The 569,557-nt window shown below is 36.9% G+C and overlaps 2 protein-coding genes across 5 annotated transcripts; one reads left to right on the top strand and one right to left on the bottom strand.

Annotated features, from left to right (window-relative positions):
• The first annotated feature begins 79,181 nt into the window (after positions 1-79,181).
• Positions 79,182-81,134, top strand: KLHL34 (kelch like family member 34). Its single transcript, XM_047845023.1, has one exon. The coding sequence runs from the start codon at positions 79,182-79,184 to the stop codon at positions 81,132-81,134; it is 1,953 nt and encodes a 650-aa protein (XP_047700979.1).
• A 1,145-nt stretch (positions 81,135-82,279) lies between these two features.
• Positions 82,280-375,889, bottom strand: CNKSR2 (connector enhancer of kinase suppressor of Ras 2). 4 transcript variants are annotated; one of them, XM_047845020.1, is made up of 22 exons: positions 375,560-375,889; positions 310,328-310,491; positions 291,699-291,901; positions 277,109-277,196; positions 250,132-250,173; positions 232,470-232,589; positions 223,982-224,041; positions 221,149-221,217; positions 206,297-206,443; positions 196,015-196,148; positions 191,153-191,364; positions 173,791-173,880; positions 172,046-172,260; positions 148,307-148,355; positions 147,713-147,885; positions 144,646-144,719; positions 144,038-144,109; positions 136,898-136,965; positions 129,879-129,979; positions 126,984-127,536; positions 87,739-87,935; positions 82,280-84,684 (listed from the first exon to the last, which is right to left on the bottom strand). In XM_047845020.1, the coding sequence occupies exons 1-22, from the start codon at positions 375,621-375,623 to the stop codon at positions 84,469-84,471; spliced, it is 3,111 nt and encodes a 1,036-aa protein (XP_047700976.1). In that variant the 5' UTR covers positions 375,624-375,889; the 3' UTR covers positions 82,280-84,468. The 4 variants fall into 4 exon arrangements, with proteins under 4 accessions (XP_047700976.1, XP_047700974.1, XP_047700977.1 ...); XM_047845018.1 differs by lacking the exon at positions 173,791-173,880; XM_047845021.1 differs by lacking the exon at positions 206,297-206,443.
• Between the last annotated feature and the right edge of the window lie 193,668 nt (positions 375,890-569,557).

Below are 569,557 nucleotides of genomic sequence, written 5' to 3'. Positions count from 1 at the left end.
ATTCAATAAATTAAGCCATGGGATTGGAGAGACTGTCCATTTCTGCTCTATTTAAGTTCAGATTCTTCCTTGCCCACAAAATACTGCGAACCGACAGGTGAGAGCTCAGTATGAGTTCCCACTGCCCGCCCAGCAGTCTGTGGTCACTTGCTATTTGTTTCCTATTTAGTTCTCTAAGAAATGCTTGTGTGGCCCATGGGAATTTTCCTAAGCCCTTGATGGAAGTCTGATATCTGGAGCTGAAGTGCTTTACTGAGGAGCTCTTGGGCATTTGTGCATACTGAAGGACCTCCTTTCTCAATCCTCAGGCGAGAGCCCTTGGACAATTGGTAGGAGGTTCTGATATATTTGATCCCTCTCTTCACCTTGAAAGAAGGTATGCAAACGCCATTCATCCACCATTCTTGTTGCTGTCACACAGGTGACCTCACTGAACAATTGGAGCATTAATGGCCCACAGCTGTCAAAGTGACCTGTGCACTTCCCTTCTCAAAGCCTTTTCTCACTTGTTTGTAGTTGCCAGAGCCCTGCAGTCAAGACCTTTCAAAAACAAAAGTGATAATGTCACTGCCCTGCTGAACATCCTTCAGTGGCTCCCCATTACCCCAAGAGCCTGCATTAACTGGCTCACACTCACCAATTTTTCCCCATCTTGCATTTCTGCCCCTTCAGGGCATTCCTTCTCTAACCCTAGTGAACTTCTCCCAGTCCATGGAGGTGCCACGCTGACACGAGGTCTTTACACATGCTGAGAATTTTCTTTGCAAGTCTTTCTCTCCTCCCCTACCCATTAGCTGGTTCACTCCCACCCCTCATGCAGTCTCAGTTTAAATACACTTTCTGGAAAGCCCATGGCCTTTTAACGGGATAGCACCGACAACAGCACCCACAGCAGCTGTCATTTATTTTATTGTCTTACTTTCGTTCTAGATGTTCAATTCCTTGAAGGGGGTAACTTGTCACTTGTCCCCTAGTGTGCCCACAGTGCCTAATACATTTTCTGACATATGATGTAACCAAATTTAAGCCAGGCATTTAAGACCATTTAACCACCAAGCCACATCCAAAAGAAACCTAAATTGATTTCCAAAAACGGCCTCAAAAATGAATGCAAATCTTCATCTAAGAAAGATTTACATTGTAAAACACATAGTAACACTACCCCAAAAGTCTCTTGATTCATTATCAGCCCACGATTCCTTCACCCTGGAGACTTCTTACCCCAAATATCTCATTATTTACCTAAAACCCAGCTATCCACTGGTTGCCCCAGCCCTTCTTTTTTTCGTATAATTTTGAGTCAGTTTACTCCTTTCAATTCTACACTCCAGCCCTTTAGACCTCCACCAGCTGTCAACACCACAAACAGCTTCAAGCCAAGATGACAACGACTGAATCTTGCTTGGAAGGCAGAGGTGGAGGAAGGGATGTGTTGACTTATAAGCTTTTTGTGGGACTTGTTTTTTGTTTTTTTTGTTTTTGCTATATGGGAGGCACTCTGCTAAATGCTTTATTAAGTAATGCACCCAACAACCCTACAAGCTTCATACTATTAGTTTCCTGTACTTCAAAAGAACACTTGCCCAAGGTAGCACAGCTGGGAAGCAGGAGAGCCGGGATCTGAAGGCAGAGTCTGCGTTAAAATGTTTCCACACTAGGCGTTCAGTAAACATTAGTTGAACATATAGACAAGGGTCCCACCTGGGAACCAGTTTGGAGGCTGGCAAGGCAAAGGCTTTTAAAGCATTTTCTCTGGTGAATTGATTGCAAGTATACGTGAACGCTTTATTTCAAAGTTGCTTTTAAAAAGGGGGAATGAGAGATACAGGCTTCCAATTATGGAATGTATAAGTCATGGAGATGAAAGGTGCAGCACAAGGGAACACATTCAATGGTACTGTAATAGTAATACGTGGTGAAAGACAGTAGCTATACTTGTGAGCACAGCATATCATACAGACTTGCTGAATCACTATGTTGAACACCTGAAACTAATGTAACGCTGGTGTCAACTATGATTCAATAAAACAAACAAAAAGTTGCTAAAAGAGGCTTCAAAAAGTGAGTTCAAAAACTTGGAATAGGAAAAAAATGTGGTTAGGTAACATTGTTAGACAAGGTAGATGTTGTCATTAAACTCTGCTACAAGGCTAATTTAGTGAGGCAGGTAAATCTAATTTCCAAGAAGGGGCCATTAATCAAAGTTGATCAGAAAATCATTCATATGTTTTATCACAAATGCCCCAGAAGGGACTGTTCATCACACTAGAGCACACAGCTGTCCCAGCTCAGGTTTGGGATCATTTTCTTTCACAGAAGCATTTCTCAACCTCAGCAATATTCACATTTGGGCTGGATAATTCTTTGGGGGTGTGGGCTGTCCCAGGCCCTATAGGATGCTTACAGCATCCCTGGCCTCTACCCACCAGATACGAGTGGCATCCCCTCCTCCTGGTTGTAATAACCAAAATGTCTCTAAATATTGCCAAATGTCCATGGTGGGGAGGAGCAAAATACCACCCCACACACTGCGAATGACTCCTCTAGGCCCTTGATTCTTAAAGTGTGGTCCACGGACCAAATGCAATAGCATCTCTTGGAAGGTTGCTAGAAATGCACAACCTAGGCTCTACCCCAGAGCTCCTGAGTCAGAATCTGCAGTTTAACAAGATCCCTAGGTGCTTCCTATGGGCATTAAAGTCTGAGAAGCCCTTCTAGACCAGTGGTTGTCAACCCTACCTGCACATAAGAGGCCTTGGGGAGCTTTAAAAAATACTGATCTCACCCCCAGAGACTCTGAAGTCATTGGTCTGGGGCAGCCTGGGCCTTGGGATTTTTTAAAACTCTCCAGGTGATTGTAATGTGCAGCCAAGTTTATGTTTCTTGTTGTGGATAGTTTAAGAACAACCTGTCCTACAACTTTGGGAGTAATTTCCAAAAGCCTGTAAGCAAGACCTCACATCTCCAGAGTGATGCTTCTTTCCTTTCCATGAACATCCTTCTTTTTTGACTTATTATCACTTTTCAGATGATAAAATGAAGGTCCTTTGATGATAGCTTTGAAAGGTAAATTTGCAGCATCTGGGTGGCTCTGTCGGTTAAGCGTCCAACTTCAGCTCAGGTCATGATCTCGTGGTTCGTGGATTCGAGCCCCATATTGGGCTCTGTGCTGACAGCTCAGAGCCTGGAGTCTGCTTCCGATTCTGTGTCTCCCTCTCTTTATGCCCCTGACCTGCTCATGCTTTGTCTGTCTGTCTGTCTCTCTCTCTCAAAAATAAACATTAAAAATGTAGGATTTGGCCATAACTAACTTGAAATCATGGTTGGAAAGATTTGGAAGAAAAATGAAGTCATTGGCTTAAGTTTCCCCAGATAGCTTTTTAAAGACGTAAAAGCCATATAGTCAGTGATATTGTAATGGTGTTGTATGGTGACAGATGGCAGGTACACTTGCGGTGAGCACAGCATAATGTGTAAACTTATCAAATCACATGTTGTACACCTGAGGCTACTGTAACATTGCATGTCAAGTATACTAAAAAAATTTTTTAAACCCCTTTAATTAAAAAAAGAAGAGCCATCAGAATCATATCTCAAACTCTTGCTAATTTAAAAAAATGTCTGTACTTGAAAAAATTCCAAACATTAAACATCAAACTCTATCAGGAAAATTGTTTTGCATGAAATGTGCAATAATATAAAGAGCCCGTGAAAATTGGGAAGCAAAACACTAACACCTTAATAGATAAATAAAGGAAATGAACTCACAATTCACAAAAGTAGATGTATAATTAGAGAAGCATGAGAAAATGTGCAGCCTGACTAGTAATCAAAGGGATGCTCAATGGAAAGAGTTACCAATTTTCTTTTTACAATATTCACAAAGATGAATGGGAAAATGATCATGGAACAGGCCCTTGCTCATTCCCTCAATAGATAGTGAGTGTCTTCTGTAGAGTAGGCACTCCGCTAGCCTATACAGGGTGTGGGGCTTACTAAATGGAAAAGTTCCAGCCACTGAATTTCTATCTCCCCCAACCCAGTTGGGCCTTGATGGAAGGCATCCTAAAGAAGATGTTCATGTGGGAAAAGTTTTATTCATTTACAATAGCAAAATTGATTAAAAACACAAATGCCCATTAACAGGATTATGATTAAGTAAACTTTGGTGAATCCACCTGATGAAATACTACAGACACTATTTGTTATATAATGAATAATTAATGAAAAAAGAATACAAATAGTAGAAAACTGGAAAAATGGTTCAGTAATAAGGTAAATTTTGAAAATGCTACATGGTGTCATCCCCACAATCCAAAACACACAATATGCATCTGTATATTTAGAGCTCTGAGGAGCCCTAGGGGTGCCTGGGTGGCTCAGGTGATTAAGCCTTTGATTTTGGCTCAGGTCATAATCTCATTGTTTGTGGGTTCAAGCTCCATGTCGGGCTCTGTGCTGACAGCTCAGAGCCTGGAGCCTGCTTCTGATTCTGTGTATCCCTCTCTCTATGCCCCTCCCCCGTTCGTGCTCTGTCTCTCTCTGTCTCAGCGATAAACAAACATTAAAAAAATAAAGCTCCAAGGAGCCCTAAAACTTAGAAAATGGTTTATCTTTGTTTAACCCAGTATTTCTCCATTTATCTGACCATGGAAAGTTTCTTTTTTTTTTCCCTCCCCTCCTTTTCTTTCAAAAGTGAAACTTTATTGTCTCTTGGAGCTACTATTTCTCAAACCCACCAACCAACCAACCAACCAACCAACCAACCCTTGAGGATATGCTAGCATATACAGTAGTATTTAAAAGCTATATATACTATATATTATTAACTTAAATTTAAATTAAAAAAATAAAATCTATGTAAAAATAAAAGCCATACATGCTATGTACATAAATTAAAAAATTCATCAAGTTGTTCACTTAAGATTTGTGTGTTTACTCTACAAAAAATATTAGAAAGAAATCCTGCTAAATTCTGAGAAGGCAAGAAATATTTTTAAGTTAAATTTTGGTGTACATTAGAACAAGTACAAGAATGTTTAAGTCAAATTATTGATACACCACAGACAGGCAAGGTGACTCTGATACTGTCAATATGTACAGATTACTTGTGCCCATTTTATATAGGTTTTGAAAAAGGGGTTAGCATAGGGGAAAGAGCTCCAGAAAGGTTTTAAATCATGGACTGGCCATTAACTAGTTGTGTGACCTTAGACAAGCAAGGCAATGTATCTGGATTTTAACTTCCTAATTTCTAAAATGAGAAGCAATACTAAAATTCTAGTTCTGTTAATCTTCAAAAATAGTTTTAAAGCTTTGTAGTTCTATCTTTGCCTGATGGTACATCAAAAGCCATATTTTTATTTGAATACTGAATATTTGGACCTCTTGGTACCATCATTGTTACTGTAAAAACAAACAAAGTCAGTCAGCTCTAAGGTGATCTCAATGGCAATGTGTTTTCCAGGATGCCTTATGGGTGAGAGACAGAGAGGCCTATATTTATTTTACAGATTCTGTTAACTTTATGTCAAGAAATTGGTTTACCATTTGGATGTTCCAGAACCTGTGACTGCTACAGACAGTTGCCAGATACTTCTAAGAGGATGCTGGATATTTCTGATGTAAGCACCATTGTCTATAGGCCTTGAATGCTTAGGCCTGAACAACACAGAAGGGTTTTGCCATCTTTGGAAACTTGGAGAATCTCTTGGATGAGACAGTAGTCTACTCCATTTTGTTTTATCACTTTATCTACCTTTGATGTTTGCGAGTTCTGTTTTGTGTGGGAAGTCTTGGGTCAGCTTTCTCCAGTGAAGTCACTGGCTCCTTTTGAAATAGGGAGGTCTGTGCTCTGGTAGATGGAGAGAAATTGACCACAAAACCAGGAGCTGTCAGTGGTGACTAGTCTTGGATGATGCCCTTTTCTCCACTAAGATCTCTCCAAATTCATTGTTGTCTCAGCTGCTGTCCCAGGCCCTTGACTCTGGCTTGATTACCTAATACAACAAATTCGCAGTACAATAGGATTAAAATAAAACCTTCTGAGCTTGTTTTAATGAGATTTGACCTGGACATGCAATTTGCCTTTTCCTTACTCAAACTTTCCACGTCAAGCACAGAACACTATTTGAATCTGGATTTTAGGTGCAGAATTTTTAAAAAATGTCCTACTCTTTGTGCTTTTTCTCATATTCCCTGCTTCTAATAGCTATTGGTAGAAAGATTTAAATTTTCACTTTATCCACCAAAAGCTTCATGATGCACAAAAGCCAATTTGGGTGGATGTTTCATGGTTTAAGAAAAAGAGTTTAAAGTTTTTATTTAGAGTTTTGTTTCTTTTAATGAGAACTGTGGGTTTGGAGTTCACCTGAGTGCAATTCCAGGCTGTGCACTTCCTCTTGTTTCCCTGACCCTGGTGTGGGAGGTTCTGTAGGAGCCATGATTATAGCTTGCACTGCCTCCTCTCCGTGCTGTCATTTACACAATACAGTGTGTGTGAATGTGCTTCATTAACTCTGGAGGGCCCTGCCAATGCCCTCTGACCAATTCCAAAGCTTCAGCTAGTTTTCTCTGGGTGCATGGCTACCCCCTGCACATGGAACCAGACAGAATGTGAGATTCACCTTTCTCTTGACTACTTTTGAGTGTCACTGTGTTTATGGCTCTATGATTTAGCACCACGCAGGAGGAAGTAATCATTGCACAGTCCCTGAGTGTCTGGTTAAAGGACTAAATGCAGACAAGTGTTGAGTGGACTCCGTTTCATAAATGATGTATGAGGGGCCACAGCCACTATGACTAACAGAGCTATAAATGGATCATGGCAATGTGTAAACATCACATGCTCCTCAGCCCAGACTTAAGGTGACACAAGGGAGGTATTTGGTGTAGCACCCCTGTACCAGCCAAGGTGTGTCTTTCCCAAATATAAACTAGAAGTGGTGACTCTGTGTCTTTTTGATTTAAGTACAAAAGGAGTGTGGGATACCTGGCGAGTGACTGTTCAGCAGAATGCCTCATGTTCCCCATCATTCTCACAAGTGTCCCCTATAGGAGAACAGGACACAGGAGAATAGCTGACAGCTGTTGTCTAGGCAGCAAAGCAGTGTGGCCCGGGATACCGCCCAACACACTTGCATTCCAACAACTCGACAAACAAGTGTGCTTTGCGGCATGGGCAATTTTAGCTCTGGATCCTTTCCCATTGTTCCCATTTCTAAAATTGAGCCCTGACCCCAGGTCTCTGAATTCCTGCATTCTTGTATTCTGGTAACCTACAGGTACCCCAAGAACACACTGAGGCCCAGAAGGCTAAGGATGGAGACTCTGGTCCTTTGGAGGCTTTGCAGTGCTGGCAGAACCATATGTGACCTCAGCTATCAGCAGTGTCCTGTGTCCAGGATTGCTGGGTTCTCTTGGATTCCACTGGGACCTGGGAGGGAGAGGGAAAGCTGGGGGGTGGGAGAGGACAGGGTGGTGTGCAGAAGGACAGCTGCCATAACTCCTCTCTGCTCTATCTGCTGCCTCCTGCCTGGCTCCTTCTACAAGGAATAATCAAGTTCACACTGTAGATTAAATGAAGTAATTGTGTAAAGTGGCACATAATAGGAGGTCAAAAAGGACACCACCACCATCAGCTCCTTCTCCATTCCCCTATGAAGCACAGGCCGGTGGTTTGGGCACAGGGGCCCTTCTTTCACCAGGTTCCCCATGCTTCCCATGGCTTGCAGGCACACTAAGTGAAGGGGAAGAGCACAGTTCACCCAGGAATAGTGTTGCATAAAGAACTCCAGACATTTGTTTCTCTATATCATATGGCCATCTTACAGGGCCAAGCGTTATCTAGGAAAGCTGGGTCAACATTTCCCTATGTTTCCAAAACTGTCCCAAAGATAGAGGTCTACCGTCTGAACCCAGTCATGAGGAGTGCCTTAGGGCTTTTAAATACTCACTGAAGGATCATTGCAAATGGATCATCCTATACTGAGAAGTACAGCCATAATTTCAGGCACCTGGGACGTGTATGTGATGGTCAAAGTCCATATTGAGCCTGTTACAGAAATGGTTCCCATTTCTGGGTTGCAGATGGCACTTCACGGTCTGGACACTTCTTGGAGAGAAATCACACCTCATGGAACATGCTTCAGTGACAATTTGCTATGACTCATCACCCCTCCCACGCTGCTCAGAGAAGCTGGAGGAATGTCTCAGCTTCAAGGGCAGATTGTCATGGGCCTCTCACTTAGCCAGAAAGACTGGCCATATGTCACCCAGCACGGTCACCACAGTAATCACATGGCTTGAGTGTACCACATTAGGGCTGAGGGCAGATGTGACAGCACCATGGGGATGTAGCACATCAAATCAACACTTCTGGTTTAGTGTGTCCCCCCTCACTCTTTCCTGCTGCCTCGCACCGAAGAAGGTGGCTTTGGCTGTAACTCCAACTCCAGTTCTCTTCCTGTTCTCACTTCCCCAGTGGTCCCACTGGTCAGTCAGCAGGCCCCTGCTCTGTGTCAGGGGCTGTGATAGGCAGTAGGATGTAAAAATGAATAGGACATGTTCATATGCTCCTAGAGGTCACAGCCTAGTGGCAGGACAGCTATGTGGGAACGACATGAGAGGAGAGAGGGCACATATAACAGATAATTACAGTGCAGCGTGTTAATGCGGAGAGTCACGGGGAGGGACTTTACTCAAAAGTTATAAGCACAGAGGGCGAGGCCTGACAGCTCTTCTCACATTACAGAAGCAGTGAGGGTCCAGCAAACTCAGAGTGTGGGGCGTGTGAGGGAAAGTGGTTAGATACAGACTGGCTGGAAGGCCCAGATGAGGCTGGGAGTTTTGCTGGCCAACAAAATGAATTTCATCCAGAACTCCTGGGCTGGGAAGGGGTTGGTATCTTGCTTCCTCTTGGTGACTGGCTTGGACAGAAAACAGGAGTTTCTTAAAAAAAATGCTAAAGAAATATGAAAGCCTATGCCAACTGCTATTGATAATGTTTTCTGTTTTATAATTATTCATCTTTTCCCATCTTTCCCTCTGGTTTGAGAATTATCCAAACCTTCCCTGTTAGTGGAGTGGAAAAAGCTCTGGAGTCAAAACACCTGAGTTCAAATCCCAGATTTTCTATTCACCAACTATGAGACTTTGAGCTATTTTTGACTTCTGACCTCTCTGTATTTCATCTGGACAACGAGTATAGGCATACCTTGGAGACACTGTGGCTTTGGTTCCAGACCACTGCAATAAAGCAACTGAAATGAATTTTTTGGTTTCCCAGTGCTTATAAAAGTCATGTTTACACTATTCTGTAGTCTATTAAGTGAGGAATGTTTATATATATATATATATATATATATATATATATATATATATATATAATGACATACCTGCCTTAAATAAAAGACATTATTACTAAAAAACTGCTAACCATCATCTGAGCTTTCAGCGTCACCATCTTTTTGCTGGTCTTGCCTCCATGTTGAGGGCTGCTGACAGATCAGGGCAGGGCTACCGAAGGTTGGGGTGGCTGTGGCAATTTCTTAAAGTAAGACAACAGTGAAGCCTGCTGCATCACATGACTCTTCCCTTCCCTTTAACAGTTAGAGGCCACTGTAGGGTTATTAACTGGCCTAATTTCAATATTGCCATGTCTCAGGGAATAGGGAGGCCTGAGGAGAGAGATGGGGGAACAACCAGTCAGTGCAGCAATCAGAACACACCCAACATTAAGTTTGCCATCCTACATGGGAACAGTATGTGGCACCCCAAAGCAATTACAATAGTATCATCAAAGGTGATTGGTCACAGATCACCGTAACAAATATAATAATGAAAAAGCCTGAAGTATTGTGAGAATTACCAGTGAGACAGAGACACGAAGTGAGCAAACACTGTTGGAAAAATGGTGCCGATAGACCTGCTCAGCGTAGGGTTGCCACAAACCTTCAATTTGTAAACAATGTAGTATCAGAAAAGTGCAATAAAGTGAAGCACAATAGAACAAGGGGTGCCCATGTAAACAGAGAGTGCATCATGGCGATGCTATAAGCGTTAAATGACATGACAGGCTCTAAGAAAAAAACACCAGAAAGCAAAGCTTTCTAAAAGGCCTCTGCTACAGGAGAGATACCCTCTTGCACTGCTGGTGGGAATGCAAACTGGTACAGCCACTCTGGAGAACAGTATGGAGGGTCCTCAAAAAGTTAAAGTAGATCTACCCTACAATCCAGCAATTGCACTACTAGATATTTATCCAAAGGATACAAAACTACAGATTCGAAGGGGTACATGAACCCTGATGTTTATAGCAGCATTTTCAACAATAGCCGAACTGTGCAGAAAGCCCAAATGTCCACTGACGATGAATGGATAAAGAAGATGTGTGGGGTGTGTGTGTACATGCGTGTATATATATATGTGTGTATATATATATGTATATGTATACATATATACATATATATATATCTATCTATCTATCTATCTCATGGAATATTACTCAGCCATTAAAAACAATGAAATCTTGCCATTTGCAACGACATGGAGCTAGAGAATATTATGCTAAGCAAAATAAGTCAGCCAGAGAAAGACAAATACATATTATTTCACTCATATGTGGAATTTAAGAAACAAAACAGATGAATGTATGGGTGGGGGGGGAAAGATGGAGGGAAACAAACCCTAAGAGTCTCTTAATGATAGAGAACAAATTGAGGGTTGATGGAGAGAGGTTGGGGCGGGGAGATGGGTTATATGGGTGATGCATACTAAGGAGGGCACTTGTGATGAGCACTGGGTATTGTATGTAAGTGATGAATCATTGAATTCATCATTGAATCCATTCCACTGTATGTTAGCTAACTAGAATTTAAATAAAAATTTGAAAAGAATAAAAAGACCTCTGCTATAGAATTCTCCTCAGGGCTCACTGGCCATGACTGGATCCCACAGCTGCCTCTAGTTTTAAGAGACACTGGGAGGTAGAGTATTTGCCTATCAGCCTTTGTAGTAGAGAAAAAACAAGGGTGAAGGTAGTTGAGAATGGATACAGAGAGAGACAAGCCGGTGGGTGACTGGGTGGCTCAGTTGGTTGAGCTTTTGACTTTGACTCAGGTCATGATCTCATAGTTTGTGAGTCTGAGCCCAGTATCGGGTTCTCTGCTGTCAGCACAGGGCCTCCTTCAGATCCTCGGTCCCCACCTCTTTCTTTCCCTCCCCTGCTCAAACACACTCTCTCAAAGATAAATAAAACATTTTTAAAAATTAAAAAAAAGAGAAAGAGAAAGAGAGAGAGAGAGAGAGCACCAAGCCATAGTGTCTGTCACAGCAGTGGCAGAGCTTTGTTTGTGGAGTTTTCTTTCTCCAGCCATTGACAATTAAAAAAAAAATGTAGCATTTTATTTGTTAAAAAAGATGCAACCTATTCACATAAAATCACAAGGTATGACACCCAGGAATAATGAAAAACAAATGTGTAAATAATGTCCAAAGATCTCTACATACAAGAGATTTTAAAATAAATGGCACCACATCCATGATCTATTGCTGCACCCACCAAAATCCAATGGGTTAGAACAAAATCATTCATTATACTGGCTCATATGTTTGTGGCTCATTTAGGTTGGGATCACTTATGCACCTCTATTAGCTGGGGCTCTGTGCTAGATGGGGCTTTGTTGGGGCATGTTAGCTGGGGTGGCTCAACTGCACATGTTTCTTATCCTTTTCCTGGGATAAGTAGGCAGGCCAATGGCAGACATACAAGAGAGTTAACAAAAAACATGTGATACCTCTTGAGGCCCAGGGTCATAACTGGCAGATCATTCTGCCTCATTCTGTTGGCTGAAGCAAGTCTCACAGCCAAACTCAGACATGAGGAATTATACCCCACCCACAATAGTAGGAAACAAAAAAGTTACATGGCAATGGAAATAGGCAGGGGTGTAAAATTGGATCCATGATTGCAAATTTACCACAGAGACCAAAGGTCTTCAAGTCATAAATGTAAGGTTAGCCTTATATTCTAATCATTTCAGAGGTAAGCCATCCTAATTTAGTTTGGAATTACTTAAATCACTAGAGCTGAAGTTGATGGTCACAGCTTCTACTCATAGTTCATTTTACATTCATGGAATCAAGAAATGAAGTTTCCAAGTGAAAATAAGGTCTTCAATCTTGACTTGTACCTAACATATTGATTTTCAAGTTATCCCTAAATAAAACCATGAAAACAAAACTAACTCTTCCTTTGGTTTTTATTTTGCAGGTTTGATGTGAAGAATTGAAGAGAAAGAGAATGGATTCAAATGAAAATAGCTCATGAAAAGATTTTATATATTTGTATGAAGATTATGAACCTCCTGAATGCCTGAGACTCTAGCAGAAACGTCTTCTTTGTACATTTATATCTCTTCCTTCTAGTTGGCTGCACTTCTTACTTTATCTTCATGTTTGGCACCTTGCAGAACAAATCAGCTCAAGAATTCACAACTGGATGGTGTGGTTTTGAGGAAGAGCAGGATTTACTGAGAGGGATAGGGCAATACGAATAACAATGATTTCCACTGGAAGTTCTCTAAACTACTTCACACACTATTTTGGTCAGTTTGGGGAATGTATTTTAGTTCTTCACGTCCTCAATTATATCAATAAACTTTTTATGAGTTCAAATACTTGAGTAAATGTAAAATGTGAATCTAGACTAAATTAATTTTCATACTTTCAGATAGCTACATATTCTGCCACATGGAGAGAAATGAGATATAAGAACCAACCAAATCCCACATTGCTTAAGTGGGGGTTTCTTCTTTTGAGTAACCAGCTACCATGGGTAAAATTATGGCTGACTGATCACTGCAAATGAAGTTAAATATTGCCCTAAGAACTGGGCATTGTTGATATTCCTCCTCCAAGGATGACCTTTATGTTGAATGCATTTTACTTCCATAGAGGCTCAGAAATTCCCTTTGTTCAGGAGGGAAAGAGTTCATTAAAAGGCACAACAAAATAAAGCAGAAGGATCAGAACAAAAGAGAGGGGCAGGTCATATCTTAGTTGTCCAAAGAAAGACGAAACCTATCTCCGGCTGCTAAGATAGAGAGTCCCTATGAAACTTAATCAGTGGTCAACACCATCATAAACCAAAGAGTTACTCATGTCCCTCCAGAGCCTTCTGATCTTCACAGATACCGGGGCAACATCACAGTGTAAAGGTTTGAGGAAACAGGTTCTGGAAACCACAATGTTTTAAAGGCAAGTGTGTCACCTACCAGGTATACAGAGACCCCAGCATCATGAAATTTTCCTTGCTTCAGTGCCTCCCATTAAAAAAAAAAATCAGACGTTCTTCTAAACATCCAGAGCAAAAATTAGTCTTTAGCTTTCCTGTTTCTTAGAGATCAGTTTCTAAAAGCAGGATAATTGTACACAAACACGTGACTGGCTATAGATTCAGGAGGGCCTGATGAGTTTAGGTTTTCCTGAAAGGGCACCCGTCTCTGGGCTGTGGTTTAGCCTGGTGATCTAAGTCTAATATAGATGCATGGGAGGAGACTATCAGTCAGAACAAAACCTGCCAGCTTAATCCTGTTAGCAGAACAGGTCCTAAATAATGTGGCATTGTGTTGCCTTGGGCAATTCCACTCCTTCCTAATTAGGGTAGTTGGGAAGGTTTTTTGTTTTTTGTTTTTTTTTAACCTCAGTATTCCCTTTGTTTATATATAAATGATCCATGTTCGTTTCAAAATTACATTCTGGTTGTATGTTATAAAAATTGTCTTCATACTTTCCTGCAGTCTCCCAAGTCAAATGTGTACCATAATACAGACCAGAGTCATCAAATTCAATGGATTCGTTGACAGCTTTTAATTTACTATGTGTTTTATTTTGTTAAGGCTCAAATTCACTGTATTTGGGATCTAGCAAGTTCCACATTCTATCATTCATTGGACAGCACATATAAGAAAAGACAGCATTTACTTTCAATGAAGGTATTTAAAAATATTCACAAGCCTCATGCTAAATGGCTCTTTAACAATTAATATTTGGAAGAGCCTTATTTATCTTACTTGTTTGTAAACAACCAATTATTATGCAACTTTTCCATGCGGAAGAAACAAGATACAAGTAGTTGAAGGTTCATTAGGAGAGAGAACAAAACCAGACATGACATCAGTTTGAGCAATTAAAGTAAAGCATAAGGTAGAATAGCATTTTCAGTGCCAGCACTCTACATGGTACAAATGTTAGGTGTTCTGCTAATAGGTGGGGATGCCCCATTGTGATCTCAGTAGCCCTGCCCACACTGCCTGGCTGCCTACTCTTGGTGGCAGGCTCTAAGCTAAGTGCTGGGAGGAGTGCACATTCTCCCAGAATATCACCTTGCTAGAAACCCTCTCTCACATCCCTTCTCCCCGCTCCATCCCCATATGGGATTTTCTGATACTTCAATACTGCGTTTGAGTGATGAAAGAGAATACCCCACGGGGTTCAGGGCTGTGTGAGCCACCTGAAAAGCATCTCCTTTGGAGCAGAAGCCATCTGGGACACGCAAGGCTCTCCAAAATCCTCTCAACCAATCATTTTTTAGGATCTTTATATTTTAAGAGCACAGATTGGAAGGTAATTAGCTTTGCTTCCAAGGTTACTTCCTGAGTAGATGAATGACAGTAGAATTTTAAAAGTTAGGCCCAGGGTATGGGGGATGATAATGACTCAAATGAATCCCTTATTTCTAACTAGAACAGAGGATTTACAAAAAGCCTCTCATTTTTGATAAGGAACAGTACTAATCTGCATGTACCATCCCATGAAGCTACCACACTTACATTCTTGGGCTGACCTAGAATCAGGGCTCCCCGCTCTGAGATAAGACATGGGAAGGTTCATGAGGAATGAGAAGAGGGCTCATCTGGATTCAAGGACCACAGGTTGATCAATTACAACTGGTTCCCCTGGAGGGTGTGTGGCATTATCCTAGGGCTTTGTAATCAACTTGAGATAGAAACTGCATTTAACCTGGTAATTGATGTTCCTTTGGGATTTTAACCTCTCTCTGAACGTAGGCCTCGATGTGGTCCACAGCTAGTTCCTTGCCTCATATACCATTAATGAAATTTCTCTAAAGGAGAGGATATATTATCATCCCATTCAGACACAACTGTGTATTCAGTCAACAAGCCCCACACAGAACAACCACTTGGGGAGAACATGACCTACCAGCATGTTGCTAGGTGAACAAAACCCTTCAAGTTTATGCACTGAGTTTATTTTCTTCTCAAAGCAAATGACCAAATCTGCTTAGATTCTGCACTGAAGGCAAATCACACTGTCAAAAAATATATATACACTGATTATAAAAGAGGGAATTCAGCTGTAAAATAAGATTACAGTGGTAACAACACAATCACCTAAAGGTGTTCTTCAGAGAAAGAAAAACAACCTCAATTAAGTAATCATTTTCAGATTCTGGGACACACTTGGCCTCATATCCCTCAACCCCATACTTGTTTATTAAAGGAGAAAAATCACTCTCATAACATTTGACTTCTGTGCAAAATAATTCAGTTCCACCCTTGACTAGGAGAGACTGCACCATCAGATAGCAAGGCTCTTTTTTATGACCAGCTCTTTCCCTGGTTCGGTGAGGATACATTCAAGACATGGATTCCACAGGGTAAGGGGCTTTCCTCTTGGGCTTCAGATGCCTGCAGATGAGCTGCAAAGCAAAAGAAGGTCTGCACTCTAAAATCTAATTTTCATATGTGATCTTGAGTTGGGTGGAACAATGATACCTGGGGTGAAGGGGGATATGCAGGCAGGAATTTATCCCAGTATGGGTTGCTTACAGTCTCTAGACATACAAAATGAGAATTCTAGGCTTCTCCAGAAACTATTCCTCCTTTTAAATATTGCTCATGCATCTATGGTGCACTAGACAAAACAGGGTCCTGGAGGAATTTGTTCAGAAACATTCTGAAACACACAGTTCAATCCATGCACTCACACAAGCCACGCTGCCTTACAGGTCATGGAAGGCTTTAGTCAAGTGGAAAAAAAGGGGTGCCTGCGTGGCTCAGTCAGTTAAGCATCCAACTTTGGCTCAGGTCATGATCACTCTGCTTATGGGTTCGAACCCCATGTCAGACTCTGCACTGACAGCTCAGAGCCTGGAGCCTGCTTTGGATTCTGTGTCTCTCTCTGCCTCTCTCCCACTTGTGCTATGTCTCTGTCTCTCATAAATAAACATTAAAACATTTTTAAAAAGGCAGGGGAGGTTTTGTACTTACAGGGGTTTAAATTTTTTTTTTAATCTTTTTATTTATTTTTGAGAGAGAGAGAGAGAGCATGAGTCAGGGAGGGGCAGAGAGAGGGGGAGACACAGAATCCGAAGCAGGCTCCTGGGTCTGAGCCCTCAGCACAGAGCTGGACACGGGGCTCAAACCTACCATGAGATCATGTCCTGAGCCCAAGTCAGACGCTTAACCAACTGAGCCACCCAGGTGCCCCATTTTTTCCTTTTTTTGTTTTTTGTTTTATTTTATACTGTGCCTTCTGGCTCTGACCACACAGAGAAAGATTCCTGGGTTCAGGCAATCCTCACCCTCCTCACCCAGCCTGAGATGAGCTTTCCTGAATTAAATGGGAGGTGATAAACATTTGAAAAAACTAAAGAAAATATCTCAACTCCTAGGGGCCTCAACACCCATGAGGGCATGGATATTTCTGCTCAGTATTGGCAATTAGGCGTTTGGTTGGCATTCTAAAATCTGAGTGAATCCAACTTTATTATTATCTCTTTAATATGGCATGCTGCATTTACTTACATTTGCAGGCAAGGAAACGGGCCTAGTGATTACATAATTGTGCACAGACCAAGACTCCTTAAATTGCAAACAAACAAAAAACACCAAAAACCCCCCACCCCAAATTTATTTTTTTCCAAATCTTTAAGTCATTGCCAGGCATTGTGGTTATGATAATGATGGCCAAGGAGGGGGAGGGGGGCGCCATTTGTAATCTAGGTAAACCCTACACACATGGAGTGGGAAATCTAGAAGGAGGAAAAAGCCAGGAGGGATGTCCCTTAGTGAGACCCACTGGTCTCCAAGCTCTGCAGTTAGATCCTGGTCAAGTGCTGGAACACCAAACCACAGAGTAAACATTTTGGCCCTACTTTGCTTATTGCTTATTTCCCTAGACTTTTCCCAATGTATTTTCTTTACCAGCTGGGAAAGGAACTCTCTCCTCTCTGTGCTCTGGAACCTTCCCATCTGGATAAGTGGACTCTGCCTGCAGATATACTGAAATGACTGTGGCATTAATTTCCTTGGAGAGTGTGCTTCCACCAGAGGCTTTACCAATATCTGCCACCCCGGAGTCATTCCTTCCATTTGGCCCTGGGTATAAACAATAATGCCTATTGCTGGCTTGGAAAATAAACTGTGGGAACTGGCATGCTTTTCAATGAGAGGTCATCGAGAACAGTGCTGGCAATGACCCATTGTATCCCCCAGACCTTTTGTTTAGAGGCTGAGCAAAGGCAATGATCTCTAACAGATGCACCATTAGGCAAGACCTACATCTGAAAGCTTAGTTGATTCAGACACTCAGTAATTAAGTTGTGGGCCAGCGAGCACATTATCTGCAATCAAACATGTCCCTGATCAGTGATTAGACGGGCAAACATGTGACCTCATTGTCTCTGCCAAAGGATGATTATGTAACAGTCTCTTGTCCTCAGATATCATGGTTATTTGCCAACTTTTCATCCCAGTAAATAAGCTGAAATCACTTGCTATGGTTCTGGGAATCAGATTTTTAGGACAACTGATTCTTCCTCAGGAGACTTGACCCATTCAACCTGATAACTGATGTACTAAGAGACCCAGATGCAAGGAGGGTGGGTGAGAGAGCTGGGAGCTGCAAAGAATGTCTGAGGGGCAGCCTGGAGTCACATGACTTTACCCAAAGACATGTCCAAAGGATGTGCTTTTAAACCTCAGAGCTTTCTTGCTGCTTAAGAAGTAGTAAAGAGAAAGGTGTGTAGGAGGGAAGGAGGGAGAGACAGAGAATGAGAAAAAGGACATGAGAGACCAAGAGAGAGAGCATTTGCTTCTAGAGCCTGGTAGTCAGGTCACTGAAGAAGATTCTGTGGCTTCCCAGGGGTCTGGCTGAGCTGGGGAAGCCTATCTGTTTTGTGCACAATCGAACACTCATCATCTATTTTTTTTTTCTGAAGGGCAAGGAGGATGCATGAGAGCTTCCAAGTGCGTGTGGGAAGCCAAGCAAGGACTAAAAGATAATCTGGCTTGAGGTGACCCGAGACATCTAAATGTCACATAGTCTTGTACATGTGACCTGGAACTGCCCTAGGGTGACTCAGGCACTGGCCCTTTCTTAATCCCTTATTTGCTCTCCTTCCTCCAGTGAGATTAACACAGCCACAGCCCACAGAGCAGCTCTGAGCAGCACTCCTGCTTTCCGGGACCAGCTCCACAGTTCTGCACACAGGAGCGTGGTCTCTGAACTCGTATCGATTTGCACTGAAATCCTGGCTGCTCTATTAGGGTAACGGTCACTTACAATGCTGCATGTGTTTTCAAAACTAAAACTATGGCCAAATCAATAGGCAATGTGTCTTTATCCAGCACAGAGCCAGGCGCTACTGGAGGAAAGAACGCTGTATTGTGGAGTCCCTCACCCAGACACTTACAAAGAAGAGTTGCAAAGACTCTGAGGGTGCCAGTGAGGGCCGTATCTGATGAGCATATGGAGAGCTAAATTACAGGGAGAAATTACCAACAATGATTTAAGATGAATCTATATAACTAGTGATTTAAGTCATGATCCAAACATTTGGATTTAATTTAAACCCCCCATAATCCAGACTCCTTTACCTAAATCAGAAGTTATGATTTAGGCAAATGTTCAGGGTAGTAAGCACATAAATAAGCATTTTTTTTTTTTGGTTTGCTCTTTGTTTCTTTCCTTAGTAGCAGACTCTGAGACAAGGATTCAAGTGAAGGTAACTTGTTTCGATAGGGAAGGGGATGCCAATAGCGCTCTGGTGAGGTGAGATAAGGCCGGGAAGGCAGCTCAAGAGGGAGGCTGGGAAGGCAGTTATAACTATGGGTAACTGAAGCCTAATTCTACAGGGGAAGCTCTGGAAGTCTGAAGAGAATATTCGCTCCAGTTCAAATGAGGGAGCTGGGGTATTTATGCACCAACCCCCATCCATTGTTAATTGAGGGCTGCCTGCCGCACCAGCAGGCAAAGCGCATGCTGCAGGTCAAGGAAAGCCCCAGACAAAGGAATGCAGTGATTGGCAGGTTGGAAGCTGAGTCATGTGTGCTAAAATGTACAAGCCAAGAGGTGAGTGAGGCACAGGGCCAGTTACAACTTCTATGTACAAACGGAAAAAATTTTTAAAAATATTATTGAAGATCACAGACACATTTTCTACTGAAGATGTGACTGGCTAAAATATACAACATTACTTTAATTCAGAAAGTGAATCATTCCTGCTATTTTCCCACTACAGATGAGTGAAGGGTCAAACACATGCATAGGGATCCTTTTCTCTTTTTTTTTTTCCTACAAGGGTAACCATTTTGAAACAGTATTGATGATGCAAATAATTTTAAAAATAGAAATTCTATAGGACATCTTATCTCAATTTCACAACTATCCCCCTCCCCCCTCCTGCATATTTGTCAAACTACATTTTCATCATAAGGATCTAGAGATAAAGCCAGGAAGGCATATATCTATATAAATACATATGTAAGTAAGTATATCTATATAAATATAGATAATTACTACATAATTAATCTTATTTGCTCTCCATATACAATTAACATACAAAATTACTATAACTGTGAAGGCATGTTTTTTAAAATAGATAGATGTGTCCCTAGAAAAATAGTTAATCAGACCCAGATTTCTCTTTTCTGTAAAAACAGTTTCATCTCCTAGAATTTTTTGAAAGCTGCAAAAAAATATCCTCATGGTTAAACCCCATGGCCCCAAAGCACCCTTGACTTTTCATCATTCTTGTTTATGTGTCATTGCAAAACTGTACACGACTTGGGGCTTAAGTGTCAGTTCAATAAGAAAGCACCCTTGAATAAAGTAATAAAAAGAGCTAGAGAGAGAAAGATGACTTGAACATAATGTGTAATCGGTATTGATGATCTAGTGGGCTGCTAGGCTTTGCAGTGAAAATGGCAAATGAGATAACAGCATCCAGGAGGAATAGTAAGTGAAAGCACTGGTGGTGGAAATGTGGCTGAGCAGATCAGACGAGGTTCTGAAAAGCCTTGAGGTTGAAGGGTGGCAAGCAAGTCCTTTCCACCCAGTGGCTTCCATGCCATGGTGAGTCAGGGTGATGGGAGTCCAGAAGAGCAAGAGGGCAGTTTCCCAGCTGCCTAATGTAAAAATGCCTTGAGTGGCTGAGAGCGGTAGGTGTCCCTCAAGATTCATTCTTCCCTGTCTTCCTCAGCAATAAAACCTCTGAACTTCACCTGCACAGCCACCCCTTTTGCAGCTCACAGGAGCCCCGAGGTGAAATTCTGGCTAAGGGTCATTAAGCAAAAGCAGTGTTTATAATTCCTGGTAAGTATCCCTGAACGGAGAGGTCAGCTACTTCTTTCTTCCCTTAAGTATCCCTGAAGGGAGAGGTCAGCTACTTCTTTCTTCCCTGCTCCTCCTTCCTTGTAGCTGAGATGCATATGTAATGGTGGGAGTGGAAGCAGCTCTCCCGGGCTAGGTGCTGGAAGCTGTGTGGGCATGGGCCCATAGAACCACCACACTCCTCTTGGACTGCCTCCGTTTCTGAGGGAAAGAAACAGAACCACTTACTTGTACTTTGAGCTTTTTGTTACTCACGTTGAACCTTATTTTGACAAGCATAATGATGATTCTTCCATGGAGATGAATATGGGAACCTGTGAGTTATTTGCTGGAGTAGATTTCCTGTTTGACCAGCCAATGTGCTCACTTCTTAACATTCAGAGGTTCTGTCATTCTGTATCTTACCCTACCTGCCTGTACAGAAAGGACAGATACTTGTCTCCATGGAGAGCCAGAGCTTGGGCACATGCATTAAGGTAAGCAGGCCATTTGAGAATGGCAAAAGGAACAGTGGACAGTTCAGAATTTATTTAGATTTCATTCCAGATTGATGGAAGTGGCCTCCCTAGTCTGATGGCAGCAGTGCCTGAGGCATGGCTCAGTAAGGTACACTGGTGTCCTAACCAAACTTTTCTGTGGCATAATTTGGTGACACACTCACTCCTTTCTCTCCTATTCTCCTTCCAATAAAGTTTCTCCAGCACTCCCACTGAATATGTGAATTATCCGATATGCTGCCAGTGATGGGTCAGCATCTACTATGTGCAGTCATAAACCTTGACTCATACAGAAATTTCTATCTGGGCATGAGATGTGACAAATAGCCTTAGAGAAACAGAAGCTATTGGGAATGAGTTATTTGTCCTAGTTGGCTCTAAAGACAGTGTTAAGGGGTAGGCATGTGGCAGCCACTGGAAAACCAGCAAATTACACATGTATGGTCACTTGGAATAATGTCTTCATTGAAGACTCATTCCCCCTTGAACAGCCACATCACCACTGGCAGCATCACAAGTGAAGCCCTCGCCCAAGAGGTGGGATCGTTTTCCTCCTGGCAGGAGAGAAGAGGCAAGCAGCTGTAGGTTCTCATCTCTCCCACCTTCCCCTAATACTCACCCCTTCACCATCAGCCTCCTTAAGACCACCAGGACTAGTCTCATTGTGTCCTAAATTCCCTTCCTTCATTACAAGAAACCCAGACTAACATGTCACCCTCCTATTCTCTGTTAGAGTCCCACAGGGCTCTGTATATCCCCATTCAGTTTCCACCTCCCAGCCCTCCCTACCTCCTTTAAAGTGCTCTCTGCAACCCCTAGCTGGTAATCATCAAAAGCCACTCTGTCTTCAATCTCTTCTCTGAACAAACCCAGAGCACTGGGCATGTTGTAAGGAAAACCTGCCTTTCTTCAGAGGACATTACTTCCTGTTCATCCCTCACAAATGGTGGCTGTTTTTATTTTTACTTCCATCTTTCATAGAGTTGGGTTTAACCAGGGCAGGGAAATGAAATGGTTGACCAAAGAAATAAAGCTAAAAAAGGGGGGGTGCAATGAGGATCAGAAGGGAAAATATGAAAATATGAAAGATGGCAGGATCATTGGCTGTAGGTCCAGTGAACATCAAGGGATTGTTGAGGGCAGTCCTTTGTTTGGTGAGGTCATTCCTATGCCAGCTATCCATTTATCCACTCATTGCCTACCAGAGCCAGACCTGGGAGACATTTCTCCTTTGCCCTCTTGCATGATGTTAAGTGTTGGCAGTAGACACGACCTACAAGGGTACAGCAGAAGGAAGGGGCCTCTCCTGATGCTGGTGTGCTTTCCCTTGCATCTTCAGCATGTGGCAACCAGGGAGGTGCAAGATGCACAGGGGGACTTGCCATCCAGTAAGCGTCTGTGCACCCCCACTGGCGGTTTCCCCGGCAAGTGCTACCAGCATCTCAACAGGGAGCTTCCTGATGAGTTTCACTGATGCTCCAGGAGTTGGTTTCCAGCTTGCCATAGCTATTCTGTGGCGCCACAGCAAACTCATCTGCATTCCAGGACTACTGCCTTACTCTCTCTACCAAGGTCTGAATCTCAGCCTTGGTTGATAAGGCTTCTTTCATATTTGTTCCTTCCTTAGGTGTTCTGCCTTAGCCTAGACGTAGTGGCTGCTCCCTATATCAACTATTCCTGTATTCTTTACAGTTGTCCAAAGTATTTAGTACCTAATCTCCTGTTACTAGTTAGTAATCCTTTAAACTTTCCCCCAAATTACTATGTGGTATCTGTCTCCTAACTTCCTAAAGGAAGCAATTCAATAGAAAGCCAATTCTTACTCTCTACGCTCCCCACCACTAGAGTCAGACCAGCATGTTCTGGTAGCCAATCGTCAAGTCACTCCAGAATAAGAAGGCTTACACACCAAAATAATTGCAGGATGTTCACTTATAATCAGCAAAAATCTGGGGAAAATGTAGAAATGAGGGTATTAGACCAAAAATGGAAAAGCACAACTTTATACTGGGCTGAATTAATCAACATGGGTCCACTTCCCAGAGATTTTGGATCTAGTAGGCTAGCTTGAGAGGCTGAAAATATTTCTAAGAGTTGACTTGGCTGCTTCACTGAAACCTGTAGTCAGTTGTGGCTTACCTTAAATGATACAGATCCAAGAAATTCATTTGCAAGGATTCTAAAGACTTACAGACATAGTAATGTTTACATTGATTCATTTATGTGCTTCCACTAATGATGTCACTTGAGAACCCCCAGAAGATGCCCCCCCCATGGCTTTAAGAAATAAATTTGTGATGGTAGAGCTTCTTCTCTATAGGCCAGAATTATTGACAGGATATGATAATGTAGAAATGGGCTTCCTGATATCAATGTGTTAGAAATACATCAGAGTAACAAAGGCCAGGGGACACTTCTTCACCACCAGAATCAAGATGATCATGGCTACCAGGGTGGGAAGCAGAAGATTCTGAGCCACAAGGATCTTTGGCAGTAAAGGACTGATCATGGGATTTCCAGATATGAAGATCCTGGGTAGTCTACTAAAGCCCTATTTAACTTTTAAAACAACAACAAAACCAGATAAGGAGTTAAGCATGTGCCAAAAACTAAAAAATATCTGGTTGAGGCCTCTCATCCAATTCTTTTTTTAAATGCTTATTTATTTATTTTGAGAGAGAGTGAGAGAGAGAGCAGGGGAGGGGCAGAGAGAGAGGAGAGAGAATCCCAAGCAGGTTCCACACTGTCAGCACAGAGCCTGACATGGGGCTCGAATTCAGGAACCCTGAGATCATGACCTGAACCAATATCAAGAGGTGGACACCTACCTGACTGAGCCACCCAGGTGCTCCCTCTCATCTAATTCTAAAACTTGAGCCACTCAACTCCCAGAATAGAGCTCCTTGAATGAAGCAAGGAACCTGCAGAGACCTCCCCAGAACCTCTTGGGTCTTTCTTCTGGCCCTCATCAGAGAAACTGTATTGTTTACCATAGTAAATGTGCACTGGAAAAAGGGAAACACATATGTCTAATGGATTATTGGACATTGGCTCTAAGACAGCCCTAATTCCTGAGGACCCTGGAAGTTACTGTGGCCCATTAGTCAGAATAGTCAGAAAATAAATGGATGTTGGACAGGAGTCCACCTCATGGTAATGCTTACAGGAATCCATCCCCAGGTTGTTTCCTCAGTTCCTAAGTATGGATGAAATACATTCTCAGAAACAGGCTGTGGCAGACTGTTTTTTCCAAGGATGGATACAGAATCTCCCATCCAACAGTCTTCTGAAATGTGGCCTTGATACTTCCCCAATGAGAGGTAGAGTCTATTTCTCTACCCTCTTGAATCTGGGTGGGGTCTGAGGCTGTTATGATCAATAGAACAGGGCAGAAGTGATGCCATACCAGTCTTATGTGTAACCCTTAACTGGCTGCGCACTTCCTGCTTCCCACTTCTTGGAAGACAGCCTCCCTGGAAGAAGACCAACTACCTTGAGACCACCACACTGTGAGAAGCCAAAGTCAGTGTGAGATGTCACATGGAAAAAGAGGCAAATATGACTTGATGAACTGATCTGACAATGAAAATGGGCTTTCCCATACAGATGAAATGGAAGACATTTTCCAAACCTTGAATGATTCAATCTAAAGCTGTGGTTCCAAGCTTTGGATGAAAATATGATTTTTTAAAAAAATTTAATGTTTATATATTTTTGAGAGAGAGAGAGAGAGAGAGAGAGAGAGAGAGAGAGAGAGACCAAGACAGAGCATGAGCAGGGGAGGGGTAGAGGGGGAGACACAGATCTGAAGCAGGTTCCAGGCTCTGAGATGTCAGTACAGAGCCCTATGTGGGACTTGAACTCACAAACCGTGAGCTCATGACCTGAGCCGAAGTCGGACACTTAACCGGCTGAGCCACCCAGGCGTCCCTGAATGAAAATATAATTAAAGCACGTGGCAATATACATCACAATTTTGGACTTCAAGCTGTATTCAAAGTTGTAATGATTAAGACAGTATGGTACTGGCACAAAAACAGACAAATAGATCAATGGAACAGAATAGAGAATCTAGAAACGGACCCACAAATGTATGGCCAACTAATCTTTGACAAAGCAGGAAGGAATATCCAATGGAAAAAAGACAGTCTCTTCAACAAATGGTGTTGGGAAAACTGGACAGTGACATGCAGAAAAATGAACCTGTACCACTTTCTTACACCATACACAAAAATAAGCTCAAAATGGATGAAAGACCTAAATATAAGACAGGGAGCCATTAAAATACTAGAGGAGAAAGCAGGCAAAAATATTTTTGACCTTGGCCACAGCAACTTCTTACTTGATATGTCTCTGGAGAGGAAAGGAAATAAAAGCATAAATGAACTACTGGGACCTCATCAAAATAAAAAGCTTTTGCACAGCAAAGAAAACAATCAGCAAAACTAAAAGGCAACCAATGGAGTGGGAGAAGACATTTGCAAATGACATATCAGATAAAGAGTTAGTACCCAAAATCTATAAAGAACTTACCAAACTCAACACCCAAAAACCAAATAATCCAGTGAAGAAATGGGCAAAAGACATGAATAGACAATTATCCAAAGAAAACTTCCAGATGCTAACAGAGACATGAAAAAATGCTCAACATCACTCATCATCAGGGAAATAGAAATCAAAACCACAATGAGATACCACCTCACACCTGTTAGAATGGCTAAAACAGACAACTCAGGCAACAACAGATGTTGGCGAGGATGCAGCAAAAGAGGAAGCCTTCTGCACTGCCGGTGGGAATGCAAACTGGTACAGCCACTCTGGAAAACAGTATGGTAGTTCCTCAAAAAATTAAAAAAAGAACTACCCTGTGATGCAACAATTGCACTAGTAGGTATTTATCCAAAGGATACAAGAGTGCTGTTTTGAAGGGGCACGTGCACCCCAATGTTTATAGCAGTGTTATTGACAATAGCTAAAGTATGGAAAGAGTCCAAATGTCCATCTACTGATGAATGGAAAAAGAAGATGTGATATATTTATACAATGGAATATTACTTGGGAATCAAAAAGAACAAAGTCTTGCCATTTCCAACAATGTGGCTCAAACCAGAGTATATTATGCTAGGCAAAATCAGAGAAAGAGAAATATCATATGACTTCACTCATATGTGGAATTTAAGATACAAAACAGATGAACATAAGGGAGGGGAAGCAAAACTAATACAAAAACAGGGAGGGGGACAAACATAAGAGACTCTTAAATACAGAAAACAGGGTTGCTGGAGGGGTTGTGGGTGGGAGGATGGGCTAATTGGACAACAGGCATTAAGGAGGATACTTGTTGGGATGAGCACTGGGGGTTATACATAGGTGATGAATCACTGGAATCTACTCCTGAAATCATTATTGCACTGTATGCTAACTAACTTGGATGTAAATATTTAAAAAATTAATTAAGAAAATGAAAAAAAATATATTAAAAAATAAAATAAGGCACGTGGCAATATAAAAATACTTTATAAATAACATTGTAACAACAAATAGCTAAAAGGATTTGCTAAGCTTTTCTGAGTATAAAGGCTAAACAAGATGACTGTTGGAGAAAGGGCAACAAGTAATGTTAAGAGTTGTGTTGTAAGTCACAGTAATGTCTTTTTAGTATACTCTCTGAAATGGAGAATGTAAATGATGCAAAGAGTAGATGACAATTTATTTCCTAAATCATACAGTTCTAATTCTTTGCTTTCAACAAAACTGAAAAACCTACGAGCTAGGAGCTGATACCTCACTGAAAATAACATTTGTTGTAAGATTACTATGTCACTTTAGCACATACTTGGAAAGAGTTCAACAAATTGAGGGGCAAAACTATTCCATTCCTGTATACTTATTTATATGAGCAAGACTTCTCAGGACTTACATCTCTAACAATGAAAAAACAGAAATAAACTGTTTAATTGCTGCCGAGCCCTGCCTCATTCATATTTATCCACAGATACATGAACTAGTTTCTAAAAATCATCCCCTTCCATATTACTGAGAAATGCAATTTCCATTAAAATTTGCTTTTTTGTGTTTTATGATTATCAATATTTATATTTATGTCATTTTGATCAATTGTGTACAAATAACTAATGATAACTTAATCTAAAAAACATTAAAAAATTTTTTTATGTTTATTTATTTTTGAGAGAGAGCAGAATGTGAGCAGGAGAGGAGCAGAGAGGGGGGAGAGACAGAATCAAAGCAGACTCCAGACTCTGACAGCACAGAGCCAGATGCGGGGCTCGAACCCATGAACCGTGAGATCATGAGCTGAGCTGAAGTCAGATGCTTAACCGATTGAGCCACCCAGGTGCCCCAATCTAAAAATTAGTTTTTAACTCTTAGAAACAGAATTTAAAATCCCTGATGACTGATATATATCATATCACAAAAATCTGAGGAAACAGTCATCTAATATTTCAAAAGTTACTTGATTCAGTAAAGCAGTTGCTCACGTCACTGATGAACAAATACAATTCTGTCATATATCTTTATTTTTTCCCTGCCATCTTCCTTGTTAATGCAAACAGAATTATCAACCAATATCCATGTTAGAAATACACTTATTAATGACTTGAGCAACTTCTTGGCCGAGTTGGAGTAGTCATCATGCCTTTATTTGTAGTCTAGTTTTGTCTAATCATGGTTGAACTACAACCACAGGTTGGCAAAAGAACCCCAATGAGACATTCCAAAAACAATCAACTGCCAATATGGAATTTTCAATAAAGATCATTGTGTATTTTATTATTATTTTATTTATTATTGTGCTAAACATCCTTTGTGTCAGTACAATTTATAATGGAGAGCTGATTGTTAAACGCTTACCAGCATACTGCTGCAGTCAGCTGTAGTGGGGTTGAGGGTTATGGGAATATGAGGGAGTAATGGAGGAGGGAAGTCCTAAATACCTAAATACCTCAGGATCAGAAACAAGGACAAGAGCCTCTTCCAGATTCTTTTCATCACTGCGCCAAGTATATATTTACACATTTTAAGTGACTGCACTTTCTTTCCTCTTCCTTTGCTCTGCTACTGCACATAGAGTGGGCTGGTGGCTGACAAGGGATTATATCAGAAATAGATATCCCTTGGATGCTATGGGCAGGGGTACAGAAGAAGTAACTGAGGAAATACTGGGAAATTCTTTGGGAATAGAGTAGCTTGCATTATTTGAAGGGGGAGTGTGTGTGTGTGTGTGTGTGTGTGTATTTTTTAGACAAATGTGTAGATGAGTCTCCACTTTGCTCCTTTTTTATGGGTGAGGAATGGCACACAGTCTAAATTTTAGAGGGAAGAACAGTCCTGCCTCCTACTAAGGAAACTAAAATATGTGCTTGTACTGACCTTTGGTAGCTGGAAAGTTTTATTTTTGCCTATTATCTAAGCTGAGAAAAATTAAATACTTCCACTTGGGATTTCAGATATGGAAGCAGAAACAGGGAACAGTTTAGAATTCTTAGCAGCTACAGTCACAGTCGTCAGTATCCAGAGGTGACAGAGTCAGGGGTAACAGCATTGGTGGCTCAGAGGTGGTTTTGTTAATCCACTCTTGCCATGATATAATTTTAGCAGTGGATCCAACTGCCTGGCTTCCTTTGTTTCCGGCCCATTTTCAGAGCCAATTCTCCAACCTTCCTGTTAATTCTGTGAGCTATTCAATAAATTACTGCAATAAATTAATTTTCTGCTTAAGGTAAGTAGAGTTGGTTTTTGTTGTTGGAGTTAATAAAATATGCCCAGAAGGAAGCCTTTTAAAGGATCATGCTATGATCCTAAAATGCAGGCATTTCCTAATGACACCCTTGGCTAGGTGCTAGAAATCTGTTGCTGGGAAATTGAGAAAAACATAAAGGCTGCAGGTGCATTTGGCTGCTTAACATAACATCCATGGGAAATGACCAAGATAGATTGCTCAGAAGTCCCTACCGTTCTCCTAGGTCTATTACAGAGGAAAATTGTCTTGACGATAGTCAAACCTCTTTTCCAAATCATGCATTTTGAACATTTTTTTTTTTTGCAATCTTCACACCTCTGCATCTTATTTTCACAAGAGGCCTGGCTGGGCATAATGAGTTCCAACACCTATCAGAATTTCCCTTTACTATGTTCCGAGGACTTTGTAGAGAGGAACCTCATCCAAGTTGTCATCATCACAACTCATGTTTGGCCAGTCAACAGTCAGGCTAAATGTTCAAGGGGTAAATTGACCACCAAAGCTTGCCCAGTTTTGCATCTGTCAGCGTGCAGTTTGTGCTGCACAGTCACTTAGGTTGTTTATTGGCAGGGCAATAGTTCAAAATGTGTCTTGCAGTTACATTAGGTTTCTGTTGTTGCTTTTTAAAGAATCACTTCAAATTAGTAGTTTGAAACCATATGAATTTATCACCTCATAATTCTGTAGGTCAGAAATCTGGGTGGGCTCCCCTGCTTCCCCTGTTCTAGGTGTCAAGGCTGAGGTCAAAGGGTCAGGTAGCCTGAGCTCTTTTTTGGAAGTTCTGGAGAAGAATATGCTGTTGGCAGAATTCAGTTCCTTGTAGTTAGAGTATTGAGGTCTCCATGCCCTTGCTGGCTGTCACCTGAGAACCTCTCTTAGCTCCTGTAGGCCATCATATCCTTATCATGTTGCCTCTTCCATTTTCATTGTGTTGATGGGGCACAGAGTCTTTCTCCTGCTTCAGGTCTTTCCTACTTCCCCTCTTGCAGTGTCTTTTCTGCCACCAGCCAGAGAAGGTTCTCTGCTTTTAAGGATTTATGTGATGAGATTGGAACTGCCTCAGTAACCCAGGATAATCTATTTTAAGGCCTGTAGCCTCAACTACACTTGTAAAGCCCCTTTTGCCAGGTAAGGTGATGGTAGTCATGGCTTCCAGAGATGAGGGCATGGACATCTTTGGGAGGGGTGAGTCATTCTGCCTACCACAGCAATCCTCTGTCAGTCTTAGCCAAAGATTCTAAAGATACAGCTTCCTACCACTTTTATTAAGCTCTGGCTACTTGGATTGCTAGAAATATCTACAGGACACTGATCATTTTAATTTATAGACTGTCAAGAAATTGTATGGAAATATGGTGCTATGGACTGAATGTGTTCCCTCAGAGTTAATGTGTTCAAGCCCTTAAGGCCCACTGTAACAGTATTAGGAAGGGAGGCTTTTGGGAGGTAAATAGGTTGAGATGAGGTCATGAGGGTGGAGCCCCCATGATGGGATTAGTGCTCACAGATGGAGAGGAGGCCCCAGAGCTTACTCTCTTGGTCATATGAGGACACAGCAAAAACACAGCCATCTGTAAGCTTTGAAGAGAGTTCTCACCAGGGACTAAATTGGCTGGCACCTCGATCTTGGGCTCCCCAACCTCCAGAACTATGAGAAATAAATGTCTGTTGTTTAAGCCGTCCAGTCTGTGGTGTTTTGTTACAGCAGCCCAAGCTGACTAAGACCTATGGAGATCATTTTGTCTGCCACACTGTGAAATTAGAACTGATGGAAATTTTATGGCTTAGCCAAAAAAAAAAAAAAAAAAAAATGAGCATCCTGAATAAAGCTTATGAAAAAGAATGAAATATCTTTGTCTCTCAAGCCTTAGCCCCTTCCAATCTCCCAGATGAGCCAGAGCACAGTATCACCAGTCAAGGTAGCTGTAGCTGAGTTCTCCACTCTGACTTGGAGACGTCTGTCTTTGAATGTCTCTTCCTGGCTTCTGTGGAAGATCTCTGCAATGTGGGTACTCTGTCCATTAGCTCTGCGGACCTCAGACTTTAACAGATGCCAAAGGGAAATGCTATATGGCAGTGCTTCTCCAACAGCACTTGGCTTTGGAATCACCCAGAGAGCTTTCAAAAAGTACCTATGCCCAGGCACCACACCCAAAGATCCTGGTTCACTTGATTTAGAGTGGGGCCCAACACCTGGCTCAGTCGGTTGAACATCCAACTTCAGCTCAGGTCATGATCTTGCAGTTTGTGAGTTGGAGCCCCCCATCAGGCTCATTGCTATCAGCACAGAGCCCACTTCTGGTCCTCTGTCCTCCTCTCTCTGCACCTACCCTGCTTAGGTATACAATGTCTCTCTTTCTCAAAACAAACAAACAAAAAAAAAACATTAAAAAAAAAAGGAACAGGGCCCAAAAATTAGTATTTTCAAAAAACTTCCTAGCTGCTTTTAATGTGCAGCCAACGTTGAGAAACACTGCTCTAAGACAGCGGGCTGCAGGTTGTCCCTGGGTGGCTGTAACAGATGAGCAGATTCCAGTTGTCAGGAAATAGGACATTACCCACATTGGGAGAATAGGGAAGGCACAGTTCTCAAAGCCTGACATTTAGGCAGGGAGCACAAAGTGTCTTGACACTTGTGTTACTTTGTATGCAAGTCATCTCTGCTTCTCTGAGGAGGCAGCATTAGTGGGGGCACAGGGTAGGGACTCTGATGGCAAACTACAGATGGCCTGAATAGAACTGAGGGAGTGAGACACCATCATACCTTGTACAGTGTGCACGTGGGATCCCTGTGCCATTGGCTGGGAACTGAGAGACCAATTAAGACAGGCTGACCTAATGGGAGACTCACCAGCCACTGCCTCTGATGCCCTCTGGTATGGATACTTTGGTGAACTTTCTAAGGGCTCCCCCAGGCCACAGATGAGAGAAGCAATTCTCACCTTACCCACTCCTACTGAAATAGAATCACTACTTTCATGAGTTAAAAAGACATTCTCAAAGAGTATAATAATAATAGCTAATACTGTTTGAGCACGAAGTGCTGTAACAATTTACCACAAACTTAGAGGCTTAAAACAACACAATGTATTATCTTACAGTTTTGGAGGTCAGGAGTCTGGCACAGGTTCCTTCAGGCTAAAACTGAGGTGTTGGCTTGGTTCCTTTCCAGAAGCTCTGGGGAAGAATCTGAAGAATTCAGTTCCGGTGGCTATAGGACCAAGGGTGCCACATCCTCATGGGCTGTCAGCTGAGAGCAGCTGCCAGCTTCTAGAGGCTGCCCAAGTACCTTGGCTCATGGCCCCTTCCTCCATCTTCCAAGCCAGCAATGGTGGATCAAGTCTCTCTACACTTTGACTGTCTCTAGCCTCTTCCTCCACCATCATCTCCCTCTTCCACTTCAAGGACCTGTGTGATGACACTGGGAATCCAGGATGTGCTCCCATCTAAGGTCCAGAACCTTAATTCCATCTTCAAAGTCCCTTTGGCGATTTGAGGTAAAGCTTCACAGGCTGCAGGGGTTAGGACATGGATGTTTTGTGGCCACTGTTCTACCTACCATAGAACTCATCAGGTTTTCCTCCTACCCTCGTGGTTAGTCATTTTCATTCTTTTAGCCCAGTTGCTATTCCTTGCTTCCATTTTCATGTTGGTTTTTCTTGAGGTTCAGTCCTGACCCTGTTTCTTTTCTCTCTAAACTTTCTTCCCAGGTGATCTCTTCCATCCCCACTGCTTTAAATAGCATCTGTATACAACATCTCTAATAAATATCTTCTCTCTTCTGTGCCCCAGAATCTTTTCTCCAGTGGCCTACTTGACAGCTCCATTTAGGTGTTTCATGTGAAACTTCAAAATTACTGCATTTTTGGTCTCCTTTACCCATCTCCAGCCTATTTCACACACCCTATTCCTGGCTCCTTCATGACGTCATTATCGCCCATTTGACTACACCAAACACGTGAGGTCCATCCTATTTGCTTTCATCCTCCTCAGCCACTTACTCATTCATCCCCAAGCCCCCTTTCTCCTTAGCCACAGTCAGGAGCTCAAGCCAGGCCACCCCGAGTTCTCCACTGAATCCCCTGCTCTCCCCCCAGCAGCAAAGGAGATCTTTCACAAGCTTTAATTGCAAGTAACAATGCTGAAGTTCTACGAGGTTATTTCTGGATGGTGGAAATGTGGGTGGCTGTTATTTTCTTCTTGGTACTTTTTTGCACTTTAAACATTTCCATAGAAAACTCAAAACAAAATGTTCCATAAAAACAAAACAAAAAATAAAATATTACCTTCTCAGAAGGGCTCCCCACCCCTTCCCCATCCCTACATTATTATCTCTAATAGCATCCTGTTATTTTCCTCTCGGTCTTTATCACGCTTTGCAGGGGTATACATTTTATTCCTTTGCTGCTTTATTGTCTCGCTCTCTCACTAGCTATAAGGCCATGAGGGCAGTACCATATTTATTGTGTTGATTACTATATACCCAGCACCCAGGCCTATGCCTGCCATATGTAAAGGTTTGATTCACCCAGGTATCCCTCATTATCTGAACTCTCACTATCCAACTACTCACTAAAATGACTTACAAAAATGTTTATTCCAGATTTATTGTCTGAATCAAAAACTTGCTATTGCAAATCAGTAAGCAAGTTCCAGAAAGCCTGTTTACATTGCAAGTGAGTCCAGGTAAGAGGCTGCAGAATGTGTTGCAGTCCTATCTCGGCCACTGCCTGATAGATGTTGTTTAAATGTGTACCATCAACATCCAGAGGGTCAGTGTTCCCAATCATTAAATGAAAAATGTTTTCTCACAAAGTAGTATTCATTCAGCTTCATGTTCATCAGCAATCAGAGGAAAGGGAAAAAGAGCATCCAAATGCTGAATCTTCAAAAGAAATTGTAGCTCACATCCACAAAACCAATGCTGCAGTGAGTGTGTGCATGATACCAAAGTAAGCACCGTGCTCCAAAAATGCGATGAGAGGCCCGTCTCATGTTGTCTAGAGCTACATAACCTTAAGCAAAGAGAATATGAACAGATGGCCACTTGGAGAACTTTTGTTCCCTTCACGTTGTTACATCTACAGCTTCAGACTATGGCTCAAAGTCACACCCACTTCAGGAGTCTCACATGCCAGAGAAAGCTAACCCTGAGTTCCTTGTATTTGGACTTCTAAGATGTGAGGCCTCTACAGCTCCACTGACTCTTTTACTAACCCCCAAATGCCAACCTGACTGAAGCGTCCATCTCCTTCCTCTGGCCACCAGACTCTGCTGAGGCAACTCTTCCATTGGCCAATAACCATCATTAGAAAATTGCCCTTTTATTTCATTTTACTAAGTGTAATTTTCATTCGTTATTTACAGCATCTTAAAGATATTATTTCCACCCTGGTTATCTATATTTCAGCAATGTTCACTGAATGTGGAAGAAGGATGAAATTCATATATACTCTACATGCAGGCTGCAACAGTATCACCAGAAATCTTGTTACAAGTGATAATTCTTGGGTCCCAACTCAGTCTCCTGAATCTGAAATTCTGGGTCACACGATTGTGTGCTTCAGCAAACTCCCCAGATGATTCTGACATACACCAAAAGTTGAAAAAATGTGAGCCTGTTTCTGTCCTTCTGTTCATTTGTTTTGTTTGAAAATCAAATGAAAAATGCATTTTTTCCTCTACCTTACTTTGTTGTTAGAATACAGGATATAATATATATGACATGCAAAATATGTGATAAACTATTTATGTGATTGGTAAGGGTTCCAGTCAATAGGAGGCTATCAGTAAGGTTTTTGGGGAGCCAAACGCTATATGAGGATTTTTGTGCAAGGGGTCAGCGCCTGTAATCCCCATGTTGTTCAACAGTAATACTGTATGTCAATTATGAGAAAATGTAAAAAAAAAAAAAAAAACAACCAGAAAGCATAACAGAGAAAATAAAAAATGTCCACATTTACGCATCCAGAATATACTGCTAATATCTTGGCATGTTTGCTCTCAGAATTTCCTCCCCTCTCTCTTCTCTCTCTGCCTCTTCCTTCCTACCCTCTTTCTGTCCTTAGTTTTTCTGTAAATTTTTTTTAACATTTATTCACCTTTGAGAGACAGACGGAGCACAAGTGGGGGAGGGGTAGAGAGAGAGAGGGAGACACACAATCCAAAGCAAGCTCTAGACTCCAAGCTGTCAGCACAGAGCCCGGCATTGGGCTCAAACCCACGAACTGTGAGATCATGACCTGAGTCGAAGTGGGATGCTTAACCAACTGAAATACCCAGGCACCCCTATTTTTTCTTTTTTCAAAAGAAAAACTAGCCTTCTTTTGTCAACACAATATGTGCTTATTTATTTGTCATTTATTATTTTTTAATGTTTATTTATTTTTGAGAGAGAGAGAGAGAGAGAGAGAGAGAGAGAGAGAGAGAACAAGTGGAGGAGGGTCAGAGAGAGAAGGAAACACAGAATACCAAGCAGGTCCCATGCTCTGAACTGTCAGCACAGAGCCCGATGTGAGGCCCAAACTTACGGACCATGAAATCATGACCTGAGCTAAAGTTGGATGCTTAACCAACTGAGCTACCCAGGTGCCCCAATACATGCTTAGAGAATTCAAAAAGTTTAGAAAAGCACAAAGTTAGGGAAGTTGAGAGTTCCCACAAAACACAATCCAAAACCAATTATCACTGATATTAGGAAGATTCCAGATAAGTGCTTAGTCTCATGCAAAAAGATACAGAAGTATATAGATAGACACAGACACGGAGGCTTTAAAGAGGATGCTATTTCTTAATTAAAATAAGAATTAAATCGTATTTTAATTAAAATGTTACTTTTAATTTTACTTGAATATCACAGAAAAAAAGCAACTGAAGCGAAACTAAAGAATTCCTAATCAATATCTCTTCCCCACCAGATATTATTTCCTAACAGACTCCTGAGTTTAAGAAAGAAGATTCTAAAATATTAAGTGGTTGAACCTGGAATTTTTTTAAGGTTTATTTATTTTTGAGAGACACAGTGTGAGTGGGGGAGGGGCAGAGAGAGGAGACACAATTCAAAGCAGGCTCTGGGCTCTGAGCTGTCAGCACAGAGCCTGATGAGGGGCTCGAACTCATGAATCACGAGATCATGACTTGAGCTGAAGTCAGATGCTTAACCGACTGAGCCACCCAGGTGCCCCTGAAGTTGTAAATTTTTAACTACCTGTTCCAATTTTAGACTTCCTGCTATGAACAATGAGGATGCTCATGTTTTCACACCACCTCACACCTCTCTCCCCCCACTGTCCAGTGTTTGGACATTGTATTCTTTTTAAAAAACATTTATTTTATTTTGTTTTAAGTAGTCTTCATGCCCAGCATAGAGCCCAATGTGGGGCTTGAACTCATGACTCTGAGATCAAGACCTAAGCTGAGATCAAGAGTCAGATGCTTAACTGACTGAGCCACCCAGGTGTCCCTTAAAAACATTTTTAAACTGAATTATAATTGACATACAATATATAGTTGATCCTTGAACAATGCAAGGGTGCTGACCCTTGTGCAGTTGAAAATCTTCATATAACTTTTCACTCCCCAAAACCTAACTACCAATAGCCTACAACTGACTGGAAGTCTTAGTGAAAAGACTAACAGTTGATTAATGCATATTTTTATGTTATATGCATTATACACTGTATTTTTATGACAAAGTAAGAGACAATACATTTACAGTACTACCCTTTATCAAAAAAATCTGTATATAAGTGGACCCATGCAGTTCATACCCACGTTGTTCAAGGGCCAAGCATATATTAGTTTCAGGTATACAATATATTGATTAAAAATTTTTATACATCACAAAATGATCACATCAATAGTTACTAGTTACTATTACCAAAGTTATTCCAATACTTTGGAATACAGTATTGAGTATATTACCTATGCTGTACACTACATCCCCTTGACTTATTCTGTAACTGGAAGTTTGTACCTTTTAATTCCCTTCACCTATTTCATCAGTCCTGCCACCACCTTCCCCTCTAGCAACTGCCAGTTTGTTCTCTGTATCTGAGTCTGGATCTGTTTTGTTTGTTCATTTGTTTTGTTTTTTTAGGTTCTACATGTAAGTGAAATCATATGGTATCTGTCTTTCTCTGACTTATTTCACTCAGCTGTATCCTCTAGCTACAGATACTCAACTGTATCCTCTAGGTCCATCCATGTTGTCACCAATGGCAAGATCTTATTCTTTTTTTATGGCTAATATTCCATTGAATATATGTATCACAACTTCTGTATCCATTCATTTTTGATTGATGCTTAGGTTGCTTCCATGTCTTAGCTATTGTGAATAATGCTGCAATAAACATAGGGGTGCATATATCTCTCCAGAATGGTGTTTTCATTTCCTTTAGATACATACCAAGTAGTGGTATTACTGGATTGTATGGAGGTTCTATTTTTAATTTTTTGAGAAACTTCCATACTGTTTTCCATGGTGGTTACACCAATTTACGTTCCTACCAACAGTGCACAAGGATACCCTTTTGCCTACATCCTCACCAACACTTATTTCTTTTCATTTTGATAAAAGCCATTTGATGGGTGTGAGGTGGTATCTCACTGTGGTTTTGATTTGCATTTCCCTGGTGATTAGTGATGTTGAGCATCTTTTTCATTTGTCTGTTGGCCATCTCTATGACTTCTTTGGAAAAATATCTGTTCAGGTCCTTTGCCCATTTTTATTTATTTTTTTAAATTTTTTTTTAACGTTTATTTATTTTTGAGACAGAGAGAGACAGAGCATGAACGCGGGAGGGTCAGAGAGAGGGAGACACAGAATCCGAAACAGGCTCCAGGCTCTGAGCTGTCAGCACAGAGCCCGACACGGGGCTCGAACTCATGGACCGCGAGATCATGACCTGAGCCGAAGTCGGCCACCCAACCGATTGAGCCACCCAGGCGCCCCTCTTTGCCCATTTTTAAAAAAGGCTGTTTAGGGTTTTTTTAATTGAGTTGTATGAATTCTTTATATATTTTGGATATCAATCCCTTATTGGACATACTGTTTGCAAGCATCTTCTCCCATTCAGCAGGTTGCCTTTTCATTTTGCTGATGGCTTCATTCGTGGTACAAAAGCAGGTATAGTATTCTTTTCTCATTGGCAGTTTAGAGCCTTCACATCCTACCCTGTCATGGCTGAATAGTTGGGAAGTCCTGCACCTGACCCTTCCCAAACTCCTCCTTTGAGGGTTTTCGATGTTCCTGGTGCTCCTGCACCAAGTCCTGTGCTTCCTACATCTTCAATGTGTCACTAAAGCCACCAGTATCAGCCACCTCAGCACCACTACCACTAGCCCCTCATAAGCTGGTGGTCGAGTGGGGACAATTTCCTTAGGATGAAGGGAAACTTATTCCCCTTCCAATTCTCTCCTGTATCTTATGTTTCTCAACCAACCAGATAAAGCATCCTTCCAGATTTTGGAGGTCCCAGCGTCCTTTTCTTCTGGCACCTTCCATTACTCACAGCTGTGGGGCTTATCTTTTTAAGGAAAAATAGGATCATAAGAAGAAAAATACAGCTTAGGAAAAGTGTGTGGAATATTTCAAAGGGTAAAAGCAAGCAATTTGCTTAACAAAGGAGATTCCTGACGAGTGAGGTACAAAGCCCTTCATCAGAGGAAATTATAGGCAAGTGCTAGGTAACAGGAAAATATGTAAGTAGAAAGCACAGCAGGGGTGGTGGGATAGTGGGAAGGAATCCAAGGAGGATGAGTAACAATATTTTTACACTGATGAGTATTTTATATTTACATGCAGCAAAAATACAGGGCATCCCTCTATCCTTCCCCTGCCTCCCTGCACATATGGTCTTGGGTTGAATAAAATTTAGTCCCTAAAGTCTTTGTTAAATGATGATTAACTTGTTAAAATGTATGTTTTAAGAACTATCTATGCTCAAAAATAAACAAGAATGTTTAGCAATCACAGTTTCCCCAAAGTGCTTATGTTTTAGAAAGTCAGGAAAGAATGGTTCAGGGATACCATGGATCATAGTAAGCCCAAGATTTGTTTTCCATCTCACTGGGAATGGCCATTTTTGAAGGGCTGCCCCAATACTACATTCAGAACAGTGTCCCTGGTGTGGGAGTCTGCCTTCTACGATGGCCCCCAATGATCCCCGCCCTCCTTTGTGCAATTCTCTCTCCATGAGTGAGGATGGGACCTGTTACCTGCTTTTACCAAAAAAATATGGCAAAGGTGATAGGATGTCTCTTCCATGATTAGGTTACAAATGATTGTGCAACAGACTCTGTCTACTGACTTCTCAGTTTATATGTTTTGATGAAGTAAGTGGTCATGTGGGAGAAGCTGAGAGAAGCCTCATCCAATAGCCAGCAGATAACAGAATATTGCTAACAGAATGTATCACTGACTGTTGGACACCACATGAAGAGCTTGTAAAGAGGGTGAAAATTCGGATGAGACTGAGGACCCTTGGCCAACACCTTGATCAAAGCCTCATCACAGACCATGAAGCAAAGGACCCAACTAAACCATGCTTAGATTCCTGATTTACAGAAACTGAGACTTTATAAACATGTATTGTTTTTAAGACACCAAGACATGGGGTAATTTGCTACACAGCAAGCAATAACCAATACACCTGGAATAGTATATACTACTACATGCTTCCTCCAGTCAGTTCACCCTCATGGAGAATCACTGAGTCAAGAAAAAGCATATGAGGATGTCAAGAGTAGTTATGGGGGATTTACAAAGAGAGAGTGAAGTTAATGTAGATAAGATTTTTAATTCAATTGGCTGTGAAAAACAACCACCATTTAAAATTCATGTTCTATCTCAGTAATTTACATCCCATTTCTTTTTATTCCAGGGTCTTACTGTATTCTCAGTATAGTCCCTTTTAATGATTACTGGTATATCTTCATGAATTTAATATAAAATTCTTTGCAGATAAATGGCCCCTCAGGGACAATTAAGAGATCCTAGCTTTAGATAGTAGCATTTGTATGCTTTTGTTGATTTGGCTTCTTGAAGTGACTACCAAAAAAACCCCCATATTTGGGTATATTTTTCTATTTTTTTTTTGCTTGAGTTTTCAGCACACCTTTTATCTTCAAACAGTTCAGTTTTAATACATGTTCTTACAACATTTACTTCAAATTCCCATCTTTCAAATGAGGAAAATAATACAGCTCTCAAACATGTCAAGGGTATTAAAGATGATGCTTAAAGTGCTATGGAACTGAAAAGTGCTATTAAATTCATTTTCATCCAATCTACTCTTATGAGCCCTTACAACATCACACTTTTTCACAGGCTCCGGATTATCTACTGCCACCCAGAGAACAGGGAATTCAGTCTTATTATGTGAATCATTTGGTGCTTGTATCAATCAAGGTTCTTGGCTATAAGCAACAGACACTCTGGCTCATTTAAATGAACAAGGAATGATAAAATGGTATCAAGTGGCTCATAACATCCTCAGTAGGGCCAGAAAATAAGGCTTAGGAGGCTATGCAGCCAAGAAAGATGCACAAATCACACCCCAGTACTGAAACCACATAAACATCATTAGAACTGCCACTGCATTTGGACATCCTATGTATCACTGACTGTTGGACACCACATGAAGACCACTACCCTCCTTGGAGAAATGGCTGATTCCAGGCATGGGGCAGGGAAGGTACAATGTGAGCCTGGAGCATCCTGTGGTGCAGAAAGCAAGGAAGTGCTCAAGGAACAGTGGGGATGCATCAAAGGGGCACAGGCATTGGCTGGAAAGCCAAATTTGGGATAATTTAAGGACCACAAAGACTAATGATAGTAATGGATTATAACAAGGAAATCAATGATTCTGCAGTAATACTATATATAAAAGGTGGGAGGAGGAATAGCTCTTCAAGAGAATGTCAGCTTAGACATGTAGAAGAAATGATAGAATTCAAAAATCTCAATTTCACAATCAACAATGTAGTTATTGATTTATGCAAATCATCAGTGGATACTAAAACCAATGAGTGAAATGCTGTTGGATAACAAGATATTCATATAATCTCAAAATGTCACCTTACAGATTACTGATTAATTTCAAAGGTACAAAAGATATCTTTACAGTTGAGAGATCTGGTAGACCCCACCTTAAACAAATGATCAAATCTAGCACCTCCAGTAATGGGACAAACTGATACCATGTTCCTCCTGATATGATGCAGTGGGAAGGACACAGTATCACTTACATAGTATTCTGACCAAAAACATGATCTATACCTAAGAGTGAGAAAATAATTAGACAAATCCAGAATGTCAGTAGTCATGAAAGATAAATAAACATGGAGAGACTGTTCTGGATTAAAGGAGACTAAAAAAATCCACAACAGCCACATGCATAACAGCCATATACAATTTTTTTATTAAAAAAATACAAATGGAGCACCTGGGTGGCTTAGTTGGTTAAGTGTCTGACTCTTGATTTCAGTTCACGTCATGATCTCATGGTTGTGAGACTGAGCTCCGCATTGGGCTCCTCACTGGGTATGGTGCCTGCTTAAGATTCTCTCTCTCCCCCTCTCTTTCTGCCCCTCCCCTGCTTGTGCATGCACCCACACACACAGTCTGAAAAAAAAAGTACAAATAATATTTTGGAGACAATTGGAGAAGTTATGAAATGTATACTAGATAACATTATAGTAGCAACATTACATTTCTTCGATGTGACAATTGTGTTGTCAGTATGCAGGAGAATGTATTTAGTAGATGAATGCTGAAGCATTTAGAGGTAACATACTATGATATCTTCAATTACTTGAGTGTTCTGGAAAAAGATTAAGCAAATGTGGCAAGATTTTAAACAATTTGTGACTATAGATATATGGAATTTTGGACTACTTTACAGGGCCTCACATTTCACTTATTCTCTGTTCCTTTTGTTTTTTCATTAAATAAATTTCCAAAGAGGGAAGAACCATTCCTAAGTAAGCAGAGAAATGCAACTGCCATCCCCTCCAGAGCCATTTACCAAATGTGGGCAAGTACTGAGGAACAAGCTTACCATATGCAGAGAGACATCATAGGGGTAAAAAGAAACCAGGGACATTTCTAACAGTTGTGTGGGCTGGCACAACTGACTGAAATCAAGAGAAGCCCCAAACATCTAGATAGTTTTCTCCAATAGGCCTTTTGCCAAGATCTGGGGCAATGAGAGAGGTTGGGAATAGAGGCAACTTGGTAGACTTAAACCGAACTATATCATAATTATATTAAATGTAAATGGAATAAACATTTTAATGACAAGACAAAGACAAACAAAATATCAGGGAACAGAAAAAATAAAAATAAAATATGGGAAAGATATACTGAAAAGAAAACTCTGTAACTATATTAATGCTGAAGTAGACTTTAGGGAAAGAAGTATTACTAGATAAAGAGGATGACCATAATGAAAAAGAGTCAGCTCAACAGGAAGGCACAGTGATCCTAAATGTGAATGTACTTCTAATAACATAGTTCCAAAATATAAAATGAAAAACTTCACAGAACTAAAAGTACACCCAGATCAACAATATTATTTGTATGAACTTAAACTTTCTCATTAATTGCTAGAACAAGTAGGAAAGAAAAATCAGTAGAGACATAAAAAATTTAAACATACTATCAACCCCCATGATCTAATTGACATTTGTAGCATGCCTGCAGAAATCTCATGAAACATTAACCAAAACAGACCAACGTTCTGGAGCATAAATGAGTCTCAATTAAGTCAAAGACTGAAATTGTATAAAGTAAGCTCTCAAACCAAAGTGGATTAAACCAGAAATCAATAAAAGAAATATACTTAGGGAAAGAAATAAGCAAAAACTTCCAGTTTATGAAAAGCATTTGGGTCCCTGATGATTCTGCCACGGACCCAAAAAGAGCTGTGGCTGGCTGAATGATGCATGTGGGCTATCATTTTCCTGCCTGCCAGTAAGAGGAGAGTTCCTGAGATGGGATACATGGGCAGTATGACAAGATATATGCCTCGGGGCAGCAAGAAAAGAGTGGACTCTAGGTAGCCCCATTGGGTAACTTTCTGTTGTGACCATCTGAGAGAACTGGGAGGAAGAGTAGTGATTTCTTATCCAAAGATAAGATCTTACCTTTCTGAAATACTTACAAAGTGGAAGTTCAAAATTTTATGGGAAAGAAGATCTGAATGGGTATACAGATGAGACAAGATCAGCCATGATTTGGTAATGAGTGAAGCTAAGGTGGTTGGGTACATGGGTGTTTATTACTTTATTCTCTCTGGTACATAGTTTAAATTCTTCTATAATAATTTTTTAAAAAGCACAACAAATTGGTATGGATAACTAACTGGTTTGAACCATGGAGATAATGTCTCTTCAAATCTGTCCTGGGCAGGAGGCAAATGAGAAGGAACAATTCCCTTCTTCCCTTTTCCACACCCAGATAAGAAACCTATGGGAGGATGACTGTACAACAATGGAAAAGTCCCAGCTGGCTCTGAATGAGAATATATGGGTTGCATTCAGGATAAACTTGGTTTCCAACTGATTTACAAATTGATTCCAGGGTCAGGAGTTTTAGAAAAAACACCATAAATAACTTGCATAGTATAACTTTGCATAATAATCACTCTTTTGACATTTTATCCTTTCCAGTTTTTAGTTTTAAATGTATACAAAATTTCTCCGCCATGGGCCTAATGTTTTTCCCCCTGCATCTGGTGCTTGTGGTACTTAAAAGGCCAGTTCTCTACTTTTAACTTTTGTGGGTTTGAGCAGTACTTCCAAGGTCAAGGGATAAAGATTGCTCATTGATATCTGTTTAGAAGATGAGGCAATTTCACAAACCAAGCTATGAAGACCAACAGTGTATAGAATTTGATGAAACTATGAATATCAACTCTTGTGAGAAGCATGACTCAACAGAATTATGCAAAATTATGGGTACATTGATATGATAGACTTTATTAATCTTTTATAAACTGCATGAATTATTGGAGCATGTATATAGCATGTGGGCCATGTTTTAATAAGCACACTGTTGGAGGCATTAATCAATATCAAAATAATGGAGATTTCTCTACTTATATTTGTGAAACCAAGAGATGCATTGAATTTAGTGGCTGTATCAAAACAGCCTTCTATTTATTCGTGCTTTCATTCATTTGATAAATGTTCATAAAGTCTCTAAGTAGGCCTGGGGCACCTGGGTGGCTCAGTCATTTAAACATCTGACTCTTGATTTGGACTCAGGTCATGACCTGCACTGCTGACAATATGAAGCCTGCTTGGGATTTTCTCTCTCTTCCTCTCTCTATGCCCCTCCCCTGCTTGCACTCTCTCTCTCTCAAAATAAATAATAAACTAAAAAAAAGTTCCTGTGTAGGCCAACCACTTTATTTTTCAAATTAATGTCCAGTTTGCAAATATCTGATACCCTTCCTGAACCCTAAAGAAAATTTTACTTCTAAGGGGAGTAAAATTTCATCTAGGAAAGAACTGAAAGTTGGGATTCAATTTGGAAGCAAAGCCTTCTATAGCATTTGCTGCCTGCTATCCCACACTTAACTCCACAGTGGGTTCTTTGGAGAAGATAGATTATAGCCTGGTCCTTACAGAAATCATGATCTTAAAATTGCACAAACTCTTACATATGCCTGACAAGGTCCTTCACAATCTGGTTCCTGGCACCTCATCTCTCCAAACTACTCATCCCACCATCCGTTACCTTTCTGTACTTCCTTCAGGTCACAAAATACACCATTGTTTCTCTCCCTTCCTAGACTTAACACATACTATTCTCACTGCTGGCAACATTTTGCCCACGTCCTCCTTCCAATGGCTGACTACTTTTTGTCTGTTAGGTCTCAGTTACCTTGTGTATTGGCCAGGATAGGCTATCTTGTGCCACAGTGAGAAACACTCAATCTCAGTTGCTTAAGATAAAAAGTGTTTGTTTTTCTCTCACACAAGGTCCTTTGCAGGCCTAGCCCCCTCTCCAGGACAGCTTTCCTCCTCAGGCTGGCTGAGGACTGTACCCTCATATCAGCATAGGTTTCCACACTCACCATAACAGGGAGAAAGAAGAGCTGGTCTCACACCAACCAAGGGTTTCTCTGGCCTAGAAGTGACACATGTCACTTGCATTAACAACCCACTGGCAGAACAGTCACAAAGCCAAGGCCCTGCCTAACATTAAGGGGACAGATATGTAAAATCTTTCCAGGTGCCAAGAATGATGAAAAGCGTCATTATCCATAAGCAGCACTAACATTTATCACAAGGTACCACTTCCACTGATAAGCCTTCCCTTGCCCTGTAAACAGATGCAACTGGTTTGTTGAGGACTCTCAGTGTGTGTGCTTGGTTTTTGTCCAATTACTACCTCCCCCTTCTCCACCAGGTAGCAGGTCCTTGAAAACATCTTGACCAGTCACTTTTGCTTATTGGAACAATTCCCATTCAGCTCAAATATTCAGTCCTCTTCACTCTGAAATTTCAATCTCAAGGTCAAATGAACATTCATCTGATTCTTCTACCCTTAGGTCAGGGTTGAAGTGGGGGGTGATGCATGGTCTGTTTACGTACATTCCTTTCCTCCCTGTTACAAAGACTAACTTCTGCATGCGTTAGGGCAGAGGAAAGGCAAAAGAAAAGAGCTAATGTCCCTTTCTGTACTGATTAAGTTGACACTACTCTTCTTTGTTTTTCTCCCCTCCTCTGACCAACACTAACACACAACAATAGACACCTGTTTCAGCAGGCTCCTTGCTACCTGAGTCTCATGGAGCACATACATGGCTCCTTCACAACACCTGGGTAAGTCTTCCCCACTGCATTCTTTCCTGTCCTGGGAGACCAGCCTTCACCAGGACCACTTTGATTCCCACCCTTTACCACAACAAAGACAGTCTACCCTTTGACCTCTTTCTGCAGCATACCCCTTTGGTGGAAGAGACCAGCAACACTGCTCAAGCCCAGATACCTTGCAAGGTGTCCACTAAATCCATAGGAAGCTCCCAAATCCTCCCCTTCTGAAATGGTGGGCAGGCAAGCAAGTATGTTGCCAGCTCCTTTCTTAGCCCTGTCACCTTTTGCCTGTTCTCTTTGCCATTGTTCAAGGAAGCCAGGGACTAAATGACAAGTCCAATGGCTAAGCCAGTATCCAATTGGAGATGAAATGTCAGTTGACCTTTCCTGCCAACACTTGTGTACTAGTGATTCTTTTTGCTTCAACAGATTCAGAGAAGAGAAAATAGCCTCTTTTATGGAATGCTGCACTAACCCAAAGGCCTTCAACATGTTCCACTCTTGGTAGAATTATGCAGACTTGGGGGATAGGATGGGTCTGAACTAATTCCCCATTGGCAAGCCCTAAGATGGCTTTCCCTAACCTGTGAAAATTCCTTGACCTCAGAACGTTGGGTATTCAATGTCTTGTCTTTAGAATGGATACTAGTGGGGTTCCTGGGTAGCCCAGTCAGTTTAGCATCTGAGTCTTGATTTTGGCTCAGGTCACAATCCCAGGGTTGTGGGATCAAGCTCTGCGTGAGACTCAGTGCTGAGTGTGGAGACTGCTTAAGATTTTCACTTCTCTCTCTCTTCCTTTGCCCCCTCTCCCCTGCTTGTGCTCACTTGTGTGTTCTCTATCAAAAAAAAAAAAAAAAAGGATACTAGTAACACTCTGGGACATCAGAAAAAAATCCTGGACTTTACAGAGATAAGTGCCTTTTGCAAGGGCTTGCAGAGACCCTATGCTGCTTAGATCTGGGGACCATTACATTCTGTGGCTCTTGCTTGCTAAACTATCTCTCTCCCTCTGATCTAGCCAATCTTGGGATTTTCTGGCCCATCCGGGAGAACAACTCAGTGTCTACCACATGGTGAGAGCTCAGTAAGTATTTGTCAACAAACCAGGAGAGCTAACTTTAGTGTGGGAAGGTTTTAAGATATAAAACTTAAAAGGACTTGAAAGAGATATACCTGTTTTCAAAAGAAAAAAAATAGAACATATTCTTTTCTTAAAATGTTTTATTTATTTTTCTGGAGAGAGATAGAGCACTTGTGTGAGTGGGGGAGGGGAAGAGAAAGAGGGGGGACAGAGGATCTGAAGCAGCTCTGTGTTGACAGCAAAGAGCCCAATGCGGGGTTTGAACTCACAAACTGTGGTATCATGACCTGAGCCAAAGTTGGACGCTTAACCTGAGCTACCCAGGTGCCCCCAAAATAGAAGATATTCTACATAAAGTAAATAATTGGAGGGATAAGTCTGCAGACAGAAAAATTCTGTGCCTATGAATAGAGTTAGGTTTATTTAAATAGAACAAATGGTGATTGCATACTGTATCAAGAAATGAGAAGTTGCTTTATAGAATATATACTTTCACATGTTAATTTTACAGAATCAAGTGCTTTCATTGTAGATATCTAGTGAAAATATAGCAATCTGTCAATATGAAAACATATGGCCTCAATTGTTACAACAGGACTAATCTTGGCCCACTTCCAGAATTCCTAGAACAGACAAACTTTTCAAGCAGAGATAAAACAAGTATTGCATCATATTACCTCATTCCTTATAGCTATCGATGCAATCAAGGTTTGCTGAACAGTATAATTTCCACTTTAAAGTTACCACTGATTCCCTCTAGTAACTCAATACATGCTGAGTGAATTCTGAAATCATTTAGGCTTACAAATGTGGTCACGGAATAAATGCCCTGACCATGGTATATAAATGCCTAATCAAAAGCATTATTCTTGCTGAAATTCTTTGTTTGATTCTGTTTGGTGTTACATGCCTGGGGTCCTTTTGTGAGTATTTCAAGCCAGATGTAATTTACCTGTACTGGATAGGCATTTGTAAGTTATTCTTACAGAGATTTTCTCAGAGTTAAGGAAAATGTGTGTGTTTTGACCTATGTTTATATTTGAAGCAGAAGGGTAAAGCTGATTTTCTGGATCACCTATCTCCACAAGAAATTTTCTCTTGGATCACTCTACGCTGTTTGACTCCTTTTGAACTTTACATAATCAGTGGAATTCTTCATGACTGTTGTGAGAAATGTCAAGGCTTGAGTACAGACTTGGTTAATGGAGTCTTCACTTGAACGAAGCCAAGTGGTGCTCCACTAGGACAGGAGTTTTCTTTAGACCTGTCCTTAACTGGCTGTGGCTGATGGTAACCTGCAAAAATAGGTTATTTGAAGAATCTGGTTCACATCAGTTCTGGTTGCAGACTGTCATTCTCTCTGCATTGTTATTTTTTAGAGTGAGAATCTGAGCTGCTATTCCATACAGCCTTGAGTTTTCCCTTGGGGTTTCCTTGAACTGTTTTTTTCTTATAATCCTAAAAAATCTTCACGTATTTCCCAAAGTATTTCGTACCACCACCCCACGATTTTCCCCCTTTGGCTCATGTACATGTTCTGTCATGAGGCAGTTACAAATGAGGCAAGAAAGGGGCAGTTTTTCAACCAGACAGGCTCTTTAATGCTGTGAAGGAATTCTTGGTGGATGCCTCTCAGTCTCTCTACATTAATTTTGTGAATGCAGACCTCCCTTGCTATCTGCATCTAATCCATTCCTGAAAACACGTGGGATAGCAAATGTTCAGATAAAGGAAGCTTATACTCTATTATTTTAAATGGCAAGAACAATGTATTCACAGCCCATCCAGAAGCTGCAACCAATTTTCTCAAATATCACCGGAACACTCTTAAAGCTCTCTGGAACCATGGACCAACGATGTAAATGTTAGAACCTTTAAACATTTAAAACATTGACTACCTAATGTTTTGTGTGCATATGCCATTATATGATGGAATGTGTTTTCCTAAACTGTTTGGATTCTTCAAGCTAAGTATGTATTGTGTTCACAAAAGAAAGCTAGTTTTTCTTTAACAAAAAGAAAAAAAATAAGAAATTAAAATAGCATTTAACTATTTTATTCTTATTTTAAATAAAAGCATTCTCTTAAAAAGCCTCTGTGTCGGAAACAATGGCTCTGAATGACACACTGGACCAGATGGACTTAACAGATATGTTCAGAACATTTTATCCTAAAGCAGCAGAATATACATTCTTCTCCAGTGCACATGGAAAGTTCTCTAGAATAGACCATATACTGGGACACAATTCAACCCTAAGTACAAAAAGATCGAGATCATACCGTGCATATTTTCAGACCACAATGCTATGAAACTCGAAATCAACCACAAGAAAAAATTTGGAAAGGTAACAAATACTTGGAGACTGAAGAACATCCTACTAAGGAATGAATGGGCTAACCAAGCAGTTAAAGAGGAAATTAAAAAGTATATGGAAGTCAATGAACATGAAAGCACCACAACCCAAAACCTCTGGGACGCAGCAAAGGTGGTCAAAAGAGGAAAGTATATAGCAATCCAGGCCTTCCTGAAGAAGGAAGAAAGATCTCAGATACACAACCTAACCTTAAACCTTAAGGAGCTGGAAAAAGAACAGCAAATAAAACCCCAAACCAGCAGAAGACAGGAAATAATAAAGATTAGAGCAGAAATTAATGCTGTCGAAACCAAAAAAAAAAAAAAAAAAAAAAAAAACAGAACAGATCAATGAAACCAGAAGCTGGTTCTTTGAAAGAATTAATAAAATTGATAAACCACCAGCCAGTTTGATCAAGAAGAAAAAGAAAAGGACCCAAATAAATAAAATCAAGAATGAAAGAGGAGAGATCACAACCAACACTGCAGAAATACAAACAATAATAAGAGAATATTATGAGCAATTATATACCAATAAAATGGGTAATCTGGAAGAAATGGACAAATTCCTAGAAACATATACACTACCAAAACTGAAACAGGAAGAAATGGAAAATTTGAACAGACCCATAACCAGTAAGGAAATCGAATTTGTAATAAAAAATATGCCAAAAAACAAGAGTCCAGGGCCAGATAGCTTTCCAGGGGAATTCTACCAAACATTTAAGGAAGAGTTAACACCTGTTCTCTTGAAACTGTTCCAAAAAATAGAAATGGAAGGAAAACTTCTAAACTCTTTCTATGAAGCCAGCATTACCTTGATTCCAAAACCAGACAGAGACCCCACTAAAAAGTAGAACTATAGACCAATTTCCCTGATGAACATAGATGCAAAAATCCTCAACAAGATATTAGCCAACCGGATCCAACAACACATTAAAAAAAATATTCACCACGACCAAGTGGGATTTATACCTGGGATGCAGGGCTGGTTCAATATCCGCAAAACAATTAACGTGATTCATCACATCAGTAAAAGAAAGGACAAGAACCACATGATCCTCTCAATAGATGCAGAGAAAGCATTTGACAAAATAACAGCATCCTTTCTTGATATAAACCCTCAGGAAAGTAGGGATAGAAGGATCATACCTTGAGATAATAAAAGCCATATATGAATGACCCAATGCTAATATCATCCTCAATGGGGAAAAACTGAGAGGTTTCCCCCTAAGGTCAGGAACAAGACAGGGATGTCCACTCTCGCCACTGTTATTCAACACAGTATTGGAAGTCTTAGCCTCTGCAATCAGACAACACAAAGAAATAAAAGGTATCCAAATCGGCCAGGAGGAGGTCAAACTTTCACTCTTCACAGATGACATGATACTCTATATGGAAAACCCAAAAGAGTCCACCAAAAAACTGCTAGAACTGATTCATGAATTCAGCAAAGTTGCAGGATATAAAAATCAATGCACAGAAATCAGTTGCATTCCTATACACCAACAATGAAGCAACAGAAAGAGAAATCAAGGAATCGATCCCATTTACAGTTGCACCAAAACCCATAAAATACCTAGGAATAGGCTAAAGGGCAAGATGGCGGCTTAGGAGGACGCTGGGCTCACCGCACGTCCTGCTGATCACTTAGATTCCATCTACATCTGCCTAAACAACCCAGAAAACCGCCAGAGGATTAGCAGAACGGAGTCGCTGGAGCCAAACGCAGACGAGAGGCCCACGGAAGAGGGTAGGAAGGGCGGCGAGGCGGTGCGCGCTCCACGGACTGGCGGGAGGGAGCCGGGGCGGAGGGGCGGCTCGCCGGCCAAGCACAGCCACCGAATCTGGCTTGCAAAAGCGGAGGGGCCTGACGGACTGTGTTCCCACAACAAGCGCGACTTAGCGTCTGGGAGGTCATAAGTTAACAGCTCTGCTCGGAAAGCGGGAAGGCTGGAGGACAAAGGGAGGGAGAGCTGCTGAGCCCCCTGACAACAGAGCTCAGTTTGGTGGGGAACAAAGGCGCTCGCCAGCGCCATCTCCCCCGCCCATCCCCCAGCCGAAATCCCAAAGGGAACCGGTTCCTGCCAGGGAACTTGCTCGCTCCGCGCAAACACCCAACTCTGCGCTTCTGCGGAGCCAAACCTCCGGCAGCGGATCTGACTCCCTCCCGCTGCCACAGGGCCCCTCCTGAAGTGGATCACCTAAGGAGAAGCGATCTAAGCCTGCCCCTCCTGCCCCCAAGCACCTTGCCTACCCACCCCAGCTAATACGCCAGATCCCCAGCATCACAAGCCTGGCAGGGTGCAAGTAGCCCAGACGAGCCACACCACCCCACAGTGAATCCCGCCCCTAGGAGAGGGGAAGAGAAGGCACACACCAGTCTGACTGTGGCCCCAGCGGTGGGCTGGGGGCAGACATCAGGTCTGACTGCGGCCACGCCCACCAACTCCAGGTATACACCACAGCACAGGGGAAGTGCCCTGCAGGTCCTCACCACGCCAGGGACTATCCAAAATGACCAAGCGGAAGAATTCCCCTCAGAAGAATCTCCAGGAAATAACAACAGCTAATGAGCTGATCAAAAAGGACTTAAATAACATAACAGAAAGTGAATTTAGAATAATAGTCATAAAATTAATCGCTGGGCTTGAAAACAGTATACAGGACAGCAGAGAATCTCTTGCTACAGAGATCAAGGGACTAAGGAACAGTCACGAGGAGCTGAAAAACGCTTTAAACGAAATGCATAACAAAATGGAAACCACCACAGCTCGGCTTGAAGAGGCAGAGGAGAGAATAGGTGAACTAGAAGATAAAGTTATGGAAAAAGAGGAAGCTGAGAAAAAGAGAGATAAAAAAATCCAGGAGTATGAGGGGAAAATTAGAGAACTAAGTGATACACTAAAAAGAAATAATATACGCATAATTGGTATCCCAGAGGAGGAAGAGAGAGGGAAAGGTGCTGAAGGGGTACTTGAAGAAATAATAGCTGAGAACTTCCCTGAACTGGGGAAGGAAAAAGGCATTGAAATCCAAGAGGCACAGAGAACTCCCTTCAGACGTAACTTGAATCGATCTTCTGCACGACACATCATAGTGAAACTGGCAAAATACAAGGATAAAGAGAAAATTCTGAAAGCAGCAAGGGGTAAACGTGCCCTCACATATAAAGGGAGACCTATAAGACTCGTGACTGATCTCTCTTTTGAAACTTGGCAGGCCAGAAAGAATTGGCACGAGATTTTCAGGGTGCTAGACAGAAAAAATATGCAGCCGAGAATCCTTTATCCAGCAAGTCTGTCATTTAGAATAGAAGGAGAGATAAAGGTCTTCCCAAACAAACAAAAACTGAAGGAATTTGTCACCACTAAACCAGCCCTACAAGAGATCCTAAGGGGGACCCTGTGAGACAAAGTCCCAGAGACATCACTATAAGCATAAAACATACAGACATCACAATGACTCTAAACCCGTATCTTTCTATAATAACACTGAATGTAAATGGATTAAATGCGCCAACCAAAAGACATAGGGTATCAGAATGGATAAAAAAACAAGACCCATCTATTTGCTGTCTACAAGAGACTCATTTTAGACCTGAGGACACCTTTAGATTGAGAGTGAGGGGATGGAGAACTATTTATCATGCGACTGGAAGCCAAAAGAAAGCTGGAGTAGCCATACTTATATCAGACAAACTAGACTTTAAATTAAAGGCTGTAACAAGAGATGAAGAAGGACATTATATAATAGTTACAGGGTCTATCCATCAGGAAGAGCTAACAATTATAAATGTCTATGCACCGAATACCGGAGCCCCCAAATATATAAAACAATTACTCATAAACATAAGCAACCTTATTGATAAGAATGTGGTAATTGCAGGGGACTTTAATACACCACTTACAGAAATGGATAGATCATCTAGACACACGGTCAATAAAGAAACAAGGGCCCTGAATGAGACATTGGATCAGATGGACTTGACAGATATATTTAGAACTCTGCATCCCAAAGCAACAGAATATACTTTCTTCTCGAGTGCACATGGAACATTCTCCAAGATAGATCATATACTGGGTCACAAAACAGCCCTTCATAAGTTTACAAGAATTGAAATTATACCATGCTTACTTTCAGACCACAATGCTATGAAGCTTGAAATCAACCACAGAAAAAAGTCTGGAAAACCTCCAAAAGCATGGAGGTTAAAGAACACCCTACTAACGAATGAGTGGGTCAACCAGGCAATTAGAGAAGAAATTAAAAAATATATGGAAACAAACGAAAATGAAAATACAACAATCCAAACGCTTTGGGACGCAGCAAAGGCAGTCCTGAGAGGAAAATACATTGCAATCCAGGCCTATCTCAAGAAACAAGAAAAATCCCAAATACAAAATCTAACAGCACACCTAAAGGAACTAGAAGCAGAACAGCAAAGGCAGCCTAAGCCCAGCAGAAGAAGAGAAATAATAAAGATCAGGGCAGAAATAAACAATATAGAAACTAAAAAAACTGTAGAGCAGATCAACGAAACCAAGAGTTGGTTTTTTGAAAAAATAAACAAAATTGACAAACCTCTAGCCAGGCTTCTCAAAAAGAAAAGGGAGATGACCCAAATAGATAAAATCATGAATGAAAATGGAATTATTACAACCAATCCCTCAGAGATACAAACAATTATCAGGGAATACTATGAAAACTTATATGCCAACCAACTGGACAACCTGGAAGAAATGGACAAATTCCTGAACAACCACACTCTTCCAAAACTCAATCAGGAGGAAATAGAAAGCTTGAACAGACCCATAACCAGCGAAGAAATTGAATCGGTTATCAAAAATCTCCCAACAAATAAGAGTCCAGGACCAGATGGCTTCCCAGGGGAGTTCTACCAGACGTTTAAAGCAGAGATAATACCTATCCTTCTCAAGCTATTCCAAGAAATAGAAAGGGAAGGAAAACTTCCAGACTCATTCTATGAAGCCAGTATTACTTTGATTCCTAAACCAGACAGAGACCCAGTAAAAAAAGAGAACTACAGGCCAATATCCCTGATGAATATGGATGCAAAAATTCTCAATAAGGTACTAGCAAATCGAATTCAACGGCATATAAAAAGAATTATTCACCATGATCAAGTGGGATTCATTCCTGGGATGCAGGGCTGGTTCAACATTCGCAAATCAATCAACGTGATACATCACATTAACAAAAAAAAAGAGAAGAACCATATGATCCTGTCAATCGATGCAGAAAAGGCCTTCGACAAAATCCAGCACCCTTTCTTAATAAAAACCCTTGAGAAAGTCGGGATAGAAGGAACATACTTAAAGATCATAAAAGCCATTTATGAAAAGCCCACAGCTAACATCATCCTCAACGGGGAAAAACTGAGAGCTTTTTCCCTGAGATCAGGAACACGACAAGGATGCCCACTCTCACCGCTGCTGTTTAACATAGTGCTGGAAGTTCTAGCATCAGCAATCAGACAACAAAAGGAAATCAAAGGCATCAACATTGGCAAAGATGAAGTCAAGCTTTCGCTTTTTGCAGATGACATGATATTATACATGGAAAATCCGATAGACTCCACCAAAAGTCTGCTAGAACTGATACAGGAATTCAGCAAAGTTGCAGGATACAAAATCAATGTACAGAAATCAGTTGCATTCTTATACACTAACAATGAAGCAACAGAAAGACAAATAAAGAAACTGATCCCATTCACAATTGCACCAAGAAGCATAAAATACCTAGGAATAAATCTAACCAAAGATGTAAAGGATCTGTATGCTGAAAATTATAGAAAGCTTATGAAGGAAATTGAAGAAGATTTAAAGAAATGGAAAGACATTCCCTGCTCATGGATTGGAAAAATAAATATTGTCAAAATGTCAATACTACCCAAAGCTATCTACACATTCAATGCAATCCCAATCAAAATTGCACCAGCATTCTTCTCGAAACTAGAACAAGCAATCCTAAAATTCATATGGAACCACAAAAGGCCCCGAATAGCCAAAGGAATTTTGAAGAAGAAGACCAAAGCAGGAGGCATCACAATCCCAGACTTTAGCCTCTACTACAAAGCTGTCATCATCAAGACAGCATGGTATTGGCACCAAAACAGACACATAGACCAATGGAATAGAATAGAAACCCCAGAACTAGACCCACAAACGTATGGCCAACTCATCTTTGACAAAGCAGGAAAGAACATCCAATGGAAAAAAGACAGCCTCTTTAACAAATGGTGCTGGGAGAACTGGACAGCAACATGCAGAAGGTTGAAACTAGACCACTTTCTCACACCATTCACAAAAATAAACTCAAAATGGATAAAGGACCTAAATGTGAGACAGGAAACCATCAAAACCTTAGAGGAGAAAGCAGGAAAAGACCTCTCTGACCTCAGCCGTAGCAATCTCTTACTCGACACATCCCCAAAGGCAAGGGAATTAAAAGCAAAAGTGAATTACTGGGACCTTATGAAGATAAAAAGCTTCTGCACAGCCAAGGAAACAACCAACAAAACTAAAAGGCAACCAACGGAATGGGAAAAGATATTCGCAAATGACATATCGGACAAAGGGCTAGTATCCAAAATCTATCAAGAGCTCACCAAACTCCACACCCGAAAAACAAATAACCCAGTGAAGAAATGGGCAGAAAACATGAATAGACACTTCTCTAAAGAAGACATCCGGATGGCCAACAGGCACATGAAAAGATGTTCAGCGTCGCTCCTTATCAGGGAAATACAAATCAAAACCACACTCAGGTATCACCTCACGCCAGTCAGAGTGGCCAAAATGAGCAAATCAGGAGACTATAGATGCTGGAGAGGATGTGGAGAAACGGGAACCCTCTTGCACTGTTGGTGGGAATGCAAATTGGTGCAGCCTCTCTGGAAAGCAGTGTGGAGGTTCCTCAGAAAATTAAAAATAGACCTACCCTATGACCCAGCAATAGCACTGCTAGGAATTTATCCAAGGGATACAGGAGCACTGATGCATAGGGGCACTTGTACCCCAATGTTCATAGCAGCACTCTCAACAATAGCCAAAGTATGGAAAGAGCCTAAATGTCCATCAACTGATGAATGGATAAAGAAATTGTGGTTTATATACACAATGGAATATTACGTGGCAATGAGAAAAAATGAAATATGGCCTTTCGTAGCAACGTGGATGGAACTGGAGAGTGTGATGCTAAGTGAAATAAGCCATACAGAGAAAGACAGATACCATATGGTTTCACTCTTATGTGGATCCTGAGAAACTTCACAGGAACCCATGGGGGAGGGGAAGGAAAAAAAAAAAAAAAAGAGGTTAGAATGGGAGAGAGCCAAAGCATAAGAGACTTAAAAACTGAGAACAATATGAGGGTTGATGGGGGGTGGGAGGGAGGAGAGGGTGGGTGATGGGTAGTGAGGAGGGCACCTTTTGGGATGAGCACTGGGTGTTGTATGGAAACCAATTTGTCAATAAATTTCATAAAAAAAAAAAAAAAAAAAAAAAAAAAAATAAAATGGGTAAATTTAAAAAAAAAAAAAAAAAAAAAAAATACCTAGGAATAAATCTAACCAAAGAGGTGAAAAATCTATACACTGAAAACTACAGAAAGATTATGAAAGAAATTGAAGAAGACACAAAAAAATGGAAAAAGATTCCATGCTCCTAGATAGGAAGAACAAATGTTAAAATGTCGATACCACCCAAAGCAATCTACATATTCAATGTAATCCCTATCAAAGTAACACCAGCATTCTTCACAGAGCTAGAACAAATAATCCTAAAATTTGTATGGAACCAGAAAAGATCCCGAATAGCCAAAGCAATCTTGAGAAAGAAAACCAAAGCAGGAGGCATCACAATCCCAGACTTCAAGCTATACTACAAAGCTGTAATCATCAAGACAGTATGGTGCTGGCACAAGAACAGACACTCAGATCAATGGAACAGAATAGAGAACCCAGAAATGGACCCACAAATGTATGGGCAACTAATCTTTGACAAAGCAGGAAAGAATATCCAATGGAATAAAGACAGCCTTTTCAGCAAGTGTTGCTGGGAAAACTGGACAGCGACATGCAGAAGAATGAACCTGGACCACTTTCTTACACCATACACAAAAATAAACTCGAAATGGATGAAAGACCTCAATGTAAGACAGAAAGCCATCAACATCCTCGAGGAGAAATCAGGAAAAAACCTCTTTGATCTTGCCTGCAGCAACTTCTTACTCAACACGTCTCCAGAGGCAAGGGAAACAAAAGCAAAAATGAACTACTGGGACCTCATCAAAATCAAAATCTTCTGCACAGGAACGAAACAATCAGCAAAAAGGCAACTGACAGAATGGGAGGAGATATCTGCAAATGACATATCAGATAAAGGGTTAGTATCCAAAATTTATAAAGAACTTATCAAACTCAACACCCAAAAAACAAATAATCCAGTGAAGAAATGGGTGAAAGACATGAATAGACACTTCTCCAAGGAAGACATCCAGATGGCCAACCGACACATGAAAAAATGCTCAACATCACTCATCATCAGGGAAATAGAAATCAAAACCACAATGAGATACCACCTTACACCTGTCAGAATGGTTAACATTAACAACTCAGGCAAAAACAGATGTTGGCAAGGATGCAGAGAAAGAGGATCTCTTTTGCATTGTTGGTGGCAGTGCAAGCTGGTGCAATCACTCTGGAAAACAGTATGGGAGGTTCCTCAAAAAACTAAAAATAGAACTACCCTACAACCCAGCAATTGCACTACTAGGCATTTATCCACGGGATACAGGTGTGCTGTTTACAAGGGATACATGCACCCCCATGTTTATTTTTTTTTTTTAATTTTTTTTTCCAACGTTTATTTATTTTTGGGACAGAGAGAGACAGAGCATGAACGGGGGAGGGGCAGAGAGAGAGGGAGACACAGAATCGGAAACAGGCTCCAGGCTCTGAGCCATCAGCCCAGAGTCCAACGCGGGGCTTGAACTCACGGACCGCGAGATCGTGACCTGGCTGAAGTTGGACGCTTAACCGACTGCGCCACCCAGGCACCCCCATGCACCCCCATGTTTATAGCAGCACTATACACAATAGCCCAAGTATGGAAAGAGCCCAAATGTCCACTGATGGATGACTGGATAACAAAGATGTGGTATACCTATACTATGGAGTATTACTCAGCAATCAAAAAGAATGAAATCTTGCCATTTGCAACTATGTGGATGGAACTGGAGGGTATTATGCTAAGTGAAATTAGTCAGAGAAAGACAAAAATCATATGAGGACTTTAAGAGACAAAACAGATGAAAATAAGGGAAGGGAAACAAAAATAATATAAAAATAGGGAGGGGACAAAACAGAAGAGACCCATAAATATGGAGAACAAACTGAGGGTTGCTGGAGGGGTTGTGGGAGGGGGGATAGGCTAAATGGGTAAGGGGCATTAAGTAATCTACTCCTGAAATCATTGTTTCACTATATGCTAATTTGGATGCAAATTTTAAAAAATAAAAAGTAAAAAAAAGTAAAATAAAAAAAAGGCTCTCTGTGTCTGTCTATCTACTTATCCATCTTTTTGCATGAGGCTAGGTAGTCACCTGGAACCTTCTTAGTATCAGTGATAACTACTTTTGGATGGTGTTTTGTGGGGGACTGTCAACCTCAAAATAAGTATGTTTCGTGTTGACAAAAGAAGGCTAGTTTTTTGGGGCACCTGGGTGGCTCAGTTGGTTAAACATCTGACTTCGGCTCAGGTCATGATCTCACGGTTCATGTGTTTGAGCCCCACGTCAGGCTCTGTGCTGACAGCTCGGAGCCTGCTTCGGATTCTGTGCCTCCCTCTCTCTCTGCCCCTCTCCCGCTCATACTCTGTGTGTGTGTGTCTCTCTCTCAAAAAAATTAAGAAATGTTAAAAAAATATTTTAATTAAAAAAAGGCTGGTTTTTCTTTAAAAAAGAGAAAATAAGACAGAAGGAAGGTTATGGCGGGAGGTAAGAGAGGAGGAAACTCTGGAAGCCAAACATGCCACGATATTAACATTTTATTGTGGATGTGTAAATGTGAACAATTTTCTCCTTTATACTTTCTCATTCTGTTTTTAGATTTTCAAAAACAGTTGTTTTTGGCTGAGAACAGGGGAGCTTTTGGTCTCTTTTTCTCCCAAAGGACACTGTGAAGAGCTGGGCCACTATTAACTGAGGGGTTGTAAAATGTTGTTACTTTGCAAAATGATCCTCATAATGAAAGGCTGGGAAGGGATCCATAGTTCAGCCTCCTTTAAAGTATTCATGCGAAATTCCAGAGGGAGTCTATGGGTATGTTTTATGGCATGGGGATATAAATAATTAACTGCTCATACGTGTTGCTTCTCATCGGTGAATCTGAGTACATAGCTCACTCTATAGGCTTCCCCTAGCAAGCAGGTGGCTACCTGGGGTCATAATCCAGCAAAGTTCCAAGGATTTAAGCATAATGATGTAGAAACAGTCATGTGGATACGTTTCTGTTTACCTGTGCAAATGCAGTGGCCTTAAGTTTTGTTTTAGAGTTACCCTTTGAGATTTATACCTACAAAACTTGAAGATGTTCAGATGTAAGCCTTGTGTAAATTTTAAATATTCCTCTTGTAAAAACTAAGTAAATGTCAACTTACAAATTTCTGGTATTGTAACATTTTCTTTGCAGAAATGTTAAGCTTATCATAAAAGGAAATTTGTGAGAAGAAAAAACCCAACTCTGCAGTATTTTTGGAAGGTCACTAAGAGCTGAGGGAGGGCTTTTGTCTTCAATAGCTTTTAGGGCATAACAATGTTGAGAGAGAGAGCCCCTTTTGCATACTTCCAGTTTAACATGTTGCTGCACTATGGAAGAAATTCCTAAGACTCAAATAAAAGAAACAGTAGATTCATAACAGACCAAGGACTGACTAAATGACTAAAACTGTTCTGAAATTTAAAATATCACCAGGAGAGGCCACCAAGGAGCTGTAACGAGTCTCAGAAGTCATCACTGGTGTCATCCAACCAGTATGTTGGGACAAAAAAATCATTTCCAGCTGTGAATAGAAGGGTGGACTTTGGACAGGCTGTCATTTGGGCAAGGCCTTGTCGGAAATATTGGGTTTCCACGTGATGGATGACGAGTGTCCAAATAGAGGAATAGCTCTTATTTCCTATTTGGTGGAGGAAATTTGTTGTGGCAATCCAGGTATCTAGCAGTTTTGAGGAACTTGGTCTTAACTCTAAATGCATCAAACAGCAGTGATGTAAGACTCATCTGGGTGGCTCTGGGGCCTAATTTCCTCCCTACTAATGGGAGTTGAGGGACAATCTGGCTCAGCAGGTCTAGTGAGCTCAAGGAAAGGACAGGCTGCTACCAGCTACTGGGTCTGGAGGCTTCCTTTTTCTACCAAGGCCACAGGAAATGTTCACGATGTTACACAGTTCCTGACCCTGGAACTACAGTATGTAGAGCATCACAGGGAGAGGAGGGCCCTCTCTATTGGAACGTTGGCCATGGTAGCAGTGGGATAATGCCACTTTGGGAGGACTGCACATGCTTTCTACTCTTTTATACATTGTCCCTCAATAAATGCTTTTTTTTTTATGCACACCATGTGTCACCATTGATGTGTGTTCTGACAACAGTCAGATACTAGATTTTTTTCAGAGGCCCATTTTACAGATACATTTATTCATACCATGAAGCAAATGGTGCCTATCCAAGTATACAGAGATGCTCTATGTTCCCATCTAATGTAGCCTGCTTAAATTTATAGCCCGACTGACATTTCATCTGATTTGTAATCCAAGTAAAGATGGTTAATGGTGATCATGAGCAGGTTTAGGAGTTGAAGTGTTCAAAACTTTATTTCTTTTATGAACACATCCCCAGGCTAATTGCTCACGAATAGGATTGGCTGAGTTTTCCAAAAGTCTAGTCAGAGAAACTGACCCCAAATCTTATAACTCTATACTACATTATAAATCTTGCTGATTTGTTACCAGTAACATCTTTTGTATAATTGATTAAATAAAATTTATCATTTTCTCCCCAATATAAAAGCAATACTTGTCACTGTTGGGAACTTCGTAAATATAGAAAAGGACAAAGAGAAAAAATATCCCTGTAATACTCTGCTAGATATAACTGCTCTTCTCGTTTTCATGTACATCCTTCCAGCCTTTTTTTTTTCCCTCCACATGTGCACAGATTTAGTTAGAGTACTACTGTGATTACTTTTTTGTAACATGATTCTTTCACTTGACAATCATATTACGGGCATTTCCCCATGTCATTAAGTAGTCTTTAAAGGTTGCCTAGTATTCTAGCATTTAAATCTTTCTTGAATTTCGTATATTTGAAAAAAACGTTTATAAATAATGTATTAAATATCCTTTTATGTAGATCTTGAATTTCTTTTAAATGTTTATTTTTGAGAGAAAGAGAGACAGAGTGCGAGTGGGGAGGGGCAGAGAGAGAGGGAGACACAGAATCCAAAGCAGGCCTCAGGCTCTGAGCTGTCAGCACAGAGCCCAACACGGGGCTCCAACTCATGAACCGTGAGATCATCACCTGAGCCAAAGTCAGATGCTTAACTGACTGAGCCACCCAGGCACCCCATAGATCTTGAAACTCATCTAATTACTTCATTAGAGTAAGTTCCTAGATATAGAATTATTGAGTAGTGGGTATGAGTAAGTCTGAGGCAGCCTGATTATTATTTAACCCTTGTAGCTATTTTCATTTTCTTCCTGGACACTTGAATTTTTTTTAATTTCAAAGTTCAAAAGCTTAAAAAGGAAATGTCTTATTGTTGAATGTTCTGCAACACATTTCGCTGGAATGAAATGTTACCTTTCAATCAGCAAGTTCATTTATTTCTTTATTTTATGGAGATTTTCTTGTATAATACTGATGAGCATACCTTCTTTCATTAGCAGTCTTCTCTATTTCTAGAACATCAATTATTCTTATGTTGGCTCATCATTACCTGTCTTCCACATCTATCTATCTATTTATCCATCCATCCATCCATCCATCCATCCATCCATCCATCCATATGTCATCCATATTCCTGTGATCTATCTATCCATCTATCCATATATCATCTATATTCCTGTGATTATCCCAAGTACTTCTCTATAGCCTTACCTAGGTTTTAGCTGACAGCTCTATGAATATTAAAAACAGGAGAAAAAATATCTATAGCCCTATAAAATTAAATATATAGATGAGAACAAAATTACCTAGTTCACTCAGTTATGATTACTGATCGTATTCTGGCTCATACCCTCCCAGACTTATATTTGCATATGCAAGTACTTATATACATGCCTCCCTTTAAAAAATGCATTCTTTTGAAATCCTGCCATTTGCAGCAACGTGGATAGAACTGGAGGGTATTATGCTAAGTGAAATAAGTCAGTCAGAGAAAGACAGATATCATATATGTTCACTCATATGTGGAACTCGAGAAACTTAACAGAAGACCATGGGGGAAGGGAAGGGGAAAAATAGTTATAAATAGAGAGGGAGGGAAGCAAACCATAAGAGAATCTTAAATATAGAGAACAAACTGAAGGTTGATTGGCGGGGGGGGCGGGAGAGAAGGCAAAATGGGTGATGGGCACTGAGTAGGGCACTTTCTGGGATGAGCACTGGGTGTTGTATGTAAGCGATGAATCATTGGAATCTACCCCCCAAACCAAGAAGATCACACTGTATAGACTGTATTTTAGTGAACTTGATAATAAATTGTATTTAAAAAAATGCATTCTTTCTAATCTAGGAATTACATTTGTGGACTTTATCCCAAGGAACTAATCACACAGCAATTCAAAGAGTTTTGTATAAGGACGTTCCTTACAGCTTAGTTTATAAGAATGAAAACAAGGAAGTAACGTAAATATCTATTAGAAGAGAATTTGTTAAACTGCTACATTCATATAAACAATACTACACAAATATTAGAAAGTGTATGTAGACCCATATACATTTGCTTGAGAATATCCCCACAACGTACAATTAAGTGAAAAAGCTGGCCTCAAAATAGCACATGGTGTGATCTCACTCGTGCAGAATTATTTATCCTAAGTCTACATGAATATGAATATGTTCCATTCAGTAATAACCCCCAATGACAGCAGTGGTTGTTACTGAATGGAAGGACTTGAGGTACTTTTGCTTCCTTCGTTTTGGCAAAAAATTTGAAATTTCTATATCTTTGAACAGAGATGGGGAAAATTAACAACATAGTTTATTTAAGGGGAAAATGTGTGTAAGTTAGAAAAATGCTAACAGTATTTATATTATTATGCAATGGGTCAATTTTAAGACACGTGGTTCCATAACCTTAAGCATAGGAAGATGGCTGATATGCACAACCCTTAATCTGAACACTGACTCAGAGTGTCGTTACCAGGCCACCATGGCTTGGGGTGCACCCTCCAATTAACAGTCACAGGCTTATATGATGTACTCTGTTTACAATGTCAATTTGTGAAACTATTCAATATTTATTTACTATTAAACATCTATGTCACACAAGCTCATTCCTTTGAGGTTTGCAGCTGAAAGAAATATTTTGTGAAATCCCTTCATGCTGTTTAGTTTGATCTGAGAACATGACTACAAGGAAGACCTCACATGCTGCTGTTTTTGTGTTGCAGCACTTCCCATCACATTGCAGAATCTTATTCTAGGGGGCTCTGGAAACCTGGGTTCCAGGTCTGACTCTGTGCCTATGTAAGCTTGAGTGCCTTGGAGTGTTATGGAGGGATCCTGGGCAAAATCTCATTACAGGACATGAACTTACTGATCCCTCCCATTTAGTGAATTTTCCTTCCTACAGAAGCATATATTACTAATGAATGGTTGCTTAGTAAGTTAATATATTGTACCATCAATCCTGGCTATTAAATACCTTAGTTCAAGAGTCACTCTATGCTTTTCGGTAAGATGTTTGTATATTTACACCGAGGTTGCATGAACAATATATATGAAAACTCCTGAGTGAAAGTCATTTTTCTAGAGCTATGTGTATTTCCGTAATGTATTTAGGGAGAGTATCTATGTTTATTATTTATAATGTACCAAGTGCTGCTATGAATTAACACACTCCTTATCCCTGTTCTGTGTACTTCCACACTTCCAGAATGAGAAAGCTGAAACTGGGAAGCCTCATAAATTGTCTCATACTAAATGACTTGAGAATGGTAGAGCCACGATTTGAACCTGGGCACAATGGCTCCAGAGCACCCTTTTAACACTACATTAAACGTCTCTATTTGTAGGTAAAAAAGCACAGAGAGGTGAGTTGCCTATGGAGTCACAACTGGTTGCCAGACTCAGAGGAATAAGAAATACCAATGAGGGAAATAGGGACAGATGGGGGTGAGACAAAAGGAGAAGGGCAGATTTACGCAGTCACCCTCAGAAATCTTATTTGGAGAGGAGTGTGCCAAGAGTTTGCCATCATCCTTCAGTAACATTGCTCTATAATGTCCTCCTGAAGAGTAGGGGATGGGGGATGCTGGCTGACCACTGCACTAGTAGGTGGACAGAGAGGGAGCAAAAGTGAGTGTGTTCCAACCTCCCTCACAACACCTGTCAATTTGGGCCTGTGATGTGTCGCTTTACTGATCTTTGGGCATCAAGCAGTGTCTTTGGGTCACCAGTGCTTAGCCATGCAGCCCCTGAGGACAAATCTGTTCATTGCTTAATGGGCAACCAGTCTTCCCAGTATTTGACATTAAGCATTATCTGGGTAAGGTGTGTCTGATCCTCACAATGTCATCAATAGCTGGTATTGCTGGGACCATGGATACACCACCCATCCAGTGTTCTCCTGGGGTGGGAATGCTGAGTTCTCAGAGCCTCCCTATATATTAGTAGATGTTGCTGACCTGTTAGTTTAACATGGGCATAGTAGATGCAGTCAGTGCTCCATGCATATCACTTGCCTTCCTTCACCATTTTTGTGTTTCATTCCCAACAGTAGCAACTGTATCTCCTTGCTGGAGGACTGTCTTTGGCTGCTGGCCCTTGCTTTGCCTGTGTAAAGAGAGAGCTGGAAGTGTCCCCAGGAGCACTTGGTCCTTGACCAATGACTGATATCCAGAAGTATCAACACTCCAGTCCCTGTGCTCCCAATGGGGACAATTCTGAGGTATGACCTCTATTGTCCCAGGGATTCCTCAGGACCAAACCCAAGTTATCCTTTGAGGGATTTGATGGCTGATGCATCCTTGTTTGGCGTCCTTCCATTCCCAGGCCCTCTTCACCTCTACTTTAGTAATTTTTTCTGGGCACACTTCCTACAAAATCACTTCTAAGCACAGGAGTGTATTCAAAATTTAGACCATTTCCAAAATTTCCCTGGTGTTTACTTTCTGCCAGACTGTCACATCTCCTCTGCACAGTGCAGGTTCTGTCAGTCAGGGACATGTGTATAAAAATGCCTTAAAGGTTTCTCTGCATATGAAAGGGAAGCCTGAAGACATAGTCATGGAACAAAACAGGGACTCCTGAATTCACTATTCAACATGAAATTGGAAGTTCTAGTCAGAGAAATTAGGCAAGAAAAAGAAAATGAAGCAAAATTGTCTCTGTTCAAAGATGACATGATCTTATGCGTGAAAAGTCCAAAGATTACACACACACGCACACACACACACACACACACACACACAGAACCAATAAATGCATACAGCAAAGTTTTAGAATACAAAATTAACAGGCCAAAATCAGTTGCTTTTCTATACACTAACAACAAACAGTCCAAAAAAAGGGAGTTAAAAAAGCATTTTCATTTACAATAGCCTCACATATAATAAAATACTTAGGAACTAACTTAACCAAGACGGAGAAAGACATGTACACTGAAAAAACTAGAAAACAGTGCCAAAGGAATTTAAAGAAGACACAAGTATATGGAAAGACATACCGTGTTCATGGATTAGAAGACTTAATGTTGTTAAAATGGCTATACTACCCAAAGCCATCTACAGATTCAGTGCAATCCCTACCAAAATCCCAATGATGTTTCTTGTAGACACAGAAAACTTCATCCTATTATTCACATAAAATTTCAAGGGACCCCAAGTAGCTGAAATAATCTTGAAAAAGAACAAAGTTGGGACAACTTGCAATTCTTGACTCTAAAACGTACTGGTAATAAAAACATAAAACAGTCATATAGACAATCAGAATAGAATAGAGAGCCCAGAAATACACCCTTGCATGTATATATGGTCAAATGATTTTTGACAAGGGTGCCAAAACCATCCAATGGAGAATACAGTATTTCCAACACATGGTTCTGGGAAAGCTGGATGTGCACATGCAAAAGAATGAAGTTGGACTCTTACCTTATATATAAAAATTAACTCAAAATAGATCAAAGACCTAAAGGTAAGAGCTAAAACTATAAAACTCTTAGAATAAAACATAGGGGAAAGTCTTAATGAATTTAGATTTGGCAGTGATTTCTTGGATATGACACCAAAAGCACAAGCAACAGAAGAAAAAATAAACTGGACTTCATCAAAATTGAAAACTTGTATGCATCAAAGGACACTGTTAACAGAGTGAAAAAGCAACCCACAGAATGGAAGGGAATATTTGCTAATAATTTATCTGAAGAGGGATTAATATCTAGAAAATATAAATAGCTCCTACAATTTAACAACAAAAGCCCAAATAAACCAATTCAAAAATAGGCAAAGGACTTGAAAAGACATCTCTCCAAAGAAGATATGCAGAGGCCCAATAAGCATGTGAAAAGATGCTCAACAACACTAATCATTAGAAAAATGCAAATCAAAACTACAATGAGATACTGCCTCACACCCATTAGGATGGTGGCTAGAAAAACAAAAACAAAAACAAAAACAAAAAACAAAAAAACAAGTGTTGGCAAGCATGTGGAGAAACTCATGCACTGCTGGTGGAAACTCATGCACTGCTAGTTGCTAGTTGCTGTGGAAAACAGTATGGCAGTTCCTTAAAAAATTAAACAGAATAACCATATGATCCAGCAATCCCTCTTCTGGATATATACACAAAAGAATTAAAAGCAGAGACTGCGAGAGATATTTGTACACCTGTGTTTACAGCAGCATATTCACAAAAGCCAAAAGGGGGAAACAACCCAAATGTCCATTGACAGATGAACGGACAAACAAAATGTGCTCTATACCTACAGTAGAAAACTACTCATCCATACAAAAGAAAGGAATTCTGACACACTCTACACAATTGATGAACCTTGATGACATTATCCTAAGTCAGACATAAAAGTCCAAATATTTTATGACTCTGCTTATATGAGGTACCTGGAATAGTCACACTTGTAGAGATAGAAGGTAGAATAGTGGTTGGAAGGGGTATGGGGAAAGGCAATTGGGGAGTCAGTGTTTAATGTATACAGAGTTTGTGTGACATGATGAAAAAGTTCTGGAGATGGACAGTGGTGATAATTGCACAACAATGTGAATGTACTTAATGCCACTGAACTGTATATTTAAAAATGGCTAAAATGGTAAATTTTGCATTATGTATACTTTAATAAACACACACACACACACACACACACACACACACACACACACACACAGACACACACACACCATAATCAGGTCTGGCCAGGACAAAGTGCCTAGAGAAAACAGAAATCTGAAGTGTCCTCAACAATGAAATGACACGCATTTTGGATTTCTAAAACAAGTCTGGGAGACAGGGGTGTGGTGGGGGCAGGGAAGAAGAGGAGAAGGGAAGGAGACCCGGCCCTACACAGCGTAATGGCCCCTGGAGAGAATGAACTGACAGGTGGGAAATTTTAAAAACTGGACTAGGTATGGATTTTATCTGCTACTCTATGCTTTGCTGTTTCTCTGTGCCTATCATACTCAAGTCTTCAGTAAAAGTTTTAGACTCTCACAGGTTGTATGAGAAGTAAAGGGGGAGAATAAAGGCTTAGTGACTGTGTTCCATTGGTGGCTGAGCACAGAGTAGAGAACAGGGAACAACCCCAAGAGGCAAAACATGAATGATATGAAGGCATCAGCAGAAGCAGGAATTGGAGCAAAGAGTTACTAGGAGAGATGTAAGTCCTTTGAGTTTCTTCAGAATTACTGGGGGCAATACTGGGTTTTCTGCCATTTGCAGGGAGAGGGCTGGTGCCATTTTTACTGAACTCCTGAAGGAGGCTGAGGCCAGGGTTACATTAGTTGCATATGGTGGTGCATGGACCTCCTACAGTGGGCAGGTTCTGGAAACACTGCTCTTACCCTGTGCCCTCATAATTCTGATGGTAATATGCCCTTTCTAGGGTGAGAGGGCAGGGCATATCTGATTGCTCTAGTGGGAAATGTCTCCTGCTTGGAATTCAAACTGAAACTTCGTGAGTGAAAGAATTGAACATTGCTCAGAGAACAGTCACTTGTTTAGTTACTGTTTAATGCCCATGATTGTATAGGTAAATCTTAGTAGATACTTTTGCAGAATTTTTCTTTTTTCAAAAATTTAAAAAGTGTTTTTATTTATTTTTGAGAGAGAGAGAGAGAGAGAGAGAGAGAGAGAGAGAGAGAATGAATGAGAATGAGTAGGGGAGGGGCAGAGAGAGAAGGAGGCACAGAATCTGAAGCAGGCTCCAGGCTCTGAGCTGTCAACACAGAGCCCTACAGGGGGCTCAAACCCACGAATTGCAAGATCATGACCGGAGCTGAAGTCGGCCGCTTAACCAACCGAGCCACCCAGGCGCCCCCTAAATTTTCCTTAACAAATGGACAAATGCCACAAGATTTTGAGGCTGTTAAGATTATGAATACCTTTAAGAAGTTTATAAGCACTTGAGAGCAAACTATCTGGTAAGCTCCCTCCTGTTGGCGAGATATTGTGCAGAATTTTTCTATATTAGTCACTGACCAGCATCATTAGAAAAAGGTTCTGAAAATAGCAGAAGTAATTGGTGCAGCTGACATGTTGGCCATGTGTCAGATACAGGAAAAGTTCAGGAAAGAGTACAATACCTCTATAGAGGAGTGTTAGTTAACAAAAAAGCATCTGATGTTCCAAGCTTTGCAACTCCTTTAACAGGCATGGGTGATTGGAGAAACTTACTAACACCCCAAAGGTATTCCATGATTTTATTTCTGGTTATGCTCAAATGACATATCTGAGCCACTTTCCATTATATGACTTGGTTTGTACTCTGCAGCCATTTAAAAATTTTTGTTAATGTTTATTTATTGTTGAGAGACAGAGAGAGACAGAGCATGAATGGGAGAGGGGCAGAGAGAGAGCAAGACAGAATCTGAAGCAGGCTCCAGGCTCTGAGCTGTCAACACAGAGACTGATGCAGGGCTTGAACTCACGAGCTGTGGGATCAAGACCTGAACAGAAGTTGGACGCTTAACCAACTGGGCCACCTAGGCGCCTTGAACCATGCAGCCATTTTGAAAAATGCATAAGAGACCCTGATGTTAATGTCAAAATGTGGTTTAGGGGTACCTGGGTGGCTCAGTCGGTTGAGCTCAGGTCACGATTTCTCGGTTTGTGGGCTCAGGTCACGATTTCTCGGTTTGTGAGTTCAAGCCCCATGTCAGGCTCGCTACTGTCAGTGCAGAACCTGCTTCAAATCCTCTGTCCCCTTTTCTCCATCCCTACCCCACTTGTGCTCTCTCAAAAATATTAAAAAACAAACAAACAAAAAAAGAATGTTGTTTCATCTTTCTGAAGAAGGTCCAACCATCAAAAGTCATGGGCTTGGGTATCTGTACACAGCTATAAGTGGTTGACAGCTGGCTCTCTGGGATCAGATGCTAAAAGCCAACCCACTTCATTGTGGGCCGATTGCAGACCTGGTGCAGGGTGTGATCAGCTGACACAGGATGTTCCATCTTCTTCTGGGAAACCCCTCAGCCAGCCCAAGTCTGCACCTCAGCAACAGTCATTTGAGAGCTGGCACTAGATTCTCCTACTTAGATGGCTTATTGCCAAATGAAGTAGGACAGGCAAAGACCTAGTGAAAGGGACAAAGAAGGCTGAATTTTCTTGGCAATCTAGAAGACATACTGAAGCACCAACATGACATGGAATCCATTAAGGCTTAAGTTTTTCTAGGGCAGGACTTATGACTCATTCTCTCATCATTGTGCCATCAGTGCCTAACATATCTGGAACATAATAGATATTTTTTAAATGTTTTCTTTTTTTTGAATTTATTTTTATTTTTTGAGAGAGAGAAAGAGAGCACAAGCAAGGGAGGAGTAAAGGGAAAGGGAAGAAGGGAATCTTTTTTTAAATAATTTTTTTAATGTTTATCTTTGAGAGACAGAGAGAGAGCACGAGCAGGGGAGGAAGAGAGAGAGAGAGAGAGAGAGAGAGAGAGAGAGAGAGAGAGAGAGAACCTGAAGCAGACTCCAAGCTCTGAGCTGTCAGCACACAGCCGGATGTGGGGTTCGAACTCGTGAACTGGGAGATCATGACCTGAGCTGAAGTCAGATGCTTAACTGACTGAGCCACCCAGGTGCCCCACAGTGGGAAGGAGAGAATCTTAAGCAGGATCCCTCTCAGTGTGGAGCCCATCGTGGGGCTTGATCTCATGACCATGAGATCATGACCTGAGCCTAAATCAAGAGTCAGACGCTTACCCCACTGAGCCACTCAGGTGCCCCGACATCTTTGAATGAATGAATTGAAAATTCTACATGGTTCTTGAACTTGAGAGCAATGTTTCTCAAGTCTTAGTGTACACTGGAATGTCCTGGAGGTCTTGATAAAACACAGATGGCTGGACTCCACCTCCCAAGTTTCTGATTCTGGGGGTCTGGGACAAGGCCTGAGAATATGCATCTTTGACAGGTTTCCAGGTGAGGCTGTGCTGCGGGTTGGCTGACCACACTGTGAGTAGTGCTGCCTCAGAGTGTGTGAGAAACACCCAGGAAGCTTATTACAAGGCTGACACCCTTGCTCTGTGCCTGGGGATTATGATCCAGTTGGTCTGGCATGTAGTCCAGAAGCCTGCATTTTAACAAGCTCTGAGGTTCTGATGGTCTGCAACCACATGGTCAGAACCGCGGATGGTTTGTATCTCTCTTACTGAGAAAGTTACCAGAGTCATCAACTGCCCCTTTGGAAACCAAGTCGGTTGCAAAGCTCAGTGGCAGCCAAGTGTGGCAAGCCACATGCACGAACATGGATGAAAGTGGGACCTCAGGTGTGAGCTGTTGTAGAGTGAAAGAATAGACATGAGGCCATCCCATGTAGGAAGGAGAGAGAGAAGTATTAGAAGGAAAAAGCTGGGCATAGTTCTAAGGTACATGCGATGCAGATGGAAGCTGGAGGTGGTGAGGCTCATAGGCAGCAGCTGGCCTGAGGAGGGGGGGCATGATACGGAAGAACCGAATCAATCCTACAGAATAAAGATGTCAGGTAAAGCTCACATTTAAATGGCACCTGCAGATGAGACTTCAGGGCCCAGGGATTCCTAAGTGTGGTGTGCTGGCTTTGAAAGGACCCTGGAGTTCACTCAGTTCCCCACAAGATCCCTGAAAGCCCACCTGGGTAGAGGTGGAGGTGCTCAGCCCCAGCATCAGGCTGTCCTGACTCCCAGGCCTTCTGTGCCACCGGACACACATCTATTCACACAGCACATCTGTCGTGCTCCGTACATGGCTGCAAGCGGATGACAGATGGCTCTTTGTGGATATAATATGTGCCACCACCTTCTGAGAAATTTCCCACTTATATATCTTGCATTGGGTTTCCCAGAGGCAGGGGTTCGTTCTGAGATGAGGACTCCTGTGAAAGTCATTTATTAGGAGGTATTCCTGGAAAAAATAGGTAGGCAGGCGAGACTGGGAAGAGAAGGAAGTCACCACACAGGATCTGACAGAAGGTGGCTTTGGCTCAATCCCATGCGGGATCTCTAGAAACTGTGGGTCACACCTGGAAAGGGAGCTGTCAAGGGTGGCCCTCAGGAGGTGTAAATTTTCCGGTACTTTTTCTTTTGTTCAGGTGCAGTGGCAAGGTGGGCTCCAGCAGCCTGGGGTGGGGGGTGCTGTCCACCAAGGGACCCAGGTGCTGGTTGCTGGGTAGTAAAAGTGACTGGGATAGATGTGCATGGGTGGGGCTCTGACAAGGTCTGCTGTGTCACTTTGGACGAGTTCCCTATCTTCTCCAAGGCTCAGGTAACTCTTCTAATGGCCTGGTATGTTCTACTTCTACTTCTACATTTTCTTTCAAAGTTCTAAATTGCTAGAAGGTTCCCATTTATGCTGTGGCCAAATATCTCTTTGTAACTTCTACTTACTGGTCCTAGGTCTGTAGCCACAAGACCACCACCTATGTCCCTCCTGCCTTTGAGAAAGTTGACAACAAAGATCATTTAACCTCTAAAAGATTCTTTTGTTTTAGCCTAAAATCTTCACCTCCTTTACCTGATCCCTGTTTGAGAGAAAGAATGTTTCCAGACCCTCCCCTCCTTCTAGCTGGCCTCTTTGGACATTACCTGATTCATCTGAGGCATCTTAAAATGTGGCTCCAGATGGGAACTCAGGGCTTCTCATTTGAGTATTCAGTCAAGAGTTTGAGAAACTGGATTGCTTACCAAGTCATCATCTCATGCTTCAGTGATCTGCTGTTAATGTTATCATCATGTAAAGTATGAAAGGCAAATAAGTCCACAATCTATTTTTGTTAATATGACCAGTCATATGACACGGGGCCACTAATTTTTCCCATCTGGGTCTCTGACCTCTGACCTTTGGGAGCTAGTGCCTCCTCTCTTCTTTGGAAAACGCTGACATCATACCCAGAACAAGTTGTTACGGAGTATGGTGAATTCAGGATGTAGCAGAACAATGCTCGATTCCAGTGCTTCTCACACTTTTTGAAGAAGGGTTTGGAGAAGCATATTACTGGGCTCCCCACTAGTGGAGCTTCTGATGCAGTAGGTTTGGGGCGGTGGTGAAAATTTACACTTCTTAATAGGTTTCTAGGTGATACTGCAGGAAGATCACTGAGAACCACTACTCAGTTACACTTCCAGTGTGCTTAGACTCTGGTATTAGGAGTTTTCAGAAAGCTTTAGTCAAGGAAGAAAAAAGAAGGAAAAAAGCACATTTATTGTGTGTACTTACATCATGAGCAGTCATAATCTAATTTTAACAGATCTGTGAGTGTACAGTTATAATCCTCTTTCTAAAAACAATAAAACAACACTCATAGAATTTAAGTCACTTGCTGAAAGTCACATGGGGCAGATCTGGAAATGAAGCCCAGGTCTGTCTGACCCCAAAGCCCAGTCCTTCCCCATTGCCAGGCTGCTTCTTAAACTGTCAGCTGGGCCAGAATGCCAAAATCACATGTGATTAACACACACACCCCGTCCCTTGAAATTCTTTTGCTTGAACTGCATGTCACAAAGATAAAATACATTTCCTGTGCACAAAAAGTGGTCTTGGAACAGGGGGAAGATGACACGGGAGTGTTTTTCTACTGTATGTCTTTATTGTTTGTGATCATGTTTTCACAGATAGCTAACTTAAATGTGCCTATTTCTAGTAACAGGCTCTCTATGGAGGCTGCCAGAAGCCCTACGTAAGAAGGAAGTATATTGGGACTTAAAGGAGAACTGAAGATAGATGATAAAGAGTTAACCTGCCAAAAACAGTATCCTAAATACCAAACGAGCACAGTTTAGAGTTTTGTGGTTTTGAGAAAAGGTTCCCAATGTTATTACTATACATAATCGTTTTCTTCCTCAAAAGTGCACTACAACGGATGAAGCTTGAAAACATGGTAAGTCACAGAAGTGGGTCACAAAAGATCAGGTGTTGTATGACTGCATTTATATGAAATATCCAGAGATAGAAAGTAGATAAGTGGTTCCCTCGGGCTGAGGCCAGGGCTGCTTGGTGGCATAGAGAAGTGATAGTTTAAAGGGCACAGGGGTTGGTCCCTCCTTCCTTCCTTCCTTCCTTCCTTCCTTCCTTCCTTCCTTCCTTCTTCCCTCCTTTAATTTTTTTAAAAATTTACATCCAAGTTCGTTAGCATATAGTGCAATAATGATTTCAGGAGTAGAATCCAGTGCTTCATCCCCTATGTATGACACCTAGTGCTCATCCCAACAAGTGTCCTCCTTAATGCCCCTTGCCCATTTAGCCCATTCCCCCACCTATAACCCCTCTAGCAACTCTCAGTTTGTTCTCTGTATTTAAGAGTCTCTGAGGCACCTGGGTGGCTCAGTCGGTTAAGCAATATGACTTGGACTCAGGTCATGATGTCATCGTTTGTGTTGAGCTCTATGCTGGCACCTCAGAGCCTGGAGCCTGCTTCCCATTCTGTGTTTCCCTCTCTCTGCCCCTCCCCTGCTGGCACTCTGTTTCTCTCTCAAAAATAAATAAAAACATTAAAAAAATAAAAAAAGAGTCTCTTCTGTTTTGTCCCCCTCCTTGTTTTCATATTATTTTTGCTTCCCTTCCCTTATGTACATCTGTTTTGTATCTTAAACTCCACATATGAGTGAAGTCATATATTTGTCCTTCTCTGACTAATTTCACTTAGCATAATACACCCTAGTTCCATCCACATTGTTGCAAATGGCAAGATTTCATTCTTTCTGATTGCCAAGCAATACTCTATTATATATAAATACCACATATTCTTTATCCATTCATCTGTCGATGGACATTTGGGCTCTTTCCATACTTAGGCCACTGTCGATAAGAGCTGCTATAAACATTGGGGTGCATGTGCCCCTTTCAAACAGGACTCCTGTATCCTTTGGACAAATACCTAGTAGTGCAATTGCTGGGCTGTAGAGTAGCTCTAGTTTTGATTTTTGAGGAACCTACATACTGTTTTCCAGAGTGGCTGCACCAGTTTGCATTCCTACCAGCAGAAAGGGTACAGGGTTTCTGTATGAGGGGATGAAAATGCCCCCAAATTAGACTCCAGTGTTGTTGCCTAACTGTAAATATGCTAAGAACCACCTAACTGTACACTTTAAATTAGTGAGTTATATGGTATGTGGATCATATCTCAATAAAGCTGTTACCAAAGAAAGCACATTACATTTGCAAAGAAATGCTGTGTCTGTTATACGTGGATATTTGCAATTTTTGATGTTTTTTAAAACATACACAATTCTTTTAGAAACGAGGACTATGAAATGTAGGTTGAGCTAGACAAGACTGATTCAGGCCAAGTGGGGCTCCAAGGCTGACAGCAGTGCCACCCTGACGTGGCAAGTAAGGTGTATGCATGGAGGACTGCGGTTCTAGGTTCTCTCACAGGAGGTTCAGGTGTATGGAAGGGAATGCTGACAGGAGGTCACAGTTCTGACAAGGGGTGAAGGGTTCAGAGAAAATTGCAGGATCTCACCAGGCATGCTGGAGTGCATATCTGGGCCTTCAGTAGAAGCCCAGCCAGGTGAACTGGGACCCAGAGGAGCTACTGGGGCACTTGGGGCCCCTCCTCCAGGGAGGAGTAGCAGCAGCATGTCTGACTAGATGCCAAGAGTCATGTGGGACTGATCTAGGTAAAGGAGTCAGGCTGCAGGGCAGTGCTGGCTTGCAGTGGGGGCTGGATGAGGTGGTCTGGCCTTTTCTGAAGAGTCGGGTCTAGTCAGGGGCCACCCATGGTTACCCATTTGATTCTTAGTGTTGTTAGCTCACAGCCTGACCAGGATGTGTCTTCAACCCTAGCTGTGTGAATGCAAGAAAGAGAGCCAGAGAGAAGGAACTAATTGTTCTTGTCAAGTTCCTCTTAATAACCTGTTGCTCCTCCCACTGATGGTACCACCAGGTACCTAGATCTGTTCAACCCAACATTAATTATGCCAAAGACTGTGACAGAGGCTAGAAATAAAAAGACCAAGAAACGGTCCTTGCCCCCAAGGAGCTTATAGTCTAAATGGGGAAGGCCACTCATAGCAGATCATTTTTAACATGATGATAATATCCTATCACATGTGCTCATCACCAAGCATTCAGGTTGGGTTGCAGAGCCTGCTTCTAGGGGACCCAACTTAAGACACACATCTTAAAAAAAGCACACTGAAATGTTTTTTAGTATACTTAATATTGCACAAAAATTAAAATTTTGACCCTTTCTGCAAACGTTACTCAAAGGACAAAAATGTTCTTGGATGGACTGATAGTTATATTTTCTAGAGAAAACCTAGGAAACACACCCAATATGAAAATTTCCTCAATTAACACAATTCATTTATATCCCCAATGTCAAAACACATTAAGTTGGCATATTGGGCCGGCAATGAACACAAGCTTATCGTGCACAATTGACTTTTTGATGTCAAGATGTAGAGTCTTCCACAGCATCTCTATTTTCAAATAAGTGTGACATTTTGGATTCAATCTAAATCCATGATGATGGATAGATCTGACAAGATGTGATTGATTCTGGGGTAAAAAAAAACATGTTTAAAAATTGTATTTAAACTTTACTATTCTGAAATTTGGTTTCAGTAATCTTTGTGTTGCACTATTTTATTTTTATCATACAGAGGTCACATAATATAGTGGGGAGAGAGCCCTGGATTCTCGTCCAGACTCCGTAACTCAATATCCTAGTCACCCAGACAAACTGTACTCTCTCTGGGGCTCATTTGCTACATTTGTTTGAAAAGAAAAACAAGAAGTTGCAGAGGAAAAGGAGAGTTTGGTTAAATGATCTATAATATCCCTTCTACCAAATTTCTATTAAGTCCATTTAATTTCACCATTCAGATTTGTGCACACTGAACCAAACTGGTATCTTATTTTTGAACTAAGAAATTTTAGTACTTAAAAAAAAACCCCCAAACACCCAGCACCCCGCCTGAATCCATCTGTAGTTTTAACATTAGGAATTCAAATTGGAGTATTTTTAGCCTCTGGAGTTTAAGTAAGCCCTTAACTTGAGCCTCTGCCTGCATTTTATAATTTGGCTAATTTAAGTCATAATGCAGTTCCATCTCTGACAAAGAAAGCAGGATCATTTTACTAATATTTTTTTGCACTTCAAGAATTCTAATTGGAAACGTTGTAAGTACAATGGCATAAGAGGAAGAAAATGATTCATTTTAATCCTTCATTCGACATTTTTTCTTCTTTTTTATAAAACACAATCCCAACTGTCAGAAATGCAAGTTATTTCAGATGCTCTCAAAAGGTTCACTTAGAACAGATTGCCAGAGGGGTTGCATTAGAAAACAGAAAAATCAATTCTAGATGAAAGCAAAACACAGAAGCTCCAAATTGGCAAGAAAGAATAGTTATATTAATCATTTAGTTATTTAAGAGGAGGATGGAGGAGATGGAGAAATGCTTCCTAATGTTTCAAGATTGGGTGGTTTTAGTCACCATTTCTGTGCTGGGTGCATCTTATAAATAACTTCATGAAATGGGGCCCTATGAAACTCTAGCCTCTACGGAACTTTGTGACCTTCCTTACTGCCCATTATCTCGTCACAGCGTTGAAGATGTAGCAGGCAGTAATCAGATCAGAGTCTGGAAAGTCAGGGAGAGAAACTGGAATGAATTACTTTCTTAAAGGAAGTGGTCATTCAAAGGCAGAAAATCCAAGTCACCTGCAATCTTCTTGTCCACTTTGCCAAGGGATGGGTTGGGTTGGGTCCAAGAACAGGAAGGGAGAACTCAGCTGGAGTCAGGGAGCGGGGGTAGGAGCAAATTCCGCAACGCAGAATGTGAGACGAGCCAGCCCGGGAGACGCGGGCCGCCTCGGGAAGGGCGCAGAGTAGGCCCAGCATCTCGAAAGGGTGAGTCCAGGTGAGGGGCGTGTAACGAAGCGCCCCTGGCAGGGAGCCCCAGATTCCCCCGGGCGTGGTTCCCGCTAGTAGCTCTCAACTCAGCGGCCTCCTGGGTGTCAGCGCGCAAAATCGCCGCTTAATCCCCGCCCCCGCCAGATTAATTAGGGCCTTCCCAAAGCAGAAAGTTTCGAGCCAGGGGGCTTCTTTCCCAGGCGCAAGGGCACCAGGGGGTCGACATTCCTCTGACCCAGCCAGCCGCCTCTCCCCCAGACACCACCAGGTACAGCGTCCCGGGAGACTGGCGCACCTCCAGTGAACGCTTCCCACAGCCCTAGCCGAGTTCCCGAGACCCCCTGGTGACCGGCGGCTGGTCGGGTCACCGGAGTCAAGTCCCAGGCCCGGGGCGCTTCCTCCAGCGCCCCGGCCCTGGGTTCGCCGCCAGCAGCCCGGGGCGCGGGGCGGGGCACGCCGGGGAGGCCGAGGCCGCGCGCTATTCCTGTCGCTGTGAGCTACCGGCATGTTATGTACGGCGCCCAATCATGCCTCCGACGCGCCGCGCTGACCTGCGCCCCCCCTTCTTAATCCCCCAGGCTTTGATTTGATCCTCCGCGCGGAACAAGTTCACCCCCCTCTCCGCCCCGTACCCAGTTGTCCCCGGCCCTCGCGGGTGCCCGCAGAATCCGTCCTCCTCGTCCACCCCCGGGAGGCCAGAGCCCTCCTTCCGCACTCCCGGGACGCCCGAGGTGGGCCACATCCTTGCATCTGCGCCGTCGGAGATCCAGCAACCTCCACCCCGAGTCAGTCCACCCTCAGCTCGGCCCTTCCAGGTGATGGTGTGTGGCCACTGCGGCCCCTGGCGCGCAGGTGTGGGCTTCCCAAACTGGGCCGGGGAGGGGGCTTTGGGCAACGTGCTGGCAGCCTCGGCAGACGCCAGAACCAAATCCTGCACCCTCCGGAAGAATCCAAACTCCGTGCCCTTTGCTACTAGGAGCTTATGGAAACCGTTCCCCGACCGGGTTTGCTCTGAGAGGGATACGGGGCTATCTGCAGGCCTGGATGAAGGAGCCCTGGGCTTTAAGCTGAGCAGGCAAAAATGGGCCCCTGCTAGGGGCTCTGCGGCTCGCGTGGGGGACCCAGGGGCGCGGTGCCCCGAGATGACTCTGGCCGTGCCCGGCGGCCCCCAGCCCCGGCCAGGCCGCTTTCCACCCTGGACATCATGAGTTACTTTCTATCTTACTGTAAAGCTCATGGCGGTGCACTGCTCACCGGCTACCAGGCCCTGCGCGCGGAGGGCTTCCTGTGCGATGTGACGCTGGAGGCCGAGGGCAGCGAGTTCCCGGCCCATAGGTCGCTCCTCGCGTGTTCCAGCGACTACTTCAGGGCCCTGTTCAAGAGCCACACCCGGGAATCCAGGGCGCGCGTGATCCACCTGCACGTGCCGTCGGCGGCCGGCCTGCAGCGCCTGCTGGACTTCATCTACACCGCCTGGCTGCCGCTCTCCATGGACACGGTGGAGGACACGCTCGAGGCCGCCAGCTATCTGCAAGTCACCGAAGCACTGGGGCTGTGCGGTCGCTACCTGGAACGCCAGCTGGCTCCAGAGAACTCTTGCTTCGCCGCCAACGTGGCGGCGCGCTTCGGCCTGGCGCACACGTTAGGCGAGGCCGAGCGCTGCATCGTGCGCCACCTGCGGGAGCTGCTGGTGCGGGGCGCGGGACCCGCGGGGCTGCTGGAGCTGAACCCCACGTCGCTGAAGGCTGTGTTGGGTGCCCCCGACGTGGCGCGGGTGCCTGAGACCTGGCTGCTGGGTCTGGCGTTGGCCTGGCTGCGGCAGGAGCCTGAGGCCGAACGCCTGGCCCACTGCACCTCGCTGCTTGAGCGCGTTCGCTTCGGCCTAGTACCTGCAGACGTGCTGCGGCGCGTGTACTCGGGCTCTGGCCTCGTGCTGCCCGCCCGGGTTAAGGGCCTCATTATCCAGGCCCTCAACTACCACACTGCGCCCTCCCGCCAGCCTCTCGTGCAGGGCGAGCAGACCAGCGTCCGGAGCCCCCAAACTCGCATCTTGTTGGTCGGAGGGCGCAGGGCGCGGGAGGCGGTGACCGAGGAGGTCGCGGCCCCACCGCCAGTAGCCAGGGGCAGGGGCGCCATGGCGGAGCCCGAGGAGGAGGAGGGGGAGGAGGAGGAAGGTGAGTTGGAAGAGGAGGAGGAGGATTGGGAGCTCACCCAAGACGTGGTGGCTTTCGACGTGTACAACCACCGCTGGCGCAGTCTCACGCGGCTGCCTGCACCGCTACTGGGGCACAGCGTGTGCACCGCAGGCAATTTCCTGTTCGTCCTGGGCGGGGAGAGCTCTTCGGACCGCGCTTCTTCACCCCTGGCAGGCGGACAGCGGGCCGTCACGGCCCAAGTGCACCGTTATGACCCGCGCTTCCACGCTTGGACGGCGGTGCCCGCTATGCGAGAAGCGCGGGCCCACTTCTGGTGCGGCGCGGTGGGCGAGGCGCTCCTGGCCGTCGGGGGTCTGGGCGCCGACGGCGAGGCGCTGGCGTCGGTAGAGATGTACGACCTGCGCCGGGACCGCTGGACGGCTGCCGGGGCGCTGCCGCGGGCGTTGTATGGCCACGCGGGGGCCATCGGGGACCGCGGCATCGTGTACATCTCTGGGGGTAAGGCGGGGAGAGGCGAGGGCAGCTCGAGCAGCCTCCGGGACATGTACACCTTGGGCCCTGGGGAGCGAGCGTGGAGCAAGAGGGCGCCCATGAGCACTGCCCGCTTCGGGCACCACATGGCTGTGCTGCGAGGCGCGGTGTTCGCCTTTCTGGGGCGCTATGAGCCCTTCTCTGAGATCGAACGCTACGAGCCCGGCACGGACCAGTGGACTCGACTGCGGCCGCTACCTTATGATCGCTTCTGCTATGGGCTGGCCGTTGTGGAGGAGACGGCTCTGCTGCTGGGCGGCCTCAAGTGGCGGGATTCGCGGCAGGTGTCTACCCGCAACGTGGTGGGCTACGACCTCGACCTGGACCGCTGGGAGGACATTGGCTGCGCGCTACCCTGGGCCTGGAACGGCCTCCAGTGTGCAGTGCTGCAACTGGCTGAGGGTGGGGATGAGGAGAGGGAGGGAGGGTTCGGAGAAACGCTAGATTTAATGCTGGGCTTAATGGGTTAGTGCAGTCTCCGGGCGACGGGGGAGAAAAAGTCGCGCTTGAGCAGGTTTACAGAGTAATACGTGGGCTTTTCCTAAGAATGGGACTCTGGGAGCAGGGCGGCTTCTGAAGTTTAAATATGCAAACAAGGGCTTGGCCCAACAGGAACATTTCCCCTTAAGCTGAGAATGGGAGACAGGATGAGTCAAAACAGAAGGATATATGTATCTGCTTCAGTGAGCTGGAAGTCTAGGAAGACTCACGCTGGACTAGAGATGGACTTTTGCAAAGAAGATATGACACTGTTTTCCCTCTTAAAGTGTTTCCTTAGGTGCTAGACTGGTTACTTGTGCCAAACAAGGCCAAAAATGTACAAGAAATTATATACAAAACCCAGAAAATTGTTAGCTATAAAAGCTGTAATAAATAGTCCGAAAATATGGCATTATCTGAATAAATAGTGAAGGGAAAGTGCCTTCATTAAATAGCATGAAATCACTGTAAGGAGAGCTATGATTTTATGATCCAGAACCATGTTTATAGTTCTGTTCTGTTGGTTTAATATAAATGTAGAACTGAGAAAGAAAAAAAAAATCTCTAGGAAAGCACTTGTTTTTGGAAAAAGTATACTAGGTTAAGTTTTTGTGTCCCTCATCCTTAATCCCTAGCCTGCTTTTGCCTTGGCTTTAGGCCATTCATTGGTTTTATTTCAGCAGTCCTTAGCCATAATAATCAGGCTTTTTTGGTTAAGCAGCACATCTAGCAAAACCCAAACCTGTTTCTTTCATCTTTAAATATTCATTCTGCAGACATGCCATAGGTTATATTTGTAAAAAAAAACCAACAACTCCCAAAAACAATAACTTATTTTTGGTGGTGCACCCCCCCCCCCCCAACTTCCCAAGAATCAACAGAGGAAGGAAAGAGGAGTATGTGAAATTTTCAAGTTTGTGGCAGTTAAGTGGGAAACCAGCTTGATTTTGCAGGGTCTCAGAAAACATACTTGCATACACTGAACAGCTGCTGCTTCTGGCTTATACCACCAGTGGAATGGCAAAGTTAGAACTGGTAACTAGGGAAGGGGGTAGGGGGAAGATGGCTCTGTGATTAGGTCTCAAAGAAATGTGGTGAGGAACTCTGCATGAATAAAGTAGGTGCTTTGTAAGGATTCATTAAGAGCTAAATTTATTTCACTTCAGTTTACAGTGCTGCCTCTCTCCTAGATTTGAAACTAATGCAATAAAATGTACAGATAAATATAGTGTTAAAAGGTCTCTTTCATGCTAAGCTAGTCACGAGTCTTTTAAAATTCATTAGTTTAATTTTTACCATTTAAAACAACAGAGCTGACTTTACAAAGGTAAAAGCTGCTTAGTAGCAACACAACTAGTCTTTCCATCAACTGCTCGTTGTTTACAGGGTACAACCTTGCTGCTGTATCCATGACACATCCATCAGGTACAGATATTTTTAAGTGAATGTACACATTTGGTCTAGTAAACATCAACAAGTCTAAACACCTGTAACAAGCACACTTCATTTTAGGACAAGAGGTTTTTGTTTTTTTACATATACAAAATTCCACAAATTTAATGTACGTCAATATCCATGCAGTAAATAAATGTTTTTACAAATAGTTTTTTTAAATGATAAAAATATTACACTAGACCCCAAATTCCATACAAACATTAATACATGATTTCTCATCCATTTTGACTAAATATAGGATTACTGAAAATGTGCTGTAGAAAGGCCACTCTCCTGTACAGTGTGCAAAGTCTGCAAAACGATAGTGATTCAATGTTGATTTCAAAAGCAAAGAAAATGATCCCTGCTGTGGAGTTTTTACTTCCTCCCCTACAGCAAAAAATATTCACTGGCATATATCTGAACTCTTAGAGATGAAAGTACATTCACTGAGCTGTACAGGCAACAGTATAAAGCTGATTAGAAGTAGATTTAGGATATAGAATAGTAAAGGAGGGCCCCTTCCTCCTCCTAAAAAAACAGCAAATTGTGACTTGTACGTTATGCAGCCAGACACTAAAAAGCAGCACAGTCATTATCATGCTGTGATCACTTTCAAAAATGAGATACTTATAAATGGAAATATGTGAAGAGTACTTTTTCGTAGACTTCATCCACTCTACAGAACAATTCATGAAGCTAGGAAGAACCTCTATAAATTCTTTCTCTCATGTAGTTCATTGTAATATATCTCTGAATGACCATCATCCTCTTGCTCCTCAGGAGAGAGGCACATTTTTATTTTTCAACATTGTTTTCATATTAGAACACACACCAGCCTGTAACTAAACATATTTTACTCCCCTGCTTGAAGTATAATTATGTAAGCTTAATTAATGGACTAGGGGGAAAATTGGAAAAATAACTGGAAAGTTGAGTCATTTCAGTTTATACCTTGTTTTTTAGGAGCTGGAGTTTAAAAACATGAGTTTGGGCTAAAATTATATATATATATATATATATATATATATATATATATATATATATATATATATCTTAGCTGCCTTTCTGGGTGAATTAGCTGTGTTTTAAAAAAATCCACTCTCAAATTCCTCTGTACACAATCAGCATTTCATCACTACAAAAATAAAGGAAGATTTAAACCAAGAAAATAAAGCAGCTCTATCTTCAATTTTGGTCTTAGTTACAAAAACATCTTACAAAGCTTTGCCCTGATACACCATTAAGTGTCCCCATAGATTTGGAATAATACTTCCATTAACCAGCTTTCACAAGTTAATAGACTATTAAGACGAATATTAGATACCTGAACTTTTCTTATGTTGATGCTCTTCTATTTTGCTTAACTCTTGTATGCACATCTACATTTCACAAAAATAAAACTACAGCATTAAACTTTGTGCAATGTTTAAGAAAATTCTTAGAACATTTTAATAAATATAAAAAAGGTTTAAATTCTTTCCCACCCACAAGGATGTCTGCACCTGAAAAAGTGTGATTTACTTTTGAAGTCTTGTTTATATAAAATTAACTTAAAGGGAGAAAAGATGACCTTATATAGAAAACTGCCTTTTTGTGGTTTTACTACTTGAAGACCACCTGTCTTCAGAGTTATTTGCAAAAGTTAATTTTAAGTCATTGAAGACAGTTGATTTTGCACATGGTAAACATAAGCTGAGCACTAATTGCATATAAAATATACAAATGCTCATTAAAGACAGTGGTATAATGACCATATATGGTTTGTTTCATGTAGTTTGGTAACATTAAAGTATAGCTTGTCAAGTGTCCCACACACTGATATAAAACTACCTCATATACTTATTCAAAGTACCAAAAGGTACCAGATGGCCAGAGGGCAGAATACACTTACACATGAGTTTCAATGTATGAGTGAGTGTGTGCAAGAGAGGAAGTGATTACATCTACTTCAGAAGAAATACTTAATGGGTCATTTGAGGTGGTGTTTTGACAGATATCCAAGAAAAGATCGAGGTACATCTGCTTCCATTGTTGGAATTCTTTAGATGTCAAGTCTGGATTGTCTAGGACTTTATCAATAATGGCTACTTCCCCTTCTCTGGCCTGAAAAGCAAAAGGATTCAACAGTTAAGTTGGGTACAGACTTTTGTTCAAGTTTAAAATAAAAAGTTAATATGTAAATATTAAGAAGCCCATATGACACAGTTATGGTTTGCTCAAACCCAGCTATTTATAATCAAGTCCTAGTGTACTTTTTTCTACACCCAAGGTATGCCTGTATTGCCCACTGTGTGTGGTTAAATTTTTAATCTTGGCCAGTCTTGTTTCCTGTCTCTGCCTATGGAAACCTTCCTCATTCTTTGAGAGCCGGTTCAAATGCCTCTCATTTCTTAAAGCTTTCCTTCAACAATGGGAAAAAAAGGTTTTCTCCCTCATTTATGTCCTCCTGACACTTTATCAGTGCCACTGAGTGGACTTCTCTCACATTCTGTCTTGAGTTAGTCTTGCACTGTTCTGTCTCTCCTGCCAGATGGTTAGCTCCTCATCCTTGTATGAGAGAAGGCATGGCCCTTCTGTCACTACAAATACATAATTCTTGTTGTATGAACATCATGACTGCTTTCCTGTAGCAATGGGGGTCTGCGATGCAAAGTAGCCCTCCCTTCTCAGCTGGGGCCGGTTCTCAGCTGAAGAATGAGCTCCATTATGAGAGAACTCAGTACAGCACAGCTATCACCTGTGGGAGAAGTGAGTCTTCCGGGTGGGAAGGGGGATGGAAGATGAGGGAGTGAGACAGTCTGAGAAGCTGAGGCTTGTCTTTAAAAAAATTTTTTTTCAAGCATTTATTGGAACACCTGGGTGGCTCAGTTGGTTAAAGCGTTGGACTTCAGCTCAGGTCATGATCTTGAGGTTAGTGAGTTCGAGCCCCGGGTTGGACTCTGTACTGACAGCTCAGAGCCTGGAGGCTGCTTCAGATTCTGTGTCTCTCTCTCTCTCTGCTCCCCCCAACTCTCTTTCTCAAAAATAAACATTAAAAAATTTAAAATAAAATGTTTATTTTTATTTATATTTTTCTAATTTGTTTTAAATTTTATTTATTTTTAAAATTTATATTCTAGTTTGACATATAGTGGAAAATGTTTATTTTAGAGAGGGAGAGAGCACAAGCAGGGTAGGGACAGAGAGAGAGGGGGACAGAGAATCTGAAGCAGGCTCCACGCTGTCAGCACAAAGCGGGACCGGGGGCTCTATCCCACAAACCATGAGATCATGATTTGAGCCGAAGTCAGAAGCTCAACCGACTGAGTCCCCCAGGCACCCCGTAAGGCCTGTCTTTTAAGGGCTCAAGGAAGAGATAGGGAAGTCTAGGGAATGTTCTTCAGGAGGTGGGTAGGGAGAGCTGGGAAGGAAAGATAGCAAGGTGCCTAAGCAGTTGTTCCAGTTCCAGGTGGGGACAATGGGGCTGCAGCCAAGGATGTTGGGAGTCGTCCTGTGCTTGGGGAGGCAGGTCTGTTACAATTCCAGGGACTACACAATCTATGGCCATACCACCCTGAACGCGCCCGATCTCGTCTGATCTCGGAAGCTAAGCAGGGTCGGGCCTGGTTAGTAGCTGGATGGGAGACAATTCTAGGGACTACACACATCCAAGGTTGCTTGGGCAGTTATCCTTCCCTAATGGGAGATTTGCATTCTCTGTTAATTTCCCACACTGAAAAGTATAGGGCTTCTTAGTTTGGTTTTATCAATGAGGGGCATTTTTTTACACCGACTTTTCATCATCTTTACCCCAGAGAGTGGAGCACAGCGTCACATACCTAGTGATGCACCAATACTCAATGAACTGAACACTGGCAGGAGCTCAAACTCTTTGCTACTGGAAGTAAACATTTTTAGGGAATCCAGAGCGTAAAAGACAGGGGTGAGGTGCTTAGAAAGAAAGACAGAAGCAGGTCTTTAAAATATGTAAGCCCGAACTGCTTCAAAATGCCTGTCTGCTTTCGCAACTAGACAGTTTGGATCTGAATGGGGTGGGGTGCTCTATAAGGTGGGAGGGTGGGGTTATCTTTGGAGTAGGGCTGGTTAGCAGAATTATTCTTATGAATATTATAGCTCTTTTTAAAATTCTGCTCTTAGTTACCAAAAGGCTATTAAGTTGTCCCACGGATTTCCAGTAGTGTTTGCATGAATACCAACTGAAAGCTAATTTACTCTGAAAACTTGGCTGCTTGCTTCTGGAAACTTTTTCAAATCATGCATTTTCTATTTTGTTTCTCTCTTTCGTACTCATCTATGCTTTAAAATCACAAAACCTCAGCAGTATACTATGGATCTGAAATATTTCCCAAAGGAGCCCTCTGACCTTTTGTTTCCTGAGATTACTGTACTACATACTCTGTATGGTAGTTCTTTTCTGTTTTTGATTTTTCAAGGGCGCAAGGCCTGCTTATGGAGAGTTTTTGTACAGCAGGCCCTGTCCCCTCATATACACTCACAGTGAGGGGGCTCTGTTTTCTGCCTCCTTCAATTTCCTGCCTCTCTGCTCCTCTCTCTCCACTACCTCCTCCCCACTATGGGGGTGGGATAATAAAGAGACTGGAGATAATGTAAGCACTTACGGAAATGCAGAATAAGAAAGTAACATGTGAGCTGGGAACTGATAGCGTAAACAGAACAATTATAAAATTTCTATATGGAACATGAATCACTGTGGCTTCACTCCAAATGTGCTGCAGGAGATAGGCACCAAATATCTCAAAGCCTTTTAGTGCCCACTATTGCATTCTGCATGCATGCTGTGTTCTTTTAATAACTATATTAATAACTACATGGCAAATTTATCTTAGGAAAATGAAAGACCGAGGAATAACACCAGCCTCACATTTTTGAAAAAAATTTAATTACATCCTGTTTTCTCTGAGAATTAAGTCAAATAACATTTAGCCAATGCTTTGATATGATAATGAAAAGTTAAGGTTACTTCCTCTTTATGCACTTACTACCCTATAGGAACAGCTCAGTTTCAGGTTCTTCCTGTTTACTTGCTGTCCACTCCACCTCCCCATTTAGTATTTCTTCATTTAGAGTATCTGGTAATCCACTCACTTCAAGAATGAATATCTTGAAAGGAATTTCTCTTTCCATTTCATATCTTACCTTTAAAGTGCTTTTGAGAATTCTCAGCCTGTGTAGTTTTTCATTCATCACAGGGTCATTACATCTCTTTATAAATGATAGCTTGTATTCCATCTTGGTTGAAATGCGATGTTCTCCCAGTGGTGACAGACTGGCTTGCTCCAATGCCCTGTATAAATCTTGCAATGAATCTCCTAACTTTTCTTCCCTACTTTCACCTGCAATGTGCGAAAAAAGAGAGAAATGAATCTGGTGTAATGAACACTTATCGGATACTCCAAAAATCTACTAAAAAAAAAATCCAAACCATTTGAGAAACAGAATAATGAATGATTGGGAAAACACTCTATTACATTAAAAAAAAAACCCACAGCTGCTAGTTATAGTGGGTAAAATTTTTAAAATGGTCAAATAATAAGATGTTTGATTAACAAAATATCTCTTAATAGCAAATCACCATACATATCTTGAGTCCATTAAGTTCAAAGATAGAGTACAAAAGGTACACAACACAGAAACAATCCTGCACATAATTTAATATTTTGACACATTAGTGAATATCCCTTATCATTATACTGAGAAGCACAGAAGTGCTGATTAATAGAGCTCTCCTGGTTTAGCAATACTGAATGAGCTGGTTTTTACATTTTTCCAGACTGCATAAGATGGAATGGCATTCACTGGAGTATATTTGATTATAAAAATCTTCCAATAGTGTACCATAGAAGATCATTAGGTTTCATGTGACTGCCATAGTAATGCCTGCCGCATTGTAAATACAGTAAATTATCATATATTACCATTAAAAATATTGCTTTAATTAAAATGAAATATGAGAATATGTTTATGTGCAAATGTAAGGAAAAATCTGGCACATACTAAGAGAAGCTACGTAGCATTTGTAATATCTGGGAGGAAAATACTGCAATTAAATATTTTTGAGAAAATAAATTAGAGACTGGTTCAGGAAAGGAACTAGATCTATCTGAATAAATCAAACTCCCATCTTCTTCTTTAATTGCCTGAATATTGATGTCATATCTTTCTCAACAATGATAAAGATAAACTTGGATTTTGCTTTGAGTGGTAGACAGGATTAGGGCTATATCACATATCCTTTAATAGAGAGCCAAAGAATCCTATTTGAGGAATACTAATTATATTGGCTCAAGGAGTAAATATGGAATGTTGTTCATTCTACCATGGTCCATATGAATATTTTAGGTTTGCTGACCTAGTTAAAAAAAAATGGACTCTCTAATTGCTAATTGATAACAATACTAGTTAACACTTGTATGTGCTGGAAAGAAGGGTAAATGATTAACATTCATGATCTCTTTTAATTTTCACAATACTGAGAGTAGATGTATTTGGTTTTCATTTTACAGCAGGGAAGCACCTTGCTCAAGGACATACTTAGGAAGTGTAAATGGTGGAGCCAGAATTGCAACTGGGTAGTCTGGCTCCAGAATCCATGATTTTAACAAGAATTCTACACTGCCAATTTTGCCAGTGTTCATTTCAACTGTGTATTTAACAGTAGGTGTTGATGAATTTGTGAGGATTCCTTAAAAAGGAGCATTCTAAAAAAATGTTTGAGAGTGTACCTAAAGTGCCCCCAAAGTCCATAAACACAGTACCTTAACTTGAAAGGATCACCTTTAGGGTTAAAAAATAGCTTCATTTCAGTTTCATACTCAAATTTTGGCGCTACTGCTGAGGTTAGCAACTAATGGTAGGTATGGTTATTGAGTCTTTCCATTAGAAAGTTCCTTGTTATCATCAGCACATGCTATCATTAATTCCTCTATAACGAATTTTTAACTTCCTAATCATGTACCTAAATTAAAACTATGAAAATACAAAAGCCCCTTTAAACAACAGCTTTTTAATTCTCTGTTGGCTCATCCTTGAATGTCTGCAACACCTAGAGGATTTCGAGGGATGGGTGAGTGGAGGACTGCGAAAAGGAGGGAATTGCTTTGTGGGTTAAGAACAAGATGAAAGTAATATGGGGAATTATGACTGAGAATGGTTTGGAGCCAGGAAGGCACAAAATCATAAGGTCATTCAGAGTAACTAAATGGGAGTTGTAAAAACAAGGATATATTTGAACAGCATAATTCCATTTCATAAAATCACAGGCCAGGAAAGGACCCCAAGGAATTAGTTAGTAGTCCTCATTCTTTTTGCCTCAGGGCAAGACTGCATCTAAAGCCAGATGTAATTTCGTACAGCTGGGGTGAGGGGGGGATGGAAGGCCTGACTTATGTGAATTACAGTAGTCAATGTATCAGGTGGCCTACTGTAGTATTAGTTTTTCAGTTTTTGAAAGAATATGAAGAAAAAAAGGGATTCAGATGAGAGTTTCAGGATTTAAGGGAGGAATAAGTATTTTTACATTTTATAGAGTAAATTTTTATTATACAATAACCTTCCATAGTAGCTAATACTATAGCACATATATATTTTCTTTAACAACATTCTTACCCAGTATTCTTTCTCCCCAGTTCTTAAAGTTTGTGGAATACTGGGCTAGGGAACTGATTTTTTTTGGTAAAATTTCAATGTGGTTTTACTTTAAGAAGGGTAAATAAAGATTTCATATTAAAAAGTGACAAACACAGCTATTAAATAAATAAAAATGGAAAGTTTTTTTCCCCCTTCTTGCTGTTAAGGGGGAAAAAGCATTTAAGCAAAGGACAACATAATTTTGCGAAGAATCTGGTTTGACAGCTGTTAAGAAGAATTGAATATAGATTTATCTTTGGGCAGCACATTTGAACAAGGAATCACAATGAGACGGAACACAGAAACATTTCCAAGTATATTAAGGGAATAGTGCGGCTCCTATTAGAGATAAGTAAGGCTCCCCTCCCCCCAGTCCATACACGTCATACACATATGCAACACCACAAGACAGAGCAGTGGGATGAGAAAGGATGAGGGATTGAGATGCCAGGCTACCACAAATGCCACCAATTACTTAACATTTTAAGACCAGACAAAGAGTCCTTTTATTGTTAAAGGACGGGGGTGAGGAGCAAAGTCACATTATAAATCTGATTCACTGTGCTCAACAGTCAAAACAACACAGAACTCAACATTCAAGACAAAAACAGACCTTTATTTTCTTTTATAATTTTCAATTGGTTTCCTTGATTTTTTTTTCTCAGATGAATAGCAATTAAGTCAATTGGAGCTACTGTTGCAGCTGAAAATATGAAAGCACCTTTATTTTCTTCTCGTTTTGCCCTCTTCATCTCCTCACTTCTCTTCTGGTTTCTCTTTTTTCAACTTTGGCTTTTCTTATTCTAGAAGAGGCTTGCTTTTGAAGATGAGGCAAGAAGTTGTTGACTTCGGCTTCCCAATGGACTTGCCTTCAGTGTATCAGTTCAGCCATTTGGAGCACTGGCGGAAAACCAGCTCTTTTGCAATTTGACAGAATGTTTTCTGAAAGTTGGCAGAGTGCAGAAGACCTCATGCAAACCACAGGATGCGCATAGGAACCTTCTGCAATTCCTAATGAGGAAGTGTATCAGCTGCTACAATGGAATTTTAATTTGTATCCAATTTACTCAGGAATTCTGGGTCTACGGCAGGAATAAATTCCCTCCCAAATTTTATTTGTGGTTATTTTACAATATGCAAATTGATCCTGTGTCAGATGACATACTCTTCCACTTTTATTAAAAGCAAAGTGAACATATAAATTTCCTCTTTCCGATATAAAATTTCATTGATAGATTTGAGGATCACAATAAAGTCACTGATGGATTAAACTTGTATTCTGTGTTTGGGGGGGTCATTTCTGGCTGTGTCCTACTTGGTAGGGTTGAAAGAAGACCCCCTATTGTCTCATTTATACTCTAACTACACTATGAAATATGGTGACTCTAGGAATGTGGTATCACAACAGCTCACTGTCCGGCGGTCTCAGGTGGCATGTGACTTCCAGGTGGTGATAAAGAAAAGTTCAAGGAAAAATATTAGCTAACGCAAAATAATACGTTGTTGGAACTTTCTTGCGAGTGGCTTATTAGCAGATGATAATGCATTTCTCATACACTGAAAGGTCTTTGGGTCGACGTATTTCCCTACATTCATGCTCAGTGGTTTCCAAACTTTTTTCATTGTGCATCTTTACCAGTTAAAACACTTCTATTGTTGATAACCTACATATATGTATTACTGTATATTAATAGATATGCATGTTATAAAAAAGACACAGAAAATAAATTCGAAAGGACGAATTATAAAACCTGGGGAGAAATTCCAATGTTTTTTCTTCCTGAACCTTAATGGGACTGCATGTACTCTCCTTCAGAGACAGACTGTGACTTTCCCGGAGCAGAATACACCTCCCTCTCATTTGCATTCCCCATTCTTCTACCTGGCACAGTGCCTTTTGCACCCAACGTTTAAAGTGAAGTACTCCAAAGAGGGCTCCCTATCAGGTGACTGTGTAATTTTTCTGACAGTCTATTGTATAATTTCCTTCATGTTTCTTTGGTGAACGTTAAGGAGAGCATAATATAGACTTGGAGACCTAAAATTTCATGCTGGTGTCCTTACCGTTTCCCTGACCGTGCAATGGCAATGTTGTAAGAGAGTAAAAAATAAAAATAAAACAAAATGAAATGCATATACTAACTGGGCTCTTGAAGAACCAAGCCAACAACAGATAATCAGTTCTGGTACATGTTTTGGAAGGGAACCGTGCTCTTTTAAAATTGGACAATGATGTTCTCGTGGAAACAGTTGTTCCTTCCGCAACACAGCGGGGTAATGCAGAAAGCTGGGAAAAGCTAAGTCACAAGTGAGAGAGCAGGCTGGACATAGCAGCATTAGTCACCAGTCAGATGTGAGAGGCATTCGTTCTTGTACAGCCGCAGAGTGCTCTGAGGCTTCCAGGCTGAGGGCGTCACGTATGTGGAGTACTATTCTTGTCATGAAGGGCAATTAACATTTGCATTGAGACTCGGGAGTATTTTCTGTGAATACTAATTTACTACCACGCCATAATAAACAACTTCTTTATATGTAGGTGACAATTAAACGTTTAATGGGTTCAATGTAGACAGGTTTAATGCTTCTAGGTTTTATGCTAAAGATGATTATGTATTCAGGAGTTTGCACTGTAATTTGAATTGTCTTATAATTAAATATTAGATCTCTTAATTCATGTTTTTATATAAGTCCACTAGTTATGTCTAGCATTGTAAAACTGGAGGGAGGGCAGTTTGTTATATCAGAAAAAAAAAGGCAGAAGATATTAAAAGCTGGCTTTTACTTGTTGCTCTGTACCCCACCATCCTTTTCATAATTAGAAGTAATTTATATTCTTTTAGGCACAATAATAATGATGAAAAAAATGATTTCAAGTGAGAAAAACTTTCTTTTAAAAGAACAGCTCGAGTGAATCCTCTTTTTAAAGAACATGTGAAGCCTATTCCTGCAAGAATGACCTTGTGCTTCATCAGAATTAAGTATAGCCCATATTAGTGTCAGTCAATCCCTTCTGCACAACATGAAAGCTTACTTCCTAAAAGATGTGACAAAAGAGACAGAACTGAAGTTTATTCTACACTTCATTCTCTAAGCATGTAATTTCTGCCAAATTGTGTGGTTTACTGCCACAAATATGACAGTGGTCAAATTTTCAGGGCACTACAGTAGTTTTTATGACGAATAGTACAGATGGCAAAATCTTGGTGTCCTTGGCATTGATATATTGATCCAAAAGGAAGGTTCTTTGAAGGACAATCACAAACATAAATGACAGATTATAGATTTGCCCATAGGATATAGAAAATTTAACTAGTAGAGACATGTAGGTCAAAGTACCTTACTCTCAGATGGGAATTCATAAAGGGGACAGTTTAAAACCAAAGCTAAGAGATGATTATATTAAAAAATCAATGTGGAGTCACCATATTCCTTAACGAGAAAAAACTAAAATTTTTCTTATCATAACAATTTACCATGACTTAAACAGAGAGAATGACCCAAGAAAATCCCACTAATATTAGATGCCAACAAAAAGCTTTTCAATGGATTTCTTCATACCACAACCATCATTTTTACATATACTTAAAAAACACATTAAAATGGTTAGAGCACAGAGGCAAGTGTAAGGCAGATCAATGTGATTTTATTCACAACACAAATTCCATTTGTGGGAAAGAAGCATAGATTTCTCCTCTTTGGAAAGATATTTACTATCAAGCATACTTAGCAAATTATTTAGCTATCTAAAAAGATTTGATACCAATTGGTCATATTTTTATTTTTAAGTAATTTATATGTTTACAGGTATTCACATTATGCAATACCACACACTGCGGTGACAGGAAGGAAAAAAAAACATTTCCAAATACAATGTTAAATTATTTGTTCATTGCACAGTATGAAATATCCATTAATTAGCATTGAAATTATTACAGAGTGTCTTAATCCAACTAAATTAAGGAAATTTCACATCCACTACAGAAGAAAAATAAGCATTATTGAGCCATAGGGACCCAGTTACATAGTATTAAATAATATCTGCAGCTAATTCGAAAGACATCCAGACAAAATACTTTTTCAAAAGTGAGAACCACAGCCTATAGATTTGGAAAATTTTACAGAAAAAGAATAGCTCATGCCTGTCCTATGAGGCAACACCATTTGTATACAAGTGCCAAGAAATAAGGAGAAAGTTAGGATTTTAGCTGAGGAATCTAATAAAGCCTGGCATGAGGAATTTTCTTCATTAGTGTCACCGAAAGCAGTCTCTGTGTTGCACCTGAATACACTTTATAATAGAATAAACATAGTAAATTTCAGAGCAGGTTGTGTATACCTTGCCTTAATAGATTACACTTAATTTAGTACAATACAGCACGTCAAGTTTTAAAAATGCAAAATACACTTAATACACAGAATTTGCTTCCTCGCTTTGTCTTAAAGAGGCCACCAAAGAGTCCGTTAAATAGCCAGGGTTGTCTAGTTATCGGAGCTGATCCCTCTCCTTTCCTGGTGTCAGGAGAACACAACTGAGGTGTCACGACACACAGCCCTTCCCCGGTCAGTACCCTTCCCCTTCTGTTCTCCCATAGAAACGGCAGTTTTCTGTCACTGTGCTCCATCTTGATAGGCTTTGATCTTACGCTAGTCCCAGTGTAGGAAGCTTGCATTCTTCTTAAGAGTGGCCTGCCCCTCTTAATATCCCTTTAGGGAGGCCCCCAATCCAAAACACTTGATGATCTAACCTTTTTTAAAAGTCATTTTTCTGTTATAAACAGCAAGGACGAGGCCATTTTAGTTGCTTGCAAGAGGTTGATGTTGAGTCTGCGCCGTGCCGACTCTCTCCGATCTAAATTCTCTAAACATTAGCTTATCAATCTGTGAGTCCAATGGGTTGAGTGCCAACAGAAGTGGATCCGATTTGGCATGGAGAGGTTCTACCAACTCTCGCAGTGTATTAGCCTAATATGATAAAGCAGTGATACAATATGATGAAAGACCTGCGAGTGCCATTATTATTTCCAAAGCACATTAGTATTTGTATTAGAAATACCATCATGCAATACCCATGAAGAGAAAAGAGAAAAAAATGGCTAGAATTGCATATGGTTTTAATACTATCATGTCTTTCTGTTGGCATGCAAGTCTACTTGGCCATAAATGGGACAATTTTTGTTTTTACGCTTGGTTATTTGGAAATGCCAATCTTATGTATACAAAATAATACACAGCGCAGATACATCTTTTCCCACTTCTATACTTGTATATGCACATATATAATTGTAATCAGAAAAGTTTAGGGTAAAAGTATGCTCCATACACATTTAAAATGATCAGTCTTTCAAGAAAATTCAACTGTATTTCTATATGAGATCTTTCCTCGAATTCATCCAATCAAGAAGCATGAGGAAAAATTTTCTGGTCTGCCTTCTACCTAACTGCCCTAATATATATGCTACATGTGTTCATCAGTATGGCTCCAATGAGGAGGCTGCATGCTGACCAATACAAAGTGGAGAGAAATGAAAAGCTCTAACAGGGTAAACACGATGAAATGGTGACTTTACACCTGAGCATTAGCCACATGCCAAGGAATTAAGAAACAACAAAAGACCAAAATTTCTGAGTGACCTGGGAAACTAAGAACAATAAGGATAACATAAACTGTAGTCTTTTTTAGTTCATTTTATTTTGGGTTTTGGGGAATCCAAATATTATCATCAGGCACAAATCAGCCATATTTTTTCTTTCTAGCCTGAGGCAGATTTTTATCTCCAGAATCCTATAGCATCCTTTTTTGAGTTATATTAAGAAGAAGGAACAAAGTGGGAGAGGGAACAGATAAAGCATGTTGCTCATTATTACCTCCCTTAGAATGGGAAGGGCACATGTTGCCCATATCACAGTATCTAGATAACAGAATACAGCTATTTTTTTTAAGTAGGCTTCACACCCAGCATGAGCCTGAACTCGTGACTCTGAGGTCAAGACGTGAGCTGAGATCAAGAGTCAGATGCTTAACTGACTGAGCCACCCAGGCGCCCCAGAAGAACTAATTTTTATTTTATCATATCATACCCTTCTTTTGCAGAAAAGGGCCTTGGAAGTAAGTAATCATGTAGATCAAATGAAAGAAAAGACAATACTACAATTTGTAGAAATTATAGTACTGGAACACTAACTTTGGCTTGTTTCACTTTATTATGTTAGGTCATGGAATTGCAAACAGCAAAATCAGAGGCAATCTAACCTTGAGCACAAGGTCATTTCCAAATTTAAACTGTTCTTAATTTGTCTATGCAATTCAAACAGTTTCCAAGTTGTTGTTTTGAACACATCCTTCTTTCCCCCTCAGAAACAGTGTTACATGACAGGTTCAATTTCCTTGTGCACCTAACTAATAGTTAAATTTAGTTCACACTAAACCTGAACCAGAGTCCTGGTAATTAAGTCACATTTGGTTACATTTGTGACATTGTTTCTATAGGATTGCTGAAATCTACTCCCAGATACTGGAAACACCTCATGGGAGCACCTTGCCACAGTGCAGGATGGTGGGGGAAGAAGGATGGCTACTTCAAATGGTTATAGGACCACCTGGCTGACTCGGTTGATTTTGGCTCAAGTCATGATCCCACGGTCGGGATCAAGCCCCCATGTTGGGCTTGGCTTGGGATTCTTTCTCTCTTTCTTTCCTTCTGCCCTCCCCTCTCTAAAACAAAACAAAACAAAACAAAACAAAACAAAACAAAACAAAACAAAACAAAAAACAAAACAAAAACAAATGGCTACAGCTAGTTCCCAGTCAGTATACATTAGCATAAAAGATAACTCCTTAGGGCAAGATGTTTATTCAACTAGCCGTGGTCAGGACCATTGGCTACCAAATCTTAGGGGTGGAGATTTGCTTATTAAACACAGATTTCTGGGCCCTACACCTAATCTACTGTATCAGAATTTCTGGGTATGCAACTATGGAACTCAAGAACCTGTGTTTTAAGGAAGCAACCCTGGTGATTCTTGTACCCAGTGTAGTTTGTGACCTCCTGCTTCAGGACAGGCAGAGGGATGGGCTATACTGTTGGTAGGGCTGTTTGAGTAATGGCAATTTTGTACTGCATATACAAGTAGTCTGTAAGTCATAAGTTCTACAACTATAACACTGTGTATCAAAGCTCAAACAACTTTAAGGTTTTTGCTGAGGAACTGGATGCAAATGTCTTGGTCTACAGAGAACACAGGAAGATTTGGAAAACGGCTTGAATAAATTCTTTAAAACTTAAATTTTATGTAGTGTCAAATAGCTTATTTTAATTTTTGAGGCAAACAGAACAACTATAAAGATACTTCCAGATTCCAGCCCACTGAATGAACTGTACATCTGTGCATTCTGAATCTCCAGTATAAGAAGCAACGGCAGGCAGATCAGTTATGATGGACTAGTACATGGTTAATCTACATGAAATCTCTAAAATACAAAATGAACCCACTTCATAAATGATACTGCTCCACATAGGCCTATCTTGGACTTCTGTAAATCTCATACTTTAACTTTTTCAAGTCCTTTTCTGATTCTCAACAGTATTTCCTTTTCTTTCCCTTTGTACTTTTGTGGGGCTTTCTCTCTCTCCCTATTTCTACTCTTCTTTGCAGCTGACAACTTCATTTATCCCCAAATAGTCAAAATATTCAAACCAGTTAAAACTAATTTACTATAATGAGACTATTTTTATTCTTGTTTTTTAAAGAGTAGGTGGAAATTACATGTTCTTGTAAAAAAAAAAAAAACCTTAAATTACATGGTTCTTGATTGGTGTTTGTTTGTTTGTTTGTTTGTTTGTTTGTTTGTTTTTGGCCAGTACCCTAACTATAAAAATATCCCCAGGGCTCTTGGGAGGGCTCAGCCAGTTAAGTGTCTAACTTCGGCTCAGGTCATGCTCTCGCGGTCTATGGGTTTGAGCCCCGGGTAAGGCTCTGTGCTGATAGCTCTGAGCCTGCAGCCTGCTTCAGATTCTGTGTCTCCCTCTCTCTCTGCCCCTCTCCTGCTCGCACTCTCTCTCTCTCTCTGTCACACACAAAAAATGAATAAACATTAGACAAATTTAAAAAATATTCCCTACTTCCTGCTCTTAAAATAAACTTCACTATTTAGCAAGTTTTTAAACAATTATACTTTGAAACAACAGCAACACACCTGCATCTATGCTGCTTCAAGCACATCAGTAATATTTCTTTTTGATATATTACTTAACAAATATTTATTGAACTTCCACTCATCACTGAAACCTTCAATTGTGAGGCCACCAGCCTAGCTGTATAAAAAGAAACAGATTCTGTTTTACTGTTACTAAACCCCTTGAGAGATCAGAAAGGTGAACCCAGATGCGATACCATGTTGAGTCATGTATAAAATGACTTATTCCAGTCTGGATCCACCTCCTATGCAAAGCTCTTCACAGATTGTATTTATGTAGCAATTACTGAGGAGGATATTTCCTTTCCTTTTTGTTTCATAAATTTAAAAATCTCCTAAGGATTATCCAGATAATTAGCAGAAATAGAGATTCTAGAAACATAAGTTTCAGAAATGTAATCAGGCTTCTAATAGTGTACCTGCTAGGAATAGCTGATGATCCTTGAATCAAATGCCTGAGAGTTAGATTATATGGTAAGGACATAGGCACAAACATTTGCGAGAGAATGATTAAGTTTGAATTCAAAATAGGTGACAAAAATCTTTTCCTTAATGAATGAAAGAGAAGAAAATATGTGAAAATGGAAATAAGAAGTGCTTAAGCTTCCCAGCTTCCCAGTACTTTTCTACTTCTGGGTTCTACGGGAAAATTTGGTTCTATCTATTCCATTATCATTGAGATTGAGGGGAAATTTAAGGGCAAAGCTACTGACTACTGGTCTTAAACTGCTAGCAGATAACAAAGGTCACCAAGTGCAGACATCCAAACAACACTGTAGAGTTCTCAGGAGAGTAGAACCGGTTTGTGTGCTTTAAAAAAATTTGTTTAACATTATTATCTGGAGGCTCACCTTTTAAATGTGTGTTCAGATTTAGGTTTTTCTTTTTGAAAAACAGGAATATCTAACACCATGAATTGATAATCAGTGATACTTTTCTCAGTGTCAGTATTGGAAAGAATGGGCTGACACCTTGGTTCAGAATGTTCGAACCAAGAGACTTGTTCATTGTGGCTTGAGTAAGTAGTATCTGTCCAAATTTTGAGAGCCTATTTTCTTGTAAAGGTTTAAGTTCAAAAAGACAGGATATCAGATTTTTAAAAAAATTTCTTTGCTTATTTTTTATTTAATACCATAGGGGAAAGGAACTGGAAAGTCTTTATTTTTATTTTATGATTGAGAAGTAAAATTTTCACAACAAAGTATTCTTTTTTTAAAAAATAAAGTGATAAGTAGTAAAATGTAATACAGTTTGTTTTTATACTTAAAGCACTTATGGAGATCTTTAAATAGCAATTCCAGGTAAAATAAAATACTTGATAAACCTAGCCACAGGCAAAACAGATAAGGAAATACTGTTTCCATATAATTAGAATGTTCCTCTAAATTGCCAAATCACAGTTCTCTCTGTGTATAATTCATCGGAGACAGTATTTCCTTATGAAAGTAGTATTTCATTGTAATGTACCTATTGCTATACTATGACATTAGAGTGCACTTAGGCTTAATTAGTTATTATGAGTATACCACTTATTTTGGCTTTTTCTACCTGCATTAAAAACCACTATCTGAAATAGAGGCACATCTAAACTACCCTTTAAATGTAACATATATTAGCAATCACTGAAAGGTCTTTTATATTTAATAGTCACAAAAGTACCTAATATGTTAATTTAGTTTGCCACCAGTTTATTTTCAATGAAGTGTCCATAGATAGTTCAGAAGAATGTACTCTGGAATTTTACCACATTATATTGTTGTCCTAAATATCACCAATCAGACTTTAAAATAGAAAATGGGAGGAATTCATTTTTATAGATATGGATTATTTAATGAGGATTTAATGGATGCCTATGGGTATGTATACTCTATCAAATGTATGGGTATGTATACTATATCAAATGTTAGGGATAAATAAACAAACATGAGAGTCTGATTTCAAAAAGTTCATGGTGTAGTTGTATGACCTTTATCCATTTGTCTTAAAATTTTATAGTTAAGAATTATCAATAAAATAAAGTTCTACTTTATTATATATATATATATACACATATATGTTATATATATATATATATATATACACACACATACATGTATACAGACTCAATTATATGACTATAATTATACAATTGTCCTAATAATGTATATTATATGTAATCATAATATATATAATTACATTAATAACATTGTATGGATATATTAATTTTAATTGATACATACAATTGGAATACATAGAAAGTAAAAATACTCAAAATTTAGGGAACATTTAAAGAAGACAAATAAAACATAACTGTATATATGTATGTGCTGAGTTCTGATGCTTACAATAGACTTCAAAACTGAAGGGGATCATAAAATGCCAACCCAAAATATGCCACTTTGGCATAAGGATTATTTTGAGCTGAAGGTAATTAAGAAGGAGTAAACATAGAAAGACCTTTGGCTGTTCCCTGATCTGCCTAAAAGCAGGACATAAACTTCCCTTTGTAAAGGTGTTCTTCATCTCCTCTTCCATACCAGGAGAAGAACACCCTTATCATTGGAGAAAAAAGAAAACTGACATTAAGATGGTTTGCACAAACACACCTTACTAAAATAACCTTTATCTTCCATTATTTTCCCCCATATGTTTACTTTTCCACAATTCACAGCCTAGAAGCCCCAACCCCTTTCCTTTATCTTGTCACTTCTCTACAATTTACTGTCCTTTGTTAAAATGGTATATAAGCTTCCACGTCTAACTACCTCTTTGGGTCTTGTCTTCACTTCTTTTCTTTGAAGGCCTCTGTGCAGATAAAAATTAAAATGCTAACATAGAATAAAATGTATATTTTCTTCTGTTAATCTGTCATTAGTTTAAATTTTTTTTTTCAACGTTTATTTATTTTTGGGACAGAGAGAGACAGAGCATGAACGGGGGAGGGGCAGAGAGAGAGGGAGACACAGAATCGGAAACAGGCTCCAGGCTCTGAGCCATCAGCCCAGAGCCCGACGCGGGGCTGGAACTCACGGACCGCGAGATCGTGACCTGGCTGAAGTCGGACGCTTAACCGACTGCGCCACCCAGGCGCCCCTGTCATTAGTCAGTTTAATTTGCAGGTCCCAGGCAAAAAAATCTAACAGGACAGAGGAGGAAAAGTTTTTTTCCTACTCTATAAAATATTGAGGTCATTCTTTAACCATTCTATACTAATTCACCCATATTTTAAAATATTTCATAGATAAAATTATTTTGAGATTATTTAAAAATCATGTTGAACTCCAATGAGATAACCTTAATAAAAAGACACCCATTCCTAGCAAATTTTTCTTTACAGCAACGTGGGTGGACAGCAGCTTATTGGCAGAATGGGTTGCTATTGCAACCTATTTTATGATTAATAATTATTTATTTTTGGGACTCATGGGTGGCTCAGTCGGTTAAGAGTCCAACTTCGGCTCAGGTCACGATCTCACGGTCCGTGAGTTTGAGCCCCGCGTCGGGCTCTGTGCTGACAGCTCAGAGCCTGGAGCCCGGATTCTGTGTCTCCCTCTCTCTCTGACCTTCCCCCAATTCATGCTCTGTCTCAAAAATAAATAAACATCAAAAAAAATAAACAAATAATTATTTATTTTAGAATAATCTCTAAAATTCTCATTTCCAGATGTAATAGCTACAGAGGTAACATAGTTGAAATCTGAGACATGAACCCACTATAGGAAATAGACTTTTTTATACTAAATATTTTTAATTTGAGAATTTTTTTAATGGTTTATTTATTTCAGTAAGCTCTACATCCAATGTGGGGACTGAACTCAACGACCCAGAGATCAAGAGTCGTATGCTCTTCTGACTGAGCCAGGCAGGTGCCCCAATTTATGAGAATTTTCAACCTCTACTACCACCTTACATGATTATAGTAAAAGGATATAATTAAATAGGTCATATTCACTCCGGATGATAACTGGTATGAAATAGCTCAGTGGTAAGAACTGCCAATGGGGTGAACAGGTAAATGATACTGACAACACTTCATCTGTTACTATATCTGGTCTGCCAAAATGAAAAGGCAAACTGGGGCCAACTATATCTCAATTGGTTTCTTGTCTATTTCTTTCAGTGGGTTTTCTGTAGTACTTATAACCCTTTTAGGAAATTCTCTTTGCTACCTGATAAACACTCTAAAAAGCAGTTCCAATCTTATCTAAACCTGAACCACTTATGTGACTGGATAGTAAAAAATGTCTTCAGAACACTGGTTATACTTCTGTGACCCAACCTATTTGATTTGCCCATCACATTTGACTTGAATGTTCCAAATTGGACATTTTGGAATAAAAGGTAAGGGTATTAAGGGTATCTGTACCTGGGGAGTGGGGGTTATAAAGATACATTTAGCATGTTCACTCCATCAGAATCTAATCAAAGTAAACAAAGGACTTTGCTCTATGGCTTCTGCCAAGTTTCTGATCAGCAAACATGATTGTGATAGATAAATTTTGATGCTATGCAAATTGTACTATTGCCTAAGCTTCTTTAGTAAGTAGGCAATCAATGGCAGAACTTTATTCTTAAAGATTTGATCCAAAATAAATGAAGACATAAATATTTTTAAATTAGTAGTAACAAAGATCTTTGTGAAGTTTTGCTTTATGGAGTCTGCCCTATTCTTTTTTTTTTAAAATTTTTTTTTTCAACGTTTATTTATTTTTTGGGACAGAGAGAGACAGAGCATGAACGGGCGAGGGGCAGAGAGAGAGGGAGACACAGAATCGGAAACAGGCTCCAGGCTCTGAGCCATCAGCCCAGAGCCTGACGCGGGGCTGGAACTCCCGGACCGCGAGATCGTGACCTGGCTGAAGTCGGACGCCTAACCGACTGCGCCACCCAGGCGCCCCGAGTCTGCCCTATTCTTATTCTAATACTAAACTAATTTACTATCCTCAAAGTGATGCCATGTTTTAAAAAATATTTCATTTTATCTTATCTTACTTTGTTTTATTTTAGAGAGACAGAACGTGAGCAGGGGAGAGGGGTAGAAGGAGAAAGAGAGAGAATCCCAAGCATGCTCCTTGCTCAGTGCAGAGTTCAACGTGGGGCTCCATCCCACCACTTTGGGATCATGACCTGAGCCGAAATCAAGAGTGGGACACTCAAGTGACTGAGCCACTCAGGTGCCCCAAAGTACTGCCATCTTGATATTGGTGGGATTACTTCTATTAAAAAAATATCATTATCAGTTCCAGTATCATGACATCCCTTGAGACTAAGTGAGGGGAAAAAGAGGTATTGATCTTCCAAGGTGAGTAAAATATTAATTTGGGGGGGGGGTAACCTGGGTGGCTTATTCGGTTAAGCTTCCAACTTTGGCTCAGGTCGTGATCTCACGGTTCATGTGTTTGACCCACGCACCAGGTTCTCTGTCCACCGCCACCCCCCCCACCACCGCCCCCTCCAGCTTGTGTGCTCACAGTCTCTCTCTCTCTCCCTCAATTATAAATAATCATTAAAAAAATAAATTCTTTTCAACCAGAGTACATCAAAGCATGTGTAGAGCTGTGGGGGCGCCTGTGTGCACGTTTTGGAGTAGAGGAAGAAAAAGAGTAATTCTTATGTTAAAAATTTAAAGACCTGGGGCGCCTGGGTGGCTCAGTCAGTTAAGCGTCCTACTTCAGCTCAGGTCATGATCTCACAGTCCGTGAGTTCAAGCCCCGCGTGGGGCTCTGTGCTGACAGCTCAGAGCCTGGAGCCTGCTTCCGATTCTGTGACTCCTGGATTCTAGGGAGGAAGATGGCGGTGTAGGAGGACGCTGGGCTCACCGCCACCTGTGGAACACTTAGATTCCACCCACACCTGCCTAAATAACCCGGATTCTGTGACTCCTTCTCTCTCTGCCCTTCCGCCTCTCATGCTCTGTCTCTCTCTCTCTCTCTCTCTCTCTCTCTCTCAAAAATAAATAAACATTAAAAAACATTTAAAAATATTTAAAGACCTTATCTCCTTTCATGCTATAACATTGGTTATGATTGTAGAAGCTTGAAATAGACTTCTACTTACTTTTTCTGGGTGAGCTTACAATATTACAAGATTTACAATATTCACTTTCCCTCTTTAATAACTTCAGAATGGCTTGTTACTGACCTCCTTGGCATACCAACCTGATACTTGGGATTATTTCCTCATTAACAACACTGGCAAGAAGAAACTGCTCTAGGGGCCTTGCCAACTAAATTTTGTAGCAATAACGATAACCAAAAATACCTTTCCCACAAAAACAAGTGACAAAAAAGGTCAAAGAGAAAATTCAAGGGACGTAGATAAGAACCGAAAATTGTATCTTGGGGTGCCTGGGTGGCTCAGTCGGTTAAGTGTCTGACTTCAGCTCACGTCATGATCTCACAGCTTGTGGGTTTGAGCCCCGCATTGGGCTCTGTGCTGAAAGCTCAGAGCCTGGAGCCTGCTTCGGATTCTGTGTCTCCCTCTCTCTCTGCCCCTACCACCCCCCTCTCAAAAATAAACATTAAAAAACATTAAAAAAATTGTATCTTAACAGTTACTTATCATAATTCCTATTTTTCTTTACCTCAAATCTATCACAAATCTAATTTCCCACCTTAATCAATAATAGTTTCATATTCTCTCTTATTTTTCATTCCATAGTTATTACACCATAAACTATTATCATAAATCCCCATTGTTAAAGTCTTCTGCATATTATGATATTGAAATTATGACATTTAAGTACTCAAAATGTACTGCATAAATGGTAAGAAGAAACATTATTTTGGTAAAAATCACTATCAAATCATGTTTCTTAGAAATATAGCATGGATAGGGGCGTGGGGGTGACTCCTGGTTAAGCGTCCGACTTTGGCTCAGGTCATGATCTCACGGTTTGTGGGTTCGAGCCCCACATCGGGCTCTGTGCTGATAGCTCAGAGCCTGGAGCCTGCTTCGGATTCTGTGTCTCCTTCTTTCTCTGCCCCTTCCCCACTCATGCTCTTTTCCTGTCTCTCAAAAAAAGTGTTAAAAAAACTAAAAAAAAAAAAGAAATATAGCATGGATGTAAATAAATAAGCACAAACATCCATCTTAGCAAAAAAATCAGAAGTTAGAATGAGTATTCAAACTCAACCTTAGTTGTCTTGAAATTATTTTGCATCAGCAAACTCATCGTGCATTTGGGATGGAAAACTATAGAATCTAAGAACATATGAAGAATACTTTTCAAAAATGTCCTATTATGTTCTCTCTCTCTCTCTCTCTCAAAAAACAAAACAAAACAAAACAAAACAAAACAAAACAAAACAAAACTTAAAGAAGCAAACACCTGGGTGGCTCAGTAGGTTAAGCATCCGACTTTGGCTCAGGTCATGATTTTACAACCATGAGTTTGAGCCCCACATCAGGCTCTCTGCTGTTAGCACAGAGCCTGCTTCGGATTCTCTGTCCCCCTCTCTTTGTGCCCCTCCCCTGTTCATTCTCTCCCTCTTTCTCTCTCTCTCTCTCTCTCTCTTTCAAAAAAAAAATGAAAATTCCCTATTATATAGGAATTTCATTTTTTTCCCTCCTGAAAAAATTGTATAGCACTTTACTTTTAAAGAAAGTAAGTTTTACTAAAGAGTTAGAGGTATGCTGACTCTCAGCGTTCTTATGGACAAATACAAATGACTTTATAGTTACTGCAAAAGGTTTCCAGCTATATCTGTGTTTAACATTTAGCATCTCATGTTGAATTCCACACTCATCAGTGTAATTACAGAAAACTAGAATCATACAGGGACTTCATTAGGATGATAGTTCATTTTGCAAGATACAAATGTTTGAAATGTCAGAAGGTTCTCTGTATCATACAACTTAATTTGTATTCAAATACAGGAATAAATTGCTAACTTCCTGCTAGTGAACAAAACAAAAAATCTAATTATACTAATACATTTGTTTTCCATTTATAAATTAATGAATTCATAGCAACTTTGTGATGTTAGCTTATTTATAATATCCTTAAAAAATTAAGGACAATTCCATATTTCACTGAAGCCAGGCTTTAAAAAAATTCCTATTTAGTATATTTACATGAAAACAAGGACCATGCTACCTTCTCTAGGGTAAAAAAAAAATCAAACAAAGGATAAGAATTTGTAAGGATGTGCAAGTCAAGGGGTGAATTTGGGATTCTCAAGTTCCACTTAAGATTCCCTTACCATCTCTTTTGACTGGTGCCACTGGGTGGAGGGCATGGAGCAGCTATGGTGTAATTAGTATCTCCTTAACAAATATGATTATCAAAAAACTCTGTAGAACTTTGGCCCTTTTCGTGATACTGGTGTGTATAACACACACACACACACACACACACACACACACACACACACAGGACCACATTACTACCACAATAAGACAAAATTGAAAAATTGAAAAAAAGGATACATTACAATACAGTTGTACTGGTGTATATGATCTGCCAGAAATAATTCACCAGCTCTATCTGGATGTGTTATACCGGATTTATAGTGATAAATGACACCAATCCTTTCTTGTTAAATCCATGTATAGTTATGATCAAATTTCTAGAATGACTTCTCACACATATTTTATTGTGAGCAAGTGAAAAACTAATTTAAAAGACACCAACACTGGATTTAGAAACAAATTTGCACAATCCCACACTCAAATTAAAAGCAGCATTTTAAGACGACCATAAAAGTATACATTAAGTGTGTCTACTATTAGGTAAAACTGTCACATAATTTGAAATGAAACATTACTCTCTAGTAATTGACTATGCAGAATATACACCATAAATAAACACAAAACCAGAACTTGACCAAGGAAAGTGTCATGATGACATTTTCTTTCTCTTTATTGTAAATCTTCAGCACAGGACTAGAAGGCCTGTTTTCTCTTTGTGGAAAATCAATATACTTCAAAGGCAGAAGCAGGAACTCTTCTTCAACAAAACAATGCACTTTAATTGTAGAAGGCCTTGGTTTCCAAGGCCTTAGTTTTAGCCATACTAGGAATGGTTTCAGATCTTAGTTGTGTGGGCAGATCTGGTCTCCATGGTAATGAAAAAGTAAACCTGGGAAGTGTAAAGAACTGTGGTACATTGCTCCCCATAGAAACAGACAAGCTGAAATCAAATGCAGCTTCTGTATTTAGCACTGACAAAGCTTGAAGCTTCAGTGTACTGGTACTGTACCTCAGGAGTTGCCATGGCAATCTTCTAAGGAAGGTGGGTTACAGATACCCACATCAGTTACTACTGAAATGTCAAATCAAAAGCCAGTTCTCAAGTAGTAATTTATTCATTAGTTTCTGAATTTGGTTTTCTTAAATAGCATCTAGGAGTTTGATAGAGACCTTGTTGTTTTTAAAAAAGTCATATAATCTAATTAGAACTCCTTTTTAAAAAATTCTAAGAAATATCCCTGAACAACTTTTACTCTTCTTCAGTTTAGTGTAAACATTCTGAAGGCAAATCAATTTAGCTTGTTAGCTTAGTAATAACAAGGATTGTGATACTAACACATTTCTGGTTTGCTTTTCACTTCGTAAAGTGCTTCTACATACAATATTGTAAAAGAAAATGCAGAAACTGTGAGATTTTCACTAGAGTTCACTTTGGTAATTTCCAAATTTGGTAATTTGGTAATTTGATACTACTTACTGTATAGGAAAAGTGAGAAATTAGAAGTTGGAAACACACGTTAAGTGTGAATATTGCATGTGTTAATAGTTCCTTGACTGACTTTCTGGATTCGTAAGCGAATAGGAAGTAATGTTTTATCACGAGAGAAGACCAAGTAACCCACAAATCCTCAGACTTGGCATCTGTGAAGAGGAACTAGGAAAATCAGTGGCATCTCCTGACTGTACCCCCGAATCTGTGGCTTTCCTTCCACTCCCTACTTCCACCAAAAGATTCAAAAATAAATAAAAAGATCCATGAGCTGATTTAAAAAAAGGCAGAAATATTTGGATTGTTTCAAGGAAGATGGATAAAGAGGAACCTGGAAGGAAAAACTGCAATAAAAACTTTGGCTACCACGTGAAATACTTTTCAAATTGGTCTCAAGACTTAATTCTTCACAAGTAGCAATTTTTTTCTAATATCCCAATATTAACTTGGCACAAATTAGCTGTAAAAGGAATCCTGTCAAACTTGAATATATGAAAAAAGAGTTTTGACTCAAGTGGTGGACTCAAGTTGTTTCACTGATTACATATGTCATGGTACATGATTTTGGGATACTCATAAGTTAAAAATAGAAAGTACACTAATTACAATTTTTAGTAATAAAAGCTAAAGTGGTACACAGGTTTTGCCTTACTTGATAGAGCATATTAATAATGATTTTGACCTGCTGTAATAAAATGTAAAAATTTTAGTTTCTTTTATATAGATCAAACACACATTTTGCTAAGTTTTAACCTGAATTAAAGTGATAAATCTGAGGAGGCAATAAGTGGTTGAGAGCATTCACTCTGCTGTCAGGATGTCTTAGTCGAATCTCAGATCTGCTATTAACTAGCTGGGAGTCCTGGATCATGTTCTTTAAACTGTTTCCTCATCTAGAAGATGAGGACAGTGACAATATTTACTTCTTAGGGTTGTTGTGAGGATTAAACGAGCTATATTATATAAGGACATCAGCTACTAGTTAGCTCTCATTTAAATCAGCTATTATTTGGATAGATTACTGTTCACTAAACATAGGAGATTTAAACAAAATGCACCACACTATAGATGTATTGGCTTTACCTCAGGGAAGGCAATTGTATTTTAGTGTTTCTTCCATGTGGAGAGATATCTTCTCTCTCTACATGGGAAAATGATGAAATATTCAGATTTATGAGCAAGCCTAGCTTTGCAGATTGCATTTCAAGTCCAGACTATGTAGCATACCTTTATAGAAAAGATAAATCCCTAAAATGTCTTTCATTCAACAGACAAGTATAGTTCACACGAAGGAAAAAAGAGTTTTCCTGAGACACCATTGAAAGTAGAGGGCAAATACATGTAATCAGTCATTCCATTCAGAATGCCCCTGATATCATCTTTAAAATTATTTTCTTCAAAGACTGATCGGTTAATGATGCTGTAAACCTGAATGAAGCAGGTTAATTCAAGACTTACTTTAGAGCTGAGGTAGCAAGTTAAAACATCTTCAATTTTCACTTCCTTATAATAGAAGTTATGTTCATCGAATATATTTCACTTAACAACTGAAATACATAATGAATCATAATAATATAAATGGGATTTATTTCCTATATCAACGGGTATTTTCCTCTTGCAATTAGATAGCTTACTTTAGATACTAATGTGGCAAAGTATTCTAAGTATTTTTTTTCTTCAAGATGCAAACATAAAAGTGAGATATTGAAGACTGTTTTGAAATAAGTGCCCTCTTTGTTGGTTCTTGCTGTAAAATCCTAAAACACTACACATTTCAACTTGTCATCATGGTGAATCACGTCACCTCTGAAGTATTACAGTTTTTCTTGATTCCAGTTTCCTCTCCTTCTATCTTTTCTATTATGTCTAATCTGTGATCTCAAGAACACAGCCCTCTCCTGAATTCACTTCCTTATCCAATCTGGACCGCTCTGACTAGACCCTTCAATTTCCTCATCCTCTTGAAAATGTACTATACATACACTTTCCAGAAATCAACCATCTTCTTTCTTATTCCTGCCTGGCCACTAAACAATGCTAGAGAAAACAGTATATCCAAGCTGACTGGCACCATTCTAAATTTGATTTCTGACTTTTGGTCATTCAGGACTACTTGGCAGACCAGTTGTTAGTGGTTGGTTAGCTCAATTTCCAATTCCCCATTGGGGGTGCTCCAAACTCCCATTAGACTCTTCAAACCTTACTGTCTATCTGTTGATCTTCCAGTAGCAGATACCTTTTTGCCTCCACATTTGTCTCTCTCATCTGAACTGATGAAATAATTTTCTAACTGGTCTCCCTATCACTTGCATTCTCTCACATCAATACATCTTCCACACTGCCATCAGAGTGACCTTGCTGAAACTGGTATCTGATTTTGTCATCTTCCTAAGGAGATCTCCACAGGCTCTCCATCATGTTTTTTTGAGAAACATATTCTCTAAATTACTTTTTCCCCCTCTCCCTCTCTGTCTGCCTTCCCCCGCTTATGCTCTCTATCTCTCTCAAAATAAATGAATTCAAAAAAATAAATTATTCTTTTTTTCCATTTCTGCCCTTGATTTTTTGTTTTGTTTTGTTTTGTTTTGTTTTTTTACCACATAGAATGCACCCCTCCCTTTTTTCCCCTCTTGGTTAAATTTTACTGATCCAGCTCAGATGTTATATCCTCCTTGAAGCTTTGTCTGATTTCACAAGATAGAAATAATCAAGACTTCTTAAGGGCTTTTGTGGAACTTAACATGTTTATCTTTGAAAACACTTAATATGCTATACTGTTACATCTAGATGTTTTTCTCTCCCATTAGATGACAAACATTGTTTATGTGATTTCAAAAAAATCTTTGTTTTTCCAGCACTTAGCAGAGTGGGTACTCAAAACATTGTGGCTGCTCCATATATATCACTTGAATTGAATTAAATAATTAAAATACATTTTAATTTAGTGTCTAAGAATATGAAATGTAAGCTGAACACTAAATAAAGAGCTGTATTGAACAACTTGGTAAGAAGCTTTACCTCACTAGATTTTCAATTCTAGTAAGAAGATCTACATCAAGTCTTTGATGTGAACTATGTGGCAGAGGAGAGAACCTTAGGAAGATAGGTCACTGAGGTTAAAGACTGCTATTTATGGCACTGTTATGTCAAGAAAGAATGATCTAGACCTTATATGAAGTGATAGTCTAACCACTGCCAAAGGGTGTTTTCTTTGAATGACCTAGATTGTCAAGTTATTCACATGTCATTCATACTAGAAGTAGATGAGGTGAGTCAGAATCTCACTGAGGATGAATTTTTAATTATAAATATAGCTACCACTACACTCTCTAAAGGTCCTCTGTTGACAGAGGCTGATTAGAAGGAACTACTGCCAAAAAAAGTCTTATCACTTTGCTACACTAAAGAGATATTACAAGGGCTTGCAGCCAAACTGCCTGATAAGGGTTTATTGCCATGTCTAAAATTTACTCTTTAAGAAGATTTTTTGAATGACTAGGTTTCGGTACCACATGGATCAGGTACAATAGATACAATTATGACATAACCATTAGTTACTATTTTAAAATGCCATATTATACATCTATTCATCTCAGTATTTCCATAAAATATTGAGAATTTAACAGAAAAAGAGTAGCCAAAATTTACCCAAAGATTTGAGTGATTTACCCATTTGTTCATTCCTTTTTAACTTTTAGAATATAACGTACTTTTATTTTAATAATCTTTGAAAGCTGGATTGAGATCATCTTAATTCTAAATAAGCATTCTCCAATCACTAAAAATATCTGATTTCTTATATCACTGGATCACTCAAGAGGCTTTTCTAAAGATTCAGTCACTTATTAGAGATAATTATAACATAGTTTCACAAACCTAATGGCTTATATCATTCACACTTTCATTTAATTGGGCAATAACTACCTGAATTATGAGCTATTGGGGGTAATATCCAAGCATGTCAGATACAAACAACCTCTGACTTTAGAAATTGAGCAATGGATAGAATAAAAGCTTGGTTAGGCAAATAAATTAATACATCATAATTGTACTTAAGTTGGAAACCAATGGAACAAGTCACGATTGCAAACTCAAGGGCAACCTATTCCTTTTCTGATATGAATCCTTTTCCAGATTGCTCCCATTCTTTATCCTTAAGAATTATAACTTTATAGGCACAATACTCATCATTTTAACTCTGTGAAAGTCAACTGCAAATATAATAAAGTGTTCTTGAGTTTTTACTCATTGGCCAGATATATGATGTGTTAAAAACATCTGGTTTATGACTGCTTTTATGATTCACCTTTGGGATATTAACCAAGCCCTCTTTATTAGGCTTTTGATGACTGACTGTAAAACAAACTGCATTGTCTTTTTTCCTTCTTTTTTTTTCTTTTTCTTTTTTAAACTTAAGACAGAGTAAAATAGAAGAGCTTTGCATTTTGTAAAAATAGTGTAACTGGCTTAAAGCTCCTGGTTTGGTGTTAATCATCTCAGTATACTAAAAAGATATTTCTGAATATCAGTAATGCGTAGAACTTCCTCACACATTTCACAAGTTGAAGACTGTGATATGATGTCACCAGCGGAAATATTACTGATGTTTAAATAGTGCGTCACTCATGTTATTTGCCTGTCTCATTATCACTGCTGGAGTGTATTTATTAAACTCTAAAAACCTGGGGTGCCGGGTGGCTCAGTTGGTTAAGCGACAGACTTCAGTTCAGGTCATGATCTAATGGCTCCTGAGTTCAAGCCCTGCATCGGGCTCTCTGCTGTCTGCACAAAGCCTGCTTTGGATCCTCTGTCTCCTTGTCTCTCTGCCCCTCCCCTGCTTGCATTCACTTTCTCTCTCTCTCTCAAAATAATTAAACCTTTGAAAAATAAAACTTTCTTTAAAAAAACTCTAAAAACCTGAAAGTGATTTATAAACTCACAGCTCAAATGAATAGGTGGAATTACTAAATTTTGGCTGGAATTATAGAAGAATAGTTATTCCATTCTCTTTTTCATTCTCCTCATTGTAGTTGATCAGAAATCAATTTTTGGACACCCATGTCTTTCTTCCTCCAACAGTATACAGTATTTTGTAAGCCATAAATCTCCCAAATAGTTTTAATCAGCATTTGTTTAGTCTTGGTTCCATGACAATGAGGTACAGGCTATAAACCTTGTTTAATACATGCATGCTCAATGAACTATAGGCATGCAGTTTTTGAAGGGCCAAATCTAGTTTGTTTGCTTATTTTTATTTTTATCATGAGCTATATTAATTCTTCATTTGGGAGAGGTATATCACTGGCTTTTGTGAAAAGCTCAAGGAACATGGACAGTGGAACTCAACATTACTTTTCATTAAATCATATGTTATAAAATCTTACCATGTATTCCCTAAAAACTGTAATAAAAGAGATCACCTTCAAGAAATAGCCTTATCCTTTATATATAGGCAGCAAATATCTAGCACTGGATACATTATAGCAAGTAACCTAATAAACAAAAATATTCAAATTTTACCCCATAGGCTTTTTAGAGCAGAAACTGATAGTATAGATTTTTACCACCATTATTATTTTATAAAAAGGGCTTAAGATGAAGAGGTGTGAATGCAACTTGTTTCTTTAATTTGAGGCTATAACTCATAATGGATGTGAGTTGGGTTATGTATAGAAATGGTAATTCTTAGGAAACAGTGAATGCAATTGACCAAGAACTATGGCTCACCAGGGACAGGACACTGATCTAAAATAATAAGTTAGTAGAAATCTCCATTCTTCTTTCCTTATTCCTACTGACTTTTGTAGACAGCCAGGGTCTGTATGATTTTAACACTCTATCTTGACACATTCTGGTACTGATTGAGGGATGTAAGAAAAAAGGATTAAAAATCTTGCAAAATGTCATAATTAAGTCATCTGATTTTTATATCCACTTTCCCCTTTATTTGCAGAATAAAAACTGGTGGATCAGTATCTATGAAACCTTCCAAAGATGACAAAATAAAAAATGATATAATTTAAGCTCTAATATTTTTTTGCTTGTCACCAATATACTAAGTACAAGAGTACTGTATTAAAAATGAGATTAATAAATGTAAGTAATTGCTGCATGCATTAAAATTCTGATAATTTCATGAATCAAAAATATAAAGACACTAGTAAAATCTATTTGGGATCTAACACTGAACCACAGGGAAGAAGTAAGCATCACTCTAGATGTGAAGGGGACTAGAAAAAGCCCTATCAGTTTGGGTTTTCTTTTTGTTTTTCTAGTGGTGAAGAGAGAAAACACACATTCAAATATGAATCCTAGATGATAAGAAATACTATTTTAAAACTTCAGACAAATACTAGTTTTTGATGGTCAGTAGTTTAAAAAAATTAAATTCCAGTACTACAAATGTAAATTGTCCCTATAAGACAGGGAAAGGAGATGCAGCTGAAGTCAAGATAGTTACAAGGAGATTTTTCTAAGCTTTAGTTGAAGGAGGATTTCTATAAAAGATGGAAGAAGAGGCTACTAGAAATGAACAAACAGAAAATAATCTAATTCCTTATAAAAAGAGTGTCAGGAAGGCAAATGTTCCGTTAAGGCTTATGAAAAACCTGAAGACAGAGCTTCTTTAAAAAAAATAACATAAGAAAGTAGAAGCATACAGCTTCAAAAATATTTTAGGTTTTTCCTGTATGGAGTAAGTCTTCAAACTGGGAAATTTAAAAAGAAGTGTTTCTTGACATAAGGGATGACTAAGACCCACCTTGTGGTCTCTTTGAATGAGCAGAATGATTTTAGGAACTGAACAAACTTTCTGGAAATTATCTTAGGGTCACTGTCAGAATCCCTCAAGACTTATGGCTTGAAGAGAGGTCTCTTATCCAAACAAACAATACTCCACATGGGTTCTAAGAGAACAAAATGATAAATCTGTTATAGACACATAGAAAAGTTCTAGAATAGAGTATTATTGGGAGGAGTTTCATTTTTTAATTTCAACAGAAGGACCAACATGGATTCAATAAAAATGAAGCATTTTAAGCTGGCCTTTTCTTTCTGGACGGTATCTCTAGTTTGGGAGATAAGAGGAAAGCCAAGAGCAGCATGTCTTGCATATGATGAAATTTTGTATGATATCTTTTTGAATAAAGTACTGTACTAGTTCCCATACACTTGGCAAGGGGACACTAAAAGGAAACAAGGTATACAGATGAAGGTAACCAGAATAGTGAGTTATCTAGAACTCGTGTCAGAAAGTTAAGGTGATTATGTGCATTCAGTTCAGAGATGAGACACACAAACTATGCTAGATAACAAAATTCCACTGTATAGTTTTGGACATGTACAATGTACACAGCACTAGAGTGAGAGTAAAAGCAAGGCCAGTATGTTGAAGAGAACCATAAAACTTTAGAGATGGAAGAAGCCATCAGGTTCAAGTGTCCAACTAGCTTGGGAAGCCCTGACTGGTAGCTGGTTACTCAGCCTCCTCTTAAGCAATGAGTAATGGGGAACCCACTAAACTGACTAGAAGAGATATTCCATTCATGGGCAAATGCAACCATTGGAAAATTTCCACCTCATATCAATCAAAAAGCCCCCCCCCCCCCGCCCGTAGCTTCCACCTATTATGTCCTCTGAAACTTCAAAGACTATCTTAGCCCTCTTCCACATATCAGCCATTCAAATACTTGTGTAGTTTTCTAAATTGCAATGTCAAGGTCCAAGAGTGGAAAACTTACAGGAAGTCAGCTTTTGTGTCAGTACAAGGGAGAATTTTTAACTAGAACTGTTCAACATGAATTGCCCTGCCTGGGGGCAGTAGGCTCTGAGTGCCTAAAATATGCAAGCAGAGTCTCAATAATAATTTTTCAAGTGTATAAAGAGTATTTCTCTATTGGGTGGGAAAATGAATATTTAAAACTCTAAGTTCTAGGGTGAGATGGCTAATTATTATGCATATTTACATACAGCATGGCACATATTATATGCCTATGCCAGTAAAAAAAAAACTCCATTAAATGAATTATTTACCTTAATATAAAGCATTTAAAATGGGTTCTACAGTATTAACCAGAGAGATACTGTTCGCTGTAGTATATACCAAAAATAAAAAAAAGAAAACAACAACCACCCAGAAAAGGTGTTACACATTTAAAGAAGCATTCAAAGTAAAGCCTAACTTTTCACTTAATTATTCAGCAAATATATTTAGTATTTGTATAGAATTATTTTTGGAATGGTAAACATCTTTCCTACCTCCAGTGCTAGGGCAAAAATCCTTCTAATTAGGTCAATAAAAGAGTCTTAGAACCCAGGATGCTAAATCAAGAGATGGCTCCCAGCAACTCCATGTGGTGTAAGAAGACAATAGAGTACAAAGTGAGGGGTGGGACTTACTGTCAGAGTTGGCAGAGGGTTGTATTAAAGCCCCACTGATTCCAAGTTGCTCTCCTCCCTGTTCTTTTTAGAAAAGGCATGAAAAAACCCCTGTGTGTTGGCATTGTTAAAAAACAAGGAAAAAACAGCAGAGATGCTCAAGGAAAAAGATATGAAGTTTAAGTTCAGGGATAGCAAGTTGTGGGCTATTTTCTGTCACTGAGAATCCTGAAATGAATGACTGCTTTAAAATACCCATTTTATAATGTTAGAATAGACTCTAAATTAGGCCAAGAACAACCACAACAATAATTTAAGGAAAAAAATATAGCTAAAGAAGCCATTAAACTCATGGGTGAGAAAGTTTGGAGGTCATTGAATAGATCTTAGGCATTAAGTCAATATATTCTATGAATGATTTACCAAACAAGAAAACAGCACAATAAAAATATCAGATTCAACATCACGGAAGATTAGGGATTATAAATGTGGAATTAAGTGAAAAACTGTTTAAAAAGCTAAGGTTGATATTTCCCTAAAACAGACAATAGAAGTACAACATAATTTTCTGTATTAGGCACTCTGCTAATATTAGATTTTTCCGAAAATTAAACTCCATGTTAGTTTGCTGTAAAATTAGGAAGGATCTTATCAATTATCAAATACATATTAATATATGGTCAGTATAATACTATGCCAGTATAGTATTAGGGCCAGTATAGTATAATACTGACCATAGATTAATATTGCTTTGATGATAGTACAAATTGATTATTAGTAGCTGAGTAACCAGAATACATTTTCCCCCAACCGTAATGTTCAAGGAATGAGCCAAAGCAGAAATAGCTCTAAAAGTGATCTGTTTTATCTATTCTAACCAGTTTTATCACTTTTGCATAAGTGATAAGTACCTTAAAATGAACACAGAATATGATGTGCCATCTCTCAAAGAATCATTTTTATAATATTATTAATTGGTTACTTGGGAAAATTACTGGTACAAGATAACAATGATGCTGCATACTTTAAATTCTTTGTTCTATTCCATGTTATCAGAAAGGAATATCTTTCTTATTTCTTTAAGAGAATTTATAAATTTTTGTTGTAAGTAGACTTATGGAAGAGCTATAGAAGAAAGACTCTTAACATAGTACCTGGTATATAGTAAATAAACAATAAAAAATGTCTGTCAAATATATGAATATGAATAAATGAATACATGCTGAGAACTAATTAGACTATACATTGATACAGCAAACCAAAAGTACAGTATAAAGGTTTAGTTTACATTTTAGTAAGCTACATATAGATATTGAAATGTTAGAGAATCCATGACTAAGAAAGTTAAAGGATTTGTAGCTCTGAACTTAATCCACGAGTTTAATAACTGTCATCCTTACTTTCAAGTATTCTGCAATTTCTCAGAAATTCTGTGAAATAACTCAGAAGGTTCATTTTATTGGCATACTTTGTGCTTGTAATAGAAACACATGCATATAAAATTGTCATATTACATTCCTGAGGTAAGAACCTTTTAGGAGTCCACAAGTATGAGTTTTAAATATTAAAATACTTTTTTATGACAAGGTGTCACTTTTGCACTTAAAATACATAGTAATAAGCACTGTTTTCTTATGAATGACACAATAAGAGTATTCTTCCATTAAAGGAAAAGTTTTAGAATAAACTAGTTAGGTAGGCAAGGAGCTTCTGATCAGTGAGTGTGCGGGTGTGTATAAGAGGGTGTAATTGTGCATGAACAGGCACTATCATTTCTTGCTTCTCACACTTCTCCTATTGTTTTTGAAAAGGTCAACAGGTAATTGCTGAATTTTCTAGGGTGATATATGCTGGGGTTGGGGCTGGGTTCTCAGGTGGTAAGTTATCTCACAAGACTGTTGCTTATATTATAAACTATGATCATATCAAAAAAAATTCTGAGGAAAAACTGAAAACCAACTAAACCATACCTTACCTCCCTACTCACACTGAGTGACAGGAAAAAGATACATGAAGAAAACAAAGTCATATGAGAATTAATTTTTAAAACCTTAACTTTGAACAGAAATTCTGTAGAATAAGGAGAGAGGGTAGCTTTTTGCTTTCACCATTGTTTTATTTATTTAGCAATAAGAAAGTTATTAGTTTTCAATTAAAACAATAAAAAAAAACATGGGGAAATTTAAAAACTTCCAAGCTATGTTTTATGGAACAATCCTGTTATGTATTAATCTACCATCTTCTAGTAGTTGGTGACCATATGAGGTAGATTTCATATGTAGAGAGGAAAAAGGGGAAGCATTGATGATCTTCAGCTTTCTCTGGCAAGGTAAAAGGAGACTGAACTTAGGACAGGTTCTCATGAAATAAAACAGAAAATTATTCCACTGAGAAACTGACAATATGCTAATAATGACCTGAAGAAACGTGGTTTGCTTTTCTGATATGTGAAAATATTAGCAAGTAAAACAGTGGCTGAACCTAATCAAGTTTCTTGGTAAAACAAAGTGTACATCATAACTTGTCCTAACTATACTGGTGAGGGCTCGTCATCCTTTTATGTGAACTTCAACTCTTATCTGGCCACATCTTCTACTGGTGTGACTCTGTAGTATCTAGAATTCATTCTTTTGCCATTTAAATCTGGCTTCATTGCTTATTAACATTCCTGAGTTTATTTTCCTGGCCAATGCAGGGCTATTGGTTATTCATTCAAGTACAAGTTGCAATTTCAACACATTTTACAAATGAATCAGGATGAAGCTAGGCGGCTTCATCTACCAAGGGGGCCAGCCTTCTTTCCACAGACAGCAGATTTTGGTAGGAAAAACAATTGCTTACGGGTGCTGGAAGATCTGGTTTCCAAGAATGAACTGGTTATCTCTCATGTCATTTTCTCATGGCTTTCGTCTTTGAAATGCAACTAAATCAGGAAGAGTATGGTTTCAGTAGGAGAGAAGGTGACTATAAATGAGCCATACTAAAAAGAGCAGTAATTACAGTTATTTGCATCCCAGCTTTGTGATGTCCAGCATGAAGACAGTATTCTGAACATGCAGTCTTGTCCTTCTCTATAAAATACCCAAATGAATTTTATAATGGTTTTATTCATGTCTTAAGTCACATGATGGATAGAACATTAACTTTAGCTTTAACCGTTATATACTAAAATGGAAAGGCATTGGTGACAAAAGGGGTTAGCTATTATTTATTCATTCACTTACTCATTCACTCATCCAATATTGTCTAGCCTACCATGGCCATATATCATTTTAGGCACTGGGTGTACAAAACAGGAATAAAATCCCTGCTCTTCACAAACTTATATTCTGCTAGGCAGAGATGGAAAATAAATCAGTGAACAATATTTGGTATTGTACTCATAGTGATAAAGCTGTGAAGAATATAAAATGGGGTAACATAGCAGAGAAAGAATGGTGGTGGCTATGGTAGTGAAGCGGCATCTGGGTCAGACTGGGTTGTCAGGGGAGGACTCTGAGGGGAAAATATTTGAAATGAGACCTTATTGGCAAGGTGTATAAATACATATTTCAGTAAACATATAGAAGGCTGTTGCTATATGGAATTCTCAAATGTCCAAAGTCAAAAATGAAAGGAGTAGTGAGTGAGTGATAAGAATGTAAAGTGAGGGACATTTCTATTTTAGCTCCTAGGATACAGTTAATATATTATGTTGAAATGTACAAAATTGCTGCTATTTCATCATTTTGACCTATAAAAACAGCAATTCATATGATTCAACTCAATAGCTAGAACTGAACAAAGTTAGGGCATGTAGTCAGGTAAATGTTATTTATTGAGGTTTGCCAGGATTAATTCACTGCCCAAATCCAAATATGCATAAAACCTACATAAATTATATAGTTATAAAAAATTTATTGGAAGACCTACAGTGTGTCAGATATGGAAACTAAGTGCTTTCTGGTATTACCTCATTTGACTCTTACCTAACTTCAAGTACTGCTATCACCTGATGTAACAATGAAGACATTGAGGACCAGAGGTGTTAAATAGCTTCATCAATCATACCGCTTGCCAATGGAATACTACTTGGCAATGAGAAACAATGAAATCTGGCCATTTGTAGCAACATGGATGGAACTGGAGAGTGTTATGCTAAGTGAAATAAGTCAGGCAGAGAAAGACAGATACCATATGTTTTCACTCATATGTGGATCCTGAGAAACTCAACAGAAGACAGATACCATATGTTTTCACTCATATGTGGATCCTGAGAAACTCAACAGAAGACCAGGGGGGAGGGGAAGGGGAAAAAAAGTTACAGAGAGGGAAGGAGGCAAACCATAAGGGACTCTTAAATAGTGAGTACAAACTGAGGGTTGATGGGGGTTGGGAGGGAGGGGAAAGTGGGTGATGGGCATTGAGGAGGGCACCTGTTGGGATGAGCACTGGGTGTTGTATGGAAACCAATTTGACAAAAAATTTCATATTAAAAAAAAAAAGAAAAAAAAAAGAAAAGAAGCAAAAAAAAATCATGTCACTTGCAAGTGGTAGAGTCACAAAGCAAGGATTTAAACTGAGGAGGAATATCTCCAGAGAATATATTCTAAGTTCCGATCACTTAGTGTTTAGAGGAAAATATGCTTATTCATTTCAAATGACAATAATTATTATATCTAACTTGCTATATTTTCAGGGCTACATAATATTTATTTTATTATTTTTTTAATGTTTATTTATTTTGAGAGAGAGAGAGAGAGAGCAAGCGAGCATGAGAGAGTGAACATGAGTGGAAGAGGGGCAGAGAGAGAGGAAGAGAAGAATCCCAGGGAGGTTCTTCACTGTCAGCACAGAGCCCGATGCAGGGGCTTGATCTCATGAACTGAGAGATCATGACCTGAGCTGAAATCAGGAGTCAGACACTTACAGGGCACCTGGGTGGTTCAGTCAGTTAAGCGTGTGACTTCGGTTTGGGTCATGATCTCACAGTTTGTGAGTTTGAGCCCAGCGTCGGGCTCTGTGCTGACAGCTCAGAGCCTGGAGCCTGTTTCGGATTCTGTGTTTCCCTCTCTCTCTGCCTCTCACCTGCTCATGCTCTCTTTCTCTCAAAAATAAATAAACATTAAAAAATTAAAAAAAAAGAGATGCTTAACCTACTGAGTCACCCAGGCACCGCAAGGGTTACATAGTATTTATCCCCTTTTATAGATCTAACATTTTGTTAGTGCCAAGACTTAAATGATGTGATGTGATATGGGGTATATGTTTGCATATATATATATATATTAAAAGAGTGCCACACTGCTTGAACAAATATATTTGAGGATATAACATACATAATAGTGGACAGGCTCATGTGGATAGTAACGATAAGCAGTTTGGTACAGTTTTTTCTTTATGATCTTAAATCAAGGTTAGTCTCAACTATTCATAATCATTTCACTTGCTACTTGGGCATATGATGAAACCTTGGACAATGAAATATGGAGCTAAGTCTGCTGGAAGGATCTAGGAAAGGCTTTCCTTGTTCTTACAGAAAAAGGACTACAGGTAGGGTTCTTTAGATATTGGTCTTTGGCTCTCTGGATGCTGTCTTATAAGAAGAGATGCTTAGAGCTATTGGCATTACAGAAAAGTTAAGTGACAGTCTTACACTGCAGAGCCACAAAATTCACTCTGGAACAACCCCACCTCTGAACATCCTGTAAGTTAAGGTAATAATTTTTCCTCATCATCTAAGCCAAAACTGAGGGAGGTATGATTACAAATCCAACCTATAATCAGTATCAGCATTATAGCTAGACCCTACTTTCTATCTAGTCTTTGGGGTTTTATGTCTCTGTAATAGTATTTCTTCAAAATCAGAAAATATGGTATTAAGAGAACATTTGTTTACTACTTTCTAGATTTTTTTTGTGTTCTCTATATATACTTGTTACATAACCAGCCAAGAATAATGCCCTTAAACTTCACAAAAGTGACAAAGTTAAGGTTCTCTGCTATTTTTTCTGACTTTAATGCATATTTTTTATTCACATTGCTTATATATCTTTTACATCTGTTCTTTTAGGCCTGAACTATAATTTAGGATAATATTGATGATTATGCCCTTCTAAATTCTTTGTGCATAATTTATCTTGACAATCAATAAAATAGTAAAAAGTGCTGTAACACTTTTCTTTATTTTCAACTTGTTCCTTTTTATCCTTTAACACAACTTCATATTCTAGGAATATTTTCGCCTTGCCCACATACTTTGTACCTGAATGTTCTTAAAAAAATAAAAGTCATAGCTTTTAGAAACTCTTCAGGAAATTACTCTAGGACCCTTAAAATGATTGAAGAGGATTAATCTATATTCTTCTACACTATATTGGCAGTCATTATCTATCCTCTCTGCCTAGATAATTTAAGATATTAGGCCACTGAGCTGCATACTTTGCACAACTCTTAACTTACCAATGCTATGCAAAGGAGGTTAGATTAAAAAAAATAACTTTAAAAACCATTTCTCAGCAAATCTCATTTTGAGAGCATCAGTAAGTATCTTGGCCAGATAACCTGATGGGCAATGTAGCTACAAGGTTTTATCCACCCTCCACCTCCACCCCCACAAACCCCATCCCCCACAGCTGTAGGTTTTGCTATACATTCCTAAGACCAAGCTAATACATGTGTAAATTAAGGGAGAATACTGGTAAGTTATCTCTAAGACAACGAAAAAGAGCACATTATAACTTCATTGAGTACATGGAGGCACCAAGAATGTATAGCTAGTAAAGAGTATTCTTACAACTGCCAAGAGGGAAATCAGCAGGATTAAAGGATAAAGCTTTTGAAAACCTCATCTAAACTGCCTAGTATGGCAAAGAAAAGAGATCTATCCCAAGTAGACTTCAAGCTGTATTAACCAAAACAGTATTTTAGTGTTACAGCAGTTGATTTCAGAATGAAGTATATCTTTATATTTTGTCCCACACTTTAATGATTTATACTCCTTGGAAGTTGCACAGGCTGACATAATTTATAATTTAATATAACTGAGGTATTATAAGGCCCACATCTCAGTAAGCTTCGAAACTGCTAATTGGGATAATAGGAAATTACTTGTCTTCTCCCAAATGCCAGTGAAGTAGGTCAGGATAATTAATATGTAAGCTGGCTTTTAAGTCAAAGGAAAACAAGACAGGTCTCATGTGTGTACTTTTAATACCATCCATTTTACACCAAAATGAGTTCTGCCTATTAAAAATCATAGTATGATTCAGTTAAATACATGAATTTCAAAATAAGAGAAAAAGTAGTCCAACCATGAGAAGACACAGATTGAAGACTGCTCTAAAGAAGGCTACATTTATACCTCATAAGCAGGGAAATTGAAAAAAAAACACATCTAGATCACCGATTTAGGTACATTTTGTTTTTTAGATTGCTTTGTAAACTTGTAAGCACTGTATAATATAGATCACATTATATAAAGTTAAGGTAAACATAAATGATAAGACAGGGGTTTGGGTGATGACATAATTCTTCATCCTTAAAGCAGAAGATAGGCTATATTTTCACATTTTCTTCCATTACTCCTTCTGCCCACTTGCCTGATACTTTCTAGCTTTAATTTCTTGGTAAGCTGAGAAAAAACGTGTGTAGCTAGAGACACAAAACTTATGTCCTCTGCAGGTCTGTGCTGGATAAGTGCAAATTCACTATAGTAGGTCAAAGCAAACGCTGGCCTCGAGCATGACAGTTAGTAATACATCCCTGCTTGACTCTAACAAGCACAGGTGCCTGCCAACCTGTGGGCAGCATAGTGAATGCTCTGCGCTGGAAGGCATGTCCTAAGCCTGAGACTGGTGGGATGGCCACAGCTTCTTTTGTGTATATAATTTTTGCTCTGTTGACATAATACCCAGCAGCTTGATTTGAATAATAAGCCTGGAATACTAGGTCCTAATGGCCAACCCAGGGCAGCCATGAACACGACACCCCTTAACTAGACCTTAAAGATTCTTTTGAAAACATGGATTTTAAAGCTGGTGTTTCTCAAGTGAAGTGTTTATCAAATCGTACACTCCTAAATATTAAAAACAGTAATGCAGAAAAACCATCATTAGGAAGGCAGACAGACATTCTATTAAATACAAAGCATCTTCTAGTAGACAACCATGAAACACATGTTCTGCTGAGAATGGTTTGATGAACATTGACACATCAAGCAAAAGATCTGGGGAAAAATGCCCAGAAAGAAATGGGGCCCTGAATTATAGTGCATGGCCACATTTAGTGAAGCAGATCTGACTGAAATAGCATGAAATGCCCCAAAATATTGAACTGTGAAGACAAAATGTGCAATATTAGATTTATAGACACACTTGCTAAGACTGTTCTGCCTTATCACAGTTATTCCACAAAAAAAGAGACACTGAAAGAGATGGAAAGTACCGAAAAATTGCCCACTTGACTCATTTGGGAACCTGAAGGAAAACCTCACCAATTTAGTAGTGCATGTACAAGGTAAAAATAAATTCAATCAAGAAAACAGCAAAGAGACACTAGAAGAACAAACTCGAAAGCCATCTAACTATAGATGCTCTGTGGGCCCGGGTTTTCCTTTCAGGCCCTAGGATGCACCTTCTCCTTTCCAGGACTCCCTCCTGCGATGGCCAGAGGGAACTGGGAAGTAACTGGCTTAAGCGAAAAAGATATCATCGATGACTTCTACCTGTGGCCATGATGATATGTTTTCTGAACAGAATTCTCTATTTCAGAGGGCTGTGCAAATTTCAACACAATTTATCTTAAAATGGCAGAGTTAAAGTATTTTCCCCAATATGTTTGTAGAATACTGAACAAACTTCACATACTTAGTTACAGCAGTTGTGCAGCACATAGATGACAGTCAAAATGAAGTTTCTAACTCATCTTTAGTTAAATTTTAGAAAACAGTATCCTGATTTTGGTAATCATCATAACACTAAAAAATGTATTATCATGCTTGCCAGAAGTCCTACAGAGACCTCACATGGCTCCTAGATATTTCTTCACCAGTCTCTTCCATAATCTCTGATAAATGTGAATGTTGGGAGGGCTTGGCAGGTAGTAGATGGTAATTACCTTTTCCTGCACCAACAGTATACCTTTTGTAATGCTCCTTATGGAGATTATGGCCAACATACACTTCACATGGAAACTGCTTTAACATATGATTTTTATTACCAACAACTCATATTTTCATGGTATAAGATAGAATTCTCCTTAAATAAGGCAATGAAGACCATAAAAGAAATTCTACTGTATTTTCTTGCTAATAATCTCCAAAGTGACTCTCATTTTAAATGAGCCAAGTTTAACATGGGCATGAGGATACTGACCTGCTGGCCCTCTGTGAGCTTTGAACTGTTTTTCCAATTGTGAAGAAGAACTTACAGTAATATATCCCATAATCAAAGTCTCGTATACTTACAAAATGGGTGGATGGCTATAGTCTGCTTATATCCTTTAAAAAGGGAAGTCTAATGCCCTGGTGGGAACAAATCAGAAACTGTGGTTTCATCAACACTAGCTTGGGTCAGCTGCACTAACTGGCCCAAACTTCATTTTGAATAAAGACATGCAAACAGTTTTATACTACTTCTTTAATACTGTACTTTTTTATTGGGGGGGGGGAGGGAATTTTTACATTTAGGACTTACAGCCAAACCTAGATTTTCTTTCTAAGTAAGGTAACTGAGTTCTAGCCTTTCCCTTAAACTAGCCTGGGTTTCTGGACTGGTGTATCACATTAATTATAAACAGATGCTTGGTAAGGCATGTTGGATAAAGAACTTGAGAATTAGTAAACATATTCTTAATGCCAAAAAGTCAGAGGATTATTTAATTGACTTTGTCTCTCTTCAAAGTTGATTCACATAAATTGAGTTTTGTAATTAACATATATACCAAGAAAATAAATAAATGCTTTTGGAAAACTGGTTTCTAGAAACAATTTTGGCCATTTGGAGTTGACAGAAATGCTATTTGAAATTTCTTCTTGGAAAACTCCTTTGAATTTTTCCTTTAAATCTTTTAATAGTGAAAAGGGAAGTTGTATATGTATGTGTGCGTATGTATGTGTTTCTGTGTTCACTTACGTATTCAACCAAGGTTCTGCTAACACTGTGCTTGAAGCATTTAGTTTCTTAACCCAAACTCAGGGGGCAATGACTGTGGACCAAAGGGATGATATATACAGGGGAGAAGAAAGTGGATAAGAGGTAGGAGAAAAAGAAATGACTATCATTAACCTTACAAGGAAAATGGGTAACTGGGGAAAAGCATTTGCTCTAGCTTTGGGTGTCCTGGGATATAGGCTTCATTATCCACCTTTCTCCCCGCCATGTTACTCAATTTCTGAAAGTAAAACAGCAAAGGATACCTAACGTCCTGTGCAGCAAGACTATTATTTTAAGAAAAAAGGGAAACAAAATTCTATTTTCTTAAAATAAGAAGTTTGAAAAGGTTAGGACTCTGTGTACACAGGCTAAGGATCTCCAACATACTTACTTTTGTCTCCTATGTTTTCCCCTGCTGCCTCCCCTTCCTCCTCCTCCTCCTCCTCCTCCTCCTCTTCCTCCACCTCTGTGGGCTGCACGTCATCCTGCGGGTCACAGGCACTAACGGGTGCGTTCAGACAGCAGTGGTTGAACCCGCTATCTCGAGGCAGAGTAAAACTTCGAGGTTTGCCCCCATTTCCATTTAACACTTGCATCCTCTCACTCTCAGCCAAGGGGTACGGCCCATAGTGATCCTGTAGGTGGCACTTCTGAGTTGGAAGGGTGGACTGCCGCCTGTGCTCTGGGGAGATGGCCGCGGAGTCAGAGAAGACAGAATCCTCCAGGGGCAGAGTCTGAAGATAGTGTAATCCTGAGCTTGTCAGGGGCGTCTCGATTAAATCCTGCCAGGAGCGGCGCTGACTGGCTGTCTTGCGAATGGGGGACACAGCACTGCTCCCAGTCACTTCCTGGCGAAACTCTTCATGGGAGGACTGTGACTGAGAGGTCTCTGTGGAAGAGAGCCGGCTGTGTTTTGCTTCCACGTAAGGACTGGCACAACTCATCTGTGGAAAGGAGCCTCTGATCAGTCTCTACAGAAAATAACAGACTACTTCTGTTACCAAGGAACACATTAGATTTCTAACAGTTAACATTTACCAGTCAAGTTAATGACTAGTCAAGTTTACAGACATCTCAAAGTTAGGCTCAGCTGATATTTTAAGAGACTGAGATGTGGAGTGTTGAAATTCTCCTATACCAGACTCTCATAAAAAGTCTGACATATTAACATGCAAAGTTGCACAACAGTGAAGCATAAGAAAATTTGAGTGCTTATGTAAGAAATATTCAGCAACTAAGAAAAATCTGAAGTTTAAAAAATCTCTAGGAATTTAAAACCCTGAATAATTGCTGCCAAATTCATATTTCTGGATTTTGTGGAGTTTGGGGGTGAGAGCAAGGAGAGAGGCTTTTGGATGTGAAAAGAAGGTGCCTATAATCGGACAGAACCCCTCCTCTTCTTCATAGGTGAATGAATCCTCCTATGGGCCCCAATGAAAGGTGTTCTTGTGGTCCTTTCAATTTGTGGCACTTTGTAGAGTTAAACATACAGGCAAGGTGAGATACTCTGATGGGGATGAGCATCTGCCTTGGGCATGGGCACCTCAGGGTACATAAACACAAAAGAAAAATGGAATATTTCTATTCTTGGAATTTAAAGTTTGGGAGTATATATTACAGTACAAAGTACAACCAAGAAAATGGACTGGCATCAAGTGAATGCTGTAAAAGACTCGCAGGTGCTCCTACTGGGGACAAGGCTTACTCTAGCTCTCGGGGCTAACAGATCAGTTCTGGCTCCTTTCTGGCAGGAGGAGTTGAATTTGTCAAATGTGATCAAGGCAAATGGGGCTCAGGTGGTGGCCAGGACAAGCCTGGCTGAGGCAAAAGCACACGCTGCCCCTCTGGGTAAAGGAGAAGTTAAATGGCATCTTCTGGGGGCAGTTTATCTTCCCACATGTTAATAACAATGTAAATAGCTTCCTTCTTGAAATTCACAAGTTGCTATGATTAAAGAGCTGTTCCCTGAAGCTGCAGTTTCCCTTTCTTCCTCTTTTATAAATATTTAAAAGGAATTATTCAGGCCCTAATGTTTTAGGCAAAGAGGGAAAATATGATATAAACTGTATCTTGTCACTGACTTCATGATTTCATTTCTATAGCTCATCCTTGCATTCTGTTACACTCAGCATTTATTAAAGAAATGTGCATACATATTAGGAACAATTCTTAGCTAAGAGACATTGACATCAAACACTGTTATTAAAAATGTGGCTTCCCTTTTAGTTATTAGTCAAAAGGACCCATTCATTTATTTCAGAAATATTTATTTATTCATTTCAGAAATATTTATTAAGCACTTAATAAATAAGTGCCAGTGCTGTGCTAAGCCATGGGGATGTGTAGATGAATACAGCAGGCCCACAGTCTAATCTAGTGAGCTGTTTGTAGTCTCAGATATTCTGATTTAATGCCTGGATAGGGTCTGAACATCTGCATTTCTAAAATGTTACAGAAGTGATTCTTATGCACAGCCAAGGTTGAGAAATGGCCTAGAATTTTATCAACATCTTGTGTAGCGTCTTATTTAAAATCCTCTAGAGTAATATGGAGGTGTAATTAGGTTGAGTGCTGTTGTCACCTAAATTCAGCTTCCATTTCCTATGTGGAAGACTCAGCCCCAAGATAGCCAGAATTAACTCTTATGACGCTGTAACCATGCAATGTATTGTCAAAACTGGGAGACTACTGAGATGCTCTTAGTAGTTCTGATGGGCCACGGGCATAAAGTGGGATAGTCTCAAGCAAACTAGGGCAGTTGTTTACCCCATTAAAAGATTATAAACTACAGGCTATACACAGAATCATTTACACAGGTTTAAGAAGTCTGGAGCACCATATAAACACATACATTAAACCAGACCCCATGACTATCTGAAGAGCTATCTGTCAAAATATGTTTAATATAGATATAATATTAATTTTTATGAGTCATTTCTGAAGGATATAGGAATGAACTTTATTAGTGTGGGATACATAAAGCCCATTTATATATCTTTTTCTAAGAAAACTTATTTTTGTTGCTGATATTTCCAGGAAGGCTACTCTGACACAAACAGGATTTTTTAAAATAAAACTGGGCAGATATTATGCCTGGAATCTGTGGTGACTGTTTCTCCTGATTAAATAGTCTTTGCATACTAAATTTTTTCCCCTTATTGTTTTTAGACTCCTTATGTTCTTTCCTCTTAGGGAACCTGAGGTCTGACGTGCAATTCACTACATGGGGATATTTTGGGTCAAAGAATCTGATGCTAAATAATGTCCATTCCTGTTGGCAACTTACAGAGGGAGGTCGTGGGTATGTGTCGTAAGGGGGCGGAGGGCTGTCCTGTTTGGGTGTTGATGGAGTATCTGCTTCTTCCTTGTCACTCTCACTCCAGTAATCTGTAAATTCACACACACAGATACAACATTCTATTAAATATTTCTAGCCATATTTTCATTCTATTAAATATTTCTAGCCATATTTTCTTTTTTTTTTAAATTTTTTTTTCAACGTTTATTTATTTTTGGGACAGAGAGAGACAGAGCATGAACGGGGGGGGGGCAGAGGCAGAGGGAGACACAGAATCGGAAACAGGCTCCAGGCTCCGAGCCATCAGCCCAGAGCCTGACGCGGGGCTCGAACTCACAGACCGCGAGATCGTGACCTGGCTGAAGTCGGACGCTTAACCGACTGCGCCACCCAGGTGCCCCTCTAGCCATATTTTCAAGAACACACACTACCAGCTAACACAAAGACATTTAAATTCCACTCCTATACCCTGCTCCACAGCACCCACTACTCCAGGCCCACAAACTTTTATTTTCAGCTGGGTGTTCAAGAAGAAGGAAGAGTGCAATCACTTAATTCCAATAAAGCATGCAATTATACATAGCTATAATTTTAAGGAGTTAAGAAAAAGACACTGCAGAAGTCAAATCAGGTTTAGGGTGCTTTAGATTCCAGGCCAAGTTATTCTGATGCTTGAATTAGTGAATAATAACACATGACGCCTCTTAAAGGTGTATCATTTTACCCTAAAGATGAACACTCAAAGAAAAGCAATATATATACAACTGTAGATCTCTACAGATATAAACAGCTCCAAAAATAATGTTCTCAATTCTCTTTTCTGGCTCCAATTCACTGGTTATCTAACAATCACTGTTTCCAGAGTCATGCTGACATGACTCTCTATAACACGATACTCCCACCTCTACTTGGAAACACATGGCAAACCTTGATTCTTGCCAAATGCAAAAGGGCAAATTTGCTGATGTGGGCTGCAAGTTCCAAACTTCTAGAACTACTTAAAAGGGTAGAAAATGTAAGCCGCTAGACTTGGCAGAGCTCAGGCAAGAGGGAAAGGAAAAAATTTTGAGACATAAATTAGTTGAGTAAGTAAAATACAGCACAAAGACCAATAATCAGAACCCGTTCCACTAATAACGCAACCACTCTTAGGTTAATTCCTTATAAGATTTACGAGGAAAAACCTGTAAGTATTACCCATTTTTATTCTTAAAAAATCTAAATCAAAAGAACCATCATTAGGCTTAACTGATAATCAGATTTAGGTGAAAAAACTATGGCACATACTTTTACAGGAACCTCTTTCCACCCAGGAATCTTTTACTGTAATATTTATATATATTTTCCTTGTGGTGTTTATGAATAAGTATAGTTAATATTTATTGAGTACTTACTATATGCTGCACATACTTTTATAGGAACCTCTCTCCACCCAGGAATTATATATATTCTTATATATAAAAATTATATAATATTTATATATATTTTCCTTGTGGTGTTTATGAATAAGTATAGCTAATATTTATTGAGTACTTACTATATGCTGAATAGAAAGTAGAAGAGCTGGGATTTGAGCTAAGAAATAGCCTTGCCCTAAACCTTGGAGGGCTATCACTGGGACTCTTGAATCACACACTGGGAGAGTTTAATTTGACATATATTCATGATGCTTTGAGCCCTCCTCCTCCTGCTGTTCTGTAACCCTGGCTATCATGAAAAGAAATTCTTTAGCAGTGGAGATTATTACATTCAGGCCTCAAAATACAAAAACTTTGAAAATGCTATTCCTATTTTAATTATTCCCTTTGACTAAAACGTAAGCAGAAACTACTTAATCTAAATTTGTGTCTGGTATTTATAATGGATCATGCTGGTGACAGCTAGTATACTAAGCTTCCTCTCAAATATGAATTGATATAGTTGCCCAGCGATGTACACAACAAACAATGGTGGGAAAAGCATGAACTATATACCTGGGCAGATGGAGGTTCAATTCTTGGTTGTACCACTTACCATCTCTGTGCTCTTGTGATGGTTACTAAACCAGAGTCTGTTTTGTCATCTGTAAAAGGGGGCTAATAATAACTGACTTTCAGAGTCGTGTATATGTGTGTGTGGGGGTGGGTACTAAATAAGGTAATACATATTCAAGTGCTTTGCACCTTGAAAGCACTCGATATTAGGACCCCTGATTTTATTTGGTGGATTTATAGGTAGCATTCTAGGACAGTCTGACCCAGATCACAGAGGAGGTAAATGCCTTGTGTTTATCTTCTTGGACATCAGTTTTTTTTTTTTTTCTCGTAGCAAGTTCCAGCAATGAAAAGTGAATTCTGTAGCTCTGGGATCTGGGTTAGGCAGTTTTGTGGGAGTTTGAAATACTATAAGGAAGTCATTGCTGGAGGTGAATGGAATAAGCACCACCCCATCCCAACCCTAAGCAGTGGTTTGCCAATATCACTTTGCTCTTACCTTTCTCACTATTTCCTGTGTTGAATTTCTCCTTGACCTCTGTACTGATACCTTGGGGGTCTCAAGGAATTAGAACCTCAAGGGGCCCTGAACAGCATGCTGAGAAGGAGATGGTCACCATTTTATCAAGATCTCTATAGCTATCACTACAAGTGACAGATGTGGGCGATTCTCTCTGCTTTCCCACCTCAGCTAAATTAGGGAGAATTCTAGTCCACTACTTAATGTAATTTTTGGTTTACTAAAAAGCACCATCAATCTATAGCTTATTTGGGTTGCCGAATAAAAGACTGAAATTCCCCTTTGTAAATTAACTTCATTTCTCACAGTAAGTTGTAGGTCTTTGAGAGAGCAGTGACAGAGAAGAACCTACATAGAAAACTCAGTCAGTCTTCTTTTGGGGTTGTGTGGAAAATTACAAGCACATTGTTTGCTCAAGAGGCTGAAATGAGTTTGATTTTCATTCTATGAGCAAATTAATTTCTTTTTCTTAGCTTTCCATTTAGCAAAAATAAATGGATACTTTTAATGTCTTGCAGTGATATTCAATATTATATGTAACTAATCATGAATAAATAGTGCCATCAGTAGAACAGGAAGATTTCCACTTTATTCTCAGGTTGATACAAAAGGATAATTTGAGAAACTTAACAGAAGACCATGCGGGAGGGGAAGAAAAAAAGAGGTTAGAGAGGGAGGGAGCCAAAACATAAGAGACTCTTAAAAACTGAGAACAAACGAGGGTTGATGGGGGGTGAGAGGGAGGGGAGGGTGGGTGATGGGTATTGAGCAGGGCACCTCTTGGGATGAGCAGTGGGTGTTGTATGGAAACCAATTTGACAATAAACTTCATACTAAAAACAAAAGGATAATTTGAGAAAAATGACTTTTTCATCTAGAACTACCAAAAAATACAATATATTTCATTCATTTTTATGTGATTAAAGCTTTAGGAAGACATTGTGTGACTGAAAATAATGTGTCATGAATGTCTGACTTGCACGTGGAAAAATATAGAAAAATTATTAATAGGCAATTAGCCAAATTTTGATCTTCATGTAATTTAGTGTAACCCTGTTTTCTCTAAGTACAACAACAAATAATGAAAGAGAAGCCCACATCCTTTACACTTCTGGAGCTAAAGATACTAATTCATTAAACTTTTATTTAAATCAATGAAAGAGTCACTTTGAAGCTGCAATGGATATTTAAATAAAAACAGTGTTTTGGAGTTACTCCTTTGCGTGTTTGTGAAATATTCCCAACCCTCAACCACCTATATTTTGTATGAAGCTTAACTTCAGTACTGAGAACAGTACTCGGAAGATGTCAAATAATTCTACAGAAGTGTGGAGTAGACACATGCATACAGTTGTTTTCTATATAGAATACCATGAGACGTAATGCAGAAGGTAGGAAGTCTATTACATTTCTGACCTATGTTAGAGTGCCTGAGAAATATACACTCTACGTGGAAAACCAAATTATTTCAGATATTCTGGTTGCATTGTGCTAGCAAGGGAGACGTGACTTGTTAACTATTATAAGCTTCTGCCAGTGATGGTCTACTACTGCAGAAGGTACTAAAATATGCACTCACATGCCAGACCAGCGCATCATGAATCCATGCACTGAATACTTATTGGAACCTGTATGTACGGTATAACTTACCAGTTCCTTAATCCATAATTATATATGGCTATATAATACCACGTACAAAGAAAATTAACTAAAATAAAGACCATGCTAAACTTCAAAATAAGAAAGTTAAGCTTGAGAATTCAAGATTCCTTCTTTATGCAAACCGAGTTTTTCAAAGATTCATTTCCTATCAGTATACTGTCTATACTTTTAATTTTTGCATCTTAAAAAAATCAGAAACAAACCTATATGCACCTATAAAATACAGTTTTTTTATGCCTTTAAAAAATGTGAGAAGGAAGGCTAACAGATTTTTTAGTAGTCTTAACACAATTTTAGGCCTATAAATTAAGTTGAAGTATGAAAAGTTTAAATAAACTTAAGTAAACTTTTAACAATGAACAAATGTGGCTTAATAACTGGCCTGACACCCCATAGTCCTGGCTGGGATTCACCTGTGCACCCTGATTTGATGGAGATTGTTTCCTCATTATTTGTGGAAGTATCCATGCTGCTTCCACTCCCAGGAATGTTTTGTCACTTTCTATTTTTTAGACATTTATTATTATTTTTGAAACACAGAAAGAGAGTACGAGCAGGGGAGGGGCAGAGAGAGGACACGCAGAATCCAAAGCAGGCTCCAGGCTCTGTTGACAGCAGAGTTCATGGTTTGATGCAGAGCTTGAACCATGAATTGCGAGATCATGACCTGAGACGAAGTCAGATGCTTAACCAACTGAGCCACCCAGGCGCCCCTTTTTGTTACTTCCTATCTACTTCATTCTCATCCTGTGAGAATAGGTTCAAATAATGGAGTCAACATAAAGCCTTTCCCACTCCCTTCCTGGAAGCAATCTCTCCAGCTTAATTTCCACAGAACTTGATTTGTACTTTCTTACATTTCATTTTCTGTATTATATTAAGAGGATCTTTTCTACTAGAATTCAGTGTAATTTCAGGCAGGATGGGCGCCTATTTCACCTTAAGTCAATCAGCGTGCTAGTTGAAGGCCTTACACAGAAACACTTCATACTGAATAAAATATCTTCTCTTTCTCTCTACTGCTGACTTTACATCAGCCTCACTGATCAACTTCTCTAGCAAGTTATTTCCTCATTAATTCTGCCTCTTTCCCAGTTTTTTAAAAAAATTTTGCATCCACTTAGCAAATTTTAAAAAAATCAGTTTCACATTGTGCAACCATTAGTACTGATTGACTTTATGTTGTTCTTTAATTTTTTTTCTGCTGCTCTTCAATTTTTCTTAAGCAATTTCAAGTGTGTATCTTTTTTTAAATGTTTACCCATTTATTTTCAGAGAGCATGTGTGCACAAGAGCGCTTGAATGGGGAGAAGCAGAGAGGGAGAGGGACAATCCCAAGCAGGCTCTGAACTGTCAGCGCAGAGCCGGATGCCAGGTGAGAACCCACGAACACGAGAACATGACTTAAGCCAAAATCAAGAGTTGGAGGCTCAACCGACTGAGGCACCCAGGTGCCCCTCAAGTGTGTATCTTTGATATCCTCAACAAGATGATATATTCCTATTGGCAGGAACCATGTTTTGCTATTTCTTTGAAATCTTCCTGCCCTAAGTCCTCACCCTTCACTGGCTTACTCATCCCCATTCCCTCACCCATGGCTCTAAACGAGGGGTTGGTAAACTGTGGCCTGCAGGCCAAATGAGGCTCTCTGCCTATTTTTATATGGTCTGTAGATCAAGAACAGTTTTTACATTTTTAAATGGTAAAAAAATCAAAGGAAGAATAATTTTTTGAAATGTAAAAAATGATATGAAATTTCATTTCACTGTCCATAAGTAAAGCTTTATTACAGCCCAGTCAGAATCCTCATGTGTGTACAGCTGCTTTCATACTATAACAGCAGAGTTGAGTAGTTTAGACAGAAATCTTATGGGCCTGCAAAGCCTAAAATATTAACTATTTGGCTTTTCACAGAAAGTTTCCCAACCCCTGCCCTAAACATTTGCTGACAGATTGGTTTTGGGATCTGGATATCTACTTTAGATATCTCTAACCTTCAGCTTTTACATGTTTAGAAAAGTTTTGGCTGAGGTTTTACTTTGAGAGGGAACACAAGGTTTTTAGAATTTCCACATAAACAAATAGTCTATGCCCACTGGAGACACAACTAGAAATAAGTTTGTATATATATATATATATATATATATATATATATATATATATATATATATCAATCTGTAGAATTCTTTTAGCTTTAGGAAGCCTCAAAAGATTTCCAAAAACTGTTGATGCTTCCAAGGGATATACAATAAACACTTTTTGGAAATGTAAAGCAACTTCAGAATGGTGACCACAGCTTTCATTAAAATTTAAATCTGTATAATGACATTGTGTTTTGTATATCTGAGGTCAATACTGAGGCAAGATCCATAAGATCACAGAATTACAGAGTAACAGAACTGAAGAACATAACCAATTGAGATAATTTATGGAAGGAGGAATCATCCATCTGAGCTCTTTGCATAAAAGTCCACTTAAATGTCTATGACACCACTAAACAGAAAAAAAAAAAACCTCACCAACAAGGACCTGGACTCTAGTCGATATTTAGGACCAATTACAGATTTTTAAATTTGTAAGATTTTTGTCCTCCATTGGAAACAGACTGAGAGAGACAGCAACAAACTCCACATCAGCTGCTCCAAAAATTTTAGAATTTATTCCCCCTCTGTTTAATTTACTAAACCTCACCTTTAAGATGGTATGGTTTGGATTCAAAGTGCAAAAAAGAAAAATAACTACAGCCTGATATATGCATTTTCACTTAACTGATAGTAGTGAATCACTGTATAGGATAACAGCAGAACAAAACAAAACAAAAACCCCAGAACTGTAAAAAAAAATTCCTTTACCTTGTTCTTGCTTAATCCTCTCTCTTTCTGCATATCCTGCAGTCAGCATGTTGATTCTGTTAAGCCACCTGAAAAAAACAACTATTAAAATCAGTAACACTGCAATTGAATTTCGTATATTTTACTTTTAAAAAATATTTATTTTAAGGATAAAGAAGATGTGGTATATATACAATGGAATATTATTTGGCCATAAAAAAGAATGAAATCTTGCTATGTGCAACGGCATGGATGGAACTAAAGTATATTATGCTAAATGAAGTAAGTTAGTCAGAGAAAGGGAAATACCATATAATTTCACTCCTATGTGGAATTGAAGAAACAAAAGGAATGAAGTGGGTAAAAAGAGAGACAAACCAAGGAACAGACTCTTAACTGTAGAGAACAAACTGATAGTTACCAAAGGGGAGGTGAGTGGGAGGATGGGTAAAATAGGTAATAGGGATTAAGGAGGGCACTTGTTGTGACGATTCCTGAGTAATGTGCCGAATTGTTGAATGACTATACTGTATGCCTGAAAGTAACACTGTATGCTAACTATCCTAGAATTAAAATTTAAAACTTAATAAAAATGTTTATTTTAAAATGTTTAAGAATATATAAGATAATTCTACATAAAAGATGTGTTCTTTGCTATTCTTGACACATCGAGCTTTCAATGAGCTGTATAATTTGCTGTGGTATAAATTGCTGCCACACTACAGATGGTATTTCAATAGAAAAGTCTTAAGCAAACCTGTAAATATATGTAATATAGAGGGTTTTAAGATGATCGGAGCCCTATCAATTCTGTTGCTCCAAATTTAGAAGCGGTCCAAATATTTCTGCTGTTTGTTTCTTCAGAACAAATGCTCTTTTAATATAATATATACTGATGAGAAAAAAAGTTATGGACCTCGCCGGTCAAAATAAATTTCACTATGAAGTATTAGTTTTGATGAAAGTTATTTAAGTTTAATGTTCCAGGGGGAAACACATCTTGGGAGTACTTTGGAAATTTGTCTCTAAATACAATTTGTTTTCTAAAGACCAAATGAGCAAATACAATTTTAACCTCTATTTAGATCTTAAAAACTTATTTCCATGAACAATAGTAACTTAAAAATAAATCTTAGTTCTTTCCTCTCTCAGTAGTGATGCTATTTCCAGTGTTTTAATCTCTATCTTTTGTTCCACCAGGTCTCTCCCTGTGTTAGTTATTCCAGCTCTTTATACTGTACCAGATGATCAAATCACAAAATCTTTAAATTAACCTGACAATTTCCCATTAGCCTATTCTGAGGTATGATCCATATATAATTTCCTAAATCAGAAATTGAGGAAAAACCCCTCTTCCAAACTACCTCAAGTTTGGAATCAATACTATAGTTAACATCATTAAACTGTGGAATAATCTGATCAAGATGTATTTTTAAGAAAAAAATTGTTTGAGAACTTTTTCTCCCAAGAGCTTATCTACTGTGTCAAATGAAAGATGATGCTTTTTTCAGTGACTCATATATTTCATCATTTATGCCCAGTAGTATTAACTGTGCAACAGATAGTTAGAATATCTTGGAAAAAAAGGGAGGAAAGTTGTGTCTCTAATTGACAAAATCACATCCATGGAAATTTAAACTTCAATGTTAAGAGTAAGTCACCTAAAACCCAACTTTATTTTGAGAAAGCCTACAATGTAATTATCACCTCAAGTATTTTGGGGAAGTGAAGAAGGGAGTGGAACATAAAGGAAATAAAATAAAGATTGAACAAATAAATTCAGTAGCATAGTATACAGCCACTCCAAAAAATTACAAATTATAAGTTAATAAGTCAACTTCATGATTAGTAACCTTTAAAAAATGACTCTATTCTTAGTAAAAAGGTCAAAATTGAAATTTAGTCTATAGGTCATTTGTAGTGAGAATGGGGTTGAATTTGTACTACAAGACAAATCTTAGCACTCTTAGGAAAGATGTGCCTGGCGCTTTTGGGGTGAAAATGATGATAACAGTACTACAGGAACATATATTAATGAATTTTAATGAAGTACCTCAAATTGACTATTATTTTTTAATATAGATAAACCTAGACATTGTTTTATTTATTTTTTATTATAATTTATTGTCAAATTGGCTTACATACAACACCCAGTGCTTCTTTTTTTTAATGTTGATTCATTTATTTTGAAAGAGAAAGAAAGCGTGAGCAGGGGAGAAGGGCAGAAAGAGAGGGAGAGAATTCCAAGCAGGCTCTGCACTGTCAGCACAAAGCAGGATGTGGGCCTCAATCCCAGTAACTGTGAGATCATGACCTGAGCTGAGATCAAGAGTCTGATGCTTAACTGACTGAGCCACTCAGGTGCCCCCCCCTCCTTTTTTCTGAGAGAGAGAGAAATAGAGAGAGAGAGAGAGAGAGAGAGAGCGCAACTGTGCAAGGGGCAGAGAGAGAGAGAGAGAGACAGAGAGACAGAGAAGTGGGACTCACTTGGGGCTTGTGTTTTTTTGTTTTTTGTCTTTTTTTTTTTTTTTTTTTTTTTTTTTTTTTTTTTTACCCTAAGCGGGACTGGAGCTCATCTGAAACGGGGCATGAGCTCACATGAAGCGGGGATCATGCTCACCTGAAGTGGGGCTTGTGTTCACCTGAAGCGGGGATCATGCTCACCTGAAGCGGAGCTCAAGCTCACCCAATGTGGGACTTGAACTCACCAACTGTGAGCCAAAGGCAAATGCTTAACGATGAGAACCCCTCATATTGACTATTATAAAAAATATCACTGAAATTTCATTTTGTCAGAAGTTTAAAGAACAATGAGGTCTTTATGAGATGAATTAGGAAACTAAGAAAAAGGCTTCTTTGATTTTTCAGTTCAACAAATTTACTAAGTGCCTGCTATATGCTGAACAATGAGCCATGTTTTGGGGGCACAAAAATGAATAAGACATAATTCCTGCCTTCAATGAGTTCCAGAATTGCTAAATGTCATAAAACAATTGAAAAATTAGCCTACTTTTAGGAAGAAAAATTCTGTTCATGATAAAAACTCTGCAGAAAGTATGTGGATAAACTCAGGTCAGTGTGCATAGGCACAAAAGGCTGAACACTACACAGTCGTTGGTGCTGTCTTCGGTAAACTTGTCCTCAAGGCCTCAACTAGAAGAGGCTTACCTATATACTTGCTGCAGTATAATTTGGTATTTATAGGCCATTATAAACAGCAGATACATATGCATTAACTGAGTCAGGTAATATTTATTGAGAACCTATGACTACAAGGTACTGTTATTCTAAGCTCCAAGGATAGAGAGAAACCAAACAAAGTGCCTGCCTTCTCAGGAGACTACATCTTAGTGAGGGCAACAGATAATAAACAGGGATACAAATAAACATATGTCAAGTAGTGTCAAGTGCCATTTACAAAAATAGCAACGTAAAAAATTAGAAAGTCAAAGGTGCTAAGGATGGGGGGGCGGTTAATTTAAGAAAAGGTGGTTAGGGATACAAGCACTGAATTCAGTGATGGGGAAGGGCTTTGATATGAGGTCCACATTCAGCACCTTATCCTGTCACTGATGCTTTAAAACAAGACAATATAGGTAAGGGGATATTGAGCCTTTCCATGAAGCTATCAATAACTAACAAAGAATAATGTATTGAGAGGAAAAAAATGAGTACAAACTATGGGAAAAATGTCCAAAGAGTAATTACCAAATAGAAATGAGTGAATCCTCACAATTATAAAGACCTAAGTGCTGACATAATAAGGAATATATAGGCCAAATGAATTCAGTAAATAAGTCTCAGAATACTTGAGAAACATGATATTTTGTTTTCTTCCCACAGATTTCACAAAGACTGGCAAAAATTTTTTTTTCATGTTTTAATGCTCATTTCTGAGGAGGAAACAGATGGATGGTGGGGGGAGCCTCCAAAGTATTTTTGCAAATTACCTCACAATCAAACTTACAGTTGGTCAAAAAATAGAAGGTGAGATTTAAATATTTCACGCTTGTGTATATGTATACATATATATGTATATATATATGCATATATCTGGGTATATGTATATACATACATATATTTGGGTATATACAGGTACATGTAATTAAATTTACTTTATATCTCTTGTCAAAACTTGCACTATATTTTTAAAATGTATATGATAGTTTTTTGGAAATTAAGAAATAACCAGATAAAGCTTATAGCTATGATTAGCATAATTATAATATCATAAATATAAAATCTCTGAAGACTTAGGTACATTCCTTTAAAAGATTATATATAGCATGAACCAACACCCAGATTATCTTGCTGTTAAGTAACAATCAGGTTCCTGAACAAAATCTTTGGAGGGGATCTCTCCCAACCTCTAATCCTCTATTTATTTACAGCACTGAGTCCCTCCCGTCTATTAACAAGTAATTTTTAAGAACTTGCCTATTGAAAGTAGACATTGGGAATATGATTATAAAAAAAAAAGAAAAAGAAAAATATAAAAGTCCATTATACTTAAAGTTTTAAAAAAATTCAGTATTTCAGGACAATTTAATTCTGAAGTTTCTAGTGCAACATAGCAAGGCTTACATAAAACAGCACTTTTAAATGTATGATGTGGAGATGACATATTTGATCAGTTTCACATTTTCACTTTGACTCATTGCTTAGAAAAAACAACAAAAACAACAAAAACAACAAAATGGGTTTGCTTTAGCTTCTATGATATCCTGAATCAGATACATCTATAGGATTATTAGGGAAGAGCAGTGACATGACACACTTTTTTTTTTTTAATTTTTTTTCAACGTTTATTTATTTTTGGGACAGAGAGACAGAGCATGAACGGGGGAGGGGCAGAGAGAGAGGGAGACACAGAATCTGAAACAGGCTCCAGGCTCTGAGCCATCAGCCCAGAGCCTGACGCGGGGCTCGAACTCACGGACCGCAAGATCATGACCTGGCTGAAGTCGGACGCTTAACCGACTGCGCCACCCAGGCGCCCCCATGACACACTTTTGAAGTTATTGCTAACACAGGGCAGGTAGAGACCAGGCATGGTTTCGTACTTCATAAAAAGACCATGATTAGCATGTTTCATGAATAATTAAATCATGTTAATTCTTAGAGATGGTTGTATTCTAGTGTATCCATCTTGTAAAATAGGATAATGCTCATTTTTACCACTTATTTTCTGTTTGGTCATGATGTAAACCCCTCATATTCATCCCAAAGGCACTGTGCTCAACATGTGATAAAATAAATAGTGAATAACTAGAACAGTAGAATTATAAAATTATTAAAACAAAAAATAGAGTATCACAACTTCTCCTTACCCCATGAACATGTGAATAAACATTTTCATTTTGAGAACAAATTAAGGAGAAAAAGCTCTTCAAATTCCAATTGCCTAGTGTGAAATGTCAAGAATGGTAATGTACATCAAAAAAAGATTTTGGGAAGTACAAGAAAGACTCAGTTCCCTTATTAATAATAAAACATTTTATCAAGTGTTCTCAACACTTTTGTTTGCCATTTCCTTGTATTCATATCCTTGCTTTAGGACAAACCATGCCTGTATTCCCAAGTGTCAAAACACCAAGATCATTTATAAAAGCATATTAAGTGTTCATTTAGTGTGCTCAAATACATTTATAAAGTTGCTCAATTTTGTGCTTAAAAATATCTGGATACTAATTTTTTTGAGACACATAAAGAAAGGTAAATGGGGGCAAAAGCCCAAAATATATGAAAGGGATATACATTGCTACCAAACATTTACATAGCACTTATAATTGAGCAGGGACTGTTGTAAGCCCTTTATGTGTGCTCATTTGCTCCCGACAAAAGTCGTTTGGGTAGAGATTATTATTATGTCCATTTTTCAAGGGGTCAATACCTGGCATAAAGAGGTCCAGTTCTATATCCAGGATCACACAGCTAGTAAGTGTGAGATCTGGGATTTGGACAGTCTGGTTCCAAAGTCTATTCTCTAAATCACTATGCTGTGCTGCCTCTCCCTAACTGTTGGCAAGTTATGTATGTAATATGTACTGCCTGCTAAAGACCTGTAAAAAGGAAACATCTGAATCTTAAACCTAATTTCTATAAATCTAGAAAAGAGAGAGGGGAAAGGAAGGAAAATGAAGAATCAAATTCATAAATGCTAAAGTGGGAAATCTGAAGCAGAATGTTGTAGATGATGGAAATTTATATATACACATACATATATTTTTCCCCCCACAGGTCCGAATGACCATGTAGCCAACCATCTAAAGTTTATTCATTCATTTTGAAAGAGAGAGAATCCCAAGTAGGCTCTGTGCTGCTGGTGCGGAGCCTGACACAGGGCATGAACCTACAAACCATGAGATCATGCATCACCTGAGCTGAAATCAAGAGTTCGACACTTAACCGACTGAGACACTCAGGCGCCCCAACCATGCAGCCATCTAATCACTTGGCTGTATAACCTTGTTCAGTGATAGAAGAAAGGTTACAGAAAGAAATATTAACTTCGTTTAGGACTAAATAATTGAGATGGATGTTATGTCATGAATACCCAGCACTTGGAAGAGTCAGGTTTTTTGGTGAGTATCTTTTTTTTCCCTCCACCTGGGAACACATTTTAAGACATATCTTTAAAAAATTTTTTTTAATGTTTTTATTTAATTTTGAAGGAGAGAGAGAGACAGAGCATGAGCGGGAGAGGAGCAGAGAGAGAGGGAGACACAGAATTTGAAGCAAGCTCCAGGCTCTAAGCTGTCAGCACAGAGCCCAACATGGGGCTGGAACTCAAAAACTGTGAGATCATGACCTGAGCTGAAGCCGGATGCTCAACTGACTGAGCCACCCAGGCGCCCCTGAAGACATATCTTGAAATGGACTTCTAAAAAAATCTTTTATTTTTTACAGTGGATTTTTTTGGTCTATATATGGATTCAGGCATATTTTTGGTAAACCTGGTAAACAGTCAACAAGTTTATTTTGACTTTTAAAATGCTGTTCTCTGAAGTTAGGTATGGCTACATGCAGCAATGCCTGAGTCCATTTTATTTTAAACTGATGTACCACAGTGACATTATTCTCTAAGCATTAATATGGAAAACTTAGAATTCTAAGCCTAACTGACTTTATAAGTACTTTGAAATTTTAGTAACACTTTACCTGTTCATATCATCAAGATGTTCAGCAGCAAAATAAAAGCTTTTGATTTTAGGATGACAGGCTTTGAATGCACTGCAAAAGGAAACAAAGTATATTTATTTTATTTCAAATTGGAAAATAAGTTAGAACCAAATAATTTTTTTTTTTAAATTTTTTTTAACATTTATTTATTTTTGAGACAGAGAGAGACAGAGCATGAATGGGGGAGGGTCAGAGAGAGGGAGACACAGAATCCGAAACAGGCTCCAGGCTCTGAGCTGTCAGCACAGAGCCCGACGCGGGGCTCGAACTCACGGACCGCGAGATCATGACCTGAGCCGAAGTCGGCCACTTAACCGACTGAGCCACCCAGGCGCCCCAGAACCAAATAATTTTTATAGATAAAATTACCTCAACATCTAACCTGAATTCACATATATAATGCTTATGCCATGATGACAGAAATCAGTAAAAAATTCAATTTTCTGCTCATAAAACTGCTTTGTTTTTACCTCAGTTTGAAAGCATTAGAGAAGTGACCTATGATTTAAAAGCTAGAAATAAAAAAAAAAAACAAAAAAAAACAAACACCCTTCCTTCTCTCCCTCTCCCCAAATAAATCAACTTACTATTTCTTGCGGCATTCACTGGCTCTGTCAATTTTAAATTCGGGCAGACTGATGAATCCTTCTGCTTTTTCATCCTAAAGAGGCAACAATCTTGTTCAGGGTGTTATACACATAGGTTTGAAGCTGATAATACTATAGACCTATACCTTAAAAATATAAACTAATAAATTTTTTTACTTAATGTCTTAAATTTGACATTTTAGAGATTAGAGTTCCACTCTTACTTGTTATATTCCATTAAACTGAAGATATATTTTGAACATTTAGAATAGTACAAATTAAGATACACACAGAAATTCTGAAAAATCCTTTTTATATTAGAATGAAGATAGAAAACTATTTAAATTCTCAAAATGAAACATGATTTATGAGTAATTTTCTCACCAGAATGTATATATACTTTTATAACGTATAAAAATAACTTCAGTCCACATTCACCATTCACAATTTTCTGTCACTTTTAATGTTCATATGTAAAATATATGGATGTTTACTAATTCAATTCCTTTTCTGTCTCCAAAAAAATCTTTTATCAAACCTGAATTAAATATGTTGTATAGTCCAGATTTTATAAATGAAATAAGCTGATTTTATCTTCAAATATCTAGCTTGGTATACATGCTATTATATAAAGATCATTTTCCACTTGGAAAATTGAATGAAATCCTTAAAATCTTCCTCTCTCTAACGTGGGATGGAAAAACAAGATAGGAGAATTATCCAAAATCTTATGTTAGATACAAATTATTCCAAGTAGGCTAAGACTACCCTTGGCTAAATCCTTTCATTGTTGTCCTTTTCATGCTCATGACCAAACTCCTCAGACTTTTATTCTCCAAAACTTTTTGATCTGTGCTGTATCAGTTAATGGCTCCTTATATAACAAGTTCAAGTGAGGTTACACCCCCATCTGCTAACCTTAAAGAAAAAAAAAATACAGATTCTCATTCTTTTAGTGTGCGTGTATGCATAAATGTAAAACTTAATAAAAATATGATATTACTGATAGTGACTGAAATGTGTCATAAAAAAGAGAGTATTATAACTGTTTCAATATTTTTTTAGTATTTGAGTATTTTTTTCTTCCAATCTTGGTAAATAAACACAATAGTCTCAAATCTCTTTCAACTTTGATTTCTGTTATGTCAACCTTGATGTCTTTTAACTTAAAAATTCTATATTTCAAACAATTTAAAATATTTCAGGGGATAGATACAATCTTCCCATAATGATGTGATGAGAGATTTCTCCTAAAAAATCACACTAACTTATTCTTACAGTGTATACTAGGGAATTATTCACTCACTTCTCACAAGGCGAACACAGTAATACCTCTGATCGAAACTTAGCAACTGTTCAATAAAAAAGGGCCTCAGTTTTTAATCACTTGAACTTTGAAAGAATATGATATAGCATACAGCAGAGAAATCTATAAGTGACCTTAAAATAAAGGGAAACAGGCTACATTTGGATAATACTTGATTGGCATATAAAAAGTATTTGATATATGTTAAATGAAAATGTTGGTAAAATTGTTTTCTATATCTAAAATAAGATAGACTTAGTGAAATAGAAGATTTTTTAGGTAATTATGTGATTGGCACAAATAATATCAAAAGTGCAGAAAATAACCAAATCCTTTTATATAATATAGGCATTTGTATTAAACAGCGGAAGATTAATTTGAGATTTTACAAATGAAATTAGAGGTCAGTTTGAAAAGTATTACTAATAGCATATGTTTAGTGAGTATTGAATGTATGCCAAGGATTGTTCTAAGTGGGCTTTACATGAATTGATTCTTTTCATCCATATGATAGCCCAGTGAGCTCGGCTCCATTATTACTCTCCCTCTTTGCAAATGAGGAAATTGATGCATAGTAATTCAGGTGGGTTAATTCTATTCTCTAAACCATAACAAACATAACTCCTCTACATATTTTATGTTATAATCGTAAGCATAATTATATTGTTAAATTATATTTCAAAAATTAATATTCAAATGCAAACTGATGAATACCTTAACATAATAGTATTTCTGTAAGACTAGTCAGCACACTATATTAAACTATGTACATTTTTAAAAAAAAATTTTTTTTTTTCAACGTTTATTTATTTTTGGGACAGAGAGAGACAGAGCATGAACGGGGGAGGGGCAGAGAGAGAGGGAGACACAGAATCTGAAACAGGCTCCAGGCTCTGAGCCATCAGCCCAGAGCCCGACGCGGGGCTCGAACTCGCGGACCGCGAGATCGTGACCTGGCTGAAGTCGGACGCTTAACCGACTGCGCCACCCAGGCGCCCCAAACTATGTACATTTTTTGAGAAAACAAGTTAACAATAGAAATTATTGTTAAAAAAACCTTAATAAGGTGAACTGACAGATGGCTATGGCAAAAGAGTGAAAATGAATGCGGAGTCAAAGAAAATATCAAGGAATAAGGTATACTCTTGTGCCCCTGTTGTGATAGGTGGTAGGTTATAATATAACTACTCTGAATAAAGATTTGTTTACTACAAATGAAACGGGAATTCATAAGAACAATTTAAATATATTATATATACTCCCCATCCCCATCCCTCAATTGGGTCAAATGAATACTTGCAGATTTTCAAAACTAGTCTTCTAGTTCACATATTCTTTAAGAAAAACAAATAAGTTCATGCAATATTAATTTACTTAAATTATTAGAGGACATCTTCCAAAAACAAACAGAAAAAAAATAGAAAACTTTGAACAAAAGTGAGACATTTAAAAATCTATTTCAAATTTCCATGTATAATCCTTTTAGTTAAGCTATTGCTGGAATTAGTTTGATATTTCTAATTAGATACACAGAATTTTGTCTGTTTCATATAGGCTGCCACATTAGAATAATTGAGACAACTATCTTTCCAGAACTCCCAAAATGCAATCATTTTAAGAAGCCAGATTAAAAAATAACTAGTGGCACTCTCCTGGATTAGCATTAAGGTGGTTATATGATTTGAAAATCTAAGTCTCAAAATGGTGATTCTTTGGGTTAAAGATAGAAAGTGGATCAGAGAAAAATATGTTTTATCTTACCTCCTCATTAATATACCAATATAGAGATGCATCTTTAAGGACAAACCAATATTTCTTCCATTTCTGTGAAAAATAACTCTTTGCATCTTTCTTTTTCCAAAGCCAACCTTCACAGTCACCTCGTCCAAGATCTTTGCAAGAAATTCGTCTTTTGCTCTTGCCAGCTATAGGACCTAAAAATAATAGTAGGTAAAAGTGCTCTTTTAATTTTATACAAGTGTGAAGGTAGAAGATTAATCTATAGCTCATTAAAATAAGTCTGGGTATTTAACAACCTTAAAAATTCTTATTTTTACATTATATCAGAAGAGAAAACTATGGAAATCTTTAATACCTTCCTCCCCCCAGATAAGTGACATGCAATGTAATCAGAATTGTGTAATTCCAGTGTCAAACCCTGTTGAGACCATTTATTGTAAAAGGTACCCCTAGCATCACAATTGAAGGAGGAGCTGGTCTTGGCAGCTCTTAATAGGGAGCTGTGCTCTTGCAAACCACAATGGGCTCAGGCAAGAGAGGATGGGCAAAGTATGCTGGTGACTATCACGGTGCAAAATAAGCAGCTATATATTTCATTTCACTTCCTTTCCTTACCTTTGTTTTTCTTCTTTGATTTGTGCTGCAGAGAGGACTGCTGAAATGTCTGAAATCCAAGATATGGAAGAATGTTATTTGATACTCAGGATGCCATCCACAGTGCTAACATGCTGCTAAGAACTCTCAAGAGTTGAACGATGACTCTGAACCCAGGTCAGAGAAAGCATTTTCTGTTTCCAAAGACTCAAAACAAATTCATATATATCATGGCAATTAACTTTCTAATCTCACATGAAGCAGGACAGGTTATTATCATTGTCTTTCTTTTGTAGGTAGACAAATCAGGGCATAAAGCAGTGGTGAAACTCAGGGCTCTTATATAAACACAGTACTACTTTTTACCCCTTTTTAAGGGATTTATTGTGCTTTCTCAGGCAACATCTCAATTGATTCTCAGAAAGTCTTATGAAATAGTCAGGCAAATATGACTACCACTTGTTATTTTGAAGTTCATTCTCTTCCATAAGCCACCAGCACCTACTGATCCTCCTAGGCACTCCCCCTCAGTTGCTAAATACTGCAGCACTTGAATCAATATTTTCTTCTCACACCTACTTCTGTCGCTATTACTGGTAACTAATCTTCATGTAAGTGATGTCAGTACCCTGGCTCCTCAGTCCCTCATCTCCAATGATCTTTACTTCTCTCCTCAGCTACCCATCCTTCTGACAATGTTTGTTATCTTAAGCAGACTCCAACCACTGCTTCTATTACCTACATTTTATGTAGCCCAATAGTTCCAACCCAGTAATTTTTAGCAAATTTTCATTGAGGCATCCATTTCATTAACCTTGCCACCCTTTTGTGACTTTATTATTTCTTTTTTCTCAGTTATCATGAGATACCATTATAATCATTCCCTTGAGCCATGCTCTCTCCATCATACTCGCCTAGCTAAATAGGCAGTTTAGCTGCCTGTTAAATCAGTTAAACCTGCCTGTCTACTCCATGCTAACTACAATAAAAGCTTAATGTCTTAATAGAAAAACCCACAGCTGTATTGGCTGGTCTAGCTTTCAATGACTATAAATCACTGGTTCCAGTCAGATACTAAGTCAGATGCTAAGCTACATTGTTGTTCACTGGTATAATAAGGTTAATTGTGTTCATATGATTAGCTAGCTAACAGAGTATAGAGATAACATGTGTAATTTCAATTCATAGATACTCCTTTGAAATGAATTTTAGGTACCTAGAATCTTCTTTTCTTTACAAAGGTATGCCTGTAAGGGGTAATTGGATTTTGCTTACATAAAATTCACTTGTCTTGGTTTTATACAACACATTTGTATTCTGTGACATACTTTCTTGTTTGGTATCTTTGTCCATAAGATAACATTCTACTTACAATAGCAATTTTCTTATTTTGCATATGGTTTACTTAATTCTCATGAATATGGTATTATGGGTGGATACCAGTCCTAAAGGTAAGTAGCATATAATTTGCTGATGTACAGCATAACCCTGAAATAATCACCCAAGTGTCAAAGCAATAGAAACATGTATGCATGTGGTATGTGTGTGCGTGTGTTTACAAAACTTTGCAGGATACATGGCTATGGAAATTCATAATCAATTTTTCAGAGAAAACATAAAAGATAAAACTCATTATGCTGTGTTGATTTTCCTGAGTGCACTTTGCTCCAAAATAATAACTCAGGGTAGTGTGCTTAAGTAAAGGTAACTTACATATCGTGATTTCCCCTAAATTGTTAAGCTGTAAAATTACTGATTGGTTATTTTCTTTTTGTGTTTCCACAAGTAGTCATTATAATCTTATGGCTGATAATTTTTAAAAATGACAAAGATGGGGTGGTTTGTTTTTAGGAAGCTACATGGGCAAAAGACAGCTTGAAAGAACTGAATTATAGAAGGTACCTCCTATGCCTTTTGTATGCTATTCCTTAGATCCTGGAGGTCTATTTTATTTTATTATTAGTTTTTTAATGTTTGTTTATTTTTGAGAGAAGGACAGAACATGAGTGGCGGAGGAGCAGAGAGAGAGGGAGACACAGAATCGGAAGCAGGCTCCAGGCTCTGAGCTGTCAGCACAATGCCCGACACGTGGCTTGAACCCTTGAGCCCTGAGATCATGACCTGAGCCGAAGTTGGATGCTCAACCCACTGAGTCACCCAGGCGCCCCATAGAGGTCTATTTTAAAATCTATACAAAAACGTATTTTATGCTTTCTAGGATTTTTTTTAATAATATTATCTTTTCTTTTCCCATAAATATATATCCATACTGATTGTGATTACAGTGTACATATTGTTGAAACCCAAGAACTCATATGTACACAATATAGATTTATGCAACATTCAAATAAACAAAGCCATAGATGTCTTTTGTATATACTATATATATATAACAATGAAATTATCTTAAGAGAGATTTTATTATTTGTCCAAGTGATTAGACATTTTCTAAAGTAAAAAAATTAACTGAAGTACAGTAGACCCTTAAACAATGTGGGGTTAGGGGCACTATAACTATGGGCTCCCCCCAAACTTAACTAATAGCCTACTCTTGACAAGAAGTCTCATCAATAATGTGAATAGACAAATAACACATAGTTTGTATGTTATATGTATTATATATTGCATTCTTACAATAATACCTTTTTCTTATTTTTTTCCAGTATTTCTCAGCAATGTGGTTTGCCTGTGAGTTTTTTCAAATTGTCACAAATCTCTAAATTTTTTTCCTATTTATTGAAAAAAAATCTACATATAAGTGGACCCACGCAGCTCACATATAAGTGAACACGTGTTGTTCATGGGTCAACTGTATATGCTCTTGGAAGTCATAAGAAAAACAATGAAAACTACAGCTAAGGAAATAGGTCTCTGCAGAAAAGAGTTAACACAGCAGGTTTGAGGCTGCTATCTTAGAAGAGCCTGCTTGCAAGGCTGACCCTCAGGTGCCATCTGGGAACTTGGCTGGTAAACAGTTCCCTAAAATGACATGAGATTCACTAAGCAACAAGACGGTTTTGCCCACCCATGGACTAAGCACCTGTTTTCCTTTCAGGAATCTATAGTTTTGTAGTTGCTAGACAGAGGATGTGTACGTGACCAACCCAATACAATCCCTCAGTGCTGAGTCTTTAATGTGCTTCCCTCGCAGAGACACTATACACGTGACCGCATTTTTGCTGCCTGGGTGAGAATGCCCTCTGCATGATCTGTCACAAGGAGAGAGCATAGGAAGCCTGCACATAGATTTCTCCAGATTTCATAGGTGTCTTTTTTCTTTGCTGCTCTGACTATACATCTTTACTGTGTCACTGCTGTAAATCTTCGCTGTGAGCAGAACTACATGCTGACTCTCATGAGTCTTTCTAGTGAATGTGTGTGATCTTGGGGACCCCTGAAACAGCCTCATAATCAAAAGAGTCTTTACAAACTTATATTAAAAACTGTTCATTGTTCATATGCATAAATAAGTTCCTGACAGTGAAGGTTTTATCATATCATCAGCAAGTGTGATTAAGCACTCCTGAGGTGCAAATTTATAATCTTGTGTAGTCTTTTCTAGTAAAACTGATGGAAATATTCATTCTGAGTGACAAATATTTCACTGGTATCACTTTTTTTGTTTCTAATGACATCATGAAAAATTTAAAATAAGCATGACATTAAGAACAGACACATAACTATAATGCCTAATACAGCAGATCATATAAGATGCTATAACTAAAAAAAGAGAGGGAGAGTGAGAGAGGCCTGGAATCTTTGCTTTCATGATGATGAATGCTTTTCTCCTGACAGTGAAAATTTATAATATGTTTTATTTTTGTATTTTTCTTATTAGCTTCAGATCATCCTTCTTCCAGGTTCATGCTTAAGTATATCCTTTAGAAGTTCTTTCATAACAGACTGTGAGTATGAAACTCTTTGAGATTTTTATGTCTGAAAATATAAAAATCCTTCCCTCTTGAATAATACCTTAGCTGGGCATAGAATACTGGGTTGAAATTAATTTTCCATCAGCACTTTGAATATATTTGATTTATTTTAGCATTTATTGCTACTCTTAAGACAACTGTAGCTACTCTCTCATTTGTTACAATTTGTCTTTAGTCTCTCTGTAGCTTTTAAAATATTTTTCTCTTTATCCCTGATAATCTGCAATTGTACTATGAAGTGTATATGTTATAATTTCTTTTAATTAATCCTATTTCACATTCATTGTATTGTACTTGAAGATATTATTTCTTTAATTCTCAAAATTCTCATGTCTTAGGTCTTCAAATGGTCTTTTTTACCAGTCTTTTTTTCCCCTGAAGACATATATTGCCACCTCTCAATTATCATCCTTGTATCTTTCATATTTTTTATCCTTTTATATTTATGCAGTGCTTTTTAGGTAAATTCATTCTGATGTCTTCTAACTTCCTAATTCTCTCACTGTATCCAATTCAAAGTTTATTCCACTTATAGAGTGTTTATTTTACGGACTATATTTTATACATCCAGGATGTCTAGTTGGTACTGGCTCTCTAAAAAAATTTTTTTAACATTTTTTTCATTTTTGAGAGACAGAGTGTGAGAGGGGGAGGAGCAGAGAGAGAGAGGGAGACATGGAATCTGAAGCAGGTTCCAGGCTGTCAGCACAGAGCCCGACGTGGAGCTTGAACTCATGGACTGTGAGATCATGACTTGAGCTAAGTCGGATGCTTAATAGACTGAGCCACCAAGACGCCCCAGTTTGGCTCTTTTGAATATCCACTGTTTTTTTTTTAAGTTTCTTTATTTATTTTGAGAGGGAGAGAACAAGCAGAGGAGGGGCAGAGAGAGAGGGGGACAGAGGATCTGAAACAGGCTCCATGCCAACAGTAGAGAGCCTGATGTGGGGCTCGAATTCATGAACCACAAGATCATGACCTGAGCTGAAGTCAGATGGTTAACTCACTGAGTCACCCAGGTCCCCCGAATATCCACTGTTCTTAATCATCCTGTTATTATTTCAAAATTTATTTTAAGGGCTTTTGTGGATTTTCCATAATTTGTATACAATTAGGAAAGTATCACCCATGTACATGTCATAGCTCTGGTCAGTGGCTGTTTTTTTATTCAACCTCCTTACTCATGGGTGAGGAAGCTCTGCTTGCTTTTCCAGTTGGTTTCACTTAGTGAGTCAATTCCATTTCCTGAAATAGTTGTAGTTCATTTGTTCTCTGTTACCCATTATGGTAGACTCACAGCCATCTCTACCTCTTTCAGGATGCAGAGGCTATTAAGTATGTGCCTTAGTTCCCATTTATCACTGAACAATTTTGTTCTTTTTTCTGGTCCTTGGAGACTAGCTCTTGTTTTTGACCATGATCATATCCTTTTATGCTTGGAGTAGGGTGAGTGTGTGACAGTGTGTGTGTGTGTGTGTATTTTAAGCATAAACTCATTAATGCTTATTGACCACCAAAAATAGATTCCTTCTGTAAGCATATGTGAAGATTATTTGCCTTAAAAATGTATTTTTATCTTATTTCCTAAATTATCATTCAGTCTTTTTAATGCCCTTGCTAATACTTTCTGTTTATTGTAGTGAGCATCTGGGTGAAAGTTCTTTGAACTTTCTCCCTAAGAATGTCTACAAACTCTGATCTTTAGTAATTTATGACTTCATATCATTAGCTGGGACTTCTTGGCTGAGCTGCAGGTGTCCTAACTCAATAGATTTGATGTATACAAAATGGAGTTTATGATATCCACTATTTGTCAACCAATCTGCTTCTCTCTCAGTCTTCTATACCTTAGTAAACAGCAATTCCATACCCCCTACCCTCATGGTGGCTGACATCCAGAATCTTGAAGTCACCTTAACTCTTACATCCCATGGCCAATCCACCAGCAAGCTATATCAACTCTGTCTTAAATGTGTTTACAATATGACTTCTTCTTACTACTTCTACTAGTAGCATCTGGTCTAAGCCACCATCATCCCTTACCTGGATTATTGAAATATCTCCTTACTGCTCTCCCTCTATTTTTAACAAAAGAGCCAGAGTGATTCTGTTAAAATATGATTTGAGTCATGTCATTCCTCTACACAAAACTCAAATGGCTTCTCATCCGATTCTGAACAAATGCCAAAATCCTTGCAAAGAACTTGAAGACCCTGTATGGCCTGGCCCCTTTGCCTCCTACCCCTACTCTTGCTAACTTTGCTCTAGCCACACTTGCCATACCTAGAGCATGCCAAGTAAAATCCCATCTCAGGGCCTTAACTCTTGTTGCCTTTGTCTGAGATGTTCTTTGCCCAGATGTTGTTGTGGCTTATTCTCTTAACTTCTTCAAATCATTACTCAAAAGCTTCCTTTTTAGTAAATTCTTCCTATGCTTCCCTATCTAAAATTGTTATTCTCATTGCCCTCAATACTTCCTGTTTTCCATCCTTGCTTTATTTTTCTCCTTAGCACTCAGCATTATTAAAGTACTTAGGGGCACCTGGGTGGCTTAACCGACTGACTCCTGATTTCGGCTCAGGTCATGATCCTGCACTGCTTCAGAAGTTTGGGCCCAGCCCTGCATCAGGGTCTTTGCTGACAGCTTGGAGCTTGCTTGGGATTCTTCCTCTCCCTCTCTCTCTGCTCCTCCCGTGCTAATGTTCTCTCTCTCTCTCTCAAAATAAATGAATAAACTTAAAAAAATAAAGTATACTTATATTTCTTGTTTATTACTCAGCCTTCCCTCCAAATGTAAATGGCATGAAAGAGGAATTCTATTTTATGCACTGTTTATCTTTTGGCTAGGACAGGGCCTAGTACAGAGAAAGTGCTCAATAAATACTGGTTGAGTGCAAACCATCAGTAAAGAGCAAGGATGTAGTATTTATTTTAAAGTTTATTTATTTTGAGAGAGAGAGAGAGAGAGAGAGAGAGAGACCACAAACAGGGGAATGAAAGAGAGAATCCCAAGCAGGCTCTGTGCTGCCAGTGCAAAGCCCAATGCGGGACTTGAATTCATGAACCCATGAGTCATGACCTGGGTGGAAATCCAGAGTCCGATGCTTAACCAACTGAGCCACCTAAGTGCCCTGGATGTAGTCTTTTTTTTTTAAGCCTTATTTATTTTTGAGAGAGCGTGAGCAGGGGAGGGACAGAGAGAGAGAGGGACAGAGAATCTGAAGCAGGCCCATGTGGGGCTCGAACTCATGTACCACGAGATCATGACATGAGCTGAAGTCAGACGCTCGACTGAGCCAGTCAGTTGCCCCCTCTGCCCCCATGTAGTCTTAATTAAAGTCTTAAAGTGATTGTTTTAACCTGAAGAAGTCCTTCAGCAGGGGATATAAACAAGCTAAGTATCCTTTCTCCAGTAATCCATGTATAGGTCTATTCTTTACTAGGCTTTCTTTTGGTAGGTAAGAAGTATTCCTTTTTATCCACTCTCCTTTAGCATTACTTGCACCGAGACAGTCTTAGTGCACTTAACAGTTTAAATTTGAATTCAAGATGTGGCTGGCAAAAAGACATTAAATCTGTGTCAAAAGATATATATGCGAATAATTATATGATGAATTATGAATGGACATGTTGAAATCATAATTCTACCCATAAAAATAGAATGTGCTAAAATAAAAGGCCATTATGAAAGTATTGTTGATCCTCTACTTAACCATGGCGATGCATGCAATAGTATTCTGTTTGGCTATAAAAGATCCCTTTTTCAGACATTTGCCTGAAAAGACCATTTATCTTTCATTTTGTCCACAGATGTTCTGTTCAAACTCCATTCCCCCCTCTTTTGGATGAGGAAATGTGGGGGAGGGTAATTTGGGTCATTCTTATCCTGAAACTTTCAGAAGCACTTATTTTAATTGTGGAAGAAAATGACAGTTTCTGTGTTACATTTTGAAAGCTCAGCTACTATTAAATTCTTCTCAAGTTGCAAATTGCCACACTTATGGAAAAATTTGCAATCAAAATACTCTCTTGTTGCAATATAGCAACTTCCTCTTACTGTAATTTTCTGCAAAGTTCCAACATTTCTGCAGTGACTAGTCAAACCAATAGCTTATTTTCTTATACATAAGAAAAGAAGGTGCTTAGCAATTTGAAACACTTGGGATAAATGATAGCTACTTTCACCTATTTAATTTTTAAATAACAAAGCCTTTGAGAATTAAATATTTCACAAAGAAAAGTATTTTGCCTTACTTTCTCATTAGTGTCCGTTGGCAGAAAAAAGACCTAAATATAAGGAAGTGGGGTGAGATTTTAATCGGACTGAATATTAAATCAAGAAATCTTCCACTTACAAGAAATAACAGCATAGAATTGAACATGTTTCCTGTTGGTGGTAGCCTCACATTCTGGTGCTTGAGAGGGAAACTGTGAAGTGAGCAGAAAGGGTAAGAGACACTGCTCACACACGAGGTCTCTGAGTACAGTGGGGTGAGGTTGCTCTCGGTTCCGTCAATAAAGCCAACCCGACTTATGTTGACTCAAAATGATTCCACATGCACTCAAAAAAATAAGAGTGTTTTTAAGAACATTAAGCATGCTAATAAATTATCAGTCAAGTAACAATAAAAAGGCAGTAATTGGCAAGGGGAATCTAGAGGTCAAACTCATTAGGTTGGGCAGAATCTATGTTTCATCAAAAGAATACACTATACATCAGCCTGTGAAGGGAGTCTTATACAGGATCTTATACAGGATCCCATAAGGTGATTCCACTTTTCCTATGGGGTGGTAAGGTGGGAAGAAGAGTGATTAATGGTGAGGAGCTAAGAAGGGTAACAAGAATCACCGCCCTTGGGAAACAGGAACTGTCATTCTTGGATCACAATAATTATCATTTACTGAAGGCTTCTATGTCAGGCATAGTATTAGGGACTCTACATCAGTTATTGATCTTAATCCTTACAATAAATCTTTACAGTTGTTATCATTAACCCCATTTTAAAGGAGAGAAAATTGAGACACAGATTGTGTAAACAACTAGTTCAGGACCATAGAGATAGTGCAGTTAAAATTCAAACCCAGGTCTGTCTATCCCCAAACCTATTCTCCTAAGCACTCTGTGCAATACTGCCTCCCAAGTAAGTATTCTGTAGTCATAGTAACAATGTGAGAGTAAAGAAAAACTGATTCTGACACGATGACTTTCACTTAAGAAAACCTCTCGTGACATGTGATATAAATACACTGCTATGTGAACGAAAGGATTCTACATAACAGAAAGATATTAAGGGTAACACCTTTAAATTAATGGAGATAATTCAAACTGGAAACATTTTATCAATTTCTAATTTTCATGCTTTTGTCAATTTTAATTAGCAAGTTAGATTGCTCTGTGGATTAAAATAAAGATTTGCAGGGTTTTTCTTTTTTTTCTGGCGACCATTAATCAAAATATTTTCATGAGAGGAAGGCTCATGTTAACATTTTAATTTTGCAAACGAGATAGAAACTAAGGTACAGAAAGGTAATAAGGCTCAGCCAAGTTAGACAAGGATGGGACTGCAATAACATTTTATTCAAATCTATTAACAGTGTTAATTGAGCTCAGTGCAATTAAAAAACCCTATGTCAATACTGATGAGGAAATCAGTGATCCAAATAAGGCAAGCCTGCCTCTCCACTAATTCTTTACCCAGGAGAAATCTCTTGCAGCTGATTCATTGTGTTATGCAATTTTTCACCTGATACACTGCTGATTATTATGCAATGCCTAAAAATTACTTGGTTTACTTTCTCAAGATGTGGTTTTTTAACTACTGCATTAGTTTCTATGAAGGCAGAAACCATCTGCTTTAGCTCACCATGCTATACTCAGCTCCTAGCACAGGACGTGACATAAAATTATCTGTTGAAAGCATGAAATCAAACAGTTACTAGTCACCTATGCGTGCAGGACACTGAGGCTATGCATTATGGCATTTCATATGTAATCTGACAGCACATTCTGTCCACTCTCCCTTCAAAACATATCCAGAGTGCAACCTCTTCTCAGCACTTCGACTTCAGAGCCCAGGGGTAAGCCACTGTCATCTCTCACTGGAATCAACCAAATCACATCTTCACTCTCTGTGCCCACACTTGCCTCAGCCCCTTCAGTTTATTCTCAACACACCAGCTGGAGTGACACACTTGGAAAATTTATATTTCACCAAGAATGGAATGCTTTGTACCACTGGAGCAACAATGTGGTAGGAATCAGGAGACCTGACTTCTAGTTCTTCATATTCTAGCCCATATTCCAGCTCTATGATTGCAGTCAAGTCACTGAACTATTCTTGACCTCTATTTCTTCATCTGCAGTGTTGGGGATTTGGACCAAATGCTCTTAGAATATCTCTTAGATCATTAACTGTACATGATTCTGACTTTAAAATGAAGGGAAAAATAGCCATTTTTCCTTAGTCACTAATGTATATCCAATAACTGATGTTTCAGGAATCATGTATACCCATAATCAGTGTCATTCTTAATACTTAATGCTAGATTATTCATTGAAAGGCGCTTAAGTTTACGCTAAAGCTCCACTATGTATGGAAATAACTTCTTGCCAGCCATATTACATACAGCTATTTTGGGGTGCTTGATTAATGTGTATAATGAACACAGATTTTGCACAAGATGGAGGCAGATAGTCTAAACAGGTGAAAAGCAGAGCTAGGGCAGTTCTTGCTCCTGACACTTCCATTTAACAAACTGTCAACATCTAGGTGTCAAAGAAATCAGGGTAGGCTCACCCATCTTTTGTGACAAAGAAACCTTTATGATCAGAAAAAACTGAGAGAACCAGATTTTCCTTCTGAAGACTACTTAGTGACAAGGAAATAAATTATATGTAAAAGAAAAGAGAAATAAATAATATAAAAATAGTCACCTCTATGAAGATGCACAAAGCCTAACAATCCCAAATGAAGACACTGTATATGGCATGATAATGATGTCAGCAATGATACTACTGAATCATAATTATTGAAAAATTTTCCTGGCTACTGACTTACTGGCTTAGAAGAATATGAAACTAACCAGCTTTTTCTGGATACTTTTATTTTTAGGTTTGTTGCTCTGATATATTGTAAGATTTTTCCAACATGAAATTTTTGCCATGTCAGTGTAATGGATTCCAAGAATGCTAGCTTTTATCTAAATACCTTTATGGCTAAGAGTATGTTTTTATTGAGCTCTTATTCTGAGATTGTTGCTTTTATAGACTAGACAAACTCTCCAAGACAACCACTTCAAATGTTTCTACATCTGCTACTTTTGCTGCAGTTTCCTTGATCTGGAGATTTTTTTTTTGTATCAGAAAATCTTTCAAAGAGAATACTGGGTAAAAATAAAAATTAAATTTAGAAAGTTTTATAAGTCATTCTATATGATAATAAAATAGTTGAAAAGGTAAATCATACTGATCCTTCTCTTCCATACTGAACCATCTAGTAGGCCATCTAGTAGCACACAATTTTGAGACTAAGAAAGCAAAACTGTTTTTATCTAACAGAAGGGAAAGAAGAACTTGATGGGAATTTTTTTTAATTCTGTGTTTGCAGCAGGAATCAAATCATCATTATGGTATCAATTTAGATGGCATTTTCCAGAGTCCTCTCTGCAGTGTTACACTCATCTTGTAAATGAGAAGACTGAGTAAGAGAAAGAAAGCAATTTATGCAAGCTCAGATATGAAAAACTAGATTTCTACAGGGCCTGATGTTTGCTGCCACTTCTCTAGACTGGTTGCCTTAAATGTACCTAGACTAGGTTTGGCTTGTTCTCATCCCACTGGTGAGGACATTTTGGGAGTATGGTTGAAGGAAAGATACTAAGAATATTTGTGTACTATTGCAGTGCCAGATACTGTATCAGATATTTTCCATACATTGTTATCACAGGGAGCCAATGCTTTTAGCCAATTATAAAAACATATATGGGGGAGGACACAAAGGAGTTGAAAACACAGTATCCTTAAAAATATTTTCATAGTAAACAAAGAATTGGATTTCATATGGTTGTTTCTTAGGGTAGTCATCTGATTACAAAATGAGGACAGGATGCAATGCAACTATGTGAAGGAGATTCACTAAGTGGCTAAGGTAACGTGGTCCAGGTATCAGCCTTGTGGTACTCCTCCTCAGAGTATGCAAAGAGATTCTTTAAGGAACTGTTAGACATATTGTATTAAGTACAAACCCCTTCAGGTAGATTAGACATGTTATCCTAATTATTACTTCTATTAGTCAATTTCTTGATTAAAGATAGATAAATGACAATTTGAAGTTGGATTTTCCAGTATATGCTTTGGAAGATTAAGTCAGTGGGCTATAGGGATGATACCTTCAGAGAGGTGGACTGTCCCCTGAGTTCATTCCAGATTTATGATAATTTAGAATTTTTCACTTTACCACTGATGTTCATACGGGCTGTCCTTAGACAATTTTCAAAGAAGATTTAACCTGGTAGGCACCTACAGTGGCCACAGAAAAGGAAACCTCAGTGTGCTGGCTTCCTCCTGTGCCACTTTAGCAAAGCTGGAAGTATGTGTTTCAGAATTCCCTTCTCTATATGGTTCTAGTTTGGGTTGGCCACAAATAAATTTGTGTGAACTTTGGAGAACACAAGTGAGGCAGCAGCCCTTATGCTCTGAAGGTTGGTGTAGGATGTCAGTCACTGCTGTGGCTCACATACATTGTCACTGTTCAGCTGCTTGTTCATATGCATGAGTCAGCAGCTGAACCCACAACTTCAGCTCCTTGAAGTGCTGGACTGGGAGCCTGTGAATCTCCATGGTGGAAGGCATCAGCTTTGTTGTTGAAGTTGGAGGCAAGGCTCAAGTTTGTGCTCATGGGTTCTAGTTTATCTTGCTCTCCCTGGCTTCACATCCAGATTTTCTTCATGATCACTGGCTGTGCTGAGGCATCTTAACCAGCTCCTCAAATGAGTAAGATCTAGTCCTTTATTCCATGTCACTTAGTGCTTCTTCCCTGATTTAACCCTAACTGCTACACTCATTAATGTCCAAAGAAAACACACGTTTTAGTCCTAAAAAGCTTTCTGATTTGCTCGACAGGAAGTTAATTCCCTTCCAACGTATACAGATTAATTTCTGTTCCATATGGCATTAAAGTAGTTACTATGTACCCAGTGCAGTGAAAAAAACTTTATACACAACATATGATTTAATTGTGAAATAGTCATGTTAGGTAAGTATTATCCTCTTTTTACTGAGAAACTGAGGTTCAGAAATGTGTCTAGGTTCATACAGCTGACTTTAAGCTCATGTTCTATATGTACAGCATTATTCTTGGCCATCTGAATCTCAGAAAAAACAATTCTCTTCTTTTATCCAGAGGAGGTTAAATACTAGAACCACTCTCTCTTGAGGCCACTCCAAATTTATAATAAAAGGAAATATGAGAAGATAACTTAATCTACTCTTTCTTATAGGAGGAAAGTTTGTATCTAGTTAATTTAAAATTATTTTCACATTAAGAAAAGGAACTGAAACACTGATATATTTCTCAACATGGTTTTGGGTTCAAGCCTATTAGGATCCTGTTCTTGGCTTAGCCTGATATTTGCAGAGATGGTAAAAAACAGATTTAGCAATATAGTTTACAACTGAGATTCTAGGTTCAGTCAGTGACCTTTGGCCCACTGCCAGTTGCTGCCTGAGCCAAAAGCCAATGAAGAGTCCATGAAGGCTGCAAACAATTTAACACTGTTTTTCAAAAAGTTACCTTCAAGAAACTAGAACGGAACAGTAGTCAACAACTGTGCCTTAAACTTCATTGCCATACCAGGTATGGGCCAAGAGATGCAGACATGTAGTCTGGGATATCGGACAAAGGGCTAGTATCCAAAATGTATAAAGAGCTCACCAAATGCCACACCCGAAAAACAAATAATCCAGTGAAGAAATGGGCAGAAGCCATGAATAGACACTTCACTAAAGAAGACATCCAGATGGCCAACAGGCACATGAAAAGATGCTCAATGTCACTCCTCATCAGGGAAATACAAATCAAAACCACACTCAGATTCCACCTCATGCCAATCAGAGTGGCTAAAAGGAACAAATCAGGAGACTATAGATGCTGGCGAGGATGTGGAGAAATGGGAACCCTCTTGCACTGTTGGTGGGAATGCAAACTGGTGCAGCCGCTCTGGAAAACAGTATGGAGGTTCCTCAAAAAATTAAAAATAGATCTACCTTATGACCCAGCAATAGCACTGCTAGGAACTGACCCAAGGGATACAGGAGTGCTGATGCATAGGGGCACTTGTACCCCAATGTTTATAGCAGCACTCTCAACAATAGCCAAATTATGGAAAGAGCCTAAATGTCCATCAATTGATGGATCAATAAAGAAGATGTGGTTTATATATACAATGGAGTACTACGTGGCAATGAGAAAGAATGAAATATGGCCTTTTGTAGCAACATGGATGGAACTGGAGAGTGTCATGCTAAGTGAAATAACTCATACAGAGAAAGACAGATACCATATGTTTTCACTCTTATGTGGATCCTGAGAAACTTACCAGAAGACCATGGGGGAGGGGAAGAAAAAAAAAAAAAAAGAAAGGTTTGAGAGGGAGGGAGCCAAAACATAAGAGACTCTTAAAAACTGAGAACAAACTTGAGGGTTGATGGGGGTGGGATGGAGGGGAGGGTGGGTGATGGGTATTGAGGAGGGTACCTGTTGGGATGAGCACTGGGTATTGTATGGAAACCAATTTGACAATAAATTTCATATTTAAAAACAAAACAGGAATCTTTGGATGAGATTTGTGTATACATGACGAATCACTAGGCCTATATATAGTTTTGTGGAATTGGAGGATGCTAAAACCATCAAGGGGGTAATAGATTTTAGGAGTAGAGTGAAGAAAATAATTTGATATAGATTATGGTCCTTCAACCAGGAGAGGCTTTAAAGAGTTCTAGGGGTAAAATAATTTTACCTGGCATTTTATTAGACTTGACATGTTTGATTAAAGGAGTTATGGTGGTGAAGTAATGTGGGTGAGATGATTATCAGAGTGAAAAAGGCCTACTGCCAACAAAATTTGAGGAAATTTTTCTGTGGCTAGAAAGCTGGACGACATAGGTCTACAACATGAGAGAATGGGGCTTCTTTAACCTCTCTGATCAAGGCAGGTATATCTCCAAATATTGACCTTAACAACAAGTCAGAGACCTCGCCTCAGAATTTAGGTTTTATTTTTCCAAAGGCAACAAGGAACTTGTAATAAGATTCAAATTTAATAAATTTCAACTCAGTAATTCCTAATTCATTTGTTTTGTGTCCTGTTTTGCATGATGCCTCACTAATTAAGCCAGATTTGGTGTTGTGCTTCCTGACAGCCATTATCTAACCAGGAACTAGCAGAAGGAAACCTACATTTGTTCAAACATGAAACCGAAAAGACTGGCTTCCATCTAAAGTAGTGGGTCTTAACAGTTTTTGACTGTGGCCCCCTAAGACAGACCAACAGACTCGATGGTCCATTTGTCCCCACTTTATGACTGTATAAGTACCATGTGGTCTGGATGATTCATAGTATCATTTTTTAGAAAATCGTGTGTAATGTGAATCATATGCTAGAAGGTAAAAGAGCAAGCAACCTAAAACAAACTAAAACCAAAAGTGATGAAATCTAATCATAGTTTATAATGAAAAGGAAACAGCAACCAAAAACTACAGATAACTTAAAACAAATCCTAATGACATTATCAATATAGCATTCCACCTGAAAATGGCAGGAACCTGAACTGTCTACATTTGTTCATGCTTGTATAGTAATAGCTCAATTACACCCTCAGCTGCATGGATACCAGGCTTCTTGGAGAAACAGTGAGTTAGAATATTCGGTAAACTCTATCAATACATTATTTAAGATTATTTAATTTGTAACTTTTTACAATTATATTGTAGGTTACTAGTAAGCAATATCCAGTCACAAGTGAAAATGAAAGTCTGTGAAATGTGTTATTTGCCCATAAGAATCACTGCATCAAGCATCAGCCAGTAGGAGCCCTTTGCCAAGGATTGCCTGTACTTGAAGAATACTGCTCTGGTAAAATGGCCCAACAGGAAAGGCTTTTCACAGTCCAGGTTGTTCTTGTGCAGGGTTTTGCTAAAACTACTCTTTAAAATCAATTTTTTTTAACGTTTATTCAATTTTGAGAGACAGAGACAGAGCGTGAGTGCAGGAAGGAAAGAGAGAGAGGGAGACACAGCATCCCAAGCAGGCTGCAGGCTCTGAGCTGTCAACACAGAGCCTGATGAGGACCTTGAACCCAGGAGCTGTAAGATCATGACCTGAGCTGAAGTCGGACGCTTAACCGACCAAGCCACCCAGGTGCCCTAAACTACTCTTAATATGACATTAACACTCTATAAATAATCAAGTCATCCATAGGGAATCAAAAAAAACATACAAATGGGAATACAATAATGTTTATAATGTATATCTAACATGTCTGCATGCACCCTGGTGAAGAAAACATCATGTAACACTGTACTATGGCTGCTGTCCAAGTGAGTAAAGTAAAAATGCAGAAAAAGTGGTTGTTATAAACAACTGTTAGGTCAGAGATGGCTTTTAGCCACCAAAATTTATTTGTTTCATTGATCCTGAAACAATGCAGCCAAGTCAGGTAGTGATTAGACAAACTAACCTTTAAGAATACAGATAAATTTCATTATAAATGTTTATATCTTGACAATATAGCATAGTTTGCATCATTGTGATAATACGTCTGTCTTCTCTAATAGATGGTAAGACACTTATGAGTAGAAATGGCGTTATTCACCTAAAAATGTGAAATTTGGAGCCACACTGCTTGAACTCACATCTTAAGTCTGCTACTTTCTAGCTGTGTGACTGTAAGTAAGGTAAACTCTGTGTTTCAGTTCTGCAAAATAGATATAAAAATAGTAGCAACCTCACAAGGTCAATTTGAGGATTCAATGAGATAATGTGTATAATTTCTTAGGATAGGAACTGAGAAAGCAATCAATAAATGTTAGCCCTCATTAATAGCAGCAGTTGCATTATTATTAGTTAATATATATTCTACAGTATTTAGATTGAGCTTTACACATGGTTGATACTACTAGAATTGCTGTAGAGTTTCTGCTAAATTATGTTATTTATTTTTTTGAGGGGCAATATAGAATGGTAAGAGGCACAGTGCTAATGTTCAAATTCCAGCTGTACCACTTGCTATTTATTTAATCCATGTGCCTCAGTTTCCTAATCTGTAAAATGAGAATAACACCAGCACCTTCCTCATAAGGCTGTTATGAAGATTAAATAAGTTAAGATTTATAAACTACTTAGAATAGTGTCTGTTTCATAATGTTAAGTTAAAAAAAGTGTTTTGACCGTTCTCCACCTCCTTCCTCCAGGAGTTCCACCAAAAATACCTTCACAAGTTGAAGAGGATGGATAAAAGTAATTATCAGAAGTAAAACAACAAATGAATGTTTGCTGTTACATCCTAAGACAAACCATATAAATGTTGGAATGTTATGAAAAGATTATCCAGATTTTTGAACACCTACTCTAAATCTATTTTAAATTAATCAGTTTATGAAACTATACCTGCATGTTGTATGGATCCATAATCAAATTTTACTTGTTCTGGCATGTCAGCATGTAGATTTAAAATAAATTATTATTTTGTTTATGGATTTAGTACAGCAGCTTTAATGTGAGAGCAAGTTGTCATATGTATATCATATCAAGGAAAAAAAAGACCTGAATCTAATCATTCTTTATCTAAAGGGTTTTATTTTTATTTTTTTTTCAATATATGAAATTTATTGTCAAATTGGTTTCCATACAACACCCAGTGCTCATCCCAAAAGGTGCCCTCCTCAATACCCATCACCCACCCTCCCCTCCCTCCCATCCCCCATCAACCCTCAGTTTGTTCTCAGTTTTTTTTTTTTTAATGTCTTTATTTATTTTTGGGACAGAGAGAGACAGAGCATGAACGGGGGAGGGGCAGAGAGAGGGAGACACAGAATCGGAAACAGGCTCCAGGCTCCGAGCCATCAGCCCAGAGCCTGACGCGGGGCTCGAACTCACGGACCGCGAGATCGTGACCTGGCTGAAGTCGGACGCTTAACCGACTGCGCCACCCAGGCGCCCCAGTTTGTTCTCAGTTTTTAAGAGTCTCTTATGCTTTGGATCTCTCCCACTCTAACCTCTTTTTTTTTTCCTTCCCCTCCCCCATGGGATTCTGTTAAGTTTCTCAGGATCCACATAAGAGTGAAACCATATGGTATCTGTCTTTGTCTTTATGGCTTATTTCACTTAGCATCACACTCTCCAGTTCCATCCACGTTGCTACAAAAGGCCATATTTCATTCTCTCTCATTGCCACATAGTATTCCATTGTGTATATAAACCACAATTTCTTTATCCATTCATCAGTTGATGGACATTTAGGCTCTTTCCATCATTTGGCTATTGTTGAGAGTGTTGCTATAAACATTGGGGTACAAGTGCCCCTATGCATCAGTACTCCTGTATCCCTTGGGTAAATTCCTAGCAGTGCTATTGCTGGGTCATAGGGTAGGTCTATTTTTAATTTTCTGAGGAACCTCCACACTGCTTTCCAGAGCGGCTGCACCAATTTGCATTCCCAGCTTATCACTACATTTCAATTTCTCTCTCTCCCTCTCTCTCCCTCTCCCACTCCCTCTGTCTCTGTCTCTGTCTCTCTGTCTCTGTCTCTCTCTGTCTCTCTGTCTCTCTGTCTCTCTCTCTCTCTCTCTCTCACACACACACACACACACACACACACACACACACACACTGCTGTCTGGCTTTTCTTCCTTTGCTCTCAAGGTCAGATGAGGGCTTTGGTAGCTAACAACTCCTACATTTTCAGACAGAGAATCAGTGAGTAGGTAAAATAAAATTACAGTCTTTTCAAAAAGTAACATGCTTGGCAGAAAGGTATATTGCGACCTCCATAATGAGATGGTAGTGATGAATAAGAAGCAAGAACCAAAGCAGAATTTAGTAATGTGGACTAGATAAACATGAGAGAGGATATTCAGAGTCCTAGGACTCTCCTCTGGCACATGGGACACTGAGCCTATGGTAATAAGTTCCTGGGAATTCCCATTATGCATACATTCCAAGTGAAGGCCTGTTTGTGCTGAGCAGGGCTGGCCTACGACATGGAGGTAGCTGTTTGCAGGCTGAGGACAACAATGGAGATATCCTGAGACAGGCAATGAAGTTATTGTCACATTTACTCATTCATTCATTTATTCATCACATGCTTACTGAGCATTTATAAGTTACTATACCTATATTAGGTGTTGAAATATAATGCTGAACAAAATGGGAAAGCTATCCTTTTCTGTCATGCATGTGGACATGTCCTCCCTACTATGTACAAGGGAGAAAGACACTTGGCAGACAATCACATAACTAGGCATATACTTACAAATCATAAAAAAAGGTTTTGAAGAAAATATAGAGAGTGCTAAGAGATTGTAATAGAAGAAGCTGATTTAGTTTAGGGTAGTAGTAATCGTGCAAAGCCTCTGTGTAATTTCACATTTAGATAGAAGTCAGCCAGGAGGGGAAAAAGGGGTAAAAACAGTTTCAGTATAGGGCACAGCATGTCAAAAAGTAGATGATCAGGGTGGTTAGAGCATAGTGAGTGATTTCCTTTTAAGTAACTTTAAGAAAAATATATAAACTGGAATAACAAATATATGTAATTAATAAAAATCTGTGTATTTTACAATACCACAGATGTCTCAATCTTCTCTATTATGAAATAAACATTTCTGCTATAATTGCAAAGCGCAATGAGTCAAACAGTAAAACCAAATTGTATTTGCCTTGTTTTGTGTATTTTTATTGAGCTGCCTTCCAAAACAGACCACTGGGGATTATAATCTGGTTCTGCTTAGAGGGAACCCCGTCTTCCCTCTCTGCCACACACACACACACACACACACACACACACACACACACACCATTCTTTTCGTAAATTGTTTAAAGGGTATTTAAAATTGATATAATCCTGCCATTAAATTCAATTAAATTTTCTCTAAATTTGAACCCAGAGCACAGGGAGTTACTATATTACAACAGAGATAGCAGTTATGAAACTCAGTACTCAGGTTTCATAGTCCACTTCCACTTCAGCCCCATTCCATTCAAAATGGCTGTGCTATCCAAATGAATAACTGTAAGAATGAAGATGAGTGGTTCATCATGAAGGTGATGAAATACTGATATTGATCTTCTGTTTTAGGACAATTTAACATAAGGAAAAATACTTTAATTTTTAAATAGGTGTGTATAAACAAAAACAACCAAGTATTCCTGCAAAATATAAAAAGCAATCATTTAAGTGTATGTTGTTTTGTCTCCAAGGTCCAGGCAATATTAATTACAATCTTCCACAGTCTCAGCAATATATCATGCCAAATAACTACTTGTGCTTTATAACAGCAGTGCCTCTGTATGTTTTTTCTGAACTTAATAAAAAATAGGAACACAGAGAAAAAGAGAAATCTGGGTACAAATCAATCCAGGTACTGAAAATGTTATCAAAATCAACATGTGAACACACATGTTTCTTAAACTTTTTGAAAATTCATTCAATTAGTTGTTAAAGCATAAATTCATTTGTGGAAGGAATCCTACCATGCACAGAGAAGCAGGGTAGAGTGTGCAAAGATCACTGGAGTAGGTGATCTGGGTTCCAGTCCTTACGCTCACACTTTTTGCAACACAGTTTTGGGTAAATCATATAATCCTTCTGAGTTTGAGTTTTGTCATTTGCAAATGCGGTTGTTATGAGGTTTGAAAGACAATAAATGTGGAAGCTCCCTTGATAACTGTCCTCAAGGGAACTCAGAGCCTAGTGAAAACCTCACTAATAAATGTTTTCTCCTTTGAATGTTGGTTATAGGCATTTGAACATTGGTTAGGCATACATTTTGGGGCTAGCAATTATTTTAAAACAAGGAATAGAGTTAGAAAGTGTCAATACTTCTACTACGGGATTAGTGGGTCAGTGTTACAATGCAGGACTCCCCTGCTCCCCACCCCCTGACATAATTAAGAATATTCCTTACATGCTGTCCCTCTGTCAAAAGTTAGTTGGGATAAATATCACCTGTCTTGGAAATACCTTCTTACAGACTCAGGACACATTAATAAAAGTAGGAGGCAAAAAGGAGACTGATTTCTTTCTTGGAATAATCTTCTAGAAGTGAAGTTACTAGACCTACCTCTTGATAACATGTAACTAAATAATGCCCTTCAGAAAAGTGGTAACAGTTTATATTCCTCTACAATACTCAATACTCAGGGATATTCCTGATTACCAGTTTGATTCACTTTTTACTATATTCCATAAGGTAAAACCACAATCCACAACATTCATCTATTTTCTTCCCTCACAGTATACTACTGTCCAGATGTGCACAACAGGATGGCACAGGGGGAGTGTTTAAAAGTGCCTTCAATGGCTTACTGCTGCTTTTAGGATAAATCCAACCTCTTCAATAGTTTACATGCTCAGGGTGAAGTGGCCTCTTCTTCCTTTTTGAGTCTCATCTCTCACTACCAACTTCCTTCTTGAATAGATCAGCTGTCTCTCATGTTTAGGATTTTTGACTGGAGCACTAGATTCTAGAGGGAGCCTGGTGTTCAGACAGCATTTCTGACAGTGAGAGCGAAAGTGGTCCCCTTCACGCAGCTAAGATTCAGACTGACTACGAATGTTTGTGGCAAATATAATCATTTGATTTGTCAGTCACTTAGGGGATCAGGTTTTGAGACAGGCATTATTCTCTTAGAGGGGAAGACGCTTGGAGAGGGTACAGAATGAATACCTAGGAGTGCTAACTGCTCTCCTACTTCAACCCAAATAAATGAAGATATTTTTCTACACTCTAGTTTTATGAGAGAGCTATAGAATAAGAAGATGATTTAAAAGATTTGCTGAGAAAAGTAATTCAAGTATAAATGATTAAATCTTACACACTTTATATACCTAGATGGTATACCTTCTACCATGTGACAGATTAAAAATTTTTAATATTCTGATCACCAAGAAGAGTTGTTGAAATTACTTAAAAACTTGTAATCCATGTTTTTTAAGGGCTCCTAGTAAGAAGCTACAGTTACATTGGCACAACAAATTCCCTTTTAATGAAAATGGCATACAATGGGTTGATTTTGTTAACTGAATGTTCTGGCTAACAAGATTCTCAGTCTCCACAGTGCTACTGTCCTACTTTCTCATCATCCACCTAGCCTGGGTATAATGGCTTTGACTTTGGCCTCCTACCTCTTCATTAGTGCTATGCAACAGAGGGATACAACAAGCCACTCTCATCATTTCAGTCCCCAGTTCAAAATTCTTCAATAATTTTTTTTTCACTGCAAGAAAGAGCCTAAGTACTTTATCTTGAAATTCCTGACCTAAGCCCTGCCTACTTCTCTAGGCCCATCTACTGCCCCCTCCTCATGTGCTTTCCCTCTGTTTTTAGTGAACTGGTAATTCTGAGCATCATGAAGTCCCTGGAACATACCATATTCTCACACAAGAGAATGTGGTGCACCTCCATATACTTCTCCCCATACTACTGCTACTTATCTTTCACTCTTCACACAAACACTCCACATTCTAAATCTTTTCTCACTTTCCCAGAAAGCTAAGGCTGCCCCCCTCCCCTAACCCTCCTACACTTCTTGTACCCACCCATTACAACAATCAATTTACATCAGAACTCTTGGTGTTTCTTTCTCTCCATATAATAATGCGCTATCTATGTGTTCTCAGTTTTGCCTTGAGCATCATGCTCCAAGACTAATAGGTAAGAGATGCTCATTTTTATTTTTTTGGTTTTTGAAATTTTTAAATGTTTATTTATTTTTGAGAGAGAGAGACAGAGAGAGAGAGAGAGACAGAGAGAGAGAGAGAGAGACAGAGAGAGAGCATGAGCAGGGGAGGGTCAGAGAGAGAGGGAGACACAGGATCCCAAGCAGGCTCCAGCCTATGTATGAGCTGTCAGCACAGAGCCTGACACGGGGCTCAAACCCACGAACCATGAGATCACAACCTGAGCTGAAGTCGGACTCAACTGACTGAGCCACCCCGGTGCCCCAAGAGATGCTCATTAAAAAAAAAAATTTTTAACATTTATTTATTTTTGAGGGACAGAGAGAGACAGAGCACAAGCAGGGGAGGGGCAGAGAGAGAGAGGGAGACACAGAATCGGAAGCAGGCTCCAGGCTCTGAGCTGTCAGCACAGAGCCTGATGTGGGGCACGAACCCATGAAATGCAAGATCATGACCTGAGCTGAAGTCGATGCTTTAACCGCCTGAGCCACCCAGGCACCCCGTGATGCTCATTTTTAAATGAAATCATGAATATATTAAAAATCTTATCTTTAATTTGAACTTGATAGCCATCCATTTACTATTTATTATTTTAGGTGATTAATCAACTAATTAATTATCATTCTCTGTCACTTTGAGCCTATGATTTCATTAAAAAATTGAACCTGGTACAACATATGAACTCACTGAACAGATGAACTAAAGAACAAATCAAGCCATCAAGGTTTTTTAAAAATTTTCTAAACTTAGGATCTTTTGTGGAAATCTGGCAAAGGGATAAACATACAATATCTGGAATTTACCCCCAAAGAGTCATTTGCCAGGCTCCCAATAAAAGCTGTAGCACAGAGTCTTTGAAATTTTACTTACGTGGTATAGTGTGGTCTCCGGCACAGGCGTGCCCATGATGTCCTGTCTCAGTGCATCCATTTGCAAACTAGGTAGCAGTGAATAGTGAGTTGGGCTATTACTCTTATCACTCTTCTTTTTAGACTTCTTCCCTGTGTCCTTCTTGCTGTTTCTCTGAAACATGTATTCTTCTTGAGCAATTTTTTCATTGCTCATATATCGGAGTAGAGAGTTTTCTATATAAAAACAGATAAATACACCAATATAAATATGCAAATATTCCAAATTTACCATTCTCTCCTAATTGTGCTATTAGATGTCATTTCAGAAATGTAACTGGATTATTTATAAAATACCTATGTAGTGAAAATATAGAGAACCTTATTTGGGATCATAGGGCAATCAGAAATAGCCTATAGATTATTTCTCCAGATTTTATCTCTGGACCAACTACATGAGAATCACTGAAGCTTGAATCAGTAGTTCTGGGTGTGTGGCTCATACAATTTTTAACAAGTTCCCCCAGTGGGATTCTGCTAAAATTGATGACAAACACTGACTTCTAACTGACTAGGTAGCATTTTTGGACAACTTAAGGCCCACATTCTGAATCAGGAAACTCAGTTCATAAAATCTATGCTTACACTGATAGCCAGCACTTAGAACTTCATAAGGCATTTTTCCCCCAAGATAGCACTATCATATGAACTCCCAAAACAGTGACTCAGAAATGGCGTATGATAAGCGTTTCTCTTTTTATTTTTTCTTGATTAATTCTATAAAACAAATGAAGTTAGAAACTAAAGTTTGGAAAATGGAATGAATACATAGATGTAAAGGAATCTGTCAATGTTCCTGTATTCACTAACATTTTCTGAAACGCTCACTCCATAAAACCAGTGTTGAATAGACTAATAAAGCAAATATTCGTGCTTGGTTATCCCTGTATGGCAAATTCTGTACAGTGGCTAGAAATAACAGGCAAATGGGTTCAATATTTATGAAGGAAGCTTAGTGAGCTGAGGTTCTATGAATACTTTTTTGCTTTGTTTTATTTTTTATCTACAACTTTATGGCTCTCTATTTCTGAAAGCAGAAGTAGCCTACCATATCCACAGTTGGTCAAATCCCACTTAGTAGTGAGACTTTCAGCAGCTCTCTTTACGGCTCACCTCAACAGCAGGACAAGTGAACATAAAAACTTACTTTTGGTAGATACTTCAAGTGTAGCCCACCCCCAAGTAAGAAGATAACCCTGAACAGCAAACAGAAGAGAAAAAAAAGCAAAGCATTTTTTTTCCATTTCTATATGGTTTTCATTAGAGTCACTGGCCCAGTTTCCATTAGCTTTACTCATGTATGTCAATGCTCATTTTAAGATTTTACTAATACAAAAGTAATGAGTTTGCATTGCGGACCAATGGGGACTGATTACAATCTCTTCCTATTCACTGAACTTAACTCTTTTATGCAGTTTCACACTTCTGACCTTGTTTTCCAAATAGTAACTTTCAAATAACAATCAGATATTTATTTTTTAACAGTGTTCTTATCTACCCTGAATCCCTTAAGAGACATTCAGAGAAGATATCTATTTAATACCATATCAAGATAGTTAAATGCTGGTCTGAGTTGGTTTGGGTGTATCATAAAGTCAATGACAGAATGAAGTTTTCCACTGAAGCCATAACATCCTATTTAAAGAACATTTAAATTTGCTTTTTGTTCCAACAACCCAGCCTACACTGAAATTCTAGAACACTTACCTCTTCTACTATCTCTCTTCATCTTATTTGGATCTTCATAGTCCCCCACCCAATTATATTCCACTGGCATAGATATAGGTCGTAGCTTGCCTAAACACAGAGAACAAAATTCACATCACATTGTTTTTCTTCCCCATGTCCGCTCAAACTTAACACTGATTTTTAGCTACAGTCTGCAAAACACACTCACCCATATGCAACGTTATGGTTGGCATTTGTGTAGATGAAAAATGTGTGTTTTGAGCCAGAAGGTGAAACTGCCTGTAGTAATTGGCCAGATGATAATGCAATCTTAAGGCATTCTTTTATAAATAATTAAGAATAGCCTAGGTTTACTTTCTTAGGAGCCCTTGACTTTAAGTGTATGGTTCTTTACAAAGAGTACATTATTTTAGGGATTTTACTTCATCTTCTGTCTTGTTCTTCAATGCCCAAGTGCCTACATCTTGATAGCCAATCTCCAAGATACTAGCCCCTTGCGTTTAACCTGCTTGCAAGGACATTAATCCACTGTTTCATGTTGAAACACTACAATGCTAACTTCCCATCTTGTCTGCCCCCCAACTCCTGTCACAATACATTCTGGATATACCACCATGCTTCAGCAATATGGTTAGATTCCCTTTTATGGCCTATAGCTGGCTCTCTCCCCAAGCATCTCTTTTGCTATTGTGAACAAGTCTAGTTTCCAGATCCAAGTAATCACTGCTTTGGTCTATTCTGCTTCCCCTCTAGGTCTATATTCTTACTAAACAGCATTTTACTTTAAGCAAGCAGAACTCATGGCACAGACTTCAAGGATAACTTTTTGGTGAGGCTTCAGTGTATTATTTTTGACCAACTTGAAATTCCTGAAGCACAAAAGGGCCAAAGAAAATCATATACAAAACTTTAAAAAGGATACCGAGCACAATGCCTGGCATAAAATAATTGCTAAATACACTTTAAATGAAAAGCAAAGACACACACAGGACTGGATCATAACAATGATTTTGATGATCATGACAACAGTACTAACTCATATATCAATACTAAGGTGCTTTTATATTAAATTGTTTAATCCTCATACTTATGAGAAATATATTATCCTTACCCTCATTTTACCAGATGAAGAAATTGAGACAAGTTATGTAACTGGTCCAAGGACACACAGTTGGGAAGTATGTACTTCCAGGGTTGAAACTTGTGCCATGATTCTTGGGGACTTCAATATTCACCCTCCAATACTCTGGTCACTGAGTTTCTCGAGGTTCTCTCCTTCTCCCTTACCCGTAGTCATATGCTTAATCCTGTCCTCTCCCAAGGCTGTAATCCCTTCAAGTATCCCACTTTTCACTATCACCTTCTGTATTTCTAGTGCATCCCTACAGCACTCCAAGTCCAAATATCCTCCCCCTTAGTCTACTGATCTTCTCACCTTGTGACACCTCTGGGTCACTGTATATCCTCTTCATTTCCCTCCTTGCCCAGCTAAATTTCATGATCAATTACTATGATCAGTCTATGTATTAAAAAAAATTCCATTAGGAGACTTCTAATTCTGTTCCTACAGAAAATGTAACATTATGGATTTATATTATGTACAATGAATGATAGAGTTTACGTAGTATATTTTGCTAAGCTCCTGGAAAATCTGAAAATGAACTAGATATGATAAAATTATAAATGAGCCAAAAAAATATAGTGTTTATTTAATGGCTTCTTTTCAAAGTATGCAAATGAATTTATAGACAGTCATCTAAGATTACAAAATTCTCATGGAGTAGATCTGTTTACAAAGGGAAAGCTTAGGGAGAGCTGATGCAGGTCGATATATTCTGTCCTTCCAGCGTGGTGTAAAGGTTTTAGGAAAGGTCTCTTTTGTCATGTCTATTCAACTGCTTGGCATATTCAGTTATCCAGATTTTCAATGTTCTGAATTCTGTGTTTTCAAAACTACAACTTATTTCTTCAGAATTTGGTTTTTAAAATAAACTCAATTTCATCATGTGCACTGAAACTGAAGCAATTAACAAGTCTAACACTGTTTCTACATGTCACCAAGAAAATCTTTCAGAATGTGAATAATGCAATAAATAAGCAGTTGTTTTATGTGCTCTATATCTTATTTGAAAGTAGTTTGATGCTTTTCAAAGAATTGATTGGTTGTTTAAAGTCAAATATATATGTACAAAAACAAGAAGAAACATACTTCACACACAGAATATGAAATACATAATTGTATTTGTTGTATTTTGGGTCATCTTTTGAGATTCTCAATAAGCTAAGTCATTGAGGTATGTAATTAAACCTTTGATATGTCTGGTTCTATTATTAACCACAGGAGAAATTTTGCAGAAGATTAAACACTTTTTGGTGATTTTTAAATAGAAGTATACTATATATTGCTAACATAAAATTGAGAAAAAGATATTGAATTAAATAAAAAACACCAAAATCTTAATTAAAATGTACTTTTGTAAGACATCAGGCTTTTGCTTTTATTGATTATAAAGCTATGAATTTAGCAATGCAAGTAAAAATAACCATTTTTAGAAGTATTAGTTAATAATTAAGAAATCATATTCTTATAACTATTGCTCCTTTTATAATTTTTTTTATTGTGCTGCAGTATTGAAACAGACTTAATAAGAGAATGAGGTAACATTCTTACATAAATAGCAGTCCTTGGCAAGTTGAAAAAGAAACAATAGCTTAAATTATTTCTAATTCCAAATACAGAGATCTTTGAGTGCAGCTTAGAAATGTTTGCTACTGCATGTATAGCAGTATTTTAATTTCACAAGACAGCAAAGTTCAAATGGAAAAACAACTTTACGGCTTGTTGCTGTAGTACTACTGGCTAAAAATAAAAGGGTACTATAAACATCATTTTTAGATTTAAATCAAATGTACACTATTATTAATATATGTATTTTAATACATACAAACCTAAAAGTATTTTTAAATAAAATAAAAGTAAAAATACTTGTAGGTTTGTATGGTTTGTAAAGGCTTATTAAACACATTTGACTCATTCTTTATGTAACTGTACATAAATTAATAATATCTCTAAAAATAATCTGAAAATTTTTAAGACATCTCTTTAGGTAATGACACTTACATTTACTAATTAATGATGAAAATTAATAATTATAGCCAAGAACATAGTAAAAAAAAAAGAGCCCATTTAAGAATTTTGCTGACCACTACCTCATAATTGTTTTACTCCTCTAAGCACAAAGCATTTATTAACTGTAGAGTACATTTGATACCCTATCATAAGCCTTGTGATATCTCTGTGCTAGTGTCACACAGTTAAACTACTTTGTTACTTGGCTTTCATATCTATTGCACATCTGGACCTTTTTAACTTGGATTTACAGACAGGTGAGAATTGTGCACTGTGTATCTGTATTCTAATAAATGTAGTAGAGTTGAAAAATCATTATTTTTAGATTTTGTTTGAATTTTATTCTGAAATTAAAGGTAAGCAGTCTTTTTTATTATGAACTATATTTAGCTGTAATTAAACACAAATAGAACACTAAATATAATTTTAAGAACACTGACAAGGATGAAGTACTTTATATTGATCTAAAGTACTTGTTTTAAAATGGAATTGCTATGTTTTAATACTACCGTACAGAATTGCTTGAAAATAAACTAACTTCTTCCTTAGATAATAAAGCATATTTAGTGCAGTTGCAAATGCCACAATGCCCTTTGGCAGAGCTAATTGCCCACTGTCCTGGGCTCCTTCCTAGTGCTTTTGGTATATTTGTATTATTATATATTATTAAACTGTATTATATATATATCTGTCTGTTAGAGGTTTTTCTACTTTTTTTGCAGAAACTAGGTCTTAGGTATCTTTGTTATAAGTGCTCCTGGCAAATACTTTGACCCAGAGCAGGTACTGATTAAAGTTTTTTTTTTTTTTTGAATGCTTGAATGGAAGGATACTAGACATTATGGATATTCCAAATTACTGAGCTGTTCACTGGATCCTAGTCTCTCTTATTTACTCAAAGGTATCTCTTGAACAATGTTCGTTTCTTTCTCCTGCAGCATCAATTTTTCCCTTTCTACCCAATGATTCCAATTAGCAAAGAAACATGCTGTAATTCTCCAATTTTGAAAAAACAAAATGCCACCTCTCTTCACCCACAAACTACCACTCTACCACCTCATTTCTCTGTTCCCCTTTACAGAAAAAACTCCTAAAAGCCTTGTTTATATTTTCAGTCTCTAATTCCTCTCCTTCTTTCTTCTGTAGCTTTATTGAGGTATGATTGACAAATAAAAATGTTACATATTAAGGCCATACATACAAAATGATTTTTAAGGTGTGCAACATGATTATATAATATACATATATGATATGAAATGATGACCAAAATCTAGGTAACACATCCTTCACCTCGCATGGTTACCATTTATATGTGTAGTATATGTGTGGTGAGAACACATGAGGACTACTCTCAAATTTCAACTTTAAAATGGAAAACAGTATTGAGGTTCCTCAAAAAAACACAGAACTATCTTATGATCCAGCAACCCTACCTCTGGGAATATATTCAAGGGAAATGAAATTAGTATCTTGAAGAAATATATCAACTCCCATATTCATTGTAGCATTATTCATAATAGCTAAGATATGGAAACAATCTAAGTGTCCATTAATGGATGAATGGATACAGAAAATGTGGTATATGTATTCAACAGGGTATTATTCAGCCATAAAAAAGATGGAAATCTTCAATCTGTGATAACATGAATGAATCCAAAGGACATTATGCTAAGTGAAATAAGCCAGACACAGAAAGACAAATAGTGTAGGATCTCACTTTTATGTGGAATTTCCTCCTCTCTCTTTCTTGAACCTACTCTGATTAGGCTCTTGCCCCCAAACTATACCAAAACTGCTATTTTGTCAAGGTCACTAGCACCTTCATGTTGCAAAATCCAGTAGACAATTCTTAGGTCCCTTGACTTTTCTGATCTATCTTAGCTTTAACACAGAGGACTACTCCCTTCTTTGTAAAATTATCTTCATATGGCACCCAGGACTCTGTCCTCCTCTGGTGTTCCTTTCCTCTTGCTAAAAATTCACACCCACACCCTTCAGAGCTAAGCAAAAATGTTATTTCTTCAGGGATACTTTCCTTGACTTTACTCTTGGTTGGGTTTCTTTGTATTTGTTCTCATTTTCTGTTGTATTTTTTCTTCATAGCATGCCATTTATAGTCCAATAAGTATTTATTAAATCAGTTGCTTGAATTCTGCCCCTCTTCTAGAATGTAAATTTCACAAGGAAAATTTCTCTGTTGTTTACTGTGGTATCTCCAGCCCATAGCACAGTGCCTTAAACATAGTAACTGTTCAATATTTACTGACTGATAACTTGTTAAAAGGGAAATGGGACATTCCGCACACACTGGACCGAAAAGGGTGGGAGCTATATCATCAATTTTTTATTTTCATAGTTCCCTTCTCCTCCCTCTTTGTCAACTTTCCATTCCCCTCCGTCATTTTTCCTTCCTTTCCCCTTCCTCCCTCCCTTGCTTCCTTCTAACCAGGGATGTCAACCTGACTAACCTCCTTCATTTTTAACATATTAAACCTTAGAGAGATGTTTTGTAATCACGTCAGAACTAGAGAAGTCCTGCCTCTGGATATGTAGAAACATTCCCATTTTAGGCTACCCATGATGTCTGTTGAAATACTATTGAATTGCTGCCTTTTTCAATTGTATTTATCCCCCTATCTTTTAAACTCTCTCTTCAAACATGCTAAAATCATTAAATTTCAGGGTGATAAATAGCACCTTAGAAGCAATCTTCTCTCTAACAGTTACCAAAGAGTTTAAGAAAAGACTAAACAGAAATTTCTCCTTAAGTCTGACAAACCCTTTAACACTCACAAAAAAAGTTTTCTCTAGAGTCTAAGGAGAAAAAATATATATACATACATACACACATAAACACATCTGTTTTGACTATTTTAGCCAATATTTTGATGAGAATGAGAGTAGTAAGGAATGTTAAGCTACAAGCATGCCACATACACACATCAAACTCCCTACATACCAGACAGAAAAATTACTTTCAGATGGTTGACTGCATTTCTATGAAAACATCCCGAGGTAATTTAAGGTAGACAATCACACATTTAAAGAGGAATAAAAGGAATTGAATGGAAAGTCAGTAATTTTTTAAGAATAAAGGCAATATATCTGGATCTAATAAAATAAGTAAAAACAGGCATTTTGATCTTTAGGGCCATATTTTTTAAGTTTCATTTTTGGATAAAAGAGCTTGAGAAAAAGTAGGATTGTAAACATTGCAATGTGATGATTTAAGTATTGGCTGTAAAGCCTTCTAACAATCTAAATCAAATAAAACCCAATTATTATTAACTTCAAGCCTTTTCAGTTTCATTAATGGAGGACAAAAACAATTAAAATCTCATTTCAAAGAATAAGCTACATCTTATTTGTAAATTTTCCTATTGCTTTCTAAAAGTGATCTAGGCTTTAAATGGGGATTAACATAAAAACTATTGAAGGAGAAAATTTTGAAGTGTTTCAAAAATTATATGGAGCTTTTAACACTTGATTCCAAGGCTAATTATATTTTGAACCAAATCACCTTTTGTAAACATTCTACCAAGAAAGCACATGTGGAATACACATTGGAGTTTGGAAAGATAGGTTGTTCCAAGTTGAAATGTTTGCCACTGTGCATAGAATCAATTCTTCTACAGTAGAAGGGTATGTGAAGACTAGGAAGGATTCAGATGGTTTAAATCTAGTTTAAGTGGCAAAAGAATTCTGCATCCTCCTCTGAAGGCTCTGGTGGGTAAAAACAATGAGCTATGCTAAACTCTTCTTGCTCTGTGCTGTGCTCAGAATTAATATAGTAGTGGATAAGAAAGATTACATGAGTATGTAAATATTATTTGGTTTAAAACAATGCATTTTGAAGTTAAACAACTACAAATTAAACACTATTCCATTTATTTTATTTTTGTAGTTTCAAGTTTCTATTTAAATTCCAGTTAGTTAACATACAGTGTAATATTAGTCACTCTACTTAAAAAAATCTTAGTAAAGCAGTATCTTGAAAATCTTTATCAACATACGGAAAAGAGTCAACTTTTTTCATGAAGAGTAAAAAAGACAATGATTAAGACTTGTCACATGAAGACTCTCTTTTGAAATAAACCAGAATGACATCTTGTAATAACTTTATAATTCCTTTCAAATATATTTCTCTTTGGGATTATATTACTCAGTGAAACTAGCAAGAAATGGAAAAATGAAAATCATAAGACACACCGAAGTTAATTTCTCTAGATTTCACTGGTAGTCTGTATTAGAGTCAGCCCATGAATATACTTAAAATTTTTTTGTTTATTATATTTGAGAGAGAGAGAGAGAGAGAGAGAGAGAGAGAGAGAGACCGAGAGTGAGAGAGAGAATCTGAGCAGGGGAGGTGCAGAGAGAGAGGGAGATACAGAATCCAAAGCAGGCTCCAGGCTCTGAGCTGTCAGCGCAGAGAGCCTGATGTGGGGCTCTGAGATCATGACCTGAGCCGAAGTCGGACGCTTAACTGACTGAGTATACTTTTAACTTCCGATCAGTGTTCTCTTCACTACATGAGATTGCCTTGGTGATGAATTCAAGACCATTGCATTACACAAAAATCCGATTCATTTTTCTTCAAAAACAATTTAATGAGATGTATGATTACTGCTTTTGTTTAAGTGTCCTCTCTGCCAGTTTGTAAGTCTTGTAAAAAAATTCTTAAAAGCTATGTGAAGAGCTAATGGAGGATAAGAACATAAACTGTGGATGTAACTTTGTATTTGCTGTCCATTGCCTTAAACAAAGATGGAAAATACGTTGCTGTGAAAAGGTGTGTCAACTTATAAGCTTAGAGACTTATAAAACAATGCTATGTTACCATATGTATACTTATAAGTGGTTGTATATTGTCTTAATTATTTGCTCTAATGTCTCTAGTCATTAAGCTGATAAATGTACAATTTTTAGTTATCTCTTTTTTAAGAAGATTCAATGTAACAGTTGACATTTTCTACCCCCACCCCCCACCCTCGAGGATCTATTTCCTCTATGATTTCTGGTAAATTGTTTTGCAGTGATACCAGTAATTCTACAAGGAGCCTGGAGTATAGAACACCATGCACTGATCTTTTCAGTTAGTATTTATTACTTGAGTTCGGACTTTTTATCAAAAATAAGATTTACTCTAGAAAATGGCTTTTCTGGAAGATAAAAATGAAGATGACATTCAACAATTCGTCTGCTGGGGTAGGCTTCAACTGAAGAATAGAGGCTTTTCCAAATGCTTATCTATTAAGTCAGCTGTTTGGAACTTAAAACACAAAGAGATTTTTATCATTGGTGTATGGGTCTTAAAAATTTTTTTAATGTTTTTCAATGTTTATTTATTTTTGAGAGACAGAGACAGAGCACGAACGGGGGAGGGGGACAGAGAGAGGGAGACACAGAATCGGAAGCAGGCTCCAGGCTCTGAGCTGTCAGCACAGAGCCTGATATGGGACTTGAACTCATGAACTATGAGATCGTGACCTGAGCCGAAGTCAGACGCTTAACCAACTGAGCCACCTATGCGCCCCTTAAAAATTTTTTTTTTAATGTTTATTTTTGAGAGAGAGAAAGAGAGAAAGAGAGACAGAACACAAGTGAGGGAGGAGCAGAGAGAGAGGGAGACACAGAACCTGAAGCAGGCTCCAGGCTCTGAGCTGTCAGCACAGAGCCCGATGCCGGGCTTGAAACCACAAACTGGGAGATCATGACCTGAGCCTAACATAACATGAGACGCCTAACTGCCTGAGCCACCTAGGTTCCCCAGTATATGGGTCTTTAAGAGGAGCTATAAAAGTCTATTTCAGCATTTTCCAAAATATACTCTATCAAACATTAGTTCATTGGGAGGTTAATGAGTATTTTGTGACCCAAACCAAAAAAGATTCAATGTACAAATACATTTGGGAAACAATAAGCTAATCCAAATTCAAGAAGACCTTCAAAGCCTTTAGTATGCTAATGTGGACTTATTAGTTGCCAAGAAAGATATAAAATATTCAGAGTTTCTCAATTATATTTAACCAGATAACCTCTTTCTTTTACAAACATCCTCTTTCAGAACTAGAGATCTAAAGAACATATTTGGGAAAATGATGGATCCTTAAGCCACACTGTGATGTGAAAGCTAATACTAACCACTCTATTTAAATTTTACCTTGCTTCCATTTATTACATTTTTTTTTCCATAGGGGAAAATGCATTCTGATTTCAGCTAGGGACAATAGGACTCCTCCTGCTCCAGGGAATGTCATGATTAGGTTTTCTATGGTACAGCAGGGTAGGTCATCCCAGACACTCACAACATTATACTACTTCTGCCCAGAGAATATGCTAATTGTGAATAAATGTAGGTCTATCTTTCCAGGGCAATAATTTCATTGATTTTTTGAATTAAAAAAAAAAGGCAATTGGCCCTGTGTCATACAAGGGCTCTTTGATTTTCTAGTCTTATATACCTGCTTCTGTATTAAATCTGTCTACAGTTGATTCTTAAATTAGCTAAGGGTTTCTTTTTATTTTATTTTATTTTTTTGCTAAGAGTTTCTTAAGAGCATCACTGTTGACATTGTGGACTGGATCATTCTTTATTGTTGAGAGCTGTCCTGTTCTTTGTAGGATGTGTACTAGCATCCTGGGCCTCTACCCACTAGATGCCAGTAGCATTTCCACACCCAGTTATGACAACTACAAATGACGCCCCCCCCCCCCAAATTACCAAATGTCCCCTGGAGGGCAATACTGATCCAGATGAAAATCACTGAGTTAGATGGTTCCTATTCTTGGCTTCCCATTTTGTCTTTAAGGGATGCACTATTTCACCTTCATATCTTTTTGTCAATTAATTCATTTGAAGAGTTACTTTTTTCCTCTGATAGTTGTTGCATCGGCTTTGTGGACTTGGTTTGTTAATCTTTCCATTTTATCCACATATTGATACTCTGGAACTTGGTTAAGAGCTCCTTTTTCTTAATCTTACTATTTTATCCATTACCTAGTGATTTAATTTGTTCAGGCTATTCTTTTTTTCTTGCCTGGTTTCATTTTTTTTAAGAGTCTCCAACTATTTTATATATTATTTTTGCTCTCCTTTTATCCCCTAGCAATTAATCTTAAATTTTAAAAAAAGGTATGGCATCAGAACTGTTTTCAGAATTCTGATGCTGTAAGGTTATATTCAGGCTCTTCTGCCCAGAGTATGAGCTAGTGGTTTCCATAATGGAACTTAAAAGAAGGCTTGGATCAGGGTAGTTTCTAGTGTTATTACCTATTTGAACACTCTTCCTTCTGCTTTTCAAAACCAAACCAAAAGAAACAGATGAACTCTTTTCATATTTATTTTGAAAAAAATTTTCAAAAGTTTGTTTTATTTATTTTGAGAGAGGTGTGCGGGACAGAGAGAGAGAGAGAGAAAGGGAGAGAGAGAGAGAGAGAGAGAGAGAGAGAGAGAGAGAGAGAGCGCACACAAGCAGGGGAGAGGCAGAGAGAAAAGGAGAAAGAGAATCCCAAGCAGGCTCTATGCTGTCAGTGCAGAGCCTGATGTGGGGCTGGATTCACGAATGGTGAAATCATGACCTGGCTGAAATCAAGAGTCGTATGCTTAACCAAATAAGCCACCCAGGTGCCCCATATTCATATTTCTTTTAATTGCTAGGATTTAAGTGGCTAGTTATTGGGTAGCTAGAGGAACCAAACCAAGGAAATACTTCTAGCCCTGTTGTCCTTTATTAAATCCCTCCACAGGGAGAAGAAGTGCCAATTTGATCCAAAGGCACTTGACAATCTTTGGTATACTTTTATTTATGAGCAGGAGTAATATATTATGGCATTAAATACTATTTCTTGAGCATTTTCCACGTGGCAGGAAGAGTACTAAGTACTAGACATACATTATCTCATTTAATCCTCATAAAAATACCACAGGTAGTGTTGCTATCCCATTTTACAGGTAAAGAAAAAACATAGTGAAGCTAAGAATCAAGTTCAAGGTCAATCAGTTATTAAAAGGCCAATCTGTACCACCAAATTCAGATCTATATGACATCAAAACTCATGCTCTGGTATTTCTATTTGTAAAATTACACAAATTAAAGAAGAGTGCCTTCCCTTGCAGATTACTCTGATTTTTACATTAGGAACAGAAAATTTTCTATTTCTCTCAAAATACTGCTGAACTACTTTTCTATCCATTACATGGTCCTTTATCACCATCAGCTTGATACTGAAAATTATTTTGTGAAACTGATCAATATGCAGTCTTTATGAATTGTATTAAGTCCAAAGGAGTAAGAATTCCTATGAGTAGAGTATACATCTCATATTTCTACATTTTTGATTCACTAATTTCTATTTCTATGGTTAGTTCTGCCTTGGAAGTGGTACATTTTACTTAAACACAAACATTTCCTGTGGTGAGAATCTCAATTTCTTTTCTTTCTAGCATAGCCGATGAATGACAGCTGAACTTTTATCTGATTAGAAAGACAATTTACATTTGAGAATCACAGGAAAAAGCAGTGTATTACATGATCCTTTAAGGAATTTTTTATTTGTTTTATCATTATTATTTTTTAATATTTGTTTATTTTTGAGAGAGAGAGAGAGAGAGAGAGAGAGAGAGAGAGAGAAAGAGAGAGAGAGAGATTGTGTGAGCGTGTGCATGTGAGTGGGGGAAGGGCAGAGACAGCGGGAGAGAGAGAATCCCAAGCAGGCTCCATACTGAGCACAGAGCCTGATGCAGGGCTCGATTTCAGGACTGTGAGATCATGATCTGAGCTGAAATCAAGAGTTAGACACTCAACCGACTGAGCCACCCAGGCACCCAAGAAATGTTTTAAATAGTGCTATTAATTATAATTGAAATGGCCAAAAGTTGGAATGATGTTGTACGACAAAGAGAAAGATGATGTTGAGGTATGATAAAAGACTCTGGGGCCTACAAATAATTTCTTTTCCTCACACTGATAAAATAGTTTATAGTGTTATTGCCCATAGGTCCTTCACAATGCTATTGTAAGTAAGTCATTTCAAGCCATTTGCTATTTATGTGGATAAGAGGGACATGGTAGTTAGTTTTCTCTTGTCCCAACCACTTGAATGGAAAACGTGCAGGTATGTAACAGAAATTAATTTTCCTCAATGCACAATGTGTACAAATAACATTTATGAGGAGCATTTCTAAAATAACAGCTTTGCACTCATTCGTGTGTTTTTTTTAGTGAGGTCCTGGATTCTCAGTAAGTCAGAAAAGGTCTAGATTCCTTCAAGCCAATACTATTATGTGATATTATTGTAAAAAATATGTTTTCCTCCTATTATTATAAAATATGCCACATTTTATATGGCACATATTATAAAATATGCCACATATTATAAAATGTGCCACAGCCACAAAGAGCCTCAGCCAACTGTGACTACCTTTCAGCAGATTTCTATGCATAGGAATGTGGTATGATGGAATAGCAAGGGCAAAGAGTCTTGAAGAGTGAAAGGGAAAGCTGATGGGGATTATTACCATTCTGAAAAGTTGCCAAGCAAATGATCTCACCAAATTTGAACCTTTGCCTTTGAAGCATGAGCAGATGAGACAAAACAGTTAAAGTGATTTAATGCTGTCCTCTTTTCCCTTCTTTTAATTTTCTCATTAAAGTTTCTTTTTAAAATTGAACTGTTTATTCACCCCATCTTATTCTTCAAATAATTTCAAATGTCTGATATTATTATTTACTTGTTGGGATCTTTAAGTTATTTTGTTTTTTTTTCTCCACCTTTATTGAGGTATAATTGACAAATAAAAATAGTATATATTTAAGGTATACAACATGATGATTTGATATACATAGAATTTTGAAATGATTACCATAATCAAGCTATTTTAACACATCTATCACTTCACATAGTTACTCTTTTTTTTTTCGTGTGGGGTGAGAATACTTAACATCTATTCTCTTCACCATATTAAAGCTTCTATGCAACAGTGACAACAATGAAAATAAATACCTAGCACATGCTAGGCACTTTCTAGGCAACTTACAATGCACTGTCATTAAATTCTCACAAAAAGTCTATGAGGCAGGTATTATCATCTTCATTTAACCAAGGAGAAAATTGAGACCAACATCCCCAAGCTCACACTAGAGTAATTAGATAAAAGACAGCATTACCAAGTAGGGCTGATGATACAGCCAAGGCTAGTAACCACTTATCTAGGCTGCTTCCCCTACTGTCTCCATGTTTCCAGAAATTATTCTCATCTATCTTTTTAGCAAAGTAAAACCTATTTTATTTTCCCTGATTTAAAAAGGACATAATACATTGTTACTAATTTTACCCCTCAATTTAGCTACCTTTTCCTAAGGTCTGTCAGGGCCATGTCTTTGTAAAAACATGTTTACTTTAGTGCCACTAAATATTAAACAGCATATACAAGCATAAACAGCACATACAAAATCAGACCTACTTTTGCTTGCCTGAAGTCAAATGCTTGGATTTGGAAGGAATAATACAATTTGTGAAAATTATTTCTCTATAATTTAGCAAATTACTTTCATCACATTTAGTTAGCTAGTATCACTAACAGAGTCCACAAATATCCAAGGGTACATATAACAGGCTCTACCACTTACTAGTTAGGTAAGTTACTTAACCCATCAGTAAAATAAGGATTCTGTTAGCAACTACCTCACTGGGTTATTGTAAGGATTAAATGGGTCAATGCCTTTTAAATGTCTAGAACAGTGCCTGGCATTTATAAATATTATTTACTTATTTCCAGAAGGGCCATCCACTGTCTATCCATATTATACTTGTCTGATAGCTTAGAGCAAATAATTGTTCTTTTTTTAAACTCACTCTTAGCAACAACTAGTAGGTCTACAATATAAAATGAGAACCTTCATTAAAAATGTCTTTTAAAGCCCACAATTAGGATATTTTCAGGCATTTTTCTTTACATCTTTTCTTTGTCACTGTCTAAAAACAGAGTTTCCCTAAATATTTTTTTCTTATGTATCTAACTTTATTACTTATTTTTTAAAGTTTATTTATTTACTTTGTGTGTGAGAGAGAGCAAGCAAGCAAGCAGAGCCCAAGGTGGAGCCCGAATTTCAGAAAATATGAGATCATGACCTGAGTGGAAATCAAGAGTCAGACACTTAACCAACCTGAGCCACCCAGGGGCCCCTTATATATCTAACTTTAAAATATGAATGCACTAAGAGAATATGACAAGTATATACATATTTAACCACAAGCACATAATAATAACTGAATCATGTTTCTTCTTTGCTTCTCAAAATCCTATCTATACTCTCACAACGTTAACTCTAAACCTCCTTGAATAAACAGGTAATCTGGGGAGTTAATAGGAAAGAATGGTGGCTAAGCTCACATACTTCAAGATAAGGGTATTTGCGACTAAGAACTAAGTTGAGCACTGTAAGCCTGAAGGACTTATTCATTACATTTTAAGGTATCATACAAGTGCTAACACGTGAAATTATGGTCATTTCCAGAAAATATAAAATATGAACTTTTTTGTACTCTATGTTTTTTTGCAATGTACTTCAGCAGAATCATGTATTTTTATTATCATTACTTTTTAAATCTAAGGAAATACTGTCACACTCGGGAGTGTATGCAATGGGACCACCTTATAGGTTAAATAAAGAAGTTATTGATAATTGCTTATAAAGTTTTGGAGTAATTTGTACTGGAAACATCAGGGTCTGGGCTGAGAGATTTATATGAACCCTCAGATCTCAGACCTATGTTTGAGAAGCTGCCAGGTATTTGGTGGGGATAACTAACATTTAGAAACCATAGAGGATGACTATTCATCATTTAAAACAGCGTGTCACTTTTCAGCTCCTGGGCTATAGGTATTACTTTGCTCACATTTTCCTACTTTCCTAAAGTGATTCCAACACATCTCTTTATTTGTTTCTTCTCTCTAGGTTATGAATGCCTTCCAGGGAAAATTTATGTTTTATTCACCTTTGAATCCCCAGTGACTGGATGACTTTATGTACACAACAAATATTAGCTGAATGAGTTAAGAAAAAAATTAATCTTTGGAAAAATTAAGGACACAAATTCATGTCTGTGACAGGTAGAATTTATTATTTACAATCTGATTTTAAAAATGTTTTAATACATTAAACCGCTAGTGATCTGGAGCAACCTACAGGCTGTGCTAGAAGATCTTCACTGAAATATATCTGTAAGAATCTCCACTGAAGGTTCAGATTATATTTCATGTTGAAAAGTTAAAAAAAATTCTGGATCAAAAGTAAAAGACTTTTTTTTTTACTTTGTATCAATCTTTTGGGCATATATACATTTCTTTTCTCCTAAGTTGTTTATAAAAATATATCAAATATCTGTAAGATATCTAAATTTTCTAAAATTTAAACAGTATTTTATTTTATTGGGAGAGAGAGGATTTGTGAACATGATGACACTAGGTGGTTTAAACTGTAGCCTGAAGAGACTAACAATTCATATCCATTCAAGTAAGAACCAAGTAACCAATTTTTTATAAAGCTATCAGTAATCAGCTTCATCTGGTGACTATAATTTCCCCTTTAAAATTCTAATCATACTTCAAAATAAGCAGAAAATAGCCAGAGAATTCTAAGACAGAAAAAAAGATTTGATATACATTACTGCTTATCCAATAACAGGCAGTCAATAAGTATTTGTGGAATGAATGAATAAAAATAAAGATCTTATGTTATAAAGCAGGGGTAGGGATAACAAAGATGTCAGGCCTCTACAGTGCTCTCTACTGCAGACGTTTATAGTATAATAGGGGAGGAAAGCAACGGTGCAAATACCTTCAAATTATGACAGTTCAAAATAATTGCCACCAGAGTGGTATAATTGAGGAGCTATGCTAAAAAATATCATTATTTATTATTATGATAAAAAAGCACATGTACAGAGAATAACACAAAGTAAAGTAAGTATGGTTCCTATTTTTTAGGACCATTTTGAGTAAAATTTGTCATATATAATTATTACCAAAGAGCTGTAAGGAAATAAGGCATGTGTAGTAAGGTACATGATGATTAATCATTTGGGACCACAGGAGGGAGGCATATGGCCATGCTGGGCAAGTAAGGAGGGCCAGTGGAAAAAAAAGTTAAAACAACCTTCCTTCTGCTCAGCTCCCATTATTCATCTGTATTAATCATCAAGGATCCTATATTTCCCCTTCTCTATGCTCCTCACTAAAAATGATTAGTTTGAAAACTAGAAAATGAGGAGCACAGAGTTCCAAATAAGTCCATTCTTTCTTGGAATAGGATCATAGCTTTACTATTTTAACTTTAGGCAGCCTTATCTGCAAATCTTTCAGATACAATGTATCAAGTGAAAGCATGTGTGACCAGGTTGCTTTCTTGGTCATGCATGGGAAAACAGAAGTCAAAGGTGAAAAATGCTAGGTATGTTGTAACTGTAAGGCCATCTCTGATTTAAATATGGTGTGTACTTCCTAGTTAGAATCCACTTCATTCAAATTTTCTAACTTCTTAGAAAAAACAAAAATTGAGGTGAGATTTTCCCCAGAATATATATCTAAAGAGTTTTTAATCCCTGAGGAATAAGGAGTTTATTTTATATAAGTCATGTTAAAATTTTTTCCAGGGTTACTTCAATGAACAAGTCAGAGCACACCTCCTGGAAGGTCCCAACCACCACTGCAAGTAGGGAGCTAAAGCAACCAGAGTCACAACAGAGAGTACACAACACATTCCAAAAACACCTCCTGAAGGGCCAGGCCCTGGACAGTGTGTGACCCCTTTTTAATATAGTAGTGGTCACAGGTGCAGAACACATAGCAAGCTATTATATAAGTAATGTTAGTAGGAAGCATTCATCGAAAAAAATTAATCCTTGAATGATTCCAATTTGGCAAAATCTGACATGATAAAAATTACATGTGATTCAAAAGGGTTTCCATAAATCATTAAAGAGCTAAAATGCTACTTATTGCTCTTACCTATCTTTGGAAATTTTAGAATACTGTTTAATGTCATGCTTCGTATTGTTGCATTAGAAGCACATTAGAAGCACATCAATGTAATTCCATTAGAAGCACATGACAGGCACAGATCAATTATAAAGATTCAAAAGCTATCAAGTAAATCAAGTAATTTTCATAACCCAAAAGTCTATGAAAAGAAGTAGAAGTTCTCATATGAGACATATGTTCTTATGTCAGTGTAAGAAAAGAACTCTTACCATAAGTCGGGGTGCTTTCTCGTCTTCCTTGACTACTGGATCTTCCTTTTTCATATTCATAGCAATACAAGACAGTATCTTCCTCAACAATATTAAACCTCTTTCGATATTCCTGATCCAGAAATGAATTTGGTGATTCAGATCCCTTATGCACCGGCTTGCCAACCATATGTCCTCTGAGGTCTTCACAAGGAAGGTTTCCTTTTTCATCCCTAAAAATAGGGAAATGTAAAGGAGAAGAATGTAGGGAAGTGTTAGGGTGGTAAAATGGCAGAGAGGTTCTAAAAGAGTAGTCATATCCTTTCCATACAATGTGTCCTCTAATCTTTTCAAACTTTCTTTGAGGCTTCTAGGGCAGTTTTTAATTATTGCTATATTGCAAGAAAATAAATGCTGAGGGTCAGAGAGGTTAAATGACTTGCCTAAAGGTCACACAGCTAATAAAGGACAATGCTAGACATGGGCCATGGATCTTCTAACTCGTGCTCTCGTCCATTTTCACTGTACTATGTCATATAAAGAAAATCATCTTGGCACATAAATTACTTTTAGGGCTCAAGACAGTAGGTATAAGGTAAACATTGCTAACAACATAGCTTTCTTCTGCCACTGTAACTAATTGATTCATAGTAACATTAGCACTGCTTAAAAACAAAGATGTGTTTAAGAACTACCACCTCTGTAACAATATTTGCAGCCTTAAGAACCAAATTAACATGATATAAACTGATACTGTAAGAATTTCAAACAGCTTGTTATTAATTTAAAATAAACCTTACTGAAAAGAATTACTTAGAGTATTTAAACTCTATGCATCTCATTTAATAGTAAAAATATAAATTCACAGAACTAATTCTAAATGGATAGATCAAAATTTCATTACACATCAGCAACATTTCTTGTGAAAAGAGAGTAGAGAAACCTGATAAAATATGGAATTTAAGATGATGGCAAGGTGATTTTTTTTCTGTAGTATTCTAAAATAGAAAAATACAATAATTTATGGGATCCCTAAAACTGTTACTGACATATAGTATTACACAGTCCAGGCAATTGGGCCCCTTATGAGTGGTATTTTGGTAGAAATACTCCATTAGGATGGGCTAAATTGAACCCTGTTTATTTTATGATGTTTCACTGACTAGCTATGAACTCTTTGTTAGAAAAGCCTGTCTTCTAGAACACAGCTATGAATGTAAATGCAATATTTTCTTCTCTTGAAGGTCATTAATTTTATTTCCTACCACTTCTTAATTGTTTCCAGTTCTACACTGAACAGTGCCATGAATGCTAAAAAAAATTAATTTTATGTTAAGTACCAAGACTTAAATCTTAAATCAATAGAATAAAGTAAATTATAACAAGAAAGATAAAAAGAACAAAATTTTAATTTACACTATGTCTTATAAAATGGTGATGAGCTTATAAATCTAATGTCAATTCAAAAAGATGAGTTATGTTTCAACAAGAACACTATACTTCCATACTTTCATACTATGGTACAGTACACTTCTGTAGGTATATGGGAATGTCTAGATTAGGTCTCTCCAAATGAGAACTACATTCCCAGTATTTGAAATATATCAAAAGTAGAATAATATTATTGTCAAGACTAACTGAATCAGCAAGCTGTCCCATGTATTTAACTCATCTGAAGTTGCGATTGTCATTTACATTGCTAATTCACTCTTCTACTTTTAAAAATAAAAGTATTGCTTATTGCAAAGTTGTAACTGGATAGCTAGGTCTTAGGCAACATGAAGAAAGCATATTAAAAAAATGCAGATAGAATTTTACTGACACTGCAATTAGCTTGAAAATAGCCCTAAGGAACTCGTGGCACTGGATTAAGGTTTTGCCTATCTATAAATGGGCAGACATTTCTATCAGGCCTGTTACGTGAATGTTAATGCAGCTAAGATCAGAAGGTGATTCAGCCCTAGTTAACTCACCATGCTCTATTTATATGGATATTCCTGTGGCAGAAAATTGGAAGGGCTGGTATTATTTACTCTGTAATGATATGAAAGGAGGGACTCATACCAACAAGGAAGATTTATTAAAGCATGTATATATGAAACGAATACAAATAAAGCTGAGTTAAGAAATGTATGCACCAAAAACAATTTTTGCAGTAGAATGAAGTAATACATGCATTGCGTATATAAAGTATGTGCCCATTTGCATGTGTACCTCTGTATGTGTGCTTGTATGTATGTACTTACATCGTGAGTCCCTGAATAACTCAATGTATTAATTCGTTCTGCTGTACAGATTGAAGGAAAACTTTTCTTAATGTTATGTATGTAATAAATCTACACTTTTACTCTGAAAAGGATTTAAGGAAATGGATGAAAAGTCAGAACACTGCTTTAGTGGACTTTCTTTACATTTAATGGCTCAGAGTAAAATTAATGAGAGAAATTAGTGCTTAAACTTCAGAGTTGTGCAAAGACCTACAAATTCTTGATTTTTATCATAGAAAAAGAAATTTGGTTAAGTATGTAATGCAGTATATACTATGAAAATGAAACTGCATATAGTCACAAGACATATAATAAAAAACTGATGAATTTTCACTCACTCTACATACATGAGTGTCTTTCAGAGAAAAAGGTACTTCTTCTGGAATAAATGTGTTTAAAGAATGGTAATTACATGAAAAAAATTCTATGTAACTTGACAGCTAGCCCTGACATTTTTATGTATTTTTTGGTTTTAAGATGAGAAAGCTTTTATTATTTACAATTAAATTAACACTAAAATGCCTATCCTACATAAACAAAATTTTTTACTATATGAAGAAACAAATGTTCAGATGAGTTACATTAGGTGAACCACATTAAACATCAAAATGAGAAAATGGGACAAAAGTTCTGGGGCTGTATCTATGGAAAGAATGACAACTGCAACAGTTTTATGGCCATAACTTCAAGTCAAACCAGAAAATGCAGATAATTTATACAGGCTGGTGTAAAAAGGGACTCTGATGCATGCATTGTTCTGATTGTGCTATATCAAACTATTGTGTAACTCGGATAACTAATAATTTGACTCAAAATATAGTTAGAATATTCCATTAAATTATACACTAGACTAAGAATCAATTAAAGTGAGATAACACCTCTAATTATGAATTTTCCTGAAAAGTATGAAGCAATACTGATAAAACAAATACCACCATGTTGATACTTGAACTTCTTATATTTTTAAGTATTTTTAAATAGCATTTTTAAATAGCATGTTCAAACTTTTCATTGGTCTCAATACATTGCCGTAATCATAAGGCCACCACACTGAGAGGACAGAACCCAACTACTTTATTCTTGTCTTCTGAAGCGTATTTTAAATATTTTACGTCTAGGAAATATTTTCTTTATCATAAGTTCCTCCCTACTCAAAAGAAAAGGAAAAAGCATGAAAAAACTGCAGAGATTTGATAAAAATAATTTTCTGATGTTTATCTGTACATGTAGCCCTTGGAATAAGGTCTCTTAAATAATCATTTGCACTGAAATTAAAAATTTTTCCAATTAAAATGAAAACAAACCAAAAAAGTCACTATTCAAAACACATATTTTTATTGCTCCTCATGCAGGAATATTCAGAAAGTCTGACACCATCTTAATAGAATTAAAATGCAACTTGCGTTTGACTAGGATATCAAATGAATCTGTACATCTGATTATAAATTTAACATAGGACTATAAATTATATACTTGAAAGATTTGTGAAATGACAGCTCAGTAAGTTAAATCTTCTCATAAACCATGTTCCCACAGCTACATTTAATTCTAAAAATTAAAAACTAAAATGTTTATAAAATGGACTACAGTTTTATTACCAGACTATATAGTATTTGCAGACACACCATGTCATGTAGCATTTAAATCATAAAATGTCAGTGCCATCATATCTTAGAGAATGAAACATTAGGTGCCCTAAAGAATGATGAAAATTAACACAAGAGATTTCAGTTCTTTTATATACTGAAGAAATTTAATATTAAGTGTGGCTTGAAAATAAGAGACCTTAATCTACTGTTTTTGAATGAATGCACAACTAATTTAAAAATGGAACCAAATTCTTTGTGATTGGTACTAATTATCCCCATTTAGTGTGGGCCCCTTTCCATAATTTTTGTATTCCATGAGGCTGGGTATCAGAATGCTTTTGGAGAGAATGCATTATGGCACAAAGTTGTATTCTTTCACACCCGCCAGGAATTTCAAATAGAAATCTGGAAATGAAATGGAGATATAGCCTCAAGAAATCTAGAAAACAGACTTTAAAGGCAACTCATTCTCTTGCAAATTGTCTCTACTTCCTGACAGAAACATTAATGAACTGATCAGGTAGAAACTGTAGATACATAAGTATTAGGGGAAACAATATTCTCCCTTCTCATCATCTATCTCCCCCCACCAAAAGTTCCCTCACTGCATACATTTAAGAGGGCATAAAAGTTATCTGTAACTTTCTCTTTTAGAAAAAAAAATGTATGAAATGCTTCAAAGTAACTTGAGATTTCCTGGGGCTTCTTAGCTAAAGACCCTCGCTTATTCCTTCCTTATTAAAATAATCCTAATTGTTATTTAACATTACTTTCCTATTGTTTTCTATCATATGACATGTTTATGAGATATTTAATGCATAGTGTTTAATACAGATTAGTTATTGTTATTATTATTATTAACCAAAACGCATTCTCTACAATGCAACAATTTTCCAGAATGTGTTCAGAATTCCTATCTAAGAAAATATTCAAGGTGTTCCCTGAGAATTTACTTCACAGTTTACATACGGTTAGGTTAGTCTCTGGATAGAAGTTGCTCACAGCAACATGATAGTTGGTACTGTACCTGGGAATATATGGTTCTGCAGGAGGAGGGGGGATGTAGAGATCCTGGAGAGCAGAACTGTCTCTTTTAGTTGGTGTACTGATGGTGCTGGAAGGCGTGGCAACGCTGCTTGTGGGACTTCTAGGTATAAGAGGCTGGTTAAAATGAAAAAGAAAATACATACACACACAAACAACACACAAAACAACAACAACAACAACAACAACGACATATAGTTATCATTTTAAAATTATCTATTTCTGCAAAGTTTCTGAACTTGGCTGAAATCAAGAAGCACGTTATTTAGCACATCGATATTCCTCTTAATGTCCAAAAACAAGTAATTTATTATTTTAGAGGCTTCGCTTAGTTCTCAACTCACCTTATTCTACGGCATAACAACGTAAAAGCTATTTATAAGGTAAAAGCACCATGCAGTGTTTCATAATGGTAAGATTTGTTTTATAGTCAGAAACTTATTTAAATCAAATTTGCTTTGTTGGAATCCCACCTTTGAAAGAAAGATAATAAAGAGGAACTTTCAAAAGAATTAGCTCACTCACATCCTGACTGATATACAAGAAAGATATTTCATTTTTTTCCCAAAAAGATACACCATGCTCTTTAGTTAGCAGAATGTCACACATTCTCAGAAAAGGTTACAAAAATGGAGGATGAAAGGCCAATACAAGAAAATACTTTCTTTTTTTGTATTTTGTTTTTTTAAATATAAACACAATGAACTGTCCTCTCAAGGTCATTTATGGTACATCTTCAGAAGTATGGTGACTAGTGGAACACAATCGTTTCATCCTTCAGAGGTACACACATTTGTCACTGTTTAAATAATGTTTAGATACAGATCTATAGATTCCATTTTCATGCCTGCTTAAGTATTAAATACTTTTAAAAATTAAGATAGCATGTATACTGAATAAAGTGATACATCAGGATGCATTAACTTAAGACCACTCCCAATTCTAAGCTTCACAGCATTTGAAAATGATCTTGTGGATCAAAAAATTATTCTAAAGTGAGACTAAAATTCACAAATTTTCATGTTTATCTTACAGATCTTACTGATTAGCTATGTATACAATAACAATAAAAATAAGAATTTTGGTGCAATTGCAAACACAAACGTAATGATCACAAAATGAACTGTATCTTCACATGACAAGATGTTGCCATTTTAGCCAATATGAAAACACTTTTAGCAAATCTATATAGACCCGCAGTTCTATTACTTTAACATGTATTGCTGGACAAAATGGCATATTACAACTATTTAATATTGTGACAATGCTTTTGTACAGATAAGCAAAATGTTCAAAAAACCAAGCATAAATACAATGTACAATGTAGGCCACTGGGGAAGGCTACACAGTTTATGATTCAGTTCACAGTTTTTGACCTTCCTTATTACACAGCTCACCTTAACAGGTTGAAATCACACATCCTGCCAAAATGGTTAAGTTTTAATCTATGTGAAATAGAAATTAAAGAGAGAGAGAAGGGAAAAAAATTGATAACTTATCTGGGGACTCTACAATATTCTATCTTCTATGATGTAAAAAAAAGTCAGATATTTTACATGTTTAGGAATTTTGAAATATTATGAAAGTATGCAGTAGACTTATGTTTAACTATGCTGATTTTGAAATACTGTCCACTTAAATTATATGTGTCTTTTAGAAACAAAAATCTTGGCAGTGGGAAATTATTAGATTATATAGGCAACCAAGAATCATTTGTATGGATGAACACCATGAAGCCTGAGGAAATGAAGAATTGTATTGTTTCTAGTGATACCTCTACAATAGATCTTTGAATTAATGATAGGTTCTTTAGATAAGTCTTTAGACACACTATATATATAGTCACTGTGATATGACTATAATTGCTTTTCATCAGGACATCTTGGTATTAAATACAGATGACATAAAAAAAGTCTAAGTTTCATTATTATAGAAATATAAAGAAAACCCCATTATTCAGTGCATTACTTTCCAAAACTGTCTAACAGATGTACTGTGAGAGAAAAACGTATATTCAGTATGCTTTTTAAATGCTCTAGTATCTTTTATTTTAAAATATTCTAATACTGCAAGTGAAATTAAAAACAAGTTCTAAAAACACAAACAATTAAAAATAATCTAACAAATTTTTATTCTTTTTCTTTTGTTTTAGGGTCACTATTTCTATTCTGAAGACCTCTCTCTCCTTTTATTTTACCATCAATAGAACTAAAGATAATCTTTCTTGGTTAGTACCTATCTCTGCCTTCCCTAAACAAAGAGGAAGAAAGGAAAAATGGAAGGAACAAAGGAGAAACAATAGTGGTTACAAGTATATTTTAAATAGCCGTGAAGTGTGAGGTAAATATGAACAGAATATTTTATTTTGCCTAGACTACTACTAGGATTCTATCCAAATTATTACCAGGATTATTTAGGGTACTTGTGCCTTTCCCCTTCCAGTAAACTTAAATATTAGCCTTGTCAGCTTCCTTCAAATTGCTATTTTCTCTAGGTTTCTATTTTCAGGAAAGAGTTGCTATTAATATCATCAGTTAGCATGATTAGCTAAATTAGCAAATACACAGAAGAAAGACTCTTAAATAAGTTTAAATGGATAACAGGTTTGATTGTGCCAGCTGGTTCAATAAATTGAATTGGTTAAAAAAACACAACTTATTCTTTCAAAGAAAATGGAAATTAGTTAATCCTATTGTTCAATTCAATTGGCTAGTTATTGTATTAACTGATAAATCATAGAAAACATTTCAAATGGTTTATCATGCAGATATCATCTGGATAATCAGAATGTTTTGTACCAAATGAAACACACAGTAAAGATTAAATATATTTGGCATATTTTTGTCTATTCATTGTGTTACTTCTGTCAAGCTAATCCACACTAAAAAAGTAAACATTGTTTTTGAGAATCTTATTTTAAAAAATACACATTAAGCAGTGAGAAAATAAAGTATGGTAAAATAGAAACTTCATGGGAAAATGGCAATAGCTACTTAACGGAAGAGGACGTCTTTGTGATAATTTAAAATTATAATCTCTTAAAAATTTTTCTACCTTTGAACAAGAACTGAAAGAATACAAAATTAAATGATTAAAAGAATTAAAAAAAGGCATTAAAGAGCATTAGAAAGATAGGCAAAATTTGACTAAATCAAGCGCAGAATAAATGATGCTATTAGCTGAAATCACCAGCAAGAAATTCCTAGTTGTAACAAGTGGCATTAAAATTACAACCACCACCAATAACAATTTAAGTGTGTGGAAATACCCAAAAAGTGACAAATACAGCTTCCCTCAGATCAAAAAAGGACTTCTCTCGGCATCCAATTCAAATTTTAATATACATATTTCTTAGTTTCAGGAAAAATATCCAAATATGTTGGCATGAAAATGCAGAAAGATAGCTTCTCCCATCTTGACAAAATTTCCTTTCAATAATTGTTCATAACATTGTAAAAGAGCAGTTACCACTGCACTAGGAAGAATTTCCAATTTAAGGCAAAAAGTAGAAATAAAGGGTAATATTTTTTATCTTACCATTTTGCTACTTTGCTACTTTGTCTATATTGGCAAAATATGGAAAGAGAATTAAGAATTATCATCATTTAAATACAAGGTTATTTTAAGGCTGCATCTTGTTACTCAAGTAAGCATGAAGCTTCTGTATAACTTGGTCGACTACAGTATGTAATCAAGTATGATATGGATCCATTTTGGATTCTATGCAAACAGGTTTATTTCCTGGAAGAGTCTTGCCAAAATATTTAGTTTTCATATATAAATGGTCCTACTGACCTAAAGCTCTCCTTTCACAGATCCAGTGAGGCTCCATAAGGGAAGAGGCATTTGCATGTATGTCATTACTCTGCTAAAACAGCTCTGATAGATAAGTGGGGGCACAGGCATGCATCTCTTAAAATATCCAGGTTCTAAATAAAATGATCATATACATCTCTTTAAATATACATTGATAAACTTAAGTCAATTACTGATAACTTGCTACATCAACAGGACTACTACTAGAAATCTACTAGGTAAGACATACGTACATTTTTTCATATTGTCAGTTTGAACTACATAAAATACTTTCAAATTGTATCCTACAATATGGTACGGCACAAATCTTCCTCTGAATCATGTGTGATGACTTTAGTAATAATACCCTACTCATCCAGTTTAAAAAGCATATGAAAGATTGTGATTAATGTAAAATAAAGTTTTCAGCCTTTGTAAGGGATCACTGAGATCTCATTTTAAATCCTCTGATGGCTCAGGTCTTTCCCTTGTGTCCCCAATTCTAACACGTGAGCACATCTGGAAGGTATACCTCTGAAACCCCTACGGTCTTAAAGATTATGAGAAAAGAACTTCCATACTTAAACTACATTTTACATTGAGGTTTTACTTGAAACATTTTTCATTTTAACAACTTGTGGCAAGCTTATCTTAATTTACTTGTCCTTCTGTCTGGTAAGTGACCTGGCTTTCATAGAGCTATAGAAAGTCTTGAATGATACCAGTGACATAAAGACAGCCCCAGCATTAAAGATTAAAACAGTGTGTTACACATTATGTGGTTACGTCTAAAATTCACTACTGCAAAGATCACAAAGAGCTTGCTTTGCCTTTCGGGGGGAACAGACCCATTGAAATATGCATGATTACATCAAGTATAAAACCTGGCCATTTATTTTATTCACTCTTGGGAATAAGCACAGACTCAGAGGGATCACAATACCCCATTATTCTAGCACAGAACATTCACACAAGTCCTTACTCAGTTCAAACACATTTTTATTATAATTACCAACATAAGTACCAGAATATTGTTTATGTTAGCAACTCTGTTCTTAATCATCTAAACACTCCAGAGAAAATGTATGCTGGATTTTGGGAGGCAAGACAATGCATACATGTTTCTTGACCATATAAAAAATGCTAGATATAATTTGGAAAATTTGGGGCATACTTTTCCCTGGGAAAATTTTTTTAAGTAGTAACTTATCTGAAGGAAGTCTAAGCAAAGGAAATGCATGTATTTAAATTCTCCTACTCTGTGTTTTCACAGTTTTTTCTAGGATCTAAATTCATAAATACAAAAGATTTGAGTCTTCTTTTATAAACACGTAATCTTTCCTTTCCTATAAGACCACCAAAAAAACAAACATTTTTTCCTGACCATTAATGTGATCAGGAAACCATATCTGTATAGGTTTAAAAATACAAGATATACAAGAAATATAGACCTCACAGTCACACTACAAAATGGCTTTATCCACTGAGTCATCATATTTTGCACATTGTACTGAGACTACTACGACTGTATTTACTCTTGTGCTGTCCAGACTTATTGGCATAGTTAATACTGCAACATTAAAACTGGACTTCCAATTTTTTCAAATTACAGTAAACATAATTTTTAGAATATTAATTAAAGAATAAAAAAGTAAAGAATAAAGAAAATAAAAAATAATTTTTGCATTTTAGGTGATCATTTGTAGTCAGTGTAACACTTGAAAGCATTTGGCTGAAAAACACAAATGCCATTTAGATACTTTAATTAATTTGCTTAAACACTGCTGACCAAAAATTTGATGTGACAATTGCTTGCAGCTATTTACTAATTTGAGCATGTAAAACATATAATTGTTTCTGCCTCTCAGTCAGCACAATTACATTTTCAGTTAAGATTTATTTTTTTCTTTAGTGTCATACCTAATATTGGTTATCTTCCTCTTCAAAAAATGCTTTTAAAACAAAACTCTCAGAAACATAAATTTTGTTAGTAATGGATTTTTCAGTCACCCTGACCCATAACTTTGATATTAAAATAAATTTTATTATTTCTCATGTTTTGGTTTTTACAGAATGAGTTTAACTATTCATATCTGTAGGTATTTGAAATGTAACACAATCAATTAAGTGTTCTTCAGGTGTTACACCAGTTGATAGACAAAATCGACTGTTATGACTATTTGCTTTCCATTTCTTTTTCTGCTCAAAGTTAAATATCCTGTAAAAATGGCATCAAGGTAATGCTAAGCAATAAAATTTTAAACGAAAAGCACAAAACCACACAAGAAAACTACCACATGGATGTATGAGATTTATGGATCAGAATGCAGTTTAGGAACATAATTCTAATGACACAGCTTGATATTATTTCTTATAAAAATGTGTTTAATGAAACCTTTATCAGTATGTTGAATTCCAACACTAATTATAGTGATCATTTGAGATGCATTCCTACCAAAAAAGCTGGGTTCTTTAATGGTTTCAAAAATGCTGATTCTCAGTGATGATTTCAATCAACATTCTTGGTAGTATCCAGTTAATTCTCCCATGCATCTCTTGTAAGAAGAAAATGACACCACCTACACATGCTTGTGACCTATGCACACTAACGTAAAACCACAAACACCAAAAATATACCTTGAGATTTATCCAGAGTTCCCTGGGATTTTTTTTTTCATTAAATTGTTAAGAACTTGACCATAAGCAATCACCAAGCTCACCAAAATGCAGGACATGAGAAGTGCTACTAAGAACATGTTTTTAAAAACAAGTTATTGGAAAGCAGGGAATCCCTCATTTGCTCTCATAGAATAAAAGATTTTATCTCAGGTAAAACATCTCTACTATTTATAAATGGGTGCAGATGACAACAGAATTCAACTCCAGATTAAATCTGTTCACAGTATTTGACTAAGGTATCTTTAAGTCTTTCTTTTTTTAAAAAAAAATTTTTTTTTCAACGTTTTATTTATTTTTGGGAGAGAGAGAGACAGAGCATGAACAGGGGAGGGGCAGAGAGAGAGGGAGACACAGAATCGGAAACAGGCTCTAGGCTCTGAGCCATCAGCCCAGAGCCTGACGCGGGGCTCGAACTCACGGACCGCGAGATCGTGACCTGGCTGAAGTCGGACGCTTAGCCGACTGCGCCACCCAGGCGCCCCTTTAAGTCTTTCAATTCCATTGTAAAATATTTGACAAATCAGGAATTTTAGAAGAGCTGCCAAATTTCATGAAATGTACTCATGAAATTGCTCTGTGAGCATGAAGTTTAGTTGTATGCTTTTGTTTATTTTTATTTGTTTATTTTGCTATTATTTCATAAATAATTTTCAAAAGAAAATCCAAATCTAAATTCATCATTGCAGTTGATTATTAATAGAAGTTACTATCCTTTCAAAATATTTTTTAGGAATAAAACTTCTTTCATTACAATGTGGTATTCCATAACAATCTTCTACCTTAGGGTCGATAAGGTTAAATTTTGTGTAGGTACAAATTATTTCCTTAGTTTAAAAAATAATTATTCCTTACATTAGAATAAAGTTGTTCTTTTTTAAGGTACATGTATTAGTGTCTGTTTCCACACTACATAAGCTTTGCCATATTTTATTTGAAAATGCTAGTAGGTAAGCCTGGTAGAGAAGAAAAAGTTGAAATAGACATATCGAATTAAACAAATTACATAAATTATTTCTTTTTGTAATATCTAAATAATTCTTAGTAGAATGTTAGTATGCCCAATGAAAAAAGAAATAACCTAAGGTCCAATTCTTCAGGTGTGAACACTGAAGATTTATACTTAAGTGAGTTAATGGGGATTTTAGTACCAACGTATTTGTACACATACCAGAAGCAAGAATACAGTAAGACTGGTACTTATGTCTGCATAGAGGGTTATTCCTACATTAAGCATTTTATTTCACCTCAGGTCCTTTCTCAGCCACTAGGAAAAAATATGTGGCCTCAGGCAAAGTCACAAAGGAATCACAAACTGCCTGTAAGACCTTCTTATCTCATGATTTCTTTGACATTTCCTCCTCTGGAGGCAGTCTACTTTTAATCTACAGATTCTGGTACCATCTGGTTTTGTCCATCTTTGGTTAATCTACAGTTTAAAAATTCTGACCAGGTAGGTCCCATTATGCTTCCAGTGTCTTAGTATTTTAGAGTAGGCCAAAGCTGTACGATCAAGAAACAACTCTGTATTGGTACAATTTCAGGTCTTCAAAATTTCAGGGGTATTTGGTGGTGGTGGTGGTGGTATAGTATGTTAGAGGACTTATCCATTGCTCTTTAACACCAAGATGTTGTGTTACCACTACTACGAAGTATTTAAAACTAATACTCTTCCTTTTGCTCTGTAAAAGGTCAACCACTGAAGCAATTTGTAAAGAAACAGAAAATAAATCCCCCACCTTCCCAACAGCATTGTTTATCGTTAAGGAGTTGAGCTTTGACAATACATTTCAGTTGAACTAAGTTCAGCTGAAATAACAAATTTACAAAAATGTTGATACATATAAGCACTTATGGAAATGCTGATTTTCTTTTTTTCTGACTTCAGCAATCTGAAACAGTAAATTTATACTGATAGTAACTGAACAGACAATGAGGAATAAATATAATTAGTGATCTGGTGAGGCATATTTCTTGGCAATTAGGAATGGACCTAGAAACAGTGTGCTAATAACCTATTATAATTATAATTTTAAAATGATGTGGGATAATTTAAAAAATTAAAGTCTTTGTTCTCCAGCACTGAATATACACATCAAATGTGTAGCAAAAAAGAAATGTTGGTCTTTCAATTATTTCAGCATTTTATATAAAAGTGACTAACTGGATACTGTCATTACCTTAATTCTCCAGTTTGTGTTTGTGGAAAAGAATCTAAAAAGGGACCAAATTATCAATTTGTTTCCTAGAGATAGTCCCTCAGTGTCCATGGATCAACAAGAAAACAGTGTCTTTTTTGGTGTTCAAGGTGAAATAGAAGGGATTAGAGAGAAGTTGTTAACTTTACACATATACAGAGAAAAAACCTAATGGCTGAAATTGTGGGACTCTTCTTCAGTGTTCCCACTTCTCAGGATCTTTGAAGAAGACATGTCAATAGGAAAACTACAGGTGGAACAACAAAGCAACTTATAATACAGCAAGAAAATAAAATGATATGATGGTAAAGTCTGTTCTGCTTATCTATGATTTAATGAGTCAAAAAACATTAAACTCTGAACTTTAATGACATTAAAAATATTTGATAATAGACATATACTGCAAGTCAAATATATTTGGACATATTAATACAGTGTACATGTATTTATTTGAAAAATTAAATATTAACATCAACAATTTAAACACCTTAATGTTAGAACATTTTAACATTTAATGTTAATAACATTTTATGTTATTTAAATATAATGCAACACTGAGGCCAATAAGTAGTAAAGTTTTAAACAATAAGAAATCATTATAATCTATAAGGCCATTCATGTGTAATGGAGAATTTAGGATTTTAGGGGAAAAAAATCTAAGAATGGTATAAGGTACTAATACAGGACTTAGAAATAATTTACAAAGCAGTGATAGCAATGGCACTTACATATATTGCTTTTCTTTTTAATCTGAACAATTGGCAATGTTCTAGTTCAACAGGCAATTAAGTTGTTAAAAAATTAGACTTCTAAGAAAGCTAATAGTTTCCTATTTTAAAAATGCATGTTTTGTGAAAGACAATTTCTTTTATGATGTGTTTAAAGATTATATTGACTGAAACAGAAGGAAACGTATTACTTCCTTGTCTTTCATTAATCAGAATCATATTTTTATAACTTCCTAGATACTCTGCTTCTTAATGAATGTCATTTACCAACATTCAGAGTAATATTTTAGAGTGGTTTCATGCTGAAGAAAAATGTAGAAATTCTAAAGCAATAACTTCCCTATTTTGCTACCCTACAGGGTGGAAAAGAAAAAAAAAAAGATCAGTCAGAAGGAATGTAGTAGGTACATTTTAATTACTAAATAAAACTTTCTTTACCTACTGTTTAGAAATAACTATTACTATCTTATGACTTGATTTAAAAGAATTCGACAAACTGTCATCTAGTTTCTTCAAAGTGTACGAGTATAACTTTGAAATAGAAGATTACATCTACAAATGAAACGTCTCTTTTCATCTCTATTCACATTTTGGTTTGAAATAACTTGTGTTCTTTTGTAATTATGCTTTAAATGTTTACAAATTAAGGCAGAGTTCTTTATCATTTGGGTTTTAGTTAGAGTAACTTACAGATTTCATCACATTAAGCCTATTAGGATAAGCTGTGAAGAGATAATTTCACAAACAAATTTTCAAAAGCATACAAGATTAATCCATATGCTGCTGAGATGAGGCACAATAAAGAAGCATTACGGAGATAATCTATGGCTAAAATGATGGTGTATGACTTATGATTAAGCTTCATTACCTGCAGAGCAAGGGGCTTCCATCTCATATTTTTCAGTAAAGCTGGTGCTGAGGTAAGCATGCTCTGAGGTCGCTTTTTCAAAGTTAAGATAACACCACTCGGGTCCTCTCGTAGTGCATTCACCAAATTTTTCAACTGCCACCCCACCTGGTAACCAGCAAAATCATTACAATAAAATTGAGGTACAGTATTCAAAGATTTAATGTTCTCCCCCTTTAATAAGATTAGTAAAAAAAAAAAAAAGAAAATCACATAATTGGTGTACCATCCTAGCAATTTTAAGGAGATATATACTCAAAAGAAATTTTATCTCTGTATTGGTTAACCAACCATGTTATTGCATTAGAGTCCATGTTATTTATTATGAGATAACATAATGGACATTTACCATGTCAAAGGAGAGACTAAAACGGTATTCTACCAATGGAGTAATTTAGAGTTTAAAGAAATTATGTCATTATCAATGCTGTTCAAGGTCTAGATCCAAGCTCTGCTGACAAGTACAATTTAAAAATCCACAAGGACTTGGCAATGTCCTGAGCTTACAACCTATACCACATGCTTTCTCATCACCATCTTTTAGAGATATGTGGTACAAGTGTCTCTAAATTAGAGTGACTTTATACTACCATTAGCTGGTACTGACAAACCAAGGCAACATTCTGATGCATGGAAGACAGCATCAGTAAAATCAATCCTTTCCCATGCTATAAGGATAAAAAAAAAATGACAACGTAACACTACTCCCATGCTGCGGCTATTGGACATGTGTTCCAAACAACCCTATAAACTTAAAATGTGCTGAATTTAATGAAGCCATTCTACTTGAATATCACCTCAAAACATAATGTATAATTAAATTGAAGTATTTGATAAATGTCCTGAAACCTGGCTCAACTGTTATCCATGTTAAATTACTTCACTCGTCATCCCTTTAAGCTTTTAAACATAGAATAATTTTAGTTTGCTTCAAGATGGACTAGTTACGCAGTTATCAGGTAACTGAAATCCTCTAACTATGCTTTAAAGAAACATATTAAAAATAGCTATGATTCCAAGATTAAAAAAAACACACACTTCACACTTAAAAGAGAGAACCTTTTATCCCAACTTTAATGGATTAGAAATTTCCAGGATGTTATATAAATACATTGGATCAAAATTTATCCTGGATTACAAGTGGGATTTAGCAAATCATCTGAACAGTACTGTAGTTTTTCCTAGGCACCCAAGTGTAAGGGAATGGGTGCCTTTGCCTGTTATTCATCATGTTTTTTGCTGGGAAGATAATGATCAAGCTGAAAAGAATAAGTACTTCTACCAAAAGAACCACAGATCCTGAGACTATGATGAAGAGGTACTCTGGATGGCAGCTACTGTAGGATAATGGGTGACTCTGGCTTATCTAATGAGTGGGCATTCATTTAAATTATAACCTCTTTTGCAGCTGAATGGAGTGATGGTGAAGAGAAAAAGGACAGAAAAGAGGTGAGATGTTACAATGCTTAAAAACTCAGGGGTCTCAGATATGAATCAAAGTGATCATTATGATACTTGCCTAACACGAATAAGAGGCTGCCAGTTAAAAAAATCACATTAATGCAGATCACTAAAGTAATGAAACTGGTCAAATATCTCCCATTACATATAAGTGAGGATTATTATGTGCCCAAAGGTATATTACATTGAATCTGATTTCTCTGATAGCCAACTAGTGTCTCTATAAGCCATTTTGATAAGCCAAGAGTCAAAGCAAAGTGAATTCAAATCCAAGTGTTCATTTTGCTTGTCAAAAAATATGTGAACAGATTTTTGAGTTCAAAGTTTGGATGGAGAAAACATACTGTTTATACAAAGAATTTATGAGCAAATTATTAATAATAACCACATTTTATCATTTATTTTTTTCAAAGAATTACTAACTATACTAAAGCATTGAATATGATGGCCATATTTTCCTTTCAGCATATGTATTCTCAACAACAAATTACACATTTCTATCCACCAATTTCTTTCCATTTTATTCTGATATGATCATGGTGACTAGTTGAAAATTTCTAAGGCTAGATGGCATTTTCCTGTATAATATTCACTGTAATTTGATTCATCCTGTTCTTTTAAACTTTCTCTATGCTCTTTTTGAATATGAAATTCTCCAAAATGGAATTGCTTTTTCATGAGAAATTGGAATTGTTTATTGATGAGAAAGTAATAACTTTGTTAGAGTTTAATTTTATAGCTGAATGTTATTTAATGGCAGAAAAGTACATAATTTTAGTATTTTTTCAGTGTTTTTCCAACTTTTTATTTAAATTCCAGTTAGTTAATATACAGAGCAATATTAGTTTCAGGTGTAGAATTCAGTGATTAATCACTTACATACAACACAAATTTTCTATGTTTTAATCAGCCTTCCCATTCTCACTGACATAACATTAGTAGTACTTTAAACGAAAGTAAACAAATATCCATGAAGACTCATTAAAGTATGTATCTCTGGCCTCCCAATTCTACTTCCACTACCACAAGGAAATGATTTGAATAAAAGCAGAGATAAATGTGTAACATGTGTGTCACAGTACTGTTAAAACCAACCAAAATTTGTACATTATGTAAATGTCCATTAGTAAGGGAAATAAAAATTTTTGTGTGGAAAAAAGTTCCAAGATAGCAAATGTAACTCAACTCTATTTTGTAAAAAAATTGTATATAAATGTAGAAAATATAGATATACAACAGCGCTAACAGTGGTTATGCTAAACGGAAGTAAGGACTGAAATATACATTTTCTTCTTTATACTTTTATTTTCTGAACTTTTAGTGATAAACACAAATCATTATAAACAACAAAATCAACAAAATAAATGGGCTTAGCCCATGAATATAATATTCCAGTTATAAAATAATGAATTTTATTAATTACTTAATGAGGACTGTTTGTTATGGAGGGACAATTTCCACAAGAAGTATAGAACTAGAAAGACAACACTATTTAAAAAAATGAAAGGTGGCAATGGGGTAATCATGTCTGCTGTTAATTATCCTTTCAGATGATTAGCAAAAAAGATTATTAGCAGTGCTTACTAAGTCAAGAATTATATTATCTGTTGATTTTTGATTCAATAAATGATTTCAGTAGATAAACTTAAGTGTTAAGTCAGGTTCATACTTTATTTACTGAATGGGAATGAAGCTGGCTAAGTAATTCACAGCCTATGTGTGACATTTTTTTCTATGAACACGGGTAGGCTATAGCTGTATCAGTCCCATCCAGTGCTTGCTAGTTGCAACTATATCTTTCATCTCTCATTCAAATAGTCCTTTTCCTTAGTCCTATCTGGAACTCTCTAATTTGGTTCATTTCTTCATTAGTTTCTATCTTGTCTACTACATACAATTCTTAACAATTGTACCCATTTATTGCATTGTACCATGTTCTATTGAAGGGCAAATATGACATGGTACTACAGTTCTGGGGAAAATGATTCCCATCTTTGGTTCTATGATATCCTAACATATCTTTAGCCATATAATTAAGTGTAGTGATTTCTTGAAATTAACTTATTTCTCTTTAACTGTTATTGAGATACTTATGGTTGACAGATTATAGGCGGTATGATAAAAAGAGGCAAGTATGTGAGTTACAACTTCAAGAAGTTTGGAGCCTCCATGTTGGGATCTAAAGGTAATGGTACACACATGTGAAAATAAGTAAACTATTCATTTTTCAAGATTAGTTTTTCATTTTCTCATTTGTTTCTGGCTATAGTTTTAACATATTGTGTGACAGACCCAAGAAACCATGTAAAGATATAAAAGTAATTTTAAAGAACGATTGTATTCTTTACATTGGCTGCAATGAAAGCCTTTTTGTACCAGGAGATGGAGCTTTGAAAGAAGGAAGAAGGGATCCTAGTGGTGGCTAACACAAGAGACTAATCCACTAATATGGAAAGGAATTAAATAAGGTACAAAATTTTAAGAGATAATGGGTTAAAGATACATATGAAGAAAAACATTCTAATAATTAAAGACATCCAAAACAGAATCAGCTAACTCGTGAAATAGTGAGCTCAACACCACGAGAAATGTTTCAATATTCTTGCAGAGGCTAAATGATTACAACAGATTTCCAAAGCCACGATACATTCCAACTCTAATGCACAGAATGGGTAGGAAAATGGAAATAAATGAAACAACAGATTAGGTACTGGCATATTCTCAGATTGCTCATTCTCCACCTTTTCTTCCTCCTCACAACCAATAAATGTAGGTATTTACCCTAGGCTGTTAAACCCCTAATACTGCATGCTGTCTTCTTACAATGATCTCTTCTCTTCCCAGAGATTCCTTTAACAACTTTGTGTATATGACTCTCAAATCTAATCATCTCTGCTTCCTCGAAGAACTCTAGTGACATACTTTCTTTTTTTAAAAATTTTTTTTTCAACATTTATTTATTTTTGGGATAGAGAGAGACAGAGCATGAACGGGGGAGGGGCAGAGAGAGAGGGAGACACAGAATCGGAAACAGGCTCCAGGCTCCGAGCCATCAGCCCAGAGCCTGACGCGGGGCTCGAACTCACGGACCGCGAGATCGTGACCTGGCTGAAGTCGGACGCTTAACCGACTGCGCCACCCAGGCGCCCCAATGACATACTTTCAAGAGTTCAGTTCATCCATACTAATAGCTACTTACTAACCAAGCAACAATAATTCACTATGCTATATTCTTCATATCTATATTACATTGCTTTTATTTATATTTTAATTCTTAACAGCTCTATGAGGTGAACTATTAAACTTATTTCACATGTGAAAAATCTGAAGCAAAAAGAGATTAAGTTTTGTCAGCTACTATTACAAATATGGTTAAGTGGCAAAGCCCGAATTCATATTCAAGTCAGTTTGATTCGAAAGCACAAAGTATTATGAAAGCAAGCATGCCCCACTCCCTAAATATCCCGCTGGTAGTTCAAGAATGCAACATTTTGAAAATCAAACTCAGTATCTCCCTGCCCTCATTCAACATCAATAACAAGTTCCTCCTCATCCTCTCAAATTTGGAGTATGGCGTTACCTATGACCACTTCCCCCTTTTTTAATCCATGTGTCCTAACGAATAGATCATAGCAACTAATGTCTTTTCTTACTGACTTAGTTCTGGTTTGCTTTGCTTGCTAGACTTAAAATAGGGTCCTAACTGGTCTTTCTGTCTCTATACTTTTGCAGCTCCAAAATACTGCTACAGTGAAAAAGTATTCTTCCCTTCTCTGAAGGCCCAACCAAAGAATCAACTCCTCAAATAGTTCCTTTGTCAATATGGCCATAGTTGTCTATTATTTCCCTTTCATGTGGTTCTCAGACTTCATCATGTGTTAAAATCACCTGGATTCTAAACATTTCTAAATAAAACTAGAGTCTTATTTGTCTGGATATACATGCAATCAATAAGGTGCTTTACAAACGGCAGACACTTAATATATGTTAAAAACTCGACTAGTGACATGATATAGTAACAGGAGAATGTGTTTCAGAGACAATAAGGTGCCTTGAAACGCCAATGGGAGTTTAGTTTTGTGTGTAAAACCAAGATGTATTGAATTTTTCTGTAAATTAATATACTTGATGATACTTAAGTTATAAGAGACTTTCTTTACACCAAATTACCAAATAAACTTTTTTATAAATGAACATTTGAAAAAAAAATAGCATTTGCATCTTGGATACTCCAGACCTAAAGTCATAGTGATGTGATTATGACAAGAAATGTAACAGTGAATAAAGTATGTATTTGTCATAGAAAGACTCTGCTTTATCATACACATTATAGAAACACTTTTAAGAAGGTTTTTTTTTAATCAGTAAAATGTTTATAGTGGTTGTAAGTAGTCCAAGTTTCTCTTTCTCAACATTAGAATATTTCATTCATATTAACTTCATGGTCTGGAATGAATCTTTTAAAAACCACCATATGCATGTTATACAAATTATGTATTATTATAAGTTATAGATAGTATATTTTTCACATGTTGAACTACTAATATTATCTTCCTGACTGTCCAAGGTAGCACAAGCCAGTGTCTCTAATCAATGGCAAGTCCTACCACTTACTAGTTTAGATGTAATCTCCAACTTGCACACTGAAATGTATTTTACATGCAACACAAACAGGATTAAAATTTCCCAAGAGAGTCTTTAAGGTATCCCAAGTGTTAAAAGCCAGAGGTTCTGCTTTCTTGTAGATGGGGCTTGTAATTGCTTTGATCAGGCTTTAGCAGACACCAGGGGTTCCTTGGGTGAAGGGCACCATAAGTGGCAGGTCCTTGGACAATGGGTTGCCCAGATTAGGTGCATAAGAGGTTTTGGGGTTGGTGCTGAAGAGATGAGTGGCTTCCTTTCCTCTTGGTACATAGAGGGAAGAAGTAGTCTCTGATCCCTTTAGTACATGACCTAGCCTATCTGATTCCCAAACACCTGGTGAATTATTTGACCAACACATGAAAATAATCTCTATACCAAGAAGCCAAAGTTAAAATAAGCATAAAGGAATAATTTAGGCCTATCAACCCAGAACTTCTTTACCTTTGTCACAGCTGTATTTGAAGTTACAAGAAAGCATCTCTATACCTAGACAGGGAGATAGGACATTTCTTAAACTATTTTTAAAGTTATTATCCTTCACAAGACAAAGTAATAGATTCATTAACATTTACACATGCTCTTGTGTATACACACACTCTTACTCACAAGTTGTAATGTATAAATTATACCTCTTCACAAGGGATATTTCGAAGAGATTTGAGGTGTGCTTATATGAATGTCTGATGACATCAGCCATGCTATACCCAAATGTCCTGCTCTTTTTAAAAGCACTGAATAGACTTAATTCAATACACAATCCACCATGCTGTGACTGATGACACTCTATTTTTACCAAATCTTTTCTGGCTGAGATATTTATTATAATGTTCTATTTCTTTGCATTACTAAAAGTTACTGAGGTAACTTAAAAAATGTTTTTAATGTTTATTTTTGGGAGAGAGAGAGGGAGAGCATGAGCAGGGGAGGGGCAGAGAGAGAGGGAGACACAAAATCTGAAGCAGGCTCCAGGCTCTGAGCGGTCAGCACAGAGTCCAACGCGGGGCTCGAACTCACAAAGTGCGAGATCATGACCTGAGCCGAAGTCGGATGCTTAACCGACTGAGCCACCTAGACGCCCCATGAAGTAACTTTAAACAAAACCTTAGTATTGTTATTTTTACAAACATAAGTTTAGGAAAGATAATATAGAGAGAAGATAAAGGGAACAAGCATTTGAAAAGAAGGAATATGGGAATTAAAAGTTTGACTTTTATTAGGGGAAAAAATTCCACAATTTTACATCTTTATTCATTGAACCATGATTCATCTCATGTCCTCCTTAACTTTACAGGTCACTTATCCAGTGAAATAAGATGATGTCAAGGCATTTGTTTTTTATGTGGCTTAATTTTAGTGTGAAACTTGGACCATATTGAGTTGCTCACAATTTGATTTACATGTATGTTTTAGTACCTAATATTTTCATGTGAACCTCACAGATAGTCATATACACAATGTGTGTAGTATATTTAAGGAGAAAGCACAGAGAACACAATTTCTCACTGCTACAAAATGAACAAGTAGTCCAAGACACAAAGCCAACTTAAGGACTACAATAAACTAGTAGTTTTACCTACTGCACACCACCTTCCTGGAACCTTTTTCTCCATAACCAACAAGTTCTGAGGGCTACATCAGAATTTCTTGGTTGGCTCATGGGGAAGCTCGTGGGAGGAAGAAAAGTCATTTTTTTCCTGTAAGTTTTACGAATCACCCACATAGTTTTCACCAAGAGTGACTGATTTACATATCCTGTTACTTGCATAATTTCCTGTTTCTATTACATATACTAACTGCAACCTTTCTGTCACTGGTGTCTTTGCTTCTGTGGCAGGCTTATTTAAAAACTGTGGGTACAGTTTAGCATCTTCAGCATAAAGCTCTCTTTCCCCTTTTCCACTTCCATATGGTGTTTGGTAATATTGTGGTTTCTGAAGGCCAAAGGTTTATTTTGGGGGATTAATGGTTTACATTCATATATGCTATAGAAAATTCAACAAAAGCCAATGTTATTTTTATTTCATTCTAACATAAAATTGAGTGAATCTGAAAGCCTCTGCTAGGGAAAGATGGAGGAAGAAGACAAATCACATTCACTTTGGGGGTGAATAATACCACAGAACCTCATTCTCCCCAAAATCAATAACATATTTTAAAAGAACCAGAATAATATAGGTTTTTAACTAAAATTTTAAAAGATATTTACATGAGTTAAATTTTAAACAATTTTGTGTTTACATATTAAGAAATTATTATATCAGCCATTCCTTCTTATATTCCATTTCTGTTCTTATTGTAAAGATGTTGGAAATAGGCATTTTAAAACAAAGAGTCTTAGTCAAGGAAACTAAGGAATGAAACAGAGCATTGTTATCTAAAAATCTACAGCTCCTATTTATAAGAATTTTGAGAAGGGATGAAGAAAACACGTGTATTTATGAAAAATCATGCTTAAATTTCATTTAGGAATCCAAATGGAAAATATAATTAAAAGTAACCAAACCCCTACTATTCAAAAAATAACAGGCTTATAAATGTACAACTTTTGCTATGAATAATGTTTATAATATCATTTACTGTTAGACATTTAACAAAGACACATTTACTTGAAAATATAAGCAAACAGTGCAATAGTTATCTATATGTAGCAAAAAAACCCCAAAGCATGTGTATATATGCAGATATAACTAAATAAACAGCATTTTAAATCTTTATTAATAAAAAATATAGTTTAAAAACTTCCATAATGGCTGTAAATACTTTCACTGCTGTAGTTATCTTTAGAAATAATTTTGTCAGAAACCTAATAACTCAGACAAAAAAGGTAACTCAATGTCAGCTCCAAATGGGGCCAGAGTGAACTCTCTAAGCCATTTGTTCCAATTAAAAAAACTCTTTATTGCCCAGTATTAGGATAGTAAGATGAGTGAAATGTAAAAGTAATCAGTTGTTACATTACCTAAAATTTCAGCCACCAGGCTGACCAGAATATTAATTTAGTGGATGAAGTCTACATTTGAATCCTAAGGCTAAGTAACCTAAAAAAGAATTTAAGATTATTATCATTATCTCTTAAATTCCCTATTTTGTGATACTCTAATGTGTTTCCCTTTCATGCGATAATTTTTTCCTTTATCAGGCACTTAAATGTTATCTACTAATTGCCCACCTCTATTATAGACAGACAGTGAATGAGGCAATTGTGACTGGCTGACTTTTGCCTTTTTGCTAGGGGTAGGAAAAGGGCTGCAGGTATTGATACTAATTTGCAAGTGAGTTGCACACTTAGTAAGCTTAGTAAGTAAGAACATCAGCCAATAGATACATTTGAAACACAAAATAATCACTTATAAGAAAATCTCTTAAAATTGCATGTAAAAATAATGAGATCATGTTAACTGTATGTTGAAACCAAAGATGTATACTACTAATAAAAACAAACTGGAGTAACCATTTTCAAAAGCAATTATGTTTTCCTGGTGAAGCTAAGAAAAAAATGTCAGGATGTAGAAATCTGCAGAAAAAATAAATTGGTTAACAGGAAGTTATCATTACTAAGGCATCATACAAATTATCTCCTTTATATAAAACTTAATATAATAAATTTCACTTGGTAATAGAAAACACATAAAGTATTATGTTGGATAATAAAGTAATGAATTAATTTCTCTAGGCAAAATAAAATACATAGCTTAAATCAATATGTGGAACTTTGAAACCAGTTTCCACACATTCTCATCAAATCTACAATGTTTAATGCCAAAAAGAAGAAAAAATCTATTATAACCTCATAAACTACCTATTATATAAGGTGATCTGAAATTCAATATTACTATGAGTAATTAAAATCCATGATGCACTGGATCCTTTAATTTTTGGTAAATGACTCTTCATGATTTTTTTTTCCCTTAGAAAAGAGAACATTCACGTCCTGTTTTAGAATACCAATTCCTTAAAATCTTAACAGAGTTATTTTATGGTATTATCATAATCATTCATTTAGCAATATGTGAAACACCATGCTAATATATTCAATGTCTGTATTCCAGCAACATCTTGTGTTTACAGGGATAAGACATGAGGTGCACCAGAAATACTACCATTTGAGGTCTCAGTTTTCAATATATTGGGCATAAGGAATTATAAGGTAAATACTTTCTCATCTTAGAAGGAAGAACAGAATAAAATAGGCAAGAATAAAAAAAAATGAACAATGAAGAATGGAGGAGAAACAGTCAAGTGAGAAGTGATGAGGATGGCAAAGGAAAGGAGAAGAAAATGGAATTAGAAAAAAAAACCTTAAAAAATAAAGACAATAATTTGGTAAATTAAAAGAGAGAGAGAGAGACAGAGAGAGAGAGAGAGAAAGAAAGCACATGTGGTGTTAGTCAATACCATGGTATTGATTTCACTGACTAAGCCACTTCTTGTGGAAGTCCAGGGACTGGGTGGTAGGATGAGAGGGAGGAGAAGGGAAAGCTTGGCTTTAATGGGTCACCACATTCTGCATCCGTTCTGAATATGCTGGCTTCCCTTTTAAACAATACTCTCCTGTTGTTATGGGGTTGAAGGAACAAAAGGGTGAGGACAGAGTCAAAAAGGAGAGACTAGAGGTGAGAATAAGATAGAATAAGGGAGACACCTTTGAGAATTATATAAATGAAGTTAGAATGACCTTTCCAGATGATTCAATAGTTCTTTAATATGTTCTCCTTCCCCCAGCCCCCACTGCCACCATCTGCAAATCTTGTTGAGCAATTATTTACCATTTAGGGGGTAACAAAGACCACTAGCTCATAGAATTCATCTTCCATTTCTCACTAATCAGTGTCCAACATCCCAGCTATTTATTAATGTCTATCTTTTTTACTATCCCAACCTAGTTATTTTCCATTCCAGTAGCCTTATAAAGGCCACATATATTATAAAAGCCACATATATTAAACCATTTCTTGCCAGAAGGTACTCAGGTTCCAGAAGACCTTTCAAAATAAGAGTGAATATGTTTGAATATTTACACAAAATGAAAGGAAATTTTCCAAATGTTGGATTCAACCACCACATACCCCACTCCTTTTAACTGATATTTGTAAGAAGAAAATACTTGTTTTTAGTATGGATAGAATCTTTAAAACACTTACACACCAAAAACAGTATTAACATAAAATTTAACAGATTCATTAGGAATATGCCCAAATAGATTTAATAACTATAGTCTCATCAGCTAAAAAAACGTGTTAAAAGTGCATCATGAGGGCAGAGTTGCTGGTTCAAACTATGCCGAGGTATCTCCCAGAGAGAGGGATGTAGTGTGGCAGATGAAGTGGAAAAAATCTTGGGAGATTCCAGCAGCTGTGAGGAGTTGGATCTTCACTGGCGGGCAAGACATGCAATAGGACTCACTCTGCTTTGCTTGGATGTTCATGATTTTTTCTTCTTTCTACCTGGCAGCCACAGTTTCTCAGCCACAGAAGTGTGTTGATTTGAAAAGCTTAAAAGCCATTTATAATAAAGAATATAGCAATATGAAAAAGGACATAAAACTTCCAGTTTCATTGCAAATAAGAAAATATACTTTTTAAAAAAAGAGCAAACTAGAAAACACATACACCTAATTGGACATCTTGAAGATATACCATACTAGCAATTTCAAAAAATAATATTAGAATTCATCTGTGAGTTATTCAACTTTCTCATATCCTTAGGGAAAAATTTCAAATTGCTTTTCTATGGGTTTTAAAAATAAGAAAAGTTGTCCGATTTTATATTGTACATTACTAACTTTAGCAGTAGAAAATTTTAGAATTACAGAAAAATACTAACTGAGGTAATAACATTCAAAATATAAGATTGAACATTACTCTTCATTATTAGGTCTAAATTGGTTTGGAACAATATTGGCAATATCTCACTATACTGGTCAATTAATCACTGGATTAAAAAATAATATTAAATAAGTATTTCCAATGTTTTAGGTCATACCTTAACATAATTATTAAATCATAACCAACCCCGAATATCTCTGTTAATTAATGTAGGGATAGAAGGGGACTTTGTAGACTACAAATAATTTATATCTATTTCAACTAATTTATCTACCTACCAAACCTTTTATAGTAACAAAAACAAGATAACTTCCATTTTATCACCTCTGTATATTATCTAGTAAGAAGTTAAAAGCATTGTATAGACCACAAAGGAGGCAACAGCAAGAGAGGGCAGACTAGGCTGCCTTTAATACAATGCACCATTCTTACATAAATACGCTTCTCATTTGAACGTAAAGAAGAAAATCTGGTAATTGATCACGTTATTAAGGAAGTCTACTTTCAGGGAATTCAATGTATTCTCCTGTCAGGGAATGTCTGTGTTACCCCCCAGAATCAATTTGTAGGCTCTAGTAGCAGTTTGCCAAGAAATATGACTCCAATTGGTCCAATAGCTGTTGTAGGTAAAAGGGAGGAAGGGAGGTCGGAAAGTTAATTTTTATTGAGTTCTTAATGAGTGCCTGGCATTGTGACACGTGTTTACGTATCAATCTGAAAGAAAGGAGTGAGGAAGTAACAATAAAGTTAAATTTCTTACCTTTCACCCCTGCTTAATCTCTCACTGAATCCTGAGTTTTACTTACATGATCCTTAAAATTCTTCCCCTTTGTTTAATACTTTTATAATTTGAGTTTGGGGAGGGAATGTAACAAAATTGAAGGCCCTGGAGTCAGAGAGCTTTGAGTTGCAGGTGAGTCAAACATTCTGAGTCTCAATTTCCACAAATACCTTCTTCATATAATTATTTTAAGTAGTAAGTGACATAAAATACATGAAGTACTTAGCATGATGCTTGGTACTCTGTAAGAACTCAGTAAGTGTTGGCTATGGTTATTATTATTATGAAATGGTAAGGTGATGCTTAACTAGTTAGTATGATTTGCTTAAAGCCATAAGTCAATTTCAGAGCAAAAACTAGAAGCAAGTTTCCCCAACCATCATTCTCTGTCATTTTCAATATTCTAGAATATACCTGTGATGCAAAGATGTATTTATACATTTTCACAGTATTTACATATTGCCAATCCATATAGATTTTATTAGTTCACTTGTAGTCCTTTAAAGGCTTTCATATTCATTTGTAAACATCAGAATCTTTGCTCCACAAAGAGTATCCTTTGAACAATTTTATTTTTCATCAGAGACTAATTTCTACTCTCTTAGGATTGACCAACTTGATATTGGTCCAAGTATTGAAAAGATGTCATGTTTGTTAAGGTCACATTGCAAGAATGGAGGCAGCATGAACATTATAAGAGGAAGAAGTTTCCTGTCTACTGGAGTACCTGCTTTATCCCACTGCCCAAATCCTCAGTCGAGGGGACAAGAAACTTTAGTTAGGACGGCCACTTTGTATAGTTTCTAGTAATGACAACTTTCTCATTATCAAAATTGTTATAGTGTGGAAAGGTTTGCTGATTACCAAAATTCTGCATTAATTAGTATTAACCTTACACCTATACGTTTAATTTTTTAAACTTTTATTAACTTTTATTCACTTAGTGAATTCATTGAAGAAACAGCATAAGTTTGATTATCAGTGTTCAGGAGCCTCTCTACAATATCACAAAGTTCTCAGTTCACTCAAAGCCAAAAATGAAATGGCTTCTGCCTCGACATTAGTATCAATTAGAAAGATTGGAGTTTTTCACGCCAGTCTTCTTATCCCCAAAATATAGCCTTTCTTTTTAAAAGTTTCTTCTATGACTAGAATAGGCAAAAAAATTTGGTTAAAGGGTACAATAAGAAATAATTATTAATTCTAAAGGATTAGTGAGCTATAAGTAAATATTTACCACAAAAAACACATTTTTTTCCAAATGAAGCTTATTGTATTAATAATTATTATTTTAACTTCATTTGTTTTAAACAATACACTTTATTTTGGCAGATATAGAAGAAGTAAGTAAATCAACTGAGACAGAAAACAAACCAAAGTGAAAAATCACGATGTTCATTTTCTAAACCTAACATTAAGAAAAAGGCCCTTGAAAGTCTAACACTTACACAAAAGTGCCGCTGTCAAGATCTTAGCCTAGAAATGGATTCATGAGGTTCACAGAGCAAGAAAATTTTAGGAACTTATTTAGTTAAGTGCAACAGTTTTAAAACAAAAACTGTAGTCTCCTTCTGGGAAATGAAGAGCCAATTTAGCTATTAATGTTAAAATTTAAAAAAAAATTGACATTTAAAATAAACCATTCTACCAGACACTTCAGTGAACAAATCAATGTTAAAGTAGTTGAATGAATGTATGCTGTTACAAAACATACCTACTAGGTAATTCAATAGTTTGTAAAGTAAAACTTAAAAAGTTTTATCAAGAAAAGGTTGAATTTGTATGCATTTACATTAATTTCTATCCCAAAATTATTATCTCAATTCATGGGGTGTATAACGTTATCCCATACCTGCCCATGTAGAAATGCATATGTAACCTCAGTCAACACCAATATTTCCAAGCCTTATATTAAAACCATGTTTTTTAAAAAACTATGCCTTACCTTCTATCAAATATGAATATTTATTCAGCTATCTTAAGAAAGGCTGTTCAGTCATTTTGTACACAACAGGTGTTTTATTTCAATTGCTATTCTTTTAAAGCTTTAGCAAATATTTATATTAGTTCCTCCCATTGACTCATAAGGTAATTATACATACCACAGTCTGATGGTTAACTTGAATCACTTCATCGCCAGCATGGATTTTCTTGCACCGATCTGCAGGTGACTAAATTTAACATAATGGAAATGATAAAAAACACAAATTTTATCAGTCATTTCCTTTCCCTGAAAATACTACAGTAAGTCTACATCTTTAAATTAGATCAAGACTTCAATTATCTTCTTTAAAAAATTAAGCTAATACAAATCACTACAAGTGTTTAATATATTGTTTGTATTCTATAGATAACTAAAATAATTGAAAGTTAAAATTTACTTGAAAAGTGATATCCAGTTTATTTTTTATTCATTTCCAATTTCCAATTATTTCAAAACAAAGAAGTCTTGAAGTAATATTAACCTCAATTCAACAAATTTTGAAATTCGCAAAATAATTATCTGTCATAGGCCAGAATTCAAGGTAAGATGATATCTCAGACAAATCCAGTTACTCAAGTTATAATACAAGTAAACTCTTAAGAGGGTAGTTCATCTAGGATATTAACTCAACCCTAAGAATGGTATTGTAACAAGAAAAAAATGTATTTTTTCATAGCACCTTTAGAAGGTAGGCTTATTACCAAATCAGACAAGTATGATGCAATAATTCTGACAAGTTTGTAAATCATTACTGTAACAGAGTTGTAACTATACTCAGTTCCTGTGCTATCTGATTCATAACTGATCTTTTTAAAGGAGAATATAGAAGAAAAACATCAAGCCAATGGCTCTAGTCATGGTGTAAAAAGAAAATGATAGTTGGCATATAAAATTGAAAGAAACTGAACCAACCTCTTTCACAGATAAGTAAAAAAGGGAATAATATAAATTATAGACTTTCAGTGTTAAATGGGACTCTAGAGATCATTTTGTCCAAGCTTCTCATTTTACCTATGAGAAAATTAAGAAACTAGGGCAGAGCAGAGCAAAGTAACTTAACCACTTTAGTGAGCAGCTCTTTACTAAGACTCAACACAGATCTCCTAATGATAAATGACTAAGGATGCCAAAAAGTATGAAATACTTTCAAGAATAAAGAATTAAGTGATGAGCCATTAATATATGGTTCATATCTGAACTACTCACAAAATCAATCTTTCTGTGATCACTCACCCATTTATCAAATATTACTGAGTAATTAATATGAGCTGTACATAGTGTTTAACTTTTTTACAGACTTCAGACAACAGAGAGATGAATTCCTATCAATTTCTTCAAGATATAGTTCCACATCAACATTTCTGTGATTCCTTCTCTGGTTTTACTTGGCAGCATTTATGATTCTTTCCTTTGTCTGTCTATGCAAATTTCACTACCTGTTTACACACATAAACCCCTAGTTGCATTCTTTAGGAACAGCAAGCTAGTTTAGTTTAAAAATTCAATACTTAGCCCCTTGCTTGGAACACAGCAGACATGAAGCAAAAGTTTGTTATAAGAACAAATGAATAAATGAAGGGTCAGAGGAATGTACAAAAAAATGAGAATGATCAATCAGTGACAGGAGTATAGTTTACAGTATATCACTGCATTTAAATTTTTTAAATGGTTGACAATAAGCATATAACTGATATTTCTGATCCCATATAATTTATACTTAATACCAAATGTGAAACCAGTACAGGAATCCAACTGCAATCTATATAATGTGTTTCACTATTCTCAAGAAACCAAGAGAAGTGAGTAGAAAAAAAAACAATAAATGATTAATAAGTGAATTAGATGAAGAGAATGTTGATTTTTTTAAAAAAAGAAAATGCTGGTAAGATATTGAGATCTATAATAATTAGAGATTTACTCCGCCTCAGTCTTTGAAGGAACACAGCATTAATATGCAGTTAGTGAGAATTTCTAAAAGAAAAACAATTCATAGCTCAGCACCTACTTAAGAGTAAGATGGAAATCTGGGACAAACAAATATGGGAATAATGATTTATTACACTATTCAAATCTATTATACTGATAGTGTTCAGGCTCAACACGATCATTTCACATTTCTGTAGCTCTTTACAGCATAGCCTTACACATTTATTAGCTTATTTGATTTTTGTATCAACTTAGTGAGGTATGTAGTGCAGATAATATTTCCAATTTACAGCTGAAGAAGCTAAAGCAATGATAGGGTAAGTTACTTGCCAAGAATTACACTGCCATTAAGATGTAGAACTAATTGTGGGACTTAGGTCTAGGGACTCTGACCCATGGTTTGCAGAGGTTCTCAAATTTGAGCATGTCTCAGAATCACCTGTTAAAACATACTCTCTTTTAATAAGAAACAGGGTGGTCTGCAGAATTTGTGATTCAGTAGTTCTAGGGTCGGGTGTGAGAATTTGTATCTCTAACAAGTTGCCAAGGGAGAGTGATGCTGCTCATCCAGAGAGGGACCTCACTGTGAAAACTGGTGAGCTATACCATGCTGTCTCTCCAATGAATTAAGCTGAATTATAATGCAGTATTCAGAAAGCCTGAATTATCTGATGCTTCTTTCTTACATAAATTTTTTTAACATAACTAACCTATTTGACAGATGGAAGTGGATTCTTTCAGATGTCAGAATAACTTGTCATAAACCAGGAAATACTTAAAAAGGCAAATATCTGGCTGTAAACAGAAAACATCTGATTTACTCTAAGTAACCAATTATTCTAAACTAAATGAAATGACTGAAATTCTTTCCAAACCAGCACTTACTAACTCAATATGTCTTATTTAGTTTTTTCTCCTAATCTGTTCATGTCCTCAGAAGTCAACCTCAATTATGTGTGGTAAGTAAGTTGTTTAACAATAAAAAGAAATACACACACCAAAATCTGGAATGTTACAATACTTACATTTTCTGTAGTTCCAGTAATTACATGGAGCCCATCATATGTTGATTTAATATACATACCCTAAGAAAAAGACAGCATCATAAAAACAAGTGAAGTGACTAGAATATTGGAATATTCAAGTATATTATAACCTCATTTACACACACAAAAAACTTATTCTATCAAAATGCTACAGGCCCAATGAATCCTTATTCAATAATGATGTCTTTAAACTAGTAAAAAATTCCTAACTGAATGTTCTGGTTTCTAAAGTTTGGCTGAAGAAGCCTGTACTCAACTTAATCAAGTAACTACTTGTTAAGTAAATTGCCTGTAAAATTTATAAAATGTAGCATGGTAATTCAATATCCTGAAGAAAGAACACAGCTCACTCCCCCAACGATTCTTACTATTTGTTCTGTGGCAAAATAAAAGTTATAATGGGAAATTCAAATACTGGTTATTAGTGTATTGTACTTGAAACAAATTACACAATAAAAAATAGGTTTCTACAGAGACACTTCAAGTACAACTAACTAGAGACAGATGAGTAATAGAATACTGTTAATGTAAACTTTTTTCTCCAGCTCTTTTGTGGACCCCTGTATTTCCTGCCTTCATTTTTATTGATGAAATTTTAACAATTATATCCAATCACTTCTATATCAATAATTAAGAGGTAATGTGTGGCACATCCTCCTCCAAATAAAGAGGGTGAGATTACATTTTCCATTAAAATTTTTTTTAATGTTTGTTTATTTTTGAGAGAGAGAGAGAGAGAGAGAGAGAGCGTGAGGTGGGGAGGTACAGAGAGAGAGGGAGACATAGAATCTGAGCTGTCAGCACAGAGCCTGATAGCCCGATGTGAGGCTTGAACTCAGGAACCACGAGATCATGACCTGAACCGAAGTCAGATGCTTAAGGGACTGAGCCACCCAAGCAGCCCTCCATTTTCCATGTAAATAAGTCCATTTTAGGGATATCTGGGTAGCTCAATCAATTAAATGTCAAACTCTTGATTTCGGTTTGGGTCATGGTCTCATGGTTGGTGGGATTGAGCCCTGTGTAGAGCCTGCTTGGAATTCTCTCTCTCCTCTCTCTCGGCCCCTCCCCTCATTTGCACATGCTCTCTCACTCTCTTTGTCTCTCTCAAAAAAAAAAGACATTAAATATGGAAACTCTCTATTACAATTTAAAGTTATCTAGGTATCTTGAAATTGTATAAACTGTAAAAACAAACAAAAACCTTAAATTATGGATAGTGATAGAACTTGAAGGGAAAAAATATCACAAGAAAATATTCACATTATAAATGGGGGCACCTGGGTGGCTCAGTCAGTTAAATGCCCACCTTTTGGTTTTGGCTCGGGTCATGATCTCATGGTTGGTGGGTTTGAGCCCCATGTCCAGCCCCATGCTGATGGTGCAGAGCCTGCTTGGGATTCTCTCCCTCTCTCTCTCTCTGCCCCTCCCCTGCTCTCTCTCTCAAAATAAATAAATAAACTTAAAACAAAATTAAATATTAAAATATTTAATATTTTATGGCCTTTTTTCCTCTCTAATGAAGATTCTGTTACTTTTCTCTTTGGGAAAATAATTACATGAAGTTTTACTAATACAAGTGCTTTGCATTTCAAAATATTGATTTCAAAAATAAAAAAAAATACGAATTTTAATGAACTTGAGGTATAAAATATAATGGACTTAAAAAGAACCAATAGGGGCACCTGGATGGCTCAGTCGGTTGAGTGTCCGACTTCGGCTCAGGTCATGATCTCATGGTTCGTGAATTCGAGCCCTGTGTCGGGCTCTGGGTGGACAGATCAGAACCTGGAGCCTGCTTCGGATTCTGTGTCTCCCTCTCTCTCTCTGCCCCTCCCCAGCTTGCACTCTGTCTCTCCCTCTCTCAAAAATAAATAAACATTAAAAAAAAGAACTAACAATATCTTTTCAGAAAAGCACTTATTCTAGCACTTATGTAGACGGTTACTATATGTTAATTTCTCATACCTTTAGGTTAATTGTGTATTTAGATAACTGAATGTACATGTATTTCCATTGAAAATAAGTAAGAAATAAAAACAAGAAGAAGAAAAGTTCATGGGATAGTACTAGTAAAAACTGGGTAGGTTTGGGGGTGCCTGGGTAGCTCAGTTGGTTAGGCGCCTGACTCTTGATTTAGGCTCAGGTCATGATGTCACAATTTGTGAGATTGAGCCCCATGTCAGGCTCTGCACTGACAGCAGAAGCCTGCTTGGGATTCTCTCTCTCCCTTTCCTCCATGTGCTCTCTCTCTCTCAAAATAAACAAACATTAAAAAAACACTGAGATTTGAATTAAGAAGTCATTTCAGTAATGTCTTCTACCTAAAATGTTGAGGAGCGCCTGGGTGGCTCAGTCAGTTATGTGTCCAACTTCAGTTCAGGTCATGATCTCGCGGTTTGTAAGTTTGAGCCCTGCGTCAGGCTCTGAGCTGTCAGCACAGAGCCTGACGCCTGCTTCAGATTCTGTGTCTCCCTTTCTCTCTGGCCCTCTCCTGCTCACACTCTGTCTTTCTCTGCCTCAAAAATAAATAAACATTGAGCAAATAAAAAAAATAAAATGTTGATATCTGTTCCAAAAATGGCTGAGCCTGGATCACTAATGTGAAACAAAATGAATATAATTTAAAAGGTATGTATTTACCTGTGAACTCTAGTTCCTTAAATGAAAGTTCATTACTTCATCTAAAATAACTAACTAACCTCAACAGAAGTGCAAATAGAAATTAATTAAGAAATTGGCTAGTAGTTGTTGCCTATGACCATATGGTAATATTCAACCTTACACTGGTGGCAAGTGTATACCATACTCACTTTCTAAGTTAATATTCATCTCATTATTTATGGGAAGGTAAATCTAATGGTGTTATTATAGAAGTTAAAAGAGGACAAGATCCTTGCCATCATTTTTCTCTAGGCATTAACAAAATTACATCAGATTAATAAAGGATCTGAAGTATATTTGTAAGAGATAAACACTAAATTTTGTTTTAGGTTTTTTACATAGAAGTATTGTGATAGAATAAAGTGGGAAAAGACAGTGAAAGAAATAATATATATTACTTGGACATACAACAGTCATCACTTATCATTCTCTATCACAATCATCACAAATACCTACTTGTTAGCATGTGCCAGGGACTGTTTTAATTGTTTTCTATTCATTTCACAATAGCCTATGTGGTATAAACTATCATTATTTCTGTTTTAGAGATAAGGAAACTGAGGTACAGAGAAGCTAGGGAGTCTGTCCAAGGTGGTGAAGCCAGGTTTCAAGCCTAGGCAGTCTGACTCCAGACGACATTCTCAACCAGTAGGCTCCTGACTTACCGATTTATTAACAGAAGAGTTGTGCACCTTCACTTTTATTATAACATAATATTTGGCAATTGTAGATATTCAATTCAACCATTGACTGTTTAACACATATTCTGAAGACCTCTTTAGCCCACCTGCACAATGTGCAATGTGGTTATAAAGACTAACGGGCATTTTACAAACTTATTTTATTTATCTTTTCTTCTGAAAATGGTAAGCAGAAGTTGACTATATTTATCTCTACACTTCTTTCAATATTGTTCATTACTGATTACAAATTAAGGTGTCCGACAAGAGCTCTAAATAGTTTCATTAATGGTTAGGGCATAGAGAAAGTCTAATATTCTAAGATAAATGTTTAGAAAAGGCAGTACAGTCATGCAGATAATAAAAATTCATGACATACTCTAGTTGTGCCTCTGGAAACAAAATTTTGAGCAATTATTACACAAACTAGGAACTTCAAGACTGGCAATTATAAGCTAAAGCAGGTATCTGTTATTTATAGGAAGAAAATCTCACCATTAATTATATATAACTGTTACACGATTTATATTAAAGTTAATTTGTTCAGAAGGATAAAAATATATATTTTTCATTTTTAATGATTTTTTCAATGTTTCCTTATTTTTGAGAGAAAGAGAATGCACACAATCAGGGGAAGGGCAGAGAGAGAGGGGGACATAGGATCTGAAGCAGGCTCTGTGTTGACAGCAGAGAGCCAAGTGAGGGGTTTGAACTCATGAACCATGAGATCATGACCTGAGCTGAAGCTGGAAGCTTAACTAACTGAGCCACCCAGGTGCCCCCCAAAATATTTTTAAAATGCTTAAATACAGAAGGATCTAGTTATGTATACAGAGTTTAATTCTAGCAACTTCATGGAAGCAATAGGATACAAATAAAGCACATTTTAAAACTGCCACAAAGAATGAAGATATTGTGTTATGCAATATTTTCATTTCAAACCTAATACGCCATTTGTTGTAATGTCTTTTAATAATAAAAACTGACTTCATTGTTTTTATCCCCCTTTGGTAGTATTAATGAGAAAAATGGCCAAAAAAGTCAGGTGCCCAAAGAAAGTAAAAGAAGCAAGTTGCTTGGATGAGTTTCAAGTTAATCATCTTCCAAATAATGAAGAGTCCACAGAAATACATCTGATCATTTGTTCACCTTTCAGAAAGGGTCAAACAGTAGGAGGACATGTAATTCAAATGGCTCTATTTCTGGAACAGAGACAAATCTGGTCTTCCATTTCATCAAAACCTTCATTCTTCCTTATTCTTTTTTTCTTTTTTTAAAACCAATTAATTAATTCCAGAGCTGACTTGAACAGTTCCCTCTCTCCTGCTTAGCTTGCCAAAGTGACATTTGCTTCACTTGGTCTCCAAATGTCAACCAATGGGAGCCAGAGCAACCTCACAGTCAAGTCAATGGAGTAGGGCATATTTGAGGATAATCCAAGTGTCTAATAGCAAAAGGACATTCTGAGGCCAAGAGGTTTCCCCAAGGATGTCTCCCCCAAGCCCTTTCTTCTCTGTTCAACTCATCTCTTGGTTCTGATCTAGTCTCAATATGTTGCAATAGTTCTCATTTTGCCTCCTTTAATTTTCTGCTAATCATTGTTGTTTAAAAACATTTTAGAAGCTAGTTTCATGTTTTAATCATAACTAAGTATGTTTCCCATCATTCCTTATAATGCTTATGACTCTCAAAACTAAGAAATCCTAGGGGATTTGACTAATCAGGTATAAAGTTGATGAACAATTTATCTAGTTCATCAGTGGAAGAACCAACCAGTTACCCTTTGCCTATGAAAGATGTTGTTTTGAAACTGGCAGAAGACCTTCTGCAGATGTTGTAAGCTAATTAAACTTCTTTAAATCTTGGTATACTCTCACCTCTTTCTATTTCTCTCCTTCAAGTACCATTTAGACATTTCTTATGGCTAAGCACATGCTAAATGTTACCAAAATTCTTAAATCTATTTATTTCAAATGTGACTGACTAAACTTGTTTATGTGGTGAATGATTTTTTTAAAAATTAAAAAAAATATTTTTAATGTTTATTTAGTTTTGAGAGAGAGAGAGAGAGTACGAGCAGGGGAGGGGCAAAGAGAGAGAGGGAGACAGAATCTTTAGCGGGCTGGGCTCTAGGCTCTGAGCTGTCAGCACAGAACCCGACACGTGGCTCAAACCCATGAACCATGAGATCATGACCTGAGCCAAAGTCAGATGCTCAATCTACTGAGCCACCCAGGCGCCCCAGTGAATGATTTTTAAAATGATACCTTGAATGAATCATATAAAATTTATATTTAGGCATCTCTTTAATACGAATCACAAGAAATGGTTTTTACTTAACTTTTTACTAATATTCAACATTTTGGGTTTTTCTTTTCCTCCTTTGGAAGTATTTTCCCAATGAAGTGCTGCCAATTGTCCTTTAATAATGATTTCCCTAGGTGGTTCCAGTTTTAAAATCACCCTCTGAGGGGCACCTGGGTGGCTCAGTTGGTTAAGCGTCTGACTCTGACTCTTGACTCTGGCTCAGGTCATGATCTTAGGGTTTGTGTGTCCCTCTCCCTCTCTCTGTCCCTCCCCTACTGGCGCTCCCCTTGCCCTGCCATCTGGCTTTCAAAATAAATAAATAAACTTAAAAAAATAAAGTCACCCTCCTAATTCTCTCACACTTCCGTTAAGCAATTTCAGCTTTAAATGTGGGATAATGGAACAAGCTTTGCTAACGTGTACTTCATTGAGATTTACCTGGACTTAAACCCTGGCTCTATTACCTATGTGATATAGGGCAAATTGGTGAAGATCTGTGATTCCATTTTCTCATTTGGAAAATAAGAAAGTACCTACTCTACAGAGTTGTGAGAAAATACTTGGCAAATGGTAAACACTCGTCTTTTTTTCTCTTCCAGTCTTTCTCAGACTAACTGAATCTGGTTGTTAGCATTTTAAGTTTATGACTGTTCCAAAGAGCAGACCCATATCTACCTCTTTCAAATTTAAAAAATAAAAGACCTGTCCAGGGCTATACCTTCCATTAAAACAAATCAAGATTTTGGGGCACCTGGGTGGCTCAGTCAGTTAAGCATTTGACTTCAGCTCAGGTCATGATCTCATGGTTAGTGAGTTCGACCTCACATCAGGCTCTGTGTGGATGGCTCAGAGCCTGGAGCCTGCTTCAGATTCTGTGTCTCCTTCTCTCTCTGATCCTCACCTGTTCGCTCACTCACTCCCTCTCTCTCTCGGAAAAAAATAAACATTAAAAAATTTTTTAAAAATCAAGATTTCATAATGTCCATTAATTCGCACTGTGTTGACTCACTTCACAAGGTTACTTTCCCCAATGATTTCAGGGGAAATTGGTGGGGGAAAAAATCAGGCTCTTTTCTCCAAATACTGTCCTTAGAACCACAGGCTCATAGAGTTAGAGGAAGCTTTAAAGATGATCTAGTCCACCCTCCCTTTCTTCCTCCAACATTCTATGCATGAAAATAGCAAGGCCAAGGAGGTTAAATTTACTCCTCCAACTCCTCAAGATCACACTCACGGCTATATTTTATGTAAGTGATTTGTAACTAGGTGTCCTGACTCCTAATCTAAAAGAATATATACTAATTCCTAATCTCCCACTCCACAAATCATGCTGAGAGAGCTTCCTTTCTTTATAACTACTGAAAAACGGGGTGCCTGGGTGGCTCAGTTGGTTTAGCGTCCAACTCTTGGTTTTGGCTCAGGTGGTGATCTCATAGCTTGTGAGTTTGAGCCTTACATCGGGCCCTGTGCTGACAGTGCAGAGCCTGCTTGGAATTCTTTCTTGCTGCCCCTTCCCCTCTCTCTCTCTCTCTTTCAAAATAAATAAACTTAAAGAAATATAACTACTAAAAAGGGAAACATAAAAAGGAAAATCTTCAATACTACAGGTTGAAACATGCTTTAAATGAAACTGGACTGTGTAAAGATAGCCAAAGGGAACAGTAAGAATTTAAAATCATAAGTATTACTTCAAATAAATTTATAAATATTAAAAATAAACTCTTAAAACTAATTAAATTTAGATACTATACTTATAGGCTATGATGATGGTATACTTGCTGGCTTTTTGATATACTGATTTCCATCTTCCTAGGAAAACACTGATAAAAGGTACAAAAGCAGGAGAAACTCTAGTTATCAAAAAGTAATTTGCCAAATATCAGGAGAAAAGTCATTCATAATATAGATGGCTTCACAGTGAAAAATCACTATTATGCATTGGATAAAAGCCACATAAAAAGCTAAACTTGCTTATAGATCTTTAAGAATATATTACTTGAATTATATTATTTCCAAGACTTCTATTTTCTAAATATCAATAATTATATCCTATGAAAATTCATCTGCAAGGAGAAAGGAGAAACACTGGAGCACCAAACTAATAATTTACAATTGTGTAGGGGGTAAGATGTTCTCCAGTCAGTTTCCTGTTTTTTGTCTCTCTCATTAATATTAATTTTATATGTTTTATTTCTAGAGGCCCATTAAAGAAATTTAACCTCTGGGTTAAATTTAGAACCAATATAATTTTTAATCAAGTGAATAAAATATAGAAGATGATTATTATTACATAATAAAAAAATAGATCTCTAGATGCCAGCCTAGTTTTGGCAAAATCCACCTGCTTACTCACTCTTTTAAGAAAGAATGGATGTGAGTTATAAACAATATTGGGTTTGTTTAGCTTATACAACCTAAGAGGAAAGAGTCCTATTAAAACCAGTACAAAACAAAGCAAAACAAACAAAACACCTACTGGCATGGGCAGGTAACAATGTAGTTCTTAGTATAAAACTGTTGAACTTCCTTTAAACCTAAGGAACTTTGGTAGGGGGGGTGAAAGAATGTAATACAAGCTAATTTATCACAGGATAATTTAGAAATCGCCATTTTAAATTCCTTTTCATTTTCACTTATCTTCATAAAACTTCTTTTCACAACAAACTCCCACTACTTTAATTTACCTCTGGAAAAAAAATACCAAAATATTCTAAGTTTGTTAGAATTTATGGATTCCCATATTTGGAGGCTACTTTGCCCACATCATTAGCCATCCAATGATGGATGGTGGCTTTGATAAACATGGTAGCTCTTACCAGCCCTTCACTTGGTTTGATGTTTGCCAGCTGAATCACTTCTAGGTGGGCAGACTGTGAAACCAGAGGATCTGATGACAGGGATATGATGTGGTCACAGACTCCAGAAAGAGTTTTACACTGAAAAAAAAATTAGGATGAACACATGTTGTATGTAACACGTGAATCACTTTTTGTTATAACTTTCTTACAAGAAAAAAATAAAGAAACATAAGCAGTGACTTTTTTTCTATAAAATCTGCATAAAATAGGTATTCAGGTGAAAAAAACATAATACATACACAACACACCTATATTCTAAATTATGGATACAAGAACTAAAGATCAAAATACAAGAAAGTTATGGTTTTGTTTCTCTTGTTTGATTCATCAGACCTAAAATCAAATCATTATTCCTAAATAATCTTAATAACCACACAACTTCTTGATAACAACCTCTGGATGTAACTAAACTCAATAATTTCAAAACCACCAATGATATGATCAGAAAAGTTTAAAAACAATCCAGTAAACGACCAAGAAGATGAATGTTCCAAGTCTGCTCAGTGAACTTCTCCTACTTATTTGTATATACTTTACTGTTCAAGGTTACCTTTCTATAAATTTCCTATGTCCTTCAGGTAAAGTTTGCCACTTCTTCAATACTGGTTTCTCAGCATTCTATGAAGTCTAAAATTGCATAAATTCTAAAATTGCTTCATTCTGAATCCCTTGAGGCAGAAGCCATGTCCTACTCATCTCTGACTTCTCTTCCTCCCCCTTCCCCACACCTCCACACCAGGTAGAGAGATCTTACAACATATAAGGTACTCAGTAAATACGAGCTGAATAAACTGAGGAACAAAGGAGCTTTAGCACTTAGTAGAGTGGCTTGACTGAGGACAGAGAGCTAATACTTTAGGTTAGGATAAATCTATTCATGCTGCTATAGAACAGATATAAATATGTTAGAGTGAGACATGGTAAAATCATGAAGAGTGGAACATAAGTGAATGACGCTTGGAGTATACTTTCCTCAAATATGCTAGCCCTTAGAAACTTCAGACTCTCACTGTGCTTACTGGAACCAGGTGTCCATCATTTGGTTTCTTCTTGTTATTATTATTATTTACCTTTATTGTAGGAAGAGCTATTATTTTTCAGCAGTCAAGGTGTCATTTTCTGTCCATTTCCAACATGTTACATTTGTTCTGTGACCACTACATTACTCAATTGTAAGGGAGACAGTTCTCTCTGTCTGGTCAAGATAATAATGACTCTCTTAGTTGCTACACTCTTTGTACATGGCCCGTGGCCTCTCATTCTGCACTGGGTTCAGCTTCCTCATACCAAAAAACTGCCAAACTAAATTTCCCTTGTAATTTCACTCCTTTTTGCATCTACTTCTCAAGGCTGCACTTTTATTGCAGCTATCAGCCTCCAAAGTGAGACATTAGCTGGTAAGATACCAATAACCATGGAAAGAACATGGGCTTGATATAAAGATAGATGTGGGCGATCACCACAGTGCCAGTTACTTGCTGTGTAACTGTGAGCAAGTTATTTTATATCCTTGAGGCTCAATTTCCTCATGTAGAAAATGGGGTGATAAAAATTGCTCTATATGACAAATCAGGTTAAGGTATAAAGAAAGAGCGTAATATGGCTCCAATCCAAACAAGACACTATATAAATGCTTATTTTCCCCCTGTTGCTTTCTCTACCCTCAGAGGGCTTAATCTTTACTCATGAGATGAATAATCTCATTATTCTTCATTACATGGCCGTGTTGACCATTTTACAATGACCAGTGATCATACTGCATGGCCATAATGGGAGAGTTCACATCTCTTTACTATTTCTGATGTTCAAATCTCAATGCTCAGATACAATGAAGGTATTTACCCCGAAAAGCTGCTAAGCATAGTGCCAAGAGCAATACCACTTCTTAGAAATTGGGAATTCTACAGGGCCTGATGTATTTGACCTGTGCAATTGCATAGGGGGCTGTACCTTAGCATTATGCTCTGCTGTTGAGGTCTTGGAATTCTCCATTGTTCTTGAACAAGGGACTTAACATTTTCATTTTGCACTAGATCTCACATGTTTGTAGCACATCTTGGCACCCTAGTTGTGTGTGTGCATGAGCATTTTAATTCCTCTTGAAAATATTCATCAGCAGCCATGGGGGAAAGGACAGAATGGCAGTACTCAACATACAAAAACTGGCTGCATTTCAAATTGTTGATGTTTACAGGAAAGAAAACACTTTTGGGCAGATTTAAATCTTTTAGCTATTCCTTTCCTCCCATGTATGGCTACATTTTCATTCTTATTTTCTCTTTATCTCAAGAGGGTGATAATATTGTTAATTCTTAAGCATTTCTAAATAGGATACTTGGATTGCATGATAATCTAAAGGAGATATAATCTAAATCAGTACTAAATCAGTATACTAAAAAGAAACCTTTGTCGTTTCTACAAATTGAATTATTTTAAAAGTCCAATGCATAAATAAATAGGAAAGCAATGGACATATTTAAATTGCTCAACATGTGTACATGACAACATTCAGGGCCTCATACGACACACTGGTAATGAGCAATAGCAGCTCTCCAATTCAGGCACTGGAAGCACTTAGAAGTGGGGTAGAAGAAGGAAAGGCAGAAATACTAGACTGTAGACATGTTTACAAAAAAGAAAATACCAATTAAATCCACCGTATTAAGTTGCAAATCATTTTCTCAGATTCCTCTTCTTGAGTAATTTTGTTTGCCAAATACTTGCTATGTGCAAGGTCTGCTGGAATACAAAAGATGAGTAAAACAATGACTTTACCAGAAAAGCCATCAGGATTTAACAGATTAAAGATCTTGAAAAAAATAATAAAAAGACTTAGAAAAGAAACTCCACTAGAACCTTGCTGCCTGTTTTAGAGATAATGTACTAGAACCTTTATATTATAGTATTTGGCACTTGACTTAATAAGCCAATTAGAAGGGGTATAAAGCCTGGTTTTATATGCTAATTCTACACTCATTACTGCATCATACATCAAGCCACTGCAGGAAACCACATTAAAAGTACTAGGCAAAGTTCCAGGGAAGTTATTTGACACATTCTTGTAAAAAGCAAATTTGCTCATTCAGTAAAATCACGAGATATTATGTTGTTAACATTTTAAAACACAGCATTATCTACTGTTACCTAATTTCTAGAAAAAGAAAATTATAAGATAGCAAGAAAAATACATCTTCTATTATTATAAGTGAACATCAATATTACAGAGCACCTATAGCATATCTGGTACAATGCTAAATAGATGACCTTTGAATGACATGGGTTTGAACTGAGTGGGCCCACTTATACACAGAATTTTTATAGTACAGTCCTGTAAATGTATTCTCTCTTCCTTAGGATTTCCTTAATGACATGTTCTTTTCTCTAGCTTAATTTATTATAAGAATATACTATAAATACATAAAACATACAAAGTATGTGTTTATCAACTGTCTTATAGGTAAGGCTTCTGGTCAACAGTAGGCTATTAAGTAGTTAAGGTTTTGTGGAGTCAAAAGTTATACATGGATTTTTTTTAACTGCATAGCAGTTTGGTGCATTGTTCAAGGGTCAATTATACTTCATATTCATTATCTCATTTATCCTTATAACAACTTCCTGAAGTAGATATTATTATAGCCAGCATAGCAGAGGAGAAAGCAAGGCTAAATAAACAGATCAAGGTCCATTGCCTTGGAAGAAAAAGGACTTGAATTCTTCATCGTTATGCTTAACATCTCTCATTTCAATCCCTAAGTTGGAACTTGTTTTGATCAGTTTCTTTTTATATTGCTTAATCCTATGTCTGTATGAAATGGATGTTACATAGTATGTTTAAACTATATACTATAATGAAATACAAGGCAATTCTGCAAACATTCTTGCAATCTAGAATGCCATTTAGATAAGGAATAGTAGATCTGAGAGTGTGAAAGACACAGCTCTCTGGGAAAATGTAAAGCCATATTTGCAGCAGCAGGACAACTCTATCCTAGCTAGAAGATGACTTGGTAACCACCTGTATTAAGGGGATTCTTCTGGTATTTCTGCAATATTCGTACCAAAGAATTTTTAATTCTATTTATCTTTAGTTCTAAAAACAGAAAGAAAATTTGAACCTAAAATTAAACCTAGTAAATAATATGCCTTTAATAAAGTTAAAGGAAAAATTAAGATAGCAATGAATATTATAACTGACCTTGTGGATTCTGTTATGAGCTACCCATGATGGTAACAAAAAATAGTGACTAAATAGCAGGTGACAGGGCTAGCTAGGACTTAAGAACCTTTTAAAACAAAAGAGGGTCATGGGCTAGAAGTAATGGTACTGTGACTTTTTTCTCTCCAACTGTTCATATTAATTTCAACTATGAATTAATAGAGCATGTTCTCAGAGTGAAATGGGAAGTTTTCATATTCCATTCTATATACATCTTATATTTTACATACATTTGCGCACACACACACACACACACACACACACACACACAATCTGGTTCACCCAAATCTAAAAGTTCAAAATGGAAAAAACACCTGAACACAGCAGGTTTAGTATAAAATTAATGGTTTTAAAATAGTTGTAAAAGCAACATTTTAGTCACTGTGGAGATTGAAAAAACAGCACCCTTAAATTAACATATTAACTAATAATAACAGTATTATTTCATTATCACTGAATTTATCAAATAGTTTTTAGATTACTATGTAAAGTTTCAGTGATTATGTTTTACAAAGGGAACACAAAAAGTATTCTAAGTACAAACAATAGTGAAAACCTAAGGGAAAGGAAAGAAGTCTTTCCTATATTAGTTACCATCAGAACATACTCAGACATGATTGAGCTACTTAAAGTATTTTTATTTGTTTTTCTAGATAAGTGAAGTGCTGGAATCAGTTATTCTGAATGTATTGGAGGAAATGAATGGAACTATCTTTAGGTTAAAAAATCAGAAATTCGTTTCAATTAAGAAAGAACTTCAGGCTCATAAGCTGAACAAGAGATTCTACCACCCCCCAAAAAAGATTTTACAAACGGACATTTCTAGAAACTCTTCAGGTATATACATATATACAAGGGACAAGAATATAAAACAAAGATAAAATGAGGAAACAACAAACAGATGCATATACATTTTAAAATAGCAACATTGATGTAAAAGCTACGATTTAAGAATAGCTTAAATGATTCAGGTTTATTATCAATAAAATGGAAAATAGTAGCAAAAGTTTTATTTTTTATGAACTTTTTATTTTATTTATTTTGAGACATAGAGAGACCACGAGCAGGGGAGGAGCAGAGAGAGAGGAAGAGAGAGAATCCCAAGCAGGTTTCACACTGTTAGCACTGAGCCCAGTGAGGGACTCAATTTCAGGAACCATGAGATCATGACCTGAGCTGAAATTAAAAGTCAGATGCTTAACTGACTGAGCCACCCAGGTGCCCCAACAAAAGTTTTATTTTGACAGTGTATACACAGTAAAAGTATTAATATAACTGATATTTCAATTAAAATAGTCTGGAGGACAGAACACGTTTTTACTTTGGTTTGTCTATTAGTATAATTCAGTATTACAAATCATGTAATCCTGTGACAATTTAGGATAACATCTGCATTGTATTTTGTGAATGAGAGGTTTTGTTTTTACAAAATAGTATACATTTATTCTAATATTAATAGTGAGAACTCTAAATGATATAAGCCTCATTCAGAAATATAGTATTCTTAGTATCTTAATACTTCCTATATCTCTGTTGAGCTAACAATTTTGTAGTTCTAATTATCATGGCTCCCTAATAAGATACAAGGAGTAAAGAATCAGAGGTAACTTTGAAAGAGTAAAATCCACAAACAGAATTTAAATTGGTATTCAAAAGCATTATTCTATGTAAATATTCCCCAACCCAGGAAGAATTTCTTGCTCATATGAGTAAACAGAATTGAAGGAGAAACAATCTTTTAACCCTAAAAAACAAATAGAATGAAATTTCAATTTTAACCCAATGTAAAAAATCATATCTATATACGGTGAAGATTAAGAGTTTCAAATAGCTTCAGAATACAACTGTAGGAGCAAATAAATAAAGGTTTTATGAACTTTGTTCCAACAAGGCCTAGAAAGCTCTGCAATTCCTTTAGGTTTCAAATTCTGATGGTGGGGAGAAAAACACAACAAAACAACTAACAGAATGAAAAGAAACCACCACCACTCTTCATACAGCCATTCATTCATTCAACAATCACTGAGTATCTGCTAATGATTCAAATGCCCACTATTACACTCAAGGATTTCACAACCTGGTGTTTCAGGTAATCTATTTGGCTTTGTCCTTAATGTCACTTACATTAAACATGTTGTCCTTGTGTTCCTGATAATGGAAAAGAGGCAATAACACTTTAAAACAACCATCATTCACGAATGATGAGGCTATGAAGGATGAGGTCAGTACCAAACAGTGAGAGAACATCAGTGCCAAATATGTACCTGCTTTGATGAGCAAGAAGTGGACCCATGACACTTCCAAATTATTTCCAACTGCATCTCTGAAGCATCCTGGTCTGAATTAAAGTTGACACAAGACGCTCCACTCTCTGGTTTCTGACAGGAAAACAGTCAGCTGGAAACCAGTATTTAATCTAGGAAAATCTCCATTATATTTGCCTGCTCTCTCAGGGGCGAGAAATAGAGCCAGAGAGGCTTGCAGTGGGTCCCCAGATAGTTGAGAGAACACTCATTAGGGTGAAAATTTTCAGGCTCAAAATTAACAAGGGTCTGGACATGCTAGTGGCTCAACTAAGAAGTGGGTTATTAGGAAGAGGATGCCCTTTTACTTTAGAGTCAAATAGCAAGACTGAAGGAGTTCATTATAATTAAATGAACTGCTGGAAAATCCAGGCACTGTGTGTGTGTGTGTGTATGTGTGTGTGTGTGTGTGTGTGTGTGTGTGTATGTGTGTGTATATATATATATACACACACATACACACACACACATACACATATGGTATAGGTATACATACACACACATATACATACATACAGAGAGAGAGAGAGAGAGAGAGAGAGAGAGAGAGTTAGTTTATGGGCAAATATTGAAAAATAGCAGAGACCTGGAGGGTAATGTCTTCACTTACAGCTGAGAAATTCAAAATTGCCATATGTGGGTTTTTTTGGAGGAAAGAACTAATTGCACTGTGCCAGTTATGACTTTACTGGCTCTCAGTTCCAAATTCGCCCTTCAGTGCTTGCTCTGTGATAATGGCTGGGACTTGTCAAGAATTTCTGCTTTACACCAAGCATTATGTTAAGCTTTTATCAGTAGAGGGCACTAAAGAAATGTGACCAGGGGAACGAGGCTTCTCTTTCAGGTTCCCTTGTGCTGCATTTTTGCTTGGTCTTGTTACTGCTGCATGGTCCATCAGTGATGGATGTGTGTGACAACACCCAGTGGTTCCATGATCATGCAGTCCCTCAGTGAACTCAAAGTCTCAGCCTGGGCTCAGTGACCATCATCCTGGGGCCCTCTCAGCCTCATACCCACAGCAGCACTCTACTCTCTCTATGAGTCTCCTACCAGCAACAGTTGCCTATATCTTAGAAGGCTGTCTCTTGCTTGCCTGGAAACTGTGGACCAGCTCTGGCTTAGGCAACCCTCTGGCTCTAATGAGTTCTGATCCACCTCAGCCTGGTGGGAGGGTGTTTGCCTATCAGCTGTCCTTCATTGTATATACCACCCTCCTTCATTCTAGGGAATGTTTTACAGTGTCTTTACATAGGTACTTTTCTATGATAGCTTAATAATTATTTAGATTAAGCTTCTGTTGTTTAAGTTATAGTTTGATTTCTGCCTCCAGACTGATCCCATTGTCTTGATGAAGAAATCTTGATATTTACAGTGACTGTAACTGTAGTTAAAAAAAATTCATAGTGTCAAAAACATCCATAGTGTCTTCGATCACAAAAAGAATGGTCTCAGATGAAGATAGCCCTTCAATTTATCACTTCATGTGACCATACTGTTTTCTACTGATTTTCTGAATTATCACCAAAGAATTATGGCATTTAGATCTTACTCCTATAACCCAACTTAATGAGAAAGGCGAATTTAGTTTCTTCACAGCTAGTAAGTGCCAGAATGAGGTCAGTCGGGACACCAAATCTCTTTAACTCTCAAATTGATACTCTTTCTACTACATTACTCTTGTTTCACTTGACTCCTCAACAAAAACAAATATTCTCTGAGAACAAGGATTGCACACCCAGTCTGCATAAGCATTTTATAATGTATAATGTGATCAGCAAATGTAATGTTAGCAAGAACAACCATATAAATATACTGATGTACATACTGTCTATGCAGATCATAATAAAACATATTAAAAACAGATTATCTTAATTTGTTATGTATGGCCACATTCCCTTTAGTGTATACACATATTTTCTTTTTGTTTCAGAAAAGACAAAGATTTTTTTTACCTCCATGATATTCTGATTTCTTCTTTCCTCCTTAAAACATTGATTGTGGAAGTTACAGTTAAAATAATTTATAAGGCAATTAACCATCAAAATGTCAAAACCTGAAGATAATCTAATAGAACACTCAAGAAATCAATGCCTATTTCAGTAATAGTGTTAGCATGTATCTTCAGGGTGACCACAAAAATGACAGTGAAGGGGGCCAAGACAGAAGGGTCACATTAACTGTGACAACAAAGAAATATCTTAATTCTTTTCACTATAAAACTGTTAGAATTCATGTTTTAATGAGATGGCTCACAATTTGCATGTCCAAATGCTACCATTATAACCAAAATGTCAACCATGCAACAAAACAAAACAAAACAAAACAAAACAAAACAAAACAAAAACCCCTCCATTTGCAATGGCTCCAAAACAGCTTTAAGAGAAGAGTCTAGCTATAATTGCCAAAGCTGCCTTTTCAAAGCATTAGGGACCTTTTGAAAACCAATGTAAAATTATTTTTATGGTGTCATTTGAGTGCCACTATTTTCAAGAAATCTCTAAATTTAAAATATTAATATCATTTTTATTTTATTATAGGGCATGCTGCTACCTGGTACCTATATCCTCAAGGTTTGACACAATCAGAAGAAAGCTATGCTTACAAAAATGATATGACATAGATAGTGGGGAAAAATCTCAAATGAGCTCTTTATTTTCCCCTCCAAGCTCTTCCCTTGGATCTGTTGCTTCTGTGTAGTTTTAGCCATTTCAAGACTAGATATCAGAGAAGGCATAATACTTTCAGTCCAGATGGAGTTTAGGAGTGAAGAACTCATACATGCAAAGACAGAAAAAAATTACACAGAATGTTTATGAAATAAAACAATTAGTTAACATGCCAAAATCAGCCTAATTCATGATCAAACCTAAATTAGTAAAGAAAAAAAATAGCTTAGAGGGAAAAGAGAAAAGAGAGAAGAGAGCATTTATGAGAATTTCCTTCCTATAAACTGTAAAGTACTGTATAACAAAAAGATAATCTTAACACTAACATAATAAAGTAGGCATTCACTGTGTTTATTCTTCCCATTATTTTTATGGAAGCAATAGGGGATAAAATGCCACTACAAAGCAAGTGCCATACACAAGACCACACAGTTGGTCAATGTAAAAGGTGCATTTGAGCTCAGTATAATCTGATTTAAACAATGTAACTTAATGATCTTGCCTGGTCTGAGATTTCCATGAGTTTATCAAAGCTGGCAAGTGTTCCAGGCTCATCAGCGAGAGCAGCAGGGCTATGACAAGCACAGTTTAAGTCTGCTGAAGCACAGCGTCTAAAATAGCTTCCCAGGAGTGCTCCTCTCTCCACATTCAAAGACTGTTGTGAAAGGTGGGAATGAGGAGAAAGTAGGGTACGGAACTCAAGAGAACTCCAGATTCCTTATAACTGATTTACTGTGTACAAAACAAGCATCTGTGCAGAGCAAAAACAGATGAGATGGGCTGTAACCTATTAGAGAATGTGTAATCAGGGCCAAGGCCTAACTGAGAGGGAAATACCAGATCAACAGATGGGAAATACCTTACTGCTTATCATTAGACAACAATCACGTAGATACATAGTGCACATATGATCTGCATTTCCTTTCTGTCCTTTATGGCTGCACTGTGCCATCAGTTCCAGTATACTTAATGACAAATTAAAGGAAACCCAAGTTGTCATTTCCTTTTGCTCCTTCTCACGTTTCATATTAACAGACATCTCCATATACCACTGCAACCAACCAACCAACCAACTTTTTTCTAACAAGTCTTTTGGTCTTCAGAGTCTACTGCTTTTGAATTTTAAGCATTAAAAAAATCCTATTTCAAAGATAAAAACAGTGAACATCAAGAAATCCAGCAGGTGTATCATAAAATTATCCATTTAAAACTATCAGAATTATGAATATAATAGAATATACACTTGTATAATTTTCCACTATAAAAGCAATGCAAACTAATTGAAGAAAATTGGGAAGATATTTGAAATTAAAAAAAATCAGCTGTTACCTTACCAAGCAAACACAATAAATATTCATATAGAATATTTTTTCAAAGTTTCAACAGTGATGATTTGTTATGTTTATAATATTTTTAATCTGGTTTTTACTTAACATTATTATTTAGAATCTTACTTTTAACTTTGGAACATATTTTATGTATATTTATAAATAACACTTATTCCTAAATTATATAATCAGATACAATTTGAAACAGTAACTATGAATAATAAATATTTCATCCTGTAATTGCACCATAATTTACTGAAGCATCACCCTATTATTTTCTGTTTTTCACTATTATACATAATGCTACTCTAAATACTTTCTGTTGTATTTTATAATTTATTTTAGACCAGATTCCCAAGATACTTTAGAAATATAGACTCTAGAGCCAGACTGCTTGAGTTAAATCCTACCTTAAATCCTTTCCATCTGTGTCACTTTGGGAAAGTCAACTAACCTCTTTATGCTTTAGTTTCCTCATTTGTAAAATGGACATGATGGTATTAATACGTATTTTCCAAGGTTGTTATGAGGACCAAATGATTAGCTTATATTTAGCACTTGAAATAGTACCTACAGCATACTATAAATACTACAAAAATATTAGCATTAATGTTTTTGAGTCTTGAAATTGCCTAAAACTTAAAAAGGTTTAATGAGTGCACATGCTTAGCAGTAACGTACGTCCATTCAATTTCATTAGATTTTTGCCAGCATTTGACTATTTTTAGTCTGTATTTGTGTATGTATGTGTATTTGTGTTTATTAATTGATAGGTTAAAGTTTGAATTTCATTACTGTGTTACAGGGATTCCTTGTTTTCTGAGGGAAACTGCCACTGGAAAGTAATGGTAGTCTTTGTGATTTAATTTAGGGATGCTGAGCTTGTCTCTTTAAGAAATATATAAATGCAATGATATTTGCATTATCTTTCTGATTTTCCAATGATATTTATCTATTTGATTTATTTAACAACCCTCATTTAAAAAACAGCCCTCATATATTTTTTTATTCTTCACTATCTGGACAGATTCAATGTTTGTGCTTCCCCCTAAATTCTTATGTTGAAACCTAACCCCCACTGTGATGGTTTTTTGGAGTGGAGCCTTTTTGAGAAGTGACTAGGTCCATAAGGGCAGAGCCCTCTTAAATTGGATTAATGTCCTTATAAGAGATCCCAGAGGACTCCTTGACCCCTTCCATCAATGTGAAGACCCTCTATAAATCAGGAAACAAGCTCTCACTAGACACCGAATCTGCAGGTGCCCTTATCTTGGACTGCCCAGCCTGCAGAAATGTGAGAAAGGTGTGTTGTTTAAGCCCCCCAGACTAGGGTATTTTTGTTATAGTAGTGTGAACGGACTAAGACACCATAGCATCTGGTTTTGTTCTTCGTCTCCAGCCCTTTGCTACCACAAGTTTCCTATTCTAGAATTTGAAACTTTTGCTTCATTTATTTAGTAAACTTACTCAAATCCATTTTTCAACAAGGTACTTTAGTGACCTTGCTGATCTGGAAGTATCTTTTTGTTGCTCTCACACATGAATGATAATTTAGGTATAAACATTTTGGGGCATTACTTTTCTTATGGATTTTCAATCAGACCACAAAAAGAAAAAAAAAGGAATCCAAATCAGCAAGGAAGAAGTCAAACTTTCACTCTTCAGATGACATGATACTTTATGGGGAAAACCCGAAAGACTTCCCCCCCAAAAATGCTAGAACCGATACATGAATTCAGCAAAGGAGAAGGGTATAAAATCAACATACAGAAACTGGTTACATTTCTATACAACAATAATGAAACAGCAGAAAGAGAGATCAAAGAATTGATCCCATTTACAATAGGACCCCAAACCATAAAATACCTAGGAATAAACATAACCACAGAGGTAAATGATCTGTATGCTGAAAACTATAGCAAGCTTATGAAAGAAATTGAAGAAGACACAAACAAAATGGAAAAAACATTCCATGCACATGGATCGGAAGAACAAATATTGCTAAAATGTAGATACTACACAAAGCAATCTACACATTCAATGCAATGCCTATCAAAATAACACCAGCATTCTTCACAGAGCTAGAACAAACAGTTCTAAAATTTGTATGGAACCAGAAAAGACCCCAAATAGCCAAAGTGATGTTGAAAAAGAAAACTAAAGCTGGAGGCATCACAGTTTGGAACTTCAAGCTGTATTACAAAGCTGTAATCATCAAGACAGCATGGTATTGGCACAAAAACAGATATATAGATCAATGGAACAAAATACAGAACCCAGAAATGGACCCACAAATATATGGCTAACTCATCTTCGACAAAGCAGGAAAGAATATCCAATGGAATAAAGACAGTCTCGGTTGATGGCTCAGAGCCTGGAGCCTGTTTCCGATTCTGTGTCTCCCTCTCTCTCTGCCCCTCCCCCGTTCATGCTCTGTCTCTCTCTGTCCCAAAAATAAATACACGTTGAAAAAAAAAATTTAAAAAAAAAAAAAAAAAAAAAAAAAGACAGTCTCTTCAGCAAACGGTGCTGGAAAAACTGGACAGCGACATGCAGAAAAATGAACCTGGACCACTTTCTTACACCATACACAAAAATAAACTCAAAATGGATGAAAGACCTGAATGTGGGACAGGAAATGATCAAAATCCTAGAGGAGAAAACAGGAAGTAAACTCTTTGACCTAGGTTGCAGCAACTTCTTGATGTGTCTCCAGAGGCAAGGGAAACAAAAGTAAACACAAACCTTTGGGACCTCATCAAGATAAAAAGCTTCTGCACTGCAAAGCAAACAATCAACAAAACTAAAAGGCAACCAACAGAATGGGAGATGATATTTGCAAATGACATATCAGATAAAGGGTTAGTATCCAAAATCTATAAAGAACTTATCAATCTCAGCACCCCAAAACAAAATAATCTAGTGAAGAAATGGGCAAAAGACATAAACAGACACTTCTCCAAAGAAGACATCCAGATGGTTAATGGACACATGAAAAGATGCTCAACATCACTCATCATCAGGGAAATACAATCAAAACCACAAGGAGATACCATCTCAAACCTGTCAGAACGGCTAAAATTAAAAACTCAGGAAACAACAGATGTTGGTGAGGATGCAGGGAAAGGGGAACACTTTTGCACTGCTGGTGGGAATGCAAACTGGCACAGCCACTCTAGAAAACAGTATGGAGTTTCCTCAAAAAATTAAAAATAGAACTACCCTACGACCCAGCAATTGCACTAGTAGGTATTTTCCCAAAGGATACAAAAATGCTGATTTGAAGGGGCACATGCACCCCAGTGTTTACAGCAGCACTATTGACAATAGCCAGATTATGGAAAGAACCCAATGTCTATCCACTGACAAATAGATAAAGAAGATGTGGTATCTCTGTGTGTGTGTATACACACCCAGACACACCCAGACACACACAGACACACACACACACACACACACACACACACACACACACAGTGGAATATTACTTGGTGATGAAAAAGAATGAAATCTTATCATTTGCAGTATCGTGGATGGAACTACAATACATTACACTAAGTGAAATAAGTCAGATAAATATTTATGATTTCACTCATATGTAGAATTTAAGAAACAAAACATATGAACACAGAGGAAGGGAAGGAAAATTAAGATACAAACAGAGATGGAGGCAAACCATAAGAGACTCTTAAATACAGAGAACAAACTAAGGGTTGTTGGAGGAGTGTTGGGTGGGGGGATGGGCTAAATGGGTGACATGCATTAAAGAGGACACTTGTTAGGGTAAGCACCAGGTGTTATATTAAGTGATGAATCACTAAATTCCACTCCTGAAACCATTATTATACTATATGTTAACTACCTTGGATTTAAATAAAAAATAATATAAAGTAAACAGAAAAAAACGATTTGTGGATTTTGTTTCATTGTCTTCTGGAAGTTATGGTTTCAGAGTAGACATTTGAATATAAAATAAGTTTAATTTCTTTGAAGTGAAACTTCTCATGTATCTCTTCTTACTAGTTAAACGTAGTTGCTTCTTGACATAGAAACTGTAATATATTAACACAAAATATCTTGAAATCATGATCTTTCCAATTCACTTTCTTAACTTGTTGAGAAATTCAATTTTCCCAATTTTTATTCCTAAATTATTCTATTATATCCTTAATTATTTCCTATTGTTTTCTTCTTTAGAAACTAATAATTAGTTGAAGGTGGGCTAACCATAATCTATCCTCTATAGCCATTATCTTCTCTCATTTTTTGTCTTTTTATTAATTTACTAATAATCTGAACAATAAAAAAGTTTATTTTGTGTCTTACTGTTTCAATTTTCTGTAATAATTAATATGCTTTTTACTGCTTTCAGCATGGTTTAATTTCTATTTCCATGTTCTCAGTTTTAAAGACTTTTTTAAGTTTACTTTGTGTTCAGTTTATAGTGGCCTTACTTGCTTTATAGTATGGTATTCTATTTTAATGCAAACAGTATTCTTTTGATTCTTACTGAGATCATTAAATAGATGTTCTTAATAAACTTATTTCATGGAAAAAGATTTTCTTCTGACATACGAGGGACAGTTCCCCTTCTCCTTCCCATTCTTTTTCTTCACTCATCCCTAAATAAAGATCTATTTCAGGAAAAGATACACCTCACAACTTTCCTAACTATCTTAGTTTGCGCAGCTGTTGAAGAATACTCTGATACTTGTGTTGCCTATGTAACTCCCAAGATAGAGCAGATTTTCATAAATGATAAGTTATCCTTCCTCTTTATAAATGCCTCCCCTAGCCTCCAGACAAAATACAGATACAGGGAATGGGTCTGGGCTGAGACAGTTGATGTTCTAGTGCCTATCTCAAGTTACTGTAATCTCTACTCATTTGTATGAGCACTCTGACTCAAGTCTCATAGGAACAAGGAGAACATTCAGAGTCAGTAACCATTTGATTCTAAACAAGTTATATCAAAACTCAGGCTTTTTATTTTCTGGTACACATAAAAAAGAAAAAGGGAAAATTAAAAAAACATAAATAAATATTGGAAAGAAGGTAATGAGACTATAAACAATTGTACTTAGAAGAAATTAATATTCTCATTTTACATATTAAGAACAAAGTCACCTACAAATATCTAATCATTATGTTATATACCTGAAACTAATATAATGTTATGTGTAAATCAACAATAAAATTTAAAAAAAAAATTTTTTTTAACGTTTATTTATTTTGGAGACAGAGAGAGACAGAGCATGAACGGGGGAGGGTCAGAGAGAGGGAGACACAGAATCTGAAACAGGCTCCAGGCTCCAAGCTGTCAGCACAGAGCCCGACGCGGGGCTCGAACTCACGGACCGCGAGATCATGACCTGAGCCGAAGTCAGCCGCTTAACCGACTGAGCCACCCAGGCGCCCCAACAATAAAATTTTTTAATGGTTAAAATTTACCTTAAAAATATCAAAGACAAACTACTTGACTAAGGTCACTGAGATACAAACTGTTAGAATTAGGGTGCAGGGATGCCTGGGTGGCTCAGGTCATGATCTCGCAGTTCTTGAGTTCAAGCCCCATGTCCAGCTCTGTGCTGACAGCTCAGAGCCTGGAGCCTGCTTTGGATTCTGTGTGTGTCTCTCTCTCTGCCCTTCCTCCACTTGCACTCTGTTTCTCTCTCTCTCTCAAAAATAAACATTAAAAAATTTTAAAAAAAGAATTAGGGTTCAGACAGTCCTTTAGACTTAACATGATTTTCTCTACATTACAGGAAATCTGGAAAGATACTTTATGAATATTTTGTTTCCAAGAAAGTATTCTAGCATCATATATACCAAGTGGTATAGTATACTATTTTATTATTTTTTAAAAAGAATTCTTATTGTGAGAAAAGTAGCACACAAGAATATAACCTTCTACTAAAGGCTAGCCCATCTTTACATTAAAAGGCTGTGAAGGGAGAAGTGGAAAGAGACAAATACCATGTGATTTCACTCATATGTGGAATTTAAGAAACCAAACAAACAGCAAAGGGGAAAGAAGAGAGAGAGGCAAACCATGAAACAGAGTCTTAACTACACAGAACAAACTGATGGTTACCAGAGGGGAGGGGTGAGGGGGATGGGTGAAATAGGTGATGGGGATTAAGAAATGCACTTGTGATGAGCAGCGGGTGATGTGTGGAAGTGTTGAATCACTATTTTATAATGCCTGAAACTAATCCTACACTGTATGTTAACTACTGGAATTCAAAAAAAACCTTAAAACAATGTTAACAAAAAAAATAAATAAAAGAATAGGAGAACTGTAAAAAAAAAAAAAGAAAGAAAATACAAGTGCTTTCTGAGCTGAACTATTTGGTTAATGCCATCCAGTCTCAATCATCGTCAAACAGGATCTTTAAATTGTCACTAGCTTGAATGCAAAATTGACAAAGTAAATATATAGCATTCATTTCTAAACTTCTTTAATGTTACTTATGTTGTCACTCATTTCTAACAGAGGTGAAGAAGTTATCAGGACAGATGAGCATCAACCAAGATACGGATTTACAAAGAAAAGCAGTAAACTGTTCATTAACAAAAAAGGAGATACTTTTCTATAAAAGTATAGTGTATTCATACTCTGTTTCTAGTAATATCTACAAAATGATTAAGTGATTCAACAAATATTGCCAAATTAAAATTTGGAAGGAGGTTTGGGGAGTACAGAATCTGATCAAAGGCAAATTGATTATTTTATTAATTATTTCACCCAAATGATGATAGGTTGTTTACCCCATTATACAACCAAATACTTTTCTCTGATATCTTTCTCAAATGAATGGTAAAAAATACTGACTTCAAGTTCTCTTTTTTTCTAGATTCTTCATTCCAACCTTTCTACATACTACAATCTAAAAATTTTTATCATATTATATATTTTCCTATTAGGATACAAAAGAATGATTTTAACTAATATAACCTGTTCTTTTATACTTTTTATGTTCTTTTGTAGTTTTCCTATAAAATATACAGGTCTCATTTTTTATAGGCTATAGCTTTTTATTTAATTACTAGTTAAACAAAGAACCATTTTCTAATGAAGATGAAAATAAACCCAAATAAACTTACCACATGAAGAATTTTATTTTCTGTTTCATACACAGTACAATCCTTTAAAAAAAGAAACATATACATTAGTTTTCAAAACAAATCAAGCATTCCTTTTAAAATACTTTCTTAGGAAATGTACAACAATTTGAAAAAATCTTGACAATTCAAGCAAAACCAGCAATAAGAATGTGAATAAAATCTGGAAAGCTATATACCAAAATATTCATAGTGGTTAGCTCTGATGGTCAGTTACACAGATATTCTTATATTTGCTTAACTATATTTTCTACTTTTACACAGAATACAATACAGAATAATATACATCAGAAAAAATATTGTAACCATTTTCTATCTAAACTTTTACATCTGATAAATACATTTCATTGAAATATTTCCAACATTTCAAATACTAATTTATTATAAATTGGAACATTAGGAAAAATACTAATATTTACTTCTATAGTCATATCTTAATCTCAAAAATGCTTTTATATTTTCAATTATTTCCAGCTATTAAATATCCTTAATATTATAAAATTGGTACATATCAAGTTCATAGTTCTTAACATAAATTTGAATCCTTGAAATTGTAAAAAAAATTATTTTAAAAAATCACCATTGTTTTTTTACCTGCAATTGCTAGACTTACAATGAGCAAACATATAGCAAAGTGATCTTTGCTTAGAAACTTCTGTTTCTATGGCTTAGTTTCCTGAAGAAATTCATAAAATGGGCATGACATTAGTAGTAACACAATAAGGGTGTTGTGAGGATTAAGTGAGAAGATGGATGAATGGCTTAGCACAGTATCTGGCATACAGTGATAAATACATTTTAACTATGAATTACTGTTGTTCTGTGTCTTTATTTTTAAAATGTAAACTAATTACCTTTACTTCAAAGTAGAAAGTTAACTAATTATTATTTGGCTATCTAATTTTGAAAAAATATCCATGTTTCACAGTACTGCATATTTTAAGGAATGACAGCCCATTTCATCTCTTTCCCTGAATTTAATTTTAACAAAAATGAATACTGTTGAACATAGTTTTTGATCATGCCATTTCACCACAATACCTTGTCAGAAGTAGTACATATTCTTATCAGGCGTAAAAGTTTTAAGGTTAAATATAGGTCTGATTCATTTCATAGACTAAATGAAATACTTAAGGATTGGGTCTTGCAATTCTGCAGGGCTTCTGTGCCAAAGAAGAAGTCTGTTACAAATATAGCCATATCTATGTCTTTACAAATTAAGTATGAATTATGTGTACAGAGGAAGAAAGGTATAGATAAAGCATTTATGTTGGAAAAGTGCACCGTACTTACATCCGAATTTGGAAGACTGCAATTTTATAGAATTAATTTCAGACACAATTACATTGGTAAGAGATGAGTTGGGAAAAGTTGGAAAGTTGCCCAGTTTCCCCAAACTGCCTCTACAACTTGCTTCAGCTATAATGGATACAAGTTTGATTATTTACCTACCTTCCCAGAAACAGAGAATATGATTAAATGTTCAAACTTCAAAGGAATTTTCCTCAAGGAAAAAAGTAAATATGATCTAAATGTATATCCTGCCAGTGATCACACAGCAATAATCACACAGAGAATAACTATTTCAAGTTCTTTAAAATATAATACTTTACTTGCATATCCCTAGTATGACATAACAAGAGAACTATTAAACAAAATCTTACACTATTGGCAGCAATCATATTGTTGGTTAGTTATTGCTAGTCTGTTATTGTTTTGCTGAAACTACTGCATTACATAGGATAAAGCAAATGAACAATTATGTGATACTACTATCATTCTATCATTTTTGGTGTCCTAAGTAATTTTAGCATGAGACAAAGCAGATACATATATAAGAAGGTCAGTAAAACCTAGAGTCTCTTAATGCATCATGTACACACGTGTGTATGTATTTCTTAGGCCCACTGAAAAGACATAACTGAGTAATAAATAAACTCCTCACAGTTAGTGATTTTCAAATACTATTTCTTGGGGCTTTGGTTAAGGAAAATGGTGGATTCCAGATCTGGGATATGAATGTATAAGATGAGACTGGATTATACTGTGACACACATAGAAAGAAGCTATCAAACTATACAAGGATTGTTTGTGTCAGTAGGACTCAGAAGTCAACATGAAGAGATTTTCACTGGCCAAAGATGGAGCAATTTGGGAATCTAAAAAAATAATAGTTGCAATAGATGGAAACAGTAAACTAAATATTAGTTTTATTTATATGTATTAATACATTTGATACTAAATTAAAAAATCACTTATTAGCTTTACAAAGTCCTTTTTAAATTTTATCTTGAGAGAGAGAGTGTGTGTGTGTGCATAAGTAGGGGAGGGGCAGAGACAGAGGAAGACAGAATCCTAAGCAGGCTCGGTATTGTCAGTGCAGAGCCTGATGCGGGGCTTGATCCCATTAACCATGAAAACATAGTCTGAGCCGAAATCAAGGGTTGGTTAAACATCTGACTTTGGCTCAGGTCATGATCTCACGGTTTGTGGGTTCAAGCCCTGTGTCAGGATCTCTGCTGGCAGCTCAGAGCCTGGAGCCTGCTTCAGATTCTGTATCTTCCTCTCTCTCTGCCCCTCCCCTGCTCACGCTCAGTGTCTCTGTCTCTCTCTCTCTCTCTCTCTCTCTCAAAAATAAACATTAAATATATAAAGTACATCCAAATATATTTACTAATACTTGTGTAATACTGAATATATTAAGCAAATTGGACAATGCATAATAGATGTACTTTTCCTCTTGTTTCGGCAAATATTAATCAACTGTCTTCATGATACAGAGATAAATAAAATATGTCCCCTGACTTAGAAAAGCACAGTTTAAAGAGACAGGCATTCACATAAGTAAGTTAAAATATGTAGAATTCCAAAGTCTTCATGAAGTTTGTTTCAATAACTTTATAAGTATAAATGCGACAAAAATATACAAATCCACATGTGAAAGGTCAATTATTTAAAATTTTAAAATATTGACATATTTCTCATTAAAATGCAAAGTGACCACTGTGTTGTGTTATACATTGCTCAAGTCAAATTTCAAACTTTGTAGAATTTTTCATCAGCTGCTGCTCCTCAGTGACTAAAAGAAATACATCTATAATCCAAGCTTTAAGATTATTCAAAGAATGAAGTACTGATCCATACGTGATAATTCTGACATGACTCCAAAAGACAAAGTCTAAAAGAGATACATCAAGTGACTGAGGTGGCCAAGGTTTTACATCAGTCGAAAAAACTGTCACAACTATTAAAATTAAAAACTATCTGAAATAAACAATACTAAAGGACTATAAAATAAATTGAAATAATTAAATTTGCAAAGGATGTGTGTGTTACATTTATAGCATATTCACACATGTGAACGTATTAAAGCTTAAATCTGTACTAACATATTTGGGACACTCACAATTACTATAATAAAGGCAGGATCATAGGGCTGGGCAAGCAGAGGAGAAAACAACTAGCTCTGCCTTAAAAAGAAATTAATAAAGACAGCTTTAATTGGGTTTTGGAAAAAGTATGTTTTTGGGCAAAGAAAATAAAGGCATTACTGCAAAAGCAATAAAACTGCACTCAAACACTGTTAAACTACTGCAGTAATTTTCAGATTTTACTCTGTATACATGTAACAATCACTTGGAAAGTGGGTTAAAATGCATATTCCCAGGTTCAGCTCCAGATATACAGATAGGGTAGACCTGGAGTGGGGGTCTTAGCATGATTTTGATAAAGATGGTACTGTGAAAAACAATCTATTTTACGGGAAATACTGTGATAGAAGAATGCCAAACCAAAAATGATCAAAAATATAAAATCTGTAAGACAGTAGACTGATTTAAAAATAGTATCTGGTGGCTCATTCCAATTTTCAATTCCTCAGAGCTTTGTGCTTTTGTTACACATTCCCCCAATTTATTGGTTGGTTTCTCTTTTTTCCCTCCTATTAAACTTATTTCTTTCTTTAATCACTTACTACTCTGAATAACTGCTTCTACTTGTTTATATCTCTGCCTTCTTTCAGCCAGACTGGCCTGTTCATTACTGAAAGCCAAAGGCTTTCACAAAGGCTGGACACAGCATAATAAAAACAAAACAGAACAATACAAAAAAAGTATATATTAACCTGCTATTTTATATTAGGGAGAAGAATAGAAACTAAATGACTGTGTTTTATTTAGTTAAGCTATCATGTTAAGGAGTTCATTTTATCATGCTAAGTATTTAAATAGCCCTAGGTACCTTAGGGGATTAATTTTATTAATAAGTTATTTTATTTCCATCCAGATGTGAATTTAAAATATTTGCTTCTCAAGTATGGTTTTATTAACACTTAGGGCCAAATATTTTCCCAAAAGATCATACCCCACGTTTTACAAAGAAAATAGCACTGAATATGGAGAAATACACATTTTTAACAACCTATTCATGCTAAGGAAAGGTACACCTCTGACGTTCTACTTATTTTTAGGTTAGGATTAAATTTAGATTTTCAAACCTGGATTTAGAGCTATGCCAGTATATACTCCCAGGAATTCTCTTCAGAAGCTCATGCTGTCTTTTACTATGCATGCAAAATGACACTTGCAATTTCTTCTTTATCCTTTTATATATAATGCTTCTACAAACCATGTGATGCACATTTAAATGCATCAAATTCCTAACAAGACAATATTCATAAAAATGAGTGTTTATTCAGTTTTCATCATTTTTTCTTTTTGAAAAGTATAAGTGTGCACAGAAACTGTCTCCCACAGATGAGCTATGTGCTCACACAGGATCATAATCAGTTATAGTTTTTGTGAAACAGTGATGCAATTGCCATACTGAGAAAAATACAAAGAAACACTTCTATCCTGTATGTTATCATTGATACTCCATACTTTGTCAACAATTTTAAGCAACCTGGGGTCAAGATGTTCAGTAAAAGTAATATTTCTCATCAACTGTGTATTAGAGTCATAGGAACAGTTCACAGGTTATTAATACTGAATACATAAAGCAAGAGAGTGAAGGGAAATAGTGTATGTCTCAAATGCTGTATATAATTATATTTCACAAAACTTTGGAACTATAAATGCCATAAATTTTCATATGTCTCTTTTTGGTATATTATAGTATACTTGTACAAATAATTTAAGAATATTGTTTTGCTTGCATGTAGTATTTAAATGATTCATCTATGCAAAATTTTAATAATGGTACCGTCATACCAAATACTTCACATATTCTATTGCTAAGCTATCAAAATGTCTTCAATGCTTAAGTAACTAATTCATGAGTTACTGTTACTTTTATTCATTCACTCATTCATTTACTCAAGTCACAATTCCATTCACTAAAAAAGGGTATTTTTTGCACATCTTCTAAATGCAATTCACTATCAGGCACTATTAAGGTGATCAAAGATAAACTTGGTCCTTGGCCATCATCACTTAATTATTTAGTGGAGAAAACATTCAAATAATAATAATATAAGGTACATGACAAATGCTAACAGAAGATCCCATAAAAAAGGAGATAAATTCTAACTTGTTCACTCTGGAATGACCTTCTAGAGGAGATATTTTACTGACTTTAAATAGCTTTTAAATCTGTAAATTTATTAGGGGTTCACAGGGAAAGACCATTTCACTTTGTGCAAACATGATTAACAAGGCATAATCAGAAGTAAGCATGCCAGGCTATAGCATAAGATATGTGGAATGAATGCGACAGGAAAGAAAGCCTAGAAAATAACATGAGGTCATATTGTGGAGAGCTACCAATGCTAACCTGGAGAAATTTTGTTTTGAAGGGAATAAAATTTTTATTATTCTGTAATAATTTATTTTGAAGTCCCATTCCATCAGGATTGCACTTAACTTGATCAACTGATAATTTCTTGTGATTTTATTTTGGGAGGGGCTGAAGTCAGGGTAGCTGACTTCATAGCCATAGTGCCATGGCTGGTGTTAAAGAGCAATGATAAAATGGTGAGTGAGTGTATCAGGGTAGGGGGTGGAGAAGTGAAGTCCAAACTCTCTGGTCTAGCTAACAACTCTAATAGGTATCTCTTCTTATTCATTTTCTAATAGTTCTTTTTCCATTCCCGTGGAGGAAACTTTCACGTCATGTCTCAGATAAGGAATCTCTGCAAAGCTGTGTATCTTCCTAAATATACCAAGTAGACATTTCATCTCTAGGGAAGATGGAGGAGTATGTACTTTACTCTGATACAAGGAAGCGCTCATGCTTCTGAGCATGGGAACTATGTGATCAAATACATGTTTTATGAAAACAATGGGGAAGAAATTGTGGATTTGGAAGGGAAAAAAAACTGAAGGCAGCAAGATCAGTTGGAATGTTCTTTCAATAGAAAATATAATATATAATCAAAGCTTGAACGGAGGTTATGATGGTGGAAGGGGAGATGAGGAGATGGATGTCATACATGTAGCCAGGAATGAGAATTGGGTGACTGATATATTAGACACAGAGAATAATGTGGAGAGGAAAGTTAAACATTACTCCAGGGGTTCAAACCTGAGCAAATGGATGAATGGCCAAGTAGAGATGGTAGAAGAAAATTTAAGGAGAATAAAATAATTATATTTGGGGCATGTGAAATTAGAAGTGGCTGAAAGGTCATTTTATACAAAGTTGTCCAGTAAGCAAGTAAAAAGCTGATTTGGATCTAAAATAGAGTCAGATCTGGGAGTATTTACACTGAAGTGATAGTTAAAGGTACAAGAAAACAACAACAAATCCATTAAAAAAGAAAATGTATAGTGAGAAGATAACTGAAGACTGCTCAGACAATGCTAGTATTTAGGAGCAATAAGGAAGGGTTAGTTGCATAGCCAGGAGTAAATGGAGAAAGTGATGTTACAGAGACATATTTATTAAAACTTACAGTGATAATAGAATTATCCTAATTATGTTCTATGTCTGTGCTGCCTAAAATTTAGTGGTTTCTAGGCACATGCGGCTACTGAGCAATTAAAATGTGCAAAGGAGAAAGTGGATTTGTAATTTTATTTAGTTTTAATTAATTTATATTTCAATTGCCACATGCAGTTAGTGGTCATCATGCTAGTCAGAAGGTCAGGTCTGGAGAAATATACTATGGTCCATCCAACAGTTACAAACTGGGAAGCCATTTAACAAGAATTTCAATCAAATAACAATAAAAGCAATATCTGAAAAGAAAAACATGCAGAAATTTAGTTCCCAGTTATTGACCAGATGATTCGCTTTCTTTTCCCTTTTGCAAGAGCAGATTCCAGTCTATTGTGACATTTACAGTAGCAGCATAGTATCATGAAAGCAATTCTCTTTGTAGGATGATACACAGAATAGAGCTATTGAAAGGAATTCAAAGTAGTCATCACCTAGCTTTGTGGACATAGGGAAGCAGTGCTAGGGATAAAAGATTTGCAATGGATGGAAGATCAAAGTCCAAACTAAATTTGGATTCATCAAAGACCAAAAGCTGACTGGGTGCTCTGAGTGAAAAGAAGAATATCCATAGTGAATAGAGAGTCACTGGTCTTCTTAAATGTGTTTTCAAAATGCTACTGTTTAATTTCAGAGCTATAAATGTCCTTGGCAAACAAGGTAGACAGAAGCATAATCATCCCACAAGTACATCCCTGGCAAACCCTTAAACATTTTACTAGCTTAATGACCACAAACTTGTTGGAACAGTCTTCTTGCTGTTGTTTTGGGAATGTGAAGAGGAGAATTCATGAAGGATGGTATCTATTGAAATTTTAAAATGACCCATTTTGAAAAGAATTGGCTAAGATTTTCATTAGGTCAAATAAGGTATCGAGTTGTAACATAAAAAGAGCAATAAGCGAGGGATGGGAGGAGAATGTGAGTGGGTATGACCTTAGAGGTTGTCTATAGTCTTTCTGTCAGTGAACATAGCCATATTCTTCTGCACCTTGCACCATAGTGCTCTTCAAAATTCTGCTCCAGTTCTGCCCCAAGAGGTTATCTAAAATGAAGCCCCATCTGGCTTTAATTATTCTAGCCTTTCACTTGACAATGAAATACTACTGTCCCAATAGTTGAATGGGTGTAGAAATTAATCTTTTAGCATTCAGGGACTTGGAAATGCAGGCAGAAGGCAGGCTGTTGTTGCAGCATCCAAATGGCTCTTTAACAAATCCAAAAACCACCGAGGCTTGCAAAGATTCAAGTGTCAAAAGGAATAAAAAGTAAAAATGTCAAGTCAAGGTATAAATGACCAGAAAACTCATTAGGGTTAGACCGTGATCCCTGTAACTTTAATCACTTTGTTTTGACAACCTGAAAAGGCAGTGAGCTAATCCCTATCATGAGCTAAGTTTGTTTATTCTGCATGTCTTGAGTCAACCCAAATATTTTTGAAAGGCCTATCTGATAACTACTAACTGTACATTTTTTAATGTTTCCACCAGTTATTTATTTGTTAGTCTCTCCCATTAGACTGTCAGGAAAGGAACTGTCTCCTTAATTTCTGAAGGTGTTCTGTACACTCTATAAAGATTGTCTGAATTTATCAGTTATGAATACTTTATTCCATTGATTATCTATTTTCACATTCCATAATACACATTTCACATTGGCTCTACAGATTAAATACACAAATGAAACATTTAAAGCCATTTTTTCAACGTTTATTTATTTTTGGGACAGAGAGAGACAGAGCATGAACGGGGGAGGGGCAGAGAGAGAGGGAGACACAGAATCCGAAACAGGCTCCAGGCTCTGAGCCATCAGCCCAGAGCCGGACGCGGGGCTCGAACTCACGGACCGCAAGATCGTGACCTGGCTGAAGTCGGACACTTAACCGACTGCGCCACCCAGGCGCCCCTAAAGCCATTTTTTCAAAAACAGAGTTTCTAATTGCCAAACTAGCACAGTACATTTAGTTTCTTTACACTCTCATTTTGTACAAAAATAGACTGAGTTTCAGTTTCAAAATAATTTTAAATATGAGTTTAGTTTTAAACATTAATCTGCATGATCTCAGCAGATATTTTCAACAAAAATAGATTTTCTCTGCATACAGACTCATATTATGTAAAAGATATCAAGAATTTATATTCATACAATAAAGCTAACATTTTGTTGTAATAAAAAGCTAAAATAGGTTCCGGATGTTCAAGTTACTTACTATAATGACCATCTAATATATCACAAGGGAAAGAAAATCTATAGGGTCTAAATGACAAGAGACAATTTTTCCCCCATGACAAATTCAACTAAGGAGTTCAAGCAAAGATAAATACCATGCCACATCATAAATGAAAATATAAATTAAACGTTAATTCATCAGTTCAATATCATCCACTTGGCTGCCAGAAAATAAATGGAAATTATGGTATATTTGAAACAAATTCCAAGTATTAATTTTAAAAGTTCCTTAGCCTACATACTTTTGTCCTTTTTATCTATTTACATTGAATTTACTTTGACAAAATGGAAGCATTTCTTTTCATTATATGCAACATCTGAAAAAATAACATTTGTACTCAGGCACTCAATAAATATTTTTAGATCACTGAGGATAATAAATTATTTAAATCCTAATGAATACTAAATTGCCCAAGCAACAGTACCAGCCCACATCTAGGCTTAGTTTTGCATATACTCAAAAGTCATTATCATAAATAATCAGTATCCATTTAGGGTTTCCTGGTAGTAGCACTGCATGATTTATAAAGAAAATTTTATGCTTTGGAAAACCAAAAGGTCTTCCCCTCCCACCACTATTGCAGTAGAATACAGTTAAATTACTAAGAGACAAACCAATGCATATAAACACACCACTGAGGAGAGAAGAAACTCTTCAAACTCAACCTTTACTAAGATATTTTTTGGGATCTTTAAAAATTTTTTCCACATAATTTAATTTTATTGTGCTTTCCTTATGTTCACATAAAAAAGATTACTCACCTTAAAATTCTAGTATAATGCTATCCTGGAATTCTTTATAGATTCATTACTGTGTCAGATTTGTATTATGATTTCTAAATATACATTCCATTTTTTTTTAAAGAAAAAAATAAACATCCTGGAGCCACCGAAGTCAGCCATGGCTATATGACTTACTTTGTCTAATGAAATGTAAGCAGAAGTGATGTGTCACATTGGCATGCAGAAACATTAAGAACTAGTGCATAGTTCACCATGCTCTCTTTCCTTTCTGCTCTGATGACCAGCAGTGTTCAAGAAGAGGCTACTCTCGGCTTTGAAGTGAAGAGGATGTGGAGTAGAGCTATAGTAACCCAGAATGGACATGGAGCATGAGCACTGGTCATGAATGATACTAAAAGCACAAATATTTCCAGGTTGTTGATTATTGCAGCATAATCTAGCTTAACTTGACTGATACAATCTTCCACTAAATGCAAGGGGCAAAAATAGAACACACATGCAAATGAAGACCTAACCAAAGCAGAATTTAATGCAATAACTATTACATGAAATTTTTTTATGTAAGCTCTACGCTCAACGTTGGGCTTGAACTCATGACCCTGAGATCAAGAGTCTCATGCTCTAGACTGAGTGCTCCTCCCCAAATCCATGAATTTTATATCCTGTACTTCATTTCAGGAAATGTGCTACTTTTCAGAGGTGCTATGTCACTCCTCACACAATATAATTCGCAAGTCAGCCTCAGATAATATTCTGTCACCTTCATGCAAATCTAGTCTTTTACCATCTTGAATTTATATATAATTTTTGCCTCATTTTATAAGTCTTATTCATGCTCACTTATCCTAATTACTTAATTCTGATCAGTTCTTCAATCTGCCACTTCCAGTTATAATTTCAATCCATTATTTCATTTGTGTTAAGGCCTAATTTCATCTGAATTACCTATCTGATGTTGCTGGTCATGCTGACCCAATCCAAGGGGCCTGGGTTATTAAAAACTACTTTGAAAAAAAAAGAACTATTTTGTCAGCAGAGACAAATGCCTTAAAAAATCACTGTCGACAACTAGTAGCTATATTTTTTTTTGGTATGCTTTAACCTTTTATAAGTATGAAAATCTATATTTATGATGATTAGATAACATAATCCATGTAAGGCATAATGATTCATAACATGCTAAAATGTTATTATTATTCCTCCTTATTTTATTAACCCTAGTTCCCAACACATTAGTTTCTAATTCCAATCCTCCCCTTATGACAAATGGCCAATGACCATTTTCATTAATATCTTACATTTGATGTTTTAAAGAACACGTTTAATCCTTTTGGATAAACATTTATGGCACAGATTGACTATGAACAACTGATAACTAGAGTTACATATTCAAAACTTTAACTAGCTTCCTTTGTAAATGTGTGGCCTCTGGGCTGATATCACCTATAAATAGTTGAACCTGCTGATCCATAGGACTCAGTCATTCAACCTATGGTGGAGTCTGAGCAATCTGCATCTTAAAAAGCTTCCCCAGGTGAATTATAGTCCATGGCCCTGCTTTTGAGAAAACACTGTTCTTGAACACATACATTTTCTTCTCACATCATACTCATCTCATAATAAACTAGTTAAGTATGAATACAGTGGCTCCATGTTAGAATCAATGGAGCCATCATTTAAAAACTCCTGATGCCAAGCCCCACCATCAAGAATCTAATTTAGTAGGTCTTATGGGGCACAGATATCAGTACGTTTAAAAGGCTCCTTACTTCATTCTTTTTTTTATATGTTTGTTTATTTTTGACAGAGAGAGAGACCGAGCACAAGTAGGGGAGGAGCGAGAGAGAAGGAAACACAGAATCCGAAGCAGGCTCTGGTCTCTGAGCAGTCAGCACAGAGCCCGATGTGGGGCCCGAACTCATGAACTGCGAGATTGTGACCTGAGTCAAAGCTGGACACTCAACCAACTAAGCACCCAGGTGCCCCAAAAGGCTCCTTACTTCATTCTAAGGTAAAGCCAATTTGAAGAGCAATGAGCAGAAAGTATTACAATGTCAAAGCATGGATCTAAGTCCTGGCCATGACACTTAATGTCACTCTCCCTATCTTAAATTTCATTTACTCACTTACAAAATTGAGATAATGACATCTGGTCTACCTACTTCACTGGATTATTGTAAGAAACAAATCTGATAATATGTTGTAAAAGTACTTGGCCAACCTCAAAATATCAATGTTAATATTCCCTGCCCATTAAATTTTATATAGACCCTTTGTTCTTGCTAATAATTTTTAAACATCATAAGGAATAGCATTTAGATGATATGGTTTAAGGGAGGGGTTACAAAGGTGAACAGAAGAGCCCAGGGCAGTATACATTTCATTTCTAAAAGGCTGTTCAGAATTCTTGTGGGGAGAGACAGCAGTAAAATATTTGTGTAGAAAGTTTAAATGTGAAGAAACAGAAAGCCTAGTGACATATTTAGTAGGGTAAGGAGGGCTATAGAAAACAGTGAGACATTAAAACAAAAATTCACAGTTATATTATTAGTAACTGCTAAATAGCCCAACTATAGACAAAAAGGCATTAAAAAAGTTTGGGGATGGCACCTAAATTGGAGCCAGATACATAAAATAGTTACAGAACCAGAACCCATAAAGGTATCTAATCAAACCTTTTGATTTTTCCAGCTTAGGTATTTTATAACTCCCACTCTAGCATTACATAGTCTCACAGCATTATATTATATATTCCTTTACGGCTCAGGTTTCCATATTTGGTATCAAATCAAAATTGAAATTTTTAAGCTACAAAAGCATGCTTAATGATAGTCAGAAATGCACACATGGGTTTATTTGGGGAGGGTTTGCAGACTAGACAGTAATGGTACCCTTTTCTAGCTCCAACACCAGCCCTTTCCTCCTAGGCTCTGGTCCTCTCCAAAGTAACCCCTCAGCCCACCTCTCCCTCCTCAAATTCACTAGGGCATTACCTGTCTCATGGAGAAGACTGATACTATAACCACTCTTCCTTCCCACCCCCATTCATCTCCCTGTAGTCGTAAGAATTAATAGGAGAAGAAATAGGAACGAGCAACCTTAAAATGTAAAGCACTAATTGTATATTTGTAATACTTACAATATACCTGGATTTCATCAATTTTGAAGGATCATTTCTTTTTTCTGTTTAGCTCTCTTTAGATCTTCACCAGTATCACAGAGAGTTACAGCAGCTAAATCAAAAATATGTAGCCCCTTTTTGGTGAAATTTTAAGGGGAAAATGAATTATTTCAACAATCATTTATTTTCGAGGCACTAGAAACACAGAGATGCATGATACAGATACCTGCCTTCACTAAGTCTCCCACAGCAAATATTTTCTTAAATGGATTGGTATTACTTTTGGCTTTATTCTTTAAAGATAATAATCACAGTACAATACAAATGGTAACATATCAGGATTCTCTTCTGAAGTTTATTTTATCACCTATAGGGTTAAGAATCACCTAACCCACCTTTCTACATGTTTCCATGTACACAACATAGCAATAATGGTAAAAGTTCTATCTTTATAGGGTCTTTGTGAGAAAATTTTAATAGCCTCTTGAAAGGTGAATTCCATCATAAGACAGCATGATGAACAGACGGTACTTCAGACAATGAAAGACAATGAAAGTACATTACATAAATGAGCAATAAAACTTTCAGAACAGGATGTGGTACAATTATAAAGATGAGCATGTACATACTGTACAACACAGCAATTACACTCCTATGTAATATACTTAAAAGTAGGTATATGTCCAAATATTCATGGTCACAAAAAGGGATAAACATATTGGAGTATATAGACACAATTAAGTATTATATGAAGTAAAAGTGAATGAACTACAGTAACTGGGCAAAACATGAATGAATTCAGAAACACAAATCAAGTGAAAAAGGTATTATGCACAGTGATACCATTTTTACAAACTCAAAGACAAGTATAATTAAAAAGGGTTTTAGAAAAGTATATAAAACTATTTTAAGGAGAAAAACCAAACACTTTGAGAAGAGGCAGCATGAGGAGATTGGGGAGGAGCACAAATGTAAGTAAAATAATATTGGTAATGTCCTATTTATTATATGACAGATTCATGAGTATTCATTGTTATGCTTCATAACACACACAAACACACACACACATCTATGACATGCATTCTTTTGTATATGTATAAAATACTACATAAATTTAAAAATATAATCCTTTGTGCAGAAAGTTTAAATGTGAAGAAACAGAAAGCCTAGTGAGATATTTAGTGGGGTGAGGAGGGCTCAATGGGTTAAGCATTTGATTCTTGATTTTTGCTCAGATCATGATCTCATGGTTTGTGGGTTGGAGCCCTGCACTGGGCTCTGCACTAGCAGCACAGCATGGTGTCTGCTTGGAATTCCCTCTCTCTGGCCCTCCTCCCATGCATGCACTCTCTCTCAGAATGAATAAATAAACTTTAAAAATATAATACACAGAAGAAAAAAGATGTCTGAGAAATAGTAGCCTGCTATTTGCCATATAAAAGAATTTGATTAGTACACAACACCTCTAGTTCGTCTTCTGTTATTGGTGATAGTGATACGGTCTACATCTTTAAAAGTGTTTTGGCAGGATGCTCACATAATATAGTCTAGGTGTTTTAAAAAAATAAAGCTTTGAAAAGAGTCAATTTCAGAATTAATTTTCATATAATTTACATAAGATTTTAAGTTTTTGTTCATAAGTCAGGCCAATGTCAGAAAGCTGGAAGAATAATAAATGATTATGTCCCAATGTTCTAAATAGTGCTTTGCTAAAGTCTTAGCATGTGGTAATTTCATCACTCTTAATTACCTTTTCATTCTGAGCCTTCAGAAAATTTACAGCTACCAATAAACATTTTATATTTTATATCAAGAATGAGGATTTCGGTGTGTGTTTATATTTGTTTTCAGACTACCTTCTAGGTCTTTTAAGAGATACAGGCATACATATATAATATAATCTCGGCTTTGCAAATTCTATATATTTTTAGTTTTGTATTTGTCTTTAGAATAAAAGTCCTCAAGTTATCTGGCTACTATGCCTAATAGTTCTAGCTATAACTTCTGATTCACTGTATTAGGATTATATATAGAAGTTTAAAAAAAAAACACTAGTTTTGCTTCTTCATGATCAACTAAAACAGCGAAAGCAAACAAAGGATTAAGTATAATTACACTGAATTAAATACACTGTTTAAACACAAAATAAAACAGAATCACCTTTTATGTTTCCATCAACAAGTGTACTAAGTAATATAATACATATTGTTTAAAATTTACATATAAAATCTGTCCTGGTTTTTGATCTGAAATGTCCCAGTTTTAATCTCAAAAGCCCCAGTCCAATTTTCAGGTCACCTAGAATGTCTCATTCAGGAAGGCTTAAACACTAACCCTAATATAGCAAATATATTATTTAAAGTTGTGTCTGAGATGAATGAGAGACTCTCCTAGTTGGGCTTTTATAGGTTTTAATACTGACTATATGAACCATAGAATATATATATAGTGCCTACCCCAGTAATTTATACCCCCCACTTTAGAACTTTACATATATTTACTACCTGAATCTTAATATCCCTTCTACAACACACATTCTGTAGGACTGAGTATTACACACTGGCATTTTACCTTTGTATGTTTTGAGTTCTCCATTTTCAACTCTAGGTAATTTGAATGTGTAGGACAGGGATGGCAGGTTCACAGGTGATCAAAATTTGTGCCAGTTTACGTCAAAATATCTTCCAGAATATGAAGCACAGTAATCAATTTGCATTAAAATCTAAAGAACATCCTAAATTAAAGCAAAGTCCTTTTTAAAAAAGCACTCCTTCTAGAAATAGGTCTTCCTTCACTGCTACTCAATACCAAAAGTAAGCATGGCAACACTCCTTTAAGTATCTGCAGAGCAAAAACTAGCTAAGAGTTTCCAAAGGCTCTTTTGCATATAGGGTAAGTAAAATGGCCATTTATTAAGTTTCCACTAAATGCCAGATTATGGGCTAGATCTTCTACTAATTCACTGCAACCCTAAAATGATCCAACAAGGTGTGATGCTCTTTTACATATAAAGAGTATCGGAGATGTGAAGCAATTTGTCCAAGTTCATATAGCCTGTCAAAAAGCAGAGCCAAGATGATGAACTCAGATATACTTTATATCAAAGCCCACTACCCTATTTTGTCATAAAATGTAAATGATACAAAATGTCCACCAAGAAGGTAAAGGATGTACCATTCACACAGATAAAATGTAATGAAGCAAAATATAATAGCTATTGTCAGAAAACTTATAGGGCACGTTTCCTTGCGTAAATACTTAATGAAGGGAGCCTGGGTGGCTCGGTCGGTTAAGTGTCCGACTTCAGCTCAGGTCATGACTTTGCTGTTCGTGAGTCTGAGCCCTGCATTGGGCTTGCTGTTGTCAGCTCAGAGCCTGCTTCAGATACTCTGTCCCCATCTCTCTCTGCCCCTCCCCTGCCCGTGCTCTCTCTCAAAAATAAACATTAAAAAAATCTTTAATGAAATTGTATTTTATTATTTTTTAATGTTTATTTTTTAATTTTTCATTTATTTAGTTTGAGAGAGAAAAAACATGAGCAGGGAAGGAGTAGAGAGGGAAGAGAGAATCTCAAGCAGGCTCTGCACTCTCAGCACAGAACCCGACACAGGGCTTGATCCCATGAGTGTGAGATCATGACCTGAGCTGAAATCAAGAGTCAGATGCTCAACTGACTCACCCAGGCGCCCCAAATGTTTATTTATTTTGAAAGAGAGAGAGAGAGAGTGAACAGGGAGGAGGGGCAGAGAGAGAGGGGGGAGAGAGAATCCCAAGCAGGCTCTGCACTGCCAGTACAGAGCCTAATTCAGGGCTCAATCTCATAGACCTTGAGATCATGACCTGAGCTGTAAGAGTCAGATGCTTAACTGACTGAGCCAGGCACCTTTCCTTAATGAAATTTTAAAAATCACTTCTAGGCTATCGGGGTGCTTGAGTGGCTCAGTTGGTTAAGCGTCTGACTCTTGGTTTCGGCTCAGGTCATGATCTCACAGTTGTGAGCTGGAGCCCCATGTCAGGCTCTGTGCTGGGCGTGGAGCCTGCTTAAGATTCTCTCTATCTCTCTGACCCTTCCCACTCCCCACCTCTCAAAAGAAAAAAAATCACTTCTAGGATATTTATTTTTACAAAATTCTGCAATCTTTATTTTTAATTTTTTAGTATTCACAGATAATATGGTCTAAGAATTTAAACCACAAATACCAATTCAATAAATCCTAGAAAAGCTCTTCTTTTCTCTCAAGCATTTACCTTGAGTAAATAACAACCTGATTAAGATAAAACGGGTTGGATTAAACAGCAGTAATACATTTTAAAAAGGGCAATACACTCAATATAAATATGCTTATTTATACAGGGGCACCTGGGTGGCTCAGTCAGCTGAGCATCCAACTTCGGCTCAGGTCATGATCTTGTGGTTTGTGAGTTCAAACCCCACACTGGTCTTGCTGCTGTCAGACTGTCAGTGCAGAGCCTGTTTTGGAGCCTCTGTACCCCGCTCTCCACCCCTCCCCTACTTGCATTCTCCCCAAAGTAAATATTAAAAAAATATGCTTATTAATACGTTTTTTTTTTTTGAGAGAAAGAGAGCATGAGCAGGGGAGAGGAGCAGAGGGAGAGAGAGACAATCTTATGAAAATTTTTATTTAAAAATGTATATTTAGAAAATACTTCATAAATAATTTATTTTTATTGATTTGTATTGAAAAAAGTATAACGGATGGGTGCCTGGGTAGGTCAGTTGGGTAAGCATCCAACTCTTGATTTTGGCTCAGTTCATGATCTCAGGTTTGTGAGAATGAGCCCTGCGTTGGGCTCCATGCTGAGCAGAGCCTACTTGGGACTCTCTCTTTCCCTCTCTTTCTGCTCCTACCTGCTTGCATGTGTGTACTCTCTCTCAAAATAAATGAACATTAAAAAAATAAAATAGTATACAGGTAAGAAAAATGATTAGAAAACAAACATACATAATTTAGAGGGAATTGTCCATCAAAAAAAAAAAAAAAAACAAAACAGTTTCAGGGCACCTGGTTGGCTCAGTTGGTTAAGCATCTGACTCTTGATTTTGGTTCAGGTCATGATTCACAATTCCTGAGACTGAGCCCTGCATTGGGCTCTGCACTGACACTATGGAGCCTGCTTGGTATTCTCTCTCCCTATCTCTCTGCCTCTCCCTAGCGCTCTCTCTCTCTCTCTCTCTCAAGATAAATAAACATTAAAAAATAAACACTTTCAAAATTGATCTTTGAAGAATATTTTTTTTCCATTTTCTTCAATAAAGATTTAAAAATAAAATAACACTGGTCAATTTGGCTATTACTGAGAATACAAAAAGTAACAAGTATTGGTGAGGATGTGAAGAAAAGGGAACACTCATACACTTTTGGTAGGAATGTAAATTGGTACAGCCACTATGGAAAACTCTATGGAGGTTCCTCAAAAAATTAAAAATAGAACTACCATATGATCCAGCAATTCCACTTCTGGGTATTTATCCCAAGAAAATGGTAACACTGATTCAAAGAGATATATGTATCCCTATGTTCACTGTAGCATTATTTACAATAGCTAAGATAAGGAAGCAAACTAAGTGTCTATTGATGGATGAGTGGATAAGGATTTTGTATCTATACAATGAAATATTATTCAGCCATAATAAAGAATGAAATCTTGCCATTTGCAACAACATGGAGAGACCTAGAGGGCATTATGTTAAGTGACATAAGTCAGAGAGAAAAAGATAAATACTGTATGATTTCTCTTATACGTAGAATCTAAAAAAGCAAACAAACAGGGGTGTCTGGGTGGCTCAGTCAGTTGAGTGTCCGACTTGGTATCAGCTAGGGTCATGATCTCATGGTTCATGGGTTCAAGTCCTGCACTGAGCTATACACTGACAGCACCAAGACTATTTGGGATTCTGTCTCTCCCTCTCTGTGCCCCTCTCACACACGCATATGCTCTCTCTCTCTCTCTCAAAATAAATAAATAAACTTAAAATAAAAACTAAAAACAGAAGCAAACAAACAAAACAGAAACAGACTCACAGATATAGGAAACAAACTGTTGGTTACCAGAGCAGGGAAAAGTTGGGAACACAAGCAAAATAAGTGAAGTGGATTATGAAGTACAAACTTCCAGTTATAAAATCAGTAAGTCATGGGGATATAGTGTATAGCATAGGAAATACAGTCAATAATATTGTAACAACTTTGCACGGTGACAGATACCAACTAGACTTACTATGGAGCTCATTTAATCATGTATAGAAATGTCGAATCACTTTTCTTTATGGTTTTCTGTATTTTTAAAAATTAATGAATACTGTCATGTTATAAACTTTTTTAAAAAACAAAGTTCTAAGGAATACAAAAACATGAATTCAAAAAGATATATGTGCCCCTATGTCCCCTATGTTTATTTCAGCTTATTTACAATAGCCAAGATATGGAAGCAACCCAAGTATCCACTGATAGATGAATGCATAAGGAGGTGGTGTGTGTGTGTGTGTGTGTGTGTGTGTGTGTGTGTGTGTACATGCAATGGAATATTGCTAAGCCATAAAAAAGAATAAATCTTGCCATTTGCAACAACATGGATGGATCTACAGGGTATAATGCTAAGTGAAATAAATCAGAGAAAGACAAATACCGTATGATTTCACTCATATGTGAAATTTAAGAAACAAAATTAACAACAACAAAAAAAAGAGAGACAAACACTCTTAAATAGAGAGCAAACTGGTGGTTACCAGAGGGGAGGTGATTGGCAGGGGGAGGGAAGGATGAGTGAAATAGATAATGGGGATTAGAAGTACACTCAGCATGAAAAGAACTGAGTAACGTATAGAATTGGTCAATCACTGCATTGTACACCTGAAAATAACGTAATGCTGTATGTTAATTATACTGGATTTTTTTTAAAGTCCTAATATGGACAATGCAGTAAAATAAAAAAAATTCTGGAATAATACTAAATGAAAAAAACTATATTCAAAATATATAGGTGTATATACATGAAAACAGGCTGAAATAAAAAGGGAAAATAACAGGATTTTCTTTGGATGGAAGGATTAAAAGCAATGCTTTTCTTTTCATTACTCCAAATTTTTCTATGAAGAAGATATTACTTTAAAAAATGTAGAAAAATATACTGCAGCATATACTACATACAAACGTTTATATTTATGGCATACAGCATCAGTGGAATGAATGGAAGCAAAGATCATAATCTCTTTCAATATCTCTTTCAATAAACTCTTTCAATATCTAAATAAACTTTCAGTTCTTGGTGATGATTCTCTCAGTTAAGATTTTTTGAACAGTACATGACATTTCTTCAAATTTTAGAGGGTGGGGAAGGAAAGTGTGGACTAAGCAGTAGGTAACAATTACATACTTAAAATAGGATGTTTTAAGAACTTTTTCTAAAATTTCCTTCTACTCTGCATTTCTTTTCAAAAGTTAATTTAAACAATCTCATGTGAAAGACTACTAATCTTTTCTCTTTTTTACCCAACTTTCAGCTGGGAATGGTAAGCTAAAGTAACATTTCAAATACTATAAAAAAAACCAGTGATATCTAAGGACAGGGAAAATGGATCTAAAAAGGCTAAGAAATGAGTAAGCCCATAAGAAAACAGCAAGACATTTTAATATATACAATTTAGAGGAGACATTTCAGGTAAAAGTATATTACTGGAACTTGAATTTTAAAAGGAAGTTTTCACTCTGGTATATTATCATTTCAAAATCTGATCTAAAATGTTTCACATCATGTTGAAAATTTTCTCTCAGCATATAATTCAGATTTCACTGAATTTCACTGCAGCTGAAGAAAATGAACACTAAAATGAGAAAAAATATCTGTGTATATTCATTTTTTAAAACAAATTCCTTTTATCAAGTCTGTATTTCTTACCAATTTTATAAATATTACTTTTGTTTTGCACTTCACATTTTTGAACAATTTTTAACACATCTAATTTGATACTCACAATAGAATTATTTCTGTTTATAGATGGCACAAGTAAATGTACATGGTTTTTCCAAGGTGAAATGCTCATGAAGCGATGGGCCTAATTATCAATTCTTCCAATAGTCACTATCCCTATCCTCTGTCTCTTTTCCCAAGTATTCTGAATTCCACCAAAGCTTCACTTTGCAAACTGATACTTTTGTGTCACTTTACTAGTGACAATCTAATCATTTTTGTGTTTGAGGTAGAAAATAAAAAACCGTTATAGTAGAATAATTTTAGGTCAAGCTGCAACCCATTAGAGCAGGCATCATGGCAATTATTTCAGTACTGGCATGAAGTGTGTGGGTACCTGCCTCATTTTTCTGCTGACAGTGCTCTAAATGAGGCTTCAGTTCTTTGAGAATTCTTTCTATTTAAGATTTTAAACTATTTTCCCCATTTTCTCAAATGTGGTATGATAACCAATCTTATGTGGAAAGGAAAGTACTGGGGGAGGGATCTCTTTAAAAAGACTTCAAATATAACTATCTAACCCCATCACAACTGTAAATAAGTAAAATAGATATAAAGGATTAAATAAATCACTCCAAATAGAGCTTGCTAAAAGAAATTTATATTTTTTTCACCTCTAATGTTAGTACCGCTTTAAATATAAGTAGCCAATACCAAGAAGCACTTTCCACTTACTTCATAGTACCACCCCCTTTGTGTTAAGAAGGGAAAAAAGCTATTTGTGACAGTTTATTTTTAGATATTGATCATCTCCTCTTGTTGCAATGGGAATAAAAATAATTAAAGTTGAGTGAAAAATAATTTGAAGTACAGCATATTTCAAAGCATAACTATCATCATAACTGTTCAGATGAGATTTCTTGAAAGCCTAGCAATAAGTGCATGCCCTAGATATATATATATTTTTTAAATCTACACTTTGCTTATTTAAATTGGCCTCTTTTACTGGTAGCTTAAGTTTAATACCTATCTTCAGATACCGCATACAATTCCAAGTGAATGCAGTGATTAGTGTGTATACAATGGCTGAATGAGACCATTAGATGGACACTGACTGTAAGCTATGTCATTTAAAATGTAAGTATTTGTCTATGTTGTGCTCTTTTATCAAACAAAGCAGTATTACTTTACATAACATTTTTTTTTCTTCTGACAACTTGAATTCATTTTAGAAAATTTGGAAAATACAGAAAAGTAGAGTCGAAATGAAATAAAACCACTTATAGTTTCATTATCAACTTAGCTATTTTATTTCATTATTTTATCAACCTCATTCCTATTGCTATGAAAGGTAGTAACAGACTAGAGCCCAGAAAAACTTGGTACCAAAGATACGACATCACCTAACAGTAGAAAAATAATAGATTATTTTAAGAGATGATTTACAAACACTAATATATCATGCTTGTAACTGTTTCCTCAAAAGATATTTTTTGTTAGCATTCTATATTTGCATAGTGTTTCAGAAGTCTTGTTCGCTTTCATTCTACCTTGGAAAGTAGTTATGAGGATCAATACTCTTATTTTAACTCAGTGAATAAACTAAGATGTAAAGTGATGGGTATCTTTAGATATCTCTGGGTTCTTTTTTAAAAATATTTTTTAAGTTTATTTTTATTTTTTAATGCATTACATTATTTTCAGGTGTACAATACAGTGATTGACCAATTCTATATGTTACTCAGTTCTTTTCATGCTAAGTGTACTTCTAATCCCCATTATCTATTTCACCCATCCTCCCCTCCCCCTGCCAATCACCTCCCCTCTGCTAACCACCAGTTTGTTCTCTGTTTAAGAGTGTTTGTCTCCCTTTTTTTGTTGTTAATTTTGTTTCTTAAATTTCACATATGAGTGAAATCATACGGTATTTGTCTTTCTCTGACTGATTTATTTCACTTAGCATTATACCCTGTAGATCCATCCATTTGTTGCAAATGGCAAGATTTCATTCTTTTTTTATGGCTTAGCAATATTCCATTGCATGTATATACACACACACACACAACATACAACAAAGAATTATAGCTAATGAGTCATCAAACAGGACAAAATGGAATCATAAAAAATAATTAATGAAAACATATACAAAAAAGAAAAAGAATAAAGAACATATGGTAAACATAGAAGACAAACAGCAAGGTGGCAGTTACGATTCCAACCATATCAATAGCTACATTAAATAAAAATGGTCAAGTAGGAAGAAAGTACAAAGAGCTGTGGGATATAGTGAAAGTTTCATGAATGAGGCACTTCCTAGAGGCCTGAAAGAATAGAACATGATTTTACCAGGCTGAGAGAAAGATATATAGGACATGTTCTGAGGAGACCACACACCATAAAAAGATGAGACACAAAATCTATTTTATTAACAGTAAGTCATCCACATGAAGTAGACTACAATTAAGATATATGGTAGTACTGGAAGGTAAAACTGAAATTATGGTAGGACCATACTTGGAATGCCCTTGAATTCCAAAGAAAGGAGTTTGTAATCAATTTGGAAACTAGAGGAAAATTGCTAAAAGTGACAAAATTAAAGCTGGGCTTTGGGATGACTAGTCTGAAAGTGATCGATTCTATACTTATAAGTAAATTACATCAGGATGTCAGGAAGATGTATTTTATGAAGAGAAATTAGTATCTTAACATTTCCCTTAAGATACAACAGAAAGGATGTAGTTAAAGTAGATGAATTAAGTAATCTGGTCAGGTACAAGTTGGGAAGGAGTGGGCAAGGCAAGAACCAACTACCTATGTATAGAGGTTTTTGTTCAGAAGCATCTTAAAGGTGATGAGTGGAACAGGACATGTGATAGGAAAATGAGAGTGAGGTAGAAGGAACTGTGGCAAAAGAGCTACTGAACTTTAAAAAATAGAAACAGGTAATGTTAGAACAAAATGTCCTAAGAACGGCAAGGCATCCTCTTTAAACCAGAGTGTACAGTGGGTGGAAAGTACAGAAGGTCCTTCTACATCTGAGTATATTTGGAATATTTCAGTTATTTGGAGTGTTTTCAATAATTCTGTATTTGGGCAAGACAGAATGTACATCAAGTTCAACTTCTGAAAGCATGTCTCTATACTCTACCATGTTTCCTGAGCTATAAACAGCAAAACTTAAACCCATTAGTGTCTTAAAGTAAATTCCTAAGGAGAATGTTGAGCCACATAGTACATCTGTTAAAGGTTGCGTTGACAGCACAAATAAGCCTTTGAGGGTAATATCAGAATGGCATATGTTTGTTATGAAGTAGTTGTCAATAGCAGGTATTCATACATTCTGGAACAAAAGCTGAATCACTTGTTATTTAGATGGTATGTTCTTAAAAATAGCAGAATAGGTGGGAGTTAGTCATATCTGACAGAAATCGCACTTCCACCACTGGACAATTTCTCTACAGGAAATCTTAATTCACTGAAAATCATTTCAGCCATTCTTCTCAATGTAACATCTGAAGGTTAGAATGACAAAGGTATGTTTTGGAACCTGTGAGTTCTAAACATAGAAAACTCTCCATATATGATCTCACTGTACACTTAAAGGTAATTTTTTTCAAGATCACTTTGTTGATCCCTTTTTGATGTGAGAAAACATTATGCATTAATTAAGGGAAAATGAATACACCTCAGTACTCTTCTTCAAGATTTTCAAGAAAACATCATAATTGCCATTTAGATTTGCAGTCTTCGTTTTTAAGGCAACAGAGAGTCAGCCAATTACTCAAAAGTAAACTTTTAAATAGGCTATCCAGGTCCAGATGTTTGGAGGAGACACAAGAACTGAAAAATTCCCACTTTGTGTCATAATTATGCTTGGAAATGAAGTTACTTGGCAAGATGATATCAGATGGATGGCATTCTCATAGAATTGACAATAGGAGTTTCTCATGTATAAAAACTTGAAAAATAAACTTTTAATTCTCACATTCAACTTCACCATCTGTTCATTGTTTTGGGTCTCATGTATAAATAAAAAGCTTAAATAACACACATAATACAGTTATCACAGATCTTCTCATGTAGCAGTTAATAATTCTTATATTATTATGATTGTTTAATACAGATTGCTAATGAGCACTATCTATATTAAAAGGTATGGGGGCGCCTGGGTGGCGCAGTCGGTTAAGCGTCTGACTTCAGCCAGGTCACGATCTCGCGGTCCGTGAGTTCGAGCCCCGCATCAGGCTCTGGGCTGATAGCTCAGAGCCTGGAGCCTGTTTCCGATTCTGTGTCTCCCTCTCTCTCTGCCCCTCCCCCGTTCATGCTCTGTCTCTCTGTCCCAAAAATAAATAAACGTTGAAAAAAAAAATTTTTAAAAGGTATGAAGAGTACTATAAAAATACTGTGTAATATGCATCTCTAAATCAGAGAGAATTTCTCTCTCATAGTAAAAGAAAGAAACTAATACACTGTTGTCCATATCTCAAATCTTTGGTTAAGTTTAATGCCTTTAAAAGAAATCGAGTTTTAAAAAATACATTTTAAAAAAATGTCATGGGTAAGAATAATAACCCATAGGTTACATTATTGCTTTTTTACCCCTGGGATCATAATAATGCTGGTCCGCAGACCACACTGGACTAACAATGCCCTTGAACGTTTGCTTGTCAGCAAAAGATGGCCCAAGGGGCAAATTCAATCTGCAGCTTTTTTTTTTTTTTTGCAAAACAAGTTTTATAGGCACATAGCCACACCCATTCATTTACACATTGTCTAACGCTGCTTTTGCACTAAAACAGCAGAGTTGAGTAGTTTCAAAAGGCCCTTATTGCCTACACTACACAGCCTATAAAACCTTAAATACTTAGTATCTATCTTCTACAAAATGTTTGCTGAGTCTTGTCCTAAAACGCCACTCTTCTCCCCATCATCCAGTTGAGACCTTGTAAATTCAGAAATTACATTTACTGATATCAAATATAAAGACATGCAGTGAGACTGTTAGGGTATCTCAAAGCTCATAAAAAATGTTCACTCTCTCCATGCATGTCTCTGAGTAACAAACAGTTGTTGACTTTACCATTGCCATGATATAACATTGATGAATGTCTGATGTGTTCCACAATTAAAAGTCACAAAGTTACCCTCCTTCCTATAATTATCCCTGGTAATAAAAGACAGGGAGTAGAATAAAAAATTAAATCATCAGTTTTCCCCCAAATCTCCTGTATCATCTTATTTTATTGTCTGCTTTCTTTCTGAAACACTGGATAGGTTAACAAATACCAGCACCCAAGAAAGCAGCGTCAGCAAGAGGCTGCCATCAGGGCTTACACAGCATGGTGGCTGTAGGTTTCAGACTTCTCAGATGTGTTTCATTATTAGATTTAATTAAATTTTATAAAATATGTACTAGTCAATTCATCACTCTATGATTTCTCCATATGTCATGCCTGGCTTGATTTATATTAGTGGAGGTACTCCTGAAGGCATTTGATTTGGGGATCCCTGGTTTGGATAATATTCAAAGTAAAAATAAAATCAGGTCACATAAAGGGATCACTGTTAAAAGCTATTATGAGTATTTTTTTCATATGTGCAATATATAAATGAAACTAATAATTGTACTAATAAAGAACAGTGTCTTAGAGCAAGTCTTAGACTGTTATCTAAATGATTTAATTTAATTTAATTTTGTGAAAGGCAGTACAGTCCTCCCCACTAAAATGTGAGATTACCAGACTTATGATCTTATAATGATTTCTCTGGAAGTTCAGTATACTTTTACATTTTTACATCTTCTGGTAAATAAAATGCTTGTTTATTGGGATATATGAATAATTTCCCAAACCACATATTTGGTTTATTTAGAACCATTTGTCTTTAAGTAGAAACTCCCAAACCAGTATCTTACAAACTCTTGGTAAAAAGGAATACTATTCATTGTTTGAATATGAAATAGATAATAAATTAAGAGAAGGAAATGTTGCCAGCTAATACCTGTTGCACAATTGTTGTTAATTCCAAGCAGAGCTGTATGACATTATTCCTTGTAACTGAATAGTCTGTGACAGCAGCAAATGGTGACCTATAAAGGGAAAAGGAAAAAAAAAATAGTGAATAATAGGAACAGATTTTGAAAAGTCCTAAAATGCAATGCCTAAAGTTAAGGTCTTGAATAATAGGAAATGAGTTGTTCTGAAGTTTACGTAGTGAAAAACAATATTCAGGGCATATTTAAGAAAAAAGATTCAGGAAATGGCTTAGAACAGAATTAAATTCAAGAAACATAATGTTCGCTTTCTATCAAATTTCTTTTTTTAGTTCTTAATATTTATTGGTTCTTCGGTATGTAGAAGGCGTCTACACTACGTCTACAATAAAACACCAAATAAAGGAGTACTTTAGGCAAAGACAACATTTTAGTTTATTTTCAAATGAAGATTTTCAATACATTACCTTCTTGAAATACTCACAATTCAGGGCTAACACTGACAGCCAACACTGAAGACCTATGTGCCAGTTACTGTTCTGAATGCTTTACATGTACTAAGTTATTTTCACAAAAACTCTTATGTCAATAGGCACTATTATTATTCCCATTTTACAGATGAGAACGCTGACAAAAAGGGTAACAACTAGTAAGTTGTAGAACTGCTATTCAAACCAAGGAAGTCTGAGCCCACAAGTCAACAGAGTTAAACACTAATATACTGCCTCTATCGACTTACCTAGGTTTTATCTTGTACTAAACCAATCATTTATGTCACTTCATAGCCTTTTTAAAACAACTTGGTACATATATAATAAATATATTCTGATATAAGGTTTATATTTACAAGGCTGTTATGAACAAATAGCAGCAAGCAAGCAAGCGTTTTGTCACCAAATGAATTCACAATGACTTTCCATTACTTCTTAACCTCTCTCATCTGTGAATGACAATGAGGTTTTGTAAGGCCAAAGCTTACAGGATTTAGGAGGCCCAGTTTAATGAAAAGAAAATAAGTCAGTAATATAAAAGAAGGTATGGAGGTGAAAATTTAGTAAAATTATTGAATCCTTAGTGCTTTAGGCCTACTCTTTGATATCTCTTCAGGCAATTTACTGGGAAGGCTTATATGGAACCACTTCCTGGTTACAAACAATTTGTTTCTTCTAGGAAACTACAACTCAAGCACCTCCCACTCTCACATGGGTTCATATAAGAGAGAAGTCCTTTATTTGCTATTTTTAAGCTTATATTTCACTCATGTATTTTTCATATCGGCCATTCTATTAGCTATGTAATTATTTTCCCAAGACATTTTTTTCTGGTTGTATTTTAATCACCCACTCATCATGACAAGTGCACTCCTTAATCCTCCCACCCACCTCCCCTTTGGTAACCATCAGTTTGTTCTCTATAGTTAAGAGTCTGCTGGGGGTACCTGGGTGGCTCAGTCAGTTAAGCGACCGACTTTGGCTCAGGTGATGATCTTGCAGTAAATTCGAGCCCTGCATCAGGCTTTGTGCTGACAGCTCAGAGCCTGGAGCCCGCTTCAGATTCTGTGTGTGTGTGTGTGTCTCCCTCTCTGCCCCTCCCCGTCCCCCGCTCATCCTCTGTCTCTCCCTCTCTTTCTCTCTCCTTCTCTCTCTCTCAAAAATAAACATTAAAAAATATTAAAAAAGAGTCCGTTTCTTGCTTTGTCTTTTTTCCCCCTTTGCTCATTTCTTTTTGACTCTTAAATTTCATACAAGTGAAATCATATGGTATTTGTCTTTCTCTGATTGACTTATTTCACTTAGCATTATATCCTCCAGGTTTATTCATGTTGTTGCAAATGACAAAATTTCATTCTTTTTTATGGCTGAATAATATCCCATTGTGTATATATACCACTTCTTTATCCATTAGATAAATGGATAAATTTATCCATGAATGGATAAATCCATGAACACTTGGGTTGCTTCCATGTTTTAGCTATTGTAAATAATGCTGCAATAAACATAGGGGTGCCTTTATCTTTCTGAATTAGTGTTTTCATATTCTTTGTGTAAATACTCAGTAGTGGAATTACTGGATCCTATGGTAATAGTATTTTTAATTTTTTGAGAAACCTCTAGACTGTTTTCCACTGTGGCTGCACCAGTTTGCATTCCCACCAAGGGTGTGGGAGTGTTCCTTTTTTCCCCACATCCTCACCAACACCTTTTGTTTCTTCTGTTGTTGATCTTAGCCATTCTGACAGATGTAAGGTGATATCTCATTGTAATTTTGATTTGCATTTCCTTGATGGTAAGTGATGATGATCAACTTTTCATGTGATCATTGGCCATCTGGACATCTTTGGAAAAATGTCTGTTCATGTCTTCTCATTTTTTTTAATTGGTTGTTTTTTTGGTGTTGAGTTTTATAAGTTCTTTATATATTTTGGATACTAACCTTTTGTTGGATATGTCATTGGCAAATATCTTCTCCCATTCAGTAGGTTGCCTTTTAGTTTTGTTGTTTCCTTCACTGTGTAGAAGCTTTTTATTTTGATGTAGTCCCAATAGTTCATTTTTGCTTTTTTTCCCCTTACCTCAGGGGGCATAGCTAGAAAGAACTTGCTATGGCCAATGTCACAGAAATTACTGCCTGTGCTCTTTTCTAGGATTTTTATGGTTTCAGGTCTTACATTCAGGTCTTTAATCCCCCAAGGTGTTTTTTTCTATATTTACTTAGAAATCTATTTATATTATATTTATATCTAATTTATATTTATATATATTTATATCTAAGAGTTATCTGTATTTCCTGAATGGTTTCCTAATCGGTGATGCTGAACATCTTCATGTGCATATATATGTCACTCTTTAGTGAAATGTCTCCTTAAGCCCTTTGCCAATTTTCTATTTGGATTTTTGGTATTCTTACTATGGAATTTAGAGTTCCTAACACATTTTGTATACAAATTCTTTGTTGAATAGGCGACCTGTAATATTTCTTCTCAGTCCCTAGAATGAGCCATAGCTTATCTTTCCAACCCCTTAACAGGAACTTTAGCATACCAGGTTTTTAATTTGAGGTCAAACTTGATAATTTTTCTGGATTAGACCTTTAGGGCTGTATCTGAGAAAATCTTCACGTGACCCAAAGTCATATTTTGTAACGAAATTTGTATAGTTATATGTTTCACCTTTAGCTCTGTAATTCATTTTAGTGTCAACTTTTATATGATGTGTGAGGTCTGGCTCGAGTTTCACTTTTTGCCCTGATGCCTATCCAAGTGTTCCAAAACCATTTGCTGAAAGGCTATCCATTCTCCACAATCAAAAATCTAGGTGTTGATCCTGTCACCAATACCAATTTTGATTACAATGGTTATATAATACTTAAAATTGAATAATTTATTTTTCAAAATTGATGATCTATTCTTGTTTCTTTGCTCTTTAATATAAATTTAGAATCATATAGCCTGTGGCTATTAAAAAACCCCTGTGGGGGGCGCCTGGGTGGCGCAGTCGGTTAAGCGTCTGACTTCAGCCAGGTCACGATCTCGCAGACCGTGAGTTCGAGCCCCGCATCAGGCTCTGGGCTGATGGCTCGGAGCCTGGAGCCTGTTTCCGATTCTGTGTCTCCCTCTCTCTCTGCCCCTCCCCCGTTCATGCTCTGTCTCTCTCTGTCCCAAAAATAAATAAAAAAAAAAAAAGTTGAAAAAAAAATTTTAAAAACCCCTGTGGGAATTTCTATATGAATTTCCTTATATATGTAGGGAGACTTGAGAATTGACATTTTTACTGAGACTTCCAACCTATGAATACAGTATACAGTATGTGTCTCATTTATGTCATTTGATTTTCCACATCAGTGTTTTATAGTTTTCACATACTGATCCCATAGATATTTTGCTAAATTTATATGTAGGCAACTCACTACTTTTGGAGCAACTGTAAATTGTACATTTTTAATTTTGGTTTCCAGTTATTCATTGTTAGTATGTAGGAATACAATTAACTTTTGTGTGCGGACTTTGTATCCTACAACCTTGCTATTTACTTACTAGTTCTAACATGTTTTGTAGGTAGCTTGGAATTTTCTACACAGGGATATATATGATCTGCAAATAGGGGAAGTTTTGTTTTTTCATTCCAATCTCTAGTCCTTCTATTTCTTTTCTTGCCTACTGCACTGAATGTGACTTCCAACAGATTATTAAATAGGAGAGGTGAGAGCACATAGCATTACTGTATTCCCAGTCTTAGGAGAAAACCATTCATTTTCTTAAGGGAAGTAGAAGTTTAGCTGTTCCTTTTTATATATGCTTTATATCACGTTCAGGTATTACCAATCTGTTGCTACACTTCTGAGTAGTTTTGTAAAGAATGGGTACAGGATACGCATTCATTACCAATTACCAAATTACCAATTACCATTACCAAATGCTCTTTATACATTAACAATTACGATCATATGATTTTCATTTTTTAACTCACTTATGAGATGGACTACACTGATTTAATTTTAAATCCACTTATGTACTTATTTATTTTTAGAGAGAGAAAGAGCGAGGGAGGTAGAAGAGAGAGAATCTTAAGCAGGCTCTAATTCAGGACTCTACCCCACGACCCTTGGATCATGACCTGAGCCAAAATCAAGAGTCAGATGCTTACCTGAGCCAACCAAGCATCCCCATAGTGATTTATTTTTAAGTGTTAAAGGAGCCTTGTATACCTGGAATAAATTCCACTTTGTCACAGTATATATAATTTTATTTATATATGGTTAGATTTGGTTTACCAATATTTTGTGGAGGATTTTAACTTGTAGGTTAACAAGTTGACATGTAAATTCATGAGAAATGTTGGTCTGTAGTTTTCTTTTTTTTATGGTCTTCATCGAGTATTGAGATCAGGATCATAATCATCTCATAAACTGAGATGGAAGATTACCTACTTATCCTTTTTCTGGAACAGACTGTGTAGAATTGGTGTTATTTCCTCTTTAAATATATAGAGTTCACCATGGAAATCATCTGGGCCTGGACCTTTTATACCCCATTACACAAGGTTTCTAAGTCTAATTCAATGTCTTTAATACTTACAGGATTATTCAGAGTATCTATCTGATCTTAGGTAAGTTTTGACAGTTGGTGTTTTTCAAGGAATTGTAATTGGTCGATTTAATCTAAGCTGTCAAATTTATGTATAAAGAATTATTTGTAGTATTCCTTTATGATCCTTTTATTTTGACTGACTTCTCCATTGTGTTTCTGTTTTCAGTTTCAATGATTTTTGGTCTTTTGTCATTATTACCCTCTTCTGCTTGCTTTAGGCTTATTTTTTTTCTTATTTTTCCATTTTCTTTTATTTTATTGTAAGAATACTTAACACAAGATTACCCTCTTTACAAAACCTTAAATGTACAAGAAAATATTGTTAACTACAAGTACAATAAAAACTACGGGTTAACTACAGGTGTAATATTTTATAGAAGACCTCTAGGAGTTTTTCATCTTGCTTAACTGAAAATTTACACACAATGATTAGCAATTACTTTCCTATTTTCTTAAGATGGAAACTTAGCTGATTGATGAGATCTCTTTTCTGATATAAGCATTCAGTCCTATGCACATCTTTCATCACTGCTTTATCTGTGTGCCACAAAAATTATGATTTGTTCTCTTCTCATTGTTTAACATATTTTTTACTTCCCTTGAGACTTCCTCTTTTATCCATGGATTACTTAGAAGTGTGTAGTTTGATTTCTAGTTTGATTCCATTATAGTTATAGAATACACTCTAACTGGATTTTAATTCTCTTGCATTGTGTTGAAGTATGCTTTATGAGGCAGATATTGTCTATCTTGGAGAATACGCCAACGAGCACGTAAAAATAATTTGTATTCTGCTCTTGTTGGATTAAATACTCTAAAGATGTCAATTATATAATGTTGTTTGGTGGTGATATTCAGTTCTTTTAATTCTTACTGACTTTATGTCTGGTAGTATTATTAATTTTGAGAGAGTGGATAGGAAGTATCCGATTATACCTGTGGATTTGCCTTTTTCTTCTTGTTCTATCAATTTTTACTTCATGTACTCTGAAACTCTATTGTTTGGTACATACATCTTAGCAATTTGTTTCCTCTTTTTTCAAATGTCTATATGTTATCTCTTACATTTTGATATTAAAAATATGCATGTAATATTCACATAGTACACATCAATACTCTGCTTCTTTCATATGTTTGTTGCAAGTATTTATTTTTTCCAGTTTGTCATCTGTCTTATACTTTGACACATTTTTCAGTTTTATGTAGAAGTTAATTAGTATGTTCATTTGTATTTTATTCCATATTTAAAACACTTAAGTCTTTGTACATCTAGCAATTATTTTTTGTCTATATTTTCTATAATTTTCTTATGGATTTGTTTTCCACTTAAATAAATTATATACTTAAAATGATTTAGTAAACAAAAGGTAGTGTTTTATTATTATTTTCCAAAGACTTTACCTAGTGTCCCAATACTATTTGTTAAATGAGTCTTTCTTTTGTCAGTGGTTTTAACATATTGTTTTCTAAATGATTCTATATAGCACAGCCTATTATGGACTGTCGTCCACTAATCTATATTCCAAAACTCAGTATATTTTTCATCATAATTTACTAAAACAGAAAGAGACATTAAGAATTCAATTGGAAAAAAATGTATGTAATTGATTAATCTATGTTCTCAGTTAAAAAAAATTAACCTCTTTGTGAGGAAACAACTTTAAAAAATCTATTCTCATGATAGTTTTATAAAATGGATTGTAGAGATATTTACTGCATAGGTGTATCTAAATTTACTACAACTCATTAAATTGTACACCTAAAACAGGTGAATTTTACAGAATGTAAATTAGGCCTCATTAAAACCATTTTAAAAAATATATGTAAAATATAACACTTCTAAGACAAAATCATTAAAAAATAACTAAAGGCCATTTTTACTGCACTGAAGCATACAAATTGGCATTTTAATTAAGAATTCAAAATGCTCTGGCATGAGTACAAAGAGTTTGGGTTCCTAGGTTCGAAAAGGTCAAAGTCTGTTAATAAAATTTCAAAACTTCATTCAAAAGTGATAAGATGAAATACAGCATGGTTTTTCCCATAAATTTGATCTTCAAAATATATAAAACGAAGAATCTATTTGATGACAGAATGCCTGTAGCAAACTGAATTCTAAGGCATTTTCCACTTTCTTGACCACTCACATTTCATGTAACACAAGCTTCTTGCTCAAAATTAAATGTCAAAAAATCTGGGGGAAAACTAGACATAAACCAAAGAAAACACTGATTTCCTATTTTAGTGAATTCCCCTAAAGTTTTTATTTCAAAGGCAAATCATGTACAACCATACTAAAGAACTATTCTTATTGTGAAGATATTAATGTTTGGTATGATGATTTTTGGCTATACACATACATAAATAAATGAAGAATGACAGAGTTCCAATCTTTGTGAGTTACCAAAGATGATTACTCCATCATGACTTAAAGATCATCTGAGATACAGAAACAGATCTTTGTAGAGTAAATGAGCATGATGAGTTCATAAACAAAACATAAAAAAAAAGACAGGAATTTATTCTTCAGTCTGGAAAAAAAAAACCAAGCTAGAGCTCAGCCTACTTAAAAAAAGAACATAGTGACTCCAAGTAAAGGAAATTAAATTCATGGCAGGAAAGCTTCTTGAGGCCAGAAAGTTAAAAAGAAATTCTTGGCTCATTAATAAATGGCCACTACAGGAACTATCCTATTTAGAACTTAAAAGTTAAGCAACTGTTCCTCTTAAATCATCATATAGATAATACAATGCTTATACCTCTTGCAAATGCAAATGTTGATGACCCTCTAAGACAGTATTCTTTATATGTTCTTTTCAAACAAAAGTATTACATTTATGGAAAAGTTATTAATGGTTCAGAAATGCTAAGCAAATTAGAAGCCAATAAGGAAAGTTAAAAAGCTAAGAAGTTAAAAAGGACATCTGGAATGCCTTACTATTTCTCAGGCTGGCACTGCTGAGCCTGAGGGGCAGTCCATGAACAGCAGCAGTGCTAACATTAGTGCTTCTCTCTGGAACAAGTACCAAGTGAGAGCAGTGAGCACAGGAGAGGAAAGAAGACCAAAGAATAGGCCACAGTATGTGGTACTGTTTGTGGTAGTTTGGTTTTTATAATTTTTTTCCTGGTATAGAATTCATTTTTGTCCTATAGTTTCCCATCATGAAAGAAATCAGTTCAACCATTTTTTTAGACAAGGCTAAAGATTTCAAAGAAAATATTTTTTTCTTATCACCCTACTCTTATGCTTTAAACATTTAAAAGGTTTTCAATGACACAAAAAGATATCTCATTGATCACTTCAAAACAGAATGGTCTTGAAAGGTATTTTAGAAACATTAGAATTATATATTAATACTAAAAATGAGAGAAAATAATAAACTTTCAGTATAAATAGCAAAATAAACTTTTTCTATAAATAATACTTAGAATACTGTTAATGATGTTACTGTACATCGTGATAAATACAGTAATCCATAAACCCCCAAGTATAGATTGACTTGGCAAAGCCATATAAAACTGTAGGAAAGATGAGGTGTGAAGAACAGCGGGATTCAGGTTAAAAATAGACAAGTAAACCATGCATTGAAAATAAACAGTAAAGCTACCAAATGTGATTCATGTCTGAAGCTTTTCCTCTGGAAAAGGCTGCTGCTTCATTCAAGTTAATATTTAAAATGGGAGAAAAAAAGCAATTTTGTCACCATTTGATTTTATATGATTTAACAAATGTAGGGGTGCGTGGGTGGCTCAGTAGGTTAAGTGTCAGACTTCAGCCCAGGTCATGATCTCATGGTTCTGAGCTCGAGTCCCGCTTTGGGCTCTGTGCTGACAGCTCAGAGCCCGGAGCCTGCTTGGGATTCTGTGTGTGTGTGTGTGTCTCTCTCTGCCCCTCTCATACTTGTGCTCTCTCTCTCTCTCTCTCTCTCTCTCTCTCTCTCTCTCTCAAAAATAAATAAACATTAAAGAAAAAATTTTTAAGAAGAAATGTAAGGAGCTGGTATTTAAAAATGAATTTTATTTGAATGAAAGCTCCACTGAAATTGAGGTTTTTGTGAATTGCAAACATTTTTTCTGTAACTTTTAATTCTTAAACATTCAAAAGGTTTTCAACGATTTAAAAGATATCTCACTGAGGACTTCAAAGTAGAATGTGAACTACACTTTATACAAATAAAAATTCTATATAGTGATTTTTAAGTATCCAGGCAAAAAAAAAGAGAAAAGTTGCACTCTTGTTCAGCACTTGAAGAGCAATACCAAAATGAAAATAAATGTTTATTTATGCAGCATTTCTAAGAATAACTTCCTCAAAGTTTCTGAGAATTAGTCAACATTCGAAAGGAGATGTAGCATGACAAAGGAAAATCACAAATGAGAAACAAGAAGCACTTTGGTATCAGACAAAAATAGATTCAAATTTTAATTTTCATGCTGGATGAATGACTTTAGGCAAATTACTTACTGTTTCATATGTAAAATGGAGATAATGATACCTGCCTTAAGAGAATTCAATGAGTTGATATATAGAAAGCATCTAGTTCAGTATCTACAAATATATTAAAGATTTTCACCTATTGTTTCTTTTTCTTTTTCCCCCTTAAAGTGATACAAAGGAAATTGTAATAAACCCATATCATATTGCTGTGCATGCAAGTTCTCCCCAAATGCAAAAAAATTTTTGATGAAAAAATATATATCACTGTTTCTTTAAATTAAAATAAATCTACATCAACAGATCAAAATATTAAGAATTTTTGGTCAACATCATTTCTATGGAATTTTATAATTAAATACCTAAGTTTTATGTTCTTCAAAAGCAAACAAAAATAAACAAGGCACAGTCTTACATTTTATAAAGAAAGCATAAAGAGATTAGTTTTGTTCTAGAACTTAAAAATATTAACTAAATTTATTTAGAGAAGAGGCAGGGAGTTAAATCATGATTCTATAAGTAATTAACAAATGTTGTTAGTGTTCATTCTTTGATATTATTTAGAAGGAAATAAGTTGGATATATTGCTCATATAGCTTTGGTGAACAAGGTCAATGAATTATAGAATATTAGTGCTTAGAAGAGAACTTCAAATTCTGCAGGTTTTACATCCTTTTCTAAAAAGAAAATAAAAACAGAAGTTAATGTTCAAGATTACCCAGGACTAGAGGGAGAGCTGAAATTCAACTCTTTCTCAGCCTTCTACTCCTCTGCACTATTTCATGATGCATTTTGGCTGGGACTCAAAATAATGGTAATTTAGAACACTGCTCTTGTGGCTATTCTAGCAATGATTATGTGTTTTGTTTCCTGTGTAGCTTGCAGGACATAATGAAACAAGAGGACATGTGAAGTGTTGTCTTGTGTTCTTGTTGCTACCTAGAAAATATTTTTTTTCTTTGAAAGGAATAAAAATATAACTTAAATACAAACCCACTAATAATCTCTGACAAAAGTCTGGGTTACTTGTCAGGAAAACAAACAGCCTAAACATTTCACCTGGCATGGTTACAGATAAAGTTCTATTACATTTAAATTGATTTCAGGACCTTCTGAAATTTAGCCAAGGAACAGTTAAGATATTCATACAATCCATGGCAGAGGAGGAAGCAAAGTTAAGCTCCCAAATAAAGAAGTAACCATTCATCATTTACCTTTCCTCTTTCCTAGCACCACTATGGGATTAAGAATTTATGAAAAGGGGAAGTTAATATTACACAAAACTATTCCAAACTACACACCACTTCAAAGAAAAATTTCTTCAAAGAGGAGATCTCACTTACTTTTTTTAAAAACAAAATTAATGTTTATTTATTTTGGAAAGAGAGAGAGATAGAATGTGAGTGAGCAAGGGGCAGAGACAGGGAGACACAGAATCGGAAGCAGGCTGCAGGCTCTGAGCTGTCAGCACAAAGCCTGATGAGGGGCTCAAACTCAGGAACCTTGAGATCATGACTTGAGCTGAAGTCTGAAGCTTAAACAACTGACCCACCCAGGCGCCCCATAGAGGAGTTCTCACTTTTAACTCATAACCAACTCACGCATCCAGTTTTCATGACTTCTAAATAAAACCACTAAACTGGACAACACATATATCCTGATTCCCTCATGCACCACACACTTTCAGTCCTTACCCTACCTAATCACTTAGCAGCATTTGATCTTACAGACCTCTTCCTTTTCCCCATAAAACTCTTTACTTCCATCTTAAATGTTCTCACTATTCGCACAAAAAAAGGTGATGGATGTATTAACTAATCCTACTGCACTAATCATTTCACAATATATATGTGTATCAAATCACCATGTTGTACACCTTAAACTTACACAGTTATATGTCAATTACAGCTCAATAAAGTTGGAAAAAAAAACCAATACTGAATTCTCAAAAAAAAAAAACCCACAAAAATTTAAGAAAACCTCTTTGTTCCCTTGGCTTCCATGACCCCAGTCTCATTTAATTCTCTCCTACCTTTTCGGTTATGCCTTCTCATTTTTTTCCACAAGCAGCATTTCTACTCAACCTTCAGTTGTTGGTGGTTCACAAAGCTCACTCCCTGTCCCAGTTCTCTTCTTTTACTCAAAATATTTATTGAGCACCCACTACAGGCCAGGAACTCTTCTAGATAATTCTGACAGCAGTGAACAAATCAGATGAATATCCCTGCTCTATTGAAGCATACATCATATAATCAGACAGAAACAATAATATATAAGTAAATTATATAGTCTTAGAAGGGTATAAGTGTTATGGAACACAAATGGAGCAGGATAAAAGGAATCCATTCTAAAAAGCTCCTTAAACCACCATATTAATATATCCATGACTTTATCATCTCTATTTTAACTATTCCCAAATCTCTATTGATCATACATCTTTTCTGAGCAGCAATACTCTAAAGACCTTTGCACAATTTATCATGCCTGACACTCAATTCAACATTCATCTTCCACCATAACCTGTTCCTCCTATATTGATAATGGCATCAACATCAACTGGGCCAGCCAAGTCAGATACCTAGATGCCTCCCATAGTCTCTAGATCTTACCTGTCCTGGATTCTTATTTGTCTGCATAAATATCTCTGACATTATTCCATCTTCACTGTTGTTTCTCTAATTAAAAACTTCAGTAAAGAGCAGGATCAACTCTGTAGTCAGATGCCTGGACTGAATCATGGCTCCACCACTTACTTGCCATTTGGTTTTGAATTTAACCTCTATAAGTGCTAGTTGTCCTATCTATGAAATGAAGACAACCCTCCTAAGATTGCTTTGATTAAATGAGTGTGGCTGGAGGTATTAGCATCAGAATCATCAGCATGATTAACTGATGTAGCAGCAGCATGATTAATTCCTAAAATAGACTCTTAAGTTAGTTTTCCTTCTTTCACCCTTACTCTTCTTTAATTTTTCCTAAAACTACAGCTCTAGTAATTATCAAAATCCACAGGTCTAAACACAATGACCCTAAACAGGTTCCCAAGGCCTTCAGCATAAGTCCAAGTGCCTTAGCATGGCAAAAAAATTTTTTTCTCCTTCTTTCCTCTTTAAAACTTAAGCTTGTTAAAGGATCATCATTATAGTCAAGCCAGCCTGGACCTGAACTTTTCTGTGAAAGATCTTCAAAATATAAACTTCAGTTTCTTTTTTCAATTTACAGTCTCAGCAGATGATTTTAAAGTTATCATAATATTGTCTTTTTTTTCTTCCAAGTACATATTTCATTTTTACGGTCAAAATGTTAAATGGTCTTTGATTTAATCAATCATCGTGGTATGATGGAATACAAAACAAGCATTGTGAAAACCTTTGCAGCAATGAAAGCCAAGCAGATGATTTAAATTATTTCCTTCAGGCTTTTTATCATGTTTTCTCTTTCTATGAAACAAACTCAAAACACCATTGATGGATTTTTATGCATGTGTTTGTATGTGTTTTTTGTATGTGTGTATGCACTCATATGTGTTTGTAGGTTAACTGGCATTTACTAAAAGCATCTTCTTACATGATAAAAATAACGTTACCATAAAAAATTATGTAATACAATAAAATGTGAGAAACTATCGTAGTGTTCTAGAAGCTTTTTGTATGTTTTTATAAACAGCCATATCTGCCACAAAAAAGTAACAACATTCTCTAATTATTCTTTTTATTAATATATTTCACAAGTACCAGTGTAAAAAATATATATAATGAAATTTACTAAATACAAATATTGAGACTGAGCAAATTCACAATTATAGAGCAGATGATAGTTTAAGAGGATGTAACAAAAATTGAGTATGTGTTCTTTACACTTTCTAATTAGTGAGAAGCTTTCTGAAACAAATATATTACACTGCTTAGGGACTAAGCCATATGTTAAATATATTTTACCTAAAGATCATTATGAAACTTGTAGAATTTATATATTTAAAATGTAAACAATTTAATCAGTTGATAAATGTAGTTTAGACAATGATGAGAATTAAATTTTAATCATGTCATAATGGAAAAGAAACACGCTGTCCACCAGTTAATTGTCAAAAAGCTAATAACACAGAGCTTAGTATTAAGATCTGGATTTATTATCATCATGCTGTATGTTATCATTAATATATATAAATTTAGATAATATAGAATAAAGTTAAATTATCTTAACTTTTACTTTAAAAATACAAATACTTTATTTATAATATAAGGCCTCATATTTTTAAAAAGCCAAAATGTTATATATAATATATATCCTACTGACATTTACTCAAGAAAGAATTCTGGTAAAATTTTATATTGCTGGAGTTTCTTATGAGAGATAAAATGTTTTTTAAAATTTGGTTATGTAACCATTATAACATAGTACATATCTCTTACAACAAAATACTCAAAATGAAAATAAAGAGCTTAATTTTTTAAATCGTAATTTGTTTTACCATTACAATGTTTAATCACATATTCAATTTTAATCTTTTTCATTTTATATCATGAAAACTTTTGTTATTTTATGTGTTCCAAGACAAATAAAAACTAAACTAGAAAAAAAACCTAAAACTATGTTTATGGTATCTAAGATTGTGCAACGTGGGTAATAACAAAGGATGAATAAAGCAAGGGTAAGAAAACATGCAATGCAATCTATGAAAATGTCAGTGTCTAATTACCTTACTTAAAACAGCAAATAGAATCCTAATGGTCACTTCCTTAAATATGACCAATTAATTCAAAGAATAAAGAAAATTAGGAGACAAAACAGTTCTATAAATCTTGTTATGACAGGCGAAAATGACTTTGCTTATAAAGCAGTTAAGATATTCTGAAAGTGTCAGGGACTAATTATTAATTGGCTACGTAGATATAAAAGTTTACAAACAATTAATATCTATTTGATGATACCCTTATATTGTGGTGAATCATAATTAGACACTTGTCACTTGATATTCCTCTACCTGTCCAATCCTTTCACAAGAATACATGAAATAATGTTATATTCAAGCTAGTACCTGAGGAGGATTACTTATGAAACATGTGGAAGATTTTACCTGTCCAACCAGGCAAGCAGACTCTTGGCTGCTCCTATCAGGTCCACAACTGAAGTCAAAAAGTCATTTGGCAATTTTCGGCTGGTTCTCCCATCATAATGGCCACTCCTTCTCCTCCCTGTTATAAAATTCTGTAGATTTTTGGCAGATGCATTCAACTTGTGAGAAAGGGTTTTTAGATTCTCTGTTTCCAAGCCATAATTCTGAATTATAAAAAGAGAGAAAACAAATAAACTTAAATTCAGTATTATATTCATTCACTAAAATATTTACTGAGTATGTTACTATGTACAGGTAACAAAATTAGTATTTAGAATTACAAATGACTAAGATAGTATTCCTGGCCTAGCAGAACCCACAGTTAAGTGAGGATCTGGGGAAATGTCAGATAAACAAATCACAATAAAATGTGTTAGGTGCTAATAAGAACAAGCAAAGATGAGGGCATTATATCTTGGAATTCTGCCATGCAAGAAAGAAAGATCACTAAGACACATAAATGTTTTTCTTTTAAACCAAGTCCATTTAGTTGTGAAATTCATTTTTATCAATAATTATCTTTAGTATCTATTCTATTAGCACATGCATAGTCATGAATGTAGATGCTATTAAAAATTCTGTAGTCTCAAAGTGAGTAAAGAAAGCACAACTCAACTATAAAATGAAAAAGCAAGAAATAAATCATATCCAATATAGCTTTATTCTGTGTCCTCTCCATGACTCACATAAAAAATTTCTTCTATAATATGGTACAAGAAAAAAATGATTCCTTAGTGAAACCAATAAAATTTCTCCTTTTTATCACAGAAATTATGAAACTAAACTTATTTTTATTTTTGTCATGGTTACATTAGCTCACAAATACGAAGCATATCTAAAGCAATTATACTGATTTTTTGCTAAGTATGTTTTCTTACTTTCCTCGGTCTCACTTTGAATTTCTAGTAATATTTATTATTTCACCATAAATACTGCCTATATATTAATGTGGAAAGAAGTTATATGAATAAATATTTATAAATAAGCTTTTTTCTTTTTACTGCATTCAATAGGAAATACTATAAGACCTCCACAAATAAACTTTAGGGAAAGATTTCATAAGTTACAATTAAATTTTTTTTTGACATTTTATTTATTTTTGATAGAGACAGAGCACAAGTGGGCGAGGGGCAGAGAGAGACAGAGACACAGAATCCAAAGCAGGCTCCAGGCTCCGAGCTGTCAGCACAGAGCCTGACACAGGGCTTGAACCCACAAACTGCGAGATCATGACCTGAGCCAAAGTTGGATGCTCAACCGACTGAGCCACCCAGGTGCCCCAGTTACAATTAAATTTTAAAACAGCTAATTGTGACTTGTAAAACATCTCCAAAAAAAGCTTGTTAACCTGCCCAAAGGATGACCTTGATCAAACTATTCAGCAGCATGTACATTATTGTCACATATAAATAAAAAATGTTATTTATTACCTTATAGAAAATCATAAGACCCAAAGAATTTTAGATAGCCTCTGAGGCCCAAATAAACTCTAATTTTGACTTACACTCCTTTTACAGTTGAGAACAATGTGGCACAAAGAGATTCTCCCCTGTGTTTAGAGAGCTTAGAGTAGACAGAGTTCAGAATGGAACTACAAGTCACCAGGCTATATGTGAGGGGATGCATAAGCAAAATGGGAGATAAAATACTAGGGGTATGAAAAAAGGAAGCAAATGGCAGAATAAATTTAGCTGTATTATTAAGTCAACAAGCACTGGGTACCTACTTGATATGAAATTTTGATTTATTTCTTCTATAGTAATTTAAGAAAAGTAACTCAGAGGAGAAAAAGGAGGGATCAGAGGAGTTTGCACACTTAAACATTAAATGCCAAGTTATGTATGTTACCAGTGAAGATTTAATAGTGATACAAGTCTGAATGTTCTTTGCTAAGAATTTAAGAACATTCCTTTTGGAGTCATGGGCTTGTTTTTTAAAAAAAATAGTCTATTCAACATTCACTACTAAATATGAATTGCAACATTCTCTCAAGTAAAAAGGTTTTGTTTGCACAAATAAAACAACATTCTCTTCAGATTCTCTTGCATCTGAGTATGGATTATCTGTGAAGCATTTGGGAGATTTTGTCCAGTGTGGCAGTATATTAAGTAGGAAATCTTTTTATAAGGTTATTAAGGATACTCTCTAGTGGCTAGATAACAACAACTTATAATTATATCAAATTATTTATTCACTTATTTGGCTTAAAACAACAGAAATTTATTTTCTTGAACTTTGGAGATCAGAAATCCAAAATCACTATCACTGGGCTGAAGTCACAGTGTTGGCAGGTCCATTCTTCTTCCGGAGGCTCTAATCTTGCCTCTGACAGCATCTGGTAGTTGTTGTCATTCCTTGATTTGTGGCCATTATAACTCCTGTCTCTGCTCCTGAGATCACATGGCCACCTCTTCTGTGTGGGCCAAATCCCCCTGCCTCTCCCTCATTAGGACACTTGTGATTGGATTTAGAGCCCACAGGGATAATCGCAAATAATCTCCCCTTGTAAAGATCTTTAATCACATCTGAATATGCACATTGCTCACTCTTTGGAGGAAGGATAAGGCCTTCTGCAAGTTGAAGGACATGTGCCGGTCCCCTCCAAAGCTCATTCCCAGCTGCCCTTTGGAGACTATATGAACTAAACTTAAATGATATATCTGAAATGCTTTCCTGACATATTTTTGGAAGTTTTCCCCTGTATCAAAGCATTTTTCTTGAAGTAGAAAAGTATTTTCATTTTTAATTTTTGTGTATTAATGATTTTCATGAAGAAATATTTGTTTACAAACACATTATAATAATTTTTTAGAGAAGCTCAATGACAGTAATAGTTCATTAGAGAGGAACCTAATCAGGCCCTGCCTGTGCTCCAGGGACTGTGGTAGGAGGTCTTCCAAGCTCTCAGTTCACCTCCCAATGGTCAACAGAGTCCAGACCTGGGAAGATGGTGGTGTAGGAAGACGCTGGGCTCACCGCGTCCTGCTGATCGCTTAGATTCCACCCACATCTGCCTAAATAACCCAGAAAAATGCCAGAAGACTAGCAAAATGCACCCTCGGGAGCCAAGCGTAGACAAGAGGCCCACGGAAGAGGGTAGGAAGGGCAGAGAGGCGGTGGTGTGTGCTACACAGACTGGCAGGAGCCAGCCGGGGCGGTGGAGGGGCAGCCCGCCCGGCAGGGCAGAGACCCTGAAGTCTGGCTTGCAAAAGCAGAGGGGCTGGACTCCATGAGTTCCGACAGCCAGCAGGGCTTAACGTCTGGAAAGTTAAAAGTCAATAGCTCTGCTCTCAGAAAGTGGGAAAGGTGAGAGGATGCCAGGAGGGAGAGTGTTGAGCCCCAGAAGACAGAACTCAGCTCAGCGGGGGAACAAAGGAGCTGGCAAGCACCATGTCCCCCTCCCATTACCCAGCCAAAATTCCAAAGGCAACCAGTTCCCTTCACTGAACTTGCTTGCACTGTGCAAATGCCCAATGCTGTGCTTCTGTGGAGCCATCCCTCCGATGGGCCTGCCTCCCTCTCAGTGCTGCAGGGCCCCTCCCACAGGGGACCACCCATGGCAAAGCAAGCTAAACCAGCCCCGACCACCCCTGTGCACCTTGCCTATCCACTCCAGCTAATACGCCATTGGCCAGATCCCATGGAAGCAGCACCACAAGCCTGGCAGTGAGCAAGCAGCCCAGAAAGGGACCACACCACTCCACAGTGAGTCCTGCCCCTGGGAGAGGGGAATATAAGGTACACACCAGTCTGACTGTGGCCCCAGCGGTGGGCTGGGGGCAGACATTGGGTCTGATTGCAGCCCCGCCCACCAACACAAGTTACTCCCGACAGCACAGGAGAAGTGCCCTGCAGTTTGGAGCCACCACAGGGACTACCCAAAATGACTAAACAGAAGAATTCTCCTCAAAAGAAACTCCAGGAAATAGCGACAGCTAACAAATTGATCAAAAACGACTTAAGCAATATAACGGAACAAGAATTTAGAATAATAGTCATAAAATTAATCACTGGGCTTGAAAAAAGCATAGAGGACAGCAGAGAATCTATTGCTACAGAGATCAAGGGACTAAGAAATACTCGTGAGGAGCTAAAAAATGCTATAAATGAAAGGCAAAATAAAATGGAGGCGGCCATAGCACAGATTGAAGAGGCAGAAGAGAGAATAGGTGAATTAGAAGATAAAATTATGGAAAAAGAGGAAGCTGAGAAAAAGAGAGATAAAAAATCCAGGAGTATGAGGGGAGAATTAGAGAACTAAGTCATGCAATCAAATGGAACAATATCCGTATCATAGGAATTCCAGAAGAAGAAGAAGAGAGAGAAAGGGGCTGAAGGTGTACTTGAACAAATCATAGTTGAGAACTTCCCTGATCTGGGGAAAGAATAAGGCAATGAAATCCAAGAGGCACAGAGAACTCCCTTCAGACATAACTTGAATCGATCTTCTGCACGACACATCATAGTGAAACTGGCAAAATACAAGGATAAAGAGAGAATTCTGAAAGTAGCTAGGGATAAACAGGCTCTAACTTACAAAGGTAGACACATAACAATAGTAGCAGACCCATCTACTGAAACTTGGAAGGCCAGAAAGGAATGGCAGGAAATCTTCAATGTGACGAACAGAAAAAAAAAGGCAGCTGAGAATCCTTTATTCAGCAAGTCTGTCATTCAGAATACAACATGAGATAAAGGTTTTCTGAAACAAACAAAAACTGAAGGAATTCATCGTCTCTAAACCATCCCTACAAAAGATCCTAAGGGGGATACTGTGAGTGAAATGTTGCAAGGACCAGAAAGTACCAGAGACATCACTACAAGCATGAAACCTACAGACATCACAATGACTCTAAACCCAAATCTTTCCATAATAACACTGAATGTAAATGGACTAAATGCTCCAACCAAAAGACATAGGGTATCAGAATGGATAAAAAAAACAAGACCCATCTATTTGCTGTCTACAAGAGACTCATTTTAGACCTGAGGACAGCTTCAGATTGAAAGTGAGGGGATGCAGAACTATTTATCATGCTACTGGAAGTCAAAAGGAAGCTGGAGTAGCCATACTTATATCAGACAAACTAGATTTTAAAGGCTGTAACAAGAGATGAAGAAGGGCATTATATAATAATTACAGGGTCTATCCATCAGGAAGAGCTAACAATAATAAATGTCTATGCACTGAATATGGGAGCAAGCCCCCAAATATATAAAACAATTCATCACAAACATAAGCAACTTTATTGATAATAATGTGGTAATTTCAGGGGACTTTAATACCCCACTTACAACAATGGATAAATCAGCTAGACACAGGATCAATAAGAAAATAAGGGCCCTGAATGATACATTGGATCAGATGGACTTGACAGATATATTTAGAACTCTGCATCCCAAAGCAACAGAATATACTTTCTTCTCGAGTGAACATGGAACATTCTCCAAGATAGATCACATACTGGGTCACAAAACAGCCCTTCATAAGTATAAAAGAATTGAGATCATACCATGCACACTTTCAGACCACAATGCTATGAAACTTGAAATCAACCACAGGAAAAAGTCTGGAAAACCTCCAAAAGCATGGAGGTTAAAGAACACCCTACTAAAGAATGAATGGGTCAACCAGGTAATTAGAGAAAAAATTAAAAAATATATGGAAACAAGTGAAAATTAAAATACAACAATCCAAATGCTTTGGGAGGCAGCGAAGGCAGTCCTGAGAGGAAAATACATTGCAACCAGGCCTATCTCAAGAAACAAGAAAAATCCCAAATACAAAATCTAACAGCACACCTAAAGGAAATAGAAGGAGAACAGCAAAGTACCCCAAACCCAGCAGAAGAAGAGAAATAATAAAGTTCAGAGCAGAAATAAACAATATAGAATCTAAAAAAACTGTAGAGCAGATCAATGAAATAAGTTGATTATTTAAAAAATAAAATTGATAAACCTCTAGCCAGGCTTCTCAAAAAGAAAAGGGAGATGACCCAAATAGATAAAATCATGAATGAAAATGGAATTATTACAATAAATCCCTCAGAAATACAGGCAATTATCAGGGAATACTATGAAAAATTATATGCCAACAAATTGGACAACCTGGAAGAAATGGACAAATTCCTAAGCACACACACACTTCCAAAACTCAAACAGGAAGAAATAGAAAACTTGAACAGACCTATAACCAGCAAAGAAATTGAATCAGTTATCAAAAATCTCCCAACAAATAAGAGTCCAGGACCAGATGGTTTCCCAGGGGAATTCTACCAGACATTTAAAGCAGAGATAATGCCTATCCTTCTCAAGCTGTTCCAAAAAATAGAAAGGGAAGGAAAACTTCCAGACTCATTCTATGAAGCCAGCATTACTTTGATTCCTAAACCAGACAGAGACCCAGGAAAAAAGAGAACTATAGGCCAATATCCCTGATGAATATGGATGCAAAAATTCTCAATAACATAATAGCAAATCGAATTCAACAGCATATATAAAGAATTATTCACAATGATCAAGTGGGATTCATTCCTGGGCTACAGGGCTGGTTCAACATTCGCAAATCAGTCAATGTGATACATCACATTAGTGAAAGAAAAGATAAGAACCATATGATCCTGTCAATCGATGCAGAAAAAGCATTTCACAAAATTGAAAAAGCATCCTTTCTTAATAAAAACCCTCAAGAAAGTCAGGATAGAAGTAACATACTTAAAGATCATAAAAGCCATTTATGAAAAGCCCACAGCAAATATCATCCTCAATGGGGAAAAGCTGAGAGCTTTCCCCGAGATCAGGAACACGACAGGGATGTCCACTCTCACCGCTGTTGTTTAATGTAGTGTTGAAAGTTCTAGTATCAGCAATCAGATACCAAAGGAAATCAAAGGCATCAAAATTGGCAATGATGAAGTCAAGCTTTCACTTTTTCAAGATGATGATACTATGTATGTAAAACCCGATAGACTCCACCAAAAGTCTGCTAGAACTGATACATCAATTTAGCAAAGTCACAGGATACAAAATTAACGTACAGATATCAGTTGCATTCTTATACACTAATAATGAAGCAACAGAAAGACAAATAAAGAAACTGATCCCATTCACAATTGCACCAAGAAGCACAAAATACCTAGGAATATATCTAACCAAAGATGTAAAAGATCTGTATGCTGAAAACTATAGAAAGCTTATGAAGGAAATTGAAGAAGATACAAAGAAATGGAAGAACATTCCGTGTTCATGGATTGGAAGAATAAATATTGTTAAAATGTCAATACTACCCAAAGCAATCTGCACATTCAATGCAACCCCAATAAAAATTGCACCAGCATTCTTCTCGAAGTTAGAACAAGCAATCCTAAAATTTGTATGGAACCACAAAAGACCCTGAATAGCCAAAGTAATATTAAAGAAGACCAAAGCAGGAGGCATCACAATCCCAGACTTTAGCCTCTACTACATAGCTGTAATCATCAAGACAGCATGGTATTGGCACAAAAACAGACACATGGACCAATGGAATAGAATAGAGACTCGAGAACTGGACCCACAGAAGTATGGCAACTAATCTTTGACAAAGCAGGAAAGAATATCCAATGGAAAAAAAAAAGACAGTCTCTTTAACAAATGGTGCTGAGAGAACTGGACAGCAACATGCAGAAGAATGAAACTAGACCACTTTCTTACACCATTCACAAAAATAAACTCAAAATGGATAAAGGATCTGAATGTGAGACAGGAAACCACCAAAACCCTAGAGGGGAAAGCAGGAAAAAAACCTTTCTGACCCTAGCCGCAGCAATTTCTTACTTGACACATCCCCAAAGGCAAGGGAATTAAAAGAAAAAATGAACTATGGGGGTCTCATCAAGATAAGAAGCTTCTGCACTGCAAAGGAAACAATCAACAAAACTAAAAGGCAACCAACGGAATGGGAAAAGATATTTGCCAATGACATATCAGACAAAGGGCTAGTATCCAAAATCTATAAAGAACTCACCAAACTCCACACCCAAAAAACAAATAATCCCGTGAAGAAATAGGCAGAAAACATGAATAGACACTTCTCTAAAGAAGACATCCAGATGGCCAACAGGCACATGAAAAGATGCTCAATGTCGCTCCTCATCAGGGAAATACAAATCAAAACCACACTCAGATATCACCTCACGCCAGTCAGAGTGGCCAAAATGAACAAATCAGGAGACTATAGATGCTGGAGAGGATGTGGAGAAACGGGAACCCTCTTGCACTGTTGGTGGGAATGCAAACTGGTGCAGCTGCTCTGGAAAACAGTGTGGAGGTTCCTCAAAAAATTAAAAATAGATCTACCCTAAGACCCAGCAATAGCATTGCTAGGAATTTACCCAAGGGATACAGGAGTGCTGATGCACAGGGGCACTTGTACCCCAATGTTTATAGCAGCACTTTCAACAATAGCCAAATTATGGAAAGAGCCTAAATGTCCATCAACTGATGAATGGATAAAGAAATTGTGGTTTATATACACAATGGAATAGTGCTTGGCAACGAGTAAGAATGAAATCTGGCCATCGGTAGCAAAGTGGATGGAATTGGAGAGTGTTATGCTAAGTGAAATAAGTCATACAGAGAAAGACAGAGACTATATGTTTTCACTCTTATGTGGACCCTAGAAACTGAACAGAAGACCATGGGGAAGGGGAAGGAAAAAAAAAGTTTGAGAGGGAGGGAGCCAAAGCATAAAAGACTCTTAAAAACTGAGAATAAACTGAGGGTTGAAGGGGGGTAGGAGGGAGGGGAAAGTGGGTGATGGGCATGGAGGAGGGCACCTGTTGGGATGAGCACTGGGTGTTGTATGGAAACCAATTTGAGAATAAATTTCATATTAAAAAAATTAAAATTAAAATTAAAAACAAAACCAAAAACCAAAAAAAATAAAGTTAGAGTCCATTTTAAAAAAAGAGAGGAACCTAATCAATCAACCTGTAATGTAACATTCACTCTATAGCCATTAGCACCTATAAAACATTAATTTGTCTCTTTATATATAATACATTTCAAATAGTTTTTTTAGAAAAGGTCAGAATAATTTAAAAAGGATAATACAGTTGTTATAAATAAAAATATGAAGGCAAAGTAAAAATACTTTGAAGCCTTCAAAATTTAAGATCATACTCAAATTACTTTTTTAAATGCAACTCAAGAATTAGAGAATAAAAAATCTTCTGGACAAAACCTGGAAGGATACCCTGAGAGAACTCCTTAACTGAAACCTAAGGGAAATTGTTGAATTTTTATCTTGAATGGGTGTTGTACTTTATCAGATGCTTTTTCTGCAACTATTGAAATGATCATAGGGTTCTTATCCTTTCTTCTATTAATGTCCTGTATTAGGTTGATTGATTTGCAAATATTAAAGCACCCTAGAAACCCAAGAATAAATTCCACTTGACCATGGTGAATGATTTTTTTAATCGTACTGCTGGATTCTATCTGCTAGCATTTTATTGAGAATTTTGGCAACTATGTTCATGAAAGATATTGGCCTATAGGTTTCTTTTTTTAGTGGAGTCTTTGTGTGGTTTTGGTATCAGGGTAACACTGGCCTCATATAATGAATTTGGAAGTTTTCCTTCTTTTCTAGCTTTTGGAATAATTGAGAAGAATAGGTATTAGCTATTCTTTTAATGTTTGATAGATTTCACATGTAAAGCATCGGGCCCTGGACTTTTGTTTGTTAGGAGTTTCTTGATTGCTGATACAGTGTCCTTGCTGGTTATCGGTCTGTTCAAGTTTTCTATTTCTTCCTGTTTCAGTTTTGGTAGTTATATGTTTCCAGGAATTTTTCCATTTGTTCCAAGTTGTCCAATTTGTTGGCATATAGTTTCTCATCATATTCTCTTATAATTGTATTTCTGTGGTGTTGGTTGTTATTTCTCGCCTCATTTTTTATTTTATTTGTGTCTTTTTTCTTTTTGATACGTCTGGATAGAGGTTTATCATTTTTATTGATGTTTTTCAGAGAACCAGCTCCTGGTTTCATTGATCTGTTGTTTTTTTAGTTTCTGTGTTATTTATTTTGGCTCTATTCTGTATGATTTCCTTCCTTCTTCTGGCTTTAGGCTTCATTTTTTGTTCTTTTTCTAGCTCCTTTAGGTGCAAGGTTAGACTGTTTCTTTGAGATTTTTCATGCCTCTTGAGCTACGCTTGTATTGCTATATACTTCCCTCTTAGGCCTGCTTTGTTGGACTCCTTTGTTTTCATTTTCATGTTTCCATGTAGTTTTAAATTTTTTCTTTGGTTTTCTGGTTAACCCATTTGCTGTTTGGTAGCATGTTGTTTAACCTGCATGTATTTGTGGTCTTTTCAAATTTTTTTCTAGTTGACTTTTAGTTTTACAGTGTTGTGGTCAGAACAGGTGCATGGTATTTCAATCTCTTTGTACTTGTTGAGATCCATTTTGTGATCTTATATGTGATCTATTCTGGAGAATGTTCCCTATTCAATTAAGATGAATGTATATTCTGCTGGTTTAAGATGGAATGCTCTGAATATATCTATTAAGTCTATGTAGTCCAGTGTGCCATTCAAAGCCAATGTTTCCTTGTTTTTCTGTTCAGATGATCTCTTCATTGGTATAAATGGGCTGCTAACATCACCTAGTATTACTGTGTCATCTACTAGGTTGTTTTATGTTTGTTATTAATTGTTTTATATATGTAGGTGGTCCCATTTGGATGCATAAATACATTGTTATTATATCTTTTTGTTGGCTTGTCCCCTTGAGGACTATGTAGTGCCCTTCTTTGTCTCTTTTTACAGTCTTGTTTTAAAGTCTAGTTTGTTCAATAGAAGTATTGCTACTCCAGCTTTCTTTTGAGATCCATTTGTACAATAAATTGTTCTCTGCCCCCTCAATGTCAATTTACAAGTTTCTTTAGGTCTAAAATGAGTCTCTTGTAGGCAGCATATAGATGGATCTTGTTTTTTTATCCATTTTGACACCTTATGTCTTTTGATTGGAGCAGTTCACTCACATTCAAAGTAATAAGCGGTAGATACAAATCTATTTAGTTCCATTTTATTACCTGTTTTCTCATTGTTTTTGGATATTTTCTCTGATCCTTTCTTGTCTTTGTCATTTTTGGTCTCTCCTTTTCACTCAAAGAGTCCCCTCTAATATTTCTTGCATGACTGGTTTAGTGGTCATGAATGCCTTTAGTTTTTGTTTGTCTGGGAAACTTCATTTTTCTTTCTACTCTGATAGCCTTGCTGGATAGAGTATTCTTGGCTGCAGATTTTTCCTATTCAGCACTTTGAATACATCATGCCATTGCCTTCTGGCCTCCTAAGTTTCTGTTAGGAAATTTCCAGCTACCTTTATGGGTGTTTCCTTGTAAGTTAGGGACTTACTTGCTACTTTTAAGATTTTTTTCTTTATCACTATATTTTGCAATTTAATTACAATACATCTTGGTGTTGGCCTGCTTTTGTTGATCTTGATGAGAGTTCTCTGTGCCTCCTGTATCTGGATGTCCATTTCCTTATCCAGATTAGGGAAGTTTTCAGTTATTATTTCTTCAAGTAAGTTTTCTGCCCCCTTTTCTCTCTTCTTCTTCTGGGACTCCTATAATATGAATGTTATTAAATTTGATGGAATCACTGATTCCCTAAATCTATTCTTGTGTTGCATAATCCTTCTCTCTTTTGTTCAGTTTCATTCTTTCCTATTATTTTGTGGTCTAGGTCACTAATTCATTCCTCTGCTTCTTCCAGCCTGCTGTTCATTTCATCAGGCCTCTTTCCAATCCTGTTTACTGCATTTTTTTCATCTCTGATTCTTTTTAACTCTTTTATCTTTGTGGTAAGGGTCTCACTGATGTCTTCTATTCTCAAGCCCAGTGAGTCGCCTTAGGATTATTATTTTAAATTCTCCAACAGGCATGTTACTTTTATTGGTTTCACTTAGATATCTGGCAGTGAACTTATCTTGTTCTTTCTTTTGGGATCAATTCCTCCATCTTAGCCTTTTGTCTCAGTCTCTGTCTTCTCTGTGTTAGAGAAGCCAATATGTCTCCTGCCCTTGAAAGTAATGGCCTTATGAAGAAGAGGTCAAGTAGTGTCCATATCTTGGTGCTTCAGGGGGTGTCTGGTGTATGGTGCATGTACTCTGCTGTTGTGTTTTGGCTGCTCTATCCTCAGGCCAGTCATCTGCATAGGCTCTTCTTGCCTACTGTGGGCAGTGTTTGGTCCCTGGCCTGAATGTGACAAATTTTAACTAGGTGTGCTCTAGTCTGCTTGTGAAATGAGACCTGACACTAGCTCCACCAGAACTGAGGCCTGGCAAGGCTCTCTGGTTGGGCAACATGGTGGGGGCAGGGGTTTATGCTGGTCTTCTGGGGCAGGAGCCCACTGTGTAGGGACTGAGCCAAGCTTGACTGAGGAGGGCAGCCCCACTAGGATGCAGGGGGTGGGTAGGGCTTGGTATAAGCAAGTTAGGCAGCCAATGTTCATTCTTCACTACTTCCTGCAAGTATTCTGGGTTTATATTGAGGGATGGGCAAGAGAAATGGTACCAGCCAGCTCCTTTGTTTCTGGGGAGACAGCTCTGTGAAAGCTGCCTCTCAGGGATACACTCTGAGTGAATACTTTCTCCCCTGTCTACCCCACGTGTTCCTCATATCATTGTTTCCATGCTGTCTACCCCTGGGTTGTTTGCCTACCTTCTCTTCAGGAGCAGTAGAGTGCCCTCTGGACCCTATCACAGCCAAGCCTGCTGACCTTTAAAACTCCGGGATTTAAGCCCTGCTGTTTTCAAGAAGTCATGAAATTCAGCCCCTCTTATTTTCCAAGACAATGCCTTTGGGAAAATGTTTTTCTTGTGTGTTCCCATGTGCTTCTCTCTCTCTAGCCTTTCTCCATGACCAGGGCTCCTGCCCCTCTACAGCACTGCCATTTGTTTCTCACCTAAACCACATCTCCACACTTCCTATGTTCTTTGATGTAGTAGTCTCTTTTCTCCCTTTAGTGGTGGAGTTTGTTCTGTCCATCTTCAGGTCAATTTCTGAGGTATTTAGGATGATTTAATAGTTATCAAGTTGTGTTCTTGGGACAAGACAAGGCTAGGGACCTCCTACTCTGCCACCATCTTCCTCTCCTGCCTATTCTCTCAACTTTTAAAAAGTGCAGATTTATTCATTACAGACTTGCTTTTTACTGGATATGCATGGGGAAATTATGTATTATTACTGATATAGAAAGGACTACATCACGAAAACAAAAGCTTAGCCCTGAAATGTAGTTAGCTATTTTCTTTGTCCTATATGTTACCTATTTGTTTATTTGTAGTCTGCCAGGAAACAATTGTGGCTACACTGATTTAACACAGCCAGTCTATTCGTACTGTTCTTCCTTTTAATTATATGCATGTGAAAGCACAGGAAAGAAAGAAATGAAGGATATATTTAACATTTTAGAAGATCACATTTGCTATATCCTCACTAGTAGCAAATTCTCTAAACACTTAACAAAATATTCAATATTGGCACCACACATTTTACAATGTCAATGCTATTTTATTCAGAGCTCTTAATTTGATTGCATCACATAGCAGGTGTTTAGGTTTTATAATACTTTGCTTTATAAATATGAGTGAGTCGTAAAAAGATTGCTTTAATGAATATTTTTTAGAAATGAATTATTTTGAGATGAACGAACCGAGCAATTATGTTGCAAAGAAACAAATCCTAGCAATTTCAGACATCTAAATTTTCATGCAAAATACCTATTATATGAAAAGTAAATGAAGAATCAAATGAAAGCTGTTCTTATCCTGTCATAAACGATCCACTTACACTTCCCAATAACAAGGTGTATTGTCAGAGCATAAATTAAGGGCTATACATTAAGCTATATATTTTATTTATGCTTACTCTTGCAGTTAATATACAAAGCTCTCTATTGAGGCATACTAAATGAGAGCATAACAGCAGGAAAGAGTTAACATACCTCCAAATCATGAACAGCTTACTTCTTTCTAGAATAACATGGTACAAACAATATAGCTGGTGTTTAAATAAATACATGTTGCATGAATGAACATGTTACTAAAGAAACCTTTGATTTTCATCAACTGCCATAACATTTATTCCCCATCAGTACTAACTTTAAAATAATACAGATGAAAATATTCCATAGCTCTAAAGAAACAAAGAAATTTGGTGAATTTTTTGTGTCTTCCTTATATTAGGAACAGAAACTTCAGAGTCAGAGGCAAGAGAAAAATTTACAGTTCTCTGGAAAACGGCAGAGAACTTCATTCAGTAAGATAACATTAATTTAATATCTTCTGCATGTAAGCACCGGGCAGAAAGCATACTGAAGAACCAAAATAACCCATCTAAGTGAAAAATTATAATGTGATACAAAATGTAAGTTGCCTTTCTTCCTTTCACTTCCCTCTCTGCACCAGCCAAATCAAAATTCTCATTTTTCTCTGAATACTTCATACTCTTTCACATTTCTGTATTTACATGATATTTCTTCTGCCTAGATAACTTTTCCCCGACTTTTTGTCTGGCAAACATCTACTCATCCTGCAAGTCCCAAAGCAAATCCCACCTACATTTCCTGGATCTCTGGATTCATTATTTCCTTCTGCAATCCTCTGGGATTTAAAAAAATCTGTATTATCTTTTAATGACTACTGTCTTATTTACTGGACTGTATACATCTTAGGAGAATGGACTGTGCCTTTTTCATCTTTGTAATTCCCATGGTATCACTGTTTGATCATGAGTATATAATTGTTAAAATAAGAAATAAAACCAGTAGATGTAAGGAAAAAGTAGAAAGCCAGTAGAGACATTAAAGTTTCAAAGAGATATTTCACAATACCCCATTCCCAACAGCATACCTCCTGGTCTAGTCAACTCAGCTTGCTGATGAGGGATCTCATCCCCTAATTTTATAATGGTATGTAGAAGTAAATCAGAATTCACTGCCTAGAAATTTACTTTAAATTCACTGGAAAATATCCGTTCGCATAAATTAGAAGGTATCTGCACTTCTAACTTCCTGATGTATAGTCATTAGGAAGTGGTAGAAGGGAAGTTTGATATTTGACTTCCTTGGGGAATGTAACCAATTTATTGCTGAATAAACACAGAAAGAATGAATTTAATGTGTTTTTTCCCCAAGAAAATGATGCAACACTGTAGTGCTTAAACCCAGAACTGTGGAGGAATTAAAACTCAGCATATGAAGAGATTTACCACAGCTCCATGGTGAGAACATTGAAATAGTCTAAACATATATCTCTGATGCCATCTTTCTTTTTTTTTAATTTTTTTTAACGTTTATTGATTTTTTGATAGAGCATGAGTGGAGGAGGGGCAGAGAGAGAGAGAGGGAGACACAGAATCCGAAGCAGGCTCCAGGCTCTGAACTGACAGCACAGAGCCTGACGCGGGGCTTGAACTCACAGACTGTGAGATCATGACCTGAGCCGAAGTCGGATGCCCAACCGACTGAGCCACCTAGGTGCCCCTCTGATGTCATCTTTCTAAGTAAGTTTAGGTCAGCAGAGATTGTTAATGACCCAAACTCCAAAGCCTGTAGGTTCAGACTATTTGTGGGTAGAATTGTAATCATCAATCTTATTTCCTTCTTCAAACTGACAGTGTAAAGTTCAGCACATGAGTGGTTCATCTGTGGAGTCCTGCTTATGAGACATAACACCCTGAACTCTGACACACCCAATTACTTACTGTTATAAAAGACGTGGCAGATAGAGGACTTCTAGATGGTGTGCTCATGTCCAAGCCACTTCCAGTGTACCTTCATGGCCACACTGACTCATATTTGGAGACTAGTATGCAAAACCATGGAAGACTCTTACCTTACCCTGAGTACCATCTCTTATATCCAGCATAATTTCTGTGATCTGATTCTGATAAGGGATAGAGTGCAAGTGCATGCTCAAGTCTAAACTGATTTCTCTTATCTCAGCAATAGGAAAATAAGATCCCCAAACTATCATGTGAAAAATGTCTCAAGACTTTTACAATGCCACTTTCAAAAAATATTTATTCAGCATCCACTATTGCCAGGGATCTGTGGTATACACGAGGTGTTTAATAAGCATAGTTACTTTTGCCACAAAGCTTACAATCTACCAGATGAAACAGACATTAAACTGACAAATGTGGAATTACAAAATGAGATGAAGGTTAAAAGAATAACGGTAAGGGGCTAATTTTACAGTCAATGGTGAGAGAATAATTAGAATGTCTTTTTGAGGAAATGACAATTAAGGTTAAGACTGAGATGTCTAAGTGGAAGGTAATATTCAATCAATCTGGTTTCACATTGTAATCTTTTTTAGAAACTGTTTTCAGTCAGGTCTTTCTTTTTTTTTTTTTTTTTTTTTAACTAGGCTCCACACCCAATGTGGGGCTTGAACTCATGACCCTCAGGATCAATAGTCACATGCTCTACCAACTGAGACAGCCAGGCACCCCTCAATCACGTTTTTACTTGCTTATTCTAATGGCTTTTAGTGAAATTTGATATTATTGATGTTTCTTAATGAAAAGTACTCCCCATTGCTTTTCTGACAATTCTTTTGAAGTTATCTTCTCGCTTTTCTGACCACACCATAAGCCTCCCCTGCAGCTTCCTCTTCTTCCTTCCCAGCCCAAATGTGGAGCTGAGTCCTTTGTTCATTATATTCTACAGACCCTCCTTGGGTAGATCTGCTCTTTCTCTATGGATTCAATCCTTATATCCTGGAGACTCCTAAATCTCTATCTTTAGCCACTTCTCAACCTCCAAATTCATTTGTTCAACTATGTGATGAGGATTTCTTCATGGATAACTCAGAGATGTCTCAAATTCAACAAATCTAAAACTCAATTTATATTCCCAGCTAAATCTACTCTTGATACTACTGTCCATCTTCATTATTGCAAAATCATCTACTCTATCTCTACAGCTAGAAAGCATGGAATCTTTCTCAACTCCCTTTATCTCATCCCTCATATTCAACACATCTTCTCTATTCCTGTTCCACATCCTTAGTTTAAGCCCTACTGGTAGCCTAAGTAGAGTATGTTACACATTACCAAACAGTTCACCTGGTCTTCAGATTACACCCACTCCATCCCATCCTTTTCACTACCATCAGTTACCTTTTTACTATAAGTATTCGATCATTCCTACATGGTTTTCCAATATCCACAAAAGAAAGTACAAATCTCTTACCATGATGTTTAGGTACTTTATAGTCTGGGCCTATTCTATATTTTATAGCCTAATCTTCTGCCAATGTTTCCCATGTATTTTTGTCCTCTCAAAAAGTTAACCACAGTTCAAACCTACCAGGTATGCTCTTTATTGTGTGTGCCTGTGTAGGTGTTGTTTTACCTACATGGAAAGCCCTTTGTTCTTGTTCTTCCAAACACATGCTCATCTTACTCTAGGATGCGTTTGCAATATGAACCCATCTATCATAGTCAAAGCTAGCTATTTTCTCTTCTGTGCCCTCATAATACTTAGCTTATACTTTTATTTTGGTAATTATACTATAGTATTGTGATTATTTGTGTGCTACTCTCCACCCCTAAGGCTCTTCAAGAGGGCAGGAACTTACATCTGACACACAAGTCCTGGGAGTATTAACTGACAATTGAATTTTTAAGAATTATCTACTCATTTCTTATTAATTATCATCTTAATAGTTAACTACTTATTGAATGCCTACTGTGGGCCAGGCACTGAATTAGGCACTATATAAACACTATCTCATGTGCTTTTCACAACACATCCAAAAGGCAGTTGTTATTATCAACATTTTAAATAAAAAACTAAGGTTGTGATGAAATTACTTGCCCACAAGTGTCAGTAACTGAGCCAAATGTCAATCACAGATGATTATATTACAAGACTCACGTTTTCTTTCTCACTGTAGCTCTAGCCCCCTTGCAACTATCTACAAAAATTTAAAATTAATCCGGTGTCACCTTACCCAACATGGAAAAAAAATGTTCCTTTCAGAATATATAATGTGTTATCAGACTCCTGAAGGATTATTTTGACATTGATTTCTCTTGTAAGTTGACAAAATAGACCATATAATGTATAATATTCAATTTTTATTGGAGGTATACATTTAGAACATTCAAATAATTTGATTATTTTATCAATGATGTTTCTAATAGGATTTCTTAATATTTGTGACACTAAATCAAAACTTTCAGAGGGGAATGGACTTTATAACTGATCATATTCACCTGCATACCCCAAATGATGCTGTGAACACTTCCTTGGTGAGCTCTAACATATGGTTTTGAAGTAACTAAATGTAATGTCACTAGTTGGGTTATAAGCCTCTTTAATTTGTAATTTGGCACTATATAATATACCAAATTTAATGAAGGAGGAAAATACCACTTCTAGTCAGTTGAGAATTAGGAGAGTTATAAATTTTTTAAAAATTAAATTATTTTAAAAAGAGAAGAAAAAAGAAGGGAAGAAACAAAAAAAGGGAAAAAATTTTAAAGGAAATAAAACAAGTTTCACTTTCCACCAGTTAATGTCCTTACCAGTGCACACAGAAGATCAACTGCTTCCAAGATCAATTCCTGATGGCCAATGCGGCTGACTCCCAGATCTTCTAGTTCCTGATGTGTAATGCGCAGCAGCTGGTCTCCACTGATCTTCTCCCTCTCAAAGTTCTTAATATACTGCTGCAAACAATCATCAAGACCTGCAAAAGAAAAAATATGGAAGACAAGAATGAAACAAACAGTTTAGCCAAACAAATAGAAAAAATAAAATAAGCATTAACTCCTACCAAGTCACAAGTTAACTCCATTTCAACTCTGGACCAGTCCACTTTTTTCCAACCTACATCTTGGCTGCAGGAGGAAAAAAAACCCACTTCATCATATCCCTAGTTGTTAGGCTCCTATTTGAATTTTACTCAGTAATTACTGGAAATCTTTAAGTCACTTAAGCAGCTCTCTTTGTTGCTTATTTCATAAAGTGTGTTAGTAAGCAGATTGTGCCCACTTCTAAACTTATCTGCACCTCACTCCCCCTTTCTTCTTCAACTCCACTGCAGAGGGAGAGGCATCTTTCTTCCTATATAAGACTTATTGATCTTCCTGTGCTCTGGAATCCCATCTTCTGCCACATTAACATTACTTCAACAATTAAAAAATTAAACACTCTATTTCAACCATTTCCTAGCCAATGACTCCTATATTCGAACCTCTGCTATCTTAAAAAACAAAATAAACAAAACAAAAACTTTTCCTTGTTTTCTTTGATCCTGTGTTCCCCACTAGTTTGTTCTTCCCTACACAGCCAAGCCCCTTACCTCCCCCCCTACACCTGCAATAAACTCCCTAATCCACTAACATTTGGATTTCATCAAAATCCAAAAGTGGAATCCAGAGTGGATACATTTTTCAGGATTACTCAGGGCACTTCATAAGTGATTAGCTTGGCTACAGATTGGGTCAGCATCAATCGCCTATGAATTTCATACATATGATATAAATGATGAACAAATGATGAACTGGAGTAACAAGATTACTTCTCTCTAGATTTTTAAGTAAGAGATACCAAGAAAATGAGGCAACTAGCAAAAACTAACAGGTCTTGATTTTAAATCAGGCCATCTAGATTAAATATCGTCCATCTAGATTAAACCAGTTTTATGGTTTTTCTGCTGAGTCACTCACTATCCCCTCCAATTCATCTTCCCCAACATAAAAATTCTTTAAAAAAATTTTAAGTTTATTTATTTATTTTGAGAGACAGAGAGAGAGAGAAAGAGTGAGAGAGAGAGAGAGGAAGTGTGAGCAGGGGAGGGGCACACAAAGAGGGAGAGAGAGAGTATACCAAGCAGGCTCTGTGCTAACAGCAGGGCTCAAATTCACAAACCAGGAGCTGAGCTAAAACCAAGAATCAGACTCTTAACCAATTAAGCAACACAGGTGCCCCTAAAAATTTTTGTCATTTTTTTCCTCAAAACTTTTCAGTTTCCTCATATTTATGATGGAATAATATCTGAACTCCTGTATATAGTGTTCAAGGCCCTTTCTGATCTGGACCTTGCCTTCCTATACAGACTCCACACTTCCCAATCTCCCAGTCTACAGATCTCCATTACAAAAATGTCAACATTGTATTAAATTTTGTTCTCATCTCTGTGTGCCCAATACATAGCCTGGAAATTCCTTGAAGTTTGGCAGTGTATCTTCTAAATGAAAACCCAGGACTGAGCACGGTGACTAACACAGAGTAGGGCTCAATAAGTGTAAAATGAACAAATCAGATGTGTAATTTTATGCTATATCACCTGGTTGGGGAAAATCAGGAACATTTTATTTTTTTTAATATGAAATTTATTGCCAAATTGGTTTCCATATAACACCCAGTGCTCATCCCAACAGGTGTCCTCCTCAGTGCCCATCACCCACTTTCCCCTCCCTCCCACCCCCCATCAACCCTCAGTTTACTCTCAGTTTTTAAGAGTCTCTTATGGTTTGCCTCCATCCGGAACATTTTAAATAAGAGCTAAATCTAAAATCAAGAGTGGAGAGAAAGAACATTTGGTACATGGCATTTTGAGGCACTCATGTCTTGATACATTGCAGAATAATATGAGACAAAATGTTATTATTTTGAGTTGATTTTTCTAGATTCTTCTATGTAAAGGAATGATAAAAGATCTCCTAGAGCACCAATGCCACCAACATCATCATTAAGGTTATAGACCAAGTCACATAATATGTGGCAGTGTAGAAATAAGGGAGAGAGGCTTATCTTACATCTCATTAACTGGTGCCTAAGTTAACTATCAAGGCATACTACTCCATAATATAGCATTTTGGCTCCCATATTTAAAATGTAAAATATATGACAAATATACAGCTAGGATGTTATAATACAATTATAGTAATCCCACTTTGTGATAATATGCATATTTATAAACCAAAAGGTACTTTTATGTACACTTTTTTCTTACTTGAATTACAAATAATTAATGACCTTATAATTTTAGAGTTTTGACTGAAAGGCCAAAATCAACATCTGAAATCTGTATATGCATAAAATATGGCCCAAACAGGGAGGAGGGCACTTGTTAGGATGAGCACTGGGTGTTGTATGGAAACCCATTTGACAATGAATTATATTAAAATAAAAAAATAAAAATAAAAGTAAAAACAAAAAAAAATATGTGAAAAAAAGAAAGAAAATATGGCCCCAAAAGCTATCTACAAAAACCACAAAAATCAATACATTATAATATTGGGCTATAGGCCTGAATGTCATGATTCCAGAATCTATACAGCATACATGCAATAATTAAACCTCACTCACTCATACACAATTTTATTTAAAGTGGAACTGTCCCATTTTCAAGAATGAGAAATTCTTTAGGGATCATATGACTAGTCTTCAATACTCTAATATTTATTCACTAGATAAAATGAGAATATATACCAAATTTTAAAAATATTGTCTACCCTTTTTTTAAAGCTCTAATGTTGCATGAATTATTTACTCACTTTCCATCAAATTTTACTTTCTTGTTGACATATTTCTAAATAATTATAAGTAAAATTTATAACCTCTACTTAAAAATTCCTATTCTTTTTAAGAAAACATACAGAAAATAAATTTAGATCCATACTCTAAACCACACAAGTGTATCGTGAAGAAAATTGTGCACTTTTGTCAACTGAAACATTAAACTACATGCATTATTGTGTCTAAAGCGACACCCTAAAACCATTAAAAAGAATGCTTGAAATCATTACTATGACATGTGTCTCTGACTTTTTCAATGAATTACACTGCTTTCCATCATCTTTAGGGAAGACGAATGAACATAATCATGGATCTAGAAACATGTTCCAAAAATAATGAAACATTTACAAAATGATGACATTTGAGAGATGTCTTAAGGATGTACACATTTCCACTAAAACAACGATATTCCAAAAGATTGAGTAAAATAAATTAATCCAGTATATTGTGGAAGTAGATACGGGAGGTGTAAATTATTACATTTAGTGTTCAAAATATTAAAAACTCATTTAAAATGGTATTAAGAGGATGACTCTATTCCTACTACAGGAAATTTTACTTTATACACCATTTTATACATAATATATGTGCTCGTATCTATAAACTGAACACTCTCTAATATTTACACCAAAAAATAAAAATGTAAATTCATTTGTTAGAGTTCTGTTGCCACTATTTACTGTGAAGAATAAAGATCGACAGACATATGAAGATTTGTGAGGATTCTGTCCCTTCTGCAAAATAAGGTTAGGAAATTAAAACAAACACATATCAGTCCAATTTCCTTTTGCTTACTCAAATACATGAATGATAATTCGAGGCAGAAGATCCATCTAGTTTTAGTCGTTTTCAGTCCCCTTATTTTACTTGACACTGCTTTTTTCCCAAGATCACCAATGACCAAAATCACACCAGACTCAAATGCCTCATTTACAATCTCATTCTCCATAAGCAAGTTATTTATCTATTTCTACAACCATTTTTACAGTCTTAGAACCATCTTAGAAGATTCCCCAATTTAATCTCTTATCTTGTCAGTTAGTGAGAAACATAATTTCTTCATTCAAAATAGCTCTTGCTCTGCCCTTTCATTTCTGATCTCATTGTCATCAGATTACTCATGCTGTACAGCCTGTCCTGATGCCCATCTACTCCCCCTGGCACCAGTCTGTTCAGTATATCACTGTCAGATCTTTAAAAACACTCTTTGATCAAGCCATTTCCCAATTCAAAAATATCAAGGACTCTTCCTGCCAAAAGGTTAAAATTCAAAAATGTTTAATTTTTAAGGCTTTTTTAAGGGAGAGGTCTTGGATATCATTATCACTTAGCACTCATTTATTAATTGCAACTACTACAAGACAATAAAAGCGTTTTATACATTATAAACAGCCAGAAAGTTCATATTACCATGTTTTTCTTCTATGCACAAGTAGTATATAATGATAATTGATCCAGCAAAAGACAATTCCCATTTAAGATTTTGTGATACTTCAAGCTCTGACTTCGCTCAGGTCATGATCTCGTGGTTCATGAGTTCGAGCCCCGCATCAGGCTCTGTGCTGACAGCTCAGAGCCTGGAGCCTGCTTGGGATTCTGTGTTTTCCTCTCTGTCTGTCCTTCCCCCACTCGTACTCTGTCTCTCTGTCTCTGTGTGTGTGTCTCTCAAAAATAAACTAAAAAAAAATTAAAAAATTAAAAAAATAAGATCTTGTAGTACTCCCTAAACCAACTGAAAAGGATGAAATTATATTCAACAGCATGTTGGCACTAAATGACTTTACTGTATTCTAATTATTGGAAAAATCACTAACCTATGTATGTAATATACAAACTACTCAAAAGATACCCAGAATATTTAATAAATCAAATTCCTGAAGTATTTTAGAAAAATGAAAATTTTCTCTAGAACCTATAAAGTTAAAAATCTGTTTAATAATTCCCATGCAGTTCTGGGATGATACAGCCTTATAGATTCTTGATTTAATTCAGAGATGAGCAGCCCATCACTCTTACGTAGTAAATAGAAGTATATTTACTCCTTGATATTCTTTTAATTATACTCCAGTTTATATTTTGTTCAACCAAAAAGAAAATAAGAAACATTTTTCCTCAAAAACACCTATGCCACTAAACAATTCTAAATTCCAATAAAAAAAGGCAGTAACTGTTTTAACAAGTGAGAAACAACATGAATAAGAATAACAAAATGTGGGCAACCATACTTTGAAATACTACCCAGCAATAAAAAAATGATATATACTTGGATGGATCTCAAGGATCTCACTGAGTGAAAATTGCAAATCTGAAAGAAGTTACTCAATGATTTCATTTATAGTACATACTGAAAAAGGCAAAACTATAGCAACAGAAAGGAAATCAGTAGTTGCCAGGGATTGGGAATGTAAAGAGGCTATGACTATGAAGCAGCAGGAGGGAGTTTTTTGGGGGTGATGAAACGGTTTTGTATCCTGACTGTGGTACTGGTTACATAATTCTATAAATATGTTGAAACTCATACAACCCTAACACCAAAAAACTCAATTTTACTCTGTAAATTAAAAAAAATTAAATTACAAATAGATTACAGGCTATCAAGCATTTGGAAAATACTATTAAACTCAAAATTTAGTTAAAAATTTTTCCTTCTGGCATTTTATCATGGCATTTGATATAAAAGACCCAGACCAGGGAACAATGTTTCTGGCAGTGTATTCAGCAACTATATATTAAGCACCTACTAAGATTAGTGTCGTGTATATTAATGCATTTAACTACCTTTGAAAAGACTGCTTTGCTCTGCTGTCTGGCAGAGCTGAAAGCTATAAACAGAATTCTGAGAAGCTGTATATGACGCAGGGTATGCAGACTAATGCATTAGAAAACGAATCACTGCCTGTTGTCTCTGAAGACGTCTTATAAGGCCAGGCCCCACTCTGCTGATCATTGCCATTTCTACTCTTCTCAGACCTAATTTTTTTCTCTAACAATATAATGCTGTCTTTAAGATACAAACTAAAAAAATCAAGACTGGGAAACAATATGAAATTGTTCCATTTTGCAAAAATAATTCAGCCTCCTTGCAATCTGTTTCTGGTTCTTCATTTTAAACCAGAGTAGATTTTTAATGCCAGGCAACTTTAAAATGAATTTCAAAGAAATATCTGGTTGAAAATTCCCCTCTTTAGAAAAGACCAACAGAAAGCAAAAATAAAGAAGAAAACTTTATCAGCACTGAAACCAGGAGACATTGCTAACCACCTAAAAGACAGACTAAAGATGCAATGTTACAAAATAAAAAAGGTACTAGAAGAAATCTAGGTTCTGTATCAAACCAGAGCAAGAAACAGTGAAGAAAAAAGACAGATATGTTTGACTACATAAAAATTAAGTTTTTGTTATGACATATCAAATCAGAATATTCACAAAAAAAGTACTTAAAATATATCCAGTGATACACTACATGAAGGCCAACTAAAGAGGACAAAGTAACCCACGGACATACTATCAAGCTGCTTAAAATTTCTCAGTTTTAAAATACTGATATATGGTAATCTGAGATTGCAACCTGAAAATGTGTGTCACACAAAACAATGTCTGAATGGTTTCATAATTTTGTAATTTTTAAAGTTGTGTATCCCAAACGTGGTAAAGGAGCTGGACAAGCAGTTTTTCTCAAAGTGATTTTCAGGACAGCTTGCAAACAAACTTTTAAATGCTAAGTAAACACAAAATAAACTCTAAATCTTATACGATTATTCTGCACTTTCATATTTTAATTTTAAAAACAAAGTCTAAAATGATTTTAATGACATGTTCAGTAAACAAAGACAGACTGCTTTTATAGTGAGGCTTAAAGCTATTAGATACCTAAGAATTCACATAGAATATTTTTCAAAGATCACACTTTCTCCCTCAAATTAATAGTCCATTTCAGGGGTGCCCGGGTGATTCCGTTGGTTGAGCATCTGACTCTTGATTTCGGCTCGGGTCATGATCCCATGGTCATGAAATTGAGCCCTAGGTCTGGCTCTGTGCTAAATGTGGAGCAAGCCTACTTGAGATTCTCTCTCTCTCTCTCTCTCTCTCTCTCTCTCCTTCTGCCCCTGTTCCCAGCTTGTGCTCTAAAATAAAATAGAAAAAAAACAGTCCACTACAGAGACGGTTGTAACTAACACTGAAACTATTTGTTTCTTTGCAAGTCTTTACAGTCTTTGCTAATAATAATTTATTAACAGAAAAGTGACTTTAATAAAAAAGGTAGACCAAGCATAAGGAATTAGTTGCAAATCTAGAGATTAGTGAAGTCTTTCATTTTACAACTTAATAGGTAATCATTTTTTATTTGTTTGTTTGTTTAAGGAAGCTTAAGGGCATCTAAGCCTTACATCTTTCATTCTAACATTCAAGAACCTCCAAGTTCAGGCCCCAACCTATTTTTATAACATTATCTCTAACACATTCATATATCCTATTCTGCAGCCAAAGTCAACAACTCAACTATTTCCTTAATGTGATTATTCCTATTACCCAGAATAATATTTACATATTCTACATACTTAATTGTTGAGATCATGCCAGGTTTTGATCACTGAATCAGGTGGATCTCTCTTCTCTTTATATCTATGGATTTTACACTTATGGCATTTATTTATTACTCACGCTGTTTGTTATAATGTTTGTATTAGTATCTTATTACCCCCAACAGATTATAGAACCCTGAAGGATAGCATCATTGACTCCCTCCATACAGCAATGGGCAGAGCAAGCATCTGATACATATTCAGTCATTCCTTTATTTAATTAATATTTACAGAGGTAATTACTATGTGCTAGGCACTGGGAATCAAAGGCCGAACAAAAACTAACATGGCCATTGACTTTATGGAGTTGATATAATACTGAAGGTGACCATTAAACATTAATTATTTGATTGACAAAATAGATGTATAAACACAAGCTATGATAATCATCATGAAGGAAAAAAAAATACACAGCGCTATGAGAAACAAAAAAGTAGACTTAACCATATACTGAGGTGGCAAGTCAAGAATGGAAGGCTTACTTGAGAGATCGATGACTATATTATGATCCACAAGCTTAAAAATGGTTAAAGGAGGAGGAGTTGAAAATTCAACCAACAGAAACAACATATGCAAAGATTGTGTGCTACAAAAAGAAACACCACACATTTGAAAAACTGAAAGAAGTTTCTGTGTCTGAAATGCAGAGATAAGTCAATGAAGCAAGAGGGGGTTAGAGAGATGGGCCAGAGGCAACATGATGCAGGATCTTGTAATCCATGGTCAGAATCCTAACCATGACCCTAAAAGCAATGAGAAGGCACTGAAGGATTTGAACGAGACAGCATTGAAAGTGTTTTGTGAGCATTACTCCAGCTGTAGTATAGTAAATGAATTGTAGGCTGCCAAGAGAGAGAGGCAGGTTGGATGACATTTTTTTGTTAATTTAAAATTTTTAAAAATGTTAATTTATTTACTTAGGGAGAACACAAGCAGGAGAGGGGCACGGAAAGAGGGAGAGAGAGAATCCCAAGCAGGCTCCACACTGTCAGCTCAGAACCCAATGCAGGGCTTTAACACACAAACCGTGAGATTGTGACCTGAGCTGAAGTTAGAGGCTTAACTGACTGAGCCATCCAGGCACCCCAGGTTGGGTGACATTTGAAATAATCTAATTATCAAAAAGTAGTTGTTTGTCCAAGGATGATGGCAGGAAAGGAAGAGAAGACGAAAGAAGATAAAATCATGCAGGAATTGGTGCTGGATTAGATGTGATGGAGGGGAGACCATGGGAAGGAAGATGACACCTACATTTCTGAATTACAGAAATGGATTAATGGTGACATTATTCACAGACAATGGAAATACCACAGAAGTAGTTTAGGGTAGCTGGCTCTCTTCTGTACATTTGGGATTATAGTTCTTTTGAGACAGGCAGGTATCAATGTTGAGGAGTCAGTCAAAAATAAAGGTCTGCTCTGGAGAAGTATAGTTAAAAGTTATGGGTATACAAGTATAAAATGGAAGCCATGAGTATTACTGAGACTAAATAGGAAAAAGGAATAGAGTGAAAAGAGGATTTAGAATTGAACCAGAAGACTCCAAAATGGAAACACTTGTTACAGAGAAACCTACAAAGAAAACTAAGGAAGTGCATCCAGAGAGGAATGAAAAAAAGACATGAAGAAAAGTGGTGTCATGGAATCCAACGGAAGAAAATGTTTCAAGATTGGCAGTAAAGGACAATGGTAAAAACACAACAAACAAACAAACAAACAAACAAACAAACAAATCTTATGGGTCAGATTACTAGAATTCAAAGCCTACCAAGAATTTGACAATTAGGAGATTATCAGTGACTTTAACCAGAAAGTATTGTAATGACACAAATAGAGTGCATAGAAATGTGTCATGTTGGGTCAAAGAGATTATTGTTGTAACAATTTGAGACATGAAGGAAAAAAACCTTTGTGAGATTAAGTAGCTCCCTAAATCTACACAGTACGTAACTGACTGGCAGAGCAAGGACGAAAACCTAGTCCCAGAGGATTCTTAAATCCAATCTGTTTTGACTATATCAGACTTTTTCAAAACTAAAAAAATATATATCTTAGCAATCAAGTGGATTTATATGCTTTCAAAAAAGAGTAAATTGAGCTCGACTGAAACATACAGTTATCAAAACAAAGAAGGGATAACACAGGACAGTGGCTAGTAAAATCATAATCTTCCAGACCTACAAGAAAAAGTATTTAAAATTACCAAGGATTGAGGTGTTAAGATGGCAGAGTAGTATGGGGGCCCTGAGCTTGTTTCATCCCTGAAACACAGCTAGACCAGCATCAAACCATTCTGAACACCTAAGAAATAGATATGAGGATTGACGCAACAATCTGTATAGCTGGAGCCAGAGAACTTGGCAGGTATGTGGTGTGGAAAGGTGAATTGGGGAGAGAAAAGATGTAGAGGGTAGGGAGCCATTTTTTGCAGAGAGAGGACAGAGAGAGGACAGAGAAAGAAAAGAGAAAGGGGGAGAATGCAGTACATCAGGATCGCACAAGAAAAGCACCCCCCCCCCCAAAAAAAAAGTAGCTGGAGAGAAAGAGTGAAAACACTCGCAGGGGACTGGACAAAATATCTATTTCCCAGAACCATTGATGAGGAGAAAGGAGAGGGTTTCAATACTACCAGGATTCTATAAACACTGGAGTGCAGAATCTGAAGGTTTGGAGCTCAGTGTCTAGTGGTGCTCTGGTGAGGAAATAGGTCAAATCCCCAAGAGCAGGCAGTGAAGTATGAGGGGTCTGTGTGCCACACAAGGAGAAGTGGATCCCCTGATTAGAGTGCATGTGGTAGAGACCATACGGCTTCCCTGAGGGCAAAAGCCCAGCAGACCCCAGAGAGCAGCCACGTTTACTGATAATGGGACAATGATGCCAAAGGACAACAAACCTTGACACTGGCTCTGTGTTGTGATTTGCCATAAACTCTGGGCCTCTGCCACTGTGCAATCACACAAATGTTTTCTGGGACAAGCTGACACCCAGCCATTGCTCGGTGAGACACTTCCCCAGCTGCAGGGGTCTCTGAAGTGTGGGGTTTTGAAATATAGTTCCATCTGAGATAAAACCCTGGAGTGAGGTGCCACCTGGAAGGCAGACAGCTTGGACAAGGACAGGGTCGAGGCAGGGAGTGGATGACCCCTGAAACAAGGGAGGGGTGCTTGATCGCAGGTCTGTGAAGGTGCAGGGTTCCTTCCTGCGCCAAAAACTAGGAAGTAGGGTGAAGTCATTTTCACTTGTAGCATGCACATGTGTCCCCACACAGAAATCATACCCAGTAAGCCAAGCAGGGCCACCAAGTGGAGAATGGAGCAGTTATGCCAAGCCCTGCCCACTTGTGACCTCCAGGCACATCCCCCAGAAGACGGGTACAAACCCTTTCCACCTGCTTATTAGTCTATGGACTATAGAGTGCTTCAAAGTTTCAGTTTGAGGGGAAACTGGATGTAACTTCATTTGAGTTTCATTCTGTTTGCTGGTTGATTTGTTCATTTTCTTTGCTTTTGTTTTTGCTTAAGTTGTTTTTTTCTTTTTCTTTCTTTTCTTTCTCTTTCTTGGATACAGAAAGAGCAAATTCTTTTTTACTTATTTTTATTTTTTTACTATATTTTATTTTATGCTATTATTTAAAATTCTTTATTAAAAACATTTTTAACCTTTTTTTTCCTTTCCTTTCTCTTTTTTCTCTATTCTATCAAGCATTTCTCAACAAGTAGACTGAAACACACCTAGGATCTGGCTTCCTTTACTTTGTTTTGTTTTTAATTTTTCAATTTTAATATTTTATTTTATTAATCTTTTTCTTCCTTCAAAATTAAAAGATGGAGGAATTCACACCAAAATAAAGGCCAGTAAGAAATGACAGCCAGGAATTTAATCAACACAAATATAATTAAGATGTCGGAACTAGAATTTAAAATGATTATAAGGATACAAACTGGGGTTGAAAAAAGCATAGAAGACACCAGAGAATCCCTTTCTGCATAGATAAAAGAACTACAGTCTAGTCAGTCCAAAATAAAAAAATGTTATAACTGAGATGCAATCTTGAACGGATGCCATGACAGCAAAGGTGGACAAAGCAGAGCAGCAAGTTAGTGAGAAAGAAGATAAAATTATGGAAAATAATGAAGCAGAAAAAAAGGGACACAAAGGCAAAAGATCATTATAAAAGACTTAGAGAACTCAGTGACTTATTAAAAAGGAGTAACATTCAAATCACAGGAGTTCCAGAAGATGAAGAGAGAGAAAATGGGGCAGAAAGTTTATGTGAACAAATTATGACTGAAAATGTACCTAATCTGGGGAAGGACAAAGACATCAAAACACAAGAAGCACAGAGAACTCCCAATGGATTCAACAAAAACCAACCATCACCAAAACCTGTTATAGTCAAATGCACAAAATACAAAGGTAAGGAAAGAATTATAGAAACAGCAATGGAAAAAAGTCTTTCATATACAAGGGAAGACAGATCATGTTCACAGCAGATCTGTCCACAGAAACTTGGCAGACCAGAAAGGAGGGGTAGGATATATTCAACGTGCTGAATAGGAAAAATATGCAGCCAAGAATTCTTTATCCAGCAAGGCTATCATTCAAATAAGAATGAGAGATAAAGACTTTCCCAGACAAACAAAAACTAAAGGAGTTTGTAAACACTAAACTAGCACTGCAAGACATTTTATGGGGGACTCTTTCAGTGGAGAAAACAAAACAAAACAAAACAAAACAAAACAAAACAAAATGGACCAAAAGCAACAAAGACTAGAAAGACCACAGAATATCACAGGAAACACCAACTATACAGGCAACACAATGACACTAAATTCCTTTCTATCTTTCAATAATCACTCTAAATGCAAATGAACTAAATGCTCCAATCATAAGACATAAGGTATCAGAATGGATAAAAAAAATAAGACCCATCTATATGCTACTTACAAGACACTCATTTTAGACCTAAGACACCTGCAGATTGAAGGTTTGCAGACTGAGGAGATGGAGCGCCATCTATCATGCTAATGGATGTCAAAAGAAAGCCAGAGTAGCCATACTTATATCAGACAACTATCTCTCTCTCTCTCTCTCTCTCTCTCTCTCTCTCTCTCTTTTTTGCATTTTTATTTAATAGTTTTCAGGAAAATAGTACTATTGTTTGCACACAGCAAATCAATATGTGTCAGCCACCAGCTTAAATTACACTGTACAATCAGGTACTCAAACTTGGACAAAATAAATATACACCACCACAGTGACACTTTGCACTAACAACAATGAAGTTTGCCCTCAACAATCATAACATTACTGGGTTCTGTAAGGAAAAATAAGTTGCTGGTTGACAAGTTGAAGGGGGATAAAAATGACATCAGGAATTCAAAAGGTTATTTCAGGTGCTGGTCACCACATTTAGGCACTCAAGCATAGCAAGGTGATAAACTTCCTCCTTAGCTTCCCCCTTTACTTGTGCCATATGAGATATAAAGGTAAGAGAATGAATAAAGATTATGGGATTTCTTTCAAAAAACTGTGTACAAGCTAAGCACAGACTCACTTTAGAAGACAGTAAATGAATGCCTCACCAAAAAGGCCACCATGCCAAGTTCCTTTTCACATTCTGCCCAAAAGTATCCATAAAATACTTTCATTTTCCTATTAATATACAAATCAACTATATTAGTTGTTTCTTCACATTTTATAAGTTGTAAAACAACTTCAGAAAGGTTTTGCTAAAGACAACTTGGCAAAAATAAAGATTTTTTTTACATCTTGTTTTGCAAACTAGGAACAGCAAGATTTTTTAAGAGACCAGGTAAATAACATTGAATTTAGGATGGGCAATCAGATCCAAACTGAAATCAGATAGCCTGGATAGCCCAAAGCATTAACACAAGTTCAAGTGCACTAAAGTAACAAGGCATAAGAAGAAAAAAAAAAGATTCTCAGTTAAGTTCAAATAAATGCATGGTGTCAATGGTTATGTTTCAATTTTGTGCTGAGCAAAGTTATCCTCCCAGCTACATCTAATTTCAAAATACTCTGGGAAGCTATCTAGATAAGCTATACGTTGAAATTATATTCTAATATGGCCACTGGATTTATTTTTTAATTATTATAAAGTTATTTACAATAGTGAAGTAGTACAAATGTGTATTTTTTCCTCAGGTGCTAACTAGCTAAAAAAGTTAATTTGGGAAGTGGCGGGAAGAAAACCCTATGTATTTGAAATACAATTGGCAATGGAAGCTAATAGCCAAAAGAATATATATAAGCTTCCTATCACACAAATATAATTTAACATTCTCCATCTTCTAAGTAAGTATTCACTTTTATTTACTCATGTGACAGTATTTGTAACAACACATTATGATTGAGTAGTGAATAAAAGAATATGAGCCTTACTGGGAAACTGGCATAAAGTCATATATATATAGATAGATATATTTTTTTTCTTTTTTTACAAAACAAGAACACTAAAATTAAAGTCATAAAACTCCTACTATGAACTATTAAACTTGAAAAATTCATTTCAGAAAGATATGCCATTTGAATTCTAAAAACACAAGAGTCAAAATCGCAACTGTCATTATTCCCCTAAGAAGCTGCCAAGCAGAAAGAAATCTTAATATTGAAGATTTCATAGGTCATGTTCCAGCCTGGTATGGATGGTTCCATGGCAGAATACTCAAATTTGAAATAATAGTGGTACAAAATCACCACCTGACTCTTTAGATATTGCAGTAAAAGCTGGCTGTAGCACTACTGGCTAAAAACTATTAGGTCTTGCTGCCCAGACAACTATACTTTAAAACAAAGAATATAACAAGAGATGAAGAAGGGCATCATATCATAATTAAGGGGTCTATCCTCCCAAGAAGACCTAAAAATTGTAAATATTTATGCCCCCAACATGGAAGAACTAAAATATATAAATCAATTAATCACAAACATAAAGAAACTCATTGATAATAATAAGATATTAGTATGGGAGTTAAACACACCACTTATACCAATGGAGAGAACATCTAAGCAGAAGATCAACAAAGAAACAATGGCTTTGAATGACACACTGGACCGGATGGACTTAACCGACATATTTAGAACATTTCATCCTAAAGCAGCAGAATACACATTCTTCTCCAGTGCACATGGAACATTCTCCAGAATAGGTCACATATTGGGTCACAAATCAGCCTTTAACAGGTACAAATGATCAAGATCATACCAGGCATATTTTCAGACCACAACACCACGAAGCTTGAAATCAACTACAAGAAAAAATTTGGAAAGACCACAAATACTTGGAGTTTCAAGAACAGCCTACTAAAGAATAAATGGGTTAACCAAGAAATTAAATAGGAAATTAAAAAGTACATGGAACCAACGAAACTGAAAAGATGACAATCCAAAACCTCTGGATGCAGCAAAGGCAGTTGTAAGAGGCAAGTATATAGCAAGGTACGCATTCCTAAAGAAGGAAGAAAGTCACAAATACACAACCTAACCTTGCACCTAAAAGAGCTGGAAAAAGAACACCAAATAAAGCCCAAAACCAGCAGAAGGGAAATAATAAAGATTAGAGTGAAATCAATGATATTAAAAAAACAGTGGAACAGACCAACAAAACCAGGAGCTGGTTCTTTGAAAGAATATACAAAACTGATGATAACCCCCCTAGCCAGATTTACCAAAAAGAAAAAGGAAAAGACCCAAATAAATAAAATCACTTATGAAACAGAGATCACAACCAACACCACAGAAATAAAATCAATAATAAGAGAATATTATGAGCAATTATATGGCAACAAATTGGGCAATCTGAAAGAAAAGATAAATTCCTAGAAACATATAAACTACCAAAACTGAAAGAAAAAGAAATAGAAAATTTGAACAGCTCCATAACCAATAACGAAACTGCATCAGTAATGAAAAATCTCCCAAAAAGAAGAATCAGCAGCTGGATTACTTCCAAGGGGAATTCTACCAAACATTTAAAGAAGAGTTAATACCTATTCTTTTGAAGCTGTTCCAAAAATAGAAATTAAGAAAACTTCCGAACTCATTCTATGAGGCCAGATAACCTCATAAACCAGATAAAGATCCCACTAAAAAAGGAGAATTACAATCTCCCTGATGAACATGTATGCAAAAATTCTCATAAAGATACTAGCAAACCGAATCCAACAATACATAGCAAGAATTATTCACCATGATCAAGTGGGATTTATTCCTGGGCTGCAGGGCTGGTTCAGTATCTACAAATCAATCATGATACATCAAAGTAATACATCACATTAATAAAAGAAAGGATAAGAACCACATGATCCTCTCAATAGATGCTGAAAAAGCATCTGACAAAATATAGCATCCTTTCTTGATGAAAACCCTCAAGAAAGTAGGGATAGAAGGAACATACCCCAAGATCATACAGGCCATATATGAAAGGCCCACCGGTAATATCAGCCTCAATGGGGAAAACCTGAGAGCATTCTTCCTAAGGTCAGGAACACGACAGGGATGTCCAATCTCACCACTGTTGTTCCACATAGTGATGAAGTCTTAGCCTCAGGAATCAGATAACAAAAAGAAATAAAAGGCATCCAAAATGGCAAGAAAGAAGGGAAACTTTCACTCTTTGCAGATGACAGATACTCTATGTGTAAAACCAGAAACTCCACCAAAAAGCTGCTAGAACTGACACATGAATTAACAAAAGTCTCAGAATAGAATTTTTTTTAATGTTTATTTATTTTTGAGAGAGAGAGAGAGACAGAGCATGAGCGGGGAAAGGGCAGAGAGAGAGGGAGACACAGAATCCGAAGCAGGCTCCAGGCTCTGAGCTGTCAGCACAGAGACCGACGTGGGGCTCAAACTCATAGACAGTGAGATCATAACCTGAGCCGAAGTTGGACGCTCAACCGACTGAGCCACCCAGGCGCCCCAGAAAGGTCTCAGAATATAAAATTAATACAGAAATCGGTTGCATTTCTATACACCAATAATGAAGCAGCAGAAAGAGAAATCAAGGAATAGATCCCATTTATAATTACACAGAAATCCATAAAATACTTAGGAATAAACCCAACCAAAAGGTAAAAGGTCTGTATGTTGAAAACTATAGAAAGCTTATGAAAGAAACTGAAGAAGACACAAAGAAATGGAAAAATATTACATGCTCATGGATTAGAAGACCAAATGTTAAAATGTTGATAGTACCCAAAGCAATCTACACATTCAATGCAATGCTTAGCGTAATAACAGCAGCATTTTTCACAGAGGTAGTACAAACAATTCTAAAATTTGTATGGAACCAGAAAAGACCCCAAATAGCCAAAGTAATGTTGAAAAAAACGAAAGCTGGAGGCATCAGTTTGGAACTTCAAGCTGTATTATAAAGCTGTAATCATCAAGACAGTATGGTATTGGCACAAAAACAGAAACACAGATCAATGGAACAGAATAGAGAACCCAGAAATGGACCCACAAACATATGCCCAACTAATCAGTGATAAAACAGGAAAGAGTATCCAATGGAAAAAAGACAGTCTCGTTAGCAAAGTGTGCTGGGAGAACTGGACAGTGACATACAGAAGAATGAAAGTATACCATTTTTTTTAAACAATACAAAAAAATAAATAAGAAATGGATTAAAGACCTAATGATGTGAAACAGGAAACCATGAAAATCTTACAGGAGAAAACAGGTGACAACCTCTTTGACCTCGGCTACAGCAACTTCTTAGTAGACATGTCTCCAGAGGCAAGGGAAATAAAAACAGAAAGGAACTGCTGGGACCTCATCAAGATAAAAAACTTCTGCAAAGTAAAGGAAACAATCAACAATACTAAGAGGCAATCGATGGAATGGGAGAAGGTATTTGCAAATGACACTGTCAGACAAAAGGTTAGTATCTCAGATCTATAAAGAAAATATCAAACTCAACACCCAAAAAAATAATCCAGTGAAGAAACTGCCAAAAGATATGAACACTTTTCCAAAGAAGACATCCAGATGGCTATCAGACCCATGAAAAAATGCCCAACATAACTCATCATCAGGGAAATACAAATCAAAACCACCATGAGATACCACCTCCCACTTGTCAGAATGGCTAAAATGAACAACTCAGGAAACAACAGCTGTTGGTGAGGATGAAGGAAAAGGGGAACCCTCTTGCACTGTTGGTGGGAATGCAAACTGGTACAGCCACTCTGGAAAACAGTATGGAGGTTCCTCAAAAAATTAAAAATAGAACTACTCTATGACCCAGCAATGCCACTACTAGATATTTATCCAAAGGAGTGTGCTGTTTCGAAGGGGCGCATTCACCCCAATGTCTATAGCAGCACTTTCAACAATAGCCAAAGTATGGAAAGAGCCCCAGTGTCCATTGCTGATAAATGGATAAGAAAGATGTATTGTATATATATACACATACATAATGGAATACTACTCAGTGATCAAAAAGAATCAAATCTCACCATTTGCAACAACATGGATGGAATTAGAATGTATTATGCTAAGCGAAATAAGTCAGTCAGAGAAAGAAAAATACCATATGATTTCACTCATATGTGGAATTTAAGAAACACCACATATGAACATAGGGGAAGGGAAGGAAAAATAAGATAAAAATAGAGCAGGAGACAAACCATAAGAGACTCTCACAGAGAACAAACAAAATACAGAGAACAAACTGAAGGTTGCTGGAGACAAGTGGGTGGGGGGATGGGCTAAATGCTGATGGGCATTAAGGAAGGCACTTGTTGGCATGAGCACTGGGTGTTATATGTAAGTTAAGAATCACTAAATTCTACTCCTGAAACCATTATTACACTATATCTTAACTAACTTGGATTTCATAAAAATAAAAACAAAATCAAAGAACAAAACAACAACAACAACAACAAAAAACTACCAAGGACTGAAAACCATGCTACTATACACTGATGAACTGAACACAATGTACAATACCCAGATGACATCTGATATGAAGTTGCATTCGAATGAAAGGAGAAACAATGCATAACAGTTTTTAGATGTCACTGAAATCGATGAAATACATGCTGACTTGAGAACTCTTCTTTCCATCTTCCCATGTTCTTCAACGCAAATCACCCACTTCCTACAAGCAAACAGTTGCTCTATAACAAATAGTGTATGAATTTTTTGATGAGGGTGCCCAATAAAACCAAATATAAGAGAAAAGGAGGACAATTTTCTTCTGGGCGTGTTCTCATTTACTCTGTCCTAATTTCTTTCAGAAAATGTTAAGCTGGCAATAATCTTCCATTATTTCCAAATGGAAGAATTGATGCTGATTAACAGTAATACCTTTCATTTATTTTTTGGGCTCACCATGTGCCAAAAACTTTTTAAGCACTGTATAAATATTCTCATTTAATCCTTAGAACAATCTTATGAATTACATATTGTTACCTTGATTTTACATTTTTAGAGACCATATCCAGAATCCCACAGCTTATTAAATAGTAAGGCAGGGTCTCAACCCAAGTCCTTCTGACTCCAAATCCCTGCCCTTACAGCCTGCACTAAATTAGAGGAAGTTGGTGAAGGGTGTAAAGGGTTGTTTCCAAACCTCAGAATTGTTCTTAAACTAATCATCTGTACCATACCAAAAGATGTTATGCCAAAAATATTGTTTTCATTTTCCATTTACAACTTTAAATACAATGTTTTACAAAACACTTATTTAAATTACACTTTGCTTCAAAATGGATTTAAGTATGTTGTTTACACAAACACCCACACACTATTCGCCAAGGTAACACAAATTAAAAGTAGATGAGAAAAATATGGTTAAAGGAAAATACAATTAGTAATAAACCGGAAGCCAGAAATAATGGTAATACAAGAAATTCATACCAATGAAAAATATTACACTTGTGAAAGTGTGGGAAGTGCTAGAACACTGGTTGTGAGTTAGCTAGAGGCTCATAAAGAGGAAAACAGCAGTAGATACATAGTTAATAACATTCATTAGATAAAAGTAAGCCAGTTTCTCAGAGAAACTCATCCATTCCTATACTGAAACCAAAAAAAAGAAAGAAAGATTTCTTAAGAAATTCTTGTGTAACATAACGAACACTACCTTCAATAATAAACAGTTTCAGTAAATATATGTTCCCATTGGACTACTTTTTGTTGTTGTTGTTGTTCTGTTTTTCTTTGAGAAAGAGAGAAAATGCACACAAGCAGGGGAGAGGGGCAGAGAGAGAGAATCTTAAGCAGGCACCACACTCAGCACAGAGCTCAATCTCAGGACCATGAGATCACGACCTGATGTTTAACCAACTGAGCCACCCAGGCACCCCGCCCCCCCCCCCATACTGGACTTCCTACAGTGATGCTGAAATATTTTATCCAATAATTGTATTGTATACCAAATAACAACTCGTTATCATCAAAAATATTTACAGTTTACTGGCTTTAAAGAGGTTTCAATTTATCAACAGAGGTTATAATTCTATGGAGAAAATAGCTAGCAGTGTTTCTCTTTTATAAGGGTAAGAAACAAAGAGGCACAGTGTATTTGAATCATCTTTGGAAAATTGGTAGTTTGTCAAAAGGTGCCTAAAATGTTTTGAAGATACATACTATATGTTTATTTAATACAATGGCAATTCGAAATGAAATATTCCTGGGGCTCCCAGCTAGCCTGGTCAGTGGAGCATGTGACTTTTGATTTCAGGGTCATCAGTTCAAGCCCCACAATGGGTGTTAAGTCTACTTAAAAAAATAATAAAATAAAATTAAAGAGTCCTATTGTCATACTTCTTATCTTGAAAAGCATGTTTAAAGATTTTGAATTTAAAAAGTACAAGTTAGGGGTGCCTGGGTGGCTCAGTTGGTTAAGCATCTGACTTCAGGTCACAATCTCACAGTTCATGAGTTTGAGACCCGCACTGGGATCTGTGCTGACACCTCAGAACCTAAGCATGCTTCTGTGTCTTCCTCTCTCTGTCCCTCCCCCATTTGCACTCTGTCTCTCTCTAAAATAAATGAACATTAAAATAATTTTTAAAAATTAAAAAATAAAAAGTACAAGTCACAGGTAACAAAAAATAGATAAAATGGATTTTATCAAAATTAAAAACTTTTGTCCAGCTAAGGACACTATAAACAGAGAAAAAGGGAATATACAGAATAGGAGAAAATACGTGCAAATCATTAATTTGATAAGGTATTAATATTGAGAAAATACAAAGAATGCATGTAATTTCATTTAAATAGCAATGAAAACAAGAAACTCAACTAAAAATGGCAAAAATATTAAATAGTTACTTCTTCAAAGAAGATACAGATGACAAATAAGCACATGAAAAGATGCTCAAAGCCACCAATCATTAGGGAAATACAAGTCTAAATCACAATAAGATACCATTTCACATCCATTAGGATGGCTACTATCTAAACAATAACAACAATAGCAAACACACACACGTACACAAACCCAGAAAATTACAAGCATTTGCAAAGATGTGACTAGACTGGACGGAACACTTGTACAGTGTTAGTGGGAATATAAAATGGTGTAGCCACCAGGTAAACAGTATGGTAGTTACTCAAAACAAAAAAGTTGCAACAGAATGACCATATGAGCCACGAATTTCACTTCTCGATGTATATACAAAAGAAATAAAAGCAAGGTCTTGAAAAGATACCTGCACACCTGTGTTCACAGTAACATTATTCACAACTGCCAAAAAGAAGCACCCCAAGTGTCCACAGACAGACGAATGGACAAACAACATACAGTGTGTATGTGTGTGTGTACAGATATATATAATGAAATATTATTCAGTCTTAAAAAATTAGGAAATTCTGACATATGCTATAACATAGATGAACTGCGAAGTCATTATGCTAAGTGAAATAAACTAATAATAATTAGTTTATATAATACCTTATATGAGGTACCTGGAATTCACAACTACAGAAAGCAGAATGGTGGTTGTGAGGGGGAATGGGGAGGTATTGTTTAATGGGTAAAGAGTTTTAGTTTTGGAAGATGAAGAGAGTTTTGTGGATAGATGATGGTGATGGTAGCACAGCAATGTGAAAACACTTAAACATCATTGAATTGTATATTTAAAAATTATTGATAATAAGTATGATGTTATGTGTACTTTATAATTAAAACTTTAATGGTAAAAATAGTAAATTATACATATTATACCACAATGAGAAAAGTACAAGTTACCTAATAGCCTAAATTTGCTACTTTCAAATTTTACTTAGACTTAGGCATCTGGGGAAGTATATGGGTATATGAACATCACAAATGTAAATTAGTATTTTATACATGATTATAAATGCTATGTTCAAGGGTAAACAAATTTCTCTGACAGAAACACAACTTTCCTTTATACTGACTACAAAGAAATCATCAAAGGCAATGATTTACTAAATTCAGTACATCTTACATGGAACCAAAAAAAAAAAAACAATCTTACACAGAACTTATGAATAGGACATCTCACCCAAACGAATTCATCATGAAAAAACTAATTTGCCTAAGGGTGTCTGTCTGGCTCAGTTTGTAGAGAATGCAATTCTTGATCTTAAGGTAGTGAGTTCAAGACCCATATTAGGCATAGAACCTACTTAAAACAAATAATACTTTGCCTAATCACAGTGGGACTTATTAATAAAGCTGCCATCTTTTTTATTTTTTTAATTTAATGTCTAAACAACACTGTTGAAAGTTAAGACATGCCAAAAACTTTTCAGCAAGGTGGGAATTTTAAAACTTTCAAAAAACTGTAAATCAGATATACCAAGAGGGAAAAAAAAGAAATTTTGTATCCAAATGCCATATAGAAAAATTGTGAAGGAACAGTAGCACAAAGGATTAATCAGTCATCTTTGTCTGAATGCTAGGACAGAGTCCCTTCCTCCAGGCAGGAAATGCCCATGGGTAGAAGGACGCTGTCTCTCATGGGGAGTGAGAAGGGGCGGTAGAGTTGGGTGATGGGGATAACTCTTGAGTCATGTAATTTAAAAGAGCAAAACTTGATGATTCAACCTTTCTTCTGGAGACACATCTAATCCTGGCTTATTCAGTCCCTGTCGTTCCTTAGTACCCTTAATTTCTTCAGATTTTTAAATTTAAAAAAAAAAAATTAAGTGGGCTCCACACACAATGTGGGGTTTGAACTCACGACCCTGAGATCAAGTCACATGCTCCATCAACTGAGCCAGCTGGGTGCCCCTTGATTTCTTCCTAAATCAGTAACTGTCCATTCCTTATACTTTTACCATAGTACACACCTCCATGTGACTTGGGTCTTAACCAGCTAGCTTGCTGAGCTACAGAAGTCCTCCCTTCCTGTCCCCTATTCAAGATATCTACACCACTGATTTTCCAATTCCTGATACGAACTTCTATTCATTCATTCAACAAATATCTATCAAATGCTTAGTTATGAGGTAAGCATTATTCTAGGAAGTATGAATAAAATGGCGAGCAGAAACAGATGTAGTCTCCTCCTTCGATGAGCTAGTAGTTTACTGGGAAAAAAGTACAATTAGTAAAGAATCCCACAAGTAACCAAAGCAAGTAATCTGAAGGGAAGGAAAGATGCCTGTGCATAGTGCTCCAAAAGCCTGTAATGGGAGGATTTGACCAAATAGGACAGATTAAGAGTAGGTGTTCTGGGAGAAGTATGGCAAGAACTGAGGTCTGGAAAAGAGGGAGTCAATAAGGCAAAGAGGGAGGGAAGAGCATTAGACTCTGGAAACAGCAAAGACACAGGGGTAGGAGACAAGATAGAGTGTGAGACACTGAAAGAAAGCCAGGAAGTCTAAAGGTTGTGTTCAGAAATGTGTTCTAAAAAGCCTTCTGGTTTTGATGTGTAGAACAGTCACTTGTGGCCAGTTTGCTTTCTTCCATAGAAAGGATCATCCTTGAAGGAAGAGTTAATATGGTGGAGAATTAAGGGGATCCAAAGTTACCTCATCTCTCAAACACAGAAGCATTGAGGCCAGAAGACTAGGAATTCCAGGAATCCAGGCTACAGAGTCACAGAAACATCTGCAGGGGCCCATGGGGTAAACAGGGCCATAGGTGCGTGATTGCAAATTGGGAGAGATAAAAAGGGCAGCATAAGCCCAGATGGGAGGGATCCCCTTCTGTGGAGAAATAAAAGGAAGAGAAAGAGAGGCTGTGGAAGTGTAGGATTGTATTTGGACAAGAGAAAAAGCATGGACCACAAAACAGAAAAAATGGAGAAAGAACCAATTTCTTTTTTTTTTAATTTTTTTTAATGTTTATTTATTTTTGACAGAGAGACAGAGCCTGAGCAGGGAAGGGGCAGAGAGAGAGGGAGACACAGAATCTGAAGCAGGCTCCAGGATCTGAGCTGTCAGCACAGAGCCTGACGCGGGGCTGGAACCCACAGACCGCGAAATTGTGACCTGAGCCAAAATCAGACACTCAACCGACTGAGCCACCCAGGCGCCCCAAGAAAGAACCAATTTCTAACACGATCCAGAAAGACCCAGGTCTTTCTCCAAACTGGGGCCTGCCTCTCTGTACACGCACCTGGGGGGGGGAGGGGGAGCCAGCCCCAGCTCAGTAGTGAGCTCAGAGGTGAGGTTGGAGAGAACAGTCCCCTTCCTTGAGTGCTGTGGGAAGAAGGTATACAACCTCTCCAAGGACAAAATCCCTACAGATGCCCACCAGCCAGAGGCTCTCTGTCGGCTGGGTGGAGTGGCTCTATCCCGGATCTGGAGCATGTGGAGTAAGATCCTTTAAGACATCAGGGTTTGAATCGCAGCTGAGTGCCTGGAAGGTGCAGGCGACTGTGGAAAGGACAAACTAGCCTGCTTGCACCTCCAAGGCATTGTGTGGATGACCTGAACAGAGCGGTTTGGGACACCCGGTCAGGAAGGAGGGACTGGGGTGACCCATTTTTATCCCAATCACCAACAAGGCGGGGCTTCAGAGAATGGATAGCAGACCCACAGTAGAGGCAGGACCTACCTACACCAAAACACACCCCTCTGTGCCTGGTAAATGCATATCTACCAGAGCAAGATTGACAGTGACCAAACCAGATGGCCCCTCTCCCAGACCAGTGTAGCCACTAGTTCCAAGGCAACACCAGATATCGGTCCAGCAGTTTTACATTTTCTGATTTGATTCTTGAACAGTTCTTACTATTGAACAGTTCTTACATATATATATATATATATATATATATATAATATATAGTATACATATATATTATACTATACACAGTATACCTATACATATAAGTCATTTTACATAGTATACATATACATGTATACTATGTAATTTTATACTATACATATATATGTAATTCTATAGTATAATATACATATATACTATACTATATATAGTAAATATATATATATGTATATACGTATATATATATATATATATACACACACATATGTATACATATATATATAATTTCTTTTCTTCCCCTTATTTCTTCCCTTCTCTATTCTGGTTGTTGGTTTGGTTAAGCGGACATTTTTAATCTATTCGTTTATACCTCTTTATATTTCCTTCTTTATTTTCCTCTCACTTCCTCGATTAAGCCGTATAGTTTCCCTGATTCTCTGCCCTGCCAACTTTTTTTCTCTTCTTTTTCCCTGTCCCTATCATTTCTGTCTTTATATGGGATAAGGTTTCCACCACCACCATCACCACCACCACCACCTTTTAAATTTTTCCAGGGTTACTCCAACGAACAAATCAAAGCACACCTGGTGGAAGATCCAAACCACAACTATGAGTAGGAAGATAAAGCAATCAGAGTCACAACAGAGCACACAACACACTCCAAAAACACATGCTGAAGAGCCAGGCCCTGGCTCTTTGATCCCTATGATCCCTATAATCCCTTTTTAATATAGTAGCGCTCACAGGTGCAGGACACTTAACAAGCTATTAAAGCATGTAAAGGACAGAAAACTAGCCAAAATGACGGAATGGAAGAATTCTCAAAAGAAATTTCAGGAAGAAATGACAGCTAGAAAATTGCTCAAAACAGATATAAACAATATATCTGGTCAAGAATTTAGAATAATAGACAATATTAATAGCTGGCTTGAAAAAAGCGTAGAAGACAGAGAAACGATTGCTGCAGAGATAAAGGAACTAAGAAATAGTCACAACGAATTAAGAAATGTTGTACATGAGGTACAAAATAAACTAGATGCAGTGACAGCAAGGATGGAGGAAGCAGACAGGAGAATAAGTGAAAGAGAAGATAAACTTAGGGAAAATGATGAAGCTGAGAAAAAGAGAGATAAGAAAATCCTAGAATTTAGTATTTTATTTAGTAAAAATACTAGACTACGAGGGGAGAATTAGAGAACTAAGTGATTCAATGGAATGTAATAATATCTGTATCATAGGAGTTCCAGAAGAAGAGAGAGAAAAAGGAGCAGAAGATTTACTTGAACAAATTATAGCTGAGAAGTTCCATAATCTGGGGAAGGAAGCAGACATCCAAATCCAGGAGGTACAGAGAATTCCCTTCAGATTCAACAAGAATAGATCTTCACCACTGCATATCATATTGAAACTGCCAAAATACAAAGATAAAGAGAGAATTCTGAAGGAAGCTAAAGACAAATGGGCCTTAATCTACAAGGGGAGACACAAAGGGTAGTAGCAGACCTGCCCACTGAAACTTGGCAGGCCATAAGGGAGTGGCAGGACATATTCAATATGCTGAATAGGACAAAAATGCAGCCAAGAATCCTTTATCCAGCAAAGCTGTCATTCAGAATAGAAGGAGAGATAAAGGCTTTCCCAGGCAAACAAAAAGTAAAGGAGTTCATGACTACCAAACCAGCCCTGCAAGAGATCCTAAGGGGCACTCTAAGTGGAATGCTGCAAAGACTACAAAGGACCAGAGACATCAGCACAAAAATGAAACCTACAGATAATACAATGACACTAACTCCATATCTTTCAATAATCACTCTGAATGTAAATGGACTAAATGCCCCAATCAAAAGATACAGGGTATCAGAATGTATAAAAAAACAAGATCCATCTGTATGCTGTCTACAAGAGACTCGTTTTAGACTTGAGGACACCTTCAGATTAAAAGTGAGGGGGGGATGGAGAACCATCTATCATGTTATGGAAGTCAAAAGTAGCCATACTTATATCAGACAAACTAGATTTTGAACTAAAGGCTGTAACAAGACATGAAGGAGGGCACTATATCATAATTATGGGGTCTATTCATCAAGAAGAGCTAACAATTGTAAATGTTTATGACCCCAACTTGGAACAACCAAATATATAAATCAATTATTCACAAACATCTTACTTATAAGAATACGGTAATTGCAGGGGACTTTAACACTCTACTTACAACAATGGATGGATCATCTAGGCAGAAAATCAATAAACAAACAATGGCCTTGAATGATATACTGGACAAGATGGACTTGACAGATATATTCAGAACTTTTTATCCAAAAGCAGCAGAATACACATTCTTCTCGAGTGTACATGGAACATTCTCCAAGATAGATCACATAGTGGGTCACAAAACAGCCTTCAATAAACATAAAAAACTGAGATCATAGTATACATATTTTCAGATCACAACACTATAAAACTTGACATCAACCACAAGAAAAAACTTGGGAAGCCTCCAAATGCATGGAGGTTAAAGAATCCTACTAAAGAAAGAATGGGTTAACCAGGCAATTAAAGAAAAAAATTAAAAAATATATGGAAGTATATGAAAATAAAAACACAACAGCCCAAACCCTTTGGGATGCAGCAAAGACAGTCCTAAGAGGAAAATACATTGCAATCCAGACTATCTCAAGAAACAAGAAAAATCCTAAATACAAAACCTAACTGCACACCTAAAGGAATTAGGAGCAGTAAAGAAAACACAAAGTCAGCAGAAGAGAAATAATAAAGATTAGAGCATAAATAAACAATATAGAATTAAAAAAAATAGAACAGATCAATAAATCTAAGAGCTGGTGTTTTGAAAAAATAAACAAAATTGATAAACCCCTAGCCAGACTTCTCAAAAAGAAGAGAACCCAAAGAGATAAAATCATGAATAAAAGAAGAGTTATCACAACCAACACCACAGAGATACAAACAATTATTAGAGAATACTATTTGAAATGATATGCCAACAAACTGGACAGCCTAGAAGAAATGGACAGATTCCACACACTACCAAAACTCAAATGGGAAGAAACAGAAAATTTGAACAGACCTATAACCAGCCAAGATATTGAATCAGTTATCAAAAGTCTCCCAACAAATAAGAGTCCTGGGCCAGATGGCTTCCCAGGGGAATTCTATCAGACATTTAAAGCAGAGTTAATATGTATCCTTTTAAAGCTGTTCCAAAAAATAGAAGCATAAGGAAAGCTTCTGGACTCATTCTATGAAGCCAGCATTACCTTGATTCCCAAGCCAGAGACCCCACCAAAAAGGAGAATTACAGGCCAATATCCCTGATGAACATGTATATAAATTTCTCAACAAGATACTAGAAAATAGAATTTAACAGTATATTAAAAGAATTATTCAGCACGACCAAGTGGCATTCATTCCTGGGCTGCAGGGCTGGTTCAATATTCACAAATCAATCAGTGTGATACATCACATTAACAGAAGAAAGGATAAGAACCATATGATCCTGTCAATAGATGCAGAAAAAGCATTTGACAAAATACAGCATCCTTTCTTAATAAAACCCTCAAGAAAGTCAGGATAGAAGGAACATACTTAAACATCCTCAAGGCCATTTATGAAAAGCCCACAGCTAGTATCATCCTCAATGGGGAAAAACTGAGAGCCTTCTCCCTGACATCAGGAACATGACAGGCATGTCTGCTCTCACCATTGTTGGTTAATATGGTGTTGGAAATCCTAGCCTCAGTAATCAGACAACAAAATGAAATAAAATGCATCCAAATTGGGAAAAAAGAAACCAAACTTTCACTTTTTGCAGAAGACATGACATGGAAAACCTGAAAGACTCCACCAAAAAGCTGCGAGAACTGATAAATGAATTCAGCAAAGTCTCAGGATACAAATCAATGTACAGAAATTGGTGGCATTTCTATACACCAATAATGAAGCAACAGAAAGAGAAATTAAGAAATCGATACCATTTACAACTGCACCAAGAACCATAAAATACCTAGGAATAAACCTAACCAAATATGTAAAAGATCTGTATGCTGAAAACTATAGAAAACTTATGACAGAAATAGAAGGAGACACAAAGAAATGGAAAAACATTCCATGCTCATCAACTAGAAGAAAAAATATTGTTAAAATGTTAATACTACTCATGGCAATCTACACATTCAATGCAATCCCAATCAAAATCGCACTTGCATTCTTCACAGAGCTAGAACAAACAATTTTGTTTGGATGGATGTTTGTTTGTTTGTATGTTTTGTATTCCAACAAAAAATTTGTATGGAACCACAAAAGACCCTGAATAACAAAGTAATGTTGAAAATACATTATGCTAAGTGAAATAAGTCAGTCAAAGAAAGATATCGTATGTTTTCACTCTTATGTGGAACTTGAGAAACTTAACAGAACATCATGGCGCGGCGGGGGAAGGTGAAAGACAGTTTCAAACAGAGAGGGTGGCAAACCATAAGAGACTCTTAAATACAGAGAACAAACTGAAGGTTGATGGGGGGGGGGGGGTGGGGGAGAGGGAAAAATGGGTGATGAGCATTGAGAAGGGCAGCTGTTGGGATGAGCACTGGGTGTTGTATGTAAGCGAGGAATCATGGGAATGTAGTCCTGAAGCCAGGTGGACACTGTATACACTCTATGTTACCTAACTTGACAATGAATTATATAAAAAATAATAATAATAAAATAAAATAAAAAGAAAGGATCATCCTTGGTAAGAACTCATCTTCCTGCTCAGCATCTTCACTTTGTATGCTATTTCAGCTATGTGAGCTGAAGCATAAAGATTTCCCAAACATGTCCTTTCTTTGGCCATGTTATTCCTCTGTGCTAATCTATATCACTCTTACTCTTTTCTTGGTAAAAGAAGATAAGGAAGTGACCTACAAGTAGAACCTATTCCATATGTTATGTTGAGCTAAATCCATGGTCTTCTTAAAAACAAATCAAAATCAACAGAAAAATGTGGTAAGAAGATGGGGCATGTGGGTGCCTCAGTCGGTTAAGTGTCTGACTTTTGGTTTCATCTCAGGTAATGAGCTTGAGGTTCATGGGTTCAAACTCTGCACGGGCTCCATACCGTCTACTTTGGATTCTCTCTCTCTCGCTCTCTCTCTGCCTCTCCCCTGCTCACGTTCTCTCTCTCTCTCTCAAAATAAATAAATAGACCTAACAAATTTTTTTTAATTAAAAAAAAAAGAAGAATGTGATAAGAAGGTTGAAACATCTTTTAAACTGGTGATTTTAGAAAAACGGTATGGCAATAGCTAAAAACTGCTTTTAGAAGTTGCACTAGATAATTTTAATTCAGACACAGGCAACTCATGAATTCTGACTGAAATAACTTCCACAAAAGAAAACTAGCATAAAAGTGACTATAAAAACAAAGGGTACTATCCACTATTAAACCTAATTTCAATTCATCTCCTACGACTGTTCCTTAATACAAGTCAAATCCTTTGCAGCATTTCATATCCATTGTTTGGAGCCTACTGTTACACACACACACACACACACACACACACACATACACACACACTTTCCCACTATAAAACAATGTCAGCATTACTAACCAATAATTTCACAGGATCAAGCAAAAAAGAAACCTTTGGCGTTTTAAAATCTTTATGTCTCCTAAAACTGGTTCTAAAATACTAGGCCCAATTTAATTTTCAGTCAACATGTATTTTCCACCTAATATTTTTGTATCACTTAGTTTCACTTAATATTAAAATTAAAAGCTATGAATTTTGGCCTTCTAACACAAAGTTAAAATGTTTTCATAAGGATTTATTTTCAAGATAAAAGGAATCCTACATTTATTCCATAGCCATTTCTAGGTTGTCTAATAAAAACATAAGTGGTGATATTGAATTTTATATTCATTTTTCTTCATGTGTCAGAATCAATATGTAATAGCATATAGTTATATTAAAAGCCAAATAATTTTTATTAGCCTATGATGTAAATTTTATTTGACCTAGGAAAATAGGCTATATGGAGGGGCTGACTTTTCCCCCAAAATTCCTAAGACGTTTTCAAAATGATTCTAATAATTATAATTCAAAACAACACCAGTTTTCCACTGCTTCTCAAGTTTCATGTGCACACAAAACACCTGAGGATCTGATTAAAGTGTAGATTTGATTCAGTTGGTCTGGCATGGGGCCTGAGATTTGTGTTTCCAACAAGCTCCCAAGTAACAATGGGCATTACCAGAGAGCAATGCTTGTCAGAAACAAAAAGAAACTTGATTTTTTTCCTACAAGTGATGAGGTCATGATGAAACAAAACAATTATGATGACTGATAATACACATAGACACAAGTAGGTTTATGTTGCTAAATATCTAGCCAAATTCATTATGGGCTTACCAGTCCCAATTTGGATACACATTTATAAAGATACCCAAGGATCAACAAATATTCATTATAAATTTATAAACCACAGAAAAACAAATTTGTCAAACCATAAACTAGGCATATTATGTTAACTAAGTGGAAAGAAAAAAGGCTATTCCAAACTAACTGTAATTATACTTATTTAAATAAATCCTTAATTGCATGTTTTCAGGATATACATTTAGAAAACTTCCTAATTTTCCAAAATGTGAAGCCCATGGAGAAATTCACCAGCCTAAAAGAGCACAATTAGTCTCATCCATAACAACTGTTATCAATTAGAAAAGAGTGTGTGGTGGAAGTACTTCAAAAATAAAGGAAAAGAAACCACAAACAATACAAACTCATGTTCCTTATCATTAAGCATTTCTCAAAGAGCTCCTAAAATGGGAGAATCTTCTAATATTGCTCATAATTCCTCTCTGCTCAGTAAAATCCTCCTTCACTATGATAGCATTCTATGGCAATCACAATCTGTTAGGAAGCAGGGTTTCTCCTGTCACCAAACTGGAAAAGGGTATCAGCAGGCATTGCTTTCTCTGTGTTCCCTCCAGATGTCAAATTCCTTTGTGTGGGTCAGAATCAGAAGTACTGGAAAAGTAGAAAGGAGAAAAAAGTTCTAAAGACACGCATATGAATCAGGAAAAAAGTGGGCAAGGGAGGGCTCCAGGGCCTTGACTAAAACTGTGTCAAATCATTTGACAGGCGCACTTTTAAAAAAATTTTGCACTCACTCCTTACTGAAGAGACAACATTGCTTCTCTAGTCACAAATTAACCTCCATAACATCTGTTTCTTAGCAGATTGCAAGAGCTTGCCAGGAATTTAAGAATTAACTTTTAGATGACATTTGCAAAGTTCCAAGTCATAATTTAATCCTAGATCCATATTGTTGTCAATCCAACAGTTAATGAAGTTTAATGTCCTTGTGATTCTCTTCATTAAATTACTGTTCAAAAGCCTAGTTTCATAGACAGTGGTTTATAAAAAAAGAAATACATGGACATCATCTTCACTCAGTTCTGAGAATTTAAAAACTGTCTAACATGAAATGTAATTTAAGATTACTAGATAGGAGAAGACAGTTTTTAAAAAATTACCTCCAGATGACACAAAGCATAAACAATTATCTCTACAAGGGAAAGGCAACTAAGAAAGAAAGAAAAAAGGAGTGTGGGGGTTGGGGAAGTTTGGGCAAGGGCAAAAGACCCAATACATGTAATGACTTCATATTATGCAAAGTGCTACCCCAAAACTTCCGAGCTAGGACCAACAAGAGCATATTCACTCACACTCCAATGAGACTCTGGTTTATGCCTGAAAGCAGCTGTGCAAACAATCTTTCATCAAGCTTGTATTTCAATTCAGTCTCAAGTCTCTCCATTCGTGAATTTCAATGGAAAGATCCCGAGGGATTCAAGATTTGCACGTATATAAATATACTACCATTGACTGCATCACAGGCCTATATTCTCAACAGCTGTATGTCCACCTGTGAAAGGAGCTAAGCACTTACCAAGTCATCTAGAGTAGCCACAAACTAAGAGCTATTTCCTGCACTGTTTCGCAAATGTTATAAATATAAAAAGTAAAAGTGTAATAAGCACTACAAATAATCCAAGTGAAAGATATAAAAATATTGGTAGATATTTCTAAGTGTGTAGGATTAATATTGTCTATTTTAATTTTACAGTTGAGTCAAAACTGCTCCTTTCCCAAAGGCAATAGTTCACTATTCATAACCTTTAACAGTAGGCTACTGAATTGAAGGTATTTTTCCAGAAATGGAAAGTTTTTTGAAGGAACCTAGAGTGAATAAGAATTTCACATTTGAATAAAGAAAATATGAAATATATTAAAATATATAACAACGCAAGAAAACCTACAATTAATTTTTATTGTCAGCAGCCTCCTAGGAAACATGTTCTCTTTAGTTACAGCATAAGAGATTAGAAGTCACTTAGGAAGAGTGTGATTCATTCAATAATGATAAAGACAACTTTAAATTCCTGTGAAAATTTTGGACACCTTTATTTATGAACAAGGCACACTGATCCTGACCTCCCAGAGCTGTAAGTCAAAAAAAGGGTAAAGAATTCAAAATGAAACTGTGCATTTCTATTCAAAACTGAGTCATGTCATCCCAGCAAAGCATTATATAGAAAAAGAGCTGATTTCATTACTTTTCATGGCAATCTTTAACTTTGTCAAAAAGGAGGAAAACCAACCGAAATTATTTCTGCTTGAATAGCAGGGGCATGTAGTTGGTGATATCTTGCAAGAACACAGCAGTGGTGAAAAAAAGAAACTAAAAATTATAAAAGCCTACCATAGGAAACAGAGTGGAACTAATCTGGAGAAATTGGTCCTCTGCATCAAAATATGGTTTATACTGTGAGTCTATCACAACTACTCCAATGCTTTACTATGCCATCTTTTCTCCAATACATACACTGTATTCCAGCCTTGAGGTTAACTAGTTCAAACTTAGGCAGATCCTAACACCCAAATATTGGTGCTAAATTAGGGGCATTTCTTCTGAAGTCAGATTTATTTATTTATCATACATTTCAAGCTTCTAATCATTTTTAAGAGTACAATGTTAACTACAATTTTACATTTGTTTCAAAATATCTTACAAGTCTTAAATTTATTTTAGAAATTAATAAAGTTCTAAACCATGTTCCACAACTAAAAGTCTCACCAGAGTCCATCAAATGGAAAAAGAGTACTGTTACTCTATGACCATGATCTAGTAAAGTTACAAAATCTAAAAGGGTTACAATGAGGAGCAGAAGCAATGACACTTTTCAATTTATGGTTCTTTACACAGTGTGATTATTAGGGAAAAAATGGAGGATAATACAGACAACACTTCGCTTTTTTTTTTTTTTATTTAAAACCTTTTTTAATGTTTACTTATTTTTGAGAGACAGAGACACAGAGCATGAGCAGGGGCAAAGAGAGAGGGAGACACAGAAGCAGGTTCCAGGCTCTGAGCTGTCAGCACAGAGCCCATACGGGGCTTAAACCCATGAACTGTGAGATCATGATCTGAGCCGAAGTCGGATGCTTAACCGACTGAGCCACCCAGGTGCCCCTCACTTTTATTTTTTAAAAGCAGGTCTTACATTAGCAATAAGATTAATATTCCTCACATATTTAGAAGACCTCAAGAAGATTGGACTTCAAGCTTGGACTTGAAATCACCAATTCTATAAACTGAAGAAAGACATAATACTGACTCTTCTACTCCCATGTCTTCTTTCTTCTTGCCTTGAAACAAAAGAATAGAGAGTGGTCCAATGGTCTCAATTCTGCCCTTACTCTCAGAGGCTTGCTTTATGAATTTCCAGAGGAATACAAAAAACAGTTTTCAGAAACTTTGCACATAATAATGGGGGCACATAGTTAGGGGCCCTAATGGTTCAATTTTTAAATATTAATGATACCATCAATACATATAAACTGAAATCAACTCAAAATAGAATTGTTTTACAGCTAAAATTGCATTTTTATCATAAAATCTGAAAGCCAGTTACTTGATAAACTAAGTGAAAATATGTATAAATCATCCTCAACGTAAATTTGCTTCCTAGGAGATAGGAAGCAAATTCCTTAACTGTCAGAGACCATTAATGATCATTTCCTTAAACTTTTCTAAATCAATTGTTAGGATTTATATATGGGATACTTTTTAATTAGAAAACTTACTTATAAACTTAAATTTAACGTATCAATTAACCAGACCTTGTCAAATGCAGAGGCACAATTAGAACAATTCAGAATCATATGATCAATATAAAAATGAAACTCAAAAAGTATTCTAAGGACAAGAATATTCAACATCGAGCAGTGGCCCTAGCCAAACACAAAAAGGAAAAAGAATAAGAGTTACAGACAGTATGAGAAAAAACTATCAACTACTTAGAAAATTCAAGAAAATCAACTGCAAAACTATTAGACTAATCAACAAGTTAATTAAAGTGACCAAATATAAGACCAGTATACAATAATTTTCCTAACCCACAGCAAAACCAATTAGAAAATATAATGAAAAAAATTCCATTGACAATAGAAATAAAAATAAGCTACATAAGAATAAACTTAAGAAGAAATGTAGAAGACATTTTCTAAGTTTATTTATCTTGAGAGAGAGAGAGAGAGAGAGAACAGGCAAGGGAGGGGCAGTGATGGAGGGGGACAGAGGACCAGAAGCAGGCTCTGCGCTGACAGCAGAGAGCCTAATACGGGGCTCAAACTGCAAGATGATGACCTGAGCCATGACCTGAGCCACAGTTGACACTTAATCGACTGAGACACCCAGGCAACACAGGACACATTTATTTTTTAAAAAGCTATCAAATTTCACTGAAGACTATAAAATAAGATCCAAGTAAATAGAGAACACATACATTCCTGGATGTGAAAATTCAATAGCAAATGGGATATGAATTTTCCCCAAATTAACCAAAATATGGGTTGGGGGGAAGCCTGCCATTCAGACAGCAAATGTTCTATAAAGCAACATTAACTGCACTGAAAGAAAACAGATAAATGAAACAAAATGAGAACCCATAAACAGACCTATCCATATGAATTTTAGTTTACATGATTGAGGCTTATCATTTTAATTTCTTATAAAGTTGGCAATTAAAATAAATGGGAGGAAAAGAAAGACTATCCTATCAAGTTGTGTTAGAACAAAGGGCTATCCATTTGGTAAAAATATAAAGTCAGACTCCCTACTTTATGTATTGTACTTTTTAAATTTTTTTTCATATTGAAAAGCTAAATTAAGGTTCAAAAAAATGAATGTAGTGGAACAATAGAAAAAGATTTAAGAATAGTGGAATGGAAAAGGTCTTCCTAAGCAAGATACAAGACCGAGCTGTCACAAAAAGGGGAAAATAATGACAGATACAGCTACGTTAAAATTTAGTATTTTTCTAATGAAAGATACTTAGGGGACTTTTTCAACTACACACATGAGCCCTAGCTTCGGACAAAAATCTCATCTTCCCTTTCTCCTTTCAGTCCTTTAAGAAGCTAAGCTTTAGCGACTCACTGTTTCTTTTAGAACTGTTGCATGTTGCATTTGGATCCCAGAATCAGTCTTTTTTTTTTCTTTTCTTTCAAAGCAGACTCTGTGAAAGGTTAGTGATTAAGGGCACAGATTCTTATTTCTATATTTCTAGAGCAGAACTTAGCTCACAGAAGGCACTTAATACATATTTGCATAATGAATATTTCTTCTGCTTTATTTTAAAATTCAACACAGATTTCAACTAAATTTTATCTACGATTTTCTCCTTCTGAAACCTTTATATACTGAACAATCACCAGTTAACTCCTTTTTAGAATTCAACTTTACACTCATTAGCCACAGTCACATAATTTAACATACATTCCCTGTCTCACCATCATGGAATATGAGTTCTGAGTTACCTTTGTTGTTTTATGTTGTTAGAAAAGCTAACACCAGGGGAGCCTGGGTGGCTCAGTCGGTTAAGTGTCCCACTTCAGCTCAGGTCATGATCTTGTTCCTTAGTTCAAGCCCCACATTGGGCTCTGTGCTGATAGCTCAGAGCCTGGAGCCTGCTTCAGATTCTGTGTCCCCCTCTCTCTCTGCCCCACCCCTGCTTGTGCTCTGTCTCTCTCTGTTGTTCAGAAATGAATAAACATTCAAAAAAATTTTAGAAAAGCTGACACCAAAGTTCATGTAAAAAAAAAAAACAGGGTAGAATTGCTAATGTATGCAAACCTATGTTGGTCATTGGGAGTGAGTCTAATTTTAAATTAGTACCAGTATGAATTCAGTTTTGGTAGTGATGTTTAAAAAAATAAAATACATGCCCTGGGTTATAAGATTCAGAATACTGAAGGAGAACAGATTTCCACTATGTCTGTTACCTGACAAGGATGACATCTGCAAAATGAGGGGGAAAATGTCCAATTTTAAAGAAAATTTTCCTAATATATGGAAATTTTCATTAAAAATGAAGACTGAGGTAAAATCTTGTTTTTTTCTAGTACTTTCGTGCTTTCATCTTTTACATTTAGATTCTTCATTCATTTGGAAGTTATTGTGAATGGTATGAGGTATGAATCTAATTTTACCTTTAACATATAGTAAATTTCTGTGTGTTTGGGTCTAGTTTAGGTTTTCCATTCTATTCCACTGGTATATTTGTTTATTCATGTGGCAGCACCCTGCTATTTTTATTATAGGTGCTTTATAATGTTTTAATGTCTGGTAAAACTAATCCCCTCACAGTTTTTCTTTTTCAGTGTTTTCCTACCTCTCCTTTTTCTTTATAGGTTTGAAAGGTTTATAGGTTTGATGATTGACATACTCAATTATAAGCTTAAGGATTCAACAGATTAATTTAAGAATTATGTCCTAGGGGCGCCTGTGTGGTTCAGTCAGTTAAGTGTCCAATTTTGGCTCAGGTCATGATCACACGGTTCGTGGGTTCGAACCCTACACTGGGATCTGTGTTGACAGCTCAGAGCCTGGAACCTGCTTCTGATTCTGTGCTCCTTCTCTCTCTGCCCCTCCCTTGATCACACTCTGTTTCTCTCAAAAACAAACATTTAAAAAAAAAGAAAAAAAAAGAATTATGCCATAATCATAAACTAAACATAAACTAAGCACAAAAAATTAAATTGTTAAATAAATACGAAAATTTCACTGTCTACTATAATAGCATGATCTTCTAGTATTTAAGAGCTAACTAAATGTCAATTATTTTCATGTTCTGGGATACCAAAAAATGTACTTTTATTTGTAAAATGTTATAGTATAATCTATACGTTCATTTTCCATTAAAATTTCAGATTAGTTGCTAGATTAAAAACAAAATTATACCAACATTGTTTTCTTTAAAAATATTAAATCTGTTAAGTATCATTAAAATTCAAATACAGCCGGCGCCTGGGTGGCGCAGTCGGTTAAGCGTCCGACTTCAGCCAGGTCACGATCTCGTGGTCCGTGAGTTCGAGCCCCGCGTCAGGCTCTGGGCTGACGGCTCGGAGCCTGGAGCCTGTTTCCGATTCTGTGTCTCCCTCTCTCTCTGCCCCTCCCCCATTCATGCTCTGTCTCTCTCTGTCCCAAAAATAAGTTAAAAAAAAAAACGTTGAAAAAAAATTAAAAAAAAATTAAAAAAAAATTCAAATACAGCCTTTGGCATAAGCATTTACCTAATTAAAGTATGGACTTATGCAAAATCATTCTAAAATATAAATGATTTATTTGTATTTTCTCAATTTTACTGGAAAAGTGAAATCAATAATTTTATGAAGTTTCCTTTACTTAGCCAAAGACATTCAAGTTGTACAGTTGTGCAGTGCAAAACCTGCACAACCATATACAGTATAGTAAAAAGCTACACAACTGAATGCAGCAGCCATGTGTTTGCCTTTTTTCTCTTATCAGAGTAAAAAAAGCACTTCTTCAAATGCAGCAGGGTGTCAGAGAATTCAACTCAATTCTGACACTACCCAGAGTGTGTAAGAGATAGCATCAGTTTCCACATGTAAAGGGCTTAGTCTCACAAGACCACTTTCTACTTCAGAGGCTAACTGCAAACCCAGTTTGTTGTTAGCTGTGCTTCTGGCTGAGCAGTTACAAATTGGATGTTCCAAAAATCCCCTCCAAATCAGGATGCCAATCCCAAATTCAGGTTGTTACCTCTACTTCTGATCAACTGTCTATAAATTGGAGATTCCCATGACCCCCATTATCCTTGGGTTTGATTAATTTTCTACAGTGGTTCACAGAACTAGAGACATTTTACTTACTAGATTACTGCTTTATTACAACTCAGGAAAAGCCAGATGGAAAAAACGCCTAGGACAGAGTATGGGGAAAGGGCATGGAGCTTCCTTCTTATCCCTGAGCTGGCCACTTTTCCCAAATCTCCATGAATTTAAAACCCCAAAAAAGTTCTCCAAACTCTGTCCTTTCAGATTTTTATGCAAGCTTCATTACATAGGCAGGGTTGATTAAAACACTGGCCACTATTGGTTGAACTCATCTCAAACCCTCTCCCCTTCCAATAAGTTGGGGGGTGGGTCTGAAAGTTCCGACTCTCCAATCACATGGTTGGGGGTCCACTGGCAACCAGCTCCCATCCTTAGGTGTGGACCAATTCAGCTCATTAACATAACAAGACACCTTTAACACTCTCATGGTTTAGGAAATTACAAGGGTTTTAGGAGCTCTAGGTACTAAAATGAAGGAAGAGCAAATACAGATTTCTAACTGTAACACACTTTCTGAACCCACAAGTGATTTGTCTGGCTTTGAAAAAAGTAAAAATGAATTATGTCTGAGCCAGATATTAGGAGCTCATATCCTCACCATTTTGATGAAATGTTTGCAGTTAGATAAATACCAATAAACAGGAACATATATTATTTCCAGTTTTAAAACCCTATGTTTCTGACCATAGACATAGAACCTCAAAAGGTTACTTACTATCTGCTTTTACAAATTTCAGCTATTCTAAGACTATCCTTTTAGTCTGGACTGTCTGGCCTTCTGACTGTTTCCTGATCATTTAACCAAGTTTTCCAAACGTACTCATTCTAATACTATTAGTATTGATAACATCCAGGCTTGTAATGGAATTCCTAACTTAACTAATCACTGCTCATAAAAGATACATCTTGCCAAAAGGAACAAGCTTGAACAGGTATAGCTGTACGTTTCAATTCTAGGGTGTTCTTAAAAAGCAGAACTAAAAGATTTAAAAACTTATTTGCATTCTTGTACTGCTGCAAAATACTTGTAAAGACCTAAGGAAGAAAGGAATGATAAAATATATATTAGTTTTAAAATGTTTCTTTCATCTACTCTTTCTTTTCATAATGAATTTTCCAAATTTAGGTATCTGCCCAAAATTAATTAAGAAAATGTATTCATTTAAAAATGTTTTCTGGGGTGCCTGGGTAGCTAAGGCGGTTAAGTGTCTGACTTCCGCTCAGGTCATGATTTCATGGTTTGTGAGTTCAAGCCCCATGTCGGGTGGAGAGATTACTTAAATAAAACTTAAAAAAATAAAAATGTTTTCTTTATATATTTTGATCTGATTTTTCATTCAGACAACAAACTTTGAACTTTTTTTTTTTTTAAATTTTTTTTAACGTTTATTTATTTTTGAGACAGAGAGAGACAGAGCATGAACGGGGGAGGGGCAGAGGGAGACACAGAATGGGAAACAGGCTCCAGGCTCTGAGCCATCAGCCCAGAGCCTGACGCGGGGCTCGAACTCAAGGACTGTGAGATCGTGACCTGGCTGAAGTCGGACGCTTAACCGACTGCGCCACCCAGGCGCCCCCAAACTTTGAACTTTTAGTTCATAGAAGAAAAGCTCTCAATAAAACGTTTAATCTACACAAACATAAAAAGGGGAAATATCTGCTCTTGAAATAAAAAAAAATCTATCTTTCTTAGATCTTTTATTTTTTAGCATTTATTTATTGTTGAGAGACAGAGAGAGAGCACGAGTGGGAGAGGAGCAGAGAGAGGGAGACACGGTATCTGAAGCAGGCTCTAGGCTCTAAGCTGTTAGCACAGAGCCCCATGCAGGACTCAAACTCATGAACTGTGAGATCATGACCTGAGCCAAAGTCAGACGCTCAACTTCCAGAGCCACCCAGGTGCCCCTTTCTTAGATCTTAAAAAGAGACGAAAAAAATATTCCTGGTCCTGTCCCTAAATTTACGTATGAAACTGAAATTTAAGAGTAGACATTATCATTATCTTCAATTGGGTTATAATAGGTAGGTTGATTTCATTAATTCCTCCTTCATTTGACAAGTATTTATTACACAGATATGCTAGATGCTATTCTTAAAGTCTTCTAAAACTCAGATATTGGTAAGTCTGAACAAAATATTTCCTATAGCCAAATGAAAATATGTAGAGTTCTCCATTTCAGAAGTATGGCTTTTTAAGTGGTTAGAACAGGGTTATCCAATATATCAAGACATGAGCCACCTAATGAGAAATTTTTATATGAAGTCATGCTGAGTTGGTGGTCCATTCTTTGAAGACTCTTGATTCTGACTCCAACATAAAAGTACTTATGGAATCTTTAGGTCTATGGTAATCTTTTATTTTTCTCCAGTTTCATTCTGTAATTTCAATGAAGTTAAATTGGAGTGGCTCAAAAACATCTCTTTACATTTATCATCAATTACAGTAATTGTAGGCCACTGGCATGACACCTGGCAGTAACAAATAATAACCAGTACCTTTCAGTACCTACTATGACCTTTGCATACATTATCAGGCCAACTACAACCCTCTTTTATAGGTGCTGTTGGTGGTGATAATAACAATAGTCAGTGTTTATTTAGAATTTACCAAGTACCAATGACTGAGGTATATGACTTTTATATAGATCACTTCATTTAAACCTCAACAGTCTTTAAGAGGTAGGTGCTGTTATTCACTCATTTTATAAAGGAGGGGCGCCTGGGCTAAGTGACTCTTGAATTTGGCTCAGGTCATGATCTTGTGGTTCATGGGATCAAGCCCCACATCTGCCTTGTCAGCGCCTGTGCTGTCAGCACAGAGCCTGTTTGGGATCCTCCCTCTCCTCTCTCTGCTCCTCCCCTGTTCATGCTCACTTACTCACTCTCTCAAAATAAATAAATAAGTAAACAAGTAAATAAATAAACTTTAAAAAAAAGGAGAAAACTGAAACTCAAGAGGTTATTACATGTCCAAATCCATACAACAAGTAAACAGCAAAGCTGAAATTTAAAGCTAGGTATAGCTGGCCTAGTGTATTTGGCTTCAAAGCCCAAATTTTCCCCAATGTAATGTAGTGACTACCAGAGTGGTTTCTGTAAAAGAATGATCACTCAAGTAGATAACTAGAGGTGGTTAGTTATACAACCGTCATGGTGTTCAGGTCTGACAGGAGTTCAAATTGATGTGATTAAACAATATAGAAATTCCCACAAAGTTCAGAATTAGAATATGCACATTCTGATCACCTAAAGAAAAGAATAACTGCACTATCCCTTTTTTTTAAGTAAACTCCACACCTAAAGTGAGGCTCAAACTCAAAACCTTGAGATCAAGAGTTGCATGCTCCACTGACTGAGTCAGCTAAGTGCCCCTACCAAACTGTCAAAAGGTTGTGTAGGCTCCAATGTGTAGGGCAACTTTTAAAAATACCTAACTATGGGGATGCCTGGGTGGCTCAGGCGGTTGATTGTCCAACTTCGGCTCAGGTCATGATCTCATGGTTCCTGAGTTTGAGCTCCGGTTTGGGCTCTGTGCTGACAGCTCGGAGCCTGGAGCCTGCTTTGGATTTTGTCACTCCCTCTCTCTCTGCTCCTCCCCCGCTGGTGCTCTGTCTCTGTCTCTGTCTCTCAAAAATAAACATCAAAAACATTTTTTTAACACTACCTAATTATATAGCAACACATTATATTTTATTATAAAATACTAAACAATCCATATATAAATATAAATATTACCCAAACATACAGAAAGAACCCTGTTACAATTAGCAAAGTACAAGTTTCAAGTGCGACTATAAAGATAGACGGGAAAATGTCTCTAAAACAAATTTCCTTTCATTTGAAGGATATATAATTAACTTTTACAAACAAAAATACAAAGTAAAACTTGAGGATACACCTTCAAAAATAAGCCATTCCTTTAAAGGGTTTGGTCTTATAGGGCGCTTATTTTCATCATACTGATATTGACAATCTTATTAGTAAAATACTCCAAAATAGCTTTTGCGCTTTAAGGTTGTTTGAGTAGGTGGAGGTGGACACTTTCTGTGATTCAAAATTTTACTGGTATTTATCAGGGCAATCAACTATGTTTTCTAATATTGTATTACTATTCTTCATACTTGTATAAATACTTCAGAAGTCCAGCAATTATCTAGGCTATATTAACAGTCTAGATATAAAATATAAAAAATGTTAAGTGTCACAGTGCAGTGTTGTCTAGGTTATTAAGACTAGTAAAAAAAAACCCTAGAAAGTGAAAAATTAAAAAAATAAGACTGGTTAACACAATAAAAACTATAAAAACAAGACTCAATTCTTTAGCTTTTTACTGTACAAGGTGCTTTAAGTTTTACCATATCAAGCTATAATATAAATTTAGCTAAGTTAAAACACAACTACAAATTTTTGCAACTAACATACCTAAATTAAGAATTAAACTCTATTGGTTCAAAGTAAGTTATAGGCTTCTGTTTCTATACTCCTTAACATTATTTTTTTTGGGGGGGAATCAGACATTTGAGAAACTTTTCAGTTACACCATGTGCCAGTTTGCCATTTGTCATGGAACATGAAGAGCCCAGGTGGCTGCCAATGAAGCAAACTTTTCCTACTGACCCCAGAAGTATGACTCAGTGCTTGTCCTGAGTTGACCACACTTCTTATAGTGGCAAGAAAAGTATTATTACTCCATCTTTGACAGCAGCTATCAGAAAAAGTACATAATGCTACATTTATTCTCAAGTAATTAAGTAATATAATTTTGCCTTAAAGGAGACAAATCTCAACAAATACCTAAAAAATAACATGTAAAAGAAAGTAATTCCTGAAGGACAGTAAATGCCATTATAAAGAAATTTACACTAAAAAAAAGAAATTTACAATAGAAAATATACAATGATATTTCAGTAAAGGAAAAGTACTTTCCATTTTTATCTACTTATTGAATACTTGACAGCACACATAAGACCCACACACATATTAAACTTGGAAAAATCCATTAAACTGTTTTTAAAATATCCATTAATATGTTTGCTTCCATTTTGTTAAATACTTTTATTTAGTCACCTCTCCCTATTTGACATCCATATATTTATTAACAAATAATTACCAGAAATCTCACTATGGTCATGTAATTTACATACCATATCAAATCACTGATAAATGCTTATATCACACTGCTATACTCTACATTTTATTTTTTTAATATTAAAATTATTTTTTAATGTTTATTCATTTTTGAGAGACAAAGTGTGCACAGGGAAGGGGCAGAGAGAGATGGAGACACAGAATTCAAAGCAGGCTCCAGGCTCTGAGCTGTCAGCACACAGCAGGATGTGCGGCTTGAACTCATGAACCTTGAGATCATGACCTGAGCTGAAGTCAAACGCTTAACTGCCTAAGCCACCTAGGTGCCCCTACTCTAGATTTTAAATAAATAAATATTCATTGAAATAAGAGATTCTAACTGTTAAGATTTTAACTCTGAAACATAGGAAAGCTGGAAAGAGATAAGAACAGCATCAATAAAAAAAAAAAAAAGAACAGCATCAATGATGCAGTATCTATTATATACAGGAAGAAAGCAATATTTAAAACAGTCCAAAGGAGGATATCATAGTAAGCAAGCTCTATGAACAAATATTAAAATAATTCAATGGCCTGATCTTTCAAACATATATATATGTGTGTGTGTGTATATATATATATATATATATATATATATATATATATGTTAATCAGAATAACAGTGTAACAGTATTCGACTTTAAAGCTTTTGAGAAGTATCTTTCACTATGATTTTGTTGTTATTGCTTCTTCCATCCTTTTGATGTTGACATGTTTCTGAATGATGGGTCAACAATATGCCACATTTTTTCTTTCATTCAAATTTTGAAGATCATTTGGATTGTTTTTAGTTGGCCCTGAGCTATATATAACTCACTTTTAAAAAACCATGTAAGTTTTTAACTAAATGAGTGCCTTAAAAAATGGTATCATGAGACAGCTCCACTTCTATCAGTTACCTACGGAAAATAATTTGAATATCTGGTTTTCTTTACTATAAAAGAAAGTTGGGTGATATGTTCTCCTTTAAAACTCTTGCATTTCTGTGGTTCTAAATTTTTAATGCATTCTCATATTTGTTTTAGAAGCAATGAATGATGAGCCTTCTTATTTTTTTATTTCCATTTTAATTACCCCTAAAGATACTTGGACCTTCTGAATTTTTAGAAGGTATACTTTTTTTGATCCTATAAATTCAATGCCAATTAACTGTAAGCACTGTTATATTACATAAACCATGATTTTACCAAGTATGATTTTTTTCAAAGTTTATTTATTTATTTTGAGAGAGACAGCATGAGCAGGGGAGGGGCAGAAAAAGAGGGAGAGAGAGAGAATCCCAAGCAGGAGCCTCACTGTCAGTGCAGAGCCCAACATGGGGCTTAAACTAATAAGCCATGAGATCACAACCTGAGCCAATGTTGGATTCTCAACCAGCTGAACCACCCAGGTGTCCTACAAGTATGATTTAAAAATGAACATCAAGAACAAAATGCACTGGTTTTTCACAGATTCTCTACAACTTACATTTACTACTCTGTTTTCCTTGCTCTTGTGAGTGCGTTTATAATTCATATTTTTATTTTTATATAGTAGGACTTTAGAGCCAACTGAAATATTTTTTAAAAATATTACCAAAGGCAGGCAAAGAAAGACTTATCCAAGTCTTTCCAAGAGAAAAAAAAAAAAAAAACAAAAAAACTACTGGTAATGAAAAAAAAAAAAAAAAGCCAGCATACTAGCTTCAGGAAAGTACATTTTCCAACAACCATTCTATACAACATGGGAACTAATTTGTTCTCTTAATGCTTTTCAATTGTCCTCAATCCAAATACTACTTGTGACACATGAATAAGAAAAGGCATTGTTTTGCCAGTGATTCTCTCTAGTTTTCAGTGATCCAAGCTCAAATGAATTGGTTCATTTGTTTCTTACAATTGACTGTTTCTCCTATGAAAAGTCAATGTATTCTTATCACTTAAATGGAGCTCTAGTGCTCAGAAGTGCCTGTAATTTTCATTGCACAAGTCAGTGTTTAATAATACTGATCACCATTTATATGCCTGTGATGACAAAACTCTTATATTCCAATCTTCTGACAAAGTCAGTGAAATGAGATTTCAATGATCGTGAACCTTCTGATTAAATAATGCTGAGAACTATGAGGAACTATGATATGCAGAGCCTACTACTGAGATGAGGCTTACACCGGTTCAGACTTAGGCAGGAATGCCAGTAATCAATATCAACACCTTAGGGGGCCTTCGTACTGCCTTCCCTCCCCGGAATAGTGAGATATACCATTCCAATAATTAGGATGAATTACTTAAGTAACCATTTGACTCAAGAAAAAACTCGTCTGGTTAGAAATGCTCCAATAAAGCTGTTAGAGAACTAGCTACCTGAATCCATACCCCACATACATTTTTTAATCAGTATAATCTTCTTTGTTATGCCAAATATTTTTTTAATACTTTTTTCTTTTTTGTTGTTATTTATTTTTGAGAGATAGAGAGAGACAGAGAGTGAGCAGGGGAGGGGCAGAAAGAGAGGGAGACACAGAATCCGAAGCAGGCTCCAGGCTCTGAGCTATCAGCACAGAGCCCGACACGGGGCTTGAACTCATGAACCACAAGATCATGACCTGAACTGAAGTCAGATGCTTAACCGACTGAGCCACCCAGGTGCCCCTGTTATGCCATGTCTTAAAGCAAACACATGTGAGCTATATCCAGTAATTTATTTCTAAACTGAAATTTAATTCTTAAAATAACCTTTACAGAAAGGTCATTTTAAAATCATGTTCAGTTATTAATAAACTATTATTTGCCAGTATCAACATGCTAACTCCATTTCTATGTGGACTGCATCCTGACTGACTATTCTTTACAATACTCTATGAAGCACATTTTCCTTATCCCATTTTTAAATAAGGAAACTGAGGGCTTGAGAAGAAATGAATAAAACACATAAGGCAAATACAGGACAGAACTGAGGCTGGGCTACAACTGGAGAGACTTTCAGTTCCAACTCAATACTACAGACAATTTGTATTGTCTTTTACATAAAGTGCTTCCTGCTAGATACTTGTCTCTTTAATCTTTTTTTACCCATGGGTATGAAATATAGATGAAGAGAAGACTGTAGGTAGGAGACTAAGTCTTTTGATATGGGTACAGGTGATAAAGATAAAGGTGATAAAGAGGTTTTCAGCAGCCCTGAAAAGCATCATTTGGCATTTTTATTTGGGACAATAGAATACTAAATTCATGGCAACCTACACGACAATGGTTACTATACAATGATTATTCTTAATTAACTTCACTGAAGAACTCATATCCATCTGCACTCTGAAAAAAGTTTCCAAGTCTACTTCTAAGCCATCTGTATTTCATAAGTCATGCAAATGACACAAGTTGCTTCTAACATTGGTTTTAATTATTATAAGACTGTATTATTGAAATAGGTAGTCATCCTAAATCTATACATTTTGTTATGAAAAGTATCATTGAAAGGTTGTGAAAATAATTTCAATGCAAATGTTGCTCACCTATCTTGAGACAGATTCTATCCTGGAATATATATTGAAGAATCTTGGAAAGTTAAAACATCCTTTCCAGTCACATATTTGAAGATAGCTTCACTTGTACCCCAATGTTTATAGCAGCACTCTCAACAATAGCCAAATTATGGAAAGAGCCTAAATGTCCATCAACTGATGAATGGATAAAGAAATTGTGGTTTATATACACAATGGAGTACTACGTGGCAATGAGAAAGAATGAAATAAGGCCCTTTGTAGCAACATGGATGGAACTGGAGAGTGTGATGCTAAGTGAAATAAGCCATACAGAGAAAGACAGACACCGTATGGTTTCACTCTTATGTGGATCCTGAGAAACTTAACAGAAACCCATGGGGGAGGGGAAGGAAAAAAAAAGAGGTTAGAGTGGAAGAGAGTCAAAGCATAAGAGAGTCTTAAAAACTGAGAACAAACTGAGGGTTGATGGGGAGTGGGAGGGAAGGGAGGGTGGGTGATGGGTATTGAGGAGGGCACCTTTTGGGATGAGCACTGGGTGTTGGATGGAAACCAATTTGACAATAAACTTCATATACTGGAAAAAAAAAAGATAGCTTCAAACCCTTGATACTTAGTGTATAAACTACACAGGCTGGTTTTTTTTAAGATTTTTTTTTTTTTTTGCACGCAAAGCATTCTTACCTTACTAAAACAAAGCAGACAAACAAAACAAACTCCTCTTCATTCCTGTGCATGTAGCTTAAGAAACACCACTTTGTACAAAAAGCAGAAGCATTTCACAGAGAACACATTAAGGCTTATCTTGGCTCATAATCATAGAGCATAAAGTTGGAAAAAGAAGAAGACATTTAGTAGCAATCCAGGAAGACAATTCTAATACATTCACATCAACATCAGCAAAACTTCACGTTTTTACAGATGTGGATTAATAACAAAGAATCAAGTAAGTTGAAACTGTGATAATTATAACATTTCGATATTATTGTGGCAAGAAAAGTTATCAGGTTAATGCATTAAATTCCTGGTCAGTTTTATCTACTTATTACCAGAGCTTGCTCCTTTTAGAATGTTCACACTAGTAAACTAAGAAACATGGAAGAGCTTAATCAAAAAGATACAGGAATAAAGTGCAAGTATTAAAGTAGTTCTGTTTTCGGGGGCTCCTGGGTGGCTCAGTCGGTTAAGTGTCCAACTCTTGATTTCAGCTTAGGTCATGATCTCACCGTTCGTGGGATGGAGCCCCACACCAGGCTCTGCACTGAGAGCTCGGAGCCTGCTTGGGATTCTCTCTCTCCCTGTCTCTACCCTGCTCAGCTCTCTCTCCCTTTCGCAAAAATAAATTTTAAAGTAGTTCTATTTTGAAATATAATTTCTTAGATATGTGACCAAAAGAGGCCTTAAGTTACAACCACCCTAATTTCCAAGCCTAGCTACTAACACACTACACGATCCCATAATACAACGAAAACAAGGTGTAATATTTAATGACAAAAAGAAAAATGTTGACTTCTTTCCAGAAAAGCAGTGAGAAAAGGTCATTTAGCTATATTCAATTTCAGTATATCTGCCCCAGGCAAATATATGCCCTAAGTAAATATGTGCATGTATTTACACTCGCATTTATATATTCAGCTTAAAATCCATTATTATAACCTACAACATTTATTTGCTCAAAAATTTTCATGCCTTGTTTAACATTCCTAGATAGTGTTTGCAAGACTCAGAAACTACAATTAAAAGGAGTATTGGGAATCAGGTTTTGTTAACAAGTTTAGAAATAGCACACTCTTATGTCCAAGGATTTCTCTGTATGGGAGATTTTTCTCTTTTCCCTCATTTCTTTATTTATTCAGATGTTTATTTACATCAGTATGGATTCATGGATATTTGTTTTATATACTGATTTATAATCCAATACTACTTTCTTGCTCACATTGTTACAGTTTTAACCAGTGAGACCTCCTTCAGAATGGATCCCAAGTCTTCGACATGCTCTCATTGTGTTTTTGAGCACTTCCTTACTTTCTGGCAATGAAAGATGCTCCAGGCTCACCTTAAATATTCTGTCCCAACCCCAGAGTCTGCCATTCCTCCCAAAAGCTGTGGTTCCTTCCCACATGACTTTTAAATACTCAATGGGAATTATTAGGATGACATATCAAACAAGCCTAGCTTGTACTACTTCTCCTAATAATCACTTTTAGTCCAGTGTCTATCATGTCATCTGCTCTTCCATATTCTTGTATTTATATGGAATGACTTCTGAACTTACTACTTCTCTTAAATCCAGAAATGCTCATTATAAGTAGGGAAATATATCAATTAATTTCTCCTGATATAGTTATATTGAGCACCTACACATAGAAATCTATTTTATTTTTACAAATTATTTTTTATTACAATATGGTCATTACAGTAATTTTTAAATATTATATTAATAGTTAGGCTATATTATTTATGAGTTTTACTTCAGGAGATATTACATAAGGTAATTGGGTCCTAAAGAATTGATGTAGGGAAAAAATAAGGTACACTACAGTGTTTACACTTTATTTTCTTCCTGATTTAAGAAAAACACTGTAAAAATGTTTATAACATTGCTGAAACTAGAAATTTGAACCACTAGATATTTAATGATATAAAGAAATAAATTTTGGTGTGATAATCGTGTTATAGGGGTGAATGGGTGTGATGCATATATTTTTAAGTCCTTACTTTTTAGAAATACATACCAGCTTTAATTTTTTGTTTTCTAATTACTGGTGTGTCACTCGGGAGAGAAAGGTTATTAGATCCATAGCTATTATTCTTATATATTTAACTTCTTTGTGTATTGGTGACAAATATAAGAATAAGGTGGCAAAGCAGCCTCATGTGAAAGAAAATCCCCAACTTAGAAACCATTTCCTTTAAACATTAAATAAGAAACATCTTAAAATTAATGCAGATGGAGATTCATGGTGTTAGCATATTTAAAAGTCTATCTCTACCAGAATGCTTATTAACATGGAATGTCAATAATTATTTCAAGGAAAGTAATAAAATTCTCAAACATCCCCAAAGAAAATTAATCTTAATTCGTATGTATTTTAAAAGATAATGAGCACTTTAGAAAAGGTGCTTTACATACCCAATGGACAAAATACTAAGGCAACTTCAAAACAGCTGGTAATTACCAGAGTTTTTTTTTCTTTTTTTTGCTTATTGTCCTGGGTACTGTCATAACTTTCAAAGTGAGAAACTTTAAATTATTCTCTCCACAAGCAATGAACAATTTAAGTTGTTTTCCCTTATTTTAATACTTCCAGTCTAAAGCAAACTCACCTCAATTCCATTAAAGAAAAACAAAGAAAAATAAGAAATATTATCTTTGTGTTTTTGCTCTGAACAAATCCAACTTTATGTTCCTATATACATACTAGAATGAATATATATATACATATGTATATATATATGTGTATATACATATGTATATGTGTGTATATATAGGTGTATGTGTATATATATATACACACACACACATCACACACATGCAAAACCATGTGTATCATTTTATTTTCTTTTTCCAAAATTTTATTTCAATTCTACTTAACATATAGTGCAATATTGGTTTCAGGAATAGAATTTAGTGATTCATCACTTACATATAACACCCAGTACTCATCACAAGTGCTCTCCTTAATGCCCATCACCTGTTTAGCCCATCCCCCACCTATCTCCCCTCCATCAACCCTCAGTTTGTTCTCTATGGTTAAGAGTCTCATGGTTTGCTTCCCTCTTTGGTTTTTCCTTCCCATATGTTGATCTGTTTTGTTTCCCCTGTGTATCATTTTAAAATATAATGTAGATGGAATTTTACCTTTCATTACCATTTTATAAGTACTCAACTGATCAAACATCTCTGCTTCAACTTGACCACTCCATATTTTACATTGATTTCACAGTAGCTTTTGACCAATTACAATTAATTTGTGATTAACTATGCTAGCATATCATATCACAATTTCGTTGATGATAAAGAGTTTCCAAACAAAACAAAACAATTTGGGGGGAAAACCTACTATCTGATAGGTAGGTAAGGGTTTCAAAGCTATAGGAATGCACTGATTAAAGTCTTCTGTTCAAAGACACACTAATGAAATGCAGATAGCAATTGCTAACCACTGCTAAGTAAAGCTGAACAAAAGAATATAACAGAAGCCATTACTTCTGGTATAATGTAAAGCTGTTATGAACATCTATTATAAGGCACCATGTATTTTTATTAATACCTTAATTTTTTATTTAAATTTTAATTACTTTACATATTATAACCTAACAGTGCAATATAGAACAAAGCATCTAGCACTGGGTGGGTAGTAGCAGTGGTCTTAAGTAGATCTTTTGCCTAGGTCTAGACTAAGCAGAGGTGAGAATCAAACTCCTGAGGTTTATGTCAAATCAGGAAAATGTCACCAAGACTACAATTATATGTGTTATCTTTGTCACTGGCTAAAGTCCTACTTGAAGCAGAAATACCTCAACACACACCCACCTACCTCTAGAGGCCAAAAGGACCCAAGAACCATAGTCTATCTTACCACACACAATAGAAGGTAGGTCTGAGGGAGAGGACATGCACATCTTTGAAAGTATTCCCAGGAGTCCTCTCATTTCACATCTATCTCTGGTAGAAAGCCAAGGTGGAAATATTATATGTTTTGGAACCAGTTAGAAACCTATTCAAATTCAAATTCTGTTTCTTCCACTTATTATTTATTCATTCTTTAAAATATTTATTGAACACGTGCACACTAAGTAATTGAGTATATAGAACAAGTCATTCAATGTTTCTAAGCTAAAGTGTCTTCATTTGTAAAACAGGGATAATTCCAACCTTTCAGGGCTAGAATAGGGATAAAATAATGCAGAGAAAGCATCTAGCACAGTAAATGGTATGTAGTAAGTACTGAATAAATACTATCTATTATTAGTTGTGCCTCTGAAGACTACCAACAGAATGCAAAAAAAAAAAAAAAGCTGACATTTACCATGAACTTACTATGTACCAGGCATTATTTTAAGTATACCACAAACCTTACAAGGTAGGTAATATTATCACCCCTATTTTACAAAAATGAGAAAATCTGGCAATTAAATTCTCTCTCAAAAATCACACAGCTAGGAAGTAATAGAGTCTGGATATATCTAACCCAGGCATCTGATTCCAAAGTGCTCTTTACTGTATACTATATGGTACCAATTTTTATAGGGTGGAAAATTTAGGAAATTTTTTAGAAATCAAGTCTGGTATGGAAGTGTTCAATCACTATATTGTACACCTGAAACTAATATTATACTGCATTTTAACTGGAATTTTATTTATTTATTTATTTATTTATTTATTTATTTATTTATTTATTTATTTATTTATTTTAGAGAGCATGAGAGCAGGGGAGGGACAGAGAGAGAGGGAGAGAACCCAAGGAGGCTTCATGTTGTCAGTGCAGAGCCCCACGTGGGGCTCAGTCTCGTGAAGCACAAGATCATGACCTGAACTGAAATCAAGAGTCAGATGATTACCCAACTAAGCTACCCAGGCACCCCAATGAACTGGAATTTAAACAAAAACTTAAAAAAAATAAAAGTCAAGTATGAAGATAATCATGTACAAACCTGAATTGTGTCCTTGAGCTATTAAAGTGTAAATCCAATCCAACAGGGGAAAAAAGTTGATGTCCAACCTCATTCCATCACTGAATGGTTGTATAATCCCTGTTGAGCTCCTTAACTTCTCTGTACCTTACCTGTAAAAAGGTGTCAATAATGGTTCTTTGTTTTAAGGACTACTACTAAAAATAGACATGAAATCTTCCTAACTTTGGAGAATGAGAGGAAGAAACAAGCTATATCACAGAATGTTTACAAAAATATTCTGAAAAAATTAAAAATCATGACTCCAAATATGCAGAAATTCTAATTAAAAATACAACTCACTTCTAGTTAGCAGATTTCCAGTATGGAAATGGCTCCTGGCAAAGTACAGTACTTGAAAACACTGTATCCTCCAGGGTCAAATTCTTTCTAATCTTGTTTGCATTATTGGATTGATCAGCAAACCCTTCCTTCACATATTAAGAGTAAATTTCAATAAAAACCTACTATAATTATCACAAATCCCAAATAGATGAGATATGAATTAACATATTTTTACCATAAATATACTTACAGCATTATGTCTAGAGACAGAGTAGAAAGAAAAATTATCTACTCCTAAATATTTAATAGATCAAGCTTCTCTGTGTGTGACAATTCAACATCAAACTGAAAACCTTGGATCTGACAGGTAGAAGGAAAAGAACAGTCTTTTAGATAAGAAAACCTCTGCCACTGATTTAATACAACAGTGATGTCAACAGAGACTGCCACAGACTCACCATGGAGTCTACTATGGAGGGAAACTGGGAAGGAGCGGCTAAGCCCTGTCATGCACAATGGATATTTACCACATTGAACTCAGCATCCATGTAGGTTCTGGCAAGTGGGAAGGAAAACCAGCAACTGAACTACATGTCTGTTTTGAGCACCATTAACAAAAACTCTATAACACTTTCTCTTTTATATGTTTTTAACAGCTCAGTGGTTTGCTTTGAGAGTTAATATATAAATGAATTACATGAAATTAAAGTATGAATTTTCTGTTCAGCCAAGGGAAAAAAAATCACAACATCCCAGGACTATCAAACATTTTGAAAACAATGTAGATGGTTGAAGGCAAAAAAAAGTATATGAAATAAACTCATATATATATGTATATATATATAACATACTAAATTTATACTATATATACTATATACTAAAATTATAATAAGAATTCAGCTAATGTTGAAATTAATCATTCAGTGTAATTATTTAAGGTCAGTATTTTAAAGGTTTTTATTAATAAATCACATTATAGGAGCACCTGGGTGGTTCTGTCAGTTAAGCATTCAGCTTTGGCACAGATCATGATCTCACAGTTCATGGGTTCGAGTTCTGTGTCGGGCTCTGAGCTGTCAGCTGGAGCCTGCTTCAGATTCTCTCTCTCTCTCTCTCTCAAAAATAAAATAAATAAACATTAAAAGATTCTCTCTTTAACTTAAAAAATAAATCACATTATAAATCTAATGACTTGCTAGAAAATAGATTTTCATAATTTTTGGTGAACAAGTTGAAAAAAGTAAAATCCAGGATCAAAGCCAGTCTTCAACTGATTTGTTGTAAATATTATTTGAGAAAACATGTTGCAAGCCCATTTTAAAAATAGCAGATGTAGCTGACATAAAATAAAAAATCCAAACAAACAAAAAAAGGGTATTGGGCAACACTTTAAAAACAACTAACAATGTGGTTTCTTCTTATCTATCACCTTATCAGAAGACTTTGTAACCCACCTAATGAAACTAATTTCCAAGAACATTAATGTCAAGTAAATATAAAAGAGATTGTGTTATACTTGATACTAGTTATGTAATGCTTTTATGTGTTTTAAAAATTTTTATTATTGAAGTATAATTGACATGTTATATTAATTTCAGGTGTACAACATAGTTATTCAACAATTCTGTATATTATGTAACGTTTACCACTATAAGTATAGTCACTGTGTGTCACCATACAATGTTATTACAGTATTATTGACTTTATTCTTTATGCTGTACTTTTCATCTCCATGACTTATTTTATAACTGAAAGTTTGTACCTCTTAATCCCCTTCACCTGTTTTACTCATCCCCCAACTCTCCCCTCCAACAATTACCAGTTTGTTCTCTGTATTTATGAGTCTGTTTGTGTTTTTTGTTAGTTCTTTTGTTTTCTAGATTCCATATATAAGTGAATTCATATGATATTTGTCTTTCTGTGATTTATTCCACTTAGCATAATACCCTCTGCGTCCATTCATGCTATCATAAATGACAAGATCTCATTCTTTTTTAAGGCTGAGTAATATTCATCTGTGTGTTTGTGTATGTGTGTGTGTGTGTGTGTGTGTGTGTGTGTGTATCACATCTTCTTTATCCATTCACCTATTGATGGACACTTAGGTTGTTTCCATATCTTGGCTATTGTAAATAATGCTCAAAAAACATTGGGGCGCATATATCTTTTCAAAGAAGTATTTTTGTTTCCGCTGGATAAAAAGTAGTGGATATAACAATCTTTTTATCTTGGCAAACTATAATACCTTAATGCCATTTTGAATTTGGCTTATTTAATAGTTTTTAAAACAATTTTATGTTGTGACAAAGTATTCAGTAGATGAACACAGAAAACTAAAATAGCAGTTATCGTACTCAGTAAATTTTAAAATTCAATAAATTTATGCAAATACCCACTACCCTTTCTTTCCTGAAATTGCAAGAGTAAGATTAATGAAAACTTTTATTAGAAATTAATTACTGGGGGTGCCTGAGTGGCTCAGTCGACTGAGTGTCCGACTTTGTCTCAGGTCATGATCTCAGAGCCTGGAACCTGCTTCGGATTCTGTGTCTCCTTCTCTCTCGGCCCCTCCCCCACTCACACTTTGTCTTTCTCTGTCTCTCTAAAATAATAAAGGTTAAAAAATTTTGTTTAAATAAAAAAAAATTAATGACTGTAATGTAAATTAAAACCAATCAGAAATTAAATACATCTTTAAAGTTTAAAAAATTCTATCATATTGTAATTTGTATTTGCAATTTATTTGTATTTAGTGTATTGTACATTATTTGCAATTTAAATCAGGGCACAATTGCAAAACATTGTTTTATACTACTAACTAGAAAGGTTAAGTCTAAAGGTGGTGTTTCTTAAGAGTTAACAGATATACAAAAAGCTATGTTAAAGTCTTAAAATTTTCACTTATTCTGGAGTGCCTGGGTGGCTCAGTTGGTTAAGTGTCCAACTTTGGCTCAGGTCATGATCTCATGATGAGTGAGTTCCAGTCCCACATTGGGTTTTCTGCTGTCATCACAGAGCCCACTTAGGATCCTCTGTCTCCCTCTCTCTCTGTCCCTCCCCCACTCGTGCTCTCTCTCCTTTTCTCTCTTTCTGTTTCTCAAAAATAAATAAACAGTTAAAAAAGTTTAAGAATTTTTTCATTTACTCTGATTTATACTGTAACCATTGTAAATTTGTAGGTAGGGGCTTGCTTTATTAGAAAAATCTCCTATTACTTTCTATTTGATTATCCAGTAACATGTAATTAACAAAAAAATCCAAATGAGGCACATATATTCAAAAAGTTACGCTTCACAATAACTCTACATAGGTTCTTAACAAGTGCCGTTCAAAAATTAGCCCAAATTTATACCTACTTTAAAAAGTTAAAATTCATTTACCAAAATCAGGAGGGAAGGAAAATTATATAAAAAATTCTGATTTAAGATGCATTTTTAAATATCTGAGTTTTATTCCTATTAATAATATCAATTCAACATTAAATGTAATAAACATAATGCTTCTTATTAAATTAAAAGCAATTTTTCCATTTTTATCCTCAAAGTTAACAAATAAAAGACATTTTCTTCTCACAAGAGAAAAATACATTTTAATTTGTTACATGAATTTTTTCTTTTCATAAGAGAAACTTAAAGCATTTATCAATTTCACTCTACCATGCATTCCAAAATGCATAGAGTTCTTTTAAAAACACCAAAATGAAGAAACAGTTAGAAAATCTGCATAAAAAATAAATTTAAATTCTTAAGGGGTATGTTTTAATTTTTTAAGCAATGTTTGCCTATTGTGTTGGCCAATTAAGTGACATCAGCAAATAATATTCACAGCTTAAAAACAGAAGTGTCGTAGATTCATTGAAGTTATTAACATTTCTTAACAAAATGAATCTAAACTATGATTTAGGCCGTAATGAATCTAAACTATGAATTGGCTAGAGTGATACAACTATGAATTAAAGCAACCCTTCCACTCTATTCTGGCACACAGTATACAACTTGGCACTGAAGTATTCATTAGAGTATTATAAGGGACTTTACATGCATCGTCATTTAGGAGAGCAGATTTGCTGACAGACCAGTAATTTGTGAATACGTATGTATTTCTTCACTCAACAAATATTTCCTGAGTGCCTGCTTTTCACCAGATACTTTCTTCTGAATTGTTATGCAAATAAGATGATGTCCCTGCCCTCAACAAATAACCATAGAAATTAATGTAAAAATAAAACTGGCATATGGGACAAAGATACAAATAGTACCAGGAGAGCACACAATTGAGGATTTGATGTGACTGTGGCAATGGAGAAAGCTTTTCTGTGGTGTAGTAGGGGAGGCTTGAGATGTATCTGATGGATGAGTAGGATTTAAATGGATGAAGAAAAGAGGCAAGAGATACTGTATTAAGTGCAAAGGCTCAGTGGTAGGCAAACAAAATTGAAAGCCAGTATAACTAGTACCAGGAATAAGGCTTACTTCAAAGGCAATAGCCAACCTTCAATGGTCTTACATGCCATATTAAGGACTCTGATCTTTATCCTAAAAACAGGGAGAAGCCATTAAAATTTTTAAGCTGATGGGGTGAGAAGTGAGAGGATTGGATAAGATGAAAACATTCCCAAGAAGTTTATGGATCAAACACACACACACACACACACACACACACACACACACACACACACACACAAATAAACAAAAAAGTAAGATACTATAATTATCATGACCTTGACTGAGTTTGGTACCTTGCAATAGGAGAAAAAGAGGAAGGACATTAATTTTACCTTTCTTAAACCCAAACCAGCGCTTCTCAAACTTTTCCACTGATATATCCATAATTGCTGAATGAAGTATACTCATAACCCTGGAAGGTCTGGGAAATGTGGTTTGAAACAGCTTGCTGCAAGCTTAAATTCCTGTAAAGCCTCTGGTCTCATCTTTAAAATCATGCCATCTTTGCTTTCTACACCATGAATATATATTTTTAATTTTTTAATGTTTATTTATTTTTGAGATAGAGAGAGACAGAGCATAAGTGGGGGAAAGGCAGAGAAAGAGGGAGACAGAATCTGAAGCAGGCTCCAGGCTCTGAGCTGTCAGCACAGAGCCCAACACGGGGCTTGACCTCATCAACCATGAGATCATGACCTGAGCAGAAGTCAGATGCTCAACCACTTGAGCTACCCAGGCACCCCCTACACCATGAATATAATATCTATGTTTGTTTTAATACAAAAACAATGTTTTAAAATACTTAGCAAAAATCAACTCCTTGTCTTCTTTTGATCATTTAGTTCCCACAACAACAGAAATGTTCCATTTTGGGGAACAGAAAGCTATGATATGCATGAAAACTGTGAATTCACTCAATGAGTGTTATTCAACACAAAGATCCTGTAGTGAAGACTATTTGCTTTTCTTTAGTGGACACTAAACTATGGCAAAGTCTTAAAAAATAAAAAGCTTTTGGGGTGCCTGGGTGGCTCAGTCTGTTGAGCGTCTGACTTCAGCTCACATCATGATCTCACAGTTCGTGAATTTGAATCCCACGTTGGGCTCTTTGCTGTCAGCAAAGAGCTTGCCTTAGATCCTCTGTCTCCCTCCCTCTCTCTCCATCCCTCTCTCTCTCTCTTTCTCTCTCTCTCTCTCTCTCTCTCTCTCTCTCTCTGTCTCGGCCCTTCGCCGACTTGTGTGTCTCTCTCTCCCTCTCTCTCTCTCTCTCAAAAGGAAATAAAATATTTTAAAAGGGGGTAACATTTACAAAAATAAAAAAAATTAAAATCTTTAGACTGTATTTTTTTTCAAATTACTTACTCTCACTTCCCTTTCTTAAATTACTACAGATGATCTATTCTTCTAGCACTCTTCATAAAAGCTAATCCTTCATCTTTCACAATAAACCTTATGTGTTGAGGGCTGTAGTGAAGTCACATAGAAATCTAAAAGTTATTAAGAACAAATTTAAGTCCTAATCTGAGATCACTCTGTTATACATGAAAATGAAAATTTATCATTGTTTTAAGAACAATAGCAATATTTAAGTCTATCTTCATTTTTCATATCAGAATTTGGATGAGTAAAATTCTAAATATCCAACAACATAATGTTAATGATGTAATTAATTTTCAAAATAACTCACTTAAACATTATTTCCAAATTATTCCTAAGAAACAGATTTGAAACAGCTGTACTAATTCAATACACACTCTTTGTGGGCTTATTTTTGGCAGCCAAGGTTTTATAATGTGGTATTTATTTAAACTCAGGACATGATGAGAGTTTTATTGTCTTTGTAAAATGCAGATTTGTTCTTGTACTTTTGTGCCACCTACTCATGGCTCCACCCTCACTTTCCCTCTACTGCCCACCTCTCTCCTTCAACCAGACAAACTTAGACATAACCCCTCTGGTTAATAACCTCATTTCAACTCTAGAGTCTCCTGCTGTGCCTCTGCATATGGACTAAATCCATCTAAGAATATAAATTAGTTAAGTAAATTGTGTAAAAAGTTGTTAAAACCCCACCTTCCCCATGGATTTCTCCGACTTACTAAAAGCATCATCCTGTCTTTCCATTGGTGCTTGTATACATAATGCAAATGTTTTTTTAAATTTAGCAAATGTTGTAGTTGGCACCGGTCTCTGTCTTGGCTTAGGCTTGTCAATGTCACTGCCTTCCCTTACAAGAGACTAATTTCACCAAAGCAGAGAATAATTTATTTAAAACAATCCATTAAAGCCCCTTCCATGCAGAAATACTGAGTAAATAATCTCTAAGCACCAGAATATACCTACATAAATATACTTTTTTTTCCTAATCTGCACTAAATCATGAATGTTACCTTAAAGAACAAATGTTAAAGATAGTATAAATAAAATGATGTTCCCTGTGAACTAAACTCTATGTACAGAAAAGGTAAGTTTCTTCTTTGTGTGAAATGACAAGTATTCAGTTTCAAAAAATGTCAAATCCAAAGCAGGTGATTGTTGTTGACTATGTAGTCATCCTGCAATTGAGAAAAAACCCTAATTTTTCAAAAGTAAGTGATACGACCAGTTTGATCATTTGAGTTTAACATATTTTCTTCTTACATATGCACTGTATGCACAGTATGAACTTCTCAAGTTCCTGCCAGAAATTTTTTTCCTCTGTTTCTCTCAAGACAGTTTAACTCAAAAATTTGACATTTTTCTTTATCTAATTAAAATAAATTTCAACCTCAGCTCTAGGTCCTATGGTGCGGGAACTACTCGAGAGCATTGTGCCTGTCAAAATTTCTTTATCAGATACATTCTCCTTGTAGCATTTAACTTTAATAATAAATAGGCCTTACTTTATCACTGCATTTTCCTCTTTTGTAGGGTTGTATGCAAAGTGTTGGTTTTATCTTTGTTTGTTATACCTAAAATGTGTTTCATTTTCTATCCTCAAGATGGCTGAGTCATCAGGACAGAAAGTAGAAGTTAGGGAATGGTTTTTAAAGAAAATGGTTTATAGTAAACAGGAAAGAGCAGAGCAGTTAACTGTGGGATGGTTTGCAAAAAGCTATCTTAAAATTTAAAATTTTAGGAATCATATTACAAGAGTAGAAAGAGTTAAGTCACAGAGACCATAAGAGGAGACCAGCAAAGCAGGGCCTGTTGATTGACTCCAAAAACAATAATGCATTTTGTTTGATCAGAAAAGGGATTAAAGAGCACTGGAAAAAAAAATGCCATGAAGGGAGCTGGTCACAGAAAATATCTTAGTCATATGGATATTCTGAAGGAGTTTCAAAGTTGGAAAAAGTGTGAGAAGAAGAAAATTGAATTATTGGGTGTGACATGGACAAGGAAAATTAATAATGAAATTAATAATAGGGGCCTGAAGTGTTCAGACATTTTTGCTATATTTCAGTTGGCAAAAAAGTAAATCAAACAACTACAGATTATGAAGTATTTCTACAGGTCCTGCAAGTGAACAGATAAGAACTGAGATATGATGTATTTTAGAGTAAAACACTGAGCAAAAATTAGAAACCATTACTGGCCTACTTTTTAACCTATACCTTCTTCCAATAAAGGCTTGGCCTTTACTCTAAAAAGGTTTACATTTCACAATTTTGTCAAAACTATAAGAGGATCGAATGCAATTTCCTATTGAAAAAAAGGGCTGTTTCAAATGCTAAATGATGAACACTTGATTTTCTCAAAAAATACTTTTATAAAATGAATTAAAAAAATTTTTTTTAACATTTATTCATTTTTGAGAGACAGAGAGAGATAGAGCATGAGTAGGGGAGGGGCAGAGAGAGAGACAGAATCCAAAGCCGGCTCCAGGCTCTGAGCTGTCAGCACAGAGCCTGATGCAGGGCTCAAACTCACGGACTGTGAGATCATGACCCGAGCTGAAGTCGGTGCTTAACCGACTGAGCCACCCAGGCACCCCTATAATTAATTTTCAAAATTAATTTTGAGGTTATTTATTTCCAAATTCCCTGAAGTACTATCAAGATTTCTGGAATGTAACTGCTTATTTTTCTGACTTATGAGGAGTTCATATATTTACAGTAACTAACATTGACAGTGTGCCACATCAAATTTTTATTATCAGGAGAAAATTCAATGAGTATTGGATTTTACAAATAGTGGAGTCGGGGGTGAGCAAAAAATAATGTAAGTGTTTCCTTATATCTTTAATCATAATTAATATATAAATTTAATATTTGTCTCCCTCAAATATATTTTAATAAAAAAGATCAAAATGAATTGCAATGTAGAAATGGTCCTTCATGAATAATCTTGAAAATATGCTACCAAAGCTTAATAATCTCATTAGCTCATTTTTTCCCCTTCATTTCCATCTCTGCTGAGTTTCTATACCATTTGTATAAATTGTCTAGAAGCATGAATATATGGCCATGCTATTTTTATATGCTCAATGGCTCCTTTCCTGTTTAGTAAAGAGAAAAATACCCTAGAAAGAGCATAAACCATGTACCTTACTAAAAAAAAAAAACACAACTATTTATGATTGTGACTAGCTGAGAGCCTATGCCATATATTTTAAATGTTAAGGATGATGAAACTGTCACATAGGAGCATGCTTTGAAGAACTCCTACAATGTTGCAGTTGTTTAAAAGTCCTATTCATTCTTTGTTACTGTTTTTGTAACACAATATCTTATACAACACCAAATGAAGTTTAGTCATTCCAAAGCTACAGCCTAAATTAGTTGAGTTTTAAACATTACTGCATCTGAGAAAAGGGGGAAAATATTTTTAATGTGTTTTATAAAGCTTATTTGAGGAAAAGTGTAGGGAGAAAAAATTAAGGTAACAATGTAATTACAACTTGAGGAAATGTTCATTTTATCCAACTATTTTTCAAAATCTTATTTTATGATAATATCTTAAATCAAATTTATATGAATATTATAGAAATTTCAGCAGTAAGCAGTTTGGGACTTGAAATATACAGATAATGACACTGGTTTTTTCTTCCAGTCTAATGTGTTCAAAAAGACACAAATTATATCTTGGCTACTTGCTTGATCTTTTCAAATAGCTCTAAAATGCATCACCAACAGGTATGAAAACAAGTTATTCAACTTACATATGACAATCATTTAAAATCACAGCTAACAATGTTAGCCCAACTTCAAAGATGCTCATTTTAGACTGGAGAGATTTTTAAAGGGCTGGAGAGATCTTTAAAGGAGTAGTGTTCTGGAAAACTAATAACGCGTGTCAGAATATGTATATCACATGTTCTACTTGTTTCAGTGGACCTAAACTGTAGATAAAGAAGAACTGCAAGATTATACTGGGAGAGTGGAGGCAAAGAAGATGGAGTATGCATCACTCACTACAAGCATCATGGGAATTTGTCAGAGGTAGTCTCTGAAGGTAATCAGACTCCCATGGAGCCAAGATAGCTTTTTGTTGAGTATTTCAGTATAGATTCCAACTAAAGTAACCTTTTAGGCAAATTGAAAAAAAGGTTTTAATTAAGCATTCTTGCTTCTTGCGTGTAGCCTGGCTGTTTATCCCATGACTGAAAAACAGAGAAGGCAGATGTTTGTCTCTGACAATCCAAAGGGGGTGGGGGTTGGTGGAAATCTAGGAAAGCAGAATTTCAATAGCAAATATGAAAAGAAGAAACAGAAAAGATGAGCCACTGCAGGACTTTGTCTTAGTCATGGCACCCATGGCACCTTAGCACAATGCACCGCACACAGGGGGGCAGTCGATAATTAATTCCACTTAATTCAATAGACTCTCAAGTGTACTGTGCTTTGCAGTTACGAAGCACTTTCACATATTAGAAAAGAAAAAAACTAAATGAGGAATAAAGGGGCAAGCAAGGGAATAAAAAGAAAACAAATGTAAAAAGGAAAATCCGTAAGAATAAGCAAGAGGCTGAAAAGGTTCGTAAAAGGGGCAAAAAAATAGACTTTCTCTCTGTCGTTCTTAATCACTTCCAATGACCCTACCTTTCGTTCTAAAGTACCCGGAGCTTAGAAAGTCAGTCGGCTAAGCAAGCCCTCAGAAGGGGCTCCCTCATCTTTGCAACGTGCATTTTACAAATAGTAATCCCTTGGTCCTTGACTAGAGTTTGTGCCTAGGAATAACCACGAGCAAAGCTCTAACATCTCCCAAGTGTGGTCAAGAGTCTTTTATTTCAACCCATCCATCCCCGTCAGAATTCCCCAAAATTTAGGAATCTGGGTGATGAGGGGAGGAAGTGCTCATGGGGAGGGGGCAATCCTCTACAAGCCCCTTAACTCAGACAACAGAGGGAGATAGTGAGGCAAGAAAGCCCAGGGACTAAAGAAAAAGCCCACGTTTGCGACTAGGAGGGCGAGTGTCTACAACCGGTTATTAGAAATTGCCAGGGAAAAAAAAGGGTGAGCCTTCAAGATGGAAGAAATGGGGGGGCACTTGAATGCGTATCACTTTACACCTGGCGTCGAGGCCCCAATAAAAAAGCCATGAGGTCCAAAGCCTCAACGGGTCAGAAGAAGCGGCGGCAAAAGACGCTAGGGTTTGCGGGGGTGGGCAGGGGTTTGCGCAGGAGGGAGCCAACAGATACCACCGCGGATGCTGTCCCAGGGGAAAGCACGTTTTCCTCTCCCCCAAAGTAGCGCATCCGCCCAGCATCCTCGGCTCAACCTGGGGAAGCTACCGGGATCCAAACCCAGGCAGCCGCGTCCTGACCCCATTATATGGGCTTAAAAGTTGGAGGAAGAGTTGGCGCTGGAAAAGGCACCTGGCAGGGGCAGCCGCTGAGGGGGCGTTAGGTTTCCCGGGAACAAAGGGGCCCGGGAAGGAATGAGCAGAGGAGCTGGTCCCTGGGGGCTCCTCCCTGAGGGGAAGAGACAAGGGTGGCCACGTCCTCCCAGCCTATGGGCGACGTGGGGAGCGGGAAGCGGGCGAGATGCGCCGGGATTCCGCGGCCCGCCTTCTAACCTCCTATCGGGTAGCGCCGGCAACCCCGGCGCTCTCCGCGCCCCTCTGTGGCTGGGGAGCCACCACTGAAGACAATAGGAGATCGAGATCCCGAGCCCCCGCCTGCCCTGGAGGACCCCGCCGTCGCCTCGGCGCACCACAAATCAGCCAGTGGAAGCCCCGATGGCGTGCTCGGCCCTGATCTGCGCCCCATCCCTCTGGCGCTCCGGGACCACCGGCCCCAGAATCGCCTCGCCCTCCGCACAGCGGGCATTACCTTTCATCCAGTCCACTACTTGACTCGGAGACCATTTGCTCACGGGTTCCATGATCAGAGCCATGAGCACGGGGTCGCTACCGCGCGGGGCGCGGAGATCAGACACAAAACGAACTCGGCAGCCCGAACCGCCCTCAGGTGGGGTCCTTTGCTGGCCGTTGCCTCGCTGGGCGGGTGGCGAGAAGACGGCTTTTGTGTATTGGGTATCGCGGCTTCAATGTCTCTTAACAAACGGCCGACAGCGCGGTGGGAACGGCGACGGGGAGAGAAACGCGCCGGGGTCGCGGCTCAGTGCAGACTCTCTGCTTGGTCCCCGCAGAGACGACTGCTGCTATTGCTCCCCGACTCCGCTCGGGTCTCCGTCCTTCCTGGGCTTCAGTTCATGCCTTGCACCGCCGAGGGTCGAGACGGTGAGGAAAGGAGCCGCCGCCGCCGCACGCCCGCAACCAACTTGCTCGCTCGCCTCGAGCGCGGGAGTGAAGCCCCGAGCACCACAAGCTGCCCGGCGGAAATGACGAGGGGCCTCCTGCCACCCAAAATATCTCTCCGCAGCCCTCGGGTGCGGGGCGCGCGCGCCACGAGCCCCCCGCCTGCTCGCTGCCGCGCGGTCCCGCCCCCGGGGCCGACGGCAGGCGCGCGAGGCGTGTGCGCGTGCGCGCTCCAGCACGAGGCCCGAGCCCGGGGTCTGTCAGTCAGGCAGGTGCGGGCGGCTAGCAGCTTCGTGTTCCCGCCCCGCGAGCCGCCCCGGGACAGAGGCGCGCTAGGAGCGCGTGCGCAGCGGTGTCCGCGCGAGTCCCAGCCCTGGGTCAGTCAGTCAGGTGCTGGCGGCTCGGAGGGGATTCTGAGCGGACGTGGCGGCTGCGGGACGGGCCGCCCACCAGTTGAACGCTGAAGGCTGAGGCGGCTGAGGAGGTACCTGTGGCCGCGCTGCCGAGGGGTGGGGGACACCGCCGAAGCGCGGGGGTTACAACGACAGCCCGGGCTTTCCTCGCTCTCGCCCTCCCCACTGCTGAGTGGGCTTCCGAGGTGATTCCCGAGCCTCGCGCACGCCTGGGGAGACCTAGGCGGGGAATGCTGCGGACGGTGACCGGCTCCGCCAGCCAGAAACGCAGCGATGACGAGGCAGGATGGCCAGTGCTGTCGGACCGCCCCTGGTGGTGCCCCGGGCCTGGGAAGTCAGGCGTGGAGCCTGGAACCTGCAACTGCTGGTCGTGGTGATACGGAGACAGGTTCGGCTCCACGTGCCTTTTGAAAGGGCGCTGTGTTGGGTTTTTGGCCAACTCCTTCAAAGCCGAGAGTGCTCAGTACCTATTTTAGAGGATGTCCTTTTGTTTTCAGATAATCTTATGTAAGAACCAAAGGGTAACACTGGTATTTAAATGAGTAACAAATTGTAAACATGATTCTTCGAAGCTCATGTTCTTCAGAAATGTTTGGAGGCTACTATGAACCCTTAGTAAAAGACAGTTTGTCTAATGAGACCACTGTAAATGACAAATAATCCTGGAAAGTATAGATGCACACTCTCTACCACCATTATAGATGTTTTCTCTTTGTCATTCTTAAATAGCCCCACTGAGTAAAAGAGAAACTCATTTTATTTCTGTAACCATTTCAATAATGTCATTTGTTTTTGCCAGTTCCTGCAGTAACCCATTTTCTCTAGTTCTATTGCATGAGCTGCAGAACTGCCACTTTTCTCAACTGACTTGAGTTGCCATCCCTGCACACACACACACACACAAAGAACTCAAACCACAGTAGTTAAAATATTTTGATGTTTTCAGGCTAATGATATAAACCAAGTAAAACTTAAGATGGCCTGTCTGTACACTTATTTTTCTAATAATCCAAACTTAAAAGTATATGGGAAGAAATTTAGAAGATTATCTAGACAAGTCTAGGTTCAGAGATATAGCACCTTCCATTCACAATCCAGATAATAGCTGTGATTTACAATTTTTTTTTAGCTAATCAGGTGTGCAAGATATTTTGGAGTGCTTATGTTCCAATTGAGTTTCAACATTGCATCAGTATTTTCTAGAAAAGATCATTTTTAGCATCAGTAATTTATGGAGTAGCTTTATGTTCAGAAGTGGAATGGATGCAAATCCATCATGAATCAGAGGTTACAGTCATAGGGAGACGTTAAAAGTAATTTCATCAAAGTAATACTGCTAATAATAACAACATTTTATTGAGCAGTGTGCTAAGTATGTTACATACATTTTATCCTCAAAACAGCTCTGTTATTAGTCACATTTTACAGATGAGAAAATCTTGGCTATCACATTCACTTCCTATTCCCAGAGCTTATTACACATTGTTTAATACATGTTGAAAAAAAATGAATAAGGCTTAAAGAGGGTAAGTAATTTGTTTGAGGTCATGATACATGATTGTAATACCAAGTTAAGGTGATTCCAGAATATGAACGTTAAAATTTTTTTTAAATGTTTATTTATTTTTGAGAGCGAGAGAGAGAAAACAAACAGGTGAGGGGCAGAGAGAGAGGGAGACAGGAATCCAAAGCAGGCTCTGTGCTGACAGCAGACTGTGAGATCATGACCTGAGCTGAAGTCAGACACTTAACTGAGTCACCCAGGCGCCCCAGAATATGAGCTTTTAAAACTAGTAAGAACGTTTATGTATCATAAGACGAAACAGTACTTTGGAAGGAGAAGGTCCATTGAATGTTAACTGAATATGTCTCATCAGAAAGTTAACTACAAAGGAGTCTGTCAGTCACCATAAGTGTTCCCGACCAGCAACTGTGAGAATGTAGGAAGTGACCAAATTTGACTGAAACTCCAAACTGTATATTCTGATTGGGTATGCTTAACAAGCAACCAGCCTATATATTGCAAAGAAGTTTAGAGTGAGATATTGTTTGCATAATGAATGAAATATCAATCGAAACAAATGCCAAAGACCAGGATGCAGTAAAATTTAAAAATACGTATTTCATGAAAAGATTGGTGCTGAAGATTCCAGGGAGAGAGGATTTTAAGGAAGACCCTACATCAGAATTAAGTTGTACATATTCTCCTATTTATGTTACAGGAAGGAATTTATTTAGTCTAATTACCTGAAATAAATAATTCTAAGAACTAAGAATGAGCGAAAATGTTGGTATGGAGTTACACTATCTTACAGAGTTCACCAAGGCCTTACATGTTCTAAGTTCTCCTCCTCAAGACTTCTACAAAACATTCAAAAAATCAAAAGAATTGCCTTTGATTTTGACAATATAATAGGCATTAATTATTTCATTGAATTAGTTCAGAGCATAACTGGCTTTTCACTCAAATATCCTTAATTTGGAGAAGAAAAAGGATTAAGTCATCCCTGCTTTCACTCTTTTATTCCTAACTCCGAATGACTCAGCTAAATCTTTCCTTCACTTTCCTTTCTACAGCTTTTCAAATAAACTAGGCTTTATATTTTTTTGCCTATTATTTAAAATGTTGATACCTGGCCCCATGTTTGTAAGTATAATACAATGTGATTATGTACAAACTTTGGCAGCCTAACTTTGCCTTCTCTTAATGCACAACACAATCCCAAAGATTAGGGGAAAAGCTATGTTGTCATAAAATACACATCAAAACATAATGGTCCAAATTATATGATATCACATACACTTCAACAATGTAGATATAAAAGCCAAACTGATTCTTTGGAAACAAACTTGGATTCTTTTTGGAAGCAGGCAGAGGGTAAATATACTAAGTTAAATTAATTGGAGACATAAAACTTGTGAGATGTTTGCAACCATATCAAAACAAATCATTTAAAATAATCTTTTCATCCAGCTGTTCTAGTTTTGCCTTTTTATTCTTCTCCTTCTAGATGTCAATAAAAGATTAAAATCTCTTGACCAAAATATTTTCAGTTAAGGTTTTATAGTATATATAATAAGTCTAAGTACTTCAGATGTGAAATTTACAAAGGTTCTCAGACTGGAATCTAAGTGCTTAATGGGTGTGACTCTTAGGGTTTGGGTCAGATAGGGAGGAAGTCTTCCACTGGAAGGATCTTCAAGCCTTTGTCTCTTTGCGGCTGTAGACAGAAGTAAATAATGTGAATGCTTCTTCTGGAACTGCAAGCTGAATATCTCTAACCTCCACACATTCCAACCTAGGTTATCTTATAATGGCCTTAATAATCATTTCCTATTTCTTTTATTAAGAAGCTAGCTCTGCATTAGACCTCAGACTTGTCATGCAGGACATATTTTAATGTTTTTAGTTATTTAACATTTAGAGAAAATGTCTTGTAGAGCCTTTTCTGGTGATTTTTTCCAGTTTGCTTAGGTTGTGTTTTTGCTATAGCTGTCTAATTTTTAGACTTCTTTTTTAATGAGTAATATTTTATCATAATTTTTTTCTCTTACATCTTTCATTTTTGAATGATGAGTGAGAAGTCACAACACAGAACAGCTATGAGGATAGTCCATGTCCTAAAATACAGGAAAGGATAGGAGCCCTTTTTTTCCACTTAGTTTTGCCCAGACCTTTACTATAATTTCAAAAGCAGGTGTTCTATGCCGGCACAAGTTGTATACCCTGATCAGAAAAATTAGCTAAGCACTTCTGGTAAGACTGGTAGTGATAAAACAAAATACAAGTTATTTTCAAGAACAGTATATGAAACTTGCTTTAGAGAAGGCTTAGCACAATTTTTGGAACAATGTTTTCATTTTCTTGCAGTGCAATTCAGCTATGAATAGCTAATAACTAGTCTTTGATATAACTGAGGAGGTAACAATCTCCCCTGCCTCCAATAGTCAGAGATTGAAGTAGGAAGAGACCTTGAAATGTAAATGGGGCTATAAACTTGATGCTCTGGTCCAAATCTCCCTTTAGATTATCAGGGAGAAGCACCCAGAGACTATAATTAAATTAGTAAAATTCTTTCTTTGCTGCTCTGCCACTAGGGTAAACTATTAAATCAAGCCTTGTCCTTTGCAGACCAAGATTCACAGCAGTCATCTCTAGGTAAGGAGAAAATGGCTTGAGTTCAGGTTATCCCAATAGGGTTTTTTAAGGATTCTTTCTAGGTATTCCCTGATATACTAATCATAGTCTAATAAAAATCCCAAAGCCCACCTAGATTAGGAAACCTAGGTTTTTTTTTTGTTTGTTTGTTTGTTTTTTGTTTTTTTTTGTTTTGTTTTGTTTTGTTTTGTTTTAAACACACGAAGCCCTAGCCCATCAGGGAAGTTTCTAGTGTACTTTGCAGCCATTAATTAAGAGCATATAAAATTATTCAACAAAAATTGTTTAAACACTACCAGTGTGCTGGCCCAAGTTGTATCTTTTGATCAGAAAAATTAGTTTGATTTTGCGCATGCAAAGATAACCCAATATACTCAGAGACTGGTAGGGGAACGGAAACATTCACAGTTAATTCAATAGGATAATGTGATAAGTGCAATGATAGATGTGCCCAGTACTATGTGCTGAGGAGTATGTAACTCCTTGGAGGAAGACTTTATAGAGGAGATAATGACTATTGTAAGTCTTAAAGGATAACAGCCAAACAATAATGCAGAAAAGACCTTATAGGCAGGACAGTATGAGCAAAGTTACAGAGCACTATGTAGAGATACCTGGAAGCCTAAATTTGAAAAGAGGTGAGAGTAGATGGACTGGGAGAGGTAAAACACCAGCAGATCAGGGGAAGAAACTCAAACTAAAATATAACCTAAAAAGATAGAGCCATTTAAGAATTTTAAGCAATGAAGTGCTCGTATTTATATACTTATGTTTTATATTGACTGCCAGCTATGGAGAGCATAGATTTGAGAGGGACAATACTGAGGAGGGAGGTCAATGTGGAGGATGTGGCAATAGACCAGTGAATAGATGTCTTGGGTCAGCAATAGAATAGTAGAGGTGGGTATGGACAGAAAGGGATGGATTTAATAAATATTCAGAACTTGGTGATTGATTAGAAATGAGAGGTTAGGAAAAGAACAGTATCAAGAATGATACCCAGGATTCTAGACTGGGTGACTGAATAAATTATTCCTTCTCCACTTAAAATAGAAGCAGCAGATTTGGGAGGCAGAAGTAATCTGAGAAATTAGTTTTGTATTGGACATTCTAAACATGAGATTCCTATGGACAGCCAAGAAGGGATTTCCAGTGGGCATTTTCTGCATTCACATATATGAATGTGAAACTCAGTTTGGGCTGAATATAAAGATTTGAGAGTCACTACTAAAACAAGAATATGAATGAGACAGGAAGAGTGTGAGATGCCCCTGGAGGAAGCCCATAGAAAAAAAGAAAATAAGTGAATTATAAGAAGAACCAAGAGAATTGAATGTCATGATAGCCCAGTGAGAAGAGAATTTCAGGTAGAAAGGCATGGAAAGCTGTGGGAAGTGCAAAAATGATGTTGTTCCAGTAAGAACTGAGAAAAATCTGATGGTTTTGTTAGTTTGGATATCCTTCATTGCCTTATTAAGATCTGCAAAAGGACTGGATGTCAAAATGGGGAGTGTTGGTATACAGGGCATTAACTTTTTCTTGAGTCAATTTTTCTTCTTTCTCATAGCCACCTATGTGTATATCTAATTCAGATGGCTCCACAATGAATGCTAATGATCCTTCAATTTACCACCACCACTTACATTTCTCTTTTCTGATGAAATTCCAGACACTAATGATGATCTCTACTCTTACCTGATTATATTTTTGCCACTTATAGAATGGTAGCATCTTTTAAACTAGGCGAGGTTTGAATTCCTCTCCTCATCAGACTGTAGAACATGTTTGCCATGGCATTCTGGCGATCTTGCACATCTCTACATAGGCCGTGTAGGCAAGACTCAACCTCAGTAGGACACATTTCTTGGCAAAATGCCCTGTGATCTTCCTTGGAACGTGGCAACAGTGTCTTGTGCAGAGCTATCCCAAGTCCATTTCTCATTTGCCACCCTGGTTCCAGTGAGGCATCAGCTTCAGGTATAAACAGTTCAGACTAAAGAACTGTTCAGCTATAGCCTAGAGTTGGCTCCTTGATGACAGAGCAATGCATCACTTGTATCCTCTGGCCCCTCTGGTTTGGTATCATCCTGAGACTAGGGACATTTGGAGTTGAGACATGCTGATCTTGCATTGCTGTCTGTGTAAATAATACATTTTCTAAATCCATGTGGGGTTGTTTTCACCTTACCCAGTGAATCTATGGAAGTGTGATAAGCCAGCCTAGCAGCTGCCACCATTCTGTTGCTCAGGTATTGCTTGACCATTTGGCACAGATCTGATCTAGGAAGTCCATAAGTACTCCCCAAAAAAGTGAGCTCTGCTGAACCTCTGTCTGAATAAAGTAGGGCAGTCCAGCCCTGGCCTAGTAAAGTAGCAGCAGCAGCAGCAGCAGCAGCAGCAGCAGCAGCAGCAGCAGCAACTTGATTTCAAATTGGGAAAGACTGCATTTTCCCTAGTTATTTGAGTTCCCTAAGTTAACCCCATAATTAATTAAAAAAACTCTATTACTGTTGCATGATAAAAACAAAACCGTGATCTAAACACTTTCTTCTGAGGTTTGACATTATTTTTTTATAAAACACCTAGATTTTAGGGAATTCCTTCATATTCAAGATGTTAGGTCCATTTTCCTCTGAACATTTATCAGTCTTATTTTCTAGTGGAAAATGTGAACTGGCAAAACTGGTGCTAGATAAGTTCATAGGTCCTGTTTATAAGGTAAATGGTACATCCCTATAGATCATATTTTTTAAATGCAAAAAGTACTTAAGGTAGGAGACAAATTGTTTAATCCTTGTCTAATAATTGACAGACTACAGAGGCATAAAGGTGGGGAGTGGGAAAGGAAGATTGCTTTCTTTCTCCATGGATTTTTGTCTTTGTTTTTCTGAAATGGGTCTTATTTACTTCTAGGAAAATTGGCATATTAAGGATGCTCATACCAAGTGGAACAAATGACTTATTTTCACTGACCAGGAACTGTATCCTGAAGGAGAGAGAGATGTAAGTTTGTCACTACTTTTGACATTTTCTTGATTTTGAAAGGAAATTTAGTGATTTTGGTGATCTAATTAATGAAAATATTTTCCTTAGTTTCTCTTCAGCACTGTTTGAAATACTCTGTAGCACAATGCAAGGTACCATTTATTGATTTTTCATCAAGAGCATCTACTCTGTATATATTTTGTGCTAAGCATTATTACAAAAATGAGTAAAATATGGTTGCTGTCCTCAAATCCTATAAACCAAAGCATACCAGTATATATTTTTGATAAATATAGTAAGCAAAATGACAGAGACATACAAAAGTATTTTGAGTATATTCCATAATATGGAAATATGAATTCATACCAAATGAATAAATAAGCATCTTTCTAGATTATAAGATGGCAATGTAATTTGTACATTGTACAATAGGCTAAGCTTTGTGGATAAACTAGTGAATATAATGGATATGGCTCATGACCCTAAAGAGTTACAACATAGTTGTAACATAGTGAGAAATATACAATATACAAGTAGACAAAATGCAAATTATGAAAGTACTGATATGAAATGTACAAGGTATAGTGATAGAGAATTATTGAGATGAGGAAGAGAGGAAACTCCTAAAGGTGATCAGAGAAGACTTTTCTGACTAGGTGACTTCTTAGGCACAGTTTTAAGATGTAATAATATAAGCAGGCAAAGATCATAAATAGCTCATTCAAGGGGGAAGTAAAATCATGTGTGAAGTCCAGGTGGCAATAAAGAATTTGAGGTGATTGAGGAACAGAAAGGAAATTACTGTGGCTGAAACATAGTGAATGAGCAAAGGCATAAAGGAGGCTAGAGAAATAGGATGGGATTGGAGAAAACAGGATCTTGTAAGTGTGTGGTAACTAGTTTGTAGTGCAGTAAAAAGACATTAAGACTTGTAAGCAGGTCAGAAACATGGTCTGATTTATGTTTGTAAATTGAGGGGGACCTCTTTTTCCAGAAGGATCAAGTAGAGGTACCTTTCCCTATTATTCCCACTAAATACAACTAAAACCCCTGGACATTATGTATAAAACAAACATAAGACTTTGAAAGAAGTAAAAGGGGGATCATTACTGCCTGGCAAGGATGAGTGTTCCAGTTCCCACTTGGCCTTGTCTGATACCACCATGGCAGGGGCACTGGAGTGCTATGCTACATCCTAGCAAAGTAGAAGTGTAGGCTCCTTACTTTGCCTTTGCTGGCATAGGTGGGAGTAGGGTCACAGATCTTTTCTGTTGTATTTGGCTGGAGCAGAGTGGTTATTATTTCAATGTTTTCTACTTTGCTAGGCTGCCCCTTTCCTGGTCACTTAGCTAGAGAGCAGGCTCTTCCTGAGATTTTTTTGTTTGCACCTTCCAGGTTTCCAGGGTGCTGCGTTATTCAGCTCTGTAATATATGAGCAAAAATGTAAAAACCCAGAGAACTCACCAGCATGTCATTCCTTGGATATGAGTTCTATTGCTGGTTTTCTTTCTTCTCTTTTTGAAATAATAGATATTACCAAATCTAGGGGCACCTGGGTGGCTCAGTTGGTTAAGCATTCTACTTTGGCTCAAGGCATGATCTCAAGTTCAAGACTTTAAGCCCCGTTGTCAGACTCTATGCTGTCAGCACAGAACCTTCCTGGGATCCTCTGCCCCCCCGCCCCCGTCCTTCCCTTGCTTGTGCATGTGCATCCGTACTTTCTTTCTTAAAAATAAACATTAAAAAAATTACCAAATCTGAACAACAAAGAGGATATAGATTTTTAAAAAAGAATAGAGCCTCAGGGACTTGTGGTACAAAAATAATAGATCCAGAATTCATGTCATTGAAGTCCTGTAGGAGAAGGGAAAGAAGGCAGGGTTGAAAAAAGACTCAAAGAAATAATGGCTAAAAACTTTCCAAATATAACAAAAGACATAAACCTATAAATTCAAGAGGCTGAATGAATTCCAAACGGGATACCCAAACAAACCCACACCAAGACATGCCATGGTCAAATTCCTGAAAACTAAAGGCAAAGAAAAAAATCAGCCAGACAGAAACAGTACCTTACTCATAGGGGGAAAATGATTTAATAGCTTATTTCTTATCAGAAACCATAGGATCCAGAAGGATGTCAGCCAAATGGCTACCTGGAAGCTCCAAGTTCTTGTTCCCCACAGAAACATTAAAAAACAACAGCAGCAACAACAAAAACCCCAGAAATTCACCTGCAAGAAAATGAATATGGATACTTACCTTATACCATATATAAAAACTAACACAAAATACATCAAAGATATAAGTGTAAGAGCTGAAACTATAAAACTCCTAGAAGAAAACACTGGAGACAATCACCACGACATTGAATTTGGCAGTGATTTTTTAAGTCTGACAACAAAAGCTCAGGCAATGAAAGAAAAAATAGGTAAATTAAGAATTTTTGTGCACTAAAGGACATTATAAAAATAGTGAGAAGACAACCTATAGAATGGGAAAAATGTTTACAAATCACGTATCTGATCAGGAATTAATATCCAAGGGCGCCTAGCTGGCTTGGTTGGTAGAACTCTTGATCTTGAAGTTGTGAGTCCAAGCCCCATGTTGGTTGTGGAGATTAAAAAATAAAATCTTAAAATATAAAATCTTAAAAATAAAATCTTAAAAAATAAAAATAAAATATCCAGAATATAAAAAGAACTCTTACAAGTTAAAAACAAACAAGCAAAAAAAAAAACCCATCTAAAAAAGTGAACAAATTCTCACCATCATTAATTATTAAGGAAATGTACATGAAAACCACAATTAGATACCACTTTACACTCATTAGGTGAGCTACTACGAAAAAAAAAAAAGAATTGGTGAAGATGTGGAGAAATTAAAACTCTTATGCAATGTTGATGCAAATATGAAATGGTACAGCCACTGTGGAAAATGGTTTGGCATTTCCTCAAAATATTAAAAATAGAATTGTCATATGATTTAGCAATTCTACTTCTAGGTATATACCCAAACGAATTTAAAGCAGAGACTCAATCGGATACTTGTATACCAATGTTCATAGAAAAATTAGTCACAATAGTTAAAAGGTAGAAACAACCCAAATGTTCATCAACAGATGAATATATAAACAAAATATGGCATATACATACAATGGAATGTTATTCAACCTTAAAAATGATTGGAGTTCTGGGGTGCTTGGGTGGCTCAGTTGGTTAGTGTCTGACTCTTGATTTCGGCTCAGGTCTTGATCCCCAGGTTGTGGGATTGATCCCGAGGTTGTAGGATTGAGCCCCGCATTGGGCTCCGTGCTGAGCACGGAGCCTGCTTGAGATTTTGCCTCTCTCCCTCTGCCCCTCTCTCCTGCTCTCTCTCTCTCTCTTTCTAAAAAAATTAAAATTAAAAAAAATATTTTAGGGGCGCCTGGGTGACTCAGTCGGTTAAGCATACAACTTCGGCTCAGGTCACGATCACGCTGTTTGCTGTTCATGAGTTTGAGCCCCGTGTCGGGCTCTGTGCTGATAGCTCTGAGTCTGGAGCCAACTTAGGATTCTGTCTCCTTCTCTCTCTGACCCTCTGCTATTTACGCTCTGTCTCTCCCTCTCTCTTAAATATAAATAAACATTTAAAAATTTAAAAAAAAAGGATATTTTGAAAAATGGACTAGAGTTCTGACACATGCTGTAACTTGGATGAACCTTGAAAACACTATGCTAAGTGAAATAAGCCAGACACAAAAGGACTGCTATTATGATTCCACCTATTTGAGGTGCCTAAAATAGGCAAATTTATAGAGACAGGAAGTAGAATAGTGCTTACTAGGTGCTGGGGGAGGGTAGTATGAGGGGTCGATTTTTTAATGGATGTTTTAGAAATGGGTAGTGGTGATGGTTATACAACATTGTGAAGGTACTTAATGCCACTGAATTTTACACTTAAAAATGGTTAAATGGTAAATTTCATTATGTCTATTTTATCACAATAAAAAAATTCTTAGAAAAGGCAAAAAAAAGGAGGAAACTGTAAAGTCCAGAAAGAAATGTTACATTTTTCACATCCTGAAAGAGCCATCAACCCAAAATTCAGAATTCTGTATTCAGCAAAAATATCCTTCAAGAATGAAGGATAAATCAACACATCTTCAAATGAAAGACAAGAAATTTTGCCAGCAAGTCCACCCTAAAAGAAGGACTAAAGGAAGTTCTCTAAACAGAAAGGAAATGATAAAAGAAGGAACATCCAGATGGAAGAAAGAACACAGTAAGCAAAAATATGGGTAAATACAATATAATATAAACTTTCCTTCTTCTCTTGTTTTTTAAATTATGGCTGATGGTTGAAGCAAAAATTATTACACTGTCTAATATAGTTCTCAATGTGTGTATAGGGTATATATATATATATATATATATGTGATTATTATAGTATAAATGAAAGAGAGTGAAGTCATACAAAGAGAGGTAAGGTTTTTAAACTTCAGTTTAACTGGTAAAATGATGATACTAGTATGCTGTAATAAGTTATGTATGTATAATACCTAGAGCAACCACTAAAAAGTTGTACAGATATACCCTTAAGGGGTGCCTGGGTGGCTCAGGCAGTTAAACGTCCAACTTCAGCTCAGGTCATGATCTCATGATCCGTGGGTTCGAGCCCCGCATGGGGCTCTGTGCTGACAGCTCAGAGCCTGGAGCCTGCTTTGGATTCTGTGTCTCCCTCTCTCTCTGCCCCTCCCCCACTCACACTCTGTGTCTCTCCCTCAAGAATAAACAAACATGAAAAAAAATTAAAAAAAAAAGATATATGCTTAAAAACACTATTGATAAAATGAATTTCTAAAAAATATTCAAGTAACCCACTGGAATATAGGAAAAAGAACAAATGAAAAACAGAGAGAACAAACAGAAAAAATAAAAATAAAATGACAAACTTAAGTTCCAACAAAATAATTACCTTAAATATAAATGGTCTAAGTACACCAATTAAAAGATATGTGGAGTGATTTAAAAAACATAACCCAACTATATGCCATCAGAAACTCCAAAGATAACAATACAGGCAGGTTGAAAAGTAAAAGGATGGAAAAAGGTATTTTCAACAAATGTTAATTAAAAAAAATGCAGGGGTGGCTATATTAATATCAGATAAAGTAGATGTCAAGGAGGGAAAAAAAACTAAAGGAGAAAAGTAGAGGTGCTGGTTTATTCATCTTACATGGGAAAGAGTGATGGGATATTTTATGTATTAGATGGTAAAGAAAATAAACATGTAAATATATTCTTTAAAGTTACAATGGTAAGCAACACACGAGCTGAAAATAATCATATTGGAGGGAATGGATGAGCAGTATAGGTATGGTATAGATTAGTTAAATCCTGTTTTGCCCTGGAAGAAAGTCCATGGATAATGTCCTAAATTAGCAAATCTATTAATAGTAACAACAGCTTAAATGAGTTAAAATAGGAATACAGGAGAGTGGGGCAAAGTACTATGGCTTTCTCGTTTAAATCCTTCTATCCTACTTGATTGTTAAATCTCCTGCATGTATTATTGTAGCAAGCATTTAAAAAATATTTAAATAAAACCAGAAGTGTCTACTGTGACTGACTAGAGCATAAAGACTGAAATTCCATGCATGGTGGTTGAAATAGTTTATAGCCAATTTAGTTTTTCTGGTCATTTCCTAGAACACTTTGTTTTAGCCACATCAAAAAATAGTCTTGTGTGTCTTATCATCTCTTCTTCAAGTACACTTCTCACCCATCTAGACCCTATTGAAATGTAACTTCCTCTTTGGAGCCTTTTCTAAATCAGCCACTCTCCATCCCTGGGGACAGAATTGTTATCTCCTTTCCAGCATGTTTTTTTTAATTCTACTTTTGTATGCAATGGGGTATACAACCTTTTGAGTTTTAATAAGTAAATAGAAACATAAATTCTGGGAATTCAAAATAGAAAGCATTTCACATATTCACAGGGAAAAAGTAAAGGAATTGTGTATGTAATAAGAAAATATGGGGACAACCACATTAAAAAGGGACGTTTGTTAGTAGTAAAGTACAGTCTGTCCCCCTGGCAATTCTAATGGAGCATATTTCATGAGAACTCGTCCTCTCTCCCTGACTTCATGAAGATTCACCATATGTCTTCTAAGTCAGAAACCTTATATTTAGAACAATATATTATTTCTGAGCTTGACTGAAGCAGCACATCTTTTTAGTTATAGCAGGTAAACTTTTTCCCATGTCATTATTATAAGTTAACACAATTTTCATGGGATTTGGAATGTGATAGAAGAAACTGGAATCAATTGATAATGAGATTCTGACAGCACTTTCTTGTTTCCCAAGCAAATAACTTTTAGCAGAAGTCCTATATGACAGTATAATTACCAAGCCTTTTTCCATTGGTGAATGGCTACTTTTATATTCTACAAAGGAATCTTAGTTTTTGGTTTATTTCATGGTAGATTATAACCATTAAGAGAAAGAGTGAACTATAGTTTATTGTCCTTTGAATGTGTCCAGATTTTAAATTGGTATCAAGGATTGGTTATTCTAATACAATGACTTTTATAGTACCAGATGTCCAGAAATTTGGAAATGACAATTTGAGGTTTTACATCTGCTTAGGTATTAATCTGAATATGTGAATTCAAAGGCAAAGTTAAGTATGTTTTCAGTAGCAAACATTAATTTTTATTGAAGTATATGTTCTCATCAAAATTATCTCAGAGCAGCTGCATAATTATGTTATTACAACTTATATTAGAATAAATTTCATATAAAATTATGAGAATAGTCATAAGCTTCCCAGGATATGTAGAATTGCAAAGCAATATGATGCATTTAGAAAGAGAGCTAAATTAGGAGTGAGAAGAGTTGGACCTCCTGTGTAAACCTCAAGTTCAATGCTCTGTAATGTTGGGCAAATCATATAACTCTACTAACCTTCAGTATTTTTATCTGCAAAATGGGTATTCCCGTCTCTCAGAATTATCATAAGGCTCAAATGAGAAAATATATTCAAAATCACTATAAACTATACAAATATAAGCTAATATTTTTTCAGGTTGCATAGAATTCATAGCACACACAGTCTTCTAAATATCTTCAAAATTGGCAACCTTTTTTTTTCTTTAAGGATAACTTTACTAATCAAAATTTATGTGAAACCATGTCTGCCCAGTAAAGTTGATGCTGCACTTAGCTAATACTATTTTTGGTTAAGGAAGAAAAAATAAATAGCTATAAAATTGACATTTTTAGAAGCATGCCACATAAAATTACTGAAGGCAATTTTTTAAAAGTTCCCAAAATGTTTTGAGTTGTATTAGCATCCAAAAGATAACAAGGCTTAACACTAATAGGTTATACTTCTTTGGTTATGTTTCTTAAAGGAATATGTTTATCTACATTTTACTAATGTTTCCATATAAGTTCCTATGTTATTTTATCTTTTTAAAAAATATTTATTTTTTAATTTACATCCAAATTAGTTAGCATATTGTGCAACAGTGATTTCAGGAGTAGATTCCGTAATGCCCCTTACCCATTTAGCCTATCTCCCCTTCCACAACCCCCCTAATAACCCTCTGTTTGTTCTCCATATTTAAGAGTCTCTTATGTTTTGTCCCCCTCCCTGTTTTTAAATTATTTTTGCTTCCCTTCCCTTATGCTCATCTGTTCTGTGTCTTAAAGTCCTCATATGAGTGACATCATATGATATTTGTCTTTCTGTGACTAATTTCGCTTAGCATAATACCCTCTACTTCCATCCACATAGTTGTAAATGGCAAGATTTCTTTCTTTTTGATTGCCAAGTAATACTCCATTGTGTTTATGTACCACATTTTCTTTATCCATTCATCCCTCAATGGACATTTGGGCTCATTGCATATTTTGGCTATTGTGGATAGTGTTGCTATAAACATTGGGGTGCATGTGTCCCTCAGAAACAGCACACCTGTATCCCTTGGATAAATACCTAGTAGTGCAACTGCTGGGTCATAGGGTAGTTCTATTTTTAATTTTTTGAGGAACCTCCGTACTGTTTTCCAGAGTGGCTGCACCAGCTTGCGTTCCCACCAGCAGTGCAAAAGAGATCCTCTTTCTTTGCATCCTTGCCAACATCTGTTGTTGCCTGAGTTGTTAATGTTAGCTATTCTGACAGGTGTGAGGTGGTATCTCACTGTGGTTTTGATTTGTATTTCCCTGATGATGAGTGATGTTGATTGAGCATTCTTTCATGTGTCAGCTGGCCATCTGGATGTCTTCTTTGGAGAAGTGTCTATTCATGTCTATTGCCATTTTCTTCACTGGATTATTTGTTTTTTGGGTGTTGAGTTTGATAAGTTCTTTATAGACTTTCAATACTAGTCCTTTATCTGATATGTTGTTTGCAAATATCTTCTTCCATTCTGTTGGTGGCCTTTTAGTTTCGCTGAGTGTTTCCTTGGCTGTGCAGAAGCTTTTTATTTTGGTGAGGTCCCAATAGTTCATTTTTGCTTTTGTTTCCCTTGCCTCCGGAGATGTATTAAGAAGTTGCTGGGGGCAAGAACAAAGAGGTTTTTGCCTGTTTTCTCCTCGAGGATGTTGATGGCTTCCTGTCTTACATTTAGGTCTTTCATCCATTTTGAGGTTATTTTTGTGTATGGTGTAAGAAAGTGGTCCAGGTTCATTTTTCTGCATGTTGCTATCCTGTTTTCCCAGCACTGCTTGCCGAAGAGACTGTCTTTATTTCATTGGATATTCTTTCCTGCTTTGTCAAAGAGTAGTTGGCCACACGTTTGTGGGTCCATTTCTGGGTTCTCTATTCTGTTCCATTGATTGGAGTGTCTGTTTTTGTGCCAGTACCAGACTGTCTTGATGATTACAGCTTTGTAGTATAGCTTGAAGTCAGGGACTATGATGCCTCCTGCCTTGGTTATCTTTTTCAAGATTGTTTTGGCTATTCGGGGTCGGGGTCTTTTCTGGTTATTTACAATTTTTAGGATTTTTTTTTTTTAGCTCTGTGAAGAGTGCTGGTGTTATTTTGATAAGTATTGCATTGAATATGTAGATTGCTTTGGGTAGTATCGACATTTTAACAATATTTGTTCTTCCTACGCAGGAGCATGGAATCTTTTTCCATTTTTTTGTGTCTTCTTCAATTTCTTTCATAAGCTTTCTATAGTTTTCTGTGTATAGATTTTTCACCTCTTTGGTTAGATTTATCCCTAGGCATTTTATGGTTTTTGGTGCAATTGTAAATGGGATCGATTCCTTGATTTCTTTTCTGTCGCTTCATTGTTGGCATATAGGAATGCAGCCGATTTCTGTGCATTGATTTTATATCCTGCAACTTTGCTGAATTCATGAATCTGTTCTAGCAGTTTTTTTGGTGGAATCTTTTGAGTTTTCCATATAGTGTATCATGTCATCTGCAAAGAGTGAGTGTTTGACTTCCTCCTGGCCGATTTGGATGCCTTTTATTTCTTTGTGTTGTCTGATTGCAGAGGCTAAGACTTCCAATACTATGTTGAGTAACAGTGGTGAGAGTGGACATCCCTGTCTTGTTCCTGACCTTAGGGGAAAGCTCTCAGTTTTTCCCCATTGAGGATGGTATTAGCGTTGAGTTGTTCAAATATGGCTCTTATGATCTCGAGGTATCCTCCTTCTGACCCTACTTTCTTGAGGGTTTTTATCAGAAAAGGATGCTGTATTTTGTCAAATACTTTGTCTGCATCTATTGAGAGGATCATATGGCTCTTGTCCTTTCTTTTATTGATGTGATGAATCACATTGATTGTTTTGCAGATACTGAACCAGCCCTGCATCCCAGGTATAAATCCCACTTGGTCATGGTGAATAATTTTTTTAATGTATTGTCAGATCTGGTTGGGTAATATCTTACTGAGGAATTTTGCATCCATGTTCTTCAGGAAAATTGGTCTATAGTTCTCCTTTATAGTGAGGTCTCTGGATTGGAATCAAGATAATGCTAGTTTCATAGAAAGAGTTTGGAAGTTTTCCTTCCATTTCTATTTTTTTGGAACAGCTTCAAGAGAATAGGTGTTAACTCTTCCTTAAATATTTGGTAGAATTCCCCTGGAAAGCCATCTGGCACTGGACTCTTGTTTTTTGGCAGATTTTTGATTACTAATTCGATTTCTTTACTGTTTATGGTCTGTTCAAATTTTCTATTTCTTCCTGTTTCAGTTTTGGTAGTATATCTGTTTCTAGAAATTTGTCCATTTCTTCCAGATTGCCCATTTTATTGGCATACAGTTGCTCATAATATTCCTTTATTATTGATTTTATTTCTGCTGTGTTGGTTGTGATCTTTCCTCTTTCATTCTTGATTTTATTTATTTGGGTGCTTTCCTTTTTCTTTTTGATCAAACTGCCTGGTGATTTATCATTTTTGTTAATTCTTTTTTTTTTTTAAATTTTTTTTTCAACGTTTATTTATTTTTGGGACAGAGAGAGACAGAGCATGAATGGGGGAGGGGCAGAGAGAGAGAGGGAGACACAGAATCGGAAACAGGCTCCAGGCTCCGAGCCATCAGCCCAGAGCCTGACGCGGGGCTCGAACTCACGGACCGCGAGATCGTGACCTGGCTGAAGTCGGACGCTTAACCGACTGCGCCACCCAGGCGCCCCTTTTGTTAATTCTTTCAAAGAACCAGCTTCTGGTTTCATTGATCTGTTCTGTTTTGTTTTTTTGTTTTTTATTTTTTGGTTTCGATAGCATTAGTTTCTGCTCTAATCTTTATTTTTACCTGTCTTCTGTTAGTTTGGGGTTTTAGTTGCTGTTCTTTTTCCAGCTGTTTAAGGTGTAAGGTTAGGTTGTGTATCTGAGACCTTTCTTCCTTCTTTAAGAAGGCCTGATTGCTATAGACTCCCCTCTTATGACCACCTTTTCTGCATCCCAAAGGTTTTGGGCTGTGGTGTTATCATTTTGATTGGCTTCCATGTACTTTTTAATTCCCTCTTTAATTTCTTGGTTAGCCAATTCATTCTTTAGTAGGATGTTCATTAGTCTCTAAGTATTTGCTATCTTTCCAAATTTTTTCTTGTGGTTGATTTCGAGTTTCATAGCATTGTGGTCTGAAAATGTGCACGGTATGATCTTGATCTTTTTGTACTTGTTGAAGGCTGATTTGTGTCCCAGTGTGTGGTCTGTTCTGGAGAATGTTCCACGTGCACTGGAGAAGGATGTATATTCTGCTGCTTTAGGATGAAATGTTCTGAATATATCTGTTAAGTCCTTCTGGTCCAGTGTGTCATTCAAAGCCATTGTTTCCTTGTTGATTTTTTGATTAGATGATCTGTCCATTGCTGTGAGTGGGGTGTTTAAGTCTACTACTATTATGGTATTACTATCAATGAGGTTCTTTATGTTTGTGATTAATTGATTTATATATTTGTTGTTTCCACATTTGGCACATAAATGTTTACAATTGTTACGTCTTCTTGGTGGATAGATTCCTTATTTATGATATAATGCCCTTCTGCATCTCTTAATACAGTCTTTATTTTATTTTTTTTTTAATTTTTTTTTTTTCAACGTTTATTTATTTTTTGGGACAGAGAGAGACAGAGCATGAACGGGCGAGGGGCAGAGAGAGAGGGAGACACAGAATCGGAAACAGGCTCCAGGCTCTGAACCATCAGCCCAGAGCCTGATGCGGGGCTCGAACTCACGGACCGCGAGATCGTGACCTGGCTGAAGTCGGACGCTTAACCGACTGCGCCACCCAGGCGCCCCTACAGTCTTTATTTTAAAGTCTAGATTGTCTGATATAAGAATGGCTACTCTGGCTCTTTTTTATTGATCATAAGTATGGTAGATGGTTCTTCATCGCCTTACTTTCAATTTGAAGGTGTCTTTAGGTCTAAAGTGCATCTCTTGTAAACAGCATATAGATGGATCTTGTTTTCTTATCTATTCTGTTACCCTTTGTCTTTTGATTGGAGCATTTAGCCCATTGAAGTTTAGAGTGAATACTGAAAGATATGCCGTTATGTTTTTATGTTGCTTGTAGAGTTGGAGTTTCTGGTGGTGTTCTGGTTCTTTCTAGCCTTTGTTGTTTTTGTTATTTATTTAGTTTTTGTATTCATTCATTCATTCATTCATTCATTGATGCATTCATCTCTTCTCCCCTCAGAGAGTCCCCCTTAAAATTTCTTGCAGGGCTGGTTTAGTGGTCACAAACTCCTTTAATTTGTGTTTGTCTAGGAAACTTTTTATCTCTCCTTCTATTTTGAATGACAGCCTTGCTGGATAAAGAATTCTTGGCTGCATATTTTTCTGATTCAGCACATTGAATATATCCTGCCACTCCTTTCTGGCCTGCCAAGTTTCTGTGGATAGGTCTGCTGCAAACCTGATCTGTCTTCCCTTGTAGGTTAAGGACCTTTTTTCCCTTGCTGCTTTCATGATTCTCTCCTTGCCTGGGTATTTTGTGAATTTGACTATGATATGTCTTGTTGATGGTCGGTTTTTGTTGTATTAATGGGAGTCCTCTGTGCTTCCTGAATTTTAATGTCTTTGTCTTTCTCCAGGTTAGGAAAGTTTTCTGGTATGATTTGCTCACATAACCCTTCTACCCTTATTTCTCTCTGTTCCTCTTCAGGGACCCCTATGATTCTGATGTTGTTCCTTTTTAATGAGTCACTGATTTCTCTAATTCTTAAATTGTGCTCTTTGCCTTAATCTCCATCTTTTTTCTGCTTCATTATTCTCCATAAGTTTGTCCTCTATATTGCTGATTCTCTGTTCTGCCTCATCCATCCTTGCCACCGTGGCATACATTTGAGATTGCAGCTCAGTTATAGCATTTTTTATTTCATCCTGATTAGCTTTTGCTTCTTTTATTTCTGCAGAAAGGGATTCTAATCTATTTTTAACTCTGGCTACTTTTCTTATTATTGTGATTCTAAATTCTGGTTCAGACATCTTGCTTATATCTGTGTTGTTTAAGTCCCTGGCTGTCATTTCTTCCTGCTGTTTCTGTTGAAGTGAATTCCTTTGTTTCGTCTTTTTGAAGGGAGAAAAGGTATTAATGAGGTAAAAAAATTAAAATTAAAAAATATTAAAATTAAAAAAATTAAACACCCACATGCACACAGAATCGAATAAATGGTGCTAGATCCTAGGTGTTTTTTGGTCTGGGTGTTGAAAGAGGCTTATAGATCAGAGAAAAAAATGAGAGAATAAAATAAAAAAAAGGAAATCGTTTGACAATTTGAAAAATTAATACACTGAAGGAGACCCAAATGAAATGATGGAAGTAAAATAGAATTTGAAAAAAATTACACAAAAGTAAAAAAAATATAGCAGAAAAAATTTAAAGAAAAATATTTTTAATGACAATTGAAAACAAAAATGTTTTTTTCTTTCTATATTGAAAAAAAAAAACGAAAGAGAAAAAAGAAAAAAAAAGAAAGAAAATTTAATAGATGGACCAGTTAACACACTGAAATACGACTGAAGTTACTTCATTTTCTCCTAGAAATCAAACTATGAAGCACTTTATAGTCCGTAAACTAGGTAGGCGGAAAGCCTTGTGTTCCTTAAGAGCGAGGTTGGCCCATTTTGGCAGGGCTTAGTGTAATGGCTCCATTCTCCACTGGATGGCGCTGCTTAGTTTATTGGGGTGGATTGTTGTGGTGCTTTAGGTGCGTATGTGCTTGCGCGGGGAGAAAATGGCGTCACCCACCTACCCAGTCTCTAGTATTGGAATTCTGTTCTCCCTGATCAGCAATCGCACACCCATCCTTTGTCTTAGGCTTTTGTCCCTTCCCCGCTTCCACACAGTCGGTGACCAATCCCCAGGCAGCAATTCCCTCCTGAGTTTTGTCTCAGATGCAGCTGTTTCTCCTGACCCCTTACCTCCAAGGGACTGCGGCTTTGACCCATTCTTCATCTCTGCGGGAGGGTCTCACCAAGCAATGGCCGGCCATACCCAGGAACTTTTGTGGGACCATGCTGCTGCCAATGCCCAGAGACTGTGGTCTGGTGCCAGCCTGCCCCAGAAAAAGTTCACGTGATCATGTACCAGCAGCATTTCAGGGATTATGGAAAGTCACAACACACATCTGGTACCAGGCTTCACCCTTAGCTACCTTGTTTCAGCACCAGCAAATGTGGTTGTTCTCCTGGGTCCACTGGTGCCTTGCCTTTGGGGGATCCACACAGCCTCTACCAGGTGTCCTCCCAGCAGGGGAACTGGTTCTCCCCATGGATAGGGTTCTCCCCCTTTTCCTTTATTTTCCCCCCACCAGTCTTGGTCCTCTCTCTGCATGCCAAAGCATCTCCCTGCCCTCCACTGGCTTCTCTCTCCCCCAGTTCACCTCTCTGCGCCACATAAATGCTGAATTCTGTGGTTCAGGTTGTGCAGATTGTTGTGTTATCCTCAGATCAGTTTTCTAGGTGTGTAGGATGGTGTAGTGTTGGTCTGGCTGTATTTCATGGACACAAGACACACACAAAACTTCCATGCTGTTCCTCTGTCTTGGCTCCTCCCCCTATGTTATTTTATCTTAAATCTACAAGTTTGTTTTAAGATATTATTCCGTAGAATTTTAGATATCTTAAATCTACATGTTTGGTTTAAGATACTACTCTATGGAAGTTTAAGGTAAAGCACAAAATAATCAAGTAAATTTATGTTTGTTTAAAATGAGACATATAAATTATTCAGTGATTATGTATTTTATCCTGTGTGGGTATATAGGAAGGTAAATAATTGATCACCTCCTGTAAACTATTTCTTTTGTCAGGATTATGAGTAAAGATTTGAAGAGAAAGGAAGAGAGTGGAAAGGAAAATATTTGAATTACTGAAGTACTGATTCAATGTGAATATATTCAAATGTATAGCAGCATAAAACAAAATTGTCTTAAAAGGGTATACCTTGCTTTTGTTTTCCATATATGTAAATACACTTTCTTCAGGCTGATTGAAAGTAAACTGTGGTTCAGTCTTCCCCATTTCAACCTAGGTACCTGTAGTTCCTACAGAGCATTGTCAGAATCCTCACATGGCATGGGGAGACAGAAGTCAGAGAATTATTGTAAACAATTTTCTCAGAAAAATATTGTGCCATGCTTAGAAAATGTAGAAATTCACTTCCTTAATGGCACAGCTTCTGGTATGCATAATCTCATGGAAAAAGAAAGACTGATCACATACAAAATATATTCCTGAACAGGAATATGAAGTTGTAGTTAGTAGGGAAAGATAGGTTATAAAGATGATGGAATTAATGAAAACCAATATTTAGTTTAAAAAATACTATTCAGAAATTATATGAGGTACCCATTGTGATCTTGTTTTGGGGGAAGGGATATTTTCTGATATGCAGTATGTTTCTCTTTTATCATGGCTTTTTAATATAGTATTGATTACCCAATTTTTCTTTGTTCATTGAAACATAAATATGTAACAAATAGAAAGGTATTAAGGCTCTTTCAAAAACTGTTTAGTGTAATCAAAAGTATTTTTAGTATTAAAAAGATACTTGGGTTCTAATGGAATCTTACCAAAGTTTGGTTCAGCAGCCATATAAAAATAGAAAATCTTTTAACACTAATTTATCTGTTTTGGTAAATCACAGAATAAGCAAACTAAAGCAAATATTCATACAAAGATTTCTTGTATCCATTTGACAAAGATGACTCCAACTGATACCTGCCATTTATACGATTGTGTTTTGCATTCACTTTGAATTAAGAAATTAAATCATTTGGTAACACTTTAGTTATGCTTCTTACAAGTTGGTTTCTGCAGATTTAATATAGCTGCGATTATCACTGTAGGGGAGGAAAAATAATTTTCCCTCTACCCTTCTGAGCTCTTAGCTGAGACCCCTATTGCCAAAGGCAAATTAATAAAAGAGGTAGCTCTAGGATTCAGGACTAAATACTATCTTAATAGGGAAAGAGGAGGCAGGTCATAGGCTTCTTAGGGGCGACTAAATGATTTTTAGGGAAGGTAGGCCCTTAAGAGAATAATTGAGAGGTATGATCATTTGTGACAGAGTTTGCATGAGTGTAGTGTGGACTTCTAGTTTTTTCCTCTATGATGAGTCAGTCCTATCAGGTTGATAAAACTTCTGGGGAGGGGATTTGACAATTGAGTTCCTTTTGGAGGATTTATCTTCATAGGAATTTAGGGGAGTTCAGAGAAAACCTTTCCCTGCATTTTCCTCTTTAATCACTTTAGGTTAAAAATAATCAATATACCAAGCAGCATATTTTGAGGTGGCATATTTTGCTACCCTTCATCACCTTAGATATTTCCTACAGTGAAGGCTTTTGAAGAAATCTATCAAGATTGGTAGAGAAAATAAAAAACTTAAGGTGAGTAGAACTTATGTAAAAATTTTCCTGTAAACTGATTATAAAAATATTCTCAAGCAAAGACATTTATGACAATTTGACTTTGATTATTCTGCTTTAATGACCTTTGTTTTCCCAAATGAGTAATCAAAACCTGTTGTTTCCCTATTCACCAATATCTAAAGATTTCCTCAGATATAGATAGCAGCTAAGCTCTACCATCAAGTAATTTGGGAGGAGTACCAATATCATTAGTGATCATTTGAATTGGGATGGGCTGCTTTATCAGGTAAAGACACTTCTGGTTGCATAGATCTGTGATTAAATGCAGTGAATTTGCATGCCTCAAATCCAGGCAAAAAACGTGGCCAAAACATTTTGCTGTTCAAGATAACTGAGAGTTAATGTACAGACACATCAGCATCATGAGCAAAAGGTTTGATTATTTCAGAAGAAAATCTTGCTGTCATAGCATCGTCATTCCACAAAAATTTTTAACTACCTATAGAGATACATAAAAGATTTTTCCAGAACGTGGGGCACCTGGGTGGCTTAGTCAGTTAAGCATCCGACTTCAGTTCAGGTCATGATCTCGGAGTTTGTGAATTCGGGCCCTGTGTCAGGCTCTATGATGACATGACAGCTCAGAGCCTGGAGCCTGCTTAGGATTCTCTGCCTCCCTCTCTCTCTGCCCCTCCCCCACTAGTGCTCAGTCTCTCTGTCTCTCAAAAAAAAAATAAAATAAATGTTTAAAACAACTAAAAAAAAAGATTTTCCAGAACGAATACGAATCATTGAAGTAGAAAGCAAGCCTCCTAGAAAGTTGTTTGCACAATCAAACCATATGCATGGGCTCATTGAAACAGAAGAAATCACCATGTAAGCTGCTCCTTCCCATATAGTTATCATGTAAAGACTTGAGGTATTTGTACTTATATAATCAGTGAGAGTGTTTATGATAGTTGGCCAAAATTTTCAGTTCCATTTAAAGATATTGGAGAAAAGCATGGAGGTTAAAGAACACCCTACTAATGAATGAGTGGGTCAACCAGGCAATTAGAGAAGAAATTAAAAACTACATGGAAACAAACGAAAATGAAAATACAACAATCCAAACGCTTTGGGACGCAGCGAAGGCAGTCCTGAGAGGAAAATACATTGCAATCCAGGCCTATCTCAAGAAACAAGAAAAATCCCAAATACAAAATCTAACAGCACACCCAAAGGAACTAGAAGCAGAACAGCAAAGGCAGCCTAAACCCAGCAGAAGAAGAGAAATAATAAAGATCAGAGCAGAAATAGACAATATAGAATCTAAAAAACTGTAGAGCAGATCAACGAAACCAAGAGTTGGTGTTTTGAAAAAATAAACAAAATTGACAAACCTCTAGCCAGGCTTCTCAAAAAGAAAAGGGAGATGACCCAAATAGATAAAATCATGAATGAAAATGGAATTATTACAACCAATCCCTCAGAGATACAAGCAATTATCAGGGAATACTATGAAAAATTATATGCCAACAAATTGGACAACCTGGCAGAAATGGACAAATTTCTGAACACCCACACTCTTCCAAAACTCAATCAGGAGGAAATAGAAAGCTTGAACAGACCCATAACCAGCGAAGAAATTGAATCGGTTGTCAAAAATCTCCCAACAAATAAGAGTCCAGGACCAGATGGCTTCCCAGGGGAGTTCTACCAGACATTTAAAGCAGAGATAATACCTATCCTTCTCAAGCTCTTCCAAGAAATAGAAAGGGAAGGAAAACTTCCAGACTCATTCTATGAAGCCAGTATTACTTTGATTCCTAAACCAGACAGAGACCCAGTAAAAAAAGAGAACTACAGGCCAATATCCCTGATGAATATGGATGCAAAAATTCTCAATAAGATACTAGCAAATCGAATTCAACGGCATATAAAAAGAATTATTCACCATGATCAAGTGGGATTCATTCCTGGGCTGCAGGGCTGGTCAACATTCGCAAATCAATCAACGTGATACATCACATTAACACAAAAAAAAGAGAAGAACCATATGATCCTGTCAATCAATGCAGAAAAGGCCTTTGACAAAATCCAGCACCCTTTCTTAATAAAAACCCTTGAGAAAGTCGGGATAGAAGGAACATACTTAAAGATCATAAAAGCCATTTATGAAAAGCCCACAGCTAACATCATCCTCAATGGGGAAAAACTGAGAGCTTTTTCCCTGAGATCAGGAACACGACAGGGATGCCCACTCTCACCGCTGTTGTTTAACATAGTGCTGGAAGTTCTAGCATCAGCAATCAGACAACAAAAGGAAATCAAAGGCATCAAAATTGGCAAAGATGAAGTCAAGCTTTTGCTTTTTGCAGATGACATGATACTATACATGGAAAATCCGATAGACTCCACTAAAAGTCTGCTAGAACTGATACATGAATTCAGCAAAGTTGCAGGATACAAAATCAATGTACAGAAATCAGTTGCATTCTTATACACTAACAATGAAGCAACAGAAAGACAAATAAAGAAACTGATCACATTCACAATTGCACCAAGAAGCATAAAATATCTAGGAATAAATCTAACCAAAGATGTAAAAGATCTGTATGCTGAAAACTATAGAAAACTTATGAAGGTAATTGAAGAAGATTTAAAGAAATGGAAAGACATTCCCTGCTCATGGATTGGAAGAATAAATATTGTGAAAATGTCAATACTACCCAAAGCTATCTACACATTCAATGCAATCCCAATCAAAATTGCACCAGCATTCTTCTCGAAACTAGAACAAGCAATCGTAAAATTCATATGGAACCACAAAAGGCCCCAAATAGCCAAAGGAATTTTGAAGAAGAAGACCAAATCAGGAGGCATCACAATCCCAGGCTTTAGCCTCTACTACAAAGCTGTAATCATCACGACAGCATGGTTTTGGCACAAAAACAGACACATAGACCAATGGAATAGAATAGAAACCCCAGAACTAGACCCACAAACGTATGGCCAACTCATCTTTGACAAAGCAGGAAAGAATATCCAATGGAAAAAAGACAGTCTCTTTAACAAATGGTGCTGGGAGAACTGGACAGCAACGTGCAGAAAGTTGAAACTAGACCACTTTCTCACACCATTCACAAAAATAAACTCAAAATGGATAAAGGACCTGAATGTGAGACAGGAAACCATCAAAACCTTAGAGGAGAAAGCAGGAAAAGACCTCTCTGACCTCAGCCGTAGCAATGTCTTACTCGACACATCCCCAAAGGCAAGGGAATTAAAAGCAAAAGTGAATTACTGGGACCTTATGAAGATAAAAAGCTTCTACACAGCAAAGGAAACAACCAGCAAAACTAAAAGGCAACCAACGGAATGGGAAAAGATATTCGCAAATGACATATCGGACAAAGGGCTAGTATCCAAAATCTATAAAGGGCTCACCAAACTCCACACCCGAAAAACAAATAACCCAGTGAAGAAATGGGCAGAAAACATGAATAGACACTTCTCTAAAGAAGACATCCGGATGGCCAACAGGCACATGAAAAGATGTTCAACGTCGCTCCTTATCAGGGAAATACAAATCAAAACCACACTCAGGTATCACCTCACGCCAGTCAGAGTGGCCAAAATGAACAAATCAGGAGACTATAGATGCTGGCGAGGATGTGGAGAAACGGGAACCCTCTTGCACTGTTGGTGGGAATGCAAATTGGTGCAGCCACTCTGGAAAACAGTGTGGAGGTTCCTCAGAAAATTAAAAATAGACCTACCCTATGACCCAGCAATAGCACTGCTAGGAATTTATCCAAGGGATACAGGAGTACTGATGCATAGGGGCACTTGTACCCCAATGTTTATAGCAGCACTCTCAACAATAGCCAAATGATGGAAAGAGCCTAAATGTCCATCAACTGATGAATGGATGAAGAAATTGTGGTTTATATACACAATGGAATACTACGTGGCAATGAGAAAGAATGAAATATGGCCCTTTGTAGCAACGTGGATGGAACTGGAGAGTGTGATGCTAAGTGAAATAAGCCATACAGAGAAAGACAGATACCATATGGTTTCACTCTTATGTGGATCCTGAGAAACTTAACAGGAACCCATGGGGGAGGGGAAGGAAAAAAAAAAAGAGGTTAGAGTGGGAGAGAGCCAAAGCATAAGAGACTGTTAAAAAGTGAGAACAAACTGAGGGTTGATGGGGGGTGGGAGGGAGGGGAGGATGGGTGATGGGTATTGAGGAGGGCACCTTTTGGGATGAGCACTGGGTGTTGTATGGAAACCAATTTGACAATAAATTTCATATATTAAAAAAAAAGATATTGGAGAAATGAAGAATATCTGTGGTTATATAATGGGTATATATTTCTCAGGCTGCAAACTCAGTTGTGATAGCAGTTTGGGATCCTGGATAGGATCCTGGAACAGAAAAAAAGACTTTAGTGGAAAAATTGGTGAATTTTGGATAAAGTCTTTAGTTAATAATATTGTACCAATGTTAATTTCCTGTTTGTGATAATCAAACTATGGTTATATAAAATGGTAATGGTAGGGGGAGTAAGTTGATGGATAAAGGTTATGAAGGAGTTCTCTGTACTACTTTTGCAAATTTTCTGTAAGTTTAACATACATATGAATAGGGAAGCTTTACTATTTATATAACTAAATGTAACCTCTAAATGAAGTTCCCAGAAAATTTTATCTAGTAACAGAAAAATTATGTCTGAGAAAGTTTTATTTGGTCACAGGCAGGTTAAATTGGTTACTCTTGTTATTTTTCTTAAGGAAGCTCACAAGTTTCACCTTCTCCTCTCTCCAAGATGGATGTAAAGCTGGAAGGAAGCTTAAACAATATATGAAAGAGCAAGGAGAGAGAGCAAGTGCATGTGTGACCAGGGAAGGGGCACAGAGAGAGGGAGAGAAAGAATCCCAAGCAGGCTCTGTGCTGTCAGCAAGAGCTGGAAGCAGGGATCAATATCAAAATCGTGAACATAACCTGACCTGAAATCAAGAATCAGGCGCTTAACCAACTGAACCACCCAGGCACCCCTACACAAGTATTCTTTATATTCTCTCAAATATTCACACTTAAGGCAGGATTCTTTTTAGCGCTTAGAGGCAAGGACACAGTCCTCCACTACACCTGGCTGTCTTGTTTTTGCTCTTCAAATTTTCCTTTCTTCTTTGCCCTGCAACATTTAAGGCTTTTATTTTACAGAGAGGAGGAGAAAACTTATGAAGCCAGTACACTTTCTAAGTCTTTTAGTCTTATATATAGATCTTGACTTTGCTTTTTATTGAAGTACAATTAAATACATTAGCTAGGGGCGCCTGGGTGGCGCAGTCGGTTAAGCGTCCGACTTCAGCCAGGTCATGATCTCGCGGTCCGTGAGTTCGAGCCCCGCGTCAGGCTCTGGGCTGATGGCTCAGAGCCTGGAGCCTGTTTCCGATTCTGTGTCTCCCTCTCTCTCTGCCCCTCCCCCGTTCATGCTCTGTCTCTCTCTGTCCCAAAAATAAATAAAAACGTTGAAAAAAAAATAAATAAATACATTAGCTAAATAGTATGTGTGTACTGTTCAGTTTTGACAAATGCATAAATTTATATAACCTATACTTTCATTAAGACCCAGAACATTCTCCTAACCATAGAAAGTTGTTTTATGCCTATCTCAGTGAATGTCCCTCAGAATAACCATGATCTGATTTCTATCATCATAAGTTAGTTTTGTCCATTCTAGAATTTCATAGAAGTGAAATTATACAGTATGCATTTTTTTGTGTCTTGTATTTTATTCAGTATAATGTTTTTGAGGTTTGTCCATATTGGGATGTGGATGTGTAGTCCATTTCTTTTTGTTTCTGAAATATCCCTGAGAGGAAATATTATGCCTCAAGGTTTTATACGTTGTGTTTAATTTTAGTTATTTAATGCATGGTTTTAAGGTCATATATTTGTGTTTTAATTTACTCTATCTAGCTGATCAATATCAATCTGTTTGTGGTATATAACTTATATTCAATAATGAAATTCTATTTTGTAATTTTGTACATACAAGAAATTAGGATCGACTTTTGATAGGAACCAATTAACGGTTGCGTGTCGCCTCTATCATAATTTTTATATATTTCTGAAACATTGTGAAATAAAGCTTTAAGCAGTTGTCAGATGAGATATGGAGGAAGAGCATCTGATGTTAACTGAAACAAATTTTGGGAGACACTTGGCTGAGCATACTGCACATATAGCCATTAAAATGGCTCCCAGTTAACTTGTACATACTTCTGTTTGGGAGGTTTCCAGCTTCACTGGTAGACTCTAGCTTCAATAGATTCTTTAGCAGTTTGTAGCCATCAATTTTTTATCTTAAAAACATCAAATATTAAAGCCTTTAGTACTTATATCAAGTTCTCTACAAAAGTGGTGAATCTTAAAATCCATTTTTAGATTTTAAAAATTAGTTGTCAGTACACCATCTTACCTCCTTCATAGAAAAAAAGTTCATGCCATCATGCGTAGTTTTTCTAAATATCCATCCTAACCTTAATTAGTAAATCAAAGGTCGAAACACATATTAACCTCTAAATATATAAAAAGAATTTGGTAATATTAAATATTGATTCCCTGTTTAAAAAAAACTCTAGGGGTGCCTGTGTGGCTCAGTCAGTTAGGCATCCGGCTTCGGCTCAGATCATGATCTCACAGTTTATGAGTTCGAGCCCTGCATTGGGATCTGTGCTGACAGCTAGGAGCCTGGAGCCTGCTTCAGATTCTGTGTCTCCCTCTCTCTCTGCCCCTCCCCCGCTCACGCTCTTTCTCTCTCTCTCTCAAAAATAAATATACATTAAAAATTTTTTTAAATAAAAAAAAATCTAGTAAGGTACAAACAGAAAACATTGTCTTCTTAAAATAGCTTTTTGGGAGACTTCTTGTTCTAGCAAGATAATGTAGCTCCATTCTTTCTGGTTCTTCCCTCTTAAACCTAAAAAACATGGATATAGTACAATCACAGAGACACTGAAGGGTAGAAAGAAGAAAGGTGATGGCTTAGGTACATTGTAACTTGAGGGAAGACACAGTGGTGAGTTCCCTGGGTTTCCTTGTTACCTCCCCAAACAGGCAAAGACAAAACAAAACAAAACAAAACATTTAAGAAAAGCCATTTCTTATGCTCTAGCCAAAGGTACAGAAAAAGGATGGCCTAAGAACAGAACACCTTTTGGGCAATACCCCCTCTATACCAGAGAAACAGTAAGAGAAAAAGTGCGCTTCGTCCCCCGTGGTTTCAGTGGTATTCCACTTGGTGCAAGTGGCGCTCTGATTTCTCCACTAGGTGGTGTCAACAAGCTGAGTGGGAATTTGAAACAGGGAGCAGTTACATGATTTTCTTGTAGAGACACTAATGATTGGCCCACTTGGGCAGTTGATCTTCCATCCCCTGCCTGGTGGAAGTGAGTGGTGCTCTAATTCTATTGGTGGGGATGAGTAGAGAATCTTCCATCTACCACCTGGCAGAGCAGGCAGTGCTCACATTTCCCCAACAGGCTAGTTTCAGTGTGGTTCAGAGGTGAGCTGATCATCTAGTCATACTTAGCAGTCCTGAGGCTTAATGAGGTGGCAGGGTGTGGGGCTTGTCACTACTAGGGTTTACCACCTCCTCCACGTTACAGAGCTCAGTGGAAAGCTGAGCCCCTACCCTATCTGGGATCAGTGAGACTGAATAAGTTGGTAAAAGTCAGGGTTAGTAAGCACTGCACTTTCCACCTACCTCTCTTATCAGTAAAGCCAGTGAAGAACTGAACTTTCAAATTCACCCAGTAGCACAGAGACTGAATGATATGGTACTAAGCAAGGCTAGTCAGCACTATTCTTCTCTCACTAACAGTGCCAAAGGGGGCCAGTAGGAAGTTGAGCCTCTACACCCACCTTCTAGTATCCTACTTTCACAGAAAAGGTGTCAGCAGGACTGAAGGAGGAGCTGACCTTACACCCCACTTATCTGCAATGAAGCAGTGTGAGTCACTGCCCCACTTTTGTCAGGGTGGAGTTGGCAGGACCCAGCAGAAAGCAAAACATACACTCCACCAGGTATGGGAGATGTATCTCAATAGGTGGACTGCCTGATTAAAATAAAGATTAAATAGTGTTCATAGTCTCATAATACAATTTTCAATATGTTGAGGATATAATAAAAAAAATCATTCACCACTGCAAGAACCAGGAAAATCAAATATTAATGAGGAAAAAAATAAATAGATGTATATCAGTCACATCAGATCAGGTGGTGAAATTATCTGACAAAATTTTAAAAAGCAGGCATCACAAAAATGTGTTAACAAGCAATTATGAGTTCTCTTAAAAAACTTAAACAAGCTCACCAAAGAAGAAGTTGTAAGAAAAAAATAGAAATGATAGAACTACAAATATAATAATCAAAATGTACAAATCAGTGGGTCAGGAGTAAGGAAAACAGGTACAATAAATGGGCTACAGGTCAGTAGAATTTACCCAATCTGAACATCAGTGAGAAAATAGAAAATAGAAAAAAAAACGAACAGTCTCAGGGATCTATGGGGCTATAGCAAAAGACAGCATTTGTATTGTCAGACTTCGCAAAGGAGAGGAGATTGTGTGCCTCAGTGGCTCAGTCAGTTAAGTGTCTGACTCTTGATTTCGGCTCAGGTCATGATTCCAGGGTTGTGGGATCGAGCCCTGCCTTGGGCTCCATGCTGATAGCACAGAGCCTGCTTGGGATTCTCGCTCTCTCCCCCTCTCTCTGCCCCCCCCCAACTCATACATGCATTCTTTCTCTCTCTCTCTCTCTCTCTCTCTCTCTCTCTCTCTCTCTCTCTCAAATAAATAAACTTAGAAAAAAGAGAGGAGAGAGACACCTGGTCTGAAATATTATCCAAGGAATAATGGCTGAAAATGAATCCAACTTTGGCAAAAGAAGTAAACCTACAGATTCAAGAAGCTGAGCAAGTTCCACATAAAATAAACCTAAAGACTTCATGCTATGACACATCATAATTAATCTTCTGAATGCTAAAGACAAAGAAAAAAATCTTGAAAACAGCAAGAGAGAAATGTTTCATTAAACAGGAGCAGTGATTGGTATTTCGGCAGATTTCTAGTATGAAATTATGGAGATCAGAAGTAAGTGGCACATTTTTCAAGCACTGAATTAAAAATTATTGTCAAGAGCAAGGTTATATCTGAAAAAAATTATCCTTCAGAAGTAAAGGGGCAATACAGACACATTCTGGGACAATGGAAAAGTAAGATAAATATTTGGTAGCAAAACTCCCATTAAGGAATGGTTAAAGTAACTTCTCTGATCAGAAAGACAATGATAAAAGAAGGCTTGGGACTTCAGAACAGAAAGAAATTGCATTTGTAAAAATAGGGTTAATATAACAGATTATCCTACTTCTCATGAGTTTCTTAAATCATATTTGAAGGATGAAGCAAAAATTATGACACCAGCTGCTGTAATGCTTAGCATATGTACAGGACATACTTTAAACAAATATATTTTTAAAGTGGTGAGGGTAAAGGGACCTAAATGGAAGTCATGTTTCTATACTTACCTCAAAGTGGTAAAATGTTGAAACAAGCACATTGTGATGTTATGTACATATATTATAATACCTAGAGCAACTGCTAAGAAAACTATACAGAGAAATCTATTCAAAAACACTATAAATTTATCAGGAAAGAACCCTTCAAAATGTTCAAATACCCCTCTAGGAAGTAAGAAAAGAGAAGAGGAATGTAAAACGGAAAACAAATAATTAAATGGCCAACTTAAGCTATAACATATCAATAATTAAATGTAAGTTGTTTATATGCCTCAATTAAAAGAGATCGGCAGAATAGCTTAAAAAATTCCCATAATCCACTTTCAGCTTCAAGTCCAACACTTATAGATCTTAGAATTTGTCATTCCTATCCTTAGAATAAAAATACTAAAGAGACTGGAAATCAACAATACATCTTCTATCTATCAGAAGATTGAAGTCACAGGGCAAATAATAAGCCCTCAAATTAGAGAGACAAAAGAATATAGAGAATAAAAGCTTACCAGTATCAGAAGCTGCAATTGGAGTCTGGTAGGAACGCATAAAGGGTAATTGACAAATTGCTGGAGACTAAGAATGGACTACTTTGAGAGATAAAAACTACTAGGGACTCATCCTTAGGGAGGCACCCATACTTCTGTGAATTGGATTTCCAGGAACACCACCAGATTCACAGGGTGAAGATTGGAGAAAAATCCTCTCTTTTGGCAAAAGAAGGGGAAAAGTAATTATTTTGAAATATGCCCAGAGCATTCTGTTTTAACACTTGGTCTTAAGAGAAACTATTTTACCAGATCCTAACACACATGGATTTTATCAGAGCCTAACCAGTGTGGAAGAAGGGAAATACCCATCTCCAGCCCCCCTCTAGCCTTCCTGTTTCACTTAAAGGGGAAAAAGCTGCAGAGCTCTCATGAAGGTTACACCCCAGGGGCAAAGGCCAAGGAAAAGATGATCTATTTATAAGGATATATAATGCTTTTCCTTCCCCTGAATCTTTCCACAATATCAACATAGCCCTTCTATAATAATAGGGGATTATAACTTAAAGGAATTACAAGGCTCAGGCTGTATTTAAGAGGGAATTTCTAGGGTAATCCAAAGACAATAGAGAAGACAGACAGAAGGAAGCAAGACTAAATCTTAGTTTCTCATACTTACAGGTACAGCACACAATAAACACAGCCTAATTCCTTGTCAGATAAGTGTAAAACCTCACACTAAAAGCCTGTTCACGTCAGTTCCTTTCCTGACACATCATGCCTGGGTCTCATCAAAAACAGGAACAAAACACCAAGGCATACAAAAAGGAAAAATGAAACAAAAACAAAAACAAACCAAAAAATTATTCTGAGTAATCAAGCCTCAAAACCAGACCCAAATATGGCAGAGATTTTGGAATGATCAACATGAGAATTTAAGATAGAAAAGTATTAATATCCTAAAGGCTGTAATAGAAAAGTTGGTACATGCAAGAACAAGTAAATAATTTAAATAGATGGACAGGAACTAAGAAAGAATCAAATGGGAATTCTAGAAACACAAAAATGAAGAATGCCTTTGGTGGATTCATTAGTAGACTGAATATAGCTGAGAAGTTAGTGAGCTTGAACATGAATCAATAGAAATTTCCAAAACTGAATATATGGGGTGGTTATAGCTTGTGGATAAGTGAAATATTATAAGGGATGTAAAAGGGAGAAATTAGTAATACTATACTCCGAGGCACTCATACTACCTGAGAAGTGTATACTGTTATTTGAGAGTGTACTGGGATTAACTGTAAATGTATATTTTAACCACTAAAACTTAAAGGATGAGACTGTCAAAGTGAATAAAATAATAAGACCCAACTATACTACAAAAGGCAGAAAAAAAGTGGAACACAAAAGTAGAAACAAAGAATAAGGGCAACAAACAGAAAACAATGAATATGCTAGATATTACTCCAACTATATCAATCACTTTAATGTCAGTGGTCTGATTGTGCCAAATAAAAGACAAAGATTCTCAGAGAGGATCAAAAAACAAGAACAGAGTATGTTGTCTACAAAAAAACACATTTTAAATATAAAGATACCAGCTTATTTTATAGGGCCAGCATTACCCAGGTAACAAAATCAGACAAGGACAAGAAAGAAAGAAAGAAAGAGAAAGAAAGAAAGAAAAAGAAAATTATAGGCTAATGTTTCTGATGAATATGGATGCAAAAATCCTCAACAAAATATTAGCAAACAGAATTCAACTATACATTAAAAGCATCATACACCATGACCAAGTGGGATTTATTTCAGGGGTGCAGGAATGATTAAACATCTGCAAATCAATCAACATGACATACCACAATAAATTGAAAGATAAAAATCATATCACCATCTCAATTGAAATTAAAAAGCATTTGGCAGAATCAACATGCATTTATAATAAAAACTCTCAACAAAGTTGGTATAAGAGCAAATGCATGTCAACATAACAAAGACCATATGTGACAAACTCAAAGCTATTATCACACTCAATGGTGAAAAGGTGAAAGCTTTTCATCTAAGATAAAGAATAAGACAAGGATGTCCACTCTCTCAACTTTTATTCAGCATAGTATTAGAAGTCCTACCCACAGAACGTAGGGAAGAAATAAATAAAAGAGAATCAAATTGGAAAGAAAGAAGTATAACTGTCACTATTTGTAGATGACATGACACTATATATATAACCAAAAAGACCACAAAAAACTGTTAAAACTAATGAATTAAGTAAAATTTCAGGATATAAAATTTATATACTGAAATATTTTGCATTTCTATACACTAGTAACAAATTACCAGAAATAAATAAAAAGTAATACCATTTACAGTCTCATCAAGGAGAACAGAATACCTAGGAATAAATTTAAGCAAGCAAGGCTTGTACACTAACTGTAAGACTGGTAAAAGAAACTGAAGAAAACATATATAAATGTAATGATATTTTATGCTCATGGATTGGAAGACCTAATATTAAGAAGTCCATACTATGCAAAGCAGTCTACATTTTCAGTGCAATCCTTATCACAAATCCAATGTCATTTTTCACAGAAATAGAACAAATAATTCTAAAATTTATATGGAAGCATAAAAGGACAAGATTAGCCAAACCAATCTTGAGAAAGAAGAACAAAGTCAGAAGTATCATACTCTCTGATTTCAAACTATACTACAAAGCTATAATAATCAAAACATTATGGTAGTGGCACAAAAACAGACACATAGATCAATAAATCAAAACAGAGAGCTCAGAAATAAATCCATGTGTATATAGTATATTCAACAAAGGAGGCAAGAATATGCAACAGGGAAAGGACAGTTTCTTTAATAAATGATTTTGAGAAAACTGGACAGCTACATGCAAAAGAATTAAACTGGACCACATCTTATACCACATATAAAAATTAAGGAAGGTTAAAGACTTGATTGTGATACCTGAAACAATGAACATCCTAAAAGAAAACTTAAGCAGTAAGCTCCTTGACGTAAGTCTTAGAGATTTTTTTGGATCTGACTTTAAACGCAAAGGAAACAAAAGCAAAAATTAAAAAATGGGACTACATCAAAATAAAAAGCTTCTTTGCATTGGAGGAAACCATCATCAAAACAAAAAGGCAACCTACTGAATGGGAGAAGATATTTGCAAATCATATATTCAATAAAGGGTGAATATCCAAAATGTATAAATAACCCATAAAACGAAATACAAAAAAAAACCCCCAATTTGATTAAAATATGGGCAGAGGATCTTAACAGACATTTTTTCAAAGAAGACATACAGATGGCCAACAGACACATGAAAAGATGCTCAACATCAGTAATCATCATGAAAATGCAAATCAAAACCACAGTGAGTTACCATCTCACACCTGTCAGAATGGCTGTAAGTAAAAAGACAAGAAATAACAAGTGTTGGTGAGTGTGTGGAGAAAAGGGGACCATCATGCACTGTTGGTGGGAATGCACTGTTGGTGCAGCTCCTGTGGAAAAATGTATGGAGGATCCTCAAAAATTAAAAATAGAATTACCATATGATCCTGTAATTCCACTACTGGGTATCTGTTTGATGAAAATGAAATCACTAATTCAAAAAGATATAAGCACCCCTGTGCTCATTGTAGCATTATTCACAATAACCAAGATATGGAGACAACAAAGCGTCCATCAATGGATGTACTGTTGAAGAAGATATGGTATGTGTATAAAATGGAATACTAATCAGCCATAAAAAAGAATGAAATCTTGCCATTTGTGACAACATGGATGGATCTTGAGGGTATTATGCTAAGTGAAATAAGTCAGACAGAGAAAGACAAATACCACATGATTTCACTTATATGTGGAATTAACAAACAAACAAAACAAAGCATAGACTCATAGATACAGAGAACAGTGGTTTCTTGGGGAGATGGTGGGGCTTGTGGGGCATAAAAAGGGGTTCAAGTGCAAACTTCCAGTTATATAATAAGTAAGTCATGGGTATTCAATATACAGTATGGGGAATATAATCAATAATACTATATTAACTTTTATATGACAAATACAAAAGATGGCAAATAGACTTATTGTGGTGATCATTTCACAATGTGTTTAAATGTAAGTGTGCTCCTCAATGTCCATCACCCATTTTCCCCACCCCCATCAACCCTCAATTTGTTCTCTGTATTTAAGAGTCCCTTATGGTTTGCCTCCCTCTCTATTTTTATCTTATTTTTCCTACCCCTCCCCTATGATCATCTGTTAAGCTTCTCAAATTCACATATGAGTGAAATCATGTATCTGTCTTTCTCTGACTTGTTTATTTCCTTAGCATAATACTCTCTAGTTCCATCCAGATTGTTGCAAATGGCAAGATTTCATTCATTTTCATTGCCAAGTAGTATTCCATTGTGTATATATACCACATTTTCTTAATCCATTCATCAGTTGATGGACATTTGGGCTCTTTCTATAATTTGGCTATTGTTTATGGCACTGCTATAAACATGGGGAGCAATGCCCCTTCGAATCAGCACTTTTGTATCCTTTGGATAAATTCTTAGTAGTGCAATTGCTGGGTCATAGGATAATTCTATTTATAGTTATTTGAGGAACCTCCACTTTGTTTTACTGGCTGTGCCAGTTTGCATTCCCACCAACGCTGCAAGAGGGTTCCCCTTTCTCCACATGCTCGCCAACATCTGTTGTTTCCTGAGTTGTTAATTTTAGCCGCTCTGACTGGTGCAAGGTGCTATCTCAATGTTGTTTTGATTTGTATTTCCCTGACGATGACCGATGTTGAGCTTATTTTCATGTGTCTCTTTTCCATCTGGATGTCTTCTTTGGAAAAGTGTCTATTCACGTCTTCTGCTTATTTCTTCACTGGATTATTTGTTTTTTTGGTGTTTGAAAAGTTCTTTATAGATTTTCGATACTAACCCTTTATGCAATATGCCATTTGCAAATATCTTCTCCCATTCTGTCAGCTACCTTTTATTTTGTTGATTGTTTCCTTTTTGTGCAAAAGCCTTTTGTCTTGATGAGGTCCCAATAGCTCATTTTAGCTTTTATTTCCCTTGCCTTCAGAGACATGTCAACTAAGAAGCTCCTGTGGGCTAGGTCAAAGAGGTTGCTGCCTGTTTTTTCCTGTAGGATTTTGATGGTTTCCTGTCTCACATTTAGGTCTTGCATCCATTTTGAATTTGTTTTATGTATGGTGTAAGAAAGTGGTCCAGTTTCATTCTTCTGCATGTCACTGTTCAGTTCTCCCAGCACCATTTGCTAAAGAGACTGTCTTTTTCCATTGGATACTCTTTCCTGCTTTGTCGACGATTAGTTGGTCATATATTTGTGGGTCCATATGTGGTGTTCTCTATTATATTACATTGATCTATGTGTCTGTTTCTATGTGCCAGTACTATACTGTCTTGATGATTACAGCTTTCTAATACAGGCTAAAGTCTGGGATTGTGATGCCTCCAGCTTTGGTTTTCTTTTTCAACATTTCTTTGTCTATTTGGGATCTTTTGTGGTTCCATAAAAATTTTAGGATTGTTTTTTTAGCTCTTTGAAAAATGCTGGTGTTATTTTGATAGGGATTGCAGTGAATGTGTAGATTGCTTTGGATAGTATCGACATTTTAGCAATATTTGTTCTTATGATCCGTAAGCATGGAATGTTTTTCCATTTATGTGTATCTTCTTCAATTTCTTTCATAAATTTTCTATAGTTTTCAGCATACAAATCCTTTACCTCTTTGGTTATGTTTATTTCTAGGTATTTTATGTTTTTTTTTAATTTTTAATGTTTATTTTTGAAAAAGTGAGAGAGACAGAGTGCGAGCAGTGGTGGGGCAGAGAGAGAGAGAGGGAGGCACAGAATCTGAAGCAGGCTCCAGTCTCCAAGCTGTCAACGTAGAGTCCCATGCAGTGCTTGAACTAATGAATCATGAGATCATTACCTGTGCTGACATCAGATGCTTAACCGACTGAGCCACCCAGGTGCCACTGTTTTATGGTTTTTGATGCAACTATAAATGGGATTGATTCCCTGATATTTCTTTCTGTTTCTTCATTATTGGTATATAGAAATGCAACCGATTTCTGTACATTGATATTATATCCTGCAACTTTGCTGAATTCCTGTATCAGCTCTAGCAGTTTTTTGGTGGAATCTTTTGGGTTTTCCAAGTAGAATATCATGTCATCTGCAAAGTGTGAAAGTTTGACTTCTTTCCTGATTTGGATGCCTTTTATTTCATTTTGTTTTCTGATTGCTGTAGCTAGGACTTCCAACACTATGGTGAACAACAGTGGTGAGAGTGGACATCCCTGTTGTGTTCCTGATCTCATGGGGAAAGCTCTCAGTTTTTCCCCATTGAGGATGATTTTAGCTGTGGGGCTTTCATATACGGTGTTTATGATGTTAAGGTATGTTCCTTCTATCCCAACTTTCCTGAGGGTTTTTATTAAGAAAATATGCTGTATTTTAGGGCGCCTATATGGCTCAATTGGTTAAGTGTATGACTTCAGCTAGGGTCATGATCTCACGGTTCATGGGTTCAAGTCCCATGTCGGGCTCTCTGCTAACAGCTCAGAGCCTGGAGCCTGCTTCAAATTCTGTGTGTGTCTCTCTCTCTGCCCCTCCCCTGTTTGCACTCTATCTCTCTATCTCTCAAAAATAAACATTAAAAAATTTAAAAAATGGATGCTGTATTTTGTCAGATGCTTTTTCTGCATCTATTGACAGGATCATATGGTTCTTATCTTTTCTTCTATTAATGTGATGTATCATTTATTGATTTGTGAATATTGAACCAACCCTGCAGCCCAGGAATAAATCCCATTTGATTGTGCTGAATAATTCTTTTGATATATTGTTGGATTTGGTTTGCCAGTATCTTGTTGAGAATTTTTATATCCATGTTCATCAGGGATACTGTCCTGTAATTCTCCTTTTTAGTGGGGTCTTTGTTTGGTTTTGGAATCAAGGTAATGTTGGCTTCATAGAATGAGTCTGGAGGCTTTCCTTCTAGAAGTTTCTATTTTTTGGAACAGTTTGTGAAGAATAGATATTAAATCTGCTTTAAATCTCTAGTAGAATTCCCCTAAGAAGCCATTTGGCCCAGGACTCTTATTCGTTGGGAGATTTTTTGATAACTTACAATTTCTTTCCTACTTACGGGTCTGTTCAAATTTTCTATTTCTTCCCGTTTGAGGGTTTTTTTTTAATTTTTAACATATTATTTTTTGAGATACATAGCACAAGCAGGGGAGGGGCATAGAGAGATGGTGCCACAGAATCAGAAACGGTCTCCAGGCTTTAAGCTGTCAGCACAGGTCTGACACGGGGCTCAAACCCACAAACACGAGATCATGACCTGAGCCAAAGTCAGATGCTCAACTAACTGAGCCACTCAGGCACCCCCTGTTTGAGTGTTGGTACTGTGTGTCTGGTACATTGTACATTTCTTTCAGATTTATCAGTTTGCTGGCATATAATTTTTCATAGTATTCTCTAATAATCGTTTGTATTTCTGCAGTGTTGGTTATGATTGCTCCTCTTTCATTCGTGATTTTATCTATGTGGGTCCTCTCTCTTTTCTTTTTGAGAAGTCTGGCTAGGGGTTTATCAATTTTGTGTATTGTTTCAAAAAAACAGCTCTTATATTCCTTGATCTGTGCTACTGTTGTTTTTTTTTTATTCTATATTTTTTTTCTTTTTCTGCTCTAATCTTTATTATTTCTCTTCTGCTGGATTTGGGCTTTCTTTGCTACTGCATTTCTAGCTTCATTAGGTGTAATGTTTATGCCACATGTTGGGGCATAAATATTTACAGTTAGCTCTTGATGGATATACCCCTTAATTTTTATATAATGCCCTTCTTAATCTCTTGTTATAGTCTTGTTTTAAAATCTAGTTTGTCTCATTTAAGTTGGGTATTCAGGCTTTCTTTTGATACCCATTAACATGATAGATGGTTCTTCATCCCCCTCTCACTTTCAATCTGAAGGTGTCCTCAAGTCTAAAACGAGCCTCTTGGAGACAGCATATAGATAGATCTTGTTTTTTAATCCATTCTGATACCCTATGTCTTTTGATTGGGGCATTTAGTCCATTTACATTCAGAGTGATTATTGAAAAATATGGAGTTAGTACAATTTGTTATCTGTAGGTTTCATTTTTGTGGTGATGTCTCTGGTCCTTTGTAGTCTTTGCTGCTTTCCAGTTACAGAGTCCCCCTTAGGATCTCCTGCCAGGCTGGTTTAGTAGTCATGAACTCCTTTAGTTTTTGTTTGTCTGGGAAAGCCTTTATCTCTCCTTTTATTCTGAATGACACCCTTGCTGGATAAAGGATCCTTGACTGATATTTTTCCTATTCAGCACATTGAATATTTCCTGCCAGTCCCTTCTGACCTGCCAAGTTTCAATGGACAGGTCTGCTACTACCTGTATGTGTCTACCCCTGTAGTTTAACCCCCATTTGTTCCTAGTTGCCTTCAGAATTCTCTCTTTACCTTTGTATTTTTCCAGTTTCACTATGATATGCCGTGGTGTTGACCTCTTTTTGTTAATTTTGAAGGGGGTTCTCTTTGCTCTTGGACTTGGATACCTGTTTCCTTCCCCATATTAGGGAGGTTCTCAGCTATAATTTGTTCAAATAAACCTTCTCTCCCTATTCTGGTTTATTTTTCATCTCATTTGTAGCATTTCTTAATTTATCATAACTATTTCTTAAGTCTTTGATCTCTGCAGCAATAGATTCCCTGCTATCTTCTATGCTTTTTTCAAGCCCCACTATTAGTCTTATGACTGTTATTGTAAATTCTTTTTCAGATATATTGTTTATATCTGTTTTGAGTAATTGTCTGACTTTCATTTCTTCTTGGAGTTTCTTTTTAGGAGAATTCCTCCATTTTGTCATTTTGGCTAAGTTTCTGTCTTTTGCATTTTAAAAACTTGTTATGTGTCCTGTACCTGAGAGTACCACTATATTAAAAAAGGTATCATAGACTCTCTAGGGCCTGGCACTTCAGGAAGTATTTCTGGTATATGTTGTGTACACTTTGCTGTTGTATTTTGGCTACTCTATCCTACTCATTAGTCCCTTGTAGAGCTTCTCATTGCTTGTAGTTGTAGAGTGGACCTTTCACCATGTATGCTTTGATTTGTATGTTGAATTAACCCTGGAAAAAAGGAAAGAGGGGAGAGGCTGATCCCATACAAAGAGAAAAATGAAAGGGGTGAAGAAAAGAACAAGTAGGGAATCAAGAAGAACTTTAAGGCTTAATCCAGAGAGAGAGAGAAAGGAAAATAAAGAAGGAGATATAGAAAAGGTATAAAAAGAATAGAGTAAAAATGCATGATTGAACAAAGAAAGAAATATATTGATATATATAACATATATACACATATAATATATATGTATATATATAAAATGAAAATTGACTAAAAACCAAATCAGAAACTATGAGCCTGTTTCCAAAAGAAAAAAGAAGAGTATTGAAAGAAAAAGAGAAGAGAACAAAAGTAAATAAAAGAAAAGAAAAAGTTGAACAACCTAACAGACTAACAGATAAAAACACAAGATCGTTGTCTGTTGGCTTTTGGGACAGGTGGCTGTGCCCATCTGGAGGAGAACCCATCTGAATTGGGTCAGTCTTCCTTCAGTAGATAAGCCATTGCCAGGCACAGAGGGCTGGGTTTGGTGTAAGCAGGTCTTGCCTCCCCTGGGGGCTGCTGTGCTGCTCCTTGAAGCTCCACCATGTTGGTTATGGGGAGAAAAATGGCAACATCCCAGTCTCTCATCCTATCAAACCATGCTGTTCAGGCATTCCTCACAAAATAGCAAGGATGGCCGGCCTGGCCTGCTCCACAGTTCTGAGCCTTCCGAGCACTTGGCTGGGATTGAAAACCCGAAGTCTTAAAGGATCCTGCGCCATGTGGACCCTGTTCTGGTGCAGTACCACTCAGCCTTGCCAATAAAAGGCCTTTGGTGCCTCCAGAGTCTTTTGTCCTTGGGAAGGCAATGAACTCTCTTTCCACAGTATTCGAGGAAGGGGACTCTTTTCTCCCATTGTGCCCCTGCTATCACTATGACACCCCTGGGCCAGCTCTTCCCCCTCAGGTGTGCACACGGTGGCTTTGTTCTGGAGAAAGTCACCCACTTTTGAAAATTCCAATCTTCAGCTCTTTAAGCTGTTTGCAAACTTGAAAATGGAAGTCTCTGTATTTTTCATTCCCCCGTCCCTTATCCAGAGAGATTTTTCTCTTGTACTAACACAATACTGCAATTCCACAGCCTCTCTGTCTTTCCCTTTTGTCTCTTTACAGAAGGGGTTCCCTCCCCACCATGCCTATGTCATTTCATCTCCCCCAATTCACATATACGCACCATGATACCACTGACTTGTCTCTCTCCACCTGTGGAGATCCTTCTGCTACTCTGAAAATTGATTTCGTGGGTGTCCCAAGTGATCTGATTTCAGTACAGATGTGTTTGAGGGATAAGGGAAATGCCTGTCCCCCTACTTCTCTGAAATCTTAACTCCTCCCAATGTTTTTTTTTTTTAGAAAAAAAATTCAGAGAAAATCTTTGGGATTCAGGGTTAAGTACAGAATTCTTGGATTTGATACCAAAAGTATGATACATAAAAGGTAAAATTGATAAACTGGATTTCATGAATATTAAAAACTTCTGATCTGTGAAAGACAATATGAAGAGAATGAAAAGACAAAGCTACAGACTCTGAGAATGTATCTGCAAAGCACATATATGACAAAAGACTAACATCTAGAATGTATAAAACACTCTCAAAAAGTCAAAAGTATGGGGGCACCTGTGTGGCTCAGTCGGTTGAGCTCCAACTCTCCATTTAGGCTCAGGTCATTATCTAACTGTTTGTGGGACTGAGCCCACCCAGCATTGGGTTCTGCTCTTACAGTGTGGAGCCTGGTTGGGATTCTGTCTTTCCCTCTCTCTCTGCCCCTCCCCTGCTGGTGATCTCTCTCTCTTTCTCTGTTTCTCTGTCTCTCTCTCTCTCAAAATAAATAAATAAACATTGAAAGTCAGAAGTATGGATACAAACAATATGAGCAAAGACATAAATAAGTCAGAGTAAATCTTAAATGTTCTTGCCACTACCACCACAACACAAAATGGTGATTGTTTTTATTTTTTATTTATTCTTTCTTTTTTATTTTATAAAGAGAGAGAGTGAGTGTGGAGAGGGGTAGAGGGATAGAGAGAGAGGAAATCTTAAGCAGGCTCCCTGACCAGCAGTGAGCTTGACCTGGGGCTCAATCCCATAACTCTGTGATCATAAACTGACCCGAAATCAAGTCAGATGCTTAACCAACTGAGCCACCCAGGTGCTTCAACAAACTGGTTACTATGTAAGATGATGGATGTATTAACTAACCTTATTGTGGTAATCTTTTTTTAGTATATACATTTTTAAAATCATGTTGTATACCTTACTAATGTTATATATTAATTATATCTCAATAAAGCTGGAAAAAATCAACGTAATTGACTATATAAACAGACTATAGAAGAAAAGTAACATATCTCAGTAATCCGCAAAAAGTATTTGACGAAATTTAATGTTTATTAATAATTTAAAAAATCTCAGCTGATGGAGAATAAAAGTCAACTTCATATATTTTAGGCTGTTACTCCCAGTCAACATACTAAATGATGAAAGACTAATCTTTCTCCATAAGGTGAAGAATAAACAGGTCAAAGGCATTTATTCTCCTTACTCTTATTCAACAGCATACTGGAAGTCCTACCCAATACAGTAAGTCTAGAAAAAAGAAGAAGACTTCCAGCCTGGAAAGAAACAAAGCTAACACTATGGTCCAATGATATGTTGTCTATATAGAAAGTCTTAAGGACTTTACAAAGACACTCAAAGACCTATTAAGTGACTTTACCAAGGTTGAAGGATACAAGGTCAATATAAAAAATCAGTTATGGGGCGCCTGGGTGGCTCAGTTGATAAAGCATCTGACTTTGGCTCAGGTCATGATCTCATGGTTCACGGGTTCGAGCCTCACATCAGGCTCTGTGCTGACAGCTTGGAGCCTGTAGCCTGCTTTAGATTCTGTGTCTCCCTCTCTCTACCCCTCCCCTGCTCAACTCTGTCTATTCTTCTCTCAAAACTAAATAAACATTAAAAAATCAGTTATATTTTTATATATTAGCAATGAACAATTAGAGTACAAAATTGAATGAACAGTATCATAACATTGAAATACTTATGTTTAAATCTAACAGAATATATGTAAAATCTGTATGGTGAACACTAAAAGCCTAATGAAAGAAATCAAGGACACCTTATAATTGGGTTCTATCCTGACTTCGAATATGTGGACAGGAGTTTTTCCTCACACCATCAAGAGATTCGCAGGATACCAGCTGGTGTTCCATAATTAAGTGCAGTTCTGACACTACTACCCAGAGATAACATAAGATCCCACAGATTAAGAGTTCTGTTTCATAGAACTGTTCTCCCACTTCCAATGCTAGTTGCAAGCACAGGTGATAACCTGTGCTTCTAACCACTTGGCTATAGATCTTAAGTTCCAACAACCTCTTCCTTAGATTTAATTAATTTGTTAGAACACCTCACAACTCAGAGACACATTTTACTTAACAGATTACCACTTTATTATAAAAAAGGATATAATTTAAGAATAGCCAGATAGAAGAGATGTATAGGGGAGGTTATAGGGACGGGACATGGAACTTTCATGCTCTCTCTGAGCATGCCAGTCTCCCCAAATCTCCATATGTCACCAACCTAGAAGTTCTTCAACCCTGGCCTTTTGGGTTTTTATGGAGGCTTTGCTACATGTGGGCAATTGATTAAATCAATGGCTGTTGATGATTGAGCTCAGTCTGTAGCCCCTTTCCCCTCCCAGGGTTGGGAGTTGTAGATGGGACAGAAAGTTTCAACCCTCTAATCACTTGGTTGGTTCCACTGCTGACTAGCCCCCATCCTTAGTTGGTCTAGGGGGTTTTCCCAAAGCCACCTCATTAACATAACAAAAGACACCTTAAGTACTCTCAATACTTAGGGAATTTCAAGGGTTTTAGCAGCTCTGTGTGTGCCAAAAATGGGGAATGAAGACCAAATATACTTTCCGTATTAGAAATCACAATATCATACCTAAAAAAATGGAGACATACAATATGTTCATTGATTTGAAGACTTGATAGTGTTGTCAATTCTTTACCAATTGATCTGTAGATTCAACAAAATCTTCATGAGACACCAGCATTTATTTTGCAGACATCAACAGGCTGATTCTAAAATTTATATTGAAAGGCAAAGTAAATAGAATAGCCAAAAACAGTTTTGCAAAAAAAAAAAAAAATGTTGGAAGACTCACCACTATCTGATTTCAAGACTTACTTTCTAGTAAGATAGCTTTTATAAGCTAATCAAGATAGTATGATATTGGCAAAAAGAAACGTAAATCAATGGAACTGAATAGAGTTCAGAATTCGACCCTCACAGGTACAACCGAATGATTTTTGACAAAGGTAAAAGCATTCAGTTGAGGATGGATTATTCCTTCAACAAATGGTTTTTGGACAATTGGACATCTATATATAAAAAATAGACCTTGACCTAAATCTCACACCTTATGGAAAAATGAACTCAAATTGTATCATCAACTTAAAGGTAAAACTTAGAGCTATACAGTTTCTAGAAGAAAACATAAGAAAATAATCTTTGTGACTTTGATTAGGCAGAGTTCTTAGATATGACATCAAAAGTACAATTCATAAAAGAATAAATGGAGCTACCATTATCTCTTTATTTTCTCATACAAACTTCTAAAAAATCTAAACTCAACTCTAGTTCTTCACCCATTATTTTTCAATGAAGCTAATGCAGTCAGTTTTCTGCCTTTATCCCCACTGAAAATTCTCTCATTATGTTCTGGAAAACCTGGTGATTATCAAATATTACTGAGCATTTTCAGTTCCTATCCATTTGGGCCTCTTTGTGTTTGACATATGGGTAAGTTCCTCCTTGAAATTCTTCCCTTGTTATCTTCCATGGTACTACTTCTCTTAGCACTTTCTCTGCTCACCCTTAACTCTACTTTCATGGTTTCAACTGCCAAAAGATCATGGGGGGATAATTACATATCTAACTTTCTGATATACAGTTCCAATCAGATGCCCTAGCATTATCTCAAATTCGCCATGTATATTTATACTCATCCTTTTCTCAAACCATCTCCCCCTTTTTCTTTTTTTTTTTTTTTTAATTTTTTTTAACATTTATTTATTTTTGAGACAGAGAGAGACAGAGCATGAACGGGGGAGGGTCAGAGAGAGAGGGAGACACAGAATCCGAAACAGGATCCAGGCTCTGAGCTGTCAGCACAGAGCCCGACGCGGGGCTCGAACTCACGGACCGTGAGATCATGACCTGAGCCGAAGTCGGACGCTTAACCGACTGAGCCACCCAGGCGCCCCTCCCCCTTTTTCATCTGTAACTCCTTTGCAAGTAGTACAATCACTTATTTGCCCCCATTAGAAACCTGGAAGTCTCCCTCACAGCTCACGTTCCATCAATCACCAAACCCTGTTAAATATTTCTGGAACTCATCCCCCTTTTCCCCCCCAAATTTACGCCCTCACAATCTTTCACCTTTATTATTGTAATACTGCTTTCCCTATCTTCAATAGTATACTTTTCAACTTCATCCTAATCCCAATTCAAATGATCCATCTAAAATACAAACCTAACCCTGACATTGCTTTGCTTAAATTTTTTTGAGGGTTCCATTTACTTCCACTTTCCATAATATGGAAAATTCAGCTCTCTGCTATCTAGCTACTGATGTGAAATGTTGGAATCTGGGAGCAAACTGTGAAGAAAGAATTCTTGAGACGTCTTCAGTGCAAAAAAAAAAAAAAAGTGGTTTTATTAAAGCACAGGGACAGGACCTGTGGGCAGAAATAGCTGCACTGTGGTTGTGAGGAATGACTGATTATATACTTATAAATTGGGAAGAGTTTAGGGATAGCATAAATCTCTAAGGAATTTGGGAGCATGATTTTCAGGACTTTGAGGTGCTAGCTACTGTTACGATAAGATTATTTACTACTGTCTAGTAAAAGAGTATTCATGAGACCCTTCAGATGCCTATCAGTGGGCCATATGTTTGGAAGTTGATTACTAATATATATCTTGAGGGATAGGAGATAAAGGAAGTTTCAAAAGGGATTTTTATATGTTAAATAAGACTTACAGGATCATTGTAGATGTGGCTAACGTCAAGCTAAGATTGCCTTCACCTCTAGCAAAATATTAGTATTAATATTGAGGCATTTGAGTTCCTGGAGCAAGGTCACTCTGCCTGTTTTACTTAAGTACTTGTCAATGGGGTGCAGGTTGTAAGAAAATTTAATTTTTTTCTACACTTCCTTTTGCCTTTGTTCTTTACATCAGCTGCTGCTTGCCTTTTCTGCCATGTTTTGTCGCGCCTTTCTTCACTGTGCCTCTGTGACACATAAATGTTTATCTTTCTCCCTACACCCCGTGTACTTTCTGTTTTTTAAGTTTTTGCTTTAATCATCGTTTCTGCCTGACTACTCCCTACTCATTCTCTTAGACTTAGACCTTCCCTAAACCCTCTGATCTGGAATAGGTGCCCTCCCTCTGCCATCCCCTAATACCCTGTTGTATAAGACTTTTATTGTAGGAATCTCTTTGACCAACTAGATTGTATAATATTTTAAAACTTGGGTTTATCTCTCATTCATCTTTGTATCTGCAACATTTAGTATATAACCTGCAATTCAATAAATATTTATCAAATGAATTGAATGAATGGTTGTTAGTTTTACTTATGTGAAGCTGAACTCATCAACATAATTGACATTTTAACAACTTTAATTATTATGTCATAGGTCTCATTTCTTGGACATTAGAGTATAAAGAATCACATACTGGTTTTGAAATTAAGCTTGTGAAAAACTGTCATTCCAAATGATAACAAGGGTGAGAACTCAATTAAGAAAGTATTTTCAACTTCTGTATTTTTCCATGAGCTTGGTTTAGCAGCCTGGTCAAATAGCTGATATTGCTCCATTGTAATAGCATTTTTGTGAAGCTTAAGTTTTCCACTATACAAACCAACATTTATTGAGTGCATCATCTAGGAACTGAGAATACAAAGATAAACAAGATTAATTCTCAAAGCTCATAACTTTCCTGAGTACTAAAGAGAAATGAGCTAATAATCAGGAACAGTGTCTTATTTTGGTTATAGGGTAAGGAGGAAGAGTTGATTGATTTTTTTATATCCCTCTTTAGCATCAATTTGTTTCTGGCTGAAATCTCATCGTAATAAATCAATTCATTGGTCAGGAGGAAAACAGCCAGGGGTTGTGCATAGGTAAGAAAAATTTTAAACAGCCACTGGGAGAACAGAAACAAAAAAAACAACAACTTAGAAGCACAATCCAAAAATGAAAACAAATAACCAAAAACCAAAACTGACCTTAGAGTCCATGTCTTATAGATAGTAAGGCAGTAATATCACCTTTCTAGATGAGGTAAAGTTCCAGATTCATCAATGATTGTAGTGGTAAGGAAGTACTTGTTTTACTAATAAAGGCCCTGAATTAAACTACTAATATGAGTCTCTACTTTGGACTTTCATGGGGCATAAATTATTTTCCAGGATTGAAACAGTTATCATAAATTCTATGTGAAGAAATATAGAAGATGGATAATTATTCCACTCTTTTTTCTAAAAGATAATTATTCAGTTCTGTCAGCAGGCATTATACTTCACTTTCTTTTTTTTTTTTAATTTTTTTTTCAACGTTTATTTATTTTTGGGACAGAGAGAGACAGAGCATGAACAGGGGAGGGGCAGAGAGAGAGGGAGACACAGAATCGGAAACAGGCTCCAGGCTCCGAGCCATCAGCCCAGAACCTGACGCGGGGCTCGAACTCACAGACCGCGAGATCGTGACCTGGCTGAAGTCAGACGCTTAACCGACTGCGCCACCCAGGCGCCCCTATACTTCACTTTCAATTAGGTCAGGTTGTCTCTGTAGAGCAACCAAAACACACGTTCATTCATTTTGCCAATAAACTTGCAGAATGATTGCAGAATCTTTTCATTTTCTATTCTTCTGTTTTAATTTGAAGAAAACAAAATTATTGTATATCATACAATTTTCTATTAAAAGGTACTTCTTTAAATAATATCATTTATGCAAAGTCAAGAAATCTGTCTTCATCAAACAGGCAATTTGATTTGCTATGTGATTTTTTTATGACATTAAGCAATGAACTTGGACTTTGTTTTAAAAAAAGTTAATCTCAAAATTATCAGTATTTTACTCTCTCCACTTTTATTTAACATAGTACTGGATGTCCTAGCTGAAGAAATCAGACAACGAAAAGAAATAAAAGGCATCCAAATTGGTAAAAAAAAAAAAAAAAGAAGTAAAACTTTCACTATTTGTGGAATATATACAAAACCTGAAAGACTCTACAAGAAAACTATTAGAGCTGATAAATGAATTAAGTAAAGTCACAGGATAAAAAATTAATGTGCAGAAATCTGTTGCATTTCTATACACTAATATATACACTAATAATGTATTTACATTTCTATACACTAATAATGAAGCAGAAGAAAGAGAAATTAAGACAAGAATCCCATTTAAAATTGCAACAAAAATAATTAGATACCTACAAATAAACTTAATCAAAGAGGTGAAAGACCTGTACTCTGAAAACTATAAAGCACTGATGAAAGAAATTGAAGATGTCACAAAGAAATGGAAAGACATTGCATGCTCATAGATTGGAAGAACAATGTCAAAATATCTATACTACCCAAAGCAATCTACAGATTTATTGCAAAATCTATCAAAATACCAACAGCATTTTTCATAGAACTAAGACAAACCTGAAAATTACATGGAACTGCAAAAGACCCCTAATAGTCAAAGCAGTTTTGAAAAAGAATAGCAAACCTGGAGATATTACAATTCCAGACTTCAAGTTATATTATAAAACTGTAGTAATCAAAGCAGTATAGTCCTGGCACAAAAAAAGACACATAGATCCATAGAGTGAAATAGAAAACTCGGAAATAAACCCACTATTATATGGTGAGTTAATCTTTTACAAACCATAAAAGAACATCCAATGGGAAAAAGAGTTTCTTCAACAAATGATGTTTGGAAAACTGGACGGCTACATGCAAAGGAATGAAACTGAACCACTTTCTCACACCATACACAAACATAAACTCACCATTAATTAAAAACTGAATGTGAGACCTGAAACCATAAAAATCCTAAAAGACTGCAGAGGTGGTAATGTCCTTGACATTGACCATAGCAGCATTTTTCTATATATGTCTCCTTAGGCAAGGAAACAAAAGCAAAAATAAACTATTGGGACTATATTGAAATAAGAAGATTCTGCATAGTGAAGAAAATGATCAAGAAAACTAAAAGACAAACTACTGAAGGGAGAAGATATTTGCAAATGACATCTGATAAAGTTTAGTATCCAAAGTGCATAAATAAATTATACAACTTAACACCCAAACAATCAAATAATCCAGTTAAAAAATAGGCAGAAGACATGAACAGACATTTCTCCAAAGAAGACATCCAGATGGCTAACAATCACATGAAAAGGTTCTCAACATAACTCATCATCAGGGAAATACAAATCAAAACCACAATGAGATATCACCTCACATCTGTCAGAATGGCTAAAATCAAAACACAGGAAACAAGTGTTCTTGAGGATTCGGAGGAAAAGGAGCACTTGTGCACTGTTGGTGGGAATGCGAGTTGGTGCAGCAACTGTGCAAAACAGTATGGAGTTTCTTAAAAAAGTTAAAAATAGAACTACCCTGTGATCCAGCAGTTACACTATTGGGTATTTACCCAAAGAATACAAAAATATTAATTCAGAGGGATACATGCACCCCTATGTTTATAGCAGCATTATTTACAGTAGCCAAATTATGAAAGCAAACAAAGTGTCTATCAATAGATGAATGGATATAGAGGTGGTAATACATATACAATGGAATATTATTCAGCCATAAAGTGTAATGGAATATTGCCATTTCCAATGACATTGATGGAGATGGAGTGTAATGCTAAGCAAAATAAGTCAATCAGAGAAAGACATATATCTTTCTTTTTTAAAAAAAATTTTTAACGTTTTATTTATTTTTGAGACAGTGAGAGACAGAGCATGAACAGGGGAGGGTTGGAGAGAGGGAGACACAGAATCTGAAACAGGCTCCAGGTTCTGAGCTGTCAGCACAGAGCCTGACGCGGGGCTCGAACTCACGGACCGAGAGATTGTGACCTGAGCCGAAGTCGGCCGCTTAACCGACTGAGCCACCCAGGCGTCCCAAGAAAGACATATATCATATGACTTACTCATATGTGGAATTTAAGAAACAAAATGAGCAAAGGAAAAAGAGAGAGACAAACCAAGAAACAGACTCTCAACTGTAGAGAACAAAGTGATGGCTACCAGAGGGGAGGAAGGTGGGGATGGGTGAAATAGGTGATGGGGATTAAGGAGCACACTTGTGATGAGCACAGGGTGATGTATGGAAGTGTTGAATCACTGTATTGTACACCTGAAACTTATATAACATTGTATGCCCACTATATTGGAATTAAAAAAATTTTAAACTACTAGATTTTTAAAAGATCCTACTTCTATATATGCTATGCATAATATTTTTAAGAAATCTCTTTTTAAAATGGCATTTTTAGGAAATGGAACAAAGTTTAATTCTGGTAATTACCAGCTCCCCTACCTTTTATGTGAAAAAAATCAGCATTTAAATCCCTGATTGATATCCAAGTCTAAATATCTATGCTAGTATATCAGAGTATAACATATTCCTCTCTTACCTGCCTTCCAAATCAACTATGTCTCCTTACCACTTGTCTTAATAACTACTTCTCATTTATAGAATGTGTTATGTTTTTCCAAGTACTCATAATTTTCTACAACAAAGAATTTGGAAAATTATATATTAAAAAATATTTTAGTGGCACTTGGCTGGCTCAGTGAGTAAAGCATGTGACTCTTGATCTCGGGTTATGAGTTCGAGCCTCACAGTGGGTGTAGAGATTACTTACAAATAAAGCCTATTTAAAAATTAAAAAAAAATTAAAGCTAATATATTCAGATGGTACAAAATTTAAATAGTACTAAAAAGCATGTGTTGAAAAGCAGCTCTCTCTATAACCCTTCACCAGCCACCCCGTTTTCTTCCTTAGGGATAATACCCATTATTTGTTATTTGTTTCCTTCTATAGAAATGCATGTATGAGCATACAAGTGTAAAAATACATCATGGAATTTTAAAGATATGCCTCAGAAAGAATAAATATTTTGTTATACCATCTTTTCCCATTTCTTTTTTATTAATCAATTGCATATAGAACATTTCTTCTATTAGACTACCAGCTTCTCAGAGACAAAGAATAATCTTACTCATCTGTTTAATGTTACTGAACATATATTTTTGCCATTATAGGAAAGATTTATTCAGTTAACATTGGGAGAATTTAGACAAAACAATGTCCAGCAAGTCTGAGGAGATCAAATAATTTAAGAAAGTTATTTTCCCACTTCATGGTATATGTAATGATGATATAAGACTGCATATATAATTGTCATCTCTTTCCTCATCTCTATTACCACTGTTGTTATCCTCTTTCAGGTCCTTATTACTGTACATTTTAGGTAAGGTAGCCTAGCAGCCTACCCTTTGTCCATCCTTCTTCCATTCTCTTCATCCCCTACCTCTCCCATAAATTTCCCCATACACTGCAGCCACGTTATCCTTGTAAACCCACAGCTTTAATCATCTTACTTTATAAACCTACTCCTAATTCCAATGCTTCCTGCTGTCAACCGGTGTAAAGTTCAAATTCCTTTGTACAGCAAGCCTTTTCCAATTTGATTTCAAATTACTTTTCTAGTATTATCTTCATGCTCATTTGTCTACTTTCATCAAATCAAACTGTTCACATTTCTATCAAACAAAAGTCGGTAAGGTCCACTATTATATGAGACTGTAATGATTTTTTTTCAAGAATATTAATGTCTCCTCGTTAACAAAGTATATTTATAATTTATAAGGTTTTTTTGTAGTCAACCATATAGGTAGCAGAAAGAAAAGACAAACACTAAACTGAGATACACAAAAGTTACACAGTATGTTATATACTAGCATGGCTTAAGATACTCATAATTAAGTCAATTTTAATTTTTAAAAATAGTGTAGGTTCCTCTGGCCTTAGCATGTTTTTATAAAGCAAAAGAACAATATTCTTGAATAAGTGAAGCATTGTTTTTTCTACGGAGATGCACTAAGTTTTCTGTTGACTTTTACTTCTTTAGAGTTACCATCTTTCTTGTGGATTCTTCTCCAGATTTGAGCAATTTCTTGTAAAGATTTAAGAAGTTTGTATAGAGAGAATTTACTTCAAAAACTTAATGAATATTAAACTTGGAAAGCCATTTGTGAATCCAGTAATGAAAGAATGGCACTCTTGAGGTTTTACACATTTTCCTTCACCTTATCTTAGATTTTGTTTAATCTAATTGCTAGTGAGCTGAATCATTCTTTAAAAAATGAAGTAAAAGTATACTCCAATTTAGGTGGCCTCCAGAAGAGCTAAAAAATTTGCTTCTTCTATTTTCTGTATACAGTATTTATATTTAAAGCATCTCTGTTTGTCAAATTATCTCAGTGGTGGGAACATTAAAAAAGACAGGAAGCTATATTTTCAAATGCCTTTGCCCCCTTCAGTATTAATGGTTTATTTTTCTCCAAATGTCCATCAATGCTAGAAAGAATAGATAAATTTTGGTACATAGGTAACCGACGTACTATATAGCAAAGAGAATGAATCAGTTACTGTTACACCCAACTGGAGTGAATCTCACAAAGTATAGATCTTGTTTGACTTGCGATGGAGTTATGTCCTGATAAGCCCATCCCATCATAAGTTCAAAATATCATAAGTTGAAAATGCATTTATTAAACCTAACCTACTGAACATAATAGCTTAGCCTAGCCTACTTTAAACATGCTCAGAACACTTATATTACATTTGAGCAAAATCATCTAACAAAAAGCCTCTATTATAATAAATTGTTGAATACCTCATGTAATTTATTGAATGCTGTGCAGAAAGTGAAAAATAGAATGGTTGTATGGGTGTAGAGTGGTTGAACGTAATTGCAGGTAACTTGTTCTGCAAGTGTTCTGCAAGATGAGCAAACATTTCTAATAAATTTTGATTTGATAAATGAGTGATGTTTTGCAATGAGTAGTATGTGATGCTGACTGTCACTTGATCACAACTGAGTCAATGGTTCTTCCTCTCTCTCTCTCTCTCTCTCTCTTGCTGTGGGATTGTGGGTGATCATCAATGCATTGTCACATTTCTGCAGAATACTCAAAAGGAGGCAAAAGCCAGTGTCATTGGATAGGTTCATTGTTAAAGTTGCAGGAAAAGAAAAAGATTCCATTGAGCCAATATATAGCAATGATTCTGTTATTAATAGTGAAAGTCATCCTATACAAAAACCCTTCTCTCCCTCTCTTGTCTTCCGCATACCAGCCACAACGGTTTTTAAAGGTATTTGCAGGTTGGGGCACCTGGGTGGCTCAGTTGGTTAAACATTCAACTTTGGCTCACGATCTCACGAATTGTGGGTTAGAGCCCCATGTTGGGCTCTGTGCTGACAGCTCGGAGCCTGGAGCTGGCTTTGGATTTTGTGTCTCCCTCTCTTTCTGTCTCTCCCTCGCTCACGCTCTTTCTCTCAAAAATAAAAATAAACATTAAAAAAAAGGTAAGTGCAGGATAATTTTATTTTTCTTTATATTTTGTATTTTCTTTATTATTTTGTAATATACTATAGTATTATCACTTTTATATGAATATTTTGGGGTTGTGGGACAAATCATCTTAGTTTCCATGATTTCTTATGGGGTTTCATTATGATATACATGTGCTTTGGATTACAAGCATGTTTCCAGAATAAATTATGCTCACAAACCAAGGTTTTACTGTATATTAACTATTTACCCTCATGATTGTGTAGCTAAGAGCTGTGACTCACTGCCACTGCCCAGCATCATGAGATAAGATGTATCACCTGATACTGTACCATGTATTAGTAACCCAGAAAAATATCAAAATTTAAAATTCAAAGTACATTTTCTGCTGAATGAGTAACAGTTTCACACCACTGTAAAGTCAAAAAATTATAAGTCAAACCATTGTAAGTCATGCATTGTCTGTACCCTGCAAGTATTATGGGTACATAATACCCATAATATTCCCAGTACCTTAGAGGCCCAATAATTCATGAAAAACTATTCTTGATTCTCTTTTTGAATGTTGAGAAGCACTCTTATTCTAAAAGTTTCCTCCACATGACCATTTGGTTTGGAGGAGTTAAAAGAGTGCTTCCTTTGTCTCTAGAACTTTCTTCAAGTCTTTAATCTCTTACATCCATTATAAAATAAGTCTATTATGAGATTCACTTCAAATACAGAGATATAAAGTGTAAAAATTTGTGCTTTAGAATTGACAATGGGATTTATCCTTGAATCTTTATCTGTCAGAAATCCCTGAGCCTGGGGGCACCTGAGTGGTTTAGTTTGTTGAATGTCTGACTTGATTTCTGTTCAGGTCATGATCCCAGGGTAGTGGGATTAAGCCCCATGTCAGGCTCCATGCTGAGCTTGAAGCCTGCTTAAGATTCTCTCTTTCTCTTTCCCTCTGCTCCTCTCCTTGGCTCACATGCACACTCTCTCCCTCTTTCTCCCTCTCAAAAAAAAATTCCTTGAGCCTAGGTTGGTGTTGCCTTCCCATACTGAAGATTTACTATTTACTTGTGGGCTATAACAATCTTGAACCACTTTGGGTTTTTTTCAGGGGGGGGGTGTAGTTTATTGATGTACAGCTGACATGCAATATATTAGTTTCAAGTGTACAACATAGTAATTTGACATTTAAACACATTGTGAAATGATCACCACATTAAGTCTATTTGCCATTTTTATATTTGCCATGTAAAAGTTAATATAGTATTATTGATTATATTCTCCATACTGTATATTGAATACCCATGACTTATTTATTATATAACTGGAAGTTTGCACTTGAACCCCTTTTTATGCCCCACAAGCCCCACCATCTCCCCAAGAAACCACTGTTCTCTGTATCTATGAGTCTATGCTTTGTTTTGTTTGTTTGTTAATTCCACATATAAGTGAAATCATGTGGTATTTGTCTTTCTCTGTCTGACTTATTTCACTTAGCATAATACCCTCAAGATCCATCCATGTTGTCACAAATGGCAAGATTTCATTCTTTTTTATGGCTGATTAGTATTCCATTTTATACACATACCATATCTTCTTCAACAGTACATCCATTGATGGACGCTTTGTTGTCTCCATATCTTGGTTATTGTGAATAATGCTACAATGAGCACAGGGGTGCTTATATCTTTTTGAATTAGTGATTTCATTTTCATCAAACAGATACCCAGTAGTGGAATTACAGGATCATATGGTAATTCTATTTTTAATTTTTGAGGATCCTCCATACATTTTTCCACAGGAGCTGCACCAACAGTGCATTCCCACCAACAGTGCATGATGGTCCCCTTTTCTCCACACACTCACCAACACTTGTTATTTCTTGTCTTTTTACTTACAGCCATTCTGACAGGTGTGAGATGGTAACTCACTGTGGTTTTGATTTGCATTTTCATGATGATTACTGATGTTGAGCATCTTTTCATGTGTCTGTTGGCCATCTGTATGTCTTCTTTGAAAAAATGTCTGTTAAGATCCTCTGCCCATATTTTAATCAAATTGGGGTTTTTTTTGTATTTCGTTTTATGGGTTATTTATACATTTTGGATATTCACCCTTTATTGAATATATGATTTGCAAATATCTTCTCCCATTCAGTAGGTTGCCTTTTTGTTTTGTTGATGGTTTCCTTCACTGTGCAAAAGAGTTTTTAGTTTGTTATAGTCCCATATTTAAAAATTTTTGCTTTTGTTTTTCTTGTCTGAGGAAACAGACTTTTAAAAGATGTTGCTAAGACCAAAGTCCAAGAGTTTAGTACCTACGTTTTCTTTCAGTGGGTTTATGGTTTCAGGTCTTAATATACATCTTTAATCCACTTTGAGTTAACATTTATATATGGTGTAAGAAAGTAGTCCAGTTTCATTTCTTTTCATATAGCTGTCCAGTTTTTCTAGCACCATTTATTGAAGAGACTGTCCATTCCTTATTTTATATTCTTACCTCCTTTGCTGTAGATTAATTGAACATATAACTATGGATTTATTTCTGTGCTCTCTTTCTTGTTCCATTGATCTATATATCTCTTTCTGTGCCAATACTATACCGGTTTTATTTACTGTAGCTTTGTGTAATTTGAAATGTAGCTTTGTTCTTCTTTTTCAAGGTTTGGGTATTCAGAGTCTTTTGTGGGTTCCTTACAAATTTTAGTATTATTTGTTCTGGTTTTGTGAGGAATGACATTGGAATTGTGATAGGGATTGCATTGAATATGTAGGTTACTTTCAGTAGTATAGACATTTTCACAGTATTATTCCAGTGTGTGAGCATGGTGTATCTTTACATTTATTTGTGTCATCTTCATTTTCTCTCATCAACCTCTTATAATTTTTAGAATGCAGATCTTTCAACTCCTGGATAAATTTATTCCTAGGTAGTTTATGCTTTTTGATGTAGTTGTAAATGGGATTGTTTTCTTAATTTTTCTTTTTTCTATTTTTATTTATTTATTCATTTTAATTTACATCCAATTATTTAGCATATAGTGCAACGGTGACCTCAGGGTTAGATTCCTTAATTCTCCTTACTCATTTAGCCCATCCCTCCTCCTACAACCCCTCCAGTAACCCTGTTTGTTCTCCGTATTTAAGAGTCTATTATGTTTTGTCCCCCTGCCTGTTTTTATATTATTTTTGCTTCCCATTCCTTGTGTTCATCAGTTCTGTGTCTTAAAGTCCTCATGTGAGTGAAGTCATATGATATTTGTCTTTCTCTGACTAATTTCGCTTAGCATACATAATACCCTCTAATTCTATCCACATAGTTGCAAATGACAAGATTTCATTATTTTTGATGGATGAGTAATATTCCATTGTATATATGTACCACATCTTCTTTTTCCATTCATCCCTCGATGGACATTTGGGTTCTTTCCATACTTGGGCTCTTGTTGATAGTGCTGCTATAAACATTGGGGTGCATGTGCCCTTTTAAAAGAATACCTGTACCCCTTGGCTAAATACCTAGTAGTGCAATTGCTGGATCCTAGGGTAGTTATTTAAAAATTTTTTGAGGAGCCTCCATACTGTTTTCCAGAATGGCTGCATGAGCGTGCATTCCCACCAGCAGTGCACAAGGGATCCTCTTTCTCTCCATCCTCACCAACATCTGTTGTTGCCTGAGTTGTTAATGTTAGCCATTCTGACAGGTGAGAGGTGGTATCTCATTGTGGTTTTGATTTGTATATCCCTGATGGTGTGTGATGTTGAGCATTTTTTCATGTGTCAGTTGGCTATCTGGATGTCTTCTTTGGAGAAGTGTCTATTCATGTCTTTTGCCCATTTCTTCACTGGATTATTTATTTTTTGGGTGTTGAGTTTGATAAGTTCTTTTTAGATTTTGGATACTAGGCCTTTATCTGATATGTCGCTTGCAAATAAATATTCCCATTTCATAGGATGCCTTTTAGTTTTTCTGTTTATTTTCTTTGCTGTGCAGAAGTCTTTTATTTTGATGAGGTCCCAATAGTTCATTTTTGCTTTTGTTTCCCTTGCCTCTGGAGATATGTTGAGTAAGAAGTTGCTGCGGCCAAGATCAGAGAGGATGTTGTCTGCGTTCTCCTTGAGGATTTTGTTGGCTTCCTGTCTTACGTTTAGGTCTTTCATCCATTTTGAGTTTATTTTTGTGTGTGGTGTAAGAAAGTGGTCCAGGTTCATTTTTATGCATGTCGCTGTCCAGTTTTCCCAGCACCACTTGCTGAAGAGACTGTCTTTATTCCATTGGATAGTCTTCTTGCTTTGTCAAAGATTAGTTGGCCATATGTTTGTGGGTCCATTTCTGGGTTCTCTATTCTGTTCCATTGATCTAACTGTCTGTGTTTGTGCCAGTACCATACTCTCTTGATGATTACAGCTTTGTAATGCAGCTTGAAGTCTGGGATTGTGATGCTTCCTGCTTTGGTTTTCTTTTTCAAGATTCCTTTGGCTATTCGGGGTCTTTTCTAGTTCCATACAAATTTTAGGATTGTGTGTTCTAGCCATGTGAAGAATGCTGGTGTTATTTTGATAAGGATTGCATTGAATATGTAGATTGCTTTGGGTAGTATTGACATTTTGACAATATTCTTTCTATCCAGAAGCATGGAATATTTTTTCCATTTTTTGTGTCTTCTTGCATTTCTTTCATAAGCTTTCTATAGTTTTCAGTGTACAGATTTTCACCTCTTTGGTTAGTTTTATTCATAGGAATTTTTTGGGTTTTGGTGCATTTGTAAATGGGATCGATTCCTTGATTTGTTTTCAGTTGCTTCACTGTTGGTGTATAGGCATGCAACCGATTTCTGTGCATTGATTTTATATCCTGCAACTTTGCTGAATTCATGAATCAGTTCTAGCAGTTTTTGGTGGACTCTTTTGGGTTTTCCATATAGAGTGTCATGTCATCGGTGAAGAGTGGAAGTTTGACCTCCTCCTGGCCGATTTGGATGCGTTTTATTTCTTTGTGTTGTCGGATTGCAGAGGCTAAGACTTCCAATACTATGTTGAATAACAGTGGTGAGAGTGGACATCCCTGTCTTGTTCCTGACCTTAGGGGGAAAGCTCTCAGTTTTTCCCAATTGAGGATGATATTAGTGTTGGGTCTTTCATATATGGCTTTCATGATTTTGAGGTATGATCCTTCTAGCCCTACTTTCTTAAAGGTTTTTATCAAGAAAGGATGCTGTATTTTGTCAAATGCTTTCCCTGCATCTATTGAGAGGATCATGTGGTTCTTGTCCTTTCTTTTATTGGTGTGATGAATCACATTGATTGTTTTGTGGATATTGAAACAGCCCTGCATCCCAGATATAAATCCCACTTGGTCATGGTGAATTATTTTTTTAATGTATTGTTGGATCCGGTTGGCTAATATCTTGTTGAGGAATTTTGCATCCATGTTCATTAGGGAAATTGGTCTATAGTTCTCCTTTATAGTGAGGTCTGTCTGGATTTGGAATCTAGGTAATGGTGGCTTCATAGAAAGAGTTTGTAAGTTTTCCTTCCATTTCTATTTTTTGGAACAGTTTCAAGAGAATAGGAATTAACTCTTCCTTAAATGTTTGGTAGAATTCCCCTGGAAAGCCATCTGGCCCTGGACTCTTACTTTTTAGCAGATTTTTCATTACTAATTCTATTTCCTTACTGGTTATGGGTCTGTTCAAATTTTTTATGTCTTTCTGTTTCAGTTTTGGTAGTGTTTATGTTTCTAGGAATTTCTTCATTTCTTCCAGATTGCCCATTTTATTGGTGTATAATTGCTCATAATATTCCTTTATTATTGATTTTATTTCTGCTGTGTTGGTTGTGATCTTTCCTCTTTCATTCTTTATTTTATTATTTGGGTGCTTTCCTTTTTCTTTTTGGTCAGACTGGCTAGTGGTTTATCAATTTTGTTAATTCTTTCAAAGATCCAGATTCTGGTTTCATTGATCTGTTCTACTGATTTTTTGGTTTCGATAACATTGATTTCTGCTCCAATCTTTGTTATTTCCTGTCTTTTGCTGGTTTTGGGTTTTAGTTGATTTTCTTTTTCTAGCTCTTTAAGGTATAAGGTTAGGTTGTGTATCTGAGATCTTTCTTCCTTCTTTAGGAAGGCCTGGATTGCTATTAACTTTCATCTTTTGACCACTTTTGCTGGTCCCAGAGGTTTTGCGTTGTGGTGTTATCATTTTTACTGGCTTCAATGCGCTTCTAATTTCCTCTTTAATTTCTTGGTTAGCCCATTCATTCTTTAGTAGGGTGTTCTTTAGTCTCCAAGTATTTGTTACCTTTCCAAATTTTTTCTTGTGATTGATTTAGGGTTTCATAGCATTGTGGTCTAAAAATATGCATGGTATGATCTTGATCTTTTTGTACTTGTTGAAGGCTGCTTTGTGTCCCAGTATGTGGTTTATTCTGAAGAACATGCCATGTGCACTGAAGAATGTATATTTCATGGCTTTAGGATGAAATGTTCTGAATATATGTGTTTTTTTAAATATATGAAATTTATTGTCAAATTGGTCTCCATAGAACACTCAGTGCTCATCCCAAAAGGTGCCCTCCTCAATACCCGTCACCCACCCTCCCCTCCCTCCCACCCTCCATCAGCCCTCAGTTTGTTCTCAGTTTTTAACAGTCTCTTATGCTTTGGCTCTCTCCCACTCTAAACTCTTTTTTTTTCCTTCCCCTCCCCCATGGGTTTCTGTTAAGTTTCTCAGGATCCACATAAGAGTAAAAATATATGGTATCTGTCTTTCTCTGTATGGCTTATTTCACTTAGCATCACACTCTCCAGTTCCATCCACGTTGCTACAAAGGGCCATATTTCATTCTTTCTCATTGCCACATGGTACTCCATTGTGTATATAAACCAAAATTTCTTTATCCATTCATCAGTTGATGGACATTTAGGCTCTTTCCATCATTTGGCTATTGTTGAGAGTGCTGCTATAAACATTGGGGTACAAGTGCCCCTATGCATCAGTACTCCTGTATCCCTTGGATAAATTCCTAGCAGTGCTATTGCTGGGTCATAGGGTAGGTCTATTTTTAATTTTCTGAGGAACCTCCACACTGTTTTCCAGAGCGGCTGCACCAATTTGCATTCCCACCAACAGTGCAAGAGGGTTCCCCTTTCTCCACATCCTCTCCAGCATCTATAGTCTCCTGATTTGTTCATTTTGGCCACTCTGACTGGCGTGAGGTGATATCTGAGTGTGGTTTTGATTTGTATTTCCCTGATAAGGAGCGACGTTGAACATCTTTTCATGTGCCTGTTGGCCATCTGGATGTCGTCTTTAGGGAAGTGTCTATTCATGTTTTCTGCCCATTTCTTCACTGGGTTATTTGTTTTTCGGGTGTGGAGTTTGGTGAGCTCTTTATAGATTTTGGATACTAGCCCTTTGTCCGATATGTCATTTGCAAATATCTTTTCCCATTCCGTTGGTTCCCTTTTAGTTTTGTTGGTTGTTTCCTTTGCTGTGAATAAGTTTTTTATCTTCATAAGATCCCAGTAGTTCATTTTTGCTTTTAATTTCCTTGCCTTTAGGGATGTGTCAAGAAAGAAATTGCTATGGCTAAGGTCAGAGAGGTCTTTTCCTGCTTTCTCCTCTAAGGTTTTGATGGTTTCCTGTCTCACATTTAGGTCCTTTATCCATTTTGAGTTTATTTTTGTGAATGGTGTGAGAAAGTGGTCTAGTTTCAGTCTTCTGCATGTTGCTGTCCAGTTCTCCCAGCACCATTTGTTAAAGAGACTGTCTTTTTTCCATTGGATACTCTTTCCTGCTTTGTCAAAGATTAGTTGGCCATACGTTTGTGGGTCTAGTTCTGGGGTTTCTATTCTATTCCATTGGTCTATGTGTCTGTTTTGGTGCCAATACCATGCTGTCTTGAAGATTACAGCTTTGTAGTAGAGGCTAAAGTCTGGGATTGTGATGCCTCCTGCTTTGGTCTTCTTCAAAATTACTTTGGCTATTCGGGGCCTTTTGTGGTTCCATATGAATTTTAGGATTGCTTGTTCTAGTTTCGCGAAGAATGCTGGTGCAATTTTCACATTGAATGTGTAGATAGCTTTGGGTAATATTGACATTTTGACAAAATTTATTCTTCCAATCCATGAGCACAGAATGTTTTTCCATTTCTTTCTATCTTCTTCAGTTTCCTTCATAAGCTTTCTATAGTTTTCAGCATACAGATCTTTTACATCTTTGGTTAGGTTTATTCCTAGGTATTTCATGCTAGGTATTTCATTCCTAGGTATTTCGTGCAATTGTGAATGGGATCCGTTTCTTTATTTGTCTTTCTGTTGCTTCACTATTAGTATATAAAAATGCAATTGATTTCTTTACATTGATTTTGTATCCTGTGACTTTGCTAAATTGATGTATCAGTTCTAGCAGACTTTTGGTGGAGTCTATCGGATTTTCCATTTACAACATCATGTCATCTGCAAAAAGTGAAAGCTGAACTTCATCTTTGGCAATTTTGATGCCTTTGATTTCCTTTTGTTGTCTGATTGCTGATGCTAGCACTTCCAACACTATGTTAAACCACAGCGGTGAGGGTGGACATCCGTGTCCTGAGAAAAAGCTCTCAGTTTTTCCCCATTGAGGATGATGTTAGCTGTGGGTTTTTCATAAATGGCTTTTATGATCTTTAAGTATTTTCCTTCTATCCAGATTTTCTCGAGGGTTTTTATTAAGAAAGGTTGCTGAATTTTGTCAAATGCCTGTTCTGCATCGATTGAAAGGATCATATGGTTCTTTTCTTTTATAAATGTGATGTATCATGTTGATTGATTTGTGAATGTTGAAACAGCCCTGCATCCCAAGAATGAATCACACTTGATCGTGGTGAATAATTAATTTTATAGGCTGTTGAAATTGATTTGCTAGTATCTTATTGAGAATTTTTGCATCCATATTCATCAGGGATATTGGCCTGTAGTTCTCTTTTATTTATTTATTTTTTTACTGGGTCTCTGTCTGGTTTAGGAATCAAAGTAATGCTGGCTTCATAGAATGAGTCTGGAAGTTTTCCTTCCCTTTCTATTTTTTGGAATAGCTTGAGAAGGATAGGTATTATCTCTGCTTTAAACGTCTGGTAGAACTCCCCTGGGAAGCCATCTGGTCCTGGACTCTTATTTGTTGGGAGATTTTTGAAAACTGATTCAATTTCTTCGCTGGTTATGGGTCTGTTCAAGCTTTCTATTTCCTCCTGATTGAGTTTTGGAAGCGTGTGGGTGTTTAGGAATTTGTCCATTTCTTCCAGGTTGTCCAGTTTGTTGGCATATAATTTTTCATAGTATTCCTTGTTAATTGCTTGTATCTCTGAGGGATTGGTTGTAATAATTCCGTTTTCATTCATGATTTTCTCTATTTGGGTCATCTCCCTTTTCTTTTTGAGAAGCCTGGCTAGAGGTTTATCAATTTTGTTTATTTTTTCAAAAAACCAACTCTTGGTTTCGTTGATCTGCTCTACAGTTTTTTTAGATTCTATATTGTTTATTTCTGCTCTGATCTTTATTATTTCTCTTATTCTGCTGGGTTTAGGCTGCCTTTGCTGTTCTGCTTCTAGTTCCTTTAGGTGTGCTGTTAGATTTTGTATTTGGGATTTTTCTTGTTTCTTCAGATAGGCCTGGATTGCAATGTATTTTCCTCTCAGGACTGCCTTTGCTGCATCCCAAAGCATTTGGATTGTTGTATTTTCATTTTCATTTGTTTCCATATATTTTTTGATTTCTTCTCTAATTGCCTGGTTGACCCATTCATTCTTTAGTAGGGTGTTCTTTAACCTCCATGCTTTTGGAGGTTTTCCAGACTTTTTCCTGTGGTTGATTTCAAGCTTCATAGCATTGTGGTCTGAAAGTATGCATGGTATGATCTCAATTCTTGTATACTTATGAAGGGCTGTTTTGTGACCCAGTATGTGATCTATCTTGGAGAATGTTCCATGTGCAGTACTCAAGAAGAAAGTATATTCTGTTGCTTTGGGATACAGAGTTCTAAATATATCTGTCAAGTCCATCTGATCCAATATATCATTCAGGGCCCTTGTTTCTTTATTGACCATGTGTCTAGATGATCTATCCATTTCTGTAAGTGGAGTGTTAAAGTCCCCTGCAATTAGCACATTCTTATCAATAAGGTTGCTTATCTTCATGATGAATTGTTTTATATATTTGGGGGCTCCTGTATTCCTCACATAGACATTTATGATTGTTAGCTCTTCCTATGGATAGACCCTGTGATTATTATATAATGCCCTTCTTCATCTCTTGTTACAGCCTTTAATTTAAAGTCTAGTTTGTCTGATATAAGTATGGCTATTCCGCTTTCTTTTGACTTCTATTGGCATGATAAATAGGTCTCCATCCCCTCACTCTTAATCTGAAGGTGTCCTCAGGTCTAAAATGAGTCTCTTGTAGACAGCAAATAGATGGGTCATGTTTTTTTTATCCATTCTGATACCCTATGTCTTTTAGTTGGCGCATTTAATCCATTTACATTCAGTGTTATTATAGAAAGATACGGGTTTAGAGTCATTTTGATGTCCATAGGTTTCATGCTTGTAGTGATGTCTCTGGTAGTTTGTCTCACAGGATCCCCCTTAGGATCTCTTGTAGGGCTGGTTTAGTGGTGACGAATTCCTTCAGTTTTTGTTTGTTTGGGAAGACCTTTATCTCTCCTTCTATTCTAAATGATAGACCTGCTGGCTAAAGGATTCTCAGCTGCATATATTTTTCTTTTCATCACATTGAAGATCTACTTCCATTCCTTTCTGGCCTGCCTAGTTTCAGTAGAGAGATCGGTCATGAGTCTCATAGGTCTCCCTTTATATGTTAGAGCACGTTTATCCTTAGCTGCTTTCAGAATTTTCCCTTTATCCTTGTATTTGCCAGTGTCACTCTCATGTGTCATACGGAAGATCGATTCAAGTTAGGTCTGAAGGGAGTTCTCTGTGCCTCTTGGATCAATGCCTTTTTCCTTCCCCAGATCAGGGAAGTTCTCAGTTATTATTTCTTCAAGTACACCTCAGCACCTTTCCCTCTGTCTTCCTCCTCTGGAATACCAATTATGCATAGATTATTTCTCTTTAATGCATCACTTAGTTCTCTAATTTTCCCCTCATACTCTTGGATTTTTTAATCTGTCTTTTTCTCAGCTTCTTTTTCCATAATTTTATCTTCTAGTTCTCCTATTCTCTCCTCTGCCTCTTCAATCCGAGCCATGGTGGTCATCTCCATTTTATTTTGCAGCTCATTAATATTATTTCCTCCTGGCTGTTCCTTAGTCCCTTGATCTCTGTAGCAGTAGATTTTCTGCTGTCCTTTATACTGTTTTCAAGCCCAGTGATTAATTTTATGACTGTTATTCTAAATTCACTTTCTGTTGTATTGTTTAATCGTTTTTGATCATTTCGTTAGCTGTCGTCATTTCCTGGATGTTTTTTTGAGGGCAATTCTTTTGTTTCATCATTTTGGATAGTCCCTGGAGTTGTGTGGAACTGTGGGGCACTTCCCCTGTGCTGTCTTGAATAACTTGCATTGGTGGGCGGGGCCGCAGTCAGACCTGATGTCTGCCCCCAGCCCACCGCTGGGGCCACAGTCAGACTGGTGTGTGCCTTCTCTTCCCCTCTCCTAGGGGCGGGATTCACCGTGGAGTGGCGTGGCCTGTCTGGGCTACTTGCACACTACCAGGCATGTGGTGCTTGGGATCTGGTGTATTAGCTGGAGTGGATCGGGAAGGTGCACAGGGGCAGGATGGGTAGGCTCAGCTCGCTTCTCCTTAGGTGATCCACTTCAGGAGGGGCCCTGTGGCAGCGGGAGGGAGTCACACCGCCAGAGGGATGGATCCGCAGAAGCACAGCATTGGGTGTTTGTGCGGCGCAAGCAAGTTCCCTGGCAGGAACTGGTTCCCTTTGGGTTTTGGCTGGGGGATGGGCGAGGGAGATGGCACTGGGGAGCACATTTGTTCCCTGCCAAGCTGCGCTCTGTCGTCCGGGGCTCAACAACTCTCCCTCTCGTTGTCCTCCAGCCCTCCCGTTCTCCGTGCAGAGCTGTTAGCTTATAACCTTCCAGATGTTAAGGCCTGCTTGCTGTCCGAACACACTCCGTCTGGCCCCTCTGCTTTTGCAAGGCAGACTGGGGTGCTCTGCTTGGCCAGTGGGCTGCCCCTCCGCCCCGGCTCCCTCCCGCCAGTCCGTGTAGCGCACACCACCTCTCTGCCCTTCCTACCCTCCTCCGTGGGCCTCTAGTCTGCGCTTGGCTCCAGAGACTCCCTTCTGCTAGTCTTCTGGCAGTTTTCTGGGTTATTTAGGCTGGTGTAGGTGGAATCTAAGTGATAAGCAGGACACGGTGAGCCCAGCGTCCTCCTACGCTGCCATCTTCCCTAAATCAATCTGAATATATGTGTTAAGTCCATCTGGTCCAGTGTGTCATTCAAAGCCATTGTTTCCTTGTGATTTTCCAATTAGATGATCTGTCCATTGGTGTAAGTGGGGTGTTGAAGTCCTCTAGTATTGTGGTATTATTGTCAATGAGTTTCTTTATGTTTGTGATTAATTGATTTATATATTTGGGGGCTCCACATTTAGAGCATAAATGTTTACCATTGTTAGGTCTTTTTGGTGGGTAGACACCTTAATTATGACATAATTCCCTTCTTCATTTCTTGTTACAGTCTTTATTTTAAATTCTAGATTGTCTGATATAAGTATGGATATTTTGGCCTTTTTTTTGTATTGACCATTAGCATGATAGATGGTTCTCCATCTCCTTACTTTAAATCTGAAGGTGTCTTTAGGTCTAAAGTGGGTCTCTTGTAAACAGCATATAGATGGATCTTGTTTTCTTATCCATTCTGTTACTCTCTGTCTTTTTATTGGAGCATTTGGTCAGTTGACATCTAGAGTTCGTACTGAAAGATATGAATTTATTGCCATTATGTTGCTTGTAGAGTTGGAGTTTCTGATGGTGTTCTCTGGTCCTTTCTAGTCTTTTTTGCTTTTGGTATTTTTCTTTTTCTTTTCTTTCTGTTTCTATCTATCTATCTATCTATCTATCTATCTATCTATCTATCTTTTTTTCCTCCCCTCAGTCTCCCTTGAAATTTCTTGCAGGGCTGATGTAGTAATCATGAACTCCTTTAATTTTTGTCTGGGAAAATTTTTATTTCTCCTTCTATTTTGAATGACAGCCTTGCTGGATAAAGAATTCTTGTCTGAATATTTTTCAGATTCAGTACATTGAATATATCCTGCTACTCTTTTCTGGCCTGACAAGTTTCTGTGGATAGGTCTACTGCAAACTTGATCTGTCTTCCCTTGCAGGTTAAAGACTTTTTTCCCTTGCTTCTTTCATGATTCTCTCCTTGCTTGAATATTTTGTTAATTTGACTATGATATGCCTTGTTGATGGTCGGTTTTTGTTGAATCTAATTGGAGTCCTCTGTGCTTCCTGAATTTTGATGTCTGTGTCTTTCCCCAAGTTAGGACAGTTTTCCACTATGATTTGCTGACATAACCCTTCTACCCCTTTTTCTCTCTTCATCTTCTGGGACCCCTATGGTTCTGATGTTGTTCCTTTTTAATGAGTCACTGATTTCTCTAGGTCTTACATCATGCTCTTTTGTTTTAGTCCTTCTCTTTTTTTCTGCTTCATTATTCTCCATACGTTTGTCCTCTATATTGCTTATTCTCTGCTCCTTGCCTCATCTATACTTTGCACTGTGGCACCTATTTGAGATTGCAGCTGAGTTATAGCATATTTTATTTCATCCTGACTAGCTTTTACTTCTTTTATTTTCTCAAAAAGGGATTGTAATCTATTTTAGACTCCAGCTAGTGTTCTTTTAATCATGATTCTAAATTCTGGTTTAGACGTATTGCTTGTATCTGTGTTAGTTAAGTCCGTGGCTTTCATTTCTTCCTGCTCTTCCTTTGGGGTGAATTCCTCTGTTTCCTCATTTTGAAGGAAGAAAGGAATTAATGAGGTAAAATTTTTTTAATTAAAATTAAGAAATTAAAAGCAACACACACACACAATATAAATGATGCTAGATCCTAGGCGTGTTTTGGTTTGTTTGTTGAAAGAGGCTTGATAGTTTAGAGAAAAAAGGGGAATTGAAAAAAAGAATTCCTTTGAAAATTTGAAAAAATGAATGCACTGGAATAGAATAAAATGAAATGATGGAAGTTAAATAGAAATTGAAAAATTTACACAAAAGTAAAAAATAATGTAGGAAAAATTAAAATATTTTCAACAAAAATTGAAAATAAAAATAAATTTTTTATCTTTCTGTATTCAAGAAAAAAGAAACGAAAAACAGGAAAAAAAAGAAAATTGAATAGATAGACCAGGGAACAGATTGATGTAGGATTGAAATTACTTCTTTTTCCCTTAGAAGTCAAACTATGAATTGCTTTATAGTCTGTAAACTAAGCAGGTGGAGAGACTTGCTCCTGAAGAGTGAGGTTGGCCTAGTTTGGTGGGACTTAGTGTAATGGCTCTGTTCTCCACTATATGGCACTGCTTAGCTTATTGGGGTGGAGTGTTGTGGTACTTGTAGGTGTGTATGCATATATATAGGAGTGGTGAAAATGGCATCACTCAGCTACCCAGTCTCTAGTAGAACTAGAAGTTCTAGAAGAACTCTAGAACTTCTAGAACTTCTAGAAGAACTCTGTTCTTCCCGATCAGCATCATGCACTCATCCTTTGTCTTTGGCTTCCGTCCACTCCCCACTTTTACACTGTCTATCACCAAGCCCCCGGCAGCACTCCCCTCCTGAGTTTTATCTCAGATGTGGCTGTTTATCCTGACCCCTTACTTCTGAGGGATTGCAGCTTTGACCCATTCTGCCCCTCTGCAGGAGGGTCTCACTGAGCAATGGCCAGGTGCCAACTGCACCCAGGAATGTTTGAGGGACTGTGCTGCTGCTGCTGCCCAGAGACTGTGGCTGAGTGCCAGCCTTCCCCAGAAAAAGTTCACGTGATCATGTAGGAGCACCATTTCAGGGATTAAGGCAAATCACAACACACATCTTGCACCAGGCTTCACCCCCAACCACCTTGTTCTAGCACCAGTGAATGTGGTTGTTCTCCCAGATGGGGACTTTGCCTTTAGGGGAGCCACACAGCCTCTATCAGATGTCCTCCCAGCAGGGGAACCGCCTCTCCCCATGTGGCCCAAAGAACCCTGGACTTCACTGTGCTCCTGGGGATTCTTCCTTCCCCCCAGAGCACTGCCAGGTATCAAGCTGCAGAATTTCAGACTCTGTGCTCCCCCTGTTTATAGAGTCTTAATGGAATTTAAACCCTTTCCTTTCTCCTTTCTCCATTTTTAGTTCATTTACTGCAGCTGTTTCCACTTTTCCACTTTCTCTCCAGCTGCTTTTGGGGGGGTGCTTTTCCCACATTCTCACCCCACCCCCCATCTCTGGCCTCTCTCCACAAGCAAAAAGAGCTCCCTGCCCTCCGTGGCTTCTCTCTCCCTCAGTTCACCTCTCTGGGTCGTGTACCTGCTGAGTTCTGTGGTTCAGGTTGTGCAGATTGTTGTGTTCATCCTGAAGTCAGTTTTTTAGGTGTGCAGGATGGTTTAGTGTTGGTCTAGCTGTATTTCATGGACACAAGACACAAAAAAAACTTCCATGCTGTTCTGCCATCTTGGCTCCTCCTATCTTTTCTTAATTTTTCTTTCTGATAGTTCATTATTAGTGCATATAAATACATCAGTTTTCTGTATATTAATTCTGCAACTTTACTGAATTCATTTATTCTCATAGTGTTTTGATAGATCTTTTGGGTTTTCTATACATAGTATCGCATCATGTGGGAATACTAACAGTTTTACTTCTTTCTTACCAATTTTGATGCCTTTTCTTTTTCTGTTTTTTTTTCTTTTCTTTTTTTTTCTGTGGCAAAGATTTACAGTACTATGTTGAATAAAAGTGGCAAGAGTTGGCATACTTATATTGTTCCTGTGTTGGAGAAAAACTTATGGAAGGTTTTTCAGTTTAATTATGGTGTTAGCTGTGGGTTTGTCATATATGGCCTTTTTTATTTTGAGGTATATTATCCCTATACCCACTTTGTTGAGAGTTTTTATCATAAATGGATGTTGACTTTTTTTCAGATGCTATTTTTGCATCAGTTGAAATCATCATAAGATTTTTATCCTTTAATTCATTCATGTGCTATATAGCATTGTTCATTTTGTGGATGTTGAATCTTTCTTGCATTCCTGGAATAAATCCCACCTGATTATGGCCTGCAGTCCTTTTAATGTATTGGTGAATTCCATTTACTAATATTTTGTTGATGAGTTTTGCGTCCATGTTCATCAGGGATATTGGCCTCCGTTTTTTTTCTGGTGTCCTTCTCTGGTTTTGGTATCAGGATAACGCTGGCCTTGTAAAATGAGCTTTGAATCATTAGCTACTCTTTAGAGTTTTGGAAGAATTTCAGAAGGATAGCTTTTAAATTTTTTTGAATGTTTGATAGAATTCACAAGTGAAGTTGTCTGGTTTTGTACTTTTGTTTACTGGAAGGTTTTTGATTACTCATTCATTTTCATTACTAGAAATAGATCTGTTTGGATTTTCTATTTCTTCCTGATTCAGTTTTAGAAGATTGTATGCTTCGAAGTATTTATCCTTTTTTTCCGGTCTATTAGTGTAAATTTTTTTACAGTAGTCCCTATTATATTTTGTATTTCAGTGGTGTCAGTTGTAAATATTTTACTTCATTTTTAATTTTATTTATTTCAGTCCTCTCTCTTATTTTCTTGCTCAATCTGGCTAAAAGTTTATCAATGTAATTTATCTTTTCAAAGAAACAGCTCTTTGTTTCATTGATCTTTTCTATTGTTTTTTTAGTGTCTCATTTATTTCTGTTCTAATAATTATTATTTCTTTTCTTTTACTAACTGAGCTTTGTTTTTATTTTTATGTACCTTTCAGGTATAAGATTAGATTATTTGAGGGTTTTTTTGGGTTTGTTTTTGCTTTTTTAAAATAAGCCTGTGTTTTCATAAACTTCCCTCCTAGAACTGCTTTTACTGCTTCTCATAGACATTGGAATATTGTGTCTCTATTTTCATTTGTGTTATGGTATTTTTTAATTTCATTTTTGATTTATTTATGGACCCATGAATTAATTTTTTTAATTATAAAAATTATTTATTTTGAGAAAGAGGGAGGGAGAGCAGAGGTGGGACAGGGAGGGAGACAGAGAATCCCAAGCAGGCTCCATGCCATTAGCACAGAACCCCATGTGGGGCTTGAACTCATGAACCATGAGGTCATGACCTGAGCCAAAAGTAAGCATTGGATGCTTAACCAACTGAGCCACCCAGGCACCCTAACCCATTGTGTTGTTTAGTAAAATGTTGTTTAGCCTCCACATGTATGTATTTTACAAGCCATTTTTCTTGTAATTGATTTTTAGTTTCATCTCATTGTAGTGTGGAAAGATGCTTGATATGATTTCAGTTTTCCTAAATTTATTGATACTTGTTTTATGGCCTAAAATGTGATCTGTCCTGGACAATGTTACATGTTCAATTGAGAAGAATGTGTATTCTGCTGTTTTTGGGTGGAATGTTGTATATATATCTGTTAAGTCTATCTGGTCTAATGTTTCACTTAAGGCTACTGTTTCCGTGTGTGTGTGTGTGTGTGTGTGTGTGTGTGTGTGTGTGTGTGTGTGTTTGACCTATCCATTGATGTAAGTGGGAAGTTAAAGTCCTCTACTATTATTGTATTACTTTCAGTTTCTTCCTTTATATCTGCTAATATATTTTTTATATATTTAAATACTTGTGGGGCGCCTGGGTGGCTCAGTCAGTTAAGCCTCTGACTTCTGCTCAGGTCGTGATATTGCACTCTGTGAGTTTGAGCCCCATGTCGGGCTCTGTACTGACAGCTCAGAGCCTGGAGCCTGCTTCGGATTCTGTGTCTCCTTCTCTTTGTGCCTCTCCACCTCTTATGCTCACGCTCTCTCTCTCTCTCTCTCTCTCTCTCTCTCTCAAAAATAAATAAACATTAAAAAATTTTAAATACTCCTGTGTTGTGTGGATAGGTGTTTACAATTGTTATATTCTCTTATTGGATTAATCCCTTTATCATTGTGGAGTGCTTTTGTCTTTTGTTACAAACTTTGTTTTAAAGGTTGCTTTGTCTGATAGAAGTATTACTACTTTTAGCTTTCTTTTCATTTACACTTCTATCAAATAATTATAATTTGATGACATTCTTTGATGTTATGTTTGAATTTCTTTTTCTTTTCTTTCTTTCATTCATTCATTTTGTATTTCATATTTCTTGGCTCAGTTATCATGAGCTTCATATATAACACCTCATGTATGTAGCACTCTATTTCATTTTATTTGTTGATTTATTTTTAATTTTAATTCCAGTATAGTTAACATACAGTGTTATATTAGATTTAGGTGTAAAATATAGTGATTCAACTATTCTAAACATTAATCAGTGTTCATCATGATAAGTGAGCTCTTAATCCCCTTCACCTATTTCATTCATCCCCCTACCCATTTCCCCTCTGGTAACAGTCAGTTTATTCTCTATAGTTAAGAGTCTGTTTCTTGATTTATCTCTTTTTCCCATTGCTCATTTGCTTTGTTTCTTAAATTCTACATAAGTGAAATCATGTGGTATTTGCTTTTCTGACTGATGTATTTCACTTAGCATTATATCCTCTAGGTCCATTTGTGTTGTTGCAAACAGCAAAATTTATTCTTTTCTTTTTTTATGGCTGAGTAATATTCCATTATATATATACACCACTTCTTTATCCATTCGTCTACCCATGAACATCTGAGTTGCTTTTGTATCTTAGCTATTGTAAATAATGCTGTAATAAACATAGGGGTGCATGTAACCCTTTGAATTAGTGTTTTTGGATTTGTGTAAGTGCCCAGTAGTTCAATTACTGGATCAGAGGGTAGTTCTATTTTTATCATTTTTAGGAACCTCCATACTGGTTTCCACAGTGGCTATTCCAATTCACATTCCTATCAACAGTGCACAAGGGTTCCTTTTTATCCATATCCTCACCAGCACTTGTTGTTTCTTGTGTTGTTGATTTTAGCAATTCCAGCATGTGTGAGGTGATATCTCACTGTGGTTTTGATATATATTTCAGTCAGTGATGTTGAGCATCTTGTTATGTGATTATTGGCCATCTGGATATCTTCTTTTGAGAAATGTTTGTTCATGCTTTCTACCTATTTTTAAATTGGATTATTTGGTGTGAGGTTATAAAAGTTATTTATATATTTTCAGCACTAATCCTTTATTAGATATGTCACTTGCAAATATCGTCTCCCAATCAGTAGGTTTTCATTTTGTTGATCATTTCCTTTGTTGTGCATAAGCTATATATTGATTAATTTATTTTTCATTAATTATAAGCTTTATATTGATCAATTGATTTTTAGAAGCTTTTAATTATGGTGTAGTCCCAATAGTTTATTTTTGCTTTTATTTCCCTTGCCTCCAGAGATATGTCTAGAAAAATGTTGCTGTGGCTGATGTCAGAGAAATTAATGCCTATGCTGTCTTCTGGGATTTTATTTCAGATCTCACGTTTAAGTCTTTAATACATTTTGAAGTTATTTTTGTGTATGGTGTGAAAAGATGGTCCAGCTTCATTCTTTTGTATGTGGCTGACCTGTTTTCCCAAAACCATGTGTTAAAGAGACTATCTTTATCCCATTGCATAGTTTTTTCCTGCTTTGTCTAAAATTAACCCTATAATGGTGAGCTTCTTTTGGGATCTCTATTCTGCTCTGTTAATCTTTGTGTCTTTTTTTTGTGCCAGGGCCATACTGTTTTGATTGCTATAGCTTTGTAGTATATCTTGAAATCTGGGATCATGATGCTTCCAGTTTTGTTTTTTGTTTTTTCAAGATTGTATAGCAGTCTAGTTTAAACTGAGGGTCACTTATATTCAAACACATACTGGACACACTACATTTTTACTATCCCTGTATTTTATGTATTTAATTTCATGTTTTGCAACTTTTTATTCTGTGTATTCCTTAACTAATTATTATATGGTTAATTTTACTACTTTTTTCTTTTAATCTTTATTTTAGCTTTATAAGTGGTTGATCTACCATCTTAGCTATGTCTTTGCTTTTAATAGTGAGATTTTCTTCTTTCATCACAGTCCTACTTTTCTTTATGGCCTTTTGTTTTCTGCTTAAAGATATCCATTTAACATTTCTCAGGTCAGTTTAGTGGTGATTAACTCAACTTTTGTTTGCCTGGGAAACTCCTTATTTCTCCTTAAATTCTGAATGGTCATTTTGTTTGGTAGAGTATTCATGGTTGTAGTTTTTTCTTTTTTATTTAGCATTTTGAATATCCTTCTGGCTTATAGAATTTCTGCTGAAAAATCAGCTTACAATATTACATGTGTTTCCTTGTACGTAGGTAGTCATTTTCTCTGGCTACTTTTCAGATTCTTTGTTTATCTTTTGGGTTCACTTTATATGGGGCTCTCTGTGCTTTCCGGACCTGTATGTCTCTTTCCTTCCCCAGGTTAGGGAAGTTTTTAGCCATAATTCAAATAAGTTTTCTACTCCTTTTTTTCTCTTTTCTCATGGAATCCCTGTAATACAAATGTTAGTACACTTGATTTTGTCTTAGTGGTCCTCATTTTTTAAATTATTTTTTCTTTTTGCCATTCAGCTTAGAGGTTTTCCACTACACTGTCTTCTAGATCACTGATCCATTCTTTTCTATCCTTTATTCTGCTTTTGATTCCATGTAGTATATTTTTCATTTCAGTTATTGTATTTTTCAACTTTATTTCTGATGTATTCTCTCTCTTTGTTGAAGTTCTCACTCTGCTCATCCATTTTTCTCAATTTTGTGAGCATCTTTATGACCGTTACTTTGAACTCTTTATCAGGTAGATTGCTTATCTTCATTTTGTTTAGTTTTTTTTTTTCTGAGGTTTTTTCTTGGTCTTTCATTTAGAGATATTCCTCTGTCTCCTCATTTAGCCTGACTCTCTGTTTGTTTCTATGTTTTGAGTTGATGATCTTCATCTGCTGGTCTTGAAATAGTGGTTTTTTTTTTTTTTTTTTTTTTTTTTTTTTTTTTTTTTAAATTTTTTTTTTCAACGTTTATTTATTTTTGGGACACAGAGAGACAGAGCATGAACGGGGGAGGGGCAGAGAGAGAGGGAGACACAGAATCGGAAACAGGCTCCAGGCTCTGAGCCATCAGCCCAGAGCCTGACGCGGGGCTCGAACTCACGGACCGCAAGATCGTGACCTGGCTGAAGTCGGACGCCTAACCGACTGCGCCACCCAGGCGCCCCTGAAATAGTGGTTTTATTTAGAATGTGTCCTGTGTGCTTTGGAAGCACCATTCCCCTTGTCACTAGAACCAGGCCCTCCAAGGTTGTTCTCTGTGTGGGTTGTGTGTGCCCTCCTCTTGTGGCAGAATGCATCTGGTGTAGATATGCTGTTCAGTGGGTCTGGCACCTTGGTGAAGTTGGTTGAAAAGCCTGTTTGTGGCTGCTGTAGGATCACTTGTTGGTGGGTCTAGCCCCAAGTATGGCTGGCTGTGAGTCTTGGTTGCTACTATTGCAGATATCTTAGTGGGTGGCCTCTCCCCCTCTCCTAATTCCCCAGGAACCACTTTAGAGAGGTACTTTTTCTAGCCAAGGCTACTCACAGGGTGTGGTGGGATAGCAATGACTTTGGAGTGGGGGGTAGTCCCAGCCAAATCTGCCCACCAGGTATGGTGAGGTGCGAGTTGCTTTGTAGGGATGCCTGCCAGGGCAGGTGTGTTTGGTGGGGTGGTCAAGCAGGGGAATGCCATGATGGGAAAATTGAGTGCTATGGTAAATATAAAGTGTCAGATCTGGTGCCTGCCAGAGTCAATACAGTTAGGCAGAAGGGGGCAAGTAAAATGGCACCTGACAGTGCTTCTGTTACCACATAAAGTTCCTAAAGATTCCTGCCCCTCCAGCACTTGCCACAAAATTAGTCAATAAATGCCCTTTAGGTATGGTCTGGATGCTTTTCAAAGTTTGTTTGTTTGTTTGTTTTGAGAAAGATACAAACAGTGCAAGTGGAGGAGGGACAGAAGGAGAGGGATGGAGAGAGAATCCCAAGCAGCCCTCATGCTGTCAGTGCAGAGCCCAATGCAGGGCTTGAACTCACGAAACTGTGAGATCATAATCTGAGCCAAAACCACAAGTCAGATACTTAACTGACTTAGCCACCTACATGCCCCAATCCAGATGCTTTTCAAACTGCTGCTGTGTGCTGGTCTTGGATTGAGTCAGTGTGCATGGATCTGTGAAGAGCAGAGTCTTGGTTTCCTGTAGCCCTTTGGCTCTCCTGGAGTTAAGCCCCACTTATTTTCAAAGCTAGACATTATGGGGGCTCATCTTCCCATATTTCTCGGCACTGTGCTGGGGAATGAGTCCCAATCAGACCACTTCTCTTTGCCCCTTACCCTTCTTGATGTGTTTTTTTCCTTATATTGTTAGGTGTGGAAGAGCTGTTCTGGTCATCTTCAGGTCATTCTTAGAGTTACTCTATAAATAGTTGCAGCTTTGGTGTGTCTCTGGGATGAGGTGAGCTCAGGATCCTCATATGCTGCCATCTGCCATCTTTATTTAGGACCTCTGAGTCACTTCAAATTGCATTCTTTGGTCAAGGTATTTTTTGGCCATGCCGGTAATTTGGATTTAGACTATAGGTTTTTCAGGTAACCAGTTTACGGTTATGCATGAGTTTTCAAGCCAGACTTTTTCTCTGCTCCACCCAGTATTACAGTCAAGATTAGCAAGTTTTTTCTGTCCCTTGTACATGTAGTTTAATTTTTATTTGATTTTCTTAGGCATTTACTCTTCCACCTTTGGGTCCCATCTTTATGAGGGGTTTCTTATACTTCACACTTTCAGTGTCTTGGCTTTATCTCCTGTTCCCCTTCCATGTTAATGCAGCTAACAAGGCAAAAGCATATAGTGCCTAGGATCCAGTAGAAACTTCCAGGATGAGGTTGACTTTAACATTAACTTAAATCCCAGGTTTCACTGTTTTACTTCTACAGAATTCTTTTGTATCAGCTTACCAATGCACTTAAAAAGATGTTCTTTTTTAGTTAAGAGGTTGATTGGGGGAACTAGTCTTTAATCTGACTATCCTAGAAACTCCATACATTCATTCATGTAGGATGATAGCTTTAGGATGAAAATAAAGTGTCTATCATAATATAATTATAGGAATGATGTTTAACTGTTCTTAGAAATAACTGTTCTATATATTTCTTTAATTTGGGGAACTACCTTAGCATTATTCTTATCTTCCTATGTTCTACCTTGGATATCAAAGTCATTGATGGAAATGGAAAATCCTGAGACAGGAAATCTCAATTTTTTTTTTGAGTTTTTAGAATACAGACAGCTCAAGTGTTTATTCTCAAATCATATGTTTCGTTTTCATAACTTATTTAAGATGTGGATTTAATGAGCATCTTCTGAACCAGAGAAGATGCTCAGTACTATCAATATTTGTTTATATTAATTATTGCTTATTTAAACTCTTTTGGTTTATGGTTTGTCATAAATCAGACTACATACTACCCACCACAAAATTGGCACATCTCTCAGTGTACCTTAATTCTACCTAAAGTCAGTTATTCTATTATATATTTATATATAAAGGTTCATTCTATTGTATATTTTTTGAATGAATAGAATATCAAAATATATAGCCACAAATTGAAATGTTGACTCAGCAGAACTGTGAAATATGAGATATCAACAAAGACATACAAATCTGGATTTTGGGAATTAGACATTAGGAAGTTTGTTGTTTGCTGACCTCCTTGTTTGATTGGCTAGGTATAGAATTCTAGGCTGGATTAATTATTTTGAATATGCATAAGAAAAACAGTGGGTCTTAGGACATATCTATGTCAAGTAAACATAATTGCTCAGGAATATGCACAAGCATTGTATTTTTGAAGGATCTGTATGTTTGATTTCTGACACACTGATGGTTAAATGAGGCAGTGAAAGTGGAAAAAACTTCTAACCCTGTTTACTGACTCAAAGCGTATTTTTTACTTAAGTAGGTATGTTGTTTAAGAAGATAGAGCTGTGAATAGCAGTAGGTTTAGCATTTGTGACTAGATTAGGTTAAATCCTTTTGTCATGTGCTTTTTTATTATAGTCACCAAGCTTGTAATAATGTATTATAACTTTTTCCTTTGGATTAAAACCTATGAGGGGAGATTATTTGGGTACTATTTATGTCTGTCATTCACTGATTGTCATATTGCTGTGTTTTAAGTATACACACAGACATACACATATATATTTATATTTTATTGTTCCAAGTTTTGTTATTTTGAGAGAGAGAGAGAGAGAGAGAGAGAGAGAGATTGGGAAAGAGAGAGAGAGCATGAGTAGGGAGGGCAGAGGGAGCGGGAGAGAAAATCCCAAGTAGGCTCCATACTCAGTGTGGAGCCCAACATGGGGGCTCGATCTCATGAACCATAAGATCATGACCTGGGCCAGAATCAAGACTCAGGCACTCAACAGTTGAGCCACCTAGGCATGCTTATTTATATTTTAAAATTAAATTCTTAAAGCTAAGAATTGAAGGGCCATTTTTATAAACACTAGGTGGAGTAAGAACTGTTTATCAGGCATCCCATCTCTCTTTGTAAGTATTGCCCCTTACAAATACACTTGAAAACAATGAACATGATAATCATTCAGTTCTAAGGGCAAGGCAAAATACCCACTTTTGAATTTTCAATGGTAGAAATGAATTAGCAGTACCACCGGAAGATCCTTAGCTCTGTCAGTGAAGGACTCACTGTTTCAAACCAGCAAAGCAGAGGGTAACTCGAAGCCCAAAGTACTTTTCATGTTCAATCCCTGTATCTTTCACCACAGAGTAAAACATTTGAAGAAATACCTTTGGAAGGAAAGTAAATGCTACTTGGTTGACAATGTAATTCCCCTACTAGGCATTTTTTTTTTCTGAAGGGAGACTGCTACATGGAGCACCTCATTTGCTTGTATCTGAAGTCTTATAAGCTTTACTACCTTATTTATACTCTTTTACAAATGGACTTGAGAGATTCTTTGGATGTTCAATTAGGGGGATGCAGTGACCTTTGAAGAATGGTTGTCCTCCATCCTCTTTGAGTACACAGCTTTGCGAGGGACACACATGAAGTACTAAAAGAGGAAGAGGGCACCCGTCTAGCCTAGCCAGTCAGATCAGCTGAATCACCCCTGGTAATCAGTGGGGTGGTATATGTTACAGCCAGATCACCCTCCAGTCTGTCAGGCAAAATTTTAAAGTCACATTGGTGTAAATAAATTTAAAAAAATAACATACATGTTAATCTTTCTTTATTCAAATGCATTAGATAACCATCAGCTTTTTTTCCCCCTTTGGAGATCCCTTCTTGAAACCCATTGTCCTCTCTCTTCCTGATTGGTTACTTTCTAGGTTTGCTGCCTAAAACTTCCCTTTACCATCATCCTGGGAATTTCCTTCAAATCTCTCCTGTGAGGAGTGATTTCATTTTTTTTTCTTAGAACCCATGTCTTCTTGGTTTATTTATCTTTTGGTGGTGTACATCCTCCAGTAGTTTTTGGAAAAAGAGGACACAAAAGGTATATATTTTTAGTTCTTATCTGTCAGAAAATGTCTTTATACAACTGTCACATTAGATTGGCTATGTATAGAATTTCAAGCTGGAAATAAATTCTCTTCAGAATTTTGAATACAATGTGTTCTTCTAGCTTCTAGTGTTCTTTTAAGAGGTGCATTGGCATTCTAATTTCCAGTCTTTTACGTGTGTGGTATATTTTCTTTCCAGAAGCTTTTGGAATTATGCTTGATCCCTAGTATTTTGAAATTTCATTATCACATGCTTTAATATGAGTCTCTTATTCACTATGTTGAGATTTCCTTAATTCTATCTCTTAATTCTTTTATCTATATTTTTTAAGTAAATAGGATTTTTATCCACACATTCCAAAGTTAACCTTCAACATATACACTCTTATATTTTATTGTTAAGATGTAGTAACTCTAGGGGAACCTGGCTGGCTCATTCAGTAGAGCATGTGACTCTTGATCTTGGAGTTGTGAGTTCAAGCCCCAGGTTGAGCTTAGACTTTACTTAAGGAAAAATATATAGTAACTCTTACTCAGATAATTTGTATTTTAACCTTTAACTACTTCTGATTAAAAAAAACAATACATACTAGACTGTGGGGAAAAGTAAGCCCTCAAAAATGCCAGGAATCTAAATAGTAGAGAGTATCACCTAAAATCCTATTATCTAGTAAGAAACCTTTTAATATTTTTCTGTGAAAATTTTAGTGTGTGTTTGTGTGTGTGTGTGTGTGTGTGTGTGTGTGTAGTCATACCATTTGGCAACTCAAAAACAATATGTCTTGGACATTTTTAGAGTCTCTGTTTTTAAAATGACTGCACAATATTCCACCTTGTGTATGTACCATTATTTATTTAACTATTCCTTTATAGTGAAGGTTATTTGAATTTTTATAATTTTTATTTATATAAAAATTCTGCATTGAAAATCCACTTACATTTATCTTTATATATGTGTATATTATATCTGTGGGATAATTTCCTAGAATTGCCATTACTAGGACCAATGGATAAAATACTTGTTTTTAAGTTTATAGCATACATTTCATAATGATTTAATAGTCACTTTACTGCTTTAATTGGTATTTAAGGAGTCACAGAATTGCTTTTTCTTCTGTAATCAGCATTGTACTTTCTTCTGGTTTCTTACTAAACAGCAAGCAATTGCAATAATTACCATCCTAATTGGTTATAAATTGATTGCAGAGCCTACAGAATGTATGTAAATAAGGTAAAGAGAGACCGTATAAACCATGGCATGACTGGTTCATTGTCCTAATGGCATAAACTTTATTATCAAATGTATGAGTTGTACATATTCCCATTTATTTAAAAAAATGTTTATTTATCTTGAGAGCAAGAGAGATCAAGGGGGAAGAGGGGCAGAGGGAGAGAGAAAGAAAATCCCAAGCAGGCTCTGTGTTGCCAACACTGATCCTGACAAGGGGCTCAGTCCCTGAATCGTGAGATCATGACCTAAGCCAAAATCTAGAGTCTGACACACCCAACTGACTGAGCCACCCAGCTGCCCCAAAAGATTACTTATCTGAATAAGCATTGATAAATGTATAAAATTGCTGAATCATAATATTGTACACTTGAAGCTAATATAACACTGGATGTTAATTGTAATTGAATTTAAAGAGTTGACACCAAAAATAAAATAAAATAAAATAAAATAAAATAAAATAAAATAAAATAAGATAAGTGTAGGGTATTACACATAGTTATAAATATCATTTGAGAAATAACTAATGAATATGATTACCTACCATGCCGAAAGCATAAAGAAAAATAAATTTATAAATAAACAAATATCTACTAAATTAAACTTTGTTTTCTTTACAATATGTGAAGCAGTCAATAATTTAAAAAATGTTTTCTTCAGCACTTAGTGATAATGTTCAACAAATATTAACTGCTAATTGTTATTTTTATAAATTTGTTGTGGTATTTGAAAACATGTTTAAGAGTAATTAAGAAATTTTAAAAAAACTTTCAGAATTTTATTAATATCACTCTTGAGTTATATATCATAGGTAGCAAACATTGGAAGTGGTATAAGAGATGGTAATGGCTGAAAATGTATGTAGACAGCACAAAGTTTATTAATTACAGTCATAATGGATTACTGGGAGAAACTAGGATATTTTTGGACTATATTTTTTTTGCATTTTGAGGATGATAGCCTAAAAATACAGAAACGTCCCATGTTGTGTTTGTCAGAAAAGGTGCTATACATTTTTTTGGACCTTGAAATTTAGCTTTTGGGCTATTACTTTGTCTGAACATTTTATTCATTGAGAAGAAATTACCTAAATCATATTTATCCCATGGTTTTTTGTTACTCTTATATAATGATTAAAAAATATCCTCTTTATTTTTTCCTGACATTTACCTTTTTTGCCTTTCTCTAGAGCTTAGACACCTAAGTTTAGGCTCTGCTCTGCAGTTGACTTACTCTGTTAGTCACTGTAACTCTGTAGGCTTTACTGTCCTCATCTCTATAATAGTTAAACAAAATAATCACTATGGTCTCTTCCAGTATTATATTTTAAGATTATAAAAAGGTCAATCCTGGGGCGCCTGGGTGGCGCAGTCGGTTAAGCGTCCGACTTCGGCCAGGTCATGATCTCGCGGTCCGTGAGTTCAAGCCCCGCGTCGGGCTCTGGGCTGATGGCTCGGAGCCTGGAGCCTGTTTTGATTCTGTGTCTCCCTCTCTCTCTGCCCCTCCCCCGTCCATGCTCTGTCTCTCTCTGTCCCAAAAATAAATAAACGTTGAAAAAAAAATTTAAAAAGGTCAATCCTTACATAACCCTGTCAGTGACTTTCTATTGCACTAATAAAATCGAAACCTCTTTCAACAGCCTTTAAATCTTTACATGATCAGCCCTGCCTCTATCTCCTTCCATTTTATGTCATGGTACTGCACTTTCTACAAGTCAGCCACCTCGACTTCCTAACCTTTTAGGGATTAACTCAAACATTACCTTTTTAGAAAGATTTCCCTTGACCCCTTTATTTAACTTAAGCCACCTCTTAGAAGTTATTCAGGCACTATCATATTACTTTTTAATTTTCCTCAAATCTGTTTTATCACAGCCAGTTGTTAGCTTTATTTGTTTCTTCTCATGCCAGATTAGGATGTCAGCTTCATGGAAATGATACCTGGTTTATCTTATTTATCCATATGTCTTCAGTGCCAGCACAATTCCTGACACACAAAAGATGTTAAAAAATACTTGCTAAATGTTAATTGTTGGAAAGAGACTGTTGGAGTAGAAATGATACATGAGCTAAGAAGCAGTAGCCAAAAGAGGCTCTATGGTATATTGTGTCATTTATAGTTGCCAGTGAAACCCTTTAGTCTACTTACAACAACCACACAGCCAAACAGTTGGTTTAAATAGATGCCCTGTATAGCTCTGGTATAAACCATAGGAGAAATTGCAACATTTCATGGCTTTTTCTCAGGAACGTAGTCTATTGAGAGGACTGAGAGTGCCTTTGTGTGCTTGTAGGTCTCCACTGTTCTTTAATCAGGCCTTTTTTCTTTTATCTCTTCTCAGGTGAGGCTCCAGAGATAATAATATTAGGAAATCTAAATTGAAATGGGTCATAGGGCAATTTCAAGGAAGAAAGAAGGTGATATTTGGATATCAAATATTTTATTACTTAGCTTTTTGTTGTTGTTATGATAGTGCTAGTGTGTAAGGCAGAGAGAAACTGACAGAAAAAAAAACATAATTTAGGATTTAATCAAGTATCTATATGATTTGACCAAAATCCTAGAAAGAAAAATTTGATAACATTTTTTCAAAAGTAACAAAAGCAAGTTAATTCATATTAAAAAACATGTATACTAGGATCTCACAGTCCCAGGTTTAGGCTCTTCTCTGTTCTATTAGTCATTTTAACTCTTTAGGCCTTAGTGTCCATATATATAAAATAAAATAAATAAAATCTTTGTGGTTTTTTCCAGATTAGCATTTTGTGATTTTATGATATGAAGTACTAATGTGAGGACCATGATCTTTGTCTTTTAAAAATTTGTCCCTTAAAACTGGATTTTGGAATGAAAAATTATAATATCAGAATTCAGAATAGAGCTGAATAAAATTAGAGACTGTATTGTATACATATTTTTTCTAATGCTTAATAAGTAGCAGGCACCAATTCTTTGGGTGCTGTAGTTGAATCAAGCCCATGTTATTATCTTATTTCATTATAGCTATACTATTGTGATAGAATGCCTTTGGATAAGTAGATTTCCCCCTTAAAACAGGTTTACCACATTTGTAATACATAACTAAAATAAGATGATTGTGATACATTTATAGGAATGAGAACTAAATGACCACTGAAGATGCTGGATTGATCTTCATGAAGAAGGTTTTTTTTCCCTTTTCCTTAGATATCTAATGAGAAGTGTTTCACTTTAGAATTGGCTTTGTCACTGTCAACATTTGTATGGATAAATATGATTGACTGTTATGAAAATCACATCACAGCAATTTTTGTTACTTTGAACAAAGTGACCTTTCTCATTCACATTCACCTGCTGTCTTCCATGTGTCACAGAGGAATCAACCACCATGTGAAAAATGAGTCATCTATCCAAAGAAAATACAGCCTGCTAAGACCATTCTTCTTCTACTTAATTCACATTAGCTTGAAAGTTCAACTGCAGTGATTAGGTTGGATTGTTTACTTAGGCAGCATATGCAGATGAATTTTATTTATAATGCTTTCTGTAAGTGGCAGTCATATTAATCAAGATATAACATAAAACTTAATTGCTTTGTGTTATGCCTGAGATCATACTCACCACATGCTTATCCATAGTATGAAGAAACATGCTATGGTAGCATTTGGAAGACAGTCTCAGCATAGTTGAAAAATAATCCCTAAACTACAAGAAGGAAGTAATTGCCTGAAAAGAGACCCCAGATGAACCCCAAACTAAAGCAATCCTTAGATTATAAGATATACAAATATAACACAGTTACACAGTGACTTATAGTTTTTAAAGCTTTTTTAATATTTATTCTCTCATTTGAATATCCTTAGTTGGTGAGTTAGCAGAGCAAGCATTATGATTATTTTTTTTAAATTTTTTTTTCAATGTTTATTTATTTTTGGGACAGAGAGAGACAGAGCATGAACGGGGGAGGGGCAGAGAGAGAGGGAGACACAGAATCGGAAACAGGCTCCAGGCTCTGAGCCATCAGCCCAGAGCCTGACGCGGGGCTCGAACTCACGGACCGCGAGATCGTGACCTGGCTGAAGTCGGACGCTTAACCGACTGCGCCACCCAGGCACCCCTATGATTATTTTTTAGAGATGAGCAAGTGTCTTGCTCTTAGTGGGCAGTCAGTGGTTACTAAAAGTACGAACACATTTCAGTTGGGCGTTTAGTATATGTTTACCTTACAGTATAATTTAGAAGATCTCCACTACTTTATTTTATATATGTCTGGGGAGAAGGATTCTTACCAAAAGCAAATAAATTTTGACACTGACTGCATTTGCTAGGTAACATGTCATTATAAAAGTAAATTCTATTCTTTTGGTATTATAATTGACCACACATAATATTAGAAATTTTGTGTTAACATTCATCACAAACCCTATCAGAATACCACCAGCATTCTTCGCAGAACTAGAATAAACTATCCTAAAATGTGTATAGAAACAGAAAAGACCCCAAATAGCCAAAGTAATGTTGAAAAAGAAAACCAAAGTTGGAGGCATCATAATGCTGGACCTTAAGCTGTATTACAGAGCTGTAATCATCAAGACAATATGGTATTGGCACAAAAACAGACACATAGATCAATGGAACAGAATAGGGAACTCAGAAATGGACCCATAAATGTATGGCATGTGAATATTTGACCAAGCAGGAAAGAGGATCCAATAGAAAAAAAGACAGTCTCCAGCAAATGGTGTTGGGAAAACTGGACAGAAACATGCACAAGAATGAACCTGGACCACTTTCTTACACCATACACAATAATAAATTCAAAAGGATGAAAGACCTGAATGTGAGACAGGAAACCATCAAAATCCTACAGGAAAAAACAGGCATAAAGCTCTTTGACCTCAGCCACATCAACTTATTACTTGACATGTCTCTGGAGGCAAGGGAAATAAAAGTAAAAATGAACTATTGGTACCTCACCAAGATAAAAGGCTTCTGCACAGCAAAGGAAACAATCAGCAAAACTAAAAGGCAACTGACTGAATGGGAGAAGATATTTGCAAATGACATATAAGGGTTAGTATCCAAAATCTCTGAAGAACTTACCAAGCTCAACACCCAAAAAACAAATAATCTAGTGAAGAAATAAGTGAAAGACATGAGTAGACACTTTTCCAAAGAAAACTTCCATATGGCGAACAGACATATGAAAAAATGCTCAACATCGCTCATCATTGGGGAAATACAAATCAAAACTACAATGAGATACCACCTCACACCTGTCAGAATGGCAAAAATTAACAACTCAGGTTACAATAGATGGCGGCAAGGATGCTGAGAAAGAGGAACCCTCTTGCACTGTTGGTGGGAATGCACACTGGTGCAGCCCCTCTGGGAAACAGTATGGAGGTTTTCTCAAAAAATTAAAAGTGGAACTACCCTATGACCCAGCAATTGCACTACTAGGTATTTATCCAGAGGATACAGGAGTGCTGATTCGAAGAAGCACATGAACCCCAGTATTTATAGCAGTGCTCTTGACAATAGCCAAATTATGGAAAGAGCCCAAATGTCCATCAACTGTTGAATGAATAAAGGAGATGTGGCATATGTATCAACTGAATACTACTTGGCGATCAAAAAGAATGAAACCTTGTCATTTGCAACAATGTGGATGGAACTGGAACTGGAGGGTATTATGCTAAGCAAAATAACTAACTCAGAGAAAGACATATATGAATTCATTCATATGTGGAATTTAAGAAACACAACAAATGAACGTAGGGGAAGGGAAGGAAAAATAAGATGAAACCACAGAGGGGGGCAAACCATAAGAGATTCAAGTACAGAGAACCAACTGAGGGTTTCTGGAGGAGATGTCCGTGTGGGGATAGGTTAAATGGGTGATGGGCATTAAGGAAGGCAGTTTTTGGGATAAGCACTGAGTGTCATATGTAAGAGATGAATCACTGCGTTCTACTACTGAAACCAAGACTACACTGTATTAACATATCTTGAATTTAATTTTAAAAAGTGAAGAAAAATATATACTGTGTTAGATACACAAATTCTTTATTATAAAAATACAAGATAGCTTCATGAAAATTTCATAATACTGTATTTTGGTTTTTTACATTGACTTAGAAGTTCACATTTTATTTTGTATTCAGTTCATACTCAATTAAGTTTAAAATGAAAGCAAGCATGGTATGGGGCATAAGTTATTTAAAAGTAAACTATCTCTCTTTGGAGTGAAATTAGGTCATGGGATTTATGGAAGCTCCCAGTTTAAAGAAATGGTGCCCTCTTATTGTATCTTTGAATCCCTTTACTAGCTGCTATTCTGTTCCACAAGAAGATACATAGTTTTCACCTTCCTCTACTTTCAGAAGGCATACTTTCTTGCAGGTCAGTTTATGAAGAAAAAATATCAATGTATATTGTGGTGAAATCATTACTCTGATTTATTTGTACAAAGTTAATTAGAACCAATTCTTTGTATTCTGCTAATAAAACTCACTTTTTTAAATTCAAGAGAAACATTAGTACCTTCCTTTTATCATCCTTAAACAACATTCTGGCATAATAATGATATTTTAAATTGGATAGAAATCGCACACAATAATAAAATATGTAAATTTGTTAGTATTTCTTATATTTTATTGAGATAGTGACAATGACAGCCCTCCATATTTCTTTTAACATTCCTCAGGTCACTTAGGCCTTATATTGTGTGAAAAAATAACTATCAACAAAACATTCTCTTAGTCAAAATGGAAAATATTCTACTTCAAATTTAATCAAACAACTGCCAAGAATGCTAAAGGAATGAGATATATTTCTTCTGAAGACAGTAAAAGGTTCCTCTTTGCTGTGGCCAGGAATGCTTCATCCAGAGATAGTCTGAGAGAATCAAGAGAAGACATAAGAAGACATATGGTTTTCATAGCTTAATGAGAGAACCAAGTCTTTACTTAAGGAGCTATAATTATAAAGACCTATAATCATCCTGCTAAATTAGGATGGGGAATTCTAAGCACCTCACAGTGATTATCTAGGGGGTATTAAAGAACTAAGAACACTTGGAAGCTCTGAGAAGGTGTATGACCTGAAGCAGAGTCAGCTTCACGGACGTCTGACCTGTGTAGATGCACAGGGCCAAGGACTAAGAAAGGCCTTGAACTTAATTCAATGCTGTGCTTTTACATTCTTGAAATGTTTAATTTTTGAATAAGGGACCCTACATTCCTTTTGCTTTGAGCCCTGTAATAAGTAGCTAGTTTCTGAGCTGAGGTCGCTTGGGTAACAACTTTTGTATGAAATAGCTGGTTAGTGAGAAAGACCTATGCTGCAGCTTTGCCAGTAAGGTACCTGGAGAAAACTATAGCATAGAAAGTAGTGCAAATTGGGCCCTTCTAGGAGGTGAGTATTGATTTTTAGAATAATGAATTTTGGTGGGGATTTTTGAGGAAGAAAGGGAAAAGGATGGAGATGGATGTTCTTTTGGTACCTTATGTCCTACATTACTTAAAATGGATTTCCCATTTGGCTTTCTAGATCATCAGTTTTTAAAATTTTTAGTTAACATACAGTATAATATTGGTTTTCAGGAGTAGAATTCAGTGAATCATCACTTACATACAACACCCCATGCTCATCACAAGTGTACCCATCACCTATCTAGTCCATTTCCCACCCACCTCCCTCCATCAACCCTCAGTTTGTTCTCTAACGTTAAGAGTCTCCTGTGGTTTGCTGCCTACTCTTCTCTCCCTGCCCCATTCCCCATATGGTTCATCAATTTTTTTCTTAAATTACACATATGAGTGAGTTCATACAGTATTTTTCTTTCTCTGATTCACTTATTTCATTTAGCGTAATATATTCTAGTTCCATCCATGTCATTGCAAATGTCAAGAATTCTTTCTTTTTGATGGCTGAGTAATGTTCCATTGTATACAGATACCACACCTTATTTATCTATTCATCAGTTGATGAATATTTGAGCTCTCTCCATAGTTTGGCTAGTGTTGATAATGCTGCTATAAACATTGGGGCGCATGTACCCCTTTGAATCTGGGTTTTTCGGTAAATACCTAATAGTGCCATTTCAGGATCATAGTGTAGTTCTATTTTTAGTTTTTTGAGGAACCTACGTACTGTTCTCTAGACTGGCTGCACCAGTTTGCATTCCCACCAACAATGCAAGAGAGTTCCCCTTTCTCCACATCCTTGCCAAAACCTGTTGTTTCCTAAGTTGTTAATGTTAGCCATTCTGACAGGCGTGAAGTGTTATCTCATTGTGTTTTTGATTTATATTTCCCTGATGATGAGTGATTTTGAGCATCTTTTCATGTGTCTGTTAGCATCAACTTCTTTGGAAAAGTGTCTATTCATGTCTTCTGCCCATTTCTTAACTGGGTTTATGTTTTTTGGGTGTTGAGTTTGATAAGTTCTTTATATAAATTTTGGGTACAAATCCTTTATCTGATGTCATTTCCAAATTACTTCTTCCATTCTGTAAGCTGCCTTTTATTTTTGTTGATTGTTTCCTTCACTGTGCAGAAGCACACCACATTAATATTTTTATCTTGATGAAGCTTCACTAGTTCATGTTTGCTTTTGTTTCCCTTAACTTTGGTGATGTGTCTGGTAAGAAGTTGCTCCTGCCGAGATCAAAGAGGTTGCTGCCTGTGTTCTTTGGGATTTTGATGGTTTCCTGGCTCACATTTAGGTCTTTCATCCATTTTGAATTTATTTTTGTGTATGGTGTAAGAAAGTGGCCCAGGTTCATTCTTCTGCATGTCGCTATCCAGTTTTCCCCACACCATTTGTTGAAGAGACTTTTTTTCCCGTTATATATTCTATTTTCTGCTTTGTTGAAGATGAGTTGACCGCATAGTTGTGGGTCCATTTCTAGGGTTTCTGTTCTGTTCCATTGATCTATGTGTTCTTTTTTGTGCTGGTGCCATACTGTCTTAATGACTACAGCTTTGTAATATAGCTTGAAATGTGGAATCATGATCTCTCCGGTTTTGTTTTTCTTTTTCAGGATACTTTTGGCTATCCAGGGTCTTTTGTGATTCCATAACAGTTTTAGGATTGTATGTTCTAGCTCTGTGAAAAATGCTGGTGACATTTTGGTAGAGATTGCATAAATATGTAAATTGCTTTGGGTAGTATAGACATTTTAACAATGTTTCTTCTTCCAGTCCATGAGCACAGAATGTTTTTTTACTTTGTTCTGTTCTCTTCCATTTCTTTCATAAGTATTCTAGTTTTCAGAGTATATGCTTTATTTCTTTAGTTGTGTTTATTCCTATGTATCTTATTGTTTTGGGTCCAGTTGCAAATGGGATTGATTCCTTGATTTCTTTTTCTGCTGTTTTTTATTGGTGTATCAAAATGCAACAGATTTCTGCACATTGATTTTATATCCTGTGCCCTTGCTGAATTCATGTATTAGTTCAACCAAGTTTTTTGGTGGATTCTTTTGGTTTTTCTGCATAGACTCTCATGTCATTTGCAGATAGTGAAAGTTTGATTTCTTCCTTGTTGATTTGTTTGTCCTTAATTTTGTTGTTATTGTTGTCTGATAGCTGAGGGTAAGACTTCTAGTACTATGTTAAATAATAATGGTGAGAGTGGGCATCCTTGCCTTGTTCCTGTCCATAGGGGAATGGCTCTCAAATTTCCTCATTGAGGATGATATTAGTTGTGGGTCTTTAGTAGACGGTTTTTATGATGTTGAGGTATGCTCCATTTATCCCTACTTTATTGAGGTTTTTTTTTTCTAAATCAAGAATGATATTGTTTTTTGTCACATGTTTTTTATGGATCTATTGGAAGGTTCATATAGTTCTTATTCTTTCTTTTAGTAATGTGGTGTATCATGTTGATTGATTTGCAAATATTAAACCAGCCCTGCAGCCCAGGAAGAACCAAGCCCATTTGATCATGGTGAATAATTCTTTTGATGTACTATTGAATTCATTTGCTAGTATTTTGTTGAAAATTTTTGCTCCATGTTCATCAGGGACATCGGCCTGTAATTCTCCTTTTTAGTGGGGTCTTTGGTTTTGGAATCAAAGTAATTCTGGCTTCATAGAAGGAGTATGGAAGTTTTCCTTTTATTTCTATTGTTTGGAACAGTTTGAAAAGATAGGTATTAACTCTTCTTTAAGTGTCTGATAGAAATCCTCTAGGAAGACATCTGGCCCAGTGCTCTTTGTTAATAGATTTTTGATTACTGATTCATTTTCTTTGCTGGTTATGGGTCTCTTCAAATTTTACATTTCTATCCTGTTTTGGTAGTTTTTGAGTTTCTTTTTTCAAATGTTTATTCATTTTGAGAGAGAGAGAGAGAGAGAGAGCGTGAGCATGAACAGCAGAGGAGCAGATAGAGAGGGAGAGAGAGAATCCCAAGCAGGCTTCTTGCTATCAGCAGATTTCCTGATGCGGGGATTGCTCTCATGAACCATGAGATCATGACCTGACCTGAAATCAAGAATCGGGAGCTTAACTGACTGAGCCACCCTGGTTCCCTGGTAGTTTGTGAGTTTCTAGGAATTTGTCCATTTTTTCTAGATTACCCAATTTATTGGCATATAAATTTTCATAGTATTCTCTATAATATTTTTTATTTCTGTGGTGTTGATTGTGATCTCTTTCATTCATGATTTTATCTGTTTCATTCCTTTCTCTTTTCATTTAGTCCGGCTAAGGATTTATCAATTTTATTAATTCTTTCAATGAACCAGCTCTTAATTTCATTGATCTATTCTGAGTGTTTGTTTGTTTGTCTCTTTATCATTTCTTTCTGCTCTAATCTTTATTTTTTCCCTTCTTCTGCTGGCTTTAAGCTTTATTTGCTGCTCCTTTTCTAGCTGCTTTAGGTATAAGGTTACTTTGTATATTTGGGATCTTTCTTGCTTCTTGAGATAGGCCTGATTTTCAGTATACTTTCCTCTTAGGACTGCTTTTGCTATATCCCAAAGTGTTTGGTCTGTCATGTTTCATTTTTATTTGCTTCCATGTATTTTCTGATTTCTTATTTAATTCCTAGTTAACCTATTCATTCTTTAGTAGGATGTTCTTTAACATCCATGTATTTGGGAGCTTTCCAAATTTTTTCTTGTGGTTGACTTCAAGTTTCATAGTGCTGTGTTCTGAAAATATACAGGGTATGTTCTCTATCTTTTTGTACTTGTTGAGGGCTGACTTGTGACCCAGTATGTAATCTATTCTGCAGAATGTTCCATGTGCACTTGAGAAGAATGTGTATTCTCTTGTTTTAGGATGAAATGTCCTGAATATACCTGTTAAGTCCATGTGGTCCTGTATGTCTTTCAAAGACATTGATTCCTTGTTCATTTTCTGCTTAGATAATCTGTCCATTGTTGTAAGTGGGGTGTTAATGTCCCCTGATATTATTGTCTTATTATCAATGAGTTTCTTTATGTTTGTGATTAATTGATTTATATATTTGGGTGGTACCAATTTGGGGGCATAAATATTTACAACTATTAGATCTTCTTGATCGATAGACCCCTAAATTATGATATAATGCATTTCTTTATCTCTTGTTCCGGTCTTTGTTTTAAAATCTAGTTTATCTTATTTAAGTATGGACATTACAGGTTTCTTTTGATGACCACTAGCATGGTAGATGGTTCTCCATCCCCTTAGTTTCAATCTGCAGGTGTCTTTAGGTGTAAAATGAGTCTCTTGTAGGCATCATGTAAGATGGATCTTGTTTTTTTTTTCCTGTACATTCTGAAACCTTATGTATTTTGATTGGAGCATTTAGCCCATTTACATTCAGAGTGATTATTGAAAGGTATGAATTTAGTGCCATTTTATTTCTGTTTCTGGTGATCTTCTCTTGTCCTTACTAGTCTTTGTTGCTTTTGTTTTTTTTTTCCTGCACTAAAAGTGTCCCCCTTAAAATTTCTTTCAGGGCTGGCTTAGTAGTCACAAACTCATTTAGTTTTTGTTTGTCTGGGAAACTGTTTATCTCTCCTTCTATTGTGAATGACAGCCTTGCTGGATGAAGTATTCTTGGCTGCATATTTTTCCCATTCAGCACGTTGAATAGATCTTGCCACTCCTTTCTGGACTGCCAAGTTTCTGTGGACAGATCTGCTGAAAACCTGATCTTTCTTTCCCTGTAGGTTAAGGAATTTTTTCCCATGATGCTTTCAGGATTCTTTCATTGTCAGTCTCTTTTGTGAATTTGACTATGCTATGTCTTGGTGAAACCTGGCCTTTATTGAATTTAATGGCAGTTCTCTGTGTTTCTTGGATTTTTATGTTGGTGTCCGTCTACATATTAGGAATTTTCAGCTATAATTTACTAATGAAAATCTTGTGCCCCTTTGTCTCTTTCTTCATATTCTTAAACTCCTATGATACAAATATTATTATTATTTTTTTAAAAACTGAGCATCACTTTTTAAAATTTAAACTGAAGTTAGTTAACATATAGTATAATAATAATTTCAGAAATAGAATTTAGTGATTCATCACTTACATATAACACCCAGTGCTCATCCCAACAAGTGGCTTCCTTAATACCCCTCACCCCTTTAACTGTTTCCTCTATCCAACACCCCACCAGCAACCCTGTTTGTTCTCTTTAAGAGTCTCTTATAGTTTGACTCCCTCTCTGTTTTTATATTATTTTTGCTTCCCTTCCCTTATGTTCATATGTTTTATATCTTAAATCCCACCTATAAGTGAAATCATATGGTATTTGTCTTTCTCTGAATGACTTATTTCACTTACTATAATACACTCTAGTTCCATCCACATAGTTCAAATGGCAAGATTTCATTTTTCTAAGTTTTTTTTAAATGTTTCCTTAGAGAGAGAGAGAGTGAGAGTGCTGGGGAATGACAGGGTGGGGAGAGAGAGAAACCCAGGCAGGCTCCACACTGCCAGCATGGAGCCTGATGCAGGGCTCAGACTCATTAACTGTGAGATCATGACCTGAGCTGAAATCCAGAGTCGGATGCTTAACTGAGCCACCCAGGCTCCCCTAGATTTGATTCTTTCTGATGACTGAGTAATATATTCCATTGTGTATGTATACCACATCTTCTTTATCCATTCATCAGTTGATGGACATTTGGGGTCTTTCCAAATTTTGGCTATTCTCAGTAGTGCTGCTATAAACATTGGGGTGCATGTGCCCCCTTGATTCAGCACTCCTGTATCCTTTGGAAAAATACCTAGTAGTGTAATTGATAGGTCATAGGGTAGTTCCATTTGTAATTTTTTGAGGAACCTCCATACTGTTTTCCAGAGTGGCTACACCAGTTGGCATTTCCACCAACAGTGCAAAAGAATTCCTTTTTCTCTGCATCCTCGCCAACATTTGTTGTTTCCTGTGTTGTTAATGCTTGTGTTATTTTGACAGGGATTGCATTGAATATGTAGATAGCTTTGGGTAGTATTGACATTTTAACAATATTTGTTCTTCCATTGGGGCATGGAATGTTTTTCCATTTTTTTGTGTGTCTTCAATTTCTTTCACAAGCTTTCTATAGTTTTCAGCATATAGATTTTTCGTCTCCTTGGTAAAGTTTTTTCCTAGGTATTTTATGGTGTTTGGTGCAATTGTAAATGGGATCAATTCCTTGATTTCTCTTTCTGCTGCTTTATTATTAATGTATAGAAATTCAGCCAATTTCTGTACACTTATTTTATATCCTGATATCTTGCTGAATTCATGTATCAGTTCTAGCAAGTTTTTGGTGGAGTCTTGGGGTTTTCCACACAAAATGTCATGTTGTCTGTGAAGAATAAACGTTTGACTTCCTCCTTGCTTATTTGGATGCCCTTTGTTTCTTTGTGTTGTGTGATTGCTGAGGGTAGGATTTCCAACACTATGTTGAATAACAGTAGTGACAGTGGACATCCTTCTTATGTTCCTGACCATAGGGTGAAAGCTCTCAGGTTTTCCCCATTGAGGATGATATTAGCTGTGGGTCTGTGGTATATGACCTTTATGATCTTGAGGTATGATCCTTCTATCCCTAATTTCTTGAGGGTTTTTATCAAGAAAGGATGCCATGTATTCTCAAATGCGTTTTCTATACCTATTGAGAGGATTATGTGGTTCTTATCCTTTCTTGTATTAATGTGATGTGTCACACTGATTGATTTGTGGATATTGAACCAGCATGCATTCCAGGAATAAATCTCATATGATTGTGGTGAATAATTCTTTTAATGTTTTATTGCATCCAGTTTTCTAGTATCTTGTTCAGAATTTTTATATTCGTGTTCATCAGGGAAATTGGTCTGTAGTTCTATTTAGTGGAGTCTTTGTCTGGTTTTGGAATCAAGGTAATGCTGGCCTCATAGAATGAGTTTGGAAGTTTTCCTTCCATTTCTATTTTTTTGGCACAGCTTCAAAAGAATATGTGTTAACTCTTCTTTAAATGTTAGATAGAATTCCCCCAGAAATCCATCTGGGGATGGATTACTAATTCAATTTCTTTACTGGTTGTGGGTCTGTTCAAATTTTCTGTTTCTTCCTGTTTCAGTTTGTAGTTTGTGTTTCTAGGAAATTGTCCATTTCTTCCAGATTGCCTAATCTGTTGCCATATAATTGCTTATAATATTCTCTTCTTGTTGTTTGTGTTTCTGCAGTGTTGGTTGTAATCTCTCCCCTTTCATTAATGATTTTATTTATTTGGGTCTTTCCCGTTTTCTTTTTGATCAAAATGGTTAGGGATTTATCAATTTTGTTAATTCTTTTAAAGAACCTGTTTCTGGTTTCATTGATCTGTTCTGTTTTTTTTTTTTTAATTTCAGTATGATTGATTTCTTCTATAATCTTGATTATTTCCCTTCTTCCAAAGGTTTTGGGCTGTATTTGCCGTTCTTTTTCCAGCTCTTTAAAGTGTAGGGTTAACTTGTGTATTTGAGACCTTTCTTCCTTGTTTAGAAAGGTCTGGATTGCTATGTACATTTCTCTTATGATAGCCTTTGCTGCATCCCAGAGTTTTGGGGCTATGGTGTTTTCATTTTCATTGTCCTCCATGTCATTTATAATTTCTTCTTTATTGGTTCACCCATTCATTTTTCAGTAGGATGTTCTTTCATCTCCAAGTATTCATGGTCTTTACAATTTTTTTCTTGTGATCGATTTCTAGTTTCACAGTGTTATTATCTGAAAATATGCAAGGTATTGTCTTGATGTTTTTGTACTTGTTGAGAGCTGATTTGTGACCCAGTATGTGATATGTTCTGAAGATTGTTCCATGTACATTCAAGAAGAATGTGTATTTTGCTGCTTTAGGATGAAATGTTCTGAATATGTCTGTTGAGACCATCTAGTCCAGTGTATCATTTAAAGCCATTGTTTCCTTGTTGATTTTCTGGTTAGATGATCTGTCCATTCCTGTAACTGGGGTGTTGAAGTCCTCTACTATGTGGTATTATTATCAATGAGTTTCTTTATGTTTGTGGTTAATTGATTTATATATTTTAGTGTTTAAATTGGCATAAATGTTTACAATTGTTAGATCTTCTTGGGTGTATAGACCCCTTATATGATATAATGTCCTTCCTCATCTTTTCTTACAGTATTTATTTTATAATCTAGTTTGTCTGATATAAGTATGGCTATTCCAGCTTTGTTTGATGACCATTAGCATGATAGATGGTTCTCCATCCCCTAACTTTCAATATCCAAGGTCTAAAATGAGTCTCTTATAAGCAGCATATAGATGGGTCTTGTTTTATTATCCATTCTGATACTCTTTGTCTTTTAATTGGAGTGTTTAGGCCATCGACATTTAAAGTTAGTACTGAAAGATATGTATTTATTGCCATTGTGTTTCCTGTAGAGTTGGTGTTTCTGGTGATGTTCTCTGGTCCTTTTTAGTCTTTATCCCTTTTGGTCTTTTGTTTTGTCTTTTCTTCACTCAAAGGGTCCTCTTTAAAATTTCTTGCAAGTCTGCTTTAGTGGTCATGAATTCCTTTAGTTTTTGTTTTTATGGTAAACTCTTTCTCTCTCCTTCTATTTTGAATGGCAGCCTTGCTGGATAAAGAATTCTTGGCTGCATATTTTGCAATTCAGCATGTTGAATATATCTTGCCACTCATTTCTGGCCTACCAAGTTTCTGTGGATAGGTCTGCTGTGAACCTGATGTGTCTTCCCTCATAGGTTAAGGACTTTTTTTCCCTTGCTGCTTTCATAATTCTTTCCTTGTCTGTGTATTTTGTGAATTTGACTTTGATATGTCTTGGTGATGGTCAGTTTTTGTTGAATCTCATGGGAGTTCTCTGTGTTTCTTGGAATTTGGTGTCTGTGTCCTTCCCCAGATTAGTAAAGTTTTCCAATATAATTTTCACACATAAATCTTCTGCCCACTTTTCTCTCTCTTCATCTTCTGGGATCTCTATGATTTGGATGTTATTCCTTTTTAATAAGCCACTGAGTTTTCTAAGTCTTGTATTGTGATCCTTTGCCTTTGTTTCTCTCTTTTTTTCTGCTTCATTATTCTCCATAATTTTGTTTTCTAAATCACTGATTTTCTGTTCTGCTTTGTCCATCCTTGCCATCGTGGCATGCATTCTAGTTTGCATCTCAGTTATAGCATTTTTAATTTCATCCTGACTAGATTTTATTTCATTTATCTCCACAGAAAGGGATTCAATGCTTTTTTCAACCCCTGCTAGTATTCTTATTATCATGGCTCTAAATTTTATTTCAAACATCTTGCTTATATATCTGTGGATTAAGCCCCTGGTTGTCATTTCTTCCTGTTCTTTCTTTTGGGGTGAATTCCTTCATTTTGTCATTTTGGAGAATGAAAAAGATTAAAATAAAAAATTAAAATTAAAAATTAAAGGCAAAAAAAATTAAAGAAAGGAAGCTAGCTCCTAGGTGTGTTTTTGTCTGCTTGTTGAAGGAAGCCTGATAGAATAGAGAAAAAAGGGAAAGAAAAAAGAGACAAGAAAATATTTAAAAATTTAAAAATATATATATTAAAATAGAATAAAATGAAATAAAGCAAATGAAGTAGAAAATAAAATTTAGAAAATAAAGTAAAAAAAAATAAAAATAAATTTTTCTCTTTCTGTACCCAAGAATGAGGAAGAAAAGAAAGAGAAAAAAAGAAAAGAAGAAAAGAATTTAACAAAAAAACAGAAAGAAAACAAACAAATAAATGAACTAGCAAACAGAATGAAACCTTAATGAAGTTACATTCAGTTTCCCCTAGAACTGAATCTATGAAGCCTTCTATTATCCATATACTAAGTAGGTAGAGTGACTTGTGCTGGCCTTTTAGGGGATGTGCTTTGAGGGTATAGTTGGGCAGGGCTTGGTGTAAGGGCTCCATTCTCCACTAGGTAGCACTGCTTAGCTTACTGGGGTGGATCTGTGTGGCGCACATGTGCTTGCACAGGAGAGGTGGATATGGCTTCACCCACCTCCCTGGTCTCTGGCAGAGGAACTTCATGCTCTCACCGACCCACAATCAAGCACCCCTCCTTTGTCTCAAGCCTGTTCTACTCCCTGTCTCTACCCTGTCCATGTCCAAACTGTCTGCCTGCCTTTAGCACCTCCCTCCGGAGTTTTATCTCAGATGTGTTGTGTTTCAAAACCCCACGCTTCAGAGGCCCCTGCAGCAGCACCAACCTGCCCTGACTCTCTGGGGGAGAGTCTTGCTGAGCAATGGCCAGGTGCTGGCTTGCTTCAGAAAATGTTCCTGTGATGGTGCAGTGACAGAGCTTCAGAGATTATGGCAAACCACAACACACATCCAGCACCAGGTTTCACTGTACTCTGGTGTCTTTGTCCCAATACCAGTAAACATGACTGCTATCCAGGGTCCACTGGGACCTTTGCCTGTGGGAAGGCCGTATGGCCTCTATCAAATGCTCTCCAAGCAGGGAAACCACTTCTCTCTGGATGGCACATGGGCCCTTCAGACCTCGCTGTCTGCTCCTGAGAATTCTCCCTGTTTCCTCACTAGAGCACCACCAGGCACTGAGCTCTGGAACTTCAGACTCTGCCCTCCACTCTTTATAGAATCATGGTGGTATTGAAACCCTCTCCTTTCATCCCGTCAATGGTTTTGGGGAAGAGATTTCTTGTTCAGTCCCCTGTGTTTTCACTCTTTATCTCTCTTTCTCTCCACGTACTTTTGGGGGAGTGCTTTCCTTGCACTCTCCACCTTTCTCTTTCTCTGTCCTCTCTGCAAAAATAGCTCCCTACTCTGTTTGGTTTTTCTCTCCCTCAGTTAACCTCTCCACACCATGTACCACTGCCGAGTTCTGTGGCTCAAATTATGCACATTGTTGTGTTAATCATCAGATCAGTTTCCTAGGTATTCAAAATGGTTTGGTGCTGATATAGCTGCGTTTCAGAGATGAAGCAAGCTCAGTGTCTCCCTAGTGCTGGCCGTCATTTCTTCCTGTGTGTGTGTGTGTGTGTGTGTGTGTGTGTATGCATGTGTGTATTTTTTTTTTGAGGTGAATTCCTTCCTTTTGTCATTTTTGAGGAAGAAAAAACTAACAATAATAATAGAATTAAATAAATTTTTTTAAAGTAAAATAAAGTAAGATAGATCTTAGGTGTGTTTTAGTCTGCTTATTAACAGAAGCTTGATAGAGGGTTACCTGGGTGGCTTAGTCAGTTAAGCATCTGATTTTTTTATTTAGGCTCAGGTCAGGATCTCACGGTTTGTAAGTTTGAGCCCCACATTGGGCTTCATGCTGACAGTGTAAAGCCTGCTTGGCATTCTCTCTCTCTGCCTCTCCCATGCGCTCTCACTCTTTCTCTCTCTGTCTCAAATAAATAAATAAACTTTAAGAAAAATAGAAGCTTGACAGAACAAAAGAGAAAAGAGAAAAAATACTAAAAATTAAAAAATAAAAATAAAATAAATTTTGTTCTTTCTGTATCCAAGAAATAAAAGAAAAGAAAACAACAATAACAAAAAGAAAAACACAAGCAACAACAGCAAGAAAAAATGAACAAACAAAAAAATCCAAATGAAACTAGATCCTATTTCTCCTAGAGCTAATTGTTTGCAGTAGCTCATGGGTGGATTTTTGTTGGTCTTCTGGTAGAGTAGCTCACTACTCTGATTCTCAGGTCAACTTGTCCTAGTGGAGGTGTGCCCATAGGGAACAGGGAATGGGGCTTGGGGTAACAGTACCATTCTCTACTTGGGGGCACTATTTAGCTCACTGGGGTCATCCATGTTGGGTTAGTGGTGAAAATGGCTTTGGCCCTGTCCTCTAGTCTCCAGAGCAGGAAGTTTGCACCCTAATAGACAGTCATTCAGTCACCCCTCCTGTGGCTCCCACTTCTGTCAGCTCCCCATCTTCCCCCTGTCTGTATCAGAGCTCTCAGCCTACCAGGTTACCCCTCCCTCCAGAGTTTTATCTCAGGCTGTGTTTCAAAACTCCACACTTCAGAGACGCCAATGGTTCACACATACAGTGATCCTCTGGGGGAGGTTCTCACCATGTCGTGGCTAGTACTGGCTTGTCCCAGGAAATGGTTGTGTGACTGCACAATAGCAGTAGCTCCCGAGTTTATGGTAAATCACAACACAGCCAGCACTGGGGTTTGGGGTTTGCTGTCCTCAGTCAGCATCTTTGTTCCTATAGGAGAGAATGCAGCAGCTTGATGGCACCCGCTGGGTCTTTTGCTCACAGAGAGGCTGTATCACCTCTACCAAATGCACTCCAAGCAGAGGAAGTGTTTCTCCCCGAGCAACCCAGGGATCCTCAGATCTTGAAGCCCTCTCCCAGGGTTCCACTCGGCTTCCTTGTAAGAGCACTGCTAGTCCCTGACCTCTGAAACTTCTGACTCTGTGCTCTGCTGTTAATAAAAAACTGGCAGTATTGAAACCCTCTCCTTTTCCCCCCATCATTGGTTTTGGGGAACAGTTTTCTTGTGCGGTACTGTGTGCATGTTTTCACTCTTTCTCGCTGCTTTCAGGGAGAGTGCTCTCTTGTGCAAACCTGATGCACTGGTCTCTCTCCCCCTCTCTTTTTCTCCTCTCCATTATAAGTGTTCTTTCCCCTCTGAGGCACAGCGGCTCTCCTCTCCCCTGCTTCACCTCTCTGCACCACATACCTGCTACATTCTCTCCCTCAAATTATGCAGATTGTTCGCTTAATCCTCAGATTGATTTCCTAGGTGTTCAAAATGATTTGATGTTGATCTAGCTGTGTTCCAGGGTGAGACAAGCTCAGGGTCCTCTTAATACTACTCCATCTTAACTCCTCCCCCTAGATCAACTTTTTCTAAACATCTCTAATTGCCCACTCGTATCATCAAAGTGTGTAAACATGTATCTGTGCAATACAGGTTTATTAGTTTAAAAAATATATATCATATTACTAATTATGGGGAGAAAAATTTTTTCTATCCTTCAACATTCTTCTAGCTGATCTAAGAATTAGATCGACATGTGACAGATTAACAAGAGGGAAAAAATTTTATTATGTGCACATGGAGGCCCAATAATGAAATTGGGAACCCAGGAAGTGACAAAGATATGTAGTTTTTATACACGTTAGACAAAGAAACAAATCTGTGAGGAATTGAGACGCCAAATAAACCTTAACTTTGGGAGCTTCAAATAGTAAGGAATTATAAACAGTATTTGGGCTGGGGTAGTAAATTAGTAAAAGTAACAAGGTTTGTTTATACAGCCTTCTTGGCTTTGAATTCTCTATCTTGGGTGATATAAATGTCTATTTACCTCCTGTTATAGGAGAGTGTCTTTCACCTGGAAGATTCATTTCCTGCTTTCTGGAGACAAAGGAAGGTCAAAGTGTTCTTCCCACATTGGCTGTTTCTTAAGTAGCTTTAATTCAAAATACTCAATATACCAAAGTGGCCTACCCTGAGCCCCTACACTATAAAACTATGTTATATGTCAGCATTGTCAAATAGAAATATACTATGAGCCAAAATGACAGCTACCTATGTAATTTCAAATTTTCTAGTAGCCAAATTAAAAAAAAAATAAAAAGAAATAAGTTGAATTAATTTTAATGATGTTTTAATTAAGCTAATATATCAAAAATATCATTTGAATATGACATCAATATAAAATTCTGATGAGGTATTTTACATTTTTAAATACTAAGTCTTTGAAATCTGGTATAGATTTTAAAGTTTTTGCATCTTAATTCAGACAAACCACATTTCACTTGTTCAATAACTATGTGCATCTAATGGCTACAGTATCTGGTAGTATAGTTTTATACTTTTTTAACATAAAATATAAATTAAAGATGTATGACAATAAAAAATACATCAAAAGAAGTTCCAAGTCCTAATATTTTTCACCATATTCTCATGAATAGCTTGGCAAATCCCCTGGGGTATATACCTCCCACATTGAAAACTAGTGGTATAGAATTATAGTGGTATTGGATTTACTAAGTTTGTAGGTATGACAGTTTCTAAAGATGAAGTCATTTTTATGCTGTGGTTGGACCTGATGCAGACATTGCTCCCCCCCCCCACACACACACTCAATTTCTTTCATGAGGAAGTAACATAGAGCCTATCTCTTGATGGGAGGATTGCCAACTTTCACATTTAAGAAGAGTGTGTATGATAAGATCTATTTTGGCATCCATCTTTGGAAAATATAGTTTGCCACAATTTCTTACTATGGTGTAAAGTTGAAGCTCTCAGAAACTGCACTATACTGATCTCTATGGTATAGTGTTTCAAATCTCTGGGCATATACATATTATGTTTCGGGAAGCTCAGAAAGAAATATGAGAAACTGTAATGGTGACTAGGATATATCAGGTCATGAAAGAGTTTTTGTGCCATACCATGCCATGCCATGTAGCTTGAACTTTATCTCACTTGTGATTTTTCAGCAGTGGAATGGCATAGTCATAGTATATATTTTTTTTTTTTTAATTTTTTTTAATTTTTTTTTTCAACGTTTATTTATTTTTGGGACAGAGAGAGACAGAGCATGAACGGGGGAGGGGCAGCGAGAGAGGGAGACACAGAATCGGAAACAGGCTCCAGGCTCTGAGCCATCAGCCCAGAGCCCGACGCGGGGCTCGAACTCACGGACTGTGAGATCGTGACCTGGCTGAAGTCGGACGCTTAACCGACTGCGCCACCCAGGCGCCCCAGTCATAGTATATTTTTAAATAGGTTCCTCTAACTGCAGTGGGAGGATGGATTTAAAGGCCAAGACAGCCTAGGGCAAGTAGAAAGCAAACTAGTGTATTATAAGCATTGGTCTCAGCTGTTCACCAAATCTCATCAGATACACATGCTTGCTTATTAAAATGTTCTTTATGGAGCAACCGAAGTTCTAAAAATAGTAACAGAAAGAAGCAGTTGAAAAGCTTATAATGACAACATTAAGTTTGAATCTTAATGACTTTGAGCTTATTCATAACAGTGTCCACTCCTATTTCCTGTTTCTACATTGCCTTTCTGCTTCCCTACAAATCCAAACACATTTCATTTCTTTACATTTAAGAGAAATTTTAGGTGCAGACACCTTCACCTGTCTCTATGGCATCCACAAACCCTGAAGAAGTCAAAGGCCTAGAGAATAGGAGTGAAGATGTTTGATGTCAGAGCTACAGTAAGACGATTGAGATACATTCCCAGAACAACTGATCTATACTTTTCAAAAAGTCAGTGTCACAAAAAAAAAAAAATTAAAAAGACCAAGGAATTATTTCACATTAAAGGAGCTTAAAAGGATATGATACCTAATACAATCTTGGATTAGATCAAGGATGGAAAATATTTACTATAGAGGGCATTATTGGGAAAATTGGAGAAATTTGAATGTGGACCAGTATTATATCAATGTTACATTTCCTGATTTTGATCATTGTAATATAGTTATGTAAGGAAGTATCCCTACTCTCAAGAAATACATGCTGAATTCTTTCAGGGTAAAGGTTCAAGATATTTGCAATTTGAATTTACTCTTATATGACTCAGCAGGAATAATTGGAATATGTTTACACATATATTTGTATACTATATAGAAAAGGATAAAGCAAATCTGGCAAAATACTAGCAGTTGGTAATCTTGGCAAAAGAAATATGGGTATTCATTGTATTATTTTTATAATTTTTAGAATATTTGAATTTTTCAAAAAGTCTATTTTAGATATGCACAGTTAAATATACACAATGAGAGTGGGTAGAAATACACATGAAATAATTATCAAGAGTTATAGACTGTTGAAGCTGAGTGATAGGTAGGTTCATTATACTAGTGTGTCTACTTTGGTATACGTTTGAAAATATCAATAATAAAACATTAAAAATGAGGACAACAATTAGAGGTTCTAAACAAGGAAGGGTATGATGCCCTATCCTCATAAATAAGTAAAAAGAAATGATGTTAATACTAAAGGAAGGAATTCCATCTGAGTTGTAACTGCCAATTCTGCTTTACTTTTTAAATTTTTTGCCAATTTTACTTTAATGTGGGGGAAAGTGTCCACATATCAAATATCACATTTTTTCATAAAGGATTTTTGGACGTTGCTCTTGTATTGGTGTCCTAGCATACATTTAATTTATTGGATAATTCAGTATGGGTTGAGGTAGGGAGGATAATTAAAAAGAAAATTAGAGAATTGCATAAATTTATTCTGGTTGAAAAATTTACATGATAAAAAGAGAAACTTCTGGGAGGATATCCATGTTTTCAGACCCTAGACTGTATAAGTGTTGATCTGTATAAAGCTGTAAAGTGAGTTGCTAAAATTCTAAACACTTCTATGTTTTTCCAGTGGTTTAGAGACTAGGAGGTTTCTAGCACAGCTGTTTTCCTTTCATGAGTCTTCCTAACCATCACATATAATGTTCATCTGCTAAACATTTGTCAGGAACAATTTATAGAAAATCCCAAGTTCATAATGATATGCAAACTCTTGTTTCACACTTGTGCTGTTTTTCAAAATTTCCTAGGTGGCACTTCTCCAAAACACAGATCTACAGAAAAATGAAAATAATTTTGCCATAGTTGAGTTTTGTTGTGAGTTCAGTTATGAGGCCCTTTGAACAGCACAGAAAAACACGGAGTACTGTGTGTTACCTTATGGATTAGGAAAGATTAGCACTGGGAAAGGACTTTAGTAGGGGCAAAATATTGTGAGACTCACCATAGTGAACACGTAAATCTTTGGTTCATTTCATTGCTTAAGAGAAGATTTATACCCACCTTCAAAAGTATCTACACAGTAGTATACATTGTCTTCACATTAGAGAATTTAATGCAATATTAACAAATCCTGAAGAGTGCAAAGACTGTTGATATTAGGATAAAATGCTTTTTTGTCCATGCTACTTAGGCCTTACCTGTAATATACAAGATATCCACTAAATTCAAAGGTGACTTGGGAAATAATTGATTATGATTGGTGATAAGTAGAATAGTTACAGTGTACATATACAGAGAGTACATCAGATCTGCTTGAGTAGTTTTAAAGAGATTATATAACAGATTTTCTTTCAATAATTAAAATATAGGAGTAGTTAATGTTATTAGAAAAAATTAAAATCTCAGAAATATAAAACATGGTTTTTGAATCTTAACATACCTAAAACACCAAGTCAGAGCCATCAGATAATATGATAAATTCTGACCAAAGAAATTATATTATGCATTGTGTATTTCTTTCATTATTCAAATATAAAAATAAAATTTTCTTAAATGTTCCCTCAAGTCATTGTTAATTACAAATATAAAGGTAATGGCCAAAAATGTAGGGAAAATATATCAACTATTCTGTTTCTTAAGAAAAGGAATTTTCATAAACATATTAATAAACTTTATCATTTTTAGATAAGGAATTGAATTAATAAATTAGAAAGCATTATACTATTTTTTTTTAATTTTTTTTTCAACGTTTATTTATTTTTGGGACAGAGAGAGACAGAGCATGAACGGGGGAGGGGCAGAGAGAGAGGGAGACACAGAGTCGGAAACAGGCTCCAGGCTCTGAGCCATCAGCCCAGAGCCCGACGCGGGGCTCGAACTCACAGACCGCGAGATCGTGACCTGGCTGAAGTCGGACGCTTAACCGACTGCGCCACCCAGGTGCCCCTAAAGCATTATACTATTTTTTAAATGTTTATTTATATATTTTGAGAGAGAGAGCCAGAGTGAGTGTGTGTGAGTGGGGGAGGGGCAGAAAGAGGGAGAGAGAATCCTAAGCAGGCTTTATAATGTCAGCTCAGAGCCCCACACAGGGCTCAATCTCATGAACCTAGAGATTATGACCTGAACTGAAATCAAGAGTCAGATGGTCAACTGACTGAGCCACCCAGACACCTTAGAAGGCATTATACTATTACTCTAACCTATATTATTATAATAAATACCCAATTAGAGTGGTAAGTATTAAAGTAAGTTAAGATGAACATGTAACACTGGATTGAAATAAACAGTGGTGTGACATATATATCTAAAAAGAAACCAGTTGTAAACAATTGTAATAAACACTTCCAAATACTTTTTTTTAATATGAAATTTATTGTCAAATTGGTTTCCATAGAACACCCAGTGCTCATCCCAACAGGTGCCCTCCTCAATGTCCATCACCCACCCTTACCTCCCTCCCACCCCCCATCAACCCTCAGATTGTTCTCAGTTTTTAAGAGTCTCTTATGGTTTGGCTCCCTCCCTCTGTAACTTTTTTTTTCCTTCCCCTCCTCCATGGTCTTCTGTTAAGTTTCTCAGGTTCCACATAAGAGTGAAAACATATGGCATCTGTCTTTCTCTGTATGACTATTTCACTTAGCATAACACTCTCCAGTTCTATCCACGTTGCTACAAAGGGCCATATTTCATTCTTTCTCATTGCCACGTAGTATTCCATTGTGTATATAAACCACAACTTTTTTATCCATTCATCAGTTGATGAACATCTAGGCTCTTTCCATAATTTGGCTATTGTTGGAAGTGCTGCTATAAACATTGGGGTACAAGTGGCCCTATGCATCAGCACTCCTGTATCCCTTGGGTAAATTGCTAGCAGTGCTATTGCTGGGTCATAGGGTAGATTTATTTTTAACTTTTTGAGGAACCTCCACAGTATTTTCAGAGTGGCTGCACCAGTTTGCATTCCCACCAACATTGCAAGAGGGTTCCCATTTCTCCACATCCTCTCCAGCATCTATAGTCTCCTGATTTGTTCATTTTAGCCACTCTGACTGGCGTGAGGTTGTATCTGAGTGTGATTTTTATTTGTATTTCCCTGATGAGGAGCGATGTTGAGCATCTTTTCATGTGCCTGTTGGCCATCTGGATGTGTTCTTTAGAGAAGTGTCTATTCATGTTTTCTGCCCATTTCTTCACTGGATTATTTGTTTTTCGGGTGTGGAGTTTGGTGAGTTCTTTACAGATTTTGGATACTAGCCCTTTGTCCAATATGTCATTTGCAAATATTTTTTCCCATTCCATTGGTTGTTTTCTAGACCACTTTCTTACACCATTCACAAAAATAAACTCAAAATTGTTAAAGGACCTGAAAGTGAGACAGAAAACCATCAAAACCCTAGAGGAGAAGGCAGGAAAAAACCTCTCTGACCTCAGCCGCAGCAATTTCTTACTTGAAACATCTCCAAAGGCAAAGGAATTAAAAGCAAAAATGAACTATTGGGACCTCATGAAGATAAAAAGCTTCTGCGCTCCAAATACTTTAATGCTAGTTGTGATAAAGTTTCTTTCAAATTATCCTGTTCTGTGGAATCACTCTAACAAACTCTTATTTTAGACATAGCAGTTTGTATTTCCTTTCTTTTCTTTTGATTACACATAGTTTTCATGACTGAATCAATTTACATTAAAATATAATGAAATATTTATTGGCACAGTGAAAACATCCCAAACATCCTCAACTAAAGGATCAACTGTTGTTAGCTCTTACTTCAGTCATTTGGGTTTATTTTCTAGCACTGTCTGGGCATAGTAGATGTTTTATAATAGGAAAAAAAAAACCCTGGTAAGTTAAAGGTTTTGTTTTGTTTTTGACTGCATTTCCCATTATGCATTATTATATGCAACAATATTCTAGGAGTTTGGCATATATTTCAAAATACATGAATAAAATTACTCATGCTTACAGAATGAATTTTGTTGTATTGTTTTTGGTCAATCAAAGCAGCATTTGTGTTTATACACAAATACAAATAAGAGCTGTATGTGATTTTAGGATTCATAGAGAAAAAATTCTCACTTTGCAGTTGAAGTAAGTGAAGCCTCAGGAAGGCCTTGGGGATGCAAATCTACAGTGCATTCTGCATGTTTCCTAGTAGGGTTCCCAGTGGATTTGAGCCCCAGTTACCAACAGCATTAGGTAGCTCAATAAAGCATTCTTTGATTGGATTTCTTTCCTTCTCTATTTCAGCACATCCATTTCCTCAAAATAAATCATCTGCATGTAAGCCCTAGTGTCAGTTTGCTTTTTTTGGGAAATCAAGCTAAGACATATAGACTTAAAAGTATCACTAATATAAATAAATCTAATATGTGGTATTAAGCAAAATGAATGTTAAAGGAAAAATACTTTCTAAAGTTTTTATCCCTTTCAAAATATAATACAAGTAATTTTTACATGTATTTTAGAAGTAATAACTGCTTACGTTTTAAAATTTATATTTATAATATATATTGTGTTCCCTGATGTTTGAATCTAAGAGATTTGTCTTAATTTAAATTTATTCCCATGAAAAGAAACAATGAAAAATGCAAGTAGAGTTCATTTTTCATTCGGATAGAATGAACTTCCTTTCTTTCAAAAGGCCATATGTATGTAATACCAAAATATCCCATTAGTTACTTTTTAATTTTTTTAATGTTTATTTATTTTGACAGAGAGAGAGAGAGAGAGAGAGAGAGAGAAAGAGAGAGAGAGAGACAGAACATGAACAGGGGAGGGGCAGAGAGAGAGGGAGACAAAGAATCTGAAGCAGGCTCCAGGCTCTCACCTGTCAGCACAGAGCCTGATGTGCGGCTCGAACCCACAAACCCTGAGATAATGCCCAGAGCCAAAGTTAGATGCTTAACCAACTGAGCCACCTAGGCACCCTCCATTAGTTACTTTTAAATTATCATGTTACTGATTTACAGTTGTGTTGATAACCCAGCTGTGATGGTTATAAATTTTCTGTCTAAGTAGTAGGAGATTTGACTAAAACTGACTTAATTAAGATGTTTATTACTTTATATAATCCGAAGTCTGGAGGTGAGATTTTTGTAAACTTCAGTATCATAGTGATTTTTTTTTGTTTGTTTCTGACTTGGTTTCCCTGAGATTCTCTCTCTTTTCCCTCAGTGGAGGCAAGGTAGCTATTGCATATGTGAACAACATGACTTCATATATATATGCATGTATATATTATATAGCATTTATAGATGCATGTAATGCATATATAGGTATAATTTATAATATATCTTGGACAGCTTTCCATATCATTACATGTAACTATACCTCATTCTTTTTTATGGTGGCACAATACTTCATTATATGGATGTTTGGTAACTTATTTACCCCTTTCTGTTAAAGGACAGGTAGGTTCATTATATCATCACTTTCACAACAATGCTGCAGTATGTATTCTACATATTTTTTGTGCAATTGCATAAGAGTTTTATAGAGTAAGTTTTTAAAAGTGGAACTACCGAGTCGTGAACAATACATATTTTATAGTTTAATAGAAAATTCTGAATTACTGCCCAAACACATGTACTGATTTACACTCCTAACAACAGTGTCTGAGAGTGCCTGATTCTTGATACCCTTGTCATCACTGCATAGTATTGCACATTTTAATTTTGGCTAACCTGGTAAATGAAATAAAAGTCTTAATTTAGTTTGTTGATTACTGATGTGGTTTTATTATCCATTTCCCTGATGAATTACCTGTTCTTGTCTTTTACTCAGTTATTACTGGCTATCATTCCTACTATTATTATTATTATTATTTTTGCCAAAGTACTTTTTAAAAAATACATGTTACAAACATTTTGCTCTATTCCTTATTTCTCTTTTAAACCTGTGGTCACACATTTGTGTAGTCACACAATCAGTGTTTTTTAAAATTATTTCTTCTGTGTCATATTAGTATCACCTCAAGATCAGAATTCTTGTATAATTTCTTCTAATATTTTTCTATTTTCTATTTTATTTTAAAATATTTTATTCATGTTAAGTTTATTTCAGTGTAAGGACTGCTTTTAACATGTATTTTTCTTTTCTACTTGGCAACTTGTTCCAACTCCATTTTTTGACAATTGATGTTTTCCCTAAAGGCTTGAAATTCCACCATTTTTATGTGCTAAATTCTTATAGATATTAGGCCCGACCAATTTATTCATTTTTTCTCTTGGTCTGTTCCTAATCAGTAACATGCTATTTTAATTAATTAAGGTATATATTAAGTTTGACATTTTGACAGGATAAGTGCATCCTTACTTTTTTTTATAATTATTCTTTTTTTTATTTTTTTATTTTTTTATGAAATTTATTGACAAATTGGTTTCCATACAACACCCAGTGCTCATCCCAAAAGGTGCCCTCCTCAATACCCATCACCCACCCTCTCCTCCCTCCCACCCCCCATCAACCCTCAGTTTGTTCTCAGTTTTTAACAGTCTCTTATGCTTTGGCTCTCTCCCATTCTAACCTCTTTTTTTTTTTCCTTCCCCTCCCCCATGGGTTCCTGTTAAGTTTCTCAGGATCCACATAAGAGTGAAACCATATGGTATCTGTCTTTCTCTGTATGGCTTATTTCACTTAGCATCACACTATCCAGTTCCATCCACGTTGCTACAAAAGGCCATATTTCATTTTTTCTCATTGCCACGTAATATTCCATTGTGTATATAAACCACAATTTCTTTATCCATTCATCAGTTGATGGACATTTAGGCTCTTTCCATAATTTGGCTATTGTTGAGAGTGCTGCTATGAACATTGGGGTACAAGTGGCCCTATGCATCAGTACTCCTGTATCCCTTGGATAAATTCCTAGCAGTGCTATTGCTGGGTCATAGGGTAGGTCTATTTTTAATTTTTTGAAGAACCTCCACACTGTTTTCCAGAGTGGCTGCACCAATTTGCATTCCCACCAACAGTGCAAGAGGGTTCCCGTTTCTCCACATCCTCGCCAGCATCTATAGTCTCCTGATTTGTTCATTTTGGCCACTCTGACTGGCGTGAGGTGATACCTGAGTGTGGTTTTGATTTGTATTTCCCTGATAAGGAGCGACGTTGAACATCTTTTCATGTGCCTGTTGGCCATCCGGATGTCTTCTTTAGAGAAGTGTCTATTCATGTTTTCTGCCCATTTCTTCACTGGGTTATTTGTTTTTCGGGTGTGGAGTTTGGTGAGCTCTTTATAGATTTTGGATACTAGCCCTTTGTCCGATATGTCATTTGTGAATATCTTTTCCCATTCCATTGGTTGCCTTTTAGTTTTGTTGGTTGTTTCCTTTGCTGTGCAGAAGCTTTTTCTCTTCATAAGGTCCCAGTAATTCACTTTTGCTTTGAATTCCCTTGCCTTTGGGGATGTGTCGAGTAAGAGATTGCTACGGCTGAGGTCAGAGAGGTCTTTTCCTGCTTTCTCCTCTAAGGTTTTGATGGTTTCCTGTCTCACATTTAGGTCCTTTATCCATTTCGAGTTTATTTTTGTGAATGGTGTGACAAAGTGGTCTAGTTTCAACCTTCTGCATGTTGCTGTCCAGTTCTCCCAGCACCATTTGTTAAAGAGGCTGTCTTTTTTCCATTGGATGTTCTTTCCTGCCTTGTCAAAGATGAGTTGGCCATACGTTTGTGGGTCTAGTTCTGGGGTTTCTATTCTATTCCATTGGTCTATGTGTCTGTTTTGGTGCCAATACCATGCTGTCTTGATGATGACAGCTTTGTAGTAGAGGCTAAAGTCTGGGATTGTGATGCCTCCTGCTTTGGTCTTCTTCAAAATTCCTTTAGCTATTCGGGGCCTTTTGTGGCTCCATATGAATTTTAGGATTGCTTGTTCTAGTTTCGAGAAGAATGCTGGTGCAATTTTGATTGGGATTGCATTGAATGTGTAGATAGCTTTGGGTAGTATTGACATTTTGACAATATTTATTTTTCCAATCCATGAGCAGGGAATGTCTTTCCATTTCTTTAAATCTTCTTCAATTTCCTTCATAAGCTTTCTATAGTTTTCAGCATACAGATCCTCTACATCTTTGGTTAGATTTATTCCTAGGTATTTTATGCTTCTTGGTGCAATTGTGAATGGGATCCGTTTCTTTATTTGTCTTTCTGTTGCTTCATTGTTAGTGTATAAGAATGCAACTGATTTCTGTACATTTATTTTGTATCCTGCAACTTTGCTGAATTCCTGTATCAGTTCTAGCAGACTTTTGGTGGAGTCTATCGGATTTTCCATGTATAATATCATGTCATCTGCAAAAAGCGAAAGCTTGACTTCATCTTTGCCAATTTTGATGCCTTTGATTTCCTTTTGTTGTCTGATTGTTGATGCTAGAACTTCCAGCACTATGTTAAACAGCAGCGGTGAGAGTGGGCATCCTTGTCGTGTTCCTGATCTCAGGGAAAAAGCTCTCAGTTTTTCCCCGTTGAGGATGATGTTAGCTGTGGGCTTTTCATAAATGGCTTTTATGATCTTTAAGTATGTTTCTTCTATCCCGACTTTCTCAAGGGTTTTTATTAAGAAAGGGTGCTGGATTTTTTCAAAGGCCTTTTCTGCATTGATTGACAGGATCATATGGTTCTTCTCTTTTTTTTGTGTTAATGTGATGTATCACGTTGATTGATTTGCGAATGTTGACCAGCCCTGCAGCCCAGGAATGAATCCCACTTGATCATGGTGAATAATTCTTTTTATATGCTGTTGAATTCGATTTGCTAGTATCTTATTGAGAATTTTTTCATCCATATTCATCAGGGATATTGGCCTGTAGTTCTCTTTTTTTACTGGGTCTCTGTCTGGTTTAGGAATCAAAGTAATACTGGCTTCATAGAATGAGTCTGGAAGTTTTCCTTCCCTTTCTATTTCTTGGAATAGCTTGAGAAGGATAGGTATTATCTCTGCTTTAAACGTCTGGTAGAACTCCCCTGGGAAGCCATCTGGTCCTGGACTCTGATTTGTTGGGAGATTTTTGATAACCGATTCAATTTCTTCGCTGGTTATGGGTCTGTTCAAGCTTTCTATTTCCTCCTGATTGAGTTTTGGAAGAGTGTGGGTGTTCAGAAATTTGTCCATTTCTGCCAGGTTGTCCAATTTGTTGGCATATAATTTTTCATAGTATTCCCTGATAATTGTTTGTATCTCTGAGGGATTGGTTGTAATAATTCCATTTTCATTCATGATTTTCTCTATTTGGGTCATCTCCCTTTTCTTTTTGAGAAGCCTGGCTAGAGGTTTGTCAATTTTGTTTATTTTTTCAAAACACCAACTCTTGGTTTCGTTGATCTGCTCTACAGTTTTTTTAGATTCTATATTGTTTATTTCTGCTCTGATCTTTATTCTTTCTCTTCTTCTGCTGGGTTTAGGCTGCCTTTGCTGTTCTGCTTCTGTTTCCTTTAGGTGTGCTGTTAGATGTTGTATTTGGGATTTTTCTTGTTTCTGGAGATAGGCCTGGATTGCAATGTATTTTCCTCTCAGGACTGCCTTTGCTGCATCCCAAAGCGTTTGGATTGTTGTATTTTCATTTTCGTTTGTTTCCATATATTTTTTAATTTCTTCTCTAATTGCCTGGTTGACCCACTCATTCGTTAGTAGGGTGTTCTTTAACCTCCATGCTTTTGGAGGTTTTCCAGACTTTTTCCTGTGGCTGATTTCAAGCTTCATAGCATTGTGGTCTGAAAGTAAGCATGGTATAATTTCAATTCTTGTAAACTTATGAAGGGCTGTTTTGTGACCCAGTATATGATCTATCTTGGAGAATGTTCCATGTGCACTCGAGAAGAAAGTATATTCTGTTGCTTTGGGATGCAGAGTTCTAAATATATCTGTCAAGTCCATCTGATCCAATGTGTCATTCAGGGCCCTTGTTTCTTTATTGACCGTGTGTCTAGATGATCTATCCATTTCTGTAAGTGGGGTGTTAAAGTCCCCTGCAATTACCACATTCTTCTCAATAAGGTTGCTTATGTTTATGAGTAATTGTTTTATATATTTGGGGGCTCTGGTATTCGGCGCATAGACATTTATAATTGTTAGCTCTTCCTGATGGATAGACCCTGTAACTATTATATAATGTCCTTCTTCATCTCTTGTTACAGCCTTTAATTTAAAGTCTAGTTTGTCTGATATAAGTATGGCTACTCCAGCTTTCTTTTGGCTTCCAGTCGCATGATAAATAGTTCTCCATCCCCTCACTCTCAATCTAAAGGTGTCCTCAGGTCTAAAATGAGTCTCTTGTAGACAGCAAATAGATGGGTCTTGTTTTTTATCCATTCTGATACCCTATGTCTTTTGGTTGGCGCATTTAATCCATTTACATTCAGTGTTATTATAGAAAGATACGGGTTTAGAGTCATTGTGATGTCTGTATGTTTTATGCTTGTAGTGATGTCTCTGGGACTTTGTCTCACAGGGTCCCCCTTAGGATCTCTTGTAGGGCTGGTTTAGTGGTGACAAATTCCTTCAGTTTTTGTTTGTTTGGGAAGACCTTTATCTCTCCTTCTATTCTAAATGACAGACTTGCCGGATAAAGGATTCTTGGCTGCATATTTTTTCTGTCTAGCACCCTGAAAATCTCGTGCCAATTCTTTCTGGCCTGCCAAGTTTCAAAAGAGAGATCAGTCACGAGTCTTATAGGTCTCCCTTTATATGTGAGGGCACGTTTACCCCTTGCTGCTTTCAGAATTTTCTCTTTATCCTTGTATTTTGCCAGTTTCACTATGATATGTCGTGCAGAAGATCGATTCAAGTTACGTCTGAAGGGAGTTCTCTGTGCCTCTTGGATTTCAATGCCTTTTTCCTTCCCCAGTTCAGGGAAGTTCTCAGCTATGATTTCTTCAAGTACCCCTTCAGCCCCTTTCCCTCTCTCTTCCTCCTCTGGGATACCAATTATGCGTATATTATTTCTTTTTAGTGTATCACTTAGTTCTCTAATTTTCCCCTCATACTCCTGGATTTTTTTATCTCTCTTTTTCTCAGCTTCCTCTTTTTCCATAACTTTATCTTCTAGTTCACCTATTCTCTCCTCTGCCTCTTCAAGCCGAGCTGTGGTGGTTTCCATTTTGTTATGCATTTCGTTTAAAGCGTTTTTCAGCTCCTCGTGACTGTTCCTTAGTCCCTTGATCTCTGTAGCAAGAGATTCTCTGCTGTCCTGTATACTGTTTTCAAGCCCAGCGATTAATTTTATGACTATTATTTTAAATTCACTTTCTGTTATGTTATTTAAGTCCTTTTTGATCAGCTCATTAGCTGTTGTTATTTCCTGGAGATTCTTCTGAGGGGAATTCTTCCGCTTGGTCATTTTGGATAGTCCCTGGCGTGGTGAGGACCTGCAGGGCACTTCCCCTGTGCTGTGGTGTATAACTGGCGTTGGTGGGCGTGGCCGCAGTCAGACCTGATGTCTGCCCCCAGCCCACCGCTGGGGCCACAGTCAGACTGGTGTGTGCCTTCTCTTCCCCTCTCCTAGGGGCGGGATTCACTGTGGGGTGGCGTGGCCCGTCTGGGCTATTGCACACTGCCAGGCTTGTAGTGCTGGGGATCTGGCGTATTAGCTGGGGTGGGTAGGCAAGGTGCACGGGGGCAGGAGGGGCAGGCTTAGATCGCTTCTCCTTAGGTGATCCACTTCAGGAGGGGCCCTGTGGCAGCGGGAGGGAGTCAGATCCGCTGCCGGAGGTTTGGCTCCGCAGAAGCGCAGAGTTGGGTGTTTGCGCGGAGCGAGCAAGTTCCCTGGCAGGAACTGGTTCTCTTTGGGATTTGGGCTGGGGGATGGGCGGGGGAGATGGCGCTGGTAGCGCCTTTGTTCCCCACCAAACTGAGTTCTGTTGTCCGGGGGCTCAGCAGCTCTCTCTCCCTTTGTCCTCCAGCCTTCCCGCTTTCTGAGCAGAGTTGTTAACTTATGACCTCCCAGACGCTAAGTCGCGCTTGCTGTCGGAACACAGTCCGTCAGGCCCCTCCGCTTTTGCAAGCCAGACTCGGGGGCTCTGCTTGGCCGGCGAGCCGCCCCTCCGCCCCGGCTCCCTCCCGCCAGTCCGTGGAGCGCGCACCGCCTCGCCGCCCTTCCTACCCTCTTCCGTGGGCCTCTCGTCTGCGTTTGGCTCTGGCGACTCCGTTCTGCTAATCCTCTGGCGGTTTTCTGGGTTATTTAGGCAGGTGTAGATGGAATCTAAGTGATCAGCAGGACGTGCGGTGAGCCCAGCGTCCTCCTAAGCCGCCTCTTGCCTTTTTCTCATAATTATTCTTATAATCAGAAAATTCCTGGTTCTTTTCACAAGATTATTTTTTTAGATGTATTTTATAGTTTTTTGGAATTTGGGATTAGGTTTTATAAAACACTTAGATTTTTAAGGTCAGAATTAACATATTTCATTATTGAACCTTTCTACCTAGGAAAAAATGTGACTTTCTGTTTGTTGAGTCCTTCTTACTCTCCTCTACGGTTTTATAGTTTTGTTATATAGGTCCTGGACAGTCCTTATTAAATTCATTTCTAAATAATTCCATAGATTTTTAAAATATACGTTTATCATAATGTATTACAATAGTAAAAGAATATATACAATACATATATAAGTCCTAAAGAATTATGGTAAAGTGAATATCAATATCCTGACTTCCCAACTTATGAAACATCATTACCAGTACCTAGGAGCCCTATTTGTGTCATTTTCTGAACAGAGTCGCTCTTAACCCTAGCACCCTAGAAGTAACCACTACCAAGAATTGTGAGATTTTTATTCTAATTTTCATTGTAGTTTTACCATACATATATGAAATCCTGAAAAAAAAATATATACTTTTACTGGTTTGGGAACTTTGAAGAAATAATAACTTACTGTGTATCCTTTTATATCTTGCTTTTTCTTCATTCAATGACAATTTTTTTTTAGATTGACCCAGGTTCATATACTTGGTAGTGGTTCATTCCATTGTATGAGTATACGGCAGTTTGTTCATTTTACTGTAAAACATTTTAATTATCTATTATAAAATTAAGAACTTTGTATGTTTCCTCATGCAAATTTATTACAGTTTCTGTCTTGAATATATGTACGAGTAGAATTGTTGGATTATAGAGTATGTATATCTTCTAGTTTACCAGATAATGTCGTTATTTTTCACAGTGGTCACAGTAATTTACCTTTCAGCTAGTAGAGTATAAAAACTGTCTTTTCTCCTTTTCTCTTGCAAACCCTGGTGTATTATAAATTTCATTTTTTTCCAGTGTTGGATCTGAAATAGTTTATCATTCTGGCTTACATTTGCGTTTAATTGAGGAAGACCTGGTTTACACATATTTTCTTCTGGTAAAATGTCTCTTAAAAATGTTTGCCTCTTTTCTCTTGGCTTACTGCTTTTTAAGGGATCTTTATGTGTGTGTGTGTATGTGTGTGTGTGTATACATACATATATTTTTTATAGTTTATTTTTTATCCAATTTGAGATATGATTGACATATAAAGAACTGTACATATTTAATGTATGCAATTCTCTGAGATTGTAGAGTTGTGAAACCATTATTACCATCAAGACCTTAAATATATCTATCTTCTCCCAAAGTTTCCTCCCACCCATTTATTATTTTTATGTTATTATATTTGTGTGTATGTGAAGAATGCTTAACAAAAAATCTACTTTTTATATTGCATTTTAAGCATCGAATACAGTATTGATAGGTATAAGCACTGTGCATTATAGTAGATCTCTAGAACTTAAGTATTTATTTATTTATTTTGAGGGAGACTATTTATTTATTTATTTTAAATTTACATCCAAGTTAGTTAGCATATAGTGCAATAATGATTTCAGGAGTAGAATCCAGTGATTTATCCCCTACATATAACACCCAGTGTTCATCCCATCAAGTGTCTTCCTTAATGCCCCTTGCCCATTTAGCCCATCCCCCCACCCACAACCCCTCCAGCAACCCTCAGTTTGCTTTCTATATTTAAGAGTCTTAAATGAAATTAAAACATTCTTATGTTTTGTCCCCATCTCTGTTTTTATATTATTTTTGTTTCCCTTCCCTTATGTTCATCTGTTTTGTATCTTAAATTCCAAATACTAGTGAAGTCATATGATATTTGTTATTCTCTAATTTTGTTTAGCATAATACACTCTAGTTCCATCCATGTTGTTGCAAATGGCAAGATTTCATTCTTTCTGACTGATGAGTAATACTCCATTGTAAATATATATATATATATATATGTATATACACATATACACACACATACGTAAATACACACACACATACGTAAATACACACACACACACACACACACACACACACACACTACATCTTCTTTATTCATCCGTTGATGGACATTTGGGCTCTTTCCATAATTTGGCTATTGTCGATAGCTCTGCTGTAAACATTGGAGTGCATGTGCCCCTTCAAAACAGCAAACCTGTATCCTTTGGATAAATCCTAGTAGTGCCATTGCTGGGTCATAGGGTAGTTCTATTTTTATTTTTTTGAGGAACCTCCATACTGTTTTCTAGAGTGGCTGTACCAGTTTGCATTCTTGCCAGCAGTACAAAAGGGTTCCTCTTTGTCTGCATCCTTGCCAAAATCTGTTGTTGCCTGAGTTCATTTTAGCCATTCTGAGAGGTGTGAGGTGATATCTTACTGTGGTTTTTATTTGTATTTCCCTGATGATTAGTGATGTCGAGCATTTTTCATGTGTCTGTTAGTCATCTGGATGTCTTCTTTGGAGAAGTGTCTATTCATGCCATTTGCCCATTTCTTCGCTGGATTATTTGTTTATTGGGTGTTGAGTTTGCTAAGTTCTTTATAGATTTTGGATACTAACCCTTTATCTGATATGTTGTTTGCAAATGTCATCCCATTTTGTCGGTTGCCTTTTACTTTTGCTGCTTGTTTCCTTTGCTGTGCAGAAGCTTTTTATCTTGATGAGGTTCCAATAGTTCATTTTTGCTTTTGATCCCCTTGCCTCTGGAGACGTGTCAAGTAAGAAGTTGCTGCGGCTGAGGTCACAGAGGCTTATGCCTGTTTTCTCCTATAGGATTTTAATGGCTTCCTGTCTTACGTTTAGGTCCTTCATCCACTTTCGGTTTATTTTTGTGTATGGTATAAGAAAGTGGTCCAGGTTCATTTTTCTGCATGTCGCTCTCTAGTTTTCCCAGCACCACCTGTTGAAGGGACTGTCTTTATTTCACTGGATAGTCTTTCCTGCTTTGTCAAAGATTAGTTGGCCATATGTGTGTGGGTCCATTTCTGGATTCCCCATTCTCTTCCACTGATCGAAGTGTTTGTTTTTGTGCCAGTACCATATTGTCTTGATGATTACAGCTTTGTAATACAGCTTGAAGTCCCAAACTGTGATACCTCCAGCTTTAGTTTTCTTTTTCAGGATTGCTTTGGCTATTTGGGGTCTTTTCTGGTTCCATATAAATTTTAGGATTGTTTGTTCTATCTCTGTGAAAAATGGTGTATTTTTTTTGATAGGGATTGCATTGAATATGTAGATAGCTTTGGGTAGTATCGACATTTTAGCAATATTTTTTCTTCCAATCCATGAGCATGGAATGTTTTTCCAGTTTTTTGTGTTTTCAATTTCTTTCATAAGCTTTCTATAGTTTTCAGTTTGTAGATTTTTGCCTCTTTAGTTAGGTTTATTTCTAGGCATTTTATGGTTTTTGGTGCAGTTGTAAATGGGATCGATTCCTTGATTTCTCTTTCTGCTGCTTTATTATTGGTATATAGAAATGCAACTGATTTCTGTGCATTGGTTTTATATCCTGTGATTTTGCTGAATTCATGAATCAGCTTTAGCAGTTTTTTGGTGGAATCATTTGGGTTTTCCTTATAGAATATCATGCAGTTTGCAAAGAATGAATGTTTGACTTCCTCCTTGCCTTTTTTTTGTGTGTGTGTGTATGTGTGTTGTCTGACTGCCGAGACTAGGACTTCCAATACTATGTTGAATAATAGTGGTGTGAGTGGACATCCCTGTCATGTTCCTGACCTTAGGGGGAAAGATCTTAGTTTTTCCTCATTGAGGATGTTATTAGTGGTGGGTCTTTCATGTATGGCTTTTATGATCTTGAGATATGATCCTTCTATCCATCTTTTCTTCAGGGATTTTTTCAAGAAAGGATTCTGTATTTTGTTTTTTTTTCTTCAATTTTTGTTTAATGTTTATGTTTGAGAGAGAGTGAGAGGGAGACAGAGCATGACAGGGGGAGGTGCAGAGAGAGAAGGAGACACAGAATCCAAAGCAGCTCCAGGCTCTGAGCTGTCAGCACAGAGCCCAATATAGGGCAAGAACCTATGAACCATGAGATCCTAACCTGAGCCAAAGTCAGAGACTTAACTGCCTGAGCCACCCTGGCAACCCCCAGAATGCTATATTTTGTCAAATGCTTTCTCTCCATCCATTGAGAGAATCATGTGGTTCTTGTCCTTTCTTTTATTAATGTGATATATCACATTGATTGATTTGCAGATATTGAACCATCCCTGCATCCCACGTATAAATCCCACTTGATGGTTGTGAATAATTCCTTTAATGTTTTGTTGGATCTGTTTGGCCAGTATCTTGTTGAGAAATTTTGCATCCATGTTCATCAGGGAAATTGGTCTGTAGTTCTTGTTTTAAGTGGGGCCTTTGGTTTTGGAATCAAGGTAATGCTGGCCTAATAGAAAGAGTTTGGAAGTTTTTCTTCCATTTCTATTTTTTGGCACAACTTCAAAAGAGTACGTGTTAACTCTTCTTTACATGGTTGGTAGAATTAACCTGGAAAGCCATCTGGGCCTGGACACTTGTTTTTTGGGGGATTTTTGATTGCTAATTCAATTTCTTTACTGGTTATGGGTCTGTTCAAATTTTCTATTTCTTCCTGTTTCAGTTTTGGTAGTTTATGCTTCTAGGAAATTGTCCATTTCTTCCAGATTACCTAGTTTATTGGCATATAATTGCTTATAATATTCTCTTACTATTGTTTGTATTTCTGCATTGTTGTTTGTGATCTCTCCTCTTTCATTTGTGATTTTATTTATTTGGGTCCTTTCCTTTTTATTTTTGATCAAACTGGCTAGAGGTTTATCAATTTTGTTAATTCTTTGAAAGAACCAGCTCCTGGTTTCAATTATCTGTTCTCCTATTTTTCTGGATTTGATAGCATTGATTTCTGCTCTAATCTTTATTTCCCTTATTCTGATGTTTGGGGACTTTATTTGCTGTTATTTTCCCAGCTTTTTAAGGTAGAAGGTTAGGTTGTGTATCTGAGACCTTTCTTCCTTTCTTAGGAAACCCTGGATTGCTATATACTTCCCTCTTATGACCACCTTTGCTGCATCCCAGAGATTTTTGGTTGTGGTGTTATCATTTCATTGGCTTCCATGTACTTTTTAATTTCCTCTTTAACTTCTTAGTTAATAATTTCATTCTTCAGTAGGATGTTCTTTAATCTCCAAGTATTTGTTGTTTTTCCAAATTTTTTCTTGTGGTTGATTTTGAGTTTCATAATGTTGTCGTTTGAAAATACGTATGGTATGATCATTGTATTTGTTGAGGACTGATTTGTGTCCCAGTATGTGATCTCTTCTTGAGAATTTTACATGAGCACTCGAGAAGAATGTGTATTCTGCTGCTTAAGGTTAGAATGTTTTGAATATATCTGTTAAGTCTGTCTGGTCCAGTGTGTCATTCAAAGCAATTATTTCCTTGTTGATTTTCTGCTTAGATGATCTGTCCATTGTTGTAAGTGGGGTGTTGATTTCCCCTACTATAATGGTATAATTGTCAATGAATTTCTTTATGTTTGTGATTAATTGATTTATATATTTGGTTTTGCCACATTGGGGTCATAAATGTTTACAATTGTTAGATCTTGGTGGATAAACCCCTTAATTATGGTTTTATGCCTTTTTTCATCTCTCGTTATAGTTTATTTTACAATCTAGATTGTCTCATATAAATATGGCTACTCTGGCTTTTTTGTGTGCGTGTGACCATTACCATTATGGATGCTTCTCCATCCCCTTACTTTCCATCTGAAGGTGTCTTTAGGTCTAAAATGTGTCTGTTGTAAATAGCATATAGATAGATCTTGTTTTCTTATCCTTTCTGTTACCCTGTTTCTTTTGATTGGAGGGTTTAGTCCATTGATATTTAGAGTGAGTACTGAAAGATATGAATTTATTGCCATTATGTTGCCTGTAGAATTGGAGTTTCTGTGATGTTCTATGGCCCTTTCTAGAGTTTATTGCTTTTGGTCTATTTTGTTTCGTTTCGTCTTTTCTCCCATCAGAGTCCCCCTTAAAATTTCTTGCAGGGCTGTTTTAGTGGTCACAAACTCCTTTACTTTTTGTTTGGGAAACTTTTAATTTCTCCTTCAATTTTTAATGATAGCCTTGCTGGGTAAAGAATTCTTGTCTGCATATTTTCCAGAAATACACATTGAATATATCCTGCCACTCCTTTCTGGCCTGCCAAGTTTCTGTGGATATGTCTGCTGAGAACCTGATCTGTCTTCCATTGTAGGTAAGGACTTTTTTTCCCTTGCTGCTTTCATAATTCTTTACTTGTCTGTTTTGTAAATTTGACTATGATATGCCTTGTTGATGGTCGATTTTTGTTGAATCTAAAAGGAGTTCTCTGTGCTTCCTGGATTTTGATGTCTCTGTCTTTCTCCAGGTTAGGAAATTTTTCCACTATGATTTGCTCACATAAATCTTCCATCCTTTTTTGTCTCTCTTCATCTTCTGGTACTCCTATTATTCATATGTTATTCCTTTTTAATGAATCACTGAGTTCTCTAATTTTTATATCGTGCTCTTTTCCCTTAGTTTCCCTCTTTTTTATGCATTATTCTCCAGAAATTTTTCTTCTATATCTCTGATTTGCTGCCCTGCTTCATCCATCCTTGCTACCATGGTATCGATTCAAGATTGGATCTCAGTTTTAACATTTTTAATATTGTCCCGACTAGATTTTACTTCTGTTATCTCTCCAGAAAGGGATTCTATGCTTTTTTCAACCCCACCTAGTATTCTTATTATCATGATTCTAAATTGTAGTTCAAAAATCTTGTTTATATCTGTGTTAAGGCTCTGGCCGTCACTTCTTCCTGTTCTTTCTTTTGGGGTGAATTCCTTCTTTTCATCGTTTTGGAGGAAGATAAAGAATTAATAAAATAAATTAAAAAATTAAAAAAAACCAGAACTCTGTGCTCTCACCAGCTGGCCATCAAGCACCTCTTTGTCTCTGGCTTCCCTCTACTCCCTCCTTCAATACTGTCTGTGACCAAGCCATCAGACTGCCAGGCAGCACCTCTCTCCCGGATTTTATCTCAGATGAGGCTGTATTTCCAAACCCCTCACTTCTGAGGGCCCTATGGCTGTTGCCCACTCTGACTCTCTGGTGGAGGGTCTGATTGACCAATTGTGGGGTTACAGCTTGCCCCTGGGAATGCTCACACAACCACACTACTTCAGAGGCCCAGAGACTGCGTCCAGGTACCAGCCTGCCCCAGAAAATGTTTGTGTGGTCATGTAGCAGCAGCAGTTCAGGGGACTATGGCAAATCACAACATACCACTGGCACCAGGTTTCATTGAACCCTAGTGTCTTTGTTTCAACACCAGTAAATGTTGCTCTTCTCTAGTGTCCACTGGGACCTTTTCCTATGTGGAGACCACACGGCCTCTACCAAATGTCCTCCCAGCAGGGGAACTGCCCCTCCCTGTGTGACCCAAGGACCCCTCAGACTTCTCTGTCTGATCCTGGGGATTCGCCCTTCCCATCAGAGCACTGGCAAGTATCAAGCTGTGGAGTTTCCAACTCTGTGCTCCCCTGTTTATAGGGTCCTAATGATATTGAAACCCTGTCCTTTATCCTTTCTCCCTTTCTCATTCAGATGCATCTGGGTACTTCCACTTTCTCTTTCTCTCCAGCTGCTTCTGGTGGGGAGTGCTTTTCCTGTACTCTACCCCCCTCTATTCTCTCTCTCTGCAAAGAAAAATAGCTACCTACCCTCCGTGGCTTCTCTCCCCCAGTTCATCTCTCTGTGCTGAGTACCTGCCCAGTTCTGCACCTCAGGTTATGCAGATTGTTGTGTTAATCCTTAGATCAATTTTCTAGGTGTGCAAAATGTTTTTTTTGTTTTTGTTTTTGGGGTTTTTTTGCTGATCTGGTTGCCTTTCAGGGACGAGTGAAGCCGAGAATTTCTGTGCCACTCCACCATCTTGGCCCCTCTATAACTTATTTGTCTTGCATAACTGAAAATTTGTTCCCCTTTGATGGTCCCCTGTGATGATCACCTCCCCATTTATTGCTACTTGAGAGGCTGGCAACCCAACATTCTGCTCTCTACTTTTGTAAGTTTAAATATTTGTGATTTCACATACAATTTTATAGTATTTATTTTTCTGTGTCTGTATAATGTACTTCTGGTCCATTCTTGTTGTTGTAAATGGCAGGAATTTTTTTTCTATTTAAAGGCTGAAAACCATTCCAGTATATGTAAATACCATAATTTCCTTATCCAATTTTCTGTTGATGGACATTGAGGTTGTTTACGCATTTTGGCTCTTGAAATAATGCTGCAATGAACATGGAAGTACAGGTATCTCTTTGAAATCTAGATTTTTATTCCTTATGTAGAAGTGGAATTTCTAGAACATATAGTAGTTCTATTTTTAATTTTTTGAGAAACTTTCATACTATTTCCCATAATGACTGTACCAATTTATATTCCCATCAGCAGTGTACCAGCGTCCCTTTTTCTCCACATCCACACCAACATTTGTTATTTATTGTGTTTTTGAAACTAGACATCCTTAGAGGTGTGAGGTGATATCTCATTTTGGTTTTGATTTGCAAGAAACCCTTCATTTTGATGTAATAAAATTTATTATTTTTTCCTTTATGGTTTATTACTTTTCCTTAGTTGTTTAAGGAATTCTTCCTTACCCCAAGGTTATGATATATCCCCAAATTTTTTGTAAAAGTTAAATTTTTTTTCTTACTTAAATATTTACTATTTCTGGAGGTGATTTTTATGTGTGCTATGTTTTATAAGAGATATAAATTCATTTTTCCTATGTGAATAACTATCCCATCATGAGTTATTGAAAATTCTTGCGTGGGTGCCTGGCTGGCTCAGTCGGTTGAGCATCCAACTTTGGCTCAGGTCATGATCTCACGGTTCATGAGTTTGAGCCCTGCATCAGGCTCACTGCTGTCAGCGCAGAGCCCACTTCAGATCCTCTGTCCCTCTCTCTGACTCTCCCCCACTTATGCTCTCTATCTCTCAAAAATAAACATTAAAAAAGAAAAAAACTTCCTTTTACTGGTTATCTGTGATGATAGTTTATCAAATATATGTTTTTATGTGTGTGAGGATCTGTTCTATTGTTTTATGTATCTGCCTGTGAACCAGTGCTACAACATGTAAATTAGTCTAGGTTTATGAAAATTACTGATATTTGGTAGGGCAAATTCTCCAGAGTGTTTTTTGTTTTCAAGAGGTTTTTGTTTGTTTTTTGATTTTGGACTATTCTTAGTACTTTTCTATCCATTACCAATTTTAGAATACACTTATCATGTTCTGCAAATAAAAACACTTAATTTTAATTTGATTGAACTTTTATTGAGGTTATGGATCATCAGTAGAAAAAGAATTAAGATTCTAAATTTTCATTTATCTGATGCATGAATGTTGTTGGTCTCAATTTACTCTGGTATTCTTTTATATTTTCCATTTACTTTTAACTATGTGTGAAATGATTTATTGTTTTTCCATTTAGTATGATACTTAATATAGTTATTTTTAATGTTTATTTATTTTTGAGAGAGAGAGAGAGAAAGTTGGGGAGGGGCAGGGAGAGAGGGAGAGAGAGAATCCAAAGCAGGTTCCACACTGTCACTGCAGAGCCTGATGCTGGGCCTGATCCCACTAACCATGAGATCATGATCTGAGCCAAAATCAATAGTTGTTCGCTTAACCAACTGAGCCACCCAGAAGCCCCTATTTGCTATAGTTGTTTTGAACACATTAAGTTCCTTTCTCTTTTAGAACTTTTAACTTTTGGCTTAGAGGTTTTATCTGGAATGGATATTGAATATTAATATCTGTGCCTTCTACATCAATTGAAATGAAAATGTATAGTTAAATCTTAGTCTTCTAGTCAGTTTTCTAATATTAAGTCAATCTTTAATTTCTGGGATAAATTCATTTGTCCATAATTTATTTTTGTTTTTGTAGATTATTTATTTGTAATGCAATTTTCAGTTTTTAATGATGATATTTTTCTTTTTGCTTTCTTTGAGTTTATCAGTTTCTTTTAAAAAATCTAGTGTCTTGATATCTTAATTCGTACATTTTTGGGGGATTTCTTATTTCAAAGAGTTTTTTATTTGTGTAATAGTGAAAAAGAATTTTCGTCTGTTTTTTCTACTTTCCTTAATAATTATTCCTCTAATTGGTGTATAGTTTGTATTTAGTAGTACTTTTGAAAAGGTTTTATGGCTTTTTAGCTTATTATTTTTTTTATGATGGTGCAATAGTACCAAACACTTTAGTCACTGAAAAATACATGGATAATTCTGCTGAATCCTACCATCGTTTCCCAGGCACTACTTGAATCATTCTTTCAGACCTTGAGCTGGGAGGTATGTATTTTTCACTATAGTCATCCAATTGTTTGAAAAGCAGTGCTGGTGAGATGAGGGAACAGACAGTTGGCTGCTGTGATTTAAAGGTTCCCCACCAAATTTTTGGAGTCTTCTACTCTCTGTTCCAGATTATTATTTGAGGGAGGTGCGGGATGAAAAAGAGAATTTTGTTTCTCATGATTCATGTGTAAGGACTTTATGCTCAAAAACTTTCTTTTGTTGTTTGTTTGATGTTTTTTTTTTTTACCTTTACTCAGTGAACTGTGTTAAACGGCTGTATATTTTGACTACAAAGTCACTCTTGTTTCCTTCTACCTTAACCATATTTTACCTGAATAGCACATTGCTGTTTACAATTTTTTTTTCTCCCACTTCATCTCCATGGTATGTTGATTAGCTCAAAGGCAGAATATGGAAAAAAGAAGATATTTAAACACATGTTGGACTTTACTTTAGGTCTGTCTCTCTTGTAATACTGCTGTGTGGAAACTGGCTCCTACTAGAATGCTTCCACTATGGCCTGCTAACATTCCTCAGATCTTCATGGATTTTAGTATAACTTTCCACCAGTCTTTCATTTATTACCTGATAACTTCACCCTATACAGTGTATGAATCTTGGAGACCTCCTTTAATTTGATTCAAATTTTATTGTATATGACAGATATTTCTCCAAAATCAGTGACAAGGGAATTGTGTGGGTGTGTGGGAGGGTGGATCAGAGTTCATTGCCTTATTTTCAATGGGATTTTCTTCTCATTTTTAGTTTCTTCATTTCTATGGGTTTCTTAGAAAGAAATTATGCAAATATGCACTCATGCAGTACAGTCCCAAGTAATTCAGTAGTACAATTGACCTTCCAAGAAATGTATGGTAATTTATGCTTATTTGGAAATTTTAATCATGCAAATATATAGTGTAAGTTAAAACTTTCTCCTGAGACTAGTAAGATCAATGATACTTGTCTTAAGGATGAACTATAATTTCCTTTTTGAATAAATCCCCATCAAATACAGTAGAAGCCCCTTATAAAACTGATGTGAAGGTACAAATTTTTAATTTGTTTAGGGCATAATTAGTCAGTTCCAAAGTGTATTTGGTCTATGTACTGTCATTTTTATGATCACATAATTTGCAATTAAATATAATAGAAAACATTCTTATTTTGTTAATATTTTTTCCTTGAATTATAGTAAATTCTTAACTTCTCTTTTATGAAAACTCAAATGGAAAAAGGAATAAAATTACACTTTTTATCTAAATGATTCTCATCTACCTATAAAAAATGAGCTTATAATGAGAAATTAAATCTAAGAGTAGTACTTGATTAAATATAACTATACTTTGTTGTAGTATTTCATTGGTAGTTTTAGTATTACATCCCAGGCAGGGAACAAATATCCCCTTTAAAATACATTACCTTTATTATTACTTTGCTTCCAGCATGGTAAGATCCAATGCTTTCATAAATTCAATTCCAAATTTCTTGAAAATCAAAAGGGAAAATAAATATAAGGCTAGCAAAGTTTATTTTCTACAAACTTAAGTATCATAGGTTATTGAAGAGATCATCAATATTCATTTGACACCTTAAATTTAAAGGGAAATAAATATTGTGAGTTTTATGAGAGAAACGGTACTGTTGTTTTTTTCCAGTCCATGACATATGCTAGTAATTAAATTAACTATAAGTCATTAAAGTATACATGGATGTCTTATTAACAATTTGGAGAATCATTATAATCTCTAAATTACAACAGTACTTTTAATGAAAGTGCATTTGAAATACTGCATAGTTGCTATCTATAGGTAGAATGTTTTAAAGTAATGATAAAATCTTTCTATAGCAGAAAAATGAATTACTGGAAGGTTAATGAATAATAAAAAAATGTGCTCAACCATTCTTTAACTAAATTGGCTATGAATATTTTTGGCCAGTGACAAAAATACATAAATAATCAAGGAGATTACTATAAGCAAACAATGTGGAGTATTTTAATTATATTTCATTTATATCTTTCACTTCTGTCTTCCATTCTTGGCATAAAATTATTGTCTGTGCCAGATACAGGGCCAGGGAGAGCCTGTCCCCAACACAACATTATGAAGTATGACCTAAGAGTTGAAAGGCTGTGATATAAATAATAAATGGTGCAAAGAAATAATTAAACAGCTAAGGAAATATCTTTTGGGTATAATTTGCCTTAGAAAAACGTACTTGGAGAGGAGTGGCTATATTGGGGGTAGAATAAGGAAAATGCTATAGCATACCCAGAAATAAAAAAGGAACCTTTGCTGAAGTATTCTTCAGTGGCTGATGTTTACCTGGTTCGGACTTCTAAGGGCTCCTTATTCATGATTAGAACATTCAGATAGGGTTGACCCAGTCTAGATATTAATCTATTAATTGTGAAGGTGTTTTCTAATTCAAGACTTTATAGATATAATAAAAATGTTGTTGAAAATTATCAAACTCTGAATTATATGAGGTTTATGTATATTTTTTCATATAATGAATTTCACCATAAATAATCAACTTTAATGGGTATATGGGCGTATAGGGTGGAGATTTGGGTACAATATTTTAGTCCTCCTTTGGTAATGAGTGAAAATTATTTGCCAGTGTTGCTAGGAGATTTTTGTTATTTAGTCTGATGTAGATTCCTGGAACATACCATATAGTTTCCTGCTTTTGAAACTTAAAGCTCATGCAGTCAACTCTTTCTGGAATTCTCTCAATCCGCCACCCCAAACCCCCAACCAACACACACACACACATATTTATTTGGATAATTCTTTCTCATTTAATAAGACTTCCTCTTCTGTGTTGTATAACTACTTGTGCATACCTTTGCACACATACTTAACATTATAGCTATCTATTCAAATATCTTATTCATCTTTGTAATTTCAGTGCCTAGACATAATAGTCTTCAACAAAATGTACCCATTCTGTGTACAACATGATACTAGAATGCCTGTCCACTTAGTTATTTCATTTTATGGTAGGACATTTTGTCTCAAATAATCATGATGTTACCAAATAAAACCTATTTCTTGCCATTTGAAAGTCCCTAGAAAAGGTATATGCCTTTTATTTTTTATTTATTTAAAAAAATTTTTTTAATGTTTATTTTTGAGAGAGAGAGACAGAGTGTGAGTGGGGGAGGGGCAGAGAGAGAAAAGGAGACACAGAATCTGAAACAGGCTCCAGGCTCTGAGCTGTCAGCACAGAGCTCAAGGTGGGGCTTGAACTCTGGAACGGCGAGATCATGACCTGAGCTGAAGTCGGATGCTTCACCAACTGAGCCACGCAGGTGCCCCAGGTATATGCCTTTTAAAGCCAGCAAAAAGATAGCCTAAGGGGACAGGATTAGAGAGCCTATGTAAGAGTACTTTCAATTCTGGAATTTTTTTCTTATAGGGTAGGCACTTTCTTTTGTTTAATTTTGGAATGACAGTGTAGGAAGGGGAATAAATAATCTAGAAGCTAGGTCTGAGTTCTGAAGCTAGAGGATATTGTTGACTATATCCACATCTGTCTCTTGAATGGCTGAAACCAGGATTAGAGAAATTCCAAAACAATTTTAAAAAACTGTTCGCATTATTAAGGATCAAGCTAACTTCCATGAATCATGCATGTAAAAGTCCCTCAAGAAGAATTTTTAAAATATCTCAAGGACTCATATATATTTGCCACATGGTGATAGACACTAAGATAGTTGGTATATAAGACTTGAAAATATTCCACTTATTCTGCTTTTTAGCCTCTTATATTCCTTTTGGTTTCTTTTTCAGCAATATTTGATTTTTATTTTTTTACCATTGTGAAAATGCTTAAGGCTTCATCAGGATTTCTTTGAGAAAAAAATGAATATATCATCACTGATGCTCACAAGTTTGTAAAAATATAAAAGTCACTAATATTTAAGACAGCATAAAAGAACACTGCTTTATCTGTATTTTAGGGAAAAGAGCTCTCAATTCACATTTTGGGAATGTTCTATATCAAATTTAGGCTCTTTTTTCATACATTTACATAAAACTCCTGTAATCCTTATGAAAATAGTGATGGTAATTTAAATCCAGAGAGTCAATCACTGCCAACATTTATATTACCACCTGCCAAAAATACCTGTGAAGTACCTATTCGCTTCATTTTAAGGATAGAAGGAAGGATTTGGGACAAATTTACAACAGAAAAAAAAAAAAAACTATTGAAGCCTTGTATGTTAAATATCTATTGCTCCATAACAAATTAGTCCAAAAATTGATGCCTTAAGATAACATCATTTATTATCTGATGCCTTCTGTGGGTCAGGAATCTGGATATGACTTAATTGGGTTTTCTGTCTCAGGGTCTCTCACAAGGCTGCAGCAGGGTGTTTGGCAGGGGCTGAATTTATGTTAAGGCTCAACTGGGGGTGGATACATGTTTCCAAGCATGCTGAAATAGTTGTTGATAGAATTCAGTTCTTTTTTTCCTTGTACTTCTTTTTTTTTTTATTTTATTTTAATAACAGTATAGTTAACATACAGTCTTAAATTAGTTTCAAGTGCACAAAATAGTGATTCAGCAATTCTATATATTACTGGGTGCTCATCAAGGAAGTGTACTCTTAATCCCCTTCACCTATTTCACCCATCCCTCCCACCTATTTCCCCTCTGGTAACAATCTTTTTGTTCTCTATAGTTAAGAGTCTGTGTTTTAGTTTGTCTCTATTTTCCTGTTTGTTTTGTTTCTCCAATTCTGTATACACTTGAAATAATAGTATTTGTCGTTCTCTGACTGACTTGTTTTACTTAGCACTGTATCCTTTAGGTCCATTCATGTTCTTGCAAATGGTAAGATTTCGTTCTATTTTATGGCTGAGTAATATTCCATCATATATATATATATATATATATATATATATATATATATATATGAATATATATATGTCTGAGTGTGTATATATATATATATATATATGTGGGGGTGCATGTATTTTTTTATTTATTTGAATCTTAGTTAACATACAGTACAATATTGGTTTCAGGAACATGTCTTTTTGAATTAGTGTTTTTATATTCTTTCAGTAAATACCTAGTAGTGGAATTACTGGATCCTATGGTACTTGCATTTTTAATTTTTTGAGGGACCTCCATACTATCTTCCACAGTGGCTACACCGGTTTGCATTCCCATCAGCAGTACACCAGGGTTCCTTTTTCTCCACATCCTCGCCAATACTTATTGATTCTTGTGTTTTTTATTTCATCCATTCTGACAGGTGTGAGGTGATAGTTCCTTATGGTTTTGATTTGCATCTCCCTGATGATTAGTGATGAGCATCTTTTCATTTGTCGGTCATCTGTATGTCTGTTTTGGAGAATTCTCTGTTCATGTCTTCTGCCCACTTTTAATTGGATTATTTGGTTTTTTTGGGTGTTGAGTTCTATAAGTTTTTTTGAAAGTTCATTTATTTATTTTGTGAGAGAGAGATTGAGAGAGAAAAGAGAGAGAATGAGTGGGGAAGGGGCAGAAAGAAGGACAGAGGATCCAAAACAGGCTCTGTGCTGACAGCAGAGAGCCCAATGTGAGGCTCGAACTCAGAAACCACAAGATCATGCCCTGAGCCAAAGTGGGACACTAAATTGACTGAGCCAACCAGGAGCCCATATATGTTCTTTATATATATTGGATACTAACCTATTATTGGATATGTCATTTGCAAATATCATCTCCCATTCAGTGGATTGTCTTTTTGTTTGTTGATTGTTTCCTTCATTATTCAAAAGATTTTTATTTTGAGATATTCCCAATAGTTTTTTTGTTTTTGTTTTTGTTCTTTTGTTTTCCTCCTCTCAGGAGACATAGCTAGAAAAATGTTGTTATGGCCATATCAGAGAAATTACTGCCTGTGCCCTCTGCTATGATTTGTATGGTTTTAGGTCTCACAGTTAGGTCTTTAATCCATTTTGAGTGTATTTTTGTGTATGATATGAGAAAGTGGTCCAGTTTCATTCTTTTACATGCAGCTGTCCATTTTTCACAACACCATTTGTTAAAGAGACTGTCTTTATCTGCTTCGTCTAGGATGAATTGACTTTATAATGGTGGGTTTATTTTTGGGCTCTCTATTCTGTTCTATTGATCTGTGTATTGATTTTTTTTGCCAGTAGCATACAGTTTTGATTACTACAGCTTTGTAGTATACCTTGAAGTCTGGAATTGTGATACTTCCAGCTTTGTTTTCCTATTTCAAGATTGCTTTGGCTATTTGGGGTCTTTTGTGGCTCCATACAAATTTTAGGATGATTTGTTCTAGTTCTGTGAAAAATGCTGCTGGTATTTTGATAGGAATTGTATTAAATATGTAAGTTACTCTCCGTAATATGGACATTTTAATGATATTTGTTCTTCCAGTTCCTTGATCTTTCCATTTGCTTGTGTCATCTTCGATTTCTTTTGTCAATGTCTTATAGTTTTCAGAGTACAGTTCCTTCACCTGCTTGGTTAAGTTTATTCCTAGGTATTTTATTATCTTTGGTGCAGTTGTAAATAAGATTGTTTTCTTAATTTCTCTTTCTGCTGCTTCTTTAGTAGTATATATAAATGTAACAGTAATAGAAATAGAAAGGTAATAGTATAGAGGTATAACAAAGGTCATATCCTGTGACTTTTCTGAATTCATTCATCAGTTCTGGTAGTTTTTTGGTGAAGTCTTTTGGGTTTTCTGTATATACTATCATGTATTCTGCAAATAGCAAAAGTTTTACTTCTTTCTTACCAATTTGGATGCCTTTTATTTCTTTTTGTTGTCTTATTGCTATGGCTAGGACTTCCAATACTATGTTGAATAAAAGTGGTGAGAGTGGACATCTTGTCTTATTCCTCACCTTAGGGAAAAATCTCTAAGTTTCCTCATTGAGTATGATGTTAGCTGTGGGATTTCATATACGGCCTTTATTACATTGAGGTATGTTCCCTCTAAACCTACCTTGTTGAGGGTTTTTATCATGGACGGATGTTGTACTTTGTCAAATACTTTTCCTGCAACTATTGAAATGATCCTATTGTTTTTATCCTTTCTCTTGTTAATGTGATGTATCATGTTGATTGATTTGTGAATATTGAACCACTCTTGCACCCAGGGAATAAACCCCACTTGATCATAGTGAGTGATTACCTTAATGTATTTTTGGATTCTATTTGCTAATATTGTATTTTGTTGAGGATTTTCTGCATCTATGTTAATCAGAGATATTGACCTGTAGTTCTCTTTTTTTTGCGTCTTTTCTAGTTTTGGTACCAGGTTAATGCTGGCCTTGTAGAATGAATTTGGAAGTTTTCCTTCCTCTTCTATTTTTTATAGAGTAGTTTCAGAAGAATGTGTATTAACTGTTTGGAAGAATTCACCTATGAAACCCAGACTTGTGTTCGTTAGGAGTATTTTGATGACTGATTCCATTTCATTGCTGGCAATTGGTCTGTTCAAAGTTTCTATGTCTTCCTGATTCAGTTTTGGGAATTTATATGATTCTAGGAATTTATCTATTTCTTCTATTTTGTTCAATATGTTGACATATGATTTTTAAACATATTCTCTTACAATCCTTTGTATTTCTGTGGTGTCAGTTGTTACTTCTCCTCTTTCATTTTTGATGTTGTTTATTTGAGTCCTCTGTCTCCTTTTTTTTATGAGTCTCACTGAAGATTTATCAATTTTGTTGATCTTTTTAATATACCAGCTCTTGGCTTCATTGATCTGTTCTAATTTTTTATCTTCTATTTTATTTCTGCTGTAATCTTTATTATTTCCTTCCTTCTACTAGTTTGTAGTTTTATTTGTTCCTGTTTTTCTAGTTCCTTTATGTGTAAGACTAGGTTGTTTGAGATTTTTCTTGATTTTGAAGTAGGCATGTATTGCTATAAACATACCCTTTAGAACAGCTTTTGTTACATCCCAGAGATCTTGGACCATGTGTTTTCATTTTTATTTGTCTCCATGTATTTTTTGATTTCCCCTTTGATATCTTGGGTGACTCTTTCATTGTTTAGTAGCATGTTACTTAACCTCCATATATTTGTTTTCTTTCTAGATTTTTTTCTCATGGTTGATTTCTAGTTTCACAGCGTTGTGGTCAGAAAAGATGCATGATATGACTTAAGTCTTTTTGAATCAGTTGAGACTTGTTCTGGGGCCTAACCAGTGATCTGTTCTGGAGAATGTTCCATGTGCATTTGAAAGGGATGTATATTCTGTGGTTTTAGGATGGAATGTTCTGAATACATCTGTTAGTGCCATCTGGTTCAGGGTTTCATTCAAAGCCTCTGTTTCTTTGTTGATTTTCTGTTTGGGTGATCTATCCATTGATCTAAGTGGGATGTTAAATTCACCTACTAGTATTGTATCACTATCGATTACTTCCTTTATATTTGTTACTGTTTGCTTTATGTATTTGGGTGCTTCCATGTTGGGTACATAAATAAATTGTTATATCTTCCTGTTGGATTTTTCTCTTTATGATTACATAGTGTCTGTCTTTATCTCATATTACATCTTTATTTAAAATCTATTTTGTTGAATATAAGTAATGCTACCCTGGCTTTCTTTCACTTCCATTTGTATGATAAATCCTTCCCCATCCCTTCATTCTCAATCTGCATGTTTTTAGGTCTAAAATGAGTCTCTTGTAGGCAGCATATAGATGGTTCTTACAGTTTTATCCGTTCTGTCACCCAATGTCTTCTGACTGGAGCATTTAGTCCATTTACAATCAAAGTAATTATTGATAGGTATGTATTTATTGCAGTTTTTAATGGATGTTTTTGTAGTATTATCTGTCCTTTCTTCCCTTGCTATCTTCTCTCATGATTAGTTGGCTTTCTCTAGTGATATACTTGAATTCCTTTCTCTTTAGTTTTTAATATCTATTACTGGTTTTGATTTGTGGTTCCCATTCAGTTTGTATATAACCTATTGTATATATAGCAGTCTATATGAAGTTGATGGTTGCTTACGTTTGAAGACATTATTTACTCCTCCCCCCATGCTGAGGTATATGGTATCATACTATATATCTTATAATAATAATAATAATAATAATTATTATTATTATTATTATTAAATTGCGAGTGATACCTCTTTTTAACCTCAACTTAAAACAACAAAACAATAAGATACTGCGTCCTTGGCTCAGAGTAAGGGAGTTCATGGGTCTGTTCAGAGAGGGTCAATTCATCTGCAATATGAAAATCCAGCGTTCAGCAATCTGGAATATTTTCTTCTTTGGGAGATGAATAAACATTGTCCATGACACTAGGTGTAGGTGATGTTATAGCATATACACCTCTGAGGGGCTGAGAAGTCAGAGGGGCACAAAGGGCCCATACTGGTACTGATTAAGTGCTGAATTCCAGAGGACCTCCAGGTGATCTGCTCTGTTTTCCTGCTGCCAACTACAGCAAGAAATGTCAGTGCAAAATGAACAAACTCTTTGAAGGCTCTGGTTTGTTGCCTGCCTTTGGGCTCCTTCTGGTCTTGCCCATACCCCAGCGTCTCTGCCTAGATGGGTCCAGGATGAGGCGGACACTGGAGGCAGGGAGCTAGCAGAACTGAGTTGGAAATGGTGCTTCTGCAGCTGAAGGAAAGGAGCTCAAAAACTTTTGGCTTTGCAGTGGAGATTTAGGGGAACCGGGAGTACAAAGAAGGTCATAGGAAGGAACCTGAGTATGTATGTAAGTGAAGGGTTGTAGGATGAGACACCCCAAAATGTGCCACTTTGGCATAAAAATTATTTTGAGTTGAAAGCATTAAAAACCCAGCAGATGCAGGAAAAGCTCTCTGCCTCCCCCATAACTGCCTAAATTTACATTGGAAAGGCCTTTATATCCTTTTATTTTGTGAATCCCTTGACTGATTTTTGCAGATATACTTATTTTTATTGTCTTTGTGCTTTCTACTTTTCTTACTCTTAATTATGGTCTTTCCACTCAAGGATTCCCCTTTTCAATTTCTTATGGGCTGATTTAGCGGTGATGAATTCCTTTAACTTCTGTTTGTCTGGGAAACTTTCTTTTTCTATTCTGACTGATAGCCTTGCTGGATAGAGTATTCTTGGCTGCAGATTTTTTTCAGTACTTTGAATATATAATGCTACTCCCTTTTCACCAGTAAAGTTTCTGCAGATAAATCAGCTAATAGCCTTATGGAGTTTCCCTTGTATGTAACTGTTTTCTTTTACTTCCTAAAAATCTCTTTTTTATTACTACTTTTTGCCATTTTAATTACTGTGTGTCATGGTGTGGACTTCCTTGGGTTGATTTTGTTGGTGGTTCTCTTTGACTTCTGTATGTGGATTTCTGTTTCCTTCCCCAGATTAGGGAAGTTTTCAAATATTATTTCTTCAAATAATTTCTCTGCCCTCTGTTCTATCTCTTCTCCTTCTTGGATCCCTGTAATACAAATGTTATTTCACTTGATGGTGCCACTGAGTTCACTGAATCTATTCTCATTTGGCACAATTTTTTTTCTCTCACCTGATCAGTTTGATTACTTTCCATTATTCTGTCCTCTGGTTGCTGACCATTTTTCTGCTTCCTCTAGTCTACTATTTATTCTATCTAGTGTATTTTTAATTTCATTTATTGTGTTCTTCATCTCTTGGTTATTTTCTATCTCCTTGTTAAGGGTCTTACTGAAGTTTTCCACTCTTTTCAATGAATATATTTATGATTATTACTTTAAATTCTCTACCAGGCATATTATTTATGTCCATTTTGCTTAGGTATCTTGTGATTTTGTCCTCTTTCATTTGGGACATACTCCACTGTCTCCTCATTTTGTCTAACTCTGTCTCTTTTTCTCTGTATTAGGAAAGTCAGATGCATCTCCTACTCTTGAATGTAGTGGCTTAATGAAGAAGAGGTTATGTAGTGCTCTGCAGTGCATTGTCCCCTGTTAAATGGAACTTGGCAGTCAGAGGTGTTTCTTATGTATGTTTTGTGCACCCTGCTATTGTGGCTGAGCTGCTTTTTCTTTCAGTTCAGTCATCTACAGTGGCTATCTTTCCTGCTGTGGGCAGTGTTTGGTCCCTGTTTTGTTAGCGGGTCATTCTGGGGCTGCCTTTGGCTTGAGTTGAGTCAGACCAGGAATGTGCAAGATACAGTAGCACCAAACCCTTGTGTGCTTTCCCTGTGTTGTTCCCTGAGAAACTTTTGTTGGTAGGTGGGTCCTGCAGGCAGACCAGCTATCTGCCCTCAGCCCACTGCTGGGTCCACAGTTTGACCATTGTGTGTGTGTGGTTATCTTTCCCTCTTTCCAAGGAAGGAGCCTCTCTGGAGTGGTTCTGGCCACTGTTGAGGCTGATTGCACAGTGCCCAGCTTGTGGTACCCCCTATGGAGGGCTCCAGCCAAGAGCCTATTAGAGGAGGGTGATTTGAAAGGTGCATAGGGGTGGGATGCGCAATGTTTGCAAAGTTTGTGTGCAGGTCCTCTGGGGGAAGGGACCTTTATAACCAGGCCTCAGGCAGGATCCACCAAAGCACCCAGGGGCCAGGCTTAACAAGTTAGGTGGGGAGTATAGTTGCTTCACTGGTTTCTGCAGGTGGCCCCATGTATTTATGCTGGGGAGCAGGGAAGAGAAATGGCACCTGCTAGCTCCTTTGTTCCTGGAGCAGTCTCCTAAGGATCTCTTTCCCTCCAGAACATGCTCTGAGATGAATAATCTCTCCCTCCTTGATGCTCCAGGCATTTTCAAGCTGCTGCTTTTATGCTCTATCTCTATGGGCTCTTTCTTGTGCTGCCTATGAAGGGTAGGGCTCAGTTTCCTCTCAACCTCCAAGCTTTCCCAGAGCCAAGCCTACTAATTTTTAAAATTCCAGGTTTTAAGTCCCATTGGTTGTAAGAACTCAGGAAATTTGGCTTCCTAGTTTTCAAAGCCAAGTGTTATGGGGATTCATCTTCCCCATGCAGGCTTTCCACTGTGGCAGTCTGTTTCTCTCCCCTCTCTGTCCTGGTGTATCCCTTCCTCCTGTGGACAGCCCACACAGGTCCATCTGCATCTTGACTGTGTCTCCACCCTTCCTACCTTTTTAGATGCATCTTATTCTCTACATTTAGTTGGGGAGTTTGTTGTGCCAGTCTTCAGGTAATTTTCTGAGTTATTTACAGTGATATGAAAGTTATCTAGTTGTATCTGTGGGATGAGGTGAGCTTAGGGTCCTCCTATTCTGCCATCTTCCCAACAATCTCGGATTCAGTTTCTTACTGGCCATTGGACTGAAGACTTAGTTCCTCACTGGTAGATGGCCAGGGGCCTCCCTTTGTTCCTTGTTACGTGATCTTCTCAATAGAGTATTTCACAACATTGCAGCAGTCTTCTCTGAAAACAAGTAAGAGAATGAGAAAAGGAAAGCCAGACAGAAGCCAGAATCTTTATGAAACCTGATATGAGAAGTGACATACTGTTGCTTTTGTTATATTCTCTTCATTAGTAGTGAGTCACTAGGTCCAGCCCGCTCTCAAGGGGGAAAGGATTACACAAGAGTATGGAGGAGGCAGGGATAAGTTAGGATCATCTTAGAAGTTTGTCTACCACACCACTTTTATGAAAAAAGGCCTCTCTCCCTAGGCTAGCTGATTTGGAGTAAATAGCAGCTAGTTCTCATTTTTATTATTAAACATTCAGGGGTTTTGTTTCAAAGAGAGAATTACAGTTAGCACCTGACATTTCAGGAGAGGGATCACTTCAGACCAAAATATACTATCAGTGTTTTCTTTAATCAAAATGTATTAAAGATTAAGTAAAACATAGCAACAGGTATCTGAAACTATTAGGAATTGAGGAGGAGGATCATCTCAATAAATGAAGGTTGTCTTACTCATGCCTTCCTCACATTCATATGTAATATTTTCTTATTCACATTTTATATGGTAAATAAGAAAAAGAAAATGTAGAGAAAGAATGAGATTAGTGACAGCTGCCCATTGGGAAGAATGAATGGGGGAAATATATCTCTCATTGAAAGACTCAGAATTGACAGTGTAGGGGCTAAGGGAGAGAAATCAAATCGCAATCTTAGTTTCAACATCGTTAAAAGGCTTTTCAGAAATGATACAAACCAGGGATATTAAATGCAGAGCCCTTATTTCAAGAATAAAATCTATTAGATAGACAACAAAACAAAACAACAAAATCTTTTGTTCTTATATCTTGGTTTAAAAGGGATCTCAAAGTATAATTTCATATCCTTATTGAGTATTCCTATTAGGGCTTATGGAGAACAATTCAAAACTATATTATAATTTTTAATGGTTATTTATTTTTGGGAGAGAGAGAGACAGAATACAAGCAGGGGAGGGGAAGAAAAAGATGGAGACACAGAATCTGAAACAGGCTCTAGGCTCTGAGCTGTCAGCACAGAGCCTGACGCAGGGCTCGAACCCCCAAAGTGTAAGATCATGACCTGAGCTGAAGTCGGACACCCAACTGACTGAGCCACCCAGGTGCCCCATAACTTTTAAGATTATACCTGTGGGATTGCAGTTAGGAACCTCTTCTGAAACCCATATTGTACTGTGTATTAGCTAACTAAAACAAACATAAGATAAAACAAAAAATAAAATAAAATAAAGAAAAAAAAGAAACTTTTATAAAAGTAAAGAAAGGAACTTCTTCCAAAGCATGAGCTGCAGAGGTATGGCTAATAAGAAAATGCCATATTATGGCATATAATAGCTCCTAGAAACTTCTCATAAGTTTTTCCATATAAGGACTCAAATAAGAGCCCTGGAAACTAGGTAACAGCCTTAGTCCGAAAGGATTCCTGTGATAAGGCTCTTTGTATTGGTCTAAAATCTTAGTGCCATCTAACTTTCTGGTATTAGAGTCAAAGGGCTTGTAGTAGATACTGCTTCACTCACATTCTGTTTACTGATACATCCATTTGCTACCTGCTGTGAATGTCAGGTGCTTAAGGCTCACAGCTACACCCTTCTCTGGAAACAACTGATCTTGAGAGAGGGGAACTGGTTTGTGTGGGAGAGCAGTACCCCTTACTGCGGAGCATGGGACAGTCTGCAGGCAATGGCTGATTGAAACTGAGGTACCAAAGACTGGCCATCATGTCTTGAGGGGAAAATCAAACTTTGGAACTCCCCAGGAGATCAAGCTGAAGCTAGTCTCCAGCTGACACCACATCTTCCCTTTGCTTTCCCTCTGCTCTATCTTGGTTCCTTTATTCTTTTACAGGATCCTTCTGAGAGCGGTCCCTCAGTAAATCACTTACACAAGAATTTCTACCACAAGCTTTGCTTCTAGGACCCTGATCTAAGACATGAGTCAACTGCAAATGAAATGGAAGACTGGGTAGTTCTTTTTAACATTAGAGAGTAGAAATCTACTTTCGTTTTTGCTTTAAGGACACTATTTTTCATTGGAGATAGTCTCTTCTGTTTAACTTCCTCTTTCCAGATAAAATTACACTATTGAAAAATAGGTAAAATGGTTATACTGTAATACCATAGCCTTCCTGTAAACCAACTTCCTTTCATCACTTCTTTCTGTCTTTATTCTTTTCTTTCTTTCCTTCCTTCCCTGTCTTGCTCCAGAAAGATTTAAGATATATAAATTAAAACATGGATAAAAATGTCATATGGTAACAAGTGTACCCAGAATGCCCTTCTCACAAAACTTTCTAGGCCAGTAACCTAGAATTTTCAATCTACATGGGACAAAGAAATGGCCAAACATGCTTACTGACATTCTTAGTTCAAGAAGATTGAAAAACAATTAACAGAAGGAATATAGAGCTATCAATTCCATATATTTCACAAATTCTCTACCCTTAGTTCATGTTCACCACATAAACCCCACATTTTTAGAAAGAAAAGCAAAGGATAGGTGGTCACTGTGGAGGACCAGTTGTTCTGGAGGCCACAGGCTGTGCACTATGAACTTTTTGAAATTTGGGGTCCTCACTCACTTTAAGTAGTTGACTTTTAAATTAATGATTTAACAGTTGTTGCCTTGATCTAAAGTACAGGAGATATTCTGCAAAAATCATGTCTCATGACCTGTGTATTTTTTGTTTTTTTGAGAAAAGACAGTTACTACTAATCTTGGTACATTGCTGACTGTCCCTTGCTTTCCACCCTTTGTACTTTTTTCCACCATACATACTTTTTACCAGCATTTAATTTATTGTATTTTGCCAGTGCCCTGGTAAAAGCAACCATGGCTAAAACAAGTCAGTTTATATTGCACCTATAGTAGAAAGCTACTCAAAACCAAGCCCAGAATGTAAACCTTTCTGTAAGAATCAAACAGGACCCTTTAGAGGAGTTTAAAATAGCTATAATCAACTGACAAATGCCCTGTGAGTATCTGTAATGACATATAAAATCTTCTGTGGGAGCAACTATTTTTTATTTTTTTAATTTTTTTTAATTTTATTTTTTGTTTTCTTTAAAATTTACATCCAAATTAGTTAGCATATAGTGCAACAATTTCAGTAGATTCCTTAGTGCCCCTTACCCATTTAGCCCATCCCCCCCCACAATCCCTCCAGTAACCCTCAGTTTCTTCTCCATATTTATGAGTCTCTTCTGTTTTGTCCCCCTCCCTGTTTGTATATTATTTTTGTTTCCCTTCCCTTATGTTCATCTGTTTTGTCTCTTAAAGTCCTCATATGAGTGAAGTCATATGATTTTTGTCTTTCTTTGACTGACTAATTTCACTTAGCATAATACCTCCAGTTCCATCCATGTAGTTGCAAATGACAAGATTTCATTCTTTTTGATTGCTGATTAATACTCTATTGTATATATACACCACATCTTCTTTATCCATTCATCCACCGATGGACATTTGGCCTCTTTCCATACTTTGGCTATTGTGGATAGTGCTGCTATAAACATGGGGGTGCATGTGTCCCTTAGAAACAGCATACCTGTATCCCTTGGATAAATACCTAGTAGTGCAATTGCTGGATCGTAGAGCAGTTCTATTTTTAGTTTTTTGAGGAACCTCCATACTGTTTTCCAGAGTGGCTGCACCAGCTTACATTCCCATGTGGGAACAACTTTTTAAGAGCAAGAACTGAATCTGATGTCTCTTTCATGGTTCCCTGTGGTCCAACACTAAAAACTGCTTATAGAGATCCCCAAAGGCTTGCTCAAGAGCTAAGGGCATTCAAATTTGTGCCCTTGAAAGACAGGAGAAAATAGATCTCTACTGCCAATGGTTATCTTCATCTATTCTTCCTAAACAGCAGCTGTACCATTTTATATCCCATCTCTCTTCTGGACCCTCAGCTCCCCAGATACCTTCATAACCATATTGTAAAATAAGTATGGATTATTAATTCTGCATATCATACTGAAAAATTAGAAGGGCCAGCATTTTCACGTAAGAAAGTTTAAATTAAAAAATGCAAATCAGAATACAGTGGTATGGATACATCCAAACAAAATTACCAGTACTTCCCTAAGGCAAAATTGAAATATAGGCACAGCTCACATGTATCTTCCTTCTTTCTTCCTGTTCATACCTCTCTTTTGCCAGTGGAAATAATAGGTATTCATGCTTTCCCTTGTTTGCCAGAATCTCTCCATTAAATTGTACCGTTCTAACTTGCAGCCCTTGGACTTGGCTTCATATTTTTATTGACCTTCTCTTGTCAGAATTAGTTCTTCTATGTCTTATATCTTACTGTAACAATTTAACTTATTAATTTATATGGGTTTATGGAGTAAAGACTGTTAATGATTTAATATTTTAACCTTTTAAAGTTATGTTAGGCAGTCCATGGAAGATAACATTTTTTTTTAACTCAAAGGGAGAATTAGTGCAATTTCAAGCCCTTCATTAAGTTGGTGGGAGCAGTGGTTTTGAGAGGCAGGACAAGGTCTTGTCTGCTTTGTTTAGCTGGCCCTGTATATATGTCCATTAATTTGATAAACACAAGGGAAATATATTCAAGTTCCACAAGTACACAGTATAGGAAGTTTTCCGTTGAAAAGAAATAAATGTTTTTCTTAAAAGAAACTTTTCTACATGATTTCATCCTTTTTATGAATTATTTTTTTCCAAAGGGAATAAAATAAAAATCTTTCTAGCTGCCTTCAGTTTCACAGAGTATCCATTTTGTTTTAGTCAATGAACTCTAACCATTACTTTGAAAACCTTAAATTTGTTAACCCAGGTATGCAGCTTATCTTGCTGACTCAGTGAGTGGCAAATCTATCAGTTCTACCATGTACAGTGTTTAATGCTATGTTGGTTGCTGTGTGCAACGAATTCTTTTCCTTTTGGCAGGAACTGGCTGATTGCTATTTCATCAAGGGAATGTGGTGGCAGCTTCAAGCTTAAAAAATTATGACATAATTCAAGAGTGACTCTGTTCACTCGATTCCAAGACTGTCTGTTCTGTAGAAATGAATTTACTCAGGGCTATGGTTTTGGAGGGTCAGCTAACCAGGGATTAAGTAAATTTTTAATGGTTTTTATACATCACAGGCAAAATCCATCTATTAAATGCATGAAAATTTTTACAGTTTAATCAGAAGAGAATTGTCAGTGGACATAAAGCATTGCCAAATAGACATATTATTTGTCTTCATAATAAAGCTGTACTTCTGCCTTGACTTGGCACTGAACAAGACAGAATCTGCTGCACATTTTGAGACTGTAAAACTTCCTACCTTCTGTATCTTACTACCTTTATCAAATTCTTGTGCTGAATCAATATCTGTAAAATATTACAAAAAGAACTTGATGTATAAGCCATTAAAATGACATGATTAAGACAAAGCATCTTCCCTCAAAGGGACCTTGAATAAATGGTAGTTATTATTATTATTATTATTATTATTATTTTTCTGAGAAGAAATTTCAGCTTCATTAGTACCATAGAATTAAGGTGCAACCCAACTTCCTATAAATAGCTATTTGTGTATTTGATAGCTAGAGACTAAGTTAGGGCAGACTCTATCTGTGTTGGAATTTTTTTAAACATTAAAAAAAATATCCTTTGAGATCTCTACTCTGAAAACTATAAAAACACTTATCAAAGAAATTGAAGAGGACACAACATAATGGAAAAGCATTCCATGTTCATGGAATAGTATAGTATTGTTAAATAGTATAGTATTGTTAAAATGTCTATACTACCCAAAGAAATCTACACATTTAATGCAATCCCTATCAAAATGCCAACCAGCATTTTTTGGAAAGCTAGGACGAATAGTCCTAAAATTTGTATGGAACCACGAAAGACCCTGAATATCCAAAGCAATCCTGAAAAAGAAAAACAAAACTGGACACATGATGATTCTAGATTTCAAGCTATATTACAAACCTGTAGTCATCAAGACAGTATGGCACTGACACAGAAAAAGACATATAGATCAATGGAACAGAACAAAGAACAGAAATGGACTCACAGCCATGTGGTCAACTATCTTTGACAAAGCAGGAAAGAGTATCCAATAGGAAAAAGATAGCTTCTTCAAAAAAGGTGTTGAGAAAACTGGACAAAGACATGGAGAAGAATGAAACTGGACCACTTCCTTACACCATACACAAACATAAATTCAAAATTGATGAAAGACCTAAATGTGAGACAGGAAACCATCAAAATCCTTGAGGAGAACACAGGCAGCAAGCTCTTTAACCTCAGCAGGAGTAACTTCTTATGAGACACATTGATGAAGGTAAGGGAATAAAAGCAAACATGAACTACTGAGACTTCTTCAACATAAAAGTTTCTGCAGAGTGAGGAAACAATTAACAAAATTAAAAGGCAGCCTAGGGAATGGGAGCAGATATTTGCAAACTACATATCTGATAATGGGTTCGTACCCAAAATCTATAAAGAACTTATCAAACTCAACACCCAAAAAACAAACAACCCAGTTAAGAAATGGGCAGAGGACATGAATAGACTTTCAAAGAAGACACCCAGATGGCTGACAGAAACATTAAAAGATGCACAACATCATTCATCATCAAACTCATGAATGGATAAAGAAGGTGTGGTATCTGTATGCAATGGAATATTACTCAGCCATAAAAAGAATGAAATTATGCCATTTGCAATGATGTGGATGAATCTAGGATGCATTATGCTAAGTGAAATAAGTAAGCCAGAGAAAGACAGATACTATATGATTTCACTCATTTGTGGAATTTAAGAAACTAAACAGATGAACAAATGATGGGGTGGAAGAGAAGAGAGGGGAACAAACCATGAGAGACTTATTAATAGAGAACAAACTGGGTTGATGGAGGGACGCAGGAGAGAGATGGGCTAGATGGATGATGGATATTAAGGAGGGAACTTGTTGTGATGAAGACTGGATGTTGTATATAAGTGATGAATCATTGAATTCTACTCCTGAAACCAATATTCCATGGTTTGTTAGCTTAAAAGGAAATTTAAAAATAAAATAAAAAAAGAAAAAGCCAATAAAGCCAAATATAGAGTTTTTTATTTTAATGTTTTATTTTTTAAAATTTATACCCAAATTAGTTAGCATATAGTGCAACAATTTCAGTAGATTCCTTAGTACCCCTTACCCATTTAGCCCATCCCCCCTCCCACAACCCCTCCAGTAACCCTCAGTTTGTTCTCCATATTTATGAGTCTCTTCTGTTTTGTCCCCCTCCCTGTTTGTATATTATTTTTGTTTCCCTTCCCTTATGTTCATCTGTTTTGTCTCTTAAAGTCCTCATATGAGTGAAGTCATATGATTTTTGTCTTTCTGCGACTGATTTCACTTAGCATAATACCCTCCAGTTCCATCCACGTAGTTGCAAATGGCAAGATTTCATTCTTTTTGATTGCGAAGTAATACTCTATTGTATATATATATACCACACCTTCTTTATCCATTCATCCACCAATGAACATTTGGGCTCTTTCCATACTTTGGCTATTGTGGATAGTGCTGCTATAAACATGGGGGTGCATGTGTCCCTTAGAAACAGCATACCTGTATCCCTTGGATAAATACCTAGTAGTGCAATTGCTGGATCGTAGGGTAGTTCTATTTTTAGTTTTTTGAGGAACCTCCATACTGTTTTCCAGAGTGGCTGCACCAGCTTGCATTCCCACCAACAATGCAAAAGAGATCTTCTTTCTCTGCATCCTCTCCAGCATCTCTTGTTGCCTGAGTTGTTAATGTTAGCCATTCTGATTGGTGTGAGGTGGTATCTCATTGTGGTTTTGATTTGTATTTCCCTGATGACAAGTGATGTTGAGCATGTTTTCATGTGTTGGTTTTTCATGTGGATATCTTCTTTGGAGAAGTGTCTATTCATGTCTTTTGACCATTTCTTCACTGGATTATTTGGTTTTTAGGTGTTGAGTTTGAGAAGTTCTTTATACATTTTGGATACTAACCATTTATCTGATATGTCATTTGCAAATATCTTCTCCCATTCGGTTGGTTGCCTTTTAGTTTTGCTGATTGTTTCCTTTGCTGTGCAGAAGCTTTTTATTTTGATGAGGTCCCAATAGTTCATTTTTGCTTTTGCTTCTCTTGCCTCTGGATACGTGTTGACTAAGAAGTTGCTGCGGCCAAGGTCAAAGAGGTTTTGGCCTTCTTTCTCCTCAAGGCTTTTGATGGCTTCCTGTTTTACATTTAGGTCCTTCATCCATTTTGAGTTTATTTTTGTGTATGGTATAAGAACTTGGTCCAGGTTCATTTTTCTGCATGTCGCTGTCCAATTTCCCAGCACCACTTGTTGAAGAGACTCTCTTTATTCCATTGGATATTCTTTCCTGCTTTGTCAAAGATTAGTTGCCCATACGTTTGTGGGTCCATTTCTGGGTTCTCTATTCTGTTCCATTGATCTTAGTGTCTGTTCTTGTGCCAGTACCATACTGTCTTGATGATTATGGCTTGGTAATACAGCCTGAAGTCCGGGATTGTGATGCCTCCTGCTTTGGTTTTCTTTTTCAAGATTGCTTTGGCTATTCGGTGTCTTTTCTGGTTCCATACAAATTTTAGGATTGTTTGTTCTATCTCTTTGAAGAATGCTGGTGTTATTTTGATAAGGATTGAATTGAATATTTAGATTGGTTTGGGTAGTATTGACATTTTAACAATATTTGTTCTTCCTATCCAGGAGCATGGAATATTTTTCCATTTTTTTGTGTCTTCTCCAGTTTCTTTCATAAGCTTTCTATAGTTTTCAGTGTATAGATTTTCACCTTTTTGGTTAGATTTATTCCTACATATTTTATTTTTTTTGTCCAAATGTAAATGGGATCAATTCCTTGATTTCTCTTTCTGTCGCTTCATTGTTGGTGTATAGGATTGCAACTGATTTCTGTGCATTGATTTTATATCCTGCAACTTTGCTGAATTATCAATCTTAATTTCTTCTCAGTGGTATAATGTCTACTTCACAGAGCTATGGCAAATGATATAACTTGTGTAAAGTACCCAGCAAAGAGTAAACATGACTTGGTAATTTACTTCTCTGCCTTTGATGTAGCACATTTTGAAAAGTATTATGTGAACACAGAGTATCAGCCAGTTCACTGAGTCTACATAATTTACCTTTATTTTTTAAGATTTTTTTTCAACGTTTTTTATTTATTTTGGGGACAGAGAGAGACAGAGCATGAACGGGGGAGGGGCAGAGAGAGAGGGAGACACAGAATCGGAAACAGGCTCCAGGCTCCGAGCCATCAGCCCAGAGCCTGACGCGGGGCTCGAACTCACGGACCATGAGATCGTGACCTGGCTGAAGTCGGACGCCTAACCAACTGCGCCACCCAGGCGCCCCTATTTTTAAAGATTTTTTTAACCTTTATTCATTTTAGAGAGTTTGAAAGAGACAAGGCATGAGTTGGGGAGGGGCAGAGAGAGAGGGAATCTGAAGTAGGCTCCAAGCTCTGAGCTGTAAGCACAGACCCTGACGCGGGGCTTGAACCCGCCAACCGTGAGATCATGACCTGAGCTGAAGTCAGATGCTTAACTGACTGAGCCACCCAGGCGCCCCTACATAAGTTACTTTTAATTTGCAACTAATACCAGAGCTGATCTTAACATATCATTTGCTTTCTGGAGGTGGGTAACAATTTTATTTCCACATGGTGGGAAATCTCACTTCACTTTTTTCCCATCTAAGAAAACACAGGTAATGAATTGGTTATAGTATATACTGTTATGGATAACTTGAATGTCTTATATACTTGAATTCTTCCCTATTAAGATGCATGGGAGGTGGTAAATTATCACATTTGAGTTAGGCATGGAAATTTTCTGAGAATTTTTTGTACTCCAATGATACCTTAGTCACATTATTGGCCTCAAACTGTTTATCCCTTTTGGCCCCATTGTTCTGTTTGCTTAGATTCTGTAGAAGATTCTGTTATTGGGTACTGAGGGTTCTAAAAGCAAACAGCACTGTCTTCTGCATTCTGGAATGACTGACAGTCTCTTTGAAAAGAGATGTTTCATCTGGAGCAAGGATCGATACAAACCAAATAAATTAAAAACAAGGTAAAAGACCTAGGTCATCAAACATCTTTGCCAGTATTTTTTTCTGGGGAAGCAAACATTCATGCATTTTTCCATATTTGGAAATAAAAAATAACAGTGTGACTTTTGCTTATTTTCTTCATATGAAAAACAAATAAAATATCTTGATGATAGAATGATTAAAACAAAAATTGGTGATTAATATGGGACTTATGTATTATTATTATTATTATTATTATTATTAATACACATGAGGGGAGCTAAGGTGGTGGCATAGTAGAAGGACCCTAGGCTTTCCTTGTCCCTTGAACATGGCTACATAACTATCAAATCATTCTGAGTATCCAATAAATTGATGTGAGGACTGACAGAACAGATTGAACAACTAGAGGGAGAGAAGAAGCCACATTGCAGAAGGTGGGAAGTACAGAGTGTGGTTTGGGGGAGGAACAGATTATGGGTGCCGTACAGGGGAAGGAGCCCTGTTTGTGGACAAAGGTGAGAGAGCAGAGTGCATAGGGATATGCATAAGGAGATCACTTCCCCAAAGCCATTGATTGGGAAAATGAGAGGGACTGATTTTAATGAGTTTTTGTGATCAAGAGGAGCTCACAGACTGGAGTTTTGGGGTTTTGCGGGCTTGGCTGGGATAGAGCCCTGAGAACATTGCCCTGCTTCTGCAGAGAAGGCAGGCAAGCAACCCCAGGACTGACTGAATTATCTGAGGATAGCCTATAGCACACGGAAAGAGACTGCTCACTCTTCCTGCATATGTGAGATGTGGAATTTTCAGAGAAGCCTCCCTGCAGACAAAGAGCCATCAGGTACCATTTCCCTCACCCATTCCTCAGCATAGGCACAGAGACACCTCTGAGGGCAGCTAAACCAGACACTGGCTGTTTTTCGTGCTTTGCTCCAAATCCCATGTCCCTACACTCTGGGGCTACTGCCTTTCTCAGTCAAACCTGCATCAGTTCCAGTACAATGAGATCTTGCCCCAGAAGACCAGTGCAGGTCCCTGTCACACCAGGTCCTTAAAGTTTGGAGATTTTAAAAGTCAACAGGCTAGGCTGGGAAAGAGCCCAAAGTGCACTGTGCTGCTCCAGGCAGGCAAGCAACCTGTCCTCCAGGCAAGACAGTGTGAAAACAGCAATCTCAAAAATGCCTGGGTCAGGGGAGGGGAAATTGTTCACTCTTCTGGGAGTGCTTCCCTGACAGCAGCAAACATGGGAGTCCCTTCTCTGGGGACACATGAGCTGGCTGGCACATTTACCTCCCTTGCTCCTCACTATAAATCAACTTCATTAAATAGCACAGCACCAACACTGGCTACCTAACCTGCTTACACCAAGTCCTGCCACCCAACACTCTGCTGGTACTGCTTTTCTCAGGCAAGTGTGCCTAAGGACCAGCGCTGTGGGCCTCTTCCCCAGAAGTCCAGCAGAAACTTCCACAAGCACCATGCCTACCAACCATGGAGTTCTGCAAGACTTCGGTTCTAGTGGAAGTACCATTAGGTCTTGTTTAACAAGCAGATTGTAGCACGCCTAGTTAAAATTCACCACACTCTTGGTAAGATTAAACACTGCCCACTGCAGGCAAAGAGAGCCTCTGTGGAAGACTAACCTGAGGAATAACACAGCCAAAACATAGTAGCAGGGTGCATGCAGCACATATCAGAGACAGTCCCTGAAGCTCCAGGCCCTGGACAGCATATGACCTCTTCTTCATAAAGCCATTACTCTCAGGAAAATGAAACATAACAGGCTTCTCTAATGCTGAGAAGAAGACAGAGACCTGGAAAAAATGCCAAGGTGGAGTAATTCATCCCAAAAGAAAGAACAAAAAGAGGTCCTGGCCAGAGATCTAATAGAAACAGATATAAATAACATACCTCATGGAGAATTTAAAGCAACAAGGATACTCTGTGGTCTTGAGAAAAGCATCAAAGACATCAGAGAGACCCTTAGTGTAGAGACAAAAGAGTTGAAAAACAGAAATGTAAAATGCAATGAATGAGATTTAAAACTATCGGGATGTAATGACCACAATGATGGAAGAAGCAAAGGAATGAATAAGTGATATAGATATAAAATAATGGAAAACAATGAAGCTGGACAAAGGGAGAAAGAATTATGGATTATGAGAATCAACTTAGGGAACTCAGTGATTCCATCAAATGTAATAACATTTATATCATAGGAGTCCTAGAAGAAGAAGAAGAGAGAGACAAGGGGGCAGAAGGTTTATTTGAGTAGATAATAGCACAAAACTTCCCTAATCTGGGGAAGGAAACAGACATCCAGATCCAGGAGGCACAGAGAACTCTCATCAAAATTAACAAAAGCAGGCCAACACCAAGACTTATTGTGGTTAAATTTGTGAAATACAATGATAAAGAAAAAAATCCTAAAAGCAACAAGACAAAGAAGTCCCTAACTTACAAGGGAAGACCTGTAGGCTAGTTGTGGATGTCTCCACAGAAACTTGTCAAGCCAGAGGGCATTGTATGATATATTCAAGGTACTGAATGGGAAAACTCTATAGCCAAGAATACTCTATTTTGCAAGGCTATCAAAAATGGAAGGAGAGAGGGGCGCCTGGGTGGCGTAGTCGGTTAAGCGTCCGACTTCAGCCAGGTCACGATCTCGCGGTCCGTGAGTTCGAGCCCCGCGTCAGGCTCTGGGCTGATGGCTCAGAGCCTGGAGCCTGTTTCCGTTTCTGTGTCTCCCTCTCTCTCTGCCCCTCGCCCGTTCATGCTCTGTCTCTCTCTGTCCCAAAAATAAATAAACGTTGAAAAAAAAAATTTAAAAAAAAAAAAAAATGGAAGGAGAGATAGAGAGTTTCCCAGACAAACAAAAACAAAAGTTGTTCATGACCAATAAACCAGCCTGGTAGAAAATATTAAAGGGGACCCTTTGAGTGTAAAGGAGAAACCAAAAGTGACAAAGAGAAGAAATAATCACAGAAAATCTCCAGAAACAAGACAAGTAATGAAATGGCAATAAGTACCTATCTATCAATAATTACTCTGAATGTAAATGGACTAAATGCTCAAGTCAAAAGACATAGGGTGTCAGAATGGATAAATAGACAAGACCCATCTATAAGCTGCCTCCAACAGACTCATTTTAGACCTAAAAACACCTGCAGGTTGAAAGCAAGCGAGTGAAGGAACATTGGTAATGCAAATGGATGTCAAAAAAAGTCAGAGTAGCAATATTACCTTGTAGAAAGTAGTCTTTTTTCTTCTTGTATCGTTTTTATCCTGCTTCGGTATCAGGTTAGTACATATAAGGAGTTAAACATGCTAATAAGGAATGAATGGAAATCAGGAATTGAAAGAAGAAATAAAAAATACATGAAAACAAATGTAAATGAAACACAGCAGTCTAAAATCTTTGGGATGGGGGGCCTGGATGGCTGAGTTGGTTAAGTGTCCAACTTCTGCTTTGGTCATGATCTCATGGTTTGTGAGTTAAATCCCCATATCAGGCTCTGTGCTGACAGTTCGGAGCCTGGAGCCTACTTCAGATTCCATGTCTCCCTCTCTTTGCCCCTCCCCTGTTCACACTCTGTCTTTCTCTCAAAAATAAATAACAAACACTAAAAACAAAACCTTTCGGATGCAGTAAAGCTGGTCATAAGAGGGAAATATGTAGCACTACAGGTCTACCTCAAGGGGCAAAAAATCTCAAATAAACAACCTAACATTACACCTAAAGGAACTAGAAAAAGAACAAGAAATGAAAGCTAAAGCCAGAAGAAGAAGGGAAATAATGAAGATTAGAGCAGAAATAAATGATATAGGGGCGCCTGGGTGGCGCAGTCGGTTAAGTGTCCGACTTCAGCCAGGTCACGATCTCGCGGTCTGTGAGTTCGAGCCCCGCTTCAGGCTCTGGGCTGATGGCTCGGAGCCTGGAGCCTGTTTCCGATTCTGTGTCTCCCTCTCTCTCTGCCCCTCCCCCGTTCATGCTCTGTCTCTCTCTGTCCCAAAAATAAATAAACGTTGAAAAAAAAATTAAAAAAAAAAAGAAATGATATAGAAACAAAAAGAAAAAAAAACAGAAGAGATCAATGAAATTAGGAGTTGGTTCTTTGGAAAAATTAATAAAATTACCCCCCCCCCACCCCAGCCTGATTTTAAAAGAGAAAGGACAAAAATAAACAAAATTGCAAATGAGAGAGGAGAAATAACAGCCAATACCACAGAAATACAAACACTTATAAGTGAATATTATGATAAATTATATGCCAACAAATTGGACAATCTGGATGAAATGGATAAATTCCTAGAAACATATAAACTACCATAACTGAAAAAAGAAGAAATAGAAAACTTGAACATACTGATAACCAGCAAAGAAACTGACTCAATATTCAAAAATCTCCCAACAAATGGAAGTCCAGAGCCAGATGGCTTCACAGCTGAATTTTACCAAACATTTAAAGAAGAGTCAATACCCATTCTTCTGAAACTATTCCAAAAAATAGAAATGGAAGGAAATCTTCCATATCCATTCTCTGAGGCTCGCATTACCCTGATTCCAAAACCAGAAAGACTCCACTAAAAAAGAGAACTACAGGCCAATATCTTTGATGAACATGAGTGCAAAATTCTCAACAAAATACTAGCAAATTGAATCCAACAGCACATTAAAAGAATCATTCAGCACAATGCAGTGGAACTTTATTCCTGGGCTGCAAACTGTGTCTCAATATTTGCAAATCAATCAGTATAATACACCACATTAATAAATGGGTAAGAACCATATGATCCTTTCAATAGAGGCAGATGAAACATTTGACAAAGTATAACATCCATTCATGATTAAAAAATACTATGAACAAAGTAGGAATAGAAGAAACATAACAGCATTGTAAAGGCTACAGCTTTTTCCTCTATGGTCAGGAACAAGACAAGGATGTCTACTCTCACCAGTGTTATTTAACATAGTATTGACAGCCATAGCCTTAGCAATCAGACAACAAAAAGAAATTAAAGGCATCCAAATTGGCAAGGAAGAAGTCAAACTGTCACTAATTGTAGATGACATGGTACTCTATATAGAAAACTCAAAAGTCTCCACCAAAAAATTCCTAGAACTGATATACGAATGTAGTAAAGTTACAGGATACAAAATCAATGTACAGAAATCTATTGCATTTCTATACATCAATAATGAAGTAGCAGAAAGAGAAATCAAAGAGTCAATCTCATGTACAATTGCACCAAAAAACTTAACATACTTAGTAATAAACCTAGCCAAAGAGGTAGATGATCTATTCTCTGAAAACCATAAAACACTGTTGAAAGAAACTAAAGGTAACACAAAGAAATGGAAAAACATCATATGCTCATGGATTGGAAGAACAAATATTGTTAAAATGTCTACGCTACTCAAAGCAATCTACGCTTTTAATGCCATCCCTATCAAAATACCACCATCATGTGGGGAATAAGTTTAGGAATTCTCTGAGCCTGCACTGATGGGTTAACAAGGCATAAAGAGTTGGAAAGTCATAGGATGAACACCCATCTGTCCTAGACTCTAGGTCTCATGTTCTCTCTTATCCAACAAGAGAGTGGAACGCAGGATTAAAGATGCGAGAGAGGCCCAAGTAAGGGTCCTTACTCCGTTTTTATTAGGATCAAAAGGATTACAAGCGTGATGGCATGCATAGAGAGACAATGAAACTGGGAACATTAACTCATGGGCATGGGGGAAAGGGGTTTTTTGAGATATGCGGTGTTAGGAGTTTGGGTCAATACAAAACAAGATTCTGGTGCTGGGTGGAAGGTTGTGTACAGCAAACACGATGCACCACCTCTTTTTACCTAAACTGTCCTAGGGGACAAGAAATATAGAACATGCTACCTCAGGGTCAACAAGGCATCTTTCTTTTGCTAATTAGCTCCCCTCTGGGAAACTTTGCCCTTTTGCTGTCTATAGCCCTATTTACCTGTTTGCCTGATTTGGTCCTTCCTTCCTGTGAAAGCAGCTTTCTGCTATTGTCCTTTACCTTTGTCCTATACTGGGGGCCTTTGCCCCATTTGTCCTATACTGGGGGCCTTTGCCCCGTTTATCTAATCTTATTTACCTAATCTTGTTTACGCAAACTTAGGTGTGTTCATCCTATGGCTTTCTAATTCTTTATGCCTTGTTAACCCATCAGTGCAGGCTCAGGGAATTCCTAAACTTATTCCCCACACCATCATTTTTCACAGAGGTTAGAACAAACAATCCTATGATTTGTATGGAACCACAAAAGACTTGGCATTGCCAAAGAAACCTTGAAAAAGCAAAGCAAAGATGGATGCATCAGAATTCTGGACTTCAAGTTCTATTACAAAGCTGTACTTATCAAGACAGTATGGTACTGGCAAAAAAAAGACACATAGATCAATGGAACAGGATAGAAAACTCAGGAAGAAACCCACAACTGTATGGTCAATTAATCTTTGACAAAGCAGGAAAGAATATCCAGTGAAAAAAAGACATTGTCTTCAACAAATGGTGTTGGGAAAACCAGATAGCAACATGCAACATAATGAAACTGGACCACTTTCTTATACCATACACAAAAATAAATTCAAAGTGCATGAAATACCCAAATTTGGGACCTGAAACCATAAAAATTCTAGGGAGAATTCTAGGAGAACACAAGCAGTAACCTCTTTGACATAGGCTATAGCAGTTTCTTTCTAGATACATCTTCTGAGGCAGGAAAAACAAAAGCAAAAATAAACTATTGAGACTTCATCAAAATAAAAAGCTTCTGCACAAGGAAGGAAACAATAAAACTAAAAGGCACCCTATGGAATGGGAGATGATATTTGCAAGTGACATATCTGGTAAAGAGTGAGTATCCAAAATATATAAAGAACTTCAAATAATCCAGTTAATAAATGGGCAGAAGACATGAATAGAATTTTTTTCCAAAGAAGACATGCAGATGGCTAACAGATACATGAAAAGATGTTCAACATCACTCATCATCAGGGAGATACACATCAAAACTACAATGAGATATCACATTACACCAGTCATGATGGCTAAAGTCAACAACACAGGAAAAAAACAGGTGTCGCTGGGAATGCAACTTTGTGTAGCCACTGTGGAAAACAATATAGAGGTTCCTCATAACATTAAAAATAGAACTACCCTATGATCCAGCAATTGCACTATTAGGTATTTACCCAAAGGATACAAAAATACAGATTCGAAGGGGTACATGCACTCCAATGTTTACAGCAGCATTATCAACACTAGCCAAACTGGAGAGAGCCCAAGTGTCCATCAACTGATGAATGGATAAAGAAGAGGGGTGGTGTGGATGTGTGTATATATGGAATAGTACTCAGGCATAAAAAAATGTAATCTTGTCATTTGCAATGACGTTGATGGAGCTAGAGAGTATTATGCTAAGTGAAATATGTCAGTCAGAGAAAGGCAAATACCATATGATTTCATATGTGAAATTTAAGAAACAAAACAGATGAACATAGGGGAATAAAAAACAAGAGAGGTTAACCAGGAAACAAAATATAGAAAATAAACTGAAGTTTACTGGACAGGAGGTGTTGGGGGGATGGGTTAAATAGGTGACGGGTATTATGGAGGGCAATTTTTGTGAGGAGCACTGGGTGTTTATGTAAGTGATGATTCATTAAATTCCACACTGAAACTAATATTACCCTGTATTCTAACTAACTGGAATTTAAATAAAAACTTGAGAATAATACACGCTAGAAACTTCTGTATTATTATTAATTACACAAAAGCCCTGTGGACTAGAGAAACATAGTCTTACATAGTTAAATAAATTATAATTTATAATTAAATAATTTAATCAAGATCACACAGGGAATGGGTGGAGTGCTCAAACCCAGGTCTGCTCTTAATCCCACTTAATATTGCCTGAATATCAATAAGCTTACTCATGTGGTTTTAAAATCACAGTGAAAAAATACTTATAGATTTGCCATGCTGGGTATTATCCACTGGAATCAGACTGATCACTGAAAATCAATTTACCAAATACCATTTAGTCTAAAGCTTAATTTGTCAAATGACCATTTCACCAAATGGCCAATTTTCCAAATTTACCAAATTTAGCAATTTACCAAAAAATATGATTTGTTTTCAAAGACTAAGAATATACATTAAATGAATACCTTTATTATTGTATCCTTTATTGATATATTTGATAATATATTTAAACTACTTCATTTTATTCATAGTTATCTTCCTTATGAATATGTTGTTTGAAAGAATAGGTTCATAGAAGACTATGCTATTCAATGACCCTTAGCTTTTGACTAACTGAACATTACTTAAAATGCTGCTAAGAAGAATATAGGTATTGAATATATTAATTAGGTGAATTCAACACTATTCCTTAAAACATGCTTTTGGTAACTTGATAAATTTAGAAAATTTGGCAATGTGGTCATGCAAACTTTCATGTGAATACTAATCACCCAAAGTGGTCATGTAAACCTTAGTGTGCATCATTTGGGGATCCTGTTAAAGCAAATTCTGAGTCTCTATCTCTGGGAGGGGCCTGAAAGTCTGCATTTCTAAAAAACTCCCAACCAATGCTGATGCTGCTTGTTTCAGACCATTCAAATTATTAGCATAGACTTATAGTGATGTAGCTTTCAGTGAGTCAGTAAGGGGTGAACTGAAGTAGAATTGCATACATCACAACTATTTCATTCCCTCACTTGGAATGGCCTTTGTTTTAGACATCCTGTATAAAGAAGATTTTACTTAGCTATTAACATGACTAATCTTTAAACTGACAAGGGGCGCCTGGGTGGCTCAGTCGGTTAAGCGGCTGACTTCGGCTCAGGTCATGATCTCACGGTCTGTGAATTTGAGCCCCGCGTCGGGCTCTGTGCTGACAGCTCAGAGCCTGGAGCCTGTGTCCGATTCTGTGTCTCCCTTTCTCTGACCCTACCCCGTTCATGCTCTGCCTCTCTCTGTCTCAAAAATAAATAAACGGTAAAAAAAAAAAGTAAATAAACTGGCATAAATTTGGGTAACAAGACAAAAGTAAAAAATTGCTTTATTATTATGTCAGTCATCTAAATAGTTTGAGGAAATCCATGATACCATTTGCTGTCCTTCCTAACCTTGTCTAAGCTCTAAGCATAAAATATGTCCATAGAAGTTTTAGCAGTTAGAATTACGCATAGAGTTATAGCATAATAATGGAACTTTAACAACTCACTGACAATTTGAAGTACCTGTTTTTATTGCATTTAATTAAATATGCCTATGTCATATTTTTAAAAAATGAGGATAGAAAGAAATATGTTATAAATTATAGTTTTTTGACCAAAATTATCTTGATAAAATGAGTTATTACCAATAGTCAGGAAGAAACTGTATATTATTATCTACAGCTATGAAGAATATTTTGTTATACTGACAGAATTGCTTTTTTCTTTGAGAAAAATATCTTTCAAATAACTTACCTTAAATACTCAGTTAAATATGATTGGTAATAGACCTGAGTTATACATTTTGTTTAGTGTAGTAGGTCTCAACCTTGGCTGTATCTTGAAATCAACTGGGGAGCTTTAAAAGAAAAATCCCAGTACCCAAGCCACTCCCCAGATTAGCTAATTTAAATCATTGGTGTAGATTTTTTAATCTCTTCAGATATTCTAATATATACTGAATACAGTGATGCTTTTCTTAGTCTCTGAGTTTATATAATTGCTTTTTATTCTTTCTTTCTGAGCATGCCATTATATAGGAACCCTAGTAATTACCAATTCTTTCTGTTCTTTCGTTTTTTTACACATAGGGCCATCTGTTAAGATGACAGAATTTTTGCTTATAAATTGGACTAAGGCATAAATTCCAGACAAAGACATATATGGGTAATCTTTATAAACCCATTATTTGTTTTATTACAAAACTGAAACCTCTGCCCACCCCTAGGCAATAATTATTATTTTAACCTTATGTCTTTGGCCTGGGTTTATATATAATCATTAAACAGCAAATAGGCAGAGAAGTAAAGCAATGGCAATTTGAACAAAAGATCCAAGCAGTTCAACTCATTCTATTCAACAATATTTTCATGGCATATAGTTCCATTTTTTAAAGTGCTGGGTTTGGACACTTAACAGACACTCTTCACTCTTATTTTTTAAGGTTCTACTGAGTTTCTGAAAATGTCATACCATGATACTAAGAACTAAAAAGTGTGTGAGAAACTGATGTGCTGGTGTGTGGGCTTTTAATGACATTGCTATGTGTGCAAGTACTGTTGTCTTCTCTTTCTTGTTAAGAAAAGGGAGTGCACATGGGTGTAATCAGGAGGTTAAAGTCCTTGAAAGCTCAAATGGAGATTATTAATTTTTTACCTCCTTCCTACCCAGTACTTAACATTTGACCTACCATATATAATACATTTGGCTGGTGTAGAGGAAGATGATTTGGGGTGAAACTCATATAGGATGAATCGGATAGAATAAAGATGCTTTCTTTCCAAAACAATGATCTTAATCCAAATAATCATAAAAATTAAACATTAAATAAGAATTGAATAGGACCTTTTTAGAAATAGGGAAAAGTCTTTGTTTATTAAGCAGAATTAATGTAGAAACACTGACTAATACAGCAGACAGTTTCATAGTAGCATCTCACAACATTATGAATAGAGACACCATACATTGAGTTATGGTCAACAGCTAGGTTTGCCCCTTGAAAAATAGGCTCTGACTTGGTGATTCAGTAAGGTACTTAAGGTTTTTGGAAGGGGATGGGTATGAGGTGGTAAGAAGAGATCAGTACCCCTGAGAATTTTCCTAGCCTAGATTTTCTCGAACTGAGTGGTCTTTTAAAGCAAGAGTTGCATAAGAAAAACAGTTTGCAGTGTATCAAGGGTAACTTATCTTGAGACTGGTGAGATCTGAGCCCCAGAAGACTATTGGGCAGGATCCCCCAAAACATTAGCAGGTAAGTCTTGAAGCTGCTGTATGATTGATATGCCCTCCAGTCTCTTTACACTTTAAAATTCATTCAGTGGAATGAATGAAAAAGAGCTCTAAAGGAAACGGATAGAAATAGCAGTAAAATTATACTCCATGTGTCTGGAAAAAAAAATTAAGGAGAAAAATCTGAAGCAGTTAGAAGCAGTTTGGTATGAATTGTAATGGAGCCAGTATTGGAGAGCTGCTTCAAAGTTAATTAGCACTTAGAGACTTGGTAAGGAAACCTGAACAGTTATGTCGGACTTAAGGGCATCATTTACACAGCTGAAGGGAATGCTTGTGTTGCCAATGGGAGTTACCATGGAGAACCTTATTAAATTAAGTCTAATGAAGGAAAGGGATGAAACATTATCAACTTTCATCAACATTTCAAATTTCATGGGATCATAGAATATTTTCAAGCTGGAAGGGAACTTGGGGTTTGGTCTAATTGCTTAATTTTTACCAGGAAATTGAGATGCAAACAGATTGAGTTGGTGTGCCCTAAGTCACACAGGCAGTAGCAGATTTGACACTTGAGTCAAAGATCCTGAGTCTTTTCATCTTTTGTTCTTTGTCTTTTTTATTCTGAATTCTAATCAATGAATTGAATTATCCTGGGGGGAAAAATTCTCTTAAAACTGCTACCTAATCTGTTCCTTGAAATTTTGATATTTTGCTGAGAAACTATGGACTTTTGATTCAAACCCTTTACTTTCCACTCTGACGTGGTATTTGAAGATATTTTTCTTTCTGCCACTATTACTTTGAGATTGTAGTATTTCAAAGCCTTATGTACATTTAAAATTTTTTAATTGTTTTTTTTTTTTTTTTTTGAGAGAGAGAGGGAGACACAGAATCTGAAGCAGGCTCCAGGCTCTGAGCTGTCAGCACAGAGTCTGATGCAGGGCTCAAACCACGAACCCTGAGATCATGACCTGAGCCGACGTCGGACACTTAACTGACTGAGCCACCCAGGCACCTCTGTACATTTTAATTCATAGAGGAGGTGCTGGCAAAACACAAGTGGCCACAGGAGAGGTTTTTAAAGTCCTAAAGATATACCAAAAATACAGATCTCTAATTAAGGGAGGATTAAGAATGCCTAGAATACTTCTTACTTGTTCTCAGTGAGTTCAGGGTAGCCTTTTTTTAATGAAAATTTTTATTGAGATAAGTGTATATCACATGCAGTTGTAAGAATAGCACAGAGGAATCCAGTGTACTCTTTACCCAATTTCCCCACGTGATAACATCTTTAAAAGGTATAGTACAGTACCACAGAAAATATTGACATTGATATAATCTACCAATCTAATTCAGATTTCCCCGTTTTACCACCATTCTTGTGTGTGTGTGTGTGTGTGTGTGTGTGTGTGTGTGCATTTAGTTCAATATAATTTTATCACGTGTTCATGAACCACCACTACAGTTAAGAAAAAACAAACAAACAACAGTTTATTCACTACAAGGATCTCACCCAGCCCCCATCCTGATACCTAATCCTTTCTCCATTTCTGTAATTTTGTCATTTGAAAATGTTATTAATTGAATGATATAGCATGTAACCTTTTAAAATTGACTTTTTAAATTCAGCATAATTCCCTAGAAATGTATCCAAGTTGTTTCGTGTATCAATAGTTCATTCCTTCTTATTGCAGAGTAGTAGTCCATTGTATGGATATATAATAGTTTGTTTAATCACTTATCTGATGAAAGACATCTTCATTATTTCTAGTTGTTGGTTATTATGAATAAATCTGCTATGGACACTTAGGTATAGGTTTTTGTGTGAACAAAAGTTTTTATTTCTCTGAGATAAATACCCAAGAGTGCAATTGCTGGCTTGTGTGGTAATGACGTTTAGTTTTTGTTTGTTTCAATTTTTTTTTTACATTTATTTTTTGAGAGACAGAGACAAAGCACAAGTGGGGGTGGGGAAGAGAGAGAAGGAGACACAGAATCCGAAGCAGGCTCTGGGCTCTGAGCTGTCAGCACAGAGCCCAAAGTGGGGCTCGAACTTACAAACCGTGAGATCGTGACCTGAGCCGAAGTCAGATGCTTACCCAACTGAGCCACTCAGGCGCCCCCACGTTTAGTTTTTAAAGAAACTGCCAAGTGTTTTCTAGAGTGGTTGTATCATTTTACATTTACACCAGCAGTGTGTGAGTAATCCACTTTCTCCACATCCTCACCAGTGTTTGGTGTTATTGCTGGGTTTTAGTCATATGAATGGGTATGTAGTAATACCTCATCATGATTTTAATTAGCATTTCCCCCATTATCAATGGTGTTGAATATTTTTTCATGTACTTGGTGTGATGTGATTATTTGAATAAATTTATCAAGTTTCTACTTCTATGGATTGTGTTTTTTGGTGTCAAGTATGAGAACTCTGCCTAGCCCTAGATCCTAAAGATTTTCTCCTATGTGTTTTCCTGAAAGTTTTATAGTTATATGTTTTACATTTAGGTACATTATCCATTTTGAATTACATTTTTATGTGTTAAGATTAATTAAGTCAAGGGTTTTTTCCCCCCTCATTTGTGTTCAATTGCTCCATTATCATTTGTTGAAAAAGCTGTCTTTCCTCTTTTGAATTGTTTTGCTTATGCACCTTTGTAAAAACAATTAAATAAACATACTGATTTGGACTTTTTCTATGTATCCATTCTATACATTGATTTATGTGTCTATCCTTGTGCTCATATCACATTGTTTTGATTATGTTATCTATATAGTAAGCTTCTTCCCACTTTATTCTTCTTTTACAAGATTGTTTTAAGTATTCTATAGCCTGCATTTTTTATATCAGTTTTAGAATAATAATCTTATATCTACAAAAATATTGCTGGAATTTTGATAGGAATTGGATACTAAACCTATAAATTAATTTGAAGAGAATTGACATATTTGCTATGGTGACTCCTCTAATACATACATGATATGTCTTTCTATTTATTTTTAATTTAATTAATTAATTAATTAATTATGAGAGAGAGAGAGGGAGAGTGCATGTGCAGGGGGGAGCAGAGAGAGAGGGAGAGAATCCTAAGCTGGCTCTGTGATAGCAGCGTGGTGGAGCCTGACACAGGGCTCGGGCTACAAACCGTGAGATCTTGACCTGAGCTCAGTCAAGAGCCAGACCCTTAACCAACTGAGCCACTCAGGCACCCCAGTCTTTCATTTATTTAGATCATGTTTGATTTTTTTTTTCATCAGCATATTGCAATCTTCAGCATACAAAGCCTGTATATGTTTTGGTAAATGTGGAATTAAGTATTTACTTTTCTTTGGAGAGATTGTAAAGAATATGAAGTTTTTAATTTTGTTTTTAATTCTGTATGTTCACTGTTAGTATATAAAAATGCAATTGCTTTTTGTGTGTTGATGTTTTGTGACCTTTCCAAAGTCACTTATTAGGTCTAGGGTTTTTTTGGTGATTTCTTGGGATCTCCTATCTCCTATCTCTATTCATAGATAATCATGTGTCCACAAATAGGGACAGTTTTATTTTCTCCTTTGCAAACTGTAGGTTTATTATTATTATTGTTATTAGTAGTAGTAGTCCTATTACAGTGACTTTAACTTCAAGTTATTTATTTTTTTTTTAATTTTTTTTCAACGTTTATTATTTATTTTTGGGACAGAGAGAGACAGAGCATGAACGGGGGAGGGGCAGAGAGAGAGGGAGACACAGAATCGGAAACAGGCTCCAGGCTCCGAGCCATCAGCCCAGAGCCTGACGCGGGGCTCGAACTCCCGGACCGCGAGATCGTGACCTGGCTGAAGTCGGACGCTTAACCGACTGCGCCACCCAGGCGCCCCAAACTTCAAGTTATTTTGAATAAGAGTGGTGAGAATGGACATTTTTCCCTTGTTACCAAACTCAGAGAGAAAGCACCCAATCTTTCTCCATGAAGTGTGATGTTAACTAGTTATTGTGTAGATGCTCTTTAAAAAATTTTTTTAAATGTTTCTTGTTTATTTTTGAGAGAGAGAGACAGAGCGCAAGCGGGGGATGGTTAGAGTGGGAGACGCTGAATCTGAAGCAGGCTCCAGGCTCTGGGCTTTTAGCACAGAGCCCAACAAGCAGCTCGAACTCACAAACTGTGAGATCACGACCTGAGCCGAAGTTGGATGCCCAACCAACTAAGCCCCCCAGACACTCCAGTGTCGATGCTCTTTTTCAAGTTGGGGTAATTTCCCTCTATTCTTAAGCTGCTGAGACTTTTTATCATGAATGAGTATTGTGAAATGCATTTTGTGAAATGTTTTTCTCTTGTATCATTCGATACGATATTACCTATTTTCTTTAGTCTGTTTGTAAAGTGGATTACATTGATTTTCAAATGTTAAATCATCCTTGTGTAACTGGAACAAATTCTACTTTGTCATTGTATATAAATATTTTGTATGTATTTGGATTTGATTTGCTAATATGTATTGTTGAGAATTTTATGTATAAGTTTGTAAGAGATGTTTTTCTGTAAGTTTCTTTTGTATTGTCTTATATTTGTTTTGGTATAGGAGTGGTACTGGTGTCACAGAATAAGTTGGGAAGTGTTCCTTCCTCTTCTGTTATGTGGATGAGTTTGTGTAAAATTAATGTTAAATCTTTTCCAGTGTTTTGCACAATTCTCCCGTGCAACTATCTGGGCCTGAAGATTTCTTTTGAAGGACCTTTTATTTTATATTTTTTAAGGGTTTATTTATGTGTTTTGAGAGAGAGACAGAGTGAGAGAGAGCAGGGGAGGGGCAGAGAGGTGGGTGGATAGAGAATACCAAGCAGGCTCCTCTCTGTCAGCACAGAGCCAGATATGGGTCCTCGATCTCACGCTTAACTGACTGAGCCATCTAGGTGACCTCAGGAGCTTTTAAATTATAGATTCAGTTTCCTGAACAGGACAGTTCAGATTATCTTTTTCATCTTAATTGAGTTTTGGTAGGATTTGGTTCCTTTCTTCTAAGTTGTCACAGTTATGAGCATATTGTTGTTCGTATTTATAAGTTTCTTAGGGCTGCCATAATAAAGAATTACAAACTAGGTGACTTAGAAAAACAGAAATTTATAAGTCCAAAATCAAAGTATGGGCAGGACCATGCTCCCTCTGCTCCCTCTGCTCTTCTGACAGAGATCCCTCCTTGATTCTTTCTTCCTACTTCTAGTAGCCCCAGTTGTTCCTTGTTTTATGGCAGCATAATTCCAATCTCTGATTTCATCTTTACATGGCATTTTCCTTGTGCCTCTTCACATTGTACTCTATGTGTAGCTCTCTCTATGTCCAAATTTGTCCTTTTTATAAGGACATCATTTATATTGGATTAGAGTCCATCCTAATGACCCTATTTTAGTTGATTAACTCTGTAAAGATCCTATTTCCAAAAAACATCTCATTCTGAGATACTTGGTGCTAAGACTTGAACACATCTTTTGTGGGGGAGCACATAACAATATTATTCTCTTATTATTCTAATTACTTCATTATCTCTAGTGGTAGCCTCTATTTTATTCCTGATATTGATGATTGTGTCTTTTCTTTTCGTAAGTCTTCCTACAGGTTTATCAGTTTTATTGATTTTTTTTTTCAAAGAAACAGCTTTCTGTTTCATTGATTTTCTTTTTTTTAATGTTTATTTATTTATTTTGAGAGAGAGAGAAAGAGAGTATGCATGTATGCACCTGAGTAGGGAGGGGCAGAGAGAGAGGGAGATAGAGAATCCCACGAAGGCTCTGTACTGTCAGGGCTCAACATGAGGCTCCATTCCATGAGCCACGAGATCATGACCTGAGCCGACTGAGCCACCCAGGCACCTCAGTTTTCTCTTTTGTTTCCCATTTTCACCTTCATTATTTTCAGCTCTTATGTTTATTTATTTATTCCTTTGGATTGCATTGGGTTTAGTTTGCTCTTCCTTTTCTAGTTTTTTGCAGTGGGAACTTAGATTACTTATTTTGCTATTTTTCCTCATTTCAATTTAAGCATTTCATACTGTGAATTACCCTCACAGCACTGTTTTAGCTGCATCCCATGTATTTTGATGTGTTGTATTTTCATTTGAATTAAGGTTTATTTGTTTATTAAAAAAAATTTTTTTTTACATTTATTTATTTTTGAGACAGAGACAGAGCATGAACAGGGGAGGGGCAGAGAGAGGGGGGGACACAGAATGGGAAGCAGGCTCCAGGCTCTGAGCCATCAGCCCAGAGCCTGACGCGGGGCTCAAACTCACGGATGGCGAGATCGTGACCTGAGCTGAAGTCGGACACTTAACCGACTGAGCCACCCAGGCGCCCCATATTTTAAAATATTTTTAGGCTTCCTCTTGGACCCATGGATTATTTTAAAGTTTATTGTTTAATTTCTATATATTTAGTATTTTCCTGTTGTCTTTCTGTTATCTAGCTTGATTCTGATATGGTGGAAAAACATGGTCTGTATGATTTCACTTCTTTTAAATTTGTTGAGGGTTGTTTTATGGCCCAGGTTATAGTATATCTGCTGAATGTTATATTGGTGCTTGAAAAAATTGAGTATTCTGCTGTTGTTGGATGGAATATTCTATATATGTCAATTAGGTCCTGTTGGTTGAATGTGTTGTACAGATTTTCCATATCCTTGATTATTTTCTATACTAGTTCTATCTGTTGTTGAAAGGGAAGTTTTGGTGTACCCAACTATAATTTTGGATTTGTATATTTTTCTTTTCAGCTCTATTAGTTTTGCGTCATATATTATGAAGCTCTTTTGTTTGGTATGTACATATTTAGTATCATTTTATCTTCCTGGTATATTAATCATTTTGTCTTTATGTAGTATCCCTCTTTGTCTTTTGTAGTTTTATTTGAAGTCCACTTTATCTGATACGTATAGAGCCACTTCTGCTTGTTTTTGATATTTGCATGGTGTATCTTTCCCCATCTTTTTACTTTCAACCCACCTGTGTTGTTGAATTTGAAGTCATTTTCTTGTATATACCATATAGTTGGGTCATACTTTTTAGCTATTCTATCAGTTGGTATTTCAATCAGTTTATTTAGGGCATTTACATTTAAGGTTATTATTGATATTTTAGAGCTTAAGTATTACATTTTATTTTTTTTTTCTATTTGTTTTCACTGGTTCTTGTGCATTTGTTTCTCTTTCCTGCATTCCTGTTGGTTACTTGAATATGTATTAGAATTTAATCTTGATTTATTTGTAGCATTTTTGAATGTATATCTTTTTAGTTTTTATAGTAATTTATGAGTATTAGAGTGTGTATATATATATGTATATATATATATATATATATATATATATATATATATATATATATCCAATGTCTACTGGTATTAACATTTTATCACTTCTAGTGAAATATGAAACCATTCTTCCATGCACTGTTCAATTTAGCATTTCATTTGCTCCTCTACTTTTTAATATTATTGTCTTGAGTATCAGATGGCATTATAATTCTTGTTTTTATTATCATGCAGAGGATTTATAAAATGCATGCAGAGGATAATCTATTTTATATACCCATATTTTTGTTCTTTCCACTTTTCTTTCTTCTTGATGCTCTAATATTCCTTCTTTTATGATTTCCTTTTTGTTTGAAACAATTCCTTTTGCTATTCTGTAAGGGTAAATTTACTAATGAGAAGTCCTTTTAGTTTTTCTTCATGTGAGAATAATAGAATTTGAAGTTGACAATTCTTTTCTTCTAGCACGTAGAAAATGTCTGCCACTTCCTCCTGACTTTCACGGTTTCAGTTACCATTTTAATTGATGGTCCTGCATAGGTAATTTGTTGTTTCTCCTGGTGTGTATTTAAGAGACTTTTTTTCTGTCTCTAGTTTCTAGAAGTTTAAACATGGTATATCTTTGTGTGTATATTTTTGGATTTATCCTAGTTGGGTATTACTGAATTTCTTAAGTCTGTAGCTTTTTGTCTTTTGCCATATTGAGAGAATTTTCAGCCATTATTTTTTCTTATGCTATTTCAATCCCATTCTTTTTCTTTTCCTTTTTTATGACTCTGATGATAGGAATCTGGAATCTTCTGTCGTTGTCTCACAGGTCTCTGAGGTTCTGTTTATTTTTCTTTTTCAGTCTATTTTTATGCTTTTCAGATTAGGTAAATTCTATTGATCTGATCTCAAGTTTACTGATTTTATTCTGTCATTCAACTTTACTATTAAGCCCACCCCAAAATTTTTTTTAAATTAAAAAAAATATATATTGCATTTATTAGTTCCAAAATTACATTTACTTTAACTTTTGGTTCTTTGCTGAAGTTTTCCCTTTTTTTATTTTTTAAAAGAGAAATTATAATTGATTTCTGAAGCCTTTTTTTGATGGCTACTTTAACATCCTTCTTTGATAATTCCAATGTCTGACTCATTCTGATGTTGGTGTTAGTTGATATCTTTTCTCATTTAAGTTGTGATTTCTTGCTTCTTGGAATTATGGGTGATTTTTCACACACTAACTGCACATTTTGTTATTATGGTAGGAAACCTAGAATCCTATTTAAATCTGTTATTTTAGTAGGCACTCATCCTGTTTAGGTTTAGCACACAGGTCTTGGTCTACTTTTGTGGTTTGTGGTTCTAATGACAATTTAATTTTCAGAGCTTTTACAGTTATTTACAGTTCTGTTCAATTTATCTAGGATCACTGAGACTCCCACTGGTCTTCACTGGTGCTGCCTGAGAAGATGGAGTGTCCCAAGGTTGGGTTGTCCAGTTTCTTTTCTTGGGAGAGGAAAGTCAGTCTCAAACTTTTGGGGATAAAGAGCTTTCTCAGGTTGGGCTCCTTATTGTGGAACATCTCTGTTGGTTCTGCCTCACTGGCCTAATAAGGTTTTAAAGCCTTTAAAGGTTATTTCTTTCATTCTTTAATTAATTAATTCAGCAAAGAAATACTTATGGGGCATTCACTGTAAGCTAGTCTCTGGAATTTTGTGGTTTTTCAGTTGTTGGCAGATAAAAATTTGTATGTCTTGAAGTGGTTCTGGGAATCTTAGACCTGAACTGATTTTGATCAGAGTTTAGTTTAGCTAAAGCTCAGGGGAGAAAATGTCTTACTTTACTTTTTAGAAGTGTAGCTAAGTGAGAAGTGTAACAAGAAAACACTTTACTCAAGATATTCCTTAATTGTATGTTTTGGACTCCTTGTTTTATACTAAGTATTGATTTGTGTTTTAATGCATATTTTTTGGCAAGTCCTACTCATCTTTTAAGACTATATGCAGCCTTTGGGGCACCTGGGTGGCTCATTTGGCTAAGCATCCAACTTTGGCTCAGGTCATGATCTCATGGTTCATGAGTTCGAACCCTGCATCAGACTCTCTGCTGTCAGCACAGAGTTTGCTTCAGGTCCTCTGTCTCCATTTCTCTCTCTGCACCTCTCCCACTGGTTCTCTCTCCCTCTCTTTCTCTGTCTCTCTCAATAAATAAACTTTAAAAAAAGACTATATTCAGCTTTTCCTGATTCTTGCTAGGTTGGATTTGTTGTCTTACCAAACATTTGGTACTATTGCAAAAATGGCCCCATTTGTCTACTCCTTCCTGCAGACATACTTTTTGCACTGTTACTTTGCTGCTCCTTTCATCAAGAGGTGGAACCTATATAATTATCCCTTAAATCTGGGTTTGACTTGTGATTGCCTTGACCAACAGGATACAGTGGGCCAGTTTAAAGCTTAGGCCTCAGGAGTACATATGTACTTTCCGTCCTTTTCTTTCTCTACCCTTTCAATGAAAACTATCTCAGGCTAAGCTGCTGGCAAATGAACCAGTGGAGAGAACAGAACTAAGTGGTTCCCATTAAGACTTTTATAGACCATAAACAGCTGGCCTGGAAGTTGACTTCCTATCTATCTCATTCTTTAGACATGAGATTTTGGAGAGTTGGGACTGTTCATTTCAGTATCCTTTGAGTCTGGGAAAATGTTAAGCTCATGATAAGTAGTTAGCAAAATGCTAATAAAAAGGATAAATGAACAAATTAACAACAGTGATGAGATAAAGATCAAAAGGAGACAAAAAGAAATGCATTGTTGCACAATGACAATTTTTTGTCACTATAAGATTAATTTTTGATGGACAAAAGTAATGCTAAAATATGTGATTAAACTGTGGGACTGGGGCACCTGGGTGGCTCAGTCAGCTAGACATCTGACTCTTGATTTTGGCTCAGGTCATAATCTCATGGTCCATGAGATTGAGCCCTATGTCAGGCTGTGCACTGACAGTGCAGAAACTTCTTGGGATTCTCTTTCTCCCTCTCTCTCTCTGCCACTCCCCTGCTCACACACATGTGCTCTCGCTCTTTCTTTCTTTTTTTTTTTTTTATGAAATTTATTGACAAATTGGTTTCCATACAACACCCAGTGCTCATCCCAAAAGGTGCCCTCCTCAATACCCATCACCCACCCTCTCCTCCCTCCCACCCCCCATCAACCCTCAGTTTGTTCTCAGTTTTTAACAGTCTCTTATGCTTTGGCTCTCTCCCATTCTAACCTCTTCTTTTTTTTTTTTTCCTTCCCCTTCCCCATGGGTTCCTGTTAAGTTTCTCAGGATCCACATAAGAGTGAAACCATATGGTATCTGTCTTTCTCTGTATGGCTTATTTCACTTAGCATCACACTCTCCAGTTCCATCCACGTTGCTACAAAAGGCCATATTTCATTTTTTCTCATTGCCACGTAATATTCCATTGTGTATATAAACCACAATTTCTTTATCCATTCATCAGTTGATGGACATTTAGGCTCTTTCCATAATTTGGCTATTGTTGAGAGTGCTGCTATGAACATTGGGGTACAAGTGGCCCTATGCATCAGTACTCCTGTATCCCTTGGATAAATTCCTAGCAGTGCTATTGCTGGGTCATAGGGTAGGTCTATTTTTAATTTTTTGAAGAACCTCCACACTGTTTTCCAGAGTGGCTGCACCAATTTGCATTCCCACCAACAGTGCAAGAGGGTTCCCGTTTCTCCACATCCTCGCCAGCATCTATAGTCTCCTGATTTGTTCATTTTGGCCACTCTGACTGGCGTGAGGTGATACCTGAGTGTGGTTTTGATTTGTATTTCCCTGATAAGGAGCGACGTTGAACATCTTTTCATGTGCCTGTTGGCCATCCGGATGTCTTCTTTAGAGAAGTGTCTATTCATGTTTTCTGCCCATTTCTTCACTGGGTTATTTTTCGGGTGTGGAGTTTGGTGAGCTCTTTATAGATTTTGGATACTAGCCCTTTGTCCGATATGTCATTTGCGAATATCTTTTCCCATTCCGTTGGTTGCCTTTTAGTTTTGTTGGTTGTTTCCTTTGCTGTGCAGAAGCTTTTTATCTTCATAAGGTCCCAGTAATTCACTTTTGCTTTTAATTCCCTTGCCTTTGGAGATGTGTCGAGTAAGAGATTGCTACGGCTGAGGTCAGAGAGGTCTTTTCCTGCTTTCTCCTCTAAGGTTTTGATGGTTTCCTGTCTCACATTTAGGTCCTTTATCCATTTCGAGTTTATTTTTGTGAATGGTGTGACAAAGTGGTCTAGTTTCAACCTTCTGCATGTTGCTGTCCAGTTCTCCCAGCACCATTTGTTAAAGAGGCTGTCTTTTTTCCATTGGATGTTCTTTCCTGCTTTGTCAAAGATGAGTTGGCCATACGTTTGTGGGTCTAGTTCTGGGGTTTCTATTCTATTCCATTGGTCTATGTGTCTGTTTTGGTGCCAATACCATGCTGTCTTGATGATGACAGCTTTGTAGTAGAGGCTAAAGTCTGGGATTGTGATGCCTCCTGCTTTGGTCTTCTTCTTCAAAATTCCTTTGGCTATTCGGGGCCTTTTGTGGTTCCATATGAATTTTAGGATTGCTTGTTCTAGTTTCGAGAAGAATGCTGGTGCAATTTTGATTGGGATTGCATTGAATGTGTAGATAGCTTTGGGTAGTATTGACATTTTGACAATATTTATTTTTCCAATCCATGAGCAGGGAATGTCTTTCCATTTCTTTAAATCTTCTTCAATTTCCTTCATAAGCTTTCTATAGTTTTCAGCATACAGATCCTTTACATCTTTGGTTAGATTTATTCCTAGGTATTTCATGCTTCTTGGTGCAATTGTGAATGGGATCCGTTTCTTTATTTGTCTTTCTGTTGCTTCATTGTTAGTGTATAAGAATGCAACTGAGTTCTGTACATTGATTTTGTATCCTGCAACTTTGCTGAATTCCTGTATCAGTTCTAGCAGACTTTTGGTGGAGTCTATCGGATTTTCCATGTATAATATCATGTCATCTGCAAAAAGCGAAAGCTTGACTTCATCTTTGCCAATTTTGATGCCTTTGATTTCCTTTTGTTGTCTGATTGCTGATGCTAGAACTTCCAGCACTATGTTAAACAGCAGCGGTGAGAGTGGGCATCCTTGTCGTGTTCCTGATCTCAGGGAAAAAGCTCTCAGTTTTTCCCCGTTGAGGATGATGTTAGCTGTGGGCTTTTCATAAATGGCTTTTATGATCCTTAAGTATGTTCCTTCTATCCCAACTTTCGCAAGGGTTTTTATTAAGAAAGGGTGCTGGATTTTGTCAAAGGCCTTTTCTGAATCGATTGACAGGATCATATGGTTCTTCTCTTTTTTTTTGTTAATGTGATGTATCACGTTGATTGATTTGCGAATGTTGAACCAGCCCTGCATCCCAGGAATGAATCCCACTTGATCATGGTGAATAACTCTTTTTATATGCTGTTGAATTCGATTTGCTAGTATCTTATTGGGAATTTTTGCATCCATATTCATCAGGGATATTGGCCTGTAGTTCTCTTTTTTTACTGGGTCTCTGTCTGGTTTAGGAATCAAAGTAATACTGGCTTCATAGAATGAGTCTGGAAGTTTTCCTTCCCTTTCTATTTCTTGGAAGAGCTTGAGAAGGATAGGTATTATCTCTGCTTTAAACGTCTGGTAGAACTCCCCTGGGAAGCCATCTGGTCCTGGACTCTTATTTGTTGGGAGATTTTTGATAACCGATTCAATTTCTTCGCTGGTTATGGGTCTGTTCAAGCTTTCTATTTCCTCCTGATTGAGTTTTGGAAGAGTGTGGGTGTTCAGGAATTTGTCCATTTCTGCCAGGTTGTCCAATTTGTTGGCATATAATTTTTCATAGTATTCCCTGATAATTGTTTGTATCTCTGAGGGATTGGTTGTAATAATTCCATTTTCATTCATGATTTTATCTATTTGGGTCATCTCCTTTTTCTTTTTGAGAAGCCTGGCTAGAGGTTTGTCAATTTTGTTTATTTTTTCAAAACACCAACTCTTGGTTTCGTTGATCTGCTCTACAGTTTTTTTAGATTCTATATTGTTTATTTCTGCTCTGATCTTTATTATTTCTCTTCTTCTGCTGGGTTTAGGCTGCCTTTGCTGTTCTGCTTCTAGTTCCTTTGGGTGTGCTGTTAGATTTTGTATTTGGGATTTTTCTTGTTTCTTGAGATAGGCCTGGATTGCAATGTATTTTCCTCTCAGGACTGCCTTTGCTGCGTCCCACAGCGTTTGGATTGTTGTATTTTCATTTTCGTTTGTTTCCATATATTTTTTAATTTCTTCTCTAATTGTCTGGTTGACCCACTCATTCGTTAGTAGGGTGTTCTTTAACCTCCATGCTTTTGGAGGTTTTCCAGACTTTTTTCTGTGGTTGATTTCAAGCTTCATAGCGTTGTGGTCTGAAAGTAAGCATGGTATAATTTCAATTCTTGTAAACTTATGAAGGGCTGTTTTGTGACCCAGTATATGATCTATCTTGGAGAATGTTCCATGTGCACTCGAGAAGAAAGTATATTCTGTTGCTTTGGGATGCAGAGTTCTAAATATATCTGTCAAGTCCATCTGATCCAATGTCTCATTCAGGGCCCTTGTTTCTTTATTGACCGTGTGTCTAGATGATCTATCCATTTCTGTAAGTGGTGTATTAAAGTCCCCTGCAATTACCACATTCTTATCAATAAGGTTGCTTATGTTGATGAGTAATTGTTTTATATATTTGGGGGCTCCGGTATTCGGTGCATAGACATTTATAATTGTTAGCTCTTCCTGATGGATAGACCCTGTAACTATTATATAATGTCCTTCTTCATCTCTTGTTACAGCCTTTAAAGTCTAGTTTGTCTGATATAAGTATGGCTACTCCAGCTTTCTTTTGGCTTCCAGTAGCATGATAAATAGTTCTCCATCCCCTCACTCTCAATCTAAAGGTGTCTTCAGGTCTAAAATGAGTCTCTTATAGACAGCAAATAGATGGGTCTTGTTTTTTTATCCATTCTGATACCCTATGTCTTTTGGTTGGCGCATTTAATCCATTTACATTCAGTGTTATTATAGAAAGATACGGGTTTAGAGTCATTGTGATGTCTGTATGTTTTATGCTTGTAGTGATGTCTCTGGGACTTTGTCTCACAGGGTCCCCCTTAGGATCTCTTGTAGGGCTGGTTTAGTGGTGACAAATTCCTTCAGTTTTTGTTTGTTTGGGAAGACCTTTATCTCTCCTTCTATTCTAAATGACAGACTTGCTGGATAGAGGATTCTTGGCTGCATATTTTTTCTGTCTAGCACCCTGAAAATCTCGTGCCAATTCTTTCTGGCCTGCCAAGTTTCAAAAGAGAGATCAGTCACGAGTCTTATAGGTCTCCCTTTATATGTGAGGGCACGTTTACCCCTCGCTGCTTTCAGAATTTTCTCTTTATCCTTGTATTTTGCCAGTTTCACTATGATATGTCGTGCAGAAGATCGATTCAAGTTACGTCTGAAGGGAATTCTCTGTGCCTCTTGGATTTCAATGCCTTTTTCCTTCCCCAGTTCAGGGAAGTTCTCAGCTATGATTTCTTCAAGTACCCCTTCAGCCCCTTTCCCTCTCTCTTCCTCCTCTGGGATACCAATTATGCGTATATTATTTCTTTTTAGTGTATCACTTAGTTCTCTAATTTTCCCCTCATACTCCTGGATTTTTTTATCTCTCTTTTTCTCAGCTTCCTCTTTTTCCATAACTTTATCTTCTAGTTCACCTATTCTCTCCTCTGCCTCTTCAAGCCGAGCTGTGGTGGTTTCCATTTTGTTATGCATTTCGTTTAAAGCGTTTTTCAGCTCCTCGTGACTGTTCCTTAGTCCCTTGATCTCTGTAGCAAGAGATTCTCTGCTGTCCTGTATACTGTTTTCAAGCCCAGCGATTAATTTTATGACTATTATTTTAAATTCACTTTCTGTTATGTTATTTAAGTCCTTTTTGATCAGCTCATTAGCTGTTGTTATTTCCTGGAGATTCTTCTGAGGGGAATTCTTCCGCTTGGTCATTTTGGATAGTCCCTGGCGTGGTGAGGACCTGCAGGGCACTTCCCCTGTGCTGTGGTGTATAACTGGAGTTGGTGGGCGGGGCCGCAATCGGACCTGATGTCTGCCCCCAGCCCACCGCTGGGGCCACAGTCAGACTGGTGTGTGCCTTCTCTTCCCCTCTCCTAGGGGCGGGATTCACTGTGGGGTGGTGTGGCTCGTCTGGGCTACTTGCACCCTGCCAGGCTTGTGATGCTGGGGATCTGGCGTATTAGCTGGGGTGGGTAGGCAAGGTGCATGGGGACAGGAGGGGCAGGCTTAGATCGCTTCTCCTTAGGTGATCCACTTCAGGAGGGGCCCTGTGGCAGCGGGAGGGAGTCAGATCTGCTTCCGGAGGTTTGGCTCCGCAGAAGCGCAGAGTTGGGTGTTTGCGCGGAGTGAGCAAGTTCCCTGGCAGGAACTGGTTCCCTTTGGGATTTCGGCTGGGGGATGGGCGGGGGAGATGGCGCTGGCAAGCACCTTTGTTCCCCACCAAACTGCGCTCTGTTGTCAGGGGGCTCAGCAGCTCTCCCTCTGGTTGTCCTCCAGCCTTCCCACTTTCCGAGCAGAGCTGTTAACTTATGACCTCCCAGACGCTAAGTCGCGCTTGTTGTGGGAACACAGTCCGTCAGGCCCCTCCGCTTTTGCAAGCCAGACTCGGGGGCTCTGCTTGGCCGGCGAGCCGCCCCTCCGCCCCGGCTCCCTCCCGCCAGTCCGTGGAGCGCGCACCGCCTAGCCGCCCTTCCTACCCTCTTCCGTGGGCCTCTCGTCTGCGTTTGGCTCCAGCGACTCCGTTCTGCTAATCCTCTGGCGGTTTTCTGGGTTATTTAGGCAGGTGTAAATGGAATCTAAGTGATCAGCAGGACGTGCGGTGAGCCCAGCGTCCTCCTAAGCCGCCATCTTGCCTCTGCGTTTCTCTCGCTCTTTCTCAAAATAAATAAATAAACATTAAAAAAACTGTGGGACTATTTAAAATAAATAAGTTTTTCAACTAGATTGAATTAGCATATGGTTCTTCTTTGCAAAGACTTAATTAGAATTATGGAAAGACTGACTACCTTTTATTCCTCCAAAGAATATGTCATCTTCCTTAAGAAATGTCTGAAAAGTAGGAGAGAAAGAAAAAGTATCATTTAACCCTGACTGAATAAAAAACTTTTGATTGAAAAATTCTTTTTAGACTTGATATTTTCTTTTTGATTTATTTGTAAAATGCACAGTAATTGATCTTGGCAATATCCTTATAAAGGGCAAAAAGTTATTACCCAGACTGCCCAGTCAAGCAAGGTATTTAAGCACAACTAAGAACTCTTAGTAATATAAAGACTGTTTAGAAAGGGAGGCTTTTTTACAAAAAAAATTAACATTTATTCATTTTTGAGAGAGTGAGAGAGAGCATGCGCACATGTGCGCGTGAGGAAGAGGCAGAGAAGATGGAGACACAGAATCCCAAGCAGGCTCCAGGCTCTGTGCTGTCAGCACAGAGCTTGATGCGGGGCTCCAGCCCACAAATCATGACCTGAACCAAAGTTGATGCTTAACCGACTGAGCCACCCAGGCGCCCTGTAGAAAGAGAGGCTTTTGGTGCTTTGCTCTGATACAAAAAAAGAAGATGGTGCTGCTGTTTTTTAGATAATTGTCAGTGGACACTCACTCCACTCTAGTTTTGTTATGATAGGACTTAATTTCCTACTGACATTTTTTTCAGAGACAGTTCTGGATCATTTTAGGAGCAGAGGATTATAATTTGGTGGGTTGCTGCGGAGGCCTTTTTACTGCAGTGAAAGAGAAAGGGTAATAGGGAGTCATACTAATAAAGGGCTTAGGAATTATCAAGAGATAGAAAAACCGGAGAGAAAATCTTTTTTCATCATATCTCTTTTCCACGTACTCCTTGACCTCCATATTTATTGTGTTCTCTGAAATGTAATGCTACATGTGTAATTAAGAATGGGTTCTATGTGTGCTCTCTACTTGCAAACATGCGGTTGCTACCATGGCAACAGCAAAGGAACCAGCAGAACAGGCACTCTCTGATTAATGTAATTACACAGCAAGCTGTATAATACCCTTAAACACCGTTTATTTCTGCATGAAGAAGACATTAGAATGGATATTATGTTCAGCAACTTAACATTTCCCACATTCTTTAGGATCATGTGATTTTTATGTCATGATTAAGATAATGTTTATCTTGTTCATTCAAGATCATAGCCTAGGAATAGCTGTATTGTATTTTAGTTCAACTCAATTCCTCAGAATAATTGTTGGGTGTCAGCTATGGGGCAGGAGCTAGTTAGGCCTGCAAATGTTATAACCATGTGTACGGTATGATCCCTGCTCTTGAAGATCTTACAGTCTAATAGACCTAGACTGCTACCAAAATATATTATTTTTTAAAGCCCAGAATGTTGTATTAGACTGCAAGGACACTATTAATCCTTTTGAGTTGTTAGGGAATATTGTACTAGTCAGAGTCTCTGCTGGAAACAGATGGCATTCAAATTGGGTAATCTGAAAAGAGTTTAGTAAAGGTACTATTTACAGATGGTCACAACAAGGTGCTATCACCACTGAAGGGATAAAGGAAGAGAATGGTAACTGCAATCTGGAGAGAAAGATGAATTGCATGATAGAAATTGTGATTTTTAGTTGAGGATGTGGCCAGCCATAGTGACCCCACAAGGAGTCAAAGAGATAAATGTCTTTCTCTTTTCCTGCCCTTTGATCTTTTGATGGTGCTCTTCCCATTTTCTGAACCTAACAGGAAGCCAGAGGGTGAGGAAACTCAATGATGTAATTTACATAGGTCATTGTCCCAGGATACAAAGCAGGTGGAGAATAGTGGAGAGTGAATCTTGGAAGGCAACTGGGGAAGGGAAGTGGAGGGTATCCAGAATATATATATATATATACACACACACACACACTCACTAAAGGCACACACACATATGCCCATGTACCCATACCTTAGATACGAATGTCTCTATGGTCAAACTTACATCTGTGTGTAGTGTCTGTATCCTCTCTTCTTTTTGCTAAGCATGTCTCTGGACATTTTAATATTTGTAGAAGACCAGACCCATGAAGTCTGAGACCATTTTTGTCTCCAACACCATATAGTAGAGGCTGAATTAATTTTCTAATGAAGATCGAATTTTAATAAATGTGACCCCATGCATCGTTTTTCTCTTCCAAGTGGCATATGGACATATTTACAGATTAGGTGGTCATCACCAAACATTTCTAGACCATATCCCCATGAGAGTATGCTACTATTGGGAAGAAAACTGAAATAGGAGTTAGGAGATAGTTGTTCAGAAAATAATTTTGAACATGTATTGAATTCCTGAGTTTGCTTCATTGGCTCAGCTATAAACATTATAGGACATGAAGAGAGAGAGAGGTTGGGATATCTCTTCCCTGTTCCACCTGGCTTCATGCCTTGGTTCTGGCTGTGGTTGAGTCTCTCCTTGACTACAGCTTCTACTGTATGTCTCTTCCTTCATGGTTCCAGCTCTTACTGGTTTTTGTAACACTATTTACTCCCCTTTCCCTTTTAATCCTAGGGTCGGTAATGGCTTCTAGCTATGACTCATCTCTTGGTTTCTCAACCTTTCTTATTGTTTCCCTTAACCCTACTCATACATCTGTAAGCAGTCCTTTATGAAAATGTTTTAATTGAATGATCTGAGTAGAATTCTATTTCCTGTAGGAACCCTGATACACTTCTGAATTACAATTGCTAAAAACTACCAAGCAGCTGAAAAGCAGATATGGGTGACTATATTCCTAATATTGTGATGGAAACAGTATGACAGGAAATGAGGCTTCTTTCCTGTCCATAGTCCTGGGTCTAAGTACCAAGAAAAATGATTTTCCCTCCTCTGTAATATTTATAATAATAATACAAACAAGCTGACTTCTTTGGTTCCTGGGATGTTGAGTATGTGATAAGCTATTCCTCTTTACTCTTATTTTTTTAAGTTTATTTATTTATTTTGACAGAGACACAGCACAAGTGGGGGAGGGGCAGAGAGAGAGGGAGGGAGAGAGAGAGGATCCCAAGAAGGTTCCAAGCTGCTAGCATAGAGCTCGATGTGGGGCTTGAACCCATGAAACCACAAGATCATGACCTGAGCTGAAACCAAGAGTCAGATGCCCATCTGACTGAACCACCCAGGCACTCCCTCTGTACTCTTATAAAGACTCAGAATGTGAGAAATATGTGACCAATTAACTTTGCTCATTATGTACTATTTAGTAATACAATAAATTAATGAAAAAGAAAATGTTTGTTTTATTTAGTTCCAGGTAATATAGTGATATTACATAGAAGCCAAAGATAAAGATACTCTTGAAGGGTAATTCCTCTCAAAGGCAAACGGATTCTCTTTGAGCATCAACCATAGCTCTCATGTAATCTTTCTCTTTGATTAAATCTGTTTTTAATTCCATGGTGGTGATATGTGCATTATACTTTCACTCTTGTTTCCCCAGAGAAGAAATCCACTAAAATTTGTTGGTCTATGTAAGAGTCCCATTGTTAATAAATTAGGTTGGCCTCAATTGATTTGCTACCATAAGGTTGACATCAGTATTAAACTAACCTGATTTGGTGTTGTTGTTGACTCTGTCAAGACATTGCCTTTACTATCAACTTCTCCTCATACTCTTGCCTCATTAAAAGAGGAAAAATTAAGTCCCCCAATGGTGGTTATACAGCTAGTTAGTGGGTGAGCAAGGACAGTGACTCAGGCCTCTTAACTACTAGCTCAACATCCTCCCTCATACCTAGAATCTGCACAGAAACCAGACATTCAGAACCCAATCATTTTACTCCACAATCCCATCCCATTGCTTGGTTAACCTCTTTTAGAATGCTTCTTGAAATATTCTGTTCACTTGACTGTGAAGCTATTATATAACTGCATGGCTGTCCCTTACACTGATTCACATCCAGTCCCCTGAAGTTCTAACCCTTGGGGTAATAAAGAACAACTCAAATCCAGCTTCCATATGTGATACCTCTTTAGATATTTCAGTTTAATTATCAAATGTGTCTTGTCTCCACGTCCTTCTCTAGAGCTTAATAGCCAAATTCTATAAAATGTTTCTCATGTGGGGACGCTTGGGTGGCTCAGTCAGTTAAGCATCCGACTTCGGCTCAGAACATGATCTCATGGTTCTTGAATTTGAGCCCTGCGTTGGGCTCTGCACTGACAGATCAGAGTCTGGAGCCTGCTTTGGAATCTGTGTCTCCCTCTCTCTCTCTATGACCCTCCCCCACTTGTGCACATGCTCTCTCTCAAAAATAAGTAAATATTTTTAAAAAATGTTTCTCATGGGAACCCTCTTACACTGTTGGTGGGAATGCAAACTGGTGCAGCCACTCTGGAAAACAGTGTGGAGGTTCCTCAAAAAATTAAAAATAGATCTCCCTATGACCCAGCAATAGCACTGCTAGCAATTTACCCAAGGGATACAGGAGTGCTGATGCATAGGGGCACTTGTACCCCAATGTTTATAGCAGCACTTTCAACAATAGCCAAATTATGGAAAGAGCCTAAGTATCCATCAAATGATGAATGGGTAAAGAAATTGTGGTTTATATACACAATGGAATACTACCTGGCAATGAGAAAGAATGAAATCTGGCCTTTTGTGGCAACATGGATGGAACTGGAGAGTGTTATGCTAAGTGAAATAAGTAATACAGAGAAAGACAGATACCATATGTTTTCACTCTCATGTGGATCCTGAGAAACTTAACAGAAGACCATGGGGGTGAGGAAGGAAAAAAAAAAGGTTAGAGAGGGAGGGAGCCAAAACATAAGAGACTCTTAAAAACTGAGAACAAACTGAGGGTTGATGGGTGGTGGGAGGGAGGGGAGGGTGGGTGATGGGTATTGAGGAGGGCATCTGTTGGGATGAGCACTGGGTGTTGTATGGAAACCAATTTGACAATAAATTTCCTATTTAAATAAATAAATAAATTAAATAAATAAATAAATAAATAAATAAATAAATAAGTTTCTCATATGATATCGTTTTGGATATGTTGACTTCCAGTCTGTTTGTCTCTATCCCCAGCTCAAAGTGTTTCTCCTGGTGCTTATTAATGGCTATGTTAGCTGTGGTTGTGAGCATGCTGTTATTTCTGTTATGCTGAGGGGAGGCACTGTTTTGACAGTGAATGGTAGATGTTTCACATTATAATTTATATAGTGCTAGAAGAAAAGGCAATGACACTGAATAGAAAAGGTAAGTGCAAAAAGAAGTAAGCGTCCTAGGGACAAATAGCTATTATGATCCTGTATATCCTATTTGCAGTGCTGAGACTGAATATATATATCTATATATCTGTATCTATATCTATATATCTATATCTATATCTATCTATAGCTATCTGAGCTAACACAGGCAGTAATGAGACGATAATTTTACTTTTTTAATTTATATTTTAGTCAATTAATATATAGTGTAATGTTGGTTTTAGGAGTAGAATTCAGTGATTCATCACTTGAGTACACACCCAGCGATCACCCCAGTAAGTGCCCTCTTTAATACCCATCACGCATCTAGCCCATCTCCCACTCACCTCCCTCCATCAACCCTCAGTTTGTTTTATATCATTAAGAGTTTCTTGTGGTTTGATTACCCCTCTTCTCTTCCCCTACCGTTCCCATAACTTCATCTGTTTTGCTTGTTAAATTCCACAAATGAGTGAAATCATATGGTATTTTTCTTTCTCTGATTGACTTATTTCACTTAGCATAATACATTCCAGCTCCATCCATGTCATTGCAAATGCAAGATTTCATTCTTTTTGGTGGCTGAGTGATATTTGATGTATATGTATGCCACATCTTCTTTATCCATTCATCAGTCAATGGACATTTGGGCTCTCTCCCTACTTTGGATATTATTGACATTGATGCCATAAACAATGGGGTGCATATACCCCTTCAATTCTGTATTTTTGTATCCTTTGGGCAGATACCTAATCATGCCATTTCTAGATTGTAGGGTAGTTCTATTTTTAGTTGTTTAAGGAACCTCCATACTGTTCTGTAGACTGGCTTCACCGGTTTGCATTCCCACTAGCAGTGCAAGAGGGTTCTCGTTTCTCTTCATCCTTGCCAACACCTGTTGTTTCTTGTGTTGTTAATTTTAGCCATTCTGACAGGTGTGAGATAGTATCTAATTGTGATTTTGATTTGTATTTCCCTGATGATGAGCTATGGAGAGCATCTTTTCATGTGTCAGCCATCTGGATGTATTCTTTAGGAAAGTGTCTATTCATGTCCTCTGCCCAGTTTTTCACTGGATTATTTGTCTTTAGGGTGTTGATTTTGATAAGTTCTTTATAGATTTTGGATACTAACCCTTTATCAGATATGTCATTTGCAAATATCTTCTCCCATTATGTCAGTTGTCTTTTAGTTTTGTTGATTGTTTCCTTCACTGTGCAGAAGCTTTTTAATCACAATGAGGTCCCAGTAGTTCATTTTTGCTTTTGTTTCCCTTGCCTCCTGAGATATGTCTAGTAAGAAGTTGCTGTGGCCGAGGTAAAGGAGGTTGCTGCGTGTGTGTTCTCCTCTAGGATTTTGATGGCTTCCTGTCTCACATTTAAGTCTTACATCCATTTTGAGTTTATTTTTGTGTATGGTGTAAGAAGGCGGTCCAGGTTCATTTTTCTACATGTCACTGTCCAGTTTTCCCAACACCATTTGCTAAAGAACCTGTATTATTTCATTGGATATTCTTTACTGCTTTGTCAAAGATTAGTTGGCCTTACATTTGTGACTCCATTTCTGGGTTTTCTATTCTGTTCCACTGATCTATGTGTCTGTTTTTGTTCCATTACTATACTATCTTGATGATTACAATTTTGTAATACAGCTTAAAATCCGGAATTGTGATGCCTCCAACTTTGGTTTTCTTTTTCAACATTACTCTGGCTATTTGGGGTCTTTTCTGGTTGCATACAAATTTTAGAATTGTTTGTTCTAGCTCTGTCAAGAATACCGCTGTTATTTTGATAGAGATTAAGAATGCTGGTGGTATTTTGATAGGGATTGCATTAAATGTGTAGATTGCTTTTGGTAATATAGACATTTTAACAATGTTTGTTCCTCTAATCCATGAGATGGGATTCTTTTCTATTTCTTTGTGTCCCCTTCATTTTCTTTCATAAGTCTTCTATAGTTTTCAGAGTAAAGATCTTTTACCTCTTTAGTTAGGCTTATTTCTAGGTATCCTACTGTTTTTAGTGCAATTTTAAATGGGATCAATTCCTTGATTTCCTTTTCTGCTGCTTCGTTATTGGTTTAGACATGCAACAGATTTCTGCACATTGATTTTATTTCCTGCAACTTTGCTGAATTCATGTGTTCTACCTATTTTTTTGGTGGAGTCCTTTGGGTTTTCTACATAAAGTATCATGTCATCTGCAAATAGTGAAAGTTTCACTTCTTCCTTGCTAATTTGTATGTCCTCTATTTCCTTTTGTTGTTTGACTGCTGAGGCTAAACAATTATTATGTTAAATAGTAATGGTGAGAGTGGGCATCCTTGCCTTGTTCCTGACCCCAGAAGAACTGTTCTCAGTTTTTCCCCATTGAGAATGATATTAGCTGTGGGTCTTTTGTATATGGCCTTTATGATGTTGAGATATGTTCCCTCTATCCCTACTTTGTTGAGGATTTTTGTCAGGAATGGATGCTGTATTTTGTCAAATGCTTTTTCTGCATCTATGGACAGGATCATATGACTCTTATCCTTTCTTTTATTAACATGGTGTATCATGTTGATTGATTTGCAAATATTGAACCAGCCCTGCAGCCCAGGAATAAATCCCACTTGATCATGGTGAATAATCCTTTTGATGTACTGTTGAATTAGATAGGCTAATATCTTGTTGAGAAGTTTTACATCCATATTCATCAGGGATATTGCTCTGTAATTCTTTTTAGTGGGGTATGTGTCTGGTTTTGGAATCAAGGTAATGCTGGCTTTGTAGAATGATTTTGGAAGTTTGCTTTCTATTTCTATTTTTTAGAACAGTTTGAGAACAATAGGTATTAACTCTTTTTTAAATGTCTGGTTGAATTCTCCTGGGAAGCCATCTGGCCTATTACTCTTGTTTTGGGGGGAAATTTTTTATTACTGTTTCAATTTCTTTGCTGGTTATGGGTCTGTTCAAATTTTCTATTTCTTCCTGTTTCTGTTTTGGTAGTTTGTTAATTTATAGGAATGTGTCTGTTTCTTCCAGATTGCCCAGTTTGTTGGCATATAATTTTGCATAGTATTCTCTTATAATTGTATTTTTGTGGTGTTGGTTGTGATCTCTCCTCTTTCAGTCATGATTTTATATATTTGGGTCCTCTCTCTTTTCTTTTTGATAAATCTGGTTAGGGGTTGATCATTTTTCTTTATTCTTACAAAGAGCCAGCTCTTGGTTTCATTGATCTGTTCTACTGCTTTTTTTTTTCTTTCTATATTATTTATTTCTGTTGTAATCTTTATTTTTTTCCCTTCTAGTTCTGGATTTAGGCTTTATTTGCTGTTCCCCTTTGGGATCTTATAGTTTTCTTTCCCTCTTCTTTCCAGCTTTATTATTTTCCATTATTTTATCTTCTATGTCACCTATTCTCTCCTCTGCTTCTTCAATCCTCTTTGTGAGTATAGCCAGTCAGTTTTGTGTCTCAGTTACAGCATTTTTAAATTTCATCCCGACTAGTTTTTAGGTCTTTGATATCTGCAACAAAGGTTAATCTTGGTGTCTTCATGCTTTTTCAAGCCCAGCTAGTACTCTTATGACTGTTGTTCTAAATTCTTATTCAGATATATTGCTTATATCTGTTTGAGCCAGTCCCTGGCTGTGATTTCTTCTTGACCTTTCTTTTGGGAAGAATTCCTCTATCTTGTCATTTTGGCCTAAGTTTCTGTCCTTTGCATGTTTTGAAAGCTTGTTATGTTTCTTGCACCTGAGAGTAATGCTATATTAGAAAGGGGTCATACACTGTCCAGTGCCTGGCATTCCAGGAAGTGTTTCTGGTGTATGCTCTGTGCACTCTACTGTTGCGTTTTGTCTGCTATCTCCCGCTGGTCATTCCTCTACAGAGCTTCTCCTTGCTTGCTGTATGGAGTGTTTGGGCCTTTAATCTGGTATGCTTTGATTTGTTTGTTAAAATAAGCCTGGAATAAAGAAGAAAAAAAAGCTTGATCCCCCACCAAAAGAGAAAAAATGAAAAAAAATGAAAAAACAGATAATCAAAAAACTATAAGCCTTATTCTAAAGAAAAACAAAAAGAAAAAAAAGAAGACTGATCCAAAAAATAAGAGAACAGGTAATGAAACAAATTATCAAACAAACAAAAAACTATAAGCCTGATTCTAAAAGAAAAAAAGAATAAGAAAGAAAAAAAAGTAAGCCTGGTCCTATTTCCAGCAGAACTGCAGGTGTCGTTTTGAAGCATTTAATTTTTCAGTGTACTTGGTGCAGTGCTGCCAGTGCTGGTCTTCTGGAGAAGACGCCTGTTGCACTGGCTGAGTCACCTGCCCCAGTAAATATGTAGTTGCCAGGCATATAGGGGCAAGGTTTGGTGTAAGTGGGTCCTGCCTCCACTGGGGGCTGCTGTGTTGCTCTCAGAAGTCCCACCCTGTTGATGTTGGGGGGAAAATGGTGCCACCCCAGTCTCTCAACTCCAGACAGGGGATCTCACCCCCTGCTGTTCAGGCAACCCTCACAAAATAGGGAGGACAGTCAGGTGGCCCTGCACCACAGCTCTCCTGCATTTTTTCTTTGGTGCTCACTGGTTTTCAAAACTCAAAATCTTAAAGGACCTGGCACTACAGGGACCTGCCCCCCTCCTCTGGAGTAGAGCCTCTCCATGCTATGTCTGATGACCTCTGTCCCAGAAAAACAGTCCTACACTTGTGCAGTATGTGGAATCTCTGGTGCAACACTGCTAAAAGCAACAAAATTATATGTGCTCTGTGTGTACCTCTGTCCCCTGCCAATGAAAGGCCTTTCAGTGGTTCCTACAGGGTCTTTTGTCCTTGGGGAGGCAATAAACCCTCTCCCAAAAGTATTCCAGGAAGGGGAATGTTCTCTTCCAGTGCACCTGAGAGCTCTACACCACACTTGCATGCCAGGGCCAGCTTCCTCCTTCATCCCAGGAGTGCAGGTCACAGCTCCGAAGAAAGTCACACACTTGCAGAACCTCAGAGTTTGAGCTCCACACGCTGTTTGCAAAAAAAACCTGTGACACTCAGTACCTCCCACTCCCTAGTCTGTGGTCCAGAGAGGTTTTCCTCTTTTGTGAACCCAATTCTGCACTCTTTCAGTCCCCCCAGTGCTTTCTCTTTTCTCACTCCACAGAAAGGGTTCCTTCTCCTCCATAGCACCACCATTTTTCTCTCCCCCAGTTCACTCCCATGCACCTCATACCTGCCATTCTGTGTACCCCAACCATGGAGACCCTTCTGCCAGTCCAATGATCAATGTCCTGGGTGATCTGACCTCAATCCAGCTGTGTGTGGGGGGGACAAGAAAGCCCAGGTCCCCCTACTTCTCTGCCATCTTAACTCCTCTGAGACCATAATTTATAAAGCTTCCTGTGCACAGTCCTATAATAAGTTAACAGGAAGAGCAAAACTGGTAAAGGGCAGCAAGATATTCATTTTAAATAAAGCTACTAAATTTTTTCAGATGGTAGGTTATATATTATACTAATGACCTTTTTACCCTTGCTTTTCTTACGTTTTACCTGATAGTTATGTTTAGTTTTGTCTGCTTTTGAACTGTAAATAACTGGAATCATACTGCATTATGTCTTTTGTACTTCCTTCATTCTCTATTATGCTTTGGAAATTCATCTATGTTGTGATGTGTAACTGTAGCTGATTCATTTTTACTGCTCTGTAGTATTCCACTTTATATATGTACCATATTTTGTTTATTCATTTTGCTATTGAAGGACATTTGGATTAAGTTTTTGGTAGTATGAGAGCACATTTGCTGCTGTGAACATATACATATCTCCTGATGTACAAGTGCAAGAGTTTCTCTATATTAGCCCCTTTATTTACTTTATCATTTTTAATTTTTTATGTTGAAAAATTTCAAAGCTACAGAAAGATTACAAGAATAAATTGATCTGTATTTTAACTGTTATACTTGCTGAATCATTTGCAAGGAAATTATAGACGTGCTATCTTAACTCCCTGAATACTGTAGCATGTGTCTCCCAGGAATAAGATATTCTTTTACATAGCAACAATTATTCAATTGGGGACATTTATCCTTGATACAATAGTATTATCTTATGCAGGCATACCTAGTTTTATTGTGCTTCACAGATTTTGTTTTGTTTTGTTTTGTTTTACACATTGAAGGTTTGTGGCAACCCTGTGTCAAACAAGTCTATCAGCACCATTTTTCAAACAACATTTGCTCACTTCATGTCTGTATGTAACATTTTGGTCATTCTTGCAATATTTCAAACTTTTCATTAGTGTTACATTTGTTGTGGTGATCAGTGATCAGTAATCTTTGATGTTACTTACTATTGAATTGTTTGGGGGCTACTCCAACTGTGCTCATATACAAGATGGTGAACTTAAATGCTTTTTTTTTAAAACGGAAGATGGTGAACTTAATTGATAAATGTTGTATGTGTTCTGACTGCTCCCCTGACCAACCACTCCCCTGTCTCTCTCCTTCTTCATGGGCTTCCCAATTCCCTGAGACCAACAGTATTGAAATCAGTCCAGTTAATGACCCTGCAGTGGCCTCTAAGTGTTCAAGTGAAAGGAGAGATTGTGCATCCTTCATTTAAATCAAAAGCTGGAAATGATTAAGCTTAGTGAGGAGGGCATGTTGAAAGCCAAGACAGGCCAAAAGCTAAGCCTCTTGTGCCAAACTGTTAGACAAATTTTGAATAAAGGGAAAACTTCTTAAAGGAAATTAAAAATCCTACTCCAGTGAATACACAAATGATAAGCAAAAAGTTCTTATGGCTGATATGGAGAAAGTTTTAGTGGTCTGGAAAGAAGGTTAGACCAGCCACAACATTCCCTTAAGCCTAATCCAGAGCAAGACCCTAACTCTCTTCAATTCTGTGAAGGCTGAGAGACGTGATGAAGTTTGAAGCTAACAAAGGTTGGTTCCTGAGATTTAAGGAAAGAAGCCATCTCTGTAATATTAAAGTGCAAGATGGAGCAGCAAGTGCTGATGTAGAAGCTGCAGTAAGTTACCCGTAACATCTGGCTTAGATAATCAATGAAAGTGACTACACTAAACAACAGATTTTCAGTGTAGATGAGACAGCCTTCTATTGGAAGAAGATGTCATCTAGGACTTTCTTAGCTAGAGAGAATTCGGTTTCTGGCTTCAAAATTTCAAAAGGACAGGCTGACTCTCATGTTAAGAGCTAATGTATCTGGTGACTTTAAATTGAAGTCAATGCTCATTTACCATCCTGAAAATCCTAGAACCCTTATGAATTATTGTAAATCCTCTCTGACTGTGCTGTATAAATGGAACAACAAAGCCTGGATGACAGAACATCTGTTTACAACATAGTTTATTGAATGTTTTAAGCTCACTGTTGAGACCTACTGCTCAGGAAAACAAATTTCTTTCCAAATATTAGTGCTCATTGACAATGCACCTGGTCACCCAAAAACTCTTATGGAGATGTACCATGAGATTAATGTTGTTTTCAGCCTGCTAACACAACATCCATCCTGAAGCTCATGGATCAAGGAGGAATTTTTACTTTCAAGTCTTATTTAAGAAATATATTTCTTAAGCCTATAACTGCCATAGATAGTGATTCCTCTGATGGATCTGGGCAAAGTAAGTTAAAAACCTTCTGGGAAGGATTCACATTCTAGATGTCATTAAGTACATTCGTGATGCATGAGAAGAGGTCAAAATATCAACATGAACAGGAGTTTTAAAGAAAGTGATTCCAAACCTCATGGATGACTTTAAGGGGTTCAAGAATTAAGTGGAGGAGTAACTGCAGATGTGGTAGAAACAGCAAGAGAACTAAAATTAGTAGTGGAGCCTGAAGATGTGACCGAATTGTTGCAATCTCATGATAAAACTTTAATAGATGATTAGTTGCTTCTTATGGGTGAGCAGAGAAAGTGGTTTCTTGAGATATAATCTACTCCTGGCAAAGACACTGTGAAGATTGTCGAACTGACAACCAAGGATTTAGAATATTATATAAACTTAGTTGGTAAAGCAGTGGCAAGGTTTGAGAGGATTGACTCTAATTTTGAAAGAAGTTCTACTGTGGGCAAAATGCCACCAAACATTGCATGCTACAGTGAAATTATATGTGAAAAGAAGTGTCAATTGATGTGGGAAACTTCACTGTAGTTTTATCTTAAGAAATTGCTGTAGCGACACTAACCTTTAGCAACCATCACTCCAATCAGTCAGCAACCATCAGCATCTGGGCAAGAGCCTCCACCAGCAAAAAAATTGTGACTCATTGAAAGCTCAGATGATGGCTAACATTTTTTTGGCAATAAACTATTTTTTAGTTAAGGTATGTGCATTGTTTTTTACATATAACACAGTTTTACACATAGTAGATTATAGTGTTAACATAACTTTTATATGCACTGGGAAACCAAAAATTCATTTGACTCACTTTATTATGAGACTCGCTTTATTTTGGTGGTCTGGAACGATCCTTCAGTATCTCTGAAGTATGCCTGTATGGTAATAAAAGTTATATGAGCATGGTCTCTCTCTCTCTCTCTCTTTCTCTTTATCTCAAAATATCTTATTTTACTGTAGTCACTCTCCTTCTTGTGATGATGTGAGATGATAAAATGCCTACATGATGAGATGAAGTGAGGTGAATGACTTGGGCATTGTGACATAGCTTTAGGCTACTATTGATCTGACGATATGTCAGAATGAGGATTACCTGCTTCTGGACTGTGGTTGACTGTGGGTAATTTAAACCTCAGAAAGTAAAACTACAGATAAGGGGAGAAATTCTGTATGGGAAATTTCTGTGTTTTCTTCTCAATTTTGCTGTGAACCTAAAACTGCTCTAAAAAGTCATTTTTTAATGTTTATTTATTTTGAGAGGGAGAGTGTGAGTGCG

Source organism: Prionailurus viverrinus, chromosome X, assembly GCF_022837055.1.
Source record: "Prionailurus viverrinus isolate Anna chromosome X, UM_Priviv_1.0, whole genome shotgun sequence".
Taxonomy (NCBI): domain Eukaryota; kingdom Metazoa; phylum Chordata; class Mammalia; order Carnivora; family Felidae; genus Prionailurus; species Prionailurus viverrinus.
The sequence above is the reverse complement of the archived record's forward strand: the minus strand, read 5'-3'. Positions and strand labels throughout refer to the sequence as shown.

Bases quoted from the DNA above. Each gene is read 5' to 3' on its own strand.
- CNKSR2 (XM_047845020.1), bottom strand. From the start codon at position 375,623: ATGGCTCTGATCATGGAACCCGTGAGCAAATGGTCTCCGAGTCAAGTA. The intron at 250,174-277,108 runs GTATTAGCTGGC...CTTTTTTTAAAG, and splicing joins TAACAACAATTGTGCAACAG to GATTGTACTGTGTATGAAAC. The intron at 172,261-173,790 runs GTAAGTGTTCTA...GTTTTTATATAG, and splicing joins GAAGAGAGATAGTAGAAGAG to AAAACTCTCTACTCCGATAT.
- KLHL34 (XM_047845023.1), top strand. From the start codon at position 79,182: ATGAGTTACTTTCTATCTTACTGTAAAGCTCATGGCGGTGCACTGCTC.